The sequence below is a fragment of the Bubalus bubalis genome, chromosome 4, assembly GCF_019923935.1.
Source record: "Bubalus bubalis isolate 160015118507 breed Murrah chromosome 4, NDDB_SH_1, whole genome shotgun sequence".
In the NCBI taxonomy this organism is placed as follows: domain Eukaryota; kingdom Metazoa; phylum Chordata; class Mammalia; order Artiodactyla; family Bovidae; genus Bubalus; species Bubalus bubalis.
The window spans coordinates 30,303,285-30,877,898 of NC_059160.1; the positions used below are offsets into that span (position 1 = coordinate 30,303,285).

Consider the following 574,614-nt stretch of genomic DNA (forward strand, 5'->3'; position numbering starts at 1 on the left):
AGCCACTGGGGAAGCCCCAATTGATACCTACTTAGAATCAACAATTTTGGCACTGGGAGGGTCTTTACAAATCACTTATTTTATTTTTTTTTCTTCATTTTTTAAATTTTATTTTATTTTTAAACTTTACATAATTGTATTAGTTTTGCAAATCACTTATTTTAAAATCCTCATTTAATTGATGAGGAAACTAAGGTCTGCAGAGATAAAGTGACTTACTAAGTTCACACAGTATTGACTACTAAAGCCAAGGCTACAATTCAGAAATTTGATACATCAACTAGTATTCTTGTATGACATTTTTCTGTTTAATGTGTCTAATAAGGAGATTTCTCATTTACAATCCATGTTCAGCCCTGGGTAAAAATAAGCACTTAGCTTCATCAAAATTTCTCTAAGGGTAAGTAAATTAATCACAAAGTGATTCTAAGGATCTTTATACTCTGCTCAAGTACTACTATTCAAATCCAGAAAGAGGGAAATATACTTGAAATAATATGTTCTTTCATCATTGCCTACAGTCAGATAATTATATTGCTAAAATATAAAACTTTAATATGTTGCTGACTAAACTTAAAATATATCTTTTTCTAAACACAGCAGTGTGGGGAAATGAGTAAATTCTAAGACATTCATTATTATGACTTTAGTTTTATAAAATTCCATTTGGAAGCCAAATGCAGCATCTCTATCCAAAGACTTCCATTCATGATGTGATTTAAAACACTTTTAAAGGTCTTTAAGAAAGGTTCTCTAATAATATCACTATTTAGCATAATCCCTGCATCTGATAAACTGCTAGTCTCAATAAAAGTACGAGGGAGAAGGCAATGGCAACCCACTCTAGTACTCTTGCCTGGAAAATCCCATGGACGGAGGAGACTGTAGGCTGCAGTTCATGGGGTTGAAGAGTTGGACACAATGGAACGACTTCACTTTCACTTATCACTTTCATGCATTGGAGAAGGAAATGGCAACACACTCCAGTGTTCTTGCCTGGAGAATCCCAGGGACGGGAGAGTCTGGTGGGCTGCTGTCTATGGGGTCGCACAGAGTTGGACACTACTGAAGTGACTTAGCAGCAGCAACAGCAGCAGAGTAGGGAGAGAAAAATTGGCAGATTGGGATTAACATACACACTACTACATATAAAATATATATCTAATGAGAGCCTACTGTATAGCACGGGGAACTCTACTGAACACTCTATAATGACCTATATGGGAAAATAATTTATAAAAGACTGAATATATGTATACCTGGTTCACTTTGCTGTACAGAAAAAACTAACAGAACACTGTAAATATACTATACTTCAATAATTTTTTTAAAAGTAAGACTAAAGCTCAAAAGTCATGTCCCTTGTATCAGAATGGAACTTATATTTATGCTTCATGACTTCAAATACTCCAGGTATTTCTCCATCTTCTCAATGTTCCTACTCACTTCCACTATTTTTGCCCCCATTTCTCATCATATAATGTATTTGTGTCTAGAAAACCATTCAAAAATATGAATATTATTAATAATTCTGATGTTTCTACGCTGGCTGGCAGTTTTGCTTTCTCCATCACCTTTCTTCTCACAAAAGTAAAATGGAGAGTAATTTGGCTGTCTATATAGTTTGGTCTCAGTTATGCAAAATAGCATACATTTTAGAACTAACACCAAAAAAGATGTCCTTTTCATTATAGGGGACTGGAATGCAAAAGTAGGAAGTCAAGAAACACCTGGAGTAACAGGCAAATTTGGCCTTGGAATATGGAATGAAGCAGGGCAAAGACTAATAGAGTTTTGCCAAGAAAATGCACTGGTCATAACAAACACCCTTTTCCAACAACACAAAAGAAGACTCTACACATGGACATCACCAGATGGTCAACATAAAAATCAGATTGATTATATTCTTTGCAGCCAAAGATGGAGAAGCTCTATACAGTCAGCAAAAACAAGACCAGGAGCTGACTATGGCTCAGACCATGAACTCCTTATTGCCAAATTCAGACTTAAATTGAAGAAAGTAGGGAAAACCACTAGACCATTCAGGTATGACCTAAATCAAATCCCTTATGATTATACAGCGGAAGTGAGAAACAGATTTAAGGGCCTAGATCTGATAGATAGAGTGCCTGATGAGCTATGTAATGAGGTTCCTGACATTGTACAGGAGACAGGGATCAAGACCATCCCCATGGAAAAGAAATGCAAAAAAGCAAAATGGCTGTCTGGGGAGGCCTTACAAATAGCTGTGAAAAGAAGCGAAGTGAAAAGCAAAGGAGAAAAGGAAAGATATAAACATCTTAATGCAGAGTTCCAAAGAATAGCAAGAAGAGATAAGAAAGCCTTCTTCAGTGATCAATGCAAAGAAATAGAGGAAAACAACAGAATGGGAAAGACTAGGGATCTCTTCAAGAAAATCAGAGATACCAAAGGAACATTTCATGCAAAGATGGGTGCGATAAAGGACAGAAATGCTATGGACCTAACAGAAGCAGAAGATATTAAGAAGAGATGGCAAGAATACACAGAAGAACTGTACAAAAAAGATCTTCACGACCCAGATAATTACGATGGTGTGATCACTGACCTAGAGATATCCTGGAATGTGAAGTCAAATGGGCCTTAGAAAGCATCACTACAAACAAAGCTAGTGGAGGTGATGGAATTCCAGTTGAGTTATTCCAAATGCTGAAAGATGATGCTGTGAAAGTGCTGCACTCAATATGCCAGCACATTTGGAAAACTCAGCAGTGGCCACAGGACTGGAAAAGGTCAGTTTTCATTCCAATCCCAAAGAAAGGCAATGCCAAAGAATGCTCAAACTACTGCACAATTGCACTCATCTCACATGCTAGTCAAGTAATGCTCAAGATTCTCCAAGCCAGGCTTCAGCAATATGTGAACCGTGAACTTCCTGATGTTCAAGCTGGTTTTAGACAAGGAAGAGGAACCAGAGATCAAATTGCCAACATCTGCGGGATCATGGAAAAAGTAAGAAAGTTCCAGAAAAACATCTATTTCTGCTTTATTGACTATGCCAAAGCCTTTGACTGTGTGGATCACAATAAACTGTGGACAATTCTGAAAGAGATGGGAATACCAGACCACCTGATCTGCCTCTTGAGAAATTTGTATGCAGGTCAGGAAGCAACAGTTAGAACTGGACATGGAACAACAGACTGGTTCCAAATAGGAAAAGGAATTCGTCAAGGCTGTATATTGTCAGCAATATATTTATTTATTTAACTTATATGTTTTACTTTAACTTTAACCTGTTTATTTATCTTATATGCGGAGTACATCATGAGAAATGCTGGACTGGAAGAAACACAAGCTGGAATCAAGATTGCTGGGAGAAATATCAATCACCTCAGATATGCAGATGACACCACCCTTATGGCAGAAAGTGAAGAGAACTCAAAAGCGTCTTGATGAAAGTTAAAGTGGAGAGTAAAAAAGTTGGCTTAAAGCTCAACATTCAGAAAACAAAGATCATGGCATCTGGTCCCATCACTTCATGGGACATAGACGGGGAAACAGTGGAAACAGTGTCAGACTTTATTTTTCTGGGCTCCAAAATCACTGCAGATGGTGACTGCAGCCATGAAATTAAAAGATACCTGTGGCGGATTCATTTTGATTTTTGGCAAAACTAATACAATTATGTAAAGTTTAAAAATAAAATAAAATTAAAAAAATAAAAAAATAAAAGATGCTTACTCCTTAGCAGGAAAGTTATGACCAACCTAGATAACATATTCAAAAGCAGAGACATTACTTTGCCAACAAAGGTTCGTCTAGTCAAGGCTATGGTTTTTCCTGTGGTCACGTATGCATGTGAGAGTTGGACTGTGAAGAAGGCTGAGTGCTGAAGAATTGATGCTTTTGAACTGTGGTGTTGGAGAAGACTCTTGAGAGTCCCTTGGACTGCAAGGAGATCCAACCACTCCATTGTGAAGGAAATCAGCCCTGGGATTTCTTTGGAAGGAATGATGCTAAAGCTGAAACTCCAGTACTTTGGCCACGTCATGCGAAGAGTTGACTCATTGGAAAAGACTCTGATGCTGGGAGGGATTGGGGGCAAGAGGAGAAGGGGACAACAGAGGATGAGATGACTGGATGGCATCACCAACTCGATGGACGTGAGTTTGAGTGAACTCCGGGAGTTGGTGATGGACAGGGAGGCCTGGCATGCTGCAATACATGGGGTCGCAAAGAGTTGGGCACGACTGAGCGACTGATCTGGTCTGATCTGAGAGGTCAAATTGCCAACAACTGCTGGATCATCAAAAAAGCAACAGAGTTCCAGAAAAACATCTATTTCTGCTTTATTGACTGTGCCAAAGCCTTTGACTGTAAAGATCACAATACACTGTGGAAAATTCTGAAAGAGATGGTAATACCAGACCACCTGACCTGCCTCTTGAGAAATCTGTATCCAGGTAAGGAAGCAACAGTTAGAACTGGACATGGAACAACAGACTGGTTCCAAGTAGGAAAAGGAGTACATCAAGGCTGTATATTGTCACCCTGCTTATTTAACTTATATGGAGAGTACATCATGAGAAACACTGGGCTGGATGAAGCACAAGCTGGAATCAAGATTACCGGGAGAAATATCAATAACCTTAGATATGCTGATGACACCACCCTTATGGCAGAAAGCGAAGAAGAACTAAAAAGCCTCTTGATGAAAGTGAAAGAGGAGAGTGAAAATGTCAGCTTAAAGCTCAACATTCAGAAAACGAAGATCATGGCATCCGGTCCCATCACTTCATGGGAAATAGATGGGAAAACAGTGGCTGACTTTATTTTTTTAGGCTCCAAAATCACTGCAGATGGTGACTGCAGCCATGAAATTAAAAGACGCTTACTCCTTGGTAGGAAAGTTATGACCAACCTAGACAGCATATTCAAAAGCAGAGACATTACTTTGCCAACAAAGGTCCATCTAGTCAAAGCTGTGTTTTTTTCCAGTAGTCCTGTATGGATGTGAGAGTTGGACTATAAAGAAAGCTGAGTACTGAAGAATTGATGCTTTTGAGCTGTGGTATTGGAGAATTCGCTTGAGAGTCCCTTGGACTGCAAGGAGATCCAACAAGTCCATCCTAAGGGAGATCAGTCCTGAGTGTTCATTGGAAGGACTGATGTTGAAGCTGAAACTCCAATACTTTGGCCACCTGATGCGAAGAGCTGACTCATTTGAAAAGACCCTGGTGCTGGGAAAGATTGAAGGTGGGAGGAGAAAGGGATGACAGAGGATGAGATGGTTGGATGGCATCACCCACTCAGTGGACATGAGTTTGGGTAAACTCCAAGAGTTGGTGATGGACAGGGAGACCTGGCATGCTGCAGTCCATGGGGTCGCCAAGAGTCGGACATGACTGAGTGACTAAGCACACAGCACACATGCAATACCAGATCCCTATTATTGGGATGATTCACTTAAGCATTTAATTTGCTTGTAGCAAACCAAAACCCTAGAAATTACCTTATACATAACTAATTCAAAATTATTTCATAATATTATATCATCAGAAAAATGCACGTTTTCTAACATATCCAAAGTCAAAAGAATAGAGTTTAAACAGCATGGCCTTTATCAGAATCCCCAATTTCACAGTTACTATGAGGTACATGGCAACCCACTCCAGTACTCTTGCCTGGAAAATCCCAAGGATGGAGGAGCCTGGTGTCACTAAGAGTCAGACACGACTAAGCGACTTCACTCTCACCCTCACCCAGCCTTTAGCTAGGAGCTCTATGGACATCAGCTCTATTAACCCTCCTCAAATCATACCATTAACGTTGCATCCTCTCTCCTATGGGTAAGAAAGCTGAGATGTAGACAAATGGAGTTTGTCATTCAAGGCACAGCTGCTAATATAAGGAAGATCAGGGACACAAGTCCCAGTGTTTTGGCAACTAGAGCCTGGCACATACAGTTTTACATGAATGGAAGATAAGCCAGGATATATAAAAGAAAATCAATAGAGTATTTTTATTCTTTTAAATAACTTTTTAAAAATAAAAATTCTTTAAAAAATACAACAACAACAACAACAACAAAGGTTACATTTTTTTTGGCTGTGCTGCGTAACTTGTGGGATCTTATTTCTCCAACCAGGGATTGAACTTGGGCCCCTGGCAGTGAAAGTATGGAGCCCTAAACACTGGACCACCAGGGGATTCCCAAGAAAGGTTACTTTATGCCATATGCTCAAATAAGAGCAAATATTTAGTGGGTCCCCTTAGTTATGATGGAAGGGCTTTTCTCAAATGAGCAATACTGTCTGTTCATTAGAAAAATGACTGCAAGTAAGATTTGAAGCAGGAAGCACAAACTTAGTGGCCAGCTAGATTATACTAGTAAATGACTTGGAAAGGTTAAGAGTAGTGATGACTACCATGAGAATATGGCCTAATCCAGTGATTCTCAAAGTGTGGTCCCCTGACTTGCACCATCACTTGGGAACTTGTTAGAGATATAAATTTGGTCCTCCCACCCCAGTCCTAGAGAATCAGAAACTCTGAAGTTAAGGTCCAGCACATAAAATCTACCTAGAATTGGAATTCTGAGTGATCCTGGTGAATGCATAAGTTAAATATCACCACCCCAACCAAACCAATGGGTTTAATTTTATGGGTTCCAGTCACTTGTTGCCAGTGGGGAGCCTGTAGACAATGTTAACAAAGTTTTCTGAGTTTGTAAGATATGCCAGAAATATGCAATTTTATGTGATTGTTAAAATGTTAGTGACATTTCAGTTAAAAAAATAAGCAAAATCTATTATAAATAAATTAAACATTTTTACAGACCAAACCTTCCATGGGATGCACGATTTGATTTCTGGTTTAGAACATTTGTTGAAAGAAAAAATGCTGACAGCATAATTAGCTTTTAGCAATATTTCTTTTACTAGAAAGTACACAAGAACAATTGGTTCTTCTTTTTTTTAATTTTTAATTATTTATTTATTATTATTATTTTTACTTTACAATATTGTATTGGTTTTGCCATACATCAACATGAATCCGCCACGGGTGTACACGTGTTCCCCATCCTGAACCCCCCTTCCACCTCCCTCCCCATACCATCCCTCTAGGTCATCCTAGTGCACCAGCCCCAAGTATCCTGTATCCTGCATCAAACCTGGACTGGCGATTCGTTTCTTATATGATATTATACATGTTTCAATGCCATTCTCCCAAATCATCCCACTAGCCAATTGGTTCTTCTTGAGAAAATGAACTGCTGGTTAAACAGTCTGTTTTTTCTTGAGAATTATTATAAAAGTACTAGAAATTGGTAATTCAAATAGCTAAACTTTTTAAATTGCTAAATATATTTTAAAGTAGTGAATGCACATAATAACATTAGAGACAAATACTACTGAGGATAATACCCTCATGGTACCCTACTTGCAGAATTATTTTACCAGAATTTAGAATTATCTTTATTTTTCTGGTCTAATTTTATAACTTTTCATCCCTTTGAGAAATTTTTTAAATCTTTTTTTTTTTGAAATCAATTTTGATGTTTTTATTTGAAGTCTTCTTACCAGTAAAAGATAAGGAAATTCTTCTGTTTCCCTCATTTGACATGTCTTTCACCTGCTAATTCTTGTTAGCTTACTATTGTATGATAAAAATTTATATGCTTGCATTTAGTTTAGTAAGTATAAATTGCTTTCCTAGATTTTCTAGGAAAAGTTGATAAATCAATAAGTACCATTTATAGTATCATGATTACAAGCATACTTTGTTTTATTGCTCTTTGCTTTAATGAGCTTCGCAGATACTGTGTTTTCACAAACTGAAGATTTGTGGCAACCCTGCATCTATCAGCACCATTTTTTTCCCAACAGGATTTGGTGATTCTCACAATGTTTCAAAGTTTCTCATTATTATTATATTCATTTCGATGACATGTGATCAGTGATCTTTTTATATTACTTTTGCAAAAAGACTTCCCTGGTGGCTCAGATGGTAAAGCATCTGCCTACAGTGCGGGAGACCCAGGTTCGATCCCTGTTTTGGGAAGATCCTCTGGAGAAGGAAATAGCAGCCCACTCCAGTACTCTTGCCTGGAAAATCCCATGGACGGAGGAGTGTTGTAGGCTACAGTCCATGGGGTCGCAAAGAGTCAGACATGACTGAGCGACTTCACTTTCACTTTGCAAAAAGACTACAATTCTGAAGGCTCAGATCATGGATAGCCTTTATTTTTAGCAATAAAGTATTTTAAGATTATGTATTCTTGTTCAGTCACTAAGTTGTATCTGACTCTTTGCGACCCCATGAACTGCAGCATGTCAAGCTTTTCTGTCCTTCACCATCTCTGAGTTTGCTCAAACTCATGTCCATTAAGTTAGTGATGCCATCGAACTATCTCATCCTCTGTCATCCCCTTTTCCTCCTGCCCTTAATCTTTCCCAGCATCAGGTTCTTTTCCAGTGAGTCAGCTCTTCCCATCAGGTATCCAATGTATTGAGGCTTCAGCTTCAGCATCAGTCCTTTCAGTGAATATTCAGGGTTGATTTCCTTTAAGATTGACTGGTTTGATCTCCTTGGTGTCCAAGATTTTGTGTGTGTGTGTGTGTGTGTGTTAGACTTGCTGCTTTGCAGATGTTAAGACTACAGCACAGTGTGAACATAACTTTTTATGTGCATTGGTAAAGCAATAAATTCATGTGACTTGCTTTATTGTCATATTTGATTTGTTTCCATGATCCAGGGCCACAGTGTCTCTGAAGTATCCTTGTATGCAGATTCACAGCAAAATTTATTCCTTCAATTGGACTCAGAGTAAAGGAAATAGAACCCCATATATTTAAATATGGGCCCCTTGTTTATTATTTATTTATTATTATTAAAATGAATATTCATCAAAGCCAGGAGATCTCTTTTTTTCTCCTACCATCTTATCTTTTTCTGGACTTGTCACTTGTTAATCATTTTGTGACCCACATCATCTTCTGTCCTAAGGTTCCTTATTATTCTGCTTGAATAGATCTTGATTTTCTTTTTCCTATAGGGAAATAAGTGAAGAGTTTTTTCAGTCCTTGAATATAAACAAAAGGACTTTATTTTGCATTAATCATTAATTGACAGTTTGGTTGGAAATGTAAAAATAGACTCTCAATAATTTTTCCATCACAGTTTTGAAGACACCATTTCATTATATTCTAGCAGAAAGGATTGCTGATGAGAGGTCTGATGTTAATGTAATTCACTTTCCTTATTGACTTCCATTCTCTGAAATATTTTAGCATTTCTGTGTCCTTTAACCTCTGTGCATCATTCCTCAAAGTTATGGACAGGAGACTAACTGAGAGCTTTGTATAAAGAGATGATATGTATCAAAAATCAAGATACCATTAAGGAGGGCAGGGAGGAGGCCAGTTGGCTAGTTATCCCTACAATGTTCTTTATGAGGAGAGCTTTATGTGGGTGGTAGTGGGTTTAATGCCTGGGTTTCTTGGTGTATTTTTCTTCCCTTCTCCCTTTTATCTCTTGTGGCAGCTCTGATGTACCTTAAATTTCCCTTTGCATCTGTCTCAGATCCAAAATCTAGGAGTTGTAATCCCACTTTATTTTGAGAGACGTTCTTAAAGTTTTAGTCTCAGCCAAAAGCAATCAGTGTCAGCTATGCTGAATACACAGGCGGTCAAAGAGGGTAAGCGATGCAATTCCCTCCAGTGATCTGAGAGCAGCTGCTAAATTAATTTCTATGGTCTACTTCTCTTTCCATTTGTTGATTCTGAGATGGGAGCTCCTTCAGGGCTCCCAAGTGACTATTTGCTCTTGCTCCAAATGTTTGAACTGTTTGTTTTTTTTCTTTTCTGATATCTCTGTCCAGGAGGCCTCATCCTCTTTGACTCTTCATGTTTCTGTATCAATCAGCGGCCATTTGTGTTGTGCTTCCAGGAATTCATCATCATTTCTGGGCCACTGAGGGGCTCCTTTCTTGTATGTCATACTCGTAAAATCTGAAGCTGGGCTAATCCAGTTCTGCCTGCTATTGGACCAAGATGGACCAGCCCTATTTTATAAGAAACTCCTAAAATTCTTACAGTGGCCTCTAAGGCTCTCTCTAGTCTGGCTCCTGGACACCTCAATGACTGTCTGCTGTGGTTTTCCTGCTGTCTTGCTTCTGTCACACTGGTCTTCCTGCTTGTTTCTATTTTCAATATACTCCGTGCACTTATCAAGAAGTTCTTATACAGTAAGTCTTCTACATATGAATGAGTTCTGTTCTGAGAGTGTGTTTATAAGTCCAATTTGTTTGTTAGTCCAACAGATTTAGCGTAGGTACCTGACTAACACAATTGTCTATGTAGTACTGTACCATAATATGTTTATAATACTTTTCACATATATAATACATTAAAGAAAACATAAAAAATAAAGAAAATATTTTTAATCTTACAGTACAGTACCTTGAATAGTATAGCAGTACAGCTGGTATACAGTGGCTGGAATCAAGTGAACAGGCAAGAAGATTTACTTTCTGGAGGAAGGAGAAGAGGTGGGAGATGGTAGAACGGAATGATCATCAGCAATAGGAGACAGAGTGCAAGTCACAATTTCACTCATGCCTGACATTGATGGAACACATGTTCGCATCTTTGAAAGTTCACAACTTGAACATTTGCAAGGGGGCTTACTGTAGCTCAGTCCTTTAATCCATCCAGCTCTGTTGCATGTTACCTCACCAAAGGGTCCTGCTCAGACCATCCTGTCAAAAGTAGTTTCTCTATCCCCAAAATTCTGTTTTATCTTTCCTGATGATTCTTGCTTCCTGAGAGTCAGTGCCGTATTATTTGTCTAGCTTGTTCACCACTCTATATCTGGAACAGTCCTAGGTACACGGAACAGCCCTTGGCATTGGCAGGAAGGTGATAAATAAACATTGCATGAATGCATGAAGCAGGAATACCCATTACAAAAGCTGGCATGTGGATATTAAATGTTTATGTTAAGTCTACATTCATCATCTATCTCAAGATAAACAACAACAGGAAAAGTAAATATTACAATTACTACTGCAGGCAAAGTTGATTTCTTCATTCAAATAAATGGTACAAGAGTTCAGTTCCGTCGCTCAGTCGTGTCTGACTCTTTGCGACCCCATGAATCCCAGCACGCGAGGCCTCCTTATCCATCACCAACTCCCAGAGTCCACCCAAACCCATGTCCATCAAGTCAGTGATACCATCCAACCATCTCATCCTCTGTCGTCCCCTTCTCCTCTGCCCTCAATCTTTCCCAGTATCAGGGTCTTTTCGAATGAGTCAGCTCTTCGCATCAGGTGGCCAAAGTATCGGAGTTTCAGCTTCAACATCAGTCTTTCCAATGAACACCTAGGACTGATTTCCTTTAGGATGAACTTGTTGGATCTCCTTGCAGTCCAAGGGACTCTCAAGAGTCTTCTCCAACACCACAGTTCAAAAGCATCAATTCTTCGCCACTCAACTTTCTTTATAGTCCAAATCTCACATCCATACATGACTACTGGAAAAACCATAGCCTTGACTAGACAGACCTTTGTTAACAAAGTAATGTCTCTGCTTTTGAATATGCTGTCTAGGTTGGTCATAACTTTCCTTCCAAGGAGTAAGCGTCTTTTCATTTCATGGCTGCAATCACCATCTGCAGTGATTTTGGAGCCCAGAAAAATAGTCAGCCACTGTTTCCACTGTTTCCCCATCTATTTCCCATGAAGTGATGGGACCGGATGCCATGATCTTAGTTTTCTGAATGTTGAGCTTTAAGCCAACTTTTTCACTCTCCTCTTTCACTTTCATCAAGAGGCTCTTTAGTTCTTCTTCACTTTCTGCCATAAGGGCAGTGTCATCTGCATATCTGAGGTTATTGATATTTCTCCCGGCAATCTTGATTTCAGCTTGTGCTTCTTCCAGCCCAGCGTTTCTCATGATGTACTCTGCATATAAGTTACGTAAGCAGGGTGACAAATAAGCAGGGAACAGGAGTAGGTATTACAATAAGCTCAATAATCTTAAGATCTGAAAACATCTATTGACAAATGATAGTACAATGGCTTTTGTCATAGTTTCTATTTCCATGAAGATGCACAGCTTAGTCATCAAACACTAGGAGGTAAAGAGACCATTGCCTTCCTCCCTCCTGTCTGGTTTATTTTATGTCCCACTTATTATTTATATAGTGTTATCACCATAACAATCCATGTGATGGTGGAAAGGGAGGAGTTGAAAAAGTATGTCCTCTGAACTACTCAATGGAAAAGCATCCTGCTCAAGGGAAGTAACCTCAGATTGGCATAAGAACTAACATTTTAAGTGACCAAAGACTGTCACTTGACCTGTGTGAGCATCAGTTTCTCAGCTGTAAAATGACCAACTGGAAAATGAGTGACATTTAAGGTCTTCCTTCATGATAACTCTCTGCAATTCAGTGACTTTAACCATGGCTAGTTTTAAACACATTTCTACAATATTTTTCCTTATTCATTTTGTATTATATGATAGCAGTCACTGATAATGAAGAGACATTCTTTAATCAATGATTAACATAAATACAGCATGAATATAACATATATGTAAAGAAACAGTATCGTTCCCATACAATGCTCTCAGCCTTAGCTATCTAAGATGTAAGATTAAAAATGGAAAATTTTATAAAGTAATAGTTAACAGCATGTAAATTAAAGCCACACTAGCTAGGTTAAAATCTGATCAGCCACTCTTAATGAATGACTTTGGGCAAGTGATTTAATTTCTCTGTGTCTCCATTGCTTTATCTGTCAAATGCAGATGCTTTATAGGTTCTATGAGAATGAAATTATTTAATTGCAGTCCTGAGACTATTTCTTAGTGTCTGTTGTTGTTGTTCTGTCACTAAATAGTCATGTCCAACTCTTTGTGCCCTGATGGACGATAGCACGCCAGGCTCCTCCGTCTTCCACTATCTCCCAGAGTTTGCTCAAGTTCATATCCACTCAGACAGTGATGCTATCTAACCATCTCATCCTCTGCCACTCCCTTCTTCTCCTGCCTGCAATCTTTCCTAGCATCAGAGTCTTTTCCAGTGAGTCAGCTGCTCACATCAGGTGGCCAAAGTGTTGGAGCTTAACATCAGTCCTTCCAATGAATATTTAGGGTTGATTTTCTTTAGGATATACTGATTTGATCTCCTTGCAGTCCAAGGGACTCTCAAGAGTCTTCTCTAGCATCACAATTCAAAAGCATCAATAAAGCATCTAGGAAGCTTTAATTAAGTATATTGTACTGCAGCTATCTGTTTTAAAGGATTAATATGTGAATTAAATGAGAAAACATATTAATATAACATAATATCTAGCAGAAAGAAATACATTAATCCAACAAATATTTATTGTGGTCTTCCTCTGTGCTGGTCAAGACACTAGGGACACAGTATTGAATGAAAGTCTGCGTTCTTTTGGTGTTTGTACCCTACTGGAGACAGAAAATACACAAATAATTAAATATAATGTTTAAGGTAGTGAAATTTGCTACAATAAGAATAATTTTGGAGGAGAGACATTGAGAGTCCTATTTTATCTAAGACTACCAAGAAAGTGTTATCTGACTAGATTCATTTTTTCTCCCAAGGTAATTCATATGTTAAATAGAAGTTCAAAAGTAGAGTGTCAGTGCCATTATTATCCTATTTCATTACAATTTATTATGATAAGCAAAAATTTATATTTGATATGTCATTACTATTATGCTAATAAAAATTAAAGTAGTGACATATGTATTTTTGACAGTTCATTACTGCAGTTAGAAAACATGCTCTCACTTAAATTATTTCCACTAAAAAGTATTATTATCTAATGAAGCATAATTAAAAATATATAGTTTGATATATTGTTGCTTAATTGCTCAGTCATGTCTGACTCTTTGTGACCCCATGGACAGTAGCCTACTAGGCTCCTCTGCGCATGGGATTTTCCAGGCAAGAATCCTGGAGTGAGTGGCTGTTTTCTTCACTAGGGGATCTTCCCCACCCAGTGATTGAACCATGTCTCTTGCTTAGCAGGTAGATTCTTTACCACTGAGCCATCTGGGATATACATCATACTAATTTTCACTGTTCATAATAATAGTGATAACTTTATTTATTTATATAGTTATTTTTGACTGCACTCTAAAGCATGTGGGATCTTAGTTCCCTGACTGCAGATTAAACCTTTACCCCCTGTGTTGGAAGCATGGAGTATTAACCACTGAACTACCATGGAAGTTCCCATAATGATCACTTTAGAATGCATATTTAATGTGTGTAAAATGTATAAACGCCATAGAACATTGATTGGGAATTGAGGATTACAGAGATGTCCAAAGTCACACAACCAACACAGCAACACTCAAACCTGATCTTTGATTCTAAACTCAGAATTCTTTCCACTAAACTGCCCAAATAATGATGTATTTCATTGACTCTATACTGTGGTTTCTTAATTCTTAAATACATATTACTAGCCTTCCTTCTTGGTTCATTTTCATTCCTGAGGGCCCGACTACACAAGATAATTCTATTTGCTGCATTTGTGGACTTTGATTACCTTTGTCTTCAGATGAGAAAAATGTAGAACTCATTCTTTTTTTGTATTCGGTGTCTCATTTATAATTCAACAGTATTTTCTACTATAGAGCATCTTACTCCATGGTAAACAGTTTACCTAATATACCAGGTTAACTTCAATGAGTAGTTTATCAGGATAACATGAAATCCAGCAATTCTAGAACAATATTTCCCCGCCCACCAGGCTCACAGTCCATGGGATTCTCCAGGCAAGAATACTGAAGCGGGTTGTTATTCTTTTCTCCAGGGGATCTTCCCAACCCAGGGATTGAACCTGTACCTCCTGCTTTGCAGGCAGGTTCTTTACCACTGAGTCACCAGGGAAGCCTGCCTGGTTAACCTTACATATTCCCCCCAGTGATGGCAGCCGAAGACTCAAACTCTTTCAGCCTCAGCATCTTCTTTGTCACTTCTCTCTGGTCAAACACATCCTCTACTATTTGCTACCTCCACATCAAATCATGTGTGATTCTCAGAATACACTGTTCTCTCAAGCCTTCCCTCCCTTGCACAGCCAACTTCATCTGAAAAGAACACTTTTCCCTCTTTCTTACACTGGGAACCCCCTCCTTATCTTTCAAGATGTGGGCCAAGCATCAGTTCTCCGTGATGATTACCCTGTTGAGTGCCAATATGTAGTTGTTCCTTACAGCTTCTGGGCCCATCTTACCTGGCTTATTTCTCCCATGGCCTTTGTCTATTTACACCATGATTCATTTGTTAAGTATTTATTAAATGCTGGATTTCAAAGATAAAAGACACAAGCCATGCTCTTAGTTTGCCTACCATTCAATGTCGGGGGAAACTAAACAGCTACCTACTGTTATATCAGATGTGGGGATTCCATGCTGTTCTCTCATCCTGTCCAACTTCCCCACAATGCCTTTTTTACCCCAATGATGTATTTCAAAAATTTATTTTTCTCTTTTCCTTTTAGGCCAAAAAATGCTTCATGAAGTCATCCCCACTCTGAACAGGATAAGCCAAGCTCCATATAGGGAGTTAAATCAATGAATGCTTGCCTTCTCAACCTCGCCTGCTGTGTAGCTGGATTATGACTCTAAACTTTAGAGATAACTCTGACTACTTAAGTCTCATTTTTAGTTTTCACATATGCACCAATGTGTCACTATTTCTTATCTGAAATCAACTAGTGACTGAACCTTTTTTTTTTTCTTCCTTCTTTCCACTTTTATTTCTTCCTTTCCCTCCATCTGTCAATAAATATTGAGTACATATGCACCATATATGCTATTAGTTGCTCTGATGCAGAATAAGACAGACATTGTTCTGGTTTTTATGGAGCTTTAAGAATCTAGCAAGGGAAGAGATTGAATTTGTGTTTACTAGAGGCAGGGTGTGGGAGAAGGGGAATCAACAGGTATAAATTTGCAATTATAAGATGAGTAAGTACTAGTGATATATGGTAAACATAATTAACATTACCATATGTCATATATGAAACTTGTTAAGAGAACAAATTCTTAGAGTTCTCATCACAATGCAAAAATTATTTTCTATGTCTTTAATTTTGTATCTCTGTGAGCTGCTGGATGTTCAGTTAACTTATGATAGTCATTTCATGATGTAAGCCAAATCATTATGCCATATACCTTAAACATATACAGTGTTATTAACATATATATCAATTACATCTCAATAAAACTAGGAGAAAAATCCACCAATGAAAAAATATGAAATAAAAATATTTATTTATTTAAATTACTTAAATATAATTATGGAAAAATGAAAAAAGGAAGAAATGATTTTTGCTAATGAGGTTCTTAGGAATTTAAAACTTTTAAGCAGTTTTGGATGAGAAGTGGCTTATGGTCTTTTCTCTAAGAGGGCTGCTTCCCTCAGGTGCATCCTGATAAAGCGAAATCTTATCTTTACTACCTCCAAAGTGCTCTACTCAACTTGTAGTGTTGGGGAGAAAGGCAATTTGACTAAACTAACTGATATTCAGGTATGGATATCCTACCAACACAACCATGGATAAATGTAAAAGTGGCTTTGAGAGTCTTTGGTTTTCATAGATTAATGCTCTAAACTGAAGTGAGCTGGTTTAATAACATTAGCATCTGATACGCTGTCTCAGTTGCAAACAGACACCATCAGCCTTCTGAGGAGGTGACTCACCTTAACTCCAGTAACTAGTTTGAATGTGCCCACATCTTAGTTGGCATAGTTAATGCATTACGCAGGAGACCTGGGTTCGATCTCTAGGTTGGAAAGATCCCTTGAAGGAGGGAATAGCAACCCACTTCAGTATTCTTGCCTGAAAAAACCCATGGACAGAGGAGCTTAGTGGATTACAGTCCAAAGTGTCGCAAAGAGTCAGATAGGCCTGAGCAACTGAGCACAGACACAATGCCTTGTAGGCATACTTTTAATTTGCATATGAGAATCCTCTTTGGTAATTTCTAAAGAGAGCTGGAATAAAGTTGGGGTTAGGAGGAGAAACTCTGGAGTCATACTGGCCCTGACATACCAAGTCATCACTTGCTACCTTTAGAATCTTGAACAAAGAATTGACCACTGTGTCTTACAATCTCGTCATGTGTACAGTGAGCTAAAATTAATAGTACAGATTTGTTGTAAGGATTAAATATGTAGATACAAGGCACTTGGCCTAGTACCTGGTAGATAGAATGTTTTCAGTAACTGCTAGATGAACATTCTTGCAGACTAATTTAAATGTTTGTGCAGTGAGGAAGAGAAACAGAGTAACAAATTTGATCAGAGACAGCAATGGCACCCCACTACAATACTCTTGCCTGGAAAATCCCATGGACTGAGAAGCCCGGTGGGCTGCAGTCCATGGGGTCGCTAAGAGTCAGACACGACTGAGCGACTTCGTGTTTTCACTTTCATGCACTGGAGGAGGAAATGGCAACCCACTCCAGTGTTCTTGCCTGGAGAATCCCAGGGACGGGGGAGCCTGGTGGGCTGCCATCTACTGATATTAATACCCTAAAATGAGATTCTAACACTGAGTTGTAGACAAAATAATAACCCCCCTTGAAAAGATGCCCAGGTATTAATTCTCAGAACTGTTAACATTTAATATATTGCCTTACATGGCAAAAAGAATTTTGCAGATGTGATTAAGAACCTTGAAAAGGGAAGATTATTCTGGATTATACAGGGGGGCCCATTGTAATCACAAGGGTCATTATAAGAATGGTCAGTGATGAGAAAGAGATGTAGTGATGGAAGAAGTCAAGGTTGGAGAAAAGTGCTTGTTGGGAGGAGGCCATTATCCAAGGGAAGCAGGCTGCCTTTAGCAGCTGGAAAAGAGTAGAAAAAGATTCTCTCCTAGAGACTTCAGAGGGAACCAGTTTACTGACATCTTGACTTTAACCCCATGCAAATGGTTTTGGAGTTCTGACCTCCAGAACTGTAAGATGATATCTTTGTGTTGCTTTATGCCCCTGAATTGGTGGTAATGTGTTAGAGTAGCAATTGTTGTTGTTATTATTTAGTTGAAATCGTGTCTGACTCTTTGCAACCCCATGGACTGGAGCACACCAGACTTCCCTGTCCTTCACTATCTCCCAGAGTTTGCTCAAACTCTTGTCCATTGAATTGGCGATGCCATCCAACCATCTCATCCTTGTTTCCCCCTTCTCCTGCCCTCAATCTTTCCTAGCATCAGGGTCTTTTCCAATGAATTGGCTCTTCAGATCAGGTGGCCAAAATATCGGAGATACAACTTCAGCATCAGTCCTTCCAGTAAATATTCAGGATTGACTTCCTTTAGGATTTACTCATTTGATCTTCTTGCTGTCCAAGGGACTCTCAGGAATCTTCTCCAGCATCATAATTCAAAAGCATCAAGTCTTCGGTGCTAAGCCTTCTTCATGGTCCAACTCACATCCATACATGACTACTGGAAAAACCATAACTTTGACTATATAGACCTTTGTCGGCAAAGTGATGTCTCTACTTTTTAATATGTGGTCTAGGTTTGTCATAGCTTTTCTTCCAAGGAGCAAGTGTCTTTTAATTTCATGGCTTCAGTCACTGTCCACAGTGATTTTGGAGCCCAAGAAAATAAAATCTGTCATTTCTTCCACTCTTTCCCTATCTGTTTGCCGTGAAGTGATGGGACCAGATGTCATGATCTTAGCTTTTTGAATGTTGAGTTTAAAGCTAACTTTTTTCCTCTCCTCTTTCACCCATAACAAGAGACTCTTTAGTTCCTCTTCACTTTCTGCCACTAGAGTGGCATCATCTGCATATCTGAGGTAGCAATAGGTAACTAGTATACACATCTGGGCTGAATATTTTTTTCTTTTTAGGCAAAGCAAATTTATAAAATGGAAAAATCATAGTCCAGTATACAAATATGTATTGCATATGCTTTTCAAAAAAAAACATAGAGTTAATTTTGGTCTTCATCATAAGAGCAATGTAGAAAATTTTTTGCTTTACCTCTCTGGTTAGACCTAGATAAACACACTATACCCTCTTCCTTACTTACCTTTCAACTTAGCATAATTACAACTGGTGAGAACTTGAGTATTCTGCTAAGAATTCCAAATTTTAAGTTAGACATTGTTGAATGGAAGGATAGATCAGCTGTTGTTGTTCATTGCTGTTCAGTCACTCAGTCGTGTCTGACTCTTTGTGACCTCATGGTCACAGGCTTCCCTGTTCTTCACCATCTCCCAGAACTTGCTCAAACTCATGTCCATTGAGTAGGTGATGCCATCCAACCATCTCATCCTCTGTTGTCAGTTAAAAAAAAAAAAAAAATATATATATATATATATATATGAGAGCGAGAGAGAGAAACACACATATATATCTTTCCTTCAATCAGTTAAGAAAAAATATCTTTGAGAAAAGAGAAAAAATAATTACACTGCTAACATTTATTGAGTATATTTTTTTTCTAAACACTACTTTTTAAAAAAAATAGCTAAAACTTCTTTCTGCTTTCAAAGTCCTAGTTCTTATATTTGATTTTGCCTTTCTCTACTGATATAATACTTATGTCAGACACAGTACTTTCAAAAGGGATAATTTCTGGGCAAGATTATTTTTTGTTTTAAAATGAATCAATAAAAGGATTCTTAAAGTAGAAACCCCCAGAGTGTTTCTAAATAATTAATTTTAAAAATGTGTGATTTATATACATAGCTTCTCTTGAGCACAGTTGCTGTGCAAAGTGAGAAGCATCTGTGTGTATATAGTGTCTGTAACTGGGCATGTTTCCATACATCAACCATAGTGCACGCATGACATTTAAAAACACACCATTTAAAAAGTAGAGCAATTTCTAGATTAATTTTATTTCAAAAGCCTAAAACTGCTGTGTTGAAGCACCAACAAATTACTGATAATTATTTCCATCTCATGCACCTTGCTTTATATTCATGGAGGAAGTTGAATGTGATGTTTCCAGACCTTAATAAATAAGAAAAATAAAAGACCTGAGAGAAACTTTAGTCAGTTATTAAAATGAATTTTTCCTTTATTTAAAATTCTGTTTGAAAGAAAAATAAACACATAATACTCTTTCAAACATGCTGCAAGATGGCCTTGACATATTGCAATATGGTAACAGAGATTTGGTGGCGCTTGTGATAAAGAATCCACCTGTCAATACAGGAGACTTCAGATACGTGGGTTCAATCCCTGGATTGGGAAGATCCCTGGAGAAGGAAATGGCAACCCACTTCAGTATTCTTGCCTATAGAATTCCATCAACAGAGGAGACTGGCAGACTATAGTCCATGGGGTTGCAAAGAGTCCGGCACAACTGAGCTCTTTCTCTCTCAAACAAACACACACCACAGATCTAAAAATGAACTTAAATATCCACCTAATTTTTAAAAACATATATTATGTGACAGCTTCAGAAGTCAAATCAGAATGAGACACCTTGATTTCTAAGAAGGTGTATATGTGTTTTTGTAAATTTTTCATCTTTTCTTTATTCTTTCATGCACACAGCATGGTTATTTGGCCAATAGTTACAAACTGCACAACTTCTACAGGTTTCCAACAGCAGGGACTTGTCAGTGCTGGATAAAATTGTACAGTACATGCCAGCTCAAACATGGATATTTCCTCTTCTGTTTTCCTGCTCCCAAAGGCCAGCCAATCCAGGGTGAAAGCCCTGAAATCTGGCGCATATGATTCAGAATCTCAATACAAATGATTATGCTTTCGTTCCAGTGCCTCTGCAGGTGATAGAAAGTAAGCTGTCTTCTCCCCAGGAGAGGATGGCAGTCAATATGTTCACAAGTGCTTTTCTTCTAGAAAGAAAGTATTTATTAATGCAGTACAGTGTTTAGAAAAACAGCTACTCTCAAAGACAGTGCTTATTAAATTTTAAACCATGGCCAGAGAGAGTAAAGAGGAATGTGGAATCTGAGTATGGCTTGCTTTGTGGATTCCATAAACAGTTTTTGTTGTTTGTTGTTTAGTAGCTAAGTCGTGTCTGACTTTTTTGTGACCCCATGGAGTATAGCCTGCCAGGCTCCTTTGTCCATGAAATTTCCCAGGCAAGAATACTGGAGTGCGTTGCTGTTTCCTACTCCAGGGTATCTTCCTGACCCAGGGATCAAAAACCCCTGTCTCCTCCATTGGCAGGTGGATTCTTTACCACTGAGCCATCTGGGAAGCCCTCTGTATACAGTGAAAGTGAAGTGAAGTGAATTGAAGTCGCTCAGTCATGTCTGACTCTCTGTGACTCCATGGACTGTAGCCCACCAGGCTCCTCCGTCCATGGGATTCTCCAGGCAAGAATACTGGAGTGGGCTGTCCATATGATTAAATGAGAAAATTGTCCATTTTCAACTTATCTTTCAAGTATAACTTTATATCTCCAAATTTTTAAAGCTTTTGATAGAAAAATTTATTAATAATACCAACTTCAAGGGGAAAATTTGCAAGGCATGGATAGTTATTTTCTTTTTATAGACTTAAACAATACTTATTACTGCCATGGTAAGTATCTGTGTAACAGACAAAGACAATTCATGTATATTAGTTTTCTTTGGCTACATAATAAATTATCACAAACTTAACAGCTTAAGAGAGCATTTATTTATCATCTCAATTCTGTAGATCTGAAGTCCAGCACAATGTGACTAGGTTCTCAGCTTAGGGTATCAAAGGCTAAAATCATGTGTCAAGTAAGATAAGTATTCATCTGAAAGTTCTGGAGAAATATTTTATTCCTAGCTTATTTGGGTTATTGACAGAATATAGTTTCTTACAGTTTCATGGTTGAGTTTCCTATTTTATTTCTGACTATTGGCTGGAGATCACTTTCAGCAACTAGAGGTCACACTCAAATCACTTCCACGTGGCCACAACCATCTTCAGGTCAGCAACAGCATGTCAAATCCTTCTTATATGTCAAATCTCTGACTTCCCCTTTTGCTATCGGCTAGAGAAACACTCCTGTTAAAGGGTTCGTGTAATTAGTTAGGCCCATCTAGATAATCTTCCTATACTAAAGTCAACTTATTAGTATCTTTAATTATATCTGCAAAAACCCTATTGCCAGATAACAATCATAGGAAAAACTCAGAGGTGGCAATTATGAGGGCCATCTTAGAATTCTGCCTACAATAGTGGGTATCTATTTAGCTTGTGTTTCTTGGTTACCTCCATATTTTATTGTCTTTGAACTATTTCATAACTATTTAAATTTTATAATATTGCTAACAGGGCAAGTGATTCTTATCCATAGAAATGTAAGTGAAATGTGTCTGGTAGAATGCAACTGATTATTGCCCTATGGATAGGTTACTTTTGCACCTATTTGTAATTTCATTTTAGCATTCTCTTTTGCTTATATATAGGATGGTTCTTTAAGCTCTACTTTGACTTAGTTACTTCCTGATAGCTCAGTTGGTAAAGAATCCTCCTGCAATGCAGGAGACCCCAGTTTGATTCCTGGGTCGGGAAGATCTCTGGAGAAGGGATAGGCTACCCACTCCAGCATCCTTGGGCTTTCCTTGTGGCTCAGCTGGTAAAGAATCTGCCTGCAATGCGGGAGACCTGGGTTCAATCCCTCGGTTGGAACGATCCCCCGGAAAAGTGAAAGGTTACCCACTCCAGTATTCTGGCCTGGAGAATTACATGGACTGTATAGTCCATGGGTTTACAGAGTCATACACAACTGAGCGACTTTCACTTTGACTTAGTTGTAACATCTTACTGGTTCCCTCACTAAATATTAAATTAAATAATATATTTGACTTGTATTTATTTAATATTTCTATGAATTATACTTGCACATTTAAAAAATAGTCCTAAATTGGTCCTTTGTTGTAATAATACTCAAGTGGTTCCTTAGTATACAGACTCAATCTTAGATAAGGTCATAAGAAGCTTGGTTAAGAAAATTTAAGTGTCCTAAAAATGAAGGGTATAATAGTGGAAAAGGCATTACTATTTCAAGAGGAGTTTTTTGCTCATACCTTAAAGATGTTATATTTGAACAATTGTCTCAATTTCAAGAACTTCATATTTACTTTTTTCATAAGGGGAGAATACTGAATTCATACACTTAGTAACAGAAGTACAACAATGACTTCTTTGAGCTTTCTCTAAATGAAGGAAAGCCTCAAACAAACAAAAGCAATCGCAATAATTGGCTATACCACAATGCAAATAAAAAGTTTTTAAAAGTACAAAAACAAATAACTGAACTCACAAATACAGAGAACAGACTGGTGGTTATCATAGATCGGGTGTGGCAGGGTAGGCAGAATGGCTTAAAGCAGTCATTAGAACATATAAATTTCCAGTTATAAAGTAAATAAGTCTTGGGGATATAATGTAGAACATGGTGACTATAGTTGATAATACTTCATTATATATTTGAAAGTTGCTGAGAGTAAATCTAAAATTTTTTATCACAAGAAAAAGAGACTATGTGTGGTGATGGATATTAACTAGACTTATGGTGATCATTACACAGTATATACAAACCTCAAATCACTATGTTGTATACCTGAAGCTTATACAATGTTGTATATCAGTTACATCTCAATAAAATAAAAGAAATTTTACAAATTATGGGTCATAAATTAACTTGACTGGTTTAGCTTTATGTACCCCTAAGATATCTCTCTGGAGGAGGAAATGGCAACCCACTCCAGTGTTCTTGCCTGGAGAATGCTATGGACAGAAGAGCCTGGCGGGTTACAGTCCAAGGGATTGAAAAGAGTCGGAAATGCCTGAAGTGACTTAGCATGCAAGATATCTTTAAAAGGTCTATTGCACAATTGATTATACTTACCAAAAATAATAGGCCCAGCATTATAAACTTAATGTTTTACACAAATATTTTCTCCAACTGTTTTCTAATGTCATATTTTAATGACCTATGATGATAAAACACTGAAAAGTTTTTATGTTTGAATGCTAATCAGTACCCCAGAACACTATTTCAGTTTGCTAAAAATCATCTCTAACTGTGCAGATAATATTCTTAGACATTCTCTTTGTACATAAGAGTGATGCTATGGAAGGACAAAACCGAAAGTTAAATTTGCTTTACCTTGTTTCTAACTTTAGATTCCACTAGTAGATACAGGCTGTAATATACAAGATGTTTTCTGAAAAACATGTTTAAAAAAAAAACAAGTGTCTTAAATTAGAGTCAATGAAAAGGAACTTGTTCAGCAAGAAGATCTTAGTTAAAAGCCTTGTGAACTTTAGAAGGAAAGCATAAGGCTTTCCTTGGAATGCCTTCTTACTGAGAAAAAAAATAGTTCTCATAGGAAGCATCCTTTCCTGACTCATTTACATTTCTGCATCCGTGAGAAAGAAGCAGGAGGCTGATGCTGAAATCAGCACTAAATCAGTAAAATAAACTTACACTATAGACTTGTGGGAGATTCCCTTCAGTACTGTGAATTAGTCATTTCTAGAATCAATGAGTAGCAAGTTCACCTTTAACCCTTCTCGCCATGTTGTTTTTTCAAGACATTGGACCAAGTAAAATCCAGCTGTTGTGTTAAAATCTTAAAGTACTGCTTTTAGACTTTATAAGTAGAATACTTCTTTTAAAGTAAATTGTTTAAATCATGCCTGTTTCATTGCACTACTCTATAAAACACACCCTTGAGATAGTCTCACTTTTAAAAGCGACCTAGTATGATGCAGTAAATATTTATAAATAGGTTCAAGGAACAAATAAAGTGAATGAACACATTCTGAAAAATCAACGGCAAATGGCTTGGATGTTTTATTTCTAATATGATCTAAAGTAATCAAATGGACTTTGCATAGGAATATTACACCTTTCCAGGATCATTTTCCAATGCCTTTGAACAATGGAGTTTTCTCATGGACACATTGAGTTTAACTTTGAATTTCTTGCTTTGAAGCATTCCTGATTTTATTGGTGCTTAAAGGCAACATTTGGACTTTATTTATTTAAAATGCATTAGAGAATTATTAGCAGAATGTCTGGGTTTATAATAAAGGCATCTTACCAACAGATCGATAAACCCCGAAAACTGCATCTGTATGGATTCACTTAGAAAACTGATAAAATTGCTTAAATGCTGATTTTGAAACTTTTAAAGAGCTTTAGTGATTTTTTGCACAAGGACAATCAGGTTTAGAATCTGCTCTGTCAGATTTCAGCACACATGACCTTAGAAACTTTTAAAAGTATGCAGAAAGCTGACTCATTTGAAATGACCCTGATGCTGGGAAAGATTGAGGGCAGGAGGAGAAGGGGACGACAGAGAATGAGATGGTTGGATGGCATCACCAACACAATGGACATGGGTTTGGGTGGACTCCAGGAGTTGGTGCTGGACAGGGAGGCCTGGCGTACTGCGGTTCATTGGGTTGCAGAGTCAGACATGACTGAGCGACTGAAATGAACTGATTGCCAAATGAAAGCCCAAAATATATAGGTTGGATTTTTACAGGGCCAAAATAAGCCATTCCAAGGGGAAGAATTTGGTGTATACACACGTGGCCCACATCATGGCAAGCCATTGTGGAGCTAGGTGTTTTAACTAGATTGTTTGTACTTCTCAACTTTAGAGTCCAGCCTTTGGCCGGTCCAGGCTTCACATAACGATTTAAGCCCTCCTTGGTGCCCAAAGCTCAGTTCAAGTTTGGCTTTATCCATGAAGTCTTTCCAACTGATTAAAATTACCTTGATTTCTTCTCAGCAACTGGCAATCACCACCGTAACCTTTTATGCTGTGCTGTATGCATTTCAAGATGTGTGCGTGTACATGTGCACTCATACACATGTGTGTTTCTGTTTACATAACAAACCTTGCCTCCCAGGCTGGAGTTTGCACTTCTCCATACAGGGAGTAAGGCTGTCTGCCTTTGTTTTTCCCACAGTTCTGCCTAGTGCAGAACATGCTATTAAGCATGAAATGGTCCCACTGTGAAACTCCAGGCTGCTGTGGCCAAAGGGGTTTTTAATGGGGTACACAGGAAGTATCCTAGGGCCCGTGTTTTTGCCGAGTGGGGGATTCATTTTCAACTTGGACCTCAGCTGGAATTTATTCTCCCAGCCAAAAGCAGTAGCATATACACCCTGTCCTCGCAACGGCTGCAGCGCTGGCAGAACACAGAGGCAGCAGAGAGAGAGCACTCAGAGAAGACAGAAAGCTGCCGGGCTGCTCAAATGAAACAGAAGCCAGTCCCGGTATAATAAATACTTACAGTAGCCAGTTAGCTGACAGGGAGGAGCGAAACTGCTTTCACCATGAACTATATACGGTTTAAGAAGACTCTGTATTAAAATCTGAAAAGCAATCAAAGATAGGAACAAAGAGTTTTCTACTCTAAACAATAAGGAATTTTATACAAAGAAGTGATTATCTCAGTACAGCAGTTGTTATTTATAGTCACTGTCTTGTCCAGCTCTGCGACCCCCATAGACTGTAGCTTGCCAGGCTCTTCTGTCCATGGGATTTTCTGACAAGAATACTGGAGTGGGTTGCCATTTCCTTCTCCTGGAGATCTTCCCCGCCCAAGGATCAAACTTGTGTCTCCTGCATTGCAGGCAACTGGTGTTTTTGTTTGTTTGTTTGTTTTTTACCACTGAACCACCTGGGAAGCCCCTAGTATAACAGAGCTGGGTTGTAAAAAGGATGTGAATGACAAATTGACAACAGATGAAAATTCCTCTCTGCTGGACCTCAGTAGAGACACTTTACTAGTTTCAGTGAGCTAATAATACAGGATTAGAAAAGAATTTTCAGACTCTACTCAATGTTATTGCTATTTTGTTACATATACTTATCCTTAAATGTTAATAAAATCTAAATGTCACCCTTATATTTTTCCTCATAGAACCCTGAGATCAAGAAACCGTCTGGATATTGTTCATGATAGAATCTGAACCCAGTAGCTTGCAAGCATGATTCCGGCCCCAATGTTGGACATATCAGGGTAGCATCCTTTATTGGAGAATTCTATAAGAAAAATTATTCTTATCAGGATACAATGCACTAATACCAGACTGGGCAAATGTGGCTGTTCATTAAGTACCTGTGAGTTTAACCCCAAATATCATGAATATAAGGATTTCTTCTTTTGAGTTTATCTTTAAAATAAACCAGGATAAATCTCCCCAGTACTCTGTACACAGTGAAAAGACAAAAGCAAGATGAGATTGGATGCCTGATAACCTTGAATTAAAAGAGAAAAACAGTGGGCTGTTAGTAAGCCTCAGAGGTGACATTTACCTTGGTCAGTTTACCTAGGCTCAGAGTTTGACATCCCAGCCAAAATAATCTTGTCAGTCACCCAGAGTCTCTGAATGTCAAGGAGGCTGACTTGCATTTTCCAAACTCATAAGAGGTTGAAAAATGCCAACTTTGTTAATATAGTGTGTTATAACTTCGAACTCTGGAGCTTGAGTGACAAAAATCCCAATGTCAAGCTGAGCACGAAAGGAATTTATCAGTATAAATAACCACAAAAGTTTGGAGATTTGAGGTTTGGGTGACTTGATGTTGAGGCTCAAACAATCTCACAGTTAACCTGGTTCTCTGTCTTAGATTGATTTCCCTCCATGTGTTGGATTCATTTGCAGACATATCACTATTTTTTTTTTAATTAGAGGATAATTGCTTTACAATGTTGTATTGGTTTCTGCCATACAACAACAGGAATCAGCCATAACTGTGTGTATGTGTATGTATTAATGTATATGTATCTATATCCATGGGCTTCCCTTGTAGCTCAGATGGTAAGGAATCTGCCTGCAATGGTCTGTTCGACCTGGGTTCGATCCCTGGGTCAGGAAGATCCCCTGGAGAAAGGAATGGCAACCCACTCCAGTATTCTTGCCTGGAGAATTTCATGGACAGAGGAGCTTTGCAGGTTACAGTCCATGGGGTCGGAAAGAGTTAGACACGACTGATGACTAGCACATACACACACACACACACACACACACACACACACATATACATATATCCCCTCCCTCTTGAGCCTCCTTCCCAGCCCAGTCCACCCCATCTAACCCCTCTACGTTGTCACAGTGCACCAGGCTGGGCTTCCTGTGTTGCACAACAGCTTCCCACTACATATCTGTTTTACATATGATAGTGTATGTAAGTCAGTCCTATTTTCTCAATTTGTCCCTCCCTCTCCTTCTCCTACTGTGTCCACAAGTCCATTCTTTACATCTTCCAGACATGCTCACTATTCTTGATTAAAAACTGAGCAGTGTAGCTCCAGACTTCACATCCAGTGTGGAAGCGGGGAGAGTCTCTCTTACCCTGCTACCCTGGATCTTGTTATCATGGCCCCCACAGAGCCATGTACCCAGCCGTGAACCAATCACCAGGCCAGGGAATCATCAGCTAACATGTGCTGATTCATGTTAGCTGGTCCTGAGACTGAAGATGAAGTCAACCTCTCTTGATTGTGTAGCCAAAGGGGAAGGATTCATTATTTTTCAAAGGAAATGCTATGTATTATTATTATTAGAAAGTAAGAAAGATTCTAGGCATAAAAAGGAGATTCCATTATGCAATGAAAAACATAATTGAGCTAAATATTCACTTCAAGGGGTGGGATGGGGTGGGAGGTGGGAGGGAGGTTCAAGAGGAAGAGGACATAAGTGTACCTATGGCTGATTCATGTTGATGTATGGCAGAAACCAACATGACATTGTAAAGCAATGATCCTCCAATTAAAAAATAAATTTAAAAATTTTTTAAATACATAAATATTCACTTCAGCCTGACCAGCATACTTTTTCCCCCTGAGCAAGCTAAAAGTGGAGATAGATAGAAATATCAGACTTTTTTTTTTTTTTTTTTGGTGGACAAGGAATTAGATCGAAGAAAGTTTGCTATATAATTCAAATATTTTCTAGCACAACCTGTTGTATTCAGCTTCACATTGATCGTACATTTATGAAGTGGTCTGGGCATTGGTTGCTGGGGACCTCACTGGAGACCTGTGTGTTGTCACCCACACTTGTCATATAGTGAAAATTCTAGCTGGTTAAGCAAAGTATATTTTAAATTTGAGGCAGCCAGTTTCTAAGAGAAATTGATTTTAGAACTCTATGTTAGAATATAGAACTCTAATATCTGTCTGTTAGACTTCACTGGACTGTACAGATGAGCCCTTGGCTTCAAACATAGGCCTCATTTTTTGTTATTTCTATTCCATTTTCTTGAAAGTAATAGTAGTTTACTATTCCATTTACTTATGCATGTACCCTTAGGCAAATCATTTGACCTCTGTATATTTCAGGTTTATCGATTGTAAGTGAGACTGTGTAAATTCCATCCACCCTTTCCATATTTTCCATGACCATTTTCTCAATAAAGGGGTCATTAAAGTTTCCCTCTTGTTTTACATATTATATGTATTCATGTTGTACTTTTGCTAAGTTACATGTTCTGTCAAAATCCAAATCTCAGTCTTGGAAAAATAGAGGTTTATTTCTCACTTGTGATATATGTCAGCTGGGACTCTGCTCTACATCCTCTTCATTTAAGAACAGGCTGGATGAGCAGCAGATCTTCCCTGGGTTGGGAAGATCCCCTGGAGGAGGGCAAGGCAACCCACTCCAGTGTTCTTGCCTGGAGAATCCCATGGACAGAGGAGTGAGTTGGGCTACAGTCCATAGGGTCAGAGAGTCAGATACAGCTGAAGAAACTTAGTACACACACATGGAAGAGCAACCTCTTCTCAGTAAATGTCAGTTTAAGGATAGAGGGGAGAATACTGATAGAACCCATGGCCTTGTGTAGATCCCTTCAGCTTGCATTCTGCTGGCCAAAGCAAGTCACATGACCAAGGCAAGCCTCGGTCTGGTGGAAAGTGAGCTGGTCTCACTGAGAAGAGCAAGCACAAGGCAAAGGGCTGGAGTGTGTAATCCTCTCACAAGAAACGGTAGAGAGGACTTGGAAAAAGACAGTCCAACCTACCAGAGTACTCACTGCCCAAGTATATCAAGAATTTATTTTTTCATATATTATGTTGCCTTATTTCTTAGGTGAAATAATAAGACATTAAAAAAAATACATTCTAGCATTTCTTAGTCCTACATTTATAGTAAATCCCGTGGAATAGCCAAGAAAATGAGATCACTCTGAGAAAAAAGAATGTCAACTAGAACCAAATCTTATCAATGCAAGCTAGTGATTAGAGTAGTTTTGTCCAATTCAGTAGATTTTGGGGTGGTAATAAAGCCCATGAGGAGAGAAAACAGTAAGTATGAGTTTTGGGTCTGTGATTTACTCTTTATTCTGACTTCTCACAATTACCTTTTAAATTCTGAACTTGGGAGATACACATGATTACCCATGAACAAACTGAATATCAGCTATTCACTAAGTAAGGGACTGCTGCAAGACTGGAGTGGATTTAGCACAAGTAACATGACAGGAAATTGCAGTATTGATGGGATTAAGGTTCTTTTTCTTTTGAAGGGTTCCTGTGGTGTCCCAGTCAGTCTAATGCAAGATGTCTCAAAGTGTGCTCCAGGAGCTGGCAGAATCAGTAGGACTAGGGAATTTGCTAGGAATAGGAATTTGGGGACACATCTTTTGACCTAATGAATCAGAATCTAGGGCTAAGACCCACCCAGGTCTTCCAGTTGATCCTGAAATGCACTAAAGTTTGGAAACCACTGATTAGAGGCGTTGTTAAACCTTTAGGACTTCAAGCATGACCAGGTGGGAGCTGGGTTTCTGAGTGGCTCAGGGCACGTCAGCACCTTTTCCTTCCATCCAACAGAATCTAGTGCCATTTATAATCCCCACCTGAAAAAACGTATCTTATACAGCCTACCGTTTGAAACTGTCAGTGATCGTTGACATGGATTAGTGTGAGAACTATTTCTATATCACCACATATTTGCTTTAAAAATATGTTTTAACTGTTTGCCTCACTATGCCACTTTGACCAATGTTATGTGATCTCGGAATAAAAAGCCTTGTCTTATTTTAGGGTCTGCTTTGCCAAAAATATTTATGGCTTTCCTAGCTCTGCCAGGATAGGAGAGCTGCAGGGGTTTGGTTTATAGCAAGCTGACTTGTGTAGGTCAAGAAGGCCTGTGGAAAAATCTGAACTGTGCCTCTTTCCCAAACCAAATTCAGGCCACGGTCCAGGAAGAGAGAAATAAACATTCAGGTGAAGAATTGTTCATTTCTTCTGGAATATTTAAAAGATATTTCCTAAGAAGGCTTGATTTGGGATCAGAGAAATAGGATGCAAAAGAAAGCTTTAGTGGGAATTGGTGCTTTCACAACTGAGGATTGAATCATCATAGAATGTTCCCTTTCCAGCCTGTTTTCAATCTTCAGGTTATTTTGAGAGTAATCCCTCTTTAATAATCCACAGTTCTTTAGCACAGATATATAGGGTGGCTCAGATGGTAAAGAAATCACCTGCAATGTGGGACATCTGGGCTGGATCCCTGGGTTGGGAAGATCCCCTGGAGGAGGGTGTGGCAACACACTCCAGTATTCTTGCCTAGAGAATCCATGGACAGAGGAGCCTGGCGGGCTACTGGTCATGGGGTTGTAAAGAGTCAGACACGACTGAGCAACTGACTAAGCACAGCACACAACGTACTGACTGAATCTACCATTGTTTTTTTGATGAATGTCTCTTAATATAACTGAGGTATTTTGGTTGATTCTTATGGGAAATATTTATCTATTTTAAACCATGTCATTTTTCCAAGTAAAAGGATGACTCCTAGAACGTTTATTCTAAATTTTAAGCTTTCTTCTTTGAAGTGTTTACAGTGTATGTGTTTAGATGTTTGCCTGTGGTTTTTGTTGAGCTACGGTAACATTTTACACAATTTCTTTCTTTAGAAGAAGTTACTAAGGTAGGGGGCAGGATGTAATGACATGATACGTTGATAGTTAGCATGACATTTAAAAATGGGCAAAGGATACCTTCTTTTTTTTTTAATTTTATTTTATTTTTAAACTTTACATAATTGTATTAGTTTTGCCAAATATCAAAATGAATCCGCCACAGGTATACATGTGTTCCCCATCCTGAACCCTCCTCCCTCCTCCCTCCCCATTCCATCCCTCTGGGTCGTCCCAGTGCACCAGCCCCAAGCATCCAGTATCGTGCATCGAACCTGGACTGGCAACTCGTTTCATACATGATATTTTACATGCTTCAATGCCATTCTCCCAAATCTTCCCACCCTCTCCCTCTCCCACAGAGTCCTTAAGACTGTCCTATACATCAGTGTCTCTTTTGCTGTCTCGTACACAGGGTTATTGTTACCATCTTTCTAAATTCCATATATATGCGTTAGTATACTGTATTGGTGTTTTTCTTTCTGGCTTACTTCACTCTGTATAATAGGCTCCAGTTTCATCCACCTCATTAGAACTGATTCAAATGTATTCTTTTTAATGGCTGAGTAATACTCCATTGTGTATATGCACCACTGCTTTCTTATCCATTCGTCTGCTGATGGACATCTAGGTTGCTTCCATGTCCTGGCTATTATAAATAGTGCTGCGATGAACACTGGGGTACACGTGTCTCTTTCCCTTCTGGTTTCCTCAGTGTGTATGCCCAGCAGTGGGATTGCTGGGTCATAAGGCAGTTCTATTTCCAGTTTTTTAAGGAATCTCCACACTGTTCTCCATAGTGGCTGTACTAGTTTACATTCCCACCAACAGTGTAAGAGGGTTCCCTTTTCTCCACACCCTCTCCAGCATTTATTACTTGTAGACTTTTGGATCGCAGCCATTCTGACTGGTGTGAAATGGTACCTCATAGTGGTTTTGATTTGCATTTCTCTGATAATGAGTGATGTTGAGCATCTTTTCATGTGTTTGTGAGCCATCTGTATGTCTTCTTTGGAGAAATGTCTATTTAGTTCTTTGGCCCAAAAAATGGGCAAAGGATACCTTCTAAAATTTATATTTATAACCGATTTTTCCAGGACATATCAGTCTGGGGACATAGATAGGATGTTATAATTAAAGAATATGGGACAAAATAATGATGAAATTTTATTTTATAGGACCTATCATGTTAGAGTCACAACTCTTGGCATTTCTTTCCGTCTTCCTCCTTTATCCCCTGTGCTTGTCATGTGTCTCTTGGTTCACGTCTCTAACGATGAATTTCCCCTTGTGACATCACTCATGTTACAACGTTGCCTCGATTTTACTTCATTTCCATGGTATTTGTGGTAAAGTAAAGAGAAATACCTTCCCACGATAAGATTAAGCCCTACAGACTTGTTCCTTTTCTTCCCACAGTAGCACATTTTTTTCTTTTCTATTTGATTTATGGATTTAGTCTCTGACAGCCTCCTTTTCCCAAAGAAGCTGGTATATGTTTCCAAAGGACTTTTCCAGAAGACGCTTTGTAGAATGTGTTATTTTGCTGCTTTCTTTATTCTCTAATTCCCAATGTGTCCAAACCCAAGTTCAAAACCAAGTTCACTATCAAGTATGAACTTCTTTTAAATCTTTCATAGTGCCTGAGGGGTAAAGAGGTCACCATTTTTGCCTAAATGCTTAAAAATTTTGATAACGTGATGTATTCTGCCATGGCCATTCTCATGAGCATAATTATGAGTTTCAAAAGTATAATCCTAGCCAACTCTCTAAAATGTAGCTGCTGCTGCTGCTAAGTCGCTTCAGTCGTGTCCGACTCTGTGCGACCCCATAGACAGCAGCCCACCAGGCTTCCCCGTCCTTGGGATTCTCCAGGCAGGAACACTGGAGTGGGTTGCGATTTCCTTCTCCAATGCATGAAAGTGAAAAGTGAAAGTGAAGTTGCTCAGTCATGTCCAACTCTAGCAACCCCATGGACTGCAGCCTACCGGGCTCTAGAGATGACCAAATCTGTAGTAAATGGAAGCCCTTCCTGTGTGACTCTGAGAACATATAAAAATAAAATCTTTTATTTAGAAAATATATTTTCAATAGTTATCTGGATCAGTCTTTCTGGGATCGGAAAAGGTGAATTGGCTTTGCGAGTAAAAGAGTCCTCAGGCTGTACCATGGTGACATTTTAGTTGATTTTTGGTGTGTATTATGGACTAAATATTTGTGTTCCCCCCAAAATTCATAAAAGACACTTATACTGGGAAAGACTGAGGGCAAGGGGAGAATGTGCAACAGAGGAAGAGATGGTTGGATGGCATCACTGACTCAGTGGACACGATTTGAGCAAACTCAAGGAGATAGTGAAGGACAGGGAAGACTGGTGTGCTGTAGTCCGTGGGGTAACAAAGAGTCAGACATGACTTAGCAACTGAACAACAACAAAAATTCATAGATTCAAATCCTAACTCCAAAGTGATAGTATCAAGAGGTGAGACCTAATGATTTATGTCATGAGGGTCGAATGTTCATGAGTAGGACCACAGAGAGATTCCAGAGATCTTTCTCCAGTCCTTTGTGAGGACACAGCAAGGAGTTGGTCATCTGCAACCAGAGAGTGGCCTCTCACCAGATACTGAATCAACTGGTACCTTGATCTTGGTCTTCTAGCCTCTAGAACTCTAAGAAATAAATACTGTGTAAGTCATCCAATCTATGGTATTTTTGTTATAGCAGTTCAAAGTGACTAAGATGGCACCCAAAAATTCTGTGCCAGGGAGGAATAAAGCAACTAAAGTGCAGAAACTTAAATAAGAGGGTAAGTTAAAAAAATTTTTCTTTTTAATTTAAAAAGTTTTAAAAAATAAACAAAAAATTTTATAAAAGGGACTTCCATAGTGATCCAGTGGTTAAGATTCCATGCTTCCACTTGCAGGGTGCCCAGGTTGGATTGGGGAACTAAGATCCTGCATGTTACAGCCAAAAATAAAAGATAAAAAAAAATAATAAAGAAGGTCAAGATCTAAGATATTTTATTGAAGGGAGCACTGAAATGGGAAAGGAGACAAAACACATCATTCGGAGAATGGGCTCAGTAGACATTCAAGAGTCCAATGGGTCAGAGAGAGGTTCAGAAACACATGAAGGACCACATACTCATAGCCAGTCTGCAACACTGGTCTTCTTATGAACAAGATGAGAAGTGTACCTTTACAGTAAAAGATATACCAGATCTGCATAAGCAGTATTTTGCTTTCCTTTCCATTATTATGTGGAGATTGGGAAATGGCAACCCACTCCAGTGTTCTTTCCTGGAGAATCCCACGGATGGGGGAGCCTGGTGGGCTGCCATCTATGGGGTTCCACAGAGTCGGACACGACTGAAGCGACTTAGCAGCAGCAGCAGAGAGCATCCTTAGACATTATTTTAGATGTTAGGGCTCTATGTCCATTGAATTCAGCTTTGATCAACATGAATGGTCCCTACACTTTTTATTTTAACCTTCTTTCTTTCATCTACTGGATGCTTCTCTCTCAGTTGCATTTGACTACAAACTTCATCCCCAGTCTCCACCTTTCCTATGCTTGATGGTTGATTCTGGTAAATATTACTAAATGATTGTCTGTCCTTGGCTAAAACTCCCTTGGTGAAGAAACATCACCAACTCTCAAAGTTGTCGATCTTTTCATTTTCAAATGGCTTTCATTGTTAACAAATTCTTTATTCTCTGGCCAAGTCACAGAAGCATGTGCAAAATGATTGAGTAAGCAAGCTGCACCTCCTGTACTGGATCAGTAACTGCACTGATCTTCACACTCACCCATTCCACACACAGGACTGCTGGGAAGTGTGGATGTCAAAAACTTACCAATGGATGATATTTCTGTCTCTTTCAATTCAAGACAGAACATTTATTCTTTCCAAATTTCAAACTCTCTTTGATGGCTGGTCTCAATATGATGTTTTTGATGACTGCTTTCTTCAGGTAATTGGAGTGTGTGTGCTTAGTCACTCAACCATGTCCAACTCTTTATGACCCCATGCAAGGTACATTGTTTGCAAAATGAAGCTGTAGTATTTTCAAGGAACAGGAGTGCTGATGAGTAGGACACTAAAAATATCTGCTACAGTCCATCCCATGTACTACCCAGACCCACTTATGCCCTGCTTGAAATTAATCTGCTCTGTTATGGATTCTACAAAGGGCCAGACTCACTCTCTTTCTCTCTCTTTATTCACATACACACATAATACAAACAATTTCTAAAACAAATCTCCCTCTTCTACCACCCATTTAAGTCTCCTCACTCTCAGGCAGCACTTCCACCCGCCTAAGCTTCTTGCCTGATGTATCACAGACATACCTCCATGAGGATTCTCAGCCTTAAATTGACTTGATCTTGTCAGATTATACCCAGGGATGAAAAGTACCAAGAGGTTCCTCAATGAATCCCTTGAGTTCCAGTCGTATTTCTCTCTGTCCCCTATAGCATCAACCTCTCTTCTCCTGATAAGCAGTAGAGTAACTCCTTTCATTCCTTGCTGGTCTACTAGCATGAGACAAGCAATGTGTCTAGGCAGCAACCAAAGTTTTAGGTGTAATGAATCCTCAGTTGTGTCCCAGGGTGGAGGGCTGTGCCGCCGCCATCCTCCCCTCCCCATTTGTCTCCACCTTATGAGTTCATTTTACCATTCTATCAGGCTTGCATCTTCTGTGAGATAGTGCTGTCTACAACCAGAATAATTCCACAGTTAGAGATCAGAAGTAAGTCGCTGGTATGTACAACCATGGAGTATGTGATGGGAGCCGACAGTGTCTGCTGCATTGATACTAAAGGGGTCTGTGATATTGTGACTTGTAATAAGAAATATATATTTGGACTTCACCCCAGTTTCTGGCACAGGGCTCCTAAAACTTGGAATTTCTTATGTGATGAGAGCTATAAAGGTGTCTTTTGTTATGTTAGTGGGTTGACTCTTGAGCCCCACCTAAGAATGGGGGCAGGTTGCCAAGAGAATCAACCATGTGATTAGAAGACTGAAACTTTCCTTCCTGCTCTTGACCTTCAGGAAAGGGATTGGGGTTGGAGGTTGAATCATTTAATTGATCATGTGTATGTAACGATGCCTCCAGAAAAACCCAGAAGGAGAGGGTTTGGAAAGCTTCCAGATGGGTAGACACATGGAGATTTGGGGAAAGTGCTGATTCTGTGAGAGTCTGGGAGCTGGGACACTTTTCTCCACACCTTGCATTTTGCCTCTATCTAGCTGCTCCTTTCATAATGAGGTAGAAATCTAGTAAGTGGCTTGCCTAGTAGCTCAGTGGTAAAGAAATCACCTGCCAATGCAGGAGATACAGGAGACGTGGGTTTGATCCCTGGGTTAGAAAAATACTCTGGAGAAGGAAATGGCAACCCATTCCAGTTTTTGCTTTTTTTTTTGCTTGGGAAATCCCATGGACAGAGGGACCTGATGGGCTGCAGTACAGTCCATGGGGTTGCAAAAGAGTCAGACATGACTTACTGACTAAACAACAAAAAATCTAGTAAGCAAATTGTTTCTCTGAGTTCTAGAGCTACTCAAGCAAATAAACTGAACTTGAGGAGAAGGTCATTGGAACCTCTGATCTATAGCCAGTTGGTCATAAGCACAGTGATACTTTGCCTGGTTCTGAAGAGGTAGCACAATGGACTGTGGGGTGGGGGCTATGGGAGGGAGGGCAATCATATAGGACTGAGCCCTTAACTTTGGAATCTGATGTTGTCTCTGTATGGATAGTGTCACAATTGAGTTGAATAGTAGAACACCCAGTTGGGGTCCAAGAATAGCTCATTAGCTAGTGTTGGGGAAAACCTATCCACTTGAGGGACAATAGATATGATGCAAAGAACTGCAGTGCTAAACTATGAACTATCCATTACGTCACATGATTTTATCTTGATAGCCAGACTGTATTGATTTTATCACTCAAAGTATTCCGTCTTTTATTTTGTCCTTTATTTTATACTGTCATTTGGACACACAAAAAAATTGGGTAAGGTAAATCTGAGGACAGAGAAAAGGAAATAAAGCAAGTCAAATATAACCTGTGTCCTCCTAATTTTTCAGGATCTCTTCAATGAGGAAAGAGAAAGGCAAGTGTGAGCAGGACTTGAAGTCAGTTACTGAGCATAATGTGTGAGTTTTCCACAATCAAGTGGTAACAGAGAGTCATCTGTTCAGATCCCACTTGGTCCTACTGCTTGGGTGCAAGAGGAAACTTATTTTAGCCTTCAGCCCAGATATATTGGTTAAATTATTACCATTTTAATTTAGAGGCAGCTGAGAAAATATACTCCAATTACTCCTAGTGACCACTGAATTCAAGATGTCTTTTCATTCATTAATTATTGAGGATTGGGCTTGTGTGAGAGGAGGTAATGGTGACCTCTCTCTCTCTTTCTCATTTAACACCTCCTTCATAGAGGTGTTGTGAGGATTTCTGCCTGTGTGGTAATGAAGTTCAGTAGCCTGCTTTGAATGTCTCCATGGAAAAAAGTGTTATAAAATTTTAAAGCAAAAAGTATACTTCTACTAATAAGGATGTTGATCTTGAAATGCAATATGAAAACCAGGGAGTGGAAATTTAAAATTTGTAATGAAATGCTCTAAATCTAGGATCTCCTCTGACCTTGGGAGTTCAGCAGGGGTGGGCCCAGGGAAGACTTGGATGGGAGATGTTGCAGGATGCGGTGGCGGTGATTCAGTAGGTGGCCTTCGTCCATCCCAAGGTGGTCCAGAGCCAGCTCCGGGCCGTGAGTTATGGAGCCCTGCACTGCAGGAGAACCATCTATTGGATGCAATGTAAGACTGAGGTTCTGACCACTTCTGCTTATTAAAAATTCCAGGACATTTTTATAAGGTTAAGGATGGATCCTTGTGTCCTGCAATCTGGTTCCAGTTGGGTAGCTATGTTGGCTTCTTCTTAAATTCTAGAAATGAAATATGTGTGGAAATTTCAGAAGGATGATTAACATTTCTATGGGAGAATATTCAGATGGATTGATTTAGAATTGTATCCAGAACTCTTCTTTCAGGAAGTAGCAAAACAAAATACACCTAATTGAGTGACTTTCTTATTGGGGCATAAATGTATTTATAGATGAGAGATAATTCCCTTTTGTTAATAAGCTCATATTATAAGGGTAAATTTAAAGAACTTCTCCAGGATTTATATGTGGTGATGAAATGATTTGTATTTTGAGGATTTTTCCTTGGGTTTTTCTTCAGTCTCCAGAATAACTGATATTTAGAAGAAGAAATAGAATAAGTTGCATAGGGAATGATAATAGTTGTTTTAATTTAGAGTAATCTGAAAGTTTTTCCTGATCTCATTTAGCTATGTGTCACCCATAATTTTACATTGTAATTACAAAAATCACAGCAAGACCATACAATTTATTCCTAATAATAAGTAGAACAAGATCCTTTGAAAAGAAAAAAAGAAAATCAATAAAAAGATTTGGTCAGAGAGAGGAGAGTGATTATCACAGAAAAGTTACACATTCCTAGGTTTATCTAGAATCACCCTTTTCTGGGATGGAAGAAGAACCACATTACTTTCTTCTACAATCACTTACTATTCTTACTGAGCTCAAAATGCCCCATTTCTAGATTTTGGTTAAAGGAAATCATTGAGCCTAAGCTCTGTAGGTAATTTGCCATTTCTGTGGAAAGTTACCATAGCTCTGTGGTTCCAGCAGGATTGGGGGAAAAAAAGGCTCACAGTTTCAAGCAGAGAACAACTCAGATTAATTAACATGATACTTCCCTCTTGGTATGTGAATGTGAGATATTGATTACATTGAGAAGCCCAGATGGTGCCTTCTTTTCTGAACTCCATATTGGTGGGAGAAATAATAGAATTTAGCATTTTCCTCTTTGTATCTGAGTTTAAGTTTTAAGAATAAATAGTAATTTGTAGACTGATTACTCTTTTTCTACAGTTTCTACAGGTGATTATTGTTTAAATGCTGAATTTTGACTCTTTGGCTATACTCTTTATATCTATTACATATACTCTTTATACTCTATTATCCAGGCAAATAATATAAAGTATACTCTTTATACTCTATTATCCAGGCAAATAGACATGCCAGAGTCATAAATGAGATTGCCCTTTGCGGGGTGGGCCGGGGCAGGGCACAAGAATTTAACAGGCAGTATAACATATAGCCCTAGATTTTATAAGATTCAATACAGCTATGAGTTAGAAGAATACTGTAAATGTAAGTGAAAGTGAAAGTCTCTCAGTCATGTCCGACTCTTTGCAACCCCGTGGACTATACAGTCCATGGCATTCTCCAGGCCAGAATACTGGAGTGGGTAGTCTTTCCCTTCTCCAGGGGATCTTCCCAATCCAGAGATCGAACCCAGGTCTCCCACATTTCAGGTGAATTCTTTATCAGCTGTGCCACAAGGGAAGCCCAAGAATATTGGAGTAGGTAGCCTATCATTTCTCTAGCGAATTTTTCTGGCCCAGTAAGGAGTGTAGAATAACTAGTAAAGTTCCAGTATTATTCAACTACACTGACTTCAAGATGAAAAATACTAATTGCTGGATCATGGCATCACCAGACCTAGAATCCAGACTGAACTGTGGAGTATCTTAAGTGAGGCATCTGTGCTTATTTCTATGTTTATCCAATTAGGATGCCATTATCTGCTCCATCCATTTTGTATATTTCATGACAAACAATGCTAATTATCCTTGGAAGCAAAGAATAAAAATACTAAATACTTGTAAGCATTTCTTTTTAGAACATACTGCTTTATAATTATCAAAATAGTAAAGTATTATACGTTCTATTTTTTTAGTTTATAGTTTTATTTTACTTTATAATATATAACCAGGGCTTCCTGGATGGCTCAGTGGTAAAGAAACCCACCTGTAATGCTGCAGACACAGGAGACATGGCTTCTATTCCTGGGTTGGGAAGATCCCCTGGAGAGGGAAATGGCAACCCATTCCAGTTTTCTTGCCCAGAAAATCCCATAGACAGAGGGGGCTAGTGGGCTACAGTCCATAGGGTCGCAAAGAGTAGGACACAAATGAGAATGCACGCATTGGATATATTACAATTATTTCAAAATTTAACCAAATATCAAAAGAATTTTAATGTGTGAACAGTACAGAGAAAACCAGTAAGATTTTTTATTTCATGTAATTAATTTATTTTAATATAAATTTATTTATTTTAATTGGAGGCTAATTACTTTACAATATTGTATTGGTTTTGCCATACATCAACATGAATCCGCCAAGGGCATACACATGTTCCCCATCCTGAACCCCCCTCCCACTTTCCTCCCCATACCATCCCTCTGGGTCATCCCAGTGCACCAGCCCGGAGCATCCTGTATCATGCATCGAACCTGGACTGGTGATTCATTAAGCTCACAAAAAATAATAGTGATTCTCCTTTAACTAGTATCAGAGAAAATGCAACATATACATTTTTCTTTTATTCATATACAGTTGTGAGATATAGAGAGATTTACATACCCATTACTCAATTCCCCCAATGGTAATATCTTGAAAAAGTATAAGACAAATTCACAAGCAGGACATTGGCCTTGACTCAGTTAAGATATAAAGCAGATTCAGCACAGGAACCTCTCCAGTGCTCTTTTGTAGCCACATACACTTTTCCCACTCAGCCCACTCCCTGACTTCTGCCAACCACTCATCTGTTCTCCATTTTGATAGTTTTTTTTTTTTTTTCATTTCAAAAATGTTACATAAGAGAGATCATATCATGTAACTTTTGGGGATTGACTTCTTTCACTCAGCATAATTCCCTGGGGATTATCCACATTATTTTATCCAAGCTATTTTACCTAGGTGATCATTGTTTTCAACTAATATACACAATGAAAGAATCACTATACAGAATGGAAAGGCTGCCTTTTGTTGTCGTTTATTTACTTATTTTTAATACTGAAAGTTTAAAGGACTAGTATTCAGAATATTGAAGAACACTAATTTGGTATGTCCATTCAATGGAATATTATTCAGCCATAAAAATAAGTACTGCCACTTTCTACAGAATGGATTAACCTTGAAAACATGCTAAGTGAAAGAAGTCAGACAAAAAAGATGACATATTATATGATTTCATTTATATGAAACATTCAGAATAGATAGAAATCCATAGAGGTAGAAAGTAAATTAGTAGTTGCTGGGGCTCGGGAAGAGGGAATAAAGAGTGGCAATAAATGGGAATAGAGTTTCTTTGGGGGATTAGATAGCAGTGATGATTGTACAACTTTTTGAATCCACTAAAAACCGCTGAACTGTATATTTCAAATAGGTAAATTTTATGGTGTGTGAATTATATCCCAATTAAAAATCAAAAAGTAGTGTGATATTCCCTCTTTGGAAAATTTCAGATTGGCCAATTTTGATTAGGTAAGAGACAGAAAATGAAGAGGAACTAAAAAGCCTCTTGATGAAAGTGAAAGAGGAGAGTGAAAAAGTGGACTTAAAGCTCAACACTCAGAAAACTAAGATCATGGCATCCGGTCCCATCACTTCATGGCAAATAGATGGGGAAACAGTGGAAACAGTGTCAGACTTTATTTTTGGGGGCTGCAAAATCACTGCAGATGGTGATTGCAGCCATGAAATTAAAAGACACTTACTCCTTGAAAGGAAAGTTATGACCAACCTAGATAGCATATTCAAAAGCAGAGATATTACTTTGCAAACAAAGATCCATCTAGTCAAGGCTATGGTCTTTCCAGTGGTCATGTATGGATGTGAGAGTTGGACTGTGAAGAGAGCTGAGCACTGAAGAACTGATGATTTTGAACTGTGGTGTTGGAGAAGACTCTTGAGAGTCCCTTGGACTGCAGGGAGATCCAACCAGTCCATTCTGAAGGAGATCAGTCCTGGGTATTCTTTAGAAGGAATGATGCTAAAGCTGAAACTCCAGTACTTTGGCCACCTCATGCAAAGAGTTGACTCATTGGAAAAGACTCTGATGCTGGGAGGGATTGGGGGCAGGAGGAAAAGGGGACGACAGAGGATGAGATGGCTGGATGGCATCACTGACTCAATGGACGTGAGTCTGAATGAACTGTGGGAGTTGGTGATGGACAGGGAGGCCTGGCGTGCTGCAATTCATGGGGTCACAAAGAGTCGGACACGACTGAGTGACTGAACTGAACTGAACTGAAGAGACAGATGGTGACCTCTAAATTCTTAGATTACATTAGAGGATGAAAAAAGAGTGAAAGTGTTAAGTCTCTCAGTTGTATCTGACACTTTATGACCCCATGGACTGTAGCCTGCCAGGCTCCTCTGTCTGTGGAATTCTCTAGGCAAGAATACTGGTGGGGGAAGCCAATTCCCTCTTCAGGGGTTCTTCCCATCCCAGGGATCGAACCCAGATCTCTTGCATTGCACACAGATTCTTTACAATCTGAGCCACCAGGGAAGCCCTTATTAGTATTAATTCATAACAAGCCCTGAGATCAACAATCTGGAGATCTGGGTTCTTTGTCTTTGATGTTTTATTAACTGGAGCAAATCTTAGTTGTCTGGGTCTCAGTTCCCTCTTGTGTAAAATAGGGATGGAAATATAAGCTTTACTGACAACACATACATTGTGAAGATTAATTAAAATAATAAATATAAAATTACTTTAAAAACTGAAGAGCACAGTATAGATGTCATATTAGCATATTTCCAGAATTGCATAATTTAATCTTTTATGATGGAGTTTTAGATTTACTTTATAACTTTATTCTATTTTTAAATATGCTTTCTCCTTAAGTTGGTTGTAAAGGAAAAGAGAAGTGGCTTGATGGATTTTTCAGGTAAGATTTACAATTAGTTAATTATCTCTATTCTTTCTCTTTATCTCTCATTCCATCAATCACCTAATTCTAGACATTTGGCTGATTATAATTTCCCCTGATGGCTCAGTGGTAGAGAATCTGCCAGTGCAGGAGATGCCAGTTCAATCCCTGGGTCAGGAATAAACCCTGGAAAAGGAAATAGCAACCCACTCCAGTATTCCTGACTGGACAATGACATGGATAGAGGAGTCCATGGAGGTGCAAAGAGTCAGGCATGACTTAATGAAGGACTGAGCATGTCAATTTCCCCCCTAAGTGATAAGAAAGCTGAAACGCTTTATTAACCTTTAAAAACAATAAATTTAAATTAAAATATATATATATATATTTTTCTTAAAGAAAAACACTGGTTCAGTACAGTTCATTTCACTCAGTCATGTCCAACTCTTTGCAACCCCATGAATCACAGCACACCAGGCCTCCCTGTCCATCACCAACTCCCACAGTTCACTCAGACTCACGTCCATCGAGTCAGTGATGCCATCCAGCCATCTCATCCTCTGTCATCCCCTTCTTCTTCTGACCCCAATCCCTCCCAACATCAGGGTCTTTTCCAATGAGTCAACTCTTCACATGAGGTGGCCAAAGTATTGGAGTTTCAGCTTCAGCATCAGTCCTTCCAGTGAACACCCAGGACTGATCTCCTTTAGGATGGACTGGTTGGATCTCCTTACAGTCCAAGGGACTCTCAAGAGTCTTCTCCAACACCACAGTTCAAAAGCATCAATTCTTCGGCACTCACCTTTCTTCACAGTCCAAATATCACATCCAGACATGACCACTGGAAAAACCATAGCCTTGACTAGACGGACCTTGGTTGGCAAAGTAATGTCTCTGCTTTTGAATATGCTGTCTAGGTTGGTCATAACTTTCCTTCCAAGGAGTAAGCATCTTTTAATTTCATGGCTGCAATCACCATATGCAGTGATTTTGGAGCCCATAAAAATAAAGTCAGCCACTGTTTCCACTGTTTCCCCATGTATTTGCCATGAAGTTATGGGACCAGATGCCATGATCTTAGTTTTCTGAGTGTTGAGCTTTAAGTCCACTTTTTCACTCTCCTCTTTCACTTTCATCAAGAAGCTTTTTAGTTCTTCTTCACTTTTGCCATAAGAGTGCTGTCATCTGCATATGAGGTTATTGATATTTCTCCAGGCAATCTTGATTCCAGCTTGTGCTTCTTCCAGCTCAGCGTTTCTCATGATGTACTCTGCATAGAAGTTAAATAAGAGGTCAGGGGAGGCGGCAGAGAAGAGCAACCCCATGTCCAAGGAGTGGCAGCTGTGCAGGTGCAGGAGGGCCAAGAGGAGCTACTCTATATCCAAGGTCAGGAGAGGCGGCCGTGAGGAGATACCCCTTGTCCAAGGTAAGGAGCAGGGGCTGCACTTTGCTGGAGCAGCGGTGAAGAGATACCCCACGTCCAAGGTAAGAGAAACCCAAGTAAGACAGTAGGTGTTGCAAGAGGGCATCAGAAGGCAGACACACTGAAACCATAATCACAGAAAAATAGCCAATATGATCACACAGACCACAGCTGTGTCTAACTCAATGAAACTAAGCCATGCCATGTGGGGCCACCCAAGATGGGAGGGTCATGGTGGAGAGGTCTGACAGAATGTGGTCCACTGGAAAAGGGAATGGCAAACCACTTCAGTATTCTTGCCTTGAGAACCCCATAAACAGTATGAAAAGACAAAATGTAGGATACTAAAAGGGGAACTCCCTGGGTCTGTAGGTGCCCTGTATGCTACTGGAGATCAGTGGAGAAATAACTCCAGAAAGAATGAAGGGATGGAGCCAAAGCAAAAACAATACCCCGTTGTGGATGTGACTGGTGATAGAAGCAAGGTCCGATGCTGTAAAGAGCAATATTGCACAGGAATCTGGAATGTCAGGTCCATGAATCAGGGCAAATTGGAAGTGGTCAAACAGGAGATGGCAAGAGTGAACATTGACATTGTAGGAATCAGCGAAATAAAATGGACTGGAATAGGTGAATTTAACTCAGATGACCATTATATCTACTACTGTGGGCAGGTATCCCTTAGAAGAAATGGAGTAGCCATCATGGTCAACAAAGAGTCTGAAATGCAGTACTTGGATGCAATCTCAAAAACGACAGAATGATCTCTGTTCGTTTCCAAGGCAAACCATTCAATATCACAGTAATCCAAGCCTATACCCCAACCAGTAATGCTGAAGAAGCTGAAGTTGAATGGTTCTATGAAGACCTACAAGACCTTTTAGAACTAACACCCAAAAAGATGTCCTTTTCATTATAGGAGACTGGAATGCAAAAGTAGGAAGTCAAGAAACACCTGGAGTAACAGGCAAATTTGGGCTTGGAGTACAGAATGAAGCAGGCAAAGGCTAATAGAGTTTTCCCAAGAGAACGCACTGGTCATAACAAACACTCTCTTCAAATAACACAAGAGAAGTCTCTACACATGGACATCACCAGATCACTGAAATCAGATTGATTACATTCTTTGCAGCCAAAGATGGGGAAGCTCTATACAGTCAGCAAAAACAAGACCGGGAGCTGACTGTGGCTCAGATCATGAACTCCTTATTGCCAAATTCACACTTAAATTGAAGAAAGTGGGGAAAACCACCAGACCATTCACGTATGACCTAAATAAATCCCTTATGATTATACAGTGGAAGTGAGAAATAGATTTAAGGGACTAGATCTGATAGACAGAGTGCCTGATGAACTATGGACAGAGGTTCGTGACATTGTACAGGAGACAGGGATCAAGACCATCCCCATGGAAAAGAAATGCAAAAAAGCAAAATGGCTCTCTGTGGAAATAGCTGTGAAAGAAGAGACGTGAAAAGCAAAGGAGAAAAGAAAGATATAAGCATCTGAATGCAGAGTTCCAAAGAATAGCAAGGAGAGTAATGAATTAGCGATATGAGATATGCATTCCTTAGCGATCAATGCAAATGAATAGAGGAAAACAACAGAATGGGAAAGACTAGAGATCTCTTCAAGAAAATTAGAGATACCAAGGGAACATTTCATACAAAACACTGGTAGATTTCATATAAAAGAGGATTACGTTTATAGGCCACAGATGTTTCTGAGCTATATATAAATTTTGTCCTGGTATTTGACTATCACAGGAACAAAAATTTGGTGGTTAGTATGACTTTTGTTGTTGTCATTATTTAGTCACTAAGTCATCCTACTCTTTCGAGACTCCATGGACTGTATTATGCCAGGTTCCTCTGCCCGAGGGATTTCCAATGCAAGAATACTGGAGTGGGTTGCCATTTCCTTCTCCAGGTGATATAACTTCTGAGGGTAAATTAAAAACTAAATTTAAAATTCAGTGATATTGGAACATCAAAAGAAATAGCCTATACTTACATTGTCCTTTCTATCAAGCAACACTCAAATTTTTCTCTAAATATTCTCTACTGGAAAGCACAGATTATCCTTAAGTTCTCCATTTTAGAATGGTCTACATATCCAGTACCAGTTATAGAACTGAGATATTTGCTCATGAAGTCAGAGCTTAGTCTTGGACAATTTATTAGTCATTTACTTGGCAGGCACTGTATTTTCTTCCTTCTACCTCTCCCCACAAAGAAGTTTATTTTTATTTTTTTCATATTGTTACCCATTCCATTTACATTTTAAGCAAAATTGCTTATTCTTCATAAAATAGTATTATTCTTAGGCTTTTGCCAACATATTGCTTTATTTTGAAATGAGGGTTATTTTTAAATAATTATTACTGAACAGAAAGCAGTTCACATTCAGTCCTTTCCTTCCACCACCATTTACTTCCACAGATACAACTGAAAATTACTATTCATGATAATGGGCCTGAGACACCACAGGATTTTGAATCAGCACAGAAAGGGTCAATTAAATTTGTTTTGCCTATGATGCTAGAGCAAAGAAGTAAATTAATCTATTTTAATAAATCTCTTTAATAATATAAGCAGTATTAAAGCTCTAAAACTTATAATATCCATAATATTTGCTATCTGTAAAAAAACAGATATTCAATATATGTATTCACACTCTTTTGCTTGATTCAGGTACTCTGTTACCCTGTGAGTTCTTTCTTCCTTAATAATCTTATAATCTTCTAAGATTGAGACATGGAGGGTACAAAGAATTCTGTAAATGAAAGCTGTTTTCCCCTTTGAATAGAACATCACCTTTTGATATATATGTATTAAAAGATAAGACTCAATAAGTGAAAATATGCTGATATCACACACACACAATTTATCATTATTTCTAAAACTCTAACAGAATATATATTTCATTTTTATATACTAATTCACTTTCCAAAGTGTGACAGCACCTGCATGTCTAGAACAAAGAGTTACTGATGTGACTGATCAGTTACTGATGTGACTGATCAGTTACTGATGTGAGCAACCAGGATAACAAATGTGGACCTGGTGGATAATGGATACCCATCAATGAATGGGAGGAAAGATTTGGATTCTAGGCCTAATCATGATCACATCTATTTTATAAATCAAACATAGTGTGTCTCATTGCCATATTTTACAACTAGATCAAGATCATGGATTTGTGTTGCAGACCAACTGAGGGAATTTATGGGGAAGTGATATGAAAGATATCCTAAAACCTGTGACTCTCGTAGTTGACAAGCTACTGAGATCTTGGGATTCACCCCATGTTTATTTTAACAGCCTTCATAAAGAATACAACTGAATAACACATTTTATTAGTGTGTGAAATACTAGATGTCTCGTAAATTCCCAGCTAATGTGCCAAAGTTTAGAGGTATGCCTGAGATTTTAATCTCTCAGGATCCAGGCCTGAAGTCTTTGTCTGCGAAAAGCTTTGTTCCTTTAATCCAACGTGACAACAAAATGTTATCGTTTTCTGTATGTGCTATCATGTGAACAAGGTTGGGAATCCCTGTACTGAAAGCACTCTGATTTCCTTAATGATTTGTTTAGAAAAGGTTGAGCCAGCCTTTAGCACCCAAAATGCAATGTCAGAAAGGCCAGCTCTCCGACACTGGGGAGGCAGAGGACACAGAAGCTGAAGTGAACTGTCCTGGTGGTTTGTACTGTAGACAATCTGGCTCCCTGAGTAAGTGTTGTAGAGGAAACTTGTTCTTACATCTTGCTTTCACTTTTTAGGGTTTTTACACCAGTTCACTATTGTATATATCCAAAGATGTTACTTAAAATCTTTGGGAATGAAAAAGAGGGGCAACATTCCACAGATGGGGAGGAAAAATGTTGACTATTACTTATTTATCTTCTAAATAAGTAATTTATTAAGCAGTTTTTTAAAAAGTAACTTTCTGTGAAAAGCATTGCTTGCATGATTTTGTCTATGAGTCTCATTGGGACTTCTAATGGGGCTTACCTGATAGCTCAGTTGATAAAGAATCCACCTGCAATGCAGGAGACCCTGATTTGATTTCTGGGTAGGGAAGAGCTGCTGAAGAAGGGATAGGCTACCCGCTCCAGTATTCTTGGGTTTCCCTTAGTGGTGCAGCTGATAAAGAATCCACCTGCAATGCAGGAAACCTGGGTTTGATCCCTGGGTTGGGGAGATCCCCTGGAGAAGAGAAAGGCTACCCACTCCAGTATTCTGGCCTGGAGAATTCCATGGACTGTATAGAGTCAGACATGACTGAGCAAATTTAACTTTCTAATCGGGACAACAAAATCTTCAATGTAGATTTTGAAGCATCTGCCCACTTGAGCATTTCTATGTAATTGCATCCCCAAAATGCAATTTTCTACATTTTTCCCTAACTGGATGTGGAATAATGTGTTAATAAGGCCTATATTTCCAAATTGTTTTAATTTTTAAACTTAAATTCAGCCACTCAAGAAGTGTTAATTGGAGTAGCTAGGTTATGATATGAGCTATGACTCTTTAGGCAGTAATTTATATTCAGAAAACTCCTGGTTCTGGATTTCTCATCTGACTTGCAACCAAAAGCATGTATTTAAATGACTTCCCCATGCTTGTCAGAAACCTGCTGTAGATGATGGACATGTCATCTGAGAAGCAGTATAAAGTTTTCAGAATGTTGGCTATTACATGTTGCTCTTCTAAATGAGTAATTTATTGAGCAATTTTGAAAAACGCAACTTTCTGTTGAAAGTACTTGCTTGCATGATTTTGCCTATGGGTCCAATCTGGGCAACCAAATCTTCAATGCAGATCTTGCGGCATCTACCCCCTTGAGCATTTATATGTAAAAGTATATGGAGATTGTCTTTAACAATAACAATGAACAAGAAAAAAATGAATGAACAAGAACCTTTCGGGTAGCGATAAGTCCTACAAATAAAATGAGACAGGTCAATGTAAGAGAGACTGAAAATGCACATGTGCAAACGGAGTCCCAAGACTTTTTAAGATTGCTGGGGAAAAGCCTTTCTAAGCAGGCAATATTTGAAGTTAGAACTGATGGGGCAGAAGGAGCCAGTTCTGTGAACATCTGTAGATACCAAGGTCCCGATTTGACATGACAAAGAACAGCAAGATAGCTTGAGGAGCAAGAGATGTACTCTCCCTCAGAAGCCACTAGCCACATGAGGCTGTTAAAATTAAATACAAGAATTCAGTTCCTCAGTGGACAATTAAATACAAAAAGTCATAGCTCAGTCAAGAAAGAATCTGCCTGAAGTGCAGGAGACCTGGGTTCCATCCCTGGGTCAGGAAGATCCCCTGGAGAAGGAAATGGCCACCCACTCCAATATTCTTGCCTGGAAAATGGACAGAGGAGTCTGGTGGGGTACAGTCCATGGGGCTGTAAGAGTCAGACATGATTTAGTGACTAAATCACTACCACAGTGGCACTAACCATGTTTCAAGGGCTCAACAGCTACCCATGGTTAGTGGTTACCATATTTGAAGTACAGAGTATTTTTTATCATAGAAAAAATTACTAATGGGCAGTGTTGCACAGTGAAGTAAAGCTGGAATAGGACAAGAGGTCTCAGAGAGTGTCTTGGAAAGATCATAAAGGTCCTTGCAGGCTGTTGGGGAACTCTGGATTCTGCAAGGTCAATGGAAGCCTTTGGATGGTTTTTAAGGAGGGAGTGACATCATTGAGTTTAAAAGTGACATCATTGGATCACTCTGGCTATTGTGCAGAAAATGAGATAGAAGAGCATCACCAACTTATAGCAGTTGTCCAGACCAGGGATGATGGTGGGTCTTGAATTGGTTATCAAAGAGGGATGGTGAAAAGTTCATGGATTCAGGTTGTATTTTAGAAATAGAACCAAGTGCACTTGCTAAGAGACAAGAATGAGAGCAAGATAAACAGAGGAAAGAATAGAGGGTAATACCCTCTTAAGAGGTGTGAGAACTAGGTAGGTGGTAATGATTTTTTCTTGGGGTAGGGGAGGATTGAGGAGAAATAGGCTGGATGTCTGGGGATTGATGATAGAAGGATAGGGTAGCGAGGGGGCTGAAAGTTAAGAATTGTGTTTTGGATGGTGGTGGTTTAGCTGCTAAGTTGTGTCTGACTCTTGAGGCCCCATGGACAGTAGCCCGCCAGGCTCCTCTGGCCATAGGATTTCATATTTTGGTTACCAATTGGATATACGTACACAGAGGTCAGGTGTGTTGTGGAGAATGAGTGAACCCATACTGTGGGGTGTAAACTGTTAAATTTAAAATAATTTCTCCAGTGATAACTATATCTGGCAAAATGCAAGTGATATGCAATGGGGTTAATTTCTAAATCCTCTTCACAAAATCCTCATGGAAACATCCCTGACTTTGGCTAAGTGGAGAGCTTTAGTAAGTCTTTTGAATATTCTTTGCATTTTCCATATTCTCTTTCTGTGTGTACCACATTTTCATGATACTTTGGCTGTATTGTCACCTTCTTGAATGAGAACTCATCACTAAGGGAACATTTCATGCAAAGATGGGCACAATCAAGGACAGAAATAGTATGGACCTAACAGAAGCATAAAATATTAAGAAGAGGTGGCAAGAATACACAGAACTATACAAAAAAAGATCTTCACGACCTAGATAATCACAATGGTATGATCACTCACCTAAAGCCAGACATCCTGGAGTGCAAAGTCAAGTGGGCCTTAGGAAGCATCACTACGAACAAAGCTAGTGGAGGTGATGGAATTCCAGTTGAGCTATTTCAAATCCTGGAAGATGATGCTATGAAAGTGCTGCACTCAGTATGCCAGCAAATTTGGAAAACTCAGCAGTGGCCACAGGACTGGAAAAGGTCACTTTTTATTTCCAATCCCAAAGAAAGGAAATGCCAAAGAATGCTCAAACTACCACACAATTGTACTCATCTCACACGCTAGTAAAGTTATGCTCAGGCTTCAACAGTACATGAACCGTGAACTTCCAGATGTTCAAGCTGAATTTAGAAAAGGCAGAGGAACCAGAGATCAAATTGCCAATATCCGCTGGATCATCGAAAAATCAAGAGAGTTCCAGAAAAACATCTATTTCTGCTTTATTGACTATGCCAAAGCCTTTGACTGTGTTGCTAAGTCACTTAAGTTGTGTCCGACTCTGTGCGAACCCATAGACAGCAGCCCACCAGGCTTCCCCGTCCCTGGGATTCTCCAGGCAAGAACACTGGAGTGGGTTGCCATTGCCTTCTCCAATGCATGAAAGTGAAAAGTGAAAGTGAAGTCGCTCAGTCGTGTCCGACCCTCAGCGACCCCATGGACTGCAGCCTTCCAGGCTCCTCCATCCATGGGATTTTCCAGGCAAGAGTACTGGAGTGGGGTGCCATTGCCTTCTCCGTTTGACTGTGTGGATCACATTAAACTGTGGAAAATTATGAAAGAGATGGGAATACTAGACCACCTGACCTGCCTCCTGAGAAATCTGTATGTAGGTCAGGAAGCAACAGTTAAACTGGACAAGGAGCAACAGACTGGTTCCAAATAGGGAAGGGAGTACATCAAGGCTGTATATTGTCACCCTGCTTATTTAACTTCTATACAGAGTACATCAGGAGAAATGCTGGGCTGGAAGAAGCACAAGCTGAAATCAAGATTGCCAGGAGAAATATCAATAACCTCAGATATGCAGATGACTCCACCCTTAAGGCAGAAAGTGAAGAGGAACTAAAGAACCTCTTGATGAAAGTGAAAGAGGAGAGTGAAAACTTTGGCTTAAAACTCAGCATTCAAAAAACTAAGATCATGGCATCTGGTCCCATCGCTTCATGGAAAACAAATGGGGAAACAGTGGAAACAGTGGCTGCCTTCGTTTTTGGGGGCTCCAAAATCACTGCAGATGGTGACTGCAGCCATGAAATTAAAAGACGCTTGCTCCTTGGAAGAAAAGTTATGACCAACCTAGACAGCATATTAAAAAGCAGAGACATTACTTTGCCAACAAAGGTCCATCTAGTCAAAGCTATATTTTTTTCCAGTCGTCATGGGTGGATGTGAGAGTTGGACTATAAAAACAGCTGAGAGATGAAAAATTGGTGCTTTTGGACTGTGGTGTTGGAGAAGACTCTTGAGAGTCCCTTGGATTGCAAGGAGATCCAACCAGTCCATCCTAAAGGAAATCAGTCCTGAATATTCATTGGAAGGACTGATGCTGAAGCTGAAACTCCAATACTTTGGCTACCTGATGCAAAGAACTGACTCATTGGAAAAGACTCTGATGCTGGGAAAGATGGAAGGTGGGAGGAGAAGGGGACGATAGAGGATGAAATGGTTGGATTGCATCACCGACTCAATGGACATGAGTTTGAGTAAACTCTGAGAGTTGGCGATGGACAGGGAGGCCTGGCATGCTGCAGTCCATGGAGTCACAAAGAGTTGGACGTGACTGAGTAACTGAACTGAACTGTCTGGAGAAAATGGACAACTTTTATTTCTATATGGTTGCTCAGTGTCCACTTTATATGTCCACTAAACATATTTACATGTTTAATATGTTACATACACTGCTAGACACTTCTTTCAGGTAGTACAGCTCTGCAACTTTTGGCATCTACCTAAGAAGATTTTATTGTTTTCATTTCGCTGCCTCCAGATTCTGGATGGTAATGCCAGGAGAGGTGGAATCTACCTTCTTTTCTTTTGGTAGAAAAAATAACTTTCTGGTTGTGAGGCTTACTGAGATTTTGGAGAAACCAGGACACTGCCTCTATAATACAATGGAACCTTTCAAGAATGTAATTAACATACAGGCCTAGTGTTTCTGTTTTGCTGCCATTAACAGATGCCATTCTTATGTTCTCCTGGTCACAATGTTTCTTTAATATCTACATTCCATCTCTTACAAGTTCAGTTTTTATGGTGATTTATTGTTTTTTTCCTAAAGAACTGAGATGCTTGTGGCAGTAGGGTACAGGGAAAAATGGAAATACTCTAAAATTCTCACTATTCCTTTCTTGCTAATCTTGATATATGCCCAGATCTTAACAGTTTTTCATTTTAATATGCTCTTCTTGATGGCAGTGAATTTCATCACGATATTCCAATCAAGGCTTTTCACTCAAATGTTTCAGGTAGGCTCTGGCATATGAATCATATGTCTAAAAAAGAAAACTCAAAAAAGCGGCAGGCTAGGGGCTCATTTGTCTTTGGCAAAGAGATCGTTGCTCCTGTTTAATTATTAAACAGATGGTGCCCACTGCCATTGACTAGCTGCCCAACTTGTTTTCCATGTGGTAACACGGTTCTGGACATCTGATGGAGAGAAGCTGTATTATCACAGTTCCTCATATCCACTTACACCCTGATTTAAGTATTAACATCTGCCCCAAACTAAAGCAGGCTGTTTCCAACAAAGTTAAGCTTAGGTTTTAAGCTAACTTCTCCCCTGTCTCACAATTTTCTTTTTCAGGTATCTCCTTTATCTTTTCTTTAGATTGCTTCATCTCTACACATAAAATACAATAGCATATTGAGCCAATTGGGCTTCCCTGGTGGCTCAGAGGTTAAAGAATCTGCCCACAATGCAGGAGATGTAGGTTCCATTCCTGGAGAAGGGAATGGCTACCCACTCCAGTATTCTTGCCAGGAGAATTCCACAGACAGAGGAGCCTGGTGGGCTACAGACCATGGGGTCACAAAGAGTTGGACATGACTGAGAAACTAACACTTTCACTTTTTTTTCACTTTCATTGAGCCAATTACCCAAATACTCCAGCTTCCACACACACTTTACCCTGGAATGTTCAGATAATTAAAAACAAAATTGGATTATCTTTATTATTATTAGTGAGGGCAAATTACATTTAAGGTAGCCATATTAAAAATGAACAAGAGTGGACTGGTCTTGTGTTCAGTATTTAAAAAAACCAACTTTCCACACTGATGGACTTTTTAAAAAGATACTATTTTTTCATAATCTGCCAAGAGTTAGCTTAACATTTTTTACTTTTAGTTTCTCAAATTCAACATTACTACAGCGCTTGAAACGTGTAGCCTATAAACATGAATAACTAGGGTCCTGGTTTTTTTTTTCACAAGCTTTTTTCATGGTAGACAATTTCACCATAGGCAGCTTTTCAGATCTTTCCTAGTGTTAACCTACCTGTTCTTATCCCCCCACTTTGAGATTTTTTAAATATTTCTGATTGTTTGAGCTTCCTTACTTTGTACACTTCTCTGAGGCTAGGGCCACTTAATCTCAATGTAATTTACCATCCATCATCAACAACTGTTGACTAATACTCTCATACACTGTATTTTTTAAAGTAACAACAATAACAAGAGAGCTCTCCCCTTCCCCCTTCTCTTTAATAATGCTATTTGAGTCTAGGTAACTTGTTGAAATTTTCCATTGTTTGGACCAACAGGAAAGCCTAGGTTCTCTGTCGAAACAGACTTTCCAGCAGGAGCAGTCAAGGCCTTACAATGCCCCCTGACACTGATTTGCTGTTGGACCTGACTTGAGTCTATAAGCATCTTTGAATCACCCAGGCTGTAGATGTGGCTGTCATTTTTCAGGACAGTGGGAAGTCTGCGGACTCCCCTCTAGAGATAAGTATCCAAGCGCCATCCTTTTTTCACTCCAACATCCTGGGCAGCCCTGTGTGAGGGCCAGCCTGAGACCCTGGAGCCCCGGGAGGCTGCGAGCCCGGCGGTGGACGGGTCTGAGCCACTCCTTCCACAGGATGCTGGCAGAGCAGCCCGGCTCGGCTCCGGGGAAAGAAGCCCGAGCTAAGAAGAGCGCCTCCTCCGGGGAGGGGCGGGAGCAGGGCTGGGAACGCTTTCCTAGGGAGTTGCCTTAAAGCAAGCAAGCGGGATTGCAGATCACTCCAGCTGCCTGCTTTTTTATAGTTTTAATCAGTCGTCTCCACTCTCCTCCCTTCTGCAAAACTGCAAATCACCATCAACCCCGCACCAAAAAGAAGGAAAAAAAAAACCTGTAAATCTCCTTCTCCTTTCTCGCCCTCCGTTCCCTCCCACCCTCCCTTCCTCTCCAGCTCGCTCGCCCTCCCTCCCTTCCCTTGCGGCAGCCGCTCGTCTCTCCAACTGGGTGTCTCTCCGACGGGACTTAGCAACTTCTTGGTTATTTCTCAGCCCCTTTTCCGTTTTCACCACCTTTTGCCATGAACTGGACCGACAGACGCAGGAAAGGCTGTGCTTTCTGCCCCAGGGAATGGCGGTTCGCTTCCTGGGGCCGGGTCGGGGAGGATCGGCCGAGGAGAAAGAAAGAGTGATAGAGAAAGAGCTGCATTAAGGAGAGGAAGGGGGACCTCCGTCGGCTGCGGGCCCCTAGAGTGCAGCAGCACCCAGGATGGCTGCGAGCTCGCCCCGCGTCGCCGGCTCCAGCTGCGACCCCCGCACGCCGGACGCCTAGGGCGATCTTTAAAATCCTGAAGTCCGGAGAGACCCCGGAGGACCGAAGACGGGGGTGGGGGTGGAGCGGAGAATGCTGCACAGCTTTTCTGAGAGAGAAAAAGAGGAAGTCTGATCGCTTCTGCCTGTGCTAGCTTTTCACTGGAAGGCGTCTCTTTGGAGCATCTAGCCTTCTCCAGGAGTTATTCGAAAGCTGAAACTTTCAGTGCTCGCGGGCCTGGGAGCAGGAGGGATTCCGAGGGTGGGATTGCGAGAAGAGCGGGCGTGAGCGCGCGCCTGTGTGTGTGTGTGTGTGGTGGGGTGGGGGCGTCGGGGGGGCCCTCGGGGACTCCGCGAAGAGGGCGCACCATGGCCGTGCCGGGCGAGGCCGCCCGAGTCGGGACCACGCCGGGCCACTGGGAGGCCAGGCCGGCCCCAGCGGCGGGCCCCGCATCGCCCCCGGACGTGGGCTGCCGAGGCTGCTGGGGCGCCCGGGTGCTGCGGCCGCTCCGGCGCTCGCGGAAACTTTCCTCGGCGCTGTGCGCGGGCTCCCTGTCCTTTCTGCTGGCGCTGCTGGTGAGGCTAGTCCGCGGGGAGATCGGCTGTGACCTGGAGCGGAGTAAAGAGGAGGAGGAGGAAGCAGCCCCGGCAGCAGAAGGGGGCGTCTTCCCGGGGCCTCGGGGAGGTGCTCCCGGGGGCGGCGCGCCTCTCGGCCCCTGGCTGCAGCCCTCAGCGCTGCTCTTCAGTCTCCTGTGTGCCTTCTTCTGGATGGGCTTGTACCTCCTGCGCGCCGGGGTGCGCCTGCCTCTGGCCGTCGCGCTGCTGGCAGTCTGCTGCGGGGGGGAAGCGCTCGTCCAGATTGGGCTGGGCGTCGGGGAGGATCACTTACTCTCGCTCCCCGCCGCGGGGGTGGTGCTCAGCTGCTTGGCTGCCGCGACATGGCTGGTGCTGAGGCTGAGGCTGGGCGTCCTCATGATCGCCTTGACTAGCGCGGTCAGGACCGTGGCCCTCATTTCCTTAGAGAGGTTCAAGGTTGCCTGGAGACCTTACCTGGCGTACTTGGCCGGCGTTCTGGGGATCCTCCTCGCCAGGTACGTGGAGCAGATCTTGCCGCAGTACTCGGGGGCGGCTCCGAGGGAGCATTTCGGGTCCCAGCTGATCGCTGGGACCAAGGAAGAGATCCCGGTGTTTAAGAGGAGGAGGCGGTCCAGCTCCGTGGTGTCCGCCGAGATGTCCGGCTGCAGCAGCAAGTCCCATCGGAGGACTTCCCTGCCCTGCATCCCCAGGGAACAGGTAAGGACCTGCAGCCCCCCTCTCACGCGCCTCTCGGGAAAACTTGAAAGCTTTTGGGATCCGCCACAAAGTGGAGGGAATTGGAGCGCTGGGAATAGGAGACAGCCCAGCAAAGTGCCCTAACTTCAGACTTGGAAACCAGCGAGTTTTTCTCGCCCTCTCGCACAATATTTTATAACTTGAACAACAGGAACACGAATAAGTAATAAAACTAGATGGTCTTTGCAGGGTCTACCACAGCTGAGCCAACTTTTTAGATGTGCTACACCTGGCGGATGACTTGTCTATACTTTTAAGTGCTCTCATGTTTTCCTCCTTTAGCAGAAATATTAGAATTAAGTTTTTTTTTTTTTAAGGGTGATTTGAAAACGAGGATTTTGCTAGATTTCTGTTTATTTTTATAGAATTTCTTTCTGTTTCTTCTCATAAAATTTCTTTCTTCTGAGAAGACAGGTAAACATTTATGGAAGTCAATAAAAATATTCTAGAGTTAAAGCAAGGAATGCTTGAAGGTGAGGTGCTGATATACTCTGGTTTTGCAGTATGTTTTACTTGAAGAGGCTGCGTTTGGTGGTGTCCAGTTTACTTTTTAAAATGTAATTTGGGGACATACATTATTCCATGCTGATGTGTTTTGTATTAAAACCATAAACTTCAATTTGGGGAGCAATACGTTTAACTTCAGAATTTGTCAGAATCGTGGACTGCGCTGTTAGTGTCGACTTGAAAAAATTTCTCTTGAGTATCTACATACTTAGTGAATATTTAGCGATTCAAGTGGATTTATACAGGAAATAATAATTCAGGAAAATATTTCTAAATTGCTGGTAATATAAATCTTTCAGAGAGGAGGAGGAGGAATCTAGAATTATGAGTGAGGTTATCCCGGATAATGTTTAGTGAATTGGGGGGACTTATTTCCTTATTATCATTGTTTTGAGATCATGGAATACAGTTGCTATAAGGGGTGTAAAAGAACAAACTCCTATTTTAAAAGCAGATTGTATCTGAGGAAACTTCAGTGTTCACCTCTCTACTTCAAGCTGATTTGACACTTGGGGGTGGAGGTGGTAGAGAGCTGGTTAAGTATAGCAAGTGGAAATTTACACTTTTCTCATTTAAGTTTATGCCTACCTATGGTACTATGAGAACAACTTTAGGGAGTGAGAATACCCTAAGACAGTAAGCTTTTTCTCTTTAGGTTATTCTGTGGATAATCATTTGGGTATTTCTAAGCAATAGCAGTCACCATATGGTGTGATGACTAGTTTGTTTCTCAAATGGAGTTAATTACACAGAATGTGGTTGTTTGACATTATTTAGCAGAATGGATGACAACATTGTAGTCTCTGTGTTTATTTTAAAATAAATGTACTTATTTAGCTTTCCGTTTAGATAAAGCAAATATTTCTTGGGTTTAGCTTACTCTAAGGGTGAAGTTAAAAACAGGCCACTGACTGATACTTAGTTTTGGTAGAAATCTGGGCATCACCAGAATAAAGTAAGCTCCCTATAAGCCAATTGGAGGAAAACACATTTTAATTTCTTTTTAAAGTCACTGATAGAACATCTTTTAAATGAAAACACTGCTAGTTTAAATGTATTTCAAGTATACTTTTCTTTAACTTACAGGGAAATGTGACCTGATCATTGCAAAATTGAAACTTAATTTCTAAGGCAAATCTGTGAGTTAAGCATAAATAACTTGACTCCAAATTCATATCATTTAACCTCTGAAATTCGATTTCTGAAATTTCTTATTAACATTTGCGTAGGGGTGGATTTAAGATGAGAAGGTGTTTAGGGGAATTAACCAGCAGTGTTAATTAACCCATAGATTTTTACTGGTTTTCTCTGGTTTGAATTGACAAATGGATGATTTGAATAGCCTGCAGACTTCTAAGAAAATTACTGAGCATTGAATTTTCACATGTTTTGCAGATGCATACGATCGATCATGTATATTCATAATATATTTTGATCAGTTTCTTTGGTTGCCATTTTTTTTTTTTAAGGCTGTGTTTATGAAGACTCTTCTAAAATGAGAGACTATCTTTTATGGTTGATGGGAAAGCAAGGTGACATTTAGCAGAAATTTATTTACTTGAATTTTTAATGAGGGCATGGGTAAGTGTGTGCGTGTTACTTAAGGCTAGTTTTTATATATGACCCTTTAAAGTTGTTGCTGAGCATAATTGTGGGGGGTGGGTGGGAACTGACAACGCACTAGGATCTTATAAGACAGGGCAATATCTCATACGTTAGCCTAACTGTGTGAAAAGTTCAGGAGCTATATAGTAAATGGCTTATCTGTTTTATCACAAGGAAACAAACTTCTGATTAAGGGTGCAAAGTGTACCACTGTCATCCTCATGCTTTATGAAATCAAGAATCAAAATAATTATAAAACACATATATAACACTGCCCTGAATGCTACCTGATTAGGAGTTCTTTTCTGAAAGAATGTCTACTCTTTAAGACAATCCTCAGGCAACAAGTGGATTTTAAGTAGAGGTGTAAGAACATAAAATACAGAGAAGCTGGCAGAGTCCTCTGGAGAATTTCATTTGGACTTTGCTCATTGTGAGGTTTAAAGGTGAGAGAATTCCAACCTTTTCTTCTCCGTGTGAATGATAGCAGCCACTAGCTTAAGAGCTATCTCTGGGCAATGACTCAATTCTGAAAGGTCAAGGAGAATAGATGATAAAATTGTCATAAGGCAAACCAAATGACAAGAGTTCCCTCCCTCCCTGCCTTCCTTTTCCCCTTCCTCAACCATCATGAAGACAATAGATCAGCTATTACATACAGAACTGAGTTTTACAGCATTGATCATAAATACAGCTTCAGCCAAAGAAAAGAGATCGATCTAGTCTTCAGTCTCAGAATTAATGGGACACTGGGTGTATCTGTGAGATGCGAATGAAGGAGTAGGCTCTCAGGAAAGAACAGAGTTGGTAACATTTGCATGGCTTTTAACTCACTCCTACTGGCCCAGTAGGTTCAAGATTTTGTAGATCAGTGAGTCAGACTACTTTTTTGGTTAATAAAGCAGATGATTCCATTAAGGTGTATGTATCTTTCTTAAGTGGATGTTTATATCCCTTAGCAAGTATCACCCTGTCTTCCAAACACTAAGGTCCTTAGAATTTCTGGAATTATTAGAAATTATGCATGATTACTAAATGTTGTTTTTCAACATAAAATTTTAATTCAGCACTTTTAACACTTGAATATTGTATTTGAAAGGGTGTCTCTTTTCTTGATACTCAACACAATCGGCTGGCTCTTTCCCTCTAATTACTGGGACCACCTTACACATTGATTTTTGAAAGAATGCAAACCAATGCAATTTTATTTTAGTTACATGTTAAGAAGGATTTAATATCTTTGCCTACAGTTTCACATAAAATAAACACAAGCTGTATGCCTCTCACCTCACCATTAATACTTTTGTACCACTTCATGACAAAATTCTTTGTGGTGGGTACACTCTCAGTCAGAAATGTACAGCTGTATACTTCATTTTGTGAGATTAAAAATCAAAATATTTTTGCACACATAGGGCCTTAAGGCTGTTAATTAAACATATTTAGCAAAAAGATCTTGAGCAGGCTTTTTAGGAATGTAATGTTTTTTTGTACGAGTCTAGTGGTTGGTTATCAAAAGTAGAATCAAGTTTTTCATTACTGATATAAGAAAGATATTTTCAAGCAAAAAAAGCCAAAAACAGAAACAGCAAAGCAAAAAGAATAGGATACAGTAGTAGGTGTAGTTTTCAATGGTAGGCCTTCTTACATCTTTGGTAAAAAGTACAACTTTCTTGCATTTACTGTGTATTTTTAAAATACAAAAGTATTTCTTCTGAAAATATAGAATTAATTGTTCTTTAAACTCCTAAATACATTTCAGGATAACAGAACATATTTCTCAAATTTAATAAATTTCAGAAACAATCATGCCTTTTTAATCCAATTGTAGCTTCAATCACGTTTCAGGAGTATAACTTGGCATCTGGCAATACAAAGAACAATATTGATTATTTATGACCTGCTGACAGAATTAAAATTAATTAAGGCCAACTTCTAAAAACCCTAAAAAGGAAAAACAAGATATTCTCATCCCTTGGGAAAGGTGAGGGCAGAAAATTTTTTGGTATGTAGGGACAAAATTGTGATTTTACTTTGTGAATATAGATATTTAAAGCATACTGAAAAAAGTGTTTTAACTGACAGAAATAGTCAGTGAATCTATATAAATTTACAGAGGTTGGAAGGAGGCAAACAGTAATTTCACTCTTTCTGTATTGAGTCTAAAGTGTAAAAAAGTTAAAACTGTAGAACTGAAAGAAATGCTGTGTATGCTGGGCTGTCATGTTAATTAAATAAACAACCAGAACAGTGACTCTGTGTATGAAATACATTTTGAAAAGTCTAGGGGGGAGGGGGTTCAGGCAGGCAAGGGTGAGTGACACTGGCATGAAAAAACATTCATTATATCTGTAGTGACATTTGTGTGAATTTGCTGTACTCTGTTAGGAAATACAGCTCTGAGAAGAATCTCTTCAGGACTCTAGGTGAATAAAAGTCTTCACCAAATCTAATTTCACATTGTTTTTCAATAAGTTCTCATTTATTATGTTGCAGTAGGATGTTTGTGAACCTCAAAATTAGAAATTTGCATGTATATTATATTTTAAGATTTTTGATTAATGTGATTTGTGCCAGTAACAGCCCAGTAGTCTATGTACACTTCATTGAAAACTTGGGTTATTTAATCTTAGTAAAAGAGTGAGTTTATTTAGGGTATAGGGGGCGGAGTTGGATTTTTCAGAAAACCTTTTTTGCATAGGGCAAGTTTCTTGAGCTTTGTGAAATTAGACACAATCCTACACGTTTCTGGTGAATTGTTTTCATTGGCCACGTGTGTGCTGAGTCGCTTCAGTTGTGTCTGACTCTTTGCGACCCCATGGACTGTAGCCTGCCAGGCTCCTCTGTACAGGGGTTTCTCCAGGCAAGAATATTGAAGTGGGTTGCCATTACCTTCTCCAGGGAGTCTTCCCGTCCCAGGGATTGAACCTGTGTGTTTCTCAAGTCTCCTACGTTGGTAGGCGGGTTCTTTACCACTAGCACCACCTGGTAAGCCTTTCATTGGCCATGTGTCTTCTACTCCATGGAGTCTCTACCTCCCTTTCCTCTTCTGGGTGTGATATTAAAAGAAGCTTCAAGTGTATTAAATTGAAAACTCAATTTGTGTTTATTTTCTATTAATACATTCCTATTTTCAAGGAAGCTGTATCAAATAAGTCAGAATAAACCAGGAGATTCAGAGACACCTCCATATTCTTGCACTTAAAGCTGAGCTCTTAATAGTCAAATGAACATTAGTTCCTTTACATAGAAATTTAAATGCTTGTAGGAATTACCTCACAGTATATACTTTTACTGTTGGTAGTATTTTTTTAAAGAAGTTTTTTGTTTATGTTTTCTGTAAGGCTACCCTAGGGAATTATCTCAGTGTTGAACTTGAGAATGTACACTTACACGATTGTCACCATGAAATACACAGGTTTGATTTCTGGGGGAAAAAAGTCTTCAAAAGATGTGCAGAAGTCATAGTTCAGAGAAAAATTTGTCAGATACTGATTGCTGAAAATATTAGTTGGCCGTATGTGTTCTCCCAAAATGTCTGCTATTTTAGAAGAAGATGCTATCCTTAGCTGATGTTATTCCTTAAAGTGTTTGGTCAGTGAACCTATACAATGTCAAGTCAACATGCTTTGTCTGTGCATTAATAAGCCTTGTGCTAAAAAGCATACAAATTCTATACAGGTACAATGTAGCACCTTGGCTCTTCAGAGCTTAGAGTCTAGTCAGGATAATGAGATATCAACATAAGAAAGGGAGAAATCACAGGAAAGTATGGAAATGACCTCTTAGGTAATCACTGAAGCAGTGCATATAGTATCTTAGAGCAGATTTTAAATCTAGAGCCAGAACCCTTCATCTCATCTCTGATATTTCATGCAAAAGTTCATCCTTTCATTTTTCTGGGAAAAAACTTTATGTTTTCATAGATTTTCAGAAGGTCCTCAATGCATAATGGTTAAACATAATTGTTTTAGGTTTTGAGCAGGTTTAGGTTTTGAAGGCAAGGGAGAATTGTTTCTTTGAAGTGGAAAGTAATTTAGTATACATTAATAGGACTTCTGAAATAAGGATAATACAAGATTTGGGACACGTTACACACACCTCAAGCTAACACAGTGGTGGCTTTCCTATCCTGAGGTGTAGTCTATGGCTTAAGGAACTTGTTGCAGCGAGATCTTAAAATGCTTAATTCCATGCAGGCTGTAGTTAGGAGACTAGAATAAGTCTGATTTTAGAGAAAAGGAAACTGAGGGAGAATCAGCTAAAAGTATGTAGCAACCTGAGGTAAAATGTTGACTTTTATCCAGTTCTCTTTGGAGTTGAATCTGCTGCTGGGAAACAGTGGAAAAAGAGTTAGGCAGATCATTTTAAACCTACTAATCACTTGTGATTTTACACTGGAATCCAACTCTAAATTCTCATTCAGGATTAGAAGATTGAATAAAACCCATTGAATGTACAGATAACACAAAACTCTGGAGCCCTTACAAAGGTGAGTTTTCTGGTCATCTACCAGGCAGCCTTTAGACTCTATTATTCAAGACTTTGTCCCAGAAATGAATATCAATTGCATTGCAAAGTCCTACTTTGTGGAATCTTTATCTCATCAAAGAAGAGTGCATGATGGTGGTTTAAATATTGATTTTTGTTTTCATTTTAGTTTTCAGTGAATCGATTTAAAAATGTTCAGGATTTCAACTTCAAGGTGAAAAGGAATCTGCACATGGGTAAAGCATTTCTTTGTTAGCAAAACAGCTGGTGGTTTTTTGTTCATCTGAATTATTTTTCATGGTTTCTGTGGGAATCCATTAAAATATAAGTAAATAGGATGTAAGTTTTTTAGAGGCAGTCACGAGAAACATTACCATTTAGAAGATGGAAAGCTGTTTGGGAAAAGTCAAACTAAACAACTTCTGCTTATTTGATTTGATTAGAGCTGTCATTTAGTCTTGAGGAATGTGATGATGATTATAGATTTTAAGTATTTCAAGTCCTGCTAAGATGATACTAAAAGTACTTAGGTGTATTCATGTTTTTTCATCCTAAGAATATGGATAATTGTAAGGAGCACATGATGTCTGTTTTGTGTGTTTATGTGTGTGCATACATGTGTGCATGCCTGGGTATGTGCAAGACTTTTTCCTCTGCCAGGAAATTGTTTTACTTGCATCAATTTAATGGAGAAACAGTGTCACCCAGTGGCTTTGATGAAAACAGTCCTGTAAACATTATAGATAAGCGCTGTCCAATGGAAATACAACAGGAGCAAATTACTGAATTTCATGTTTTCTAGTAGCCTCATAAAAAAGTAAAAAAAAAAAAATTAAATAAAAACCAACTAGGTGAAATCCATGATAATACTGTTTAATTTAATTCATTGTATCATGCTAACATAAAATCAACGTATAAATCAAGATATTTTGCTTTCTGTTTTTTTGTGTGCTGAAGTCTGATTTTGTGGTGTGTGTTTTCCACTTACAGCCCATCTCAGTCTGGTGTAGCTACATTTCAAGTACTTGATAGACACATGTGGCTGATGGTTAATCTTTGGAACATTTTTAAAGAGCTGAAGTACTTGAATACTAATGTTACCTCTTCCATTATAATGGAAAATCCATGTAGATTTTATGATAGCACTTAATATACAACTGTTCACATTTGTATATAATCTTGCTGCTCTAATAGTTGGCAAGTCAGTCTGATTTTCCTCCTTTGACATTATTGCACGTATTTTAAAATACGTTGATTTTAATTGGAGGGAGAGTTTAACACAGTCCTTAATGAGGAACCGTTTTGTTAACTTGATGTATAACACAGAATCAGTGTTACCAGCTAATTATGAATTTGCCTTTCAAAGTGTGATTTGTTAACAGGTATGGCTTATGGATATAGTGTGAACACATGACCAGCCATGGTGATTAGTCTGTTATTGGGTTATCTAATGTCTCTTTAGAAATGAAAGTGCTTATGTTTATAATGCATGTTGTTATCTTGGTAACTTAGGAAACTTAAGTGACAAACCTGCTAGTAGCTTTAATGGATGAAAATTCTAGCAGTGTCTGTAAAAGGCTGATGACTCCTTGCTATTGCTTATTTAAACACCACTCTCATAGATATACAAAAGGAAAATGCTTCTATTTTGTGTCTAGAAAGGACTAGACTTTTGATAATGTGTAATTTCTAAACTAGAAATTGAGATTAGGTGGCTTTTGAAGCTCTGCGTGATTTCAAACTGCATGAACCTAGAAAAATGTACAGATGAAAAAGGCAAACTTTAAAAGTCCCACCATTCTGGGACTTCCCTGGCAGTCCAGTGGTTAAGACTCTGAGCCTTCACTGAAGGGGTTAGGTCGCTGGTCTAACTGCTGGTGATCTATGGCACCGCCATAAGATTGAAAAAAAAAAAATTAAATGAGGCCTTTTGCCCCCCTTACACTCCTTACCCTCTTTCCATCTCCTTTCCTCAAACTCTATGAATTCATTAACTCTAGGCATAGTTCCAATATATTACATTGAGAATTGATGAGAAGACAACTTTTGATATATGGCATGATCCTTTATATACATAGATGTATAGAATTATTTTTTAAATAGGCATTTATTTTGTGCATATTGGTTTATAATCTGTATGTGTTATTGTATGTTTTTCAATTTATGAATTTCTCCCTTTTAAAGTAAGACATTATTTATCTTTGCATTAGAGAATAAAAATGCAGAGGTAGGTAGGTTTTCATCTATAACTTAGGAGATAATCTAAAAAGAACAAAAGGTAATAGAATCATGATATACAAAGAAGCACATTTATCTAAAAAGAAATAATGTGGACTCAATCTCACTCCTGGTGAAGCTGGCTTAATTTAGCTTTCTTTGAAGTAACTAGCTAAATAATAAAAAGCTATAGTAATCGTAACTGTTACTTGAGTTTGTATTTAATATAACTAGTCATTCACCTGGCGAATTCTGAAATTACTTTAAATTAATGTAGAGGTTGGGCTTGTAAATTTTTTTTTTTGGCCAGTCTTCTTTTCTTATAATGTCCTCTGTATGTGTGTGTGTGTGTGTATGTATAAATATTTTTCCAAGCAATGCGTTTTATTTCATTTTTTTTTAAACAAAATAGGTTCTTCTCACTCAGAGTGTGTTTAAAAATTTAAGGAATGCTTTTCTATCCCCCACACCCCACTGTACCTTGTCAGAATATTAAAATAATTTTATGCAAGAATTTTATGTGGTTTAAATTTAATAGAATTTTAATAGAATTTTTCCACCTTCTGAAGTAAGTTGAAATAACTGAATATGCTGTGTCTGTGGCAAGTGTTTCCTCCTCTTCAGATATAATCCACTTAAGTAAGCCTAATGGAAGTTTGAAGTCATAGAAATTTGGCAGGGGGAATGGTTTATTTGGGGGCGACCCCTGTGGAATCAGCCTCCTTTGGACATTTTTAAGCTAGCTTGAGCACAGAGAAAGCAAATGGTTCTTATTTTTAAACTAAGTATTTCAGAGGATGAAGTTAACAGGTCTGCTTAGGAAATGCTCTTCAGGAGGCAGTGCTAGTCCTTGTCATACAAAACAACCCCCTGTTTGGGTGTTAGCAAACACCTAACTCCGCAACAATCTCCCAGAGAGTGGGAGAGACATCCTGAGCTGCCTGGGCTCCCCGAAAATCTGCTTTCTAGGCTCAAGAACTGAAGAAGTCACACTCATGTCACAGCATTTTCATTATAAAAGGAATCAACCCTTCTTCCCTTCCTTGTGTCAGCCATCAATATATTTTTTAGAAAATTCCAGTCCAGTGTCTCGCTCTGCACCAGCTAGTGAAATAAAGGGACGGAGAAGAAAGAAATGATTTTACTCTGAAATATTTACCCCCCAATCTCCTGAGACTGAACTAGTGATTAAACCTACTGAAGTAAACTTCTGTAGAAAAAAGTAGCCTATTCACTAGTCTGTGAATTTACATTTTTAAAATATTTATACTTTATTACTATAAAAAGTTTATCTGTATGTACAGTTCTCCATAGTGGCTATATCAATTTACATTCCCACCAACAGTGCAAGAGGGTTCCCTTTTCTCCACATCCTCTCCAGTATTTACTGTTTTCTATTATTGTTACTATTATTGTTTTTTTTTTTTGATGATGTCCATTCTGACTGGTGTGAGGTTTCCTCATTGTAGTTTTGATTTACATTTCTCTAATAATGAGTGATGTAGAGCATCTTTTCATGTGTTTATTGGCCATCTGTATTCCTCTTAGGAAAAATGTCTGTTTAGGTCTTCTGCCCATTTTTTGATTGGGATATTTGTTTTTCTGATATTGGACTGTATGAGCTGCTTATGTATTTTGGAGATCTAATTCTTTTTCAGTTGTTTTGTTTGCAATTATTTTCTCCCAATCGGAAGGTTGTCTACATGGATACACTGCCATGTGTAAAATAGATAACTGGTGAGAAGCTGTTATGTAACACAGGGAGCCCAGCCTGGTGCTCTGTGATGACCTGGAAGGGTGGGTTGGAGGAAGGGAGGGAGGCTCTAGAGGGAGTTGATATATGTATAGTTATGTCTGGTTTGCATTGTTGTGTGGGAGAAACCAATATAACATTGTAAAGACGTTTCATCCAATTAAAAATAAATAAAAATTCGAAACATGACTTACAAAGATTCTCTGGCATGTGTCAGATAAGGAGCTGAACTTGCCTGTGCCTTTCGTGGTAGGAAACCCCACTCAGCATGAGTCCTAGATATTTATTTTTAGCTCGCTCCCAACTGAAAATAACCAAACCACCCCCAAGACCAATGTGGTATGAACTTCAGAACAGTATCTGAAGTTAGAGTATGTTTTTCAGAAAAATAAAAGTTTAAGTCTTTTTCATGTACAACTAATGCTTTAATTGAGAAAGAATCGACTTTGACATTTGTTCCCGTGGCTTTCTACAAAGTGTTGGTAGGTGTTCAGCTACACCTTCTTACAGTTAGTCTATATTCTTGTTAGAGGTTCTTACTGAATTGCTGCGTTTCCTGAAAAGTCTCATGTAAAGTAACTACTATCTCCTTTTTATATTTTAATTGCACTCAGTTACAAAATATAATTTGAGCACATTGCTTCCAGGGATGACTTTGTGAAATTAGCTTTTTTCAAATGTCATCCAACTATAGTGCTAGTCCAATTGTGCTGAATAATCTAGAGGTTTGGTAGCATAATTTCAGAGTCCAGAGGAATTTAAAAATCAACACTTTACAAGGTTTCATCAGAATGACAGGTTTTAATTTATCCAATCAATTTGATGGTATATCTAGTTTTTAATAGAACTTGTTAAAATAGAAAGGAAGTTTTAAGTCAAATAAGAATATTTTGTTGCTGTATTTTAACTCTTAATAGAGAGATATTGTCATCTTCTCTCACTGAAAGCAGACATTTCTCTTCTGAGTATGTTAAGCAGATTATCGTGCCTTTAAAAGAACTAGAAGTACAGTTTAGAAAAAAAAAAAAAAGTTATTTCCCACTTTCTTTTCCAGAAACAAGTTTCTTTTAGTTTGTGGATGTCAAATGGTCTCATATATCTTTTAGAAAGGCTACCTGTACTGAAAACTTTGAGAGTTTCAGGTATCTTTGAATATATTTAAAATCTGAATGTTGTTTCTCTTTGAAAACATAAATTACAAACTGAGAATTTAGTTACAGAATAATTCATGTTTTGAAATAAACCAGATATATTCTTTGGTAAAGGAGCCATTTCTAAATTTATTTGACATTTTTGTCAAATGTAAAATAGAATAAGAAATTTAGGAGCAAAACCTTTTACTCTATTTTCATTTTGGTACAGGAAGCTAGCCATTTGAATGGTGTCTGTTTTTACTCTTAATGATTTGTTTGTGCTACAATTGAAATTGTTTTTGCTAGATAAGCAGGGCCTAAATTATAGCAGCTATTAAGGTCTCATTTTGTCCACTTCTCCTTCTTTTTACTTGAATAATAATGGGATGAGCTCTTCTTCACTCCTTCAAAGAATGACAAGAGCTTTTAAATATATTCAGTGGAATTTCTGTAAGCCACTAACTAGTCCTTATTGAAAAGTATGAGAATTTGATTGGGAATGTTGGATTAGGATATAACTGAACACTGATTAAGTAAATTATCTAAAAACCAAAGTAGCATTCAGAAGTGGAAACTTCCCATAATAAATGAGTGAAAGAAATGGAAGCTAGTATTTTGCTTGTGCAGAAAGAAGACTAGATTGAAATTGAAAGAATTCCTCTGTTTAAAAAATACACACACACACACACACACACACACATTGATTGAACGGTCTTCTGGGAATGTGCCCCTAAAATCTAGAACTCCTATGGTTTGGAAAGAGGAGACCCTGGGGGTGTCACTTCTGCCCAGCCATGCATTGTCAGGATCTGTTCTTAACTTTAGACCTAAAACTCTTTGATCATTTTTCAGAGGTCATAGTGCTATTCATAAATGTTCCAGACACTGACTACTTTCAAAGATGTAGATTCTTACTTTTTAGGTTTTTAGTGCATTTATCACTTTGACTTTTAAATGAAATGTTATGGCAATCTTGTGTGAACTTTTACCTCTTCTGTGACAAGATCGATGAAAAAGGTCAGCAGATAAATATATCTTATTTAAGATTGACTCTCTATTTCCTAGGTGGTGATAGTATAAAGAACCCGCCTGCCAATTCAGGATACTTAAGAGATGTGAGTTTGATCCCTGGATCAGGAAGATCCCCTGGAGGAGGGCATGGCAACCCACTCCAGTAGTCTTACCTAGAGAATCCCATGAACAGAGGTGCCTAGTGGGCTATGATCCATAAGGTCTCAAAGAATTGGACACAACTGAGTGACTTAGCACGTACGCATGCACTCTATTTCACACTGACTCTTTGTTATCTTCTAAGTATTTTAGTATACCTGAATTCTTACCATCTTTTTCCCCAGTGCTAATCTTATGTAATTATAATGCTATGTTAATCAGAGCTCCAATACTTTGGCCACCTGATACAAACAACTGACTCATTAGAAAAGACCCTGATGCTGGAAAAGATTGAAGGCAGGAGGAGAAGGGGATGAAAGAGGATGAGATGATTGGATGGCATCACCAACTTGATTGACATGAGTTTGAGCAAGCTCTGGGAGTTGGTGATAGACAGGGAAGCCTGGTGTACTGCAATCCATGGGGTAACACAGAGTCGGACATGACTGAGCAACTGAACTGAACTGATTAATGAAACTGTTGTTTATGAATTCTGATAGTAAAAAGCTCTAATTAATAGATAAATAGACTTCTTCCTTCAGATGCTTTCAAAAATCTTGTAAGATATAGCCTGACATCACTTACTTACCATTATACCTTATCTAGCACTTTCTAAGTCAAGCTGCTATATGTGTCTTCAAATGATATAGTTCTTGAATTTTAATATGAATAATTATTTGGGAAACTTATTAAAATGATAATTCCTAGGTCCTAAGGCCAGATACTCTGGTTTAATTATGTGTAGAATGGGGCCCAGAAATCTAGAGTTTTAGAGCATTTAGGTCACCTTAGTGAAGAAACACAGAGCTATAAACTTTTATTTAATAAAACTAGACAAATTTTGGACTTTTGCAATGTGATTAAGCAGTTAAAAAGTGCTTGGTTGAATATCATGAGGAAAACATTTAAATACATACATCTATATATATACACATTGACAGGTTATACACATAGACATAACTTCCAGATGTTCAAGTTAGTTTTAGAAAAGGCAGGGGAACCGGAGATCAAATTGCCAACATCTGCTGGATCATTGAAAAAGCAAGACAGTTTCAGAAAAACATCTATTTCTGCTTTATTGACTATGCCAAAGCCTTTGACTGTGTGGATCACAATAAACTGTGGAAAATTCTGAAAGAGATGGCAATACCAGACCACCTGACCTGCCTCTTGAGAAACCTGTATACAGGTCAGGAAGCAACAGTTAGAACTGGACATGGAACAACAGACTGGTTCCAAATAGGAAAAGGAGTACGTCAAGGCTATATATTGTCACCCTGCTTATTTAACTTATATGCAGAGTACATCACGAGAAACGCTGGGCTGGAGGAAGCACAAGCTGGAATCAAGATTGCCGGGAGAAATATCAATAACCTCAGATATGCAGATAACACCACCCTTATGGCAGAAAGTGAAGAACTAAAGAGCCTCTTGATGAAAGTGAAAGTGGAGAGTGAAAAAGTTGGCTTAAAGCTCAACATTCAGAAAACTAAGATCATGGCATCCGGTTCCATCACTTCATGGAAAATATTTGGGGAAACAGTGGCTGAATTTATTTTTCCGTCCTCCAAAATCACTGCGGATGGTGATTGCAGCCATGACGCTTGCTCCTTGGAAGGAAATTTATGACCAACCTACACAGCATATTAAAAAGCAGAGACATTACTTTGCCAACAAAGGTCCATCTAGTCAAGGCTATGGTTTTTCCAGTGGTCATGTATGGATGTGAGAATTGGACTATAAAGAAAGCTGAGAGCAGAAGAATTGATGTTTTTGAACTGCAGTGTTGGAGAAGACTCTTGAGAGTCCCTTGGACTGCAAGGAGATCCAAGCAGTCCATCCTAAAGGAGATCAGTCCTGGGTGTTCATTGGAAGGACTGATATTGAAGCTGAAACTTCGACACTTTGGCCACCTGATACAGAAAGCTGACTCATTTGAAAAGACCCTGATGCTGGGAAAGGTTGAGGTTAGGAGGAAAGGGGGGCAACAGAGGATGAGATGGTTGGATGCCATCACTGATACAATGGACATGGGTTTGGGTGGACTCCGGGAGTTGGTGAGGGACAGGGAGGCCTGGCATGCTGCAGTTCATGGGGTCGCAATGAATCGGACATGACTGAGCAACTGAACTGAACTGAGACAGATTATTACAGTTTATTAATTTATGCGTGTGTGCTCAGTTGTATCTGACTCTTTGCAGCTCCATGGATTGTAGTCTGCCAGGCTCGTCTGTCCATGGAATTTTCCAGGGAAGTATACTGGAGTGGGTTGCCACTTCCTTCTCCATGGGATCTTCCCCACCCAGGGATTTAACCCAGGTGTCTTGCATCTCCTCGCAGGTAGATTCTTTTACCACTGCACCACCTGGGAAGCCCCATTAACCTATGACATACATAAAATTTTCACTTTGATTTCCCCATTGAAGATATCTCAGAGATGTTATCTGATACTTTGCAGATCAGTTTCTTCTTCTGTGAGGACGAAGAAATAATTTCCTCACCTATCTCCTATATGTTGTTACAAAGCTTAAATAAAAATATATCACCCTACAAATGTTAAGTAGAAAGAGTATATGCTCTGGACAGAGACAGGCTGAAGCTTTGTAATATATACAAGGTCCTTCAACTTTCTGAACATGAATAATCCTATCTAACATAGGAAGACTACAGCCCACTTCTTAGTGTGAAGATTAAGTTAATAGAAATAAAAGACATTGGTTCTTGTCAAAATCCTCCCCCCCCCCCCCCCCCCCCGCCTTGCTGAACAAGAATGATGCGTGTGTGCTAGGTTAATAGAGTTACATCAGACACTTTATGACCGTGTGGACTGTAGCCCGCCAGGCATCTCTGTCCATGGGATTCTCCAGGCAAGAATACCTGAATGGGTTGTCAGTTCCTTCTCCAGGGGATCTTCCCAACCCAGGGATCGAACTGGCATCTCTTGCATCTCCTGCATTGGCGGATGGTTTCTTGACCACTAATACCAACTGGAAAGCCTGAACAGAATAGTATCTTCTTATATCTATTGGGGCCATGTCATTGAAGGTTTGCATCTGATTAAAAAAAAAATCAAAACCGAAACAAAAAAGCAATCTTGGAAGTCTAACACAAAAATCAGGTTTTCTGAAGTTAATCAGAATATTAGAGAGTTACTTAAATTACAGTCAAAGCTACTGGCCAATGAAGAGCCTGGAGAGTCAGACTAGTTAATACTGGAAGAGAAGAATTTGTCAAAGATGGTGACAGGTGCTTCAGAAGTAAACATGTGAGTGAAAAAGGATGAAGGGAGGATATTTAAAAAATTGATAGAGTCTTTGAACATGTTTGTAAAAATAACTGATGATTCTTTTGAGTTGGTTGTGCAATCATGTGTCATATAATGCCATCAGCAACTTGATTTGTGCTTTTGCCACAATTATAAGCCATATTTTGTTTTTGAAAACAAACTGGTTGTTTTTTCTTTTTGTTTTTAAGAGTTTTTAGTTTAATTTTTGTGGTATAATTCTAGTCATGCCCTTCCTTTTTCTTTTCATTTGCCTATGAGACCATTATTCTCAAATAAGAGGGACTTCCTGCTTGTAATCTATGAAAAACAGCTAGTTCAGTACTCGTTTAGTAATCACCCTCAGTCATTAAAGCCCTATTGCATTAATTCAGGGAGAATTGGGAATTATATCAGGAGATAGTGTTAGACGGTGGGCTTTCTGGTAGCTTAGCAGTAAAGAATTCACCTGCCAATGCAGGAGACACGAGTTCGATCCCTGGGTTGGGAAGATTCCCTGGAGGAGGAAACAGCAACCCACTCCAGTATTCTTGCCTGGGAAATCCCATGGACAGAGGAGCCTGGTGGGCAACAGTCCATGGGGTCTCAAAAGAGTTGGATACAACTTAGTGACTAAAAAGCAAATACTAAGGGAATGAATACACACACACACACACACACACACACACGCACACACACACGTATATAAATCATTTCTTGCTTTTAAAATACTCTGAGTAGACTTTTTTTCTCTTCAATTTTATCTTCTATCTTAGCCTTCCAGAGGACATTCAAATTCTAAGCCTTTTTAGAAAACCATCAGATCTCCTAATGTTGAAACTCTAGTGAAGTATCTTAAACACTTCATAAAGCATTATCAGATTGGCTAAAAACTTTGGGTTTTCCTGTTAACATCTTACACAAAACCCCAAATGGACTTTTTGGCCAACCCAGTAGTTTTTTGGGTTTTATAATATTTAGCTGGATAAAAGTTAGTTTTGAAATTTTATTCTTCCATAAACATTTTTAAAATTTTAAAATAAATGTGAATAAAATAAAATTTTAATACAGTTAAGTGTTGTCTCTTTTGAACAGGTATCTTTGTAACACATGCTTTTATATCCTGAGGTTTCATATAGCAAAAAAAAAAAAAGATGCAAGACTTTCTCATTTTATTAGTCTTTCAATAGTCTGACAAATCCCATTTTTATCTGAAGGCATCTTGCCAGTATTTTCTAGACCTTCCTATAGAGGAAATACTTCTATTTTGTTTTCATATTAACTCAGACCATTTGTCAACCTCCAGAGCACTTCAGTGATACGTGCTGTATAAATATTTAAATTACGATAGCTTGATTGCCTTGTAACTTTTCAGAGTTTGCTAACCCTACACTATGGTTAGTATCTGGTTATGAAATAGTTTCCATACTGCTTGGGAGACACAAAAGATAAGGAAATTTCAAGCCTGTAACGTGAAGAGCTTTTCATCACATTGGAAAACATTCTGATGAATGCAGAGGGAAATCGGGAGATAAAATGGAGGATGCAGCATGCTATCAACTCCAACTATCAAATGCATAGCTGAAAAGAAATTGGTTGAAACGTTTGTTCTTGTTTGGATGAGGGTATCGTGGATGATTTTGGTATATTTTTATCTTCAATATTGTCTCAGTTTTTAACCCTGGGTACTTATTTTATAGTCAGGAAAACAAAACTTTATATAAAGAAACATAGTCATTTGACCTTTTCCCCCAGATATGTTCACAGAGTGCTTCGAGGGTCACTTACCCAGTACTGGTCCGTGGACTTGCAGTCATGGAAATAGGAACTCCAGGTGCTTTTATGAATGGTACTGTGGTCTCCAGTACTGGGTAAAACATGTTCAGAAGTAAAATCCTCTGCACTCCCAGTTCTTCACCCAAGTGGCTGGAAAGGCATCAGCTTCTTATAAGATTGAAGGTTCAACTGGTATTTTATCTTGCATTATGGATCCCTGAAATTATAGAATGGCATACACACAATTTTTGTAACTTGACCTGATAGTATAGTTTTTTGAAAAAATATACATATAGGTGTGCTGAAATACATACACATGTACTGAAACATGCTTCAATTTTTATAACGTATTTGGGACTTATTTTCATTTTAAAGGCGACAGCAAAACTAATCATGAATGTGATATGTTGAGATCAGCATGGAAATGAGTTGGGAGGAAAAATTCTTTATAAAACATATATAAGGAGAGTATTGGGCCTACCTTGCTGATTATTAGACCAACAAATAAAAATCAACTTTATAATAATTGTTTTTTAAAGTAACAAACATAAAATTTTTTTAACTTGAAAGATTTCAGTTTACCAAAGGATTTATTAATACATAGTATGATTTTTGTAATAGTTTATGCATAGCCCATAAATATAAGCACTTTAATTTTAGAGTAGTTTAAAATTTTATCCATAACTCATATGCAGACATATAACAGGTTGTTTCTGTATTTTGCTTTCTCTGAATCTGAGTTACTCTGTGTATAATATTGATTAATATCAGTCTTACTTGTCAGGATTTGTTGATTATTCTTTGCATTTCCTATCTAAGGCTGAGGAACTTTGTGTATTTCCATTTGCTTTTGCTTGTTTAAATAAGTGAATAGGTAAAGAAAGCAGTGTGTAATATTTCACAAATTCCTTCCACTTCTAGGATTATTAACTTGTTTTCTCAGATGAAGAACTATACATTTCTGTGGAAATAAGTTGGAGACTAGCAAACTAGTTTCTGTAACGACCTAAAAAAATAGACTGTGGTGTCACTTGACCCCCTCCAAAAAATGTTTCCAGAAATAAATGTGACAGAATCAGGGAACCAGAGATAAATATGATAGAATTAGTTGAACAGAGCAAAATAACCTTTACTCAGGCATTGCACCTTCTTTTTATTGTTTTGTTAAAGCAGAATTAGCCCTAACTGCTTCTGTTTGAGATGGTTGAGCTAAGGTGACAGAGATGGGTAGGCATTTCTCTGCTGACTGTCTGGGTTGGTGGACTCTGGCAGGGCAGAGGCGGGTGGGGGTGTGGAAGAGTGTTGGCACTGAAGTTTGTGTTTGGCTGGAGTCCATATCTCAGCCTTGCAGGTCAGAGATGCACTTTTTCCATAGAACCCGAGGTTATCCATTGCCGAGACACACTAATAATAAAACTGTAACTCATCAATCTGAATGTCAGGTGATTAATTTACACTGGGGAATTTACCTGTAAAGAAGAACAGAGAGTCAGTAGTTACCGGTGAATGCTTCTTGTTCCTAGTGGGAAAGTCACCTTTAGCATGATTATTCCCTAGACTGGGACTGCAGATCTCTGGTTTAAGAGAATTCCCCTTGGAAAACTTATACTGTTCGTGCTTTTTATCCTAGAATGTTTGAAGAGTGCCTTAACACGCTGATGGGGGTGGGGGTGGGGGAGCGGGGGTTGGGGAAGGGTTCACTCTTGCATTCCCTCCTGAGCTTTTAATAAAGATACTACATTAACAAATGGTTCCAGTGGCAAGTGATAGATGCTTTAAAATACAGAAAGTCCTGGGAACTTTGCCCTCCAGAAAGGTCATAGCTAAATTTATTGCTCAAATGCCATCACCCTCTTCACATGGATTTCTGGTAATATTCTATCTTCCTTTCCTTTCTGACTTCTCCTTTTGACTTACGTTTAACCTTTTCTTCACATGTTTATGTTAATAGGAAGCTTACTCTAATGGTGTTTGGTACAATGTGAAATATATCTAAATAAGAAGAAAGTAAGAATGGATCTTTAAAAGAATGTTTTGCTATTTTTCTTCTGTGGGCGTGATGTCCAGAGGGAAGGAGGGAGGAATAGGATAAAGCTTGTTTCAGAGCTGAATGCCAGGTGTGGAGCAATGTTATGTTCTGGAAACAACACGTAGAACAGATAGCCCAGCCTTTGTGTGGGGAGTCGAGGTGAGTATGGTGGGACCTTTTTAAGAGACAAGACAGATAAGGTTGGGGGTGGGGAAGGAAAAACAATGTCTTCAGAATTAGGCTGGGAAAGATGAACATTATTTTGTCTGCAGTGAAAGTTACTGAAAGGGTTTTAGCTGGAGACTAATGTGAACAGATTAAACATAATGTTAAAAACAATGGATCAATTCAGTTCTTCAGTCGTGTCAGACTCTTTGCAGCTCCATGGACTGTAGTATGCCAGGCTTCCCTGTCCATCATCAACTCCCGCAGTTTGCTCAAACTTCTGTCCATTGAGTCGGTGATGCCATCCAACCGTCTCATCCTCTGTCGTCCCCTTCTCCTTCTGTCTTCAATCTTTCCCAGCGTCAGGGTCTTTTCTAATGGGTCAGTTCTTCGCACCAGGTGGCCAAAGTACTGGAGCTTCAGTAGTCGATCAATTGGGTGCAAACTGGACATAGGAGATATTTAAGAGGCTGTTGTAAAAGTGCTGATTACAGACATTGTTTTTTTATTATTTATATACTGATATATTTTAATTTTAATTTTTGGAAGATTTCTTAGGACAGTGGTGGTAGAAAGGAAAGGTGGTTGAAGAGAAAATGAAGAGCTGTAATTGGCAGGATTAGACAGTGACTGGTGGTGGCAGGTGTGAACAGTGAGCACGAAGAGTCTTTAACGTTATAAATCTGAGAAACTGGAAAGATTGTGCTGCTGTTCTTTTTTTAATTTTTATTGGAGTATTGTTGATTTATAATGTTGTATTTGTTTCAGATATATAGCAAAGTGAATCAGTTATACATACATATATGTACATATATATATCTCCATTCTTTTTCAGTTTCTTTTCTCATATAAGTTATTACAGATTACTGACTGGTGTTCCCTGTGCTATACAGTAGGTCCTTATTAGTTTTTTATTGTATATATATATAGTAGTGTGTGTATGTCAGTCCCAGCCTCCTAATTTATCACTTCCCCCCACGTTGCTGCTTTGGTAACCATAAATTTGATTTTGAGATCTCTGAGTCTATTTCTGTTTTGTAAATAAGTTCATTTGTATCATTTTTAAATTATATTCCACATATAAATGATATTATATGATATTTATTTTTCCCTGACTTAGTATGATAACCCCTAGGTCAATCGATGTTTCTGCAAATGGCTTATTTCATTTTTTTCAATGGCTGAGTAGTATTCCATTGTATATATGTTCTACAACTTCCTTATTCATTCTTCTGTCGATGGACGTTTGGATGTTTAAACTGCATCCAGGTCTTGACTATTGTAAGCAGTGCTGCAATAAACATTGGGGTGCATGTATTCTTTCAGATTATGGTTTTCTTGGGATATAAGCCCAGAAAGGAGATCATATGTTAGCTGTTTTTAAGTTTTTTAAGGAACCTCCATACTGTTCTCCATAGTGACTGTGCTGGTTTACATTCTCGCTGACAGTGTAGGAGGCTTCCCTTTTCTCCATACAATCCTCAGCATTTATTGTTTGTAGACTTTTTGATGTTGGCCATTCTGACTGGTATGAGGTGACACCTCATTATAGTTTTGGTTTGCATTTCTCTAATAATCAGTGATGCTGAGCATCTTTTCTTGTGCTTTTTGGCCATCTGTATGTCTTCTCTGAAGAAATGTCTATTTAGATATTCTGCCCATTTTATGATTGTTTGTTCATTTGTTTTTTGATATTGAGCTTCAGGAAATGTTTGTGTAGTTTGGAGCTTAATCCCTTGTCAGTTCTTTGAGACAAAAAGCATCAAAAGAGCAGTTTTTGTTTGTTTTAGGTTCTGAGTGAGGAAGGGATGATGAAGTGTGGCTATGATTTGGACACAGTTATGTGTGTTAATTTTGCATCATCATGTGGTTTTGTATGCTTGAAGACTCCCGGTTTCATTCATTCACAAAAATGTTGGTATCAGATTTGCTAGACATGTTCTCCTGCTCAGTATGTACGTGCTTCTTAGAAACAGAAGCCTCTTGTGTCCGGGCTACAACTGCAAACACAGAGAGGTTGTAACCTTAGTCATTTCAATCAGCACAAGGCTGTCACCCTATTTCCAATTAGACTATAAATAGGGTCTTCAGTCTCAGAGGGCAGACAACTTAGTACTCTTGGTACTGATCTTACCAAGGAAAGAGACAGACAAAAGTCAGTACAGACAGAAGCTTTCATAGTGTGTCATAACCCCGATCAAATTTTAATAAGACAAGATCCTTATCCTCAAAACAAGTGAATGCTGGATCATATAATTAATTAAATATTATTTTATCAATTGAGACAGTCTAGATGGTCTAGGGCAGTTCATCTTGTAAAATTATCTGGTGGGGTATCACTTTGATGTTTTTCTTGGGTTATTCTAGATGCCTATAATGGTTTGTCTTTATATCATACTTTGCTGTTGTTTAGTTGTTAAGTCATGCCTGACTCTTTGCGACCCCATGGACTGAAGCACGCCAGACTAATATTCCTCTACTACCCCATGGAATTTGTCAAATCCATGTCCATTGAGTTAGTGATGCTGTCTAACCATCTCATCCTCTGCCACCCCCTTCTCCATTTGCCTTCAGTCTTTCCCAGCATCAGGGTCTTTTCCATTGAGTCAGCTCTTTGCATCAGGTGGCCAAAGTATTGGAGCTTCAGCTTCAACATCGGTCCTTCCAATGAATATTCAGGGTTGATTTCCTTTAGAATTGACTGATTTGATCTCCTTGCTGTCCAAGGGACTCTCAAGAGCTTCTCCAGCACCACAATTCAAAATCATCAATTCTTTAGTGCTCAGCCTTCTTTGTGGCCCAACTTTCACATCCTTAGATAACTTCTGGAAAAGCCATATCTTTGACTATATGGGCCTTTGTTGGCAAAGTGATGCCTTTGCTTTTCAACACACTGTCTGGGTTTATCATAGGTTTCCTTCTAAGGACCAAGTGTCTTTAAATTTCATGGCTACAGTCACTGTCCACAGTGATTTATATATAGTATATATAAATCTATAAATTGTTTCTCTCTATAATATGTAGCATATATAATTTATATACATATATATATATATATATATAAAATTATGGGCTTTGCTAGTGGTTCAGTGGTAAAGAATCCGCTTGCAATGTAGTAGCCGCAGGAGTTGCATGTTTGATCCCTGGGTTAGAAAGATCACCTGGAGAAGGAAATGGCCACCCACTCCTGTATCTTTCCTGGAGAATCCCATGGACACTGGAGCCTGGCAGACTGCAATCCATAGGGTCGCAAAGAATCAGACACGGCTGAAGCAACTTAGCACCTATGCATATATAATTAATGTATATAATTTAATTATCTAAAATATATATATATAAGTATATATATAATATAATATAATATATACAATTACACATATATACATAAGGCTATACACTCTAGGTCAGGTTTCTATAGTGACAATGTGATCTATCTTTTTTTTTTTTTTTTTGATTGGAGAGTAATTGCTTTGCAATGTTGTATTTTGCAGTGTGATTTGTATTCTTTGCCCATTTGGTGGAAGTTTCTACCTGATAAAATCTGCATCACTCTCAGTATTCTTCTAAACTTGTCCTTATATATCATAGTGGATTTTTGTAGGAATTCTTTTGTTTATGTATGTGTTCTTTTTCTTAAAAAGCATTCCTGCTGTTACAAGTTTGGAGGGACATTGACAGTAGAGCCAAATTTATGGAATCCCTAACAAATGGTCCTCAATATGCTTTTGCTTAGTCACTACCCTGATGGGGAGCTAAGTTCCCTTTCATACCATTTCCCCATTCCTTCCCCCTCTGTTTTCCTCTCCTTTGGAGAAGTTCACAGCCTGGCACAGTAGTTTGGGGGTTGTGAAAGTGTTAGTGATTCACTTGTGTCCTACTCTTTGTAACCCCATGGGCTATAGCCTGCCAGACTCCTCTGTCCATAGAATCCACCAGGCAAGAATACTGGAGTGGGTAGCCATTCCCTTCTCCAGGGGATCTTCCCCACCCAGGGCTCAAACCTGGATCTCCTGCATTGCAGGCAGATTCTTTACCATTAGATGTGGTCTAACTGGAATAAAGCAGAGTGTGATTGTCACCTTTTTGGTACCAAAATGATTTATACACTTTTTTTTTTTTGCCACATATACTTGCTAAGCACCAATCCTAAACCTTTACCTTATGAAAATGTGGGTGCAAGAGGAGGCCATGTGATTCTTTAGCCCTACCCTATACACCACTCCTCTCAATAAGAAGACCCCTTAACAAATACTAAGACCACCCCTGCTCTTTTTGGTCAGTAAAGTAATCTGTATATTTAATTTTTGATCAGCTATAACTTTGATGGCCATCACATGAGTTAACACAAAACTCTATCTGTATAGTATCATTTTTTTCTTTAAGATTTCTTTCTTTCTTTTTTTTTTTTTTGATGTGGACCATTTTTAAAGTCTTTATTAAATTTGTTACAATACTGTTTATGTTTTGGTTTTTCGGCCATGAAGCATTTGGGATCTTAGGTCCCCAACCATGGATCAGACCTGTACCCCCTGCATTGGAAGGCAAAGTCTTAACCACTGGCCACCAAGGAACTCCCTGCATTGTATGCTTGATACTTTGGACCCTCTGTTCTTGCTGGATTCAGATGAAAACAAGAAAAAAGCCAAGATTTTTGCTGTATTAGAAATCATCTGTTGATTTATGCATGACTAGAACAGTGAAAAGTGGGAGAAACAAATGCTGTATATAAAACTTGGTCAGATTTTAGAGAATTAAATAGTTTCATTTATTTACTTGCTCTTTATTCAAAATAGATCTTTAATGCAATAGAAATCTACAGCAAATTTAATAATGTCTAAAGTTCTCCTTGGTACAAAACCATATCTAGAATCATTTGGCTGTAAACCTGAGGTTAACACAACATTGTAAATCAACTATATTCCAATATAAAATAAAAATAATTAAGTTAAATTTTCTAGCTAAAAAAACTACGAAAAGAACTAGTATGGCAATATGATGTTTTGTCCATGATTTTGTACATAATACAAATATGAAAACAATTTGACAAATTTATAACTATCCCCCTATGTAAGTCTAAAATGTAGCTGGAAAACGTTGGCTAAAGATAGGATGCATCAAATTATGGGTACCTTTGGAAATATTATCCACATAAGATGGTACTATCAACGGTGAAATGATTTTTCATCCTAGGCGAGCTCTTTGAGATGGCAGGAACAATGGCTCTTTGTCTTCACAAAGGTGTCACATGATAGGCTTTTTCAAACTCTAACCTGCCCTTGATTCTGATATGTTCTCTCTAGGGAGACCTCCCCACATCCTGAATCAATGCTGTAGTGAGCCACAGTTACTGATGTGTGTGTCACATCCATCAGGTATGTTGAAGTGAGAAAAAAAAAAAGTCTGCAAATCACAGCTCTATAAACTTAATCCAAGAAGGGCATGAACCTCATTTGTGGACCAAGTGGGCATTTACTTTCCTGTGCAAAGTTCCTGTTAGAAGAGATTTAAATAAATATAGCTTGGAGGAAGGGCCTCTTTCAGGAGTTTCATTTGACATCATGAAATATTCTTGCGGGAGGCAATATTTGCCTCGATTTTTACAGGTCATTTGGTTTTACTTTTGACTTTAATTACTGGTGTTCTAACCTTGAATGGCAGACTACTTCATAATTTTTTTCCCCATAGAGTTATGCTTCATTGTTTATTTTCTATAGTTTATGATTGCATGCTTATAACTTAGAGGAAAATTATAAAAAATTCAGCAGAGAGTAGCTAGAACACTGAATGTTCTAAAAGGATATCTCTGCCTTGGAGATGGTCTGAATTACTTTTTCATTAGTTGAGATAAATAATAAACCTCTTTTTGCCACTTTGGCACCTGAAATATTTTTAATCTAATTTAGTTAAATGTTGATTTGTGTAATATATGAGCTATCAGAAAAGCACTGCTATTAAGTAGAACCCTATAATGGTAATCTCCGAGAAAGAAAATATTTTAAAATGTGAATAACATATACCGGGACTTGAGTCATTTATTTTGCTTACTCTGGGTTTCCAAAGTTTTAAATAGAGTATTGCATTGGTTATCACTGGGGCTAATTTTGCCCCCCAGGGGACATATGGCCAAGTATGTCTGAAGGTATTTTTAGTTGTTGGGACTTTGCGGGTGGGGGTGGGGGGGTACATGTTGTAGGCAGAAGCCAGGAATATTAAACATCCTATAATACATAGGCCCAGACAAAGAATTATCTCACCTAAAATGTAAATAGTGCCCAGAATGAGGGAAAAAAAAAACTTTATAGAGTATTGAGCATTTATTTTTATTAATATTCCATATGAGCAAGTGGATGAAATAAATGGAAATTGAGTTATAATTTTTTTATTCTGTGTGAAAATAGCAAGATCTATTGATCTTGGAGGGATTCAAGTAGAGTACAGTGATTAAGATGCCATCTTTGTTATCATATTTGGATTCTAGTATTCACTTCAGCCAGTTGCTAGCTGTCTGACCTTAAATATGTATAATTAATCCTAAAATGATTAATCCCTCTGAGACTGAATATATTCATTAATAAAATATGGATGATGAAATCTACCTTACAGACTTGCTCTGGTAATTTTGTTTGTTACCTGGAAGACTTTACACATCAGTGAATAGTAGCCACTGCTACGTTTAGAATGTAACTTGGGATTGGTAGAATAGTGTTGGTATGGTTTTATGGGGAATGAGATAGAGAGAGTATCAATAGTGATGATTTTTTTGGAATGAATCATAAGGATTTCCCAATAATTTAATGAAGCAGTATAGTCTCTCAACATGTTAATCTCTGTCTATATATCTCTATGTGTGTCTGAAAAGCTAGGAAGGAATACTTGACCACCTGAAAGATCTATAATAGTACAGTCTTCAAGACAGGAAATGGACATATAAAAATGCCAAATTCTTAACACACGTCACCAGTGGGATTTGTTGAAAAGAAGAAAGGATCTTTTCTCTCTTTTTAAAAATTATATTCTTTTATGTTGATTATTTTTTTTCTAAAAGCATATGTTTTATAACTAAGAAAATAAGCATTGCAAACATACAACAAAATTCTCAGACTTTCCCAATATAAATGTTGAAAAATATGATAGTTGATAAAAAATGTTCCTCTTCTAGTTTGTCAAGTTTCCCTTTCTGCTGATTTATCTCCATTAGTTGGTTTTCCTCTGTAGTCACCTTTCTAAAAGTGGTGAAGCTGTAGGACCCATTAAAATTTTACTGGTGTGATAAAGCTGGTCATATTGATGCCTTTATCTTCTGTTTTGGCATGTGGTGCTGTCCGTGAAGCCAGTGAAATTTGGTCTGGGTGGTGAGTAAAAAAGAGGACAGGGGAATTTATAACTTGCATCTCCAAAGCCAGAATGTTTTCCTTGACTGGGTATTCTTTAGCAGTTTATTAAGGACTTGAGTAAAAATACAGAAAGCATATTTATTAAATTTCCAGTTGTCTGAAACTGGAAGGTATGGTTCAAAGTTTAGATGATTGGATATAATTTTCACACTGTGCTTGATTTAGACAGTGGGCAAAAAAATAAGAATATTAAATTTAACAGGAGAAAGTATAAGTGCCTATAAATTTGATTTTAGAAAAAATTTTAAAATTTTGTAATGAGGGAGTTTAGACCATTATCTAATTCATGTTTGAAGAAAGAAGAAATACTAAGGGTTGGGTGGGTCTCAGTTCAGAGAATTGTCTCCCTCTTTTGAATTCTCATGTAAGATATGGTTTTTTAAGAAAATATATTTATTTTTAATTGGAGGATAATTACAGTGTTGTGTTGGTCTCTGCCATACATCAACATGAATCAGCCATAGGTGTACATATGTCCCCTCCCTCTTGAACCTTCCTTCTATTCCAGAATTCTATTTCTGTATTTTTAGAATTTTGACCAATTCTGCTTGCTGTAGTTTAAGAGAAATATTAATGAGCTAGTGTTAAAGAACACACCTGCCAATGCAGGAGACATAAAAGATGTGGGTTTTGGGCTCGACCCTTGGGTCGAGAAGATCCCCTGGAGTAGGGCATGGCAACCCACTCCCATATTCTTTCCTGGAGAATCCCATGGACAGAGGAGCCCGGTGGGCTACAGTCCATGGTGTCTCAAAGAGTTGGACACTACTGAAATGACTTAGCGTACACACACATAAAATGTTCAGGAAGCCTAGAATTAGTCAGATCCCTGCTCTGCCATATATTAACTGTCTGGCTTTGGGTAAATTATAATGTTTAATCTCTAAAGTTTAGGTGTTGTTAGATAAAAATAAAAAAATAATAAAGCTACCTCATAAAGGTATTTTAGGAATTGGCTGAGACAATAATTGAATCTTCATTATTTATTTTAAAGATGGTCTATAAGGTATATTGATTAATTCAAAATTATTAAAATAGGCAAGTTCATCAAAAGGAAAACAGTTAATTATCTTACACACCAACAAAACTAATTTTAACAATTGTGAAAAGATGAGGTTTCAAATGAATGATAGTAAAGGAAGGTTGTTCACAAGAGTATTGATTAAATACAGGGAGGTTTAGAACAGGTAGAGGACTTGGTGAATACTTATTAAACTTAAATCGATTCTTTCATTCATTCTATTGAAGCTTGCTGATACCATTTGTCTGTGAGAAGGTCCATTTTTTCAAGAGTGCCAGCCATCTCTATCTAAGAACTTTTTTTTTTTTTATTAACCAGAGCAGAAACTCTGACCTTTATTTTTACACGAGTGATTACTAAGGCTAACTCAATTTAGGAGGAAGTAGGAAAATACCTGTAGCCTATGGTAAAGAAAGAGGAGGGGAGGCTGGGAGGAGAAACTTAGTATTATCCTGGAGGAGATACAAAAGAGGCCCACAGGTTCCTCTGTCCAGGGAACTTTCTAGGCAAGACTGCTGGAGTAGGTTGCCCTTTCCTACTCTAGGGGATCCTCCTGACCCAGGGATCGAACCACATCTCCTGCGTCTCTGCATTAGTAGACAAATTCTTTACCGCTGTGTCACCTAACCCTGCCAATGCTGTCTGAAAATCTGTACTGCACGTCAGAATTCTAAGAAGCCTCACGTTTTTTGTAAAAAGAGAAAGGGGGTCGCGTTGAAAGAACTGTATTTGCTCTAGGTTTCTCTGCATTCCTTAAAATGATGTAGATTCCTAATAAAAGCCTTCTCTTTTAGTAGTTTTCATTCCAGTCTATGTGAGAACAGTGCTCCTTGAATGCATAAATTAAGGGAATGAATGTGGACATGGGGACAAGTTGGTTCAGCATAAATGATTGGACATATTATTCTAGAGCCCAAACTTTTCCTTATTCATTCCTAGAACTTCACTATCTCTAAGAAGTTTCAGTACTAGAGGAAGATTTAAAAAAAAATTGTAGTGGCATAGACATAACACCAATGTAACAATTCAGCATTTATAATTGTGTAGTTCAGTGGCATTAAGTATATTCATGTTGTTGAGCAAGGATCTCCAGAGTTCTTCCATCTTCCCAAACTGAAACTCTGTACCAATTCAATAACTCGTCCCCGTTTCTATCTCACCATAGCCCCTGGCAACTACCATTCTTTCTGTGTCTATGAATTGTCTACTCAAGGTATGTCATATATAAGTGGAATCATAGAGTATAGATGAGGCAGGGGGGTTTGGATTGGCTTATCTCACTTATCATGCCATTCTCAGTATTCATCTAACATGGTAGCATGTGTCAGAATTTGGTTCTTTTTTAAGGCTGAATAATATTGTATGTGTAGATCACATTTTGTTTATCCATTTCTGGATAACTAGATTACTTCCACTTTGGAGCCGTTATGAATAATACTGCTATGAATATGGATGTACAGATATAAAGATTTTTATGTTACTTAAAAAATGGCAGTCACATAAACCTTTTATGTAAAACCATCAAGCTGACAAAGGATTCATAGCAAATGTGGGTGACTTAACTGCATTTGTTTAACTGGGACACTTTTCCTAAGCTGATCCTAACCCGTCACCGCCTCATGGAAAGGGAAAGATTATAGGAAGAGAATAAAATGCACACATGGGAATTCTAGCACATTAATTAGAAACTGTAAACTTGGGGTTAAAATTGAAACTCTGTTGCTTGGCTGGTTGTTACATATAGGATTCAGACATTTTAATAGTTGATTCAAAAATTTTAAAAATACTATGATTTTAGTTTTCTACTCGAGAAGCAAAGAAACCTATATGTTAACAAATAAAACTATGGGCAGAAATAACACATGCTTCAAGAGCATTCAGTGCTTCTATTTTCTCTGTTTTTTTTTTCCCCAACAAGGAGATAAAATTAAAATGTTTTATCTGTAAAACCAGTATGCTAGTATTCTGAGTTCATAAGTGTTGTAAAGATGGCTTCACCTTATTTGGCAGACCTTTTACAAATATTCTTTGAAGACTACTTTAAACACTCAGCAGTGTATCATCTTAATTTTCAGTCTTGCCATTTCAAATGAGGCAATTTTTTAAATGAAATAATTGAATTAGAGGAAATTGCATGTTCATTTTTCTAGTTTAAAAGCTTTGTCAGAATCCTCCACTTGCATTGTCTGCACAGTTCTCCCTGAGTCCCTTCATGTTCATGCCTATTTTGAGACATCCATTAGTAGATGCTTTAAAAAAAAATATTTGTTTTGTTTTTGGCTCTGCTGGGTTGGGTCTTCACTGCTGAACGCCTGCTTTATCTAGTGGCAGCAAGAGGGGGTTACTCTCTAGTTGTGGCGCATGGGCTTCTCACTTAGTGATGGCTGGTCTTGTTGCAGAGCACAGGCTCTAGAATGCATCTGCTTCAGTAGTTGCAGCACTGCTGAGCAGGCTCAGTAGTGGTGATTTAAGGGTTTAGTTGCTCCATGGCATCTGTGGCATGTGGGATCTTCCCAGACTAAGAATCGAACCGGTGGCCCTGCATTACATGGATTCTTAACAACTGGGCCACCAGCAAAGCCCTAGTAGATACTTCGAATTCTGATCCTTTCTCTGTCCCAAACACAAATGAAGTCAGGAGCAGGGCTGCAGGTATCATTTTACCTTCTGAAGGGCTGTTTCTGTGTTCTGGCATGTGTCTGCCTGAACTCTGTGATTAAAATAAGAAGTTGGTACCTGGAGCCAGGGCAATACTGGAGAATGTCTCCCACTATCTGGAGAGGGACAGCCAGATAGATACTGATGAACATGGAGGAGGGTAGCTGAGCTCTGGTGTAAAAGTTCATTGACTCTTTAACATTGTTAATATTTTAATCCACATGTTTGTTTCTTTTACTGGTTTGCTCTTTTCCCTATTGTTAATTCCCTTCCCAATATGCTAAACATTTTGCACATACCACAATTCATTCTCGTTACAGCATTAGAGATAGCGTATTGTTGTTGCTGTCTGAAGCTTGTGGAGGTTAAGTAACTTACCCCAGATTTTATTGTTTATCAGATGCAGAGCCTGGTCTTGCGTCCAGCTCTGTCTGGCTCAGAAGGCTTCCTGTTTCCATTGCACTAGCCAGCAAAGGCATCACCGGAATTTCCAGGATATAACTTTCTTCAAAGTGATAGTCATTATGTCCATCCCTTCCTTTCCTTTAATACTCTGGCTATCCTAGTTTATAGGCACATCATACTTGAATGGACTATTGTAAGAGCTTCTAAACTGATCTTCCCATCCCTTGCTTTCTGAATATTAATTCACCCCTTGCACTATTGTGCTGTCTTCCTGATGGTCAAGTCTAATAATGACAGGGGTTTTGTTGAATGCTACTATTAATATAAAATCATGTTAACCCTTTAATAACAAACAGTTTGTAATTCTTAGTTGCCTTTCAAATAAAATGAACACCTCTTATCTTAGGTTTTATGACCTCCTGTCATCTGCCCTTCCTACTTTTCAGCCTTTTCAAACTGCTTGCTTCCTTTGCCACATCAATTTTCTAACTAATTTGAATTGTTTATTTTGTTGTTCAGTTGCTAAGTCATGTCTGACTCCTTGTGACCCCATGGAGTGCAGCATGCCAGGCTTCCCTGTCTTCCTATCACTATCTCCTGGAGCGTGCTTAAAGTCATGTCCATTGAGTCGGTGATGCCATCCAACCGTCTCATTCTCTGTTACCTGCTTCTTCTTGTGTCCTCAGTGTCCTTTTGCAGCAAATTGGCTCTTTGCATCAGATGGACAAACTATTGGAGCTTCATCATCAGTCCTTCCAATGAATATTTAGGGTTGATTTCCTTTAAAATTGATTGGTTTGATTTCCTTGCTGTCCAATGGACTCTCAGGCATCTTTTCCAACACCACAAATTGCTTGTAGTGTGAGCTTATGTGATCTTACACTCCCCTCTCTCCCTTTCTCTCTCCCTCTCTCTCTTCCCGTAGGTAGGCAGGTCTCTATATTTTCTAAGCAAGCAATGGTTTCATGGATGGAGGATCTCACATTTTTATTTCCATTCCTGTTATCACAAAATGCCCATCTCTCTAACCTGATCTCCAATGAATATAAATAAAAAATTTTCCTATCTTATATCTGCTTCAGTGATGTATTTTCTCATCATCCTGTTTGGAAGTTTTTTTCTCCTTAAATCTCCATAGTACCATACCTGTTCCTTTCTGCTGCTACTGCTAAGTCACTTCAGTCGTGTCCGATTCTGTGCAACCCCAGAGACAGCAGCCCACCAAGCTCCCCCGTCCCTGGGACTCTCCAGGCAAGAACACTGGAGTGGGTTGCCATTTCCTTCTCCAATGCATGAAAGTGAAAAGTGAAAGTGAAGTCGCTCAGTTGTGTCCGACTCTGAGCGACCCCATGGACTGCAGCCTACCAGGCTCCTCCATCCATGGGATTTTCCAGGCAAGAGTACTGGAGTGGGATGACATTGCCTTCTCCATTCCTTTCTAATGGCACTTATATTTTCCACCTTGGATTGTAAATATTTTTATAAGTGAGATTGGGGTCCTTGGCATGGGGGGAGGGTCTGGGTATAATAGAGTCCACTTGTCCTGTGTGTCACATTGTTTATCGTAGATCCATGGAGCTGGTCAACAAATGAATCGGTATCATAACTTATGTGTATATAGTGCTTGGAAATCTATAGAAGTGTACATTTTTCTTATTTGACAACAATACGGTGGAATTTGGTGGTTATCTGCATGTTATGGATAACATTTGGAAGTTTATAGAGCTAGGCTCAGGAAATATCTATGGCACTTTGTGCCACTTCTAGTCTTGGTTGTAGGGCAAGATGGGATGCCAAGTTAAGCAGGTTGGAGCTAAAATGACCTCCAGGGCAACTGAATTCAGGGATTCTGGATATTGTTTGTGCCTTGAACTTACCTTTTTTCTGAATTTTCTGAATTTCCTGAATTTTCATCAGGAAATTTAAGATAAGTTATTTACTAAGCAAGCTCCACCCCCAAAGATTCTCATCTGATGGTCTGAGATGGTACCCAGACATTGGTATTTTTATTTTTTAGTGTGGTGATTTTGAAAAAAATTTATCATTCCAAATTTATGGAAGAAATTTATACTAGAGATTTATAAATTCTATTATAAACACATTAAAATCTTTGGACCCAGTCATTCAAAATTAGGCTTTTTTTTAAAACTGTAGTGGGCATTCCATTTTTTCTTTATTTCTGCAGTTATATAAAAATGAAGTAGTTTATTTTTTATTGAAATATAGTTGATTGACAATATTGTGTTTCAGCAATAAGTGTACAGCAAAAAGTGATTCAATTACATACATTTATATATAGTTAAGATTATATTCTATTATCAGTTATTACAAGATGTTGAATGCAATACCCGGTGCTATACAATAAATCTGTGCTGCGTATCTATTTTATGTACAGTGTGTGTATACAGTAGTTTGTATCTGTTAATTCCATACTCCTAATCTGTTCTATCTTTATCTCCCCTTTGGTAACCATAAATTTGCTTTCTATGTCTGCAAGTCTGATTCTGTTTTGTGTGTAGGCTCATTTGTACTGCTTTTAGATTTCACATATTAGTGATATCTTATGGTATTTGTCTTTCTCTGAGTTCACTAAGTGCAATGTTCTTTAGGTCCATCCATGTTGCTGCAAGTGGCAATTCAGTCTTTTTCATGACTGAGTACTATTCCTGTGTGTATGTATTTGTATATACCACACATTCTTATATCAGTGGTCTGTGATGGACTTTCGGGTTGTTTCCACGTCTTGTCTGTTGTAAATAGTGCTGATATGAACATTGAGGTGTATGAATCCTTTTGAATGAGAGATTTTGCTTTTTTTTTTTCCCGAAATAAAAGGTATTTTCAGATGCTACTTTGAAAAAAATAGATCTATTTCCTAGTCTTAAGAGTATAACTCAGAGGCACAGATTTATGTTGATATAATTCTAACTCTGAGATATGAGTTAAATACTTTATCCTGTGATACTCTGGGTTAGCACACATTTTAGAGAAATGCAAGCTTGGGTGCCCATATATATTATATTTTAAACTCCAAAACAAACAAAAATGTTTTATAAATAAGCATTATGTATTGGAAGAAGGTTATATAGAAATAGTAAAATAACATATAACTCCTACTCATTATACAGTAATGTCTTATTTTTCTCTCTTCTTAAAGAATTCCATCTCACAGATTTTTATTGTTGTTGTAAATTGGGAGCCAAATTTATTTATTTCATTTTTGTAGTGTGTGGGTGTGTACCTAGCGCACACTGAGTTTAATTAAATTTTTTCTTGCAAGCTCAAGGTCTTCATTATCCACTTGAATTATTTTAAAATGCAGCAGTACAATAACATCCTCAGAGACTATTAAAATGCTTATAAAGATATTTTCTCGATACTAAATGGCTTAACCTTCCATGATTCCATATTGTTATATGCGCCTCTTTAAACTTTTATTCCCTCCCTCTAAGGTATTTCTCCTAAGTGCTTAGCAGATATCTGATTCTGCTGCAAGGAAGATTGTAAGTTTGCAAACAGAGCTCTTAACCACTCTTGTTAACTTGATGGCCTTATTTATCCACTGTTGTATTCAGTGAGCTCTAGATGGTGGCCTGAGGGTGACCATATATTTTTCCCTTGTAGAACGGAGTTTAGTATTTGTGCCCACAATTGTATTTACCATTCAGGAGCCTTGTCTCCATTATAGCTGGATTTACAACTGTGTTTTGAGTGAAAGAGTTTGTTGGTGTTGCTTCCGGAAGGAAATGAAGACACTTAACATCAGAATGCTCGAAATGATAATTCTGTGATAAAGAAGGAAATTAGAAGTTTGACAATCTAAATTTTGTCTGTTTTTTTAAATAACATCAAAAAATAATATTACTTGTTTTTATCTCAAGGCTATTTCAAATCTGAGCTTTACATAACAAAAAACGGTAAGGATGATCAAATGTAATAAATTTTTATTTACATTTTTTGGAGAATCAGGAATTTAATTTCAATTATCTGTACATGTACATGTGGGCTGGTGGCTCAGATAGTAAAGAATCTGCCTGAAATGCAGGAGACCTAGGTTCAATCTCTGGGTTGGGAAGATGCCTGAGAGAAGGTATGGCAGTCCACTACAGTATTCTTGCCTGGAGAATTCCATGGACAGAAGAGCCCGGTGGGCTACAGTTCATGGGGTCACAAAGAGTCACATGTGACTGAGCAACAAACATATATGTAACTATTTACGGGTATCTATTATTAATATTTCAAGAGAGACACTGCATACGTGGTAGGCACTCTAATTTCTTAATTTTCTAACCCTAAAACTTAATAATTTAGTCAAAGTTCAATAGTTAGCTTTCTCCTTGAACTCCTTAATGAATCATTTCCTTTGAAAGACTTTTCCTGGAATTTCTCTTTTTGGCAGGTAGGTTTGCATATCTAACATGACATCATTTGACTGGATTCTTGAAAAAAATAATTTAAGAGACAAAAAAACTATAGGGTAGCTTTTGAGCATTTTAGTGGTAGAATTTGGGGAGAAAGTAAAATAGAGAAATCATATGTCCTGTTAGTAGGAATATGTGTTATTTTCTTAAACACCATTGATAATTGAGTAACATTTTTTGTTTATTTAATAAGTTCATTTGGTTTATTGCTTTGTTTCAGAAGGGAAAAATTTCCTGCTGTCTTTTGCTGCTGCTGCTGCTGCTAAGTCGCTTCAGTTGTGTCTGACTCTGTGCAACCCCATAGATGGCAGCCCACCATGCTCCACCATCCCTGGGATTCTCCAGGCAAGAGCACTGGAGTGGGTTGCCATTTCCTTCTGCAATGCATGAAAGTGAAAAGTGAAAATGAAGTCGCTCAGTCTTGTCCGACTCTTCATGAACCCATGGACTGCAGCCCACCAGGCTCTGCTGTCCATGGGATTTTCCAGGCAAGAGTACTGGAATGGGTTGCCGTTGCCTTCTCCGCCTGCTCTCTTTTACGGAGTTACATTTCGGCAAAAGTGACTTAATTATAATTCTGGAGCTTCATCCTGCTTAAAATTAGTTGAATTCTGGACTTAATAAAATCACATTTATGTAGGAAGCCATATAATTGTAGGTATAGAAAAGGAAGGAAACAACTTGGGTAACTTCCAAGTTAAAAATATAATACTGTAGGTTCCTTGAGGTCAGAACAAATCTCTTAATTTTCTTTTTCTTTATCCTGAATTGAACCTCGTAAGTTACTATACACAAGATAGACACTCATTACGTAATGTTATTGATTTATTGGTTATAAAATAAATGTATTGAAATGTACTCTTTTTCTTATAGAGAAATTTGTCTTTACTAGTATATCTTGGGTGGAAATCGTCAGGCACGAACCAGTAGACCAATGCATATTCTTTGACCTGTCAGCTTCAGATCACCATGCTTGTGTGTATCTAAAATATTTTCCTTAAGAGGCATGCTTCATGTTCCTTGAACTGGTGGCTACTTGCCAAACATCATTGCTCATCCACATCTGTGTAGGTTATACATTTTTGGGGCTTCGTGGTGGGTGTTACAAACTAGCACAAAATCCTTTCTGAAGAATATGTGGTTGTCTACTGATTAGTGCCTGACCACAAATTGCTAAGGTTTTCTGGTACTTTATCTCTTTCCCTAACTTTTGTTATTCTGACAAGCTTTTATTCAGAGAATGAATGTGCTATCAGGTTTTCTGTGTAAAGCTTTGAATTTGGGATGGAGAGAGAAGTGCTAGAGAACATGGAAGAGAAGAAATAGGAAGTGTGACCCAGGCTACTTAAACCATGGCTTCTTGTTACTCCTTCCCTGCTCATGTAGGAATTTTCTCTCCACCTTTGTTACAGTATTTTGGATGATTCCATTACATGAGGGTCTACTTCTGGGGACTATTTGTGTGTACTGTTATCAATGTCCACCTCATTTCCTGGGAGCCCACCAGCTTCCTTCCCACCTTTATCCTCTGCAGTCCTCTGGATGACCTAATTTCTCACCTGCACTTGCCGAAAGCCCATTCATCCTTCATGTCCTATTTCCAGACCCACCTCTTTCACAAAACCTTCTGAACCTATGCAGGTCCTTCTCATTAACTTAAACTCCTCTTCCTAGTCCCTTACAGTTGAACATTTCCTGACTCTGTTGTGTGGTCTTATTTCTCTGTCCTCGTCATAGACATCCTATCTTAAGCATTGTCTCTGCCTTACTGGCATTAGGAGTTATGATAGTATAACTTTGGGGTCAAAGCAGTTGTTGATTAGCTTTATGATTTAGGGGCAATTAATCAGCAACTTACAGCCTTTTCCTTCAGCATTTGGGGATAACTCATAACTCATATCTGATAAGGTTATTACTTAATTTTAAGATAATTTGCTTACAGTATCTACTAGAGTGCTAGGCATCTAGCAGGCACTTAATGGTTCCTTTTTTTTTTTTTTTAATCTGGTCCATGGTGGCACCAGTGGTAAAGAACCTGTTTGCCAGTCCTGGAGATGCTGGGTTGGGAGGATTCCCTGGGTTGAGAAGGTCCCTGGGTATGGCAACCCATTCCAGGAGAATCCCATGGACAGAGGAGCCTGGTGGGCTGTAGCCCATGGGGTTACAAAGAGTCAGGCATGACTGAAGTGACTTAGCATGCATGCATGGGTTTAGAATATTCAGGTATTCTCTGAACACTGTCTTTGGCAACTAAGTAATTATATTCCAATTAAGATAGTTGAATTTTTAGACAGGCAATGGAGGCAGGAGATAGTTTGTATTCTTAGTCTGTAAAGAAAGTAGGTATTCTCAGTCTATAAATGTAGTGTCTGTAAATCTAGCAAGATGAGGCCTATTATTATGTCATGTAGCTGGTTACCAAGATTACCAAATAAAGAAAGGGATTGGCAGTGTTATTGGGCCGAATTTATTAGATTGGATACACACAGGAAGATATTCCTGCACTTCCTAATTCCTTACAACTCAAAGATTCTGTTGTTTGGAATTAAATTTTTAATTGCTTTTAGAGTACTTAAGTTTTGAGTATTCATTTTTGTAAAATTACAGCTGTTTAAAGATTGCTTCAACTTAATTTCCATGTGTCTAGCATTGTGTCTGTCTTGTTAGTAACTACAAGAAAAACAATTAGTGAACACAAAAATATTTTCGTTTTCTGTGGAATTTCATTATGTTTCTGACTCCTCTGGTACTGAACTGTAGTCAGATGTATTTTCTTCTCAGTAAAATGTTATTGGAAAAAATAGCATATATAGAAGTATCTTCAGTTCAGTCACTCAGTTGTGTCCGACTCTTTGTGACCCCATGAATTGCAGCACGCCAGGCCTCCCTGTCCATCACCACCTCCCAGAGTTCACCCAAACCCATGTCCATTGAGTTGGTGATGCCATCCAGCCATCTCATCCTCTGTCATCCCCTTCTCCTCCTGCCCCCAATCCTTCCTAGCATCAGAATCTTTTCCAATGAGTCAGCTCTTCACATGAGGTGGCCAAAGTATTGGAGTTTTAGCTTTAGCATCAGTCCTTCCAAAGAACACCCAGGACTGATCTCCTCTAGGATGGACTGGTTGGATCTCCTTGCAGTCCAAGGGACTCTCAAGAGTCTTCTCCAACACCACAGTTCAAAAGCATCAATTCTTTGGTGCTCAGCTTTCTTAGTCCAACTCTCACATCCATACATGACCACTGGAAAAACCATAGCCTTGACTAGACGGACCTTTGTTGGCAAAGTAATGTCTCTGCTTTTGAATATCTTAGAAATCTATAAAAGTAGGGATTAAATTTAAAAAATGTGTATCTGTCTACCTTTATAAAATACTGATATAGCACTTATATATCTTAAGTGAAAACTGAAATTATAGTTAAAAATTTATATTCATAATGATGGTATATTACACTGTTGTTTACACTGTTGTTTGGCTCTATAGATGTGAGAAAATATTCATTATTAAAGGCATCAGTTTTTTCCTTTGTGGAAAGTTGGCTCAAGCTGATCTTAATTTCAGATAGATTTTATTAAAAAGTTTCTTTTCGTACAGGTCATTTTTCTTATTTCAAAGATTTAAATGGAATTACAAGTAAGTATTTTAATGTAACATCTGTTTCTATTTTCCCCTTATTTGGAGTTTTTCTTAATTAAATATATTTTTAGTCTATATAACTGAGATTTAAAGGAAAATATATAGTCCTGAATGATTATATAATTTATTGCCATTATTTCTCTTTTCACAGTATTCATTTCATTAAATAATTTCTAATTCTACATTTAGAGAAGTCTTTTCTAAATGCCACCAAAAAGTTAAAATCTATGATAATATGTGTACGTATGTTATTTCTACTGCATAGTTTCTCAAAGTGGAATGATGAATCCATTGAGAGTGAGAACTCTGGAAAGCTCTTAAAAAGTAACACTATTTTTATACCTTCCTCTTTTCTTCCTTCTCTTTTTCCCATTCCCTCTATCCCTTCTCTCTTGCCTCTTCTCCCTCCCCTCTACCCCTCCTTTTTTCCTCTTGGAAATGGAACATTTGTTTCTTATGAAATCCTGTGCAAATTCAATGAATGATAGATTAAAACAAACCAACCAGATCCAACCACTGAAGTATGTTGGGGCCAGATTTTTCTCATAATCTCTACCTGAATTCCTCCTCCTCTACCCTAGATTCTTGGACTGATGCATCTGAAAACTGAAGCTTTAAAGCACTAGTTACTGGATCATTTGAAGTCTAGAGGGTTGTTAAAAGTCAAAGACCCAGCTTGAAGCCACAGACAACATTCTGCCCTGAATAGTTTGTACCTTTGTTATTGAAGTTCAGTTGATTTACAATGTTGTGTTAATTTCTGTTGAACAGCAAAGTGATTCAGTGATATCTATCTATTTATATACACATTGAAAAATATTATTTTTCATTATGGTTTATCTCACGATATTGAGTATAGTTCTTAGACTATACAATAGGATGTTGCTGTTTATCTATTCTATATGTAATAGCTTGCATCTGGTAACCCCAAACTCCCCCATGTTCATTCCTCCCCCATGCCCTTCCTGTCGGCAACCATAAATCTATTCTGTGTGTCTGTGAGTCTGTTTGTATTTTGTAGATAGGTTCATTTGTGTCATATTTTAGATTACACATATAAGTGATATCATATAGTATTTGTCTTTCTCTTTCTGACTTCACTTAGTACAATAATCTCTAGGTCCATCCATGTTGCTGCAAATGGCATTATTTCATTCTACTTTATGGCTGTGTATATTCCCTTATATATGTATGTGTATGTGTATAAATATAAACATGTCATATCTTTATCCATTCATCTGTTGATGTACATTTAGGCTGTTTCCATGTCTTGGCTATTGTGAATTGTGCTCCTGTTCACATAGGAGTACATGTGTCTCTTTAATAGCTGTTTTGTCCAGATATATGCCCAGGAGTAGGAATGCTGGATCATACGGTAATTCTATTTTTAGTTTTTTGAGGACTCCCCATACTGTTTTCCATAGTGGCTGCACCAATTTACATTCTCACCAACAGTGTAGGAGGGTTCCTTCTTCTCCACACCCTCTCTAGCAATTGTTTTTGTAGACTTTTTAATGATGGCCATTCTGACTGGTGTGAGGTGGCACCTCATTGTGCCACTATTGCTTTGCATTTCTCTAATAATTACTGATGTTGAGCATCTATTCATATGTCTGCTGGTCATCTGTATGTCTTTTTTTTTTTTTTTTTAAGAAATGTCTGTTTGGATCTTCTGCATTTTTTTTTTTTTTTTTGATTAGGTGGTTGTCTTTTTGTTGTTGAGTTTAATGAGCTGTTTGTATATTTTGGAAATTAAGCTCTTGTCAGTTGCATTGTTTGCAAATATTTTCTGAAATTTTATAGGTTTTCTTTTTCTTTTGTTCTTGATTTCATTTGCCATGTAAAAGCTTGCAAGTTTGATGAGGTTCCATTTGTTTACTTTTGGTTTCATTTCTAGTGCTCTGGGAGACTGACCTAAGAAAACATTGGTACACTTTATGTCAACGAATGTTTTGCCTATAATCTCTTCTAGAAATTTTATGGTGTCATATCATATATATGTCTTTAAGTCATTTTGAGTTTATTTTTGTGTATGGTGTGGGGGTGTCTTCTAATTTCCTTTATTTACCTGTAGCTGTTCAACTTTCCCAGTACAGCTTGCAAAAGAGACTATCTTTTTCCCATTGTATTTTCTTGTCTTCTGTTTTATAGATTAATTGACCGTAGGCGTGTGGGCTTATTTCTGGGCTTTCTGTTCTGTTCCATTGATCCGTATGTCTGTTTTCATGCCAGTACCACACTGTTTTGATTATTATAGCTTTGTAGCATTGTCTGAAGTCTGGGAGGGTTTGAACTCCTGAAGGGTTTGAACTCCAGAAGGGTTTGAACTCCAGTCTCCAAAAAGAGAGTTGTTCTTTTTCCTCAGGGTTATTTTCACAATTCTGAGTCTTTTATGGTTCCATGTAAATTTTAACATTGTTCTAATTCTGTGAAAAATAGTTATACTTTAAAAAATTCTGTATTTCACCAACTGTGGTCACTTTTACAACTCTTCCTAGAAACATTGTTTGTCAGACTTATATATATATATTTACTATTACTAGTTTTCTTAATCAAAGATGAGCCAGATCTCTTTTCCTTAAAAAAAAATGCTTACCAGAAATTTTAATGTAATAGATAGAATATGTTTTCTTTTGAGAAATTATTGATGTTGCAAAATCTTTAGTAGGTAGAAAAAGTGTTCATATTTGCTTATAATGAATGCTTTCAAAATGAGGTCACTGAATCCAAAATAGTAAACTTATGAATTATTATAGTTGGAAATAATCAGAGAGGCCAGATAAGTTTCTCACCCAAAACAGTTATTATTCATGTAATATTTTATGACACATGTTTATTTAGCTACTGCTTGAATAACTTGAATGAAAGAAAGCACACCATGTTCAAATCAATACAAAGTGATGGGTATAATATAGAATAGGGGAAAAATGGTAGGTGGTAGATATTGAATTTGATAATGGAAATCATTTCAAAATGTACCCATATATCAAAATATGATGTATTTTGATATATGGGTACATTTTGATATATATATATATTTATATTTGATATATATATTTTGATATATGGGTACATTTATGGGTACATAAATATATACAATTTTTATTTCTCAGCATAATGCTTGTACAGCTGGAGAAGAAAAAGAGAGAAGGGCTTTGAATCCAGAGGAACATTGGTGCAAATTGTGGACAAGTTAGTGAAATTCTTAGCTTTGACTTTCCATCCATTAAGGGAAAAATTAAATGCCAGGTCTGCATGTTTGCTAAGTAATAACACAGACTGTGTCTTATGCAAAACATTTAATGAAACATTACTATAATATGGTTGGGCTTCCCGAGTAGCTCAGCAGTAGAGAATCCACCTACAATGCAGGAGACAATGGTACCCATGGTTCCATCCCTGGGTCGGGAAGATCTCCTGGAGGAAAAAATGGCAATCTACTCCAGTATTCTTGCTGGGAAAATCCCATGGACCGAAGAGCCTGGCAGCCTACAGTCCATTGGGTTTCAAAGAATTGGACACAACTGAGCACACGCACACATACACTGGATGGGTTATGTCGAGTCAAAAACTGCTCAGTTGTAACTTTGATCCCCCTCCCCCCTGTTTTTTTTTAGTATTTACTATTTTATGTGATACATAGTGAAAGACTATTGTCATTGGCCTCTTAGGACTCTGAAGTCTTCTCACCTGACTGAAAGTGTCCATATAATTTAGCTGTCCTGTTAACATCTCTCCTCTCTCCTGGGATGTAGTGGGACTTGATGCCTACTGGAGTATAAGGCTGCGCTAACAGTGGCCATCCTCTGGAAGCCATACTTGTTTGGCATGACCCTGTTATCTTGACTGTACTGATCGGGCTCAAGCCAGGCAATGAACCTCTGATTCAATAATTTGGTTTTGGGGCCACATGTGAGTTAAGTCAGTCTTTTTCCAAATGCAAAAACTCCTTTCCAAAACCCATAAGCACTAAGGAGCTCAGAAAAGTCCATTTCCAGAAAGGATGAAACAGATACAGAGAGGGGGCAGGTTGGGGGTGAAAAGAGAGGAATCTGAAGCTCCTTTGGGCTTCCCTGACTCGAGTTCTCCTTCTTCCCTGAGGCTGCATTGTGTTTTTACCCACCCCAGTCTGGGAATAACCCTGCCCTAAGCTATATTGAGTTCGTTTCTGTTATTGCAACTACTGTTTTTCATCAAAAGACAATGTTCATTGTAACACCATCCTAATTCAAAGATAGAAAAATGTTAAAAAGTAGAACATAACAGCACATTTTAGGAATAGCTCTGAAAATTTAGGGCTCAGAATTAAACCTGATGATTGACTCCAAGCCCCTCCCGAAGCCCTGGGCAGCATGGTGACACTAACCCTAAACCCAGCATGTTTCCTGTTCCATCCACAGAGGCTTATCTGTCGTCTCCAGCTGCCTGTGAAACATGCTCCCATCAAACATGTTTGACAATTGATTCCCTGTCCTTCTGTCAGGATAGATCCCCTTTTTTATTTCAGTTTTTTCTCCCTCTTCTAAGCTAGTGATCTAAGAGTCATTCAGAATTCTCTCCCTTCCCTTAATCTGACCCCAAATTTTGGAATTTCCTTTTCTTTTAATTATTTCTTTAAGTTGTATAATACACAAAACATAAAATTTTACTACCTTGACCATTTTTAGATGTATAGCTTAATGATATTAAATGTGTTCACATTGTTGGGCAACCATCACCAGTCCAATCTGCAGAACTTTTTTTCATTTGAAAAACTGAAACGGTACCCATTAAGCAATAAACCCTTGCCTTCTCCTCCCCTAGTCCCTGTAACCATGATCTGTAATACTTGCTGGGTCTATGAATTTGACTACCCTAGATATGTCATATAAGTAGAATCATACAGTCTTTGTATTTTTCGTTTTGTGACTGGCTTATTTCATTTAGCATGATGTCCTCGTAGTTGATCCATGTTGCAGCATGTGTCAGAAATTTGGCATTTCTTTTGCTGACATTATATTTTGATTTAATCTTTTTCTTTCTTCTTTCCTCTTTGACAGTCTTTGAAGACTAAGATAAAAAGTCTTTATCACTTTGCAGTTGAGTTCCTGACATGATGCCTTAACAAATCTCTGGTGATCCTCTGCTTGCTTACAGCCATCATCTGTGATGTTGGAGTCGTCTTTACAAACATGGCTTTCATCTGGTTTTGACCACAGGATTACCATGCGTGGAGTCACATGGATGGTTGCTACAGCCCAGAGGTCCTAAATAGCCCCTTCTTGCTAAAAGCCTTACACTTTTCCTCCTGATAACTCCTCATCCAGTCTAGCCCCTTCTCCTTAATTTTTGAGTCCTTCCTGATCTGGTCAGATTCTGTGCTTTTAATGATCTCATTACCCTATGCTTTAATTTATGTACCACCATTATTCGCCAAGGACCTTCATTTCCATCAGGGAGTCATTTAACTTTCTGTGCAGAATTCAGTGTTTATATTTGTCTCTTCTTTTTTGCCTTTAATTCCTGTCAGATGAAAATTTCAGTTTACTTTCATGACCTGTCCAAATATCGTATTTTCTGTATAGCTCCCCCTTCTTCATGAAAACTTCACAGCTGCTCTAGCCCTGTTTATAATTCATTTAGTTATAGGCTTATGCTTACACACCTTTACTATAGATTATGTTGTACAGGTTAGTAGTTTGCTAACTAGATTTCAGTTTTTTGAAGCTTGATGCTTGTTTCTTCTAGCTTCACATTAGCAACCAGAGTTCAAACATGCATTAAGTGGGCAATAAATATTTGTTGTGTTAGTGGCATTTTCATGTTAATAGTGCAGTAACAGAATACATTATAGGTGCTCTATAAAAGCTTTCATTTTCTATTTCACTGTTGTTTCTAAACCACCCACACTTAATTTACTTGCAAGTACTTTTAAGTGTGGAAACATCTAAGACAATAATTAGTGTTCTTTTTTCTCCCCTGAGAAACCCACAAGAGAATCATTTGATTTAATCTATGTTTAGCCCACATTGTTCCAAAATGCGAAGCGTTTGATATATCTGCGGGTGATTTATCATTAGATACATATCCAAGAAAGGGAAAAAACAAACAAAACCCCACCTGAACTCTGGTGTTGCCACTAGGATATCGACTGTAAATGCTATTAGAACTTAGACTTTCTTTGTAGATAAATGGGGTGTTGTGTAAAGAATCTTGTTTAGTTCTTGTTTGTTTGTTTGTTTTGGACTGCTCTGTCTTCCTGAACTCTTCCAGTCCTTTTCTGAAGCTTAAACTGAAGGACATTGTTCAGTAAGGAGAAGTGTTACCCATCTTTTTCCTCCAACTCAGGAGAGTGCGATTTATCACTTTGGCCTTCATTTCCCTTCTTTTTGTTAATATTAAACAACATCATACTAGCTGTAAAGATCAAATACTGTAATTAGAGTGAGGGAGTACATTTTTAAAGTCTGTAGGCATATAGCTCTTTCTGTGTATGTGGCATCAAGCAGATATGGCACAATTCAGTTCAGTAATAATGCATTAACTCACAGGTTACATCTTGTGCTAGGCATAAAAATGATCAAGTAACACCATGTTGCTCTTATGGATTTTATAGTCTGAAGTGAAGTGAAAGTTCCTCAGTTGTGTCTGACTCTTTGAGACCTCATGGTCTGTACCCCACCAGGCTCCTCTGTCCATGGGATTCTCCAGGCAAGAATATTGGAATGAGTCGCCATTCTCTTTCCCAGGGGATCTTCCCAACCCAGGGATCGAACACAGGTCTCCAGCCTTGCAGGAGGATTCTTTACCGTCTGAGCCACCAGGGAAGTAATTACAAGTATGTGAATGTGATTAAAGGTATGTAGAATACTGATTGCTGTGGGAGAGAACAGCAAGGGAATTGTATCTTGTGTATGGGGTTGGTGGAATCTTTGAGAAAGTGTCCTTTAGTATGTATACAGTAAGTTCCCTACGTAGGAACCTTCAAGTTCAAACGTGCCCAGCCGGTGTACTCTACTACTGTACTTTTCAAGGTACTGTACTGTGAGATTAAAAATGTTTTCTTTATTTTTTGTGTTTGTTTTTTATGTATTATTTGTGTGAAAAGTACTTTAAACCTATTACAGGACAGTACTATATAGCTGTGTTAGTTGGGTACCTTGGCTAACTTTGTTGGACTTACAAATTGTACTTATGAATGTACTCTTGGAATGGAGCTAATTCCAAGAGTTTCGTTGGGGATTACTTTATGTAGGGTATTCAGTTCAGTTCAGTCACTCAGTCGTGTCCGACTCTTTGCAACCCTATGCACCACAGCACGCCAGGCCTCCCTGTCCATCCACCAACTCCTGGAGTCCACCCAAACCCATGTCCATTGAGTCGGTGATGCCATCCAACCATCTTATCCTGTCGTCCCCTTCTCTACTGCCCTCAATCTTTCCCAGCATCAGGGTCTTTTCCAATGAGTCAGCTCTTCCTGCCTTTGATTCATTTATCAATTTCTTTGTTTTTTGAAGTCGGGATCACTGATATTTGACTGCATGGGGACAACAGCCCTATCCCCCGATGCTGAATGGCCAACTATATGCACATAAAACTATATTTCTGTGATACTGAGTAAGGGTTCAGAAAATAACTGGGATGTGTGCTGTAGATGAGACACTAAAGTTGGACCAGGGAACTGATTTTGGAATCATCTTTCTAAAGATGGCTAGTAAGGCCATGAAAGTGGACACAGTTTCTTGGAAGTCTGTAGAAAAGAAGTTCTCTGGAAAACACTGATATCTAGAAAGAGAGTAGAGGAGCATTTAGGACAGGTAAGTATAGATTTAAAGCCATATAACTGGAAATGACTTGGACATCTTCCGATACAGTCAAAATAAAGATGAGTCAAGAGGTCCTATTAACCTTAGTGATATAGTTTCTGTTAGTCATGGCCTAAAAGTCTCAAGTTTGCCTTTTAGTGTAGGTTTTTATAATCCACTTCAGCCTCATGTTGATGTTTTGTCTGCCCTGAATTATACATTGTAAGAGTATAACAATTTCTTCCATATGTTTATACTTAACACTCTTTGTGGCAGAAAAATTTAAGATCTTTCTCAAGTAATCAAATTTGTTTAAGTATATACAGTGTCCCTGCTTACAAAAAAAAAATAAAATAAAATAATTGAATAATCTGCTGGACTTTACTTCTAGATTATTCTCCCTGGTCGCTCAACCTGATTCTTCAAAGAGTTTAGAAGTATATCAGGTACTTGCTTTAATAAGCCTTATTGGTTTGGACTGTAGGTGGATCTTTTACTCACTGAATACAGAGAAATACAGTACCTGGCAAAAATTAGGTAATATTTCCTGACTGAATAAACCATGCAGATTTCAGACACTGTACATTTTTAAAGGATAGTGATTCACTTACTAATCTTTTTTCTTTGGGATCAGTTCAGTTCAGTGGCTCAGTCATGTCTGACTCTTTACAACCCCATGGACTGCAGCACACCAGGCCTCCCTGTCCATCACCAATTCCCGAAGTTTGCTCAAGCTCATGTCCATCGAGTTGGTGTCATCTAACCATCTCATCCCCTGTCATCTCTTTCTCCTCCCACCTTCAATCTTTCCCAGCATGAGGGTCTTTTCAAATGAGTCAGTTCTTCACATCAGGTGGCCAAAGTATGGGAGTTTCAGCTTCAGAATCAGTCCTTCCAATGAATATTCAGGACTAATTTCCTTTAGGATGGACTGGCTGGATCTCCTTGCAGTCCAAGGGACTCTCAAGAGTCTTATCAAACACCATAGTCCAAAAACATCAATTCTTCGGCACTTGGCTTTCTTTATCGTCCAACTCTCATATCCATACATGGCTACTGGAAAAACCATAGCTTTGACTAGACAGACCTTTGTTGGCAAAGTAATGTCTCTGCTTTTTAATATGCTATCTAGGTTGGTCATAACTTTTCTTCCAAGGAGCAAGCATCTTTTAATTTCATGGCTGCAGTCACCATCTGCAGTGATTTTGGAGCCCCCCAAAATGAAGTCTGCCACTGTTTCCACTTATGTGCCATGATGTAATGGGACCAGATGCCATGATCTTAGTTTTTTGAATGTTGAGTTTAAGCCAACTTTTCACTCTCCTCTTTCACTTTCATCAAGAGGCTCTTTAGTTCTTTGCTTTCTACCGTAGGGTGGTGTCATCTGCATATCTGAGGTTACTGGTATTTCTCCCAGCAATCTTGATTCCAGCTTGTGCTTCACCCAGCCCAGTATTTCTCATGATGTACTCTGCATATAAGTTAAATAAGCCGGGTGACAATATACAGCCTTGACGTACTCCTTTTGCTATTTGGAACCAGTCTGTTGTTCCATGTCCAGTTCTAACTTTTGCCCTGACCTGCATATAGGTTTCTCAAGAGGCAGGTCAGGTGCTCTGGTATTTCCATCTCTTTCAGAATTTTCCACAGTTTATTGTGATCCACACAGTCAAAGGCTTTGGCATAGTCAATAAAGCAGAAATAGATGTTTTTCTGGAAATCTCTTGCTTTTTCAATGATCCAGCAGATGTTGGCAATTTGATCTCTCTTTCTTCTGCCTTTTCTAAATCCAGCTTGAACATCTGGAAGTTCACGGTTCATGTACTGTTGAAGCTCGGCTTGGAGAATTTTGAGCACTACTTTACTAACGTGTGAGATGAGTGCAATTGTGCAGTAGTTTGAGCATTCTTTGACATTGCCTTTCTTTGGGACTGGAATGAAAACTGACCTTTTCCAGTCCTGTGGCCACTGCTGAGTTTTCCAAATTTGCTGGCATATTGAGTGCAGCACTTTCACAGCATCATCTTTTAGGATTTGAAATAGCTCAACTACAATTCCAACAACTCCACTAGCTTTGTTCATAGTGATGCTTCCTAAGGCCCACTTGACTTCGCATTCCAGGATGTTGGGCTCTGGGTGACTGATCACAGCATCGTGATTATCTGGGCCGTGAAGATCATTTTTGTACAATTCTTCTGTGTATTCTTGCCATCTCTTCTTAATACCTTCTGCTTCTGTTAGGTCCATACCATTTCTGTCCTTTATTGTGCCCATATATTTGCATGAAATGTTCCCTTGGTATTTCTAATTTTCTTGAAGAGATCTCTAGTCTTTCCCATTCTGTTGTTTTCCTCTATTTCTTTGCATTAATCACTGAGGAAGGCTCTCTTATCTCTCCTTGCTATTCTTTGAAACTCTGCAGTCAAATGGGTATATCTTTCCTTTTCTCCTTTGCCTTTTGCTTCTCTTCTTTTCACAGCTATTTGTAAGGCCTCCTCAGACAACCATTTGGCCTTTTGCATTTCTTTTTCCTGGGGATGGTCTTAATCCCAAGTATAGATAATTGTAGGTTGTAGAAACCAATTAAGCTACTATTCTTTGTTTCTAGTAGGTCTCTTTTCTCATGGTTTTAACTTAGGGCAGCAATTGTTCTTTTTAAGATCAAAAGGCTGACTTAAAAAAGAATGTGTCTCATAAGCAGATATAAACCATATATAAAAGTATGTCAAACGTAATGAAATTCTGACTGTAAAAAAACCCATTACTTTTGAATCCTGAACATCAAACCTTACAGGATTACTGATAAGGGTAATAGCATATTTTTTTAATCCTCCAAAATATCTTTTTTTTAAAAGAAGTTCTTTTTAAACCACAGAATGTAAAGATAGTTATGTTCTATTTATTTCTAATTTCTCTCTTGCTATTTTCCCTTTTTTTGTATCATGCCCACAGCAGTTGTTTCCCTAACCCTTACCCCAACCCACAGACTTTCTCATGCTCCTTTTTTGGCTCTTGTTTGGCTTTGATCCTTATTTTGACATTTGAAACACGTGTTTGAATTGTAGTTCTCGCGAAGTTACAATCCATCAGGTTTCCCATAGGGGTGATTATGCTTATTTTACCCCTAAACAAGGTGATCTTTTTATGATGAAATATTGAGTTCACTCCAAATAAGCCTTCATCCTCCTCACCGAATTCCTCATTTCTTGGAAATATGTTGACAAATGGATGACTCTGAGGTTCTATAAAATGATTGTGAGTGAAGCTCATGAGATGAGAAGAGAGGAGGGGACACAAAGAGGTAGCAAGTGTTTTGGTGTTAGACAGAGTAGGGTTTAGTCCAGACCCAGATACATACTAGCTTGTGGATGTAATATTTACTATCTGTGGGTTTTAACCTCCGCTTGTATAAATGGCAGCGGTAATTATCTGCCTTGGAAACACTGATCCAAAGGCAGATTTGGAAGCAATAGACAATGGGCCCCATCACTATTTCATTTAGAATATAGATGAATTCATTTGTATCCTTTCTTAGGATTCTGCATATAAATGATATCATATGATATTTGTCTTTCTGACTTACTTATTCTGATAATCTCTATTTCTATCCATGTTGCTACAAATGGCACTTTTATTTTTTTATGGCTGAGTAATATTCTATAGTATATATGTAACACATTTCTTTTATCCATTCCTCTGTTATGGACATTTAGGTAGCCTCCATGTCCTGGCTATTTAAATAGTGCTGCAATCTACAAAGCAGAAATAGAGCTACAGATATAGAAAACAGATTTATGGTGACCAGGGGTTAAGTGTGGCAAGGGATAAATTAGGTGATTGGGATTGAAATATATATTCTACTCTATGTAAAATAGATCAATAAGAAAAAGATGACTAATATAACCTAGAAACTACTGTATAGCACAGGGAACCTGCTCAGTGCTCTGTAATGGACTTTATGAGAAAAGAATCTCAAATGGGTGCACGTATGTATCTTTACGATTGATTTACTTTGCTATAAACCTGAAACTAAAACAACATTGTGAATCAATTATACTCCAATAAAAGAAAAAGAAATATAAAACCACAGTTGCTGATCTAAGATGTGCATCCATGGCTCAGTGATATCCAAAGTACAGTCTGAGTTTTAGTTGCATAAACATTTCCCAAGTTGACCTTTGAATGTATGTGAAATTATGGGTGGACTGAGAAAAAAATGAGGAACTTAAAACAGATTGATGGTCTATTGTGAACATCAGCTCCTTTGAATTATCAGGATATGATAATAAGTGATCTAAATTATTTATACACACACACACACACACACACACACACACACACACACTATTCCTGCCTGGCAAATCCCAAGGACAGAGGAGCCTGGTAGGCTGCAGTCCATGGGGTCGCAAAGAGTCGGACACGACTGAGTGACTTCACTTTCACTTTTCACTTTCCTGCATTGGAGAAGGAAATGGCAACCCACTCCAGTGTTCTTGCCTGAAGAATCCCAGGGTTGGGGGAGCCTGATGGGCTGCCGTCTCTGGGGTTGCACAGAGTCGGACATGACTGAAGCGACTTAGCAGCAGCAGTATATATATATTATGTATTTATAATATATATTATGTATTTACAAACCCTGTCATTAGGTTCATTTTCCTGTGGAGAATATGGATAACTAAATTGAGTTCCTTTCTTAGAAGTTGTATCTATTCTCCTTATTTCCAGTAGTTACTTAATACATTTTTAAGTATTCAGAGAAGAATCAATAATGGTTCAATCAATGCATAAAATAACGAATGAATTTAAGATAAATTCAGAAACGTAATAATCAATGCATGCAAGCCACATTTGTATTGACTATATGTATGTGTGTGTGTGTGTGTGTGTGTGTGTGTGTGTGTGTGTGTGTATGGATGGCTGAATGGTCATGAAGCCCAAGATTAAACATTTGAAAAGCAAAGCAGTCACTATGTACCAGAAATAGCAGAATAAATGCCATTTTCTAAAGTTCCAGGTTTTCCTCCAAATTCAGGGGGACACATGCACATGCTGTTTAAAACAAATTAATTCTCTGTTGGTGTGTGTTTCAGTTGCATCTGAAACTGAAGATTCATTCTAACATGTTCATTCCTTTTTGGTCCTAAAGATCAGGTCTAACAAGTGTTGCTGATAAAGTTAATAGCATATTTTTTTAACCCTTCAAAATATCTCCTGCACAATGGGGGTGATAATGATGTCAACCTTAGAGGGGCTGGGAGAGTTAAATGTTCTAAGAACATTTAGCCTCATTTAACAGTTTATATTGTGTTTGTAAATTGCTGAGCACAAAGCTTGGCACATAATAGGCACCCACTAAAGGTTAACTGTTCTTACAGTTGCTTTGAGGACTGTGCATTGAGTGACTGATTACATCTGCTGTTAGTGCTCAGCTATGGTTTTGCTGAGCTCTGTGCACTTTTTTTTTAAACTTTTTATTTTATATTGGAGAATAGCTGATTCCTGGTGGCTCAGTTCGTGAAGAATCCACCTATAATGCCGGCGACCTGGGTTTGATCCCTGGGTCAGAAAGATTCCCTGGTGAAGGAAAGGGCGATCCACTCCAGTATTCTTGCCTAGAAAATTCCATGAACAGAGGAGCCTGGCAGCCTCCGTCTATGGGATCACAAAGAGTCAGACATGACTTAGTGACTAAACCACCATAGCTGATTTACAGTGTTGTGATGGTTTCAGGTGGACAGCAGATGGACTCAGCCATGCACATGCTGCTGCTGCTAAGTTGCTTCAGTCATGTCCGATTCTGTGCGACCCCATGGACAGCAGCCCACCAGGCTCCTCTGTCATGGAATTCTCTAGGCAAGAATACTGGAGTGGGTTGCCATTTCCTTCTCCTCAGCCATACATACTTGTATCCTAAACTCTCCTCCCATCCAGGCTGCCACACTGAGCAGAATTCCACGTGCTGGACAGTATATCCTTGTTAGTTATCCATTTTAAGTATAGCTGTGTGCACATGTCGGTCTCAAACTCCCTATCTCCTTCCCCCATTCTTCCCCATATACAAAGGATGCCATATGATATTTCTCCTTGTCTCTCTGAGGTACTTCACTGAGCATGATAATTTCTAGGTCCATCTATGTTGTTGCAAATGGCATTATTTCATTCTGTTTAATGTCCTGTGAACCAGTCTTGATGGTACTCTTGTGAGCCAAACTCACCACCAGCAGCATCTTGGCATTCCTCTTCATCTTTTCTAGTGGTCCATTTTCCTGATTCATTTTGTTTATGTTTTATTAATATTTAACACAGTTACATTTTAAGAAGATTCATTAGCTTAAATCCTTTCTGAAATAGAGAACAAAAGAGAAAATATTACCATTAATATTTTATCAATTCCTCCAATTACTTTTTTCAGTGTTTTCATAGCTACATAATTAGAATTACACTGTTTTTATTGATTGGTTTATTGATTGGTTTTCTATATTTTTAAATTAATGGTATTTTGTTTTCTACAACATTAAAAGTATGACTATATCACTTTTGTAATTGTATCACTTTGCATCATTCTTATCACTTGTATACATTTTAATAGTAAATGTATGAGTGTGTCATATTTTATTTAAGCATTTCTATCTTGTTGGTCTGGTCGATTATCTCTAGATAGCATCCGTGTAAGTAATACTGAAGTAAATATTTGTGTAAATCCTAGTTAGCTTTTCTGATTATTTCTTCCAGATACAGTTGTATGTATGGGATTCTGAATTAAAGGAACTAAGTAATCTGCATTTTAAAGTAAGGGTTTATAGTATAACAGTTAAAATCGGAAGAATTTTTCTTTTAAAAATCCTGAGGCAGTGGTTTTTAAAATACTCTGTGACATCTCCTTTGGGCTTACTATTGAGAGGGAAGAGTTATCCACTGAAGGTGACTTTTTTCACTGTTTTTCTATTAATAGCAAGTGAAACTTTTTTATTTGGTAACAAGGATGCAATTTCAAAATGTCAGATTTAACAAAAGTTTAAGTCATATGTTCCATTTCATTTTTATGATGAAATATGAAAAGTTTTTTTATTTTGAATACTTATGATTATATCCTGAATACCATACTTAATTAGTAATTTCTTTGAAATTAAATTTCAACCTTCTGGTTAATTTTAATATTAATGAAGAAAGATAGTGGCATGAAAGCAGTTTTAGGAACTTAATTAAAAATCAGGTGAAGAATATTGTGCCAACTTTACAACTGCCACCAACATTTCTCCTTGAAAAAAAGTATGAAAAAATATTTAGATATTGTTGCACCTATGGAGAAAATAGTACTCTTTCCTCATTCTACCATTCCCAAGGGCTTGGGTGTCAGATGGAGCCAAGGCTTCAAAGAAGTGAAGAAATACTTGGTGATAGAGACAGAATATTTTAGAATCTTGGCAACATACCAAAGAGTAAGAGAAGAAGAAAGTAGAGGAACCAGGAGTTGGCAGTAAACCTCAATGCATAAATCCCCCATGTCTCCATCCTACAAACTCAATCAAGTCTCATAAATTCATGCATGATGGCTTGCAAGTTTTACATTATTTTTAACATGTGAGCATGATCTGAGCTTCATGCTGAAGTTGACATGATGTGGGGTAGAAGCAACTCTGGAATAAATTAACATCTAAGAAGATGGAAAACAACTGATAATTACAAGGAGCTGGAATTTTGGCCAAGAGTTAAGGTTAAGTCAGGAACCCTCACTGACTGGGATTTGGGAGCATCCAAGATAATTTTTCTTATATCCCAGTGGCCAGCAAGATCCCAGATGAAGGCTCCCTTACAGGAGATTTCACAAGCAATGCCAGGTTCATAGCATAAGTTCCACTTTTCAATGTTGTAAGGAGCAGAGTCCCTGAGAATTGGCTGCCCTGGTGATAAATCAAGCCTCCATGCTGCATGCACTTCAGGTTTATCTTTAGAAATATAAACTTCTGGATATTTCTGAGTTAAGGTTTAGTCATTCCACATTGCTATCAGATTCCAGATAAGTTATCAGGCAATAAAAGCATGAATGTCTCATCCTTCATTCATATGTCCTGAGTCTAACAAGGATTTGGACTCTAATAGGAATAGGGGAAGGGCATATATATGAGTGTATTATCCCAAGTAGTAGAATCTAGGGACAAAAATAAACACTCTTCTGATCAAGGAAGATGTTTAACCTGAGTGGAAATTGGATTTGGTTGGGATGAAATAGAGGAGTTTGCAATGAAAAAACCATAATAGTAATGGTATGTTCAATAGAAAAGTTATATTAGATAAACTTATGGGTCTACTGGTTGAGATTAAATTACCCATCTTAGAATATTATAGCATTGATTTTAGGTATATATATTTGTATACTTTTCTGTTCTTTCCCCCCCCAAATTGACCTTTCTGCCATTTATTTTTGCCTTTGTGTAAATATAATTTTCATATTTGGCTGCTCAGGAAACATTTTCTACTAGTATTAGCTCTAATGTTGATGATCAAATTAATGTTTTTATACATGTCCCTATCAGATATAAATCTGTGTTCACACCAGGTTAACAGCTCAAGACTGTGAGAATATTCTACTGGCTATGAGATTTGTTGCTTTAATTGCAACCAAGTTAATCTATAGAATTTAACAGTTATACTACCATCTGTCTTAAGGGTTTATAACTCAGGTAGAGAATAAGCAAATAGTGTAAAACACTTGTACCTGTGTGTGCTGCTCAGAGTTTTATTGGTAATTAAAAAAAAAAAAAGACATGCTGACTTTTGTGCTTGGGAACAGAATCTGTTTCTAACCTTTGCTATTAACAGGAAGTGGGAGAGGTGAAATGAGGCTTGGTTTTGTGGCTAGGCAGGAAGGAACACTCTGTGTTCCTAAGTGTGGCATCCAAGTTTCATGTCTGTCTAGCTTCTTGCTCCTTGGAATAGCTGGCCTTTGAAGTCCTAAAAACACAGGTTGGTAATGAGCAACATAAAATCAAGAGTGGGCAAATATTTGGGAAATCCAAGCTCTGAGAATAGCCAGTCTAGGATAATTTGGCTCAGACTGTCAAACCTATGTTTTCCTTTCCCAGCTAAATTATAAAGTTTTACTAATAAAATAGCATTGTGTGCATGCTCAGTCATGTCCAACTTTTTGTGACCCCATGAACTATAGCCTGCCAGGCTCCTCTGTCCATGGGATTTTCCCAGCAAATATACTGGAGTGGGTTGCCATTCCCTTCCCCAGCGCATCTTCCTGACCCAGGGATTGAACCTGTGTCTCCTGCTTGGCAGGCAGACTCTTTACCACTTAACCACCTGGAAAGCCCTATTATAATACCATGCATTTCCCAAATAACAATCATTGAAATGTACCTACTTCACTTGTGTTGTTAGAGCTATTGCCGCATTTACTCTTGAATTTTAGGGCAGCAGTAATTTGCTGGCCAGTATATTAGACAACTCAGCCCTTGAGTGCCTGTTTTTTGATAACTAGACATAGTATTAGAAGAGAGAATTCTAGTGTAAGTTTTAGGTTATATATTTAATTAATACTTTTGAGGAAAAATGAATATTTTCTCCTACTGTATATTCATTGAAAAAGCACCTAATGCTGGGAAAGATTGAAGGTGGGAGGAGAAGAGGCTGACAGAGGATGAGATGGTTGAATGGCATTACTGACTCAGTTGACGTGAGTTTGAATGAACTCTGGGAGATGGTAAAGAACAGGGAAGCCTGGCATGCTGCAGTCAATGGGGTTGCAAAGAGTCAAACACACTTAGCGACTGAACAACACAATAATATTAATATAGCTTCCATTATAATATATAAAATGTCTTGTTTTAGAAAATATTTTTGTCAGGAAAAGACCCACTTAATAAAGACTTATTTTCACCAAGGTCATCTTCTAAAATTATATTATATGTAAAGAAGGACATGACAGTAGCTCCGGCTAGACTTATTTGAATATTTAGGAAATATCCCATTTACCAATACTATTATCACCTCCTCCCTCTAAGAAAATTAAAACAGGCCAGTTTTGTTAAGTTGTCCCAAAGGGAAGACTTTTATGAATATTTTTATATATTTAGAAATATATGAATTTTAAAAGGCAGCATGTTTAACTCCTGTCTTGGAGATAATTCTTAAAACTGTAAAGGTGATTCATTTTAAATTACTATAGACTTTTGAAATCTGATTTAATAGTCTAGTGTTTACCTTCTAAAAATTTCCTGTCTTTTACGACTGTCAGAATATAACACATGTTTTCTAAAGACCATAATTTTGCAGTCCTGATAGCTTTTTCTAATTTGTTATAATAATTATATAACAATAATAGTTTAAAGAACTTGATGGTGGGAAAGACTGAAGGCAACGAGAGAAGGGGGCAGCAGAGGATGAGATGGTTAGATAGCATCAGTGGCTCAATGTACATGAATTTGAGCAAACTCTGGGAGAAGTGAAGGACGGGGAAGCCTGGCATGCTGCAGTCCATGGGGTTGCAAAGAGTAGGACATGACTGAACAACTGAACAGCAAGAAAAACAATTGTTCAAAATTTCCATTGCATGATAGTTAGACTTGGAATTCTAGAAATCATGGGTATATGTAGCCAATAAAAGGAGGGTTGACTTTCGTTATGCACTGTTTCATATGATACCAAATTAAAATGTCACTGTCTATATTCAGGTTTATAAGAAAACGTGGCTTTTCATTTATCAAAATGTATTTATACATATTTATCAGATTTTTAATGAAGAATACATATGTATGAAATATATTTATATTTAAAATGGAGCCCTGGGACTTTCCTGGTGGTCCAGTAACTAGGGCTCCATGCTTCCACTGCAAGGGGCACATGTTCCATCCCTGGTTAGGGAACTAAGAGCCCACATGCCACTCGGTGTGGCAAAAGAAAAAATAGAGCCCTATAAAGTTTTGTATTACCATAGATGTGCAAGTTACAAAAATGAGAGGTGATCAAATATTACATCTCTATCAGGAATTCCACCCCTCCCCCATCAATATCCCTCCTTTCCTCTCCCCATAGACACAATGTACACACTCATAGACTCATATCCTCCTCGATTGACTTCTTTCTTGAGATGTTAATCCTGAAATGTTTCCTAGCACACAGACCGCTGAGATGAAAGTGTTCCTTTTAAGTGCACACTTTTCATAATGCCTTGAACTTGTTTTTCCGTGGCAGAGGGAAACAACCTCATGCACCTGGACAAACAAAGGTGTTCCTTCCAAAACAGGCTTTCAGAATCATTAATTCTGGTTTAGAAATAATTATAAAGGTTAAGTGGACTCTCATGCGTAAGGTTTTAATGCAGGTGAGTGGCTGATCTGTGTTTTGCTTCTCCCTTGCTTTCATCTTCCCTATGACACCTCCATGACTGTGTCTCCTCTTAAGTCTGAGGCCATTTGTAGCAAGTGGGCCAAAGACAGCTCTCCAGATTCTCATAGCCTCCTGGACATAGGCTGGGTCCACAGACTGAGATGATAAGCACTTCTGCCCGAATGCGTGCCAAGGTAAGACTAGTACTGGTAAACGGGGAGGTAGCAGGTGGGTGTTTTTATTCCTTTGGGTGTTAAAGATGTAGAAAGAGCAGATAGAACGTATAATAACCTAGTAAGAAATAACTAGGGTGTGAGTAGAGGCATTGTGTTCATTGCAAGGATGAAGAAGTGGCACTTTCTTTCACTGAAGGGGAACCTGATGAAAGAGGAAACAAACTAGAAGATGTTGGATTTTTTTATATTTTAGCCTGATGGTAAATAGAATTCAGAGACCATAGGTATGACCAAAGTAATGCTTTAACAGAATGAATCATTTTTTTGCTTGAAATTTTAAATAGTGTTAGAGTAATCATGTTATTTATTGCTGTATTATAGAATGACTATAAAAATAAGTGGTCCATCCTTAATTGTCAGGAAGGGCAAGGGTGGAGACCAAAAAGGAATGGGTAGAATCAATGGCAACATGAGTGAAACAAAGCATTTTGTTACTTTTGTATTTGAGGGGGGATTAACTTTTATAACTTATGCTTTTTCTCTTTTTTTTTCTCCCTTCCTTCCCCTTTTAATTTATTTTTCTGATCACAAGGTTCTATGCCCTCAGGAAAATAGTTTGATAGGTACAAATAGATGTGGAGAAATGTATATAAACTGCTGACTTTCTAAACTAAGAATTTGAACATATACTTAGCAGGTTTATTTTTTTAAGAAATCCACTTGTTGCAAATTATTAACATAAACTCAGGGATGAATTAACAGTGATGTTCTCCTACCTGTGGCAAAATAAGAATTGTTAGAGGAGTGATGTAGAATAATGTTTACAGCTGCCTCATGGATGATTTACATTGAAACTGCTGTGTGTAGACTATTAATCAGAAAATCATAGAAAAAATAAGCAAGTTTTCATCATTCACACTGTAGAGTCAACCAAACAGCCAGCAACAAACTTTGGTAAATTTTAATGATGATTATAATTTAAAGAAACCAGAACATCAACAATAGAACAACCATATCAAGACAATCAATCACGAGGTGGTTACAGTAGAATTCCATCCTGGATTCTGTCCTTGGCCGCATTCAAGTTCTGTTCTGTCACCTTAAACAGCACAGCAACCCCACTCCAAAGCCAAATGAGGACTCATTTGCTTAGGAAATTCTAGTGAAGAGATACTTCAAGTTTTCCTGGTATATAACCCTTGCTGCTGCTACTGCTGCTAAGTCGCTTCAGTCGTGTCCGACTCTGTGCAACCCCATATAACCCTTGCTAAGTCACATCAGTTGTGTCTGACTCTGTGTGACCCCATAGACAGGAGCCCACCAAGCTCCCCCGTCCCTGGGATTCTCCAGGCAAGAACACTGGAGTGGGTTGCCATTTCCTTCTCCAATGCATGAAAGTGAAAAGTGAAAGTGAAGTCGCTCAGTCATGTCCGACCCTCAGCGACCCCATGGACTGCAGCCTTCCAGGCTCCTCCATCCATGGGATTTTCCAGGCAAGAACACTGGAGTGGGGTGCCATTGCTTAGTCTTAAGCAAAAACGAGAGTCTGTATAAGGAATCCTGGGTTATTCATTTGAAAGTACTATCAAAAGAACGTGTTTTAGATTACGGTGCAATAGCAGGAATATATATGAATTCCCCCAAAATACCAATTTAGAATAGAGAGGCAAGCTCCTAGATTGGTTTAGGTGACCCGTGTTTGGTGGTAATGCATGTTTTTAGGGTAGTTTTGTCTTTAAACCCCAAGCAAGTTGGTGACACTCATGATGATGGTAGAATTATTTCCAGCAGAAGATGGGTACTAAACCTGAGTGATTTTTATCTCCATCATGAGGTGTTTCTGATAGTCCTTGCTAAAAATTGTGTGCTTCAGTTTTTACCTTACTTCTCTTCCATTTTTAGGAGAATATTTCATTTTTTTAAATCAGAGGATAAGTGCTTTACATGTTGTGTTGGTTTCTGCCTTAAGTAAGTAAGTGAAGTCGCTCAGTCGTGTCCCACTCTTTGCGGCCCCATGGACTGTAGCCTACCAGGCTCCTCTGTCCATGGGATTTTCCAGGCAAGAGTCCTGGAGTGGGTTGCCATTTCCTTCTCCATTACAACGATGCAAACCAGTCATAATTATACTATTCTGTGTTGCTTATTGTAGTTCTATCTATGTGTCTATGTATGTATCTATCATCCTTTTAATGGAGCTAAGACAAACATATAGAAATATCATGATATATTATTTTGTTTGTTTCCCAAGTATATGACACAATACCTTTTGTCCTAAACATTTATTTAGGGTCAAGAGAGCCAGCATAATATAATGATTATGAGCCCCAATCTGTTTCTAGACTACCTGGTTTTGAATCTTGCCTCTGCTTCTTTCTTACTGGCTATGTAATTTGTGGCAAATTACTTAAATTGTCTGCCCTTCAGTTTCTTCATTTGTTAAATGTGTATAATAATAGTACTAACTATTATTATCCAGAGTTTTTATCCAGATAAGATGAGTTTGTATTTTTAAAGCTCTGAGAACAGTGACTGTTGTTCAGTTGCTCGGTGGTGTCTGACTCCTTTTGACCTCCATGGACTGCAGCACCCCAGGTTTCCCTGTCCTGCCCTATCTCCTGGAGTTTGCTCAAACTGCTTTCCATTGAGTTGATGATACCATCCAACCATCTCATCTCCTTCTTCTTCTGCCCTCAATCTTTCCCAGCATCAGGGTCTTTTCCAATGAGTCAGATCTTGGTATCAGGTGACCAAAGTATTAGAACTTCAGCATCAGTCCTTCTAATGAATATTCAGGATTGATTTCCTTTAGGATTGACCAGTTTGATCTCCTCGCAGTGCAAGGAACTCTCAAGAGTCTTCTCCAACACCACAGTTCAAAAGCATCAATTCTTCGGCACTCAGCCTAATTTATGGTTCAACTCTCGCATCCATACATGACTACTGGAAAAACCATAGCCTTGACTAGATGGGCTTTGTTGGCAAAGTAATGTCTCCACTTTTTAATATGCTGTCTAGGTTTGTCATAGCTTTTCTTCCAAGGAGCAAACATCTTTTAATTTAATGGCTGACATTGCTGTCTGCAGTGATTTTGGAGCCTAAGAAAATAAGAACAGTGACTTAATATTAGCACATATTAAGTACAACATAAGTAATAAAATACATAAATATGTACTTGAATACTCAAGAATTTCCCCCAAATGGAAAATACTTAATTTAGTTGATAAAACTTAAGCAATGAGAATGGCCACTGAAAGAAGCTTTATAACAAAACATAATGGATTATCCAGATATTTATCCTTCTCTTAGGCAGCTACACATATGAATTCTCTGCCTGTTATTGGAGTAAGTGGTTGCTGGCCCAAAGTGAGAATTGAATATGAAGACTTTCAGTTTGTGAAAAATATCTAGAGATTTTCAGATCAGATCAGTTGCTCAGTCGTGTCCAGCTCTTTGCGACCCCATGAATCGCAGCACACCAGGCCTCCCTGTCCATTACCAACTCCCAGAGTTCACTCAGACTCACGTCCATTGAGTCGGTGATGCCATCCAGCCATCTCATCCTCTGTTGTCCCCTTCTCCTCCTGCCCCCAATCCCTCCCAGCATCAGAGTCTTTTCCAATGAGTCAACTCTTCACATGAGGTGGCCAAAGTACTGGAGTTTCAGTTTTAGCATCATTCCTTCCAATTACTTGACTAAAAATTTAATATGAGCTAACTGTATGATACAGCTGCATAAAAGGGGAAAAAAATATAAAGAAAGTACCCCTTAAAACTTTCTTAGTATAAATAGAAGTGTCCATATGATGAGCAGTCATATCTTTGATGTACTTAACACTGACTGGATCACAGTTAGAAGACTGTTTTCTGTCCAAGACACCATAATTTTAGGAAAGACATTGACAAGCTGAAGAGCCAGAAGTCTGGAAATCATGTTTAAAACAGAGGAAGTGGGACTGTGTAGCCTAGAGAAGACTAAAGGAAAGGAAAACACCTGTCTCCAATTATTTACAAGGTTGCCATTAAAAAAAAAAGACACATTTGTATATTGCTCTAGAAAGCAAAAGTAGAATCAATATAATCAAAGTCACATGCATGTTTTAACTCTACCTTAAAGGGGAAAACTTTTTTAACAGCTGGAGAGTCCAATGATGGGAGTACACTTGACCCTTGAACAGCACAGTTTTAAACGGCGTGTGTCCAATTATATGCAACTTGTTTTTCATAGTAAATATTACAGTATCACTTGATCTGAAGGTGGTTGAATCTACGGAGGGCTGGCTCTAAGTTACACACAGACTTTCAGCTGTGTGGAGGGTTGGTGCCCCTAACCCATGTGTTCAAGGGTCTAGGATAGGTTGCTCCCCTTAATAATGGGTACTGATGCTGGGTCTTGCAGGAGTGCTGAATGAAAAATTACCATATGTTGTCACAGATTAGATTTCATTACCAGTAATAACTAAAATCAAATTGATGCATTCATATCCTCACAGGGCTTGGGTAGTGACGATCCCTGGAAAATTCATTTAAGATTTTTAAGGCTGTAAGATGATTGCATGAATGGAGTAAAAAAAAAAAAACTATGTAATTGGTTAATTTTTCTTCAGGCTGGTTTTGAAATCTTATTTAACACTAATCAAGGAACACTGGTGATATGGTGTTTTCCCAAATTTCATAAATTCTTTTAACTTAAGCTTACTAAGTTATTCAGAATTGTTTATATGGATGCCAACAAAAGTAATTGATAAAGACTGGTTGAGTATTATATGGTTTGAGGATGTGATCAGAGGAAAATAGTTCTTTTTGATCAAAGAAAACCTATAGGGAAAATCTATAGAGTTCCCTGATCTCTAGGTAGGTGCAAATATTAAGAAGAGTGGAAATATTGGATACCTTTGAATTTCATGTATGAACACTACTTGAGGTTCATACCAGTACAGTAAGGGTTCTCTTTAAAGATTGAGTGAAATGAATATATTATTGGAAAATATAAGATAGTTATGATGTATCCTTAGGAACTGACTTTATATTTTATAGGTGTGTTTCTCTTATGATATTTCATTCTTGTGTCTTCAAATATATGCTTTTCTTCTGGTTAGGTATGTCCTAGACATTAGCCTTTCTTTAAACTCATTTTGCCAAAATGTTTGCCTTTGTTGTATTTTTACTACCAAGTTTCAGACATTACATAGTTCAGTTTCAGTGATTTTTATTATACTTTCTTTGGAAAAACTAATAAAATAGACTTAATAATTTTGCATTTTTCTCATAGAGGTCAGGTATTTTAAAATTTAGTCAAACTTAACCATGTAATGTGTATATTTCCTCAGAGGGTAGAATAAATAAAAAGTAAAGATGGATTATCTATTTTTTTTGTTTTTTCAAAAAAAATTCTCTAAATAGAAAAGCAAAAGGGCATGTTCATATATTTTTATTTTGCAGAGTTAGATAACATCAATTTTTTTTAATAATCTAGAATATTCTGTGATCCTAACAAACTATTCAGAGAAAGAATTTCTTCTTCTTCTTTGAAACAGAAATGGATATATCTGAGGAGTTACTTCCACATCCTATCTGTGGTCTCTGTCTCATCTAATATTGATACTTTCATCCTAAATTCTGAATTATTATACTAAGGACCCAGTGATGGACTATGTCCTCCTGTAGAATTTTGGATTCTTGTTGTAATCTATTAAATTGTGAAGAAACATCACCAATCAAACTATCTTCTTTGAATGTTTCAATTTTGATACATATTTTTTTTTTTAATGTGGACGAGAATAGAATTGATACGTAGATTAATTGCAATCCATACATTCTGGAGGCTATTTTTTTTTTTTTATGTTCCAAAGCTGATGCTGGGAAAGACAGAAGAGAAAGGAGGAGAGGGCAGCAGAGGATGAGATGGTTAGACAGCGTCACTGACTCAATGGACATGAATTTGAGCAACTCCAGTAGATAGTGCACCATTAGTGAGGTTACTGTGCATTTAAGAGTTCAGATTGCACGTTGAAACCTCTATTCCTGTGCTTCAAAATGTGTTAAATGAGTGCCATCAGAGGGGTTTAATTACTGAAATGTTTTCTTTAAAAGATGTGATCTCATCTATAAGATTGTAACTGGGATTTGTAGAATTTCTTGACACTAAATAACATTGATTCTAGAAACCTTTTCTTTCTTTTCCTCTGCTTATAATTCTGCCATTTCAAAATCTCCATTAGGACCTTTGAGGAAAATGACTTTAGTTGATAGTAATGAATAAGCATTTCATTAAGTAATGGTTTTAAGTATAATTAAGTTGTATTTCTTAATACTGCCTTTGGTGAATATAGGTCAGAAAAATAGTATATAGGGATCTGACTTCTGATTTATTTATTTTTCCTTTAAATGGTTACTTATGGGGCTATTTTATCTTATTTTCAATCATTGTTTCAAATTATTCTTTGGTAGAGTGCTGCAAGTTAGCCCTTAAAAAATGATTAAAATTTGAGAGAATAGCAGTCTGGGCCTTCTGGGATGAAGAGTATTCTGAATGTAAGATAATTGTACTGGTCACATCTGTGTTTGAGAAGCTATCTTCTAAGCTAGAGCCATTTTTAGCCAAATAACCCTGTGGAGAGGGGACTATCCTGAGTATTGTAATAGGCTCACCTAAAATGAGTAAACCCTTTACTGAGTACCTACTACATGCAAGACATGTTGGAAGAGAAGGTTTATAAATGAGGAAGTTGATATGTTTGGCCAGTAGAGTGTGAGAAGCATCTGTGTAAGTTCTTCTTTGTCTGTTGGTAGGTTTCTGCAGTGAAGCCATCCAGTCCTGGACATTTGTTTGCAGGGGAGTTTTTTAAATTTACAGATTCTATTTCACTTGTAGTGATCAGTCTATTCAAAGGATTGTTTCTCCTTGATTCAGTTTTGGCAGGTTATATGTTTCTAAAAACGTGTCCATTTCTTCTTTGTTGTTTTTCGGTCACTAAGTTGTATCCGACTCTTTGCAACCCTATGAACTGCAGCATACCAGGTTCCCTTATCATTTACTATCTCCTCAAATTCACGTCCATTGAGTCAGTGATGCTATCTAACCATCTCATCGTCTGCTGCCCTCTTCTCCTTTTTCTTCAGTCTTTCCCAGCATCAGGGTCTTTTCCAGTGAGTGACATCAGGTGACATCAGGCTCTTCACATCAGGTGTCCAAAGTACTGGGGCTTCAGCATCAGTCCTTCCAATGAATATTTAGGGTTGATTTCTTTAGAATTGACTGCTGTCCCATTTTGTTGGTATATATCTGTTCATAATATTTTCTTATGATACTCTGTATTTCTGTAGCACAGGCTATTTCTCTTATGTTACTTGTTTTGTGTGCTATTGCTTATGTTTCTGTTTTTGATTTTTGTCTCTATCACTTCAATTTCTCATTTTGTTTCAAATACTGAAGCGTTAAATCTGTGTTTCATATATCCTAGACATGGATTCTCTTATGTTAGTCCCTCATCTGTTCAGCAGCCAAATGCCAGCACTGTTTCATCTTGGCTTATGGTTATAGGCTTGAACTCCAAAATGTCCCCAAATGTTTAAAAAATTTATTTGTGTACATTTTAAAAATAACCTTCCTTTGAGGTCTCAGTTTTATGTGAACTGTAGTTCAACTTTTTTTTTTTTCCATGACTTGTAGCATATGGTATTTAAGTGTTTGCTAGGGTCGCTTTGCTTAGGTAAACATATTTGTACAAAAGCAGTTCAAAAGAGCATTACACGTGAAAGAGAAACTCCTCTAAGGTGACTTGACTACTTAAACATGGGTTTGAATATTTACGGCTTAGCACACTGTTTCATTATCTTTCAAAGTTCATTATATTCCTGACCTTTGGGAAGGAATTTTTGCAATTTTTGCAGCCAAAAATCACCTTTATGACATTTCATCCTGAAGTATTTGCCCCTAACAGAAGAGAATCAAATCAGTTGACATTACGGCCAACCAGTTTTCACCCTGCCGCTGAGAAAAAAATCTATTGCGTGTGCTTTGAAAACAGAATCAAACATAAATCTGGGATTGGAATTTTCTGACCTAATAGACTGTGAATTGCTTTCCATAAATTGTGCCCCTGGTGTAATTTTCCTTTTTTTTTTTTTCCCAGTAACCTATTGAATTCTAACATCATTTACCTCTCCATATTATCATAAAGAAATGGCCTCTAGCATTTTTCAATTCCGTTAGCCTTGCAACAACAAATCATAGTAATATTGAAATGCATATTTGCTATTCTAATTATGGCTTCTGGGAGGACCTTTGTGTGAAGTGTTAGGCTTGCTATCTGAATCATAAACACAGCTGCAAACATCTCTAGGATGATTATGGATGTCATTTGTACATCAGAGACACAGAATAATTTTGAGACTTGCTGCAAAACTTACAGATAATCAATGGGCAGGTCATGATGGTGGCCCAGATTTTCTAATACAGCAATCTATTGCTTTTCCCAGGAAATAAGGTGATTGTATTTCAGATGATAAAGTATCCACCTGCAATGCAGGAGACCCGGGTTCAGTCCCTGGGTTGGGAAGATCCTCTGGAGAAGGAAATAGCAACCCCCTCCAGTATTCTTGCCTGGAGAAACCCATGGACAGAGGAGCTTGGTGGGCTACAGTCCATGGGGTCACAAAGAGTTGGACACAACTGAGTGACTGACATACAGTATAAGGTGACTGTACCCAGGTGAAGTAATCAAACAGGTGGGCAAACTCTGATCTTGTCAGCCATAAGCAAAAAATCTATACAGCAAAATTTTAAATCTTGGAGAATGACATATCATTGTTAGTAGTATCTGTGACTCCAGTATAGTGACTAAAATGATCAAGAGAGATATGCATTTATACTTATGTCATGAATAGCAAAATAGTAGTTGGGCTAGAGTGAATTTTCATGTGGCCTTGGATTGAGATGGACTGAATGTTGGCTCTGCAAGCTGCTAAAATTGTGTCCTTGCCTCAAATCATTTAAACTTCCAAAGCCCTGATTTCTTCGTCTATAAAATGCAAAATGGTTATAATGTCTGTATATCTATGTTTTGGAAAGAATTAGAGATGCTGTATGTAAAGTGTCTAGCGCTGGGCTTGATGCAGGGTCATTTTTTTTTTTTTTTAAGTGGAGCTTCCCTGGTGGTCCAGTGGTTAAGAATCCACCTAGCAATGCAGGGGTCACCAGGTGGATGCCTGGTCTGGGAAGATCCCACATGCCTTGGGGAAACTAAGCCCATGTGCCACAACTACTAACGCGTGCACTCTAGAGCCCGTGCTCTGCAACAAGAAAAACCAGCACAATGAGAAGCTGCACACAGCAACTAGAGAATAGCCCCAATGGCCACAACTCGAGAAAGCCTGTTACAGCCAAAAGTAAATACATACCCTTAAAAAAAAGGTGATGTCAACAATAACTTCTCCCAAAAGGGGAAAGGAAGTAATGATTATGTCATCTAAATATGTTATGTCATTTGTCAAAATTTTGCTAAAATCATGAAATAATTTTAGCATATGCATATATGACAGTGAGAAATCTATAGATAACTTCATTAGCCCTCCAGCCATTTATCTTTAAGTGGGACCACTTTCACCCTCAAGAAAATCAAATAGAAAACTAAAGAATACTAAAGCATTTGGAGAGGTGGTAGTGTGAATCATTTTGAAAATTCTTACAATTCCTTAGCTCTTATCAAGAATTGATTTTTTTTCCCTAAAGAAAAAGTTCGTGGAATGTCTAGGATGATGTCATTTTGCTTCGACTATAAGTTAGCTCTGTTCAATAAAAAGCGGAAGCTGATTGCTTTGAAAGAATGTGTGAGCATTTCTTTAATCTTTAAGGTCTGATTTCAAGGCTTGGAAAGCAGAACGTGATTAAATAGTTTCCCTATGGGAAACTTAAGAAAAACGCTACTAGTTTAAGACATTTGTTTTCTCGATGTTTAAGCATTTCACACAGAACGAACTGCTTACTAATATAGGAGGACATCATAATTCTTGTGTATGAAGATTTCGATTATTGATGCTACCCTTTTCCACATCACTCTGAATTTCTTCTCTGTACACTTGGTGGCATCATCTTTACTGGGCAAAGCTGTCAGGAAACTGTCAGTGAACATCCGGTTGTTCTAAATCCTGGTAAACGATTTATAGCACTGCTTTCAGAAGAACTGATTCCCCAGTAGTCACCCTATGTCTAAGCTCTCCCACAGATGAACACAGATGGTCTTGGCATGCAGGGGTATGGTGATCTTACATGTGTTTTGGAGCCAAGAATCTAGAGGTTTGAGGTATTCAATACCCTGCAGTACTACTCTTGAGTTGCTTGCTTGCATTTTCTGTCAGCGGCTCACCTGAGAACTTAAGTCCTGTAACTAAGATTCCTTGTAGCTCCCTCTAATGGAGCTGGCTGATGTTACAGCCCTGGAAATTTCCATGTCTGACTCTCGGAGATAAACCGTAACAGGGCCTGTTAATTGAGAGTGTGGGTAACTGCCAAGCTACTCTTCATATTTGCTGTTATTCCTTCTTTATGAAAAGAGCATATCATCTGAAAAGGAATAGAAAACACATATGTATTTTCATTTAAGGGATTATAAAAATACAGTGTGGTATTTTGGGCCCCTTATTGTCCTGATGCTGGAGAAAAATCGTCTGAAGTTAAACCTTACACTGATTTAATTTAGTTACTCCATTACCTTTGGAAAAGTTTGTGAAAAACTTCTTTAAAAGATATAAGTAGAAGAAGGTGATCTTGTTGAAAATTTAGGAGATGGTATTCATACCAATGATGAGTGAATAAAGAGAATACAATTGAGAATTTTTATTATCAATATTAACATTTAAATGTTATACTGAAATGATCCATTTAGGGTTTGTGTTTTTGCCACCTCTCCCATTGCAACTGAGTTCATGCCCACATATACTGAGACTCCTACAAAGATGCCTCTATTCAAGAACTCCTTGACTGTATCGAATGAATGTTTATCTTGTTTTCATCTGTGTCATGGAGGTAGCTTTTCTGGGAGGAAGTGCTCATGGTTCTTGGTGTAGCAAATTCACAAACTAGATTTTTTAGGCAGATATTTTTTGAGTCAAGTCAGTTTTTGTTAAAATCACTTGATATAATCTCCTAGTTCTTTTTTTTTTTTTTTTTTTTTTTAATGTTTTGGCCACACGGCACGGCATGTAGAATCCTAGTTCCCCGCCCAGGGATTGAACCTGCACCCCCTGCACTGGAAGCACGGAGTCATAACCACTGGACTGCCATGGAGGTCCCCATCCCCTGGTTCTTGGACACACCATGCATTGGATGAACTTCTGCCTTTTACAAGATTTTCTTTTGTTTGAAAGAAAATTGTCCATTTTGTTTTGGAGACAAATTACCTCAATTTTTCATCCTTTGTTTTGGGGTCCAGATGTGTTACTTTACTGTTGTTGTCTAATTGCCAAGTTGTGTCTGATTCTTTGTGACCCCATGGACTGTAGCCTGCCAGGCTCCTCAGTCCATGAGATTCTTCAGGCAAGAATACTGAAGTGGGTTGCCATGCTTTCCTCCAGTGGATCTTCCCGACCCAGGGATCGAACCTGTGTCTCTTGCATCTCCTACTTTAGGAGGCAGATTTATTACCTCTAAGCCCCCAGGGAAGCCATGTTATTTTACTACATGAGAACAGAAGCAAAGCACTACACTGCCAAACCATTGAGGTTAACAAAGTTGTAATGGGCTACTCATAGAAACTTCACATTGTATCCTAAAATAATGATATTTTGAAAAATAGGTTCCTGGTGTGTATATATGCATTGGTGGCAACTGAGTGCCTGGGTGCCTACGTTTCTTCTTTATACACACACACACACACACGTGTATATATGTGTGTGTGTGTGTGTGAGTGGCTCAGTTGTATCTGACTCTTTGTGACCCCATGGACCATAGCCACCAGGTTCCTCTGTGTGTGTGTGTGTGTGTGTGTGTGTATAAAAGCACAGTTATTGAAAGAATTGTGTTGTAGGAAAAGTCATCTTTATGGCCTTTTATTATTCCTCTGCCAGCAGGGATCATTTTAGTGGGAAAACTACCTTTTAAACATGTTCTTGTCCAGGACTGAAACAGATTTACTCCTTGACAGCAAGCAAGTCATGCTTTATGTGCTATTCTTGTTGCCACAATGCTTAGATATTCTGGATTCGTTGGAAGGATTTTTTTTTTTTCATGTCTCTATTCTATCCTTTAAGTTCTCAGTAATACTGTCTCCCCCAGATTGTCTCATTTGTAGAAGGAAACTTCTATTCATCTACAACAGCTTTACAACCAACTTGACAACTCTACTGTGAAGTCTGTTTATTCATTTGCTTACCATTCTATAATTCTGTCTAAAACAGCTAATTTGATTTTATGTTTTGAAGATCGAAGATACAGAATGAAATGAGCCCACAGGAAGATTCACTCTATAGCTAGCTAGCCTGGCTCTTCACACAGGATATAAGGCACGAGGTTCAGAAGCAAAATCAATGACCACCCCCCCACCCCCCCACCACAGTCTTATTTAATTTCTGAAAACAGTTTTTCCATAAAAGTTTATAAGATGATATTTTTGTGGTTGTTGACTGAAATCTTGTTCTAGCATCTTGGTTCCTATGGGGTTAAAAAAAGTCCTTGGCATTGGAGAGAATGAGGATGCTGTATGTAATGGTGGAGATGAAAGATTTATCTAGCTTAATGACCATAATTTATTTAGTCTTTCTGAGATTTCTTTTTTGTTTAAGATGGGAACATGGGTTATTGTGAGGATTAATTTAGATCAGATAAGCTCAGTGTTAGGACATTGGGCCTGTCAGATAGTAACTGGTCAAGGAAAAACAAAGCAAAACAGTACCACTGTTTGGATATACAAGTAGTTATGATAGATCTAAATTTTCCATATTAGATTATGTTTCAGGTCTTTGAAATTCACTGGAAGAACATAAAGTAAACTAAGAGAGATCAAAGATAATCTGTGTGCCTTATCTTTTCAGTTGTATATACACTTTTTGAAATAAAATGTTTCCATTTTATGCTTTAGTTTAATAACATATTATGAAACTGCTATACAGTTCGTAAGTTGCTACTTGCTGAGAATTAAACCAAAATTTTAAGACAAAAAGTATGTGACCTGGTGATCTGACTTTAAGTATTCATCTATAAGCACCTTTAAAATACAGCCACTTACGAGCACAGTGTCTTTTTTCTTGGCAGATTTTTTGCAAGAAGCAGTGACAGTATGCCAGTATTGGTGAAACATTTGAACCTAGAAAAGATGTTTTTTCTTTACAGATGAACAAGCTAAGGCCTAAGGTAGTTAAATGATTTGTCCAAAGTCACACAGAGGTGAATCTAGCCGATTTACCAAGTCGCCAAATATAGGTACTCTTTTCTGTGCCATAATTTGAAGAATTTTCTCTCCGATCAACTGTTGAATCTCATTATGTTTTGAGGATTATGTAACTTGCTAGGGAATTTCTTAAAGAAAAAAAAGGGAATAGCTTCAGTTATTTTTCTCGTCTTTCCCTTTTCCATATTATAAAAATTCAGATGGCAAATTCCTTGGTTTATTTAACCTACTTTCTAAACCACATTTAAAAAAAATCCACATTATATTCCAAAAGCAATATTCAGCTTGGTGCAATGTCATTTGCTAGTTAAAATTGTTTTTGAAATTTAGGCAAATGGTTGTTAAATAATTAAAATGTATCATCTAGAATGAGGCTTCCCTGGTGGCTCACACAATAAAGAATCCACCTGTAATGCAGGAGACCTGGTTTTGATCCCTGGGTTAGGAAGATCCCTTGGAGAAGGGAATGAAAACCCACTCCAGTGTTACCTCCTGGAGAATTCCATGGACAGAGGAGCCTGGTGGGGTACAATCTGTGGAATCGCAGAGTCGGACACAACTAGCACTTTCTCTTAGTATGCTTTTTGTATGTGTATGTGAGAGTTGGACTATAAAAAAAGCTGAGCACGGAAGAATTGATGCTTTTGAACTGTGGTGTTGGAGAAGACTCTTGAGAGTCCCTTGGACTGCAAGGAGATCCAACCAGTCCATCCTAAAGGAGATCAGTCCTGGGTGTTCATTGGAAGGACTGATGCTGAAGCTGAAACTCCAGTACTTTGGCCACCTGATGCAAAGAGCTGACTCATTGGAAAAGACCCTGATGTTGGGAAAGATTGAAGGTGGGAGGAGAAGGGGATGACAGAGGATGAGATGGTTGGATGGCATCACCGACTCAATGGACATGAGTTTGAGTAAACTCCGGGAGTTGGTGATGGACAGGGAGGCCTGGCGTGCTACAGTTCATGGGGTCACAAAGAGTCGGATATGACTGAGCGATCGGACTTAAGTGAATATCTTTTACTATGTGTTTGTGTACAGGAAGTAGAAAACCCCCAAACGATAGATGTGATAGTAACAAAAGTGTATTGTCTCACAAATGGAAGTCTAGAAGATGTCAGGATTGACTTTACCAATGAGTTCTGGTTCCATTTTCCATGGGATTTTTTTACTTTACCTTCCTCAAGCGGGTAAAACGGAGGTACGTATTCCTGGGTCTTATTTAAGCACACTGAGGTTGAGATATGGATGAGGCAGAATCTTCCTAGCAGCCCCCAGAAGTCATCCTCTTATCTTATCTTTTTTGAACCATTCCCTCAATGAGATGACTCCCTAACCAACCTGACTTTGGTGTGGGACACAGGAGACCTGGAATACTTGAGTTATGTGAGAAAGTTGTAGATGCCTCAACAAATCTTGAATCTATTAAGGAGGAGGAAGGAGGTGGTGGTCATGATCAACAGACACGAAACTTTGCCCTTAGAAAAGCTGGAGATTTTGTGTTCCTAGTATTAAAAGAGACACACGTGCAACTTGGAGGATCCATTATGAAGTAGATTTAAAGAAATAGATTGAAATAGGATATGTAAGTGGTGTATAACTTTAGAAATTGTATTGGTTGTGGTGATATATGTTGTTACCTTCTGAGTTTGCTTGGGGAGTCTCTATATGCAGGATAACTTTAAAAAAAGATAATATGAAACTTTGGACAAACAACACTACTTTCTAAGGACAGCTGTTTTTTAAAATAATTAATTTTTTTGCTGCGCTGGGTCTTCATTGCTGCCTGCAGACTTTCTCTAGTTGCAGTGAGCAGGGTCTACTCGTCAGTTGTGGTGTGAGTGCTTCTCGTAGCAGTGGCTTCTCTCTTTGCAGAGCATGGGCTCTAGGGGCCAGGGCTTCAGTAGTTGTGGTTCACAGGTTCTACGGCACAGGCTCAGTAGTTGGGGAGCCCTGGCTTAGTTGCTCCATGGCATGTGTAATCTTCCCAAAGCAGATTCGAACCCGTGTCCCCTGCATTGACAGGTGGATTCTTAACCACTGGACCACTAGAGAAGTCCATGGATAGTTGTTTGTTTATTTCCAATGTATTTAGCCTGGAACTTGGTTTTTTAATATATCTAAAAGCCAATTAAGTAAAATTTTAATAAATATTGTACCATATAGTTCAGAGTCAGAATTCTAAGAACAGAGTAAAAATGTTTAAAAATTACACAAAATATAATTTTAGTAAGGTTGCATAAAGTATCAGCTTCTGGAAAGATAGATTCAGATGAGTGGCTACTGAAAAGAAAGGTTTCTGTATCTACCTAGATAACATATATGTTTTCTCTGTCACAAATTTGCCTTCAAATTCTTTGTTCATAGACTGTTTCCTATTTAATGACTTAATAGATAATGGGAATTTTTCCTAAACAGGTTGTATGCATAGATGAAATTCCTCCACAGTCACAATGCTAGGATTGTCTTCCTCCTCTCTGACCAATAGTGAATAAGAATTACTTATAGAAAAGCTGAGTGATTAGCTATTTTTTTCCAGTCTGAGCTCCATTGTCTGTTAACTTGAATTTGATTTGTTCTTCCTTAAACTCAGTATGTCTGATGCAGGAGGTTAGCAGTTCCTCCATTGTTAAAAGAATGTAGACCATTGATATTCTTGTATCAATAAAGTACCTAATCTTGGCTGATATGTTAACTCATCAAACATTGAATATTGAGTGACCTTTTCCTTTTTCTGCATTTTATGTCTCTTATTCTAGTCTTTACTATCTTTCACCCATTTTTGTTCATGACTAGGGAATGGGCCCCAAATCATCCATGGACCAGAAGGGGAGACATGCATTTGTCATGTAGGTTTATACTGTGTTTCAGTCAAAATTCCCTAGAGGTTTGAATTTGTGTGGTCCTATCGAAATTCTTGAAGAAACTTCTATTCTCCTCTTTATATGAAGGAAGGGCCAGAGAGGCTGTTTAGAATTGTTTTTAGGGGATATCTGCTAGTTTTTAGTAATTCCTAGACCTGGTGAGGATCACGAACAGACAGGGGCAATGGATAAAGTTGTGAGCAAAACGAGATACAATTGCTGTCCTCAGAATATGAAAACAGTGAAAGTGTTAGTCGCTCAATTGTGTCTGACTCTTTGCAACCCTATAGACTGTAGCCCGCCACCAGGCTCGTCTGTCCATGGAATACTCCAGGCAAGAATTCTGCAGTGGGTTGCCGTTTCCTTCTCCATGGGATCTTCCTAACCCAGAGATAGAACCCAGGTCTTTTGCATTGCAGGCAAATTCTATATTGTGTGAGCCACCAGATAGAGTATAGCCCAGTGGCAAACATAGTGAAGTCGCTCAGTCATGTCCGACTCTTTGCAACCCCGTGGACTGTAGCCTACCAGGCTTCTCCGTCATGGGATTCTCCAGGCAAAAATACTGGACTGGGTTACCATTTCCTTCTCCAGGGTATCTTCCCGACCCAGGGATGGAACCCAGGTCTCCCGCATTGGAGGCAGACGCTTTAACCTCTGAGCCACCTAAAGCGAATACATATAAAATGTGATGTTTAAGAAAGAGACAGGGAAGCCTGGTATGGTGCAGTTCATGGGGTCACAAAAAGTCAGACGTAACTGAGCAACTGAACAACAGCAAGAAAGGGAGACTCATCATGCTCTGAAGAGCCTGTGATAGGATTCTTTCATAAAATACTGATTAATCCAAGATGTAAGGGAAATTCAGAAATTAAATTCCCATGATAACATGAAGAGTAGGCTTGAAATAAATCTAAGTCATTTGCCTTCTCTTACGTGGTTAAGATACAGTATTTTGTGGTGTGGGATATATTGCATTGAGATTATATCTTTAAGATATTAAAGAGTACTTTTCATAAGTTGGTGAAGAGCTGAGTGTTCCTAGTTGTCCAAAGGGTTAAAATATTTAAAACCAACTTTTGGTTCACATTAATATGAAAGAAATGAGTAGTACTTTGAAACCAGTTTTAACATTTAACACATTGTGTATAAATACAGTAAGATTTCAGTTCTTCATTTGATTTAAAGAATGTTTGTACAGCATCTTCTGTGTATCAGGCCCTGTTCTGGGTGCTGGGATTCAGCAGCCAACAAAGCAGAAACAACCCAGGCTCTTGCAAGACAGCAATAGAGACGTAAGACACAGAGAACAGACTTATGGACAAGAGTGTGGAGGGGAAGGAAGGAGACGGTGAGATGAATGGAGAGAGTAGCATGGAAGCATATACACTAGCATATGTAAAATAGATTGCCAATGGAAATTTACTGCATGACTCAGGAAACTCAAACCGGGGCTCTGTAACCTGAGAAAGGTGGGAGGTGGAAGGGAGGTTCAAGAGGGAGGGGACATATGTACACCTATAGCTGATTCATGTTGATGCAAGGTAGAAATCAAACCAATATTGTAAAGCAATTATCTTTCAATTAAAAATAAATTTTTTAAAACACTAAAAAAAAAAGATTAACCCAGGTTCTTGAACTTACACTCCAGAGAGAATATCCTTCTGAGAGTCACCTTACCAGGCAGGCGGTACTGCTCCTTTCTCGCTGTCAAAGCAAATCCTAGTTGCATTCCATATTACTGGGGAATCACTGTGGGATTCTTAACTGTGGAACATTTTCACTCATTACTAACACTGATGATCTGTGATTGGCATTTGTATTCAGCTTGATCAAAGATAGCACTCTGCTGTTGAATCAATGCAGGAGACCCTGGTTCAATTCCTGGGTCAGGAAGATCCCCTGGAGAAGGGATAGGCTACCCACTCCAGTATTCTTGGGCTTCCCTTGTGGCTCAGCTGGTAAAGAATCTGCCTGCAATGCAGGAGACCTGGGTTTGATCCCTGGGTTGGGAAGATACCCTGGAGAAGGAAAAGGCTACCCACTCCAGTATTCTGGCCTGGAGAATTCCATGGACTGTATAATGGGGTCACAAAGAGTCAGAGATCTTGAGAATACTAATTATTCTATCCAGCTCTATCATCTAACAGAATCCAGGCAGCTTTTCCAGATTAAAAAAAAAAAAGTCACTGAGACTGCAGCTTGTTCCGAAATAGAGAGTCTCCAAATTGTCCCATAGAACATGGGTTGAACTTTGTTAGTTCTACAACTAGGGGAACAATAGTGTAATAAACATCAAAGAAAACTTGGCTGGGACATAGCAGGGATGGGCGATGTGAAAGGCACTGTTAGGTTGGAAAAGTTCTAGACTTGGGGGTTGTAAGTCGTGTCTGACTCTTTGTGACCCCATGGACTGCAACACACCAGGCTTCCCTGTCCTTCACCATCTCCGGAAGTTTGCTCAAACTCATGTCCATTGAATTGGTGATGCCGTCCAACCATCTCATCCTCTGTTGCCCCTTCTCTTCCTGCCCTCAATCTTTCCAGCATCAGAGTCTTTTCCAATGAGTCCTTGAATCAGGTGGCCAAAGTACTGGAGTTTCAGCTTCAGCATCAGTTCTTCCAATGAATATTCAGGGTTGATTTCCTTTAGGGTTGATTGGTTTGCCTAGGGGAGAGACACAAAATCTGAGTACGATCACTGGATCTGACTCCTGCTGGTTATGAGATGTCATGAGTAAATTGCTTAACTTGACCAGTCTATTTTTTCCCTTTCAGCATAGTAATTACAGGTATCTTCTCTGCTCAGCTCATAACCATTGTAAGGATTCAGCAAGGACTTTACAGATGCTCTTCTAGTGAAGTGTAGGTGCAAAGCTCGAAAGGGTCAGATATCAGGACACAAGTGTAGTGTGACCACACTTGCTACAATACAATGTTAGATCTGAACCAGTAAGTTCAATAATGGAAACTGAAATTTGTTTTCTCTCAGTGTATGTGCTTGCATACATTTGTGTGTGTACATAAGAGTGTGTGTTTCTGGTATTGGGCAATATTGAGATTTTTAGTGCGGGGGAAATTATTGTGATGTCAATCAGATCATCAAATTCAATAGCATAGGTCAAGGTGGGTTAGATCGTGGCTCCTCAAAGGTGGATTCATGGGTCTAACAGCATCACCATTAGCTGGGGACTGCTAGAAATGCAGACTCCTAGGCCCCACCTTCCATGGTCATTGAATCAAAGTCTGCATGTTAAACAAATCCCCTGGTGATTATATGCAAATTTTCTCAAGCGCCTGGGTGGACAGATTTCTTTCTAAGTTGATCCTGATCATTCAAATGACTCTTCAGGATGTTGCAGGGACACTAACAGTCAACAGCTGCTGGATGCTTTAGCACCACCTGGGAAAGCGGGGGGCACAGGAGGGTTATTACAGAAAAAAAATATGTTGCTTTCTGTTCCCAAGGAACCATCTTTGGGGTGAAAGGTTCATATTCCATTGTCAGTCCCCTGAGCCTACCAGTGTTCAAAAATGTTTTTTTCCCAAGACTTTTATAGTGCTTAAGTTAGACTTTTCATATTGGAATAACAGACCCAAAATGACTGGCAGTTATAGTGTCCGGGATTAAGGAGGGAAATATTTAGTCAGAGGAACTGGGAATTTATCAGGAGAGCAATGATTTCATCTCTAGGATTTGGTTTCTAGTCACCTTTGCTCTTGGAGGATGATGAGTAAGTGGTGATTTACTCTGCCTGGTCTAAGTTCCACAAGGCACAGATTCTCAGAGACTCAGGGCATTTTGAAAAAAAAAAATTACTCTATTATAAAAGAAAGAATGAAGTTGATTGAGACCAAGAGTAGTTTAAATTCTTGATAAAGATCACATGCATATTTGAAAATAGGAACTAGTTCTTCAGAGTCTGTTTGTAATACCCAGACTTTTTCTATATAATTGCAAATTAATCTTCGCTTCCAATGTTAGCAAGGGTTAAGATTAAATAAAACTGAATAAGCTCTTCCCTTAGAACAGCACACTTCTTTGCAGGTTAGATGAAATAATTTTTTTTAATCTTTCCTCTTCTGTGATTTCAGTGTTAACAACTTGGCTCTTTTCTTTCCGTTTTTCTTTCTTTTCTGCCTGGGGTCTTGGGTGAAATTTATGACCCTTTTTTTTTTTTTTTTTTTTGAGCTATATGCTGTGCAGTTCCTTTGTGTATTGACTCTAGGTCTGGACTTGGCAAACAAAAATTGAGAGTGTTAGTTGAGGCAAGGCAAATCAGCTTTAATCCTGGAGATGGATAGATGGCTGATGACACAATTTCAGTCCTTATTTATCCAATTTTGCTACTGATGAGTGAAAGTTTGTCATGGCCAGCATTTGGGAAACAGTGCTGTACCTCACTCAGCCTTCACTCATTTATTCAGCAAATGCTGATTGTGTCCTTACTGTATGCTAGTAATATTACAGGCAGCAGCCTTAGTGTAGAAACGGGAGATTTATACTCAGTCACACAGCTTACATTTTACCATGATAGATACCCTTTTGAAAGAGCCCATAACTCAAAAGTTTGAAATGAACTAAATTGAGGGTTAGCACTATGTTGCTTATATTAAGCTTCTTTTTTTTCCAATTTTATCTAATCCTCCTTTATATAAAGAAAAAGGATTATTTTCCCAATAAGACTACCCATCAAACAGGTAATTATTTTATTGTAGTTGTCTTCCAAAGCAAACCCATGCAAAAGTATTGTTCCCATTAAAGACTTTTCTTAAGTTTTCTTATAACTGATTCCATGCAGTAAAGAAGGATTTCTGTTACGGGATATAGAGAAAATTATTAGAAAGAATTAATTTCATTTTCTCCAGAATTCACCAAGTTACTCCTATTTCTCTTTAAAGGAAACTCCTAACTCTCCCCACGTGTTCAGCCTCCTAAAATTTCAATTTATCTTTATCACATCCTGCTTTTGAGTGCTTAGTATAAGATTTAACCATATAGTAATTCTTCCTTAAAGAAGTCTGCTGTGTATAATGCTAAGGTGGAGTTGTCATGGCTCTTATGCTGTGTCTGAGGCCAAATTCATTTGTCAGCATTCCAAGCTTATGTGAAGACACAGAAATAATTATTTTCAGATGTTGACATTGCACTTAGTGTATTAGTAGTATATGAAAATGTGTTTCCAAAGTCATTCATCTCAAACGCAATGCAAAAATTCAGGACAGATAAATGTGTGCGTTCAGACAGGTACTATGATACAGAAATGGTAGAGTGATTTAGCTTTCTGTCATATCTTCATAACATAGGATATGAGCTGTGCTGTGTTCTGAGTTAGCATGTCTCCTGTCAATGTGGCTACAGTCCAGACGTGATGTGCTTTGCTTCCAGGTGGGTTACTGCTTTTAATCCCTGAGTCAGACTCCTGATTCTTGGCTTCTCTTGTCACTTAAATGTTTTGCCTCTAAGTCAACTTCAAAAGTTAAAAAGTAGAATCTTCCCTGAGTTTCAAAATGTAATTTTTCTGTAATTATTTCCATAAAATGATGATTGAACATTAAAAGCCTATCCATCTCAGGTAGTTTAGGAAGGAAAGGGTGAAAAGCCATAACATTTAATTGTTGGAGAGACCAGGGCCAAATTGGAAAGATACTCTTAAGTTTTTGCCATAACATTCATATATGACATCCAATATGAATTTTACGTACTTGTCAACTTCTAGTCAATAGAAAGAGGAGAAACATGAATGAAGTTTTATTATACCCATAGTAATGGCAACCCACTCCAGTGTTCTTGCCTGGAGAATCCCAGGGACAGGGGGAGCCTGGTCGGCTGCCGTCTATGGGGTCGCACAGAGTCGGACACGACTGAAGTGACTTAGCAGCAGCAGTACTAAGACCTTACCTACATTAATAAAAAAGCAACTTATTTTCATCATCTCTTGCTGCTGCTAAGTCACTTCAGTCGTGTCCGACTCTGTGCGACTCCATAGACGGCAGCTGACCAGGCTCCCCCATCCCTGGGATTCTCCAGGCAATAACACTGGAGTGGGTTGCCATTTCCTTCTCCAATGCGTGAAAGTGAAAAGTGAAGGTGAAGTCGCTCAGTTGTGTCCGACCCTCAGTGACCCCATGGACTGCAGCCTTCCAGGCTCCTCCATCCATGGGATTTTCCAGGCAAGAGTACTGGAGTGGGGTGCCATTGCCTTCTCCGCATCATCTCTAAATAATCATTAAATTTTTACAGTAACATTTGAAGAAAACCAAAGAAAAACTCCATTTGATGTATAAAGTGTTTCAAATAAAAATAGATCACTGAGTATTTTGGGTTACTTATCTTGCAAATCAAAATATTTTGATATTACAGTATTATAAATGCTCTGCACAAAAGGAAGGTCTGCTGAGTTTTTACTTTCGCATGTCAATTACTGTTTTTACTTTCGCATGTCAATTACTGCTTTTACCTTGTATTTAAAAATTTTTTTAATTTTACATTGGAGTGTTAGTTGATTAACAATGTTGTGTCCGTCTCAAGTATACAGCAAAATGATTCAAAGTTATAGATATATTGTTTTTCAAATTCTTTTCCCAGTTAGGTTATTACAGAGTATTGAACAGAGTTCCCTGTGCTATATGTAGTAAGACCTTGTTGGTTATCTATTTTAAATACAGTAGTGTGTATTGCAGTACATAATTCAAAGTGTTTGCAAAGTACAAGAAGTTTATTTTATCATTTATCTGTTTCAAATTATAACTTTAAAAAGAAAATGGGACTTCTTTCCTGCCCCCACCCCTCGACCCTAGAGACCGATTTTCCATGCAGGATGGTTTTAAGCATCAGGATGTTGCATAAGTCAGCCTGGAAAAAATCAGGACAAACAGCTAGCACTATCTAATAGAACTTTGCTTTGTGACAACTTTTTTTTTTTTTTCCCCTAAATGAATTATACGAAAGGTCTAACTTTCCTAGTTGTTTAGGTATACTTTCAAAATCAACTTTTTGCTTGATTATTGGGCACTCTAAAAACAAAATAAAAATAAAAATAAAAATCATAGTATAGTGTAGGATCAAAAGAAATCTAATTAAGCTTCGATTCAAGCGTATAGAGTCACCTACACAAGGGACAGTTGAAACAGTTAACATGTGAGGTGAAATTTGGAAAGTTAAACTGATGTATTGTGTCTATGATACTGCCCAGTTTTTATGTTTTCCAAGGAGTGTTTAGGATTTCATTTTTAAGCTTTGCTTTCCAAAATACTTAAATTCCAAATTCATTTGTAATGGAAAAGTAATTGGTGAGATGGCTCTATAATCCCACAGGTTACTTGGCAGGCTCTAAAAAAGTTCATGGGATGGAGATTAAAGGTCAAAGTCTATTTTAGAAAATGTGCAACAGGGTGGTAAGCAGGAATGTTCCCTAAGTCCCTTTGGATTTTATTTGATCACTTAACCAAAGAGATCTGGACCAGGCTGTGTATTTTTCAGGATGCAGTGATCAAATTATTGGACTGGTTGCTTTTCAAGTACAAATCTATTTCCCAATAAGTCCCATCACTTACACAACACCTCTTGAATGCTTGCTTATTACACCAGACACAAAAGGTATCAAGGAATACTGGGCTTATTTGTTAGTTCAGTCTGGGAGAAAAACAAACTGTTTTTCAGTGGCTAGTTGTTTACAAGATTCCCTATCTGTCTGATGACATCTTGAGGGCTGTGAGAGTGAAGAATTCTATTTGTCCAGTTGTGAAAGATTAGATTTCTTCTTTTTCTGTTCCTGGAATATAGGAACCAGGGGTTTTCCATCAGAGATTGTGATTTTTCCTTTAGGATTTATCAACAACATACCATGGGATTTTAAAATAATCAGCCTATCTAGCCTTTGATTTATAGATAAAAGAAAGGAGAAAATTACCAGTTTTGTGAAATAGTTGTTTCTGAACTTCGTGAATGAAAATATTTTATATCATACTAAAAAACTTAATCAGGTTATGCTAGAATTGGGTATGATTCCTTAAATTATTCCACAGTGAAGATCCATACATTCAAGACATCAAAACTAAGTATCTTTGGAAATATACAGAGAGATATATATATATACAGGGATAGAGAAGAAGTAATACTGGCTAAAGAAAAATCTAATATAGCTGAGAAAAATAAGCTTTATGTTATGAATCTTTTATCCAGCAGATAGGTTATAATTAAGTGCCATGAAGAAGTTAGAAATCATGTTATAGTTCAGAATTGGCAATGACTATTTCTTAGTAGGTGGGGAGCATTCATTCAGGAAATCCTTTGTTGAGTAGATGGTATTTGAGTTGGATCCTAAAGGGTGAGTGGAATTTGAGCAAGTAGAGACTGGGGAAAGACACATTCAAAGGCAACATCATTAGTAGAGGAAGAATGAAAAAAAATACGGTATTAGGCAGTAGTGGCTTATGTATATTATGGTCATAAAATACACTAGATTACTAGTACTAGTTAACCCTTACTAAGAACCAAGTACTTGACTAAAAAAGCATTTACATGTATTACTATTTTATTGAAATCTTCCTGATAAGTCCAAGAGGTAGAGTTTTATGGGTAAAGAAACCAGGACATCATACAACTGGTATTTGGCAGAAGTTGAACTTGAAGCTAAAGACTGAGGCCTTGACCAGTAGCTCTGTCCCCTGATATTGGAGGACATCTGGTACTACAGGGAATGATTCTGTAAGCTACGGTCACTATGGGATATTTTTAAGCATGTTGAGTAATGTTTTCTTCCCAATTATTCTTTTTGCCTCATCTGACCTTCCTGTCTCCACCCATTCCTCTCTTCAAACCCTGCCTTCAAACTATGGGGAGAAACCTTTGAAAATTATAGACCTGATCATCTGGTGCTGTTTCTTGCAAGGCTACAGGGTTTCCAGACCTACAGCATTTGTTTCCTGATCCTTCCCATGGTGTACAAGCCCCTGCCGTCTCTATAGCTTCATTTGGAACTATTTTGCATTCTCCAAAATCTCCTTGTCTTCTAATTCCTTTACTTTTCCTAGGATAGTGTCTCCATCTGGATGCCTTTCTCACCTCTGGATTCCCCTATCCCCTTCCTCTGTTCGCATTGATTGTTAAATATTGAACCACTTGTTAGCTCTCTTGTTCATATTGTTGTTGCTCCAGTCACTAAGTCATTCATATAACATTTGAGAATTTCCCGACATGCAATTCTACATCAAAATGGAATTTAACTGTTGCACTCCGTATCTATATTCAAATGGCTTTTACAATGATTTAATGTAGGTTGTTTTTAATTTTTTTTTTTAACTTCCAGTGTACACCATATCATCACAACCAGATATGTGTAGCAGTCAGAATAGGCTAAGTTATGTGGCAGTAACAACAATCACCAAAATGGTAATGGCTTACAACAAAAGAGAGTTTCTTCTTATTCTCAAGCGGCTTGGCAGGAAGACTGTGCTTTTCACCGTTACTTCTGAAGAAAACTTCTCCTGACATGTGCTTCCCCAATCACAGGGCAAGAGAACAGGGTTGGTAAATCACCTACCAGCTGTTAGACTTCAGCCTGGGAGTGATTCATGCCCAGGCTGAATACATTTCCCTGACCTCGCATGGCTTTACTGAACGTCAAGGAGACAGGGAAGCATAATCCTCTCGTATGGTGGAAAAGTTGGAGGGCAAATGGTGATATTTAGTGAACAGCACTGCAATGTGTTAACAATTAGAAATTGTAGGCCAGTTCTTTTGAAGTTTATGTCCATTAGCAGTTTGAAAACATGTAGTCAAACCAAGCACTTTGGAAATTAAAACTAAAAAATCTTAAGACGTGATTATGTGTCTTTTGAAACCATTATTTCAGTTGGAAACATTGAATTTGATGTATATGCCTCCACTTAACTCAATAAATGTAAGTTCTTACCAGCTGTGGTACAAAAATATATGCTAAAACCATCTTGTCCACAGATAACATAAAAGAAACAGGCAGTGTCATAACAAATAGATTGAATTATCTTGAGATATGTTGTGCTTGAAGGATCCTCTTTTCTGGGAGGCCATGATCATCATTCAGAATTCATCAGTCAAAGGCAGCAGAATTTGAGTCAAAATTCCATATTGAAGTACTCCTGTAAAGATTTGTTGAATTTACAAAAGCATAACATTTTTATGTTTATTCTCCTTTGGTTTATTTTCAATTGTCAGCACTGATGGACAGCCAGTAATTGTCAACATTAATTGCTATTTATTTCCTTTTGCAAGAAGAAGTTATATAGAAATTGAAGTGAAGGACATTTAATGAGAGAAATCTTACTCTATCCTATATATGGATATTCTTAAAGTATATTGTTGAAGTCTTCATCCCTGCCTTGAATGTCTTTATAGGTATGTGAAAGGATATGGGTGAAAAGAAAAATTAAGTATATGTTTATACCAGAATTACTTGTGAATATTAGCTTCTTAGGAAATACCTCATTATTTTCTGGAATGACTACTGACTGTCAGTGTGATCAAGGATACAAATATAGAATGAGGAAATCCAAAAGCAGTATCTGTGCGATCCACAGAATTTGGCCAGTAATTGCTTTTTCCTGTGTTTTGTTTCTTTAGCACAACAAGAATATCTCCTTCCATTTCTTGTGTGTGAGTTAAATATGTCTGAGTAGAACCCTTAGCTTTTTTCTTCTCACAGTAATTTTGCTGTGATCGAGAGATACAGCAGCATAAATTAAGGACTAATGTGGAAATCATAAAATACACTGTTACATGAAAACAAAATTTCTTTTTTTAAAAGAGAAATAGGCATGAATTTGGGGTCTGCTTTTTTCACTTAGATAATTTTCTTATGGAACATCCTTCTTTTGCCTCATAGAAAATTTGCCAAATTGTTCAGAACCACCTCTAAGGTTTGTACTTCCATACCCTCCCAAAAATCCAACTGATTTTGGAGGTACCATGCTTCTCTCCATTTAAAGGCAGGATCTTTGTGGCAGTATGAGGGAAGAAAGATACGGAGGGGGAACCGTGCCATATTAGTGTATGTGGTAGAAAGTTAAAGGACAAGAAACGTTTAAAATTACTGAGTGCATGAAAACGAAGTTCTTGTTCTTGGTGGTGGGGTGCATATCGGGGAGATTTCAAAAATGATACATCCCATAATTCATTTCCTCTCTATTGTATAATTGACCAGTGTGTATTTGTCAAGTACCTATTTATTTAAAGTACCTATGGCTGAGCTTTCATTTCTGCCTGGCTTTCCCTTCTCCCCTAGCAGCTCCCATTCTCTTCATCAGGAATATCAGTTTCTTTTCTTTTTTATGAAAGATTTTTTTGATGTGCATTGTTTTTGAAAAGTCTTTATTGAATTTGTTACAACATTGTTTCTGTTTGGTTTTTTGGCTGTGAGGCATGTGGGCTATTAGGTCCCTGACCAGGAATTGAACCTGTACCCTGTGCATTAGAAGGCAAAGTCCTAACCACTGGACTGCCAGGGAAGTCCCTTAGTTTCCTGTGTGCATTGGAATTGTCTTCTAATAGACCTCCCACCTCTCCCTTTACCTTTCTGACACAAATACATGTGAACAATAAGTTGCAATACCTCTTAAACTTGCAAGCTCATGCAAACAACAAAACAAACACAAAAAAAGAAAGCAAGTTGGTTGCATTGTTTTTATCAGCCAATTTACATTCTGAGGAGTCGAGTCAATCAGGGAAGTTTATTATCCTATCTAAATTCATTGACTATCCATCAGTTACTATGTTTCCAATACGTAGCAGTGGTGTAAGGATACTGACTGGACAACAGATGATTGACATTTATCAGTTCCAAAATTGCCTCGTGCATACTGAAATGATGAAATATGAAAAATTATGAAATACGAAAGCATTAATTCTCTTTGATCTGAATAATTACAGCCTGACTCCCTTTGTAGGTCAGGCTATGAAAGAAGTGATTGCAATGAAATGACAGAGTGTGTCTCGTGGATTAAAACCACACGTGATTTCAGCAAATGAAAGGGAAGGGTGAAGCTGGCCTTAAATTGTCTGCCTCAGAGATGGTGAGAAGACTTGGATCATTACAGAAACAGAAAGTGTTTTATTATGAACTGTTTTATTATGAACCTTAGGTGTATTCGTGGAGAAGGAAATGGCAACCCACTCCAGTATTCTTGCCTGGAGAATCCCATGGACAGAGGAGCCTGGCAGGCTGCAGTCCATGGGGTCGCAAGAGTCGGACACAACTTAGCGACTAAACCACCACCACCACCAGGTGTATTCAGAGTAAATCAGTTCATGTTCTATGAAGGAATCCAGGTTCCATGTTTGAGTCCACGCTGAACAATAAATTTCACACTCAGAAGTACCTAATCTCCAGCCTTAGCAAACAGCGCATACCCTTGCCAGTTGTCAGCAAACCCATCACCACAGCTGGTAAAATAACACCGAAAGCAAATTCAGCTGGTAGCAATTCCAAGAATAAATGGGTGACAAAAGAGCAAAATGAGTAAATTTTACAACATCGGGTCCCATTGGGTCCCACACTGTACTACTTCCTCTGGAAACAACCTCTAGAGGTAAAGCCTGGCATTAAATTATCCAGTCATGCAGGAGTAAGTGCTAACAGCTGTGCCTGGGTGCTTTCCCCCTACTTTGTCCTGTAAATACTTAACCATTTCAGAGGAGCTGATGACATACCTTGAGGGAAAAAAAAAAAAAAATCTCGACCAGATTGTGCAAATCCGTGTAAATCTTCTCATTTTCCCACTGCTTTCCGAGTTAGGTCACACAAGTATCTGTAAGACTTTTCCAAACACTTTGTTAAGCCTGAAAAATATTCCCTACAAACTGACAGCGCTTCCAAATGGCTGCCCATGATGGCCAAATGTGAGCATGTATGCACCTATGGAGTGAAGCCAGTTTTTCAAATGTGGGTGGCAGTGTCTTTCCCTAAGATTCAGGAGGCTTTCCACAGTAGTGGGAAACAGCAAGGAGCAACTTGACATTCTCTGGAAGCAAACAGGATTTTGGAAAATACAAGGAAGATGCGCATATGGCCTCACCTTTCCTTTCTCACTGACAGCGTCAGTGCCCTCCTTGCTGTGTTGTTTATTGTCTCTTCCAGATGATCTTTGCCTACTCCGTCCATGGAGTAGAGTCATTGGCCTGTACTCATTTTTTCCTTCCTGTTGGTATAAATAGACTGATGACGCCCAATGCTCTCGGCAGTCCGTGCATCATTCATACCGTCCATCTCCTTTCTAGGTCACAAAGCTTTTTTTAAAAAAAGCAGCAGCAGTAGCAGCATGTGAGAAGATGAGCATATGACCTCTTCCTCTCACTCAAAGCAGTGCCGTTGATAGCATCCAGACAGCCGTGTGTGGAGACATGCCATTCGAGTGGCTCCAGAATATCAGAGGGAGAAACAGCCATTCTTACCAAATTGCTTAAAAATAGCATGTCCCACTCCACCCTGTCTCCCCAACCTGCCTGAAGTGGAGCCCTTCCCATCCAAAGTGTATAAAGGAATTTGTACTTGGTGAAAATTGGAAAAACCTGCTCCTCCCCCCAGGACAATACAGTAATGCTTTCTCCCTTTGTCCAGTCACACAAGTGCATATCATGAGAAAATGTCATATCCCTTAATCCTTCTCCTCTCCAGTAACATAAAAATGGTCATCCTTCCGGAAAGCCTTTGTTATGGTGTGCCTTGCAAGTGGGGAACAGCATATTGACTCTTTTGAGATGGGGCGTGTGAGGAATATTATTGTGTTCTCCTTCAGCTTCTTTGCTTGACTTACAGACTGTTACCTTGAATCTGATCCTTCCCTAGAGGGATAATTGCTAGAAATCACCTCTCTTTGGGGTAAGCCTGGGAAAGACGTTGGCAAGGAGCTGGGGCAGTACCCCGAAGTTTGTGTCCCAAACCCCAACTATTATCCCTTAATTGTCCATCTGTCAAAACTTTTTAGTGACCATTAATTATTTCTTTATTGTTGTTGTTCAGTCACTAAGTCATGTCTGACTCTTTGCGACCCCATGGACTGCAGCACACCAGGCTTCCCTGTCCTTCATCATCTCCCAGAGTTCGCTCAAACTCTTGTCCATTGAGTCAGTGATGCCATCCAACCATCTCATCCTCTGTCGCCCCCTTCTCCTCCTGCCTTCAGTCTTTCCCAGCATCAGGGTCTTTTCCAGTGAGTCAGCTCTTCACATAAGGTGGCTAAAGTATTGGAGCTTCAGCTTCAGCATCGGTCCCTCCCGTGGATATTTGTGTTGATTTCCTTTAAGATTGACTGGTTTGATTTCCTTGCTGTCCAAGAGACTCTCAAGTATCTTCTCCAGTACCACAGTTTGAAAGCATCAATTCTTCACACTCAGCCTTCTTTATGGAGTGCCTACTATGTGCCAGCCTATTGTAAGCATTTCAGATATCAATTAGCAAGTATATAAATCTTCTGTTCACTTTCAGTTTCATTCTAGTAGATCACATCTCAGTTGGAATCAGTCCTATGAGGTAAGTGTCACAGGCGACGGTGCAACCTCAGAGCAAAGCCAAGAGTAGTGTGGCAAGTGGTTGTAGACAAAGCAGTGGGTCATCATGGAGGCCCTTTGAGGTCATGTTGAGAACTTTATTCTGGTCCAGAGGCAACATCTTAGAGGAGGGCCATGATCTGGCCTGCTCTTCAGAAGAGTAACATGAGACATAGACTGTAGCTGGACAAGGGCAAACATGTGCTTGTAGTTTGAATACATCAAATGTATTTCTGTTTCACAGGGGTGAGAGGGAGGCTCATGGGGGAGGGGATACACACACACACACACACACACACACACACCCCCTTATTGCTGATTCAGGTTGCATAGCAGAAACTAACAGAACATTGTAAAGCAGTTATCCTCCAAATAAATAAATATGTACATATGAAAATGTGTTTCTATTTCAAAGGGAATTTCATGTCAAAAGTTTGAGCCAATCAGGTCTTGCTAGAGTGTAAGAAATACAACAGAACAGCAGGGAGGTGCCGAAGAAAGGTTGTTTACTTGGGTACATGAGTGTCTGCCTTGGACTTTGAGAATATGTTTAAGGCAGGATAGAGTTTTTAGCTCAGGCTGAGTCAGAGTGTGAAGGTGGGGAGTCCAGTAACCTGCAGAGTTGTGTGTGTCATTTACAAAACTTGCTGTTTCAATCTAGAATGTAAATGTAACCTTTTTATCCCTTCAAGTATGTCACCAAAAATTCTCGTATTTGGAAGTATGCCTTGATCTCTTGAAAAAGGCCATGGAGGGTAGAAATAATTGTAAAATACCAGGTATTTCAGGGGATGGTTCAATCTCCCAGTTCAGGAAACGCAGACTGCGGTATATTCACAGCTTTCCTAGGTACTCTTGGGGTCTCTAATTCACCAATGGCTTTTAATTTTTTTTTTCCTAGAAGAAAAGACCTTTCTGAATGTCAGTAGATCCCAAAGCAAAAGGGAATTAATTTCTCTCTCTTCACTTTCACCACATTACATGGATCTGATGTCTAGAAGATTTTTCTCACATACAAAACTACAGTGTAGTGGAAATATATGTGTGTGTGTATATATACATCACTGAATCACTTTGGTGTACACCTGAAACTAATACAACATTGTAAATCAGCTATACTTCAATAAAAAAAGAACAAAATAACTCCGAGAATGTTGGAGTTCATTTGGGAATATTCATATTTTATATTTACTTAAAATATCTATGCCTATCGTGGAGAAGGAAATGGCAATCCCCTCCAGTATTCTTGCCTGGGAAATCCCATGGACAGAGAAGCCTGGCAGGCTACATGTCATAGGGTCTCAAAGAGTTGGACCTGACCAAACAACTAAACAACAACAATGTGTGCCTATAATACATAGCAGGTGAATATAACACAGAGACTACTATTTCATTACTTCTTCTTGTGTGCTACACACAAACACTTGTTCAATTTCTTGTTGTTACCTTGTTCCAACCTGACCCACAGGGTGTTTTAACTTCTTTTTGAATCTGCCTTGTCCCTCCCTGTGTGTGAGCAGTATTCTCTCTTGTCACCTGTTAGCAATGCTCCTTCAAGGCTCAGCTGAGATAATTACTTCCTCTTGGAGTGTTTCCACATTCCCAAACTCAAGTTGAATGTTATTGCTCTGGAATCATGGGCATCCTCTGTGCTTATCAGATGAGTTCTCATACGGAACTGGAATGGCTCCCATGGACTAAGTTGTGCAAAGGCAAGAATGGTCCCTGACTTGTCCATGATTCTTGCTCCTGATGCCTGGTTTCATGTATGGAACACGGCAATCCATAAATATCTGTGTGTAATTGAATCAAAATACTTAAAAAAAAATTTGGAGTCAGTTGTTTTAATATAGAAGTTCCCGCCCCCCCCACCCCCCGCCTTATCTGGTCATCAAGTTAGTGGTATTAGTATTGAAGTCAACTTTGACATTTGCCTGTCATCCATTCATTAAATTATTCACCAAGTTTTGACAGTTTTCTTATGCAGTGTCTCTCTGAATCCTCTTCTCATGTCCTAATTAAGGTCCTTGTTTTCTTTGTGGGTAAAATAAGTTGGGAAAATGCTGGTTAAGGAGTTAGTAGTTTGGTTATCATGGAACTTGACAAAACCTTTAATGAAGGAGCATTGTAAATTTCTACGGGAAGAATATGGAGTAGAGCATTTCCTACGTTTATTTGATCAGAGAATCATCTTTAGTCTCAGAGCATCTGATGTGGTTAATGATCGGCAGAACTTACCTGGGGAAATGCTGGAAGAGACTGAAAAGGAGCAAGCTACCCATCAAGGGCTCGGAGTCTTTTGGCTTTAACTTAACGGCTATCATTCGCCATAGACAGCAAACACGTGGAAAGGAAGTATGCCTGACTCCTGCCACTGATGACCTGGCTGACTCCTGCCACTGATGACCTCTGACCTCACATTCCCTCAGCAGCTTGTACCAGTTTACCTTGTTTAGGTAATAGGCTCTGAATATGGAATCATGCGCCTTATTCACCAGTGAAGAAAGTAGCATGTGTACTTAATCGTGTCCGACTCTGTGACCCCATGGACTGTAGTCCGCCAAGCTCCTCTGTCCATGGGATTTCTCTGGCAAGAATACTGGAGTGGGTTGTGATTTTCTCCTCCAAGGGATCTTCCCTGACCCAGAGATCAAACCTGTACCTCCTCATCTCTTGCATCAGCAGGTGGATTATTTACCACTTGAGCCATCTGGGAAGCCGATTCTCCAGCTAAAGACCCTGCTTTTTCTTCTCATGGCACTTGTGGACTGCCTGCTTTCCTTGGTGCTGTCTTGGTAAGATTTTAGAGTTTCCAGCCTCTGTCTTCAGGAACTTTTAGAAAAAATACTGTGGTCCTCTTAATCGTCACCTGTCCACATCATTGGTTTGAATCAGCAGATACAAGGGATTAAAAACCAGCCTGAAGAAAGTTGGGTGAAAGGCTTATGGGCTTTTGTTTTCCAAATTTGTAACTATAGGCAGCAAAAACTATGGAAAGAGAGAATCAATATTGGTCAGAGTATCTGAGAACTAAGTAAATTAGAAAATTCAACATTTTGATTATAGAAGCCAGAGAGGAATGGCTATAAAATGTTAGATACTTTTTGCTCTTGCTTAGAATTTAAATATGGAGAAGGAAATGGCAACCCACTCCAGTATTCTTGCCTGGAAAATCCCAGGGACAGAGAAGCCTGGTGGGCTGCCGTCTATGGGATCGCACAGAGTTGGACACAACTGAAGTGACTTAGCATGCATGCATTGGAGAAGGAAATGGCAACCCACTCCAGTATTCTTGCCTGGAAAATCCCAGGGACAGAGAAGCCTGGTGGGCTGCCGTCTATGGGATCGCACAGAGTTGGACACAACTGAAGCGACTTAGCATGCATGCATTGGAGAAGGAAATGGCAACCCACTCCAGTATTCTTGCCTGGAGAATCCCAGGGACAGAGAAGCCTGGTGGGCTGCCGTCTATGGGATCGCACAGAGTTGGACACAACTGACGAGACTTAACAGCAGCAGCAGCAGAATTTAAATAGGGGTCATATTCAGGAAACCCTGTTGGGATACACTGATTATCCAGCTGTACTCGTCCAGTGGCTCAGGGTACCTATTTTGGCTTCATCCTTCTTAGCTCTTTTACTCTAATATCCCACATCTGATCTATCTGCAAATCCTATTCCACCCAACTTCAAAGTTAGCTAGACTCTCACCACTTCTTACCTACACAGTCACCATCCTGGTCTCAATCACCATCATCTGTTACCTGTGTTAGTGCGATAGACTTCTACAAGATTTCTGCTTCCGCCCTCACTTCCTTATAGTTTATTCATCACAGGGCACTAGAACTAATCCTTTGAAAGGTGAGTCAGATATGTCATTTCTCGGCAATCTTGTGATTGCGTCACCTCTCATTCAAATAAAATTTCAGGTTCTTCATGCGGCCAATGAGCTCAGCTGTGACTTGCCTGTCTGCTGTGTCCTTGACCTTCTCTCCTAACACTTTACTCATGTCTCCTCTTGTCATATCAGCCCTTTGCTCTTGTTGGATCTTGCTGAGCCTGTTCTTGAGGGTTTTTGCACTTACTATTTTCTCCACCTGGGCTGTACTTCCTTTCAATATCCCTGAGGTTTATTCTTTTTTTTTAATTTTATTTTTAAACTTTACAATATTGTATTGGTTTTGCCAAATATCGAAATGAATCTGCCGCAGGTATACCTGTGTTCCCCATCCTGAACCCTCTTCCCTCCTCCCTCCCCATACCCTCCCTCTGGGTCGTCCCAGTGCACCAGCCCCAAGCATCCAGTATCGTGCATCGAACCTGGACTGGCGACTCGTTTCATACATGATATTATACATGTTTCAATGCCATTCTCCCAAATCTCCCCACCCTCTCCCTTACATCAATATTTTCTTAAGGTCTCCTCTCTGGTTTTCCTCATCAGTGGAGTCTGCCTCAGATGACCTTATTTTAAGCAGTTGTTACATGCTGACTCTCATTATTCTGTCTTTATCTGTCTGTGTTTTCTGAATTGTCCATATTACAACTTGTCATGTTATTTCCTTATTGCCCACCTGCTCCAGCATCAATAAGAGGAAGACTTGGTTTATCTTAGTCATGCCTAAGAACAGTGCTTAACAGGGTTCCCAGCACATAGTAGGCTGGTGGCAGACTCTTGCCAAATAAATGAAGATGAAAGGCTGCATGGGTAAGATTTCTTGAGTTCTGGCACTCAACATTTCCTAAGAAATGGTAAGCTGCTTCTAAAATATACTCTAGTCATCTCTGTATGTTTATGCTAAAATCAGTAAGCTTACTAATTATGAATATATAGGTAAATATCTTACAATTTGTTGCTCTCTTGTTTCTCTGTCCTGTGGCGTAAGGTGAAAGCAAAGTTTTGAAATGCTGAAAATGTTGGAAGAAAAAAATTAAAAGTAGAATAATTTTTTTAGATATTACCTCTTAAATCTGCCTGACCACATTTTAGAAACTATTACTGTGGGATATATCTAAAGCTTTCCTCAGTCAGAATATCATAGATCCCTGTAAAGATTTCAATCAGTGTGACATTTTCAGTGATAAAGAAATTGACACTTGACCACAACAGATGATTTTTTTTTTCCTGTGATGAAACTACTTGGAGGAAAATATGAAAAAATATGAGTTAGGTAAAAATTTAACTGCCCATTTAAATAGTATGTCCAGGACACCTTGGCAAACCTTGTAGGTGTGTCTTCTCCAAAAGGCGGAGAGAAAATCCGCATTTCTGTACAGAGAAAAATGAAGACATATACTATGTTCTGCTCCGTATAAATTTGCTAAGTGACAAGTAAGTCATGTGACTAAAATATGGAAACAGGTAGAATTTTAAATACTGAATTTGGTAGTGTTTGTTCTAAATTTAGTACTCTATTCTCTGGTAGTTTGTTTGCTTATGTAACATATGACAGCATCCAAGAAGAGATATGATACAAACAAATTTGGGGAGTTCAACAAATGATGAATAGTTACATTACAGCAAATATGAATAGTTCACATTTGAACGATGATGTCCATACTTTGAAGTTAATTTCTTAGGAAATTATATTTCCAAATTTTTTGAAAAGATGCATTTTTCTGCAGTGTAGAGTGAAACAAACCCCACATAACCTCAGTTGAAAGCTATAAATCTAAAAAGCCAATGTATAAGTCACAGGCCAGAGATGGAACGATTAAAAATCTGACAAGTTTAGGACCATATTGTTGATATATTAGTAACAAAGACTCCTTACAAAAAATTTAACTGGAGATTCTATTAGACATATGCGTATCCCCGGGTAGAGTTGGTAAGCATTGCATGATAGTTGAACAATTAGTGTGGTTATTTCAGTTTATTAATATACAATTTTAATGATCTTTATAGTTTCTTCTTTACAGAGTCACACTTAGTCACAGGCATGGATTTGCGCACTAGAATCAAGCAGAGAATTTATGCTTTTGGCTGAGTTCTCCAACTGAGGACCATTCTGGAAATGTTCTTACTCCCTAACTGAGCATGGAAATGCTTTTGTCAATTAACCTTAGTTTTAGCTTTGTCCTCCCTTGGCCTGAGTTATGTTGTATGCTAAAACCACCTTCCCAGGCCATTCTTTTAATACTTTTTATGAAGGCTAATCAATCACTTCATCCGCAGAGATGCATCTACTTTCAACAAAAAACAAATCAACAATAACAACAAATAAGCAAGAAATTCACATAGAGAGAAAAGCCTCCAGTAAATTCTGATAAAGTGCTTGAGTGGAAAAGGAGTCCCCCTCCTAATATGGAGAGTACTAAAAGGAATAAATTCTATTTTCTGTTCTGAGGATGGAGAATTTTATCTTTTTTCTTTTGTTTTTAATCATAATAATTCTATATTTAGACCTTAGATATATATAGGTATCTTAACTTTCTTTAGGACTTCCAATAGTATTATACTTAGAAGGGTATGTATGTATATACATGAGTTTGTGCATGCATGTAAGTTCATACATACAGCACACCTGTTGAATATATTTGCACACCTTAATTTTCATATATGTTTTATTTTATTTAGGAGATTTATCATTATTATTTTTTATACATATGCTTTATTATTATACATATAAATTATAATAATGTTTTCTGATAATGTCTAAGTGGTAGGTCCAGAATGGAATACTGAACTGAATGGTAAAAAAGGGTGTCATGTCTCTATTCTACAGTATTCTAAGGGTTAATCTACTTTTGGCAGATTAAATGTTAGGACATTTTATCATCTGAGCTCTTAATATCTGTTAAAAAATAACTTACAGTGTCATTAAATTTGTCATAGTTGGTTTATGGCAATACTGTAAAACTAAAAAAAATAGAACTTCTAAACTGTGCCCTGACTAAATGAGTAAGCATGTCAGATAAATTAGCATTTAGAAGAGTGAGTCTCATTTCCCCAGAACTGCTGCATCCTGACCCCATCTTCTCCACAAGTTTTCACAGTGTTCTTCGTTTATACAGTTGGGTATTATGATTATCTGGTGATTCCGTTAGAGATTAACTTTACTAACTCACAGATGTGATCTTTGACATCTTTGTCTTCAAAAATATTTCCAAATACTTTTTCCTTCTGGATTTCAGGAACTTGGATATTTTAATCTGTTAGTGAATTTTTGTCTTCCTGCATTTGCTCATCTTCACATGGATGGATTTCGTACTTATAGACCGGTTAGCTGGGCTATTGCAGAAGTCCAAAGTGCAGCGCCTGCTGATACTGCAGCTTTGTTTCAAGGTTGTTGATAAAACGTCACCTTCTATGGGTGGCCTTTTGTGTAGAGATTTCACCTGGTATTTCCATTTCTTTCCAATGTTGCATTGAATTTGTTGCTACTGTTTTAATTTTTTTTTTCAAAAGTAGTCCTTTGACTTATGCTGAATTTCATCAATTGGTATAAACATTGACTTCCAAAAGCATATCTGGGGATAAATTATGTGATGCTGGAAACATCTTTTTGCGTAGTCTTGAGTGAACTGGGTTATAGTTTAGAAATGGCATCTGGTCCATATCTTATTCCCACTTTTCTACTAATGTGCCCTGAGAAACAAAGAGAAAGATGTATGCAGAAAACTGTAATTAACAGCCTATTATCTGATCTGAGAGGAGTTCTTACCAGGTATAAGGAAGATAGAACTGTACTGAAATGCAAGGTACTTCCCCCCAGTTTTGCTATAATTGTCTGAAAGTAAATAAGAAACAGTCTGTCTTTACTATGATTGAGAAACACGGAGCTCTTCTTTTCTTTTTAAAATTTATGTATTTATTTAATTTTCATTTTGTATTGTGTAGTTAATTTATAATATTGTATTAGTTTCAGGTGTCCAACAAAGTGATTCAATTATATATATATATATATTTTTTTTTTCAGATTCTTTTCCTATGTAGGTTATCACAGGGTATTGAGCAGAATTTCTTGTGCCATATAGTATGTCCCTATTGGACATACTATATATATATAAAATATATATATTTTTATATATAGTAGTATATATCAATATATGTTAATCCCAGCCTCCTAATTTATCCTTCTTCCAATCTTGCTAATTTGGTAACCATAAGTTTGTTTTCTAAGTCTGTGAGTTTGTTTATGTTTTATAAGTAAGTTATTTGTATCATTTCTTTTTAGATTCTGCATACAAGGAATGTCATATGATATTTCTCTTTCTCTGACTTCACTTAGTATGATAATCTCTAGGTCCAATCATGTTGCTGTAAATGGCATTATTGTTTGTTCTTTCTTATGACAAGTAGTATTCCACTGTATGCATGTGCCTCATCTTTATCCTTTCATCTGTTGCTGGACATGTAGGTTGTTTCCATGTCTAGGCTACTGTGAACAATGCTGCTATGAACATTGGAGTGCATGTATCTTTTCAAATTAGAGTTTTTCTGGATATATATCTAGGAGTGGGATTGCATGATATATGGTCATTATTCAGAAACATAGACCACTTGTAGTAAAAAAACAAAAACACAAGTGAGGATGGTGTTCATCTTTTATGGGGTTTCTGCTTTTTGAAACCATCAAGATGTCTCCCACTGTGTTATATAGTCAGTTATATATATACAGTGTTGTATAGTCAGTGCACGTGTTATATAGTCAGTTATATATATATAGTGTTATATAGTCAGTGCACATTATATAGTCAGTTATATAGTCAGTTATATATATAGTGTTATATAGTCAGTGCACATGTTATATAGTCAGTTATATATATATATAGTGTTATATAGTCAGTGCACGTGTTATATAGTCAGTTATATATATAGTGTTATATAGTCAGTTATATATATATAGTGTTATATAGTCAGTGCACGTGTTATATAGTCAGTTATATATATATAGTGTTATATAGTCAGTTATATATATATAGTGTTATATAGTCAGTGCATGTGTTATATAGTCAGTTATATATATATAGTGTTATATAGTCAGTGCACGTGTTATATAGTCAGTTATATATATATAGTGTTATATAGTCAGTGCACATGTTATATAGTCAGTTATATATATATAGTGTTATACAGTCAGTGTGCGTGTTAAATAGTCAGTTATATATATATAGTGTTATGTAGTCAGTGCACGTGTTATATGGTCAGTTATATATATATATAGTGTTATATAGTCAGTTATATATAAATAGTGTTATACAGTCAGTGTGCGTGTTATATAGTCAGTTATATATATATAAATAGTGTTATACAGTCAGTGCGCATGTTATATAGTCAGTTATATATATATAGTGTTATATAGTCAGTTATATATATATAGTGTTATATAGTCAGTGCGTGTGTTATATAGTCAGTTATATATAAATAGTGTTATATAGTCAGTTATATATATATATAGTTTATACAGTCAGTGCATGTGTTATATAGTCAGTTATGTATATATAGTGTTATATGGTCAGTTATGTGTACCTAGTGCTATACGGTCAGTTATGTGTACCTAGTGCTATACGGTCAGTTATGTGTACCTAGTGCTATACGGTCAGTTATGTGTACATAGTGTTATAGGGTCAGTGCGCATGGTGCTGACTCGGTTCACAGAGTGTCTGAAAGTGCTTATCCTAAAACCCTAAGAAGGAAAAAAAGGTGGATTTTAAAAAATGAGCAACATATGTAAATAAAAGTACATAGTAATAAGGGGAAGGAAATATATCAAATGTTAGCAGTGCTTCCTTGTCAGAAGGAGGAATTAAGAATGACTTTCCCCCTTATTTAACGTTTCTTGTTACTTATTAAAAAAAATTGTATAGTAAGTATTTTTATTTGTAATTTTATGACTCTGAGTATACATTGAGTTGCTATTTAAACAAAAGCAATAGATGGAAAAAGGATGAGGGCACCCTATTTTTTGCATATGTAATTTCATGTAAAATTCTGAACACTCTTGTGAGGTGGACTCTTAACAACATTATGCAGTAAGAAGTGGTCAGACGAGGACAGTAGTGTAGTCTGACCCCAAATACCATGCCCCTCCCATTACACCTTGTTACAAACAAAATCATCCTAATAGAAAGCATCAAAGGCAGACAATATACTAACAGATACTTAGAGAAAAAATGTTGAAGACATTTTTAAAGACATTTTTAAATTATGTTAGCATAATTTCCTTTAAATTTTGGATGTTCTGTAATGTTTTCTTTTTTACTGAAGTATAGTTGATTTACAGTGTTGTGGCTAACACTTTGACTTCACTTTCAATGTTCAGTTGTACGTATACCACATTTTCTTTATTCATCTGTCAACATATATTGTTTCTGTATCTTGGATATTATGAATAGTGCTGGTATCAACATAGCGGTGCATGCATCTTTCTGAATTATAGTTTTGCATTGACTGTATGCCCAGGAGTTGGATTGCTAGATCATGTGGTACCTCTATTTTTAGTTTTTTGAGGAACCTCCATCCTGTTTTCCATAGTGGCTGTACCAGTCTATATTCCCACCAACAGTGTGTGGAGAACTCACTTTAAGCAGCGAGAGATGGAAAGGAATCGGTTACATTGATAACAAAAACACTAGAGGTGCCAAAGGAAGCAAAGGCTGCTTCCTCCCAAACTGAAAACTGTTACCTCTCAGGGCTGTGTGTGTGTGTGTGTGTGTGTGTGCGCACACGCACACACACATTCACATGTGCTCAGTCACTTGTGACCTCACAGACTGTATGTAGCTCCCCAGGCCTCTCTCTCCATGAGATTCTCTAGACAAGAATACTGGAGTAGGTTGCCATGCCCTCCTCCAGGAGATCTTCCCAACCCAGGGCTGGAACCTGAGTCTCCTGCACCTTTGATATTGCAGGTGGATTCTTTATTGCTGAGCCACTGGGGCTAGAGGCCAGGAAAGTGCATTTGACATTGAGTTGCTGGAGGGAGGGCTGCTGCTTTTGCTGCCATTATTGGAGCAGTGCTGATGCCACTGAGTTGACCGCTAACATTTCTGCCACTAGAAGGCTGGACGCCACAGCCTTGGAGTGGCTCTCAGGAGTGCTCTGCCACTGTTTCCTTGCTTAAAAATACAGAGAGAAAAAAAAAGAGAGAACTTTTCCTTCCTTCCACCTTCAAATACCTAATCAGCGCCTTCATTTGGCAGAATCATTTTTTAAGGCAGAATGTTGCTAGGAAATGAATGGTTGGAGAAATAGGATGCTAGCAAGAAAGAGAAATGTACTTCTCTGAAACAAGGAATGCATAGTTTATAAGCAGAATGCAATACAGGAGATTTTAATTCCTGGTAAATGAAAGAGATCTTTCAGCTTTTGGAGGAACATGAAAAAAGTTGTTCCTATTAGAGTAGAATTCACATCATTAATCTATTAGAACAAAGACAATGCTATTTTCATAGTTTGATATGAAAATTATAGTAGTCTTTTCGTATTATTAGCAACACCTCTTAAGAACATTGGCAACTTGAAAGGATGACTTCAGCCCAAGAAGTTGTATTGTTCATCTTCATCAGTTTAAGTAGGGTCATGGGGTTGATCTCAGAGGTCTTCTGTTCCCACTCTTTTTTTTGGCTTACTGATCCCATTCATGTCCAGCATTACCCTTTCTGAAACACTCAGGTCACAGACAAATGCCAGCGTATTATTAGTGTAACCATCATTACTGATAAGCTAAAACTTTTTATCTCATTTGTTCGTGTCTAGTGTAATATACTATGGTATTTCTTGAAATGTAAAGTCCATATCAGTGGTTGTATGAAAGTTTGTTTTAGATGTAACTAGAAATGCTTATAGATACTATGTGCTCAATAAGTTATATGTTTTTAATTCTCTTCAACATTTTGATTAATGAAGAGGGGAAGAATAGTTAAATGTGTATGTGTGGCTAAGTCCAATCACTGTTCGCCTGAACTATCAAAACATTGTTAATTGTCTATATATCAATATAAAATAAAAAGTTTCTTTTTTTTTTTCAAAGAAGGGGAGCAGATCTGTTTGGTGCTAGTAGGCCTTCAATATCCCCTCAGTACTTACTCATCTCCAATTGTAACAGAAAACATACCTGAGAGTTTCTCAGGGAATAGCATCTTGCTGGAATGTAACTGCCTGGCATTATTGAATTTAATTTAATAGTAACTTTCTACTTACATAAAATGTTATTGATTTGTTATTGAGTTTACATTTAAGTGGGGCTTTTCTAGTGGTTCAGATGGTAAAGAATCTTCCTGCAATGCAGGAGACCCAGATTTGATCCCTGGATCAGGAAGATCCTACGGAGAAGGGAAAGGCAACCCACTCCAGTATTCTGGCCTGGGGAATGACAGAGAAGCCTGGAGGGCCACAGGCCATGGCATCGCACAGTCGGACACAACTGAGTGACTAGCACACACACTTACACACTCCATTTAAGAGGCAATGTCAAGTTTTAAAAAATAAATTCAACTGAAGGAATTTGAATTTACGTGTACTAAATTATGGATGGGTTGGTCCATAATGTAGTTGAATCACGAAGGTGATTGCTATGTGAATTTTGAAATTGGTGACACATAGTATGTTTGCTTCCATCTTTTCTTTCTTTCTAGTTACCTTTGTATAAAGATATAAAGCATAAAAGGATAGACTTATCTTGAAAAGTTAGATTAAAATAATCATTTTTATCTACTTTCCTCCCTAACTAATCTATGTTAAACTTTGAGTTTAACCCAGTAATTAAAAGGGATAATAATGATGATTGTTGATTGCTGGTTTTTTTTTAAACCAAAATTCATATTCAAGTAACCTTGTAGCAAATTTAAATGAATTTTGACCAGTTGATTCACCAAGTGAACAAAATGCAGATGTGTGTCAAAATGTCAATTTACAAGTTAGTAATACCCTGTCTTACTGCAAAAATTATTTTTATGTATCTATAGTATAAAATACCAAAATATAGATAGTATCAGAAAACTTTTATTTTTATTATTTTTCATTTTATTTTTAAACATTTTTTTGATGTGGACCATTTTTAAAGTCTTTATTGAATTTGTTATAACATTGCTTTTGTTTTACATTTTGATTTTTGGACACAGGAATATAGGATCTCTGCTCCCCAACCAGGGATCAAATACGCACACCCTGCATTGATTGGCAAGGTCTTAACCACCGTATCACCAGGGAAGTCATGGAAGATTTTTAAAATAGCAATTAGAGTAGGAATAAAAGGAATATGAAAAGCAGGGAAAGAGATGAAGTACTTCCCTTGCCTCCTCACTGCTGTGTTTCTCTACTTTGGGTGCTATGTATATCATATAGGATATAGTCTGTGTTACCACTAAAAAAAGAGTTATTACCAGCCCTGGATCTCACCTGTAACTTGTTGACTTGTAATTTTAGGTAGGAAATATATTAAAAGTATTATTTGACAAGTACTTAACCCCAAAATTTCCAAGTCAATTTTGAACACTGGAAAGATTGAAAACTAAAACTACTTTTTGGTAATTCATGAAGATTAAAATTGAGTTAGGATTAGTTCTCTCACCAGAAGTGTGTCCTTCTCAAAGTTGCCCTATACAACATTCTGATTTGTTTGACTCAATATTAATTTTGGTTTGGGTAAAGCAATTTTAAATATATTTTAAAATAATTTGAAAAAGTATTTTCAATATTCACCATTTCCTTTGATTCTCAACTTACAGTATTTAAAAATTTATGTCAAGCTTTCTTACAATTCAGTATTCATTTAGTTAAAAAACTCTGGTAAAATATCAACATATTGTAGGAGAGTAAAACCTATATTCATGTTATACCCAGGATAAATTGTCTCAGCTATAGTGTGTTACCTATGTCCATCTAAGAATAGGAATGAGAACAGTTGCTGTTGCTATCAATCAGAACTTTTGAGAATAAATATGAAAGTAGTTTGCATGTAATGTAAACTCCAGGTATCAAAATTGTTACATTATACAGAATAATAAACTAGGAATCAGATTTTTAGCTTATTAATGGCAGAGCTGGAGATGAATGATATGGTGTCTCTCAATCTCCATTTTTGCATCTGCAAAATGGAAGAAGAAATTTCCTTTTCAACCTTTGTGTTATTTGCAGTGTTAAGACTTCTGGCAAGTAATATATATGTGTTTTATTTTATTTTATTTTTTTATTATTTTTTAATATAAATTTATTTATTTTGACTGGAGGCTAATTACTTTACAATATTGTATTGGTTTTGCAATACACTGACACGAATCCACCACAGGTGTACACGTATTCCCCATCCTGAACGCCCGCCCCCCAACCTCCCTCCCCATACCATCCCTCTGGGTCATCCCAGTGTACCAGCCCCGAGCATCCTGTATCATGCATCGAACCTGGACTGGCCATTCGTTTCGTATAAGTTAATATTACATGTTTCAATGCCATTTTCCCAAATCATCCCACCCTCACCCTCTCCCACAGAGTCCAGAAGACTGTTTGATACATCTGTGTCTCTTTTGCTGTCTCACATACAGGGTTATCATTACCATCTTTCTATATTCTGTATATGTGGGTTGGTATACTGTATTGGTGTTTTTCTTTCTGGCTTACTTCACTCTCTATAATAGGCTCCAGTTTCATCCACCTCATTAGAACTGATTCAAATGTATTCTTTTTAATGGCTGAGTAATACTCCATTGTGTATATGTACCACAGCTTTCTTATCCATTCGTCTGCTGATGGACATCTAGGTTGCTTTCATGTCCTGGCTATTATAAACAGTGCTGCAATGAACATTAGGGTACACGTGTCTCTTTCAATTGTGTTTTATTTTAAAATATTCATTTATTTGGCTGCACTGGGTCTTCGTTGCTGCATGTAGGATATAGTTCCCTGATGAAGGGTTGAGCCCAGATACCCTGCATTGGGAGCATGGAGTTTTAGCCACTAGACCACCAGGGAAGTCCCTTATATGTGTTTTTAAAACTCCACATAAATGCGTTAAACTTTTATCTGTTGCTCAATCAAATCTTGGCACAAAGCTCTATGCCTTATATCTAAGCATATTGTAACTTATTCCCGGGTGAGGAATCAACTATACCTATGGTAAATGTATCAGATGGTAGTAGTTCATGTATATCAATGAGCTATAAATATGTAGAATTAAGAAATGAGAAACATCAAATATTCTCAAAGATTATTGGCTTTACTCTTATTTTTAATTTATACCTTTGTTTCAGTGTTTGCTCAGAGTATTTGGAAATACAATTTCTAATTACAAAAGCAGTGCTTATTCATTGAGGAAAATGCAGAAAGGCCTCAGGAAGGGGACAAAACATCACAGTTAGTTCCACTACCCTGGACCTAGACACTGTTAATATTCTAGCACAATTCCTTCTATTGTGTGAGCATGTGTGTGTAGTTGTTGGTTTAGTCTCTTTTACAGGTAAGAACTTTACTAAATAAGGAGTATATACACTTTTAGCTGGGCTTTTCACTTAATTTTCTTTTCTGAAAAGCAGAATCATTTTTTAAATTTGTTTCTGCCTAGTTAATGATATTTACTCGTGCTTTTATGTTCATTGGTAATTGGATGTAATACTCTTGGTTCTGCACTTGCCACTAGATGGCTCTGTTCTTGGAGTGACTGTTTCCTAAAAGTGTATGTGTGTGTTTGTGTGTGTGTTCAGTCTCTCAGTGGCATCTGATGCTCGCAGCTCCATGGACTGTAGCCCACCAGGATCCTCTGTCCATGGAATTTTCCAGGCAAGAATACTGGAATGGGTTGCCCTTTCCTGCTTTAAGGGATCTTCCCTAAAATGTGCCCTGTTGTAATTATGTTAAAATGATGAGAAATTTGACTGATCTTATCAGCATTATATTAAACATCAGTTCAGTTCAGTCGCTGAGTTGTGTCCGACTCTGCAACCCCATGGACTACAGCATGCCAGGCCTCCCTGTCCATAACCAACTCCTGGAGTTTATGTACTTAGGAAGCAATATAGTCACTTAACAAGGTCCACTGACAATTGGTAAACTGATATCTGAAATATTTTTTCAGGGCTCGCTTTTTCAGTCTGTAAGTATAATATTGAGTATATCGTCATTTTGTCCATCAGGCAGCTAATTTGCATCATAATTTTCTTGATTTTAGTGACAGTGTAATTCTCTAGGCCCATGAGATATACTCTGTATCTGTAAGATTTTATTCTGTATGTTGATAATCTTAAGATGTTTAATGGGTTAAATTGTAATTACTTTCAAAACAGGTTTTGGTTTTTTTTCGTATACACCCTAAGCGCATACCAGGATAGTATGTGATGTAAGTTTTCTTTCTTCCTCAAGACTGTACTGTAGGACTATAAATAGCTGATCTGCTATTAAGTGAAATGAGACAGAAGGGCGCAGGCATGAGTATTTCATGTGTGAGTAAAAGGTATATCCAAAACTCTCCAGATGTACCTGGCTCATTAACATCACACCTTGTCTCATAGGAAGTAAGTCAAATATTTTCAGAGAAGTTCTCTCGCCACCTTAGGAACCTATTAAATTTCACACTCCATTTATACCATCAAGCAAATCTCAATATTATTAAGAAAAAGTTAATAACATATGAGAATATAAAAGAACCTTAAAAGAAATTAGAAACTTAGCCATGACATTATAGGTTCTTTGTGCATTACTATTTACTTCTTTCTTTTTTTTTTTAATTTTTTAATTGAAGGATAGTTGATTTACATAATTTTGTGGTTTTCTGTCATACATCAGTAAGAATCAGCCATAGATACACCCATGTTCCCTCCCTCCCAGACCTCCCTCCTATCTCCCTTTGTTTTTAGGTTCATGATGCCCTGTTTAAATTTTTTTAGAAATTTGAAATGGCGTATAGCTTATAAAAATTCTGGGTGTTTTTCTTAGTTCATCAAACTTTGTATAGAGATAGAAGTCAATAAAATTGGAGACTGCTCTCCACAGTTTATTCTCTTCATTAATATTTCATTTTTTTCCTTTCTATAGTGTATTTCAAGCACAGAGTAATCTTTACACTAGTTATATATTAAATTGTAACATTACACATGCCTAAAACTGATATGATTTCCTTTCCACTAACCGCCCCCCAGTTAAGTCCTTACATGTTCTAGAATGCTAAATATCTTTAATCTTTTATATATTTGAAAAACGGCAGTATGTCCTGAATAAAATAGTCAATTATGTTGGAAGTCCTAGAGGTGGATAAAATAGGAGAGCAAATGGGACAAGTGGCTCCTACTTCTTAGAACTTGAGAGACTATATTGAAAGGGATATTCCAGAAGAAAACATGATAAATAGTGCAAATATGTGCCAAAAAATTACTCATCAAAGCGATTTTGTGATTTTTAGATCATTTAAAAAAAAAAAAAAAAACATGTTTCAACAGAATTTGTTTGGAGGTCATTGCTGTGTGTAAAGAGCCAATGAAGTAAGTCAGCAGGTTAAAACCTGACCCTCTGGCCCATTTATTTTTCTCTCTCCTGACTCTTGAAAAGCATGTTCCCTAGAGATCCATCCAAACAGTCACTGGGAGTCCTGAGGCCCCACCCTCTGTTCAGCACACTTAACTGTGTTTTGCAACAGGGAAATTTGCTCCCAGTTCAGTTTTGGACAGCCAAACTCTTGGAAGTCAAGCAAAGCAACGGATGCTTCTGTGGAGTCCAAACACTCTGCACTGACAGTTATAATCTGTGAATGAAACTCTTTTGGTTAAATGAACAAATAAATGGGGTTTAAATTCTCTTTTAATTTTATAAAGGATTTCAACCAAAATAAAAGCTCTAGAATTAAGAATTTTTGTTGAGTGGGAAGCAGTAATTCTCAGGTGTTCCAATAAGATGAGGAGGTACCATTTGGTGAACCACCTAATAAACAGTGTTGAGTTGTGTTCAGGTGACTTCTAATGTGATATAATGAGTGGCCATGATGTACGTGTCACTTTAAGGAAATTATATTAGAACTAGATTATGACTAGAACATTTTTTTTAAATACAACTAGCTTTCCTATTTTCTTTTTTAGTTTTATTTTTTGGCCCCACCCTGTAGCATGTGGGATCTTAGTTCCCTGACCAGGGATCAAACCCATGCCCCCTGCATTGGAAGCAGGGAGTCTTAAACACTAGACCACCAGGGAAGTCACTAGAACATTATTTTAAAATATCTTTTAGTAAGAGGCCATTTTGCTTATCTTTGTGTTTCTCATTTTTTTGTGTGTGTAATTGATACTCTGCTGCTGCTGCTGCTGCTGCGTCACTTCAGTCTTGTCCGACTCTGACAGCAGCCTACTAGGCTCCCCCATCCCTGGGATTCTCCAGGCAAGAACACTGGAGTGGTTGCCATTTCCTTCTCCAATGCATGAAAGTGAAAAGTGAAAGTGAAGTCGCTCCATTGTATCTGACTCTTAGCAACCCCATGGACTGCAGCCTACCAGGCTTCTCCATCCATGGGATTTTCCTGGCAAGAGTACTGGAGTGGGGTGCCATTGACTTCTCTGATACTCTAGACAAATGCAATTTGAATACAGAAATCAGTCTATTAACAATTAGCTAAGTGTGGCTCTGTATGACAGTGATGAAGTTTGAACTTGAGGATAAAATGTATCTTCTTTCTCCTTCTTAATAGTTACCACCTGGTCTAGTTACTAAAAGGACCTGTCTTTCTCCATCTCTTTTTTAGTTTGATTGTGGAAGAGAACTTCAGTGTGTGTGCTTCTCATCCTGTGGTTATAAGGGTAAAAAACAAATGGTCATTTGAACTCCAGAGTTGAGTTCAAAATTTGCCGAAATGAGTACACATTTCATTTGCTTTTTTGGAGACTTGTTTTTCTCATTGTTGAGTGGGCTGCTTTTGTTAACTGTGCCTTCCAAAGTTTTTTCTTGGTTGTTGAACTACTTGACCTGAGTGTTATTTTAATAAGTACACTCAATTTTTATGTAATTGGGAGTAAAAGACAACAGCTGGTAAACATAAATTCTAAGTTGTTGGTTGTTTTTGTCTTTCTGAAAATTCTGGTTTGAGAAATAGATAGATTTGGTTAAAATAATAGATTATGTGAAATCTCTGGAAGAGATGCTTTAAGGAAGCAAAAAAAGAGGTCAGTGGTCATTCTCTTCTTCTTTTGTTTGGATATCTAGGAATCTTGAATTCTGAAATGAATTTTAAAGACAGTTTAGCCTGACCCCTTTTTATTTTTTGAAGTATAGTTGATGTACAATATTAGATAGTCCACCCACGTTTTACCCCAAAGCTTTGTGTAATAATTTCCTATGTTTTCCCTTACTCTATAGTCATATATATTTCCATGTTCAATATTTTTTAAAAATGAGTTATTAATTTGCCTATACAAAATAGAATGTTTAAAAATCTCTTTTTTCTATTCACTTTTTCTGTGTGTGATTTTCTCTTAAGAGCATTGAAGATGTATATCTTCTGACATCTTTGACCAGATTTTAGACTTTCCTTATGTGTAGTTAGGACATCCACTTTAATCTGAATATTTGGGCTAATTAAACAGTGGAATGTTTATCAATAGGTAAGCACATTTCTTGAAACACTCATTTAACGTCATAGCAGATCTGCCTTTTGTAGCCAGCCAGCTTTGTGATTTTTGTCTTTTGAACTCAAGCAAAGTACTTTGCGTTACTTAGGTTTCAAAATAGCAACTTTGCTCTGGTAAACTCTATTCATAAATTCATTATGGTATTTATTTTTTCATTTGCAGTTGGTTTCTGAGTACTCCCTTTTATACTCTGAGCTGTCTCAGAATATTGCTGTCTTGCACTTTAATTACATTTTACATATTATATATATATATATTGTGTTTGTTGCTTCTTTTCATTAGCCTTTTGTCTGGAAATTAAAAAGGCAGGTGATCAAGTTCAGTACTAGCCTTCATTTCTCTGGATCCTATTTTATCATCTGTAAAACTGCCTTATCAATTGTGTGGATCTATAAGATTAATTGTAAAGATTAATTGAAATGATAAAGATAAATTACCTGGCATTGGCATTAGAATCCTAGCAAGTTCCCACTAATCGTAGTTAGGTAAAGATGCAAGATGTAAATCAACTGACATTGACATTGGGCAAAGGTCTACCTAACATTACAGATTATACTGATAATCTCGCCCTCTACTTCCTCTATCACCATTACACAGCTTCTAGTATGCAAGGTTTAAGAAAATTATTTCACCGTTGCTGTTATGACTTTTGGGCTTCGCTTGTGGCTGAAATGGTAAAGCGTCTGCCTGCAAAGCGGGAGACCCAGGTTTGACCCCTGGGTGGGGAAGTTCCCCTGGCGAAGGAAATGGCAACCCATTCCAGTATTCTTGACTGGAAAATCTCATGGACAGAGAAGCCCAGTAGGCTACAGTTCATGGGGTCGCTATACTAATAATAGCGACCTATTATTAGTATATATTTCTAATTATAGAAATATAGTATAAATATTAATATAGATAAATTAATTAAATTTAAATATAATATAAATAAATTAAATTAGTATTAATTTCTAAAATATTAATATAATTTAATATCAACACCTAAAATTCCCTTCCAATAAACACTTTTTATACATTTTTAAAAAGACATTATATACTGAATAATGTCTTGAGAAGCATAATAATTTTAGGCACAGCATATATTTCTGATATCGGAAAGAAAATATTAAGTGGGAGAAACTAAGGAAATTGAGAGAAATTAGAAAAATCAATGCTTAAAAAGTGTTTGTTCACTGCATGTTAGTGGTGGATTGCCAAGCAGTGTAATTGAATTTTGTAGGATTTCTGTACACAAAGGATGGAAGGATCACGAATACCCTCTTAAAGTTTCAGACATCTTTTCTGGCAGGAGTTATTTTGTTAAATGACCCTAGAGAAGAGATTACCAAATAGCTTCTTTTGTGCGCTGTGAGGCTGCCAGCTTTGTCACCAAGTGTATCATTAACATGGTCTAGTGATCTTGAGTTCTCACTTCCACATGAACTAGGAAGTGAGTCCAGATTCTTGGTACTCAGGGGGTATAAGTCTCAGAACCCAATAATGGGGTGCATGAAAGCCAATAATCATAAAGTCTGAGAAAACAGAGATCACACCACACCATTCTCATGATTATTTTTCATTTGTATTTGTTTGGCAGATTTTGAGACATATGTTCATGTTTAACCCTGAAAGACTTTGAAGTCGTTTTTTAAGCCTGGGAGTGATTGAAGTGTTCAGATTTTCCTAGTAGCTAGGAAATCTGTAACCTAATAGTATCCTTCTTGTTACCTTGGTGTGATTTCCCAAATCCATTTTTGCCTACCCTCTGAACTTCATTCCTTACTTTTAATATGTTGTAACATCTTGTCAGTTTTGTGTCTGTCAACTCCTTTCTATTCTTGCAGCTTTAGCTCATCTTAGTCTTCTCCCACCTAGCTGTTAGTCATGGACTTGTTTCTAGCCTCTTGACTCCCCGCCTTTGTTCAGTTTTTGACATTGTCTCCATGATCACTTTCCTAAAATACATATCTGCAGGTTACTTATTCAGCATAGAAACTGATTGACTCTTTCTGAACTTGATAAACTAATTCAAACACTATGTTGTTGATAATAAGTATTTAGGCATTTAGGAACTGTTGGAGTTAAAAAACACCTAATATCCCCTTCCAATAAACACTTTTTATACATTTTTAAAAAGACATTATATACTGAATAATGTCTTGAGAAGCATAATAATTTTAGGCACAGCATATATTTCTGATGACATCTGAAAGAAAATATTAAGTGGGAGAAACTAAGGAAATAGTAAGTTATTTAAGAAGTCAAAACAGAGGAAATTATTTAAAACCACTCAGCAGTATTGTGATTGTAAATAATACCCCGAATTTGAAGTTAAAGGTCATTTTGAAGAATGAAGGCAGACAGAATAGATATTCCCATGGCAGAAGTGTTCTTTTATGGGCTTTAAGGGAGCTCTAAATGACATTCTCTGCCAAAAATGACTTTGGAAAGTTGTGTCTTCTTCTTTTCTAAATTTGCTTCAATCTCCACCTCTTCTTGGAAATCATATCTTAAATTTCATCTCATTCTCTTGGCAATGATTTTTTGGATATGGCTTAAAAGCACAAGGCAACAAGAGCAAAAATTTTAAAATGGGACTACATTAAACTACACAGATTCTGAACAGCAAAGTAAGTCATCAGGAAAACAAAAGGGCATCCTATGAAATGGGAGAAAATATTTGCAAATTTGCAAATAATGTATCTGATAAGGGGTTATATCCAAAATATATAAAGAACCCTTTCAACTCAATAGCAAAGCAAATAGCACAGTTAAAAATGTGCAGGGGGAATGAACATTTTTTTTTTTCCCAAGAAGACTTTCAAAAGATGCTCCACATCACTCATCATGAGGGAAATGCAAATTAAAACTGTGATGAGCTGTTAACTCACACAGATCAGAATTGTTGTCATCAAAAAGGAAAAGAGATACCAAATGTTAGCAAGGATGTAGAGAAAGGGGAACCCTCATGTGCTGTTGATGGGAATGTAAATTGTTATGACCGCTATGGAAAATAATATGCAGGTTTTTCAAGAAATTAAACATAGAACTACCATGTCATCTGGCAGTCTCATTTCTGGGTATATATCCAGAGGAGATAAGGTCAAGATCTTGAAGAGATATCTGCATCGCCATGTTTTTTGCAGTGTTATTCACAATATTCAAGATATGGAAACAACCTAAGTATCTATGAATGTATAAAGAAGATGTGGTATATATACAATTTTCAGTCATGAGAAAGACAGAAATTCTCCCATTACCAACAAGATGGATGGACCTTGATGGCATTATGCTAAGTTAAACAAGTCAGAGAAAGAAAAATAGTCTATGATCTCACTTACATGTGGAATCTAAAAACGTCAAACTCATTGAAAGTAGAATGATGGCCATGCCAAGTAGTAGTGGCGAAAGTGGGAGATGCTGGTCAAAGGGTACAAAGTTGTAAGATAGGTTCCACTTAGATGAACCTATTCAACTCAAAGATGAATAGGTTCTGGAGAGCTAATGTATCACATGATGATTCTAGTTAATTACACTGTGTTATATACTTGATATTTGCCAAGACTGTAGATCTTAAATGTTTTCACTGCAAAAAAAGAAACAGTAATTTGCTGAGGTGATGGAGGTGTTAACAAATGCTGCAATGGTAGACATTTCACAATCAGTGTATCAAATTAACAAACACCTTAAGTTAATTGTCTCCAATAAAGCTGGAAAAAATCTCTTTCCTGATTTGTTCTATCCTGGTTTCTTTGCAACATTTTTCTGACTTGCATAACAGCAATCATTTAGTATCATCCATTATTTTAGGTTGGGCTTCCCTAGTAGCTCAGATGGTAAAGCATCTGACTGCAATGGAGGATACACGGGTTCGAGCCCTGGGTCAGGAAGATCCCCTAGAGAAGGAAATGGCAACCCACTCCAGTATCCTTGCCTGGAAAATCCCATGGACAGAAGAGCCTGGCGGGCTGTACAGTCCATAGGGTCACAAAGAGTCAGACAAAATTGAGCAACTGACACATGACTGATATGTTATTTTAGGTAGTATTTAAATAGGTTGTGTGTGTATACACATACCAAAGGCTTGTCTAATGGGAGAAATAAATTTGTTGATGGAGTTCATGGCATAAAATAGATAGTATATTTAATATATATTATATAAAATATGTTATTTATATAATATATATTAAGTATATATATAAATATATATATTAAGTAGGTAGTGTGTAATGAAAGAAGTAATGCTTACCTAATGAAAGAAATAAATTTGTTGATGAACTTCATGGCATAAAATAGGAGTTTTTAAAGTAGGCATGAAGAATAGGTTTCATCTTGAGCATTTTTTCTATTTGAGTTGAAATGCTGTGTTAGGAAGGGCTCTGAGGCTCAGTGGGAAAGAGGGAGAAACTAAAATGATGTCTGAGTTGGCTGGCATTTAGGAAGAGAATGGTGTCCCAGGGCCTTTTCTGCTTTTAAGTATGATTGCGGTTATTAGGAGATGAATCTAGAACCATCTGATTACAAAGCTCAAATTATTAGCTAGGTAATCTGTATTGCCTGTCTTAACAATGTATAAAAGGGCAGGAAACCATGTTGCAGGTTCAGTTCAGTTCAGTTCAGTCACTCAGCCGTGTCCGACTCTTTGTGACACCATGGACTGCAGCACACCAGGCCTCCCTGTCCATCACCAACTCCCAGAGTTTACTTAAACTCATGCCTATTGAGTTGGTGATGCCATCCAACCATCTCATCCTCTATCATCCCCTTCTCCTCCTGCCTTCAATATTTCCCAGCATCAGGGTCTTTTCCAGTGAGTCAGCTCTTCGCATCAGGTGGCCAAAGTATTGGAGTTTCAGCTTCAACATCAGTCCTTCCAATGAATACTCAGGACTGATTTCCTTTAGGATGGACTGGTTGGATCTCCTTGCAGTCCAAGGGACTCTCAGAAGTCTTCTCCAACACCACAGTTCAAAAGCATCAATTCTTTGGTGCTCAGCTTTCTTTATAGTCCAACTCTCACATCCATACATGACTACTGGAAAAACCACAGCCTGAACTAGATGGACCTTTGTTGGCAAAGTAATGTCTCTGCTTTTGAATATGCTATCTAGGTTGGTCATAACTTTTCTTCCAAGGAGTAAGCGCCTTTTAATTTCATGGCTGCAGTCACCATCTGAAGTGATTTTGGAGCCCCCAAAATAAAATCTGCCACTGTTCCCACTGTTTCTTCCTTTATTTGCCATGAAGTGATGGGACTGGATGCCATGATCTTTGTTTTCTGAATGTTGAGCTTTAAGCCAACTTTTAGACTCTCTTCTTTCACTTTCCTCAAGTTCTTCTTCACTTTCTGCCATAAGGATGGTGGCAAATCTGAGGTTATTGATATTTCTCCCGGCAATCTTGATTCCAGCTTGTGCTTCATCCAGCCCAGCATTTCTCGTGATGTTTGCAGTTTACAAGATTTTTTTTTTTTTCACTTAAAAGCATTTTAGACAGGAGTGGGGGACAATTTTGGTATGTGAGTGTGGAAATGCTAGAAAGTTTCTTTCTCCTTAAATCACATGACAGTCTCTGATATTTCAATCTTCAATTTCAGCCTAGACTGGGTATCACAGTAATTCTGAAAATGTAGAATGCAGTGCTATAGACTGAATTGTGTTCCCCCTGCTCCTCAATTTGTATGTTGAAGCATCACCCCCAATTTGATGGTATTTGGAGATGTGGGCCTTGACGGGTAACTAGAGTTACATGAGGGTAGAGTCCTCGAATTGGGATTGGTGTCCTCATAAGAAGAGACACCAGAGATCTGTCCCCCCACCAGCCATGTGTGGTCACGGTGAGAAGGTGGTCATCTACAACCCAACAAAAGAGCTCTCATCAGAGACTGACCATGCTGGCACCTCAATATTGGATTTCTATCTCCAGAACTGTGAGGCAATGAATTTCTGTTGTTTAAGCCACCAGTGGATGGTAATTATGGCAACCCTGAGTTGACTCATACATACAGATTCCCAGCTTCATCCTAGAGATTGGTTCAACAGGTCTACAGAGCAGTGTAGCATTTGAACTCTTCAGAATCTCCATAGAATTTTGCAGCATGCATTTTGGGGAGAGAAAAATCTAATTTTTAATTTGCCTACAAGTGGTTTTCAACCATTCAGCCTGAAGATAAAATCTCCTTTGGAGCTCTTAAAATATGACCAATGGAAGCTTCCCTCCTGAATCAGTTAGCTCCAAAATAGGACCAGGCATTGGGGCTTTCATTTATTTTTTTTAAATTTATTTATTTATTTAATTGGAGGCTAATTACTTTACAATATTGTAGTGGTTTTTGACATGAATCAGCCATGGGTGTACATGTTTTCCCCATCCTGAACCCCTCTCCCACCTCCCTCCACATGACATTCCTCAGGGTCATCCCAGTGTACCCACCCTGAGCGCCCTGTCTCATGCATCAAACCTGGACTGGCTCTCTATTCCACATATGGTAATATACATGTTTCAATGCTTTTTTCTCAAATCATCCCATGCACATTGGGGCTTTTAAAAAGCTTCCCAGATGAGTCAAACATGCAGCGAGACAAAGTCACTGGGCTAAATTAACCCTTTTCTTTCTGTTTCAGCTCTACAAATCCCAGTTTCTATAGGTCACATCCAATCATACTCGGTCCTCTCTTTGTTGTTCTTAAGTCTCTAAGTCATGTCTAACTCTTTGTGACCCCATAGACTGCAGCATGCCAGGTTTCCCTGTCCTTCACTATCTCCTACAGTTTGCTTAGACTCATGTCCATTGAGTCAGCAATGCTAACAATCTCATCCTCTGCTGCCCTCTTCTCCTTTTGTCTTCAGTCTTTTCAGCATCAGGGTCTTTCCCAATGAGTCGGCTCTTTGCATCAGGTGGCCAAAATGTTGGAGCTTCAGCATCAGTCCTTCCAGTGAATATTTGGGGTTGATTTCCTTTAGGATTGACTTCTTTGATCTCTTTGCAGTCCAAGGAATTTTCAAGAGTCTTCTCCAGCACAATTCGAATGCATGAATTCTTTGGCGTTCAGCCTTTTTTATGACCCAACTCTCACATCTGTACATGACTACTGGAATGACTTACTTAAAGCTGCACAGTTCAAAGAAGTAGTACAGTTTCGATTTTATACTGAAATAATATTTAACATGAGATATGTCTTTCTCTTATGGCTGTTTTTCTGAGCTTCTCATTCAAAAAGTAGTTAATTGGTATCTTTTATGTGTCTTCCAGCTACTCTATTTGGCACCCAGGAAGTAAGGGAAAAGATAATGTTTATAATATATGTTATATATATATATATATATATATATATTTTTTTTTTTTTTTTTTTTTTTACTAGTTTGACACTGACATGGTGAGTCAGAAAGGACATAGACCACTAGCAGCCTTATGTTCTTGCTGGTGAACATTAGCCCCACATTTAACACCAAAAGAGACAGATATATCTCTATCTACCCCACTTTTTCTCCAGAAAAGTGTTAAAATTTATTAATATCTTAAAAGAAAAACGTCAGTTAATAACTACTAGATAGAATAGTTCCATATTTATGAGTTTTACTGCATGTGGCAAATTTTAATCAACATTTCAAATAATCAAAGTAGTATAATTTCTTGTAAGAATTACCAGTATTTCACTTTCCAGGTAGACTATTGAAAACATTAGGTGACTGCCTTAATTAGAAACAGAAACACCTTGAAAACAGAACCCCATAAAAGGAGTGACTGTTATTTAAACATGAACTTTCGCAAAATTATTGTGTTTGAGAAAAATTTACTTAAAAGGACTGGCATAAATAAGTAAAGAAATAAAGTATCACATGACTATGTCTTCATTTTAATTACATAGTCTCAAGCTAGTTAAAAAAAGACCCTTGTGGAGTCTTACCTTTTAATGTATGTCAGCATAATTTAGGCAGTTCTTGGGTAAAACTCCAGAGATTCTGAGATTCTGACTGAGGAGCTCAGAATTGGGGTTTAAGGGTTTGTTTTTTTTTTTGTTTGTTTGTTTGTTTTAAAAAACAAACATATTTCCTGGAAGAGTGGATGAGAAAAGACAACTTGAAAGGAATTCCTTTGCAGTTGCATAAAGCTATTCAAAGTGTCTTTAAGAAAATCTCTAGTCAATGCCATGTATTTCTAATCTGTTTCTTTCAGGGTCTTTAGTGTAAAATCTTTGCCTGATAGTTGGCATCTTTGATGTCAGTTTTATGGAAGGTTATCTTCTGTACATTCCAGCAACCCCTCCCATTCACTGGGACTGCAAACTCTAATCAGTAGGAAATCTGGATACCACTTCTTTTTTCTTTTTCCTAAAGGTACAGCTATTTAGTTGCATATGAAATCCTCCTCTCTTCAGTTAAATCTCTTTGAATCTAGTCATCCCTCAGGGGTTTTATTCATCGAAATGACCGCGTTATCACAGCTGCAACTCATCTTAAGAAATATGTCTCAGGAAAACAGTAAGTAGCTAGTGACTCTCTGTACCCTGAACAAAAATAAAACAATGGTTTAAAGCCTAAATCTTATCAGAGCTTCCTCTGCAATTTTTAAGATGTTGGAATGTTAGCTTTTAATCTTTTGGAGGGAACTTTTAAAAATTGGCTTGGATTGAAGGGCAAAATATTTGGGCACATAAGCCATTTACTATCCAAAGATACTATCAGTTCAGTTCAGTTGCTCAGTCGTATAGAGAGTATATACTATAGAGGGTATATTTTCAGATTTACATTTTAAATGAATTAAATGATTCTTTGCTAACATGGTAAATCTTTTAAACGTGTTAGCATATTATAAGTGATACTCAGTACAGGGTTGTATGTGATCTTACATATAGTTCAGTTGTAAGACCTATAGATTTTCAATAGTCAATAATGAGCAATTCAAATAGGGAGATAGATCTTAGAAATAATATCTAATGGCTTTTATAACAGTGCTGGTGTGTTGTATCCTTGACTTTTCATAGATAAAAACATAATTGTGAATACTGTGCACCTGAAGCAGTATATGTGTTCAATTTGAAGACTGGTGGCAACCCACTCCAGTACTCTTGCCTGGAAAATCCCATGGTTGGAGGAGCCTGGTAGGCTGCAGCCCATGGGGTTGCAAAGAGTCGGACACAACTGAGCGGCTTCACTACACTACACTACTCATTCCATTGTTTGGCTTAAGAAATACATTACCAGTGGTTTAATAGCTCCCTGGGGTTTCTACCTTGATCATTTCCTCCTCTCCCCTTTGCACAGTTAATCCATATCCTAAGCTTTGTAAAAACAGTTATCTTATTTTTCTTTGTAGTATGAATTCCTTAAAAATATTTAGTTCTGCTTTTGAATATTATAATATGGAATCATACTGTGTATATGTTTCTATGACTTTCTTTTTCCCCTCCATGTTGTTGCTGAGATTCAACTATATTGATACCGCTATAATTCATGCATTTTCATGCTACATGTTAATTTACTGTGTGAAGGTATTGAGCACAGCATAATTATCCCTTGTGGTACTGGTGAACATTTAGACTGCTCCCAGTGTGCTTAGAGTATTACTCTCTAATAGTGTGAGTAAAATTGTATGTGGCTTCTGGTGTGCACGAACAAGTATTTCTTTTGGGTGTACACACTGGAGTGAATTGCTGGATCGTGTTATATGTGCTTGTTCAGCTTTCCATGATAGAACCAAACCACCCTCCAAAGTGGATGTAAGAGTGTACATTGTACATTCTCCCTGGCAGATTGTATGGATTCTTGTTCTGCAAACCAACAAACTTGATGGATGTCAAATGAAGTTTACTGTGGTATTGTCCTGTTCATGATTTTCACTGAGTTTGAACCTCTTTTCATTTATTTAGAGGCCTCTTTGTTTTTTTCCACTTTATATTTAGTGATTTGTCTTATTTTATGAGTTTTTTTTAATATATTTCAGATGCATAGCATCTGTAGATAATGCATATTGAGAGTACTTTTTTCTTAGTGTTTTCTTGAATTTTCATTCTCTTTAAGTTAAAAGTGTTAGTTGCTCCGTCATGTCTGACTCTTTGTGACCCCATGGAGTGTAGCCTGCCAGGCTCCTCTGCCCGTGGAATTCTCCAGGCAAGAACCCCGAGTGGGTTGCCATTCCCTTTTCCAGGCTATCTTCCCAGTCCAGAAATCAAACCCGAGTTTCCCACATTGCAGGTTTCTCCCCCACTGCAAGCAGATTCTTTACTGTCTGAGGGGGGTGCCCAAAGTTGATTTGGGTGACAAATATTATTTTTGTGTTTTAATGTAGTTGTGCTAGTTTCCTATGACTTCTAAAACAAATGATCACAAACCCAGTGGCTTAAAACAACGGACACATTTATTCTCTTACAACTTAAAACTCTGGAGGTCAGAAGCATGAAATCAGTTTCACTGGTGCAAAATCAAGGTTTCAGCAGGCCTCGCTCCCTCCAGAGACTTTAGGGGAAAGTTGCTTTCTTTTCCTTTTCCTGCTTCTAGAGTCGTGTTTCTTGGCTCTTGGCCTTTTCCTCCACGTGCAAAGCCAACAGCTTAGCATCTTGTTTCTGTCCTCACAGAGCCTTCTGCTTCTGTTTTTAGATTTCCCTCCACTTCCCTCTTACAGGGAAACTTGTGATGACATTTAGGGCCACCCAGATAATCCAAGATAATCTTACCATCTCAAGATCCTTAATTTAATCACATCTGCCAAGTCCCTTTTTTCATATAACAGTTCACAGTTTCTAGGGATTACAGTATACTGTCTTTGGGGCCCTTTTTTAGCTGACTATAGTAGATAAATTTATGTTTTGCTTTTTTTTAACTTTGGACTAGATGGGAGTGTGCTATGTTGTTGAATCTTCACAGATTAGATTAACTGAATGATTTGTTAATTAATCTCTTTAGATCACTGTTGATCAGAAATGAGTGACAAAACAGTTCTGCCCTTTAATGATCAGGGAAAGTTCTTTATCATCTAGTTTTTATGCTAAATGTAGGGAAATACATACATACATATATATGTGTAAAAATATATATATATATGTAAAAAATGTATATATATATGTAAAAATGTGTGTGTATATATATAAAAATGTATCTTTTCCAATTCCTGGACTCCTGCATAGAAATTAGTGAAGTGTCCAAATCCTGGGGCAGAGTGTCCCCAGTGAGTTCACACTTACTTTTCCATGTAAGTTCTGTTCTGTGACAAAATCTAAGTAAGAAATGAGGAAAGTGATGCAAAGACGTTTTGCAGTCTCTTTGCCTGAAGAATTCATTAACTTTAAGTTCATAGTAACAAATAAAAGCTTTTGCTTTTGTGTGTCTGAAAATAAGTTAGGATGTCAATGAGCTAACGCACAGGCTACACAGGCTCTACTGCCAATAAAGGAAGAAACTGAAAAGCAGATGCTCTTTGAACCATTGGAGGGGAATGCAGGAGACTCATGCTTGATAAGCATGGAAGTAGTAACAGGAGTGGAGTGAGTCGGAGTCAAGAAACAATAAGCGCAAGATTGCTTAAGTATTTCAGTTTGCATTTTAGTTCATGGCAGAATTTATTGAGTTTTAAAAATCAGGTGGTTTTCTTTTTAAAAAATTAACTTATTTATTTTTGGCTGCACTGTGTCTTCATTGCTGCATGGGCTTTCTCTAGTTGTGGCGCATGGCTTATCATTGCATTAGCTTCTCATGTTGTGGAGCGTGGTCTCTAGTTGCTCTGCAGAATGTGTGATCTTCCTGGACCAGGGATCAAACTCGTGTACCCCGTGTTGGCAGGCAGATTCTTAACCACTGGACCACCAAAGAAGTCCCATCTGGTGGTTTTCTTAATTTAAATCTCTTTGCTTTAATCATTTGCATTTTGACTTACTCTTTCTTTTGAGACATAAAAGTAAGATTTTGTTCTTCTGGCTTCTGTTCTGACTTTGAAGATTATGGGAAGAGTTAGAAAAGTACCAGCACAGCACCGCTATAATTGACAAACAAAATACTGATGTCACATCCTTCTAATTGATCTCCAGTGTTCTTATATTGGGCTTCCCTGGTGGCTCAGAGGTTAAAGCGTCTGCTTGCAATTCAGGAGACCTGGGTTCGATCCCTGGGTCAGGAAGATCCCCTGGAGAAGGAAATGGCAACCCACTGGGGAGACAAGTACGTTATGTAGTTTGTGCTACATAATATTTGATTTTTATATTTGAGTTTTGTGGGATGAATTTTATGGATATCGTGATCATAATAAGTGAAGATTGTTAACTTCTGTGATTAGAATATAAAAATAACTCAAGGATGCAAGGATTGTTCAAGCACAAATAAGTGGGGCTACATCAAACTAAAAAAGTCTGCACAGCAAAAGAAACTATCAACAAAATGAAAAGACAATCTATTGAATGGAAGAAAATATTGGCAAGGTATAAAGGGTTAATATCAAAATTATATAAAGAACTCAAGCAACTAAATATAAAAAAAAAAGTCTGATTAAAAGGTAGGCAGAAAGTCTGACTAGACATTTTTACAAAGAAAACATACTGATGGCTACCAGGTGCATGAAGAGATTGTAAACATCATTAGTCATCAGGGAATGAAAATCAAAACCAGAGTGAGCTATCACCTCACTGCTGTTAGAATGGCTACTGTCAAAAAAGATAAGAAATGATAAGTGCTGGTAAGGATGTAGAGAAAAGGAAAGACCTCTGTGCACTATTAATGGGATTATAGGAGCAGACACAGTGAAAAACAGTAGGTAACTGTGTCAAAAAATTAAAAATACAACTACCTTGTCATTCAACAGTTCCACTTATGGGTATATATCAAAAGGAAATGAAATCCCTTTCTTGGAAAGTTATCAGCATCCCTGTAAATGCTGTAAATCATTTCAACATTATTTATAACAGTCAAGAAATGGAAATAACCTAAGTGTCCATTGACAGATGAATGAATAAAGACGTGTACACACACATACACATATGCACACAGTAGAATATTACTCAGGAATAAAAGAAGAAGTCTAGGTGGCTTAGTGGTAAAGAATCTGCCTGCAATGCAGGAGACACAAGTTTAGTCCCTGGATCAGGAAGATCCCCTGAAGAAGGAAATGGCAACCCACTCCATTATTCTTGCCTGGGAAATCCCACAGACACAGGAGCCTAGTGGGCTACAGTCCATGGGGTTGCAAAAGACTCGGATATGACTTAGCAACTAAATGTAAAAGAAGAATGTCTTACCCTTAATGATAGCCTGGGGCGGAGCTTGAGGGTATTATGCCAAGTGAAAGAAGTCAGACAGAGAAGACAAATACAGTATGATGCTTAGTTCACTGTTGGAAAACTCTTAGGAAGATCTTTAAAAACTAACATGAATATGTAAAGGAATGAATCCAGGATTTATATAGATATATTGGGTTGGCTGAAAAGTTCATCATGGAAAAACCCAGATTTTGTAGATTCAATACTACAGTATTGAAGAAGAATGAACATGGCTGAATCTTAGCAGTTTTTGGCTAGGGAGGATGCATGCTAATAAAATTGAAAATTAAAATAAAATGGAAAATCCAACCATAGGTGGCTAAGGATATAGAAGTTAGGGAAAACACAAAAGTACTCTCTGAAAATCAACTGACTATATGAAATCTACAATTATATATATATATATAATTACTTATAAAATATATGCTATACATTCTTATATCATTGTGACACTACATATACATATACACATATACCCCTTCTGCCTGGAGAGTCCACTGTTAAAACATTTATAACCATATCACTGCTTATATGTATATAAAATATAACAAAGCAATATATAAGCTAAAAGTATGTGCTTGATAAAACAGGCATACAAATGTCATCAGAAAATTTGTGAGAAGAACAAGAATTTGACAAAAATTATCAAAGCCTACCTAGTTTCTGTGAATAGCCTAAATTTGCTCTAAACTTCCTAGTAGTGAATGTGAAAAGCAAGACCCCAATGGATTACTAATTCATAATTGTTTATTAGATGAAAGCATGTCAGTTACTTAGTAGAAATTATTTTTGATCCTTCCTGTGTTTGTAGGGAACTTGGATAAAAATTTTTTTACAATTTTAAGCATTCAGAATAACTTGAGTATAAGTATAATGAGTAATTCAAATTATTCCTGCCCTAAAGATGGGACCTTAAAGACATGTTTCATATCACTAGTCTGTTTCGATCTTTGCCTATCCTGTTTCATCTTGTGGCATCATACATCTTATGAACCTGATGCAGGAGAATAAAGTTGATGTGGAGGAGGAATTCATTTCTGATGATTATCTGAATTATCCAGAAAGGATGGATGATGAGTCTCTTGAACATATGCTTGATCCGCTGGGATTTAAAGCAGCGTGTTGGGGTTTGGATGAAACATTCTTCTCCAAAAAGCAAAAAGATATATCAACAAGATTATACCCTTGGCAAATCCCATCAAATTGCTTTGACTTTGTGGGCTGAAAATGTCAATATTTATTAAATTATACATTGAAATTTATTAAGAATATAATGGCTGAATGTCCTGTAATCCTTTCTACCAATAGCAATGAAGTGGCAGTTGAGCATTCCCTTCTTTGGTGTAACAGAGTCACTGTTGGTTATGAATTAAAACAAAAAACCAAAACCACCAGAATGCGGAGAAACTGTCTTGTCTCCTAGTAATACTGTCCAGGAACTTTAGTGTAGGTAAATTCCATCCATATGCTCACCTCTGACTTACAGAGACATGTTACTGAATTTTCAAGAATTTCAAAGTCCGTTGGATATTTTTTTTTGGAGCAAAAAAAAGGCCTATACATTTGATTAGGGATTGCCTGTGAAATTTGGAGCTGCCACAAGAAAAGCATGAGTTAAATATTTCACCACAAATATCTCTTTTCCATATGTTTAAAAATACCACAGCAAGAAACAAATACTATGTGCCAGCAGATTTGTACTCCTAATTATCATGATAATTATCATGCAGTTTGCAAGTAAGGGATTCCAGCCTTCCAATTTTTGATCAGAAATAACACACCCATTGTCGAACAAATGCTTTATTTTTACCAAGTCATAAAGGACAGCACTTCTGATAGACAAACCATTAAGGCCACAAGTCAAATGGAATAATTCAATATCTAGCTAGATATACAGGAGGTGAAAAAAAAGGAACCTCAAGTTTCTGCTAGAAACTTCTCTTTTAAACAAAGAACAAGTGATGGTATCCACCAGCTCATCTGAGCTTGGTGGGAGGGAGTTAGGTCAGAGGACAGTGGAGGCACGATTTTGAGAGTAAGGGACACATGGCCTGGCTCCTAAAAGTTAATATAAACAAAGCAAAGACTCACTTTTCTAGAACACATGCTCTCCAGTACCATCCAGTATTTGCATGTTCTTTAACAATGTCAGCTTAAGAAAGAGGAGACCTCCTGACCAGCTGACCTGATGTTTTACATCATAAAAAAATAATTGATTTCATGCATATGATTCATACTTTAACCAGAAAGGTTTCCTGTTTTGTGTAAAATTCTAAATAGATTAGTAACAACCTCCAAGCATTACTTTTTTGATATATATTTTTTTAATTGGAGGGAAATTACTTTACAGTATTGTGATAGTTTTTGCCATACATCAGCATAAATTTGCCATAGGTATACATGTGTCCCCTCCCTCTTGATTCCCCAGCCACCTCCCTCCCTAGCCCATCCCTCTAGGATGTCACAGAGCACCAGTTCTGGGTTCTCTGCATCATACATCAAGAATCCAAGTATTATTTTTGACTTGAAAGAAGAAGGCAGTAAATTGCTCCCCACCATTCCTTTATGTGGAATGAAACCTTAGAACTCCTCAAGATTCAAAGGTTTCAGTGAGGTGTGGTGGGTAATTAATTTTTCCCCCCAACTTTGTATATGGAGAATGTCAAACATACTAAAAAGCTGAAAGAACTTTATGTTGAACATCATGTACATATCAGCTATATTCCACCATTAACCTTTTATTGTTTAGTCACTAGGTTGTATCTGACTCTTGTGACCCCATGGACTGCAGCTCACCAGGCTCCTCTGTCCATGGGATTTCCCAGAAAAGAATACTGGAGTGGGTTGGCATTTCCTTCTCCAGGGGATCTTCCTGACCCAGGGTTTGAACCCATGTATCTGGCATTGGCAGGCAGATTCTTTACCTCTGAGCCATCAGGGAATAACATTTTATAATGCTTGCTTATGCACATACCATTTTTATCTCCAGGCCTTTATCTGTGCACTAATGTCTATACATTTTTTGATGCATTTCAATGTAAGTTGCAGATATGGACATACTTCCCTGAAGTAATAATGCATATTACTAAATAGAATTCAGTACTATGTGTTTCCAACTAGTTATGTTTTAAGATTGCTAGTTGAGAGATGATTGGCTGAATAAAGTAGTTGTAGGGAGAAAAAGGTGCCAAAAATACAAGTGGTTGAGATTTGACTAAAAAAGAACAGTTTTATTAAATTAATAATTGCTTTCAGTTATTCTTACCATGCTAAGTACTGCATATTTACTATTTGATTTGACCCTTACAACAGCCTCATAAATTTGTTTTATTACCTTCACATTCTTTGTGAGAAAATGGAGGTTTATAGAGGTTAATCACTTATCCATGGTATACAGCAAGGCTGGGGTATACATACATGTGTTGGACTTTGACTTGCATTTCTTTTTTCTAAACCAGAATCTTGATAATAGAAAACAAATTGAGGTATTCCCCTGTTTATTTAAAAATATACCTAAAATATATATCATGCTTTCAAAATTACCTGAGAAGAACATCTTTTTTTCCAGTTGTGGATATGACACTTAGACAAGGTTTTCTACACACTCCTCCTTCGTCTTGCAGTGTGTGTGTGTGCTAAGTTGCTTTAGTCGTGTCCTTCTCTGTGAGACCCTGTGGACTGTAGCCCACCAGACTCCTCTGTCCATGGGGATTCTCCATGCAAGAATACTAGAGTGGGTTGCCATTTCCTCCCCCAGGGATCTTTCTCACCCAGGGATAGAACCCGCATCTATTGCATCTCCTGCATTGGTAGGTGGGTTCTTTACCACTAGCGCCGCCTGGGAAGCATTGGTAAAAATAATACCACTCTAAATTTGTGCAACCTGGTTTTTTCTGTTCTTTATAGACTAATACCCAAGTATTTGATATTAAATAAAAGCTAATTTCTTGTTTTATTGGAGTATAGTTTATTTCTGGTATAGAGCAGAGAGATTTGAATATATATATATACATACACGCATACACATACATATTCCTTTCCTATTCTTCTCCACTATGGTTTATTACAGGATATTGAATATAGTTCATGTGCTGTACCTGATTGCTGTACCTTGCTGGACCTTGTTGTTTAGAAACCTAGTTCCTACTATTAGCATTGAAATCTGACCATTGTCTCTTAAAGGGATTATTTCTAGTATAAAATCTATTGTTCAGAATATCTTAATTTTTCTCTCAATTTGTAATATCTTAATTTTTCTCTCAATTATGTGTGCGTGCACACACACAGTAGTTATATCTGCTTTTAAAAGCTGTTTAAACCTGAGGTTAGAATTGATGAGTTAAATTATTATTATAAACATTACCATCTCTTTTTAGCTATAAATGTTCCTAAGAGAAACACTGCTTATATTAACCTGGGAAAAGTACTTTTTCTTTAGATCGTTAAATTTTGTTACCAACATTTCCTTTAGTTGATTCTGAGATTCAAGAGGAGGAGAAACAATGTAATTTCCACTGAGGGAATTCATTTCAGATGTAAGCTTTCTTTCATTGAATTCTAGCAAAGAGATTTCTACCACAGCTTGAAGTCTTTTTTTTTTTTTTTTTAGCCTGGGCAGGAGACTAATCCTTAACATATGAATATATAATTATGATTATTGAGCTAATGTCCTTGAATATGTTATGATTTAAGTTGCCACACAGAGTTATGTCAGTTAAATCTTACCTGAAGAAATGCCATATACAGTTGAATAATCCAAGAACAGCATTTTAAAAATATTTTGCGAAGAATAAATGAGCATGTGTTTTTTGTTGTGTGTTTAGAGAATGTACATTCCTTCATCCTCAGGTTTGTGCTATGTTATAACTTATGCCCATGATTTACATTCCCTTGAAGAATTATGTATAATTCTGTAAGTAACTCAGTAGGCTATGGAGTCCTAAAGGAAAGAGTTGCATGTTTTGAATTAAGATATTCTTGATTTAAAGAAGCGCTCAAGTGTAAGGGGAAGAAACCCAGAAAGATTCCCTTTTCTCTGTTGTTGATTATGTTAGCCTTGAGAAGAAGACCCTTAAACAACAACAGAATCAGTTTTGAAAAACTTCTTAGTCCTCCCCACCTACCCCCGCCCTTCCTTTATAACAACCGAAAATGGAACTTGAAAAGGCTTTTCATGATTCATGTCTCCAACAGCTTGCCTTTCTCCTTTGTCACCAGTCACCAAAGTAAGCAGTTCTTTTCAGATCTAATCTTCTGCCAGAAGCCACAAAGTTGGCTTCTTGAAATCTCGGAAGTGCTCAATTCTCAAATAATTAATTGAAAACAAATAAATAAAATGTGTAAGGCTTTAAGGTTCTGTCGATGAGTCATGTTCTTCCAAAATAGTCTGTCAACAGTTGCAGTGTTCCTAATGATAATTGTGAGAGAGGAATAATTTACGTCAGGAATTATGCTTCATGTAAATTTTTATTTTAAAGTGCTCTTAGGAATAGGGATGGTTTATTACTTTCGACAGCTTGGTCCGTATGAATAAACAAGGGAGCCATGTTTAGAGACAGCCTGCTAAATTGGAAGGAGCAATGATTCCGAAGAGGATACTGAGAAAATAAATATAGTGATAGTTATAAGGAGACCTAAATACCCTAGGTAGCTATTTTCATTTTATACACCTCCATCAGATCAAGCTTCTGGAAACACTTAGATTGTGTCACAAATATTGGATTCAGAGCCCGTAATTCTACCCACTACAATTACTGCCTCCAGTGAGCCTCTGATTACTTATTTTTTCTTTCTTCCCTTTCTTTTTCTCTCCCCCCTTTCTCCCTGCTGTCCTTCCTTCTTTTCTTTCTCTCTGTATATTTCTTTCTCTCTCCCCCGCTTCCTTTCCTTCTTTTGTGCTTTTTTTATATTTTTAGTACACATCATAGTTCTTGACACTCAATAGTTCAGTTCAACTCAGTCATGTCTGACTCTTTGTGACCCCATAGACAGCAGCACGCCAGGCCTCCCTGTCTATCACCAACTTCCGGAGTTTACTCAAAATCATGCCCATTGAATCGGTGATGCCATCCAACCATCTCATCCTCTGCTGTCCCCTTTTCTCCTCCCACCTTCAATCTTTCCCAGCATCCGGGTCTTTTCAAATGAGTCAGCTCTCCACATCAGGTGGCCAAAGTATTGGACTTTCAGCTTCAACATCAGTCCTTCCAGTCAACACCCAGGACTGATCTCCTTTAGGATGGGTCGGTTGGATCTCCTTGCAGTCCAAGGGACTCTCAAGAGTCTTCTCCAGCACCACAGTTCAAAAGCATCAATTCTTTGGTGCTCAGCTTTCTTTATAGTCCAACTTTCACATCCATACATGACCACTGTAAAACCATAGCCTTGGCTAGACAGACCTTTGTTGGCAAAGTAATGTCTCTGCTTTTTAATATGCTGTCTAGTGTCTTATTGAAACAATAAGAGCTCAATAAATATTGGATGTAGTTCTCAATATTAAAAATTGCCTGCAAATGTACTATGTAAATGTTGATTATAACTGTAAAACTTTCCAGGAAAGAACACTTTACATCTAAACAGACTACTTATTTTGAAGTATAATTTAAGTGACACTTCTCCTTGGTTATCAGAGCAAATTTTAATGGAATAATTATATATTATGAAATCCTTATAAACACCAGGAAAATATCAATATTTGGAGGGGCTGTGTTTTAGTATTATTAATACGAATATAAAAAGTTCCTCTCTTTATGACTCTCAAATCATTTCCAGGTCCAAATTTTGGCATATGAATTTTTGCCTAGGCTTTTGGTTAGTTGAAAAGTCAGCCTTTTGAGTTTTCTCATATATTTTCCTCACTATGTTCATAAAAGAGCTCGAACTAATTACACTCCTTTGAAAATGCTTGCTTGTGAATTTTCAACATTTACTAAAACTCCTAGTTTCTCATGGCCAGGTTTTTTTTTTTTTTTCTTCCAGTTTTTTTTTTTAAATTTTATTTTATTTTTAAACTTTACATAATTGTATTAGTTTTGCCAAATATCAAAATGAATCCGCCACAGGTCTATACTCGTTTGGAAAAATGACAGCTGAGTTTGACCTCTGATTTTTCAGGTGATATGGCAGTACTTCTTTGGAAAAATAGTTGAATCCTTGTTTCTGTTCAAGTATTCTTCGTTCTTAAAAAGTTTTAAGTCTTCTCTTAAGGTAGCTGACACAGTTAACAGAAGTTGTGAAACATTGGAAATGGCACATTTGCTTTATTAGAAGTATATCAAATACTGTGTGCTGTAAAAAGGTTCATTGTAGTGATTCCTAATGGATGCCTCTGTTTTTATGGGCACAACGTGATTGTATTGCCACCCTCCTCCTCCTTGATCCATGCCAAAGTTCATATATATATTTCTACTTAAATTCCTTTCCATTTGTTCTCCTTTGATATACCATGACACACCTCATGTCTCTGTAGTTGAGGGTCAACATTTAAAAATCACCCCGGGTTAGGAGTCAAAAGGAAGGAAAAGGAATCTCATCACATAAAAATATTTTGGTTGCTCCTGATATCATCCAAATCGTGGTCTTTTGAACTTATGACCAAACATGAGCACATATAGGAAATGCTTTCCTGGGGCCAGCATGGCGAAAACTGTGGGTGGAAAGTGATTCAAATTACACTGAGGACACTTGGAACAGAGACTTCTGCAGCTGGGATTGCTTAGAAGATTCTCGCCATTACTTGAAATCTTTTTTCTCTGTTAATAGTTGGACTTTGTATAATAAAACCTTCAAATGATTTTTAGTTTACTCATGTTAGTGCAGCGAAGAGGCTGGGAATTATACAAGAGTGCAAAATCAGGAAGGCGGGCTCTAAACCTGAAGTCCCTGGATGATTAAAGGGCTTGGTTTGTCAAGATTTCATCATCATGTTCTGACTCCTTTTCATCAATGTTGACAAGAGTAAATATCTGAGGAAATTTTTTCTTTTGGCAACAGGGCTGGCAATAAAGAGTTCATTTGTCCATGAAGTTCTTTCTCTTGCTTTCTGGCCTCATTTTAATAGCTGTTAGGCTAAATACCCCACTATCTTTGAAGAGAACATGCATTTTGGGTCTTCTTGGAGATGTGTTGGTTGCCAAGCAATAAGATGAATTTGGCAATTATTGTTGCTGCTGTAAAATGACACAGTTAATTGTAGAAAACTACAGGAGAGAAAGCCAAGTCAAAGCAATTGAACATCTCCTTGCTTGAATGGTATTTGTTAACTATGTAACAGAAGCCCTATGACTTCAAGTCTTTTAAAGTTATTTTCTCAACTTCTTTATCAGTCACATAATGGAGCATCCAGGATTGAAAAGTATTCCACTTATGGATGAACTGCTGTTTATATTAGGTCTGGTGTAATTTGATGTGACCAATTATGTCTTCTGAAAGTCATTTCTCAAAGAACTAAGAGTATTTGCAAAGTTAACAGAATTTATTATTAAAGAAATGACTTGATTAACTGCAAGTCTATTAGGAATTAATTTCTGTAACTTGGTCTATTGACCATTTTTGTCTCATGGAAAATTTTCCTCTAAATATTTGTTTTAGATTGCATAACTTCTCTCTCTCTCTCTTTTTTTTTTTAAGCATTGATTTGACCAGAAGCTATTCCAGTCAGCTTTAAAACCATAGGAGGACAGTGAAGAGAGGACTATTTGTGAATAACATTTCCCACCATATTCTTACAAAGATAAGTTCTAGTGGGAGAAACTAACCAAAGGAAACTATTGAAAGAAAACTAGCACTGACAGTGAATACAGAACACCATTCAAGCTATGAAATGAAACCATAGGGGGAATTTTCTTCACTGACCTCTCCCTAAACAGCTTACATAACTAGTCTGTGCTCTCCAGTCTCTGTTGAAAATAAAAACTGATGCTCATCAGCTGTTCCCAAACCTACACTTGCTGCTCCAGCAAGTGTGTGTGTTCCCACCTATACTTACTACTGTAATCACATAATTTAATTAAAAGTATATTAAGCATTGAAATATAAACAAAAAATTGTAGCTATTTTTATTAAAAACGTTAAATACTTTTTTTGAAAAACTTGATGAAGGCCAAGTGGATATAGCTTGTATGTTGAATTAGATGTTCTCATCATCCTTGTGGTGCTCAGTCATGTCTGATTCTTTGTGATGCCACGGACTGTAGCCCACCAGGCTCCTCTGTCCATGGGATTCTCCAGGCAAGAATGCTGGAATGGGTTGCCACTTTCCACTCCAGGGGAACTTCCCAACTCAGGGATCGAATGCACCATCTCTTGTGTCTCCTGCATTGACAGGTGGATTCTTTACCACTGAGCCACCAGGGAATTCCAAATTAGGTGTAGGTGATATAATTGTGAAATACTTGGAGACCTGTAAAGATCAAATAACCTTGTTGCATTACAGATGTTTAGGTTATCTTCTTTTTAAAGATGACTTGGGATACCAAATAGGAGACCTATACCTTGTAGTCTTGTCCTTTATAAAAGATTGGTGAATAAGTGTATGAATAAAGAATATTTCAAGTTAAAACCAAATATATATTATATGTACATTGAATTTGGTTAAATGATTTCCTGCTCTACATAACTCAACTGCATTAACTGATTTTGTTGTTGTTGTTAACCAACTACCAGTCCTGGTCACTTGCATGACAAGACATTTGCTGTATTAAATCTATGGGATCCCCATGTATAGCCCACCAGGCTCCTCTGTCCATGGGATTCTCCAAGCAAGAATACTGGAGGGGGTTGCCATGCCCTCTTCCAGTGGATCTTACCAACTCAGGGATTGAACCTGAGTCTGATGCTTTGCATGAGGATTGTTTACCATCTGAGCCACCAGGGAAACCTGTAATAAATCTAAGCCTAACAAAATCTAACTATGAGATGAGTCTTTTCCAGTTATATATCAAGTGGCACAATGAAGCAGCTTGCAAAAAAATAAATACATATAGTGTATCTTTATTTGTATCTTTTAAAAACATTAAGATGAATCCCTTTTATTGCTCATAGCATCTCTTCTCAAATTCCCCAAACTCTACTTACATTCTTGGCTTAATCAATTGACTCAGAAACTGGTAAATATATATTTTTAACAAGCTCCCCAAATGACTTTTTTTTTTCTGGAAAGTATGGAAACCACTACATTATTTCTCATTGTTGCTCTGAGTGTTATGACTACATAATCAATCATTTAGTTGGAAAACAAAAAATATTTTGTTAAACTCCAATACTTTGGCCACCTGATGCTAAGAGCTGACTCATTGGAAAAGACCCTGATGCTGGGAAAGATTGAGGGCAGGAGGAGAAGGGGACAACAGAGGATGAGATGGTTGGATGGCATTACCGACCCAATGGACATGAGTTTGGGTGGACTCCGGGAGTTGGTGATGGACAGGGAGGCATGGCATGCTGTGGTTCATGGGGTCTCAAAGAGTGGGACAGGACTGAGTGACTGAACTGAATGACCAAATTTATACATTGCACATGTGTTCTTTTTTCCTGTGTGTTAATTGCTTAGTCATGTCTGATTCCTTGTGATCCCATGGACTGTAGCCCACCAGGCTCCTCTGTCCATTCAGTTCTCCAGGCAAGAATGCCAGAGTGGGTAGCCATTCCCTTCTCTAGGGGCTCTTCCTGAGTGAGGGATCAAACCCAGGTCTCTGACATTGCAGGCAGTTCTTTACTGTCTGAGCCACCAGGGAAGCTCTAAAAAATCCTGATATAGAAGAGTATTTCTAACCCATAGAGAAGCACAAATATTTTTGTTTCAAGATGACAGGACAACCATGCCATAGAGAAATTCCCTCTTCTTATAGGTCTATATTTTCTGAAATGAGCAGATCATGCTTTACTTTATAGAATGTGGGAAAGAAAAAAGCAAGTACAAGTTAAGGATGAGAAAACTGAGTTTTAGATTTTAGTTTTAGAAGCAGATTCTGACACTCAGAGTTGAAAAACGCAAAATATTAGAGCCCAATTACACATAATCAAGCTGGCCTGGATATTTTGCACATTAAAATAAAATAATTGTTTCTCAGAGGACAAAATGGAGCTGAGTGAGTATTTCAGAGATAAGCACTTCTCAACTTTCTGTGTAAAATAAGCTGGTGTTTACATCGAAGAATCTATGTAAAAGCCATATGGAGCTGTATCTAATAAATATCCATTTAATCAAATGTCACTTTTTTTTTAATGTTTTGTCATTTGATGCAGAGAACATACTTTTATTTCTTCAACAGCTGCTCTTTTTAAATGGGTGCAGCTGTACTACAGTTTAATTGGCAACAATTGCTTAATTTTTAGTGGGTTGCTTCCAGTCTTTCAAAAGCGATGTTTCTGTAGAAGGGAAAGGCTTGATTTCTTTTTCCTAGAAAGTGCAAAGTATGATATGAAGTAGAAATTAGGCAAACAAAAGTTTTTGCTTGATTTTTTTTTAAAGCATGAGTGATATGTCCTATCTTTCTGGCCTAACCATCCTTTTCATATCACATTGATGAAAAGATCTGATGCCCAGACATTAGTCTGTTATCTCAAATCTCCCAAAACACTGTACGCTAGAGCAGATTCTGACAGATGACCTGAAAATGAGAAAAAATGATACCCATTAATTTTTAAATAGTATTTGCTTTGAATGTTAACCAGCATCATATATTTATGGTTTAAATTAAAACTTGGGCTTTTCAATACATAGGAATACTTTTATCTTAATGTGTTCAATTAAATTAAAATGTAAAAATATGTATTGTCTTCTTCTATCTCCCTGAATTTTATTCTGTTTCTCCTATATCATTTAAAAATCTACTTTCTGGCTTAGTTGCTATGGATAATTCATCCTTTTCCATGCTTATAAGTTCAATCTCCTTTAAACTAAAAAAAAAAAAAAAAAAAGAAAAACTGGAGGAATGATAAACATCTAAGATTTATCTCAGTTTTGGGGGACTTTCCTGGCGCAGTGGTTAAGAGTTCTTCCAATGCAGGGGGTGCAAGTTCAATCTCTGTTTGGGGAGCTAAGATCCTACATACCTCCTGACACCAAAATACAAAAATATAAGACAGAAGCAATAATGTAATAAATTCAGTAAAGACTTAAAAAAAAAAAAAAAAGAACTTAAAATTTTTTCTTGGTTTCAACATCTTTTATTTCTCATAGTTTTTCATCCTGTGAATAGAACTGTGAATGCATAGGTGTAGAGGTAATCTTAATTTCTTAGACCTTGATCTAAAAAGTACATGACACTCTTAATCTTTCATGTAAGTCTTGTCTAGAGAGCTCTGAATGTTTAGGTTTGCTAAATAAAACCTCCTAGATTGTGTCTTTACTGTTCACATACCCATTTGACTCATTGTTTAGCTAAGAGGTGTTCTTTATTAAAGTTATGCTTTCTATATGATGTATTTTCAAAGATCTTTTTTTGTGTGTGTGTGTTGCTGCTGCTGCTGCTAAGTCAACTTCAGTTGTGTCCAACTCTGTGCAACCCCATGGACAGCAGCCCAACAGGCTCCTCTGTCTACGGGATTCTCCAGGCAAGAATACTGGAATGGGTTGCCATTTTCTTCTCCAGTGTGTGTGTGATAGAGTCTTGTTAAATGTTACCTTGGTATTTCTTAATTTCTTTGTATAGTTGATAATGCAGACAGAATTTTATAACAGATGTGAATTTATATTTCCCCACTCCCTTTTAGTTACTGAGTTACTACCCAGATTTAAAGCTAGCAAGGAGCTAGTTACTGTGATTCCCTTGAAATTTCTCATTTCTCAAAGGTATTTTATGTTTAATAGTTATGCTGTGCTATAGTGATACAATATCTAACTCAGTAGCAAAGTCTCTTCTTATTTTTATTAATATATAATATATTCTTTAACATTTTAATTTTTGTTTATTAAACACTAAGTTAGTTATAGCAAACTGAAGTAGATACAGATATGTGTGTGTGTGTGTGTGTGTTCAGTCACAACTTTGCAACCCCGTGGACTATAGCCCATGAGGCTCCTCTATCCATGGGATTTCCCAGGCAAGAGTACTGGAGCGGGTTGCCATTTCCTTCTTCAGGGAATCTTTCTGACCTAGGAATTGAATCCATGTCTCTGTGTCTCCTGCATTGGCAGGGGCATTCTTTATCACTGCACCACTTGGGAAGCCCAGCTATGGCTCTATATGTTTTCCCCAAATCAATGACACTTTTATTTATAGTTTCCAGTCTTCGGGGGTAAGGGGAAATGTGACTTTTTGTTTACCTCTGATCTTTGCAAGAAAGGGGTTTCTCAATGGAAATCAGCATGCTTGTTCTTTCTCATTTTAATATGGATATCTGTTAATGGATAATGAGCACCATTAAATTTAATAAACATTTCAGAAAACTTTTGATTTACTTTTAACTCTCTGCCTTGTCTTTAACCATTCTTTATTTCATTGTCCCAATTAGGTTTTCTTATGATACCTAAGCTAAAACATAAATTTTGAAATGTTCTTAATATTTAAAAGTGTGGCAGTAAATGTGAAACAATTAGCATTAATGAACATCATTAATAATAATAATTGATGGTACCAACTTACAACCAGTCAGTTGTAAGTTGTGTTTAAAAAAGTACTGTTTATTCAAAGATACTTGCTCTCTTTTCCTAGTGTGTGTGTGTGTGTGTGTTGGTAGAGGTGGATTTGGGAAGAAAGGACTGAATCTTCAGAAAATCTCTTGCTCAGTCATTATTAGTGTGCTAAAGCAACAGCAAGTGAAAGTGTTAGTCACTCAGTAGTGTCTGACTCTTTGTGACCCCATGGACTGTAGCCCATCAAGCTCCTCTGTCCATGGAATTCTCCAGACAGGAGTACTGGAATGGGTTGCCATTCCCTTCTCCAGGGGATCTTCTCTACCCAGGGACCAAACCCAGGACTCCTGTTGTAGACAGATTCCTTACCGTCTGAACTATTAGGAAAGCCCTTCAAGCAATAGCAAAAAATCATCATATTCTGTTGAGATCATACTTCATCCTTGGTGACTCAGATGGTAAAGAATCAGCCCACAATGCAGGAGACACAGGTTTAATTCCTGGGTCGGAAAGATGGCCTGGAGAAGGGAATGTCGACCCACTCCACTATTCTTGCCAGGGAAATTCCATGGACAGAGGAGTCTGGTGGGCTATGGACAGGCTGACAGGGAGGCCTGGCATGCTGCAGTCCATGGGGTCACCAAGAGTTGGACACCACTTGGTGACTGAACAAACAAATTGAGATCATAAGAAGCATGTGAAATTAGACAAATGTCAATTCTTGTATTTGTTTCCTGGGACTCTGTAAAAAAGTACCACAAATTGAATGGCTTAAACAGCAGAAAGCTATCGTCTCTCAGTTCTGCAGGATAGAATATTTCTTAATTTATTTATTTTTAATTGAAAGATGATTGCTTTAAAATATTGTGTTAGTCTCTGCCATACATTAGGGGCTTCCCTGGTGGCTCAGACGGTAAAGCGTCTGCCTGCAATGCAGGAGACCGGGGTTCAATCCCTGGGTTGGGAAGATCCTCTAGAGAAGGAAATGGCAACCCACTCCAGTATTCTTGCCTGGAAAATCCCATGGTTGGGGCCTGGTAGGCTATAGTCCATGGGGTTGCAAAGAGTCGGACACGACTGAGCGACTTCACTTCCCTTCTGCCATACATTAACATGAGTCAGCCATAGGTATATATATGTCCCCTCCCTCTTGAACCTCCCACTCTTCTAGGTTGTCACAGAGCACCTGATTTGAGCTCCCTGCATCATGCAACAAATTTCCGCTGGCTGTCTATTTTACATATGGTAATGTATATGTTTCCATGCTGCTCTCTCAATGCATCCCACCCTCTCCTTCTACCACTAGTGTCTGTAGAATTGGTCCCTTGGAAGAATTTTGAAGGCAGAGACTGTTCTATGTCTGCCTCCTGGGTTTTTGTGGTCTCAGACATTCCTTGACTTGTAGGTAGTGGTCTGCTTATGTTTTTACATCACGTTCACTCAGTGTGTCTGTTCCTGAGTCCAGATTTTTTCTATGTATAAGGATGCAGTCACATTGGATCATGCATGCATGTGTGTTCAGTTGCTTAGTTGTGTCCGACTCTTTGTGACCCCATGGATTGCAGCCTGCCAGGCTCCTCTGTCCATGGAATTTTCCAGGCAAGAGCACTGAAGTGGGTAGCCATTTCTTCCTCCAGGGGATCTTCCCAACCCAAGGATCGAACCCATGAATCCTGGCTTTCCTTCTTTGGCAGGCATGTTCTTTACCACTGAGTCACCTAGGGCCCACCCTAATGATCTCATCTTGACTTTATCATCTGCAAAGACCCTATTTCCAAATAAGATCGTATTCACAGTGCTGGGATTAGGACTTCAGTATGTTTTCAGGGGACAGGATGGGCCCAATTTAACCCATAATAGTTCTTGAATCATTACTTTGCTCCTTTGTGATGAATTTTTAATTTTCTGAATGCATTCTATTTCTGTTATGAGTGCTCAGAGTGAGACAAAAAGTCCACTTGAATGTATTGACTTATTTAGTGAGAAAACGGGTTGAAGTTTCATGATGATTAAAAAATGAAGTTTCCTATTTTTTCATGCATATGCTGATATTGATATTTTATGAAAACTACTGAACTATAAGGATTTGCTTTCCTGCCTTTGTTATGAAATCTGTGTCTTCAGAATTTATGATATTTATTATCCTTTCTATGCTTTTTTTAAAAAAAAATTTATTTACCATTAAGAGTTACTGCTCATTACTATCCTCATTTCGGGGCTTCCCGGGTGGCTTAGTGGTAAAGAATCTGCCTGCAATGCAGGAGATCCAGGTTCGCTCCCTGGGTGGGGAAGATCCCCTGGAGGAGGAAATGGCAACCCGCTCAAGTATTCTTGCCTGGAAAATCCCACAAACAGAGGAGCTGGGCAGGCCACAGTCCCTAGTGTCACAAAGGGTCAGACATGACTGAAGCGACTTACCATGCATGCATCCTAATTTCAGTACATTTGTCTCTTTTGTAATATGGCAGGCTATGGAGTGCAAAGATTTATTTTTTTTTCTGGGTTAGCAAGAAATAAATAATCTAATAAATTTTGATGAGCACTCTGAAACAACTGGGGCAGTTGTGGCCTGAACAACTAGATGAAGGACTTCACCCCACTAATACCTAGATACTCCTGGTTGTGGTTCTTATTGGTATTTCATCATTTCTCTAAATAAAATCCAAGATATAGTTGTTGTTTTTTTAAATATCACAACTCTAAATTCTAATTTTACCCAGTTTCTGTCAGGCCTTTAAAGTACATTTTCCCTGATATTTATATTGATATAGTGATATATATTTACTGGGATTAGCAATTCTAGGTTCCTGGTACATATGTATCTCCTGTTTTTAAAAGTGAAAATATGATCATATAGTATTTTAGGAACTGGCTGCTTTTGAGGGGTCACCTAATCACAGATATTAAAAACATATGTTTGTTTGAGATCAAGCTCTAGGTGTAGAAACTCTCAGAGGATTATTTTAGGTTTTAGGATGTTTAAGTTTTTTATAATATCTTTTCTGATTGTTGAAGTAATCCATGCTTATTAAACAAATTTTGGAAAATGCAGAAAAGTATATTGGGGAAACTACTTGCAATTCAACCATAATGTAGTTGCTCTTAAATATTATTGGTGATGTACATGTCTGTGAATGTGAGCGCACATGCCTATGTATAGATCTAAAGGATTTTTTTAATAAAAAATGTAAGTCATGACTCACACAAATATAAAATGAATACCTGCCAAATATTTCCCTTATCTGATTAAGGAGGGAACAGATAAGATATGGCACCTGATTCGCAGGAGAAGTCAAAGTGTCCCACATTCATTGTCAGATAAAGTATGATGGAAATCAATTTTTTCAAAATGGGAAACTGATCACTGTCTATAGGGCAAGAATCAGCTGCATTCTTGCGATCATGCCCATTCTTGCAAATGGGCAGAGCATGCATTTCTCTTAGGATCAGTGTTCGGACAGTAACTTGCACGGTTATCAGTTTTCTGTTACTTAGGATTTATAAAATGGCTTCAACACAATGAAAGCCAGAAGTATCCAGATGTGTGAGCTGAGCTGGTCATGAACCCACTCATTTATTTTGTTTTGCTTGGTTTTTCCCCCCACTTCATAGTGTTTCACAATTTTTCCATGCAGCTTGTGTTAGTATTTCTTTTCATCAATTGGAATTACTGTTTTTGCATTTTTCCATTTTTTCAGCTAATGTAATTGACAATCAACCATGTGTATTTTTCTTCCTATTGACATCACAATTGTCCACATAGTTACCAATGAGCATTATGAAATGCATAAACAAACACAAAAACAAGGAAACAAAAGTAAATCAAAACCAGTCTTCCCCTTCCGTCCCTGTCTTTACTCTGGGCGAGGACACATCCCTTCTTCACTGTCTTGTGTCCAGGCACCCTTACTTTCTGTTATGCACTTTTCCTCCACTCCCAAACACACAGCCACCCTGATTAGTCCAATCCTGACTCTGAAGTTTGCAGTTTTTCTTGCTTCGATTGATGAGACTAGCCACACCACCTGAGCAATGCATGCAACAGTGTTCATTGTCTGTGAAAAAGAATTCTTAGCATTTATCTTTATAGCTTCTATTTCACTGCAGTTATAGAGCTTTGCCAAAGTAGCCTAATCTTCAAAAAAGTTTCAAAATTCATCTCTGTTTTTATTCCCATGAGCCAATTCTCTCTTTTTAGAGGAACTGGCTATTTAATGCCAGAAGTAACATTCTCAGTATTTAATCATATTATTTTGTCTGAAGTATCCAAGGTCAAACTGATATTTTATATTTTAGTAGCCACTTTTAGCTAATAATTCTTCAGGAGCTAATCAATTCTTTGGGAATTTCTGATGAATACAGTATTCCAAATTCATTTACACATTCTGAATTTAAACATAGCTATCTAAAAGTGAACTCATTTTTAGGAGAGAGAGTTCATTTAGGAGAGGGAGAGGGATGGATTTGTAGTTTGGGGTTAGTAGATGCAATCTGGGGCTTCCAAGGTGATGCTAATGTTGAAGACTGTCTGCCAATGCAGGAGACACAGAAAACAAGGGATCAATCCTGAATCGGGAAGAGTCCCTGGAGGAGGAAATGGCAACCCACTCCAGTATTCTTGCCTGGAGAATTCCATGGACTGAGGAGCCTGGTGGGCTACAATCCATAGGGTTTCAAAGAGTCAGATACAACTGAGCATACCCTACAAATGCAAGTGATTACATTTAGAATAGATAAACAGCTAGGTCCTACTGAATATAGCACTGTGAACTATATCCAATCTCCTGGGATAAATGGAAAACAATATATAAAATGAGTGTATATATATGTATAACTGAGTTACTTTGTTACATGCAGAAATTAGCACAACATTGTAAATCAACTATGCTTTAATAAAAAATGAACTTACTGCCTGTTTCCTTTTAAGTGTATGTTTTTATTAACAAGTATTTTCTTGGTCATTTTTTCCTTCATTAATGCCTTTTGTATTTTATTTTCATTTTTAGTGCATAGGCAACAGAAGAGAAAAACAGATTCCTTTTTGTCTTTTCTAGCAGTTAATACTAAATTATTAATGGGAATCCCGTACTTAGCTTTTCGTTTGGCTGTGAACTATAGTCAGAGTAACATAGCTACTGGGCTTAGCAGTCAGCCCCTGAAAATATGAGCAGACATTGAGGTGGACATGAAAAAGATGGTTGTCCCTGTGCCAGGATCTTATTACCATTTTTTTTTCCTGACAGCAGGTTTTATCTTTATTAGCTATTTTGGGGTACATATATAGAAATACATGAAAATTAAAGGAGCAAGGTGGACAAAGAATGTTGCCTGCCATCAGCCACTGTAGCATCCAGGACAGTGTACCCTAAGGGGAATTCAGGATGGAAAAAAATAGGATACTGACCCTAGACAGTTAAGATATATATCAAAGGAGTAATTTCAGTAAACCCAGACTCTTAAATTTTCCTACACATTGAAAAGCACTAAAATAATCAACTTGAGATGTCTGTTGTGATAAGCAGTAACTTTTTGATTTTTTTTTTTTTTTACAGCAAAAACTCCTATAAATGCTGGCTGCTCCCTTACATCTTTTGAATAGTTCCTCAGAGCAATCTGAGATGCTGTCTCTCGCTTATTGCCATTTTTGATTGAAAAAAAAAATGTATTGAGTATAAGTAAATGTCTATAGCCATGAAAATAAGACAAATGAACCATTTGCTTTAACTAACATGTATTGCATATAACTGTAAGAATGTAAAGTTAATGTGTAGCTCTCCACCAGTCTCTACAGAGGAGGGGAAATAATTCATGCCTAGGTATATTAATGTTTAACTGAATTGTTTTATATACAATTGTATGTGATCTTGAGATACAGCATTTACGTAAGATTTATAGTTTAATTCCAAGTTATGCCTCACCTATAGCTAACACAGCTTTTATTCTAGTGAGAAAAAGTCTGAGAGTAATGTTCACTGATTTAGATTTTGATGACAGATGGGTCTTAGGGCAGAATAACGTCCACAGCTTGGAGACATTGATTGTTAACATTTACGCTCTAATAATGAATGACCTGGATTTTTTCCACGTTTGAGGTCTTGACGTCATGGAGGCTAAAGGATTAGGGGCTGTGGCATATTTCCCGCTGGCAGTCATTCATTACTAAATCCCTGGTAGGAGAGTTGGATTTGAATGACATCTGGAGGTTTCGTGTACCTAGATGTGGGGGGCTTCTGGATTTACATTTTTCTGTTAAGCTAAATTTGCCTTTTAGGAAGTATCACAAGTGCAACTGATGGATTTCACATTTCACGTTAAGAAGGGCTGAAAGATGGGAAGAATTGAAGCAGAAATATTGGTCTTTTATGATGTCTTTAATTGAATAGAATTAGTTAATTTGATGTTAGTTACTCATATCAAGCATTGCTTGAGCTCCATAGATTTCAGGAAGACATATTTGTTATTATGATTTAAACGTGAAGATTGAATATTTTAATGTATCAGAAAATTACAGCAGTTATCTTTGAAGGTTCAGAAAGGAAGTATTCTGAAGTATCTAGCAATGGGGCAAAACTGTTAGTAATTGAATCCCAATTTCTTTCTAAAGCCCTTTGTTCTGCAGGAAACTCGCCATGAGTGTTGAAGAAGTGATGTGGCAATGTTGCATTTGTAGCATGTAAGAGGGATATAGAAGACTTCTCTGCATTGTGACTAAGCAGAGAGGTGCATGTGTACATTGAGCTTGAAATGTGACTTTAGACTCCAGTTCCCTATAAAATATTGTTTATATAGTCTGATCATACAGGTGTGATGAAATCTGAAGGATGTTTACTCTATTATACATTAATAATGCCCCAAAGGAAGCTATAAGATTCCATCATTATTAAATTCTGGAGTATTAAAAGTGTAATATTGTTTCTCTTTTTTTGGTTCTCATCTCATCAGAAAAGCCAGTTCTGAGCATCTCTTTGGCACATTACCAAATATGAGAAATAATAATGTTCTATTTTCCTATTCAAGGATTTTTTTTTGCAACCCAAGAGTAACAGTGCATAGCATATTGTCTAGACCTCTGCGCTAGAGAACGATTTTCCATAATATTATAAAAAAGCCTGTAGTCAAAATTAAAATTTTAACTTTAAAGTGGGTATCCATCCTTGGAGGGTTACTCTACAGGTATACTAGATTTCTTTAAGTAATAGTCAGTAGTAATAAGTGGTATCAAATCCTTTTGTCATCTCATTAATAGTTATTATATAACACTCTATTGCATATTTATTAGAAAAATATAAAGTAAAATTTAAATATTGTAGAACTATAAAATAGAGAAGTTTATGCTCCCCTGTAATCCTACTTCCCAGATAAAACTCTTATCAATATTTTAGTGCACAGTCTTTTAATACTACAAAAGACACACATACTACCTTACTGAGGAGGCAGGATTGCGTGGTGGATAGAGGTGGAGCACAGATTCTGGAATAAAACTGCCTGAATTTGAATCCTGTCTGACCCCCTGGAAAAGAAAATGGTAACCCAGTCTGATATTCTTGCCTGGGAAATCCTGTGGATAGAGGAGTCTGGCAGGCTACAGTCCGTGGGGTTGCAAAGAATCAGATACAACTGAGTGACTAACACTCAACTTCTCCTACTCTGTGAGCCAGGGTTCTGGCAGGAAAGACCCAATCAAAGTGACTGAAGACTTTGAGGAAGCGACTAGTTATAGAGATGTGAAGGGAAACAAGGAATGGTGAGGCAACCTGGGTTAGTGAGAGGGGAATCCCCTACCGCACCTCCTACCCTACCCCCACTCCCCTGGGCCAGAAAGCACAGGCAGAGAGGAAGCTGTTATTGTAATTCAGTGACAGTGTAGCTGTGGGAAAGGGGTTACAGAGCAGAGACTGTGGTCCCAAGGAGAGGAGAGCAGCCCTGTTGGGTCACTGCATGGCAGTGAGCAGAAGGGAAGGCACTGGAGGTGAATGTGAAGCTCCCACTTCTACCACCTTTCTCCACCTCACCTTTGAGGGTCACTCGCATCAGCTAAATCCATAGACTCAGGAGGACAAGCAGAGCCATGGGTAGAAATCAGCTTCTTTTTTTCTTCTTTTAAATCTTTGTTGAATTTGTTAAAATATTGCTTCTGTTTTATGTGTTTTGATTTTTTGCCTGCAAGGCATGTGGGGTCTCAGCTCCCTGGCCAGGGATCCAGCCTACACCCCCTTCACTTGAAGGTGAAGTCTTAACCACTGGACTGCCAGGCAAGTCCCTGAAATCAGAGGAGGAAGATGAGATGGGAACGAGGGGCAGATGGAGTATTACAGACAAAAGTACTTACTAACTGTATGACTTGAGAAGAAGTATTGGCAGGTTACTCTGCTTCAGTTTCCTTATCAGTTCAATGGGGAAAATAATAGAGCCAATAATTCAGGGTTACTGTAAGAGATAAATTAGTTATTATGAATGAAATGTATAGATGAGTACTCCCTAGGTAGACATGGGTTAAGCAAGTATTATTAATTGCACCATCATTTCTTTATGAATTCATTTTACATGGACTATTCAGAAAAATTGAATTTTTGCTTTAGCAGTATATCTTGATCATCTCTCTCTGTATGTGTATATAAATATATATACATGAAGACAATACATATACATTATACGTACATATACATAAATGACCATACATAAAATACAGCCACTTCTCTCTCTTTTCACATATGCACTCACTTTCACTCACACACTCCTGAACTCCACTTACTATTGGCTTCAGAGAATTCCATGGTATGACTATACCATTTGTTGTTGTTGTTATTTAGTTGCACAGCCCTGTCTGATTCTTTGCAACCCCATGGACTGCAGCACACTAGGCTTCCCTGTCCTTCATCATCTCCCGAAATTGGCTCAAATTCATGTCCATTGAATCGGTGCCATCCAACCATCTCATCCTCTGTCGCCCTCTTCTTCTGACTATACCATGATATGTATAAATTTTGCTGTTTTGATGGAGATTTGGACAATTTTGTTATTTCACTATTATGCATATAATACTGTAGGAGCATTTCGCCTTTTAACTGCTAATTTTAGATTCAAAAGAAGCAAGTGTGTTTTGTGCAATTGAACCATCTACACAAAATCATCTTCAGGCCACTCTGATGAGAAGGAATGTGAATGAGTGACATGAGTACAGCTGTTCCGGAAGTGGCTGAAGCCTTTCATTTTCCTAGGTCCTCACCCCATTCAACTCTATAGAGAAGGAAAAGCCTTATAGCTTTTCATGAACTGTAACTTTTCTGAAGAATGACTTTTTAAATATTATTTTCTTGATAGTATAATACACTATAGTACACTCAGGCCTCATATATTTTATCAAAATGTTGCTAATTGTGTACACAAATTCAAAGGCATATTTTTAATTTTGTTGATTTCACTGGATTTAGGTCAGAGAAACACAATTGTGGGTGGCAGCCTGAAATCTAATGCTGTGTATGTACATTTTCAATGCAATAATATGTCTTATGACCATGATAAACACACATACACTCTCTCTATATATGTATATATACATGCACACACACACACACGTAGTGTGTGTGTGCATGTGTGTGTGTGTGTGTATATATATATTTAGAGAGAGAAAGAGAGTTTTGACCTAGAACTTTTTTATCCTTACATGACAAATAAACGTTCCCTTTACAATAGAGTACATTTTCTAAAATTTAGTTAACCAAGTATGAAGAAAAAGTGACATTTATTTACTTTTCTGCTTCTAAGTGGATAGCAATACATATCATTCTGCATTTCAGTCCTTAAGAATATTTTGCCCTGTAGTGGAAAATTTAGAATGAGAAAAAAAGTTTTCCACTCAGTGTTTATTAAGGACGAACTGAAGATAATTAGAACAAATGAGATTATAAACAGCTCTGCATAAAATGTGTGTTTTAGTGGCTCTGGTGGCAAGCTGTCCTCAGTACAGTCCCACTCAGTTTCATCACGTAAGTGATTTAGGATGCATGAGATTGTTGTGAATAAATAAATTGTACAGTATGTATTTATTCAGATACATCTTTTGTCTAAAATATTCAATTTGAGAAAAATGGAAAAAGGAAAAGAGAATGCTTTATGAATTTCCATGCTGTATCTTTTGCCCTAACTCTGCCTGATAGAAAATGTTTACATGCTCAGTTGTTCAGTCATGTCTGATTCTTTGTGACCCCGTGGACTGTAGCCTGACAGGCTCCTCTGTTCATGGGATTCTCCAGGCAAGAATATTGGAGTGGGTTGCCATGCCCTCCTCCATGGGATCTTCATGACCCAGGGATTAAACCGGCATCTCTGGCCATCTCCGTTATTAGCAGGCGGATTTTTTACCAACTGTGCCACCTACTCCATGCTTACACGAGATTCTGCTCTCCTGTCCCTGCCTTCCTGCCCATTTTGTGGCTCTTCTGTGGTCTTTAACACATACTCTGATAATCTATGTCTCTGGATTCAGATTTGAACCTTTACTTTCCTTTTTAAAATTGTTTTTTTAATTTTCATAAAAGTCACATAATATAAAACATACTATTCTAACCGTTTTTAACTCCATACTTCAGTGGCACTAAGTACATTCACACTGCGCAACTCTCACCATCATCCATCTCCTTGAAAGGAGATGGTACGATCTGTTTGTAGGACATATATTAAGTTAACCTTAAAAATGCATTCCAATATACAAGGCTTTGATTTCACTTATATGAGGTAGTTAGAATAGTCAAATTCATACAGTCAGAAAGTACATTGGTAGATGCTTAGACCAGGAGATGCAATGGTAGGGAGTGTGGATAAAGAGTCAGACTTGAACCTTTATCCCTAGAATCTAGCATAATACCCAGCAAAACTTGAAATGCTTTAGGATTTTAGATTACTTCCCTTTGTAACCACAAGCTCAGTAATTAGGAAGTTAGGATAATACAAAGAAGTAAAAGAAAAAATCATTACAATCTTATGACTCTGAGATAAACAATTAATGTTTTATGTACCTTCAATCATTTGTTGTATTTTACATAGAGGTGCAACAGTACAGAATGTTTAATTTTGAATATTCCTTTTAAGTCTATTTCACAAGCTCTTTTTTCAGGTATTAAGTGTTCAAAAACATCTTTGATGGTCGTGTGCCAGTTTACTCTATGGCTATGATATAACTTACTCTTTTAGACATTTTGTGTTGTTACCTAATTTTCCCTATTACAAATAATAGTGAGATTTTTTTTTAATCTTAAGTTGTAGATCTTTTTATAAAAACATTCCTAGAAGTGGAATTATTAAGCCAAATGGTATGAACATTTTAAAACTTTCCATACATATTGCCAGATTGCTTTTCAAGAAGTTTGTACCAATTTACACTCCCACGAGAAGTGTAGGAGAGTGCCTGCTAAGTTTTTAATTGGATTTCTTTGCTAAGAAACCAAATGGACAACATTTATCTGATCATTAAAACAAAAATGAGAGCATAACTCTTTAGGCATTTCACTGTCAAGATGAAAATTTTGGTCTGTTGGGTTTCTGTTATGCATTGAAGGAATTCTGCATGTTAAATTATATTGCTTTTATCCTCATTAGATCATCAGACTACAAGAATAGCTTGAATTTGATTAATATTTTGCTGCTGTTTGTCACTCTTAATATCTATAAAAATCAACAGTGGTTAAAAAATACTGTGCCAGGGTTCTGACCCCCTTCCTTTGGATTGGAGTCGGTGGTGAGAAGTGGGAACTGATTAAGAGTTACAAAAAACAGCTGTGCTGGACTGGCTCACGGTGCCTGCCTTGTCTGTGGGGAAGGAAGCAGGAACTATCTGACACTGGGTACTTCATATTTTAACTGGTGGATGGATGCATAATGGAAGAATAAATGAAGTGATGAAGGGATAAACACACAAACCTGCTGATGTTCAAAGTCATCCATTCACAGTTGTAGTATAGAGGGGCAACCCTCTTTACCATGGATGAAGGCATGTTTGGCTTATCAGAATGATACTTGTTAAAATGTCTTGGCCTTCCAGGTCACTATAATAGAACCAATCCCTTCCCCTTGTGTGAGCATGTGGGCATGTGTGTGCATGTGTGCGTGCACACACATGCACACACAAAGCTAATCCTCAGAAATCTGACATGGCCGCTGTGATTCCTATTGTCCTTAGGTCACATGGTGCCCTTCAGATTACCTCTGTCATCTCATGGGCCAAGTCCTTTTAGAGCCATACAGATACTTTACTTTGATTCTTTCTTTTCAGTCAGGTGTCTGTATTCAGTTGTTGGAATTCATCCAAAATTGTGTACCTGACTTTAGGAATTAAGTATACTTTCTTTCAAAAAACACAATGTTTTATTTGCTTTGCTGTATTGGACAAAAGAAATATTGCTTCTGAACTTAAATTTCTGTCTCTCATTGAATTGGGCTATATACTCAAGTAAAGCATTCTTCAACCACAGCTGCCAGACTTTGTATATAGGAGATGTGTATGTGTGTGTGTGTGTGTGTGTGTGTGTGTATGTATATGTATGAATGTGACATATATATATATATGAATGTGACATATATATATATGTGAATGTGACATAGGAAGTCGGAAGGTTTCCAGAAGATAATCATTTATCTTACTGTCTATATCCTTAATACCATCCTTGCCACATATAAGGGGATCGGCCCAGGAAATGTAAGAGAAGTTCCATCAAGAAGAATTATCCTTGGATTTTGTTCTCCATGTTATCTGAAAGCTTCAAGCTTATCATAGTTGCTTATTTTATGTGTTGAGACAGCATCTGTTATATAATGGAAACTATAGTGTTAGATCGTTCTTCTCAGAAGACCAACCAGGCTGCTGTAGTGAAAGCTGCCCGTGATAGTTCCCTAAAGAAAATACTTATTTAGAAAACATCTTAATAAGATTAAAAACATACCTTAATGTGATTTTAGTATAATTGATAAAGTACTTTATACCTGCTAATCCTAGAAGCATAGCTTGTCTTGATTTAAATCTATATATCTATATGTGTGTCTATATATATATATGATTATTTGAAATGTAATGAATTCTTTATAGTCTCTTAAATGGATGTATTTTAAGAGGCTTCTATACTTTAGGGTTCCTCGTTAACAAGTTAAAATCTTGGGCAGGTATTTCTGCTATCATGTTACATATGAAACCTAGGTTTTGCAAACTGTGCCCTAAAAACTAAACAGATAACAAAACAAAAACCAAAAAACCCAACAATAAACAAAAAAAAATATGACCATGAGAAAAAGAGGTGGAACACCACTTAGAACTTGGGCAACTTTGTAACCAGAAAGCTAACAGAAAAATAGTAAATCTAAACAAACCCCTAGTGGCATTAGAACCACAAGTTAGTACAAAGAAAGAAAGAAATAGTATATTAAGCATAAAACTTTACCTTAATTAAAAAAGGTAAGCGTAGATTGTTGGACAGAAATGAAAAGTTGTGCCTTCTTAGAAGTGGAGGCAAGGGCAAAATACATCAAGATCAGGGAAACACACATTGCTAAATTCCAAGAGAGACCCATGAATCAAAGTGAACAAAGAATGGAGTGGCAGTAAATGGGTGAGAATGTGTCTTGTGCTGCTCATTGTGCTGATAAACTTTGTGTTCTGCCCCTGTAAATTGGTGGCTAAACTTTAACCAGCTGGGGAAGAAAACTTCACATAAGTCATACATCTTCTGCTACCCCATTATTTACCAATTCATTGAATATGAGCCAATGAACTATACAGAATCATGTGATGTAGCAGAAAAGACTTACTAGGGTTGTATGCTAAACTAAAAGAAACTGAACACAAGAAATATAACTTATGCCCTATAGTTTTCCCATTAATCCGTAGTAAGCATTTTCCACAATCTCCATTACATAGATGATAACTTTACCTGTTCTATTAAAGCAAAGTTTACCCTAACATCAAATAATAAAAAATCCCAAGTCTCCTAGGTTGGTGGGCACCATGGAGGTTGTGAATTAAGATATGAGGTATTCCTGATGGAAGGATATACTCTGGGATATCTAAATTTATTTCAAAATCAAGTTATAAGGCTTTTACTTGATTTCATCAAGTTTTATTTTTCTTTATCTGTTGGACTTTGAACCAATAGGACAGAACTTTGTTTATTTGTATATCTGATATAGAATATCACGATGGAAAACAATGTCTCTTTTCCTTTCTCCCTCTCTTCCTTTTAAATACAGATATGTAAAAGCAACAGCAGTAAAAAGCAAGAATTTGAAGTAAATGGTTGCCCCCTTGCATTGACACACACAAAAGATGGATCAAAACTCACACTTCTGTTAGATGTCTGGGTAGAAAACTGGCACACAGTTGTGTTTTGCACTTCTGGCCCTTTGGAAAGTAGTGATTAAAATCCAGCTGGTGGAGTTGGACATGCATTCCAATCTATGCTCTGATACCAGGAAACCTTGGACATTGTCCTTAGTCTAACTGTCCCACAGACCATATTTGTTGAGAAGTTGCAGAATCTACTTCTGTAGAATTTCTGGTAAGATTATAATAAGAAAATGTATATCAAATACTTGTCACTATGCTTGATGTGCAGTAGCTTCTCACTGGCTACCATGCACTTGTTTGAGATTATTCTTAGTCATCTTTGTTACTGTAGTGTTCAATGAACCCTTGCAAAATTGTTGCAGGTAAGCAATGAAAGTAAAGGCTTTCTTAGGCAATTACAGATTGACTATGTAATATTCCTGAAATTGTTCCTATGTCTATTTCAGAATTTGTAATTTTGAAAAATGAGATTAACTGATTTTTTAATATATAAGACAGATATGAGTCAATGGTAGTATTTGTATAGCTAGACTAATGCAAAAACGTACAGTTTCATGCAAATGACTTTTGTTAAACTTGTTCAGTTTAGTAGAATCAAGTGGTCTATATCTTTTCTCTCTCCCTGTTTTCCTACCTTTAAGTGTGTTCTTTTTCTTTAGTTATTTTATTGAGATATGATCTATATGCAGTAAAGTACACAGATCCTAAGTGTACTTTTCAATGAGTGTGACAAATGCATGCAACCTGCATATATTCTTTCTGTTCATATCATTGTTTCCTTTACCATCATTATTAACACATAACATTTACTGAGTAATAACCAGTGTCAAGTATCTATGGAACATTTTACCCACGTATTCATCAGTCCTCCCAACAATCCTACCTGTTTCAAACTACTGTTTGTCCCATTTTACAGATGAGAACTGAGTTTAACATGAAGTCTCTAAGGTCACTTGCTTTGCCTAAGTCACAGAGAGCTGCCTTAGAACCTAAGCTTTGCCCCTGACTAGCATCTCTCTGTCACTTCTGTAGAAGCCAGGCAACAATTTCTTTTTACTCTAATGAAATTGCATGCACGGGCTTCTCATTGTGGTGACTTCTCTTGTTGCAGAGCATGGGCTCAAGGGTGGGTGGGCTCAGTAGTTACGGCTGCCAGGTTCTAAAGCGCAGGCTCAGTAGTTGTGGTGCACAGTGTTAGTTGCTCTGTGTCATGTGGGATCTTCCCAGACCAGAGATCGAACTGCTGTCCCTTACATTGCAAGGCAGATTCTTTACCACTGAGCCCCCTGGGAAGCCCTGGCACAAATTCTTTTAGTCAAACAATTCTCAGTCATTCTGTTTTGTGAGTATATTTTAATCAAAATGAAATCCAGTATATAGAGAGACATTGAAGTGTTTTCCTGTAAGTGAAAGGACCTGTTGAAAACAGAAACTATGTGTTTGTATATATGTTATATAGTGGAATGCAGTATGAACAAAATAATCTAATTAAAGTTTAGTCCAATTTACTTCACTTGGAATATGTATCATCTGTTATTTTTAATTGAAGGCAAATTGCCATTGCCTAGTGACAATGTATTTTGATACTCAAATAATAAGGAGCAATCTTTAATATATTGTTTAAAAGAAGAAAAGGATTAATTTATTGTATTTTGAAATTTAAAATGTTTGCCCATATTGTTTAAAAAAAAAAAAGGCCCACAATCTAAAATTGATCTAAAATTGGTCCCCTCACCAGTTTTCACTCAGACTTTGAATATTTTTCTATTTTATATGATCTAAAATTCTTTTTACCTTTATTCTTTCAGAATTATTTTCTATATTTGTTATTTGGACTGTTCAGCCAGTTTGCTAAGCAGAAGAATATAACAAATATTCGTTCAAATGGATTTCCTCAAAGTCTTTAAAAATACACATATTATATCTACTTGGAGGGCTTCTCTAACTTTTAAAAGTAAGATAGAATAATTAAGTGAGAAATGAGAAAATATTCATTGAGTCAAACATAATATTTTCTTTATCCATTGAATGCCTGTAGTACTATAACCTATGTAAACTCAGTGCCAAGCCAGTGGTTTATTGTTTGGAAAGTGCTGAGTAAATTTCTGTGAAACTACCTTAATGAAGGAATATGTGATTCAGTATTTTAACCAGCTATGAACAATATCACTCCTCTAATTATGTATAAAATTATCTCCTCAACATTTTTTTATCAACTTTGGGGTTTTTAAATGGAATAAAATTTTCTATTTATTTCAGTCCATGGAAGTGGTTGAAAATTATTCATAGAATTAAGAAATTAAATTTTACTATTCTTACTTTCCTAGAAAATTATACCGAAGGAGCATTTACAAAAATGAAACTATTTTGCAGTGATCTTAAATATTCTAAATGATTATTTCAGACTGTTTTTCAATATCTATGTTAGTTCGATGCAATGGTAATAAAATTGGAAAGGTTGTTAGATTTTTGAGAACTTAATGGTAATGGACATGATGGCATTATTTCTTTTGACGTAACAGATTTAGCACATTAAGCTGACATTATTCCAGTCTTATACTAAGTAATTTGCTGAACTTTAAGCAGCTCATCTTCTTATAGTATTAGAGCCTCCATTATGACTTCAGTAACCTCTGTATTTGTTAAACTTTGCAATTTGGGATGAACTTTAAAAAATTAGGGAATACAAATCATTGTTCATCTGTTTTTAAATGAAACTTTACAAAATAATATTAATCTAAGATTACCCTCACTTATATATTATGAGTGTGTATGTGTATGTGTATGTGTGTGTATATATATATATATATATGTATGTGTGTATACATACATGGACTTCCCAGTGGTTCAGATGGTAAAGAATCTGCCTGCAGTGCAGGAGATCTGGGTTCCATCCCTGGGTCGGAAAGATCCCCTGGAGGAGGGCATGACAACCCACTCCAGTATTCTTGCCTGGATATTCCATGAACAGAGGAGCTTGGTGAGCTACAGTCCATAGGGTCCTAAAGACTTGGACACCACTGAAGCAACTTAGCATGCACGCACGTTTGTGTGTATATACACATATATGTATGTGCATATACATATAGCTTGTGTGAGTATACACATATATGTGTGTATACATATAGTATGTGTATATGCATGTGTGTATATGTGTATATATATGCATGCCTGCTCGGTTCCTTCAATCATGTCTGACTCTTTGGGACTCTATGGACTGTACCCCACTAGGCTCCTCTGTCCATGGAATTCTTCAGGCAAGAATACTGGAGTGGATTGCCATGACCTCCAGGGGATCTTCCCAACCCAGGGATTAAACCCACATCTCCTGTACCTCCTACAGTGCAGGTGGATTGTTTGCCGTTGAGCTCCCAGATTAGTCCATCTATATATATACATACATATATAGATATATACATCTATACTATCTATCTCATGTATTTTTGTAGGAATTATTATTAGGGGTTTGGCACTTGGTATTGACTAACATGACTTGCTCCATCCCTCATGTGTTTTCAGTCTAAAAATGGAAGTGTCTAGGAAACAGTAAGGATCAGCTAAATTCTAATAATCACTTTTATGTTTTTTTTAACAATCATTTTAAAGTTTTTAGTTAAGATTGAGAGTCCATAAATCATACAGAACATATATCTAGTTGAAAGGATGACCTAGCTAGTTAAGTTTTGAAGGGGCCATTAGCATGGATCCTCCTGCCTAGAAAGCCATTGCCATGGATGGGGCTGTGGTTTAATTTCTCATTTTATTCTGGTATCAATTCAAAGATCCCTTATGAACAGCACCTTCTCTGAAGCAGCATGCCCAAAAGTGTTTGTCTATTTTCTGTCTTCCTTATCTGAGTCAAATCAGTCAGGGCCTTTTTCTGCTGTGTTCACTGTAATGTTTTCCATACCTAGAGGAGGTCTGACCAAAAGAAGGCCATTAGAATGTGTCTATGGAATGAATGAATGAATGAATTACAGAACTATAAAAGAACTTTTGACATCATCTTCTCTAATCTTTCTAACTTCTATAAAGAAACTAAGCCTGAGATTGGTTAGTTGATTTCCTCTGTATTCTTTTATTTTATTTTTTTTAACTTTATTGTATTGGTTTTGCCATATATCAACATCCGCCACAGGTATACACTTAGACCTATGGATAGATCAACTAAACAGAAAATTAACAAGGAAACACAAACTTTAAACAATACAATAGACCAGTTAGACCTTTTTCCTCTGTATTCTTTATTCTTCCTCAGGGATTGAGGAAATACCAGAATCCCAACTGATTACTTCATTCTGTGAAATTCCCTTCTGCCTATAAGAGTCAGGGTAGGAAAGGGTAAAAAAACTGATGTTTAAGAGAAGGCATGGGTAATGTTCTAGAAATAGATAAGTTATATAGATACATTTGGATCATTGTGTATCTTAAGGTGTCATCTAGTTTGAATTTGTATTTTTGAACCTTGAGTCATCTGGAATAATTGATATTATTAAGAAACTAAGTTTTTAAGATGCATGTTTTTGAAGTGTCATAATTTTTATATCAATACATTTCCATGTGTGGTAGCTTATTTTGGATTCTAATTTTACAATAGGCATAATTTTTTACCGTTCTTTAGAATTTATAGACCATTGTGAGGTTCATTATCTTTAAATTGCAGTTTTTCAAATGTAATGGAGTCTGTAATAATTTATAGTTACCATTAGAAAAGATAAAATGGTTCCTTAGCTTGAAAATTTTGGGTTAAGAAGAAAATGCTAAGACAGCTGATTGTCTTCAGAAGGCTCTTTGATTGATTCACAGTTGAAATTTAGGGATTGTTCATATCAGAATCTTAAGAGAAAGTCTTTAACTTCCACATTATTAGCTAAGCAAAAGACGTGCTAGTTGCATCTGAGAAAGTATTAATAGATGCCAAACTTTATAGCCCAACTGAACTATGGTTTCCTCGTTGGCTTATATAATTGGCTTAAGGTGATTTCTAAAATCTCTTTTCCTTAGTAACTCTGTTGCCATACACATGCATATAAACGTTTGTGTACCTACAGTAACATGTGCATATACAAGCCAATTCATATACATGCAAAAACTATTCACTTCCATCTGTATAGAGTACATCTCAGTCTTTTAACCCCAGGTTCCTCAGCCTGGCACATCTTAGATTTTCAGTAAATGCTTCGAGAATGAATTTTAAAATATCTCTTCACTTATAAAGAAAACATATCCTTTAAGCTAATTGTATACATTTTCTGTTGCTGCATATTACTACAAACTTGATAGCAATTAATACCCATTTATTATTTTACAGTTCAGTAGGTCAAAATCTGCTGCTGATCACACTGGGCTAAAATCCTGGTGTTGCCCAGAACTGCATACCTTTCTCTGGGTTCTGGGTAGAATCCATGCCCTTTCTTTTCTAGTTGCTAGAATCTGCCCAGTTTCCTTAGCTTATGACCCACTTTCTCCACTTTTAAAGCTAACAAAGATAAATCGAGTCCTTACATCACATCGCTCTGACCTCTTCTACCTTCCATCTCCTACTAGTAACTGATCCTTCTGCCTCCCTTTTTTAAGGACCCTGGTGATGACATTGGTTCTTTCATATAATCTTTCTTTCCCAAGTTCCTTCATCACATCTTCAAAGTTGCTTTTCTAAAAGGTAACACCTTCACTGTGTAGTATATATTTTATATACTTAAAAATACAAGGGAAGTAATGTACTAAACTTTTACAGCCAAGTGATTTGAAAGATAGAATTTTACAATTAAAAATATGATATCAAATGAATAAGCCATTCTTTTTATAGTCTGTTTTGAAAAAATAGATTACTTAATGTTTCATACATATGTACACAATTTGGGCTCATGGTGGCATATTAAAATAGAGTAACTTGTGAGAAACTGATGACTTTTCAAGATGACAATTTACTTATTTAAGAAACAAAACTGTAAAATGTTTTAAACATTTTGATTCAAATCCTGAAATACTTTGTGTATTTTTATTCTTTCTTTACAAAGGATTATTAAACTTAATTTTAAACTGAATTCACATTATTAAGGGCGTTTATTATGATACTGGTGGTGGTTTACTTGCTAAGTCATATCTGACTCTTTGCAACCCCATGGACTTTTTAGCCTGCCAGGCTCCTCTGTCCATGGGATTTTCCAAACAATACTGGAGTGTGTTGCCAAAGATCCGCTGGAGAAGGGATTGGATACCCACTCCAGTGTTCTTGGGCTTCCCTTGTTGGCTCAGCTAGTAAAGATCTGCCTGTAATGTGGGAGACCTGGATTCAATCCCTGGGTTGGGAAGGTCCCCTGAGAAGGGAAAGGCTGCCCACTCCAGTATTCTGGCCTGAAGAATTCCATGGACTGTATAGTCCATGAGGTCACAAAGAGTTGGACACGACTGAATGACTTTTGGGACTTCCCTAGTAGCTCAGTTGGTAAAGAATCTGTCTGCACTGCAGGAGATACAGGTTCAGTTCCTAGTAGGGAAGACCCCCCTGGAGAAGGAAATGGCAACCCACTCTAGTATTCTTGTCTGGAAAATCCCATGGACAGAGGAGCTTGGCAGGCTACAGTCCATGGTGTTGCAGAGTCGGACATGAATTAGCAACTAAACCACCACATTATGATACTAGAGTGTATTTGTTCACAGCATCTCCTTTTTGTATTCCTTTTTTCCTTTATTACAGCTAGAATGTAAGATACATCTCTGTCCATATTGGGCCTTTAAGAGGTTATATAGCTAACGGAAATGCATATATATGAATTCAAGTTCTGCTTCTTCCAAAATTAATTGCCGTAAGGAAAGTTGGTTAGTCTCGTAGAGTTTACTTTGACTTTTTCAATTTAATTTACTAGCCTGTAAAATGGTCTAGTCTGAAGACCAGGGGAGTTATAAGAATTCAATGACATAAGGAATGTGAAAGTTTATGGTATAGGGCCTGGTCTATGTTAAGTGACCAATAAGTGCTTTGCTTTTCTTGTTCTGTTAACTAGAAATTAAGTTTCAGACTTACATCTTCTAAATTTATATTTCCAGCTTGGATGCCTCTGTTGAATTCCAGACTTATACATCCAACAGCAATAAATGACCTCTTGACTTAGATATCTAAACAAATCTCAAATTCCATGTGTCCCAAATAAAACTCCTAATAGTCTCCTTTAAATCTGCCCCATCTTCAGCCTTCCTAATCCCAGCCTTCCAGGGCTTCCAAGGTGCCACTCATGGTAAAGAACTCGCCTGCCAATGCAGGAGACATAAAGAGACCTGGGTTCAATCCCTGGGCCAGGAAGATCCCCTGGAGGAGGGCATGGCAACCCACTCCCATATTCTTGCCTAGAAAATTTCATGGACAGAGGAGCCTGGAGGGCTATAGTCTATTGGGTCACAAAGAGTCAGGCATGACTGAAGCTATTTGCATGCACACACACACGCCAGTCTTCCAGGTGCTCTGTCAAAGATCCTGGGGACATGGGGAGGGGCTCTTTGACTCATCTTATTCTCTTTCACATCAGTCCCAATCTACTACCAAGTCCAGTTGCTAAAGAATCCAGAATCTGACTACGTCTCACCACCTTTTCTGCTGCAACGATTGTATAGCCAGTATCATTCCTACTACTACAGAAGCCGCTCAGCACCGCTGTCTGCTTCTTTACTTATTGTGGATTCACGGTAGAGTATCAATCAGTCAATGTTGCTCCCCTATGTGAAGTCCTTCGACAATAATTCCTCATGTCAGAGTAAAAGTTTTAGATCTTACAACCACACTCAAGGTCCTAGGCAGTTGGTCTTCTTTATCCTTGTGATTACATCATCTCTTATTACCATAGTTTCCCTGGTGGCTCAGACGGTAAAGCATCCCCCTACAATGCAGGAGACTCAGGTTCGATCCCTGGGTTGGGAAGATCCCCTGGAGAAGGAAATGGCAACCCACTCCAGTACTCTTGCCTGGAAAATTCCATGGATGGAAGAGCCTGGTAGGCTACAGTCCATGTGGTCACAAAGAGTCAGATACGACTGAGTGACTTCACTTTCACTTTCTTTTCTTATTACCTTTCTCCCCACTTACTCTTCTTGAGCTACACTTGTTCTTACTATTCTTTATGCATCTCCACTGAGGGTATTTGCATGAACTCTTTCTCAGCCTGCAACACTTGCTTTTTATTTTATATTGCAGTATAGCCAATTAACAATGTTGTGATAGTTTCACGTGGACAGCAAAGAGACTCAAGGGATACATATACATGTATCCACTCTTTCCCAAAGTCCCCTCTCACCCAATGTCACATTACAATGAGCAGAGTTCCCTGTGCTGTACAGTGGGACCTTGCTTTTTGAGATATCCTCAAAGCTCAGTTCCTCCATGCCTGTGTCTTCAAGTCATGAATCCAGTGTTGCCTTTCCAACATACAGTTTAGCCCGAACAGTCCCTCCTTTCAAATTGAAGCCTCCGCCAGTTGTACTGCCAATCCTCTTCATCCTATTCTCTTTTTCTCCAAGAGCACTTCTCATCTTCACTTACATGGTAGAATTTATTTATTGCATTCATTCTTTACTCTCTGACCCTTTGACTGGAAAGCATGATTGTGGAGCTGCTTTTTTTATAATTTTGTTTACTGATATTTCTCAAGTTTCTAGAATGGCGTCTGACACATAATAGATGCTCAATAAATACAGGTGGAATGAATTGGGTAAACAATAATTAGATCAGAAAAATGCACTCAGAGTTGTTTACATTATATTCCATACTATTTATTTAAAAAGAACCCATTTAGACTGAAGAGCAGTGAGAGTATTCTATTTGCATTTTGGAAAACACTTGGAAAGCCGCATAGATTAAGTAGTTAAGATAATGGTGGTGCTTTTGAAATTGCACTGCCTTGTATGGATTGCTGTTACTGCCACATAAAAAGCTCATTGGGATCCTCAGCTTTCTGATTCTTCTATCTCAGTTCAGTTCAGTTGCTCAGTCATGTCCGACTCTTTGTGACCCCATGGACTGAAGGATGCCAGGCCTCCCTGTCCATCACCAAATCCCAGAGTTTACTCAAACTCATGTCCATTGAGCCAGTGATGCCATCCAACCATCTCATCCTCCATTGTCCCCTTCTCCTCCTGCCTTCAATCTTTCCCAGGATCAGAGTCTTTTCAAATGAGTCAGTTCTCTGCATCAGGTGGCCAAAGTATTGGAGTTTCAGCTTCAGCATCAGTCCTTCCAATGAACACCCAGGACTGATTTCCTTTAGGATGGACTGGTTGGATCTCCTTGCAGTCCAAGGGACTCTCAAGAGTCTTCTCCAGCACCACAGTTCAAAAGCATCAATTCTTCGACGCTCAGCTTTCTTTATAGTCCAACTCTCATATCTATACATGACTACTGGAAAAATCATAACTTTGACTATATGGATCTTTGTTGGCAAAGTAATGTCTCTGCTTTTTAATATGCTGTCTAGGTTGGTCATAACTTTTCTTCCAAGGAGCAAGCATCTTTTAATTTCATGGCTGAAGTCACCATCTGCAGTGATTTTGGAGCCCCCAAAATAAAGTCTCTCACTGTTTCCATTGTTTCCCCCATCTATTTGCCATGAAGTGATGGGACAAGTTGCCATGATCTTAGTTTTCTGAATGTTGAATTTTTAGCCAACTTTTTCACTCTAATCTTTCACTTTTCATCAAGAGGCTCTTTAGTTCTTCTTCGCTTTCAACTATTAGGGTGGTGTCATCTGCATATCTGAGGTTATTGATATTTCCCCTGCAATCTTGATTCCAGCTTGTGCTTCCTCCAGCCCAGCGTTTCTCATGATGTACTCTGCATATAAGTTAAATAAGCAGGGTGACAATATACAGCCTTGATGTACTCCTTTCCCTATTTGGAACCAGTCTGTTGTTCCATGTCCAGTTCTAACTGTTGCTTCCTGATCTGCATACAGATTTCTCAAGAGGCAGATCAGGTGGTCTGGTATTCCCATCTCTTAAAGAATTTTCCAGAATTTGTTGTGGTCCACACAGTCAAAGACTTGAGCATAGTCAATAAGGCAGATGTAGATATTTTTCTGGAACTCTCTTGCTGTTTTGATGATCCAACTGATGTTGACAATTTGACCTCTGAAATCTCTATCAACCTGAATAACTTCAAATACTTAGCTAGGTAGTTGATACCTGCCCCCCTCCCAAAAAAAATCTTGATTTTAAAAATATTTTTGCCTGGTACTTATTACTTCTAAGCATCCCCAATTCATAAGTGTAGACATTCAGTTGAAGCCATCTTTTCAAGATAAGGAAAATAGCTCTAACTGAAAGCATAAAGTTCCATCATATTTATCTCCATATGTCTTTCTCCTGTATACCTAGCATTTTTTATTCATTTCATGTTAGGACATATGTATTCTGTCACCAGATCTTGAATTGCCCTTCTTATGTTGGATTTGTGACATCGTGCGTCATCAAGAGCTGTTCTCAAAAACACAGATTCAATTACGTCTAACAAACAGGCCAAATATCTAATCTGCCACCATTAAAGCTATATTAACCTGCTTTTATCCAGTGGGGGATGAATAACAGAGTAAAGCCACATCTGTGTCCACAGCTGCTTCCTTTTAGGCAAGAACCATAGCATGGTATTTGGGACAAGGGCCTTTGAAAGAGTCTGTACGTAAAGCATAATTTTAGGTATCAGGCAAAGCCTGTGTTTACTGTTCTGGGCCTCGAGTTAACCATCTGTTTCCCCACTCACAGAGAGTCCACTTTGTCTTTTTTGGAATTCTGCTGCATTCCCTTCTGTTTCAGTCATTAAAAACCTATTTTCCAGACGTTTTCATTTATGTCTTAGTGTGAAGTATTAATCCCGGAAGTAATTGCTTTTATAGCTTAATTTTCAACTAAATGAATATATTTTCCTTTAAAAAGTTGGATATGAGTAAGTTGGTAGGAGAACTATTATAAGAGGGAATTGTGATAATTACAGGAGGTATTTCAGCCTAATCCAGTGTTTTATAGTGTCTGATCCTGAACTTATAATTTTATATCTTCTGGTTATTTTGTTACTAGATGGCACTTAATGTTTTCCTTGGTTGTAAAATGTCTTGACTTTTTTTAGTGCAGCTTCAAAAATCTAGAAATGAATGAAATGATGAAATTTATATATAACAATGGCTTATCTAGCAGCCACTAGTATAACGCTGCTCTTAAGTCAGAGTTACTAGAGTTGGAAGCTGTGTTTGAATTACTTACAAATTTGATAGGTAAAGAAAGAATAGTTCATTTATTTAATTCATATTTATTTTTTGACTTTTGCAGCGGAACATTTTATGTTTAACAGCCATTTGTTGTTTCTTTCTTGTGAAATATGTTCTCATTAACATTTTAAATATTAATAATATTTACTTATTCTATGTGATTATAGAGTAGTGCTTGCCTTATACATTTATTTAATATATTTTTGAAATATAAATGTTTTACCATTTTATATTTAGACATTATCCTTCTATTTTAAAAATTCTTAAAGAGCCTCTCTTCATTCAGACAACAATGAATTAATTATCATTTTCTTCTAAATTTTTGGGTTTGATGTGAAATAGGGTTTTAGAACATTTTTAAAATTCAGTTATGTGAATGGTAATTTCCATTTAAATAAGCTAATTGTGGGTTTTTTCTAAGTTGTGATACAGAATTTTCAGCAAATTTAGTTGAATAATGTATATGCCTTTTCTGTTGGTTTATTATGATATTAGATCAATTAAATGATGTTCAGTTAATATAAAGAACACATTGGAATTAGAAGACTAGGTAGAAATTATACTATATGAGTGCTAGAAGCCAGGTAATAGTGGAGAGAGAAGTAGATTGGAGGTGAGGACATGGAGAAATATAATTTAGATTGCTTTTTTCCAAGGTGCTGGATAATGAGAAATACAAAAAGAAAAATAGCTAAGGAAGCTGATTTGGAGAGAAAAATCTAAATTTATGAATAGAAGAGAGAGACTTGAGCATATTTGCCAAAGGGAAAGCTGAGATGGAAAGATTTATAGCATAGGATGGTTCAGTCAAAGCACTGGTAGAATTAGACCTGAAGAAGCAGGAAGAGGGAATCTAACCTCTAGATAGATCTGTTCACAGTGGCTGAAGACAGGCACTGTTTCCATTGAGTTAGGAAATAGACAATAGAGATGGATATGGTGCATGTGTATTGGTAGGAAGGAGGGTCTAACATTGAGGCAGTTTCTATAATATGACCTTTAACATTCCATAAAATAAGAAGGAAAGCATGCTCAGAGTATGAAAAGGAGGGTGATAGATGTTATTTATGTCTGGATTTTTTCATGCATTTATTTGGTAAATACTTATTCAATGTTGCCACATGTAAAGCCCTGGGCTAGGACCAAGAAATCCTTTAATAAGTTTAATTATGGAATACAGTATCTGGGAGATTAGAGCATATTTTAAGCTAAGCGAAATGACTGTCCAGAAATTTCTGAGTCAATTAGGCCCACATCTACCATTATCAGTGCTTAGTAAATGAGGGTGCTGCTGCTGCTGCTAAGTTGCTTCAGTCGTGTCCGACTCTGTGCAATCCCATAGATGGAAGCCCACCAGGCTCCCCCATCCCTGGGATTCTCCAGGCAAGAACACCGGACTGGGTTGCCATTTTCTTCTCCAATATATGAAAGTGAAAAGTGAAAATAAAGTTGCTCAGTTGTGTCCGACTCTCAGCGACCCCATGGACTGCAGCCCACCAAGCTCCTCTGTCCATGGGATTTTCCAGGCAAGAGCACTGGAGTGGGATGCCATTGCCTTCTCCGAGTAAATGAAGATATTGCTTTGTAAATTTCAATTCCATCACCTGAGGTAGTGATCTGCTGTCCTAAGAGTGAGTAATGGAAAATTCAGAAGTGCCAGATTCCAAATAAATTGTTTAGGAGAGAAAAAATATTATTTATCATTATTTAGGAAACATCTATCATGATATAAAAATATCCATTCAATAATATAGCATTATTCATAGTAAGGGTCACCAGATTCTTATTCATTTTTAGTTTTTAAAGTTTTTTGGAATAAATATGGTGTGTTTTTTTTTCCAGAATTAATTATATAGGGTCATTTCCATCTTACCAAAGGATATTTTTTAAGGTCTGTTCATCGCCTACTTATTAATTTCTCTTTTAACATGTATGCTTTGAGCAGTGATTTTTTAATCTTCCATGTTTTACATTTTACAATGTAATATATTGAAAAATCTGGGCCTCACTATCATAAAATCAAACCATTTTTATAGTCCTCTGGTGAAAACATATTTATATTTAGAATATAAATCTATGCAATTTTAGGAATAAAGTATGTTAACATACTATGTTAGAAATATTTGAGGGAGCTAAGACCAGATAAAATAGGGGATTTAGTGAAATGTTTAGTGTCTACCAACCAACATGAATAAAACTCATAGTTTAATATGTGATGGAAAGGACAGGCAAAAGAAAGTATAAGACATGTAAAGGATTGAGAAAAAATAACCTGAGTAATATTTATGACAATCTCTTTTATGTCACTTTCACTACCTCTGTGTCACTCTGATGGTGATAATGTTTTGGGGTAAGATTTTAGGATAACATCTCTTGTTCCATTTATCAACTTACTAGTTGTTTGGGGGGTGATACTTGATAATGACAACAGAAGAGCCTTTACACTAAGAATATTGGCATTGTTAAGTGATAAATACTTATATAATTTTTCTTTCTGATTTTTGTTATAAAATGTCAAGGCAGGAATCTAAAAGAGATGCAAGCTTATATAGTGTTTGCATTGTGAAATGTATTTTCTGTGCTTAAATATTTAGTTGAGGTGAACTCAAATATGTGTAACAGATTTTAAAAATTTGTAGTAGGTTTTGAATTTTGTCTTCAAGGAGTTCATAGTTCCATAAGTCACTGGAAACCCATTCAGGCTAATTACAATGGATTTTTTTTAGTGTGATAATAAAAGTAAGTTTGAATAGTTGCATGAATAGTTGTTTGAATAGTTGCATCCTTGAAATAGGCAAGGGCCTAGAAAACTGTTTAAGGAAGTATAAGTAATAATGCTTTGAACTGTATTTTTAAGAAGATAGCCAGAAAGGTGGAAGTTAGGGATTGAGGAAAGGCAGCAAAAAATATTCAAGGCAGAAAGAACCAAGAATATTTGGCCCTACCCTGTTGTTTGTTGCTGGAGCATCCGTTTTGAAGGCTCATGTGACCGGAAGTGAGGCTGCAGAGGAAACAAGGCCAGATGGTGGAGGGTCATTATTTCATGTTCAGGATCCTTTATCCTGCCAGGGAGAGCCAACCCACATAGCAGGAGTCAAAGCTATATTTCTGATCTAAGAAACCTTTCCTTCTTAATGATCCATGCAGACCACAAAATTGAGATAGACTGGCTGTGGAGAAATCTTTTGGAACATAATTGACATAAACCGTGAAACTGGTGATGAGTCCTTGATTACTGGAGTGGGAATGGGAGTAGGGTTCTAACTCTTGATAAAGTGACTGACAGTGGAGCTGCAGAAAGGATTTAGCTTGTTATTTAGAGACTGGATGGCTAGAAGGGAAGTACAAGAAATAATGTAGAGAAGAGACAAGTTTGACAGGAGTGACTAGAGGGTTTGATGAGATGAATTCATTTGAATTTTAGCTTGCAGTTATGAGGGACATTTGGGTAGAAAATCCCAGCAGAAAGTATGAAGTTCAGAGTAAAGGCTTTTTAGCTTTATAAAATAAGTATAAATATGGAGGACAACATCAACCTTATCAATAGCATTGTGGATTCTATTTTAACCCATCATTGTGTGATTTGTTCTAATAAATTACCAAGTACTGATATTAAGTTAACAAGTGAAGATCTAACAGGGTTCTTACTGTTTGCTAAAAACAAACAAACAAAACAATAACAAAAAAACTGAATCACAAAAAGTGGTTGAAGAGTTAGTGTTTGTAGTTTAATTTTTATCAACTTGAAATTCAAAAGGAAAATCTGAAATAATGCTTGACTTTTTTTTCTAGTAATCTCATACCAAAAAGAAATAATCAAATATTCATGATAGAATGAATTTTATTTTTTATTCCCATTGAAACATAACTGTGGACTCTAGAGACCATTTTTCCTATGTTAAAGTATAATTTTCACAGCAATAAAATCCTGAAACATAAAAAGAACATAAGTCAAAGATTATATTTAACTCATTAACTAATGAGGCCATCAGGAAGGTATTAAACCCAGTTCAAATGAGGATTTAACATTCAGGAATTTATGTTTTCAACCAGACAAAATTAATCTGCATTGTTATGAACAGGATCCTTTACGTTGCTATGGACAGAAAGCTTCCTCGTTGCTATCAGTTTCCTCTCACTTGGACTTCCTGGTGACTCAGAAGTTAAAGAATCCTCCTGCAATGCAGGAAACCTGGGTTCCATCCCTGGGTTGGGAAGATCCCCTGGAGAAGGGAAAGGCTACCAAATCCAGTATTCTGACCTGGAGAATCCCATGGACAAAGGAGCCTGGCAGGCCACAGTCCATGGGGTCACAAAGAGTCTGAAATGACTGAGTGACCGACACTTCCTCTAACTTCAGATCTATCCCTAGAGTTGTCAGATAGTCTGGTCTGAAGCAGTCAGAGATGCATATGCAGATATTTATACTTATAAAGTTAGTAATATCCCCTAGTCTTGCTCAATGTGAGGTCCCTTAGTGAGCTATTGGTGACATTAATTTGTTTCCTGTTTAGTAGAGTAGCACTTAAAATAAGTGGAAGTGTAAAAGTAAACTGGGATTCACCTAACTGCAGAGTGCTAGTGAAGTAATCAGGTAATGTACATGGCCAGTTCTGCTTCCAGTATAGTGATAAAGAATCCACCTGCCAATGCAGAAGACACAGGAAGACACAAGTTCAATCCCTGGTTGGGAAGATCCCCTGGAGGAGGAAATGATGACCCACTCCAGTATTCTTGCCTGGAGAATCCCATGGACAAAAGAGCCTGGTGGGCTATAGTCTATGGAGTCGCAAGGAGCCAGACACAACTGAACAACTGAGCATGAGTACTAAAAATCAATATAGTTATTACCCAGAGAGAATACAGAATTTGCTTGGTGCCTCAGAGGCAGTTAGTCAGTGGCAAGGTTGTGAGTTTGTCCACATCAACAATATGGGTTCTTTCTTCTGTTTCATACATCACAATGCAGGACTAGGAATAGCAAGTAGTTTTGAAAATTGTTTGAGCTCTTTCAGAGCATTGGGTGCCATTTATTATCCCTGTTTATCATTGAGACATTCATCCATCCATTCAACAAGTTCACTCTAATAATTAAAGTGATCCAGGAATAAAACAGAACTAACAAAATAAGATTTAGCCCTGGTTCCTGGCCAGTAGATACGAAGGTGGGATTGGAGGCTGGAGGTTACAGTAGCTCTTTTAACAGTGGGGAAAGGAGCGTAAACTTGCCCTTGGGATGTGTCTGGATTGCTTGGTTATACAAAGGTGTGACTATAAGAACTCACATGTGTGGTGCTTTTCTTAATTGTATAATAGGTACCATGGTGACATAAATAAACTTCTTTACTGATTTTCTGTTCTTTTTCTTATTAGCTCCTCACTGCAGAAAACTATTGATTATGCCCTAATTCAACTGGCTATCCTAGGGGGAAAAAAAAAAAAATATATATATATAGCGCTTGTTTCCATATATGGTCATTGGGATGTGATCCCACAGGTCTGCTGTTGCAAACCTTTGCAACTACCTTAAGTATCAGATTCTTCATTCTTCAAGCTCAGTAAGTTGGGGACATATAGTACAGAGTCCTTTTCTATGGCAATGGTTGTCATGCTGGAATGTGTATACAAGTCTCCTGCCAACTTGTCAAATGCAGAGTCCTAGGCCCCGACCTTTGTGTTATGACTTAATAAACCTGGGATCCTAGGTAGTGGTGCACAGGTGTCTGTATTTAGTTACACCCTCCTGATCAGAGGACCCCTAACATGATTGGTCCAAGACCACACTTTAAGAAACACCAGCTCTGGTTTTCTGAAGATAGATGAGAGCTCTCTATCCTTGGCATGGGCGATTCCTGTACATGATTTGAATAGCTAAACGCTGAGTTGGCCGAAAGAGTTATCGGAGTAAATGGAAAACCCGAATGAACTTTTTGGCCAACCCAATGTTTACATCTCCCTAAGACTTGAGAGATACAGTAAATTTGCTCCACAAGGGTAAATTTTAGGCAAGATCTTCCAGTGTTTCGCTCTCAGAAAAGACTGATTGTTTATTCATCAGAAAACTGCTTACAAAGAGACATCTATCTTGAGAATATTCAGATGTATTACAGGCACAGAAATTTTTAATGGGCAAAGATTAAGTTGATCTTTACAGGACACTTTTTGAAAGTTCTTTAATCCTTGCAATGATAATGACTGAACTTTTAGAGTTCAAACTTAAAACTTCCATGGATATTTAACACTGACAAAAATGCGGATCTATTTGGAAGAAGATTTTGAAATATTCAATATAACCACCTTCAGCCTTTTCCTTAATCCTATAAAAATATTCCCTGGTGGCTCAGACAGTGAAGAATCTGTCTGTAATGAAGGAGATCCAGGTTCAGTCCCTGGGTTGGGGAACCCAGGTTCAGTCCCTGGGTTCAGATCCCCTGGAGAAAGTAATGGCAACCCACTCCAGTATTCTTGTCTGGAGAATCCCTTGGACAGAGGAGCTTGACGGGCTACAGTCCATGGGGTTGCAAAGAGTCAGATACAACTGAGCGATTAACATGAAAATATTAGCTTTTAAAAAAAAAGGAAAAGTAACAGAGATCATGTGAAGAGGACTCTTTTTAAAATTCAACAAACTGCTACCATAAAAAAAAAATCTAATAGTGTATTGGAGTGTTTCTATGTTTGTAAATAAAGATTACCAGATGTTTCAGACCTGAAATTTTTTCATTTTTTTTCATTTTCCATGTAAAAGATAATAGTTATCAGTTGTTTTAAAACCAATTAATAATGGATTAAGAAAACAAAGGGTGTATACCTGTGGCGGATTAATTTTGATATTTGGCAAAACTAATACAATTTTGTAAAGTTAAAAAAAAAAAAAACCTTTAAAAAAAAAAAAGAACAAAGGGGCATAATCAGATTTTTAAGAAACAGATTTCCATTTTAATTCTCTAGGTACGACACAGTTCTGTTGAACTTTTCTCTGATAATAAAAGTGTTTTATAACTATGTTCAGTCCGAAAAACACTAATTTTATGTGGTTATTGAAGACATGAAATGTAGCTAATGCAACTGAGAAGTTAAATTTGAAACTTTATTTTATTTATTTTAATATAAATTACCACATTTGGCAAATAGCTATTGTATTGGACTGTATTGCTCTAGAAGAAAATGCAATATGCACTTTTCATACTGTAGGTGTGCTCACTGACTTCTTCATGAGCACAGAAAGCTTTATAAATATTTAGCATTGGAATTTATAGAAGTAGCTTCTTAGGGAGCAGTTCTTTGACTTTCTCATACTTGATTTGTCTGTTATTTAGTCACTAAGTCAATGTCTGACTATTTTGCGACCCCATGGACTGTAGCCCACCAGACTTCTCTGTCCTTGGGATTTTCCAGGCAAGAGTACTGGAGTGGGTTGCCAAGCCCTACTCCGGGGGTTATTCCTGGCCCAGGGATCGAGCTTGCATCTCCTGCATTGACAGGTGGATTATTTATCATCTGAGGCATCAGGGAAGCCTGAGAGATAGTTATTATTTCTCTCTGTTTTTATTTTGAAAGTCCCTTTCTTAAAGCAAGTAGATATCAGAGAGTGAATCAGGAGGTTTGTGTTACACAACACTTGGAGTAACCGAATTCTGAGTGCTGCCCCTGGAATTTTGAGCACAGTATTCCTAGCCATCCTGTAAGCTATGTCACTGTCTGAAGAAATGTCTTATTGTCTCTGATATCTACAGTGCCTAGCATGCATTTGGTTCCTGATAAATCGTTACACAAGTAAATCAGGAACATATATTTCAATTTTAAGTATGTCCAGCAATGATAAGACAGTGATATACTATATAAAACTCATCTTTTACTATGCACTAATAGAACCCATTGTATGAATTTGCCCTTTGATCTCTACAGCTATTGATTTGTTCTGCATGTACCGAGAACCTACTTTGTAGCTATAGTCCATGGGGTCACAAAGAATTGGACACGACTGAGCAACTTCACTTTCACTTTTCACTTTCCTGCATTGGAGAAGGAAATGGCAACCCACTCCAGTGTTCTTGCCTGGAGAATCCCAGGGATGGCGGGGCCTGGTGGGCTGCCATCTATGGGGTCGCACAGAGTCGGACACAACTGAAGCCACTTAGCAGCAGCAGCAGCAGCAGCAGAGCGACTAACACTACTTTGTAGCAAGTATTAATTTTAAGTATTTGGAACAAAAATATTATGTGGACATATGTGTCTTTTTAAATCTACTATTAATGAATAAAGATGAGAATAAAATAAATATGCTGTATTGTCAAAAAGAAATAGTGCAGTAATTGAGGTGTATGTACAGTGTGGCTTTGAAGAGCAGAGGAAGAAGTGACTTTTTTCTGGCTGAGGGCAAGATGAAGAGGACACAAGCGGAGAAGGCCGCACTAGGGAAATGACAGCCGAGGCAGACTTTGAAAGATGAGCAGAAGCAGGCCTGGTGGTGAGTCAGGAAGATAAGTCCTGATGTGCTCCAGACTTTGTTAAGAACTGCAGAGACATCATCCTCACTTCAGTTCTCCCAGTGTGCCATGAGGTAGGTGTCCTTCAACTCTGAGTGACAGCATAGCTAAGACTCAAAATTTAAGAATCCTGCTCAAGATAATTTCATTATTCAGTGAGGGAGCCAAGCTTTGAACCTAAGTTTGTTTAGCACCAGATCCCATGCATTGCCCCGTAAGTCATTAGTATCAGCAATGAACAGCACAGAGCAGATGTTTAAGTAGTGAGAAATCACTGAAGCACAGAATATAAGAAGTGACTAAAGAGGTAGAGCCAGGAAATCTGAAAATCCCTCAGTGTCCTGAAAAATACATTGGAATTTTTTTTTTCCTGTAAGTTATGTAGAGGCTTTTGAAAGCATTAGTTTTGACTAGGCAATGACATCATTTTGTTATTGTTTAGTCCTTAAGTCATGTCCAACTCTTGAGAGCCCATCAGCATCCTCTGTCCTTGGGATTTCCCAGGCACGAATACTGAAGTGGGTTCCCATTTCCTGTGGTTCTTGTTGTTGTTCAGTCGCTCAGTCATGTCTGACTCTTTGCGACCCCATGGAATGCAGCACTCCAGGCTTCCCTGTCCTTCACCATCACCCAGAGTTTGCTCAAACTCACGTTTATTGAGTCGGTGATGCCATCCTACCATCTCATCCTCTGTCGTCCCCTTCTCCTCCTGCCTTCAGTCTTTCCTAGCATCAGGGCCTTTTCCAATGAGTTGGCTCTTCTCATCAGGTGGCCAAAGTATTGCACCTTCAGCTTTTGCATCAGTCCTTCCAATCAATTTTTCAGGGTTGATTTCCTTTAGGACTGACTGATTTGATCTTCTTGCAGTCCAAGGGACTCTCAAGAGTTCTCCAGCACCACAGTTCAAAGGCTTCAATTTTTTGGTACTCAGCATTTTTTATTGTCCAGCTCTCACATCTGTACATGTCATTTCCTACTCCAGGGGAACTTCCCAACCCTGCACTGGCGAAAAGGTTCTTTACCACTAGTGCTACCAGAGAAGCCCAATGACATCCTGTGTGTGTGGCATGTCCAACTCTTTGCAACACTATGTACCATAGACCACCAACCTCCTCTGTCCACAGAATTCTCCAGTCAAGAATACTGGAATGGGTTACCATGCCCTCCTCCAGGGAGTCTTCCTGACCCAGGGATTGAACTCACATCCCTTACATCTCCTACATTGGCAGGCAGGTTCTTCACCATTAGTGCTACCTGGCAAGCCCCAAAGACATCATAGTTTGTCCCAAAATTCAGAAGCTATAGTCAACATTAGATCTCTAGAACCAATTAGTTTGATTGGTTTTTATTATTTCCTGAATGGACAGTTGCTAGGAAGTAGTTGAATTCTGCTCTGGTGTGTGCTGGCTATCAGCCTACATAGAAGTCAAAGTTCACCATAAACAGTCAGCCAAGAGACACACCTGCATGTCTAAGAAATAATTTTGATTGCTTTTCGTGTGTATGCCAATAGGATGGAAAGATTTTTCTATGTTGTGTTTTTGATTGTTGGTTTGTTTTAATGTATGTTTGTGAAAACCTAAGGTAACAGGACAACAGTTGTTGAGTCATTATTTTTTCAAGGTTTGATGATCTCTCTGCTGCTTCCTGGGCTTCCCTGGTGTCTTAATGGTAAAAAATTTGCTTGCCATTGCAGGAGATGTGGGTTTGATCCCTGGGTCAGGAAGATTCCCTGGAGAAGGAAATGGCAACCCACTCTAGTATTCTTGCCTAGGAAATACCATGTGCAGAGGATTTGGTGGGCTGCAGCCCATGGGGTTGCAAAAGAGTCAGATGCAACTCAGTGACTGCACAACAGTAACTGCTGCTCCCTGGCTTCACGTGCTCAGGAGCACCTACTTCCACCTCACAGCCCTGTGGCAAAATGAACAATGTCATCGGAATCAGCCAAGCAGAAGCCAGAGCCAAGTGTTGTTCTGATAAGTCTTATCATGTGTTTTGCGGGGTGAGGGTGAGGAGTTCTATGCTTTGTTCTTGGCAACCATGAAACTCATGCCACATTGAGACTGAGGGAGAGGAGCCAGGAAGGGGATCTTGACTCATGACACATCCCTTTCCCCATCTCTCTGATGGAACAAACATTCTTCATGTCCTCCCACGGCTGGGACTCAAGCAAGGCCCCTGCTTCTTGTGCACAGGAGAACATACTTTGTCCCAAGCATAGAGGTATGTTTTTCCTTCCTTTTTTGTTTGGTATATTTGGTATATTTCTTCTCCTTCTGCTTCAAATCCATTCCTCGACCGACTCCTGGCTGTCACTCTAGGACCCTTCATTATTGAATGTGTATCACTGTCTTTATTATCAGTATGTTTCATAATGTTTGATAATACCTAGATTTCCAATTTGATGAACAGATTATTTTGAAAAGATATACATGTGTATTTATACTACATTTTGTTTTGATATAAATTATTTAGGATCGGTTGTCCATGGAAGTGTCTGTTACCTTGAAACAGGTTTATTCTAGAATTAGTCATTCATTGGTTCAAAAAGTGCTATTGAGCATCACCCATACGTATATACATACTAGGTCAGATGCTCTCCCACGTGCTGGGAATAAGTGTTGATCCTGTCTATAAAATGTCATGGCACCATTCAGAATTTTGGTTTGTGCTTCCAATTGATAAATGCAACTTTCACAATTGTTACAGAAGGTTGGAAGGACCCAGACCTTAAAAGTATAATGTCTTATTTTCACTGTTTTTTGTTTTGCTTTGCCTTATCTTAATAAGCTATATAAAGTTTGTAAATTAAATAGAATAAATTTCTTAAAACAAACAACAACAACAAAACACTAAAACATAATGGCCCTGCTTTCAAGGAGCTCACATTCTGCAAGGCAATGTTTTTCAAAATGTGATCCATGGACCAGTAGTATCCGCATTACCTGGGAATGGTTAGAAATGGAGATTCTCAGGCCCCTCCTAGAACTACTGAATCTGAAACTCTTTGCAGGAGGGTGGGGCCCAGTTATCTGCCTTTTCATAAACCTTCCTGGTGATTGTGAGAGTTTGAGAAATGCAGCAAAATACAGATAAGAAACATGATTAAGTACATAAGAAAGTGTTGAGTTCTTTGAAGGGAAGAAAACTGGGAAAGAGGACAGAGTATAAATGGGTACAGTTTGACCTGCCGTAGTCAGGGGAAGTTTCTTTGAGGGGTTGCATAAGCACTGGAAGGATGGCAGAAAGCGAACTGTGAGACTATCTGAGCACGGGCTTTGCAGTAATCCAGGTAGAGGATTTGGTGAGTTGTATGGTTGAAATTGTGATGTGTTGAATGTAAAGATTCCAGAATTTACTGTTGAATTCATTGGAGATGAGTGTGAGTTTGCAGGATGACATGAAGGTGGTTGGCCTAAGCAACTGATGATTCACTGGCAGTGCCTCATGGTAAAATGGGAGACAAGGCAATGGGGAGGGGCAGGGGAAAGCAGATTTTGGGGAGGAATAACACATTTGATTTCAGAAATGTTGAGTTTCAATGGCACATTGGTGATCCTTGAAGCTGTAGATGAGCCTATTCCAGGAGCTGGAAATACTAATTGGAAAAATTAACATCATAGGAATGGTATTTAAATAAATCAGCTACTGTGAGATCTACAAGAGAATGAATGTACATGGAGAAGGGAAGTGGTCTGAAGACCGAGTCCTGGGGTACAGCTAACACTGGGGAAAAGCATTAATAAAGGAGAGTGAAGATTTAATGAATGAAAAGCAAACATTTGTCAGAACTTGTTATTTATCCATTCCCTCTATGAAAGCTTACATCTGGTAACCCCAACCTCCCATCCCTGCCCCAAGCTCATGTCCCTGATTCTGTTTCTGTTCATAGATAGTTTATTTGTGTCATATTTTAGATTCCACATATAAGTGTTATTGTATGGCCTTTTGTCTTTCTCTTTTGACTTACTTCACTTAGTATGGTAATCTCTAGTTACATCCATGTTGTTGCCAGTGGAATTATTTTGCTCTTTTTTATGGCTGAATAGTATTCTTTGTATGTATGTTTTTATCTGTGTGCCACATCTTCTTTATCCATTCAGCTGTCGATGGACATTCAGGTTGTTTCCATGTCTTGGCTATTGTGAATAGCGCTGCTATGAACATAGGGGTATATGTATCTTTTTGAATTAGAATTTTGTCCAGATATATGCCCAGAAGTGGGATTGCTGGGTCAAATTTAATTTTATGTTTCAGTGTTGCCAACCAGATGGAGTCTGAAGCACTACAAATTGGTTTTTAGAGTAATAATTTTATTATTCCTTTTTCAACTCATTCAGAGTGGAAATATCCTGATTTCTCTGGGGTCTTTTTGATATTATCTGTTTCACTTTGTCACTGAGAACTTTCAAAAAACCTTCCTAAGATTTTTCTATAGAAGCACCATGGAACTTTAAAAAAAAAAAAAAAAGATTTTTCAGTGTCAGGGTCACTATTTCAAAACATAACACCATCACTGGCCTATAAGATTTAGTCTTAACAGGATGTTCCTCTTCAATTAAGTAATATAAGTATTTACTGGTTACATGTGAATACAGTGAAGGGTGATATTAAAACTTGACAGACTTTGCAAAATGTAACTTTGGTCCTTTTTGTAGGGGTTGGAGCCTCTGCTAAGTTCACTAAAGGGTACTTCTCAGACTTCAGAGAGAATAAGTGATTGGAAGAGAGACAAGAGGAGACTTGGCAACTGTAAAAGAAGAAAATGAGTTACTAAAAATTGCTATCTTATCAGTATCAGGAGCCTAAGAACAATTTCCCACTTGGAGATTTTTGCTTTTGCTCTGAGTATTTATAAATAATAAAAAGAAAATTTCCAAGTAAAAGAAAACAACCCTCTAACAGTTGATTTCAAAATTCACAAGGCTGTGAATGCTAATGTAAAATTCACTGGTATGATGTTAGTAACTCTTGATGCCACTTTTCCTTGTCCTCAGATTTCATGCAGAAATTGTTGTCCGAGGTCTTTGTTGTGAAATGAACATCACACTTGATACTTGATTCACACCTTCACTGCCATGACACATTGCTTAGGCACCTCGTGGAAATTTCTTACCTTCTATTTAGTTGATGCTATTTTTCCCCAATAAGATTACTTTTCTCTCTAAGATACTTATTATTCTCAAGTTGACTTTTAGTCAGCAATACTGTAGGCACCTGTCTGTTGGCTTTCAGATTCTCTATTTTAATGAGCCAGTAGTATTTCCTTTTTATTAAGACTGCATTGTGTTTGATTTCAAAGAATTCATTTCTTTTTGATTAAATTTTAAAACTGTATCCAGTATCTAAAAGTTCACTCAAAATGTGCTTTCCTATCAAACTTGCTAAGGAAAAAGTATTACCTTTAAATCAAGTCAACATAAGAAAGTAATATGAGCATGTGTCATGTCTTTCTAAACCTCAGAGCATCTGGCAAAGAGATCTCTGTTTTATGAATGATCCCACACATCTACTTAATGAGTTCACAGCAAGGCACTTGGTACTTGAGGCAGTGAACTCTCGGAAAAAGCTATCATCCATTTACTTTCTGAAAACATTAAGTGCCAGTCTCAAACTGATTTTTTTTTTCACTTGTTGCATCTCATTTCATGTCAACATGAGTTTATTAGATAATGTAGCATTTTTAATTAATGATGTATCCAGGTCCCCCAGTGAAGTAAATTATGAACCTAATAAGATCTTCATGTTTTAAAGCCATTAAGAAACATCTTTTTCTTTGTATTTTTTAACATGATGAATGCAACAGCAGGAGCATAATTAAATAGCCTCCCAACATCTGAAACAGCTAATGTATCCCGCCTTTCTAAATTAGATAGTCAGGAGGGAGATCGTTAAACATTTCTAATCTTATATTTGATGATAATGTTTATCCAACCTAATAGTTGCCCCCTTTTTCTCTCTTTTTTCTTCCTTAATAATGAAAACATTGCTTCTGGCATTAAATGAGGGCAAGATAAATAGAAAGGCTGTGAGCTTGATGCGCTATTTCCTTTCTATTTTCTGGGTCCTCCCTCCTCCCAACCTACATTTCTTGGAACCTTTCCCCTCTCTGTTTGTTAGAGAGCTCCGACTCTGACGTAAAGAACTCACAGCGAGTGACCCCCGTGGCAAACCTGTAAAACATTATACAACATGAATAAGAACTTTCTTATTAGATCTGCAGCTGGCTGGGTGCAGACATATGGCAGCGAGGATGTTTTGGAAGAAAGGCATTGCTTGACAAAGAAGCCAGTCTTTTGAATAAAGGTTTACACTGGCACTCCTTGATGTTTATAATACCTGATGCCAGGGGCGAGACTGCCCCCCTTCATTACATTGTTATTTTACTGTTTCAACCCCATCGTTTCATATGTTTAGGTGGCTAAAATGTCAAAGCAGATATTTTATGTGTGTCTGTGTAACTTTAAAAGCAAAAAAAGAAAAAGGACCAACCTTGGAAAACTTTCTCAGGCTCTGTCTGCGCAGCTGGAAGCACTCTATTCTCCAAGGCCCAGGCTCTGATGAAAAGTAGGGGAATTTGTGAGAAAGGACCAAGTCCTTCTGAGCAGGGTGAAACCCAACCATCAAAGGGTCTGTAGGCTTTGGAATGCCCTGACAACTGCAATAGTTTCCTTTGGTTACTGTTGTTATTCTTTTCACTGGGACTAGTAACTCTCAGTTGTTGAAAATTGAGGTTGGGAATGGTTGGCAACCCAGGAGGTTGTTACACTGATTTTCATTGGATTTGCTTTGTCTCTGTCTTTTCATTAGCTGCCCTGCTTTCATTTCATTCCCTGTCTCAACCACCAGCTACTAGCATGAAGAACATGCTCATGTTTTGTGATCTGCACGTGCACACACACACACACACACACACACACACACACAGACACACACTGGTGTTGAATAATATATTGTGAGATTTTCTCATAGTGGCAGTTGTACAGTTGCCCCAGAAGGCATGATGACAGTTTGAATTACATGCACTGGAACAGATAAGTTCTAGCTAGTGGCTTACCAAGGTAAATGAATGAAGCGGGAGAAGGAAATGGCAGCCCACTCCGGTGTTCTTGCCTGGAGAATCCCAGGGACCGGGGAGCCTGGTGGGCTGCCGTCTATGGGGTCACACAGAGTTGGACATGACTGAAGTGACTTAGCAGCATCTGCTGCTTCTTCCAGGGTGGACTATCTCCTTTGCAACCTTGAGGCTATTGAACATGTTCAAAATCTTTGCTGTGTTTATTATCTTCCTAGTCCTTTTTGTATCTGTAATAACTTAGTAATAGGTTATTGCTAAGTAAGGTATGCTCACTATACATGCATGCCCAGTTGCTTTAGTCCTGTCTGAGTCTTTGCAACCCTATGGATTGTAGCCTGCCAGGCTCTTCTGTCCATGGGATGCTCTAGGCAAGAATATCGTTGTTGTTGCCATGCCCTTCTCCACGGGATCTTCCCCACCCAGGGATGGAACCTGAGTCTCCTCCATTGCAGGTGGATTCTTTACCGCTAAGCCACTGGGGAAGCCCATGCTCACTTTACATACCTGATAGTATTTGTGTTAACATCCCCATTTAACACCTGGGAAAACTGAGGGAGAGGTCCCTGATCTTCCTAGAGCACACATCATAGCAGAGGTAGGCTGAGCTGGGATATTACACCTGGTGAATAGGTGTTGCTGACACTTCTGATTTACCAAATTATGTATATTCTGAGAAGGGTATATTAATAGGAGAACCATAGTATATGCAGACAATGAACTCAACTTTTGAAAAGATGAAGGACATGAGGAAAGATGTTCGTAATAGTAATATGAAAAGTGTTCTAAATTATGAGAATGATTTTTTCCTGACTTTTCTGTTTTCATTTTAAAATTTCTTGGGCAAGACAGAGACACTTATCTTATTTTGATCATTTCATCTGTGTTATAAAAATGCAAGTCTAAAACTGTTCTAGAATTGTAAAAGTCAGTTAAATGGAGATCATCTAATTCAGGCATCCTCAATCTCTAAATTAAGTCTACTGGGGGAATTATATGGTCAATCACTGAACATAACTGATTCTCCTCAGGTTTTCCTAGAAGCTGCAGAAGGAAGCACAGCTCTTATCAGGATGTTTCGGTCAGCAAATGCTGTCAATACCACTCATCAAGTATCTCTTTTATTTTGAAGAAATAAAAATTTGCTTCATCCATAAGTGGTTGAGAACTCCATTTTAGTAATCTATCATTCCCACACTTTATATTTGAGAAAACTACGGTTCATATGTTATGAGTTGAATTGTGTCTCCCAACAGAGTATGGTGACATCCTAACCGCCAGCACCTCTGAATGTGGCCTCATTTGGAAGTTGGGTCTTTACAGGAGTCATCATCATCAAATTAGCATAAGATCATTAGGGGAGACCTAAACCAATATGGAGAAGGGACTGGCTACCCACTCTAGTATTCTTGCCTGGAGAATCCCGTGGACAGAGGAGGCTGGTGGCTACAGTTTATGGGGTCACAAAGAGTCAGACATGACCGAGTGACTCACACTTTCACTTCAAACCAATATGGTTTCCTTGGTAGCTCAGTGGTAAATAATCACCTGCCAAGAAGGAGACCTGGGTTCGATCCTTGGGTTGGGAAGATCACCTGGAGAAGGAAATGGCAACCCACTCCAGTATTCTTGCCTGGAGAATCCCGTGGACAGAGGAGCCTGGCAGGTTACAGTCCAGGGGTCACAAAAGATTTGGACACACTTAGTGACTAAACTACAACAAAGAATCCAGTATGACAGGTGTCCTTATAAAAAAATAGGAATTTGGACACAGAGACAGACACACAAAGAGGGAAGACAGCCACGTGAAAACAGAGGACTGAAATGATGCACCTACAAGCCAAGGAATGTAAGAGATTGCTGGTAAACTGCCAGGACTAGGAAGAGGCAAGGAAGGATATTCATTTTGATATTTGGCAAAACTAATACAATTATGTAAAGTTTAAAAATAAAATAAAATTTTAAAAAAAATATAGATTTCAGAGAGTGTTGCCCCTCTGACACCTGATTTCATACTTTCAGCCTTCAGAACTCTGAGATAATAAGTTTCTGTTATCCTAAGCTGCCCAAGTTGTGACATCTTGTTTACAGTGACCCTAGGAAAGCAACATATCCTATGTATTCCTGGGTATGGTCTTACAGGGTATCAGTCAGTAAGGTAGTCCCATCAGGAACCCATTCTCTCTGTATCCCAGGTTGAGTGTCTAGTGCCTGCCTTTAGAAATAATCCATTTCATTTATTTTCCTGTAAAATTAAATGCATCATATTTAACAAACTGTTGGGAGGGACTATCATTTCATTATTGCCCATTTTTAGTTACTTTTGTGCATGACTGATTTTATTTATAACAGGTTCCTGAGATCTAATAATTTTGGTCTCAGCCTACATCTATGAAAACTTAAAAATTAAATTGAGGTACAAGGTTTTCAGCCATTCCCTTCACTTCTCACAATGATCAATGAAATCTAGAGAATGCTCTTATTATCACATATTTTCCTTAGTGTGAACACTGAAGCCATAGTTTCTAAAATATATCGAAGTCCATAGTAGTTAAGAAATTAGAGAGTCCGAGAAACTTGACTTACTATATCTCATGGGCATACCCTTCTCCAGAAAGTGAATGTAAGACTCAGAGTACACATTTTGTGAGATTATGAATCTAATATGAGTGCCAAGTAGTAGATTCAAATATAATTTTTCAAAGATTGGATGAATCTACCAATCAATATGAATGACTCTAAAAATACATTCTATTAAGAATCAGTATTATGGAAAAATCCCATTTAACCACCCCCCCTTCTTTTCAAGTTAAAATTAATTAGTAAATTGAAAAGAGAAATGTCCATGCCTCACTGAGCTTAACAAATTAAAAAACAGAACGTGAATCAATCAAGTTCTCCCCCAGGCCTTTTCATCTTGTGTATGTTAATTAGAATAAGGCTCTGTTCATTTTGTAGAAAGTAGCCATGTTTTTAAACACCTCCATTCAGTCTAGGTTCTGATTGGGTTTAATTAAGACCTTATAGTATCAGAATTGAGATCTGGAGAAAGAAGAGATTTATTGTAGTCTCATTCAGATTTCAGCCAAGAAAAGCACTCTCTCTTATGATAATCCAGAGGTCTGATCCTTGGAAATGTCACTCATACTAGGCCACTTGAAGTTCCCAAAGGCTAACAGAGGTTTTCCTTATCGGGACATATTTCTGATGCCCATACACAATTCTCCTCTTAGCTTCATCCTATTGACCTGTTTCTGTTTATTCTAACATTCCAAAACAGAAGTGCTCCAATATTCATTCTACTAATCTCAGCAAAAGGGCTTCCCTGATGGCTCAGTGGTAAAGATTCTGCCTGCAATGCAGGAAATGTGTGTTCAATCCCTGGGTCAGAAAGATACCCTGGAAGAGGAAATGGTAACCCACTCCAGTATTCTTACATGAGAAATTCCATAGACAGAGGAGCCTGCAGGCTACAGTCCATGGGGTCGCAGAGAGTCAGATGCCACTGAGTGACTAAGCAACAACAAAGAAAAAAATTTCAGCAAAATCACTGTCCCTCATGTTCAAAAACATCATCTATGTGAACATATTTCTCATTTATTTGTTCCTGGAGGATAATTTATGACATGTTATGAACAATTATCTCTGTATTCCATTATTATAGGGCAAAATAATGTTTATTTGAGGTGAAGAGGAGTAATTTTATATTTCTGATGCTTGACCACATATTAAATTTACAAAACACATAATCAATTGTTTTAGGAATTGCTTCACAATTTTAAGGAGATTTTTTTTTCTTTGACTCACAGCCATTACATTGGATAAGAAAGCACTTTTGTGTTTATTCTCTCATTTACTCTGTCACAGAATCCCTTTGAGATGAATAAGCAGTGCCCCCCATTTACTTAGGAATTGAAGCTAAGAGAAATTGAATGGATTTCGGAAGGTCACTCATATCATAAAGTTTAGTTGTTGTCATTTAGTCACTCGGTCACATCAAACTCTTTGCAACCCCATGGACTGTAGCCCACCAGGCTCCCCTGTCCATGGAATTTTCCAGGGAAGAATACTGGAATGGGTTGCTATTTCCTCTTCCACAGAATCTTCCCGACCCAGGTACTGGACCGTCTCCCTCAAGTCTCCTGCATTGTATTCAGATTCTTTACCTCTAAGCCACCAGGGAAGCCCCGTGGTAAATCTTAAAGGATAATGTGAAGTTTGTCCTGTTGGAAAAAATCCACTGTAACAATTTATTTGAACCTTAAATTGTATAGCTTTATTAGGGAATTATTGACAGTTATGATATTAGGCCATTATTAAATGATGCCACAATTTTGACAGGAATAGGAATTTCTAAAGCACCTAAGAAGTTAACTGAATACTCAGAGAGACTATTATTAGAGGATTTCTTTTATATCAAAATTTTGAATAATCATTAAATTGTTTATTCTCTGTCTTAGACTTCTATTTTTATTCAGTTTTTGAAACTATAGAATAAGAGCTTGTTTAAAAAATTTATGTCCCATGCCTGATAGATTTGTATTCTGTGATTGCTTAAATGGATAAATTTATACCTTAAAGTTCTAGGCTCTGCTCTCAGAGTTACAAGTAGCAAACAACAAAATATGAAGGAAATCCACTGAACACCTTAACTAACTTTGTTTTTAACTAGTTTTTGTTTATTTGCTAATATACTCTCTGAATAACAACATAGTTATATACCTAGAGTCAGGCAAAGCTTTGTGAAGTACTATAAATTAAAGTAATAATAGATGCTTTGGACAAGAAGGCAAATTCTGGCAAAATCTGTGATAAGGACTATGTAGATTAGGATGCCAGGCCTTAGTCACATTATAATTAACACTGAGTAGTTAGTAGGTGTGCTGTATAGATATTTGAAAATTTTTGACTTTTATTTTGGAAAGTATTTTAAATAGCCATATTGACCAACATTCAATAAGAGCTAGCTGTGCTGTTTTGTGTATAAAATGAGTTAGACAAAGTCTCTGATCTCTTGAGTTTACAAATTTAAATTGACAGCACTGATGTGGTTAGAAATGACAGGCAAATAACTAATGTTCCATGTAAATGTGAGCAGTACTGACATGTGAGACAAACAGCGGGGTTGAACAGGCACATTGAGGTCAGATTTCTGTGTATCAGTTTCTTCTTTATAGAAACTTCCTGAAATCAACCTGTAAAACTGAATTAGGTGTCCCATGCTGTATTGAGAAAACTTCCAAACACAATACAATTACGGTATTCACTTGATATTAGAACTCAGACTGTACCACTGTATTATTATTACTCTTTTTTCTATGTTTTATTGCTAATTGATATTTCAGCATTTAAGTAATGATACAATTTATTAGTTCTGGAACATATCCTAGGTGCCAAGCACAGTGTTAGACTCAGCAGATAGCATATAGACTTGCCATCAAGGAGTTTGAATTTTTTAAGATAGATGTTTTGAACACAGTATAGAAAGTACATAGAATACGAGTAATAAATTCCCTTTTCTATCACTGTCTTTATTTGCATTTTTTAAAATTAGGTTATAGTTGCTTTCCAGTGTTGTGTGGTTTCTGTTGCACAACAAAGTGAATCAGCTATATGTTGATTGAACCCTCCATTCTACCCATCAAGGTTGCCACAGAGCACCAAGCTGAGCTAGCTAGCTATGCTATTTTACACATGGTAGTGTATACAAAACGGAGAAGGCAATGGCACCCCACTCCAGTACTCTTGCCTGGAAAATCCCATGGATGGAGGAGCCTGGTAGGCTGCAGTCCATGGGGTCGCTAAGAGTAGGATGCGACTGAGCGACTTCACTTGCCCTTTTCACTTTCATGCATTGGAGAAGGAAATGGCAACCCACTCCAGTGTTCTTGCCTGGAGAATCCCAGGGACGGGGGAGCCAGGTGGGCTGCCGTCTATGGGGTCACACAGAGTCGGACACGACTGAAGTGACTTAGCAGCAGCAGCAGCAGTATATACGGGGGAAAAAGTGTGTTAGTTGCTCAGTTGCGTTTAACTCTTAGTGAGCTCATGGATTGTAGCCCACCAGGCTCCTCCACCCATGGAATTCTCCAGGCAAGAATACTAGATTGGGTAGCCATTCCCTTCAGGGGATCTTCCTAACCCAGGGATTGAGTCCGTGTCTCCTGCATTGCAGGCTGATTATTTCCCATCTGAGCCACCAGGGAAGTGTATAAATGTTAACCAAATTCCACCTCAGAAATCTCTCTCCCTCTACCCCATCTCCTCCATTTCTGTGGCTCAGTTCCTCCTTATCTCTTTGCCTAGATTATAGACTTATTTCTTAACTGGTCTTCATGTAGGTTCCCACCTTCACCTGACCCCAAATCTGTATACATTTTCTTAGATGAGCTCTGTTTCAAGAACAAATCTGAACAAAGCAGTGACAGTCTTAAACCCATGGTATAAATATTCCAAGTTCTTAGCCTGCCATATTAGGCCCTTCAAAATTTGGTGCCCACCTGACTACATGCACCTCTTTTTTGTGTGTGCTTAGTCATTTCAGTTGTCTTTGCGACCCCATGGACTATATATAGCCTGCCAGGTTACTCTGTCCATGGGGATTCTCCAGGCAAGAATACTGGAGAGGGTTGCCATGCCCTCCTCCAGGGGATCTTCCCAACCCAAGGATTGAGCCCAGGTCTCCTGCACTGCAGGCGGATTCTTTACCACAAGAGCCACCAGGGAAACCCCAGATCTTTTGTAGTGCATCCTAAATGCAGGCCATCAGTGGACTAGTCCCCTTTTCCTGAACATATAATCCATGCAGTTTCACATTCTGTTCACTTGGGATGATCCTTCAAACACCTTGATCACCCACCATTTCTTTCTTTTTATCAAAATCCTCTTAAACCTTCAAAACACATATGAAATGGTTTAATATAGTATTTCTGTGAGGAACAGATAGTTTAAGGGTTCTAATATTACATTTAACTCTTTATTTACATGTTTCTTTCCCTCCAGTGAATGAGAGTTCCTTTGAGGTAGACAATCATCTAGTTTTTTGTTTCTCTTATATAACCCAGCATCTGGTAGTAAGTGCTTAATAATTGTGGAATTAGTAAATAGTACATTGGTAATATAGGTCTCTTCATTGAAGCATGTGTATCCTTGACTTTAAAAAGTCTTGATCCTTTGTTTGAGCTACTCAGTTGATAAGGAGAGTATAATCTACCTCTAATTGGTAATGCATATCATGAGATTAAATTTTTTATTGTCTCATCCATATTCACATTCATAATTAAAGTGCAGTGTTTTGAGTGGAAAGAGCCCTTACACTAACTTGTGTAATAAAAAACATGGAATTCTGAGTGCTTGTCAACCATACTAGATCCTGGGTATAATTTATGGCTCAAGGATCCTTTATAAGTGTTCAAGCTGCAATTGAGATTTCTATTTAAAGGGATAAAAGAGCAAGATTGTCCTTTCTTTGTTCTCTATTTCCTTTCTTTGTGTTTCTAATTTATTACGCTTTGCTTTTCTTTGGTTAATTTTAGCTGTTGAAACAGCTGCAACTTCAGGTGAAAATAAATGATATGACATTTTATGGTCTTCTTCAGTGAATGTGAAAGAGTCAGATGCTTGTATCCCATTTCAAATGCATGTTGAATTGAGTAGAATTCCTGTGGGGGATAAGAATGAAATGGGAATGGACTTAAAGTTGAAAATATTATTTTAATTCTTTATTTAGTAGGGGTCTTCTAAGTCAAGAGTCCCTAAGACTTCCCTGGTGGCTCAGACAGTAAAGAGTCTGTCTACAATGCGGGAGACCCGGGTTCGACCCCTGGGTTTGGAAGATCCGCTGGAGAAGGAAATGGCAATCCACTCTGGTACTATTGCCTGGAAAATCCCATGGACAGAGGAGCCTGGTGGGCTACAGTCTGTGGGGTCGCAAAGAGTCAGAGCAACTACACTTTCACACTTTTCTAAGTCAAGAGTCCCCAACCCCCAGGCCATGGATTGGTACTGCTCTGTGGCCATTAGGAACCAGGCCGCACAGCAGGAGGTGAGCAGCATGCAAGAGAGCAAAGCTTCATCTGTATTTATAGCCACTCCCCATTGCTCAAGTTACTGCCCAAGCTCCTCCTCCTATAAGGTCAGTGGAGCATTAGAGTCTCCTAAGAGCACAAACCCTCCTGTGAACTGAGATGTGAGGGATCTACTTTCAGGGCTCCTTATGAGAATCATCCTAAAACCATCCCCCTACCCTGGTCCATGGAAAACTTGTCTTCATGAAACCGATACCTGGTGCCAAAACAATTGCGGACCCCTCTCCTAAGTGATCTTGCCATTTATCTCCTTCCCACAATTTACTCCATCACATGAATAATTTGCAACTATGCGAATAATTTGCAACTATGTTTATAGACTTGTCTTTTCCTAAAGCACAGGAATGATCATAAAATTGCTACTTTAATGTGTTCCATGCCTTCTTTTGCCTTTAAAATGTACTCTGAACCCTTTAACTTCATGTACAAGCATCTGTATGTCTTAACCCTAACCTGTCTAGAATCCTTGGTAATTGCCTGTTTGTATCAAAAACCCATCACAGACATTGCATCCTGTCTTTAGCTCTCATCTTAGCATCTTAGCTCAGCTCTCACTACTGCTTTTGCCTCTCAAGGAAGAATTTATTGCTTCCAAATTTGTGATTATATTAGCAACTTATTCCTTTGTGATATGTGGGGAGTATAACATAGAGGATTAGAGCTAGTGCTTGACTGGTAGCTGTATGCATTCTTGCTGTGGGGCCTTTGCAGATTCCTCATAGTAAGGCACTTTCTCTGTATGTCACAATTTCATCATTTAAACAAGAGGGGAAATTATATGACTCCAGGGGGATTATTTCAAGGACTTTACAAAATAATGCATCAGTTCAGTTCAGTCACACAGTCATGTCTGACTCTTTGTGACCCATGGACTGCAGCACGCCAGGCTTCCCTGTCCATCACCAACTCCTGGAGCTTACTCAAACTCATGTCCCTCAAGTCGGTGATGCCATCCAACCATCTCACCCTCTGTCAACCCCTTCTCCTCCTGCCTTCAATCTTTCCCACCATCAAGGACTTTTCCAATGAGTAGGTTCTTCACATCAGGTGGCCAAAATATTGGAGTTTCAGCTTCAGCATCAGTCCCTCGAATGAACATTCAGGACTGATTTCCCATAGGATGGACTGGTTGAATCTCCTTGTGGTCCAAGGGACTCTCGAGAGTCTTCTCCAACACCGCATTTCAAAAGCACTAATTCTTCAACGCTCAACTTTCTTTATAGTCCAAATCTCACATCCATACATGACTACTGGAAAAACCATAGCCTTGACTAGATGGACCTTTGTTGGTAAAGTAAAGCCTCTGCTTTTTAATATGCTGTCTAGGTTGTTCATAGCTTTTCTTTCAAGGAGCAAATGTCTTTTATTTCATGGCTACAGTCACCATTTGCAGTAATTTTGGTGCCCCAAAAAATAACCTCTGTCACTGTTTCCAAGGTTTCCCAATCTATTTGCCATGAAATGATGGGACCAGATGCCATGATCTTAGTTTGTTGAATGTTGAGCTTTAAGCCAACTTTTTCACTCTCCTCTTTCACTTTCATCAAGAGGCTCTTTAGTTCTTCTTCACTTTCTGCCATAAGGGTGGCGTCATCTGCATATTTCTCCCTGCAATCTTGGTTCCAGCTTGTGCTTCATCCATCCCAGTGTTTCTCATGATGTACTCTTCATATATGTTAAATAAGCAGGGTGACAATATACAGCCTTGACGTACTTCTTTCCCGATTTGGAACTAGTCTGTTGTTCCATGGCCAGTTCTGACTGTTGCTTCCTGACCTGCATACTGATTTCTCAAGAGGTAGGTCAGGTGGTCTGGTATTCCCATCTCTTGAACAATTTTCCACAGTTTGTTGTTATCCATGCAATCAAGGCTTTGCCTTAATAAAGCAGAAATAGATGCTTTTCTGGAACTCTAGCTTTTTTGATGATCCAACAGATGTTGGCAATTTGCTCCCTGGTTCCTCTGCCTTTTCTTAATCCAGCTTGAACATCTGGAAGTTCACAGTTCATGTACTGTTGAAGCCTGGCTTGGAGAATTTTCAGCATTACTTGATTAGCATGTGAGATGAGTGCAGTTGTGTGGTAGATTGAGCATTTTTTGGCATTGCCTTTCTTTGGGATTAGAATGAAAACTGACCTTTTCCAGTCCTGTGGCCACTGCTGAGTTTTCCAGATTTGCTGGCATATTGATTGTATCACTTTAACAGCATCATCTTTTAGGATTTGAAATAGCTCAAGTGGAATTCCATTACCTCCACTAGCTTTGTTCATAGTGATGTTTTCTAAGGCCCGCTTGACTTCGCATTCCAGGATGTCTGGCTCTAGGTGAGTGATCACACCATCATGATTATCTGGATCATTAATATCTTTTTTATATAGTTCTTCTGTGTATTCTTGCCACCTCTTCTTAATATCTTCTGCTTCTGTTAGGTCCATATCTTTTCTGTCCTTTATTGTGCTCAGATTTGCATGAAATGTCCCCTTGGTATCTCTAATTTTCTTGAAGCGATCTCTAGTCTTTCCCATTCTATTGTTTTCCTCTATTTCTTTGCATTGATTGCTGAGGAAGGCTTTCTTATCTCTCCTTGCTTTTTTTGGAATTCTGCATTTAAATGGGTATATCTTTCCTTTTCTCCTTTGCCTTTAGCTTCTCTTCTTTTCTCAGCTAGTTTTAAGGCCTCCTCAGATAACCATTTTGCCTTTTTAAATTTCTTTTCCTTGGGGATGGTCTTGATCACTGCTTCCTGTACAATGTCACGAACCTCCGTCCATAGTTCTCAGGCACTCTGTCTATCAGATCTCATCCCTTGAATCTATTTGTCACTTCCACTATATAATCGTAAGGGATTTGATTTAGGTCATACCTGAATGGTATAGTGGTTTTCCCTACTTTCTTCAATTTAAGTCTGAATTTGGTGATAAGGAGTTCATGAGCTGAACCACAGTCAGCTCCCAGTCTTCTTTTTGCTGACTGTATAGAGTTTCTCCGTCTTTGATTGCAAAGAATATAATCAGTCTGATTTTAGTATTGACCATCTGGTGATGTCCATGTGTAGAGTCTTCTCTTGTGTTGTCGGAAGAGAGTGTTTGCTATGACCAGTGCATTCTCTTGGCAAAACTCTATTAGCCTTTCACCTGCTTAGAAAATACTTACTGCGTACCTGGCAACACAGTAAAGAGTCAGCCTGTAGCAGGAGAAACAAATATGTGCTTCTGTTTTATCTTACTTTGCTTATGTATCTTTCTCCTCTGTTAAAGTGAGATTATCATAATTCCATCTCTGTCTTCATTGTACACAAAGCATCTAACAGCTCTTGACATGTATATTGGCTTATATGTTTATTGATGTTAATATGTGTAGAATATCATGTGTTGGGCCAAACATTAAATATCTGAAGAATTATTATTACAAGAAGATTTTTTAAATAAGTTTTAAATACCCTTGCTAATGGTATCCTGCATGTGAAGTGGCTTCAGTTGTGTCCTACTCTTTTCAACCCCATGGGTTGTAGTCCACCAGGCTCCTCTGTCCACACTAGAATACTGGTGTGGGATGCCATGCCCTACTCTAGGGGATCTTCCCAACCCAGGGATTGAGCCAATGTCTCTTATGTCTCCTGCATTGGTAGGTGGTGTCTTTATCACTAGCACCACCTGGGAAGCTCCGTTAATGCTGTCATTGATACTCAAATATTTTGAGAGGCATTTTGCTCACAGAAAAGGAAAATGAAAGTAATTGCATAAATCACAGTTTAAAAAAGCAAATCCCCAAATGTCAGATATTGTATCCCTTTAGTGGATAATTAATTACTCCTGGAGCCAATTTAGAGACAAAAACAATGTTGGCACCTACAAAATCTTCCCTTGGTTCAGATTCTGTAGGTAGAACCAGTCTAAGTGGAAGATTTCCTAAGTAATTCCAGAGTGACTAGTAGTAGGAACAGCAGTCACCAGGCATATGCTTATCACTTGCTGCTAGAAACAAGTCATGCTTAAACTTATTGTTTAATACAGTTAAAATATCTTACAAATGAAGAAGTAATTTTAATTGTCTGTTCTGCAGTATTTTCAATAATACACCTCAAATTTAAATAGAGATGAATCCAATACATAGAATTTTTCCTTAAGTAGTTCCTTAATGTGGAATGTGTGTGTACATAGAGGTGTGTTTGCTTATTTTTTAAAAAGAGAGAAAGAGTTTTATAGAGATATCATTCAGATACCATAAATTTATCCAGTTGAAGTATAAAATTCATTGGTTTTTCATAGTTCACAGATTTGTGCAATCCTTACCACTATCTAATTCCAGAACATTTTCAGCATCTCCGAAAGAAACCCTTTCCACATCCACAATCACCTCCCTCTCCTGTCTGCTTCCCTACGACATCCAACCTAAGTCAATTACTAATCTATTTTGTCTATCAATTTTTCTATCCTGGACTTTTCTTACAGGACTATTTGTGGCCCTTTGTGATTAATCTCTTTCACTTAGAATAATGCTGTGGGTGGGGAACACATGTATACCTGTGGCGGATTCATTTTGATATTTGGCAAAACTAATACAATTATGTAAAGTTTAAAAATAAAAAAAAGAATAATGCTGTGAAGATGCTGTGATATAAGTGTTGCTGCTAAGTCACTTCAGTCGTGTCCGACTCTGTGTGACCCCACAGACAGCAGCCCACCAGGCTCCCCCGTCCCTGGGATTCTCCAGGCAAGAACACTGGAGTGGGTTGCCATTTCCTTCTCCAATGCATGAAAGTGAAAAATGAAAGTGAGGTCGCTCAGTCGTGTCCGACCCTCAGCGACCCCATGGACTGCAGCCTTCCAAGCTCCTCCATCCATGGGATTTTCCAGGCAAGAGTACTGGAGTGGGGTGCCATTGCCTTCTCCGATAAGTGTTGCAGCTTTTATCAACACTTCATTCCTTTTTATTGCCAAATTGAATTGCATGGTATACGTAGATCATATTTTTGGTTCTCCATTTATTAATGAGTGGGCATTTGAGTTGTTTGCATTTTTCAGCTATTATGAATAATGTTTGTATGGACACTCACATTCAAATTTTGTTGACATAGTTTTTCATTTCTCTCAGATGTATACCTTGGAGTGAAAAGACAGGAGATTGGCTGTACCACTTTACTGTAAAGGCTCCCTTATTTCTCCACATCCTCACCAGTAGTTGTTTTCTGTGTGTATGTGTGTTTTAAACCTATCCTAGGACGTGTAAAGTGGTATTTAATTGTGGTTTTGATTTGCTTTTCCCCAGTAGCTCACACTGTTGACTATCTTTTCATGTATACCTGTTGGGCATTCATTTATCTTCTTTGAAGAAATGTCTGTTCAGACTTTTGCCCAGTGGGTTAAATTCATTTTGTTATATCAGGATTCTGTATCCTTTGCAAAATTATTCTGCATACAAGCCCTCTATCAGATTTGTGATTTGTAAATATTTTCTGCCACCCTCTGGATTATCGTTTTACTTTCTTGATGTAATTGTTGTGTGTTTATTTTAAAAACAAAAATCAGACAAATTACTGTAAATGCTAGATTTTGTGGTTAATCTTCATTGTCATGACTTATCTACAAGTGTATGTGTGTGTGTATATATATATATATATATATATATTCATATTTTTTATTGTTCTCTGAAATTCCAAGTTTTTGAATTGAAGCATTTTGAAAAAATATTCTTCATTTCATTATTTCCCAAACTCTGGTCTGTGGTACATAGGTGCTCCATGAGAAATGAGTTCAGTTTCTGAGATAAAGTATATTTGAGAAATTGAGACTGTTGAGAAATTCATTTGCTTTATTGCTGACACTGAGGTCAAATTATTAAAGATGTGAAATTCTGTCTTAAAAATAGCAATATTTCTAAAGTCCTTTAAGGTGATTTTCCCCCAAGCAACTATTAACAACTATAGATTGTTTTCCATAAAACAACTCAACTACGTTCAGCAACATTGGTGTTGGCGGTTTTTTGTTTTTGTTTTTGTTTTTTTCAGAATCACTGTTTTAATCTGTCTTCCAGACTGGTTATACCTGATTCTCATCATTCTGGGCATTTGTCCTTAAAGAAAAAATAGTGATTGTCATTTTTTATTCAAGAACTAGATATATGGCAACAAAGGGAACTGATATATCAATAAATTATTTCTGCCATCTTTGTTGAATTCAAAGTCACAAGGTTGAATTTGATATAAGTATTATATACATAATGAGAATCAAACAAATGATTCCTCTGTATACCAATCATGTAGTTAGAATGTTATAATTTTGCTTTGTAATGAATCCAGGTTCAGTTAATGTGTAGATCTGTTTCTCTTACAAGGTCTTTCCTATTCTTTGTCTGGCATTATTGCTCCTACCCCATAAGTGTGTGTGCTCACGTGTCTCTCTGTATGTGTGTGTTTGCATTTGTATATGTCTCCTCAAATTGATTTCAGTGATGACATTTTCATGGCTTCAAGATGTTGGGTCATAAGCAATTATATTTTCTTCCTGGTCACTTTGGGTCAGATGATTATTGCTTCATCTCCAGAATCCTAAAATGCTTCCAGGCAGGAAGAGTAGAAAGGGAGAAGGCAAAAAAGATATACTAGCCAAATCTTTCCCCTTTTAAAGTATTTTCTTGGACATTTCTCATGATGACTTCTGTTTATATCTGATTGGCCAACACTGTGTCCCAAGGCTTCCTGATCTTGGGGAGGGGAGGTCAGGGAATGTTTTTAAGCAAGGCACATTGTCATCTCTGCAGAAATTGTGCAGAGAAAAATATTTTCCCATACATACACTTCGTTCTTTTCTGTGAAAAAGAAAAATTTATATGTATGGGAAACTAGCAGTCTTTGACCACATGAGGCAAGGGATGAAAGAAAAATCTTAAGTTAGAAAGGGAAGGGACAAATCGTCTTCATACTGTGTTCTCTTGTTTGCATCCTGAGTGCACGGCAACTCAGAATGTCTCCATTTCCATCAAGAGGTACCCCAGAATCTTAAAACTAAAATAGAGGGCATTTTATTCATTATAATTTAACAAACATATTTCACAAGATTTTTTTTAATAGCAAGAAGACTCTAGAGAGAATGAAATTGAAGAGAGAGATATTTTCCCAGCTATAGAATTTTTTTAATCAACTCATCATTTAAATTCCTAACTAGTTAACTTCCCTTATGCATTTACTTCTGGGTAAACCAGTCAGTCATTCTTTAAACAAATATTTATTGAGTCCCTTAACTGATGCCAGGCACAGTGCATTTAGTAAATAAGACCAAAAGATTTTTGCTGTCCTCGAACTCTCTTGCTAGAATTGGAGACAGACAGTAAGCAAACAGTGAAATAAAGACAAGATAATTTCAGACTGCCATAAGTATAGGAATCAGAGGGTCATGCTGAAGAGTAATGGGTAAGATGAAGGTAAGGCTGGCCTCTTATTTATTCCCTAACTCCAGTACCTAGTATCGAACCTGGCTGAGAGTAGCTGCTCAGTATATACTTGTTGATATTGGAAGGATGGAGGCATGGATGGAAAGGTGGCTTATTGGTTAGTCTTGGAAAATATCTCTGAAGCAGTGCTGTTTGAAATTATACCTGAAGGAAGAGAATGAGCTAACAGTGCTAAGAAATGAAAAAATTAATTCCAGGAACAATAAACAGTATTCAAGCCTTGTAGATTATAGCAGTGAGTTCAAATGTAATTCTAAGCAAAATGAGAAGCCATTGAATTGTTTTACATTGAGGATCTCATCTTCATAAAATTATGAATTGGTAATTTATTACTGTCTCCATTTTACTATGTGAGAACTGGACCTAGAAAAGATAAAATAACTTACCCAGATTCATGGAGCTAGTAAGAGTGAAATTGGGATTTGATTTCAAGAAATTTGACTCCAGAGTCTACCCTTAACCACAATGTACTGTTATAAAGACTCAATAAATACACTGTAATATGTACAGTAACTTGAATAACAGGACCTGTATTGTTAAATCAGCAAAAAGGAGAGAGACTGAAAATAAAATCTCTGCCAACTTAATGGATTCCATTTTTAAGTGTTTTAAAAACATTTCTTAGACTGACTTACAAACTGAAGACATAGCCTAATCTCTCGGAGCCTCCTCTAATTGACTTTGTTTTTCAGTCAGAACTGTGTTCTTGTAATATTTCAGAATATTATTCTAAGGGGTCTATTTTATAGTTCTAATGAGCTCTTTTGAGTATATAGAACTTGCAAAAATAAAATTTTCTCGAAGTTTAGAATAACAGCTTGAAAGAGGAAAAACATTACTAGCTCAGGCTAAAAGGTTCACTTTGGCTACACATCTAAAGCTGTGACTGTACCTTGTGTAATTTATCGATTCTGAAAAATTGAATTTGCCATCTTCTAAGAATACTATCTTGGGCATTTTGTACCTGCCCTGGAGCCAGAAACCATATTGCAGCAGTCAGTCCTTCATGACCACTTCCAAAACAAAAGAAATGTAGCCTAACAGGAAAATCGCCAAGTTACTTCCATCCGTGACAATGCTTTTCAATTTTCACATGTGCTTCCTCATCATTTTTAAATCCCACAATTCTAAGTTTTAAATTCCTCAACAAAAGATGAGAAATTAAAGTGTTTACTATGGTAATGTCATTAAAACTTTGGCTGTGACCCAGCAATTATGTACAAATATTTTGTTTGTCAAAATTCATACTTTTCTCTATTTCCAGCTCATAATTTATATTGAAACACAAACCTTGGTGAAATATTTAATAGTTCCCCTTCATGGCTGGAAGCAAATACAATGTTTACTAGAAAATATTTTATTTTAAACTTCCTTTAAGATGCCTCTTTCCCACAAAAGGAAAAACAAAACAAAACACAGGGGAGTTTTCATTCAGATAAATTAAAAAAAAAATACAAGAATCCCATACACTATATGTTATTCATTCAAATTGACAAAGTCAGTGATAAATTCATACATTAATCAAGCTTCCTCTTCTAGAGCCCAGAATGTTGTTTTTGTTGGGTTTTTTTTTTTTTTTTTTTTGGCCACATGGTATGGCTCACAGGATCTGAGTTCTCCAACCAGATTTCAAACCCAGGCTCCTGGCAATGAGAGCCCCGAGTCCTAACCACTAGACTGCCAGGGAATTCCCCAGAATCGTATTTTTCAAAAATAGCTTTTGTTAGGTGGCTGTTTATCTATTTCCTCATGTTTTGTTTGTTTGTTTGTATTTTTCTCTCCAGATTCACTTTTAAGTTCCTATTTTCTGTGTTTTGCCTTTAATGCAGGCTCTAAGGCAATGGCACCCCACTCCAGTACTCTTGCCTGGAGAATCCCATGGACGGAGGAGCCTGGTAGGCTGCAGTCCATGGGGTTGCTGGGAGTCAGACACAACTGAGCGACTTCACTTTCCCTTTTCACTTTCATGCATTGGAGAAGGAAATGGCAACCCACTCCAGTGTTCTTGCCTGGAGAATCCCAGGGAGGGGGGAGCCTGGTGGGCTGCCATCTATGGGGTAGCACAGAGTCGGACACGACTGAAGTGACTTAGCAGCAGCAGTACATAGTAGTTACTTTAAAAAGGAAAACAGTAGAAACAAAGAATGAATGAGTCCATTCTAGTACTTGAGGTGAGAAGAAAATAGAGAAGAAAATAGTAATCCCTTTTGACCTTGTAATTCTACCCACACTGGTTCATTAAGTAAGATTTTATATCATACTCTCATCTTTTTTCTCCCTCTTCCCTTTTTCTTGCCACACCATCTTATATTCCAGTTTCCTTCCCTTCATCCCTAGGGACACATGTTATGTGTCCTAAAAGAGAATATATTTCCAAGGAAACTTCTGTCTGCAAAAGAACATTGATTGTGGTATAAACAAACCTATGAAATTAATTTCAACATATCTGATGAGTCTTGGAGTCATGAAGAATTGAGAGGCTTTATCACATTCGGGGATGTGGATATACTCTTCCTTAAAACTGAGTTGAGAGACTGTCTTCAGGCTTTATTGTAAATTATTTCTAGCAGCATTTAAAGAACTAAGGACAAGATGCACATGTTTTATTAAAACTTACATATTAAAGATGTGGAACTAAAGTCATTTTGGCAATATTAAGTTAAGAGGAAAAGGAAGAAACCCAAGGGACATATAATGGGGTTGGCATATATTGCCCATGTAATCTCTCCTTTTCGCCACAATTGCTCTAAGTGAGGCTGTTTGAGAAAGACAAGTAGCATGGAAAATGTTTGGAATTTTGTCATTTTGCTGAAGTTTTCTTGGCACTGAAAAACATAGCTAAAGCATTGACTAAAATAAGTCTTAAAGTTTTTAACAAAAAAAAAAAAATCACTTTTGGAAAAAAGTAATTTTCACATTGAGGAAATTGTATGAAAATGAAGTCAGCACTTTATGTCATTTATCAGACTTAAAATGAGTTTCATTTTTTAAGTCGTGAATTTTTGAGATTTTTTAAAAGTCAGACTATTGATTTTTAAGACCATTTTTAAGGAAGACGGTTAAGTGGAAATTTTGCCCTAATTTAATTAATTTAATTTTATTTTGCCCTAATTTAATTTTACAGCTTTATGTAACACCTTAAAAACTAAGTAGTGTCCTATCTATATTATTATATGTCCACAAAATAAGTGATTTGGGGATCAAAGTAATTTTCCCATTTTTCAGCATGTTATTAATTTTAATGTTACAATTTATGAAATTACATGTTGTTTATATACCACAAGCAATATGAGAATGCTTGATTAATAAAAAAGAAAAAAAACACCTTAAAGCCATCCAAATGTGAGACCTTTTGAGTTAATGTTTTTGCCACAACTAAGGTATCAAACTACCGCACAATTGCACTCATCTCACATAAGTAATGCTCAAAATTCTCCAAGCCAGGTTCAGCAATACGTGAACCGTGAACTTCCAGATGTTCAAGCTGGTTTTAGAAAAGGCAGAGGAACCAGAGATCAAATTGCCAACATCCGCTGGATCATTGAAAAAGCAAGAGAGTTCCAGAAAAGCATCTATTTCTGCTTTATTGACTATGCCAAAGCCTTTGACTATGTGGATCACAATAAACTGTGGAAAATTCTGAAAGAGATGGGAATACCAGACCACCTGACCTGCCTCTTAAGAAACCTATATGCAGGTCAGGAAGCAACAGTTAGAACTGGACATGGAACAACAGACTGGTTCCAAATAGGAAAAGGAGTATGTCAAGGCTGTATATTGTCACTATGCTTATTTAACTTCTATGCAGAGTACATCATGAGAAACGCTGGGCTGGAAGAAGCACAAGCTGGAATCAAGATTGCCGGGAGAAATATCAATAACCTCAGATATGCAGATGACACCACCCTTATGGCAGAAAGTGAAGAGGAACTAAAAAGCCTCTTGATGAAAGTGAAAGAGAAGAGTGAAAAAGTTGGCTTAAAGCTCAACATTCAAGAAAACGAAGATCGTGGCATCTGGTCCCATCACTTCATGGCAAATAGATGGGGAAACAGTGGAAACAGTGTCAGACTTTATTTTTTGAGGCTCCAGAATCACTGCAGATGGTGACTGCAGCCATGAAATTAAAAGACACTTACTCCTTGGAAGGAAAGTTATGACCAACCTAGATAGCATATTCAAAAGCAGAGACATTACTTTGCCAACAAAGGTCCGTCTAGTCAAGGCTATGCTTTTTCCTGTGGTCATGCATGGATGTGAGAGTTGGACTGTGAAGAAGACTGAGCACCGAAGAATTGATGCTTTTGACCTGTGGTGTTGGAGAAGACTCTTGAGAGTCCCCTGGACTGCAAGGAGATCCAACCAGTCCATTCTGAAGGAGATCAGCCCTGGGATTTCTTTGGAAGGAATGATGCTAAAGCTGAAACTCCAGTACTCATGCAAAGAGTTGACTCATTGGAAAAACTCTGATGCTGGGAGGGATTGGGGCAGGAGGAGAAGGGGACGACAGAGGATGAGATGGCTGGATGGCATCACTGACTTGATGAACGTGAGTCTGAGTGAACTCCAGGAGATGGTGATGGACAGGGAGGCCTGGCGTGCTGCGATTCATGGGGTCGCAAAGAGTCGGACACGACTGAGCGACTGAACTGAAGGTATAATATCTAAGTTTCATTATTTTCCCTAGGATTTCCAATTTTTTCCTCTAAGGAAAGATCAAGTTTGTATTAATAGATTAATCTTATTAAGTTGCCCTCATGTCATGAGGTTTGACTGAGTTTTAATAATTTTCTGGGGAAAATAGCCTTGAATGAGGCATTATATAAATGAAATCTGAATATATAGGATAACAGAAATACTAGCAAGATCCATTCTAAAGACTACAGGTGAAGAGCTAGAAATAATGAGTGAAATTGTTTTGGGTATGATTTCTGATCAATTACCCAAATTGGCAGAGGTAGTACAAGTGGTAGTTGAACAAACTCTAAAATGCAGATTTATAGTTACATTCAATGCTGCTCAGAGATTTGGGTTTCACCTCAAGTTGATAGAATTAATAAATTAAAGCCTTAATGCCTTGTTTAATATTTCATAAGAAAACTACATTTTGTTTTGCTGCTCAGTACTTAAAAGCACTTTATTGTGGTTATTTTAGAGCTATTTACATGGATTTTACATATTTGTTTAATTTGTTTGTTTGTTTATTTGCTTATTGTTTTTAGGCCTATCACTTGCACTGGAAATTTGTTTTCCAATTAATAAATGACCCACTTGAAGGTACTATGCTGTGCTTAGTCGCTCAGTCGTGTCCGACTCTTGTGACCCCATGGACTGTAGCCCACCAGGCTCTTCTGTCCATGGGATTCTCAAAGTAACCATATGTATGGCTTTCCAGGTGGCTCAGTGGTAAAGAATCCGCTTGCCAAACAGGAGATGAGATTTCAATCTCTAGGTCAGGAGGAAGATACCCTGGAGAAATAAATGGCAACCTACTCCAGTATTCTTGCTTGGGAAATCCCATGGAGAGAGGAGCCTAGCGGGCTATACTGCATGGGGTTGCAAAAGAGTAGGAAGTGACTTGCCGACTAAACAACCACCAGCACCACATGTATATTATTTGAGCTATAGTTTTCTTAAATAATTAGAATATAATAACATCTCAATAAAATTATGTAATTAATAAAAATTATAAATTAATATGTAACATTAAACATTATGTACTTACTACATACTAGATACTATACTAAGCCTTGTTTTTTAGCAGTCATTTTTTCACGCTTTCTTTAAATTTTTAATTAGAGAATAATTACTTTATAACGTTATGTAGGTTTCTGCTGTACAACAGTGCAAATCAGCTATAACTAAACATACATCTCCTCTCTCTTGAGCCTCCCTCCTGCTCACCCCATCTCACCCCTCTATGTCATCACAGAGCGCCAAGCTGAGCTCCCTATGCTATACAGCTATTTCCCACTAGCTGTCTGTTTTACACATGGCAGTGTATATATGGCAATTTATGTAATAACAGAGCTAGATGCCATAGATGGCACTAGTGGTAAAGAACCTGCCTGCCAATGCAAAAGACAGAAGAGATTCAGGTTCGATCCCTGGGTTGGGAAGATCCCCTGGAGAAGGGCATGTCAACCCACTCCATTTGGTTGAAGAATTTCTTGCCTGAAGAATCCCATGCACAGAGGAGCCTAGCAGGCTACAGTCCATAGGGTCACAGAGTCAGACATGACTGAAGCGACTTCGCATGCACACACTCCATATCTAAATATTAGAGATATGGAAACTGAGGGACAGAAACATTAAATAAACTAAGATCATGTATCCAGTAAAATTGACTATAGTATCAGATATGGAATTTGAACCAGTAAATCAAGCCTCTAGAACCCACATGCCTGACCACTATACTAGAGTTCATTAATGATTCTAAAGGCACGTCAAGATCCTGTGGTGCCATGGGGTGTGCAGTAGCCACATTTATTATGTGTACGTAGAACACAGGGCTAGATATTGTGGGTACCCAATAAATACTTGTTGAAAGGATGTGTGAATGAAAGAGTGAATAGGTGAATTCAGGAATGAATAATATGTACTAATAAGATTTACTAATAGAGAATATGGCATAACAAACTGTGGCATATAATTTAGTATACATTTTAAGGTAATTCTGTAGCCAAAGTTGAAATATATGATTGATTTTTAACATTTACATAGCCTTTTCCAAGAAATTAAATTTTTCTTTTATTCCACAGTTTTCAAAGATGTTAAAACTCAGTTCAGTCTCTCAGTCATGTCCGACTCTTTGCAACTTCATGGATTGAAGCACACCAGGCTTCTCTGTCCATCACCAGCTCTCGGACCTTGTTCAAACTCATGTCCGTCTCATTGGTGATGCCATTCAACCATCTCATCCTCTGTCTTCCCCTTCTCCTTCTTCAATCTTTCCAAGCATCAAGGTCTTTTCCAGTGAGTCAGTTATTTGCATCAGGTGGCCAAAGTATTGGAGTTTTAGCTTCAGCATCAGTCCTTCCAGTGAATATATATTTAGGACTGATTTCCTTTAGGATTGACTGGTTTGATCTCCTTGCAGTCCAAAGGACCCTCAAGAGTCTTCTCCAACATCACAATTGAAAAGCATCAGTTCTTCAGCACTCAGCTTTCTTTATAGTCCAACTCTCACATCCGTACACGACTACTGGAAAATCCATAGCTTTGACTAGATGGACCTTTGTTGGCAAAGTAATGTCTCTGTTTTTTAGTATGCTGTCTAGGTTGGTCATAGCTTTTCTTCCAAGGAGCAAACATCTTTTAATTTCATGGCTGCAGTCACCACCTGCAGTGTTTGGAGCCCCCCAAAATAAACTCTGTCACTGTTTCCATTGTTTCCCCATCTATTTGCCATGAAGTGATGGGACCAGATGCCATGATCTTAGTTTTTTGAATGTTGAGCTTTAACCCAACTTTTTCACTCTCCTCTTTCACTTTCATCAAGAGGCTCTTTAGTTCTTCTTTGCTTTCTGCCATAAGGGTGGTGTCAACTGCGTGCCTGAGGTTATTGATATATCTCCCGACAATCTTGAAAAATGGATTTGGAGAAATAAATCTACTTCATCAACTACCACCATGAGTCCCATGAAGACAAATCAAATCCTATGAGATTTTTTTTTTTTTCCTTACCAGTGTACTAGTTGTGGCCCCCAGGTGTCTCAGTGGTGAAGAATCTTCCTTCCGTCCAGGAGACACAGGTTTGATCCCTGAATTGGGAAGATCTCCTGGAGTAGGAAATGGCAACCCATTCCAGTATTCTTGCCTGGAAAGTTCTATGGACAGAGGATCCTGGTGAGCTGCAGTCCATGGGTCACAAGGAATCAGTCATGACTGAGCATGCATGAACACACACATACTTAGTTGACCAAATTGACCAAGATCTGACACTTGGTTTGAACACAATAATTATTCATTGTTAAACATTTTACAAAGGAAAAGTGTGTGATTCATAGTCAGCAGACCTAAATTTTGATCCATATTTAGCCACCAGCCTTGTGGTTGTGTTTTAATTTTACCTCTATTGACTCATAGCTATAAAGGAGGAGCCATACACATCCATTCTTTTATAATGAAATAAAATAATGTATTAGAAAAACATTTAGAAAACTGTAAGCAATTTTTAAAAGTTTCTCAGAATGTGTTCCATGGAAAGTTGTTAATTTATTTTGAAACAAGGGTTCTGTGATCAAGTATATTTAAAACATTAGTTGAATTGAGTTCCTTTGTTTAATACTTCACCAAACTTTAATAATGTTAATATGTATTTGGATTATCCAAGTACTTATTATATTATGCACAATTTCACAAGTTTATTTTACAGTGTTGCCATTTCTTTATAAAATATCTCATAAGGAAACACTGTGTATGTGTTAGTCACTCAGTCATGTCCGACTCTTTGCTACCCCATGGACTGTAGCGCAACAGGCTCTTCTGTCCCATGGGGATTCTCCAGAGAAGAATACTAGAATGGTCGCCATGCCCTGTTCCAGGGTATCTTTCCAACCCAGGTCTCCCACATTGCAGGCAGATTCTTTACTGTCTGAGCCACCAGGGAAGCCCATGAATACTGAGAGGGTAGCCTATCCCTTCTCCAGGGGATCTTCCTGACTCAGAATGGAACCAGGGTCTTCTGCATTGCAGGTGGGTTCTTTACCAGCTGAGCTACCAGAGAAGCCCTACTGGTTAAGTCCAAAACTGATGAGATTGCATTATTAGTAGTTTAGTACCCCAAATGCAAATTAGTAAAAAAATTCCATGTGATCAAGATATTCTGGATATATTGAATAAAAATAAAGGAAGCTTTGTAGCATTAATAGCTACATATAGGTTTAGAGTAGTGATTGTAATTTTGATAACAGGGACAGAAATAGAATTATGGAAACATTACCAAAGTGTGGGAACATCGTTATCATCCTTATCAGAAAGAGATACAAGACTTACAGTCAGTAGAGAGGCTGGGATTGCAAACTCTAGAATATGTCTTTCTATTTGAAGTTTTCTCATTCCCCTATGTTTATGAAATTTATACTGGCTGCTGAGTTGGAAAGCTGAGTTGTTAGGTTCAGGGATTTATTCTCTGCCAAGTGAATAGAATTTAGGTAGTTATCACCAACTGGGAAAGGAAAACATATCCCTTGATTTCAGTCATGTGCAGCGCTTTACTGTTTTCAGCCTCTCAGATCTTTCTAAGGTAGGTAAATGCTAAAGAATCCCCTTTTCTGCTAAATTGTCTGAAGAGTCAAGATGGGGAGAATAGGAGAAAGCTAAATTATTTGGGGAATAATAAAAGAGGAGATTTAGATCTTGGGAAAGATCCCTGAAGAATGAAGGTTAAGACCTTTAAGCCTGAAAAAAAAATAAGATTCATTTCTGCTCCCCACCCCCAACCCAATGAGTAAAAGGCAAGACATAGTAACAGCCACCAAAAAAAAAAAAAAAAAGCTTTGTGACAGCCGCTGAGATACCCGATGGATATTTTAGTGATGTAACCAGGTCCTGTCCCCACCTTAGACCTTCAGCAGTATCCCCGTCACTTGATGATTCCTTGTAGACTGGACTGGATTGGCTGTGGATGGATGTGATAAAGTGGTAGTGGGTGAAGCTAGCCGTGGTTGAGAACAGAGGCTGATGGTATCTTGTTTACCCAGTGGAGACTGGTGGAGTCTCCCAGGAGGCCCACGGAAGTCTGGATTTGACTTGGGCCTTAGGCCAAAGTTGTTAAGAAAGTCCCTGAGGCTCCCACACATTGTCACCCAGCCCTCCAGGGCCCTTCGCTGGGGTTTAGGGCCTCAAAAAACCTCATACAAATGATATTGAAAAAGATTTACCCTCCTTTATAATTAAATTTACATATTTCCAGTTCCCTTACAGTAGAGCACAGCATAGCCTTGACCTCCTTACTCCACTAATAACAAGAGGCCAAGTAAAGAAACGTCAAGGACTAGATAGGAATTGCTCTGCTCCACAGTATCCGTCACCCATCCTCCCATGCCTGGGATTGCCATCAAGTGGGCCCTGCACTCTGGGGAGTGAGTAGTCCAGGCCCATCTTCCCACATGGAATCCTAGAGAGTAAAAACATAATGACTAAGGAGATTATAAAACAAATATGTCAAGGGAAGTATTCAAAGGGGACATGCCAAGGGTAAAGAAGAGCTTTAATTTGCTTAAGAAATTGAAAGTCCTGGGCTTCTCATAGTAACTGCAGTTAAAAAGCAACCCCCACTCTTATGCATTTTATGACTCTTGAAAAACAAAACCCATGTGTTAAGGGACAGCACAATTATACTATGTACTATGACTAATACAAGGGTGCATTTGTGGCCTATGGAATATACTTCATAAATCCTGTTGTAGTGAATAAAATTGAACTAGAGATTGGGGAAGAAAGAATCTCTGGTCCTTGAGTATTTCTCTAGACAGTGTATTTTGTTATTTTTAACTAGTGGAGCTAATGATTAACATTTTGGGACAATTTCATACCAGAGGAAGGCAGTAAATTCCAAATAGAAACCTATGATTTCAAAGATGCTCGGTGGTGACCAAAATGGGAAGGAAATCCCAAAAAAGGGGATATATGTATAAATAGGGCTGATTCACTTTGCTGTACTATAGAAACTAACACAACATGGTAAAGCAACTAGACTTCTACAAATTTTTTTTTTTTAATTCAATGAAATTTTAGCTGCAGGATGCTCTGCTGCTCCTCAGCTCTCCCACTTCTCCCATCTCACAGTCTTGCACCTTCTGTGTCTTCCGTCTTGCTTGCCCCACCCCTGGATGTCTGTATTTCAGCTCTCCCACTTTATGCAGATCTCTGATAAATGTCACTTTTTCAGAAAGGACTTCCCTGATCTTTGTTGTTGTTGTTCAGTTGCTCAGTCGTGTCCGACTCCTTGCGAACCCATGGACTGCAGCACACCAGGCTTCCCTGTCCATCACCATTTCCCGGAGCTTGCTCAAACTCATGTCCATTGAGCCAGTGATGCCATCCAACCATCTCATTCTCTGTCATCCCCTTCTCCTCCTGTCTTCAATCTTTCCCAGCATCAGCGTTTCTTCTGTTTTGTTTTTTTGTTGTTTTTTTTTTTGCGAGGGGGGTGGAGGGTGGGGGGCGGTTGGTGGGTCTCTTCTAATGAGTCAGCTCTTCACATTAGGTGGCCAAAATATTGGAGCTTCAGCATCAGTTCTTCCGATGAATATTCAGGACTGATTTTCTTTAGGATTGAGTAGTTTGATCTCTTTGCAGTCCAAAGGACTCTAAAGAGTCATCTTCAACACCACAGTTCAAAAACATCAATTCTTCGGTGCTCAGCCTTCTTTATGGTCCAACTCTCACATTCCTACTACCAGAAAAACCATAGTAATGTCTCTGCTTTTTAGTATGCTGTCTAGGTTGGTCATAGCTTTTCTTCCAAGGAGCAAGCATCTTTTAATTTCATGGCAAGCATCTTAAATAATTTGTCACTTTTTCAGAAAGGACTTCCCTGATGTACTTACATAAAATTAGCTCTGTTGTCAGCCCCAACCCACAGTTTTCCACCCATTCTTTATCCATTATGTTACTGTAGTCATCTTTATAGCTTTATCATCTCCTGGTTTATGTTTATTTATGTTCTATCTCTTTTCATTAAAATTGTAAGAGCCAAGAGAATACAGATGCATCTTGGTCTGTTCACTGATGATAGATTATGCCTAGAATAATTTCTTGCATATAATAGGAATGTAAGAAATACTTGTTTAGTGAATAGTGTTAAATAAAAAGAGAGTTTTATGTTATATTTCCCTGTATGTACTATACAGACTATATATATATATATAATAATAAATATATATTATATGATATAAATAATCATATAAATCATAGCACATATATATTATTTTTATGTTTTCAAAAATTGTAATTTTTTAAAAAGTTCATTTGCTTTTTACTGAAGTATAGTTGATTTAAAATGTATTAGTTTCAGGTATACAGCAAAGTGATTCTGATATATATATATATAAATAGTGCTGCAGTGAATATTGTGATGCATGTATCTTTTTGAATTATGGTTTTCTCTGGATATATGCCCAGGAGTGGGATTGTTGGATCATATGGTATGTACTCAGTCGTGTCCAACTCTTTGCGACCCCATGGACTTCAGCCCACCAGGGTCCCTTGCCCATAGGGTTTTACAAGCAGGAACACTGGAGTAGGAGATATGGTAGCTCTATTTTAGTTTTTTAAGGACCCTCCATACTGTTCTCCATTGTGGCTGTACCAATTTACATTCCCACCCACAGTGAAGAGAAAGGTTCCATTTTCTCCACACCCTCTTCGGCATTTGTTATTTGTAGACTTTTTGATGAGGGCCATTCTGACCTGTGTAACGTGAGAACACCTTTTAGTTTTAATTTGCATTTTGCTAATACTTACTGATGTTTAGCATCTTTTTTTGTGCCTTTTGTCCATCTGTATGTCTTCTTTGCAGAAATGTATGTTTAGGTCTTCTGCCCATTTTTTGAGCTGTAGGAGATCTTTGTATATTTTAGATATTAACCATTGTTGGTTGCATCATTTGCAAATATTTTCTCCCATTCTGTGGGTTTTCAACAAATGAAGTAGAAGAATGGTTTACTTGAGAGTAATGTGAGGATAACCATGTGACTGTTACCCTCCATCATTATATTTTTTCATATTTGAAACCTCTTGCTCTTTAGGACATGCAAAGAATATATGTTTTAAATTTTGCATTCAGTTGTGGTTTCCTACAGCTTTCATCCCTTTAGTAATAGCTCTGGTGATGCTTTTTCACCCAAGAAGTCCTTAAAAGGACATTCATGATTATAGTAACACACAAAAAACAATAGGAGAACATAGCACAGGGAAAAATATAAATGAGAAAGGAAAATATTTTGCCTACAGAAACACACATTCAGCTATCTGCATTTCTCATATGATTAAAAATATCTTTGCTTGGTTGAAACCATTGTGTTTCCATGCTAACTTCTCATTTGCTTCCCTGTGAACTTTTTAAATTCCAAGTTTGGCAGCAGTTTTGTTTTCCTTGGAACTAAGTACTGTGTAACATTCTGTTAGCTAAAGGCAGTGATGTAGAAATTGATTATTAAAAATAAAAGAGGAATTTATTTCATAAGGATGAAAATTACTTAGTGTCAAGGAAGTTAGGATTTTCAAGATGCTTTACATAACAAATTATGTTTCTTTGCAAGGAAGTACATTTTGTTTCCTGGGAATAAATTTAAGCATCTTCTTTTTACCCATCCTGATTAATGAGAACTGAGAATGAAGGAAAGGTATACAGTTTTAAAGAGAATTCCTTCTGTTTGCCATGTGTAGTCATAAACTTGGTGACCTGTATGTCCTCAAACTTCCTGGTTAGATGTTTATTAAAATATTATTACCCAGAGGAGTAATCACTGTTAAATAGCCAAGAGGGTAATTTTTATAGAAGGTGAGAGACATTTTTTTCTTCCTAAATTATGAAGCCCTGTACTCTTTATAAAACAGAATATATTTGAATTTCCCATTTATTTTTCATGTTTTAGTCTTACTTTTTCTCTCTCTGTCTCTTCTGTATTTCTAGATCCTTTGTATAACAGATTATAAAATCAGAAAAATTCCTCCTTCAAAAATAGTATCATATCATATTAATAAACTTTCTGTCTCTTTTCCCAGAGTGGCCTAGGTATCATACTGCTGTTCACTTATCTTGAACATTTAGTCCATATAAATTCAATTGCAAAAAGAAAAAAAAAGATTCCACAAATTCTACTTCTGTTCCTCATTGTCCATGCATGACCCATTTCTGTCTTTCATCTAATCCCATGATAATATCAAATGACTACGTTGGACGTCTGCAACTTAACACTGATTCTACCTATTGATTCAAAGGATGTTTTGACTTTCTCACTGGTGTGACGTCAACATCAATTTGCATGGAATTCTGTAATTCATTGACGTATGGTGCAAGTTCTCTTCTTCAGTATTTATTATAACTGACTATTTTTTTTTTTCATTTGTCCTGATCATTAGTAAAGAGAGTGGGGCTAGGGAAGTATTGCTGTACTTTCTAAAACTTTTAGTCTATGGTTCTGGTTTAATGGGAATACTGATGAGCGGTCAAATGCTTCATTTTAATTTAAATAATCTGTAGTATTAAATAAGTCAGGCAGTTTTTCATACTATGAATAGCTGTTTTAAAAATAATACTGAAAGAATGGTGTTCATTTTAGTCTTGGATCCATGATCTGAGGACAGTACTGTAAAATAAATAATGTAAATGGTGTAAACATTTCAGATGCTATCATCTACTAATATGAAGCTGATCCTCACTCACCCCTCACCTGTGCCAGGTATGCAATGATCTTGGGAAGGAATAGAGCCCTGACACCCTAACCAGTACCTACTCCTCCACCCCCCACCCCCTGCCAACCTCTTTCTCAGCATTTAATAAACAAATGTGAGAAAATACTATAGTAAACCTCATACACTCAACACTGAGATAATGTTAAATTTTGGCTCAAATTACTTTAATGAAAAATAGGTTTTTAATGATAAAGCCCTTGTATGATTTCCTCAAGTCCAAAGGGACAAAAATCTTTGTTACTTTCCTTTTCCTCTCTTATTGCATGTCTTACTGAATAGAGGACATTCCAGCATCTCATTCACTATTTCAGAGTTTTCTATTTTTTTAATATTTTGCATAGCATATAGATTACTGTAACTTTTAATTACCTTTAAAAAAGTAGTAGCAGTATCATTTTGAAATACTACCACATGCTTGGTCAACTCAGATTTTTTAAAAATATTATAATAATTGTATTAACTGAAATTCCCTGGTGGCTCAGATGGTAAAGAATCTGCCTGTTATACAGGAGACCCAGGTTTAATCCCTGGGTTGGGAAGGTCTCCTGGAGAAGGGAATGACAGCCCACTCCAGTATTCTTGCCTGGAGAATTCAATGGACAAAGAGCCTGGTGGGCTACAGTCCATGGGGTCACAGAGTCAGACATGACTGAGCAACTAAGAAACACAAACACACACACACACAATGATATTAATACATAATATAAGTATATAATGATACAATGAAATAGAATTCCTTTGGCCTAAATCTTTCTCATTAGTCTATTGTATACTACAAGGAAATAACTCTGTCTGATACATAACACATTTAGTATAATTACTATTTTAGAGTTTATTTTAAAAAGTTAGAGAGTGAAACTATTGGAAGTTTATAAGTTTTAGTTTATAAATTATCAAATTCTCTTCTGTTGTAAGTGAAGACCCAAATGAATCACATTTGGAATGTTTTTATTGTTTGACTAAAATTTGTCTTTAAGAGAGTTAATGGCAGAGGGCAGTGAATCCCAAGTTTTTCTTATTTTAGTTCTAATCTTGGAGAAATGTTATATTCTTGCACCTGTCATCATTAAATATTCTCCCTTAAATTAGTATAAGTGGATTACAAATTGTGTTTGTTATTTATTTACTTCTTTTTATTTTTATACTCATGCATACGCACTCCACTCCAGTACTCTTGCCTGGAAAATCCCATGGATGGAGGAGCCTGGTGGGCTACAGTCCATGGGGTCGCTAAGAGTCAGACATGACTGAGCAACTTCACTTTCACTTTCATGCATTGAAGAAGGAAATGGCAACCCACTCCAGTGTTCTTGCCTGGAGGATCCCAGGGACAGGGGAGCCTGGTGGACTGCTGTCTATGGGGTCACACAGAGTCAGACACGACTGAAGTGACTTAGCAGCAGCAGCAGCAGCATACTGAGTTTCTTTCACTTCTAATAAAATTAGTTGTTTCCCATAAACCTCTTGACTTGATATTTATTGTGTAAATTGTCCTTATCCTTTCTTCCAGTTATCTACTAGGGTTGTATTTCTTTTTTTTTTTTTAATTTTATTTTATTTTTAAACTTTACATAACTGTATTAGTTTTGCCAAATATCAAAATGAATCCACCACAGGTATACACGTGTATTTCTTTAAAATGTGTAGAGTTCTTAGTGGACTGAAGATGTTATTCTTTACCTGCCATTTACTGTCGATATTTTACCAGTGTGACATTTGTGAAGGCACTTGAAGGTTTCAGGTATCCTGATCAGTTGATCTGACTTTTTTCTAAATTTGGAAATTCTTTTTTTAATTCCAAGATAGTTTAAGTATTTGTTTTCATTTTGTTCTAATACTTACAGTTTAATCTTTTTAAAATAACTCTATTTATCTACTGTTTTTAATATGGGTTCAGCTCTATATTTTTTTCTTTTTTCCATTGATTGAATAATTCATCAAAAACTCATTAATTTTTGTATTTTCTTTTTCACTTTTTTTTTTACTACATGTACTTAATTTATTTCAGAACTGTCCACTACATTTCATTCATTTATATTTTGAGTCATGAAGCATTATCCTATAATTTGAATTAAATTTTATTATTTTAATATACTTTAATAACCACTAGGGCAAATTTATCCCTTCTGGTATTTTGATTCTTAGTTTATTCTCTCAGATAAAATTTGGGTTCTTTTTTTTTTTCAATATCTTTAAAAAATGCAAACAACTTTTGATTGAAATTGAGTTAAACCTATACATTTATTTGGGTAGAAATGAACATAATTTTATTGAATAACTTCTCAAACAGGAGCATTTTATGTTCTTCAGTGAAGCTTTACCATTTTCTGTGTATGATTATCAAGCATTTCTTGATAATGTTCAAAAACATATTACTTTTTGTTGCTATTATGAACAGCTTCTTTGTCTTTTGTTGTCAAAATCAATGCAATTGAATAGGAAAACTAATATATATATAAACATGCTTTACAATATGTCTTGTTAGCATGACAGCTTCTTATTGGTAAGGAGTTCTTCCAGTGCTACACATGACTAGTGAGTGACTAGACAGAGAAATGGAATTTTATTCCTCTTGGTTGATATCTTGCATTTTCTTAATATTCTTCATGGTAAATGTTATTTTTGACAAATAAATATCATGATCTGAAGGGAAGTAGCTCAATGCTGTTACAACTCTGGAAGTAACTTGATAATGTCTTATAGTCTGTGTTTTTATAAAAATCTATATTTGTAACGTTGGGGCATACTTCAGATTAAATAATTTTTGCTCCTTAGAACTCTCATATTTTTGTGATTTATCAAAACAGAATTTAAAATTATTGATATTTTGGGCTTCTGGTTCTTATCATTTCTGACAGTAGGCTAGGCTACACTAGCAGATTTCTGCAGGATGTTTTGTTAAAAAACTACAAGCTTAATGCCACATAAATAAAGCTTAACATGGTTTAACATCTCTCTAGAATGTTCCTGACACAGACTAGGAAAGCTGTACATTAGCAGACTTGTTTAGTCATGCAGTGATATTAAAATATCTTCTAAACAACGAGTAATTGAAATATTAGCTGTTAAGCCAGAAGTTGATTTTTTTTTTTCCAATCTTTTTGCAGGACAAAAGTTAACCTTAAAAATGCATTCTAATATACAATAGGTACAGACAAATAATTTTTGATTCCACTATACAAGGTACTTAGAATAGTTAAATTCATACAGTCAGAAAGTACATTGTTAGATGCAGGGGGTAGTGGTTAGGTTGGGGAGGACTTAGTGTTTAATGGGGACAGTTTCAGTTGAGGAAAGTGAAAGATTAGGGAGATGGCTGATGGTGAGAGTTGCACAACAATGTGAATGTATTTAGTGTCATAGAAATATACAGTTAAATATGGTTAAAATAGTATGTTATGTGACTTTTACAATAATAAAAAAGAATTTTTAAAAATAGGTGTATTACTTTAGATATGTTAATTTATATCTGTGAGGGCTATTTAATACCTTACTGTTAAAACATAGGTTTCAAAAAGCTGCTGCTAAGTTGGACACTTCAGTTGTGTCCGACTCTGTGCGACCCCGTAGACGGAAGCCCACCAGGCTCCCCTGTCCCTGGGATTCTCCAGGCAACGACACTGGATGGGTTGCCATTTCCTTCTCCAAGACATGAAAGTGAAAAGTGAAAGTGAAGTCGCTCAGTCATGTCTGAATCTTAGCGACCCCATGGACTGCAGCCTACCAGGTTCCTACAGTCCATGAAAGAGTAGAAACTGTTGCCATGTAAATAGGTATAATTTAATTTACTGTCAAGAATTTACTGGCAAGATTTTAATTTACTGGCAAGAATACGCAGAAGAACTATACAAAAAAGATCTTCATGACACAAATAATCATGATGGTGTGATCACTCACCTAGAGCCAGACATCCTGGAAAGCGAAGTCAAGTGGGTCTTAGGAAGCATCACTATGAACAAAGCTAGTGGAGGTGATAGAATTCCAGCTGAGCTATTTCAAATCCTGAAAGAGTATGCTGTGAAAGTGCTGCACTCAATATGTCAGCAAATTTGGAGAACTCAGCAGTGGCCACAGAACTGGAGAAGGTCAGTTTTCATTCCAGTCCCAAAGAAAGGCAATGCCAAAGAATGCTCAAACTACAGCACAATTGCACTCATCTCACACGCTAGCAAAGTAGTGCTCAAAATTCTCCAAGCCAGGCTTCAACAGTACATGAACCCTGAACTTCCATATGTTCAGGCTGGATTTAGAAAAGGCACAGGAACAGAGATCAAATTGCCAACATCCATTGGATCATTGAAAAAGCAAGAGGGTTCCAGAAAAACAGCTACTTCTGCTTTATTAACTACGCCAAAGCCTTTGACTGTGTAATCACAACAAACTGTGGAAAACTGTCCAAGAGATGGGAATACCAGACCACCTGGCCTGACTCTTGAGAAATCTGTATGCAGGTCAGGAAGCAACAGTTAGAACTGGCCTTGGAACAACAGACTTGTTCCAAATCGGAAAGGAGTACATCAAGGCAGTATATTGTCATCCTGCTAATTTAACATATATGAAGAGGACATCATGAGAAATGCTGGGCTGGAGGAAGCACAAGCTAGAATCAAGATTGCTGGCAGAAATATCAATAACCTCAGATATGCAGATGACACCACCCTCATGACAGAAGCAAAGAACTAAAGAGCTTCTTGATGAAAGTGAAAGAGGAGAGTGAAGAAGTTGGCTTAAAACTCAACATTCAGAAAACTAAGATCATGACATCCGGTCCCATCACTTCATTTCAAATAGATGGGGAAACAGTGGAAACAGTGACAGACTTTATTTTGGGTGGCTCTAAAATCACTGCAGATGGTGACTGCAGCCATGAAATTAAAAGACGCTTGCTCTTGGAAGAAAAATTATAAACAACCTAGACAGCATATTAAAAAGCAGAGACATTACTTTGCCAACAAGGGTCCATCTAGTCAAAGTTATGGTTTTTCTAGTAGTCATGTGTGGATGTGAGGGTTGGACTATAAAGAAAGCTGAGTTTCAAAGAATTGATGCTTTTGAACTGTGATGTTGAAGAAGACTCTTGAGAGTCCCTTGGAGTGCAAGGAGAGCAAGCCAGTCCATCTTAAAGGAAATCAATCCTGAATATTCATTGGAAGAACTGATGCTGAAGCTGAAACTCCAATAGTTTGGTCACCTGATGCGAAGAACTGACTCATTTGAAAAGACTCTGATGCTGGTAAAGATTGAATGCAGAAGGAGAAAGGGATGACAGAAGATAAGACGGTTGAATGGCATCACTGACTCAATGGACGTGAGTTTCAGGAAGCTCCGGGAGTTGGTGATGAATACGGAAACCTGGTCTGCTGCAATCCATGGGGTCAAAAGAGTCAGACACGACTGTGTGACTGAACTGAACTGAATTGAATTTACTGTCATTACTATATTGTCTTGACCTCTGGGGGTTTCCAGGGGGCACTAGTGGTAAAGAGCCCTCCTATCAGTGTAGGAGTCATAAGACAAGCAGGTTTGATCTCTGGGTTGGGAAGATTCCCTGGAGGAGGGCATGGCAACTCACTCTAGTACTCTTGTCTGGAGAATCCTGTGGACAGAGCAGTCTGGCAGGCTAAAGCTATTTAATACCTTACTATGAAAACATAGGTTTCAAAAGTCTATTATTCTATAAAAGAAAGACTATAAATTGTTGACATATAAAATAGGTATCATTTAATTTACTGCCATTATTGCATTGTCTTGCAGCTCATGGGGCATTCAGAATGGGACCACAAACGAGGGCCACGAGGATCACAGGTAAGATTCTTTTCCTTTTTTGCATTTTGTTGTTTAACACTTGGAGCCATGACTTTTCTAAAACTCAAGAAATGAGGACAGAGAAGAAGAGGCACAGCAGTCATGCCATTTGTTTTGATTTTACTTAGCTGTAATTAAAGTCTGGTTTCAGATCCCAAGGGCAGATATCAGTATATTCCTCTGAAGAGCTTTCTAGTATCCCAGATTGGTTGTGTTCCTGTTCCTCTCAATAGAGATTTTATATTCATCTCGTCGGTACAGAATTTATTTTGATCAGCAACCTACTCTGTTGATTTTATTCATTTCCTTTGATAATTTTTCTATGTATTTCTTCTTGTCTCTATCTTCCTGGTTTTGGTTAAATATTTTGAAATATAATCACAGTAAACCCTGAACTAATTACAGATTTTGTCTCTAAATGAACTGTCTTCATCTTAAGGAAATAGAAAGATGAAAGGACCTATTATTTAGGAAAAGAAACAAATTATAAACCTTTCTATATTGCCAGACTGTTCTCATTGTCTTACTTTATGTCTTAGGCAAGGAGAAATCTTCCATGACGCATTTATGCTTTTTAATGACCTAATTAGACAATGTGGATTTGTTTTGCTTTCATAATTACTTTGCCTGACAGAATAAAGGCTGAATTTTACACTGAGAAAATTATCTGTCCTCCTAGGGTACTTTGTGAAGAAATAGAAAAATCACTTTTCTCTTCGTTGCCTGCACTTACCTGACTGTAAACATGCCAAATAAAAAATGACACTAAAAATATGGTTAAGAGAAGCAGAATTGGATGTGCAGTACTGCATATGAAAAATCATTTTGAAATATGAAATTCTCCCCAGGGTTTTACCAAGTTGACATGACCTGTGCTGTCATTAAGTTTTCATGGATAACAGCTTAATTTAGGTCACTGAGAAAGTACAACCAAATCAGTCAGTTGTTTTTAGTGGCAAGTTTAACAGCTGTGTTTTCATTTTTGTCTGATATCAATTTGATGAGTAGATAATAGAAATCAGTCCAATTAAATCAGCATTATCCAAAAGAATGTATGCCTCACTTTCCCTTACTCTTACTTCTCTCTTTCTGTTTTTCTCCAACAACTCGCCCTTTGTACACATTTAATATTTTAAATCAGAATTTGCTGCCAGATTGGTAATGAATACATGGTAAATTGTTTGTAATTCTAGATCTATCACAGGTAAAGATGAGCACCAGCAAGAAACCCCCAGGTAGCTTCCCAGGGGGCTTCCCAGGTAGCATAGTGGTGGAGAATCCATCTGCCAATGCAGGAGACACAAGAGACATGGGTTTGATCCCCTGGCTCAGGAAAATCCCCTGGAGGAGAAAATGGCAACCCATTCCAGTATTCTTGCCTGAAATAGTCCATGGAGAGAGGAGCCTGGTGGGCTACAGTCCATGGGGTCACAAAGAGTCGGACATGACTTAGCAACTAAACAACAACAGTAGAGTATACCTTTATCTCACCTTGATTCTCAACTCAGATAAAAATTGTCAATGTCAGAAGCAAAAACAGTACGTATACATATAACTGATTCAGATTGTTGTACAGCAAAAACCTACACAGCATTGTAAAGCAATTATACTCCAATTAAAAAACAAAGAAGTGTTTTAAAAAGCAAGAACACACACCCCAAAATTAAAAAGATACCAATTACAACAGAATAGTTTATTGGGAAATTCTAGATAAATTAAGCACAGAGTAAAACCTCTAATTCTAATTCCCCACCAGAGAGGGGGAAAAAGACACTGTATTTATGTTTTAGATCATTGATCTCTTCTTATCTTGCTATTACTTCCTTGAACAATATGTCTAAAGCCTTTCAGCCATTTGAAAGGAATTGCTGACTGCATTTGAATACAGACCTCTAAGTATTTTACTAACACCACAAGGCCTCACTCAAATACCATCTCTTTAGGAAAAGAAAAGATTTAGTTTAATTGAAGACAGGTTTTTGACCACTTACTATGTGGACGGCACTGTGGTAGGTCTCAGTCTGAGGGAAAACCGAGAGACAAGTTTATTGTGTACAGAGAGCTTACAAGGTATAGTTGGAAATAGAGCAATACTTGAGTAGATAATGTGCCTATAAGGCAGAGTGGTAGATGTAAAATTAATTATATAAACAAAGTATGATAAGAGTTTAGGTGGGACGGATTGTTGATTTATGCCTAGTGGAAATGGGAAATTTTGGTGGTGTCTGAGGTGAGCCTTCAAGGTGGTGTTACAAGATTTTAGAAGTGTAAAGAGGGAAAGGAAAAAGCCTGAGGAAAAAGTCTGAACTGGCAAAGTGTGGGGTTGTTTGGATATGTGTGAACTTTCTTTATAACTGCTTTATAAAACCTGACTGGCTAGGGACCGTTGCAGGAACTCCTGTGAAGGAATGATCCAGAGAATGTCATTTTTTATTGATTAGATGAGGAAGAAGTAAGGAGGGTCAGGAGTGTGAAATCCTGTACTTCACGGATGAGTACCAGTAACCCAGGCCTGTTCACAGGGAAAATAATGAGGTTAGTGTTTACATTGTTGAGTGAGAAGTGAAGATGACAATCCCAAAAGGGAATTTCAGACGGACATTTGAGATGCTGCTCTGGGCTCTGTAGTCAGATGAAAGGGCTTCTCTGGTGGTTCAGCAGTAAAACATCTGCCTGCAATGCAGAAGTCCATCTACAATGCAGGAGACACGGGTTCAATCCCTGGGTCAGGAAGATCCCTGGGAGAAGGAAATGGCAACCCACTCCAGTATTCTTGCCTGGGAAATCCCATGGACAGAGGAGCTTGGAGAGCTCCAGTCCATGGGGTCACAAGAGTCGGATATGACTTAGTGACTGAACCACCACCACAGCCAGATGAGAGCAGAAGATGTAAACTAAAGAGTACCAGACATACATATGATAATAGGGTTACATCAGGCAATAGATCCCAGAAGAAGAACATGAAAAGAGAAAAACAGAAGAAAGGCTGATTCTTGAGGGAGGCTCAGCATACAGGCTGAGAGGAGCCTGGGGAGGGAGTTAAAACATACACACAGGCTCAGTGGAGACCAGAGGAAGGAGAACTAATGCAGAATTGAAAGTAGTGAGCATGCTGACAAGCTACACTCAAAAGAGGGCTGAGACCACAAACACAGGTTCAAGAAAACAAAAAAAAAATGGGAAAAGTAGTGAGCATGCTGACAAGCTACACTCAAAAGAGGGCTGAGACCACAAACACAGGTTCAAGAAAACAAAAAAAAAAAAAAAAATATGGGAAATGCTATTGAATGTAGTGATGAGCAGGCCATTAGTGGGCTCTCAGAATGCACTTTCAGTCAAGCAGTAGTGGAAAGCAGAATATAGAAATTAAGAAGAGAGTTAGTGTGAGGTGGGGCTTCCCTGATGGCTCAGTTGGTAAAGAATCTGCCTGCAATGCAAAAGATCTAGCTTGGATCACTGGGTCAGGAAGAGCCCTTGGAGAAGGGAATGGCTATCCACTCCAGTATTCTTTCCTGGAAAATTCTATGGACAGAGGACCCTAGCAGACTACAGTCCATGGGGTGGCAGAGTTGGGCACGACTGAATGACTAACACATTCACTTGACTTTCACTTTTTGGTGTGAGATAGTGGAAACGTCTCATGGAGGAGTTTTGTTTTAAAAGAAAAGTAGAATTAAAAAAGAGGTGAAAAATGACAAGGTCCCAGTGTATGGCAGTGAACTATATTCAATATCCTTTGATTAACCATAATGATAAAGAATATAAAAAAGAATGGTGATGGTTTAGTTGCTAAGTCATGTCAGACTCTTGAGACCCCATGGACCATTCAATATCCTGTGATTAACCATAATGGTAAAGAATATAAAAAAGAATGTATGTGTGTATAACTGAATCACTTTGCTGTAGGGCAGAGATTAATACAACATTGTAAATCAGCTATACATCAGTAAAAAAAAAAAAAGAAATAGCAATAGAAGTGAGGAAAAATTTTTTTATGCCAAGATGAGATATATGTCTTAATAACTGTTAATAGCAAAGAGAATCAGTGTAGAGGAGAAACACTGGAAGTTCTCAATAATGACCTATTTAAGGACTGAGAAAATAGTGTAGTTCAGGGCAGGGAATGCACTTTCTCTCAAAGTGGTCCTTTGACACCCATTTATGTGTTTTTCTTACACTCCACCAGTCCCTACCCTGAACTCTTCCATTTACTCTAGTTCAGAAAAACTGACCATGTTCTTAAACGAATTATTACATCCACCAATAAGCACTAATGAAGAAGCTTTGGAAAGAAAGTAGAGAAATTTATACCAGAACAGAAGACAATAAATGGGGACAGGTAGTACAAAAATGAAATGTTATTTAGTCGCTAAGTCATGTCTAACTCTTACAACCTCATGGACTGTAGCCCACCAGGTTCCTCTGTGCATGGAGTTTCCCAGGCAAGAAGACTGGAGCGGGTCGCCAGTTCCTTCTCTAGGGAACCTTCTGACCCAGGGATCAAACTCACGTCTCCTGCATTGCACGCAGATTCTTTTACTCCTGGTGGCTCAGCTAATAAGGAAACTGCCTGCAGTGTGGGAGACCTGGGTTCAACCCCTGGTTTGGGAAGATTCTCTGGATAAGGGAATGGCTACCCACTCCAGTACTCTTGCCTGGAGAACTCCATGGACAGAGAAGCCTAGTAAGCTACAGTCCATGGGGTCACAAAGATTCAGATGTGACTGAGCGATTTTCACTTTCTTTTACCACTGAGCCACCAGGGAAATACTGTGAGCCTGATAACTTCAGTTTTCTTGGTAGAGAAAGAGTATATAAACTTGGGGATATTACAGTGGAAAACCTTGAATGGCAGAAAATATATGAAGTACATTTATTTTAGATTTCCAAAAATGGGGACTGACTTGATGTGTGAGCATCAATAAATACCTGGTAGATAGCACTGGGCTGTCATACATGTGAGGGGCAGCCTGCAAGACATATATTGGTGTTTTTCATGTAAAAAACACCAATATATGTCTTGCACTGTTTTTAGCCTTCAAGGAGTCAAAAACAAACTAAACAATTTTGGCCTTCAAGAAGGAAGTATATAGTTTTATCTAAAGTTGGTATTAGCTAGGAGGAAAAAAAAATGATCAGCTTGTATTGAGAACATTCATCATGACCAGGATAAAGTTAAACTTCTGACTTTCCTCCTATGTGCTTTCTAGACAGAAGTTTTTTCTCAAATTTGATGTTGTCTTTCAAAATTATATATGTATTATCACAAATAATAAAGTGTACCTTTCATATAAAATGCTTATAGAACAGTGACTATCTTACTTCAAGTTAAATTCAGCTCTTAATTGTATATGACTCTTCAAACTCAGAAGAATTTAATTAACATTTATTTATTTACTCTATTCTCAATAATTCTGTGACATAATTTGTCAGCTTACTCACACATTCAGGCTGATGGTTTATTCTTCCTTTTTTTTTTTTTCCTTTTAGTATAAGCTCTCAGATACTAGATCATCCAAATTAGGGCAGATGCTAAATGATATATAAACTTCAGCAGCAGGCAGAACTCTTTTTCTGGCAGCATTCCCAGTAATACCAAATGAAGTCAGAGGATAAAATTCTCAGAAGGCAATTAAGTGTTTTTCTTGTTTTGTTTTCCCTTTGCTATAAATTCTTGAAGAAAAGCTTTTCAGTGGAAAGTTAAGAGAGATAATAGAAAATTGTTCTCCTTTGAAAAGCTTACGAGAGGTAACAGGGCATTGAAGGAACCAATAGTTTCCTTGTTACTTAGCTAAGAGTCTTTGTGGGAAAAGATCACTTTGATTTGTGAATTGTACTAGAAATTTTAATGTACTGGGGAATGTACTAGGAACATTTTAACGTACTAGGAACCAGTGGGCCTGTATTAATCAATAGTTGGAAACTAGCAGGTTCTTTCGTCATTTAGTGCATTTTTGATACCTTAAACTATCAGTGGAGACAAACAGATTCTGTGGTCATTTAGTGTGTGTGTATGTCTATGTGTAGTATATATATACTAATAATATATATACTAGCAACCAAGCTTTATCAATTACACTTAAGACCACTTTTTGAAGACACAACTTATGTGTGATACATTTAGTCTTCAGATAATTGAGGTGTATTTTTAGACATGAAATTCTGGTTTGTCTTTCTAAGTGATTGAATTATAATATGTACAACACAAGAAAATAGCTGAATATTCTGGTGGGGAAAAAGGTAATAGGTAGCAATAGACTTTTAGTATGCTTAAAAATGAAATGGAACTATAATACACTACAATTTATGGGATTATATTAGGTTGGCCAAAAAGTTTATTCAGGTTTTCTGTAACATCGTACAGTAAAACCCAAATGAATTTTTTGGCCAACCCAATAGCAAAAGCAGTTCTAAGAAAGCAGTTCCTGGAAATAAATGCTTACCTCTATGAATAATTATATGCCAACAAACTGAGCAACTTAGAAGTAATGGATGAATTCCTAGGAGCATACAATGTACGAAGACTGAACCATGAAGAAACAGAAAATCTGAACAGACCAATAATTTAAAACCTTCCAACAAAGAAAAACCAAGGCCAGAAGGTTTCACTGGTGAATTCTACTAAACATTAACACGAACTTCTGCCAATCCTTTTCAAAGTCTTCCAAAGAATGGAAGAGGTGAGAATACTTCTGAACTCATTTTATGATGCCAGCATTATGTTGATACCAAAACCAGAAAGGGATATGAGAAGAGAAGTGTAAGTCATTACCCCTGTGAACATAGGTGCAACAGTCCTCAACAAAATATTAGTAAACTGAATTCAACAGTACATTAAAATGGTCATACACCATGATCAAGTAGAATTTATTCCAGGGAAGCAAGGATAGTTCAACATCTGCAGATCAGTCAGAGTGACATACCACATTAACAGAAGAGAGAATAAGATTCTTATGATCATCTCAATAAATGCAGAAAAGCAACTGACAAAATTCAACATCCGTTTATGATGTGTGTATATATATACACAAACCTCTCAACAGTGTGGTTATAGGGGTAACATGCCTCAAAATCCTAAAGGCCATATGTGACAAACTCAGAGCTGACATCTCACTGCATCAGCTTTTCCTCTAACAGGAACATGACAAGGATCCCTACTCTCTCCTCTTTTATTCAACATAGGATGGAAAGTCCTAGCCAGAGCAATTAAGCAAGAAAATAAATAAAAGGCATCCAAATTGGAAAGGAAGAAGTAAAATTGTTACTATATACAAATTACATGATATCAGATCTAGAAAACCCTAAAAGTGAAGTGAAGTGGAATCGTTCAGTCATGTCCAACTCTTTGCCACCCCACGGACTGTAGCCCACCAGGCTCCTCCATCCATGGAATTTTCTAGGCAAGAGTACTGGAGTGGGTTACCATTTCCTTCTCCAGAGGATCTTCCCGACCCAGGGATCAAACCCGGGTCTCCCGCATTGTGGGCAGACGCTTTACCGTCTGAGCCACCAGGGAATCAAACAGAAAACCCTAAAGACCTCGTCAAAAAGCTGTTAGAACTAACAAATTCATTGAAGTTTCACAATATAAAATGAATACCAAAAATTCTGTTGTTTCTTTACAATAATAACAAAGTATCAGAAATAAAAATAAAGAAAGCAGTTCCACTGACAATGCATCAAAAATAACAAAATACCTAAAATAAATTTAACCAAGGAGGTGAAAGAACTGTGTATAGATAATTACAAGATATTAATGAAAGCAATTGAAGAAGACACAAAGAAATAGAAAAATATTCTGTGCTCATAAATTAGAAGAATCAGTATTGTTAAAATGTCCATAATATCCAAATCAATCTATATATTCAATGCAATCCCTATCAAAATTCCAGTGGTATTTTTCAGAGAATATAATAGACATTCCTAAAATTTGTATGTAACTAAAATATTTAAAATAGCCAAGCAATCTTGAGGAAGAAGAATAAAGCTTAGCATATCACACTCCCTTATTTCAAACTATATTACAAAGATGTAGTAATCAAAGGGCTTCTCTGGTGGTTCAGAGGTAAGGAATCTGCCTGCAATGCAGGAGCCATATGAGACACAGATTCAATCATGTGTTGGGATGATTCCCTGGAGGAGGGCATGGCAACCCTCTCCAGTATTCCTGCCTGGAGAATCCTATGGACAGAGGAGCCTAGCAGACTACAGTTCATGGGGTCGCAAAGAGTCAGACACAACTGAAGTGACTTAGCAGGCATAGTAATCAAAACACTGTATTACATTAAAACAGACACACAAATCAATGGAACAAAGTAGAGAGCCCAGAAATAAACCCTCACATATATTTATGACAAAGTAGCCAAGAATATACAAAGATGATAGGACAGTCTCCTTAATAAATGGTGTTGAGAAAATTGAAGAACCACACACAAACAAACAAAACTGGACCACTCTCTTACACAACATAGAAACGTTAATTCAAAATGGATTAAAGACTTGAAGGTAAGACCAAAAGCCGTAAAACTCTAGAAGATAAGTGGCAACCTCCTTGATTTAGATTGTGGTAATGATTTTTTTTAACACCCAAAGCAAAACCAATAAAAGCAGAAATAAACAAGCAGTACTATATCAAGCTAAAAATCTTCCTCACAGCAAAAGAAATCATAAACAAAATGAAAAGACAGCCTACTGAATAGGAGGAAATATTTACAAATCATGTATCTAACAAATGGCTAATACCCAAAATATATAAAGAGCTTATACAACACAATAGCAAGACAAAAGCAATTTGATTTTAAAATGAGTATAATATTTGGATCGTCATTTTTTCCAAAGAAGGTATACAGATGCCCAATAGGTACATGAAAAGGTGCTCAACATCACTAGTCATCAGGGAAATGTAAATCAAAACCACACTGAATTTTCACCTGTTAGAATTACGTATCCAAAAAAGACAACAAGCAAATGCTGGCAAGACGTAGAGTAAAGAAAACCTTTGTGCACTGTTGATGGAAGTGTAAATGAGTGCAACCACTATGGAAGACAATGGGTTTTCCACAAATTAAAAATATAACCACCAAGTTCTACTTCTAGGTGTTTGTTCAAAGAAAATGAAAACATTTATTGAAAAAGATATATGCACCCCCGTGTTCACTGCAGCATTATTTTCTATAGCCAGGAAGTGTCTTTTAGTGGATGAATGGATAAAGATGTAGTATATATACACAATGGAACATTCAGTTCAGTTCAGTCGCTCAATCATGTCCGACTCTTTGCGACCCCATGAATCACAGGACGCCAGGCCTCTGTCCATCACCAACTCCATTACTCAGTCATAAAAAAGAATGAAATCTTGTCATTTGTGACAACATGAATGAACCTTGAAGGCACTAAACTAAGTGAAATAAGTCAAACATAACAAATACCATAGGAGCTCTCTTATATGAGGAATTAAAAAAAAAACAAACTCATAGATACAAGGGACAGACTGATGACTGCAAGGAATGGGAAGTGTGAGAAGTGAGTGAACTCTTTTTTCTAAATTTTTTTAGTTTCAATAAATTGATATCAATTTTTTAAAAATTAAAAATTATCTGTATCCTCTTTGACAGAATGACTTTAATTATCTATCACATACTAGAAGCTCCAAACTATAAAGCTTCTAAAATAAGAAACTTCTAGGAGTATTTTCGGAGAAGGCACTGGCTACCCACTCCAGTACTCTTGCCTGGAAAATCCCATGGGCGGAGGAGCCTGGTGGGCTGCAGTCCATGGGGTTGTGAAGAGTTGGACACGACTGAGCAACTTCTCTTTCACTTTTCACTTTCATGCATCGGAGAAGGAAATGGCAACCCACTCCAGTGTTCTTGCCTGGAGAATCCCAGGGACGGGAGCCTGGTGGGCTGCCATCCGTGGGGTCGCACAGAGTCGGACATGACTGACGTGACTTAGCAGCAGCAGCAGCAGGAGTATTTTAAATCTCAAGGATGAATTTTGATTGGAAGTTATTATTATTCAGTATCTTGTCTACCTGGGTATTCAGGAGAATGGATCTGTTAATAATAGCTACTAAAGATGATGAACATAAGTATTTTTATCTTAGTAAATCTAATTTGGTAATAGACCATTTCTTTCTCAGTTAAATCATTTTTTTAATAGGAGAGTATAAAGAGTAATATAAATGCCTTCTAGGCATACCTGGAATAATGTTATATAAATTTATTACTATTAATTCCATATAACACATTTTAGAAAGACTGCCTTCCAGATTTCCCTATAATTTATTCTAGGAGATTAGTATGAGCAGACTGGGAGTTCATTATTACATCACCCAAATGCCTGATGTGTTACCAAGGATAATTCATGCCCTCAATGAAGCTGGCTGCCCGTGTTAGTTTTTTGTTTTGTTTTGTTTTTCCAAACATAGTGTTTTTTTTAATTTGCATTTCCTTCTCCTTTTTTTTCACTTTTCCATTTATTAATCTAATAACTGTTGCCACTGGTTTAGAAATTGTTCCAATAATAATTTTATTTTTTGGCTACCCTCCAATAAAAGTTTTTGCTTTTATTGTTGTGTTGTGAAATTCATTTGAATTTTGTTTATATAGCCAGAGTCACACGCCAAATATTTGTCTGGGCCCTATGCATGTTAGGACTGGCCTTGTCATTATGCCCATGAGTGGCAGGGGAGGACCTGCTTGTTTAGTATTTGTTGAACGACCCTTGTATCTTGAAGACTGCACATCATGTGCATGTCACATGCATTGCCTTATGCTTGTTTTTGCTAAATCAAAACTTTCTGGTATATTATATGTGATAAAGATGAGTTTTTCACACTTATCCATTAAATCCTCCTCTAGATATTTTAAGTTTTACACCAATAGATTATATTAATGCATATATACGGGATTTAGAAAGATGGTAATGATGACCATATATGCAAGACAGCGAAAGAGACCCAGATTTGAGAGAATAGCACTGAAGCATGTATATTACCATGTAAAACAGATGACCAGTCCAAGTTTGATGAACGAAGCAGGGCACTCAAAGCTGGTGCTCTGGAACAACCCAGATGGATGGGGTGGGGAGGGAGGTGGAAGGGGGTTCAGGATGGGGAGACACGTGCACCTGTGGCCAAATTCATGTCAATGTATGGCAAAAAACCCCACAATATTTTAAAGTAATTAGCTAAGAGTCAGACACGACTGAGCGACTTCACTTTCACTTTTCGCTTTCATGCATTTGAGAAGGAAATGGGAACCCACTCCAGTGTTCTTGCCTGGAGAATCCCGGGGACGGGGGAGCCTGGTGGGCTGCCATCTATGGGGTTGCACAGAGTCGGACACGACTGAAGTGACTTAGCAGCAGCAGCAGCAGCCTCCAATTAAACTAAATTAATTAAAAAAATTTTACCCAAGAATAAGATTTCCACTGTTGGATAGTGTAAACTGTTGGATAGTTTTACCTCAACCCTCATTCTGTGAAATCACTTTTATCTAGTTATTTAGTGTTATGTCTTTAAGTCGCATTGAGAAACTTTACAAGACAGTCTTAGAAAATCTGTCCTGCTTAGGGTATTTTTGGAAATGTCCACAATATCCTCGGTGTCAAAAGGATGTGGAGCCATTTTTGTTTCGAGAAGGGAAAGTGGTGTTTCTCTTTAACAACCAAACCCAGCAGTGGCAAACCCCCTGCCCTCCAACTGATACAAGGAAAAATGCTTCCAGACATTATCAGGTGTTCTTGGGAGGCAAAATTACTTCTGATTAAAAACTTTTGAGATTATGGTATAATCTCTTTGCCATGTATATGGAAGAGAATATTAGTAAATAGATATTTACTGATTAGTTTCAACATGTCTTATAGAAAAATGAGAAGATGCTTCTTAATTATATATGCTTTCAAGCTTTCCAGCTTCTTTTTCTTTAATTGTAGTTGATTTACAGTGTTGTGTTTATTACTGCTATATGGCAAAGTGATTCAGTTATACATACATATATACACACACACACACACACATTCTTTGTTATGTTCTCTTCCATTATGATTTATCATAGGATATTAAATATATTTCTCTGTGCTACAGCAACATTTTGTTGTTTATCCATTCTGTATATAAAAGCTTACATCTACTAACCCTAAACTTCCCAGGTTCCATATTTAAGTCTACTAAACATTCATTTTAAAGATCATAGTCATTTCATAGTGAGGTATTACTCATAGTAGAATCATGTCCTAGAAAATTAGGAGTACAAATGCCTTCTTTCCACTGAAGCATTCAAGCGTCAGTGTAGCAGCCTGGGAGGGCATGACTCTGTCTAGGCAGTGGGTTGTGCAGGGCATGTGTTTCTGCTCAACAGATGGATGACCTTGAATAGGTCACTCTTTATTAAAGCCCTGGTCTCTCTCAATGGACCTCAATGAACAGGAATCAAACAAGTCAAAAGAAATAAAAGGGAAAATTGCCACTGGCATTTATGCTTTTTTCTCCCATGTTTGTAGATCAGTGGACATGTTGTTTAATACTTATCGAATGACCCTCTTATCTTGAGGACTGTGAACATCATTCACACGTCACTTGCATTGCCTTATGCTTGTTTTTGCCAAATCAGAAACTTCTGGTACATTATATGAAACAAAACAAATGAAGTAAGCAACTGTAGATGAGAGCTATTTATCTGCTGGAGCTGTGAACAGCTTAATCAACAAACAAATTTACTGAATTATGAAAGCAAACTTTGAAAGAGATTAAATAGCACCTAACACTGTAAGCCACAGTGTTTTCAGTTGTTGTTATATAGTGAATTTTTTAGATATCTTGGTGTAAACATTTAGAAAATTCATTAATTAATGCATGCATTTTTGCATGTGAGCTCATCCAAACTAAATATAGACATTTTAGAAATTAATCTTGGATCTCTCAAGTTTTGCCTTCCATTTGCTATACTACTGGAAGAAAGATATGGAGATTTGAAAACTGTCCATTTTATCTTTGTACCTCACAAAGGGAAATCATTTTATTTCATGATGGGGAATTTTATGCGATCTCTGACATAGACTAAGATCTTGTTCTTTATTGATTATGAAAACATACTCTAAAAGGAAAGTTTAAGGGTAAGATTTTTTAATTTTTATTCTACTTTTTACATAAAACCAATGAAAAAGGACTGAATATCATTAGATTTTTCATAGGAGACAGAAAGCTAAGACTAGTATATATTGCCTAGAGCATACCAGGTAGAACAGGAGGTAAAGTTGAGTGAGGTGAGGAAGGTCAAATGACAGTTGGAAGGTCAGTTAACTAGAAAGGTTGAATTAAGGCAACAGAAATAGGAAATAGTTGTGGGAAATTGTTGATCTTTTAAGGTGAATATGCACATCTAGTATTTTAGTATACAAATAAAAAGGAAAAAGTGCAGATTTTACAGTATCTTCTTGGTGCAATTTATAGAAACTTGAAAATGAATGTCTTCACTTAATTTCTTAGTAGTAGCACATATCCAGGTTATTTGTAAAAATGTGTATTTCTATACATAACGGTCTTAGTCGTGGCATAGGAATTCTTCCTTGCTTTCATTCTAAGAACAAACTAAACGGTTATTCAATAACATTCCTCATCTGAATTTATAATGTCTATAATGTCATCAAAAATACTTGAGTTTTTTTTTTTTTCTTTACAGAATTTTATACTGGAGAATGCAGGTTACATGACTTTCTTCATTAGACTTAAATGATTTTTGCACTTTGTATAGAATGCACCCATTAGACAAAATAAAGTAAATCCAAGGAACTAGTGTTAATAGTTACAAAGCAAAGTCTTGGAATAACATGAGAGATGTTCATGAACTGCAATTATCTCAAAAGTCACAAACATGAAGCTTTTTGTCATGTTTGATTTTCCAGATCATTGTGGGTATTTTTGTTTGCTTTTGTTTTGTTTTGTTTTGTTTTTGATTTTGTGGTACTGCTTTGTGCAATGACCAATTCCTGGAAAACTCTGAATGCTACAAGTTCAAGTTTATTCTTATTGGAAATCTGCAGGTTATCAGATTTGAATCAAAATAGTTTGTTTGCTGAATTCTGTGGCCTGATGGTTAAATACTTCTGGTGACAATTCACACTTGGATTTCTACAACTGTTTCCATTTTAGAGTTTTATAATGATGTTCTTTTCTTTTCAAGTCGTTTTAACTGTAGGACTACAGAAAGTTGTTTATACTGTGTCTGTGATACATACTTTAAAAAGCAGTTAGAAAAAAAGTAGGGGAGGGAAAAAATAAAGAGAAGGCAATTGTGGCTGAGACCAACAGATGGAGTAGAAATTTCTAAAGTAAACCAATGTGATCAGTCAGAAAGATAAAGAAGTGCAAACAGATGTAAAAGCTCTCGTTCCCAAAGGACTTTACGCACAGAGAAATGGAAAGAAGTTGTATATCAAATATGATATAAAGAGACCCAAGGGAAACAGGATTAGTAAATAGAGAAAAGACCATTTCATAAAGCAAGATAAGAACGTGACTTTGCAACCATGTTGAGAAGGTTAGAAACATACATAAAAGTCCTTTGATTTTGATCATGATTTGGGAGTTTGACGGTTCTCTGGTTCTTAAAAAATGTGACAGTATGATGCACGTTTATTGCATTTTTAGGCCTTTATATGACTTTTTATAAAAATATTCCAATGTACCAAGTATGCTTATGAAATCTAATCCTAGGACAATTTTGTTTTCTTCTTGATAAGTGCTTTATGGATATTATTAGCTACTTTAAAACAATAACTATTTTTATCTAAAGTGAATTTCTGCCAAATACTAAGAAGGAAAAATAGGAATATAAGTGATACCTCTGACTTCCCAGTGTTTAACGGAAATTCTTTTTACCATTTTATGTTGATGATCATGAAAATTTTGATTGGTACATGCAATATAGGAAGTGAACAATTTTCCCAGAATGAACAGTGTATTATTTAATTATGTGCATAACTAAAACATGTGAGATGCTGTGTTGCATTAAATATCAAAGTGGGTTGCCATTTCCTTCTGCAAAATATCAAATAGTTGAAACCTTTCTTTTTGTACTATAAAATATTTCAAGCTTGCAGCAAAGTACAGTGCACAATGTACAAAAACCATATTCCCATGCATTTAAATCTATAATGTTATCTAAAGAAGATATTATTATTTCTTTTTTCAAGCCTGCTTTGGATTAGTAACAGTCTGTATTGTAATAATAAGAAATGAAAAAAAAGCACAAATACTTTTTAAGGAAATTTCAATTTGGTATGATTATTTATCATGTGAAGTTAAAATAATGCATTTTCCTCCCCTGTCTTTTTCCATAAACAAAAGCCACAGTGCCAAAACCAAAACATAAGAAATAGTAAAATTATATATTTTTCTTCTTTTCGAACAGAAATAGCAATGCCAAGTTCAGTTTGTTCCACTGGATTTAAGCCAAAAAAATGGCAAAAAATAGTGAAAAGCCTGGTCAGATCATGTGTCATAAGTTTCTATTAAAGGCCTTATATAAATTTCAGATCTCTGTGCTCCCTGAGACATGATCACTGTTGCATTTAAAAAGTCCATGTTATGAGAAAAAAGGGAGAAGGGGGAGAGGAGGGAGGAGACACCCTGACTTTGAACACTATATATGTATACACACACACAGACACGATTCTAAACTTTTAACTGATAGATGATTTCTTAGAAATATTCTTATTATACCTTTTCATAATTTATACACTTTTTCTCATTACTAGATTTATATTTAGATAAATTTATTTCATAGTATTTGTGTAGGAATTTGCAGAATATGGAAAGAATTAGGGTATGAGAAAGAGTTAAAGACTGGGAAGAAATATGGAAAGATTAGTTTTTCAGGAAGACAAGTAAGATGCATTTTAGTTTTCAGAGTATATTGGTTAAAATGTAATCAAGTATTATCTATTTTAATATCATTTGCTGGTATATGACCACTGTATTGGACTTCCTGGTGGCTCAGACAGTAAAGAAATCTGCCTGCAATGTGGGAGACCTAGATTTGATCCCTGGGTTGGGAAAATCCCCTGGAGAAGGGAATGGCTACCCACTCCAGTTTTCTTGCCTAGAGAATTCCATGGGGCCGGGAAGAGTCGGACATGACTGAGCAACTAACACTACTTTTTTTTTTTTTTTACTACTCTATTTAAATAAATATGTATCTAAAAATATGTTAACATATTAATAAATACCTAAGTATAGTCATAAACATTCCCTGTATTAAAAATAAAATAATTATATATTTGGAGATATTAAGAAAAAATACAAGAAATTTTATTAATATTAAATATTCTATTCCAGATAGATTTGCTTTCTTGACCAGACTTAAGTTTCTTAAAATTATCACTGTATTGGGTCACCAGTTTAACTTCTTAAAATTAACCTCCCGTACAAAAACTATAAAATTGGAAACTGATGTTATTATCTGTTGACATAATGTATTCTAAAAGTGTTACTTTCAATACATTTCTATTAATATTTAATGGTTATTTTAGCAGCTTAAAAGGTGAAGATATCCTATACAATTTTATTTTTAAAGTTTATTTAATCATTTATATGGAGTTAGGGTAACAGACTGTACTGAGTTTTTCTGTCTTAAACCCAAATGAACTTTTTGGTCAATTTAGTGTATTCATCTTTTCTACATTTGATCACAGTAGAATCAAAAATTAAAATAAGTATTGTAAAACATCCTAAAGCAACATTCGATTTTCAGATTTCTTTTCAATGATTAATATAGACAAAGAGTACATTTATATTTTGGCATTAAAAAATGGGATTTGTAGCTAATGTATGAATAACTTGATGAGGGTATAGAATGTATTCTCATTAAGCTCCAAAACATTTTACCCATAAATTTTAATAAAATTCCAGTATGGAAAGTGCCTGCATATTTGCTTATAAACAAATGCAGCAAAAGGCTTAAAGATTTGGGTTGACTTCAAGCCCAATATCATAAGGCTTTTCTAACAGCACGTGTAACCTTGGGCTTCATTACTGATGGTAGTTTTGGCAGACAGAGCAGAAGGATTAGTTGAAAAAAATCTGTACTGGCCACAGATGACTCCTGCAGTGTTGCATTCAGTTCTGAATGTCAAATTTCAATAGGGGTGTGGAAAACTGAGGCACTCACATGGAAGGAAGTTCAGAATATCTAGAAACAATGTGGGAGAAAAGATGTGTTTTCTCAAATGAGCAAAAGTGTTGGATCTAGAAGGAATTGTGAGTTTTCTTTTTCTTTTTAACCCTGGAATATTAATGGATACAAGTATATGTATGACTGAGTTCCTTCACTGTTTACTTAACCTGAAACTATCACAACATTATTAATAGGCTACACCCCAATACAAAATTAAAAGTTAAAAATAGAATAAAAAATAAAAATTTGAAAGATGCTATTTGGATAAATAGAGCACAAGTGAGTTAAGGTTTTTATTGAATACAAAAAAGATTTTTCAGGCAATTCAAATTGATTTAGAAATAAGGTAATGATTTTCCTGAGTATAAGTTTGGTTCAGAGATTGTTACACAGAGAATAGTTTCTATTACAGTAGATGGACTAACTTCATATGGTGTTTTTGTTTGTTTCAGTAGTGATGAATAGTCCAAGATACTAAAATCTCAGTCTTCCAAATTAGTGTGCCTCAGAAAATAATCCTATAATTATGCTCTTCATTTGATGGAAATTTCCAAATCTAGGCATGCTCTAAGTTTTAAGCTCAGATCTGGACTGTATAGAACAGAGTAGAATGGTCACTTCCACTTGGGGGAGCAATTTTAAAGCATTTTGTCCCATGGATTAGCAATATGCATTCAGTATAACGTAAGGAGTTTATGAGAGATTCTGTTAGACAAATTTCAGATGCACCTAGCAAGTCTTCCTTTTAGGAAATTTCCCATGTGATATGAAGAGTGCCCATATTTTTATACTGTTGACTTAAAGAAGTTAAAATGAATGGTGAGAGGATTTCAGTGCCTAAAATAACCTTTTTTGTTTCATGCCTGCCTGAAATTTGAGAATTAGAGCAAATTTTTTTTTGCTGTTCCTTGCCTGTTCATCTATAGATTATGGAAGCTTACTCTTTTTTTAATTGATATTGGTCATTTGTATGAATGAAGCATAGTGAGAGGAATATTTGATGAGATTATGTAAGGGCAAAGAAATGATGATATTTGAGTTGAAAGACAGGGAAATGACACGGAGGCTTGATACTGGTTTCTCTTCTGGCCTGAGGACAGTAATTTACAGAACTTCGAGGAGAGCCATTCATAGTGCAGTCTACGTGAGCAGCACCCCCTGCGGGTGTGCAGTGTACATGCACAGCTGCACGCTTGACTCTGGTTAGCCCTTTAAGTCTACTTCTGCACTCATCACAGAATGATAATACTAAAACCTGAACTGGATTGTGTCACTTGATTAACTCTAAGAAAGAGGCTACAAGACCTGTTATTTTCTGACTTTTAGCTCTCTCCTAACATCTTCCTTCTCTTTCCAAAACAGATCACATTTCTGTACCTTGGATGGCATCATGTTATTCCACTCTTCTGTGCTTTTACAAGCGTGTTTTCTCTGCCTGTAATTTAAATACCTTTTTTCTTTTTTATATTGTTAAATCCTTCTTCAACACAGTTGAGATATTGAGCACCAACTCTTATTTAAGCATTATCTGTGCTCCCATAATACATTTTCATCCATCATGCATTTATCATAGAAAGCTATGCAGAATTTCATGCCAGACTAAAACTTCTCATTGGAGAAAGCAATGGCACCCCACTCCAGTACTCTTGCCTGGAAAATCCCATGGATGGAGGAGCCTGGTAGGCTGCAGTCCATGGGGTCGCTAAGAGTCGGACACAACTGAGCAATTTCACTTTCAGTTTCATGCGTTGGAGAAGGAAATGGCAACCCACTCCAGTGTTCTTGCCTGGAGAATCCCAGGGACCGGGGAGCCTGGTGGGCTGCCGTCTATGGGGTTGCACAGAGTCAGACACGACTGAAGTGACTTAGCAGTAGCAAAACTTCTCATATTCAGGAACTATGTCTTGTTTGAATCCTCTGCAGTGATTTGCCACTCAGAAGTTGTTCAAGAAGTGTTGAGTCAGTGAATGAATGCATGAGGTGTGCAGTGTAAAATCGAAGCACACAGAACTTTCATTTAACCTAGTTCACAGTTTGGTTGTTATGTGGCCTTGCTCTAATTTGCAGATTACTGGAGTCCCAGAGAGTATTCAGGAAGGCATATTTTGAAGAAATGCTAATTGTTGTAACAGAGGCTGCACTTAAAGAAAAATATCTTATTACTGATTATACATGGTGACAATATTTACCAAATTGTAGAGCTGCTACTGTTAACAAGGTCTGAATAACTTTTTGTTCTATAAGGATTTTCAACAGAAGTTATATTAAAGAAGAAGAACAGAAATGCTTTTAAAAACAAGAAATCCAGAAAGTAATAAAATCAAGTCTATGATAAACTTCTTTAACTTCTTAAGTATTTTCTTAGGTTAATATTAATTTTCATTTTGAACAAAAATATGATCTAGGAGGAAAAAACTTTACAGCCAAAGTTCTAGAATGATTTCTGAGGCATTTTAAAACTATCACAGAATGTTAAACAGAATATTTTATTAGCTTAAAACATTTCACTAAACTCCCAAATAAAAACCCAATCTTTCACCCAAACATAAATGATTCAAGTGTTGTGAAACTTTATAATCTTTTTATCTGGTACTAAATCTACATTTATGTAAGATTAATAATGTCCTTCCTTCTGCATTTTCCCCTATTTTCCTTCTTCATTGATTACTTGGAGTTCTTAAGGTTCTTTGTTAAAATTTATGGAAGAATATAAAAATGTATAATACCCTATTACCCTAGCACAGAGTAATAAATATCTTTTGAAAGAATAATTACATGAGCAGACAAGTCTCTTAAATATAAGATACGCAAGTTATTTTAGTGTTTCAGACAAAACTATTTACCACCATGACTGCTAAACTCTAATTCTGTAGTTCAAGTGTGTATTTTGTTTTTTACTTAGAAGTTATCCTGCTAAGATGCATGAAATACAGAATCCAGAAATGTCAGTATTTTAATATTTCCCCTTCACGTCTCCCATGTTATAATGATTGTTATTAATAATTTGTTGCCAGTTGAAATGGTGATCCTGCCTCTCTTTCTGTACTTGGGTTTCAGTTCATCTTAGGCTCATGTGCTGAGCTGTAAATTCCTTGTTCCTTTTTTTCATTAATTTTGTTGGTGATTTTTTTTCCCTATGTGATAAGTAATTTCTCATTGCTTCCTGTTACAAAAGAGAAAAGATTTGAAATAAAATATTTAAAACATATCTTGAGTTAACCACAGGCAAAAAAAGCCTTAATAATCATTGAATGTATTTTTTGGCCACATCTTGTGCTAGATACTTTATTCACAAAATTTATTTTAATCTACAAAACAGTTCTGAAAGGTCAATCATTATTAAGCTCAGGTTTGGAGCTTCCCCTCTGTGTGGCTACAGTGTTGCTGTTGAAGCTGTTCCATAGAAAGAGCACAAATGATTTTGCCCCTCAGGAAGTCTGTAAGAGTTCTGGGTAGCATTATACATTTATTGGGTTGACCAAAAGGTTTGTTAGGGTTTTTCCCTACCAACCTGAACAAACTTTTTGGCCAAACCAATGTAAATCAAGAGATAGACAAAACAGTTTATATGACTTGCCAAAAGTCAGAGCTAGAAAGAAGTTAGGGTATATTTCATCTCATGTCTGTCTGACTCTAGAGGGCTGCTTTTGACCCTGCTGTGCTATATTGACTCTCACCAAGAAATATTTAAGATCTGATTTGTCATGAGTCCATCAGAACACTACCAGATATGGTAAAAAATGAGTTCTTTTCATACAAATACAAGTTACCATCATTTAAAATAGGTTAGTTCATTTTTATTTAAGGAATTAAGAAGCCTTAATTTTCATTCAAACCATAAGCCCAGTATTGTCATGGAGGTTATAAATTTAGAGCTTCAGAAATATTTAAATAACAGCAAGGTCAACCTTTGAGTGGTGGGTTTTCCAAACAGTCTTATAAATGTGCAGGAAAATAAACATCTCAGAATTGCTTTTCTGACAAAAAAAATGGTGGTTCAGCCAACAGAAATATACCACTGCATTTTCTGCTGCCAAGCCTGCCTTCCATAAATTAGATTTATTATGTACAGTGCACGAAGAAGTAATACTCCAAACCTGAACAACTCTCTAACCTTTCCACTTCACCACGTAACCAGCAGGATTGTTAAGGAAGTTAGTTTATTTATGATGGGGTAGAAATTACCTCTGAATATGAACTCTGGAAGACCTCTAAAAGGGCCATAACCTCTCATTTAACCAGCAGCAGCTCACAGAGGTAAAATTTTACTATACCTCATCTTCTTAAAGCTGCACATCTGTCAAAGCCAAAGGTTGTAATAAAATTTGCTTGGAATTTCATGAATTTCACTCTAAATTCAACCTTTAGAGTGTAGTCCTGCAGAATTCCACCCTAACTGGAATGATGGACAAGTTGGTGTGGTGGTTAAGAGAGTGACCTTTGACATCATAAAGATCCCAAGGCCACCATTAAACACATGTCACCATAATGTGATAGTTAACCACTAGCAGTCATAATTTTCTAATCTGGAAAATGAGATAATATGTACTTTGTAGGGTTGTTCTGTGGATATAATGCATAGTAAAGGCATTGAATCAAAAATATTGTGTGGAATAAATAAGTTTAATTAAATGGTAGTTTGAAATGTCATATCATCATTTGCCATCATCACCACCCACTGGAGAAGGGAATGACAAACCACTTCAATATTCTTGCATTGAGAACCCCATGAACAGTATGAAAAGGCAAAATGATAGGATACTGAAAGATGAGCTCCCCAGGTCAGTAGGTGCCCAATATACTACTGGAGATCAATAGAGAAATAACTCCAGAAAGAATGAAGGGATGGAGCCAAAGCAAAAACAATACCCAGCTGTGGATGTGACTGGTGATAGAAGCAAGGTTCGATGCTGTAAAGAGCAATATTGCATAGGAACCTGGAATGTCAGGTCCATGAATCAAGGCAAATTGGAAGTGGTCAAACAGCAGACGGCAAGAGTGAACATCGACATTCTAGGAATCAGCGAAGATGGACTGGAATGAGTGAATTTAACTCAGGTGACCACTATATCTACTACTGTGGGCAAGAATCCCTTAGAAGAAATGGAGTAGCCATCATAGTCAACAAGAGAGTCCAAAATGCAGTACTTGGATGCAATCTCAAAAACGACAGAATGATCTCTGTTCGTTTCCAAGGCAAACCATTCAATATCACAGTAATCCAAGTCTATGCCCCAACCACTAATGCTGAAGAAGCTGAAGTTGAACGGTTCTATGAAGACCTTCTAGAACTAACACCCCAAATAGATGTCCTTTTCATTATAGGGGACTGGAATGAAAAAAAAAAAAGAAAGAAAGAAAAAGTAGGAAGTCAAGAAACATCTGGATTATCAGGCAAACTTGGCCTTGAAGTACAGAATGAAGCAGGGCAAAGGATAATAGAGTTCTGCCAAGAGAATGCACTGGTCATAGCAAACACCCTCTTCCAACAACACAAGAGAAGACTCTACACATGGACATCAAAAGATGGTCAACACCAAAATCAGATTGATTATATTTTTGCAGCCAAAGATGGAGAAGCTCTATACAGTCAGCAAAAACAAGACCGGGAGCTGACTGTGGCTCAGATCATGAACTGCTTATTGCCAAATTCAGACTTAAATTGAAGAAAGTGGGGAAAACCACTAGATCATTCAGGTATGACCTAGATCAAATCCCTTATGATTATACAGTGGAAGTGAAAAATACATTTAAGGGACTAGATCTGATAGACAGAGTGCCTGATGAACTATGGATGGAGGTTCATGACATTGTACAGGAGACAGGGATCAAGACCATCCCCATGGAAAAGAAATGCAAAAAGCAAAATGGCTGTCTGAGGAGGCCTTACAAATAGCTGTGAAAGAAGAGAGGCAAAAAGCAAAGGACGAAAGGAAAGATATACCCATTTGAATGCAGAGGTCCAAAGAATAGCAAGGAAAGATAAGAAAGCCTTCCTTAGTGATTCAATGCAAAGAAATAGAGGAAAACAACAGAATGGGAAGAGTAGAGATCGCTTCAAGAAAATTAGAGATAAAAGGGAACATTCCGTGCAAAGATGGGCTCAATAAAGGACAGAAATGATATGGACCTAACAGAAGCAGAAGATATCAAGAAGAGGTGGCAAGAACACACAGAAGAACTGTACAAAAAAGATCTTCATGGCCCAGATAATCACGATGGTGTGATCACTCACACTCACCTAGAGCAAGACATACTGGAATGTGAAGTCAAGTGGGCCTTAGGAAGCATCACTACGAACAAAGCTAGTGGAGGTGATGGAATTCCACTTGAGCTATTTCAAATCCTGAAAGATGATGCTGTGAAAATGCTTCACTCAATATGTCAGCAGATTTGGAAAACTCAGCAGTGGCCACAGAACTGGAAAAGGTCAGTTTTCATTCCAATCCCAAAGAAAGGCAATGCCAAAGAATGCTCAAACTACCACACAATTTCACTCATGTCACATGCTAGTACAGTAATGCTCAAAATTCTCCAAGCCAGGCTTCATCAATATGTGAACCGTGTACTTGCAGATGTTCAAGCTAGTTTTAGAAAACGCAGAGGAACCAGAGATCAAATTGCCAACACCCGCTGGATCATGGAAAAAACAAGAGAGTTCTAGAAAAATATCTATTTCTGCTTCATTGATTATACCAAAGCCTTTCACTGTGTGGATCACAATAAACTGAGGAAAATTGAAAGAGATGGGAATACCAGACCACCTGACCTGCCTCTTGAGAAACTAGTATGCGGTCAGGAAGCAACAGTTAGAACTGGACATGGAACAACAGACTAGTTCCAAGTAGGAAAAGGAGTACGTCAAGGCTGTATATCGTCACCCTGCTTATTTAATTTATATGCAGAGTACATCATGAGAAACACTGGGCTGGAAGAAGCACAAGCTGGACTCAAGATTCCAGGAGAAATATCAATAACCTCAGATATGCAGATGACACCACCCTTACGGCATAAAGTGAAGAGGAACTAAAGAACCTGTTGATGAAAGTGAAAGTGGAGAGTGAAAGAGTTGGCTTAAAGCTCAACATTCAGGAAACTAAGATCATGACATCCAGTCCCATCACTTCATGGCAAATAGATGGGGTAGCAGTGGAAACAGTGGCTGACTTTATTTTGGGGGGCTCCAAAATCACTGCAGATGATGATTGCAGCCATGAAATTAAAAGACACTTGCTCGTTGGAAGGAAAGTTATGACCAACCCAGACAGCATATTAAAAAGCAGAGACATTACTTTGCCAACAAAGGTCTTTCTAGTCAAGGCTATGGTGTTTCCAGTAGTCATGTGTGGATGTGAGAGTTGGACTGGGAAGAAAGCTGAGTGCCGAAGAATTGACGCTTTTGAACTCTGGTGTTGGAGAAGATTTTTCAGAGTCCCTTGGACTGCAAGGAGATCCAACCAGTCCATCCTAAAGGAGATCAGTCCTGAGTGTTCATTGGAAGGACTGATGTTGAAGCTGAAACTCCAATACTTTGGCCACCTGATGCAAAAAGCTGACTCATTTGAAAAGACCCTGATGCTGGGAAAGATTGAGGGCAGGAGAAGGGAATGACAGAGAATGAGATGGTTGGCTGGCATCATGACTCAGTGGACATGGGTTTGGGTGGACTCCAGGAGTTGGTGATGGTCAGAGAGGCCTGGTGTGCTGCGTTTCACGGAGTCGCAAAGAGTCGGACACGAGTGAGTGACTGAACTGAACTGAACTGAACCGAACCACCTCCACCTCCACCACCATCACCTCCACCACTTCTATCTTCAGCTCTTTAATCACTCAACACAACATGAATGACCCAGTCCTAGATTCTAGGCTCTAGAACATGTACTATCATTTTCCCTCAGGAAACAGCTTACACAATCACCTATGTCAAAATATTCTCAATACATTGATTGGTAGCGTGTTCTTTGTCCTTCTTTTCCAAAGAGAGAACATCTCTCAATCATCTTTTTTTTTCTTTTTTTTTAATGTAAATTTATTTATTTTAATTGGAGGTTACTTACTTTACAATATTGTATTGGTTTTGCCTTTTGATACAGAGATGATGCTACCTTATGAACTATTCCACTGAAAAGACCATTAGCTTCAGTTTACCATTTCACAGATTTCTTTGATATACAACAAATGGCATCCTAACCCAGCTCCAAAATGGAAATTATGCATGCATGCTTAGTCACTCAGTCGTGTCTGTCTTGTGACCCCATAGACTATAGCCTGCCAGACTGCTCTGTGCATAGAATTTCTCAGACAAGAATACTAGACTGGATAGCCATTCCCTTCTCCAGGGGATCTTCCTGACCCACAGATCAAACCTGGGTCTCCTGCATTGGCAGGCAGGTTCTTTACCACTGAGCCAGCAGAGAAGCTATCTACCTTTTAAGCTTCTATAAATGTCATTTAACATATTATTTATAGAGTCACCTCTGATTGCATAGGTAAGATTATTATTTGTCTCATTTGGAATGCCTACTTCTCAAATAATTTATGATGAATATGATATCACCTATAAAATAGTTCTCAGATATTTTCAATGAGAATACTAAATTTGTATGTACTATATTTTGCAAAAGAAGTCAAAATTAAGTTGTCTTTGCTGAAATTGAATTTTAACTTTATAAATTGACATCCTTTTTACTTAGCATCCAAAAAAAGTAAACTTACATTAAATAAATTTCAGCCCCCTTAATAGTTATCTAACCATTTCATTAGGGCTCAAATATTAAAAATTAAGCTATAAAGTTAATTAAGATTAAACTGTAAAGAAAACCTCCTGGTTAAAATCAAGAGAGGAAAATAAAACTCTGATTAAGTGGACAATTACAAAAAAAAGAAAAACTTTAACCAAAAAAAGGCAGTTTGAAAAGTTACCCAATATTGTTTACTGGTAATCATGTTCCTTCACAGATGTGTTTGAGAATTCTTTGTATATATTATATATATATATAATTTCTTACATAATTTAGCCTATAAAACATATTAACCTCTGAGATTGTTTGGAGTGATTATGGACTTCCATCCTTGTGAAAGGAGTTCTTTTTCTACTTTATTCTGTGTAACATCATGTTACAAGATTCTGTAAAAATTAGTAGTCTATACAGTTTTCGAGGAGAAGCTATTCCTTTCTTTCACCCTCCTATCTTTTTCAAGCCCAAAGTACTGGATTTGACCTGACAAATGAGCTCTAATTACAAATTTTATCATACAATTTCATTAAGTTTCTGTATAAGATTGATTGGATAGAAGGTTATTTTAATGTACAGCTCAATTCAAATGTACAAAAATGGTAGAAATTAAGTCAACACTTGCATTTATTCACAAATCTAAGAATTCACACCTAGAAACTACTGCCACATCTTAATTTGAGAATTTTACTATACTAATATATTCAACAAATGTTACAGAGAGAATTGCTTAAACTTCAGCATTGCCGGTCTTTAAGTTTTTAAAATCTAAAGTTTGGAGTAAAATAGTGTCTGTCACTCTGAAGCAAGGAATTTGAGAATAAAATGAGTCTATATAGTAATTGAATTGTGAGCACTATTTCATGTATTATAAATTTTACATTGTCTACCAAATGTTAGATTAACAGGAAATAGCAAAATGGACTAAAATTAAAATGTGGACATCCTGAAATAAAGACATATACAAACTAATTAAAACCAGAGGGATGAGATGCTTGGCAGAAACCTTAAGATATCTGGAAAACAGGAAATAAGGATTGCCGTGGTCTTACATAATGTGAAAGGACTAAATCCTCTAGTAGCAATAAACAGAAAAGAGGAACTGACTCTTTGAGCATTAAGTCATTTACCAGTGGAAATGAGATTAGACAGACAGTCTTCATTTTGAGTAGGCTCAATTTATGGAAATTCACAAAAATACAATTTGTCTAGCAAAAAGCAGTTTTCTTGTCAGTTACATAAGGTCAACAATAATGAAAATAGTATATATTCTTTCTAAGCCATGTGTTATTGTAAGAAGAGATGGACTTTCTCATATTTCAAATGGAGTTCGTCCAGTTGTTAGAATACAAGATTCAGGAACCCAGAAGGAGTAACACAGAGTTATACAAAGAAATAAAGAAAGGATAAGTTGGTAAATACAAAGTGAATGGATGCTTTCTAGTTTCTACTTTTTGATCTTTGAATTTCAGAGCCACACGTCAGTTCACAATCAGTTATTTTTTATTTTTGTTAAGCTTGTCTTTACATTACCATTATAGCACACATCCATACAGTATTCCTGTGAATTTTCACTCAGAATGTAGTCTTCGAGTATCTATTTTAAGTGCCATAAATGTAAGAGTAAGCATGATGCTTTGCATAGCTGAAAATAAAAGCAGATACTTATCATCATTCATCATTTCATGAAGTCATTCATTCATCATTGTGTCTCTTCTGCATGGCAGACACTATGCAAGGCATTAGAAATAGGGACACAAAAATGAAACTGTTCTGTTCTTAGTCTGATGGATGAAACATATACAATGAATTGTTGATTGGGACTTTGCTGGCGGCATGCTCTGAGAATGGCAGAAGCTCATAAGAAAGATGGAACTATACCAGGCATCCCTGGTAGAAAGGAAGTTACATTTGAGTTGACTTGAAAGTTGATTAGGGGTCAAACTAGGGAAGGGGTGTGGAGGACTTTGCAGGCAAAGGTAAAGTTTAGCAATATCATTATTCAGTGGAACAGAGCAAAGACTTCCAGGCAGGAAGTAGCTTGAGACTAAGGGAGTTCACATCTTACAGGCCCTTGTATTTTTAGCTGCTACTTCTCTAAAGTTTTTGAAGGACCTTGGATTGGGGACTAATATAATTAGATCCAGATTTCAGAGAATTATTCTAATACCAACATAGGTAAAAGGTTAAATGATCAGCACTTTTAAAAATCACCCTTTTTCATCCATGTTACTACAGATGTCATTATTTCATTCTTTTTATGACCTAATAGTATTCCATTGTGTATATGCACTGCCTCTTCTTTTTATTTATTCCTCTGCCAGTAGATGTTTAAGCTGCTTCCATGTCTTGGCTATCGTAAAGTGTGCTGCACTGAACATTGGGGTGCATGCATTTTTCGGATTATGGCTTTTTCTGGACATATGCCCAGGAGTGGGACTGCTGGATCATATGGTAGTTCTACATTTAGTTTTGTCATATTGAGTGAAATAAGTGAGACAGAAAGTGACAGATATCATATGATATCACTGATAAGGAATCTGAGAAAATGACGCAATTGAACTTATTTACAAAACAGTAATAGACTCACAGGGCTTCCCTCATAGCTCAGTCGGTAAAGAATCTGCCTTCGATACAGGAGACCTGGGTTTGATCCCTGGGTTGGGAAGATCCCCTGGAGAAGGAAATGGCAACCCACTCCAGTATTCTTTGGACAGAGGAGCCTGGCAGGCTACAGTTCATGGGGTCGCAAAAGTCAGATTTAGTGACTTGACGACTTAGTGACTTGACGACTTAGTGACTAAACCACCAATATAGTCTCACAAACCTAGAAAACAAGCTTATGATTAACAACAGGTAAATAGATAAATTAGGATTTGGGAGATTCAAATATATATAATACTATATATAAAATGAATAACTAAACTACTATATACCACAGCAATGGCACCCCACTCCAGTACTCTTGCCTGGAAAATCCCATGGATGGAGGAGCCTGGTAGGCTGCAGTCCATTGGGTCACTAAGAGTTGGGCACGACTGAGCTACTTCACTTTCACTTTTCACTTTCATGAATTGGAGAAGGAGATGGCAGCCCACTCCAGTGTTCTTGCCTGGAGAATCCCAGGGACCGGGGAGCCTCGTGGGCTGCCGTCTACGGGATCGCACGGAGTCGGACACGACTAAACGACTTAGCAGCAGCAGCAGCATATACCACAGGGGACTCTACTGAATATTCTGTAATGACTTTTATGGGAAAATAACCTAAAAAAAAGTTGATGTAAATATATGTATGCTGCTGCTGCTGCTGCTAAGTCGCTTCAGTCGTGTCCGACTCTGTGCGACTCCATAGACGGCAGTCCACCAGGCTCCCCCGTCCCTGGGATTCTCCAGGCAATAACACTGTAGTGGGTTGCCATTTCCTTCTCCAATGCATGAAAGTGAAAAGTGAAAGTGATGTCGCTCAGTCGTGTCCGACTCTTAGCGACCCCATGGACTGCAGCCTACCAGGCTCCTCCATCCATGGGATTCTCCAAGCAAGGGTACTGGAGTGGGATGCCATTGCCTTCCCTGATTCAAATTGCGGTACACCTGAAGCTAATACAACATTATAAATCAGTTATACTCTGGTAATACATTCTTAGAAATGAAAAGTAAAAAAAAAAATTTTTTTAAGTATTTAAGAAGTCACTCTCATAGCACTCAGGTAGTGGATGAGTTGAAACTAGGAGACTTCAGGCAGGAGACAATTTTGGACACTTTGACAGTAATACAAATAAAATATAGGCTAGACCAAGTGTAGAAATTCAGAGGAAGGTATGTTATGTCCTCACCGAGGCCTTTCACAGTCTGTAAATTAGAAACATTTATGCCCCTTTCCATACCTCACCATTATGTACTACCACAACCTTCTTTTTTATTTATAATATTTACCATAATTTGTAATAATTTTTGATTTACCCATTTATCTTAATTCTACCATCTGAGCCACCAAGGAAGCCCAAGAATACTGGAGTGGGTAGCCTATCCCTTCTCCAGGGAATCTTCCTGACCCAGGAATCGAACCAGGGTCTGTGCATTGCATGCAGATTCTTTACCAGCTGAGCTACAGGAAGACCCATTTATCTCACTACTAGACTATAATCTAGTATAAATCAGATACTAGTATAATCTATAACCCAGATAATCACAATGGTGTGATTACTCACCTAGAACCAGACATCCTGGAATGTGAAGTCAAGTGGGCCTTAGAAAGCATCACTACAAACAAAGCTAGTGGAGGTGATGGAATTCCATTTGAGCTAATTCAAATCCTAAAAGATGATGCTGTGAAAGTGCTGCACTCAATATGCCAGCAAATTTGGAAAACTCAGCAGTGGCCACAGGACTAAAAAAGGTCAGTTTTCATTCCAATCCCAAAGAAAGGCAATGCCAAAGAATGCTCAAACTACCACACAATTGCACTCATCTCACACGCTAGTAAAGTAATGCTCAAAATTCTCTAAATCAGGCTTCAACAGCATGTGAACAGTGAACTTCCAGATGTTCAAACTGGATTTTGAAAAGGCAGAGGAACCAGAGAACAAATTGGAAACATCCATTGGATCATCAAAATAGCAAGAGAGTTCCAGAAAAACATCTACTTCTGTTTTATTGACTATGCCAAAGCCTTTGACTGTGTGGATCACAATAAACTGTGGAAAATTCTTCAAGAGATGGGAATACCAGGTCACCTGACCTGCCTCTTGAGAATTTTGTATGCAGGTCAGGAAGCAATAGTTAGAACTCGACATGGAACAACAGACTGGTTCCAAATAGGAAAAGGAGTACGTCAAGGCTGTATATTGTCACCCTGATTATTTAACTTATATGCAGAGTACATCATGAGAAACACTGGGCTAAAAGAAGCACAAGCTGGAATCAAGATTACTGGGAGAAATATCAATAACCTCAGATATGCAGATGATACCACCCTTATGGCAGAAAGTGAAGAGGAACTAAAGGGCCTCTTGATGAAAGTGAAAGAGGAGAGTGAAAAAGTTGGCTTAAAGCTCAACATTCAGAAAACTAAGATCATGGCATCTGGTCCCATCACTTCATGGGAAATAGATGGGGAAACAGTGGAAACAGTGTCAGACTTTATTTTTGGGGGGCTCCAAAATCACTGCAGATGGTGATTGCAGCCATGAAATTAAAAGACGCTTACTCCTTGGAAGAAAAGTTATGACCAACCTAGATAGCATATTGAAAAGCAGAGACATTACTTTGCCAACAAAGGTCCTTGTAGTCAAGCCTATGGTTTTTCCAGTGGTCATGTATGGATGTGAGAGTTGGACTGTGAAGAAAGCTGAGCGCTGAAGAATTGATGCTTTTGACCTGTGGTGTTGGAAAAGACTCTTGAGAGTCCCTTGGACTGCAAGGAGATCCAACCAGTCCACTCTGAAGGAGATCAGTCCTGGGTGTTCATTGGAAGGAATGATGCTAAAGCTGAAACTCCAATACTTTGGCCACCTGATGTGAAGAGTTGATTCATTAGAAAAGACTCTGATGCTGGGAGGGATTGGGGGCAGAAGGAGAAGGGGACGACAGAGGATGAGATGGCTGGATGGCATCACCGACTCAATGGACATGAGTCTGAGTGAACTCCAGGAGTGGGTGATGGACAGGGAGGCCTGGCGTGCTGCAATTCATGGGGTCACAAAGAGTCGGACACGACTGAGCAACCAAACTGAGCAAAATATGTGACACCTAGTAATTTAGTAGCTGCTTGATAAATATTGATACATTTAAAGAACAGGCAAAGGATATCCTGCTTTTTTCAATGAGGCAATTGGGTGTATGACATCATTCAATCAATCATTGAGATATGAAGTCTAGGAAGAAGAACAAATTTCAGTGAGGATTGGAGATATGAATTCAATTTATCACTATCTGAGAGACAATTGCACATATGATTGTGAAATTCTTAAGAAAGGGCCAGATTAGAGATACAGATTGGAAATTTATAAACTCAAGCAGATGAGTTTGCCCAAACAAAGTGAGAGATGGCACCCTACAATAAGGCATAGCTGCAGTAAATACATTAACATTACATCAGAAGTGTTTTAGAGGAGGGAGGTATTAAATCTTCCCATCATATCTAGTAGAAACTGGAACAGGGACTCCCTAGATTACCCAAGCAGGGAATCACAATAAAGAGCTTGTTAGAGTGAAACTATATGAGTAGGCATGAACCACAGTGCTTTGGGAGCCCAGGGAAAGGTCAAAGCAGAGGACAGAGTGGCCCTTTAGAGCAAGTAATCCTTGGGCAAGAGTGTTGGAAAGCAATGAACCAGTGTGTTAGGTAGAGACCTCTGTGACACACCTTGTTTGTCCTGCTCAAGAGTTTGGAATTCAATGAGCAGGTAATAGAAACTGTTGGAGAATGCTATGAAAGGAAGGTTTCCTACACAAAGACCTGCCTCCCACCAGGTCTTTAAACTCTATTTTTGGATCAGTGCATATCCACGTTCAAGTGTGTTTTTGTATACCTTCCGTAAGACTGTGAATCAGGACCTGCACTTGGATACTAATTGTCTTAGCTCTTAACAGCATGATTTTGAGCCAGTTAAATAACTTATTTTCCCCTCTTTATCATTTTATTGAAGTATAGTTAATTTACAGTGGTGTGTTTCAGGTGTACAACAAAGTGATTCAGATATTTTTATATATAGATATATAGTCTTTTTCAGATTCTTTTCCATTCAGTTCAGTTCAGTTCACTTGCTCAGTCGTGTCCGACTCTTTGCGACCCCATGAACCGCAGCACGCCAGGCCTCCCTGTCCATCACCAACTCCTGGGGTCCACCCAAACCCATGTCCCTAGTGTCGGTGATACATCCAACCATCTCATCTTCTGTCATCCCCTTCTCCTCCTGCCCTAAATCTTTCCCAGCAACAGGGTCTTTTCAAATGAGTCAGCACTCCACATCAGGTGGCCAAAGTATTGGAGTTTCAGCTTCAACATCAGTCCTTCCAATGAACACCCAGGACTGATCTCCTTTAGGATGGGCTGATTGGATCTCCTTGCAGTCCAAGGGACTCGCAAGAGTCTTCTCCAACACCACAGTTCAAAAGCATTAATTCTTCGGCACTCAGCCTTCTTCACAGTCCAATTCTCACATCCATACATGACTACTGGAAACACCATAGCCTTGACTAGACAGACCTTTGTTGGCAAAGTAATGTCTCTGCTTTTTAATATGCTGTCTAGTTTGGTTATAACTTTCCTTCCAAGGAGGAAGCATCTTTTAATTTCATGGCTGCAATCACCATCTACAATGATTTTGGAGCCCAGAAAAATAAAGTCAGCCACTGTTTCCACTGCTTCCCCATCTATTTCCCATGAAGTGATGGGACTGGATGTCATGATCTTAGTTTTCTGAATGTTGAGCTTTAAGCCAACTTTTTCACTCTCCTCTTTCACTTTCATCAACAGGCTCTTTAGTTTTTCTTCACTTTATGCCATAATGGTGGTGTCATCTGTATATCTGAGGTTATTGATATTTCTCCTGGCAATCTTGGTTCCAGCTTGTGCTTCCTCCAGCTCAGTGTTTCTCATGATGTATTCTTCATATAAGTTAAATAAGCAGGGTGACAATATACAGCCTTGATGTACTCCTTTCCCTACTTAGAACCAGTTTGTTTTTCCCTGTCCAGTTCTAACTGTTGCTTCCTGACCTGCATACAGGTTTCTCAAGAGGCAGGTCAGGCGGTCTGGTATTTCCATCTCTTTCAGAATTTTCCAGTTTATTGTGATCCACACAGTCAAAGGCTTTGGCATAGTCAATAAAGCAGAAATAGATGTTTTTCTGGAACTCTCTTGCTTTTTTGATGATCCAGCGGATGTTGGCAATTTGATCTCTGGTTCCTCTGCCTTTTCTAAAACCAGCTTGAACATCTGGAAGTTCACGGTTCATGTATTACTGAAGTCTGGCTTGGAGAATTTTGAGCATTACTTTACTAGCATGTGAGATGAGTGCAATTGTGCGGTACTTTGAGCATTCTTTGGCATTGCCTTTCTTTGGGATTGGAATGAAAACTGACCTTTTCTAGTCCCTGGCCACTGCTGAGTTTTCCAAATCTGCTGACATATTGAGTGCAGCACTTTCATAGCATCATCTTTTAGGATTTGAAATAGCTCAACTGGAATTCCATCACCTCCACTAGCTTTGTTCATAGTGATACTTCCTAAGGCCCACCTGACTTCGCAATCCAGGATGTCTGTCTCTAGGTGAGTGTGAGTGATCACACCATCATGATTATCTGGGTCGTGAAGATCTTTTCTGTACAGTTCTTCTGTGTATTCTTGCCACCTCTCCTTAATATCTTCTGCTTCTGTTAGGGCCATACCATTTCTTTCCTTTATAAGACACTGAATATAGTTCCCTGTGCTCTACAGTAGAATCTTGTTGTTTATCTGTTTTTTGTATGGTAATGTGTATCTGTTAATCCCAAAGTCCTCATTTATCCCTCTCCTCTTTCCCTTTCAGGAATCATAAATTACTGTCTATGCCTATGAGTCTTATTTCTTTCTTATAAATAAGTTCATTTGTATCATATCTTTATAAATGATATCATATGGCATTTGTCTTTCTGTGATTACTTCATTTAAATTATCATCTCCAATGGATGAATTAAATAATTTCTTTATGTTCCAGCTTCATTACTTTAAAAAAAATAATGAATTTTGCTGGACTATCTCTAATGTCCCTTCTTACTTTGAAGTTTTGTGGCTATATTATATGCTATGAAAGTGGAATTTGCCTTTCTATTTCCATGATTAAAGAAAAGAAAGTGGAAATAGGCAATCTTTTTATTTATGAGAAACAGGTGGGCGGTCTTTGGTTCCTTTTATAACTAAGACAGCTAGTGAAAAATATAAAGATAACCAAAGCAGTTAATTTCAAAAGATGGGACAAAAGTATCGATTTGATATCAGAAACAAGCTAGTAACAAATGTAGATTTAGAATATTTCTCAGAACAAGAGAAGAGAAATTCTATGAGAATTTTACCCATTCCATTGCTTGTTTCAGGGAGAAACTGGAGAGCTGACAGTTCTCAGAATAAGAGGAATCCTTACAGATTACTTGTGCACTAGATTTCACTTCCTCTGGGATTTTCACACTCCTCCAGAGGAGCATGAGGCAGGTTATTCATCTAATTATATTCCCCAAGGAAGGCTCTGTAAATAAGCCATTTTCCTTACAATTTTTATTTTGAAGTCGCAGAGAGGATCAGTCATGACAGATAAGCTGGTACTGAAATAATAAGCAGACCTCAGCTCTCAAAATCATGAGGCTTATTTCTTGCTCTGTCATGTAGCACCCACCATGCTTTGACTTGGGTCTCTGTTTAGATTTATCCTCACTTTAGAATAGAGATGATGGAACAGCTATGGTATAAGGCATTGTCCATCATAGAAGCAGACAGAAAGAGGGTCTCACTTTGGCACTTAAGAGCCATACCCTGAGAGTAGCACACATCAGTTCTTAAGCCTCATAACTTATTGAGGCTTCCCAGATGGCACAGTGGTAAAAATCCACTTGCCCGTGCAGGAGACATGTGTTCGATCCCTGGTTTGGGAAGATCCCTTGGGGGAGGAAATGGCAACCCACTCCAGGATTCTTGCCTGGAAAATTGCATGGACAGAGGAGCCTGGTGGGCTACAGTCTGTGGAGGGGTAGCACAGAGTCAGACACAACTGAGCATGCATGCATGCATCATTTATTGGCCATAAGTAGTGGCCTGGCCCCACATAATCACAGAGGAACCAGGAAACCATAATCCTTCCATGTATCCAGAAATGAAAGAAGGGTTAGGAACAGTTAACATACACCATCTTAGCTTACCTTCTAGTCCTCACTGAGTAAGGAAAATTATTCTCTCCAGGTCAAGAAAAACACACTGTGTCCTTCTCATGGAAGACAGCGAGAAAGTTCTGACTAGGCAGTGTTCATGTGGAGCATAATAGTTTCCTCAGTAGGGGATGTATTAATTTTCTAGCTGCCACAACAAAGTATGACAAACTGTGCGGCTTAAACAACAAAAACTCCTTGTCTCACAGTTCTGGAAGCTATAACTCCAAGATCAAGGTATCCCCAAGGTTGGCTCCTCCCGAGGACTATGAGACAGGATTGATTCCATGCTTCTCACCTGGCTTCTGGCGGTTTCTTGGTGGCAATCTTTGGCGTTGTTATGATATGTGTCACTCATCTCTGCCTTTATCTCCCCTTGGCATTCTCTCTGTGTGCTTGTGGCTGTCCCCATACTCCCCTGCTTGTAAGAACAGCAGTCATTTGGGATTGGGACCACCCAAAAGACCTTATCTCCAAATAATGTCACATTCTGGGGTATTGGGGTGACCACTTCAACACATGAGTTTTGTTGTTCAGTTGCTCAGTCATGTGCAACTCTTTGCCACCCCATGGACTTCAGCACACCAGGCTTCTCTGTCCATCACTATCTCCTGGAGTTTACCCAAACTCATGTCCATCGAGTCTGTGATGCTATCCAACTATCTCATCCTCTGTCGACCCCTTCTCCTCCTGCCTTCAATCTTTCCCAGCATCAGAGTCTTTTCCAATGAGTTCTTCACATCAGGTAGCCAAAGTATTGGAGTTTCACCTTCAGTGTCAGTCCTTCCAATGAATATTCAGGGTTGATTTCCTTTTGGATTGACTGGTTTGATCTACTTGCTGTGCAAGGGACTCTCAAAAGTCTTTTCCAACATCACAGTTTGAAAGCATCAATTCTTCAACACTCAGTCTTTTCCTGATCCAACTCTTAGAGCTGTACATGACTACTGGAAAAACCATAGCTTTGACTACGTGGACCTTTGTAGGCAAAGTGATGTCTCTGCTTTTTAACACACTGTCTAGGTTTGACACTGTATGTTTTTTGTGTGTGTGTGTGCGGGGTGGGGGGGCACAATTGAATCATGACAGTGTTTTGTAGTCATTTTTGTATCAGATTTGCATGTAGTTCCTATGAATTCAGAGGTCTATGAATGTAAAAGACAGGGTATCAGCCTTCCCATGCTCCCCCAACTAGTACACAGTCCCACACTCACATGTGGAAAGTGGACATGATTGGCACAATAAATAAGAACATTTGGAAAGGGAACAAAGGAAGTCACACCGCATTCTTCATCTGAAACTATTCCCAATCTCAGTGGGAAGCCATTTTGAGGTTCCATATTCTGGGATGAGTTGTATCTTTTATGAGACCTTGGTTCAGCTTCCTGGGAGAAGACCCCTGTCTACTGCTCTCTGGGCCCACCAGCTCCAACCTCAGAAGTTCTCCTAATCTGATTTTCCTCTGGGACCCCCTATAAAGTGGATATCAGGAAGCATGCCCCCTTTTCTGTTGTTGTTTTTGGTTTTTTTTTGTTTTGTTTTGTTTTACTTGAGTTTAGTTGCTTTACAGTGTTGTTGTTGCTGTTCTTGTCTAGTCACTAAGTCATGTCCAACTCTTTGCGACACCATGGACTGCCGCACACCAGGCTTCCCTGTCCTTCACCATCTCCCAGAGTTTGCTCAAGTTCATGTCCATTGAGTCAGTGATGCCATCCAATCATCTCATCCTCTGTCATCCCCTTTCTCTTCCTGCCCTCAATATTTCCCAGTATCAGGGTCTTTTCCAATGAGTTGGCTCTTTGTGTCAAGTGGCCAAAGTTTTGGAGGTTTAGCTTCAGCATTAGTCCTTCCAATGAATATTCAGGGTTCATTTACTTTAGGAAATCATTGTTTTACAATGTTGTTAGTTTCTGCTGTGCAGCAAAGTAAATCAGATTTATGTATACATATATCCTCTCTCTCTTGGATTTCCTTCCCATTTAGGTCACCACAGAGCACTAAGTAGAAGTCCCTGTGCTATACAGTAAGTTCTCATTATCTATCTATTTTATACATAGTAGTATACACTATATACTATAGCACAGAGAACCTACTCAGTGCTCTGTGGTGACCTAAATGGGAAGGAAATCCAAAAACGAGAGGTTAATGTATGCATATCAAGCCTGCCCTCTATGGGGGCTCAGTACCTTATTTTATTACTTGCTACCTGTCAAGCATTATAATTGAAAGGATGTATTAAGAATTGAAAGGTGGTTCTTCTGACAGGAGGACCCTCTCAAAAGCATTGCTCTTTTAAAAATAGATTCTATTTGGCTTCATATACCCATCACTACATGTACAAGTTTGTGTTGTTGTTGTTTTTTTTTTCCTGAATATATGACTTAGATTTGCTCTCTCTCTTTCTCTCTTCTCTGTCCTTCTCACTCCCAACTTAGATGCTGACAATGTGAGCCTCTCAGATTTTGTTAGGAGACCCTAGCAGATTTTTCATGAGAAAAGCATCTTTCTTCTCTTTTCTCTGAGTTATTTAATTCCACTGAAAGGATGGATTGAGTACTTCCACCTTAGTTTTATTTTGCTCTGACAGCTTCATTCATTCAGAAGTTTGAACAATGGTGGGATGACTTTATGCCTGTTTGTGTATGCATGCATATGTAATCAGTTGTATCCAACTTTTTGCGACTCCATGGACTGTAGCTCACCAGGCTCCTCTGTCCATAGGATTTTCTAGGCAAGAATACTGGAGACGGTTACCATTTCCTTCTCCAGGGGATCTTCCTGACCCAGAGATCAAAGCTGTGTCTCTTGTTTTTCTTGCTTTGGCAAGTGGGTTCTTTACTACTGGGCCACTTGGGAAGCCCCATATTCTTGGTTAATTCTTACCAAAGCTGAATCATAACAGGTAATTTTAGTTCAGTGTCCTCAGTTTGTCCTTCTGCCATCTCAGAATAGGAATCAGTTGCCTCTTCTCTGTTCTTGCTCTTTCGATTCCTTTTTCTTCTCCCTTGCAAATGATACCAGATTTTTCTGAGGTCACCTGTACCTCTCCTTTGTCAAATACAGCTCATGCTATTTGCATCCCATTTTCCTCTCTCTCTCTCTCTCTCTCTCTCTCTCTCTCTCTCTCTCTGTCTCTCTCTCTTTCTCTCTCTCTGCTAGACCATTGCTCCAGCCTCTAACAGCAAGCTCCTCCACATATGCCATCAGGTCACTAACCCATTGCTTCATATCCTAGTGATTTTTTACAGCAGCATCCCACTTTTATGTCCTCCTTTCTGAATGGCTTTTATTATGTAGTCAGCAGTGTATATGCAGTGATTCTGCATTGCACCTTAGGTAATGCTTTATTAAAAACCAAAATCAGGGTTTTAGACTCAATCTATAGTGCAGAGAAAGTAACTGAAGAGTTAAGTATTGGGTTGGCCAAAAAATTTAATCAGGTTTTTGCATACGATGTTATGGAAGAACAAGAATGAACTTTTGGGGATGACCCAATAGAAAATGGAGTGGGCAAAGTCATCTTTGACAGGAAAAAGAAAACCTACTTAAAGGTTGCCTTAGAGTTGATTCATTTATGAAAGAAATTGTAAGAAGTTTAAGAAACATCTCACTATTTAGGATGAAGAAACTGTGTATATTAGATCAAAACTTAATAATATAAAAATATGACCAATTAAAGTTGCACAGTTAGCACTGGAAAAGTATCTGTTCAATCAAATGAAAATCACTGCACCCATCATAATTATTGTTTAATAAGCCAAGTCTTGGTTTTTGTGACAATTGTAATGAGCCCATCACTTGGAGATGAGAAGTGTTGGGGAAGTAGCAAAGATATGAGGAACTCCTTTTTTCAAAACTTAAAATTTGGATTAGAAAAAAATAAGAAACAAATAAAAATTAAGAAAACAGATAGTTTTGATGGTTGACTATAGGAGTGGAAGTCAGAGAAGAAAAATGTCAGTCTAGGCTGGTCTTCAGGGCTAATTTCATAGAAGCTGGTGGCTTTGAAGGATGAATAAATGATGGGGGTGGAAGAGAAGAAAGGGTGATTTCAAAATTCAACTCCATCACCACCCTGACAATATTCAAAATATACTAAGGTCCAAAAGTACTTAGTCATTTTAACTCTATGATTATAGCAATCAAGGGACTACTGTGCATTTTGACAGGCAAGGGCTTTCTGATTCTTTTCTGTTTCTATTTCTATCGATCAAATAACTGCATATTCTGTTTTGCTATTTATTTTTTGTGACACCAAGAGCACCAGTGTATGCAAAGTCAGAGGAGTTAATGCACAGCCTGGTATTAAAGTAATGTTCTTCCACCCCTCTCCACACACTCACACATGGCTTCCCTGACACACATGCAAATTTGAAAGCATTTCTTAAAAGTGACAGCTAATGGTATAAATTAACCTCCTGAATCTGCTTCGGTCATTTTCAAAACTGTGGTAGCACATAAAAGATGGTGGTGAATTATGAATAATAAATAGAAGGAAGAATGACATGCCCTTCTGCAGCTTTCAGAAGTAAATGGAGGGTTCCACTATCAAGAAAATTATAGCCTCTAGGTTTGTTTATTACAGAGATTGTCAAACAACCTTCCTTACAGTGAACTCATTTGAGCTTGGCAAAAAATAGCAGAAGACAGTTCTTTCTAAATTTCCTTTTAAAATTATGAAAGGCACTCAGAAAATTGAACTTCATCACCAGCAAGATAAAGGCAAATTAGAATAGTTTATCACCATGACAAACATATTAAATTGAACTCCAAATTGCGGGTAAAAGTTTCCTTCTGAATGGAATGCTTATGACCCAGTATTTTCAGACTCTTACTGTTTTGAGTTAATATTCTAGTTTGTGTTTTGTTGTGCTGAAGGATCATCAAGCAACAAATGACTCTTTAATATGATGGAATTATAAGGAACTAAGGGCAACATACTTCATAGCCTGGAGCCAGGTATATCTCCTAGTACCTCACCTATTGCATTTTCCCTCATATTAGAATTTGTTGCTAAACCAGTTAAATACACAATCTATAGACATTGCAAATAGAGCAACATTGTAGAGTCTGTAGTATTTTTTCTTCCTTTGGAATTAGGCATGTATATACATTTGTCCATGCATGTTTTTAAAATGAAGTCTGTAAAGAAATTGGAGAAGACCAGAATTTTAAAATTGAGCTCAGTGTCATTGACTAATAGGATAAAGAAGAGAATCTCCTTTCAAAGATTTAACTCTACATTCTGCAAATATGTATTTGGGTTATTTAGTTTAGGGAATTAAAAAAATTTTTTATCCTCTTAGCAAATCTTTATTCTCTGAGTCAGAGATCTGAAGACACATTTTTACATAAAGGCTTTCCCCTCCAAATTAAGATGTAATTGAAATAGTCTTCTGTAATCTTTTATTTTAAAAATGGATATAAAAGAAAATTATTATTATAGAAAGAATTATAGTAATTTTGTAAAGAATACATTCTGGGATATTATTATCAATCATTAACTTATGTTTTTAAATATTCTAGAATAATGTAATAATATTATAGTAATACAAATATGTACACTTACATAGTAAACTATTTAACTGAGAATTATTTGTCACCAGTGTTCCATAGTACAGACTAGAATTTGAAACAAGTCATTGCAAATGTGCATATTGACATTTATGGCAATATTTGGGGGGACTACAAATTTTTTCATTTTTGTGCTTGCTCCTCTCTGTCTGTAAGTGGAAATATGTGTTCTATAATCCTTTACTGAAGTTGAAAACAAGTGCACTGAGTGAAATTCGTGGTGGAACATGGAGGTGAAAGAATAAAAGGAAGTACATTTAGAAATAATATTTTCCCACAATATTAATTCAATGATAGGAACAAAAATAATTTTAGTAATCACTAAAACTAAACCATTCTTGAGAAACTACCCCCTAAGGAACTCTTGAGCTCTCCAGAACAATTTCAAAATTTCAGACTTATTCCTTGGTCCTTCCCTTTTTCCCTCTCCCCTCACTGCCCCAAAACTGGCTTTTGCTTGTAATATATCCAGATTTTAAGCCCTGCCAGGGCTTAAAAAAAAGGCTGGAATTACCCTCTCACCTTACCCCCCAAAAAAACTCAGGCTCTGAAATAATCCCCTTACTCCTGCCTTGCTTCATTCAGGGTGTAAATTCTTGAATATAGAAACTATATATATACATACACATATATATAATTAATATCCCACATTGTCTATGATTTCATTAAATAGTTGTGAATTAGAAGGTCATAAAGTCTAAGTGTATAATTTTTCCAGTGATTTATAGATTATCCTCTAGAATAAAGGAGTTGCTTTATTTGTCCTTTAATTTCTGTGGGTGATTTCATTATGAATGAGAGTATTGATAAACTTTTTAAGTTGGATTTCAGTAAGGAGACAGGACAAAGGTTAAAATGGTTCACAGAGTGTGGAAGGTGAAGTCAGAGATCCCTGGTGTCATGTCCCTGTGATAAGTAGTAAGCCCCATCAGTTGCTACTTGTATGACCTTGGGCAAAGTTATTTAAATTATGAGCTCAACTGTAAAATAAGTAGAATCTTAGTACCTTTCTTTGCCAGACTGATATGAGGACTAAAATGAATAATGTATAGAAAGTACTTAGACTAGCCCCTGACCTAAGATAGCTCCTCAATAAGTGCTCATTTTTATTCAGTTTCCTGCCATTATTTCTGTTTGCCATTTTAAGTTGAGAATGGAAATCATTTCAAGAAACTTCGAATGTTCCTATAGAAAACAGATTTCATTTTTATGATCTACAAAGAGTAGAAAAAGCAAAAATGGTGTAAGATATGTATTCTAGTATAATATAGAAATGGTGTGAGTTATGCATTAATTAATTCTAGTATAATATAGAAGTGGAGAGTAGCTTCGTATCTGTGAACAGCTGTGAAGTACAAGAGAGATTTGACTGATAAGGGCAGAAGAAGAACTTACTGGGGAAGGTTGATCTCAGCTCAGAAAAGGTCTCAGCCTCATTTATATGAACAACTGTGAAGTATAAGAGAGATTTGACTTATAAGGACAGAAGAAGAACTTACTGGTGAAGGTCAGTCTCGGGTTCAGAAAAGTCCTCTGAGGACCACAGGCTTCCAGTACAAAGGACTACTTTGAAGTCCTTGATGCTCTCAGCAGAAGAGAATCCAAAGAAAGACTGGTTACTCTTATCTAGTAGGCCCACACAGCTGGACAGTCTTATCAAAAGCATCACCCTCCATTTTGCAGTTCCAGAAATCCATTTCTGGGAGGTAGCTTAGAACTCAAACTCTGAAACACTCATGAGAGGCCATGAGTGGGATAAAATGTTATCAACTCAAAATTGCATGATAGTTTTGTCAAGAAATTGTAGGTTTTTGGTCAGTTGCCCAGGAAATTTCACCAAGTAATACGTGACATGACACAGAATTCCAGTTGTTCCTCGGAGGGAGTGGAGCATAAGGGTATTATAATGTGAATGTGATGGTCTTCAGTCTCTGGAGTATTTCCATCTATGTAAGGTTTAGCAGCATTATTCCTCCAAATCAGAACCCACTTCTGAACCTTAAAAAACTTTATATGTATTGATTCTTCCTTATTAGCAACTGGTCTTCCTATCTTGATGTATTGTTAGAGTGCCAGACTAGCTATCAGACCACTGTATAAATTCTGTTGTCCTTTCTTACATTATAGTCCTAGGAATAATCCCCCAAAGCTTCAGTATGAATATGAGATGTTTTACATTGACTCAAACAGGCAAGACCTGTTCTGGCATTCAAATTCTGAGTATCTTCTTTTTCTGGTGATCTTCATCTTTTGTATCCTTGCCTTCCTTCCTCTAAAAACATGTTAACTGCATTCTGGACAGTTTTAGAGTCTATTCTATTTTTCTGTTACCTTATGAGAAAAAATAGTGCTCACCAAAAAGAAGCTATGATTAGGTAAGGCACTAACAGTGAGTCTTTGCTTCTATGTTTTATTTAATACTTTCTAGAAAGTATGTCAGACCTTTCTGCCCATTATTAAAAGCTTGAAAGTACAAGTTTCCCAATGGTTCCTTGATCTCATTCTATTCCATTTGCTAAAATGACATTTTCCGTTGCCTGATTCTTCCAGGGCCTTCTGGATTTCTTATTTTCCACCCTTAAACCGATACACACAGCTCATAAAAAACAGGAGTTACCAAGTGACAGGTGTTTTTGAAAAACTTGCTTAGTTTATATGTTCAGTGAAGACGTTGCCTCTAAATCAGCAGTTACTAATGACCTTTTGTTCCAGGAGCTGTTAGAAGTCCAGATGAAGTCTTGGAACTGAAATGTAGTTTAGGCTTAGCCTCAAGTTGGTACTTTCCAAATGTACCTTGTTGAGTTTTTATCTCACACCCTGATGGATTTCTTCTTAGACTGTTGAAGATTCACCTCAGCTTCAACAATAGGTTATTCATTTCCTTTACTTCTTTTCCCATTTTCCCTCCTGTTTTAAGTAAAACAACCTAGGATATTAAATATCTTATAAAGCTACAATGTCCCACATACCTCTGTTCCATTTTCCCACCACCATTTACCAACTGAGGGGCCTTTCAAAGTTCACGAGTTTCTCTGAATCTGATTCCTCATACGTAGATGGTAATAACAATTCTCCATGTCTCAGGTTTTTGTTGACTGTTAAATGGAATTATGTGTGAAAATGATTAGCATGCTGTTAGGCACATAATCAATATTCAGTAAATCCTAGCTTTCCCTTCTGCTGTAATAAGTTATCCTTTTTTTTCTTTCTGCTTTCTTTAGTAATGGCATTTCACTTTTGATTTGGGATATCTTTCCTTTATATTTCTGGGCTTATTGACCTTTTCTTCTTTCTATTATTCCTTCTATTACGTGTTTGTTGAACACGTAATACCAGGCTAGGTGCTGAAGACACAAGAATTCTCTCCATCCCTTGATGGAGTTCACAGTTTTATGGGAAATGGGCATGCACCATTGCATGGAGAAATTAAAATGAGGATTTGTGCACCAGGCATTTGCAAAGCAGAGCAGACATATGTCAGCAAAGGCCTCCTGGAGGAGAGGAATTGAAAAATCTTCAAGGATGAGTAGGAGGCAAGCCACAGTCTGTTGAGAGGGAAGAACCACAAAGATTTCATAAAATAAGAAGAATTGTGGGAGTTGAGGTGAAATGGTAGGGAGAGGAGAATTCAGTTATATAAGACCTTGGTTTGGGGGCTACATTCCTCTTTAGAGTTAGTGAGAGCAAATTTTCAAACTATACTACCCTCCCATTTCTTTTTCCCTCCTAACCCCAAAGCCCATGTGTCCATTACTAACTTTGTGCTTTCTGCTAATGGGACTGTATCATATCCCTCAAGTCAGCTGGAGCAAGATAGAGTTTAATGGATAAGTGGGAGCTATTGAAAAAAAAAATGTAGCCTAGAAGCAATATAGTCACATCTGTACTTTATAATCACTCACTTTGTGATGTATATATTTTCATGATAAATTATAACTTTTCAATATTAGAATGCTTAAGTTTTTTTAAGTGAAAAAGCAAAACTTTTAGGAAAGACAAAGAATTTGGTCTATAGCAATGGATCTAAGCAATATCAAGATTGGTTCATCTTCATAGACTTATCCTTAATTTACTATGTAAAATTTTTTTTTTTCAAAAATCTTTTTCATCTGATAACAGTCTAACTAGGTAATAGGTACCAGTGATATGGATAAAATTATAGGATCTCATTCAAAAAATATTTGTTTACTTTGAAAAATAAATCATTTGGAGCCTGAAAGGGGCTGATTAATTGACTTAGCTAATGAAGCCATTTCCTCTTTACTTTTAATAGTGACTACTCATTTCTGTGGACAGACTAGGTATTGTGAGTATTGAACTTCTCCCTGTTTAAAAAAAAAAAAGTCATAGTAGGCAATAATAACTTAAAATTTCTGTGTCCTTCTACTCTGTGTGCAAATACTAGGGTGGGATTCCCTTTTTAATTAGGAGTTCTGGATAGGATTCATGTTTAATGGTGCTCCTTCTATAATTCTTTGTTTCTTTTACAGAGGGAACAAACATTCCATTGACCTATTTTCTTTATGTTCAACAAGTTAGGAAATTCTGTTTTCCATGGAGCACATCTAAGGAAAAATAGTTTGATCATATAATTTGAACACTGAAAAAAAATCTGTCCACATAAGCTTCTAGTGAACTGTTGAAAGATGTATGTATGACGTGTGAGTTCTCAAGCCAGTGTCTGCACTTTACGGCTGCAGACTTGTTCTCGGTATAACACTGGCTGTTTATTTATAATGATCAAAGAGGATCTGTGTTGAATCAGAAGTCAAATTAATAGTTTTCTCTAACACCTCTAGTCTTGGAAGAAAGGTCCTTCAAGTTCAAAAACATGAACAGAAAAGGCTCTATAATTTCTTTTTAATGTAATGATCTATACATGCTCTAACTCACATTTGGAAAGCAGGGGGCCAGATTGCAGTTCTGCTGTGATGCCGAAGCCGTTTCTGAAAAACAGTCGACCAAAACTAGAGTAAATCTGTTTAAAAGGCTACTCTGCTCCTGTCCATCTCCATAACTCAAAGTTTGAGCTTTTTGCCAGGGAGGAGGGGAGCGCAAAGATGGGGGTGGAAGGCAGTAATGAAGAAGGCAGTGGGGGCAGTTGTTTTTCTGTGCCTGCTGACGTCAACGAAATTGCCAGATGGCATTTGAATGTTTTGCAAAAAGACAGGAGCCTTTTATTACAGCTGTCACATGGGGTTTCATTCATTTGCATTCCCAGAAGTGGGCTACAGCTTTTCCTAACTGTAGGAGTAGTGAGGGCTCTGTCCCTTCAGAGAACCAGAGGGCCTTTTGTAGGATGTTGTTACCTTAAGTGGCTCTGATAAGGGACACATGCTCTGAGAATGGCATGTTTCACTGTCAGCTTCAGAGGGCTGTGAGCTACTCAGCTTCAATTAGGACTATAATGTTATCATTCAAAAAAATCTTCTCTGCGGAAGGTCTTTCATGGATCCTGACAGCCTGGGAGAGAGACTCAGTAGCACCTGAAGGGTCTAAAAGGGCAGCAACCAGCCCTAGAACAAAAGCATAGCTTCTGTGAAATATACCTAACATAGGCTGAAAAATACCTAACATATTGCGTGGGCCAAATAATTCATTCGGATTTTTCCATAGCATATTACAGGAACACTCAAACGATTTTTTTGGCCAACTCAGTACAACAGCCCTGAATGCATATACACAGCTCTGTCCTCACCATCTTGCTCCATGATGTCATCCCCACACCATTGGGAAGGACAGAGGGAAAAAATGAACTTGTAGAAAATCTGTGGGTTCATATGTAGAAGAAAGAAACAAAGGTGGTTTTAAATGCTGGGTTCTTCTCTCAGAAACTGACCCAGGGCCACTCCCTAGGGCCAATCTGACCTATCCTCTTCACCATCAGCCCTTTCCACTGCCAAAAGTTTTCATGTTTTACTTTTAAAACCTGGCATCTCTCAAACTTTTCAGTCTCTGGGTTAGCAAGTGTATGTTTTTATAATGAACCTCTTTCTGTAACAGTTAATTGGATGGATTGATCTCTATAGTTGACGAGAATGAATAAGAGGATGAAGTACTTAGACCAGAGGAAGTTTTTGTAACTATTTTTAACTATGAGTGTCACTCATATTAATCGTGGTCTATGATGTGATGTTTAAAATTGTTCTGAGATGGATTACACAAGTCACTTTCTTCCTGTTTCCTGAAGTCAAAATATGATATTTCAAAAGTAGAAGTTTTGATGGTGGTAGGTCTGTGTTGGACTGAAATGAAAAGCATCTAGTATACCAAGGAAATTGGGAACTGGGGGCTAGAAAGGCTTAAAAGTTAGCTATATGCACTACCTAGTCTCAGTCTTATATCCACACTGGCAGTGATAACAGAGTACTTACAATGACATTGCTAATCTGAGTTTAGTGAAATATCTTTTGCTGTCTCGTTAGTGGCAACAGGAAACATGGATGCCAGGACCATTGACTTAAGTGATGGAAGAACCTAGAGCAGTGTTCCATATGCCCTCTTATGCTGCAAACGAAACAAATACAGCCACTCTTACCCTGCTCCAGACTCATGTCCATAGAGTATTTTCCAAATATAAACAATACAAATGGAGTTACTGGGGAGTGTGTTCATCTCATGTTAATTTCATGCTTCAGGTTCTGCTTCAGGGTTTAGGGAGATTTGGGAGGTGATGGTGAAGATTAAGCAGCCTCTTTCAGCTTCCTCTGATCCCCCTTCCCTTCCAACTTCAGGGGATGGGAACATGTGGAGGAGCGTTGTCAATATCTTGTATGTATCTGTGAGCACATCTGGGTCTGAGAGATGACATTAGGTCAGAAGCAAGGAAGGTTGTTGGAAATTAAAAAGGGAAGAGATATAAATATAAGTCACCAGCTTCGATTCTAGGCAGCACCAAGGTGTTTTTCAGATAGACCTGAAATTAGAAATATATTCATAAAACACACATTTCATATGGAGTGTATTTGGGTCTGAATCGCAAGGTTATGCAAATCATGTTAGAACTGTTACGCATCATGTTCATGTTTCCCCAGGAATCAACCTTAGGAAAGCTATAGTGTTGATAGCAGTGTCCTACTTTGCATGCCCTAGCTCCCTGTCCACTCTGAAAGTACAGAACACTTGTCCCAGGCATAAGTGCTGCCATTGTTGATAATACAGCGGTTGTTATTCATCATCCCTTATCTAACATGTTAAGGTTTGCCCAAACATTGCCAGAATTAAAACAATATGTTCCTGAGTGTAGCTCTAGGTGATAGTCATTTTTCCATATTATACTCGTTCCCCCAGTGAAAGTTGCTCAGTTGTGTCTGACTCTTCGCCACCCCATGAACTTGTCCATGGAATTCTCCAGGCCAGAATACTGGAGTGGATAGCCTTTCCCTTCTCCAGGAGACCTTCCCAACCCAGGGATCGACCCAGGTCTCCCACATTGCAGGTGGATTCTTTACCAGCTGAGCCACAAGGAAAGCGTAAGAATACTGGAGTGGGTAGCCTATCCCTTCTCCAGCGGATCTTCCCAACCCAGGAATAGAACTGGGGTCTCCTGCATTGCAGGCAGATTCTTTACCAACTGAACTATCAAGGAAGCCCTTGTGCCCCCAAGGGCTTCCTAAAACAGCAATCCCATGATTCATTTATGTCTCAGCTATCAACAAATAATACTATATTCATGTATATCTCTTAACCATGAAATTAAGTTTTGATATATCATACAGTTATATATATATATATCATACTTTGGGCAACACTACAGCTCAAAGACAGTAAAAGAATCATATATTGATTTCACTCAACTTGTAGTGTCAGGACAAAGAATTGAATAATCCATTGTCAAGCTAACTTAGAATCAAACCACCATCCAATTTTACTTTGATGACACCAACTCCATTTTTCAATGAGAAGTAGCGTATAACTTTTTAGCACCTGATATCTCAGTACCTTTGCTGAGATCCTAAACACAATTACATTTTACAAGGGAGAAACTATAGGAGCATCTTCATCCTAACACACAGACATAACCTTCCCACACTTCCAGCAGATGGCCAAGATGTGTGCCTTGTTTAAGATCAGAGCGAGCCAGGAAGTCAAGTTGTTCTGGGCTGATTCCCATGAGTCTAGCTGAGGGTCTGGTAAGGGTGTTATTTTTTCCCTCTGATTCAAAAACTCTATACTAACATCACCCAGAGAGTCAGTTTTCAAAGAACTCAAGCATTTTAACATAAAAGAGAGGCTGATGAATAAAGCACGATGTGAGTGTACTCATTTTTCTTGAGAAAAATCACTGCCAAACAGATGATAACACTCATGTTGGTTGTCCAGTATTTTGTTTTCGGAGTCAGAGAGTCTTCCTGAGCAGACATATCAGTGAATAAAGAAATGTGTTTATTCAGTAAACATTTTTTGCACCTAGTAGGTACCATATGTGATAAGCATTAGAGATAGAGTTAAGTAAAATACACAGTTTAGTAGTGAAGAAAGATATGGAAACAAATCATTTCAACTTTAATGCAGTGATTAATGTATGGAGTTGGCCAGTAAGTTCATTTGGATTCTTCCATAAGATGTAACAGAAAAATCCAAATGAACTTTTTGGGCAACTCAATATAATTAGGGTATTATAGGAGTACAAATGATGAGTACCTACCCCAGCTAGGGGCGGGGCGGGGGGGGGGGGAGCGAATCAGAAAAAGGTTTTTGGAAGAATTAAATAATAATGGGGTTGTTAGTTGAGTTCAGTCACTTAGTCATGTCCGACTCTTTGCGACCTCATGAACCGCAGCAAGCCAGGCATCCCTGTCCATCATCAACTCCCAGAGTTCACTCAAACTCATGTCCATCGAGTCGGTGATGCCATCCAACCATCTCATCCTCTGTCGTCCCCTTCTCCTCCTGCCCTCAATCTTTCCCAGCATCAGGGTCTTTTCAAATGAGTCAGCTTTTCGCATCAGGTAGCCAAGTATTGGAGTTTCAGCTTCAACATCAGTCCTTCCAATGAACACCCAGGACTGATCTTTAGGATGGACGGGTTGGATCACTTTGCAGTCCAAGGGACTCTCAAGAGTCTTCTCCAACACTGCAGTTCAAAAACATCAATTCTTTGGTGCTCAGCTTTCTTTATAGTCCAGCTCTCACATCCATACATGTGGTTGTAGGAATAAACTAAATCAAGGTAGTGGTGAGGGATGAAAAGCAGGGAAAATAGCAGAAGCAACTACATTTGCCAAGATGTGTACAATTTAAAAATAACATGTGAAAAACATAAGAACTGAGTATTCTTGGAGTAGTCATTGTGAAAAAAAAAAAAAAAGTGGGAAGCTATAAAGAAGGTAAACATTGCAGGACTCTGATTAATGAAATTAAAGAAGTGAGGAAGGAGATAAGGATTTCTAGTGGGAATGATTTGGTAAATGTTGGAGGCACTGACTGAGATTCTAGAGAGATTCCAATAAGCAGGTTGGGAGAGTCAAATAAGGTGATATTTGGATGCTAGCCCCTGTGGACCCACAGTGCATGTCTTCTAGGAGTCCATTAGAAAAGGAGACGCTGGACAGAGGTTTGGGGCAGGAAATTGTGTCAACACATTTAGAGAGAGTCTAGAGAATTAGAAGAGAGATGGACTAAGAGGTGAAACCTGGCATAAAAATGTAGAGAGGGATGGGAAGTGAGGGGGGAAATTCCAGAAGAGGCAGAAGAAGAATGTTGAAAGAGATAGGAAAAGAGCTAGAAGGGCATGGTAGCACAGGAGCTGAAGGAAGAGAGATTTTCAAAAAATGAGAATCACTGGTTTTGTAAACTTCTATGAAGAAGTCCAGCAGTGGAGAGACTGAAAAGTATCTTTGGAATTTGGCAGTTCAAACCTGCTGTAAATAGTGAGAGTAACGGCTGTGTGTCATAGAACCTGCTCAGTTGATTGACATAAGAACAAAAGGTGAGAAAATAAAAATACTGAATACTAATTGTTCTTTCAAAATATTTGGTAGAAAGATGGGGTGGGAGTTGAGTAGGATGTGGATATTGGGGAAAGAATATGGGATTAAGGAATAGAGGATGTCTTTACAAAGGAGAGACTGGAGTTTGTCTAAGTGATGGGACCTGGCTACATTTATAGGCTGATAGAAGACACTGGTGTCAGAAGATTGCTGGGTAGTGTCATTGCAGGGTAAAGAGACATGAATGATCTTAATAATTATGGTCATCTTGCCCTTAGCTTAATGTGTCCTTCTTAGTGTCAAGGCTTTATCTGCCATCTTCTTTTGAAAACTCACTCTGGGCCTGTTATGAGCAGTTGAGTTGCAATTGCATTGAACCAAGCTCATCTTTTCCAGCTGCTCTTTTCTAATATTCCTTATCATTACTAATATTTATAAGGTATTTCATCTAATAAATGCTTTACAACAAATATAATTCTCAGTATAACATCTTCAATTCATGCATAACATCTCAGCACAAATATCTTTTTGTGTCCCCCCCCAAAAAAACACAAAATTATTAGTCTTATCTGGGTTATATGAGGAAAGGGGATGAATCTTATCTACTTAAAGATTCTATTTAAAAGGCTTTTAAAAAAAAACTTATCAAAACCAAAGGAAGAAAGAATATTGTCTTCAAAGAACATCTGGGATTCTTATGTCCTAAATATAGTGGAAAGCTGAAAAGATAATATTTGTTTTAAGGAAGCAGAGGGATTGACTATATACCTGCAGAATTACCCTTCCTTAAAGGTATAAATGATCAGAGTGGACTAAATAAAAGGAACTTAATCATGGTATGAAATCATAAACTGTCTATAGTATCAAATGACTATTTTAGCAGTGAGTCAGGATCTTTTCACTCTTTTTTTTTTTTTCCATTTCCTAGTATTTCCCCATGATGTAAATGTGCTCTTACTACAAAGCAAGCTGTTTTCTGTCAAGCATGAACCTATGCTTCAGTACTAATCATGAAAAGGAGCCCTGAAAATAAGCACTGGGCCATGTAGTCAAGGACTAATGGAAATCAGAGAGAACGTCAGAAGGAAATTAGTCCAGGGTGCCTCTCCTTTCTTCAACACTCCCTTTTTTTAATTGCTCATGGGAATCTATGTTGCCTGTCAGTCGGGTGTGTTTATTGCAGGCAGGCAGTTGCCTCAAGCAACAGGACACTCGGTAGGAGGTGGTGAGGACTTGAAGGGGGGCTTGTCTGACTCCAAGGGCCAGGTGTCTGCATAATCTTCAAAATGATTTGAATGATCCAGATTCGCCAAACTTTTGAGAACCATTTGCAAGGACAGCATACTGTGTTAGAAGGCAGAATTCACTCATTCAAGAATTCTGTTTTGTTTTTTTTTCTCAGCTCTTACAGTCTGTTGATTACTAAGATTCTGTTTTTTTCAAATGAACTTAAAAAATCATTATTGCCCTCAAATTCAGAGTCTGACAAGAAATTTGGTCACAAACAGCAATAGCAGATGATGATAATAGATGTTGGAACAAAGTACACAGAGGCTTTGAAGCACACATGATTAACATGGTATCAGTTTGAGAATGAAGGTAATATGTTTGCATGTTTTGATCTTGATCACTAATATCAATATAACAGAGAAATGAAGTGCTGGACAGAAAAAATGCTATGAACACAGGCATGGGTTTTTGAGCATATTTGAGAAAATTCAGAATTATTTGGGAGGAAAGATATAAGTTGCCCAGCAGTGCAGTGGTAAAAGAACTTGCCAGCCAATACAGGAGATGAGAGTTCTATCCCTGAGTTGGGAAGATCCGCTGGAGGAAGAAATGGCAACCCACTCCAGTATTTTTGCCTGGAAAATTATTGTATTGGGAAAAATAAGTCAATGGTAGGGAAAAAACGGAGCAAAAAAACTGCAGCCACCAGTGTATGGAATAAGAAGAAACAGATTAGGGTAAAGATGAAGGGGTTTTATAGAAAGAAGTAGTTAAGAGAGACTCTTTAGTAGAATTTACCAGGTGTAGTGATAAGTTTGATGCTGGAAGTGAGAAAGAAAAAAGTTAGTTAAAAAGAAAGTCAAGGCAGTCAGTTCTGGTGAGTGTTTTTGTTGATAATCAAGACAGGAAATAAAGAAGGGAAGGAAGAGTTTTGGAAGAAGGAGAGGACATCTTCTTTTTGGAAAAACTGAGTCTGAAATAATCAACAGATAGAAACACAGGCCCGAGGTTCAGAGAAATGGTTGGCGTTGGAGCTCCAGATTGATGGATATTCACTGTAACACAAGGGAGAGCTGGAAGGAAAGGGCTTAGATTAAGATAAGGAAAAACAATAAAAAGAAACAAATGTTAAGGAGGGGAGAAAGAAAGTGAAAGTATTAGTCACTCAGTCATGTCCAGTTCTTTGGGATCCCATGTAGCCCGCCAGGCTCCTCTATCCATGGAATTCTCCAGGCAGGAATACTAGAAAGATTTGCCATTTCCTTCTCCAAGGGATCTTCCCGACCCAGGGATCAGACCCAGGTCTCCTGCATTGCAGGCAGATTCTTTACTGTCTGAGCCACAAGGGTAGCTCCAAGAATGGAAAAAGAGCCAGCAAAGCAGAGAGTCCCTTCTCAGAGGGCCTGTAGAAAGCCAAGCCAGGGCACAGCCAAGGTGGAAGGAAGAGACTGCAGCCCCAGAAGAAGGAGGACAAAGCCAGGAATGTTGTCATGGGACATTGTAATTAACATATTCTTTTCATTGGATCCACACAGTCAAAGAATGGAAATACCAGACCACCTGACCTGCCTCTTGAGAAACCTATATACAGGTCAGGAAGCAAAAGTTAGAACTGGACATGGAACAACAGACTGGTTCCAAATAGGAAAAGAAGTACGTCAAGGCTGTATATTGTCACCCTGCTTATTTAACTTAGATGTAGAGTACATTATGAGAAATGCTGGGCTGGAAGAAGCACAAGCTGGAATCAAGATTGCTGGGAGAAATATCAATAACCTCAGATATGCAGATGATACCACCTTTATGGCAGAAAGTAAAGAGGAACTTAAAAGCCTCTTGATGAAAGTGAAAGAGGAGAGTGAAAAAGCTGGCTTAAAGCTCAACATTCAGAAGACGAAGATCATGGCATCTGGTCCCATCACTTCATGGGAAATAGATGGGGAAACAGTGTCAGACTTGATTTTTGGGGGCTCCAAAACCACTGCAGATGGTGATTGCAGCCATGAAATTAAAAGACACTTATTCCTTGGAAGAAAAGTTATGACCAACCTAGATAGCATATCCCAATACAATATTGTACAGTAATTAGCCTCCGATTAAAATAAATAAATTTAAATTTAAAAAAAATAATAAAAAGCAGAGACATTACTTTGCCAACAAAGGTCCGTCTAGTCAAGGCTATGGTTTTTCCAGTGGTCATGTATGGATGTGAGAATTGGACTGTGAAGAAAGCTAAGCACTGAAGAGTTGATGCTTTTGAATTGTGGTGTTAGAGAAGACTCTTGAGAGTCCTTCGGACTGCAAGGAGATCCAACCAGTCCTTTCTTTTTAATATAAATTTATTTATTTTAATTGGAGGCTAATTACTTTGCTGGGTGTTCTTTGGAAGAAATGATGCTAAAGCTGAAACTCCAGAACTTTGGCCACCTCATGCAAAGAGTTGACTCATTGGAAAAGACTCTGATGCTGGGAGGGATTGGGGGCAAGAGGAGAAGGGAACGACAGAGGATGAGATGGCTGGATGGCATCACTGACTCGATGTACATGAGTTTGAGTGAACTCTGGGAGTTGGTGATGGACAGGAAGGCCTGGTGTGCTGTGATTCATGGGGTTGCAAAGAGTCGGACACAACTGAGCAACTGAACTGAACTGAACTTGCATTGGATAGATAATTTTATTTTTCCAGGAAGAGACAGAAATCAGACTGCCATGAGTGGAAGACTCAATACCTTTAAAAAGGGTATTAAGAGAGAAGAGAGCTCTCTTTCCAATAGTTTAATAGATTTGAATTTTAAAAAAATGAATCACACCTTAGATGGGGTCAAAGAACAATTTCATTAACAAGGAAAATGCTAACCATTTCTTACGTTGAAAAGAGGGAAAGAAGTAAGAAACAGAGATCAAATGAGAAAAATCACAAATTAAAAGAAGAAATAGGCTATCCACAGTAGCAGGATGAAATTAGAAGTCCACATAGGTAGGAAAATGATATTTTTAAAAAAGATTGTTTCACTGAAACAATAGGCAGAAAATTAAGAATTGTGAAATCCTACTCCTATTTAGAAATTTATATAAAGGTAAATTATAATTCCCAGTAAACAACTTGATAAATGTTATGTTTTCTGCAGGAAAGAACTAGAGCGAAACAGTTCATTTAATTTAATGAGGCACCTTTTGGCTGAGTCTGGTTAAAGTTGCTGTGGGAATCGAAAATAAATATAAAAGGGTTCTTATCTTCAAGAACCTCAGAGAGCCACACATGTGTGACAGAGTATGTTTGCACAGGCGGATTTTATGAATGGTGTTTTGATGAGTCACGTAAGGTCCATGGCATATGGCAGTTTGCAGTTAAGGCACAAACGTGGATAGAGTACTACATTCTGGTGTTAGATGTGGGGCCCTGGGCTAGAGTGAAACTGTCCATTGCTTCACGGTTCTCCATCCTTACCAGGCTCTGTTGAATCCAGGATAAACAGATTTTTTTATTATCTCATAACATTCTGAACATAGTAACATTCTAAGTAAAACCAGTTTTTAAACCAAAATGATTACCTCTGACTTGTAAGACAGGTACATTGTAAGATTTTATTTAAATTACCACCTACTTATCTGCTTGTCAATACACATGTGATAAAATTTTATGCTGTGTTAATTATTTTCAACCATAAGCAAAAGGATGCTTTATTCAGAGTAGCTGTAGTAATTTAAAAAAATTGCTATTGTCTGTTGTGGATTCCTAAGTGACTGACTGGTAAAGAATCTGCCTGCCAATGCAGAAGCCACAAGTTCAATCCCTGGGTTAGGAAGATCTCCTGGAGTAGGAAATGGCAGCCCATTCCAGTATTCTTGCCTGGAGAATCCCATGGACAGAGGAGCCTGGTGGGCTACAGACCATTAGGTTATGGAGAGTCAGGCACGACTGAGCACACTCATACATACATTGTCTGTTGTGATAGGAAGGCCAAAGGAAGAAAGTCTTCAGGATTAGTGAGTTCAAGGCTCAGTAATGTTGTACGATGGACCTAGATTTTTTAATTCTCTCCACTTTGCTACTGTTACACTATTTTCTCCATCCTAAAGCTGGTTCCACTTACAATCCAAAGATGGCTGCTGGTAGCAACATCACCAGAGAAGGAAATGGCAACCCACTCAAGTATTCTTGCCTGGAGAATCCCATGGACAGAGGAGCCTGGTGGGCTACTGTCTATGGGGTCGCACAGAGTCGGACACAACTGAAGGGACTTAGCATGCATGTGTGCATTGGAAGAAGGAAATGGCAACCCACTCCAGTATTCTTGCCTGGAGAATCCCAGGGACAGGGAAGCCTGGTGGGGTGCCATCTGTGGGGTTGCACAGAATCAAACACAACTGAAGCAACTTAATAGCAGCAGCAGCAGCAACAACATGGCTTCCTTCTTGGTAGAGGATTTCCTTTCCCAGAAGCAGCAAACAAAGTTTCTCTCCTATCTCATCTCAGACTCACATTGACTAATGGCTGCCCATCCTGGACCAAATTCTTGCCCTTATGGCTGAAATCACCATGATTGGTATAGAGAGTTGTCACGACATCCACTGTATGTGGTTTGAAGAGAGCTCAGAATTGAGGCATTTCTCCATGGCTTGGACATATCCTCCTTAATGTTAAAATGCTATCACAGTCCCTAAGGTGAGTCACAGTCGTCTGTCAGTTGATCCAGCAGCCCCAGGACCTGTTTGCTGGTCATCTCAGATCCTCTTATAATCTTCTCTAGAGTGTGGATGATGATACACTGTATAATAAGTTGAAGTTGTCTGTAGGTGAAAAGTCTTTGCTAGAAATATTAAAACCAGAAGAAAGACAGTTCAAAGCTATTTTAGTTAGACTTCAGTCTGTATTAATTTCTGTTTTTAATTTGTCATCTGAATCAGTGTGTGAAAACATTCATTGCTTCTGTGTTGTGTTTGCTTTAATAATACTTTGCATATACTTTTTATGGGATATTCTAATTGGGAAGCTCTTGTACCATACTTCTAATCTCCTTGTTTTAAGATGAAATAAAATTAAAATGAACTGAAATTTTTGCTAAAGAGGAAGAATTTCACTAGCAGTCTCTTCCTGGGTCCTTCTTCTTGATCCCCAGAAAAAAACAGCTAGGCCACATTTTTAACCAGCCGTTTTATTAGTCTTACAAGATTATGATCTTAAAGATCATTCTCAAAGTTATTCTATCTTCTTTGCATAGATCTTTGTCTTAAAGGATCTATGCTGAATTGCAACAAATTGTTCATCATTTGTACATCTTAAGTATGCTATTATTGCTATACTCGGGGCATATGGGAGCATTGACTGAACTAGCAATTATGTCCACAAGGAAGAAAACAAATCTATGACATAAGTGCTGAGTGACTCATCTTATGACCAAATGACTTATTTTATTGCCTGATTTCCTCCTTTCCTCAGCAGCACATTGTTGCTAAACAGGAGGAGGAACAGGTATCATTTTGAGATGTTTCTCATAGAAAATTTTATAATTCTGTCCGCCTGCCTATTAAATATCTTGGTGAACTACTGAGGTCTGCTGATCCAAAGATAATCATGTTTATTTTCTGAATTCTGGTAACATTCTGAATATAATCAGATTGTAACTGAAACCAGTTTCTTAAACTGAAATAATTAACCCAGACTTTCAGACAGATGCATTATAAAATTTTCATTACCACCTAAAAGGAAAATGAAGACAGATTTTTGTAGTAGCCACAGAAGTCTCCACCAAAGCCCACTAGTTTCTCCTTCCAGAAGCAAATATTACAAGAGATCCGGCTTGAGCAGGAGAAATAGGGAGAAGGAACAAATGGCATTTTTCCTGATGGATAAATATTAATAGTGCTGGTCTTCCCTAAAACTTAGTTCTGGAAACAGTTTAATTTGATTTTCAGGAAAGATGTGAAGGAAGGGAGTATACCAGGAATTCTATTTTTTTTTTAATTTTATTTTATTTTTAAACTTTACATAATTGTATTAGTTTTGACAAATATCAAAATGAATCCGCCACAGATATACATGTGTTCCCCATCCTGAATCCTCCTCCCTCCTCCCTCCCCATTCCATCCCTCTGGGTCATCCCAGTGCACCAGCCCCAAGCATCCAGTATCGTGCATTGAACCTGGACTGGCAACTCGTTTCATACATGATATTTTACATGTTTCAATGCCATTCTCCCAAATCTTCCCACCCTCTCCCTCTCTCACAGAGTCCATAAGACTGTTCTATACATCAGTGTCTCTTTTGCTGTCTCGTACCCAGGGTTATTGTTACCATCTTTCTAAATTCCATATATATGCATTAGTATACTGTATTGGTGTTTTTCTTTCTGGCTTACTTCACTCTGTATAATAGGCTCCAGTTTCATCCACCTCATTAGAACTGATTCAAATGTATTCTTTTTAATGGCTGAGTAATACTCCATTGTATATATGTACCACAGCTTTCTTATCCATTCATCTGCTGATGGACATCTAGGTTGCTTCCATGTCCTGGCTATTATAAACAGTGCTGCGATGAACATTGGGGTACACGTGTCTCTTTCCCTTCTGGTTTCCTCAGTGTGTATGCCCAGCAGTGGGATTGCTGGATCATAAGGCAGTTCTATTTCCAGTTTTTTAAGGAATCTCCACACTGTTCTCCAGAGTGGCTGTACTAGTTTGCATTCCCACCAACAGTGTAAGAGGGTTCCCTTTTCTCCACACCCTCTCCAGCATTTATTACTTGTAGACTTTTGGATCGCAGCCATTCTGACTGGTGTGAAATGGTACCTCATAGTGGTTTTGATTTGCATTTCTCTGATAATGAGTGATGTTGAGCATCTTTTCATGTGTTTGTGAGCCATCTGTATGTCTTCTTTGGAGAAATGTCTATTTAGTTCTTTGGCCCATTTTTTGATTGGGTCATTTATTTTTCTGGAGTTGAGCTGTAGGAGTTGCTTGTATATTCTCGAGATTAGTTGTTTGTCAGTTGCTTCATTTGCTATTATCTTCTCCCATTCTGAAGGCTGTCTTTTCACCTTGCTAATAGTTTCCTTTGATGTGCAGAAGCTTTTAAGGTTAATTAGGTCCCATTTGTTTATTTTTGCTTTTATTTCCAATATTCTGGGAGGTGGGTCATAGAGGATCCTGCTGTGATGTATGTCAGAGAGTGTTTTGCCTATGTTCTCCTCTAGGAGTTTTATAGTTTCTGGTCTTACGTTTAGATCTTTAATCCATTTTGAGTTTATTTTTGTGTATGGTGTTAGAAAGTGTTCTAGTTTCATTCTTTTACAAGTGGTTGACCAGTTTTCCCAGCACCACTTGTTAAAGAGATTGTCTTTAATCCACTGTATATTCTTGCCTCCTTTGTCAAAGATAAGGTGTCCATATGTGCGTGGATTTATCTCTGGGCTTTCTATTTTGTTCCATTGATCTATATTTCTGTCTTTGTGCCAGTACATTACTGTCTTGATAACTGTGGCTTTGTAGTAGAGCCTGAAGTCAGGTAGGTTGATTCCTCCAGTTCCATTCTTCTTTCTCAAGATCGCTTTGGCTTCTTAAAAGTTTACTGATGATGTTAATAAGTTCCCCTTGATAACAGGGATGTAAGTTGATAATTAATTGAAGGAAGAATTTGCAAAACTAACAGTGGGTCAAAAATTGGTAAAGATACTTCCATATCATAAAAGTAGGTGGCTGCAGTCCATGGGGTCACTGAGGGTCGGACACGACTGAGCGACTTCCCTTTCACTTTTCACTTTAATGCATTGGAGAAGGAAATGGCAACCCACTCCAGTGTTCTTGCCTGGAGAATCCCAGGGACGGGGGAGCCTGGTGGGCTGCCGTCTATGGGGTCGCACAGAGTCGGACACGACTGAAGCGACTTAGCAGCAGCAGTAGCAGTAGCAGGTGACCATATGTAGGAAGAGTTACCCAAGATACTTAGCATTGTAATCAGTCATATAGACCTAGACTTCCTACATTGGAATTCCACTTCTGCCACTTACTATCTGTGTAACTTTGAGCAAGTTTACTTAACCTTAGTTTCAAAATTTGAAAGTCATTCCCTTTCTAATGTAATTTCTAGTGTTGGGAGTTGCCTTCAAGAAAATCAAGAAGTGATATTACTAGGTTTTAGTAGTTTACACAAGTGTTTTCTGTATGCAAAGTCATTCACAGATAAGCTCACCCCATCCCTTAAAACTAGGTGTCAGGAAGCAGACCCTCAAGTCCTCTAAGAGACAAGGGGGCTTCAAGTTCTCTACATGTTACTGGGGTATGGGAAGCTGGGGAGGCCTGAAATCCATGTTTCCAAGATGAGACTTGGCTATTGGAGCTATGAGAGTTCCAAGGGCTGAAGATTTTGAGGGAAATGCCTGGAAAAAAAGAGATTTTCATATCTGAGTGATGACTGGCTTCCCAGGTGGCACTAGTGGTAAAGCACCCCCCTGCCAATGCAGGCGACATAAGAGACTCAGGTTCGATCCCTGGGTCAGGAAGACCACCCCTGGAAAAGGAAATGGCAACTGACTCCAGTATTCTTGCCCAGAGAATCCCATGGACAGAAGAGCCTGCCAGCCTACAGTCTATAGGGTCGCAAAGAGTCAGACACAACTGAGGCAGCTTAGCATGCAGGCACAATCATCTTCTAAGTGCTTTATCCATCCATGTTATCTTTATATCCTTCTTCCCTCTCACACTTGTCTTCTCTGGAGAATTGCTTTTTATTATTATTTTTTAAAATCCTGCTTGGGGGAGAGATACAGGTGAGAACGGTGATACTGTTCAGAGCAGCCATTTTTAATGTGTTTGGAAGAGAACCACATGACCAGAAGTTTTGAGACCATTTTAATTTTGAGAAACAATTTCTTTCATTCTCCTAATAACCAGAGGCAGTGGTAATATATCCACAGGGTTCCTCCAGTTTCCTGTTTTATCCTCTGATCCCTTTCATTGCTTTGAACATCTTCCACTAGACTGCAAGTTGCTCGAGAGCAGCAGTCCAAACCCATTCATCTCTGGAGCCTGAGGGTGTGGACAGTCCCAGGTACCCAGTAGATGTTCAAGTTAAAATATGTTGAATAAGTGAGGCAGAAATGACTGTATCTCAGTGCCTCCATATTCCTCTTTTTGAATCACACCATTGAAAAAATATTTTGTCTCTAAAAATATTGCTGTGTGATTGAAAAAGGGTGCATTCACAATGAAAAATTTTAAAATGCTATCACATTTATTATTAAGTGCTTTTATAAACTTTTGTGGGCTAACCTAGGATTAAGCGATACCATGTATAGTAGTATTTCTCTAGAAAAATGCATTCTAAGTTCTCAAAAAATTTGATTTAAAAGTGTTTTGACATTTGATCTATTTATAAGTCTGGAAGCTTTATTACCTAATTGATGGTTTCTTTTATTAATTATAGAAACTGAAATGTATTGAGTTTTAAAATACATTTATAAAGGATTTTATATTGTATTAAAATAATTTGAGGCTCTTATGAGTATCCACTCATCATCTTGGAAGTTTAACATTGTGGAGGGCTACTACCATGGTATATCCAAAGAAAACATGTTTTTTTTTTTTAGACAATTGGTCAGACCCAGTATGGACTTACGGGCTTCTCAGGTGGCTCAGTGGCAAAGAATCTGCCTGCAGGAGACACGGGGTTTGACCCCTGGGTCAGAAAGATCCTCTAGAGAAGGAAATGGCAACCCACTCTATGATTCTTGCCTAGGAAATCCCATGGACAGAGGAGCCTGTCAAGATATAGTCCATGGAGTCGCAGAGTCAGACACAGCTTAGTGACTAAACAACAACAAGAAGTATGGACTTATACATTCACAAGTGAACTATCCACATTTTATTTTGTGAAGGCAGAAACTCTTAAAGAAATACCTGAAAGAAGGAACAGAGAGAATATTGCGGACAGAGTAAAGAAGACTACTTCAGGGACAAATACATTGCACTTTTTCATGTCCCAATATCCAGTCAGTTTACAAGTACAATTGATTCTTCTTAATTTTACTCTCAATCTTCCCTTCCTAGTCATTCATGATGCAGATATCCTGGTTTCAAATATTGATTATTGTGGCAACCTTGGTCTAACCTATCTCCATCTGTGCTGTACCTTCACCTTCCTCAAGCCCTGTGTCCTCTTAGATTACATCATTTTCCTTCTCAGACATCACTCAATTGCCAACTGATAGAATTAGGAAACTTGTCTTTCATTCATGGGCATCTAAAATCTGGCCTCATATTTCCTTTCCAGCCTTATTTTCTGCTAATAAAAAGCAGAAAGCCTGCCTGAGAGATTAGTCTACTCATGGAATCCTGCATCCATTTTTATCATGCAAACACTTACCCCCATTCTGAATCATGCTTTTCTGCTCTAGCCTACTCTGCACCTGTTCCTCCACCTCACCGGGATCTCCAGTCCAATTGTCCAGTCTTTTTTCTTTCCCATCTGCGAGACCCTTTCTGTTTTTAGTTCATTGCCTTTTCATGTAAATCATGCTGTGCAACACCAGAAAGTATGTAGAAAACATGCTGGAATTCATGTCTCCAAACTGAGCTAGACCTTCAGGATCGCTAGATAATCTAGCCAGCTCTTTTCATTCCTCTTTCAAACATTCTTCATTCTCTTTTGCATCTCTAACCTCAACATTGTGTGATTCACTTTCTCAACCAGGGACTCAGGACTAATTTACAGAGTAAATAAAAGCCAAAGAGTAAGGACTCTAAAGTCTCACCTGCTAATCGACTAGCATCCTTTTTTGTCACCATGAGAAAGATGCCTGGTTGTAAAAGGTTAATCCCCTCAACCTTTGCTTTCTTCTTTTATCCCTTGATCTATTTATCACTTGCATTATCTTTACTGTGTTTAAAACCCCTCACACTAGTGGGGACCCCCCTTCAACATTTTTGTCTGCTCACTTGCTCACCAGCTCTTTGGAGCCCATTTTCCCTATAGATGTGGACAGATCTCTACCTTCCATTGTTCAACTAGTTTTCACAAAAGAGTTGTCTATGTTGTTCCCATTTTCGTATCTTCCTTTCCTTGCTCAGTTGATTGCAGTGTGACTCACAACATCAGCACTTCACTGAGACTGTTCTCTTTAATGTCAGGCGTGACATTCCAGATGCTAAAATAATGGATAGTTTTCCAGAATGTATTAATCTCTCAAATTCACTGCTCTCTGCTGACCGTTCCACTCTATTGACAAAAGCATTCTCTTGGCCCATTTGATCTTACACTCAGTTTTCTGTTGTCCGTTCTCATTTTTCTTTGTGAGTTTCTCTTCCCCTTTAAAAGTTGCTATTGATTATGGCTCTGCCCTCTGTCTACTTCTCTTTTCTCCTCATATATTCCCATGGCAGCATTAGGGCCATGTCCATGTCGTCAATACCCAAATGCATGTTTTCAGTTCAGGAGTCCCTCCTGATATGCAACTGTAATCATCCTGTAAATATCACATATTTCCTAACAATTGAGTATCTGACCACCCACACCAAAGCTTCTGCCTTCTCTAATAACTTAAGGAAAGATTCTCAGCTGCCCATCTCATGATCATGCTCAGTCGCTCAGTCGTATCTGACTCTTTGAGACTCCATTCACTGTAGCCCGACAAGCTTCTCTATCCATGAGATTTTTTTCCAGGCAAGAATACTGGAGTAGGTTGTCATTTCCTCCTCCAGGAGGACTTCTCAACCCAGGGATCAAATCTGAGTCTCCTGTGTCTCCTGCATTGCTGGCGGGTTCTTTATCCCTGAGCCATCAGGGAAGATCCACCCATCTGCCCAAGCCTAAAGCCCGAAAGTCAGCCTGACTCCTTCCTTCACACACACCAATAAATCATGGCCCTGCAGGGGTTTCCAATGGCCTTTAGTAGCTCATGAAAGCTCTTGAATTTGGCTCATCTTCCTGACTTGATATGTTCCCTCAAACTTCTCCAGACATACCCTTCCTTCTTTAAAACAAAACAAAACAAAACAAAAATTAGGTATAGTCAACACAAGACATTATACTAGTTTCAATGTATAGCATAATTATTCAATATTTGTGCGTGTTACTAAAGAAGTACTACAGTCAATCAGTTAACATCTGTCACCATGTGTAGTAACACATTCTTTTTCCTTGTAATGGAGGAAAAAAATCTACTGTCTTGTGTACTAAGTCGCTTCAGTTGTGTCTGACTGTTTATGACACTTTGGACTGTAGCCAGCCAGGCTCCTCTGTCAATGGGATTCTCCAGGCAAGAATACAGGAGTGGGTTGCCATTTCCTCCTCCAGGGGATCTTCCCCACCCAGGGATTGAACCTGCTTCTCTTACATCTCCAGCATTGGCAGGCAGGTTCTTTACCACTAGGGCCACCCAAATATACAATTCAGTATTATTATCTATAGTCAGCAAGCTATTCACAGATCCACCCTTTTCAACCTGAACTGAACTGTGTCCCCCTAAAGGCCATTCTTTCTCTACCTCCATTTATTTTAAGATTTTTCTCTTTTCCAGAAAATATTCATTCTTATATCTCAATCCTATTACTTAATTACTCCTTTCATATATATAACAGATTATAGAAAGATGTAAAGTTGCTTTCTTTTATCAGTACTTACTTCTCTTTGGCAGTTTTACTATTTTCTGTATAGTAGTTGTTCCAGAATCAGTTTGTTGAATATAATTTTTATTCATGATTTCAGTATTAGTCTAATAATTCTCAGTTTTTATCTGATATTGTGCTAAAAAGTTACACGTTTTAGGATGGCTTCTAGAAATTTCAGTTACTTGTTTTAAGAAAATACCTTGGACAATGTAATTTGTTTTTTTAACATTTCTTTAAAATAGAACACCAGAGAGAGGAAATTTACTTATTTTTAGATGTTTAGAGAATGCTGCTCATGACTGCACTCATTTCTAGTAAGGCTGAATGCCTGAAAAGTACCAGATACTAAGGGAGACTCTGGGGTTAAATTGGTGAGCAAAAATTAGCATTTCCATTGTCCTCCTCAAACTTGCAGCCTAAAATTCAAAAAAGAGGGGATATATGTATACATATAGCTGATTCACTTTTCTGCACAGCAGAAACTAGCACAACAGTATAAAGCAATTATACTCCAGTTTTTAAAAAAAGAGGAAGACAAGCCTTCATCAAGTGATCGCAACCAAAAGCTGAATGGAAAACTGTCACAAATGCAGTAAGAGAAGTTCTCTGAATATATGTGAGAACTGGTCAGAAATGGAAGGTTTTTCAAAAATTACGGCTCCAAGGGTTTTCAGCTGTTTGTTTTGGTTTTGGTGCTTCCAGTGGATGAAGTACAGGATGCCCCCAAAGGCATTCACATTGCAACCAGTGTGGATGCTACTGCAGCGTGCTTTGAAAATCTCCTGAATCAGCCGCGTTTGTGTGTGCGTATGTGTGTGTGTGTTGCTCAGTTGTGTCTGACTCTTTGTGATCCCATGGACTGGAGCCTGCCAGGCTCCTCTGTCCATGGGATTTCCCAAGCAAGATTACTGGAGTGGGTAGCCATTGCCTTCTCCAGAGGATCTTCCCAACCCAGGGACTGAATCCAAGACTCCTGCATTGCAGGCAGATTCTTTACCATCTGAGCCACAGTGGTGGAAGCAATTCAGTAGCGTCGAGTAAGTGCCCATTGCACCAAGGTGGGCAAGAATCTGAAGACAATACAATGGGAATAAAGCAGCTGCTAATACATGCCTGTGACTCTTTGCAACCCATGCAGGCACACAAAACCCTGTGCAATAATATGTGTCTTGATGATTGTGTTGTATGACTATTTGAACACAGTAGAAAACTACACATGAAAAAAATTTTTACATCAAATTGTGTATGAAAATGGCTTATGTTTACCATGGGTTGATTATAAAAATGGAGAAAGATGACAGAGATGAAATGTTTGTAATTGAGACAAATTCTTAAGGATATAAATCTAGTTCCACATTAACAATGATCCTAAGAGGTATAACACAATTTAGGATATTTTATTTACTTTCTACTAATAGTGTTATGTAAGGATTTTGTGTTTTGTTTTGGTTTTTTTCTTTTTTTCTGTGAAAAAAGAAACAAAACTCTTCCTGTTACTTAGGGAGCAGCACCCATTCAAAAAGATGTTCAGACAACCGGAGTTCTTTTTAAAAGGCAGAAGACTGCCATCTATTGTTCACTGAAATTGCTTCTAGGCTAAGCAAACAGAAACCTTTACGTTTAAGTTTAATAGCAATTCTTAAAATTCAACAAACAAAAGACCATCAACATTTATGCTTATGTTGGGGTTCATACTTACGTCAGAGACTGATTTTTTTCTATAACATTTACAAGTTCATAGTCAATTGGAGAATCCAGAAATAATCAATCGGAGAATCTAACAGAAATAATCATGGTTTTTATTTACATAGCAACTTATACTTAACCAAGCCTTCCCAGTTCATCTGCATGAGCAGTCACGGGAATGGTCCATTACCTGAATTCCTCCTAGCTTTGACAGCCACTTCATCTTTCACAATGAGAAGAAAAAGAGAGAACCAGCCTGCAAATCAATGGCAGCTAAGATTATCTTCTTCGAGATAACAGGTTCTTACTTGAGTAAGCGATGTCGTAACTATGTTTTATTTCCTAAATAATAAAACAGTATTCTTTGATCATTGTTATTTTTGAGGATATTGGGTGAATTTGCTAGTGTGTTGAAGATCTTAGAAAACATAAACTGAAGAACTGTTTTAACAGCTTTAGGCTTATTTGCAGACAGATTGCAGGGAAATATGTAAGAACATAAGGCCATGTACATGTACATCCTATTTGGTAACACGGAATGTTCTCTGAACATCAAAGGAGAAGGAAGTTAAGAATTCTGGCAACCGCTAGAGTTTTCTGCGACTCACATCTCAAATGAGCCTAACCAAGCAAGATGTTTTTAGAAAGCAGTTTAATGAAGGGCCCTATATGTTTTCCTCCTACTGTACATATATATTATCTTAAGGAGAAAATCCAAAGGTCAACTCGTATTCCCTGCCAGAAAATTAAAATAAGCAAACATCTGCTTCCTTAGGATGACATTTAGCCAAGGTTCAGCCTACAATGAGTTACTGCAAACTGTTCACATGATTTCATTTTTAAAAAATTTCCCAACCAACTTCAAGTCTAAAATTATAAATGGGTCCTATGAAAGTATAAACACATATGCAATTTTGCTAGCTCTGAGGTCAGAACCAGTAATACACCAAAGATCATTTATTGAACCCAGCTCATCTCCTAAGTGAATTTAGGACACTAAAGAATAAAAGACTGCTTACTGGTATCAGAGAGAAAGATTTGAAGGGTGAGGGGTGGCAAACTGCTTTAGAGAAATAGAATGAGACAGCTCCCCAAAGCCCAACAGGCATCTTTTTCCCAGCATTAGGACCAAGGCTGGGTAAGAAAAGTCCCAGTGACTCCTTTATTTGTCATGCCTTATACTGTTTATTCCTCCCTTATCCCAACTCCCTTTTCACCCTGAGAATGTTCTTCCCATGCTGTGTTTGCCTCCCAGGGTGCCTCCCAAGATGACTAAATAGAAAGGAGAAAAAAAAAAAAAAAAAACCTTCCAACAATGGAGCTGAGATGCCTGCTTTCAGAATTCCTTTCTCCTAGTGCACTATAAATCATACCAGGGCAGTCAACCATACTAAATGAAACCAGGACTTCTGTACAATCACTTTCTAATAGCCTAAAATTCAGCTCCAAAATACTCGGAGTCTATGGGAGTAGGGAGTACAATCTTTATGACTACATTTACCTAGAATAAAAAGGGAAACTATTTACGATTTTGCTTTTGTTGTTTGCATTTCTTTACATTGGTAGAGAAATGATATCTGTATGTTGCCTCCATTTATAAAGAAACTATAGACCCAGTATATGTAGAAGACAAACACACACATACAATATGTACCCTTTTGCACACAGTCTTTTTCAAGGCAAAATAATTATGATACAGGGCTATATAATATTTTTCAAACATGTCCTGGGGGCCAGGCAATCTCAGTTCAGTTCAGTCACTCAGTCGTGTCTGACTCTGCAACCCTAGGGACTGCAGCAGGCCAGGCCTCCCTGTCCATGACCAACTCCCAGAGTTTACTCAAACTCATGTTCATTGAATCGGTGATGCCATCCAACCATCTCTTCCTCTATGGTCCCCTTCTCCTCCCACCTTCAATCTTTCCCAGCATTAAGGTCTTTTCCAGTGAGTCAGTTCTTCGTATCAGGTGGCCAAAGTATTGGAGTTTCAGCTTCAGCATCAGTTTTTTCAGTAAATATTCAGGACTGATTTCCCATAGGATGGACTGGTTAGATCTCCTTGTGGTCCAAGGGACTCCCAAGAGTCTTCTCCAACACCACAGTTCAAAAGCATCAATTCTTCGGCGCTCAGCTTTCTATATGGTCCAACTCTCACATCCATACATGACTACTGGAAAAACCATAGCTTTGACTAGATGGGCCTTTGTAGGCAGAGTAATGTCTCTGCTTTTTAATATGCTATCTAGGTTGGTCATAGCTTTTTTTCAAGGAACAAGTGTCTTTTAATTTCATGGCTGCAGTTGCCATCTGCATTGATGTTGGAGCCCAAGAAAATAAAATCTGTCACTGTTTCTATTGTTTCCCAATCTATTTGCTATGAAGTGATGGAACTGGATGCCATGATCTTCATTTTGTGAATGTTGAGTTTTAAGCCAGCTTTTCACTCTCCTCTTTCACTTTCATCAAGAGGCTTTTAAGTTCCTCTTTGCTTTCTGCCATAAGGGTGGTGTCATCTGCATATCTGAGGTAATTGATATTTCTCCCGGCAATCTTGATTCCAGCTTGTGCTTCATCCAGCCCAGCATTTCACATGATGTACTCTGCATACAAGTTAAATAAACAAGGTGACAATATACAGACTTGATATACTCCTTTCCCAATTTGGAACCAGTCTGTTGTTCCAGGTCTGGTTCTAACTGTTGCTTCTTGACCTGCGTACAGATTTCTCAGGAGGCAGATAAGGTGGTCTGGTACTCCCATTTCCTGAAATTTTCCAGTCTGTTGTGATCCATACAGTCAAAAGTTTTGGCGTAGTCATTAAAGCAAAAGTACATGTTTTTCTGGAACTGTCTTGCTTTTTCAATGATCTAATGGATGTTGGCAATTTTATCTCTGGTTCCTCTGCCTTTTTTAAATCCAGCTTGAACATCTGTAAGTTCTTGGTTCACATACAGTTAAAGCCTGGCTTGAAGAATTTTGAGCATTACTTTGCTAGAGTGTGAGATGAGTGCCATTGTGAGGTGGTTTGAGCATTCTTTGGCATTGCCTTTCTTTGGAATCAGAGTGAAAATTGACCTTTTCCAGTTCTGTGGCCATTGCTGAGATTTTCAACTTTGCTGGCATATTGAGTGCAGCAATTTCACAGCATCATCTTTTAGGAACTGAAATAGATCAGCTGGAATTCCATCACCTCCACTAGCTTTGTTCTTAGTGATGCTTCCTAAGGCCCACTTGACTTCAAATTCCAGGATGTCTAGCTCTAGGTGAGTGATCACACCATCATGGTTATCTGGGTCATGAAGATCTTTTTTGTATAGTTCTTCTGTGTATTCTTGCCACCTCTTCTTAATGTCTTCTGCTTCTGTTAGGGCCCTGCCATTTCTATCCTTTATTGTGCCTATGTTTGCATGAAATGTTCCCTTGGTATCTCTAATTTTCTTGAAGAGATCTCTAGTCTTTCCCATTCAATTGTTTCCTTTATTTCCTTGTATTGATCACTGAGGAAGGCTTTCTTATCTCTCCTTGCTATTCTTTGGAACTCTGCATGCACATGGGTATATCTTTGCTTTTCTCCTTTGTCTTTAGCTTCTCTTCTTTTCTCAGCTATTTGTCAGGCCTCCTCACACAACCGTTTTCCCTTTTTGCACTTCTTGGGGATGGTCTTGATCACTGCCTCCTGCACAATATCATGAACCTCCGTCCATAGTTCTTCAGGCACTCTGTCTATCCGATTTAATACCTTGAATCTATTTTTCCCTCTACTGAGGTCTTTATGTGCCTGATCACATTGAATCATCAATAATACTATACAGTGGATATTATTTTTACCCTATTTCTAGAAATGAGAATACAAGAGCTAAGGAGATGAGTGACTTGCCCCAAATCGGACCAGATCTGAAATTTAAACACAAGCTATCTGATTCTGATTCTAGATCCTACGTTCTTAAAGGCACTGTGTGTGTCTGTGTGTGTGTGTGTGCACTCAGTTGTGTCCAGCTCTTTGCAGCCCTACAAACTGACTGTAGCTGCTGGGCTACTCTGTCCATGGGATTTTCCAGACAAGAATACTGAAGTGGGTTTCCATTTCCTCTCCACAAAGGCCCCATATACTAACCAGATAAAATAAAAATTTGATATTGATAAACAAAGAAAACATCCTTTTATATACCACTGTTTTATCTTTGTTCCAACTTCTTACATATAACACCTTCCGAATTATATACATGATGAAAATATACATTTGTAACTTTTTGTATATCATGTGCTAATTCATAAACCAAACTTCACTTTCTTTCCCTTGTTCCAGGAATAGTGATGAATAACTTTGGCCTGACCATTATATTGTGTCTCATTTCAAGCGAAAGAAGCTGTTGGGTTCGAAATAGTATAGCACCCTCTTAATTAGTAATTGGTCTGTTAATTTTAAAAGTTTTTAAAGCAGAGAATCATAAACATATTTTCTGTACCTCTAGTAATATATATTTAACTCTACATGTGATGATGGGGATTTCACACATTTTTGATGAAAAGCCAAGAGAGTTTCTCTTTGTGCATATTTTTACTATATTAATTAGAGTCCCAATTTATCTTACATGCAGCATACCCATATGACTACCAGGTTCATGTTTTTTGGTTTTGTTTGGTTTTTTTCTTTTTTTTTTAATTTTATTTTATTTTTAAACTTTACATAATTGTATTAGTTTTGCCAAATATCAAAATGAATCCGCCACAGGTATACATGTGTTCCCCATCCTGAACCCGGAGGACTGACTTAGGCACTTAGACACATTCTGAGTTGAGAATTTTTCAGGCACGTTATCATTTTCTTCTTGAATCTTTGCAGTTGTTTCACCCCTACTTAACAGAAATTGATGTCAGGGCTTTGTCTTTTGAATCTTTTATGCAGTCTTTAAAATTATTGTTTAATTTTTAAAGAAACTGTTCCATTATTTGTTCAAATATCAGTGGTTTATAGATACTTTATTAGCATATGTAAGTTGCAGTGACAGTTACAACTGGTCTGAACAGATTTAGGACCTAAAGAAAACTGACCCTTGGCAAAGTGCAACTCAACCGTTGGGAGTGGAAGTTCCAGAGTATAGTCTGTTCCCCATGATGTGTTCCTATTTAGTCAGTAAGTCTATCTGACACTTTTGCAACCCCATGGACTGTAGCCTAGCAGGCTCCTCTGTTTGTGGGATTTCCCAAGCAAGAATGGTGGAGGGAGTTGCCATTTCCTTCTCCAGGGGATCTTCCCAACCTAGGGATCGAACCCGAGTCTCCTACATTGGCAGGTGAATTCTTCACCACTGAGCCACCTGGGAAGCCCATTCCCCATAAGTATTCACTGTACTTTAGACGTTTCACTATAAGAAGGAAACAGCATCAGTGACTCAATTATAAGTTAGAAGTAAAGCTTGAATAGGATTAGCAATCAGTGACATAAATTTTCGAAGTCTACATAATACTTAAAAAATTCATGTCTGTATAGCACAGTCACTATCCTGTGATAAACCATCATGGAAAAAAATATGAAAAAGAATATACACACACACACACACACACACACACACACACACACATATATATATATATCAGAATCACTTTGCTATACAGCAGAAATTAACACAATGTTATAAATCAACCATACTTCAATAAAATATATTTTAAAAATAAATTAAAATAAGTTTGAAAATTATTTCCTTCTTTCTTCTCTGATATATGTGTATATGTATGTTATATAAAGAAATGCTTTCAACTTATACAATTGGAGGGCTTCCCTGGTGGCTCAGACAGTAAAGAATCTGGAAGGGATCTTAGAAAGATCCAGGCTAGTTCTCTGATTTTTCAAGGGGAGATCCTGATTGCTCCAATGGATACAATATCTCCTACAAGAAAAGCCATGGTTGGTTTTGGAAACCATCACAAAACATAAAATATTGAATAAAAGAAAAAATGGTGTAATTTGAGGAATACAGCAACTTGACTTGGTTGTCTAGATAATTGCCTCTATTGCTTTTACATTTGTAAGCTATCTTTGAGTTTCATGTAGAATTATGAAGAGTGGCTTTTGTGCTGCTTCCAGTTATTTTCCTCCAGTTAGAATAAATTAATGCCCAAGGCAAGTGACATATCAAATGATTCACTCAGTCAGAAGACTGGAGAATTACTACATCTTCTGCCTTTGAGCAGGGATGTATTTAGCCTATTGCATTGTTATCAATTTAAATTTGCTTCAAAATATATAGGGAGAAGAGCTATAGCTTGACTATGCTGATGCCATCCCAAAAAAAATTTGTCAAGAATTGGATGCATTGTCTTCATCCTCTACATCAAATAATCATGTTGAATCACTAATTGATGTTGACATCAATTTTCTCAAACCCTTTCCGATTTTACCATTGGGCACCTTCACTTTTTTGAAGTGAACTAATGCTTGTTTACTTTGTTTTTATTTACCTTGTTCCTATAGTTATCTTTTAAGACTTCTGAGTGATTTTTTTTCCTTGAAGAATTCTCCATTTCTATGACTTTTCACAGGTGCCTTTTGTAATTTTGCTTTATACTGTGTTTATTACTTAGTCATGGATAAGCATTTACTACTGGTTAAAATTAAACTAATTTTTGAATGATGTAATTATAATAAAATTTAACATCCTTTAAATATCATGTTGGTAGAAACCCAAACACAGGACCTCAGTAAATAATCTGTCATGTTAATTAAATATACATAATTTTGTTTTACATTCTGTTAGTCATTTGATCAAATAGATTTATTTGTCAAATTTTTTTATAATTTGCAGCTTACGGTAGTTTAGACATTTAGATGCTCAACCTAGAGTATAAGTTTTTTTCTGACCCCTACACATGTTCAAATCTTTCCCCTTTATCATACCAGTAGTGTAATTTCAAAGTTTTACCACAGAAGTAGTGGCCATAAAATCAAATTTTCTATAGTTGAATTGGTTGATACATGCCTAGCCTAGGAGTTACATTTAATGTTATTTCTAAGTGTATTTGTTGTTGTTTCCTTAACTTATCTCTAACTCCAGCTTTTCTGGGCCTTTGGTTTATGATGAGTAAAGTAACTTGGAAGCAAACTAGATTGTTACCATAGCAACCAACATTGAGTAGACTTTCTGGAGATGGTGAAATAGACTGGAAGGAGATGAAGGGGTAAAAGAAGATGTTGAAAGAACCGGGTGCTTTGAAAAGTGGTGGATTTACCAAAAGAACTGGTTATTTTTGGTTTGATTTATAAAACTGCACTTTACTCCACTGTTTATCAGACTGAAAATCCAGATTTTCTATTTAAAGGTGGCAATCCAAATTTGGTTGTCATTTAAATAGGGCCCAGAAAATTATACTTGCATTTTCTTAAATGTTAAATATAAATGTTTCCATTATAAGGATAGCATGCAAAGTAAAATGTTTTTTTTATTGCTTGGTCACTCTTTTTAAGAAAAGATTCGTTTGATCATGAGCACCATAAAAAGACTCAACTGTGGTTTTATGCTCAGTAGGGTTATTTACTGCACTCAAAGATGATTTCAATAGTTAGCTTAAGACTTCCCTTTAAAATAGCTTTAATATAAACTTAACCTTTAGTGTTTATTATCACTATCTAAGATTTCACCAGTTAAATGAAAATTTTACTGAGCATTATTTGGTATACTTAGAAATTGAATTATTTTATTTTGAAAATTGAATAGGTGGGGAAATAGCCTCTGTGTGAGTCACTGCGTGATGTTTCATATTTTGTGTTTTTGTTTGAAAAAAACGCTACCAATCAGCCAAAGCCCCGCTCCCCTGAAATTTCTTTAAAATGACTCCCTGAATGTGTCTGGGTCTGTATAGTTTGCCTTCTGTTTATTGAAATAGCAGCCCATGTATCTTTTCTGTGTTTCAGCAATTCATGTGTGGTTAGTCTTGGCGAGTTTGTGACAAACGAATGTGATGGTTGGGTTTAGATTTCATGCCTCATTGAAGCCTCTTGTTATTTGAGCCAAAAACTGATAACTTCTTATGTGTGATAAACTTTTAACTGTTATATAATTTTAAAATCATAAAACTAAAAGGAAAGTCCTGAGTTTATAACAGTAGGGGGACTTTTTCAATAGTAAAAGTGTCTGGTTTCTTAGCCAATTTCCATTCTGGATAATTTGCTTTTTATTAGCCTGAATATTGCTTTTGTTTTCACTTGAAGATGTTTGCTTTCACGAAAGCCACAGTATTGTAGCATTGAATTACATAATGTACTTGTTTTCTAAATTCTTATGTAATACTGACATTTGCTTGTAAGGATGAGTTTTCAGTTCTGTTTTTATTTTAAAATTACTTTTCAATTTCTTAGTCATTTTTTTTTCTGAGTATATATAAGAAATTCATCCATTACTTTTTAAAAAGTGTTTTAAAAAGACATAAAATTAGAGAATTATAAGATAGACTTGTTTTCTCACCAATAATTTATTTTAAAGTGTATTCATAATTTTCAGTGAATATAATCTGATTTTTCTTCAGATTTGTAAGTTTTATGCATTGAGACCATTTTGAGGACATGTGTTAAATTATTAGCCATTAGAATATAAACTGCTAATTTTATTGTCAAAACATCTTGAAATTTTATGTCCTGATTACAAAGTTTGATTTAAACTTTCAATTTTCTAAGGTAACAGTACAGTGATTAAGTAGTAGATTAAGTTTATTAGAACAACATGGGAAGAAATGTATGTTACTGTTTAAGAAGATCATACCGGATGAGTTTTTCAGAATAATAATAAATAGAGATGTATTTGAGAATACATTTCTAAAAGGGAATGTTAAACTAATTCTGTGGCATTTCTCACCAACATTTTTGAAGTGAACCATGTAAGTAAATATGTGAAATAAACATAATCATATATCCTGAAACTATTAATGTTACACTAAAATTTGCATGTCAGTTCATGGAATATATTTAAACCTACAGATAGAGAAAAACATGGCAAAATGATTAAATAAAGCATTAAATAATTACAGACATATTTAGTAACGTACAATGAAAACGTTCGGTATTTATTTCGTCCTGCTAGCTCAGCTCTGGGGCTGTGGAAATAGAGTATGTGTTTGCAGCCTGACGTTTTCATGCTCCAGCTATCTGATGCAGAGTTATTTTTGACTCAGTTATTTGGCAAGTGATTTTTGACTAATAAAAATAAGAAAATAATAGTACTTACCTTGTAGACTTGTGCTGAATAAATATCAGCTGTCACCAGTATTATCCACCAGTATTACTATTGCTACTCTTATTATTCTAGTATGAAAGGGCATAGTTTCTATATGATAGCTTTACAGAATAATTTATCCTTGCTATTGCTATAAGACTGGATACCTTCATAGATGCTGGGTATTTTCATAATTATCATATTTTTCTGATTACCAAAAAAAATGCATGTTCACTTTTTTTGTGACATACATTTTTCCCCACAGAACAATATTTTATAAATATTTTTCCAAATAAACATTTACAGATCTACCCAAATATTTTAAAACAAGTACATGATATTTTATGTTTATATTATAAAATTTTATAACAATATCCCTGTTGATATGCATTTATGGCCACACTCTTTGATTGTTATCAGAACATTGCAGTGCCCTTTGTGATCTTGTCTTTGTATTTTTGTGTAAATGTAGTTTTTCTTTATATGTCTACATAGTCTTGCTAGATTATAGAATATGTACATTTAAACTAGAAATTAATAGGTTCAGCAAAGACTTCTTGCCAAAAATATTGTATTGCTTTTACTTACTGCTCATTTCCTCAACCCATTACTGATACTTGGTGCTAGTAATCTTGTATTATTTTTTATTTAATAAGTAAACATTGCTTTTATTGCATTAATTTGTATCTTAAACATTCATGAGGCAAGTAGCTTTTTTTGTATTTGATGGTTAAATTATATTTGAATTGTATATTCATTCTCTTTCTCCCAGTTTATCATTTATTGATTTATATATATATATGTGTGTGTATATGTATATATATGTATATATATAGTCCCATTGTACACCTTGTGGGATCTTAGTTCCCCTACCAGGGATTGAACCTAGGTCTTCAGCAGTGAAACCAACAGGGAATTCTCTAATGGCTTTTATTTTTTTTAGAGGCCTTTTATTCACATATGTTTTATCTTCTCTGGGTAGCAGGTATTCTTTCATGGACTGTTTGTTTTTTACCTTTGCTTATAGCGTATTTTCTTATGAGAAGTTTCTGTGTTTCATCAGATCTATTAGGTGTTTTCTTGACAGTTTATGCCATTTATATTACTTTTAGCAGTCTTCCTAATCCCAAAATTATAAAGTAGTCCCCCATATTTCCTTTTAATAATCTGATAATTTTATACATTTAAATTTTTCATATCTCTGGAGTTCATTTTTAAGTCTGTTGTCAGAATGATTAAAGTTTATTTTCTCCCAACTATATAGCCTAACTTCTAATACCCTCTTGCTGAAAATCTCCAGAATTATCACTTCTATTATTTATATCATTATCATTATTGGACACTTATAACCAGCGCAATTTTAAGTGCCTTGTATATAATCTACTTTTTAAGTCCTCTTTTAATTTAATTTTTTTATTTCTGGCTGCATTGAGCATCAGTTGAGCACCTGGAATCTTCATTGCAGCAAGTAGAATCTTTCTTTGTAGTTTGCGGGCTTCTCTCTAGTTTAACACTCAGTCTCAGTGATTGCGATACCTAGGTTCAGTTGCTCGGCGGCATGTGGGATCCTAGTTACCCAATCAGGGATCAAACCCACACCCTCTGCATTAGAAGGCGGACTCTCGGGCACTGAACCACCAGGGAAGTCCCTGCCCTTTAATTCTTATTAAAATAACCTTCTGAGGCTGGTACTATACTATATCCATTTTACAGATGGAGAAGTCACAGTACAGAGAGCTCACTAATGTGCCAGAGATCATGTGATAGAAAGTGGTAGCGTCAGGAGTCAGAATTTGGAGCAAATAGCCTAGTTCCAAAATCTGCACATCCGTCACTGTTACTCAATTTAAAGTTATGTGGCTTCCTCGTGGGCTTCGCTGGTGGCCCAGCTGGTAAAGAATCTGCCCACAATGCAGGATGCCTGGGTTCAATCCCTGGGGTGGGAAGATCCCCTGGAGAATGGAGCAGTGACCCACGCCAGTATTCTGGCCTCCCTGTGTCTCATACTGCGGCACCATTCCAGTATTAACAGTCGTCTGCATACCATCCTTCAGCTTCGTCTACTTTATTAACCTTGACCCTGCCTGTGCTCTCCCTTGCTCCCACATCTTCCTGCCTACATTAGCCTGACCAGCAGGTTGTAAGAAATCCCTGTCCTCTGTGTTTTATGTTCTTCATTCCTTTAGCAAGTATAGAGTAATAACTCTGAATCTGAGAAGCAGTTTGGCAGAATATGACAGATGTGCCACAGAATTCCAGAACAGAAATTTCTATTATTCCTGACAACAAGAGGGACAGTTTGTGAATCTGAACAGCACAATGAGGTGCTTCTTATGTTTCTAATATTAATTGAATAACTACCACACACCAGGCTCAAATATCATATGAGAATATTATTAAAATTAAAATTTTATAGTGTATTGATGTTACTTTTCAGAATGAAACTTTTTATGACTGAGTAGTATACCATTATATATATATATATATATATATATATATATATATATATAATGGGTTATATATTATATATATATATATAATGCACATAAGTATATTATACATAATATGTACATAAATATATGTGTGTGTGCGTGTGAGCTTTCCTAGTAGCTAGACAGTAAAGAATCTTCCTGCAATGTGGGGTACCAGGTTTCAACCTCTGGGTCATGGGGAAGATCCCCTGGAGAAGGGAATGGCTACCCACCAAGGTATTCTTGCCTAGAGAATTCCATGGACAGAGAAGCCTGGCATATATTTATATATGCACGTGTGTGTGTGTGTGTCTATATAAAATTCATAAGATTATATGAAAAACCCAAACTGTTTGGCCAACCATATATATATTATATATATGTGTGTGTGTGTGTGTATATGTATATATATGTCATATCACATTTTTTTCAATTCGTCTATTGATGGAGACTTAACTATATAAAGTAAGTGAACTTCCCTGGTGGCTCAGATGGTAAAGCATCTGCCTACAATGTGGGATACCTGGGTTCACTCCCTGGGTTAGGAAGATCTCCTGGAGAAGGAAATGGCAACCTGCTCCAGTATTCTTGCCTGGAAAATCCCATGGACGGAGGAGACAGGTAGCTTACAGTCCACGGGGTCGCAAAGAGTCGGACACGACTGAGCAACTTCAGTTCCTTTCACTACTATATGAAGTACATTAAAATGTTGAGATCTTCATAAGGAGTGATTGATATGAACATTTTTTTTTGTTCCCTGAAGCTTTTTATTTAAAAAAAATAATGTTTATCTTTTTGTCTCTTCAAAGTCTACAGGGTCTAGCAGTAAAAAATGTGCTATGAACACAAAAATAGCAAAAAGATATGGCAAATTTGGGCAAAATTTGAAACAGAAATGTGATTTGAATATTACTTTACTATCACCCTAGTGTCACTTTGGTCCACTTTTTCTAAAAAGCCCAGTTTCCCTTCCTGTGCCTCCAGCCTCAAGCCTTTCTCACCCAACCTCCTGTGTTTGGTGTCTTAGTCTTCAGGAACCAGCATCACTGTGGATATTGCCGTGATGGGCGAGGCTCACGGCCTCATCACTGACCTCCTGGCAGACCCTTCTCTGCCCCCCAACGTGTGCACGTCACTGAGGGCAGTGAGCAACCTCCTCAGCACTCAACTCACCATCCAGGCCATTCACAAGCCCAGGGTGAACCCCATCGTGTCCTTCAGTGAAAACTACACCTGCTCTGATTCTGAAGAAAGCTCTGAAAAGGACAAGCTGGCTATACCCAAGGTAGGTGTTAATGACATGCTCCTGAAAGGGTGAAACTGTTTCTCCTAGACCTTTTTCTTATCACTCCAGACCCACCCAGAGATTCATATCAGTGAGCCCCACCATGCCCCCCCAAGAAGTCTTACCTGATGGTAAAGAATCTGCCTGCAGTGTGGGAGACCTGGGTTCAATCCCTGGGTCAAAAAGTTCCCCTGGAGAAGGGAATGGCACCCCACTCCAGTATTCTTGCCTGGTAAATTTCCTGGACAAAGGAGCCTAGTGGGCTAAGTACATGGGGTCGCGAAGACCTAGGCATAACTTAGTGACTAATGCTTTCACTTTCTTTCCCCTAAGAAGTGTTTATCAATCATGGTGACCAAAGTAATAGAAAAGTAAACATGAAGACTTCCATCCTTATACCTGATAGCTTTCTGTAAACAAAAAAATTTACCTTTTTACATTAACTTTTTTTATTCACGTGTTCAGGTTTTTTCTTCTCTATATATAAGGCCTTAGTCTGTGGGATGAAAATAATAACAATGGGAAATAAAAGCAGGCAAAACCCCCTGCTCCCACTTTTGTAGATTCTGTTAAAAATTCACTGCCTTCTAAAATGCGAGATTGCTTTCCGCTTTGATTTTTTAGTATGGTAGGCTTCACAGTACCCTCATGTCTTTCCCAAACCCAACAAATTTTTAACTTAGAAGAATTTATTTGATTTTCGGTTATTTATTTTATTTTATTTTATTTTTTAACTTTACAGTATTGTATTGGTTTTGCCATATATCAAAATGAATCCGCCACAGATATACATGTGTTCCCCATCCTGGACCCTCCTCCCTCCTCCCTCCCCATACCATCCCTCTGGGTCATCCCAGTGCACCAGCCCCAAGCATCCAGTTATCATGCATCGAACCTGGACTGGCGACTCATTTCATGTATGATATTATACATGTTTCAATGCCGTTCTCCCAAATAATCCCACCCTCTCCCTCTCCCACAGAGTCCAAAAGACTGCTCTATACATCAGTGTCTCTTTTGCTATCTCGTATACAGGGTTATTGTTACCATCTTTCTAAATTCCATATATATGCGTTAGTATACTGTATTGGTGTTTTTCTTTCTGGCTTACTTCACTCTGTATAATAGGCTCCAGTTTCATCCACCTCATTAGAACTGATTCAAATGTATTCTTTTTAATGGCTGAGTAATACTCCATTGTATATATGTACCACAGCTTTCTTATCCATTCATCTGCTGAGGGACATCTAGGTTGCTTCCATGTCCTGGCTCTTATAAACAGTGCTGTGATGAACATTGGGGTACACGTGTCTCCTTCCCTTCTGGTTTCCTCAGTGTGTATGCCCAGCAGTGGGATTGCTGGGTCATAAGGCAGTTCTATTTCCAGTTTTTTAAGGAATCTCCACACTGTTCTCCATAGTGGCCGTACTAGTCTGCATTCCCACCAACAGTGTAAGAGGGTTCCCTTTTCTCCACACCCTCTCCAGCATTTATTGCTTGTAGACTTTTGGATCGCAGCCATTTTGACTGGCGTGAAATGGTACCTCATAGTGGTTTTGATTTGCGTTTCTCTGATAATGAGTGATGTTGAGCATCTTTTCATGTGTTTGTTACCCATCTGTATGTCTTCTTTGCAGAAATGTCTAGTTCTTTGGCCCATTTTTTGATTGGGTCATTTATTTTTCTGGAATTGAGCTGTAGGAGTTGCTTGTATATTTTTGAGATTAGTTGTTTGTCAGTTGCTTCATTTGCTATTATTTTCTCCCATTCTGAAGGCTGTCTTTTCACCTTGCTTATAGTTTCCTTTGTTGTGCAGAAGCTTTTAAGTTTAATTAGGTCCCATTTGTTTATTTTTGCTTTTATTTCCAATATTCTGGGAGGTGGGTCATAGAAGATCCTGCTGTGATGTATGTCAGAGAGTGTTTTGCCTATGTTCTCCTCTAGGAGTTTTATAGTTTCTGGTCTTACGTTTAGATCTTTAATCCATTTTGAGTTTATTTTTGTGTATGGTGTTAGAAAGTGTTCTAGTTTCATTCTTTTACAAGTGGTTGACCAGTTTTCCCAGCACCACTTGTTAAAGAGATTGTCTTTAATCCATTGTATATTCTTGCCTCCTTTGTCAAAGATAAGGCGTCCATATGTGCATATGTGATTTATCTCCGGGCTTTCTATTTTGTTCCATTGATCTATATTTCTGTCTTTGTGCCAGTACCATACTGTCTTGATGACCTTGGCTTTATAGTAGAGCCTGAAGTCAGGCAGGTTGATTCCTCCAGTTCCATCTTTCTTTCTCAAGATTGCTTTGGCTATTCGAGGTTTTTTGTATTTCCATATAAATTGTGAAATTATTTGTTCTAGCTCTGTGAAGAATACCGTTGGCAGCTTGATAGGGATTGCATTGAATCTATAGATTGCTTTGGGTAGTATACTCATTTTCACTATATTGATTCTTCCAATCCATGAACATGGTATATTTCTCCATCTATTGGTGTCCTCTTTGATTTCTTTCACCAGTGTTTTATAGTTTTCTATATATTTTCAGTTATTTAAAGCAGAAGTTGGCCTTAGTGATTCATGTATTTTCTTCTTTTTACATATAAGATATGAGAATTTTACAAAAGTGAGCTGTAGGGAGTAGAGTTCTGCCTCCAATTTAGACCTCAGTGTTAGTTGGTTAGTTGAAAACAAGTCATGTTAAGGACCAAAAAAAAAAAAGGAAAAGAACCAGAATTTCAGTGGTCTCAGGTATATCCAGCACAGTTCTTTATTTGGTAAATAAGCAGCTGTGCCCTGGAGCTGATGGTCAGTCAGTAACATCTGTGTTCTTGCCATTGTGGGTCTCTGGACTCAGGACTGTGTCCTTCAGATAACTTTGTCAATTAGGTGTTTTTAAGTTTCCTTTGAACATCTCCTTCTCTGAGAAAGATAGGGCTAACATGATATGAAAATAAATGGATGGAGAAAGTGAAACTGATTCCTTTGGGTCTCAAAATAGACACAGAGTCAGTGACAGACTTACAGACAAGAATCCTGATATTTACATTGCTTGACATTTTCTCTTCCTGTTGAATTCCCTCCTAGGGTATATATCTTTAAGAGATTTTGATTCATTTTGATATTTGGCAAAACTAATACAGTTATGTAAAGTTTAAAAATAAAATAAAATTTAAAAAAAAAAGAGATTTTGGAAACTATTTAATATCAGAGTTCTTCTTGAATCCCAAGGTGTCATATACTTAATTCTCAAAGCTTTTACTGTCTTCAGGAAGAGCAGACTCTTTGTTAAACTCTGCTTGCGCAATTGTTCTTCTAGGAGTCACCGGCCACAAATAAAATAATGAGCTCCTACCTCATCACTATTGCTGTAGTTGTATTAGATTACCTTCCCTTTCATTTTTAAGGTTAAAACTCTCTTTGGAGGGTCATTGTTCATCCTGGTGAACTCAGAATCATGTCTGAGTGCTGAGGGTGTCACAAATCCCACGTAGGTTATGGTAGAAGAAGAAACGACAAAGAGGGGAATCGCAAGTCGACTAGCAGAGTCTTCTGTTAAGAGGTGTTCATCACCACAGTGCACCAGACATGCAGGGGAGCCCCCAGTTCTGGGAACTCAGGTTCTTGGAGGACTTCTACCCTCCCTCCCAAAGACCTGGTTATGGACTAAACTTGAGTTGGTCAAGGAGGGGGCCTAGTCAGCAGACTACTTTGCCTTTGAGACCAGAGAAAAAGAGTGGAGGGCAGGCTGGGCGACTGGGGCACATTCTCCTCCCTGGGAGGGGCTGGGGTGAATGGTGGTTTGCATGATGAACCATGCCCACTTCCTCTTTGCTCTCCTTCACTTTCTTGCTGCACCTTTCTCAGTCTCTTCACACCCACTCCTGGTCTGTCCCAGTCACCTCTTCTGTATCAGGTTTAGTGGTTTGTAGAAATTATACTTTCCTTTCAAAAAAAAAAAAGATGTTCATCCTAATGACATTACCCAAATGCCTGTCTTAAGTCATATTAACCACAAGAGAGGTGGTACATCTTGTGGGTTACACTCTTACCTTTAGGTCCCATCATTTCTAAATCAAGGATTAAATCAATTAAATCAATAAACGCTTTGGTATAACAACAGTTGTGCTAGTTAATAGAAATGCAACTCATAATAAGTTATATATTTATATTTGTAGGTATGTAAGCCCTGTTGGACAAATATGACAATAAAATTAGCCCAAAATGGCTCTCATTTCCTATAATCCATTTTTATATAATCATTGAAATGAAGGTCCCAAAATGTTATTTTTATAACATTAATTGATTTTGGCCAGAGTTCCTTATTGAATTTCTGAGTGCCCAAATTTTAGAGATATGATATTCAACCAATATAGTTTAATATATTCATTGCTAATTAAAAACTCATTTTCTTTCATTATATTACATAGAAGTAAGTGATAGGAAATATGCTTGGTAATAAAATCAATGTTCCTTCTTCCCAGCGCCTGAGGAGGAGTTTGCCCCCCGGTTTGCTGAGACGAGTTTCATCAACTTGGACCACCACCACATCTGCCACAGGTCTGCCCACTTTGGAGCCTGCCCCTGTCCGGAGGGACCGTAGTGCCAGCATCAAGCTGCATGAAGCACCTTCATCCAGGTTAGGTGATGTTCCTCTTGGGTTCATGTTTCTAGGAGAAGTTCCTTATCAAAAATTAATTATAAATTACAGGGGATTACAAAACAGAAATAGACTCATAGAGTTAGAAAATGAACTTATGGGTTTCCAGGGGGGAGGGAAGGATGGAAGGAAGGGACAGATAGGGAGTTTCAGATGGACAGGTACACACTGCTGTATTTAAGATGGATAACTCACAAGGTCCTACTACATGCACAGGAAACTCTGCTCAGTGTTATGTGGCAGCCTGGATGGGAAGGGAGCATGGGGAAGAATGAGTTCCTTTGCTGTGCACCTAAACTATCACAACATTGTTAACTGGCTATACTGCAGTACAAAATGAAAAGTTAAATATATATATATATATATATATATATATATATAAAGTAAAATATAGTAGCATCCAAAGTGATTGTTTACTTATTTATGAAAAATGATCATTAATAAAGATTTATAATATATGCCAAAAATTTACAGGGGAAGGGAGGCCCAAAAGATTATAGTTGGTTTGAGGCCAGCTTTGAAAATGGAAAAGGTATTTGGTTTAAATCCAGAGCAGTATGGGACTGATATCAGATAATTATGCTTAAATGGTGTTGTATGGCCTTAAGTATAAATGGGGACAGTGACTTGAAGTGATGTCTGCTACTGTAAATTTGGATGGGTAGAGTTGAACCCAGAATAAAGACAGACTAGATTTTACCTGGACTGAGATCTGTGTTGGATTTTTACATCAAAGGTATCCAACCTAACATTTGCAAATGATTGTTAGATTTCCCCCAGTTCACCAGACCAGCTCTGTTGGCATTATTTGAAGGGCAGAAAATCAGATCAAAGGTAGATCATTCTAAGAGCAACTAAATGTGTTCAAACAGTTTTTAACTTAAACTTTATTTATACAGTGAACAGATTGGTGGCTGTCAGAGGCAGAGGTTCAGGGTAGCCAAAATGAGTGAAGGGGATCAAAACTTGCAGTTATAAAATAATTAAGTTGTGGGAATGTACAGCATGGTGACTATAGTTAATAATACTATATTGTATATTTGAATGTTGCTAAGAGAATAGACATTAAAAGTCTTCATCAGAAGAAAAAAAAGTGTACAAAGATGTTTGTTGAGACTCATGGACTGTCCATGGCATTCTGCAAGCCAGAATACTTGAGCGGGTAGCCATTCCCTTCTCCAGGGGTTCTTCCCAACCTAGTACTCCTGCATTGCAGGTGGATTCTTTACCATCTAAGCCACCAGATGGATATTAACTAGACTTATTGGGCTTCCCAGATAGCTCAGCTGGTAAAGAATTCACCTGCAATGCAGAGATCCCAGTTCAATTCCCGAGTTGGGAAGTTCCCCTGGAGAAGGGATAGGCTAATCCACTTCAGTATTCTTGGGCTTCCCTGGTGGCTCAGATGGTGAAGAATCCATCTGCAATGCAGGAAACCGGGGTTTGATCCCTGGGTTGGGTAGATCCCCGGAGGAGGAAATGGCAAGCGACTCCAGCATTCTTGCCTGGAGAATCCCCATGAACAGAGGAGCCTGGTGAGCTACAGTCCATGGGGTCACAAAGAGTCAGATACAACGAAGCACACAGCACATTGTGGTGATCATTTCACAGTATATACAAATATCAAATCATCATGTTATGTGCCTAAAACAAATATAATGGAATATTTTGATTGTACCTCAATAAAAATAAATAGAATACAATTTACTTAGAATATTAATTCTAATTTTACAAAGTGGTTAAAAAATCAGAATTGCTAAAGAAAAGATAATACTAAGATCTAGAAAGAGTTTTGAAGAAAACATCATCATGAGAGAAATTCTTTCAGAGAAAGCTACTGCGTTTGTCCTTTTCTATTTGGCATAGAAATAGCATACTTTATGTGAATAATAATTATGAGAACATTTACCATATACGATTTCAGGTTTTTGAAACAATTATATCAGTTTTATTAATGATCTAATGACTGAAAAATTACCATATCTTTATTGAAATACATGATGACAATATTAGATGTGATTTTCTTTTGACCCTGGCTTTGAATATAAAGCCCCATTCTGATATTGGCAAAGAAATGGAATATTTAACGACTGCTAACTTTTCCTGCTTTCTTACTTAAAAACATAATTGGTTTCTTTCATTTTAAATATTATTGATGATCTAATAAACCTATAGAATCAGAAGCAAGCATGAATGATTCTTTCTTTAACATGAGTTCACATAATGTTTGTGAAACTTCGAAACATCACCATAGGAGGATGTTAATCTGTTTCATGAACATTTCCTGAAGTTCAAAATTATAGGTCACTAATAATATTTTCCCATGAAAATATTGACTGTTGACTTTTATAGCAGCAAATACTGATAAATGGTAGGAAATTATAGTTATGTATTTGTTGCCTAAAAACATGAATTTTATGTTCTTGGTATATATCTTTAGAGAGGTTGTCTATTTTATCAGCGCACCTTGCCAAGATTCCTGTCATAGTATAGTTAATGCTCCTTTATTTACTATCCATAGAATGATTCTACCAAAAATCTATTCAAGCTTTCTTAAATGTCTCCTTTCTTTCTGTTATTATTTGTTACTTCTCATCAAATTTCATTTCTCCTACTCCTCTCTTCTCTTAGTTAAATGAGATTAGAGACTGAAACTGAAATCAACATGAGGAAGAGGCTTTCAAAAACTTTTATGAGCTTAACTCCTAAGAATTTTGTCATTCTGTTTTATGAAATAAATGCTCCTTATCAACTATTTGCAAAATAGAAAAGGAATGGCATACAATCCCACTCATTCCCTTTTTCCTAAAAGTGCTCATTGATGTCCTGTCTAGGTATGACTTTTCCCACTAACTTACTCTTCCTTAATTTCACTATCCTATTAAAAGTCCTGATATAACATCTGAGAGTGATACAACTTTTTCACCATTATAAAAAAATAATAAATTTAATAAATAATAATAATAAAATATTTTAAATATATTAAATAAATATAATAAATATGATAAAAATATAATAATAAATAATATTTTAATAAAAATAATAATAAATTTAATAAAAATTAATAAAATTCATTCCAAAGAGAATTTAGTCCTTTAAAGGAAAACCATATGTCAATAAGTAGCAATGGTACCACCACTAAACACAGCTAGTTTGGGTTGACTCATCCTTGGTTGTAGGTGAAAATAATGAAAAGATGGCCTCAGAATATCTCTAGCCCTACTAATAAACCAAAGTTAAAACCTTCTTCAGTTAGATCTGTTATTAAAACTGACTGATTTCAAAACTGACTTGAGTTTTAATCTTTGAAACTTCTTCCCTGTCAGTCCTTTTATTTCTTCTTTTCCATGTCTGTCTTTTTATTGAGGGTCTTTGAGGACTGCAGTGATCAAAAGTACAAGAGTAGGAAGTGAAAAGTAGAAAACAGTCCTCAACTTATGTTCCTATAGGTGCATAGCTGGATGAGTTACTCCTGGGTGGTTTTAAATCCAGCTGAGTCAAAAGACACTGGACTGAGAGTCAGACGGATCTTGACCCCACCTCTCAGAGATGTGTAGCCAGAGCCTTGGTACCCACCAGAAGAAATTCTTCAGGAAAGGGGGAATGATGACACAAGTGGAGTAAAATTAAGTGGAAGGATACCAATAGGTGCTTTATTTAAAAAAAAAAAAAGTAAGCTTGAGAGAAATTTTAAGTTTGAAATGAATCATACCCTAAGCCTTCCACATTGGCCATGGAAATGACAGCAGGCTGTAAACTCTGTAAAAGAAACTGTTAGGACCTGGTAAGACTTTTAGGACGTAGGATGAAGTTTTTATGAGTAGAACTAAGGTGATAAAATCCACTTTTGTAGAGGAGGGTTGAGGTCTTCCACAGCAAACACACAGATAGTGTTTGCATGCTGTGTTAGTGTGGGAAGATCAAGTAGAGGTTCCCCTAAGCTATTTTTCTCACTGGAATTCAAATCATTACATATGAATAAGATCCTAATCACAAAGGCAAAGATCAATAGACAGCTGAAAACTCACACAAAGGAATGCATTTGAAAGTATCTGTAAATTATAAAGTGTGTATGTATGTGTATATATGGACATACATACACATGTACACACATATATATTGATTTGTCATTTTTATTGACAATATCTCTTAAGGAATTAATATTTAGCATATTAAGAAAGGATATATGGCTAGGATTTTATTTATCTTAAAGTTCATTAACTTCCCACACATTAAAGATGCTCCATTATTGCACTTTATGAAATTTCTCAAAGTGAGCCTATCTTAAATGTTTTTATTAAAGAAATATAAAATAGAAGTAGACAGTTTTGAGCTAGCTTTAATAATATAGAGGGCTTCCCTGGTGGCTCAGATGGTAAAGAATCTGCCCACAATGCAGGAGAACCGGGTTCAGTCCCTGGATCAGGAAGATCTCCTGGAAAAGGGAATGGCTACCCACTCCGGTATTCTTGCCTAGAGAATTCCATGGACAAAGGAGCCTGGCAGGCTATAATCTATGGGGTCACAGAGACTCAGACGCAACTGAGTGACTAATGCACTTTTAATAATATAACTTTTTAAAGTATTAAAAAATAAATTCAGTTAATATTAAGGTCTTTTTAAAAGCCTACATAGAAAAGTCACTATCTGTTTATTATACAGTGTGCTGAGAAGACATGTAGGCCACATAAACATTACATACAGTGTCTTCACAGTAAGTCTCATACATCAATCAATCCAGCAAAAGTAGTTGACAGGGAATAGTGATATCAGGAAATAGTTGATATAGTTATCTATCTCAGATTCAAAGTTTTCTTTGATATTATTGTTTCAAAATTCCAGACATTTGTGAGTTGCCTAGAATGAGATTTCCAAGAAGGATATGAAACAAATATTATCTTGTAGGCTATCCTTAATTGTATTTGATAATTGCTGGAATTCATTCCACTTTTCAAATGCTATTTAAAGTAAAGAGAAAAGATAAAATTTTTAAATATCTGGGTCAACAGTTGAAGAAAAATCTCTCTGAAAAGGATAAAGGAGATGAAATCAGGTAATAAGTAGCAGAATGTCACATAAGACTGAACACAGGTAACAGATCTTTCCCATCAGTAAATTTGCTAATAATCAAAGAACAGAGGCAGTAGCCAAGCAAATGCTCAGTATCTTCCTCTTTGAGAGGTTTCAAACTGGTAGTGCAGCATACCCTTAAAGTCCTGTTATTTCACCTTAGCGCATGTTCTAGTTTGGACTTAATATGCAGAATTATAAGCAATACACACATCATGATGCTTGCACAAAGAATGCCATTTTGGTTATAGCTCAGTTCAGTAGCTTAGTTGTGTCCAACTCTTTGTGACCCCAGGGACTGCAACACACCAGGCTTCCCTGCCCATGACCAACTCCCAGAGCATGCTCAAACTCATGTCCATTGAGTCGGTGATGCCATCCAACCATCTCATACTCTGTCATCCCCTTCTCCTTCTGCCCTCAATCTTTCCCAGCATCAGGGTCTTTTCCAGTGAGTCAGTTCTTTGCATCAGGTGGCCAAAGTATTGGAGCTTCAGCTTCAGCATCAGTCCTTCCAATTAATATTCAGGACTGATTTCCTTTAGGATGGACTGGTTGGGTCTCCTTGCAGTCCAAGGGACTTTGAAGAGTCTTCTCCAGCACCACAGTTCAAAAGCATCAATTCTTCGGTGCTCAGCTTTCTTTATGGTCCAACTCTCACATCCATACATGACTACTGAAAAAACCATAACTTTATTTTGACTATTTTGATTATAGAACACCTCCAAATTATACCTCATTAACTATATAACTTACATGGCAATCTCTACTCATTAATGACCCCATAATTCCATCCATTTCAGCTTTATTTACAATAAGCCAAGAGATCAGGTACATCCTGCTTACACTGACAATCTAAGATTGGCCAAGGATCAAATTGTCCAGTTACTATCACGCAAGTTATAGATTTTATGCATTACCAAATTTACTAATGCTCAAAAACACACCGATGTTAGCAAAATACAAACCAAAACATAAAGCAGACACTTTTCCTCCCATCCAAGTACTAACCAGGCCCTACCCTGCTTAGCTTCTGAGATCAGACAAGATCCGGCATGTTCAGGGTGGTATGGCTGTAGACTACACACTTTTCCTTTGGAGCAAACCAAGACAGTCTATATGGCTTCCTGAAATATTTTTTTCTCTGAAATTACAATAGATTCTGTTTCAGATTCAGAATGTAAGGTTTTGAGCAGTGCCTACAGATAAATTTCGGTCTGAAACAGCTCTAAAATGTATATCCATTAGTTACATGGATTTTTTGTAGTGTTCTTCATCCCAACCTTCCAGATTGATTTATGATTTATTTATATTGGTTACAGGTTTATTTACAATAATACCTAGACAGAGCAAGGATATCCTGCTAAAAACATTCCCTCGAGTGAAGACTCATTACCTTTCTCCTAGTAAATAGCATCAGTGCTACCTTTAGTAGCAGGCCCATTAGTATCTACAAGGGAATTTGTCTCATCATTCCATTCTTTACAGGATATCACCAGAAAAAGAAATGGTTGGTTAAAGACCTGTCATTAACCTTTTCCTTCAAGATACTGCAAGAATATTGTCTTTGAATGATAAGTACTTGAATTTCTTAATTTAGTTACACCAAGAATAATAAATTAAAAAGAGTACATAAGAAAGCATCATGTCATTCATACCTAGTGTAAGTTCACCTGCATATTAAAGTTAGTTTGCCATGTTTTTAGAAAATCTTTGAGGAACATGATTATGGAAATAGAATGAGAAGGTGTTGGATACCGAGTAACTGAATGAACAGTAAAGGTCTCTTCTTGTCTTGGTTAACCCAGTATCCTTGAAGAGTGTGTCCTGTGACCCTGTAGCACAGACTGAATTCAGATAACCTAGTTTGTCACTGTGGTTTGTCACCTAGAAGTCAAGTGGTTCTGTCACTGAACCTGGACCATGACTCAGATTGAAACGCCTATTATGAAAACGATGGTGGGGTTCTGGTAAGGTCTGCCCCAGTAATCAAAGGATAGTTTCTTCATTTTTCTTTATACCTTGTCTTTACAGTGCTATTAATCCAGATTCTTGGAAAAACCCAGTGATGATGACTCTCACCAAAAGCAGATCCTTCACTTCATCCTACGCTGTTTCTGCCTCTAACCATGTAAAGGCTAAAAAGCAAAATCGACCAGGTAAAGAACTTACTGAGGAAAGAGCTAGCTAACACTCACTGAGTGTGCCATCATGGAATGAACTAAGCTTTAAGTGTTGCAACACTCAGATGTGTTTGGTTGGACTCTTCTAAAAACAAAAAAGCCTCACTAACCAATTAGTTACTGAAATTTCCAGTGTATAGAATGATGCAGATTCTTTTAAGATAGCTGCACCAAATATCCCATCTTGAACTTACTGGATGAATATTAAATCAGTGTAACCATAAGTAGGCAAGCTTTATCTTATTAATATAAAAGATAATGAAGTACTTATGAAATTTCAATTTTATTTTTAGTTTGTTAAAAAATATTTTCCAGAAGTATGATATTTATAAGTTCTAGGAAATGCTTCATTTACTATACGTACTATAATTTTTCAAAGAAATTCTTGCTCCATGTCACTTACCTGGACACACCCCCAATATAAAAATACAAAAGGAAGAGGTATGTAAATTCAGAAAAAATACAATCCAGGACCTTTGACAGCCCTTTGAAAAACCTCAAAAATCAGCAACCAAAAAACCCAGGAGTAACATGGGTGGTAGGTTTTCCTTCTCTTTTAAACCAGGTACAGAACGAAACTTAATGTGATTTCTCCTGTCTAGGATCTGCATGGGGCTTTTCAGGTTGGTGTCAATGTACCCTCTGTGCTTCGAAGTATCAGTTTTTTTTTCCCTCAAGCGTCACTTAATAAATATGTATGGAGTGTTCACTATCCAGAGATACTATCTGACACTGAAATAGTTTGAAGAATGCGGCAGTGATGAAACCAGACCCTATTTATCCTTTCACAGAATTCTCACTTACATTCAAGTGGAGCGTATAAACAGATATAGAGTATAAGCTATTAGTATATATATAGTGTTCTAAAGGCTATGATAAGAAAGTGAGGGAAAACTTTCAAAGAATTAAAGAGATATAAAACCCAATGTGTGGATGGAAAGCTTCAACAACTTAAGATTCTAAATGATGACTGGCAAAGCTAACAAGCAGAAAGGGAGAGCAGTGAATGCAGAGAGGGAGATGTAAGCAGGTCCGTGGACAGAGGCCAGATGGAACCCAGGAGCTTTGGCAAGGAGTTTAGGTATCAATGAAGTTTCAGGTAGGAATGTATCTATAGAATAATTTGGGGGAAGATGACCTTATTTAATCAGAATCTGTGATAATTCAAAACTGAAATAGTTTGTCAGATTCTATCTCCAAATTGGCCTCATCCTTAAATCCCAGTTGAGAGTCTGGGTCAGTATTTCCTCTGACCTTTCCTTCCTGGAGGGTTCCTTGTTGGTTCAGTGGTAGAGAATATGCCTGCCAATGCAGGAGACACAGGTTCTATCCCTGGGTTGGGAAGATCCTCTGGAGAACGAAGTGGCAGCCCACTCTAGTATTCTTCCTTGAAAAATCCCATGGGTAAAGGAGCCTAGTGGGCTATAGTCCATGGGGTCGCAGAAGAGTCAGACATGACTTAGTGACTAAACAACAACAGCAACTCCTTCTCGGAATGTTCTCATTCCAAGTTTTCATCTCTCAGCATTGTAGAAAGCTTGCTGAGATTTTTCAGTAGCTCCCTGCTTAGCTTCTTAATCTCCTGCCTTTATCGCAGCTCAGGAATTCACCAAATGGCTCAAGGGGAAAGCTGCCCTCTTCCCACTGGCCTGTTAGACATTCAAGTCCTGGCTGCCGTGGCAGCCCCAAACTCCACTATTTGTGTCATCAGCCTTATGACGTTACTAAAAGCTCTGTTGGCTTGCCTTCCTAATAGCTGCATCCATCTGCCTGGATTCTTAGCCTTTTGTTCCATGCCAGTGGTCAATAAATAATGCTCTGGATGGAAGAACATTTTGCAGGATTTTGGCTCACCCTTCTGAGGGTCTCTTCTATTTGGAAACCTATCTCTCCAAGTTGGTTGCCTTGCCGTGATAGCTTTTTTATTTTAACTCAGCTTTTCTATTCGTTCTCAAAGAACAAATAGATGGATTTACTGCAAATTATTGCATTATAACCAGAAGCAGAAGTCCTGAAATAGTAGTGTTTCTATGAGGCTTAGAGAACCAGTACTCACATTCCACTAATATTTCAAGAGGCTACCTTGGAATATAAGCTTAATTTTAAACAGCACAACTTAAGGAAGGACTTCTGTTGTTTCTTCCCTCTAGAAGAGAAAATTTAGTACTTTCTTTCCCCTTTGATCACCTAGTTTATACTAGTAACTGTTGAAACTATTCTTCCTGGGTAGTTCAGCTGTGAAACAATCTGCCTGCAATGCAGGAGACCTGGGTTCAATCCCTGGGTTGGGAAGATCCCCTGGAGAAGGGCATGGCAACCCACTCCAGTATTCTTGCCTGGAGGAGTCCATAGACAGAGGAGCCTGGAAGGCTACAGTCCATGGGATTGCTAAGTGTTGGACATGACTGAGTGACAAAAACTTTGGCTTAAATCTCTACTGGTGAGCATACGAAGACACTTCCTCCAGAAAATACCATTTTAGTGGCATGAAATTACTGAAAGAAATCACTAAAGGCAATCTGGTTTTCCAGAAATTAATCTGGTCCTCTCTGCTCTTTAGAAAAATTTATTATTCTTTTGAATCTTACAAGTCATTCATTACCTGAGGATTAGAATTTATTGTTCATGAGGGTCAGAAACAGGACAGTGTGGGAAAATATTTAAATAGAGATTGCACTGAGGGCAAATTCAGATGAGCTCAGAAATGCAGAGGCTCATTTGGGACCCCAGCAAGGTGGAAGAACTGAATCTGAGCGTTCCATATTAAACCTGAGACTTTTAAAGGGGCACTTAAGTGTATTATAAAGCAGACATTATTTTGCTGACAAAGGTTCATATAGTCAAAGCTATGGTTTTTCCAGTAGTCATGTATGAATGTGAAAGTTGGACCATAAAGAAGGCTGAGCACCAAAGAATTCTTGCTTTCAATCTGTGGTGTTGGATAAGACTGTTGAGAGTCCCTTGGACATCAAGGAGATCAATCCAGTCAATCCTAAAGGAAATAAACTCTGAATGTTCATTGGAAGGACTGATGTTGAAGCTGAAACTCCAATACTTTGGCCACCTGATACAAAGAGCTGACTCATTGGAAAAGACGCTGATGCTGCAAAAAATTGATGGCAGGAGGCGAAGGGGACGACAGAGGATGAGATGGTTGGATGGCATCACTGACTCAGTGAACATGAGTTTAAGCAAGGAAAGCCTGGCATGCTGCAGTCTATGGGGTCACAAAGAGTCAGACAGGATTGAGTGAGTGAACAACAAGTAGCCCCAGTTCAGAGGATGCCTTCAGTTCAGTTCAGTCGCTCAGTCATGTCTGACTCTTTGCAACCCCATGGACTGCAGCACTCAAGGCCTCCCTGTTCATCTCCAACTTCCAGAGTTTACTCAAACTCATGTCCATTGAGTTGGTGATGCCATCCACCCATCTCATCCTCTGTCGTCCTCTCCTCCTCCCATCTTCAATCTTTCCCAGCATCAGGGTCTTTTCAAATGAGTCAGTTCTTCACATCAGGTGGCAAAGTATTGGAGTTTCAGCTTCAGCATCAGTCCTTCCAATGAATATTCAGAACTGGTTTCCTTTAGGATGGACTGGTTGGATCTCCATGTGGTCCAGGGGACTCTTGAGAGTCTTCTCCAACAGCACAGTTTAAAAGCATCAATTCTTCAGCACTCACTTTTCTTTATAGTCCAGCTCTCACATCCATATATGACTACTGGAAAAACCATAGCCTTGACTAGATGGACCTTTGTTGGCAAAGTAATGTCTCTGCTTTTGAATATGCTGTCTAGGTTGGTCATAACTTTTCTTCCAAGGAGCAAGAGTCTTTTAATTTCATGGCTGCAGTCACCATCTGCAGTGATTTTGGAGCCTAAGAAAATAAAGTCTGTCACTATTTCTACTGTTTCCCCATATTTGCAATGAAGTGATGGGACCAGATGCCATGATCTTCGTTTTCTGAATGTTGAATTTTAAGCTAACTTTCTCACTCTCCTCTTTCACTTTCATCAAGAAGCTCTTTAGTTCTTCGCTTTCTGCCATAAGGGTGATGTCATCTGCATATCTGAGGTTATTGATATTTCTCCTGGCAATCTTGATTCCAGCTTGTGCTTCATCCATCCCAGTATTTCTCATGATGTACTCTGCATATAAGTTAAACAAGCAGGGTGAAATATACAGCCTTGACATACTCCTTTCCTATTTGGAACCAGTCTGTTGTCCCATGTCCAGTTCTAACTGTTGCTTCCTGACCTGCATATAGATTTCTTAAGAGGCAGGTCAGGAAGGACCCCTTGGCTCCCTACAAAATATGTTTAGGTAATTTTTGGAGGAAAGCATCACCAGTTAACAGCCATGCAGCTTCAACCTATAAAGTTCAAACCAGCTTGAACTTACAAACCAGATCACTGTAAACATGCAAGGAAATAACACAGGTTAGAAAAACCAGGAAAACAACTGTACAGATCTCTAAAGGTGTTGAGTGGGATGTACCTAGTGGTCCAGTGGCTAAGATTCCATGCTCCCAATGCAGGGGGGCCAAGTTTGATCCCTGGTCAGGGAACCAGATCCCACATGCTGCAACTGAGACTCTGTGCAGCCAAATAATTTAAAATACATATTAAGTTATTTAAACTACAAAAAAAAATACTCAGATGTTTGAAGAAAAACATGAGGGCATAAAAGATAGAAATGAGAGAAGACATAATTGCAGGGCAGCTAAATGACTTTTGGAAATATAATCAGGGAAATATGACAAGTTAAATGTCATAAAAGACTACTAAAATTTTGGAGAATTAGTAAACTGGAAGGCAGAGAATGTGAAGAAAGTATCAGGAATGAAGCTCAGATGAGAAGTTGGAAAATGTGATAGGTTCTGAGAGCCTTAGGAGGAGTCATCAGGAAGTCTAATATACATAATCATAGTTTTAGTAGAGGATAGGAAACATAAACTATTTGAGGAGGAAAGGACAAAGAAAAAACAATTTAAACACAGACACAGAATAGCGAAACCACAGAACGCCAGAGATGAAAAAAATCTTGAAGTTAGCCAGAGATATGTCCCTTCAGTCAGTCTGAGAGCAAAATTGTTGTAAATAAATGGAGTCAGAAGACAGAAAAATATTTTCTTCAAAGTTTTGAGAGAATATGATAGTCAACCTAAAATTGTGCACCAGGCAAATCTGTTTCAAAAGAGTAGAAATAAATTAAAGACATATTCAGGCAAGTCACAACTTTACCACCTACCAGATCTTAACTAAAGAAGTTTATATTTTAGAAAGAAAAAGAGCAGAGGAAAATTTGTAAGGTAGAATAGAAATGATGAACAGATAAATTAGAAAACCATGATTACATTCAAACAAACATGATATGCATAAATAATAGTATTGAGTTGGCCAAAATGTTCATTTGGATTTTTCCGTAAGATGTTACAGAAACACCCAAACTTTTTGGCCAACCCAATATTTTCAGATTGTAGGTATTTTTTAAAAGATTTTTAAGGAATATAATTAAAATATGAGACAATAATGACAAGTAACTCAAGGGATGAAGGATGAATTGAAGTGTTTTGCACTCTTGTATTGCTCAGAAAACAGACTCAGATGAGGAAACTGAGGCAGAAATGTTGAGTAACTTGCCCAAGGCCACACAACTAATCCAGAATTCTTTCTTTTGTCCTAAAAACTTATTAGAAAAAAAATGGGGATGACAAATTGAGGTAACTTAAAATTAGGATTTTTTTTTGGTCTTGCCCCTATCTGAGGACAAGATGATGAAAGGATTTGGTTTTCTGTCTCTCAATTTCTTCACTGGGTCATGAAATTAAAATTCTTAAGATAACATTCTTTATCAACATGATAAAGTCAAGAAGATAGAAATTAATGGTTAGTATATTCCCTGGAAATAATAGAGCAAATGATGAGACAGACTTGAGGAACAACCTCAGATTCTGTGCCCTGCTCCTGACTTCATATGCCTGTGCTTAAGAAGGGCAACATGTGAAAGGAAAAGAGGCTCCACAGAGGATACCACAAAGGCAGATGGTAGAGATGAGAGCTGGGCTTCTCAGGTGGCCCAGTGTTAAACAATCCACCTGCCAATGCAGGAGATGCAAGAGAGTGGGTTCAATCCCTTGGTTGGGAAGATCCCCTGGAGAAGGGAATGGGAACCCACTCCAGTATTCTTGCCTGGAAGATAACATGGAGAGAGGAGCCTGGTGGGCTACAGTACATGGGGTCACAAAGAGTCGGACACTACTGAATCACACACACACACACACACACAAGGGTCACAGTAATGGCAAGAGCCTCCCACATTCTTGCCCTAAAGTACTTAAAACATCTCTGTCATTGATTGGTTTGGGAAGGATTTTGCATTGTGCCATCTTTAGACTGCTCTCACAGCAGAGCTAAATGTTTATAAAGTAACCTATATCCTATGTATGCTGAATTGTTTAAATCCCTGAAAGTCTGCCAAAAGGAAGAAAAATTTTCCAAGAGTCAAGAGAAACTCAAGTACAGTTCTACCTGATCAGATGGGCCCTTCTGTTTGGGAACTCATCTCCCTGCATGGATGGCTGGTTGGGGTTGATTTGCCAAATAGATGTGATTTAAGTGAGTGTGATGCCCTGCTACACCCACCTCCCCAACCCCCACCCCTGCCCCGGGTTTCAAGAAAATGTGGAAAGAGGCAGAGAAAAGCCCCTTTATGTGGCCAAGAGAGTAAGGAAATGGAATTAAATAAAGTGTGAGGAGGAAAATAAGAAGCAGTAGGCAAAAGAGATAGGGGGATGCGAGCGTAAACTTAGAGTACAGAAACACTGGAAGATAAACGATCTGTTTTGAGATGGGACTAATGAAATCTGTTCTTTGTGCAAATCAAGTAAACAGTGAGTCCTCTGGCTCCATCCATCAGTATTCATTTAAACAGTTGAAGCACAACCAATTATTATGCAGTTACTAATATAAAATAAATGGATGAAATCACATATGAGTCCTTTGATTATAGCCTGAAAACAGGAGATATAAATATAATTTATATTTCTGTGTTGCTTTTCTGAGTCACTGAATATGTAAAAATGCCTTTCTGTCATTCTACTTTTGCAATCTCTCTAATTCATGCTTATCAGAGCTGCAGTGAGTTGTTCCCTTTCCAGATTCTTATAAATTTTATGATTCTGATAATCCTATTGCAATGATTACATATATCTCTACACCTGAAAGTTAGACTGAGTTTTGCCTATAGAAAATTTGAAATGAGAGACAACTTGAATTATGGCATTGTGATTTTTTTTTCCTTTTTGCATCTGTGTAATTTTACTTTTTGTTTTGGAAAAATATTGGGGCTGTTTTCCTGTGGGTGTGGAGAAGAGGCATGTATTTATCAGACAGGCTGGTCCCTTTTTTGTTCAATGAAAATTAAACAGAATTTTAAAGCACAAACAGATGGATTCACTTAAATCATTTCCCTCCAGTATTGTTTATCATCTCCTTTTGATTGCCCAAAGTTCCTTGTGTCTTGACCCACATTTTCTCATGTTCTCAGGAGCAAGGAATTAAAGACTCAATTACTCAAAGGAGTTGGTACTTTAGAACTTTTTAAAGTTATGTTTTTAATTTTTAAATTTTTAATTTGAAGTATTTCAGAGTAGAATGGTCTGAATCATCCAAAGAATTGTATTTCATGAGCTGGGTCTTTTTCCTGGAGTCTCTTAAAATTATTCAAGAAAAATGAAGATAAATATGTTTGAGAGCATGCACATTTATCTCAGTCCCTTCATGTGTGTGTGTGTGTGTGTATTTGTGTAACATAAGATTGGGTGAGACTTCAGGGGTTATCAGTTCTATCCCTCTAACTTTAGACATGATTACACTTTAAATAATCTTATAATTTGTTTTTGATGACATATAATAATATCCTTTTTCTGTGAAATAATTTTATTTGCAGTCTCTCCTTCTAAGAAAGCGTAGTCTTCCCTCATAGCTCAGTTGGTAAAGAATCCACCTGCAATGCAGGAGATCCTGGTTCGATTCCTGGGTCGGGAAGATCCACTGGAGAAGGGACAGGCTACCCACGCCAGTATTCTTGGGCTTCCCGTGTGGCTCAGCTGGTAAAGAACCTGCCTGCAATGCAGGAGACCTGGGTTCAATCCCTGGGTTGGGAAGATCTCCTGGAGAAGAGAAAGGCTACCCACTCCAGTATCCTGGCCTGGAGAATTCCATGGACTGTATAGTTCATGGGATCACAAAGAGTCAGACATGACTGAGCGACTTTCACTTCTTACATTTGATTATTATCTACATTTGTCATCTCTCCTATTTGAAGACTAATATATGTAAATATATGGCCATTTCCTACAGCATTCCTAACCATTTCTGCTTTTAAAATTTTAAGTAGACTATGATAACACACACTGTGAGAAATAGTTTGGCTTGAGGAAAAATAAATTTATATGTTCATGCCTTTATCTTCTCACCTGTAGAATAAAAATGTTCTTGCTTTTCATGGGGTTGCCAAGACCCCTGCTTGTTCACATCATTCAAAATATGTAACCTCACACCCCTGCAGAAGCAAAGTGTTTTTCTTCTGTTACAAGGTTCATTTTAAATTTCATTCCAGGCAGTAAGTCTGGAGTCTTTAGTTCTGCTTATTTGTTTTAAATTTTGTTAATCCCTGAGTTCCAAGAACTCTAATCATTGAGTGGATTTTAAAATTTTTAAGAGCGAATTGCATGTCTCTAAGAGAATCAGCTGGCAGCTATTAAAAATCAACAATGAAGAAAATCACTCCTCTCATAAATTGCCTTCAGAAAATATATTGTGTGCAGACATAAATGGATCATGTTCCCACAGGCTTTCAACTACTTTTAAAAAGTGCTAGGAAACTATCCCCAAACTCACAATTAGTTATCAGAATAATTAAGAAATTGCCTAAAGCGGTGCCTGTCAGGAGCCTCTTTGGTGTGCCTGTGTGCTCAGTCGTTCATTCATGTCCTGCTCTATGGACCGTATGGATCATTTGTGACCTCATGGATTGTAGGCACCAGGCTCCTCTGTCCATAGGACTGTTCAGGCAAGAATGCTGTAGTGGGTTGCCATGCCCTCGTCCAGGGAATCTTTCTGACCCAGGGATCGAATTCGCATCTCTTATGTCTGTGGCATTGACAAGCAGGTTCTTTACCACTAGCGCCACCCAACTGGGACTTTCCTGGTGATCCGGTAGTTAAGACACTGTGCTTCCACTGCAGGGGGCACGGTTTCAATCCCTGGTCGGGAAACTAAGATCTTTCATGCCTTGCAATGCAGCTAAACAAAACAAACAAAAAACGACCACCACAAAAAAGATAATTCCTTAAAAAAAAAAATAATGCCGGAATTAAAACTTTGCCATGACCTGACCTGACCAGCCCCATGCAACCTTGCCCCACAATCTCTCTGACCATGTTCCCTTCCCCTCCTTCCTCTTTGCTAACCTGCAGTCACACTGACCTCCTAACTGATCCTCTGACAACCCCCGGGTAGGTCCCTCTTTCTGGAACATGTTTTCCCCAATACTTGTCTAAATGTCTTCCTTATTTTATCAAGCCTCCGTTCAAATGTTACCCTTAGTGCATTCTGTCCTTCTCAATCCTCTATCCTCTGCATTATTTGTTTTCTGGGTATGAAATATATTTATTTTCATGTGTATATATATATATTTTTTTTTAATTAGAGCATAATTACTTTACAATATTGTGATGGTTTTTGCCATACATCAACATGAACCAGCCATAGGTATACATATGTCCCCTCCCTCCTGACTGCACCTCCTACCTCCATCCCCATGCCACCCCTCTAGGTTATCACAGAGCACTGACTTTGGGTTCCTTGCATCATACATCGAACTCCCACTGGCTATTTGTTTTACATATTAGCAATGTTTATGTTTCACTGCTATTCTCTCATCATCCCACCTCCTCCTTCCCCCACTGTGTCCAACATGTCTGTGTCTTCTTTGCTGCTATGCAAGTAAGGTGATCAGTACTATCTTTTTAGATTCCATATATATGCATTAATATGCAATATTTGTCTTTCTTTCTGACTTACCTCACTCTGTATAATAGTTTCTTTGTATCAGTTAAAATTCCCTGACTTTCTTTTCTTCCCCACCCCACTTTCTTCTTCCTCCTTCTCTTCTTTCTCTAGTTTCTGTCTCCCCTGAAAGCTCCAAGAGCAGGGAATTTTCTTTCATTCACTACCGCATCCTTTTCTCCCTGGAATGGGGCGCACAATCAGTATTTGTTAAATGAACAAATCACTGGGATACTTACTCTGTGCAAATACCTTGATAACCTTTAAACCACATCGAACTAGTGTCCAACTCCTTAATGGTTAAGCTGCTTTTCTAAGATTATCTGGAGACTCAGTCGGCCTTAATTTAATAAATAGTCTAAATTAAACTAACACTTTCTAACTTTTCTTATATGAGAGCTTATATATTTGTATAATGATATGTGCAAATATGATGTTATATAGCTGTGGTGAAATGAAAAGAATTAAGAGGTTTGTGAAAATTGTTTTTATTTTATAAATGATAAGAAAATCAAATTATATTAGTGATCATAGTAAAATTTAATGTATTCTGGAGCACTCAAATTGATAAAAAATGTACAACCATTAGTACTTCCCAGAACACTTGTAACTTACTTGCTGCACACAATGATAGGTTGGTTGGGAAACAGTGAGTTAAAAATCCAGTGCACTTAGGTGTCTTTCTGCTCAGGAAATTACATAAGGAGATAGTTTGTCAGTGGTGGCTCAGACAGTGAAAAATTTGCCTGCAGTGCAAGAGACCTAGGTTTGATCCCTGGATTGGGAAGACCCCTTGGAAAAGGGAATGGCTACCTACTCCAATATTCTTGAATAGAGAATCCAATGGATAGAGGAGCCTGGTGGGCTACAGTCTATGGGGTTGCACAGAGTCAAACACAACTAACACTTTGATTTTTCTTTGGTAAAATAGCTAAATCTTTTCAGTAATAATAGAAATCAAAATGCAAACCATAAGGTTTGTGATTGTAAAGAGCAAAACAGATGCAACCTAGTAGATAATGAATTTTCCTTCCTCGTTGGGTCATTTCTGATAGAATAGTGTGCTAATAAAGCACAATCTACCAAGAATGCTAGGCTCACTCCATATTCTCCTATTTCCTCTCGCTGTGACCCTGGGGAGGTTATTTAATCTTCCTGGGTCAAAGTGGTTTCATTTGTTCAACATAGGCAGAGGTTGAGCTGTTGATCAGGAATCCATAGAAATATTGAGAAAAGACCTTGGAGGGGTAGCTGGCCTCCACATTTAATCAAAGAAAGAGTATAATGTCTTATATTTTAAAGTAGACAAAATAAGAAATAGCAGTGCTAACAAGAAACTTAAACATTATAAAAGCCCATCAACAAGCCTAATATTCCTTTCAGTGCACCAGAAAACCTCTGGCTGTGACAAATAAAACTTTTGAGAGAACTGGACATTGGAAGCAAACTAGGCCAGCTGCCAGGTCACCACACATCTTATTCAATGATGTGAGTATCACTGGCTGTATGTCTCCCCAGAGTGATGAGCAATAGAAAAATGACTTTTAAGGATTTCATTTTATTTGCTTTACAGTAGACTGTTTAGCCATGTAGTCATGAGAAATAGTAAGCAGGAGGCTGTTTAGAACTTTTCTCTCTCTCTCCAGTTTTAGTGCAGGCTGTTTTCTCTGTATTTGGAGAGAGTAACTTCAAAAGACATCATCCCGGTCCTCAGACGTCAGTGCTTGGAAATGGATGCCAGTGCTCTTTAAAATTTTCACAACCAAGAGTAAACACAGTTTGGCACAAATGTCCACACTTATCATTTGAGCTTGAGGCCATTGTTTCATCGGAAATGGATCATGTTACATTTTTCAATGTATCCAAACAGTTTCTGACACACAAAAGTTAGTTTCACTGAAAATGTGGATGGTTACTAAACTCCCTCAAAAATGGATCTTCTTCATTTACATATTTTAAGCAACCAGTGGTGGCTCAGAGATAAAGAATCTGCTTGTGACACAGGAGGCACAAGTTTGATCCCTGGGTCAGGAAGATTGCCTGGAGGTGGTAACCCACTCCAGTATTCTTGCCTGGAAAATCCCATGGACAGAGGAGCCTGGCAGGCTACAGTCCATGGGGTCACAAGCATCAGACATGACTTAGCAACGAAACCATCACCACCACTAAGCAGCCAATGCCTGCCAAAAAACTCTGCTCCACATACATTAATGTTGAAAACTATGGCAGATCCTGTTGCTACTAAAAACCTCATAACGAAAGAGAAGGCAAACACGTGAGAAGTTTTTAACTATTATCATCAGATCAGAATGCCAAGAGAAAACAAAAATGGGAGGAGAAAATAATACCCTTCTGCAGAAAGACAAATATCATATGATATAGCTTATAGGTGGAATCTACAAAAAAAACGGGGAGAGGTTACAAATGGACATGTTTACAAAACAAGTAGAGTTACAGATGTAGAAAACCTTATGGTCACCAGAATATAAGTGATGGGGGCAGGGATAAATTGGGAGATTGGAATCGATATATACACACTGCTGCTGCTGCTGCTAAGTCACTTCAGTCGTGTCCAACGCTGTGCGACCCCATAGACGTCAGCCCACCAGGCTCCCCTGTCCCTGGGATTCTCCAGGCAAGAATACTGGAGTGGGATGCCATTTCCTTCTCCAATGCATGAAAGTGAAAATTGAAAGTGGAGTCACTATATAAAATAGGTAACTAATAGTAACCTGCTGTATAGCACGGGGAACTCTCTCAATACTCTGCAATGGCCTATATGGGAAAAGAATCTAAAAAACGTGGAGATATATATATATATACATATATATATATGTGTGTGTATATATATATATATATATATATATAAAATATTCACTTTGATGTGCTAACACAGCATTGTAAATCATCTATCAGATCAGATCAGATCAGTCGCTCAGTCGTGTCTGACTCTTTGCAACCCCATGAATCGCAGCATGCCAGGCCTCCCTGTCCATCACCAACTCCCAGAGTTCACTCAGACTCATGTCCATCGAGTCAGTGATGCCATCCAGCCATCTCATCCTCTGTCGTCCCCTTCTCCTCTTGCCCCCAATCCCTCCCAGCATCAGAGTCTTTTCCAATGAGTCAACTCTTCGCATGAGGTGGCCAAAGTACTGGAGTTTCAGCTTTAGCATCATTCCTTCCAAAGAAATCCCAGGGCTGATCTCCTTCAGAATGGACTGGTTGGATCTCCTTGCAGTCCAAGAGACTCTCAAGAGTCTTCTCCAACACCACAGTTCAAAAGCATCAATTCTTCGGCGCTCAGCCTTCTTCACAGTCCAACTCTCACATCCATACATGACCAGTGGAAAAACCATAGCCTTGACTAGACGAACCTTTGTTGGCAAAGTAATGTCTCTGCTTTTGAATATGCTATCTAGGTTGGTCATAACTTTCCTTCCAAGGAGTAAGCGTCTTTTAATTTCATGGCTGCAGTCACCATCTGCAGTGATTTTGGAGCCCAGAAGAATAAAGTCTGACACTGTTTCCACTGTTTCCTCATCTATTTCCCATGAAGTGATGGGACCAGATGCCATGATCTTCGTTTTCTGAATGTTGAGCTTGAAGCCAACATTTTCACTCTCCACTTTCAGTTTCATCAAGAGGCTTTTTAGTTCCCCTTCACTTTCTGCCATAAGGGTGGTGTCATCTGCATATCTGAGGTTATTGATATTTCTCCCGGCAATCTTGATTCCAACTTGTGATTCTTCCAGTCCAGCGTTTCTCATGATGTACTCTGCATAGAAGTTAAATAAACAGGGTGACAATATACAGCCTTGACAGTACTCCTTTTCCTATTTGGAACCAGTCTGTTGTTCCATGTCCAGTTCTAACTGTTGCTTCCTGACCTGCATACAAATTTCTCAAGAGGCAGATCAGGTGGTCTGGTATTCCCATCTCTTTCAGAATTTTCCACAGTTTAATGTGACCCACACAGTCAAAGGCTTTGGCATAGTCAATAAAGCAGAAATAGATGTTTTTCTGGAACTCTCTTGCTTTTTCCATGATCCAGTGGATGTTGGCAATTTGATCTCTGATTCCTCTGCCTTTTCTAAATCCATCTTGAACATCTGGAAGTTCACGGTTCACATATTGCTGAAGCCTGGCTTGGAGAATTTTGAGCATTACTTTACCAGTGTGTGAGATGAGTGCAATTGTGCAGTAGTTTGAGCATTCTTTGGCATTGCCTTTCTTTGGGACTAGAATGAAAACTGACCTTTTCCAGTCCTATGGCCACTGCTGAGTTTTCCAAATTTGCTGGCATATTGAGTGCAGCACTTTCACAGCATCATCTTTCAGGATTTGGAATAGCTCAACTGGAATTCTATCACGTCCACTAGCTTTGTTCGTAGTGATCCTTTCTAAGGCCCACTTGACTTCACATTCCAGGATGTCTGGCTCTAGGTCAGTGATCACACCATCGTGATTATCTGGGTCGTGAAGATCTTTTTTGTACAGTTCTTCTGTGTATTCTTGCCACCTCTTCTTGATATCTTCTGCTTCTGTTAGGTCCATACCATTTCTGTCCTTTATCGAGCCCATCTTTGCATGAAATATTCCTTTGGTATCTCTGATTTTCTTGAAGAGATCTCTAGTCTTTCCCATTTTGTTGTTTTCCTCTATTTCTTTGCATTGATCGCTGAAGAAGGCTTTCCTATTTCTTCTTGCTATTCTTTTGAACTCCGCATTCAGATGTTTATATCTTTCTTTTTCTCCTTTGCTTTTCACTTCTCTTCTTTTCACAGCTATTTGTAAGGCCTCCCCAGACAGCCATTTTGCTTTTTTTGCATTTCTTTTCCATGGGGATGGTCTTGATCCCTGTCTCCTGTACAATGTCACGAACCTCATTCCATAGTTCTTCAGGCACTCTATCTATCAGATCTAGGCCCTTAAATCTATTTCTCATTTCCACTGTATAATCATAAGGGATTTGATTTAGGTCATACCTGAATGGTCTAGTGGTTTTCCCTAGTTTCTTCAATTTAAGTCTGAATTTGGCAATAAGGATTTCATCTATACTCCAATAAAAATTAGAAAATAATATCTTTCTGTCCTGAAGTTACTCCAGGACACCAGGGCTTTAACTGAACTTGCTAGCGTTGCCACTGAATTTTCATGTTGATTCATTTCTCATATTTCATGCTGCAGTGAGGCCCCCACTGTGCAGCCTGTCTGCAGAGGAGGCCGGCCCTGTGGTCTGAGGACTCACATGGTCCTTCCTGAGTTAGAAGGAGTCCAAAGGGAAGGCTAAGAGCTGCAATTTTGACTTTCAAAGACATTTACTTAGGACTTACAAATTCTCTCTTTATTAGGTTCCCTTGTGAAAATTTCACCTCTTTCCTCACCCTGTTCCTCACCTCTCCACGGGACCCCTGCCAGCAGCCCGGTCAGCAAAGTTTCTGCAGTGCAGTTCCCAGAGTCTTCCGACGCAACTGCCAAATCAGGCCTAAGTTCTCACCGGGCCTTAAGTTACACACAGAGCGCCCCTGATCTTTCTCCTCAGATCCTGAATCCACCTGTTATATGCAGCAGGTAAGGAATTTTATGTTGTTCACTGGAGTCTAAGTAATAATAAAACTAACACTGGTTTTCCCCTTAGGAACTCGCACCACCAGCCCACATAGCTTTGTGTAGGTTGCCTAAGTAGTTGACAAGAAAGTCCAAGACAGTGTGGTCTGTGCTGAATAGGCTGGAATAGAAACTTAATTTTTCAGTGTCTCCATTCATAGGAATTTTAGAGACCTTATGTTCCATACATGTCTTTGGTGCTGATATAAAATAATTAGTTGTATATTTTACCTGCTTACTGATAGAGAGTGCATAAAACATCTAATTAAAAACTCCTATCGAGTCATTCAGTGTAATTTGGTATTTTGTTGGGATATTTTTTGCTTGTTCTCCAGGGAGAATTTTATACCGATTTTAAAGGTACTGTTTTTTTAAGTTTGCATTTCCCATTGTGACATTTTAAAAATGTGCAGATATCATGTGGCACATTGTGACTGTTCCCAAATGGATCTCTGAATACAATGAAGCAATTGCCTGTGCTGCTCTGTCATGTTTAAACAGGGAGACAAAGTGTTGTCTCTTACAGGGGATAAGAAAAAAAGACCTAACATGTAAGATTAATTATTTTGTCTATATTTCACTAAAAAAGGAATACCTCCTCTACCAGTTAACATATTATTGTTCTTCAGTAATAGCTTCATCTTGAATACCTGCTTTAAAGCATTGCAATTTTTTTAAGTAGAAAAGACTTGAGTGTTTTAAAATTAAGTATAATTATGAGAGTGCCTTGAATAAAATGTTATTTCCCCCCCTAAGCTGAATGACCATAACTGAATAAATTAGTTACATGTTGGTCTTCTTATATCAAATACTGGGTCACAGACCCAGATTTGACCAGTGAATTCAAATTTAAGCCTCACAATTTTCTGAGCCTTTGTTCATAAATTCTGTGTTAAATAATCATTTTTATAATCTTTATTTTTGCTTCTTTTCTCTTTATAAATACTTTCAAAGGGATGATAATTTGTGTTTGGTTAGGACCGGAGTGAAAAGTTATTCCACCATCCAAAACTTACTCTGTTGCTCTGTGCATAACACCATTTTCAATAGAATCATTCCCTTAGGATGTTAATCCCATCTTTTTCTGTGGTAAAACAGGCCTTTCATATTTTCCTTTTAGCAATTTACAACACCCATCACTTTTTTGGAAGCTCTGAGAAGTCCTGCAAAAAGAAAACGCCTTGAGTTTTGTTTCCTCTGGCGTCTCCTGACTTTATTTAACCACAGAACCCATTTCTTTAGGTTAACACCCAATAATTGCCCGTGGAGCTAGTGTCTGGGGAAACACCCTGAAGAAACACTCTTTTGTGGTGTGCGTCCTGGGCCCAGATGAAACCCAAGGGAGTCACCAGACTCAATGCCATCTGCTTGCAGCGTTTCTAGGGAGACACTCCCACTGTGAGCTGCAGACTTGTGAGAAATCAGTTGCCTATAGGAAGAACCAAGGGGTTCAGAAAAGATGTATTATACCACTTCCGTAGCTTTGCTCACCGCAGTCTTTTTTTTTTTTTTTTTTTTGGTATTCTTAGCAGAAAGAATGTAATGGGATTTTTATAAAAGAGGTTTTGGAGAAAAACAAGGGAATTTCACTACCTACTTGTTCAGTAATGTTTATAAATCCAGTAGTGTGTGTTTTATTTGCTGGGGCTTTATAAATCTATAATTCAAACCATGTTTTATTATTGCCTTCAAGGCAGCCACCCATGTAGGCACAGAGAGCTCCAGAAACACACGACTAATTATTGTGGTTTTCCCTGCTGAACTTGAAGGGCTTGGCGTTGAATCCGAGTCTCTTGGCTGCTGTAACGTCTATGCAACAAGCTGTTTTTCTGGCAGGAGAGGTAGTCTATTTGAACTCCTAATTTAAATGTTCCTTTCAAGTATTATCTTGCAGAGAAAAATCTTCAAACTAGTAAACTACTTTTACCAAGTTTCATCCCAGAACAGAAACCCATCATTTACATCTATGGACTTTTTCCTTCGGTTCTGTCATTTTCTTTTGAGCCCCTAAGTCAGACTGATAGGATTTCATAATTAGAAATATTTCATATGTGATGCTTTCCACTGACATTCAAGGCTTGAAAAATAAATTTGCTTTGGATGAAAACACTCTAACTGGGAAATGCTTATCTCTACTACACATATAAACACAATTCAAGGGGAAAAAGTGATGAGATATTTAATATATTAAATTATAAACTATGATTCTTCTCTTTTCTATTTAGAGTGAGTAATTTGTGGCTAAATAGCAAATAAACAAAAGTTCTCTGAGACCCTTTGTATGAATAATATTAGGCAGAATGAAAGAACCCAGAAACAAAATACAGAATTAAAACCTAATCAAGTCTCTAAACAAGATAAGTGAGAGAAGAAACTTGCCAGACCATTTGCGGGATTACTTTGTAATTTATTAAACAGTCAAACTGTTGAGAAAGCAAAAGTAGCCTGCCTCCTCCAACTTCTTCTGTTAAAGAACCCTGCCCATCTCTCAAGGACCTTCATTTTTCTCCATGTTGATATTCAACTCTTTGCAACCCCATGGATGGTAGCCCTCCAGGCTCCTCTGTCCATGAGATTCTCCAGGCAAGAATACTGATGTGGGTAGCCATTTCCTTCTCCAGGGCATCCTCTCAACCCAGAGACTGAACCCACATCTCCTGCAATGGCAAACGGATTCTTTACCACTGAGCCCCTAGGGAAGCCCTTTTTCTCCTTTACCCGCAGTATACTCCCTTGATCTGTTTTTCTCAGCTTGCATCCTGTATGGTCAAGTTTACAGCCACTGTTTGTCAAAATATACCTTAACAGGTGAACTGATCCATCTGAAGACAAATAATTAAATTTTATGGCAAAAAATAAAAATAATCTACCAGTTTTTTATTTTCATGTTTGCAATCATTTTTTAAAGGGCTTTTTGGATATAACCCACAGAAATAAATCTAATCATGAAGCTTTTTAGCAGACACAAAATGATTCCGCTGGGAAAGATATTTTTGACCAAATACACATGGGCACTTCCAAAATCACTGCTGTAAGTATGTAGCTGACTATTCCAGGATTCTCTAAATAATGTCAGAGAAAGTTACCAACAGTTTCATTTCACCTCAAATATGATCTTGATTGTGGAAGAGCATGAGAGTTGAACAGTGTCTGATCCTTTGTATTGAGTATGCTTTCCTTCAGTTCAGTTCAGTCGCTCTGTCGTGTCCGACTCTTTGTGACCCCATGAACCGCAGCACGCCAGGCCTCCCTGTCCATCACCAACTCCCGGAGTCCACCTAAACCCATGTCCATTGTGTCGGTGATACCATCTAGCCATCTCATCCTCTGTTGTCCTCTTCTGCTCCTGCCCTCAATCTTTCCCAGCATCAGAGTCTTTTCAAATGAGTCAGCTCTTTGCATCAGGTGGACAAACTATTGGAATTTCAGCTTAAACATCAGTCCCTCCAGTGAACACCCAGGATTGATCTTCTTTAGGATGGACTGGTTGGATTTCCTTGTAGTCCAAGGGACTCTCAGGAGTCGTCTCCAACGCCACAGTTCAAAAGCATCAATTCTTCAGTGCTCAGCTTTCTTTATAGTCCAGCTCTCACATCCATACATGACTACTGGAAAAACCATAGCCTTGATTAGATGGACCTTTGTTGGCAAAGTAATGTCTCTGCTTTGTAATATGCTTTCCTTATCACTGGCCAAAACAGTATCCCACGTATCAATGTCCATGTAAAAGACAAAATGACTTTTTTTTCCATCAAAGGAATAAGTAGAGTGCCAGAATAAGTGATTGTTATTTTTCTTAATGTATACATACTTGGTGTGTGCCTACAATTTTCTGAAAATAAAGGACCTACTTACAGCTGTTCCATTATTTCTCAGCTGTGGCAGACCATATTCCCAGGGGACTTCTGCCGATGGGCCCCTGGAAAGAAGCGGGGCAGCCATTCGGACACCAACCAGAACAGGTAATTCTTCTTTGGATTCTGTTCCTCAAAATGGAAACTGCTCTACTAGATTTTTTTTTCCCTAATCAGAAAAAGATAACATATGTTTCTGATTTTTTAGATTGCAAGTTTAAAAAGACAATGAAGGAGATAAAAATCGTCCACAGTCCTACTACCTAGAGTTAATCATGGGTTATGTTTTGATACAAAGCTATCCAAAATGTGTATTGTGTCTGTACACAAATGAATATATTTTTAAATGAGACACCATTTTCTATAATGTATAGAACACTATAGAAATGCTATTTTATCTTGGACATTGTAGGGTCATCTATTTTAGGGTACGCTCTGGGGATCTCCATTGCAGAGGCTGAGAATTGACCCTGCTTAGATTACTGTGAGCTTGGGAGGTAAAAACCATAGTTTTTCTTGAGGCAGTATTACAGAGGCTCAGAAAAATAGGCATTGCAGCTTGATTTATATCCTGATTCTGCTTCCAACTCATCTGTAATCTCTGTGTCTTAGTTCCTTCATCAGTAATAGAGATAATAAGGGTCCTACTGGAAGAGGATTATAGATAGTTAAATTACTAAAGTACAGAAAGCATTTATTACAGTATCTGGGTCACTGTAAGGAGTGTTTGCTGCCATAGTTATCATAATAATTATTATTTTATTTTTATTGGTGTAACCCTAGGGACTTGCTTTTGTTATTGCTGCAAGTTCACAAGGCAGGAAACCAGGGGGCACTACTGGTAAAGAATCCGCCTGCCAATGCAGGAGACCCCAGAGACCAAGGCGCGATCCCTGGGTCAGGAAGATACCCTGGGAGTAGCAAATGGCAAGCCGCTCCAGTATCCTTGCCTGGAAAATTCTGTGGACAGAGGAGCCTGGCAGGTTATAGAGCAGGCGATTGCAAAGAGTCAGACACAACTGGGTGCACATGTTGTGCACACACACACACATATGAACTTTAGACTTTATGATGATAGAGTGATCTAAGAATGGTTCTTAATTATCTGTTCCAGCATTTTTTAATACTCAATAAATATTGATTATTTGCCTATGAGAATGATGTGCCATGGCAGTGGACAAAGGTCCAGGGACATAGGCAAGGGGAAATTAAAAGGAGGGTTCTCTGTGTGGCCACTATATGATACGGTACACTGAAGACTCAGAATATTCTCTTCTCTATGTCCCTAATCTTCCCTGACTCTACTGAGGCTGATAGAATAAAGAGTGTTTCCTTATCACCCTTGGTCTCCTTTGGAGCTATATGGCCTTTGAGTGTGCTTCTTCATTTTTCTGAAAATTCTGGGATTGAAACTTATCAGTTACATTTTTTTATAATTACTGTGTCTGATTCTAATATAGAAGCAGTTGCATGAGAAAGATAAAAGAAAGATGGGTCCTTGAAAATGTGCAACAGAATACTCCTCATTGGAATAGGCTACATAATAAAAGCCATTATTCACCAGCAATATGAGGACATTTGACAAACCTAGACTATTCAAGCAGCTTTGGAAAAAAAGAGCAAATTTTCCTTCAATACTTAAACCACCCTAAGGAAGAAAGTATGGTGCTGGCATAAAGATTATCAAATAGAATCATATGGAATTGAGTAGAAAGTCCCACATTAGACCCACACCTATTCTGTTGTTGAACTTTCAACAAAGATCCATTTTTCCAAGCGAATGGAGCTAGGAAAAAATGAATCTCACCCCTTACTTCACACCTTATGAAATTTTATCCTGAGATGGCACAAGACCCGATGGTAAAACCTGAAACAGTAAATCTTCTGAAAGAGAACGCGGGAAGATATCTTTGTGACTTACGGAAAGGTGAAGATTTTATAGGCCATGGAAAGCAATAACCATTTTAAGAAAAACTAGATTTCATCAGAGGTAGAATATAGGAACTCAGATTTCATGAGTTCACTTCTGGTGGTAGGACTTATCAGCTGTGGGCTCTTGGGCAACTTAAGCCTTTCTGTGCCTCAGTTTCCTGTCTGCAAAGTGAGCATAATAATAATGCAGTAGTGCAATAATACCTACCTCACAGGATTGTTGAGAGGATTCAGCATATTTGTACAAATAAAGTGCTTTCTGTGGTATCTCCCACGTAGCAAGCACCCCATAAATTTCAGTCCGGTGTTTCAGTCAGAAGAAGCTTCTTGAGGTCTTTACCCCAGAAGCATGTTCTTCAGACTCTTGACATTACCTGATGTATTTTCTGATTAGCACAGTTTAGTGTTCTTGCCTGGAGAATCCCGGGGACGGGGGAGCCTGGTGGGCTGCCGTCTATGGGGTCGCACAGAGTCGGACATGACTGAAGCAACTTAGCAGCAGCAGCAGTACTAACTGTAATGAAAGATAGTGGAGATGGGTAAGGAAGGAAGGAAGCACAGATGTCTGGGGACCAAGATTGGATACAAGGACTTGCCATGCTCTTTAGCACATGCTGTGGCTTCTATATTCTACAGATTGCTTTGTTCTTGGGTATCACCTCAATTTCTCTTGCCCATGTGACATTTCTAGAGTTAGGGTTCTAATCAGCTACTTGGTAGTTTACTGTGTTGGAGCATGCATAAAAGGAAAAGAATTATAAAGTCACAGGAGTTTATATGAAACCTGTGAACTTATCTACAAAACAGAAGTAGACTCACAGACATAGAAGATAAACTTATGGTTACCAAAGAGGAAAGCATGTGAGGGAGAGATAAAGTAGGATTTGGGGATTAGCATCCCTGGTGATTCAGATGGTAAAGAATCTGCCTGCAATGCAAGAGACCTGGGTTAGATTCCAGGATCAGGAAGATCCCCTGGAGAAAGAAACAGCAACTCACTCCAGTATTCTTGCCTGGAGAATTCCATGGACAAAGGAACCTGGTAAGCTACAATCCATAGGATCACAAAGAGGTATCAACTACTGACCTGAGCATTATTATTGAGGGATTGTTGGATGTCATATAAATCACAGATCATAATTCCATCTGTTTTATTGGGTTAAAAAGGATGTGTTTGCTCAGACTCTGGGAAATAGTAAGGACAGGGAAGCCTGGGGTGCTGCAGTCCATGGGGTCACAAATAGTTGGACATGACTTAGCAACTGACCAATAACAAAAATGTGTGCTTTGGCCCACCTTATGATCCTATGTTCTTGGTGTGTAAGCTCAGGAAAGTGGAATTTACCTAACTATGATATCTGTAGTATGTGTTTTAGGACTATTTGCTTAAATAGGACCCCTTTTTTCGTTGCAAGTTTCATAATAAGCTATTGCCTTTTAATTGCAGATGACATCACTCAAGTTACCTCTGATTATGAAACCAATAACAACAGTGATAGCAGTGATATTGTACAGAATGAAGATGAGACTGAGGGCCCCAGAGAGGCTCTGAGAAAGACGTCATCTTGCAGCACCTATGCTCCGGAGACCATGATGTTCCTGGTAGACGCCCATCACTTATCTCATTCATTGACTTGAAAAATTGGTTTCTGTGACAGGAATTGACTTAGAAATAGACCCCTGAATCATATCTTACTTGGGTTACATGTATCTTGTAGCCCTTCCTATATATAGCTGTATTATTTTTCTCTAAGTCTTATTGGTCTCAAGATTCTATTGTGGCTTCCCAGGTTTGCTAATAGTAAAGAACCTACTTCCCAATGCAGGAGACATTAAGAGATGTGGGTTTGACCCTTGGGTAGGAAAGATGTCGTGGAGGAGGAAATGCCAATCCACTCCAGTATTCTTGCCTAGAGAATCCTATGGACAGAGGAGCCTGGCAGGCTACAGCCCATAGGGTCAGTTCTATTATTTAATGATTAAAAACTTAAGTATTCATCTCCACAACTGATTACAGTATTTCTTAACCCAATCTAAAAATGTAAATATGCCTAGGAAAATTAATTGTTTCAATCAGGAAGATAATATTTTATAAATATCAATCAATCAAAATGAAATCTATTCATTATCTTAGGACTTCCGTTGGCTTTTTCTAGCACCTCCTTGATTTAGAAAGTGAGCCAATGTTTATTTTCCTTGTTATATTAAACCAGGTTGACATTGACACTTGTTCCCCATTAAAATATTTTTTAGTGATGACTTATTCCGTGTATTTAAAGAGCTCCACTTAAAGAGGATGGAAGCGTACATTTGAGTCTGGTTCATTTGGGGGAGGCAATAAATAGCAGAAAACAGTTGACTGTAATGTGATTTTCCATTGCTGCTTTTATCATTTCTCTTTTACCTAATTTACCATTTATACTTGTAGTTTTTATTTAGTTTTTAATTGGAGGATAATTGCTTTACAATGTTGTATTGGTTTTTACCATGCAACAATACAAAGCATAGCTATACATATGCGTGCTAAGTTGCTTCAGTCGTGTTCAAAAATTTGTGACCCTATGAACAGTAGCTTGCCAGGCTCTATCTGTCCATGGGATTCTCCAGGTAAAGATACTGGAGTGGGTTGCCATTTCCTTCTCCAGGGGATCTTCCCAACCCAGGGATCAAAGATGTAAGATGCATCTCTTACATCTCCTGCATTGGCAGGCATGTTCTTTACCAGTAGCGCTACCTGGCTCTTCCCTAACTATATACATATATAACTATACACACACACACACACACACACACACATATTCCCCTCCTACTATTTATAGTTTAAAACTGTCAGATAAAATAACTTAGGTGTTTCTTTATCCTCATTTTTTTTTCCTGGTAAATAAACTCTTAAGAATGTCTTCATTTGGTACCTATTATACATGTTTGTCTTTACATATATTTGGTGCATGTTTTTTGGAAACCATGCATCACATGAATTAAATTAAAATACCTGAAAATTGTAGTAATTGTAACTCTATAGGATTAATGCTGATTTTGAAGCAATAATATAAATTATACCAATTAGAGTAGGGGTTAGGGTTAGGGTTAGAGTAGGGTCTCCCTACTCAGGGTTTTTTTTTTTTTTTTTTTTAAGAGTTCAGTATAAGCTAGGAATCCTCATCTCAGAAGAATTTACATAAATATATATACAGAAATTTGCATACAATTTCAGAGTGTTCTGAAGTCCTTGAATCTTTATTTAAGAATTCCACAGAAGACTAAAAAGCAGTTATGTTAATTTATGAAAGAAGCATCCAATTTTTCTGTAGCATAGATGAACCAGCAATAGGCAGGCACATATTGCAAAACTCATGGTCTGAATCATTAAGACCTTTTCTCATATCTCACTTTTGACTTTTTTTTTTTTTTAAGATCAATCAATCACCCCAAAGTCATTTATTTCAGGTAAATTCCACTTGGTTTAGAAAAGAAGGAACTTACCAAAGAAGGAACAAATTGCTGTTTAGAAAAACTTCACATTGTTAAAATATTGTATCTTCATTATAGGAAAAACCAATTCTTGCTCCTGAACCTCTTGTCATGGACAACTTGGACTCAATTATGGAACAACTGAATACTTGGAATTTTCCAATTTTTGATTTGGTGGAAAAAATAGGAAGAAAATGTGGCCGTATTCTTAGTCAGGTAAGAAATGCATTCATGCATATGACTTTAAATGTAGGGAAAATATTCCTTAGTTGTTTAAAGCTCTGCACATAGTTAACACCACTGGTGAGCATTAGGTAGAGAATACCCAGCATTCTGTAGAATCCTTGGTGGTGGGGTAACAAAAGAAATCAGAACTTCAAATGAATAGAATATTGTATTCTTCAATTAAAATATTATATATATTCTAAGACAAAATGGAGGGAGCAGGGATACAAAAGGGAAGTGAAAAAATGATCTAAATTCATAGAATTCAACAAAAGGAAGCTGAACCAAGACCTCAAAAGAAGAAAGCTGCCAATTAATAAACACTAATTTATTGTCTAATAATTTCCAATGACTTTTTTTTTTTTAACTTTTGAGTAGTACAGTGCGTAGGCCTTATCTGGTGGCTCAGATGGTAAAGAATCCACCTGCAGTGTAGGTGACCCGGGTTCGATCCCTGGGTTAAGAAATCCCCTTAAGAAGGGAACAGCTACCCACTCTAGAATTCTTGCCTGGAGAATTCCATGAACAGAGAAGCCTGGTGGGCTACAGTCCATGAGGTCCCCAAGAGTCAGACACAACTGAGTGACTAACACTTTTACTTTCTTTCCCTTTAGTCCTTATCAAAAATAAAATATTAAAAGTATGTTTCCCCCAATCTGTGAGAAGCATATTAAATACAGCTCTTTATTTAAATATGAAAAATGTCTTTCAGTATCACAAGAAATATAGAATAAAACTATTGCTACATAAAATGTCTTTTTTTTTCCCCTTAAGTACTTTTTCCCTAAGTTTGACCAGTTTCAAGATTTTCCAAATAATGTTTCATTTCCCTGAGGGAGAGAGAAAACATACAGAAATTAAGAATTTGAACATGTTTGTTCTCAATAAATAAAACAATAGGGATTTGCTTCATTATCTAGCCCCTACTAAAATGCACACTCTTAATCAGTGGGGATCATGGGCAGGAGGAGGAGGGGGGCAACCGAGGATGAGGTGGTCAGATAGCATCACTGACTCAATGGACATGAGTTTGAGCAAACTCTGGGAGATAGTGAAGAACAGGGAAGCCTGGTGTGCTGTGGTCCATGGGGTCTCAAAGAGTTGGACGTGACTGAGTGACTAACAACAAAAACATGAAAGGGGCTCAGTCGTGTCCAAATCTTTGTGACCCCATATGGACTATACAGTCCATGGAATTCTCCAGGCCAGAATACTGGAGTGGGCAGCCTTTCCCGTGTCCGGGGAATCTTCCCAACCCAGGAATCAAACCAGGGTCTCCCACATTGCAGGCAGATGCTATAAGTTGAACCACAAGGGAAGCCCAAGAATACTGGAGTGGGTAGCCTTTCCCTTCTCCAGCAGATCTTCCCGACCCAGGAATCAAACCAGGGTATCCTGCATTGCAGGCAGATTCTTTACCAACTGAGCTATCTTGAAATGATAGTTATCAGCTTATTTTAAAATGTTTTAGGTTAGTTCTTAGAGATTGGAGAAATATCACAGCAGAGACACTAAACACTAAAAGATTTGCTAATATCAGACCTAGGTGAGAATTCAGAACCCATTAACCCTTGCCTGCAAAACACTAGAAGAGAAATCATTTGCTGGACTGATTTCTTCTCTGGGCAGTAGACACAGGTTTTCTTCAGAACTCTGAGCAAGTTCTCTGATTGTGGAATTTCAAAGTGAGGGTTCCTGATCCATGAAGGTTTAAAGGAAGGAATAGAGAGAACTTTTCTTCTACCGTTCCTCAAACACTAATGCTAGGCTAGTCATCAAGACAAAAAATGTGTCCCTGCCTTCAAGGAACTTCTGCTCCAATAGGGAAATTAGATATGTATCCAAATAATGACACTTCAACTTGCTACACACAGAAGTATGTTCAAATAATGGATGGCTTGTGAAGCTCAAAATAAGTAGAGAGTCTCCATAACACATGGTCATAGCCTCTATTGGACTCTGTTCTGACCATGAACACATTGAGAACCAGAGTGGCAGCCCTTGGACTTTGATTTAGAGATACTATCCTTCTTTTTTTTCTTAAAAAATTTTTATTGAGGTAACATTGGTTTAGGATATTATACAAGTTTCATGTGCATGCTCTATTTGTTCTTCTGTAGACCCTGCTATGTGCCACCACTGAAAATGTAGTTCCTGTCTGTCACCATACAGTTGATCCCTTCACCTATTTGCCCTCTCTCATCGCTGCTCTGTTCTCTATGTCTACATATGTTTCTTTTTGTGTGGTTTGTTCACTAATCTTGCTTGTTATATTCCACATATAAGTGAAATTGTATGGTGTTTGTCTTTGTCTGACTTATTTCATTTGGCAGAATATCCTCAAGATACATGCATGTTTTTGCAAATTAATAGTGCCATTCTCTTTCTCTTCCTTTCTCCTTGATGCTGAGCAGCATCTTCAGCATCTTTTTATGCTGGCTGAGCTTGAAGGCAGGTTTAAAAGGGCCCCTGTTTTCTTCAGTCCACCTCTGCCTCATGCCTCAAGACTTCTCCAGGGAGGTTTTGTGTCCCATCCCTGAAACTCATCGCGTACAGAACTCTAAGGGTATGATTTTACCTGGAAAAATGCCTGAAATGGTGCCACGAGAGGAGGTGGCAGTGTGCCAGAAAGTCTTTTTTCTCTTCTATTGAAGAGTGTATTCCCTGGTATGGGAAGAAAAGTCTCAAATTGTTTTGTATTTGGCATATATGTTACAGATGTTCCAAAACTTTACAATTTGGTCTTCAGAGTAACTTGGATGCAGGTATTTTTTTAAAATCTCTAGTTGACAGGAGAAGAAACTGAGACTTAAAAGAGAAACGATACGGCTCATCTAAAGTCATATGGTAAACATTGGACCCAGGATTTGATGTATCTATATATAGGAAGTCCAGGGTTTTACCTTTATTTCAAATTCTTTTCAGCCCCTGCCAAATGCATTTATTGATTGTATTTTCAAACTCAGAATGTAGAGTCTGAGCAACAGAAAGTTGTCATTATAGCAATTGGTTTTACAGCACAAGTGACTGTTCTAAATAGTGTTGCAGAAACCTAGCTCCCCTTGAAATTCTGTGAGGCGTGGGGGTTGGGGGAGTGACGGAAGGGAGCAACTTGACAGGTTTTGCCACAAAATATTTTCTAACTTGTGAATATAAATAGACAATAGAAGATTAGATATAAATAGCAATTAGATTTTTGTATCTTTTTTCCACTTATCTTTCAAAATAAATAACTACATGGTTTACAATGTCTCAATTTTTCTATAAAACCAAATATTGAACTTTGAGAAAAGGCAACTTTATTTACCTTGCTAAGTAGAACTTTATGATATTTTTTCTCTGATTTGAGTTTATAAGCACAAAAACCATGAAATTTTCAGTGTGTAAAAGGCATTTTTTTTTTTTTTTGCACTTTATAAGGCCTTAGAACAGCTGAAATGAATTAACTTTAACATTCCAAGAAATCACCTTCTGGCTGAGACTACACAGAAAAAGTCTCACTTCAAAAGACTTTTAAAGAGACATATGTGCAATGGAAATGACTTCTCAGCCTTAATGTACTGCCTGCCTTTTTGATGATTATCATGTTTATTTTAACAAATTTAAAAGGACATCATTCAGATTTGGGAAGAGTATTTACTTTTTTTGGTTACCAATATTTACCCAGTTAACAGTGACTTTTCTTTATTTATGAGTTTGGATCATCGCCTGTTGATTTCTAACAGCTTCAGTGAAAACTTTCCTATTTGAAAATCATAACCTAAAAATGTCTTGTCTGAATTTTTCAATTCATCTTTCAAATATTTTAAGAGAATAATAGGAAACTTTAGTCATTTACAGTCCTAACAATATTGCTTTTCAAATAATGGTGATAGGATATGAAACAGTTAAGAGCACACAGTCTGAAGCCATAATGTTGGACTTGAATTCTGGTCTGATAATGTGTCAACTGTGTGATCTTTTACAAGTCATTCAACTTTTCTGTGCCTTAGAGTCCTCTGCTTTCAAGTGTAATAAGTAACAGTGTCTATCTCATAAGATGCTACATGGATTAATTAATGTAAGTAATTAATATATGTAAATATATGTACTTGGAGGAGGCATCAAGCTTATTAAATGCCATATATATCTATACAGAATAGTGAGTATATGTGTGTGTCCATAGCTGCTGCTATTATAAATAATTTTTATTGCAGTAACATGTATAGTTAAATCCACTGGGTATTTATAAACAAGGACTCGAATATAGCTTAAAGCAATAATAAGGAGAAAATAACTAGAAGAACTATGAAATATGACAGAAACCACAAACTTAACTTTCTATTGTATTTTTAAAGAGATGAGGTGGAGATGTTATGTAACACAGAAAAAGGGGCAAAATTAAGTATACTTACCTGTATAGTTTTTTCAAAGTGAAAAAAGTGCGTGTAAATAATATACATACTCTATTCCCAATGGGCAGCCACAGTGCTCCTTTGAAAACATAAGTCAAATAAAGACACTTTCCCTGCTTCAACTCTTCAAAGGTTCCCTGCCTCACTCAGTATAAAAGTCCTCATACTGGTCAATCTGGCTGTGAAACAGGATTGCAACCCAGTCAACACCACTCTATAGTCACTAACTTAAATTTTACTCCGGTCCTCATTCATTCTGTTTTGACCATGCTGGTCTTCTTGCTGTTTTGTGAGTACAGCAGACATACCTCAGGGCCTTTGCACCATCTTTCTCTTCTGCTTAGGAAACTTTCCTCAGATATTCCTATATGACACTCTGCATCTCCTTCGATTATTTGCTCAAACTCACCTGAATATGCCTCTTCTAACCACCATATTTAAAACAGCAATCGCCATGTCGTCCTGGACTCAAAGCTCTATTCCTGCTTCCCTTTTTCTTTGTTCATATAACATCCCTTTCAGTCATAGTGTGGTGGTGGTTTAGTTGCTAAGTTCTGTTCAGCTCTTGTGACCCCATGGACTGTAGCCCACCAGGCTCCGCTGTCCATGGGATTTTGCAGGCCAGAATACTGGAATGAGGTGCCATTTCCTTCACCAGGGATCTTCCGGACCCGGGGATCTAACCCATGTCTCCTGTGCTGCAGGTGGTCTCCTGCATTTAGGTTGAGCCACTAGGGGAAGCTCAGTCATAGTGTGTACGTTACACACTAATTATGTCTATAATTTACTGCCCTCACCTGCTGGACCATAAATTCCTTTAAGGAAAGCTTCCTTGTTTTTTCATATATATATGCATATATATGCATTATATATGGAAATTGTCTTAAACAGGAGACAGTAGACATATGCTGAATGAATAAATCCCCTTTTTTAGTTAGATATAAATGTGTATGTGTGTGTTAGTCACTCAGTCATGACCCCATGCACTGTAGCCTGCCAGGTTCCTCTGTCACTGGGATTTTCCAGGCAAGAATACTGGACTGTGTTGCTATTCCCTTCTTCAGGGGATCTTCCCTGACCCAGGATTCGAACTGGGGTCCCCTGCACTACAGACAGATTCTTTACTGTCTGAATCACCAGGGAAGTCCCATAAATGTGTATTATGTATGTACACAAATATAAACATAATATATGTCATTGATGAAAATTAAATCTCCAAATAAAAGAATATTAGTGAATTTGAGTAGATGTAAAGTTCATAATGAAAATAGAAATTTAACTATGAAGTGATCAAACATTTAGAAGAAGTAGTTTGAGAATTTTAAGCAAGAATACAAATAACTTAAAGGATAAATAGTTCTTTCTCAGTCTCCTGAATTATAACCAGTACTGTGTCTTTGTGACATAAAGTGAGACCACTTTTTTAAAAATTTGTATTGAATTATCATTGATTTACACATTGTATTTTAAAAATAAAAGTGTGGTCACTGTAAATGATGCTGCTCTCCATCCTGCCATGTGAATAACCATTTCTCTCCCAATTACTCTCTTCTGTGCCTTTATCATTTTTTTCATTCTCCACAATTTGCATATCAAAGATACCAGTCACATCCAAACATATTTAGCTGATTTGAGTCTCTAGAGCTATGAAAGTAATTAGAAGGAGAATAGATATTCAAAGGAGAGAGATGGCAAATGAGGAAAAATCATTCAAAAATTTTTATTTATACTGGATTAGAACAAATCTTTTTTTCTCTATATATTTCAGTCAAGACACTCTTTTCTTTCTTGTAATTCTATTCCCTTATTCTTCATTAAGGCACAATTCTTTATCCTCTAGAAAGCTTTTTTTTTAATTTATAAAATAAGTCCAGATAAAAGCTTTTTCTCATTCTTTATTTAACATATATATTATACAATTAGCAATTTACTCAGTATCATTCTCTTATTATTGATATCACACACAATTAGTACCTTGTTATATTTCTTTAGTGTATACTGGATTTTTTTCATTGGCTGTTTCTTAGGTTTATGTCTCTGCCTTTAAAAATATATTATATAGAGGGCTAGGCCATAGAAGTCTTCAATATCTATTTGATCTGTTGTTTCCAGTAAGGGTTTCAATAGGCAACACATTAATATGGTTGATAGAATGTATACTTTTCCCCCATTTTTCTCTTTATGTATAATACACATCAAGGGATGTTTTGTAAGACCTTGATTTTTCTTTTACAGGTATCATACAGACTTTTTGAAGACATGGGCCTCTTTGAAGCTTTTAAAATTCCAGTTAGGGAATTCATGAATTATTTTCATGCTTTGGAGACTGGCTACAGGGAAATTCCTTGTAAGTAGAAGAATTAATACTTTTAAAATCCATTAAATTTGCTATGGGTAATGGGATATTGAATTAAGAGCTAGCACAGAATTACACACTGTAAGCATCCTATATGGTCACCTGGTATAGTGACTAGGAAATAATAGTTTATGTTAGAATCCTGGTCCCTTTACAAATCAGCTGTAGGACACCCTGGTCTTAATTAACCTTTAAATGCCTCATTTCTTAATCTGTAAAATGGATATAATAATAACTACTTCATAGGATTGTTGCAAGGATAAAATGATGTAATAATTGTTAAAAGGTTATAATAGTGCCTTGCACATAAGTAGCTCCAATTTAAGTGTATACTAAATAAATACATGTTAATTTGTTGCTCATTTTATAACATACTCCTTTTACTGGGTAGAATTCTCAACCTTTGCTCTAGCATCTGCCGAGTTAACTCACAATTAAAGTTTTTCAGTATAAGATAAGCCTGGCTGGGAATAGAGGGACAGGAAGATGATGGTCTAATGAATAAAACAGAAAAAGAAAAGACAACTGGAAGTGGTTGTGCAGAAATTATTAGGAACTTTTTTTAAAAATTAAGATAAAATGTGAAGACCAAAGGAGAGGGCACAGCCAAGGGTCCAAGCTTATGAACTCTGAATATTGCAAGAATAAGTCTGTCCTTTGTAATCATGAGGAACTGGAACACAGAAGAGATAGTAAATTTTCAATATGTAGCATTTCTGTATCATCAGAACGTGTAAGTAGCGTTGTTGTACATGCTACAGAATATATGAAACTGGAGAAATGGCTGTAAATCTAATCAGAAGGGTACAGAAATCACATGGAACTTTAGAAAGAAAAAATAGAAAGAAAAAAATAGCTAAATACAGTATGTTGACTAGAGCTTGTGTTACTTAAATCATGTTTTAACTTTCAAGTTTCTAAATTTGCTTGTATGTACTTTGAACTTTAGAACCCCAGAACTCATGTCTATTTCTAGTAGCAGAGAGCTTAAGTATGGAGACTAGAACAACTGTGTTCAGAAGGAGTAGGGTAGTGCATTAACCAAGTGATTCATTATCAAGACACTGGTTTTGAAAATGCCATCACATGCTACATTAGGATAAAAATGCACAGTTGATGTGTGATAGGAAAGAGGAATGAGTTATTGAATTTGCAAGTTGTGTGGTAGAAAGGAGAATCAAGAATTAAATCTACAAATGAGATTTGTGGGAGAATATGGGACTAAATGCAGAGAAAATAGGACGGTGGAGTAGAGAGGGGAATTTAAGAGCTCTGGGCACCGTGGGAAATTCTGGCGGATGGAGCCATGGACGTGGAGAGAGAGTTATGAAAAAGGGGTAGTTTGAAAGGATCCTAAGATAAGCCTTGCTTTTTTAATACCGCTTTCCCAGAGCTACCCTGGTTGAATGCCAGGGATTGACCTAAGTGTTAGTGATTTCTCAAAGCTTAAGGAATTACATAAATAAGCTTTTACAAAAAGGAAGCCACTGCAAACATTAAAGAACAGCTAGTCATCAGACTAAATTTACAAATAATATTAATTGATGAATTAAATTTAAATTAAATTTATAAATAATACTGATATTAAATTTCCATATAATATAATCAGCTATTGCCAAGTTCCACTGAGTTCAAATCTCTTTCAACTTTTCTCTAGATAGTATTCCATTAACTTATAAAGTTGACCAGTATTTATTTAACTGTAAAAAGCTTGCAGATTCTAAATTTTATTATTACCTATTTATATATTGCAAGTAAACAGATGTTTTTCCTGAAATACCAGGTTTTTCATGTGGAAAAGAATTTGTTATATCTTTGCTTTTTCTGTTAGATGTGAAAGGGAATTCATTTACATCTTCTCACAAAAAAGTTTTAACTTAATTCATGATCACTTTTAAATCATAATACCGTGCATGTTATAGGGTTATAAATTTAGACCAAGATAGATATTTATTAAAAGCTGTATTTATCATTATTTAAAATTAACATATGCAAAAATTTAGCATTTATTCCTAGAGAACTATGTTTCTAATATTTCTGTATAAACCCGTAACTAAATGAAAAAAGCCTAAAGGTAACCAAAATAGGGCTGCTGCTGCTAAGTCGCTTCAGTCATGTCTGAACCTGTGCAACCCCATAGACGGCAGCCCATCAGGCTCTCCCGTCCCTGGGATTCTCCACGCAAGAACACTGGAGTGGGTTGCCATTTCCTTCTCCAATGCATGAAAGTGAAAAGTGCAAGTGAAGTCGCTCAGTCATGTCCGACTCTTAGCAACCCCATGGACTGCAGCCCACCAGGCTCCTCCGTCCATGGGGTTTTCCAGGCAAGATTAGCCTTAATATGACAATGAGCTAAAATGTTAGAAACTAAAATTTTATTACAGTTTTAATTACACTTTTTAACAATTTCTAAGAGAAGAGGGAAAGTATAAAAGCTTGTACATTTGTGCCCAGAACCTTTACTAAAGGACCCGCCTGCCAGAACAGGAGACGTTAAGTGACTGCGAGTTAGATCCCTGGGTCGGGAAGGTCCCCTGGCGGGCTACAGCCCATGGGGTGGCATAGAGTCAGACGCGACTGAGCGCAGTCAGCGCAGCCTCCGTCTAGTTCAGTTTGATCAGGCGTATGTGATGCGCCCACCGAGTTTAAAGGTAGCCACCGAGGTGACATGCCACAAGCTAGGAGGGCAGAACTGCTACACTATTAGCTACTTTCCAAAGGTGGGGGAAAAAGTATTTCAAGTCTCATTTCTATTCTCTAGTACTTTGCTTCACTCATTGATGAATAGGAGCATAGAGAACTTTAAATAGAAAATCTGTAAATTGAGTTCTAAAAACCTATAAATTTTATAGGCAACCCCAGCCTTCCATAGCAGCTCATTGCAACCCTGTGCTTGAGGAAAAGGAGAAAAAGAGAAAACAGGTCTATTAAGGCAGAAGAGGGGGTAGGCAGGTTCTGGGAAAGGGGAAGGCGGGTGATGTTATTAGTATGTGCACATGTGTTTATGTGTTGTCTAAGAGGCAGGGGCGGGGGGGTGTTTGCCAGGTGGGTGAGAGAATTATTAAGAGGTTTGTCCAAAATGCAGCAATGAAGGAAGAAGATGAGAATAATAATCATAAAATAAGGATAGCTCTGATTTCATTCCTTAGCTCTGTCAGTTGCCTTTCAAGGCCAGAAAAAGAAGAGCAGTCTTTGAGCATATTTGTCTGTTTTATAGAAACTTCTCAATCCCCTATGTTGACTCAGGTGCCTTTGTGCCTGAGGTGGTCCCCAGAGAATTAATGGCAAGAGCAACGGTGCCATCAGCACTTGGCACAGTATTTTCTCATAGTAGGTGTGAGTATGTGTTTAATAAATATCTTAACGACTTCTTAAAGGCAGATAACTTTTCCATCCTGCTTAAGTGATAGTGACAATATAATCCTTTTAGAATTACACCTGCATAACTATTTCTATATAAATATATGTAATATGTATTAAAGGAGTTAGGTTTGGTTAGCTATTCTTTAGCACTTGTGAACCTATACTCAAAAGCAAAAGGAAGGTTTTTTCCCCCCTATACTCTCATATCTAGTTTTTAAATCAAGATTATGTTAACCTCTAGAAAGCAGAACATATATAGAAAAAACTTTTTAACTTTTATTTTATGTTGGAGTAGAATCAATTAACAATGTTGTGTTCATTTCAGGGGTATAGCAAAGTGATTCAGTTATACATATATGTGTATCTACTTAAAATGATTATAAGTTAATTTAGGTTTTAGTTGCTTAGTCATGTCTGACTCTTGAGACCCCATAGACTGGAGCCCACCAGGCTCTTCTGTCCATTGAATTCTCTAGGCCAGAATACTGGAGTGAGTTGTCATTTTCTTTTGCAGGGGATCTTCTTGACCCAGGGATCAAACCTGGGTCCCCTGCATTGCAGGCAGATTCTGTACCATCTGATCAACCAGGGAAGCCCCAAAATGGTTATACTTACCTCAAAAAATGTGTTTGACAAGCTTTCTCTTTTTTTTACATTTTCAGCACTAAATTATTTAGATAGTTTGTTCAGTGAAATTTTGGGCTTCCCAGATGGCACTAGTGGTAAAGAACCTGCCTGCCAATGCAGGAGACCTACGAGACATGTGTTCAATCCCTGGTCAGGAAGATCCCCTGAAGGAGGGCATGGCAACCCACTCCAGTATTCTTGCCTGGAGAATTCCATAGAAAAAGGAGCCTGGTGAGCTACAGTCCATAGGGTCACAAAGAATTGGACACAACTGAATGACTAAGCGTAAGCACACACACACACACACAAGCTATAAACCCTTCTGGACTTGGACCTTGGGATTGGGAACAGGCCAGTAAGCAGTATAACTCAAGAGCTACAAGTTCACCTGACTTAGTGTTGTCTATTTTTCATCCCAAAGAGACACAGTCCATACCCTGATACTGCCTCCACCCACCTTGTAATGCTGGGCACATGCACAGGTTTCTCTGACTTGTAGTAGTAATGGTACTTACATCACACAGTAATTTTCCCAGCTTGTCGCAAGGGAAGAGTAAAGAACTTAACCCAGAAACTCGCTTCCATCATAGCCCCAGAAACCCTCTGACCAGGTTGCATGTTCTTCTGGTGGGTCACCACTGCCTTCTCCCTCCTCCATGGCTTAGCTTGGCGTTTATTTTTAGCTCTTCAATTCTATTCTTACAAATCCAGCATTGTGCCGTAAGGGCAATCACGTATTTTCAGTTCAGTTCCGTATAGTCACTCAGTCGTATATGACTCTCTGCGACCCCATGGACTACAGCACGCCAGGACTCCCTGTGTATCACCAACTTCTGGAGCGTGCTCAAACTCATGTCCATGAAGTCGGTGATGCCATCCAACCATCTCATCATGTATTTTAGGTGAATGATATTTACGTCAATCACAAGCTTACTATACAGCAGCCACTTTAAAATAGGTCCCCTTCTGTAATTCTCAAAATTGTACTATGAAATAGGCACTATTATTGTCTCCATGTTTTTAAGATAAGGAAATGAGACAATGTTTTAAATGACTCAGTAATACAGGTAATAAATGTCAGAGCAGAGATAAAATCAGGTATGTCCTAGACCCTGAGACTTCTAGCATGATCAACTTTGTACACTGGCACAGATATAGATTTAAAATGTAATTGTCTTAAATCATTTGGGATAGTGCATACATGGAGACAGAGACCCCAGTTTGAATAAAAGTGTTCTTTGGAGACTAGGTAATATCAGTGTTCACCTTTGGCAATGATACAGTGAATAAGGTTTGCTGTTTACCACTCCAGAACTTAGAAGGTCTGCTTCTCAAAGCTCTTCTGAAAACATCCTCTCAAGACCTCCTTCAACCCTTCAGTGAGTTTCTGGAGTGTTTACCCAAGATTTACCCATGTGTCTTCACTTAAAGTTGCCAGAAATGTAGGAAAACGCACACCGTCTTCCTACATGCTCCTGTGTGCCGCCAACAACACAGATGTCCTAATTTCTGTTTTCTTCCCTGATCAGACAACAGGTGTTGCTCTCAAATTTTCATTATTATTCTGCTTGTTCTCTTCTGTTTTTGCTTCTCCTCATCTGTTGAGTGCTATTCAGAGGTGTCATCTATTACCTTATAGAAGGAAATCATATCATGGTTGGTCATTAGGAATAAAATGTATGAAGTTAGCATACTTAGAATAAAGCATACCAAATCAGTGAAGTATTCTGAAGGGTCAGATAAGAGAAAAACACAGAAAAAATGAACTAACAAAGAAGGTGAGCCAGGAACACAGTGGGCCTTTGGTCATGGTTCCATAGAGGCTAGACCACACGTGTAGAAATAGAACCCTATTGCTATGATAAGGACATTTTAACTGGGGGACTTGGTTGCCCTGTAGATTTATACACTTCAGGATGGCTCAACCCCTTATGTTATTGTACAAAGAGGTTTCAATTTTTTCTCTTTCTGTATTTCCTAGAACTTTATTCCCAAACCAGAATTTCTAGATCAGAGAACATAATTGATTTTGGTTTTGATGTGCTTTGTGGATTTTATCTATTAATACATATAGAAAACATTACTCGTTTTCTTACAGTGTTTTAAGTTTGATACAGAAGAATAACACTGTTTTCAATTCAGAGGTTATATTTGAGTGCTATTTATCAGAAATGAGACACTGGCTGGTATGGACCAAATCTGACCTAGGTTAAGTGTATCATGGCCTTTTGTTCTAGTCCTCTGCATAGTTTTACACAGGAACATGGGCATAAGCACAAGAGTAAACATTGCCGTGGATTCGCACAGTGTGTTTGTATATGTTGGGTTATTTAGTGAAATTTATTTATGTTAGGTGGATGCTGGACACAGATTTTGTTCATTTAAGACATCTGCATGTGTGATGAATGTTGTAAGTTTTTTTTTTTTTTCTTGTTACTATGAATATTATAGAGAAACGGAAGAGCAATCACAGAGTATTTGTCCTAGAATGTTGGGCTGACTTTCACCCAGGTTATTTAAATGTGAGGACTAAACCGTTTGTCCAGTAGGTGGCACTCTTAGTCCTCGGACCCCAGAGTTCACAGATGCATGCCTGTTCCTTTGCATTGGTTACAGACCACAACAGAATCCATGCCACGGATGTCTTACATGCTGTTTGGTATCTCACGACACAACCTATTCCAGGCCTCTCAACTGTGATTAATGATCACGGATCAGCAAGCGATTCAGGTACATATTAAGTTCTCTATGCTCCCTTGTAAACTAGGGGAACGGAAGAGTGGCTTTTTAAATAAAGAAGTGAACATAACTGATATCAGTTTACTACTTTCTTCAAAGCTATATTATTTTCATTGTCTCTTCGCAGATTCTGACAGTGGATTTACACATGGCCATATGGGATATGTATTCTCAAAAATGTATAATGTGCCTGATGATAAATACGGATGTTTGTCTGGAAATATCCCTGCCTTGGAGTTGATGGCCTTGTATGTGGCTGCAGCCATGCATGACTATGATCACCCGGGAAGGACTAATGCTTTCCTGGTTGCAACGAGCGCCCCTCAGGTAAACCTTGCGATTTTGACCAGGGGAAGTAATTCAATTTTGAGATTTCTCTGAAGAACATTAATTTTATAAATTTGACTTATAGCAGGCACCAAGCAAATATGAACGAAACTATATTTAGACCTGAGATAAAATTCTTAGAGACCATGCTCATTTTGAAAAGATATGATGGTTTGTTCTAAGTTATTAATGATGCATCTACATTTATCACCTATGGAGATCCCTTCTCAGTTTTCTTATGAGGAAGAAAAACTGCTTGAATTCATGTTAATGAATTTCCTCAACAAAGAATATCTAACCTATACAAAAGTTTTCTTCCTGAAAAGATTGGAGAACCAAATCTTTCTCAGTTCTTTAAGAATTAGAGGCTTCTTTGGATGTAAATCCAGTTCCTTTGAGATAGATTATAACAAATATCATTTTTATGGCATTTTTATTGATTAGGAAGAATTAAAGATTGATTTATTTTATTTGAGGTAAATTTTTTACCTGAACAAAGTTTTCTCAAAACAGTAACTTTAAAGACGTTCCTCTGGGCATGTGCTTAAATTTCAGTCAAATATCAATCACTAAGTATTTAGGAATCTCCATCTATATAATTAAACTTTGATTTAATCAGATGGACGGACCCATTTTACTAAAGATCCCATGATCTTATTTTTCTTTCTAGATGCTCTGGAGACTAATCTGACCCATTACTCTTTTTTGTCACGTTTGTTTTTGTCTTTTATTCTCATCTATTTTTATCTGTTTCCATGCTCTCTCTTATAGACTAGCCTAGAGCTTTCCTTAATTAAAATTAATTTCCTTTAAGTAATTTTCCTTTCATCTGTATACAGTACAAATATCCTGATTTTTTTTCTGACTACTTACATTTCTTTCACTGTTTCCTCCGTACACTATATATTTTCCCTAAACATAAGCAAATCCTTTGGCCAGCACATTTTACCGCTCAGTTTTCCTACATGTCCATGTATTTTCATTTACCTCAATATTAATTTTCATGTGCTTGGTCTTTCCTTTTTGTCCTTATACCTTTTTTTCCCTTCCATCTTCAATCTGCCACACTAGACTTTAGGCATTTTTTTAGGCAACTTTCTTTTGCTTCACAGCTTCCCTCAGCATTATTCAAACAAGTAGATATTTACTATATACTTTCAATTACTAGACAGAGGGTGATATTTCCTATGACTGTGAGGTAAGAATAGTTTGAATTATGGGCTTCTCAGGGATATCATAGGTCTCCCACATTGTAAGCAGAGGCTTTACCGTCTGAGCCACCAAGGAAGTTCTTTATTAGTTACATGTGTTTAATTAAAAGGAAGTCATTCTTATTTTAGATGTGGGAGATAACTGAGTTACCTCTTAGGGATATTAATATATTTGCATATTTTTATGGTTAAATTCCTGTGTCTTGCAAAAAGAAGAGTAATTCGAAATAAGCTAAGTCTACACCCTTCACTTACAAGAATTTGAAATAAAATTTCAAGGAAATGAACTTTATCTTACCAAAAAAAGAAAAAATAACCAAGAAAAGTAAACAGTCAATGTACAGTAATAAGTAATTCTTAATAACTAGCTGTTACAAGGTTGCATTTCTATGTTCTATGATTAAAGATGATTCCAAATGTTTTGCATATTCTCATTTATTTTTGTTTCTAATTTAAAAAGCTGAACTCGACTCTCGTCTTTGCCTAGGCGGTGCTCTACAATGATCGCTCAGTCTTGGAGAATCATCATGCGGCTGCTGCATGGAACCTTTTCATGTCCCGGCCAGAATATAACTTCTTAGTTAACCTTGACCATGTGGAATTTAAGCATTTCCGTTTCCTTGTCATTGAAGCAATTCTGGCCACTGACCTGAAGAAACACTTCGACTTTGTTGCCAAATTTAATGCCAAGGTAACTAGATTTGTATCAGTCCTCGTTTTCTGGCCACATTGAAAGATGTCATGGATGAGAGTGTTAAAAGTCATTGCTGCCACCTCACAGATGTCGAATGTGAAAACGAAATGCAATGCAGTGTTAAACCAGAAGCAGTTATTTAAGCATTGGTCCCAATGTGGAAACCTAATATATTGAGGTCCTGTAGGTATCTATTACGGAGAAGGCAATGGCACCCCACTCCAGTACTCTTGCCTGGAAAATCCCATGGGTGGAGGAGCCTGGTGAGCTGCAATCCACGGGGTTGCTAAGAGTCGGACACGACTGAGCGACTTCACTTTCACTTTTCACTTTCATGCATTGGAGAAGGAAATGGCAACCCTCTCCAGTGTTCTTGCCTGGAGAATCCCAGGGAGGGGGGAGCCTGGTGGGCTGCCGTCTATGGGGTCGCACAGAGTCGGACACGACTGAGCGACTTCACTTTCACTTTTCACTTTCATGCATTGGAGAAGGAAATGGCAACCCTCTCCAGTGTTCTTGCCTGGAGAATCCCAGGGAGGGGGGAGCCTGGTGGGCTGCCGTCTATGGGGTCGCACAGAGTCGGACACGACTGAAGCGACTTAGCAGCAGTAGCAGCAGCAGGTATATATTATACCTTGTACTGCAGAAGAATAATAGAATTCTAACTATCATTGTGATTTTGTTTTAGTTTTTTTTTTTGCTCTCATCTCTGTGGAATACTAATACCTGGTAGTAGTAAAGGTCAAAAACCTGAAGCAGAATTTAATACATCAAACATATAATAAATGCCCAAATAGTAACTCAAGAAAATTTCTTATTATTTTTAGCTACAGTATTTTAATAGTAATTTATAACACATGCTAGTATTAAATAGCATTTGTTTTCAGTTCCATAATTATCTATCATTTGTTATTATTTTTTTAGGTGAGCTATTTCACTGCTAATTTATGCAAGCCAAATAACATTATTTGAAACAGCTGAGATGTTTCTCATTACTTGGTATTCCTATCTGCACATGGTGGACAGATCAGAATACATAGTAACAAGATGATCAGTTTTCTGTAATTTATTTTCCTGTTCAACTTGTGCATTCACTTAAACTTTGTCCTTCAAACAGGTGAATGATGAAGTTGGAATAGATTGGACCAATGAAAATGATCGTCTACTGGTTTGTCAAATGTGTATAAAGTTGGCTGATATCAATGGGCCAGCTAAGAGTAAAGAGCTCCATCTTCAGTGGACGGAGGGTATTGTCAATGAATTTTATGAACAGGTAACTAATTTAACTATTTTCCTTAATCCATATTGAGGCTGCTTATAGATTCCTTAAAGCAGCAGTCCCCAACCTATTGGGCACCAGGGACTGGTTTCATGGAAGACCATTTTTCCATAGACGGGGTAGGAGATTGATTTCAGGATGACTCAAGAACATTACATTTATCATGCACTTTATTTCTATTATTATTTCATCCGCTCCACCTCAGATTATCAAGCATTTGATCCTGGAGGTTGGGGACCCCTGCTCTAAAGCTTCCAAAGGCTGTAAAAGTGTGATTAGTCCTTTTATATTCATGATACCATGAGAAAAGGCACTGGCCAATTTTAATCAGAGGTTTAAAAAATGACAAAAATTGAACTATAGACATAAAACTCTTAAGGTAAAGTTATTAAGTATTTTGATGGAAAAGGGTGTTAAGATAATAGAATGACCTCAGAAAATATTAGGAATCCCATTAAAATACTCATCAATTTTATCATAATAGAAGCTAGGTTTAAACTTATGTGGATGAATGTATATCAAGTTAAGTTCATTTACTTTTCTAATAGTTTATAACAGCAGTACATGAAAAAGCTAATAAAAATAGCATTTTATTTGACACATTACCAACAGAACATGAAGGGATCTTCCCCACATGACCTTACCCCAGCCGTACTTAAAACCTTGTGTTTGGTGCTATAAACGTCTCTCATAAGAGGAATCTCGAGGTAGTGGAGATGGGTAAATGACAGGCATCAGTAGTGACCTAAAAGGCCAGGAAAGAAGTACAAATATGTACCCTAAGGAAAAACAGAAGTAATAACTCTCTTTAGATACTTAAAAGACTGACATGCAAAATTAGGATTAGGTTTATAACGATGTTGTACAGCTTAAAGAAGATAAATTATATAAGATACCACAGGATTTGCTTTATTAAAAAGAAGACAAAAAACTTCCCTAAAAATAGACATGACTATAGCCAGTCTATAGAAGTTATAAGGAGACAGATTTTAGGTCAGTATTAAAAAGAAATTTGTATTCCCAAAGTCATCCAGAAATAAGATGAGGCCCCTTAGTAAGTAATAAATCACCATTCACCAAACATATTTAAAGAAAGAATTTTTTGAGTATTATAGATAAGACTCATAAAAAAAGGTTTGTACTTTCTAGAAAAGATTGTGTTTTCTTGGAACTAATTGATACTCAGTCCTGAAATATTGACTATAGATAAAATGTAAAGAAAAGCAACTTGTGATAATTCCATTACATATATAGGCATAACCATTGTTGATATTTTGGTATAATTCTTTCATTAATGTTGCTAGGTAATTTCAGGCTTTCAATCTAATTTTTTCTTTAGAAAGATAAATTAGTTCAAAATAAAAACACTTATACAGTAGTACTTATACAGTAGTAATATTAAACATAGAAAAATAAGAATATCAGAAGCTATATAATCACAGAAGACATAATTCAACCCAAAGCTGGGATAAGGTACTAACTTTAATTGAGGAATAAGTTATTTTAAGCTTTCTAGGAGACAAGACAAAAAAAGGCAAACATGATAGATTATCCGGTGGATATTTATGTCCAGCATTGCCTTTTAAGATGCATTTATATTCTAACTTACACTCTGTTATAAGGAACAGTGACTAGTGTGATGATAGAGATCATCTACTGAGACATAAACCATTTCCAGTAGTTCCCCTGATCGAAAACCAAACCCTCAGGATTACCAAAGGGTAAGTAGCAACAAAGCAGTCCTATAGGAATCTTAGTAATTTGGGTAAAATCTTTTAGCAGTCAAGTACAGAGAGAGTTCACACGTCAATGCCCAGATTCCATCAATGCCCAGATTCTTGCATATTTGCACATTTTAGATTCCAAGTGAATGGTGACTTAATTTGTATTCCACCCTTTCCTTGTCATGTGCCTTTCTAGTTAACCGTGTTGCTACATTCCTGTTTCTAGGGTGATGAAGAGGCCAGCCTTGGGTTACCAATAAGCCCCTTCATGGACCGTTCCGCTCCTCAGTTGGCCAACCTTCAGGAATCCTTCATCTCACACATCGTGGGTCCTCTGTGCAACTCCTACGATTCAGCAGGACTGATGCCAGGGAAATGGGTGGAAGACGGCAATGAGTCAGGAGACACGGATGACCCAGAAGAGGAGGAGGAGGAAGCACCAAATGAAGAGGAAACCTGTGAAAATAATGAATCTCCAAGTGAGTCATAAAATCTTTCTCGAATGTGTTTCTCTCAGGATTGTTTTCTTACATAGGTTCTGATAAAGTTGATGCTTCTCATGAGTTACCTAGTTACGTCCACACATCGTCTACTGAATTGATTATGGATACTCCCCTCTTCCCAAATATCATCATCATCGTAGAAATTACAGATTATGGAATCTATTATAATATCATATTCATACAAAGGTATGTTCTCTGTCATGAATTAAAAAAAAAAAGTAGTCAAAGTCTGTTTTTCAGAGTATCTTAATGATTTAGCAGTGAAAGGAATCTCAGGTACCTACTAGACCAACAGAGGCTTTTACTGGCTTGGTTGGGGAAAGATGCTGAAGTGGTAAGAGGTAGTAATCACCCACTCATCAAATGTTTATTAAGCGTCTACTCTGTGCCAGGCATTTTTCCAAGTACTAAACATAGAACCATGAACAAATCAGACCAAAAAAAAAAAAAAAATCAGTCCTTACCTTTTTTGACTTGTATTTCCAATGGGGTCAGCAGACACTAGGGAAGACTAATCAGTAAATCTATATGTTAGATGCTGATAAATGCTAGAGTTAAAGAGGATATGAAATATTGCACAGAAAGATTAAAATCATAGACAAGATTGCCATGGAATATCTAAATAAGAAAGGTATTTAAAAAAAAAAAAAAACTTTGAAAGAAGCAAGGGAGTGACCTATGGAAATAGTTGTAGACAAAGCATTTCAAGGAGAGAGGAAAGCCAGCCATGTAAGGTTCTGCTGTGGACATTGGCTGGGTGTTCAGGAAGCACCAAGAGAGCTGGGAGGCTGGAGCAGAGAAAGTGGGTGGGGAGTAGCAGAGGGGGACAGTGGGGACCCAGGTGATACAGGGTTAGAAGGTAGGGTTCTGCAGAATGGAGTTTGGCTTTTTCTCTGAGTAAGATGGGAAGCCATCAGAGGTTTTGAACAGAAAACTTAGTTGATTCAACTTAATGTTTTAACTGGATTGCTTCAACTATTGCATGGAAAATCTTATGGAGTTTGGGGTGAGCAAGGGTGTAAGCAGGGCAGTGTGTTAAGAGGCTCTTGGAATCATCCAAGTGAGAGATGACTGAGGCGTTGGGCCAGGGCAGTGAGAGTAGTGACAGTGAGAAGTGGTCACATCTGGTCATTGATTTTGCAGTGTATCGTACAGCCATTCCAATCTCTTCATCTCTTGAAATATTCTCTGCTGTTACTCCTGTCATAGGGGCAAGGGTAATTAGGAAAACCAATAACCTTTATAGTGACATTGCACAAATACTGTTCCTGTTTTCATGGAAATACAGTATGCAGTTTCTACCTACCTTCATCAAACACGATCTTACTGTTGGTAGTTTTCAAAGCCCTTCCCAAAAATATTACCAGTGAAAGACACCTTGATCATTTGTTCCTGTTTTTTAGCAGTCAGGAAAATGCATGACATAGTTCGTTTTGGCCATCTAGAAGAGAGATAGTCTAATGTGAATATTAACCTATTTCACCCTCATGTAAGTGCCCTGTTGTAAGCTCACATAAGTAGAGAAAAAGAACTCATTATTAACCATAGGCTGGGTAGAGAGGGGCAAATTTGGTTTTAGGTCAGATTTTTGCTTAAGTTCTTACCCATATATTAATATTGATACAGAATGAGAGGAAAACCAGATGTTTTTCTTCAGTATTCTATTCTCAAGTTAATTTTATTTTATTCCTCTGATGCTTATAAAAAGATTTCTATTAAAAATTCTGTGCTGACCTTGGCATTCAGAGTTAGGAGCCAAGATAGGATTCATGGATTATTTATTCATTTTCTCATTTAATAAACATGCATGATTTTTTTTTTTCATTCAGAGAGCCAGGTAATTCGCTGTCTGACTAAGGACTGGGCAGTTTTTCCACTGAATGTTATTGGAAAGTGTGGTCAGCTTAGCTACTGGAAAAGCTTTGTTCCCATGGGCCCTACCTGATTGCTATTTGAACTCAAATACATCGAAACAACACACACATAATCTATGCATCAAGAATTAAAGAACCTAGGTTAGGAAATTCAACAGGCTCAATCCGTCAACATTGACTTTAGCAGCAAATGCTAAATATCCATTTTGTCTCTGTTCTGTAGAGTTGGGTGGCCATACTGACTCCCAGATTCTAATGTGTTACTCTCCTGATATTCCCTTTTTTAATCATGCTCACTAAAGTGGGAATGAAAATTCTGTGGATTCTGTTTACTAATGGCTTCTAAACATCAACTGGTCACCTTACATTAAAATTTAAGACATCATCAACAATGAGTTGATAACCATAGCTTTTGAAAAATTACCTTTGAAGTTTCCCATTATAGCCAAGAAAATGATAAATATGATATGGAGCAGCATTAGTGTTTAATAAAATTTGGCCACATGGAATTCTAGAAATGGAGTTGGTGACCACCCAGTTCAGCTGCCTCATTTTACAAAATCTACACTGAGTCTCAGGAGTTTAACAGACATCCCAAGGTGTAGATGGTTTCTGCAGAACCAGAATGGAAACTCAGGTTTCCTCAGTTTTAACTCTATTATTACTGACTCTTAGTAATTTTAATTTCAGAATTCATAATGACTGAGATGGTTAACTTGATTTATCCTAAAATTTAGATTTCAGAAAAAAATGTAAATTAAATATGCACTGATAATTTCAGCAATCTTCCTAACTTGTGATCTCTCAGGAAATACAGAATAAAATGTTTCAATATGGTATCCTAGGGAAAGAAGGCTTTTTCCCTACATCATAATTAAATCTGAAAGATTCCTACAGTGAACTAAGAGGTTTCTAATGAAGTACTAAGCTGCATTTAGAATTTGAGCAATGAAAGGACCTTTGTTCTCATTTCAAAAGGTTCCAGTGCTGAACAATTTGGCTCCCAATACAGGCATGTTTTAGACCACCTGCGGACTCTAATCTAAGCAAATTTATTTGGTACAAACTCCCTTCTACGTCACCTTATTCAGTTTAATTCCAGAGAGGTTTATTGCTAAGGTTGAGCAGCCTTAATAAGAGAACAGCTGCTCTCATGGGGGCTGCCCTGAAAGGAAAAAGAGAAAAAAATGAGCTTTTGTTAGCTTCTTCCCTGTGAATTCACTGCCATGAATGTGTATAACTTTCAGACGGAATAATCACCTTGAGCAGTAGAGTATGTCCTATGTCTGATTCAAGTCCATCCTTTGGCCAGTGATTCACCTATAAATGTCTTGACTCAAAAGATTAGGTTAAAAAGTATGTTAACATGTAAAGATTCTCAACAGTAACTGATCTGAACTTAACTGCAATAAAAACAATGTAGAAATAGACAAGAGGTTAACTCTGGTAGAAGAGTAATTTTCAAGGTTTGCTCTTAAATATTAAATAGATGCATATGTTTTATTGGCTTCTATAGAAAGAATTCAGATTGTTTTAAATTTTAGTTTATTTCCCTTGTTGAGAATCTTATAATTGAAGAAAGTGATATTATACTCCATGCGATCTGCCTGTACACATGCCTGTCACTTACCTGGAATGCTTACTCACCCAGTATATTTCGTTCTCATAATTTACACATCCTTTGGGAAAAGTCTTATCTGTTCCCTCACAGGTTGAGTACCTGATGTGGCCATACTTTGATGTGTCAGGGAGAAATTGTGCTGCATATTCTTAAAAATGACAAGGAAGACTTTCTTCAAGACTCTTGTAATAGGAAAGAGACATTAGACTCAACTGATTGAAACAAAGGCAGGAGGGTTTTTACACACTGGGATGAGCTGGTGATAAAAATGAGATGCCAGTCCAGGTTCGATGCACGATACTGGATGCTTGGGGCTGGTGCACTGGGACGACCCAGAGGGATGGAATGGGGAGGGAGGAGGGAGGAGGGTTCAGGATGGGAAACACATGTATACCTGTGGCGGATTCATTTTGATATTTGGCAAATCTAATACAGTTATGTAAAGTTTAAAAATAAAATAAAATTAAAAAAAAAATGCCAGGACTTAAATATAACAATAAAAAAAAAATAAAAAAAAATTAAAAAAAAAGTACTAAAGGACCTTAGAGGGGAGTTGGTCAATGTGATTAGGCCACTTGTGTTTGTTAATTGATTCTTATTGAAGTTAGGCTCCTTCCCTCCCATGGAGATGTGGGGGAAGGGACCCTGTCTTCCTGAATAATTGCATTTCAAAGGATTGGCTCTCAGGTCCTTGAGAAAATGTTTCTGGGTTGTCAAACTACTGAGGCTGGGAGATTTATCTACACTACATAGGAGCAGAGCAAGAAATTGCAATTACAAGTTTTATAAAGTAGATGCTTTAAGGAAAAAGAGATCAGGGTCCTAGAATCTGGTATAAACCTGTCTAAAGTTTAATGAACATGAGGGAAACATTAAGGCTGTCTTGATCACTATGCTGCTGCTGCTGCTGCTAAGTCCCGTCAGTCGTGTCCAACTCTGTGCAACCCCATAGACAGCAGCCCACCAAGCTCTCCCGTCCCTGGGATTCTCCAGGCAAGAACACTGGAGTAGGTTGTCATTTCCTTCTCCAATGCATGAAAGTGAAAAGTGAAAGTGAAGTCGCTCAGTTGTGTCCGACTCTTAGCGACCGCATGGACTGCAGCCTACCAGGCTCCTCCGTCCATGGGATTTCCAGGCAAGAGTACTGGAGTGGGGTGCCATTGCCTTCTCCCTTGATCACTATAGGTCTATCATAAAACATAGCATGTGTATTTCAGTTTTGGTCTTCTGGGCCCTCCCTCCTATAGATGGTAAGGTCCTTTAAGGCAAACACTGAGACTCATTGGTTTTTGTTTCTATAGCATCCAGAAAACTGCCATATCAGTTCCTGTGTGTCGTGCTCAGTTGCTAAGTCGTGTTCCACTCTTTGTGACCCCCGTGGACTGTAGCCCACCAGGCTCCTCTGTCCATGGGGTTTCCCAGGCAAGAATACTGGAGTGGGTTGCCATTTCCTTCTCCAGGGGATCTTCCTGACTCAGAGATCAAACTCACATCTCCTGCATCTCCTGCATTGCAAGTGGATTCTTTACCGCTGAGCCACTAGGGAAGCCCTGCTTGTCAGTTAGTAGGTGGTAAATATAAGCTTATTTGTATCATGAATAATATAATTAATATAGAAAATATTTTTTAATTCTTGCTTATGACTATGTGTATCCATTCCCCCTGTCATTCATTCACCTAATTTCCTTATGTGTCTCTATGGTTCAAAAACAACTTAATTTAATATCCTTTTTCTGAACTGTTTTTAAAATTGATCTTAACATTTTATAAAGTACAAGAAAAAATTTTTATAATAAAATTGTTGAAGGAATCATCAGCATTTCCACAAAAATTTTGGTTGATGGCATATCTCATAGCCATCTGCTTTGTTTGTTGTTACTATTTGTTTCTTTTTCCTTCCAGATTATACATGGCAAATCATTACTGTTGCATTAAGTACCCTCAAATTGCCTTGCAGATCATCCTGGTAACTTGTAGTGTTAACTCTTTAATATAGTCTCCAATCAGAATTTCCTGTGAACCGCTTTTTCTTACCTTTATTATGTTTATCACTTTATTATGGCAGCACTTTACCATTTACTTGGTACTGTGGAAGAGAAACTAGAAAGAACATAATTCACTTAGTAAAACGTCTGTCCATGGAGAATTTTACAGTCCAACATGAGAATCTTTGCCTAACTTGCAAATTCTCAGCCCGTGTCTAAAATGATCACTCCAAAGAAGGCACATTGGAATCTGGTTGCTTAGACAAGAACAGCTGCCTGCTTACCCTCTCTGCTTGGAGATTTGCCAGTCCCTGCATGTTCAACATATTCCCCAAATCTGCTTCTCACCCATTGTCCCCTTTCTCAGTTCATCTTGTCACTCACCTGTTCACATCAGAAAGCTCAGGGTTGTCTATGAGTCCTCCCTTTTTTCCTCACAGTTGCCAAGTCCTGTTAATTATACCTCACAAATGTATCTCACATTTACCTATGCAACTTTATTTCCATTATCCCCATCCTAGTCCGAGCCACCATCATCATGAAGCATCCTCCCAGCTAGGTCATTTCCCTCTCTTCCTGCCACACTTTAAAGACTTTTTACAACTCAGTATAATTGTCCCTATTTGCTTACTCTCTATCTTACCATTGGAATCAAAGCTCACTGCTTAAGAGTTCGAAATTAATTTTTTTTTAGTCTACAGGAAGCATAACAGTACTATCAAAAGTATCTTTTAAAAAAACTTTTATGAGTTGAATTAGTTGACAAAGCAAAGAACAATGTAACAAAAAATTACCCCAATATTCTAGGTGGAAATCTTGAGAGCCTGAATGGAGTGGGAGTAATAATTCCAAGATACAAACAGAACCTTGTATTGGATATTACCAGATGTCAAATACTGTTCACAGTACATCTCAAGGATACAGTAATGCTTCTTGCCATCTTCCTCTTACTTCCCCACTCTCAAAAATGATTATTATATACACATCAAGTGTATACATATCATTTGGTACTTAACTCCTATGAATAAGATGGAAAAACTGCCATGTACTTAACACACAAATAAGTAGTCTAATTTGGTGCTTTCTCAGGAAAGAAAATTTTCAAAAGGAGGAAAGTCTACTGTCAAATTACTCAGCACCTCCTGCAGAACCACAAGATGTGGAAGAAAGTCATTGAGGAGGAACAGCGGTTGGCGGGCATAGAGGACCAGTCCCCCCAGCAGCATCCCTCAGAACAGATCCAGGCCATCAGGGAAGAAGACGAAGAAAAGGGGAAGCAGAAAGGAGAGGAGACCCCAGCCCCAAAGCCAAACCAGTGACAATGGATAGAATGAGCTATGTTTCCAAACAGAGTTACTTGTCACACAGACTCTTTTCAAGCCAGCACAATACTTAGACACAACACTGTAGAAATACAAGAAGATGGGCAAATGGCTACGGCATTTTGGGATTCTTCGCATTTTATGTGTTTATTTTTACAGTGAGGTACATGACTTAAAAAACTCTCGCTCAGAGAAGCTTTCACATTGTAACACCAGCTTCCAAGGATTTTTTTTTTTTTAAAGAAAGAAGTATATATGTGTGTGTGTATATAAGCTCTCACGTAGATCCATGTAAAACATATTCACAGACACACATGCAAACAGACACACTGAAAGCTGGGATTCCCGGCCCCACAATTTAGTAACATTCATATTAAGATATATAGTGGTCACTGTGATATAATAAATCATAAAGGAAAACAAATGAAGGAAAACAAATCACAAAGGAGATGGTGCGGCTTAGCCCAGAAGCAGTTCAGCAAATGAAGTTATGACTAAGGAGCGTTTGCTCTTAGTCCTGAGGGATGAAAGCTCCAGAGCATTGTTTGAATTCTGATACATCCTGCCAACATTGTATGCGTGTGTGTGTGAGAGAGAGACAGAAGTGATGCTCAGGTGTATGTGCGTTTGTGTGCACTAAAGAGAGAATTGGCTTTGGTGGTTCACAGCATGGCTGCAGCAGAGGACTCAGCACTGGTGAACAAACAGGATGAAGTGCACTCTGGAGTGTCTCCGCCTCTATCTGGTTTCAGTAGAAGCCCCTCTGCAGACGGAGGGAATTAGCAGAATGAGGGAGGGACAGGGCCACAGGTCTGGTTCTCCTGCCGTCACCAGCCTTAAGCCCGGAAGACTGAGGCATTTTCCAGTCTAGTCGCCGAATGAATGTATACGAGCTGTTTGTGAGTATGTCTGCCATTCACCTAAGATCAATTTGCCATGGAAGGGGATGGCATTCTTTACACAGAAACACCTCAGAAGGAGCTGGAGTCAGGTCTTTTCATCAGGTGAGAATTCTAAAAGGTAGCCAGAGAAGACCTGGGAAACGACTCTTCACTGGGCTCTCCCATGTCTTAATTTGCTGCAAAATGTGTGGTAGGAAAAGAAAGGAAGGAAGGCAAACAGAAACCCACTCTGGGATAGACGGTGAGAGATGAAGGGGAAATTTTTCAACCTAGGGTTTGGTATTTATTGACATAGTGAAAGCCTGATTCTTGGCGGCTGTTGAAGGTTGACTTTTAGTTGGCTAAAGTTGCACGGACAACCCTGTTGTATTCCATGAGGGGTGTGATGGGGTGGCTTGTATCTGCAGCCTGGCCCATTGTCATGTTTCTTTTGGCAGGGAGGACTTGAGAGGGATTTGGGGGATTGGGCCTATCATTGAAAGTCTTTTTTTTGTTTGTTTTTGGTTTGTTTATCTACACTTGTTTATGTTGTGAGCCAAACCTCTATTTAAAAAAGTTGATACTCACTTTCAATATTTTATTTCATATTATTATATATTTGTCATTAATAGTTATCTTGATGTAAATATAAAGATTTGTGTTTCTGTAGATAGTTAACTTTTTTTTTAAGGGAAAAGGGAAACATTTTTATAAAGTTCTATTTTAATCACCATTTTTATACATTGTAGCTATCTCCAAACCCAGTAAGAGTGATGGTTCATTTGCATGAGGTCTATGAACACCCACTCATCTACCTGTTCTAATTTAAATAATCATCTGATACAGTTATTTTATGCCAATTAAATGAGGATGCTGCAAACAACGTTTTTTCACTAGTAAGTAACTTCCGGTAACTCTTGGATCCGTGTCTCCCAAGCAAAAGACCATCTTAATCCCGAATGTTTATAATCAGTGTCCCTTTCTTCCCAAGACTTTTTGCTCCTAACTTTTCCTTCAGTACAGCACTATATTCAAGCCTGTTCATCATCTAAACAACCTTAGCTTCAAGTAAATCTAACTTGTAATTTCTACTTTTTATTTCCTCTGAAATCATAGAAAAGAGTGTTTACATTGAAATGCCTTTGTTTCTCACTAATGGATACTCTTCCCTTCTAAAGCAATGATTATACAATAATCCATGGCATTCTTAAAGTAAGGCAAAGATAGTACATTCAAACATAAAGTTTCAAGGCAACTTTCCCAATAAGTAGTAAAATATGAAAATGATCAAATGGATGTAGGTTCTACCTAAATGAGATTTTTTTTTTTTTAGTCAATACCAGGTCTTCATTATTTAGGACTTACTGAGTATTTTCCCCCTTGTATTGCCTGTGTGTCCTTATGTTTGCAAAACTTACTGTGAGTCAAATACATTTCCCAAGCAAATTTAACTATTTTCCTTTCGTTGCAAATAACAGAAGGATTTAGAAAAGCACTTATATTCACATACCTCTTGTATCTAATTACTTAACAAAGTTAATCTTTTCCCCTGCTCCAAATACCATAAATATAAAAGTCAAGGGGAAAAAAAGGTGTTGAGCAAGTTGAATGGCAGCAAAATACTTCTAAATTCATAACCGTGTATTGGTGGTTTCATCAAAGCTCAGTAACCCCAGCTAGGAGCCAACCTGGCTGCCAGAGTAGACGTCTAAGCACGTGGCCTGATTTTCATTTTGTTTAAAGTACGTGAAATAATGATAGCTGAAGCAGTTAGAACCTCTTCATTCCAGAACTGTGCTCATCAGTCCAGGCAGATTAACCATTTGTTCTTCCAAGATAAATTGCCCATGTGTTAAAGCTAAAAGTCAGTTCAAAAAACGGAATGGCGATTCATCAAGTGTGTAACTTTCATACTACCCCTACCTACATCCCAAAGGATGCCGAGGGACATGAAAAGATACTTTCTGCTAGTGATGGTCTCCCTGTCCTTGGCGACAGCAATATTACAGTGTTCCCTTCCAGCTCCAAAGCTTACTTCCTGTGGTGCCAGTGTATTTGTTGCAATTTACTACATTTTTATATGAGCCTAATTATAGGTGCCATTAGATAAACTCAGGTCTTACAAATGAAGGAATGTCTAGCCCTCTTACGGAAAAGGAGAATTGTATGGACAGCCATGAAGTTAATGGTAGGAAAAGTAGGAATTGGTGACCTTGATGCTTGTGGTCGCTCTCTGTTCAGTAAAAGACCAGGTATACTAAATGTGTCACCAATATCATTTCCTGCAAGCTGATAGAATGTCTTTCTGGTTATCAATCTAAGCCAACCCTGAGGATATATTGTTTCATTGGTGAAAACACCACTTTAGCATGTTTTTAAACTATAATTTGTTTTTGTAATTTACGTAAGACCTGGTTTTGCTCTTAGTCGAAAATGAAGACAGTAGCTCTGTACAGGGATTTATCTATGTTGGTCTTCATCTGAGAAGTGAAGGAATTTCCTCATGTTATGTTTAAGAAAATATCTACTTTCTAAACACAAAAATCCCCATTATGTCTGTTCTGTTTTGATGGAATTCCTGAACAAATCCTAACCATTGCAGTCCCAGTAAAACTAAAGATAAGGCATTGTATTGTATGTCAAGTAGGCTTCATTGCACGTATGTATTGTCATTTCCTCACGCCCTTGCCTCTCTACGATTTGCAGTGTCCCGTGTCACCTTCCCAGAGAACTTTCATTGAAGGTAAAAGCTGTGCAAAAGGCATGAGACTCAGGCCTATTCTTTTGTCTAAATGATGAAAAAAATATAAATTATTTTCTAAGTAATAAATATATGAAAATTATCATTGTAAATAAAGTCTAAAGTTTGAAACAACTGCTTTTCAAATGTGAACTATTTGTGTTATGAACAACTGGCAAATGATGAGTCAAAAAAACATTTCTGCTTTAGGAGGTATTTTGGGTGCTTTCATATTAGTATAGGGATCTCTACTGTCCTTGTCATTTATAAAATGTCTAAAATAATAGTGAAAGCCACAATAAGGGTCTTATAATCCTACTCTTCCATTCTAAGTCTGATTCCTGCTTAATACTTTTCCTTTTTTCAAACTGGCAGAAAACTCCAGTAAAACAGAGTCTGTACACTTTCATAGTCTAGAGTGAATAAAATTCTCCACATAATAATCAGCTAGTGAGTGTGGGGGAAAAAATCAATAAAATTTCAAATGCTAATAGCTCACTTCCCGATATCTGAGCACTACAATGTCTGTATACTCTCAGACCAAACTGAATTCCTTTCATCTGCCTTCTCTCCTAACATGCAGCAGAATACTGCATAACCATTGTTCTAGGTCATTCATTTCTCTCATGAGTTCTCTATGAAATAAAACTATGACCTTGCTGATACTGTCTGTCCACCCAAATGGAACTCTAGGAGACCAAGGTCTTTCCTGGTGGTCCAGTGGTTAAGATTCCACACTTCCAATGCAGGGGGTTGTGGTGTGGGTTCATTCCCTGGTCGGCAAATAAAGATCCCACATGCTGCACTGCATGACCACACTCCCCCCACCCCCTGCCAAAATAGAACAATTGGCCATTTTAGGTGACAAACATTCTGGAATTAAACTATGCTTAGCATTTCTAATCAGAGGGAAATATACCAGTTTTAGGTCTTATATTCATTTGTTCCTCCAGAAAATACTCAAATTCTTATTGTGAATTTGGGGATAAAGTAATTAACTATAAGCACTGAGTCAAAGAACAAGCAGTGCATTAGATAATGAATTTAAATTGAGGTTTGCATAAGTATTTGTGGTTTGTCACTAGTGAGCCATGGCTTGGGAAGAACAAGGACATGTTTTTCAATCTATATTGTGCACCAGAGATGTTAGCTAATTTGTGCTGCCATGTAACACAGTTCATTTGTTAAAATGTTGCTGCTTTTACCTCATCTGAACTGATCTTTATGTTCACACTATCAAATCATTCTAACAGCAGGTTAACAATGTTGACAAAAAATAATTGAACATTTTGTTGCTAAATATGTTTGAAAATAGAAAACTGAAGATTAAGGCATTATTTACTTGGTGGAACTCAATATCATGATCCAAAAAATACTAATCTGGTATAAATTGTTTTTATATTCCATATAGTAAGACCATATGAGGCTCTTATGAATCCAAATTCCCCATCTAAAGGCAGCTAGTTATTTTCCCCGTCATACTTATAAGGTTGATTATATTGATAGGCATTGGTATCATGGATTTCTACTTCCCTGAGAAGTTGTGGAGCAAAGAAGAAAAGGCAAGCCTTATTATTGATAAGAAATACTGAATATGTCCACATTCAGACAAATTTTCTCAATTGTTTCACATTAAGAAGTGATTCTTTAATCATGCACATAATTCAAACAAAAAATGCTTCAAAGAGAATAATATTAAATCATCATACATACCTACTATAAAGAATGTTAAAGTTCAGTATTTGAAACAAAGCTTTTAACACTTTTAATCAATTGATATGAAACCCACAAAATGATATTTCATAGTGTAGAGATGCTAAATGTTTTGCTATAATCAGAACTACTATTATGTAACAGAAAACTAGAAAAAATATTTAATTCTTTGTCCAGTACTCTGTGTGCCTCAGGGAGGAAAATATTTTATGAAGAGTCCAATAAATACATGAAATAGATAAAAATAAATTTAGTTCCCATAATTTAATTAGATTTAAGGTATAGAGCCTGAATTACCCCAAGAAAGAGAAATGCATTATCTAGCAATTTGTCATGGTTAGCGACTTCACTTTCCCTTTTCACTTTCATGCATTGGAGAAGGAAATGGCAACCCACACCAGTGTTCTTGCCTGGAGAATCCCAGGGACGGGGGAGCCTGGTGGGCTGCCGTCTATGGGGTCGCACAGAGTCGGATATGACTGAAGTGACTTAGCAGCAGCAACAGGTTGTTTTAAGATAAATGTTAGTCACTCAGGCATGCCCAACTCTGCGACCCCATGGACAGCAGCCCACCAGGCTCCTCTGTACATGGGATTTTCCAGGCAAGGATACTGGAATTGGTTGCCATTTCCTTCTCCAGGGGATCTTCCTGACCCAGGGATCAAACCAGGGTCTTCTGAACTGCAGGCAGATTTTTTACCAAGTGAGCTAGGAGGGAAGCCCTTGTTTTAAGATAAATGATTTACTAATGTTGATTGTATTTCACTAAATTCTAACACAGTTAAGAACCCAAATACTTATCTTCATTACTGAGAAAAATTAAATCTTACTAATCTTTCACAGAGCAAGCACTGACCAGTTAATAAACCACACACACTACATTCATCTGCCAAGACTGATCAAATGGTAGGTTAAAATTTGAAATTCACAAGTATAAAAGTAATTTAAAAAATATTTTGAAGCACAAATGCTTTAAATTTTTGGTGTCAGTAGAAATACCTATTTCAAATGAAACACACAAATTTTTTTGACCAAAAAAAGTCAAATTATAGGGAAAAAGTATAACTTATCTCCAGTTTTACTTGTCTAACTCAAAATTAGTACAGGAGAAATCCATCAGAAATTCTCTTCTCCTATGATAAGGAGAAAGAGGACTTTCACCTTGTTTTAATGCACCACCCTAGTTTCATCATGCAGCCCAATGGTACTAGGTACTAAAAACCAAAAAAGAAAAAAAAAAGGCAGTGGATTGGGAGTAAACACTGCACAAAACTTGAAGGCTCATCCCAGGACCCCTCTCCATCTTTTTTCTGGCAAACCAATTTAGTTCTTAGTTACTCTAGAGCGAAGGGACTTAATGGATCCATATTTCAACCCTGACTTCCTTTTACAATCAGCACTTACACACACATTTTGCAATGTGAACTAGCCCTTAGCTGCTTGAATACTTTTGAAGGGAGGGATTTTTTTTTAATCTAGTAATTTTTCTTGCTATATAATAACAAAATATTCATATAGTTTAATGTGAAATTAAAAGTAATTATCTAAAGATGTTTTCTTTGTGTATATCGGTTGTTAGTTGATATAATTTTCCATCACTTTTCTTTGGAAAATTGATTATATTTATGACTCAAAAATGCATATTATACCAGATATTTCATTTTAGCTATGTATAAGCATAATCCAGTACTACAGTATTTCTATCTTTAAATAACAACCCTGACATATCTATTTATCACCTGTCAGTGGAGTTTCAATGGCTTGACATTAAGTATATATTTGTTAATTAGTTTTAAAAAAATCACTATTTTAATACTCTGTAAAATATATGCATGGGATATTTTGCTATATTTGCTTAACTGGTAAATGGCAGTTTTTGCCACTTAAGAATGTCAGTTCATTTCCTAATACATTCTCACAGAAGAATGCATACTGTTTCTATTTCAACAAGAATAGTGTGTTAGTTGACAAGCACTGGAAATAAATTATCTCTAATTCCAATTACCCCCTAATATTTCTTGCTACAGATTTTTTTTGTCATACAAATCACAAAATGAAATTGGTGCTCCTTCAGATATTCTGAAATTTGCAATGCAAAATAATGAAAACAAGACTCTCCCTGGCTTTTTATAATAATAATAAGATATGCAACTGAAAGAACTTTAATTCAGAGTATTTTGGGTTTGGACTGGTTTGGTTAAATTTATTTGGGTTTTGGTGTTAAAATATGTTGTGATTCTTGGTGGGGCAGTTGCTCTGATCAGTCATTACCTCTTCCTGACAAAAACTTTCATTGAAACGTTCAAATTAGCATGTCCCAAATATTTGTCTCTGTATCATTTTTAAACCAGAGAGTATTGAATTAATTTAAATTAGTATTCCTAAAAAGCAATATTTTCAAATAACTACCAAAGTAACACAGTAAGGGATGTCATTTGTACATGATGATGATTTTTAATAATGTAATGCTCATCAATCTTGACAAACCTGAATATGTTTGTTAATAACTTTCCAAATTTATCAACTTTTCAAAACAAGAGAATGAGGCATTGAACTTAAGTGATCATTTTGCAGTTGAAATAAATATCGTCTTCTCACCTGTATCTTGCACTTAATATATGTAGCAATACTTTGTATTGTCCTATAACGAGTATTTGTTAAGTGACTTAGTTAATGACTGATAAATGTTTTGTAAAAAGTAGAATCTGTACAGAAAAAAAAATTAGATAAATTGTATTTATTTTTATTATTTTTTAGCTTAGACACTATAATGATGCTCCTTTTTGGCCAGAATTACTGGAAGTGCCTCTTGGTTTTATATATATATATATATATATATATATATATATATATATATATTAATGTTATAGTAAATATAACTCAAAATTATTAGAATTGTGTCACACATGATTGATGTGGATGTTACAATGTGAAGACAATGTATAATATAAATATTCTGTGGTATCATGTATGATGTAGTCATTTCTATAACCAAAGCTCTCCATTCAGTTTCAAAAGCATCCTTTCTTCTCATATTCAAATGCAGTAGCCTGTACCCAGCCTACACTGTAATGCTGCATTTAGCCTTCCTACAACTTCCAAGGACTGCTGGAGACTTCTATTCCCATGGTCACATACCTCTTCCTAACACTGATGAATTCTTAGCTGCATTAATCTTCATCTAACTTTCTTCAGCTAAATTTATAGCCACCCAAGATATCTACCCTCTAATCCCTGAGAAACTGTAAACATGTAAAATTACTGTATCTTTTCTCTAACTGAATAGTTAGCACCAAAACCAAGATAACCAGATTTCTGATAGTTAGCTTCCAAGTCCTATAAAATACACAGTGCTGCCATTTATACCATGAATGCAACAATCTATCCTAGATTGTCTATGAATATCCAGTGTATCTGAGTATTTGTTGTACAGACTCAGAATTGGTTTTGTTCTGTGAAGATAAAAAGTTTACAAAACTTTGAATGATTTGAAAACACTCAAATAGAGTTCTCTGAAACAAACAAAAGCAAAATGCAATTTCTATTCAAAGTTCCCAAGGAATCAATTCTTCAATCTACACAGATCAATTTCCCCATTACCTATGAAACAAAATTCCAATGTCTAAGCCTGTTATATTCAAAGCTCCCTTCACTCTGGCCTCAAACCATTCCCCCATCTAAAGGAACAAGCTATTTATTATTTATATTCCTCTATCTTAGGCAAATCAATTTAGCAGGGTATTTTCACACTCTGTATAGATACATTATCTTTCTCCCTTTATGCATACACTCACATACACAACACACACCCACACACACACAAATTCTTCCAACTAGACACAACACAACAGGACTAAATTGACTATGTTTTTTGAGTTCTGCACTCTATCCATCTCCCAATTCTCTTATAGTGATACTCTGGTCCTCATAGAAAGGAGATAATAAGTAGGTAGTCCAATCTTAACTTTCATCTCCTTCTTGCATTAGATGCTACCAAACTGGCCTTAGATAGGGAAGTTAATTTATGTGACGGGGTAAGGATGATAGGCAAATTATAATGAAGCCTGAGATCCAGGCCAGAGGAGAGGGCTGGCCAAGGTCACGGCCTAAAATAGCCTCAGAGAGCAGCTCAGTATGTCCTTGGGCATACTAATCCACACCTGGTCCAACTCTACAGATCACTCCTGTTCCCACTGAGCCACATGAGGTGGAGCTTGTGAAATGGGTACCACACCCTGACCAATGAAAAGAAAAAACAGAATTAGTTCTTACATAATTAGAAAAACTTCTGCCCATTTGACTGGTTATAAGCAACAGTCTTGCTTCTTTTAAATTCTGGAACCACTCCATGTCCAGGTCATTCTTTCTTATACCATTACTGGCTTAAGAAAGGAGACCCAGGGTCTTCCTGGTGGCTCAATGGTAAAGAATTCGCCTGCCAATTCTCTCCCTGTCTCTCACAGGAGACACAGGTTCAATCCCTGATCCAGGAAAATCTCACATGCAGCAGAGCCTGTGCACCACAACTATTGAGCCTGTGCTCTAGAGCCTGGGAGCCACAACTACTGAGCCTGTATGCCCTGGAGCCCATGCCCCACAAGCAGAGAAGCCACCACAATGAGAAGCCTGCACATCACAACTACAGAGTAGCCCCCACTCATGGCAACTAGAGAAAAACCTTTGCAGCAACAAAAACCCAGCGCAGCCAAAAATTAAAAAAAATAAACAGCTCTTTAAAAAAATAAAGACCCAAGTCCACCTCTGCTGTAATCTGACAGACGTGAAGAGTTGTTGAGTGGCCCGTGCTGTTTTCTGGGATCATCTGGGCTACTAGGACCAGACAGAGCGGGATGGGAGAGGGAAGTGTCGCGTCACACTTTGTAGTTAAAGTCAGGGGATGGAATAGCTCCTCCTCCATTGTCAAAGTGACTGGCTTTTCTCCACCAGATGCCAAAGGTGAATTCATAGAAGGCTTGGACTCTATCCTTCAAGGATTTCAAAGTAGATAAAGATGATATATTAGTTTTCTGTTTCTGCCATATGAAATTACCACAAAATTCGTAACTTAAAACCAGGCAAACTTATTAACTTGCAGCTCTGTCAGAAGTCTGGACGGGCTTGGCTGGGCTGTACTTTAGGTCTCTCATAAGACTGAAATCAAGTGTTTGCCAGCCTGGCCTCTTTTCTGAAGTGTCTAGAATCATTCAGCTTGTTGGCAGAATACAGTTCCTTCCAATTACAGGGCCGAGGTTCCGTTTCTTTGCTGACATTCCTCTGGGAACCTCTCTTAGCTTCTAAGTTCCTCTGAGCATTGCCCCTCTCATGCAGCTCCCATTCTACCTTCAGACTAGCAGTGACATATGATTCCTTCTTATATTCTGCAACTTTCTAATTTCTGCTGCTGTTGTTGCATTCTTTCTTACTCCAGCTCCTGAAAATTTTCTGCTTTTAAGGACCCATGATCCAAATGATCCAAGCTCATCTCCCTATATTAAGATCTTTAACATGAATTACACCTGGAAACTCTTTTGCCATGTGAAAATGAGTGTTAGTGGCTCAGTCAGGTCTGACTCTTTGTGACCCCATGAACTATAGCCCACCAGGCTCCTCTGCCCATAGAATTCTCCATATAAGGATACTGGAGTGGGGTATGCAACCATACCCTTCTCCAGGGGATCCTCCCAACCTAGGGATTGAATCCAGGTCTCCCGCATTGCAGGCGGTAGTCTGCATTGCAGGCAGATTCTTTACCTTTGAACATATTTACAGTTTCTTGGGGACTGCTACTGCTGCTGCTGCTGCTAAGTCGCTTCAGTCGTGTCTGACTCTGTGCGACCCCATAGACGGCAGCCCAACAGGCTCCCTCATCCCTGGGATTCTCCAGGCAAGAACACTGGAGTGGGTTGCCATTTCCTTCTCCAACACATGAAAGTGAAAAAATAAAGTGAAGTCACTCAGTCGTGTCCGACTCCTAGCGACCCCATGGTTTGCAGCCCACCAGGCCCCTCCATCCATGGGATTTTCCAGGCAAGAGTACTGGAGTGGGGTGCCATCGCCTGCTCCATCTTGGGGACTAGAGGCTAGATGTTTTTGGTGGCTATAATTTTATCTTCCAGAAATCATGAAAAGAATGAGGAACACAGTTAAGATAATGAAGGCATATGGACCACACAGCTGTTCCACGTCATGGAAGCTCATGTCTGTAATGAAACTGGTAGCTCACTTTTAAAAAGCCAGCAGTGACAATGTGAAAGCGGGAAAGGCCCAGTCTAGAGAACACTGGAACAGCCTATTGAAAATAAGCTGTTGGGGGGACTCCAATCAAGATGGTGGGATACAAGGACACAGAGTTCACCTCCTTTCACAAATACATCAAAACATGCATCTACACATGGGACAGTTCTCACAGAACACCTACTGAACACTGGCAGAAGGTCTCAGAAACCTAGAAGTGCAAGAATGATCTCCACATAACTGGTCAGGAGGAAATTAAAAAAAAAATCTGGGAAGGGACCTGCCCCACTGGGAGAGAGCTACAAAAGAGGAAATATTCTTGCATCCTGGGAAGACCCCTTCACCGTGTAGAGATAGACTTGGGGGAAAAGGGAGCTTCAGAAGCTTAGGGGAGAGCACAGCAATGGGCTTGCAGCAGACAGAGCAGAGGAAGACCTGCACAGATGGTCCCACCCTGCACCCCCAAACCTGGGATGTGCATCTACTGGTACAGGCAGGGGCCAGGTGCTGAAACTCAAGCCGTAGAGGACAGATCCGGGACAGGACTGGGGTTAGCTGTGCAGAGACAGCCTAAAGGGGTTAGAGTGTGGTACTGCTGCAACCCAGAGTGTACACAGAAGAAGCCGGGGCCTGCCATAGTGCCATTGTTGAGGTGCGCGCAAAGGAAGGAGTAGAGCCCACCATAGCAGCCTCATTCTAGGTATGCTCATAATGGGCGTGGTGCCACCATTGAAACCCTATTGTTAATGCACATACAAGCAAAGAAAAAGATGGGCCTACCGTAGCAACCTTTTTCTCCAAGCACTCTCATCTGGCTTAGCGCTACCTCTATGAGCTCTGGGAATATGCAAGTGCCCAGTGGGTTACCCATTCACAGGCAGGGCTGAAATCAGAGCTGATCCCCAGGAGCCATGCAAATTATGAAGCAGGGCTGAAATCTGAGGCTTCTCCCTATGCCAGTGTGATCCACAGATTTACCACTGCTGGCTTTGGAAACAGCATCTTCAGGACATCCTTGTGAACAGTGGGTGCTCCCATGACTGAGATGGCTCAGACCTTAGAAGCTATAGGTTTCACGGGTGCATGCACATGGAGGCAGGGCTGGGCCAGGGTCTGGGCTGTCTCCATAACTCCCAAGGAGGGTCCAGATGTACGACTACTGAAAACAGTCCTAGTAATCTGACTTCAGTGGATCTGAGCCTACAGATGTACATTATGGCTTTGTAAAATGCCTTAGGGACACCAGGGCCAATTGCCAGCATTCCCATGGTTGAGGTGGGGCTGTCAGTGTCCAAAACAATATACTTTGTGAGTCCATACAATGGGTGATGGGTAAGACCATAAAGCTCACATCCTGGTAGACAGCTTCAGTAGAGGGATATTCAGTAGCTCCATTCCCAGTGGGAGCACTCCAATAGTCCACCCATCTCACACTGCAGCTCAAAAACAGATCTGGGGACTTCTACTCCAATAACTAGGGAGGAGACTCTTCCCTTGAAAGGGGTGTTACAATCACATAGCAAAGAAGAGGCTTCACTCAACATCCAGTGAAGGCTTTTGGTCACCACAACACAAGTCACACCACTTACGAAGGGGATAATAGCCAGCACAAACTGAGGAAAGAGGTGGAAGGCATCCACACTAAAAACAGACCTCAAACCAAAAATATTAACCCCACATAAGCTACACTGGGATGCTCCCATATAAAAACAGTTCTCTAAGAACAGGATTTTTTTTTCTTCTAGACACATATAGTAAAAGAAATATAAGCAAAAATGAAGCACAAGAACCACTCCATATTACAAAATCAAGCAATGCCTGAAAGAAGGAATAAAGCAGACCACTTAAGTCTAATCGCCTGCAAATGCAGGAGACCTGGATTCAATCCCTGGGTTGGGAAGATCCCCTGGAGAAGGGAAATGCTACTCACTCCAGGATTCTTGCTGGAGAATCCCCCTTGACAGAAGGCTACTCTGATAGCTTAGTTGGTAGCAAATCCACCTGCAATGCAGGAGACCCAGGTTTGATTACTGGATTGGGAAGATCTACTGGAGAAGGGATAGGCTACCCACTCCAGTATTCTTGGGCTTCCCTTTTGGCTCAGCAGTAAAGAATCTGCCTGCAATGTGAGAGACCTGGGTTCAATCCTTGGGTTGGAAAGATCCCCTGAAGAAGGGACCAGCTACCCACTCCAGTATTCTGGCCTAGAGAATTCCATGGACTGTATAGTCCATGGGGTTGCAAAGAGTCAGACATGACTAAGAGACTTTCACTTAAGTCTAATAGGCACTTTTTAAAAAGGAGATAATGAAAATACTGAAGGACTTAAGAAAGAATATTAATAAAATACAGATTACTCTAAAAAGAAACTAGAAAACATAGAGTGGCCAAGAAAAATTAGAAAATCTATTTGCTGAAACAAAAACTGAGCTACAGGTAATGAATGAATAACAGATTGAATAATACAGAAGAACAAATAAGTGATCTAGAAGATAGAATAATGGAAATCACCCAATGAGAAGAGCAGACAGGTACTTCCCTGGTGGTCCAGTGGCTAAGACTCTGAACCCCCAATGCAGGGGACCCAGGTTTGATCCCTGGTTAGGGAAATAGATCTTGCATGTCACAACTAAAGATCCCATGTGCTGCATGCAACTAAGAACAGCAGACAGAAAGCCAAATGCAAACAATGAAAGCAATATAAGAAACCTATGGAATAATATAAAGCATGCCAATCTAAGCATAACAGGGATTCCAGAAGGAAAGAAAGAGAAAGGGGATCAAAAGTGTATTTGAAGAAGTTATTGCTGAAAACTTCCCAAACCTAAAGAAGGAAACATATCCAGGCATCAGAAAAAAGAGGGTCTCAAACAAAGTGAACTCAAACAGACCTTCACCAAGATTTTTTTTTTCAATTTTTTTAAAAAAATTATTTATTTATTTTTTGGCTGTACCATGCAGCAAACGGGATCTTATTTCTCTGACAAGGGATTGAACTCCCAACCCCTTCACTGGAAGCACAGTCTCAACTACTTCACTGCCAGAGAAGTCCCCCAAGACATACTATAACTAAAATGGCCAAAGTTAAAGACAAAGGCAGCATTCAAAGGCAGAAATAATAAAAAAGAGTTAATTTAAAGTGAACCCCCATAAGGCTATCAGCTGACTCCTATGTAGAAATGTTGCAGGTCAGAAGAGAGTAGCAAGATATATTCAAAGTCTTGAAAGGGAAAATTTTTCAGCCAAGACTACTGTAACCAGCAAAACTATTATTTAGTATAGAAGAAGAGAGAAAGTATTTCTAAGACAAGCAAAAACTAAAGGAATACAGGAATACTAAACTTATCCTAAAAGAAATATTTAAAGGACGTCTCTAAATAGAAAAGAACCAAGAATCTATAGAAAAGAGTAAGTCACAATTAGAAAGTATTTCATTTAAACAAACCAGCATAGATTTTTTAAAAACAAAAAAAAACAATTTTGAAAGTGATGATAACCATAATGAAGAGTAAAATCATAAACATGAAGATGTAAAAGAGGGCATAAAATTATATCATATATGTGGGGAAGGAGAGTAAAAAAATGTAGATTTTGTTTATAGAATGTGTTTTAATTTTTATGACTATCAGTCTAAACAAAGTAGACATAGAAAGGAGTCATACTTGTAAAAAGGAGTAACTGCAGAAAACATATAATAGATTCACAAAAACCAAAAGTAAGAGAACACAAGCATGATACAAAGGAAAAAGACAAAAAGAAACAGGAACAAAGAAAAACATAAAATCAACTGGAAAACAAGGTTTAAAAATGACAATAAATACATATCTATTAATGGCCCCCTTCATGGATCACAGCCTTGTGGCAATGGGGCTTGTGTAATTCAATGAAGCTATGAGCCATGCCATGCAGGGCCACCAGGACAGACGGGTCATAGTCGAGAGTTCTGATAAAATGTGGTTCACTGGAAGAGGGAATGGCAAGTCACTCCAGTATTCTTGTATAGTCATTTCTCCAAAGAAGACATACAGATGGCTAACAAACACATGAAAAGATGCTCAACATCACTCATTATCAGAGAAATGCAAATCAAAACCACTATGGGGTACCATTTCACACCAGTCAGAATGGCTGCGATCCAAAAGTCTACAAGTAATAAATGCTGGAGAGGGTGTGGAGAAAAGGGAACCCTCTTACACTGTTGGTGGGAATGCAAACTAGTACAGCCACTATGGAGAACAGTGTGGAGATTCCTTAAAAAACTGGAAATAGGACTGCCTTATGATCCAGCAATCCCACTGCTGGGCATACACACTGAGGAAACCAGAAGGGAAAGAGACATGTGTACCCCAATGTTCATCGCAGCACTGTTTATAATAGCCAGGACATGGAAGCAACCTAGATGTCCATCAGCAGATGAATGGATAAGAAAGCTGTGGTACATATACACAATGGATATTACTCAGCCATTAAAAAGAATACATTTGAATCAGTTCTAATGAGGTGGATGAAACTGGAGCCTATTATACAGAGTGAAGTAAGCCAGAAAGAAAAACACCAATACAGTATACTAACGCATATATATGGAATTTAGAAAGATGGCAACAATAACCCTGCATACGAGACAGCAAAAGAGACACTGATGTATAGAACAGTCTTAAGGACTCTGTGGGAGAGGGAGAGGGTGGGAAGATTTGGGAGAATGGCATTGAAACATGTATAATATCATGTATGAAATGAGTTGCTAGTCCAGGTTCGATGCACGATACTGGATGCTTGGGGCTGGTGCACTGGGACGACCCAGAGGGATGGTATGGGGAGGGAGGAGGGAGGAGGGTTCAGGATGGGGAACACATGTATACCTGTGGTGGATTCATTTTGATATTTGGCAAAACTAATATAATTTTGTAAAGTTTAAAAATAAAATAAAATTTAAAAAAAAGATTTGGGAAAAAAGTAGGAAAAAAAATCAATAAAATCAAGAGCTGGTTTTTTGAAAAGAGTAAACAAAATTGACAAACTACTGAGAATACCCAAATAAACAAAATAAGAAATGAAAAAGGAGAAATAATAACTGATATCACAGAGATATAAAAAACTGGAAGAGAACACCATGAATAATTATATGCTAGAAAATTCAAGAACTTAGAAAAAATGGAGAAGTTTCTAGAAACATGTGCTGTGCTATGCTTAGTCACTCAGTTGTGTCCAACTCTTTGTAACCGCATGGACTATAGTCCACCAAGCTCCTCTGCCCTTGGGGATTCCAAAGGTAGGAATACTGCAGTGGGTTGCCATGCCCTCCTCTAGGGGATCTTCCTAACCCAGGGATCAAACCAGGTCTCCCACATTGCAGGCAGATTCTTTACCATCTGAGCCACCAGGGAAGTCCAAGAATACTGGAGCCTATCCCTTCTCCAGGAGAACTTCCTGACCCAGGAATCAACCTGGGGTCTCCTGCATTGCTGGTGGATTCTTTATCAGCTGAGCTACCGGGGAAGCCCCTTCCAAAAAACATACAGCCCACCAAAACTGAATCAAGAAGAAAAAGACAATTTGAACAGACTGATTACCAGAAGTAAATTGGAATCCGGACTTTAAAAACTCCCCACAAACTAAAGTCCAGGACTTTTGGCTTCACAGGTGAATTCCACCAAACATACAGAGAAGAAAGTATACTAATCCTTCTCAAGCTCTTCCAAAAGATTGAAGAGGAATGAGCACTCCAGAGACATTCTACGAAGCCAAGATCACTCTGATACCAAAACTAGACAAACATACCACAAAAAAAAAAAATAGAAAATTATAGATCAATCAACATCTTTGATGAATATAGGTGTAAATATTCTCAACAAATATTAGCAAACCAAATCCAACAACACATGAAAAACAGCATATATGATGACAAAGTTGGATTCATCCCAGTCACAAAAATAATTCAACATATGGAAATAAATCAATGTGATACACCATATCAAATAAAAACAAAAAACACAGGACCATCTCAGTAGATGCAGAAAATCATTTGATAAAATTTAACCTCCCATCATGATAAAAACTCCTTCCAAAATGGATATAAAGGAAACATATCTCAATAAAAGCTCTTTATGACAAACCCACAACCAATATAACACTCAACAATGAAAGGCTGAAAGTCTTCCTGCTAAAATCAGGAACAAGACAAGGATGTCTACTCTCACCACTTCTATTTAACTTAATATTGGTATTCCTAGTCATAGCAATCATATGAGGAAAAGAAATAAAAATATCTAAATTGGAAGGGAAGAGGTAAAATTGTCATTATATGCAGATGACATGATACCATATATAGAAAACCCTAAAGACGCTACACAAAATCTACTAGAACTGATAAATGAATTTAGCAAGGTAGCAGGATTCAAGATTAGCAGAGAAATTGGTTGCATTTATTTACACTAAAAAAGAAATACCAGAAAGGGAGTATAAAAAAAATTTCTCTTAAGGTCACATAAAACAAAAGAACTTAGGAATAAACTTGACCAAGGAGATGAAAGACTTACGGATTGAGAACTAGGAAATACTAATAAAGGAAACTGATGATGATTCAAAGAACTAGAAAGATATACTATGCTTTTGGGTTGAAGAATTTTTGTTGTTGTTGTTTTACTATTATTACCCAAAGAAATCTACAGATTTAATGTAATCCACATCAAAGCTTTCACAGTACTAGTACAAATAATCCTGAAATTTATATGGACCCATAAAAGACCCAGAATTGCCAACGCAATTTTAAGAAAAGAGAATAAGGCAGGAAGCACAACCCTACCAAACTTCAGACAACACTACAAAGTTAAAGTAATTAAAACAGTGAGGTAATGACACAAAAACAGACGTATGGATCAATGGAATAGAATAGACAGTCCAGAATTAAACTTACACACCTACGGTCAACTAGTTTTCAACCAAGGAGGCAAGAATATAAAATGGAGAAAAGATAGGCTCTCCAGGAAGTGGTGCTGGAAACGTTTGACAGCTGCTTGTACATCAATGAAGTTAGAACACATCCTCACACCATACATGCAAAAAATTTCAAAATGGTTAAATATAAGGCATAAAACTTCCAAAAAACTCATGGAAGATAAGAATATAGGCAAAACACTTTTTGACACAAATCATACCAATTTTTTCTTATGTCAGTTTCACAAGGCAACAGAAGCAAAATAAAAAAAAAATGGTACTGAATTAAACACAAAAGTTTTTGCACAGCAAAAGAAATCATAAACAAAATGAAAAAACAACCCACAGAATGGGTGAAAACATTTACAAAAAAATGCTACTGACAAGGGATTGGTTTCCAAAATTTACAAACAGCTCATGCAGCTCATGTGAGAGTTGGACCATAAAAAAAGCTGAGCACAGAAGAACTGATGCTTTTGAACTGTGGTGTTGGGGAAAATTCTTGAGAGTCCCTTGGACTGCAAGGAGATGAAACCAGTCAATCCTAAAGGAAATCAGTCCTGAATATTCATTGGAAGGACTGATACTGAAGCTGAAACTCCAACACTTTGGCCACCTGATGTGAAGAACTGACTCTTTGGAAAAGACCCTGATGTTGGCAAAGATTGAAGGCAGGAGGAGAAAGGGGTAACAGTGGATGAGATGGTTGGATGGCATCGCTGACTAAATGGACATGAGTTTGAGCAAGCTCTGGGAGATGATGAGGAAGAGGGAAGCCTGGTGTGCTGCAGTCTATGGGGTCACAAATAGTCAGACATGAGTGAGTGACTAAACTGAACTGAACATGTGGCTCAATTAATAAAAACAATCAAAATATGAACAAAATACCTAAATAGACATTTCTTTAAAGAAGATGTACAGATAGTTTACAGGCCCATGAAAAAAATGCTCAACATCAATAATTATTAGAACAATGCAAATCAAAACTATGATGAGATACCTTCTCACATCTGTCAAAATGGCCATCATTAAAAAGTCTGCAAATAAATGCTGGAGAGGATATGGAAAAAAGGGAACCCTCCCACACTGTTGGTGGGAATAAAAGTTGATTCAGCCACTATGAAAAACAATATGGATGTTCTTCAGAAAACTAAAAGTAGAACTATCATATGATCCAGCAATCCTTCTCCTGGATATATACTCAGACAAAACTCTAATTGAAAAAGATACCTGCATCCCTATGTTCATCGCAACACTAATTACAATAGTCAAGACATAGAAAAAACTTCAATGTCCATTGACAGGTGAATGAAAAAAAGAAGATATGGTACACATATACAGTGGAATACTACTCAGTCACAAAAGAACAATGAAATAATGCCATTTGCAGCAAAATGGTTGGACCTAGAGAATATGATGCTAAGTGAAGAAAGCTAGAGAAAGACAAATATATGATATTGCTTATATGTGGAATATTTTTTAAATGACACAAATGAACTTATTTATAAAACAGAAACAGACTCACAGACATAGAGAAGAAACTCATAGTTGCAAAAGGGAATGGGGACTGGGGGAAGAATGGGTTAAGAGTCTGGAATTTGACATTGACATTGAAGTTGCTCAGTCATGTCCGACTCTGCGACCCCATGGACTGTAGCCTACCAGGCTGCTCCAACCATGGAATTTTCCAGTCAAGAGTACTGGAGTGGGTTGCCACTGCCTTCTCCAGGAGATCTTCCCGACCCAGGGATCAAACCCAGGTCTTCCGCGTTGTAGGCACACACTTTACCGTCTGAGCCACCAGGGAAGTCAGCAGATGCAATCTATTATATATAGAACAGAAAATAAGAAGGTCCTACTATATAGCACAAGGAATTATATTCAATATTTTGTGATAAACCATAATGGAAAAGAATATATAAACATAAAAATGAATCACTTTGCTGTACAGAAGAAACTAACACAACAGTGTAAATCTACTGTACTTAAAAAAAAATAAATTGAAAAAATAATAAAGAAAATAAGCTGTTGAGATGTGGTATGATATAATGCAGCTTATGCTCTTGACCAGCTACCATTTTATGTTGTTGGCTATCCAATAGCCAGAATATATACATATTGGAATTAAAGAAAAAGGAAATAGGAATTGTTTATCTCATTATTATACCTAATAATTAAATTATTTTTTTCTACCTATGCTTTAAAATTTTGGTTTTACTTTTTGAAATAAAATGGTTTCTGAGTGAGGGATACTCTGACCAGAGGACAAGATGTTTCCATTATCTAGAATTAATGCTATCATCTACTCATTTTATTCTCTCCCTCTCTCAATGAGAGAGGAAGTGATTGATCCCAATTTATCAAGTTGAAATAAGATTTCTGCTACAGTGCAGTAGCAAGATTGTACTTCAAGCACAGAGGATTCTCTATTGAACATTTTAGTTCTTTCATGTCAAACAGCAAATGCAGTATAAAACTAGAGAATCCCAATAAAGTCAGGACCATGAAGAGCTTTGGTCCTCAAAACAGAAATTTTGAGTCACATCATCAGTAAAACAAAAACAATACCTCAACTAGCTGGTTGATTATATAATATACAACATGTATTCCTCATTATTGTACCAGAGGGAGTAATTTCACTACCCCCTAAAATACTCTGTGCTCTGTCTATTCATCTTCCCCCCAACTCTAACCATTATCAACTCTAACTGATCATTTAACTGTTGTCATATTTTTTACTTTTCCAGAATGTCATATAGTGGGAATCATATAGCCTTTTTGACTTGGTTTCTTTCCCTTAGAAATAGCATTTAAAATTCCTCCATGTTTTTCCCCCCCCAAGTGGGCTTCCCAGGTGGCACTAGTGGTAAAGAACCCATCTGCCAATGCAGGAGACTTAACAGACATGGATTTAATCCCTGAATCAGGAAGATCCCTGGGAGAATGGCATGGCAAAGCTCTCTGGTATTCTTGCCTGGAGAATCTGATGGACAGAGGAGCCTCCAGGCTGTGGGCTATAGGGTTGTGAAGAGTCGGACACTACTAAAGTGACTTAGCATGCATGCATGTCATTTTAACACTGAAGGATATTCCACTGTCTGGATGGACCACATTTTATCCATTTTCCTGCTGAAGAATATCATGATTGCTTCCAACTTTTGGCAATAATGAACAATGTGAAAGTGAAGTTACTCAGTAATATAAAACTCTTTGTGACCTCATGGACTGTAACCTTCCAGGCTCCTCTGTCCATGGAATTCTCCAAGCCAGAATACTGGAGTGGGTAGCTGTTCCCTTCTCCAAGGGATCTTCTAAACCCAAGGATCAAACCCAGGTCTCCCACACTGCAGACCACCAAGGAAGCCCAAGACTATTGGAGTGGGTAGCCTATCCCTTCTCCAGCAGATCTTCCCATCCCAGGAATCAAACCAGGGTCTCCTGCATTGCAGGTGGATTCTTTACCAGCTAAAGCTACTATAAATATGTGTGTGGGCTTCCCTGGTGGCTCAGTGGAAGAGAAACTGCATGCTAATGCAGGAGATGCAGGTTCAGTCCCTGAGTGGGGAAGATCTCCTGGAAAAGGAAGTGGCAACCCACTCTAGTATTCTTGCATGGGAAATCCCATCGACAGAGGAGCCTTGCAGGCTACAGTCCATGGGGTTGCAAAAGTGCCAGACACAACTTAGCAACTAAATAACAACAAATAACTATGTTCAGGTTTTGAGTGGACAAAATTTTTGTCAATTCTTTTGGGTAAATACCAAGAGGTATGATTGCTGGTTCACATGGGACAGCTAAATTTAGTTTTATAAGACATCACCAAACTCTCTTCCAAAGTGGCTGTACCATTTTGCATTCCTACTAGCAATGAATGTAAGTACCTGTTCCTCCACATCCTTTTCAGCATTTGGTGTTTTCAGCGTTCTGGATTTGAGTCATTCTAATAAATGCATAATGCTAAGAGAAATATAATCAAAATGATGAAGCAGAGGAATTACTCCCAGTGTAAAGACCAAGAGAATTCTCCTGAAGGCACAAACAATGAAACAGACCCTTTCAGTGTAATAGATTTCTAAAAGGACACAATGAAAATATCGAAGGAATTAATAAAGGCTGTCAACAGAGATGCAGATTACTATGAAAAGGAAGAGGCAAAAAAAAACCTTAAAAATTCATTTGCTGATACAAAAGATGAACTAATGGCAATGAACATCAGAATAAATAATGGAGAAGAAAAAAGAAGTGATCTGGAAGATAGAATAATGGAAATTACCCAACCATAACAGCAGACATAAAACCAAATGAGAAGATGAAAGCCATTAAAGAGATGTATGGAACAATACTCTTCCCTGGTGGCTCAGTTGGTAAAGCATCTGCCTGCAATGTGGGAGACCTGGGTTCGATCTCTGAGTCAGGAAGATCCTCTGGAGAAGGAAATGACAACCCACTCCAGTCCTCTTGCCTGAAAATTCCATGGATGGAGGAACCTGGTAGGCTACAGTCCATGGGGTCACAAACAGTCGGACATGACTGAGCCACTTCACTTTCACTATGGAACAATATAAAGTGTGCCAATCAAAGCATAATAGGGATTCCAGAAGGACAAGAAAGAGAAAAGGGGATAAAAAATGTATTTGAAGAAACTTTTGCTGCGAACTTTTCAAACCCAAAGAAGGAAATAGATACCCAGGTACAGGAAGCACAAAGAATCACAAGATGAACTCAACCAGATCTACACCAAGACAGATAATAATAAAAATGGCAAAAGTTAAATAGAGAATTCTAAAGGCAATAAGATAAAAACAAATAATTAATTACAAAGGAATACTCATAAAACAGTCAAGAAAAAGAAGATCCACCAGTCCAGAGGTTCCAGGAGGTCGACATGACTTGACCTTCCCAGGGACCCAATTCTCGGGAGGCCGATATGCCTCGACCAGTCTGGGGATTTGATCTCCAGGAGGCTGTCACCCCCTCAGCCTGCCTGGGGATCTGCACCCTGACCCGGGGATGCCCCGCTCTCAGGTTGTAACAATACTGGGTAGGATAAGCTTCAGAAAGACTCACCCCTAAGGAAGTCCACCATGGAAATAGAAGGAAGCCTATTGGTTGTGGGATTGTGCACAGTCTCAGCAATAACTCAATGAGACCCCATTGCCTTTCTGGAACCTCTAAAAGAGGCCCTTCAAAAGTTTACCAATCTGGATTTAGACTCTTATGAGGGACAGGTGATTTTAAAGGACAAATTCCTGTCCCAGTGGGCATCAGACATCAGGATAAAGTTACAACAGCTACAGCAGCAGGACCCTGCTGCCTCTTTAGATGAGATGGTCCAGAGAGCCACTAATACATTTTTATAATAGAGAACAGGAGAGGGAGGCCAAGGCCCAGGAAAGGGAGAAAAGGAAAGAGACAAGGCATGCCCAGATGCTGGCCACCCTCCAGGGAAGACCTATGGCAAATCCCAAGTACTTGAAGGACAAGGCACAAGGAAAATGCCTAATCTGTAGACAGGTGGGACATTGGGTCAAAGAGTGTCCAAACCATGGCAAATCTCCTAAAACAGCTTGCTACAAGTGCCATCAATTTGGACATTGGGTGGCACTCTGCCCTTGGGACCCAAGAGGCTCAAGGTCAAGCACCAAGCCTTCCCTCACAATGGTTCAGCAGGACTGAAGCAGCCAGCCCACATGTCACAGAAAACCATCATGGGGCTGGAGCCAAGGGTGCAACTGGATGTGGCAGGTAGGTCCAAGAAGTTCTTGGTTGACACAGGGACTACCTACTCTGTCCTGACCTTCTATTCTGGAGCCTTCTCCTCCCAAATCTGTACGACTTGGGGTGCTACAGGTAAAACAATTATAAAAAGATTAGCCTAAGGACTTCTTTGTTGCTGGAATGGACAAATATCTTCCCAGAAGTTTCTGGTGGTCCCTGAGTGTCCTACTCCCTTATTGGGAAGAGATCTTGCCCTGCCTTTGAAATCTCGCATCTATTGCAGTCCTGATAGAAGATGCTTTAAAACTCTCTCTTGGGGACAAACTAACTATTTTCAGCAGCCACCAAGTGAAACAACTCCTGAATGGGAGAAGCCATTTATGGATGTTGGATCAATGGAAACAGTGAGAGACTGTTTTCTTGGGCTCCAAAGTCACTGCAGATGGTGACTGCAGCCATGAGGTTAAAAGACACTTACTCCTTGGAAGAAAAGCTATGACCAACCTAGACAGCATACTAAAAAGCAGAGACATTATTTTGCTGATAAAGGTCTGCTTAGTCAAAGCTATAGTTTTTCCAGTAGTCATGTATGGATATGAGAGTTGGACCATAAAGAAAGCTAAGTACCGAAGAATTGATGCTTTTGAGCTGTGGTGTTGGAGAAGACTCTTGAGAGTCCCTTGGACTGCAAGGAGATCAAGCCAGTCAATCCTAAAGGAAATCACTCCTAAATAGTCATTGGAAGGACTGATGCTGAAGCTGAAACTCCAATACTTTGGCCACCTGATGTGAAGAACTGACTCATTGGAAAAGACCCTGATAATGGGAAAGGCAGGAGGAGAAGGGGACAACAGAGGATGAGATGGTTGGATGGCATCACTGACTCAATGGACATGAGTCTGAGCAAGCTTCGAGAGTTGGCGATGGACAGGGAAGTGGGGTCACAAAGAGTCGGACATGACTGAGTGACTGAATTGACTCATAAGACACTCAGTTGATTTCTCTACAGAAATGCTGCAGGCCGGAAGAGAGTGGCAAAATATAGTCAAAGTCCTGAAAGGGAGAAGTGTTAAACCTAGAATATTCTATCCAGCACAATTATCATTTATAATAGGAGGAAAAATAAAGGATTTCTAAGATAAGCAAAAACTAAAAGAGCACAGAAATACTAAACCTACCCTAAAAGAAATACTGAAAGGTCTTCTCCAAATAGAAAATGAGCAAGAAGTTATAGGAAAGAGGAAATCATAATTGGAAAGTAAAAGACTTAAATTAGCCAGTTTACAAATCAAAAAGAAAATTATAAAACCTATTTGTGAAAGCAGATGATAAACACAAGGAACATCAAAAGGATAAACAAGAAGATGTAAAAAATGAGAGAAAAACCATAAAATATGGGGAAAAACAGTAGACAATGTAATTTATTTGTTTGTTTGTTTTAGAATGTATTAAAGCAGTCTAAACCAAGTATATATAGGAAGGGGTTAACACATTGAGAAACAGTACAATCACAAATCAAAAAAGGACAATAGATTAATAAAAGCCAGAAAGAGAACATAAGCATAAAAAGAAATCAGCAAACTGAAAAAAAAAAAGAGAGAGAGAAAGGAACAAAGAAAAAATGCACAATCAACTAAAACCAAGCTTTAAAATGGCAATAAATACATATCTATCAATGATTACCTTAAATATCAATGGGTGAAATGCTCCAATCAAAAGTTGCAAAGTGCCAGACTGGATTAAAAAAAAAGCAAGAGCTCACAATATGCTGTCTACAAGAGACATACCTTAGGGTAAAGGACACACATAGATTGAAAGTGAGAGGATGGAAAAAGATATTTAATATTTCATGAAAATGGAACTGACAAGACAGTGTGAGTTGCAATACTCATATCAGACAAAAAAGACTTTAAAACAAAGGCCATAAAGAAAGATAAAGAAGGATACTATATACTGGTAAAAGATAAATATGAGAAGAGTATTTTATAATCCTCAATATATACACACCTAATATAGGAACACACAAATACATAAAACAAATGCTAACAGATATAAAAGTAGAAATTGATGGGAATACAATAAGAGTAGGAGAATTTAACATGCCACCTCCATCAATGGACATATCTTCTAGACAGAAATCAATAAGACAATAGAGATCCTAAATGATCCAATAGAGCAGTTAAACTTAATGGATATTTTGGGGACATTATATGCAAAAACAAAAACAGAAACAACAACAGCAAAAAACAAACAAAACCAAAAAACATTCTTTTCAAGTGCACATGGAACATTCTCTAGGATTGACCACATACTAGAACACAAAACTAAACTCGACAAATTTAAGAATATAAAAATTATTTCAAGCATCTCTCTGACCACAATGGCATAAAACTAGAAAACAACCACAAGGAAAGAAATGAGAAAAACACAATTACATGATGACCAAACAACATGCTACTATAAATAACCAATGGATCAACAAAGAAATCAAAGAGGAAATTAAAACATACCTTGAGAGGAAAACACACACAAAAACACAACCATACAAAATCTATGGGATGCAGCAAAAGCAGTGCCTTGAGGGAAGTTCATAGCAATACAGGTCTTCCTTAATTAGCAAGAAAAATCTCAAATAAGCAACCTAACCGACTACCTAAAATTGAAAAAAGAGGAATAAACAATATCTTAGGTCAGCAGAAGGAAGGAAATAATACATAAAGGTCAGGAAGGAAATAAAATTGATATTAAAAGACATTAGAAAAAAATCAATAAAACTAAGAGCTGGTACTTTGAAAGGGAAAACAAAATGATAAACCTCTGATCAGGCTCACAAAGAAAAGAGGACCCAAATAAACAAAATAAGAAAACACAAATGATACTGCAGAAATAGAAAAAAAGAGAGAGAGAGAATATTATGAACAATTATATGACAACAAATTAGACAACCTAGAAGAAATGGACAAGTTTCCAAAAACATACAGTTCACCAAAATTGAATCAAGAAGAAACAAATAATTTGAACAAATTGATCATTATAAGTGAAATAAAACCTGTACTAAAAATAAAAATCTCCCTACAAATAAAAGTCCAAGACCAGATGGCTTCACAGGCAAATTCTACAAAACATATAAAAAATAACCTACACTGACCCTTCTCAAATTCTTCCAAAAGACCCGTGAGGAGGAAACACTCCAAAAGACATTCCATGGAGCCACCATCGCCCTAATATCAAAACCAAAGACACCACCAAAAAAGAAAATTACAAGCCAATACCTTTGATGAACATAGATGCAAAAATTCAACAAAATATTAGCAAGCTGAACCTGCAACACATAAAAAATATTTTAAATCACAACCAAGCTGGATTCATGCCAATGTCACAAAAATGGTTCAACATATTCAAATCAAGATAATATACCACATTAAAAAAGAAATGTCAAAATCCACATGATCATCTCAACAGATGCAGAAAAGCATTTGACAAAATTCTACATCCATTCACGATAAAAACTCTTATGAAAGTGAGTATAAAGGAAACATATCTCAACATAAAGCCATTAATGACAAACCTACAGCCATTATCTTCAGTGACGAAGAGCTGAAAGCCTTCCTGCTAAAATCTGGAACAAGACAAAAACCCCTCTCTTGCCACTTCTATTCAACATAGACGTTTTCTAGCCACAGCTAAGTCCTAGCCATCAGACAAAGAAAGGAAATGAAAGGTATCCAAATTGGAAGGGCAGAGGGAAAATCGTCATTATATGTAGGTGACATAATACTATATAGAGAGAAACCTAAGGAATCCACACAAAAATTACTAGATCTAATAAATGAATTCAGCATAGTAGCAGGATGCAATATTAACACATACAGAAATCACTTGCATTTTTTAACACTCATAATGATATCAGAAAAAGAATGTAAAAAAAGGGCTTTTAAAACCACACCCCCCAAATAGGAAAACAACCTAGGAATATATTTGACCAAGGAGGTGAAAGGATTGTGTACTGAGAGCAATAAAACATTAAAAAAGGAAATTAAAGAGAATTCAAAGAAATGGAAAGATATCCCATGTTCTTCGATTGAAAGAATTAATATTGTTAAAATGGCAATACTACCCAAAGAAATCTACAGACATAATGCAACCTCTATTAAATTATCCATAACATTTTCACAGAACTAATAACACAAATAATCCAAATATTTATATGAAACATAAAAGATTCAGAATTGCCAAACCATTCAAAAAACTAAGATCATGAGATCCAGTCCCATCACTTCATGGCAAATAGATGGGGAAACAGTGTAAACAGTGACAGGCTTTATTTTCTGGGGCTCCAAAATCACTGCAGATGGCAACTAAAGCCATGGGATTAAAAGACACTTGCTCTTGGAACAAAAGCTATGACAAACCTATACAGTGTATTAAAAAGCAGAGACATCACTTTGCTGACAAGGTCCATCTAGTCAAAGCTATGGTTTTTCCAGTAGTCATGTATGGATGTGGACCATAAAGAAAGCTGAGCACCTAAGAATTTATACTTTTGAACTGTGGTGATGGAGAAAAGACTCTTGAGAGTCCCTTGGACTGCAAGGAGATCAAACAGTCGATCCTAAAGGAAGTCAGTCCTGAATATTCTTTGGAAGGACTGATGCTGAAGCTGAAACTTCAATATTTTGACCACCTGATGCGAAGAACTGACTCATTGGAAAAGACCCTGATGCTGGGAAAGATTGAAGGCAGGAGGAGAAGGGGACGACAGAGGATGAGATGGTTGGATGGCATCACCAACTTGATAAACGTGAGTTTGAGCAAGCTCTCGGAGTTGGTGATGGACAAGGAAGCCTGGCATGCTGCAGTCCAGGGGGTCGCAAAGAGTCAGACACAATTGAGCGACTAAACAACAACAAAAGCCACAGCAATGAAGAAGGAAAAGATATAAAAGAATTGAAATTGGAGAAGAACAAGTAAAACAGTCACTGTTTGCAGATGACAAGGTACTCTACATAGAAAATCCAGAAGATTCTAGAAATCTTCAGAACTGCTGCTGCTGCTGCTGCTAAGTCGCTTCAGTCATGTCCGACTCTGTGTGACCCCATAGACGGCAACCCACCAGGCTCCCCTGTCCCTGGGATTCTCCAGGCAAGAACACTGGAGTGGGTTGCCATTTCCTTCTCCAATGCATGAAAGTGAAAAGTGAAAGGGAAGTCACTCAGTCATGTCTGACTCTTCGTGACCCCATGGACTGCAGCCTACCAGGCTCCTCCATCCATGGGATTTTCCAGGCAAGAGTACTGGAGTGGGGTGCCATTGCCTTCTCCATCAGAACTGCTAGAGCTCATCAATGAATTTTGTAAGTTTGCAGGATACAAAATGAATACTCAGAAATCTTTTGTATTTCTATGTGTGTGTGTGTCAGTCACTCAGTCGTGGCTGACTCTTTTGAGATCCCATGGACTGTAGCCCACCAGGCTCCTCTGTCCATGGGATTCTCCAGGCAAGAATATTGGAGTGGGTTGCCATTCCCTTCTGCAGGGGATTTTCATGACCCTGGGATCAAACCTGGGTCTCCTGCATTGTAGGCAGATTCTTTACCACTGATCTAACAATAAAAGATCAGAAAGAGAAATTAAAGAAACAATCCCATTTACCATCAAATTGAAAAGAAGAAATATACCTAGGCATAATCCTACCTTAGGAGGCAAAAGATCTGTATTCTAAAAACTATAAGACACTAATGAGAAAAATGGAAGATAAAGAACAAACTCTGGAGAGGGTATGGAGAAAAGGGAACCTTCCTACCTTGTTGATGGGAAAGTAAATTTGTGCTGTTATTTTGGAATACAATATTATGTTTCCTAAAAAATACTAAAAATAAAGTTGCCCACATAATCTAGCAATCCCACTCCTGGGCATATATCCAGAAAAATCTCTAATTCAAAGAGATATGTGCAGCCCTAAGTTCATAGCAGATCTGGTCACAATAGCCAAAACATGGAAACAACCTAAATGTTCATTAACAGATGACTGGATAAAGAAGATGCGGACATATACACGGAAATACCACTCAGCCATAAAACAGAACAAAATAATGTCATTTGCAGCAACATGGATGGGCCTAGAGATTATCATACTATGTGAAATAAGACAAAGTCAAATATTATATGATATTAATATCACTGTATAATCTAAAACAATAGTACAAGTGAACTTAATGACAAAACAGGAAGTCTCACAGACATAAAAAGCCAACTTATGGCTACCTAAGGAGAAAGGTTGGAGGGAAGAGGAGGCATTAAATGGCAGTATGGGATTAACAGATATATACTACCATATATAAAACAGAAAAACAGCAAGGATTTACTGTATAGCACAGGGAAGTATATTCAATATCTGACAATAAACTCTAATTGAAAAGAACCCAGAAAAAAGAATATAGGTACATATATATGTATATCTACTTATATTAGGCTTCCCAGGTGGTGCTAGTGGTAAAGAACCCCCCTGCCAATGCAGGAGACATAAGAGACATAGGTTCACTCCCTAAGTTGGGAAGATCCCTTGGAGGAGGGCATGGCAACACACTCCAGTATTCTTGCCTGGAGAATCCCATGGACAGGGGGTGCTGGCAGGCTACAGTTCATGGGGTTGCACAGAGTCAGACAGGACTGAAGTGACTTAGTACATATATGTATGCTGCTAAGTCACTTCAGTCGTGTCCGACTCTGTGCAACCCCAGAGACGGCAGCCCACCAGGCTCCCCCGTCCCTGGGATTCTCCAGGCAAGAACACTGGAGTGGGTTGCCATTTCCTTCTCCAATGCATAAAAGTGAAAAGTGAAAGTGAAGTCGCTCAGTCGTGTCCGACCCTCAGCGACCCCTTGGACTGCAGCCTTCCAGGCTCCTCCGCCCATGGGATTTTCCAGGCAAGAGTACTGGAGTGGGGTGCCACTGCCTTCTCGTATATATGTAACCAAATTACTTTGCTGTATACCTGAAACACACTACTATAAATCAACTGTACTTTAATATAAATAAGCAAATAAATGAAATGATTGTGTGAAACTCAGGTAAGGAAGGAAATGAGACTATAAGTAACATGGATTGAATTGTGTTTCCATCAAGAGATATACTGAAATCCTAGTCCCCTGTATCAATGGATGTGCCCTTATTTGGAAATGAAGTCTTTGCGGATATAATCAAGTTAAGATGAGGTCCTGAGAGTAGACCCTAATCCAATGTGACTTGTGTCCTTTAAAGAACAGGAGAAGATAGACAAGGCACACAGGGAGAAGATGACTGTGTGACAATGGAGGCAGAGATTAAAGTGATGCGCTTGTAAGCCAAAGAATGCCAATGACTGGCAGTAAGTGCTAGAAGGTAGAAGAGAGAAGGAAATATTCTCTGCAGATTTCAGAGGGAGCATGGCTCTGCCCATACCTTTGTTTTGGACTTGCCTCTAGAACTGAGATAATGAAGTCTTGTTCTTTTAAGTACCCAGTTTGTGGTTCTTTGTTGCACAATCCCAGGAAACTCATTCATTCATGGTTAACTCATTTATGGTTGATCTCACAGCACAGGGACTGAGTTGAGTGTCTGTGACCAAGACTGGCCTTGCAAAACCTAAAATATTTATTAGTTGACATTCTACAGGAAATTTGCAGAACCCTGTCTACAGTATGGAAGTAGAATATATTCCCATGCAAGGCTTGTGTGTGAAAAACTCTGAATATCATGTAAAATAAGTATGACGTACATTCAAAATAGGAACATTTTGTGTGAAGTGTGAGCTGAAGAGTTCAGAAATCATATTAAAGAGTGAAATTGAGCAAGTTGAGAATAGACCAAGTTACATTCTTGAGGGAGAATTGTGAAAATGTAGCCCTTTGTGGCTGGTAAACAGTGTCTTACCATCAATGCCCCAGTGGCCACCTGTCAGACACATTGAAAAGTCTACGACTTGCTAGATGTTTGCTCACTATTTCTGATGGCAAGTGCTGACTGATTGCTAAAACAAATTGTTGGGTCTTACAGAGTCCGGATACACCATTTCTTCATTAAAATATTTATCTTCCTTGTATCTTTCTTTTTTCTTTTATAGTAAAATGCCTTATAATAACATCTGACTATTAATTAATGATCTTGACCATTATGTGAACTGAAATTACATAACAATGAAAACTTTGTCATTCAGTACTCTGTTATTTGAAATGTATATTTGAATACACAGTAGTTTAATCCTTAAAAACGTCCTCTGAATCTTTTTTTTTAATTCTGCTCACCTAGGAAAAAATTGAGACTCAGTAAAGTGACCAGGGTCTTCCTAAGCAGTGCAGTGGTAAAGAATCTGCCTGCAATGTAGGAGATGCAAGAGACACAGGTCCAGTCCCTGGGTTTGGGAAGATCCCCTGGAGAAGGAAATAGTAAACCCACTTCAGTATTCTTGCCTGGAAAATTCCATGGACAGAGGAGCCTGGTGGGTGACCAGACCAGGGTCACTGCCATTTAAGAAAGTGGCAGATCTTGGTTAATTCTGGCAACAAATTCATTTATTATTTAAAGCACATGCAAGCTAATACTGCTCAAAATCCTCTAAAATGGTTCTCTTGAAAAAAGAATTTATTAGAATTGTAAAATTTCTCAGTACAAAGAGTTCTTTGGAATTTACATAGAATGAACTCCTGAATGCCAAAAATCCAATGTTTTTCTTTTTCTCCCCTAGTTTTAAGATTTATAAAAATTGTGGGTGTTAAGCAATTGATAATGTCTCTGAGAATTAACTCTTTCTGGAAACAACTCTGCAGAGCCTTAATCCTGACTTGATACATGGTCCCTGAAGATTCTAGAAAGAATCCCAATGGGGAAAGAGACCATAGAGAGCCATACAGAGGTTGAGACCATGGACCTTTTAAAAAAAAAAAAAAAATTCCAGTGATGTCCTCAAGGAGCGGCTAGCTTAAAAACTTCTTGGAAGGAGAAGGAGAGATCTTTGTTACAAACTTCCGTCCCTCCTCCTGCTTCTGTTCCCTTACCCTCTGCCCCCTGCAGAGTTCTGTTTTCTGGGAATCAGCAAGTAAGATCACAAGTAGTCTTTTCTTTTTTCACTCTCTCCCATAAAGAAAGCTTTATCACGTGCGGCCTTAAACTTGCAGCAAATTGCAAAGAAATGGCTCAAAGGCTTCAGCTCTTTCTGTGCCCTGGGAGCTGAGATGCACGTCAGTGGCTTTGCCAGCGTGGCCTGTTCCCTGCAGACTGCCAGAGAAAAGAGGCCAAGAGGAAAGAGAAAAGAGAAGAAACTGGCCAGGGGTGAGACCATGCCCTGTATCTTCACTTTGCCCTGATCTGTTCTGTGTCCAAGGAGGCTCTCCCCACCTGACAAAATTGTTCAAAGCTGCTGTAGGATCCACCTGCTTCTTCTTTAAGGTTCTTGAGTGTGGTCCAGCCTCTTGCTGGGCACACGGAGGGGAAATGGCCATCTGATCTCCACCTACAGGTAAGATCTGGTTCTCTGCTTTCGTATTTCATGATGATCATATCAGAGTCTCACAGTAGAGAGGTCAATAAACCTTGTGTTCTGCACTGCACATGTCTTACTCATAACACTTCTCATGAAACTTGCGGGGGCCCTTGTAAGGCTGGTGGAAATGGGAAAGGAAACTGGTTAAAGAAGATAAACCCAGAAACTCAGATCTGGGTTCCAATTGTGACTCTGATGCATGTTTTATGGGTTATTTTGGACAAGTCCCTTAATTGCTCTGAGTCATATGATTTTTGTATAAAGCGAGAATTAAAGTGTTAACCTTGTTTTAAGGATTAGCACAAAGTATATAAATCACCTGGAACATAAACAGTATTTGTTAAATCTGCATCTGACACAAACAGTTACTTGTAGGAGGGGATCAGCTTTCTAAACAATGCATATTCCTTAGAAAGTACCTAGAGGTTATTTTCCCTCCTGAAGGAAGGGATCCTGGTGTCCACCAGACAAGCTAGTGCAAGGCTTTTCCTCATGGGAGATGACTAAAACAAGACAGTGATGGGAGTGGCTGCCTCTCTGACTCTCTCTGTGGGGTGGGTGGAGGCTGACTACTGGACGGAATCTGTTAACAGGATCAGGGCACGGCGGTCAGGCTATTTGCAGGATCCAGCTACAACCTTCCTAGCACACCTGCACTTTTTCAAGATGGGAGTACTGATTATCTTCCAAACCTCTGTGAACAGAGAATTCCATTTTTGGAACTGAAATGAAGAAAAACTGTTTACCTTTTTTTTGGCCTCCAGAGTAAATTATACTCCAACCCAGAGTGTTGAAGGGAAACGTTGCGGAAATCTGTTCAAGTTGTGCGAGAAAAAGTAAGGATTTGCCAAATGCAAGTCCTGCTAAATAACTGCCCTCAGTCTATTTCTGCAATTGCTAATGGAGAGAGAAACAGGGCAAGGGCAAGTGTACTGGTAAGCCCAGAGAATTTCTCCATTCATGTCCCTGAGCATCGCCTTTCCTCTTCTTTTCACAGACAGATGAAAAGCTCAGTCCTCAATAATGTAGCCTCTTTGAAACATACTATACTTGAGAGGATATGCAAATTAACCATCAAGATTACAGTGTCTTTTCAGTAAAACTATGCAGTGTCAATATTTTGATCTAGATGTTATTTTGCCTTAATACAACATCAGTTAGGAATTCTCTTGTTCTGTTATCCCTTTGGATTCTAGTGAGAGTGATTTTTGTGTCAACATCTCTAAAGAGAAGACAATGTGTTTGGTGTCCCAAGTTTTTAATATTATTTTCAACATTTTTCCCTCTTTAGCATTCTAGATATGATCCTTTGAGTCTTTTCAATGTATGTCTACCATAACTAATAGTGTATTTTATTATTAAATAATTTATTATTTCTGGCCACTGACTTTACTATTATGACTGATCAGAAATATACCTGAACTCCTAAAACAGTAGTCCAGTGTGTATTACAGAGTTTAGTTTGTGGAAGAGAATTGCATTTTACATGGTAAATTTGATATTATTTATTTTGTATTTTAAAATCTTTCTGGTATATATTTCTTGCTGGGTGATATTTCTATATCTTTAATATTTAAAATATTTTTTCACATAGGAAATGTATATTCATTATAGAAAAATTAGAAAATATAGACATACAAAACATTTTAAGTTATCTGCAATGTCACCAGCCAAAAATAAAGTGTTAACCTATTTTTTTAATTTATTTATTTTTAATTGGAGGATCATTGCTTTACAATGTTGTTTGGTTTCTGCCATACATCACCATGAATCAGCCATAGGTATACATATGTCCCCTTCCTCTCGAACCTCCCTCCCACCTCCCACTCCATCCCACCCTTCTAGGTTGTCACAGAGCCAGGCTGAGCTTCCTGTATTATACAGAGACTTTCCATTAGCTATCTACTTTACATATGGTAATGTATTTTTATATATTTCAATAATACTCTCTCAATTTGTCCCACCCTCTCCTTTCCCTGCTGTGTCCGTAAGTCTGTTCTCTATGTCTGAATCTCTATTCCTGCCCTGCAAATATGTTTAGCAGTATCATTTTTCTAAAATCCGTATATCTGTGTTAACATGATATTTGGGTTTTTTTTTCTGACTTATTTCACTCTATATAATAAGCTCTAGGTTCATCCACCTCACTAGAACTGACAAAAATTCATTGCTTTTTATGGTTGAGTAATTTTCCACTGCATATATGTACAACAGCTTCTTTATCTGTTCATCCATTGATGGACATCTAGGTTGCTTCCATGCCCTGGCTGTTGTAAATAGTGCTGCAGTGAATGCTGGGGCACATGTGTCTTTTTCAATTATGATTTTCTCAGGGTGTATGCCAAGTAGTGGGATTTCTAGGTCATATGCTAATTTTATTCCTAGATTTTTTAAGGACTCTCCATACTGTTCTCCATAGTGGCTATATCCAATTACAAAATTCCCACCAACAGTGCAAGGGGGTTCCCTCTTCTCCACATCCTCTCCAGCATTTGTTTGCAGATTTTTAATGATAACCATTTTGACCAGTGTGATGTGATACCTCATTGTAGTTTTGATTTGAATTTCCCTAATAATAAGCAATGTTGAGCATTTTTCATGTGTTTATTAGCCTTCTGTATGTCTTCTTTGGAGAAACGTCTGTTTAGGTCTTCTGCCCATTTTTTTATTGTTTTTTTTTTTTATATTGAGCTGCATGAGCTGCTTGTATATTGTGAACATTAATCCTTTTTCAGTTTCTTTATTTGCAATTATTTTCTCCCACTCTGAGGGCTGTCTTCATTTTGTTTATGGTTTCCTTTGCTGTACAAAGCTTTTAAGTTTAATTCAGTCCCATGTATTTATCTATATTTCCATTTTTCTAGGAGATGAGTTGTAGAGAATCTTGCTGTGATTTATGTCAAAGTGTGTTCTGCTTAGTTTATCTTTATGTAAGGTGTTATGAGTGTTCTAATTTCACTCTTTTATATATAGCTGACCATTTTCTTAGGGCCATTTATTGAAGAGACTGTCTTTTCTCCATTATATATCCGTGCCTCCTTTAACAAAGATAAGGTACCCGTGGATTTAACTCTGGGCTTTCTATCTTGTTCCATTGGTCTGTACCCTTGCTAAGTCACTTCAGTCATATCTGACTCTTTGCAACCCTGTGGACCTAACCTGCCAGTCCCTCTGTCAATGGAATTCTCTAGGCAAGAATACTGGAGTGGGTTGCCATGCCTTCCTCCAGGGGATCTTTCCAGCCTAGGGATCAAAACTGCATCTGTTATATCTGCCTGCATTGGCAGTGGGTTCTTTACCACTAGCACCACCTGGAAAGCTCTCCATTGGTCTATATTTCTGTTTTTATGCCAGTGCCATACTGTCTTGGTTGCTGTAGTTTTGTAGTATAGTCTGAAATCAGGAAGCCTGATTCCTCCATCTCCATTTTTATTTCTCAAGATTTCTTTGGCTGTTTGGGGTCTTAAGTGTTTCCGTACAAATTGTGAAAGGGTAGTATAATCATTTTCACAATATTCATTCTTCTGATCCAAGAACATGATATACTTTCCATTTGTTTATGTCTTCTTTGATTTCTTTCATCAGTGTGTATAGTTTTCTGTATACAGCTCTTTTGTCTCCTTGGGTGAGTATTCCTAGATATTTTTATTATGGTGAATAGGATTGATATCTTGATTTCTCTGGGTTTTCATTTATAGGGTATAGGAATGCAAGTGATTTATGTGTATTGATTTTGTATTCTGCAACTTTACTAAACTCACTGATTAGCTCTAGTAATTTCCCGATAGTATCTTTAGGGTTTTCTATGTATATTATTGGGCTTCCCAGGTGGCACTAGTATAGTATCATGTCATCTGCAAACAGTGAGAGTTTTACTTCTTTTCCAATCTGTATTCCTTTTATTTCATTTTCATCTCTGATTGCAATGGATAGGACTTCCAACTATATTGAATAGTAGTGGTGAGAGTGGGCACCCTTGTCTAGTTCCTGATCTTAGAAGAAATGGTTTCAGTACCATTGAGAATAATATTTGCTGTGGGTTTATCATATACGGCCTTTATTATGTTGAGGTAGGTTCCTTTCATGCCAATTTTCTCAAGAGTTTTCTTATAAATAGGTGTTGAATTTTATCAAAAGCTTTTTATGCATGTACTCAGATTATCATATGATGTTTATCTTTCAATTTGTTAATATGGTGTATCACACTGATTGATTTGAGTATATTGAAAATTCTTGCATCCCTTGGATAAACCCAACTTGATCATGGTGTGTGATCTTTTTAATGTGTTGTTGGATTCTGTTGGCTAGAATTTTGTTGAAAAATTTTGCATCATGTTCATCAGTGATATTGGCCTATAATTTTCCTTTTGGGGCATGTCTTTGTCTGGCTTTGGTATCAGGGTGTTGGTGGCCGCATAGAATGAGTTTAGAAGTATTCCTTCCTCCACAATGTTTTGTAAGACTTTGGAAGAGAATGATAGGTGTTAGCTCTTCTCTAAACATTTGATAGAATTCACCTGAAAAACCATCTGGCCCTGGGCTTTTGTTTTTGGGGGGAGATTTTGGATCAAAGCTTTGATTTCAGTGCTTGTGATTGGCTTGTTCAAAATTTCTTTTTTCCTAGTTCAGTCTTGGCAAGTTGAACTTCTCTAAGAATCTGTCCATTTCTTCCAGGTTATCCACTGCATTGGCATATAGTTGCTTGTGATAGTCTCCTTTGATCCTTTGTATTTCTGCTTTGTCTGTTGTAATCTCTCCCTTTTATATCTGTGTTTGCCCTATATAATAAGCTGCTCCTATGTTTGGTGCATAAACATTTACATTTGTTACATCTTCTCTGATTGATCTCTTGATCTTTATATAGTGTCCTTCCTTATCTCTTATATCATGCTTTATTTTAAGGTCTATTTTGCCTGATACAAGAATTGCTACTCCAGCTTTCTTTTGATTTCTACTTGTGTGGACTGTTTTTTTCCACCCTCTTGCTTTCAGTCTGTATGTGTCTCTATGTCTGAAAAGTCTTTTGTAAATAGTATAGGTCTTGTTTTTGTATCCATTCAGCCAGTCCGTGCTTTTGGCTTTCTACTTTAATTTATTTACATTTAAAGTAGTTATTGATATATATGTACCTATTGACATTTTATTAATTTCTTTTAGTTTGTTTCTATAGAACTTTTCCTTCTTTTGTGTATCCTTCCTCTAGAAGTCCCTTTAGCATTTGTTGTAAAGCTAGTTTGATGATACTAAATTCTCTTAGCTTTTGTTTGTTTGTAAAGATTTTTATTTCTCCATCAATTTTTAATGAGATCCTTGCTGGGAAGAGTAATCTTGGTTGTAGATTTTTCCCTTTCATTACTTTAAATATATCCTGCCATTCCCTTCTGGCCTGCAGAGTTTCTGTTGAAAGATCAGCTGTTGACTGTATGGGGTTTCCCTTTTATATTACTTTTTGCTTTTCCCTTGCTGGTTTTAATATTTTTCCTTGTATTTAATTTTTGTTAGTTTGATTAATATGTGTCTCAGCATGTTTCTCCTTGGGTTTATCCTGTATGGGACTCACTGTGCTTCTTAGACTTCATTTTTGACTATAATCTTTTCACAAGTTTTCTCAGACCCTTTCATTTTCTCTTCTTCTGCTGCAGCTGCTGCTAAGTCGCTTCAGTCGTGTCCGATTCTGTGCGACCCCATAGATGGCATCCCACCAGGCTCCTCTGTCCCTGGAATTCTCCAGGCAAGAATACTGGAGTGGGTTACCATTTTCTTCTCCATCTCTTCTTCTGGGACCCTAGAATTCAAATGTTGGTCTGTTTAATATTGCTCCAGAGACTCTTGAGACTATCCTCAATTCTTTTCATTCTTTTTTTTTCCTATATTCTACTCTTCAGCAGTTATCTCCAATATTCTATCTTCCAGCTCCAATACTTTGAATACTCCAGCTCCAATACTTTGATGCTTCAATATGTTGCCTACCTATAGCAAAGACCTGACTCATTGGAAAAGACCCTGATGCAGGGAAAAATTGAGGGCAAGAGAAGAAGTAGGTGACAGAGGATGAGATGGTTGGATGACATGACTGACTCAATGGACATGAGTTTGCGCATACTCAGGAAGACAGTGAAGGACAGGGATGCCTGGCATTCTGTAGTTCATGGGGTTGTAAAAAGTCAGATATGACTTAGCAACTGAACAACAGCAAATTTTCCAGCTCACTTATCCATTCTTCTGCCTTAATTATTCTGCTATTGATTCCTTTTAGAGTATTTTTAATTTCAGTAATTGGGTTGTTTGTCACTGTCCACTCTTTTATTTCTTCTAGGTCCTTGTTAAATGTGTTAAATAATTTTCTCCATTCTACTTTTGAGAGTTTGCATCATCTTTACTATCATTACTCTGAATTCTTTCTCAGGTAGTTTGCCTCTTTCCCCTTCATTTATTTGGTTTTGTGGGCTTTTACCTTGTTCCTTCATTTGTGCAGTGTTTCTTTTTCATTTTATCTATCTTACTCTGTTTTAGGTCTCCTTTCCCTAAGCTATAGGGTCTTAGTTCCTCTTGGTTTTGGTCTCTGCCCTCAGTGGGTGAGGCTGTTCTAATGGCTTGAGTAGGCTTCATTTTGGGCTTCATGGACACTTGTGCCTGTGTTCTGGTGGAAGAGGGTTTTCTTGCCCTCTGATGGGCAGCACTATGTGAGGTGGTGTGTTTTGGGGTGTCTTGGGAAGCCTATCTGCTGACAATCGGGTTTGTGTTCTTGTCTTCCTTGTTGTTTGGGTGAGGCATCCTACATGGAGTGCTGCCAGGTCTTGGATACAGGTGGAGGTCTTCGAGAGAGTTCTCACTAATTAATACTCCCTGGGGTCAGGAGTTCTCTGGCAGTGCAGTGTTCCAGACTCAGAGCTCCCATGCCACAGGCTCAGGCCTCATCTCTGGTCAGGAAACCAACCAGAGGCTACAGGGATGGCTCCCCCCTGCGTGTGACTCAGCAGCAGCACCCTGCACCCATTGGCTGCCCCGCTTTCCTCCAAAGGCATTCCCTGCCACTATCTCCTCCCATTCCCTGGGGCCATCTCCCCACAGTCAACAGCAGTCCTCACCCTGGGATTGCTCTCCAGTCCCTGTGCTCCAGCGCCCGACTGCTGCACGTTCCAGTGGACTTGCATACGTAACCAGGGTATGTAGGGCTGCAGCACAGATCATCTATGTGACTCTCACTCCATTCAGACTGTCACAGATCAGCTCCTCTACTCTCCAACAGCCTTCCCCTTGGTTCCAATCTATTGCCTCAAAGTGGTGGTCTTGCCCCTGTTTTCAGCTCCCCCACACCCTGGGTGCAGGTCCAGTTTGCTCACTCTTCTCTTCTTTTTCCCTTCCTTCCTGCATATTACTGAGATTTGCGTGGATCTATATACTCCTTTCTGGTGGTCAGGGACTCCTGCCTGTTCTCAGCTGGTGCTGTGCAAGATCTGCATCTGAAGGTGTATTCCTGATGCAGTAATGAAAAGAGATGTACTGTCTGTCTACCTACTCCTCTGCCATCTTTTCTTTCCCTAATCTGTTCTTTATAAACTTTCTGTAGCTTTGTTTCTATGTATACACACCAGTGAATGTATGTGTTTCTATTATAAAGTAGTGTTTTATACATATATATATTGTTTTTAAACACTGTATTTTTAAAATCAACTCTGTAATAAAAATAGTTTTATATTTCTATATTCACTTCTTTACACTAATTTCTAATGATTTCAAAGATTTCCTATGTGAGTACACCATAATTTGTGGACATTTAGGTAATCTTTTAAAAGTAATATGTCTCTACAGGGGTTTAATTAAAGGTATTTTTGTAGTAAAGAAACCTATTTAACTCAATGCTTCACAAATGTTCTTTCGCTGTTCTGGCAAAATGTCATTCTGAAAAGCTAGTTTTAATGATTAAGTGGTTATAAGAAACTGGCTGGGTCATCCCAGTGCACCAGCCCCAAGCATCCTGTATCCTGCATCGAACCTGGACTGGCGATTCGTTTCACATATGATATTATACATGTTTCAACCAATACAATATTGAAAGTAATTAGCCTCCAATTAAAATAAAAAATTTTATATTAAAAAAATAAAAAGGACTATTTGACAAAAAAAAAAAAAAGCTGGCTGTTGGTATCAAATGGTAAAAAAGAATATCTATATATTCAATTTCTTAAAAATTTTAAAATCATGAATGCCTATTGAACTTTATCACCTGATATGCTGCATCTTCTGAAGCATATTATTATTATTTTTTATTTTGAATTTTTCAGCTTTATTGAAATATGATTGACAATAAAGATTGTATATATGTAAGGTATACAATGTGATGTCTTGATATATTATACATGTACCCTTTAAAATTTTTAATATGATGATATAGGTGAAAAGTTCCTAATATTAATCAATTGTTATATTTTTTAATGTTAATTATAGAATTTTAATTAATTGTATTTTCTAGTATTTTATTTAGGGTTTTGGCATCTCAAAGTTGGTTCTTTTCATTTGTGGTGCTATCTTAATGAGATTTTGTTATCAAGATGATTCTGGCTTGGTCAAATGAATAGAGACTATTAGCATCTGTTTCCATTACCTACTATTTTTCCTTAAAGGATATTCCTTGATAAAGCACCCCTGTTACATCATCTAATCTTACTTTTTTTATTTAGGGGCTAGGTTTAGAGTATTTTTTTTTTTTTTAATTTTATTTTATTTTTAAACTTAACATAACTGTATTAGATTTGCTACTGTCTTCCTTAGCTGTGTTTTTCTCCTGGTTTGTATCAATATAGCAACTTATATTTGCTAGAAAGTTATCCATTTTGGAAAGACCTTAAAGTTATTTCTATATAATTTCCATAATTTTTATTTTGTATTCTCCTAAACATCTGTGTTTAGATCTTACAAATATTGTGTTCTTGTGTCTTTGTCTTTTGCTCTTGTTTAGAATTCTCTGCTCTTTGTTTATTTTTTGGCTTTAAAATTTTTTGTTTTCCTCACTTTCCTTTATCCATTTTTAAAAAGTTAAATTTATGCATGTTTATGAAATTGAATAATCTAAAAGTATAATAGCAAGTTTAAAACAAAAACAAGTCCTTGACCTACCCTTCTCAACCCATTTCTCATTCCCTGGAGAAAACCCGTCCACTTTTAAATCTTTTAGGTCTTTCTTCTGTTATTTAACTCCATATCTCAAAATACAACCCGTTCACTGCTATTTCTTGATTTTTCAATTTAAGATACTATCTAGGAAATCAAACTATGAAAGATGATACTGAGTATCATAGAACAAGCATTACATAAAGTCAAGGTAATATACACATGCATATGCGTGATCAGTAGCTCGGTTGTGTCCCCACGGACTGTAGTGTGCCATGGACCATAGCCCACCTGGCTCAGAGACCCCATGGACTGTAGCCCATCAGGCTTCTTTGTCCATGGGATTCTCCATGGAGTATTCTTTGTACTCTTCTCCATGGACAAGAATACTAGAGTGGGTTGCCATGCGTTCTTCCAGGAGCTCTTCCCAAGCCAGAGATTGAACCCACATCTCCTACACTGGCAGGCAGATTCTTTACCACTAAGTCAGCTGGAGATACTATCTATGAATTCAAACTATGAAAGATGAGGTTGGATAGACATAGAACAATCATTACATAAAGGCAAAGTAATACACATATAGAATCATTTTAAATTTCTACCACAGAATATTAAGTTTTATCCCTAATGTCATTCTTTTAATGTGATGAGAATATAGAAAATCTCTATTTATGTATAAATACGTCATCTAATAAACATTAGGGTGATCCAGAAGTTATTTTATTTCTAAATCCCTTCACTAAGATCACTTTAGCAGGCAGGCAGTGAGCTATATGGAATCCTAAAGAAGTGGGGGCATAGGATATGTAAATAGTGATGAGAATCAAAAGAAAAGTTTAGAGTATATGAACCTGTGAAAAGTTTGATAAGGACAAAGGAGGGTGGGAAATTAGACTCAGGAAAGGAGGTGTCTTACTTACTTTAAAGCACACCAAAGACTACTTGGGCCTGAATGAAAACTAAGCCTGAGGCATAAATCATGCAGCTTCCCTATTTGTCAAACTACAGTGTTACACAGAGTGGTCCCCTTCTCCCCCCACCCATGTTTTAAGACTTCCTTTGGATGCTACAGCCTTACAGGAGTCACAGTGTATTGTAGGCATCTACCAGGGGCATCAGTCTTTTCTATTCATTCCACAAAGATAATAGATTTAAAGGTTTTAAAGACTTAATTCCAATGAATCAATATTCAAATGGCTGAATTCCTCTTCCTCACTTCCTGCTTGCCTCTAGTTTTAGTTGGCAAGACCACAAAGTCAGCAAAATTCTCCCTTTTTATTTATTCCAAAGGCAACATTTAAATTTATTCTTTGCTATAATGAGGCTTACTGGAGGGATTGAGAAAGAATGCTGGCTACAGACTCCCAATAGCAGGATTACTTAATCAGTTATCCTGGTCGATTTTAATTGAAAAACTTTGCCAACTTACTGTGGTAAAATAAGGGAGCTTCACATAGTGTTTTGTCTACAGAATTGTGATCTACTGTGAAATAAAATCATTGTTTAACAAACTGCATGGAAATTAAAACCGGATGTGTACTAATTTTTTTTTTTACTTTAAAAATCAACTTTGACAGATCAGAATCAAGGAACTTTTTCAAAATGGACACTTCATCCAAAGAAAATATCCAGTTATTCAGCAAAAATTCCATGCAACCTGTTGGGAGGCTTTCTTTTAAAACAGAATATCCCTCCCCAAAGGAGAAACCACCCTGCTGTGGTCAACTAAAGGTAACAAGCAATTAAGTGATTAACAACCATAAGTGGTTAAATGAAGAGTGTCAGAGAATTTGATGGAGTCCATGCTCTTGGCTCCCGATCCAGATATTTTCTACACATTGTAACTACAAGTGAGACATTTTTTTCCATTTTAAAAAATAATCTTAACTTACGGTTGCCAGGGGGAAGGATGGCGGGAGGGATAGTCAGGGAGTTTGAGATGAACATGTACGCATTGCTATACTTAAAATGGATAATCAACAAGGACCTACTCTATAGCACATGGAATTCTGCTCAATATTATATGGCAGCCTGGTTGGGAAGGAAGTTTGGGAGAGAATACATACATGGCTGAGTCCCTTTGCTCTCTACCTGAAACTATCACAAACATTGTTAATTAGCTATACCCCTGTACAAAATACAAAGTTTAAAATGAAAAATAAAAAGTGATCTTAGATGACATTTATGAAAATCACATTTTGCCAGACAGCGAAAGCAATCTTTGCTTGACCATGCAGGTTAAATTTCTAATTACTTTTCTGGCTTACTTGAATGTCCCTCCTAAACAGAAAGAAGAGAGGTAAAAGAAACTATTATTTATTAAGTATCTACCATGGATCAGTTACTATGCTATGCACAGTTGCAACATTTAATCTACAAAACATCCATTTTATTCTTGTTCTATAAACAAAAATTTTGACTTTCCTACTTACATGGTAAGGGACAGAATTCCCTTTTAAATGGAACTCAATGTGACTCCAAGTTTCTGTACCTTCTTCACATCAAACATATTCAATGCTTTTTCCATATAATCTACCTATGGATACTCCATCACAGACCCAGGAATAACAAAACACACAAGCCGGATATCAAACAAATATTTTGTTCATTGAATAAGAATCTGAGTGTTGATTTAACTTTAATACGAACTTAATCACTAGGAATAGTAGTTCTACTTCTCAGTCTATTGTGTTCCTGCTGGAACATGTACCATCCCTGTGAAATACAGTCATGATAAGATGTTAAGTGTCTAGTTTATGGTTTTTATTTTCTTACCTTTCAATGGCTCCTTCCTCCTTCTGCTTCCCCAAGCAATGGATCTTCTTTTCAAAGCCAAGACACCTTTAAATATCCTTTGGGGAGGGGAGGTGAAAGGGAAAAAAGAAATTCGATATACATTATACATGAAAATCTATTACTTCTAAGAAAATTTGAATTTTTAGAACTTCACATGAGCTTGAGGTGGAAAGAAGACTGTTACTGTGCTTGAATGAAATCGTCGATGGTAACAAGCTTGTTCCATGGTTCTTGGTTTGTGTTTGTCTCTTTGTTTATCAAATTTACAGTTTTAAGTCAGGCTGGATTTAGACTAAGTGTGACCTGTCATATTTTCCAGGTGTTCTTGGGTGCCTTGTCTTTCGTATACTTTGCCAAAGCACTGGCAGAAGGCTATCTGAAAAGCACCATCACTCAGATAGAGAGAAGGTTTGATATCCCTTCTTCACTGGTGGGCATTATTGATGGTAGTTTTGAAATTGGTATGTATTACAGATACCTGACTTTACTTTTAAGTACAAAGTTTCTAGGCATGACTGAAGGACATCCTCACTGCACGTTGTTATCTGCTCTATGTGTAAAATCAGACTTTATGTGTAAGATCTTATTTGGACATAATTTGCCACGGCCTTGGGCTGCAATGTGTACATATGTGCTCAGCCATGTCTGGCGCTTTTGTGACTCCAGCGACCGTAGCCCACCAGGCTCCTCTGTCCACTGAATTTCCCAGGCAAGAATACTGGAGTGGGTTGCTATCTCATTCCTCAGGGAATCTTCCCGATCCAGGGATCGAACCCAGGTCTCCTGCATTGCAGGTGGATTCTTAACCACGGAGCCACCTGGGAAGCCCTGTGCTACCAGGCAATTTGTTCTCTCCAAGTAAACAATTAATGTCCTGTCTCAGATTTTCTCTATCATATGACTCACACAAGTTTTCAATCAGAGTGAGATTTTTTCAAAGAGAGAGGGTGAGATGCTGCTGGTATTTTGAGTTAGAAGTGTATAGGAAACATCTTTACAAAAGTTATATTCTGGAAGCCCTGTGATTCAAAATTTGGAAGAATTCAAAGGAGGTCTTTGAATTATTACAATAAAAATTTTACAATAAAAATGTATTGTGATAATTTAAGAAAAAGTTAAGCCATAAAAGGAGTGTTTCTGCCCAGTGGCCTAGAAACAAGATAAAGGAATTCTATTAATAACAACACTAAAGCAAAGCAGGAAACAAAAATTCTACTCTCTGGGGTCTTTGGTTAGCCACCAACTCTATACTTCCTCTTAGGACTTGAAAAGACCAAGAGATTTTAGTCACTGTTTTGGAAGTATTTTAAAGAGTGTAATCCCACTTACTCATCTTCCTAAACTGATAAACTAAGAGTCTTTGATCTTTGGTTGAAATAAACAAATCAGTAGCCTCTGTGGTCCTTACTGCCTATTGAAATTCAAGTAATGTGCTATAATAATGGCTCCAGGCTCGGCTTCACTTGAACCTTTAGAAGAGTGAAGAAATATTTTTCAACTCTTCAACAATTACTTGTTTCATTCTGTTGGGTCATAGGCTAGCAAGCCCTGTACTTGGCCTAGCTTTTTTATAAGATTTTTTTTTAATTGAAGAATAATTGCTTTACAGTCTTGTGTTGGTTTCTGCTATACATCAATGTGAACCAGTCACAGATATATATACTTCCTCTCCCTCTTGAACCTCCCTCCCACCTCTCTCCCCATCTGACCCCTCTAAGTTGTTACAGAGTCCCGGTTTGAGTTCCCTGAGTCATAAAGCAAATTCCTATTGGCTATCTATTTTACATATGGTAATATATGTTTTCATGTTACTTTCTCCATACATCCCACCCTCTCCTTCCTCCCCCCCACCCCACCACCCCCACCATATTCCTAAGTCTCTAACTGAAGACATAGAGCCTGGAGTCAGTGACAGAGACATCAATGGTTTAACTGAGAAGCCTTACCTGTCTGAAGCAATGCCCTGGAGCAACGCCCCACCGTGTATGAGGAAGAGGACAGGCAGGAAGACGTGGTGGTAGTCTTTGCTCCAGGGGAGGAGCGGGGAGCTTACCGTTCATAGGGGGAATTCATTTCAGGTTGGCTCATTTGTTTCCCAGGACCAGTAGGAGACACGCCCCCTCATTGTCTCTTTTATAAGCTATTCTGTGGAGATGTTCTGATCTGAAGTTAGAACAATCAGTAGCTGGAGGGGCAAGTATATAGGAAGGTCAGTCATGTGAGTAGGGTGTAACTGAAGCATGCCATGGTTGGACAGGGGATGTGCAGAGAGCAAGAGAACAGTTGTCCTGGGTGGCCTGATCATACAAGTTCATACTATGTATTTCAGTTCTTACCCTAAATAACTTGAGAAGGAAATGGCCACCCATTCCAATGTTCTTGTCTGGAAAATCCCATGGACAGAGAAGACTGGTGAGTTACAGTCCCTGGGGTTGCAAAGAGCTGGACATGACTTACTGACTGAGCATGCACCCTAAATAACACAATAAGAATGAAGAGAGTATATAGGTAATCTTTTACCTTCAGACTTTTGCTTCCCAAATCCATCTTTAATCACCTTATCAGAAAAAAATGTCTTGGATCAGTGCTAGTCAAACATTAACATTCACACGAATGACTGGACAATTTTGTTAAAATGCATAGACTGATTCTGTAGGAAGGGAAGTAAGGTCCTGCATATCTAACAAGTTTCAATACAATGTTAATGCTATTCATCAATGGGCTGTAATCTGTGTAACAAGTTTATAAAACATCTGATTGTATCACTCCCTTGTGTAAACTCCTTAGATCAGTGGTTCCCAACCTTTTTGGCAACAGGGACCAGTTTCATGGAAGACAATTTTTCCATGAATGGCATGGGGTGGGGGGAATGGTTTTGGATGATTACCTTGCAATAAGTATATTACATTTATTGTTCATTTTATACCTATTATTATAATATTGTGATATATAATGAAATTACTGTATACCTCACCATAATGCAGAATCAGTGGGAGCCCTGAGCTTATTTTCCTGAGCTCAGGCAGTAATGTGAGCGATGGGGAGCTTCCTGTAAATATAGATGAAGCTTCACTCACTTGTCCAGTGCTCACCTCCTGCTATGTCCCCCGTTCCTAATAGGCCACAGACTAGTACTAGTCCATGGCCCTGGGATTTATGGGACCCCTGCCTTAGACAGGTCTGGTTAGTAGATGTATTCTTTGATGCCTGCCCTACCTACAACCCCAAATAGAATGAAAAACCATGGATGAACTTCCCTGGTGATCCAGTGGTTAAGAATCTACCTCAAATGCAGGGGACGTGGTTCCAATCCTTGCTCAAGGAAGATTTCACATGCCTTGGGGCAACTGAGCCTGCAAGCCACAACTACTAAAGCTTGCATGCCCTAGAGTTCATGCCCCACAATAAGAGAAGCTACCACACAATGAGAAGCCTGTGCCCTATAACTAGAGACTAGCTCCTGCTTGCTGCAACTAGAGAAAGCCGGCACACAGTAATGAAGACCCAGCACAGCCAAAAATAACAAAAAAGGCCATGGAGAGTCAAGGTAAAGGTAACACTGCATCAAGAGAAGAAACAAGTACAAAGAGGAAACTGATGCAGATCAAAAGAATAAATTAGATTTACAGAAAGAAGAAGAAATACACAGATATAAAATTATACATGAAATATTTCTTTGATTATTGCTTACTCTAGGTTATAGTATAAAAACATTTTAGAGCTGAAGAAACTTAGAATCTGGTCCAAACTTACTCTTAGATTCCCAGACCCCAGTGCAAAACTTGAGAGGATGTACATTTAATAGAGGGTACGAATGTTACACAGGAAGTGAAAAAGGACGCTGAGTCTAAATTCATATTAACCCTTCCAGAGCATTCTAAGGATAGAAATTATTTACTGGATTAGATGCAATAAAAGTCCTCTTACTTCCATTGCAAAACTTTATCCCAAACACCAAGGGATTGCTCTAGTTAATTGCAAGCCCTAATTTTCCAGAAAAGTGGGTTTCCTGACTGTAATTTTAATTCATTCCTTTGTCTCTCTCCACATTCCTTTCTTCCAGTGTTCTGGACCCATTCCCACCCTCTGTCTCTAGCTTTAAATTATTCAATTAGTTTTTGGAGAACAATTTCATTTATCCTCTAATATCAATTGTCCTTATCATCTAATATCCACATACTGGACATTCCGTTTCTTCCCAAGTATACTGGAGGAAAGTAAAATTTTTTCTATATCAAGACCTACTAATATTTCTAGATATTAATTCTTTGTTACAAATATTTTCCCAGGTGTTTTCTTCTAAATATGTAAAAGCTTTTGCTTTTTAAGGCGGTTTTGGGTTCACAACAAGAGTGAGCAGATAGAGATTTCTCATATACCCTCTACCTGCACACATTCATAGCCTCCCCCATTATCCACATCCCCCACCAGAGTGGGACATTCATTATAGTTGATGACATACAATGACACCTCATTATCATTCAGAGTCCAGAGTTTACACTAAGGTTCACTGTTGGTGTTATGTAGTCTATGGGATTGAAAAAATGTATAATGACAGGTATCCACTATTATAGTATCATACAGAGCACTATGAATGCCCTAAAAATCCTCTGTGCTCTGCCTATCCATCCATCCTTACCCACTATCCCTTGGTAACTACTGACCTTTTAACTGTCTCCATAGTTTTGCCTATGTCAGAATATTATATATTTGGAAGCATACAGTATGTAGCTTTTTCAGATTGGCTTTTTTCACATGGCAATAAGCATTTAAAGTTCTTACAGGTCTTTTCATACTGGGTAAATAATTTTTTTAGCGCTGAATAATAATGCATTTTCCGGATGGACTTTAGTTTATCTATTCATCTACTAAAGGACTTCTTGATTGCTTCCAAGTTTTGGCAATTATGAATAGAGCTATTATAAACATGTGCAGATTTTTGTATGGGCATAAGTTTTCAGCTCTATGGGTGAAATACATTGGAGCATACTTGCTGGGTCTTATGGGAAGAATATGTTTTGTTTTGTAAGACACTGCCAAATTATCTTCCAAAGTGGCTATACCATTTGGAATGAGAGCTCAACAACAAATGAGAGTTCTTGTTACTCCACACCCTCTGCACCATTTAATGTTCTAGATTTTGGCCATTCTAATAGCTATGTAGTGGTGTTTCATTTTTTTTTTAATTTGTAGTTTCCTGATGACATGCAAACTTGAATATCTCTTTTCTGTGTTTATTTGCCATCGGTGTATCTTTGGTGATCTGTCAAGGTATTTAGCCCACTTTTTTTTTTTTTAATTTTATTTTTAAACTTTACATAACTGTATTAGTTTTGCCAAATATGCCCACGTTTTAAACAAGTTGTTTGTGTTCTTATTGTTAGATTTTAAGCATTCTTCATGTATTTTGGATAACAGTCCTTTATCTGATATGGCTTTTTCAAATATTTTCTCTTGGTATGTGGCTTGTCTTTTAAGTTTCTTAACATTGTCTTTCATAGAGCAGAAAATTTTAATTTTAATAAAGTCTAGCTTATAATTTTTTTCTTTCATGGATTGTGCTTTTGGTGTTATTTCTAAAAAGTCATCACCAAACCTAGGGTCTTCCCTGATGGCTCAGATGATAAAGAATCTGCCTACCAATGCAGGAGACCCAGATTCAATCCCTGGGTCAGGAACATCCCCTAGAGGAGGGAATGGCAACCCATTCCGATATTCTTGTATGGGAAATCCCATGGACACAGGAGCCTTATGAGCTACAGTCCATGGGGTCGCAAAGAGTGGGACACAACTGAATGGCTAACACTTAAACCCAGGGTCATCTAGGTTTTCTACGTTATATTCTAGAAGTATTAGAGTTTTACATTTTACATTTAGATCTGTAATCCGTTTTGAGTTTATTTTTGTGAAAACTAAAGTTTGTGTCTAGATTCAGGATTTTTTGTTGGGTTTTTTTTGCATGTGGGTCAAGTTCTTCCAGAACCACTTATTGAGAAGACTATCTTTGCTTTATTGTGTTGCCTTTGCTCCCTTCTCAAAGACTAGTTAACTATAATTCATGTAGGTCTTTTCTGGGCTGTCTGTTATGTTCTATGTATCTGTTTGTCTTTTCTTTCACCAATGTCACACTGTCTTCATTACTATGGCTTTATTGCATGTCTTGAAATCGGGTGGTGTCTGTCCAACATTTTTTTCTCCAACATTTTGTTGACTGTTCTAGGTATTTTACTTCTCCATGTAAACTTTAGAATCAGTTTGTCACTATCCACAAATAACTTGCTGTGGTTTTGACTGAGATTGCATTGAATACATAGATCAAATAGGAAAGAACTGATGTCTTGACAATACTGAGTCTTCCTATCTGTGGATGTGGGATATAATCTCTCTCCATGTATTGAGTTAGTTGATTTCTTTAGTCAGAGTTTTATAGTTCTCTGCATGTAGATCTTGTACGTATTTTGTTAAATTTATACTTATTTTAGGAGGTGCTAATGTAAATGATATGTTTTTAAACTCCAGTTGTTCACTGCTGGCATACTAGAAAATAATTGACTTTTGTGTATTAACTTTGTATCCTACAACCCTTCTATAGTCACATATTAGTTACAGGAGTTCTTTTGTTAATTTTTTCAGACTTTCTACAGAGATGATCATGTCCTATGGGAAGAAGGACAGTTTTATTTCTTCCTTTCAAATCTGTATACCTTTACTTCCTTTTCTTGTTCTGCTGCATTTAGTTGGACTCCCCGTACAATATTGAAAAGCAATTTTAAGAGGACACATGCTTGCCTCGTGCCTGATCTTAGTGGAAAAGCTTTGAATTTCTTACCATTAATTATGATATTAGCTATGCTTTTTGGTGGTTTTTTAAAAAATCAACTTGAGGACATTCCTCTATCTTTCAAGTTCATGTAGGTTTTTTTTTTTTTTTAATCATGATTGGTTGTAGAATTTTGCCAAATGTTTTTTCTGCACATATTGATATGAGCATGTGATTTTTCTTCTTTAACCTGTTGATGTGATGGATTACATTAATTGATTTTCTATTGCTGAAACAGCCCTGAATACCTGGGATAAGTCCTGCTTGGTATTAATGTATGATTATTTCTATATATTGTTGGATTTGATTTGCTATTATGTTGTTGACAATTTTTGCTCCTATGTTCAGGAGACATTTTAGTTTGTTTTCTTTTCTTGTAATGCCTTTTCTGGTGTTGGTATTAGGGCAGTGTTACCCTCAAAGAATTAGGAGGTATTGCCTCTCTATCTTCCGAAAGAGGTTGTATAGAATTAGTATAATTTCTTCATTAATTGTTTGGAAAAGTTCACAGTGAATCTATCTGGATATTGTACTTTCTGTATTGGTAGAATATTAACTATTGGTTCAGTTTTTTTAAGATATAGGTGTATTCAGATTATCTGTTTCTTTCTATGTGAGTTTTGGTAGATTGTATCTTTCAATTTGAATTCTTCCTTCCCATCCTTTGTATCACTGTAATTAATCATTTTATTTCACTTATATATAAGAAAACATGCATACATAAGAATACATCACTGAAAACATTTTGATATTATTTTGAACTGTTATCTGCTGGACTTATTACAAATAAGAAAAATAAAAGTTTTAAATTTATCTTCACTTATCTCTTTTTCTCTTTAGTTACTAAGTCATGTCTGACTCTTGCAACCCCATGGACTGTAGCCTGCCAGGCTCCTCTGTCCATGGGATTCTCCAGGCAAGAATACTGGAGTGGGTTGCCATTTTCTTCTCCAGGGGATCTTCCTGACCCAGGAATCAAACCCAGGACCCCTGCATTGCAGGCAGATTGTTTACCAACTGAGCTAAGAGGGAAGCCCATCTTTACTTATGTCTTCTCTGAAGCTCATCCTTTCTTTATCTGAGATCTGAGTTTCTGAACTTTATTATTCTTTTTTCTCTAAAGAACTTCTTTTAACATTTCATTCAAGGCAGGTCTACTAGAACCATTTCCTCAATATTTGTGTGATATAGTATTTTCTCTTTGCTTCTGAAGGATAACTGCAGGGTACAGAACTTTAGGTTGGTGGATTTTTTTCTCTCAACACTTTGAAATTCTTTGTATTCTCCTTTCCTGTTTGCATGGTTTTGGAGGAGAAGTAAGATATAATTATTTTCCTCCCCTATAGGTAAGGTTGGCTTTTTCTAAGAAATTATGTCATATTTGATTTTCTATAGTTTGAAAATGACATATCTGGTTTATATTTTTTGGCATTTATCCTGCTCATTGTTCTCATAGCTTTCTAGATCTGTGGTTTGGTGTCTGACATTAATTTGATAGAAATTCTTAGTTGTTATTTTTAAAAATATTTCTTCTATTCCTTTGTCTCTTTCTTCTCTTTCTAGAATTCCCATAACCTGTATGTTACATCTTCTATAGCTCCACATCCTTGGATATTCTGGAATTTTTTTTCAGTTTTTTGCCCTTCACTTTTCTGTTTTGGTGTTTTCTACTGAAATATCTTCAAGTCAGAGATTATTTCCTCAACTGTCTCCAAGATAATCAAAGATATTCTTTACTTCCATTACTGTGTTTCTGTTCTCTAAAATTTTTCTTTATGGATCTTTCTCAGAATTTACATCTCTCTGATTTACATTGCCCATTTGTTCTTGCAAGCTATTTACTTTTTCCATTGAAGATCTTGGCATCTTAATTATAGTTGTCTTACATTTCTAGTCTACCAACTCTGCAATCTCTGCTATGTCTGGTTCTGATGCTTGCTCTGTCTCTTTCAAAAGTTTTTCTTTTTAATTTCAGTATGTCCTTTTTTTTTTTCCTTCATAGCCAGAAAAGATGTACTGGATGAAAGGAACTGCTATAAATAGGCCTTTAGTAATGTGATGGTAATATGTGAGGGAGAGAAAGCATTCTATGGTCCTATGGGTCTTAGGCTCTTTGTGAGTCTGTGCCTCTGGACCGTGAACTTCAGGTGTGCTTTTCAGTCCCCCAACCCCTCATTGGTGGGACAGGATAGCTAGAATGTCTGGAGTTGAGTATCTCCCTTACCCCAGGTCAGCTGGGCTCTAATAATGCCCCAGAAGGTTAGACTCTGGTTACTCAGATAAGATCAGTCACTCTGTCGTGTCCGACTCTTTGCAACCCCATGAATCGCAGCATGCCAGACCTCCCTGTCCATCACCAACTCCCGGAGTTCACTGAGACTCACATCCATCGAGTCAGTGATGCCATCCAGCCATCTCATCCTCTGTCGTCCCCTTCTCCTCTTGCCCCCAATCCCTCCCAGCATCAGAGTCTTTTTCAATAAGTCAACTCTTCACATGAGGTGGCCAAAGTACTGGAGTTTCAGCTTTAGCATCCTTCCTTCCAAAGAAATCCCAGGGCTGATCTCCTTCAGAATGGGCTGGTTGGATCTCCTTGCAGTTCAAGGGACTCTCAAGAGTCTTCTCCAACACCACAGTTCAAAGGCATCAATTCTTCGGCGCTCAGCCTTCTTCACAGTCCAACTCTCACATCCATACATGACCACAGGAAAAACCATAGCCTTGACTAGACGGACCTTTGTTGGCAAAGTAATGTCTCCACTTTTGAATATGCTATCTAGGTTGGTCATAACTTTCCTTCCAAGGAGTAAGCGTCTTTTAATTTCATGGCTGCAGTCACCATCTGCAGTGATTTTGGAGCCCAGAAAAATAAAGTCTGACACTGTTTCTACTGTTTCCCCATCTATTTCTCATGAAGAGGTGGGACCGGATGCCATGATCTTCGTTTTCTGAATATTGAGCTTTAAGCCAACTTTTTCACTCTCCACTTTCACTTTCATCAAGAGGCTTTTGAGTTCCTCTTCACTTTCTGCCCTAAGGGTGGTGTCATCTGCATATCTGAGGTTATTGATATTTCTCCCGGCAATCTTGATTCCAGTTTGTGTTTCTTCCAGTCCAGCGTTTCTCATGATGTACTCTGCATAGAAGTTAAATAGGCAGGGTGACAATATACAGCCTTGACAAACTCCTTTTCCTATTTAGAACCAGTCTGTTGTTCCATGTCCAGTTCTAACTGTTGCTTCCTGAACTGCATACAAATTTCTCAAGAGGCAGATCAGGTGGTCTGGTTTTCCCATCTCTTTCAGAATTTTCCACAGTTTATTGTGATCCACACAGTCAAAGGCTTTGGCATAGTCAATAAAGCAGAAATAGATGTTTTTCTGGAACTCTCTTGCTTTTTCTATGATCCAGAGGATGTTGGCAATTTGATCTCTGGTTCCTCTGCCTTTGCTAAAACCAGCTTGAACATCAGGAAGTTCACGGTTCACATATTGCTGAAGCCTGGCTTGGAGAATTTTGAGCATTACTTTACTAGCGTGTGAGATGAGTGCAATTGTGCAGTAGTTTGAGCATTCTTTGGCATTGCCTTTCTTTGGGATTGCAATGAAAACTGACCTTTTCCAGTCCTGTGGCCACTGCTGAGTTTTCCAAATTTGCTGGCATATTGAGTGCAGCAGTTGCACAGCATCATCTTTCAGGATTTGGAATAGCTCAACTGGAATTCCATCACCTCCACTAGCTTTGTTCGTAGTGATGCTTTCTAAGGCCCACTTGACTTCACATTCCAGGATGTCTGGCTCTAGGTCAGTGATCACACCATCATGATTATCTGGGTCGTGAAGATCTTTTTTGTACAGTTCTTCTGTGTATTCTTGCCACCTCTTCTTAATATCTTCTGCTTCTGTTAGGTCCATACTATTTCTGTCCTTTATCAAGCTCATCTTTGCATGAAATGTTCCTTTGGTATCTCTGATTTTCTTGAAGAGATCCTTAATCTTTCCCATTCTGTTGTTTTCCTCTATTTCTTTGCATTGATCGCTGAAGAAGGCTTTCTTATCTCTTCTTGCTATTCTTTGGAACTCTGCATTCAGATGTTTATATCTTTCCTTTTCTCCTTTGCTTTTCGCTTCTCTTCTTTTCACAGCTATTTGTAACGCCTCCCCAGACAGCCATTTTGCTTTTTTGCATTTTTTTTTTCTATGGGAATGGTCTTGATCCCTGTCTCCTCTGGTTACTAGTTCCCTCTAAAAGCAGGCTTTCTTAAAAAAAATAAATAAATAAACAGAGTGCCCTGGCATATTTCAAATGGTTCCCTTTCCCCTCCCCATGCTGGAAGCACAAAAAATTTATTCTTCAATATCACTGTGAAACCTAATTGAGCTCTTGAAGTAAAGCGCACAAAAGTGTGGGGGCCCTCAATCACTGGATCCCTCTGGAATTTTCATCCCTCAGAATTGTCAATGCTGAGCCTCTTGTCAGGTAGAGTTCAGGTTTTTCTTACCATAGAACTTGTTCCCAGGGAGATTTATTGTTGTGGATTTCTTTTCCAGCTGGCCACAATTCTTTGCATTTGCCTGTTGGTCTCTCCAATTATGAGGGCAGCAGTTTACCCTATGATCCCACCTCTCTGACAGATCTAAGAAAATCTGTTGATTTTTCAGGTTTTTACTTAGTGTTAGGATGAAGAGGATTCTTCTAGCTTCTTATATGCTGGATCAAAGGAGGCATTCTTAAAATAGAATTTTTAAAAATTCAAAGCTAGGTAGCAACCTCTTTATATTATCGTGACAAATTGTCCAGTCATCACTAATTCAATATATACTTATCCCAGGTATTTGAAATACCCTCTTTATCACATAAAAACTTATCTCTGTTGATCCCTAACTCTATAAAAAACTGTCCTCTTGACTATAGTTTTATAACTAGCTCTGCAATTAGGTAGGAAAATTTCCAACTTTTCTCAATTTTTTTTCTTGGTTGTAGTTGGAATAGTATTCTGAAGTATCTCATTTTGGTTTGGTTGAAATCGCATAGAATTTATATATCAAATCAGATAACTGACATTTTATGTTAGTGAGTCTTTCCATCCAAGAACATGGTATATAGCTCCACTTAGTTAAGTCTTTTTATAGCTTTCAATATTATATTTACGAACTATAAATATACTACTTATTTTCTGCTATATTTGCTGCTACATTTTTAAAATTTATGTTGCCCTTGTGAAAAGAATTTTTGTTGCATTTCTTATTTAGTAATTCTTAGGGTACTGGAAGAGTATTAACGTCTAGTGTTATAAGTATACAGCAATCTTGTTGAATTTGTTAATTTTAATTGATTGTCTATAGATGCTGTAGAGTTTCCTGAACAATTGTATTGTCTAAAACAGAAGGTAATTTTATCTCATTCTTTCCCATTATTAGATATATTATTTCTTGTCTTGTGTTATTGCACTGGCCTCAGTACTATGTTGAATAGAAGCAGTGACAATGGGCATCCTTGTCTTACATCTTACCTTAATGAAAATACTTTTAAAATTTCACCATTAAACAATCTATGAGTTGTGCAGTTTTGATACACTTTAAAAACTAATTTTCCCAGATTTTTCTCATCACAAATGGTTAATTATATTAAGTGCTTTTATATGTCTGATCCCCTGGAATAGGAAATGGCAACCCACTCCAGTATTTTTGCCTGGAGAATCCCATGGATGCAGGGGCCTGGTGGGCTACAGTTCAGGGGGTCACAAAGAATTGGACATGACTGAAGTGACTGAGCACAATACAACCATGGAATTTTTCTCCTTCCATTATTTCATATACAGCTTTAATTAATAGATTTGTTTCTTATTTGGTGGTACCCTTCCACTCCTGGGCTTCCCTTGTGACTCAGATAGTAAAGCATCTGCCAGCAATGCAGGATACCTGGGTTAGATTCCTGGGTCTGGAAGATCCCCTGGAGAAGGAAATGGCAACCCACTACAGTACTCTTGCCTGGAAAATTCCATAGATGAAGGAGCCTGGTAGGTGACAGTCCATGGGATCGCAAAGAGTCAGACATGACTGAGCAACTTCACTCACTTCCACTCCTAGAATAAACTGCATTTGGTCTCTTTCACTGTCTTCATCTAGTTTGAATTCAATTCAGTTCAGCTCAGTCATGTCCAACTCTTTGCAACCCCATGAATCTCAGTACACCAGGCCTCCCTGTCCATCACCAACTCCCGGAGTTCACTCAGACTCATGTCCATCATGTCGGTGATGCCATCCAGTCATTTCATCCTCTGTCGTCCCCTTCTCCTCCTGCCCCAATCCCTTCCAGCATCAGAGTCTTTTCCAATGAGTCAACTCTTCATGTGAGGTGGCCAAAGTATTGGAGTTTCAGCTTTAGCATCAGTCCTTCCAATGAACACCCAGGACTGATCTCCTTTAGGATGGACTGGTTGGACCTCCTTGCAGTGGGTCCCTCCTTACAAGGGACTCTCAAGAGTCTTCTCCAACACAACAATTCAAAAGCATCAATTTTTCAGTGCTCAGCTTTCTTCACAGTCCAACTCTTACATCCATAATGACCACTGGAAAAACCATAGCCTTGACTAGACAAACCTTTGTTGGCAAAGTAATGTCTCTGCTTTTGAATATGTTATCTAGGTTGGTCATAACTTTCCTTCCAAGGAGTTTGAGTCGTTTAATTTCATGGCTGCAATCACCATCTGCAGTGATTTTGGAACCCCCAAAAATAAAGTCTGACACTGTTTCCCCTGTTTCTCCATCTATTTCCCATGAAGAGATGGGACCAGATGCCATGATCTTAGTTTTCTGAATGTTGAACTTTAAGCCAACTTTTTCACTCTCCTGTTTCACTTTCATCAAGAGGCTCTTTAGTTCTTCTTCACATTCTGCCATAAGGGTGGTGTCATCTGCATATCTGAGGTTATTGATATTTCTCCCAGCAATCTTGATTCCAGACTATGCTTCCTCCAGCCCAGTGTTTCTCATGATGTACTCTGCATATAAGTTAAATAAGCGGGGTGACAATATACAGCCTTGATGTACTCCTTTTCCTATTTGGAACCAGTCTGTTGTTCCATGTTCAGTTCTAACTGTTGCTTCCTAGTTTGGATTACAAGGTTGTATTAGTCTTAGAGGCATGAGTTGGGTAGCTTTCTTTTCTATTATTTGAAGTACTCTGTTTGGGGAAAGAGAGGAAGAGAGAAAGTGGGAAAATCTAGCACTCGAAAATTTGATAAAAACATATTTGTAAACCTCTCTGGACCTGTTGTTTTTTCAGAAGTCAGTAATGGTAGATATGAAAGAATTTTGATATCCCATTTGATTTTTTAAAGATTATACATTACCATTTATTTTCTAAGTCTATCTTGTGAGAACTCAGAAAGGTTACTAAATAAAGGAAGCAAAACCTGCAGATATTACAGAAGTTCAAATGGTATTTTGTAGTGTCTGGGACACCCACTTATGTAACAGAGAAACAGCCTGTAAACATGAGTCCTTTATTGTGACATATTGGTGATATGGGAATTTGGGAAGGAGGTAATGGCGGTGATGGGGGGCACATTACCTATAAACTAAAAGGTTTTGATTTAGTTTTGTTTATTTACTGTGACACATTAGCAAAATTACAGACATAATTATCTATCTATATATATATATATTACAACATTTCTTCTACTGAATACTTAAATATTAAATAAGAGATTTCATACAGAATTAAGCTTTTTTTATATGAAACCTAGAAAGAGCTCAATTCTTCCTGGTGAAGAAGCCTGAAGCCACTGTAGCCAGGAGCAAGCTACTTTTTTCTCTATCGTTATTATTCTCAAAACGATAAAAATTGCTGCTGTTTTTGCACTTAACTAAAGCTGGCAATGTGAATAGACAGTAGTAAATTAGATGATTGCTTACAGATGTGAGGAAACTCACTCATTCTGGAAAATTGAAAACATCGACAACTTCAAACCTAGGCCACCCAACAGACTCCACAATCAATTGCTGGAGAAATGCTAAGTTTTACTTTGTCTAGCACCGCAATCTTTAAAAAAATAAATACTCCAAATATAAATAGCTAAAACATTAAGGTCCCTTGAAATCTAAGACCCTAAGCAATATTTATCAAAGCATGTTCCAGGAATTATCCCCATCAACACATTTGAATGAATATTAAAAATGCAGATTTCTTGGCCTGCATCCCCTCCCCCTCCATGAAATCAGAAACTGTTGAGAGCAGCCAAGATTCTGCATTTTAATGTTTCTGTGAATATTTACCTTGCCACTCCTTTCCAGTAATTTTTGTACACAGCAAGGCATGAGAAAATCTTGCCTAAAGCATGTTTAATCAGTTAATCACCATCATCGACTACTTCACTGGAGATATTTTAGAAAGGCTTAAGTCCTACCTTCAAAAAACTTTATTCTTTATTTTTTAAAAGAAATGGTTATATCTTACAGAGACTTTCTATTTCATAAAATTTGTATTCTGAGCATACATTGAGATAATTATATAACTGATGTATTTATGAAGCTATGTGGAATAATTTTTTATTTCTATTTTGAACCTTTTATTTTTGTAAAAAGCATGTAAGCAAGAAGGCTTCCCATGTTGTGTAGTGGCAAAGAATCTGTCTGCCAAAGTTGGAGATGCAAGAGATGCCGGCTTAATCCCTGGGTCAGGAAGATCTCCTGGAACAGGAAATGGCAGCCCACTTCAGGATTCTTGCCTGAAAAATTCGATGAACAGAGGGGCCTGGTGGGCTACAGTCCATGGAGTCTGAAAGAGTTGGACACAACTGAGCATTTCATAATTTGATTTCATTTAAAGTGAAACAATTGTGTTTATTTTTTCTTTGGGGAATATCAGCTAAAGCAAGACTATATGATGTATGTTTCAAGAGCAATGGGAAACCAAGAGAGGTTTTAATAGAAAATATTAACAAATGAAGAAAGAGTCATAAAGTTTACTTCAAAATCACCAAGGAAAATTTAAGAGTGCAGCTATAGGAAGCCTTCTACAATTTGATTTATTGACAAAACACTTTAAAAGGACAAATAATTAAGTGGATGAAAACAAGGTAGAATGGTTAGTTATTAAAGTATTCTATGGTTAGTTATTTGGAGATGGCAATGGCAACCCACTCCAGTGTTCTTGCCTGGAGAATCCCAGGGACGGGGGAGCCAGGTGGGCTGCCATCTATGGGGTCGCACAGAGTCGGACACGACTGAAGCGACTTAGCAGCAGCAGCAGCAGCATGGTTAGTTATTAAAGTATTCTTCAATCATGTCAAGTAATGAATCTCAGGATTGTTTCAACAGTCATCTCAGATTAAAGGAAAGACAGACAAATGATGGGGAAGATGGTGGGAGATGGTTTAGTCAAAACAAACATTGCTCAACTTGCCATAGACATTCATTCATTCAGTTATAGTCCTTTGGTTACGCTGATGACTTTCTAAGTTCTCTAATTTATGAACATTTTATTCTTTTCCCCAAAGGGAATCTCTTAGTTATAGCATTTGTTAGCTACTTTGGAGCCAAGCTTCACAGGCCAAAAATAATTGGAGCTGGGTGCCTGATCATGGGAGTTGGAACATTGCTCATTGCAATGCCTCAGTTCTTCATGGAGCAGTAAGTCTAATGCAAACATCTTTTTCTTGTGTTAACCAACAACTGTATTGTCTCTCTTTCAATGAATACAATTAATTATTTAAATCTGAGAAAATAATTCCTGGCCATTACAATAACCATGATAGTTTGTATCATGATAACCATGATAATTTACATCTTATTTTATTACATGAACTTGGGCAAAATTTCAAAATGTTTACAATTTTACTTATGATTTAATAAACTGTAAAAAAATGTCTTTCAATATACCACTGTGTATGGATGTCAACATTATTTAAGGGAAATTTTCACAAACATGCCTTCATTCAAATGATTTAATACAGCTGTGGAGGCAAAGTTCTAAGTAAAAAAAAGTAATAAGCGTCAAATGAGTGTTGAATGGGTAATAAATGAATGCTACAGACAATATGCTGGGTCATGGTAAAATTGACTGGTAGATCATTGACTGAGGGATACAGTACCAACAGAAATAATTATTCAATATTCAAATATTATCTCTCAGAACTTTCTCAACAGAAGTGGAGTGTTTGTATTCTGTAAACTTGAAGTGTCCTGTTGATACTTTTGTCAGTAATTTTATTAGTACTTGCATACAACTTGAGTAGTTCCAAAGATTTCATCATATCATTTCATCTTCATGACAATCCATGAATCAAGAGAGCACAGTTTATCCTTTTTTCCTTAGTTTAAAGCTAAGGACCATACCTAGAGAGTCTGGTGACCGTCTCAAGTTTAGGTGTCTTATAATTTACAGAACTAGATCCTTAAAACAGGCATTCTGATATCTTCTTCATACATATACATATTGCCTCTCTTCTCTGTGGTTGCCCATTGCCTACTGAGCCAAGAGACAAGCAAGAGATTTTAAAGCAAGAGAATATTTTAGGAAATTATGTATCAGATAAATTTGTGATGACTGCCCACTCTAGACCACCATACCATGACATTTCAAAGCTGGAGAGATTTACAAATGATCTGCATGTGTGCTAAGTTGCTTCAGTCGTGTCTGAATCTTTGTCACTCTGCAGACTAGCTTTCCAGGGTTCTCTGCCCATGAGATTCTCTAGGCAAGAATACTGGAGTGGGTTGTCATGACCTCCTCCAGGAGATCTTCCTGATCCAGGGACTGAACCCTTGTGTCTCACATCTCCTGCCTTGGCAGGCAGGTTCTTTACCACTAGTGTCAGCTGAGAAGCCCACAAATGATCTGACCCAAACTTTTTCTTGGATTCCCAGGTCACTTATATAAATGTAGTCTGATTTTGACATCTATATCCGATCTCTAAAGACAGCTCACAGAATCCTTTGTGTAGAATCTTTCCTACCTATTTGGATGCTTTCTGTGATCCCTTTGTCTTTGCATGGCTTCAAGATTTCTGCCTACTCTTTAGACACATATCTGACCTCCTTTCCCCAGGGCAGAAATGTCCTTAGGTCACTGAGATTCTACAAAGGTATTATATGCAGCCAGTAGGTAAGGAGGAGGCAAAGAAGAGGGCTGAGGAAATAGTCTGTAATCCCCCTAACCCCTGCTTGATCCATTTCTGTGTTATCTATTCTAGTCATTGAGCCTCCATGCAGCAATTTGCTCAGAGGAGGGGAAAAAAAGAGTCCCACTAAAATATTAAAACATTTGAAAGCAGTTACAGAAACTAGACAAATCCTTGACCCTTGACCTAACTCATTCTGAAGGGCATCAGTAGCTCAGAAGAAATGTGACCTTGGGCATATTACCTAGCGTTCCTAGATCTCAGTTTATGCACCTTAAAATACATATTATAGGTAATAAAACAATAGTTAGCTTGTAATATTGTTGAAGATATTCAGTGAGATGACACAGTTAAATGCTTACCAAGTTTCCTAACATAGCTAACAGCTGTGTCATTCTTGTTGTGTATCGTTATCAATCCTCCTTAGATAATTAAGCCACCTGGTTTTAATCAGAGATGGAAATGATTTATCTTAAAGGTGTTGCATTCAGATTAAGAATAGTGTCGCTTCAGTTCAGTTCAGTTCAGTCACTCAGTTGTGTCCAGCTCTTTGCGACCCCATGAAATGCAGCATGCCAGGCCTCCCTGTCCATCACCAACTCCCAGAGTCTACCCAAACCCATGTCCATTGTGTCGGTGATGCCATCCAACCATCTCATCCTCTGTTGTACCCTTCTCCTCCCGCCCTCAATCTTTCCCAGCATCAGGGTCTTTACAAATGAGTCAGCTCTTCACATCAAGTGGCCAAAGTATTGAAGTTTCAGCTTCAACATCAGTCCCTCCAATGAACACCCAGGACTGATCTCCTTTAAGATGAACTGGTTGGATGTCCTTGCTGTCCAAGGGACTCTCAAGAGTCTTCTCCAACACCACAGTTCAAGCATGAATTCTTCGTCACTCAGCTTTCTTTATGCTCCAACTCTCACATCCATACATGACTACTGGAAAAACCATAGCCTTGACTAGATGGACCTTTGTTGACAAAGTAATGTCTCTGCTTTTTAATATGCTGTTTAGTTTGGTCATAACTTCCCTTCCAAGGAGTAAGAGTCCTTTAATTTCATGGCTGCAGTCACCATCTGCAGTGATTTTGGAGCCCAAAAATATAAAGTCAGCCACTGTTTCCACTGTTTCCCCATCTATTTGCCATGAAGTGATGGGACCAGATGCCATGATCTTAGTTTTATGAATGTTGAACTTTAAGCCAACTTTTTCACTCTCCTCTTTCACTTTCATTAAGAGACTCTTTAGTTCTTCTTCACATTCTGCCATAAGGGTGGTGTCATCTGCATATCTGAGGTTATTGATATTTCTCCCGGAAATCTTGATTGCAGCTTGTGCTTCCTCCAGCCCAGCGTTTCTCATGATGTATTCTGCATAGAAGTTAAATAAGCAGGGTGACAATATACAGCCTGGACGTACTCCTTTTCCTATTTGGAATCAGTCCATTGTTCCATGTCTGGCCCTAATTGTTGCTTCCTTACCTGCATACAGATTTCACAGGAGGCAGGTCAGGTGGTCTGGTATTCCCATATCTTTCAGAATTTTCCACAGTTTATTGTGATCTACACAGTCAAAGGCTTTGGCATAGTCAATAAAGCAGAAATAGATGTTTTTCTGGAACTCTCTTGTTTTTTCGATGATCCAGTGGATGTTGGCAATTTGGTCACTGGTTCCTCTGCCTTTTCTAAAACCAGCTTCAACAATCTAGAAGTTCATGGTTCACATACTGCTGAAGCCTGGCTTGGAGAATTTTGAGCATTACTTTACTAGCATGTGAGATGAGTGCAATTGTGTGGTAGTTTGAACATTCTTTGGCATTGCCTATCTTTGGGATTTAAATGAAAACTGACCTTTTCCAGTCCTGTGGCCATTGCTGAGTGTCGCTTCAAGTTAATGACAAATATACTAATACAAGAAAACCAGAAGAAGTATATCTAAGAAGCCAATCAGGCTTTTGCTTAAAAAATAAAGACGAATTCTTATCAACCACCTTTATATGTTGAAAGATACATTTGTTCATTTATTATTTAGTGTCTGCCAATTGCCTGGTGGGTTTTTCTGGTGGCTCAGATGGTACCATGACAGACAATGGAGAAAAATCAAAAAGATAGAAAACAAAAACAACCCCTCCCAAACACACACACAATTCTTTCCCTCATGAACATTACTTTTTACAGAGGATTATTATAATAATTTCTTTTCAATTTTTCACAGCATTAGTCAAATTGGACACTTGCTCAAAATATTAATTTTTGTTCCTTCAATGATGACTATACTCTGCTTGGCAGAAATTCCTTTGATAGCAATAAAACATAATATTAATTACAGATATCAATTATTAAGGGCCTACTCCCAGCAGACTATGTTCAGTTTTATGTGTGTTAGCTTATCTGACTCATGAATTTGATAAATAGATATTGATCACTGTTCTAGGTAACAGGAATAGAGCAGCAACAAAAACCTCTGCTGTCATGGATCTATTTAGAAAGAGATGGAGAGTAAACAGACAGATAAATAATGACATATGCTGGAAATGTTAAGTACCATAGAGAAAAACAACCCAGGGAAGACACGTAAGAGTATGTGAGGTGTTGCAGTTTAAAGCAGCGTTGTCAGGGGATGATTTACCAAGATGATGACTTTTCAGAAAGCCTGAAAGAGATGAGCGCCACACAGACATCTGGGGAAGAAGATTCCAGGCTAGATGAACAGTGAATGTTTCTATAGCAGGAGAATGGGGTCAGGCATGATGTGTGCTGCAGGGACGAGTGGGGGGTGGTGGTGGTATAGAAGGAGACTTCAAGTTGATTTTCAAACCATGATGGACATTTAAATTGCCTGAAGCTCTTGGTAAAATGTAGATTCTGAGTCAGTAGCTCTGGGTGAGTGGTTGAAATTCAGCTGGTGCTACACCTTTACAGACCCCATGACACAGGTAGTAAGTCACCAATTATTGCAAGGACCATACCTTCTCAGAATGGGATGAGAAGCCAGGCAAGAGATTTGAGCAGAATGACACAATCTGACATATTTTTAAAAGATCTAGTACCTACTGCTCAGGAAAATAACTCTGGTGGAGCCAATGTGAGAGCAAAGGGACTATTTAGGAGCCACTCTGCAACTTCATGAATTGGAATCAAGAGCGTGTCAGTGGGGGTCGAAGCTAGGACAGAACTAAAATCCCAGATTTAAAAGATTTTAAACCTGTATGCAGGTAGGAAACAACAGTTAGAACTGGACATGGAACAACAGACTGGTTCCAAATAGGAAAAGGAGTATATCAAAGCTGTATATTGTCACCCTGCTTATTTAACTTATATGCAGAGTACATCATGAGAAATGCTGGGCTGGAGGAAGCACAAGCTGAAATTAAGATTGCTGGGAGAAATATCAATAACCAAAGATATGCAGATGACACCACCCTTATGGCAGAAAGTGAAGAACTAAAGAGCCTCTTAATGAAAGTGAAAGAGGAGAGTCAAAAACTGACTTAAAGTTCAACATTCAGAAAACTAAGATCATGGCATCTTAGTTTTCTGAATGTTAGATCCGGTCCCATCACTTCATGGCAAATAGATGGGGAAACAGTGGAAACAGTGGCTGACTTTATTTTTCTGGGCTCCAAAATCACTGCAGAAGGTGACTGTAGCCATGAAATTAAAAGACACTTACTCCTTGGAAGGAAAGTTATAACCAACCTAGACAGCGTATTAAAAAGCAGAGACATCATTTTGCAAGCAAAGACCCATACAGTCAAAGCTATGGTTTTTCAGTAGTCATGTATGGATGTGAGAGTTGGACTATAAAGAGGGCTGAACACAGAAGAATTGATGCTTTTGAACTGTGGTATTGGAGAAGACTCTTGAGAGTCCCTTGGACTGCAAGGAGATCCAAATAGTCTATCCTAGGGGAAATCGGTCCTGGGTGTTCATTGGAAGGACTGATGTTAAAGCTGAAACTCCAGTATTTTGGCCACCTGATGCGAAGAGCTGACTCATTTGAAAGACCCTGATGCTGGGAAAGATTGAAGACAGGAGGAGAAGGGGACGACAGAGGATGAGATGGTTAGGTGGCATCACCAACTCAATGGACATGAGTTTGGGTAAACTCCGGGAGTTAGTGATGGACAGGGAGGCCTGGCATGCTGTGTTTCATGGGGTTGCAATGAGTCAGACACAACTGAGTGACTGAACTGTACTGAACTGAATACCACTGGCCCCCTCTTCAAACACTTCTTTGTTTCCTTATGCAATAGAGCCTAAATAAGCACACACCACATCTATAGCCCCAATCTTATAACTAAGAAAACAAATTTGAAAAGGTTGTCATTATAGTATTTAGTGACAAGAGTGGCACTTGCATAAAATTCTATTTATTCATGATCTAAATAATTTTATATGCAGCACTTGCCTTCTGATAGATTAAACAGAAAGCTCAAATAACTAAAAACTTTCAAATTACTACCTAATTGCTATTGATAGTCATTTTAAGAGCATTTAGGTTTTATATTGGGTTAGTCAAAAAGTCCATTAGGGTTTTTCCATAACCATCTCATGGAAAATCTCAAATGAACTTTTGGTCAACCCAATAATAATCCCTGGTATCTCTGGAATTTTATTAAAGAAAGAAAATTATATTTACCAATTTTCATGCTAAATCTTCTCCTCTGTAGCTAATAATCTTTAAAATTTATTCTCATTAAGTAGTTTTTTTTTTAATTTTTCTGAGGTTTATTATAAAAATATTCAGACATATAAAAAAGAACTTAAAAGAATTGCACAGGAACATCCATACACCCAACACCTCAGATGTTACTTATCCTTGTAACTTAGGAAACCTGTTTTGGTCAAGGATTCATTTGATAAAAGTGCCAAAACTATGAACCTCTTCCGTTAAATACATATATACAAAAATATTTTTATTTTTCCAATGGGGTTCATAGACTAATTGACGTGTAGGTTATGCACCACTGATATGTGCTGTATGCTTAGTACACAAAAAGTCATAAAAAGTCATATCCAACTTTTTGTGACCCCATGGACTGTAGCCCACCAGGCTTCTCTGTCCACGGGATTCTCCAGGCAAGAATATTGGAGTGGATTGCCATGCCCACCTCTAGCAGATTTTCCAAACCCAGGGATTGAACCAAGGTCTCCCACATTGCAGGTGGATTCTTTACCATCTGAACCACCAGGGAAGCCCTGATATAAGATAAGCCATTTCCCAATCTGAATATGTTAACAAGTCAATACATCTTGACCTTATTGTGTTAAATAGCTTTAAACTATTACTATTTTAAACATTACTATGATGATTAGTCTTTAGTCACATAATGCCTGAACAAAATGAGAATCAAGGTGATGTGATTCCTTTCATAAGTTACCTTTGCCCTTAACAGTGCTTGTGGAGCAGAAAAATCGACTTCTGAAGGGTAATGTGAGAAGGAGTATGGTGCTATGACAAACCTAGATAGCATATGAAAAAGCAGAGACATCACTTTGCCAACAAAGGCCCATATAGTCAAAGCTATGGGCCTTTTCAGTAGTCATGTATGGATGTGAGAGTTGGACCACAAGGAAGGCTGAACGCCGAGGAATTGATGCTTTTGAATTGTGGTGCTGGAGAAGACTCTTGAGAGTCCCTTGGACTGTAAGAAGATCAAACCAGTCAATCCTAAAGGAAATCAACCCTGGATATTCACTGGAAGGACTGATGCTGAAGTTGAAGCTCCAGTACTTTGTCCATCAAATGAGAAGAGCTGACTCACTGGAAAAGACTCTGATGCTGGGAAAGTTTGAAGGCAAAGGAGGAGAGGGTGGTAGGGGATGAGATGGTTAGATAGCATCACTGAGTCAATGGACATGAAGTTGAGCAAAACTCCAGGAGACAGTGAAGGATAGGAAAGCATAGCATGCTACAGTCCATGGGATTGCAAAGAGTTGGACACAACTTAGCAACTGAACAAAAGCAACAATGGTGCTGGGGAGCTGTAGATGGAATGATCACAGTCCTACCATCTGGCATGGGCTCCTCAATCCAGCTGCCACAGTAACCTCATAAACAGAGAACATTAGAAATAACTTAGAGCCAGATTAATAAAATGGAGAATAGGATACTGTCTGGATAAGGGGTTCAAAAAGCCCAAGTATCATTCTCAGTTCTCTAGAATCAACATTCAGGTGTTCTACTAAATTTACAACTCCAAGTACAGTGTATCAATAGACATAATTGTTAAATTATTGTTTTCAGAGATAAGCATGATGTTATGGAATGTTCGATATTTTTTCACCAACAGAGTAGGTGATTTATAGTTATTATTTTATATTAAAATGAGCCTCTCTAAATTATTATTTTATTGTCTTTCATGACACTGGGCAGTTGATATAGTGTAATATATGTGAAGCAGATATTCTAGCAGTCTCTTCAGAAAACTGTACTGTTAAATGCTGGTTTGATTTAGTGATATAGATTCAGAGACAGCTGTAGATTCATACAGGTGTCCTAGTGAGTCCAGTAGTATACTTATAATATTTTTCGTATGATGCTAAGAAAATGTTCTTTTTTATGCAGCTACAAATATGAAAGGTATTCTCCTGTCTCCAATTCCACTCTCAGCATCTCTCCATGTCTCCTGGATTCAAACAATTCATTACCAATTCCAGTTGTGGAAAAATCACAATCCAAAATAAATAATGGTAAGATGATTATTTTTTACTTGAATAAAAAAGTTCTTTTTAAAGTCTTTATAGGTGATTTAGCATATGGTATATGATTTTTGCTGTCAAAAGCTTTACTACTTAAATTGAGATATTATAGTGCCATTAAAAAAATCATAGAATATAAAGCTGAAGCTCCAATACTTTGGCCCCCTGATGTGAAGAGTCAACTCATTGGAAAAGACCCTGATGCTAAGGAAAAATTGAGGGCAGGAGAAAGGGGGGCAACAGAGGATGAGGTGGTTGGATGGCACCATCAACTCAATGGACATGAGTTTGAGCAAACCCTGGGAGATAGTGAAGGCCAGGGAAGACTGGTATGCTGCAATTCATAGCATCGCAAAAAATTAGACACAACTTAGTGACTGAACAACAAAAACAAAAGCAGTATATGATGAAATCTTAAGAAAATACTCAGAAAATCAAATATTATGGAAAGATGGTGCATTAATTGCTGGTGACTGGGAAAGTTTACAGCAGTTCTAAATAATGTGTACTGTGAAACAAGGTAAAACAAGTTTAACATGTACAAATCTCATATTAAGTAAATTTATTTTTTCCCCAAATACAGTTTAATTTTTGTGTTCAGCCCCTTTTCATCAAAATGTCAAATACGTGATGTCAATTTGTCCCTAATCTCTACCCACATTCCCAGGGGTAGCTTACATTCTAAGGAGCTTACATAATGGTAAAGGGGGAAATTGTGAGAGGGGAGGTCTTGATGTTATCAGTCCTCTGTCAGCCTAAATATTTAAAATCCTTCTGGCCACAGTGTTTGTTCATACACGTCATCTTGGGGTCATCTTATGTCCACATCCATGTCCTTTATAGCATAGCAGCTCCCTTTGATGCAAAAGTGACCATCATGGAAACATGAAAATAATTCTACTTTCCACACAAGATAGGATTCGAGGAATTTTGTTAGCATATCCAGAGTTCCACGTGGCTGACCCACATTGCACAGCAAGGCTATGTGTGGGCCATGCTTGGGAGCATGGGAACCATCTCTTCTGTGTTATTCTAGGCACTGGAAGCCCTATGAAGAGACAGGGGCAAGGATGCTTAACAATACTGCATTTTGTCCTTGGGATCTTGCTACCTCCCTGGCTCTACCTGGCCATGGTGGCACAGTTTTCCTCACTCATCGAGTCCATGAATCTACCCACAGGTCGTTGCCATGTCTCTGGAATGCTGCACTGGTGGACGCTCAAATCCTCTCTCCCCACAGACTTTCAGTATCAATCGGCTCAAGCCTTCCTCTCCACTACCCTCATCTCTCTCCTACTCCTAGGCTGTGGTCCACTTCTATAGAAGCAGTGTGGAAGCCCTTCTTTTATATACTTGCTATCCATCTAAATCTTTTATCTACACCATAAAACCTTTTCACTCCCCTGACATCCTCATTGATGCTTTCCTTTGAGATGTTCTTTTCCTGGCCAATGACTCTGACTCTGAATGAGTCAGACTCAGAGAGGCCTGACTCTGAATGAAAGCAAGGATAGGAGAATTAAAAGAAATACTAAAATATGAGGAGAAAAATGGGGGTGGTCATATACATGTAAAAAGTTTATCCTATCCTGCTGTATGAAAAGAAGGCATTCTAGAAGAAAAGGAAAGCATGAAAGAAGGCAATAGATACATTCAGGAGAACATATATAAATCAATGAATGAGAACAGAGGGATTGTTTATTTAAGAATATAATGGACATTTGGACCATAAAAAAGGCTGAATGCCAAATAATTGATGCTTTTGAACTCTCGTGCTGGAGAAGACTCTAGAGTCCATTGGACAGCAAGGTGATCAAACCAGTCAATTCTAAAAGATATCAACCCTGAATGTTCACTGGAAGAACTGATGCTGAAGCTGAAGCTCCAATACTTTGCCCACCTGATTAGAAGAGACGACTCATTGGAAAAGACTTAATGCTGGGAAAGATTGAGGGCAAGAGAAGAAGGGGGCAAAAGAGGATAAGATGGCATCACCGACTCAGTGGACATGAGTTTGAGCAAACTCTGGGAGATAATGTAGGAAAGGGAAGCCTGGCATGCTGCAGTCCACAGGATTGCAGAGTCAGACATGACTTAGCCACTGAACAACAAATGTTTAATTCAGTTTAATTCAGATCCACACAAAGAAGCAAGGAGACAGACTAAAGGATTTAGACTTTGGTCTGTAAAATAATGTAGTCATTGAAGATATTTTGGGTTTGGTTTTGACAATCAAGGGAGAGACATGTTATAAATGACAATGCGTGTGTGTCTGTGTGCTATTGTTTTTGACTCTTTGTGACTTCATGGACTGTAGTCGGCCAGGATCCTCTGTCCTTAGAATTTTCCAGGCAAGAATACTGGAGTGGGCTGCCATTTGCTTCTCCAGGGGATCTTCCTGAAAAGCAATCAAACCCGCATCTCTTGTGTCACCTGCATTGGCAAGCAGTTTCTCTATCATTGTGCCACCCTGGAAGCCCATAAATGACAATACAACTAATTTTAAACCTTTCATATTATAAAGTTCATATTATAGAAATGTAGGGTTTAGGGATTGGGGATGAAGTTTTTTAATGTAAAGATACAAATTATTAGGAAGGTACAGAATATAAGACTCATAAATCAATGATTTTCTTTCCTTTAAATGAAATCCTGTTCACTTAAAGTCATAGATATAACCCTAAAGGGGTTAGTGGGGTAAACAGAGGACTCATCTCAAAAATGCTTTGCATGCAAACCCCATTTCCTCCAAATATTTTAGAGCAGAACTGTCTACCAGAACTTCAGTGATGATGGGAATATTCTATATCTATAGTGTCCACTGGTGGCTCAGACGGTAAAGAATCTGCCTGTAATGCAGGTGACTCAGGTTCGATCCCTGGGTCAGCAAGATCCCCCGGAGGAGGGCATGGGTACTCACTCCAGTATTGTTACCTGGAGAATCCCATGGACAGAGGAGCCTGACAGGCTACAGCTCATCGGGTTGCAAACAGTTGGACACAACTGAGTGACTAACACATACATACACACATAGTAGCTATTAGCCCCATGTGACTATTGAGTACTTATAGCCAGTGAGACTGAGGAATTGAATTTTTAATTTCATGTAATTTTAATTAATAAATTCCAGGGGCCACATGTGACTTGTGGCCACTGTATTGGAAAGCCCAGAGCTAAAGTGTCTACACTTATCTACAGGACTCCTCTATCAACAATAACAGAATACCCCAAAGTCAGGGCTGAAATTGACACTGGAATCAATGTTGAAAAAGGAGTCTCATTGTATCTTGGGGAATGAAATAAAAACCCAGAGAAGTTAAGTGAAATATCCCTGGTCACTTGGCTACATTTCTAGGAGAGGCAAAACCAGAACTAAACGTCACATGATTGCACAGTAATATTTTCTGTCACAAAGTCTGATTCATCCAGACAGAAGCATTCACACAAGTTCTTAATAACCCCCACTTCACTTTCAAAAATTACTAGAAGAGAAAATATCTCCTATCTCATACATTTCTTAGGATAATTCGATTTGAAAATGTCTGCAAACCACTTAGCTCAGTGCTTGCCAGAAAGGGAGCTTCCAGAAGTGGTGATTGTTGGAGGTAGTTAATATTGTCACTTTTGTTAAAGTCACCTGCTGCCAAGTCGCTTCAGTCCTGTCCGACTCTGTGCAACCCCATAGACAGCAGCCCACCGGGCTCCCCCGTCCCTGGGATTCTCCAGGCAAGAACACTGGAGTGGGTTGCCATTTCCTTCTCCAGTGCATGAAAGTGAAAAGTCAAAGTGAAGTTGCTCAGTCGTGTCCGACTCTTAGCGACCCCACGGACTGCAGCCTACCAGGCTCCTCCGTCCATGGGATTTTCCAGGCAAGAGCACTGGAGTGGGGTGCCATTGCCTTAGCTGTATTTAATTATAATATGGGGAGTAATTATTCCACTTCACGTGATCATATTAAGACATGACTTTTATGAAAACATTTAAACATTTTTAGCTTTGAATTTCCATTAGAAGCTTCTCTTTTTTGGGAATTGTTATACCACTAAAGCATGGAAGTGTCAGTCCCTCAGTCATATCTGACTCTTTGCAACCCCGTGGACTGTAACCTTCCAGACTCCACTGTGCATGAAATTCTCCAAGCAAGGATACTGGAGTGGAGAGCCATTCCCTACACCAGGGCATCTTTCAGACTCAGGGATTGAACCTGGGTCTCCTGCATTGCATTGCAGGCAGATCCTTTACTATCTGAACCACCAAGTATGGTTTTTAAGTTTTATATGAATTTGTTTCTGAAATGTGAGCCTTTAACATGTCTGTGCACTATCAAAACAATTTTAGTTGTAGGCAATGATGCTAAAATTTGAAGTATAACCCATATAAAATTTGAAATTCAGATAAACCTTGGTCACCAATAAAATTGCAAGTGATTTCTGTTGCAAAATAGAAAGCTTAAAGATAAGGCAAGAAAAGCCTTTGTTCAAATTTTTCTATTTTTGTCCCAGATTGGATATTGTATGTTACTGAAGTGTAGGAATTCAAATAATTCAGTAGAAATATGAAATAAAAAGAAAGATAATAAGAAATAAGGAGAACAATATATTTCCTTGGTCAGTTTCTAGGGATTTACACTACCTAAAATATCTTGCTCAAACTCCTATCAATCGATTTATTGCTGATTTCACTTCTGCATTCTCATGCATCTTTAGGACAACTTGTAGAGATGCAGAATAAATGTTTAACTTCAATAGTGATTGAATTTCAATCCTCTTGTTTGCTTTCCTTTTAAGAATGTCAAATTGATGCCAGCTCCTCCATGTGGGTTTACGTCTTCCTGGGAAACCTTCTTCGTGGATTTGGAGAAACTCCCATTCAGCCTCTAGGCATTGCCTACCTTGATGATTTTGCTAGCCAGGACAACGCAGCTTTCTATATTGGTAATTCCCACCTCATTCATCTTCCTGGGGTGCAGGATACCTGGTTTTCTCAACTCTATTCTCAACTAAATAGGATGTGGAAGGTTTTATATTTCATATCTAACTCCTCTATTCAGTTCACACTGAGGATTTGGATAGTGAAGAAACTTCAGTGAAAAGGACCTATTGCATTAGGGAAAGAATATCAGATTAAAAGAAATTATCTGTGAGCTCAACTGCTGTGCTGTATGACCTGTATCTTTATGGAAACAGAAGAAGGACAAGAGCCAGGCCTGAGCCACTCTTTTCTAGAACAGGTCCCAGTGCAAAGAATAGTGGCTAAAATCACAAAAACAAAAATAGGTGTGTTCGGTCATTCAGTCATGCCCAACTTTTTTCCACCCCATGGACTATACCCAGCCAGACTCCTCTGTCTTGGGCTTTTTCAGACAAGAATACTGGAGTGGGTTGCCATTTCTTCCTCCAGGGGATCTTCCTGACCCAAAACAAAAATATAGCAATTCCAAAGCCAGGTGAATCAAAGCAGCTTTTGAGTGCCTCTTATGTTCTAGAAGCTAAAATTTGTTCTCTGTTTCATACATTAGTCTTGGTTTCTGGGGGTACTGATCTTCTGAGGGTTTCACCTTCAGAGACAGAAGGACGAGATTTAAATTCATTAAGGCAGTGGTGGGGCAGGGGGTGGTGGGGGGGCGGGGGCAGGTGGCACTGTGCCTGAATGGAGAAGCTTGGTGGGCCCCAGTCCATGGGATCGCAAAGAGTCGGACATGAGCGATTTCACTCACTTAACTATAGCTAGGTATAGTTCTGTCCTGGCTAGTCACATGGAATTCCAAAAGGTTCTGATGACAGCCAAGCATGCTGTATGTAGTTAAAAACAGGGCACCTGTTCTAATGGGATGCTGCAGCACAGATCAGGATGTAGAAGTAGAACAGAAGCTGTATCACATGTGCTAGGCCATTACTCTGGGGACCAGAAGAAAGATAGTAGCCAGGAGATGCATATAGGTGTCATCATGTCACTGTCCTGTCCAGGAGCTCAGAGGCTGCTCTTCTCCTTTGTCCTCTTTTCTATTCTGTAAAAGATCTGGTATGAATTTCCCAGGTGGTTCAGTGTTAAGGAATTTGCTTGCCAAAGCAGGAGCCACAGGAGATGTGGGTTCGATCCCAGGTTCAGGAAGATTCTCTAGAGGAGGAAATGGCAACCCACTCCAGTATTTTTGCATGGGAAATCCTATGAACAGAGAAGCCTGGTGGGCTACAGTCCACGGGGTCATAAAAGAGTTGGATATGACTTAGTGACTGAACAACAATAACAACAAAACTGAGGTCTAGAAAGTTTAAGAAAAGTGCCAAAGACCACAAGACTGAGGACTCAGCCTTTAGCCCAGATGTGGTTCTTCTTCCACTGCGCAGTGTGACACTTTGGGGACCCGTTGCTCAGCTGGACTGTTTGATATGTCCTTCCTCCACCTACAGCCCATGGGGTCACAGAGTGTTAGATTTAGTTGCTCAGTCGTGCCCGACTCTTTGCGACCCCATGGATTGAAGCCCACCAGACTCCTCTGTCCATGAGATTTTCCAGGCAAGGATACTGGAGTGGGTTGCCATTTCCTTCTCCAGGGGATCTTCCCAACTCAGGGATCGAACCCGGGTCTCCTACACTGCAGGCAGATTCTTTACCGACTGAGCTACACTCAGAGAGTCAAACACTATTGAGCATACATGCAACTGCTATTTACTCCTCCAGTTAATCTCCCAAAATCTTGCGCAAAAAGGATATGCGCAATATGGTCTGTGATGAAATAAAAGGCAGATGGGTGATATTTTGCAAGGAAGAGCAGACTTTCTGGTTACTAGAAATGATGTCATTGAGGAGATCTGCTCTAGCTACCTGGAGCTGCCCAGGTGGCTCAGGAGCATTGCAGAGTGCACCTCTCCCCTCTCTCAAGTCAAGCTCCTTTGCTTGAGCTGCATAGTTACTGTGTTCACAGGTGGTCCCCTGGAAGCTCTAAACACTAGCTCTTTCCCATTAAGATGGAAGAAATCAATTTTAATGTCGAAACAAGTCTTATGGTCAATTAAACAACTGACCATAAAAGGTTTTCAAAAGACTGTCAGAACAGTATAATTCTGATTTTTATCACTAGGGGGAATCCAGTCCTAGGGAGTAAAATTTCTTCCATTTGCCAAAATTAGCTGAGTCTTGGTGTTATTTTCTTACTAAAAGGTATTAATGCGTTAAAGATGCTTATTCTTCTTCCAACACTGAGAAGAAGTTATTTCCGGATTCAGTGCGGTTGAAAAGTTGACAAATTAAGCACACTTAAGGGAAGAGTTAATGAAATATTTTCAGTGACTAACTGGATCTCATGCATGTTTTCTGTTTAAAAATGTATTAATTTGCAAGAGCAAAGAAATGGTACTTTTGTATTTTGCAGGATGTGTGCAGACGGTTGCAATTATAGGACCAATCTTTGGCTTCCTGTTAGGCTCGTTATGTGCCAAACTGTATGTTGACATTGGCTTTGTAAATCTAGGTAAGGACGTTTATTTCTATTTATTCATTTATTTTAGTTACTGTAATTTTTAATGGGAATAGTGTCCAAAATATCAAATTGTCTTTTTACAAAATGATAGGATGGTAGTCTTTCATAAAATGAAAATAATCCTTGAAAACTTATTACTTATACAATTTTCACACACATTAATAAATGGAACATGAAAAACAGGTGGTGATTATAACCAGATGACCCCGTTTGTTAATCCGTTGTATCATTTTCCACTTCTGGTTTCCCAGTTTAAAGGATTCAAGCTTAGTTAAGACTAACAACTATGGCTGCTTGTTGGTTTCAGGTGAACCAACATTTGCTACAGTCACATCAGTTAATAACGTATTTCTGGACTTTCCAAAAAGGCCAAGGATTGAAAGTCTCTGGCAACTAAAATTCCTTTTTTTAATGTACAAATCTTTTTCAGTTGAAGGAACTTTATAGTGAGACTAACTTTCCTTCTGGAGGAATGCTTGTGGAGGGAATAAATGAGGACTTCATCTCGCCATAGCTGTTCATTTGTTTCTTTCAAGATGTAGGCCCTAGACATAGATGGAAATTATCTGTTTTTCTGAAGAATTCTTAGAAAGCAGTTAAAAACAAGAAAACAAATTTTATTTTTTAAAATTTTGGAATTGCCTTGTCACTAGTGTGTGTTACAAATGATTATTATGTGTCACAATAGAATGCAAAACACTTGCGCTAACTGTTCTTTTTTAATCAAATAACCGGAATAGGCCTTCCAGAAATTTTGTTTATTCATTTATTACTCCTCAAATTTATTTCATGTCTACTCTAACTCAAATGATGTTCTACCAAAGTGAGCAAAATACTTGATTCCTTGACTTCATGACGTTTAAAATCTGGTCATGGTACTGATATAGATAAGAGAGGGTTGCCATGATGAGAGGTACAGAGGAAAATTGTGAAAAGGAAGCAATGAACATGCAGTGATAAACTAAATCAAACATTTTACTGAGTATAATGTAGTGCCGATCAAGCTTAATTGTCAAAGGATTCTCATAGAGGGTAGTAGAGTATAACAGTATGTTTCGTATGTTCTTATATATATATTTAAAAAAAGTTTATTTGCTTAAAATAGACTTGTCAATGCTTACACTTCAGTCAAATAAGAAACAGTATCAAAAATTTTATAATGAATAAATATTGATATTTTAATTATTAAAACATATACAAATCTTGTATCAGACCTAGAATATCTCTGAAATATTACTAATCATCATTTAATAAATAACATTCTGAGTGGCTCAGATTAGATTTGGACGAGAGCATATAGGGTCTTTTTCTTTCAGTAACATCCTAGACATTCAATGTGTAAATCAGATGAAAATGCACCTCATGTGGAAAGGTAGCAGAAGGTTTTAAACCCTCCTAATCTTTCTCACATTTTGCTTTCCTCCTGTCATAGGTCCAGGGATCCCTCTGCAGAAGCCCAGAGCAGAGTGAGAACCCCTTCCAGACTCTGGATTCTATACTTTAATCTGAGGAATGAAAGAAATATTTGTGCTCTGAAGACATCTTCTTTCCTTTAATAAGCAAGATCATAATAATGTTCAGTTCAGTTCAGTCGCTCAGTCGTGTCTGACTCTTTGCAACCCCATGAACTGCAGCATACCAGGCCTCCCTGTCCATCACCAATTCCTGGAGTTCACCCAAACCCACGTCCATTGAGTCAGTGATGCCATCCAACCATATTATCCTCTGTCATCCTCTTCTCCTTCTGCCCCCAATCCCTTCCAGCATCAGGGTCTTTTCCAATGAGTCAACTCTTCGCATGAGGTGGCCAAAGTACTGGAGCTTCAGCTTTAGCATCATTCCTTCCAATGAACACCCAGGACTGATCTCCTTTAGGATGGACTGGTTGGACCTCCTTGCAGTCCAAGGGACTCTCAAGAGTCTTCTCCAACACCGCAGTTCAAAAGTATCAATTCTTTGGTGCTCAGCTTTCTTTATAGTCCAACTCTCACATCCATACATGACCACTGGAAAAACCATAGCCTGGACTAGACGGACCTTTGTTGACAAAGTAATGATTCTGCTTTTCAATGTGCTGTCTAGGTTGGTCATAACTTTCCTTCCAAGGAGTAAGCGTCTTTTAATTTCATGGCTGCAGGCACCATCTGCAGTGATTTTGGAGCCCAGAAAAATAAAGTCAGCCACTGTTTCCACTGTTTCCCCATCTATTTGCCATGAAGTGATGGGACTGGATGCCATGATCTTAGTTTTCTGAATGTTGAGCTTTAAGCCAACTTTTTCACTCTCCTGTTTCACCTTCTTTAAGAGGCTCTTTAGTTCTTCTTCACGTTCTGCCAGAAGGGTAGTGTCATCTACATATCTGAGGTTGTTGATATTTCTCCCGGAAATCTTGATTCCAGCTTGTGTTTCTTCCAGTCCAGCGTTTCTCATGATGTACTCTGCATAGAAGTTAAATAAGCAGGGTGACAATATACAGCATTGACGTACTCCTTTTCCTATTTGGAACCAGTCTGTTGTTCCATGTCCAGTTCTAACTGATGCTTCCTGACTTGCATATAGGTTTCTCAAGAGGCAGGTCAGGTGGTCTGGTATTCCCCTCTCTTTCAGAATTTTGCAGTTTATTGTGATCCACTCAGTCAAAGGCTTTGGCATAGTCAATAAAGCAGAAATAGATGTTTTTCTGGAACTCCCTTGCTTTTTCCATGATCCAACCGATGTTGGCAATTTGATCTCTGGTTCCTCTGCGTTTTCTAAAACCAGCTTGAACATCTGGAAGTTCACGGTTCACGTACTGTTGAAGCCTGGCTTGGAGAATTTTAAGCATTACTTCACTGGTATGTGAGATGAGTGCAATTGTGAGGTAGTTTGAGTATTCTTTGGTACTGCCTTTCTTTGGGATTGGAATGAAAACTGACCTTTTCCAGTCCTGTGGCCACTGCTGAGTTTTCCAAATGTGCTGGCATATTGAGTGAAGAACTTTCACAGCAATATCTTTCAGGATTTGAAATAGCTCAACTGGAATTTCATCACCTCCACTAGCTTTATTTGTAGTGATGCTTCCTAAGGCCCATTTGACTTCACATTCTGGCTCTAGGTGAGTGATCACACCATCGTGATTATCTTGGTCATGAAGATCTTTTTTGTACAGTTCTTCTTTGTATTCTTGCCACCTCTTCTTAATATCTTCTAATTCTGTTAGGTCCCTACCATTTCTGTCCTTTATTGAGCCCATCTTTGCATGAAATGTTCCCTTGGTATCTCTAATTTTCTTGAAGAGATCTCTAGTCTTTCCCATTCTGTTGTTTTCCTCTATTTCTTTGCATTGGTCTTGAGGAAGGCTTTCTTATCTCTCCTTGCCAATCTTTGGAACTCTGCATTCAAATGGGTATATCTTTCCTTTTCTCCTTTGCTTTTCGCTTCTCTTCTTTTCACAGCTATTTGTAAGGCCTCCTCAGACAGCCATTTTGCTTTTTGCATTTCTTTTTCTTGGGGATGGTCTTGATTCCTGTTTCCTGTACGATGTCACGAACCCCTGTCCATAGTTCATCAGGCACATGTTCAGATTATAAAAAAAGTTGTCATGTATGAATTATTATGTATTTTTATGATGTGATAGAGCTAATGCTAGGATTTTTTTAAGAGGCTTATTTAATATACTAGCTTTGCTGTATATGTTCTCTAGCCACTCTGTCTCTTTTTCAGATCATATAACCATCACCCCAAAGGACCCACAGTGGGTAGGTGCCTGGTGGCTTGGCTATCTCATAGCAGGAAGCATCACTCTTCTGGCAGCTGTGCCTTTCTGGTGTTTACCAAGGACTCTACCAAGACCCAGGAGCAGAGAGGACTCCAGTTCTTCCTCTGAGAAATCTAAGTTTATTATGGATGATCACACAGACTACCAAACACCTCCTGGAGAAAAAGCAAAAATCATGGAAATGGCAAGAGGTAAGCCCAATTCTCTTTGGTTGTGAAGCACTTTCCATATTTCTGTTGAAATTTTAGACATGATCTATAAACAATATTTCTCTACTTCATGTGTTCAGAAAAAAAAATTGAGAAACTGTACAGGAAGCAGGGCTTCTCATGTGGCACAGTGGTAAAGAATTTGTCTGCCAATGAAGGGGACGCAGGACATGTCAGAGTTCGATCCCTGGATCAGTAAGCTCCCCTAGAGGCAGAAATGGCAACTCACTCCAGTATTCTTGCCTGGGAAATTCCATGGACAGAGGAGCCTGTTGGGCTATAGTCCATAAGGTTGCAAAGAGTTGGATGCAACTGAGCACAGGAAGCAGAAATGAAAATTATTAAAAGTCTTTGCTGCCATCCTCACCCTTACACCTCCTCGGTGTAGACCTTGCAAACAGCTCTCCTGGGAGGGTTGCTTTACATTAGTCTATGTGGTCAGAAAAGTGAACCTTCAGGGCTTGTGGCCATTTGACAGATAATATCCACCCACTTGAGAATGCACACCACTGCATGTGTCCCACCAGTGATCAAGGAGTGAGTGTAGGGCCAAAGGTCAAACGTGTTCTAGTGAATTCCTTTCCTGTGGAAATGGGTGACCATGAGAAAGATTGGTCCCCTTCAACTGGCCCAACAATATTGACATTTACAGAAAAGCTTCAAATTTCTATTTGGCTTGCATAAAAGTAAGAAGAGAGAATGCCAAAGCTCATTCTGTCAATAATTAAATGGAGAAAAGCTTCATATTCTCTTCTCTGTTTCCATGACCCAAGTTCAAAGGAGAGAGACCAGAAAACTCAAGTTTCTGATGTCCAGCCTATGACTTTCAGCTTGATGGGGAGGGAGTTTTCTTATACCTCATGTCTCATACCACATCAAAGGAATCTGTTCTCATCTGACTGATTCTAATTTATAATCTAGATTTTATGCCTGTGGAAGTGAGCACCTGGGTCTGGATCTGAACCTGGCCAGATCTCAACTCTGTCTTTTGTCACTGGCTTAACATTCAGTGTGTGGGTATACCACTCTATAAATGCTCCTGGGAACCATGACAACAGGACTCAACCGTTCAGCTCTGAGGCTATGGCTGCATCTTCTGCCAAGTGTGACACTGTCTTTAATTACTCCATGCTATTTTTGTCTTATAGATTTTCTGCCATCACTGAAGGGTCTTTTTGGAAATCCAGTGTACTTCTTATATTTGTGTGCAAGCACCGTTCAGTTCAATTCTTTATTTGGCATGGTAACTTACAAACCGAAGTACATTGAGCAACAGTATGGGCAGTCAGCCTCTAAGGCCAACTTTGTTATCGGTATGCTTCTCTGTACTTCCTGCTTTCCAATAGGCATTATCAACTCTGTGTCTTGTTGATCCTTAGTAGTTTTAAAAAGTTGTTCCAATATTTAGACTGAAAGCAATTTATGACATTTTAGAAAGTGAAAAAACCTAGCAGACTAAGATATTTAGATAGTCTGTGGTACAACTTTGTAGCAAAAATTATTTAGAACAGTGTGTGAATGACCATGAGCATACCATGTAGACTAAACATGCATTTTGTTAGGAGATTGTTAATACTGGCTATCTGTCTTTCAAGTGTAGCTGAAACCTCATAACGGTGCCTCTTCTACCTGAAGAGTTTCTAGGATTACAAAAGGTGAGTATTCAAACAGGTTAGAAGGTATGCATTGCAAAACAAAGTTTGTATTTGCTTAGGATTGAAAGACTTCTCTAACTCCTGACATTTGGGATTGTTTAAAAGTCCTGTGTTTCTAGCATAGCAGAACAACCATGTAAGAGGAAGATATTCAAAGGCAAAGAAAAATATGAAAAGATGAATGAAGAAGAACCAGAATCTCCAAATACATAACCACGGTCCTGCAAGCAACTGTATACTTTAAAACCTGGACTGTGTGCTTATTTGTTCAGTTGTGTCTGACTCTTTGAGATCCTATGGACTGTAGCCCACCAGGCACCTCTGTCCACAGGGATTCTCCAGGCAAGAATACTGGAATGGGTTGCCATGCCCTCCTCCAGGGGATCTTCCCAACCCAGGGATCGAACCCAGCTCGCCCACATTTCAGGTGGATTCTTTACCAGCTGAGCCAACAGGGATGCCCAAGAATACTGGAATGGGTAGCCTATCCCCTCTCCAGGAGATCTTCCTGACCCAGGAATCAAACTGGGGTCTTCTGCATTGCAGCTGGATTCTTTACCAGCTGAGCTACCAGGGAGTCCCCAAAGTCCATGAAGATGTCATTTAATGCTGCTGCTGCTAAGTCACTTCAGTTGTGTCCAACTCGGTGAGACCCCATAGGTGGCAGCCTACCAGGCTCCGCCGTCCCTGGGATTCTCTAGGCAAGAACACTGGAGTGAGTTGCCATTTCCTTCTCCAATGCATGAAAGTGAAAAGTGGAAGTGAAGTTGCTCAGTCGTGTCCAACTCTTCGCAACCCCATGGACTGCAGCCTACCAGGCTCCTCTGTCCATGCAATTTTCCAGACAAGAGTACTGGAGTGGGTGCCATCACCTTCTCTACATTTAATGCTACTGTTTCATATTCTATCCCTCTGGACATGTTCGTTTATGATAGGAGATTCCAGTGGTTTCGAATCATTCCTTCATAAACATTTTAAATATTGCTCTATTCATCTATCTCTGAAACAAACCTGGGGAATAGGGAGTGAGGAAACAGCTAAGCATATAATATTTTAAGACATATAATTTTCCTGTAAAATCCTAAACAATGGACACTTAGCAGATGCAATTTTAATTGACTCTTTGGTCTGTTCTTCCCCTAAATTTTAACTGCTAAGGCTATATCATTGAGAGGCTTCCCAGATGGCACTAGTTGTAAAGAATCCATCTGCTGTTGCAGGAGACATAAGAGATGCAGGTTCGATCCCTGGGTTGGGAAGATCCCCTCTAGAAGGAAAAGGCCATCCACTCCAGTATTCTTGCCTGGAGGATCCCATGGACAGCCTGGCAGGGTATAATCTACAGGGTTGCAAAGAGTCAAACATGACTGAGGAACTTAGCACATACCACTGAAGTTTTACGTTCAACATTAATTGGTTCAAACTAATTTTATTATTTAATGGTTGACCTGAAGAAATGTTTTTCACATTTTTCAAATCCATATTCTACCCATGCCAATAAATGTATGGAATGAAAGTTTGAAACATTTAAAACTTTTATTTTAATATTTCTTTTGTTTATTGAGACATACTTGCAAGCAGCAATTAAGTCTACAGATCTTAAATGTAAGCTCAGCTAGACAAATATTTACACAAAAATATGTGTGTAGTGATCATTATCCAGAACATGTAGCTCACTTTAGTATCCCAGTTGGTTCCATCAAGCCTTCTTCTACCCAACATTCTTCTCCAAACTAATAACTATTCTGATGTCCACCATCATAGGTGAGTCTTGCCTGTTTCTGAACTTTATATAAATAGTATAATGAGCTATGTACTCCTTTTGTCTAAGTTTTTTCCAATGGAAGTGAAATCTACAAGATTCATTCATGTCATTGCATGCAGTGGTGGTCTGTTCTCACTGCTGTGCAATATCCCATTATATGAATATACCACAGTTTATTCATTTTCATGTTGGTGGATATTTGGGGTGTTTACTGCTTTGGCATTGCATACTTGCTCAGTCATGTCCAACTCTTTGTGACCCCATGAACTGTAGCCCACCAGGTTCCTCTGTCCATGGGATTTTCCAAACAAGAATACTGGAGTGAGTTGCCATGCCCTCCTCCAGGGGATCTTCTTGACCCAGGTACAAACCTGCATCTCCTGCATTGGCAGAAGGATTCTTTACCACTAAGCCACCTGGGAAGCCTGTTTATTGCTTTGGGCTATTCTAAATAACACTGCACAAACATTCCACATGTATTTTTGTAGGCAGATTCAGTCCTTTGTCTTGGCTATATGTTAGAGTAGAATTGCAGGATCCTGCGGCGTGTGTGTTTTGATCTGGTAGCTATTGCCAAAATATTTCATTAAAATGCTGTGCAAATGTTTACTCTCATTAGAAGTGTAAGAACACTCCAGTTGTTCCATATCCTTTTGTTTGGTATTGTCAGTCTTTTTCATTGTAACCATTCTTATGGGGTCTGATGGGTATCTTACTGGGGCTTAACCTGCTGACTATCAATACTGAGCATGTTTTCCCAAGCTTATTGGTCATTTCAGCATTATCTTTTGTTAACTCTGTTTGAGTGGCTTGCCCATTTTTATTGGATTGTTAGTCTTTTTCTTATTGATTTGTAGGAGTACTGTAGATTTTTCTTGATACAAATTCTTTGTATTTTGCAAATACTTTCTCACAGACTTCAACCTTCCTTTTCACTCTTCTTAATTTTAATTAAGTCCAGTTTTAATCTTTTGCTTCTTCATTAGTGCTAGTTTGAGCCTGTTTTAGAAATATTTATCAAACCCCAGGGTTATGAAAAATAAAATTGCTCCTAGTAGATTGTTTTAACTTTCATGTTTATGTTATAATCCACTTCAAGTTATTTTTTGTATTATGTGAAGGAAGTCAAGTTTCACTTATCAAAATGAAGAGATTACCATTTCCCCATGAATTGTAGTGAAGGAACACACCTTTAATACATGTTTATTTCTTATTATTCAATATGTGCATAATACATGACACATTTGATTTTGCTCTCACTACAGTGAGGAATAAGTTTTTTTTTTACCATTTTCAATTAAAAAGTTTATGTCATAAAGGAAAATTAAGGGCATTTGGGGGAAGGTACTTAGAATAGAAATGAAACTATATGTTATCTCATTCCTTTATTAAGTAGGTAATAAATGAAATATGCTTTGCCTATTAAATTATTTTAAGGGTAATTAGCACAGATGAAGAATGTAAGATTCCGAGATATTTAATGGCCTGCCCAATTTCATGCTTATATAGCATACATACATAATGATATAGCCAGGAATGAAACTATTTTATGCGGGTTTCTGAGTTGTATTTCCTCACTGGGCATAATTATTTTTGGAAAACTTACAGGAAGAATCTGATTAATAATTATCTTTTGATCTATGGCTAGTTGATTTCTTTTAATCTATGACCCTATGCTGTATACTGAAATGGACTCAGATCCAAACAAACTCATCATCAGATTTTTTTGAGCCATCTAGCAAAGGTTGCCTAGAACTCAAATTCCTCATGTTTCTGACATATCTATAGATAATTCAGGTACTTTTGTGAAAGATAAATAAAAATGTTTAGTAATTCCACATCCTTATAACTAGGATGGGCTTTCCTGGTAGCTCAGACTGTACAGAATTTGCCTGCAATGGAAAAGACCTGGGTTCAATTCCTGGGTTGGGAAGATCCCCTAGAGAAGGGAATCATTACCCACTCCAGTATTATAGCTTGGAGAATTCCATGGAGAGAGGGGCCTGGTGGGCTACAGCCCATGGGGTCACAAAGAGTTGGACACAATTGAGCAGCCTTCACAGGGCATACCGGGTAGCTCAGCTGGTAAAGAATCCACCTGCAATGCAATTCCTGGGTTGAGAAGATCCATTGGAGAAGGGATAGGCTACCCACTCCAGTATTGTTAGGCTTCCCTGGTGGCTCAGAATGGAAAGAATCTGCCTGCAAGGGGTTGGGAAGATCCCCTGGAGAAAGGAATGGCTACTGACTCCAGTATTCTTGCCTGGAGAATCCCATAGACAGAGGAACTTGGTGAGCTACAGTCTATGGGATCGCAAAGAGTCGGACACAACTGAGCAACTAACATAAGCATGAGATAACTAGGATAATTTCCTGAGTGGTGTGATTTTACATTAGTAAGTATCAGATCAGATTAATCACTCAGTCATGTCCGACTCTTTGTGACCCCATGAATCGCAGCACGCCAGGACTCCCTGTCCATCACCAACTCCCGGAGCTCACTGAGACTCACGTCCATTGAGTCAGTGATGCCATCCAGCCATCTCATCCTCTGTCGTCCCCTTCTCCTCTTGCCCCCAATCCCTCCCAGCATCAGAGTCTTTTCCAATGAGTCAACTCTTCACATGAGGTGGCCAAAGTACTGGAGTTTCAGCTTTAACATCATTCCTTCCAAAGAAATCCCAGGGCTGATCTCCTTCAGAATGGACTGGTTGGATCTCCTTGCAGTTCAAGGGACTCTCAAGAGTCTTCTCCAACACCACAGTTCAAAAGCATCAATTCTTCGGCGCTCAGCCTTTTTCACAGTCCAACTCTCACATCCATACATGACCACAGGAAAAACCATAGACTTGACTAGACTAACCTTTGTTGGCAAAGTAATGTCTCTGCTTTTGAATATGCTATCTAGGTTGGTCATAACTTTCCTTCCAAGGAGTAAGCGTCTTTTCATTTCATGGCTGCAGTCACCATCTGCAGTGATTTTGGAGCCCAGAAAAATAAAGTCTGACACTGTTTCCACTGTTTCCCCATCTATTTCCCATGAAGAGATGGGACCGGATGCCATGATCTTCGTTTTCTGAATGTTGAGCTTTGAGCCAACTTTTTCACTCTCCACTTTTACTTTCATCAAGAGGCTTTTGAGTTCCTCTTCACTTTCTGCCATAAGGGTGGTGTCATCTGCATATCTGAGGTTATTGATATTTCTCCCGGCAATCTTGATTCCAGCTTGTTTCTTCCAGTCTAGCGTTTCTCATGATGTACTTTGCATATAAGTTAAATAAACAAGGTGACAATATACAGCGTTGACGTACTCCTTTTCCTATTTGGAACCAGTCTGTTGTTCCATGTCCAGTTCTAACTGTTGCTTCCTGACCTGCATACAGCAGAGTGATGGAAGTGGGTAAATTATTTTATATCCCTAACACTTATTTTAATTAGAATGGTGAAAAGAAATGCATCACTGGGTTAAAATAAAGATAAGAAAAGACATGTGAAATGGATTGGAAATGCACATAACTCTCATTCAACATATGCTTTCTCCCTTTCTTCATTTCTTTCCCACCCCTGGCTCTTTTCTCCTTCAGCTTTTTCCTTTGGGTTATGGGAGAATGACCCTTTCTGTGATAAAATATGAGAAAGGCCCAAAGAATACACATTTCCATTCTACTCTCAGAGAAAACATTTGATATGACATGGATGAAAGAATAAACAGGAATTTCTCTAAAGTGTTCAAGGGCTGACTGATCCAGTGACAATTTATTTTACTGTATGTGTTTTTATATGTTGGTCACATTCTTTCTAAAGTCTAGAAATAGTATTTACTCATATTAATGACTTTTATTTTACAAATAAATGAAAGAAAGATAAAGATGTTTCAAATTCAGAGACTAGATAGTATATTGCACAATGATTCTGCTTTTTTTTTTTTAATGGTATGAGCTTTCAAAAACTTTCCATTGCAAATTCTACTGAAAGAAATTTGACTAGCAGGTGACTCTTTTATTTAAGCCTTTTTTTTTAATCACTGTGAAGTTACATGGACATGATCTCTTCTTCCTCTTCTTATAACTCAGACTGCAATTATTTATTTTGCTTAATTTCTTGAAATTTTTTGATTAAATAAAATAGTAACTAGTAGACAAGATATAACAATACTGACTGTAATTGACAAAAATGATTATCATTCTCAATTTTTGGAGATGTTAAACAAATAAGGAAAAATTAAAATAATCATTTGAGAAAAAATAATTATAATAGAAAGCTTTATTTTGTGGCTCAGCTAGAATAGCAAATTTGGAACAGTAATATTATGATGTGTTCTAGAAATAAGTAAAGTTACACTAAAAACTTGTGAGGTGATGGAAAACTATCTTAATTTGTGAGGAAGAAAAACTGTTGTTATGCCCAAGAAGGATGGCTAAGTTTACTTGTCTGCACCCAACAAGCATATGAAAGTGTACATTTTTACTTACATTTTTCTCTCTTTATAAAATTCAAATCTTAATATTTTGTCTTCTAATATTAGAGTAATATTGTGAAGGTCCATGATGTAACCAGAACTTTTACTTCACTGGGGAAAATCTCTAAAAATATCCTAAAGTACAAAAGAGCCTCATGATGAGGGTGAAGGAGGAGAGTAAAAAACATAGCTTAAAACTAAATATTAAAAAAAAACTAAGAACATGGCATCCAGTCCCATCACTTCACAGCAAATAGAAGGGGAAAACATGGAAGCAGTGACAGATTTCCTCTTATTGGGCTCTAAAATCACTGCAGATGGTGACTTCAGCCATGAAATTAGATGATCACTTCTTGGCAGGAAAGCTATGACAAACCTATACAGTGTGTTAAAATGCAAAGACATCATTTTGCCAACAAAGGTTGGCATTTGCCAACAAAGGCTATGGTCTTTCCAGTAGTCACATACGAATGTGAGAGCTGGACAATAAAGAAGGAAGACTGCCAAAGAATTAATGCTTTTGAACTGTGGTGCTGGAGAAGACTCTTGAGAGTCTCTTGGAGAGCAAGGAGATCAAACCAGCCGATCTTAAAGGAAATCAACCCTGAATACTCTTTAGAAGGACTGATGCTGAACCTCCAATGCTTTAGCCACCTGCTGCGAACAACTGACTCATTAGGAAAGACCCTGATGCTGAGAAAGATTGAAGACAGAAGGAAAGAGGGTGGCAGAGAACACAATGGTTGAATGGCATCACCAATTCATTGGACATGAACTTGGGCAAACTCTGGGAGATGGTGAGGGACAGAGAAGCCTGGCATGCTGCAGTCCATGGGTCACAAAGAGTTGGACACGACTTGGTGACTGAACAACAACAAGCTCAGCCTGCCTGATATTTGGATAAATATAAATATTGAATTCAAGAGAAAATATATAAAATAAATTGAAACAAATTACAGATGCCAGCAATAAATTGTGGCTAATATTTCCATCTGAAATATTCATGGTAAACGTTTTAAGAGCAGCACAGTTTATGATGTGAGTGGAAAAAGTGTGCAATGAAGAAATCAGATTGAAATTTCTACCTCATTAAATGGCTAAAAAATACCTAAGATGAAAGAAAAGAAGCTTTGGGGGGTGAGAAGCACATCTCATCTGCTTTTCAGGAACTTTGCCACCAAACTGGCCCTGAATGGATGACGTACAGATCCTAGGGAACTTGAAAGGGAGAACCAAATTGACAATATATTTGAAAAGTCCTACTAATCTTTTTTTGAATCATGTTATAATTTAGTCATCCTGAAATTGAGAAAGATATTCTGGAGAAACGGCTTTTATGCACATTTTAATACAAATCCACCTATGTAAGAAACAAAGGATTCTATCAGGAGCATAGTTCTTCCCTTGAAGGTTTGACTGAAGGGTGAGAGGTATGAACAAACAAGCTAACAGGCAATTGTGATAAGTACCAAGGTTGCCTCTAGGACCCCACAGAAGAGCCTCAGACTGAGGGAGAAAGGGAGTTCTGATAACCAAGTCATGCACCCTGGTATCAGATGCATCCTCTGGAGGCATGATATGGCTGGTAGAGGATGTGATAGGTGCTCTAATTAGGGGAAGGGCAGAGTACTTTGGTAGAGGAGGAAATGGCAACCTACTCCAGTATTCTTACCTGGGAAATCTCAGGAACAGAGGAGCCTGGTGAATTGCAGTCAATGGTGTCGCAAAGAGTCAGACACAACTGATCATGCATGCATGCAGAGTACTCTGGATGAACAAGCATAACCTTGGAGTCAGAAAGAATTATCTGGGAGATGATGCTATCTGAATTAAGAGCAAAAGGATAGGGAGGTGTTTAAAGAAGAACGCGTGAGAACAGGGATGGAGATTGGGGAGGACGCTGAGTCAGAGATAGCAAATATTCTTAAGCAGAGAAACCTACAAGCAAGAGAACACATTAAATCCTCTGCAAGTTTCAAGAGAACACAAGCCTCTAAAAAAGAGGTCAGTCTAGAGAGGATATTCCTGATTATTAACAGTCTGTTCTGAGGGAGAAATATGCCTAGAATTCCTTTATTCTCAGGCTATTCTAAGCCAGATGGAGTGCTGGGAAGTCAGTGGAATTTATTTAGCACAACATGTTGCTCAGGCCAAAGAGTGTATTTTGTGCCATTGCTTCTGATGTCCCAGGCAGGATGGGCACTTTACAAAATAAATTTCTTTTTTATTAAAGTATAGTTGATTTTTAATATTGTGTTTCAGAGATTCTACAGCACAGAGATTCAGTTATACATTTTATATATATATATATATATATATACTTCAGATTCTCTTTCCGTATAGGTTATTATAAAATATTGAATATAGTTCCCTATGCTATACACTAGGTCCTTGATTATCTATTTTATATATAGGAGTACGTATATGTTAATCCCAACTCCTAATTTACATCCCCCCCCACCTTCCTTTTCCCTTTGGTAACCATAAATTTGTTTCTATGTCTGTGAGCTTGTTTTGGAAATAAGTTCATTTGTATATTTTTTTTACAATTCCACATACAAGTGATATTGAATGATATTTATCTTTCTTTGTCTGGCTTACTTCATTTAGTGTGATAATCTCTAGGTCCATCCATGTTGCTGCAAATGGCGTTATTTTGTTCTTTTTTATGGTTGAGTAATAGTATTTCATTTCATTCATGAGTAATTTCATTTCATTCATGAGTAATAGTATTTCATGCTGGGAGAAATATCAATAACCTCAGATATGCAGATGACACCACCCTTATGGCAGAAAGTGAAGAAGAACTAAAGAGCCTCTTGATGAAAGTAAAAGAGGAGAGTGAAAATGTTGGCTTAAAGCTCAACATTCAGAAAACTAAGATCATGGCATCCAGTCCCATCACTCCATGGCAAATAGATGGGGAAACAGTGGCTGACTTTATTTTTCTGGGTTCCAAAATCACTGCAGATGGTGACTGCAGCCATGAAATTAAAAGACGCTTACTCCTTGGAAGCAAAGTTATGACCAACCTAGACAGCATATTCAAAAGCAGAGACATTACTTTGCTAACAAAGGTCCATCTAGTCAAGGCTATGGTTTTTCAAGTAGTCATGTATGGATGTGCTGCTGCTGCTGCTGCTAAGTCGCTTCAGTCGTGTCCGACTCTGTGCGACCCCATACACGGCAGCCCACCAGGCTCCCCTGTTCCTGGGATTGTCCAGGCAAGAACACTGGAGTGGGTTGCCATTTCCTTCTCCAATGCATGAAAGTGAAAAGTGAAAGTGAAGTCACTCAGTCAGATCCGACTCTTAGCGACCCCATGGACTGTGGCCTACCAGGCTCCTCCGTCCATGGGATTTTCCAGGCAAGAGTACTGGAGTGGGGTGCCATTGCCTTCTCCTGTATGGATGTGAGAGTTGGAATATAAGGAAAGCTGAGCACCGAAGAATTGATGCTTTTGCACTGTGGTGTTGGAGAAGATTCTTGAGAGTCCCTTGGACTGCACGGAGATCCAACCAGTCCATCCTAAAGGAGATCAGCCCTGAGTGTTCATTGGAAGGACTGATGTTGAAGCTGAAACTCCAATACTTTGGCCACCTGATGCAAAGAGCTGACTCATTTGAAAAGACCCTGATGCTGGGAAAGATTGAGGGCAGGAGGAGAAGGGAACAACAGAGGATGAAATGGTTGGATGGCATCACCAACACAATGGACATGGGTTTGGGTGGACTCCGGGAGTTGGTGATGGACAGGGAGGCCTGACAGGGAGGACAGGGAGGCTGTGGTTCATGAGGTCGCAAAGAGTCCGACATGACTGAGCAACTGAACTGAACTGAACTGAATAGTATTTCATGGTTTTTTTCTGTGTGTGTGTACATATGTATGTGTATATATATATATTTTTTTTTATATCACATCTTTATATATTTATCCACTGATAGACAATTAGTTTGCTTCCATTTCTTGGCCATTGTAAATGGTGCTGCAATGTATACTGGGGAGCAAGGTATCTTTTAAAATTACGGTTTTCTCTGAATATATGCCCAGGAGTAGGGTTTCAGGATCATATTGTAGATCTATTTTTAGATTTTACTGCTACTGCTGCTAAGTCACTTCAGTCGTGTCTGACTCTGTGAGACCCCAGAGACGGCAGCCCACCAGGCTCTGCCGTCCCTGGGATTCTCCAGGCAAGAACACTAGAGTGGGTTGCCATTTCCTTCTCCAATGCATGAAAGTGAAAAGTGAAAGGGAAGTCGCTCAGTTGTGTCCGACTCTTAGCAACCCCATGGACTGCAGCCCACCAGGCTCCTCCATCCATGGGATTTTCCAGGCAAGAGTACTGGAGTGGGGTACCATTGCCTAAAGGAACCTACATATTGTTCTCCATATGCCAGTTTACATTCTCACCAACAGGGTAGGAGAGGTCCCTTTTCTCTACACCTCCCCCCACCCCCAGCCTTTGTTATTTGATGATGGTCATTCTGACCAGTGTGAGGTGATACCTAATAAGAATTTTGATTTTCATTTCTCTAGTAGTTAGTGATGTGGAGCATATTTTCATGTGTTTTTTGGTCATCTGTATGCCTTCTTTAGAGAAATGTCTATTTAGACCTTCTGCCCATTTTTTGCTTGGGTTGTTTAGAGTTTCGTTTGTTTTTTGTTTTTTGTTTTTTTTTAATTTTTTTTAATTTAATTTTATTTTTAAACTTTACATAACTGTATTAGTTTTGCCAAATATCAAAATGAATCTAATATTGAGCTGTATGAGCTGTTTGTCATAAAAAGTTAAGTGAATGTAATTCAGTCATGTCCGACTCTTTGCGATCCATGGAATTCTCCAGGCCAGAATACTGGAGTGGGTAGCCTTTCCCTTCTCCAGGTGATCTTCCCAACCCAGGGATCAAACCTAGGTCTCCTACTTTGCAGGCAGGGTCTTTACCAGCTGAGCTACAAGTGAAGCCCATTTGTCATAAGAAAGAACAAAATTTTGCCATTTGCAGCAACATAGATGGACTTGGAGGACATCATGCTAAAAAAATGAAGCCAGACAGAAAGACAAATATTGTATGATATAACTTATCTGTGGAATCTAAAAAATATAACAAACTAGTGAATAAAATAAAAAAGAAGCAGACTCACAGATACAGAGAACCAACCAGTGGTTACCAATGGGGAGAGGGAAGGGGATAGGAGCAATATAGAGATAAGGGATTTTTAAAAAGGGGGAGTTATTATGGGATTATCTAAAATCACATTGTGTGAACCCTTCAAAAACTGTAAAGCACTATGGAATTTAAATACTCTTTAATTCAAATAAATAAACTTTCAAGTTAAAATCATCAACATCATCATCAGCCGGTGCCTCTTAGCTGATGTTCAGCTCTTCAGGAGCCCAATGCACAATCTCTGCCATTTGCACACCCACAAACCTCAGTTCAGCTGAAGAAGCAAAAATGAACATCTCTTCTTTTTTCAGTTTCACTAATTTCATGATCATGCCCCCTTCAAGGTGGGTTAATTTCTAATGTGATCAGTTTAATGCTAACTTAAGGCATAGTCATTAAGATGAAACAAAATATCCTTTTTAAAATCATCTATCAATACATGACAAAAACACTTCTTAAAATAATATAATAGCTAACCAAGTATCACTATATATTTGATGTTTTAGACTCTATGAAACTTAGTTAAGTGACTAGATATATAAGTCAGGAAATAAAGAAAGAAAGGAAAGGAAGAAAGGAAGTTATTTTGCATCTATTATCACTGTATGTCAGTATTTTTAATTTTTTAACACAAATTTCAATGTGAGTCAGAAAAGGATACTTGTAATTATTGTTTACGTCAGCAGATGCTGGCCAAGGTTTATACAAACTTCAGCCCTTTTATTACATGAAAGAAATGTGTTATCTCAAAATCTCAAGATACATCAGTAATTGATGAGTAGATAATATGAGAAATAGATCCTAATTCACAGAGAAGTTTAGCATTGGGTACCTGATTACCTTTCCCTACAGTTATTTACCAATTCACAGTCCAACCAAAGAGCCTCTTTCTACATCTTTCCTAACACAGAGGTGTTCCACTTCCCCCAACCCCAGCATTTTCATCTTTGTCTCATAGATGGAAATGTTCATAATAACCTAATTGAATGATGTTTTGTGCAAGATATTAAGCTAATAACTTTTCATGCCATTTAATCACTTTAAGGGCACTATTATTAGTTCCATATTATATGTGAGGAGTCAGTTTTAGAGAAGCTCAGAGAATTACTTGCAGCTGCACAGCTATTTAAGTTGTGGAACTGAGATTCAAAGCCACAGAGCCGGGTCTTTGGGATCCAAACTCTTAATCACTTTGTTGAACTTCTTCCTAGTATTGCTTCTTAAGTCACACTTCTTTGACAACTAGTGAGCCTGAACATCTATTTATGAAGAATTCTATCTCCCAAATCCCCTTGAAGGAGAGTCAGCTTAACATAGTTACTGAAAGCATTTAACTTGATAACAGCCTTCCTGGATTCATATCTGGCTTTTCCACTTACTAACCACAACCATGAACAAACTGCTCTCTGCAATAAAGATAGCATATGCCTATCTTCTAAGGTTGTGGTGAAGAGTAGATGTGATAGATAATATATCAAATGCTTAACTAAGTGACTGGTACAACGTAAGCAAATAAAAAAAATATGAAAGGTACCTAATAATATGTTATTGTCCATGCTGTAAGAAAGCATATCAAACTAAAAGGCTTGGCAATAAGAGCAAATATTTTTGGGGTCAGAAAATAGAACCAGGACTGTTTTTGTGCTTGTTTGTTTATTCCTTACGGTCTATGTGTCTATTATTCTTTCATTCACAACCTTAAAAAGCATTATAATCATCTAATTGCCACCTGATTGCACCTGTTATTCCTGGGATTAAACCAAAAAGACCAGATTCATTGATTGATTTGGTGTTTATTGATTTCAAACCCTATACTAGGCATTGTGATAGGCAGAACCCTGTGTCTGTCAGCTGTGTTATCTTAATATAAAACCTACATGTTAGTGGCTGAATAGTTCTGTAAACTTAAATTGACCAAGTAGTCTAATAATAAGTTAAAAACTATTATTACACAGTTTCATACAATCCCTTAGAAAGTTTGGGTGAATATACTCAGATTTCCTTTAGAGGTTCACAAACGTGACACATTTTTCTTTTTCCTCAGGGCTCATCAACATACCTGCAGTGGCCCTTGGAATATTCTCCGGGGGAATAGTTATGAAAAAATTCAGAATCAGTATTCGTGGTGCTGCAAAACTTTACTTGGGATCATCGGTCCTTGGGTACCTCCTATTCCTTTCCCTGTTTGCACTGGGCTGTGAAAACTCTGATGTGGCAGGATTAACTATCTCCTACCAAGGGTATGTTTACTCATTAAGTAATCAGAGGAGATCAGTTTGTTTAATCAAATTAATTATTATGTTTCAAAATAAGATAATTAAATCATTAAGAATCATACCTATGAAAAGGAATTATTGTTTAATTGTGGAAGAATGGACAATGCTTATAACGTGGAAGCTGTTATTGTCACCAAAATCTGTCATTTCCTTTGAATCTGAAAGTGGAGGCAAATATTAAAAAATACCAAATCCACATCTTTCTTTAGGGAAGCAATCTGATAGTCGAAAATACAGACCTTGAATTTTGCTTCTCTATTCTTAGTGAAGTGATACTGTATGAGTTATTTAATCTAGCCTCAATGTTGGTATTTTAAAAACAGAAATAACAACTGCCTTTTAAGGTTTTGTAAGGCAGGATAATACACATGAAAGCGATTAGCACTTACCCAGCAGAAAATTGAAGTGCCATTCTTGGAAACAATTGTAGTTTTTTTTTCTTTGAACACCCAGATACCTGGAAAACTGGAATGGTTTCTATGCTACAGTTTATAGTCTTTGTCATTCAAGTCAAGGGAAATTGAAGGAGAAAATGGCTATCCCTCAACCCGGTGATGAACATGCAGCTCTTTGCAGTTGATCACAGGAGTATTTACTGATGCTTTTAGATTTATGGCATTCTGTGTGGGGGTAGCGATTAGATTTCTTAGTTTCCAGAGTCTAAAGGCTGGGTCTTGAAGAAACTACTTCATCCTTCCCCTTCAAGAGTCCTCACTATCACTCTGTCTCTGCACCCGAGTTCCCAGAGACAGTACTCTTCATCCTCCTAACTATCTATACATCATTTGTTTAAAAAAAAAAAGTATTGAGCTGCTACAGGTTGCCAAGCCAACTTCCCTGATTTTATCTGCCTGGCTGCCTAAAACTCTACCTGTTGGCTCAAAGGTCAACCATCCTGATAATATATTCTGTTTCCTGATGATTCAGTTGCTTCTTGCTCACTGCTTGCTCTCCAGCCTCTTTCCACATTTATCTGTCTGGTGTTCATGTTCCAACACCTTCATTAACCTAGCTTCTCCTGTTGTTACATACATACTCAGTCATGTCTTACTCTGCAACCTCATGGACTACAGCCCACCTGGCTCCTCAGTCCTTGGGACTTTCCTGCAAGAATACTGAAATGAGTTGCCATTTCCTCCTCCAGGGGACCTTCCCAACTCAGGGATTGAACCCACATGTCTTGCATTGCAAGCAGATTCTATACCACTGGGCCACAAGGGAAGCCCACATCAATTATACTGTTTGTCCTCTAAAGTGTTCAGGAAGATTAGTGAATGCAAAGTTCATACAGCTTTGCTTCTGGGACTTGTCACAGCAACAGTTAGACTTAACAGAGTGTATTGTTGCCTTGGTAACATTGAGCAATATAGATCAAGAATGTTAGGTATAAACAGGAATTGCAAGAAGATTCTGGAGAGAGTAAAAGTCCTGTGCCATGTTTTCCTATCCCTAAGATCCTCATGGTGGATGGACAGTGGTCAAGTACTTTATATTTTGCAATTTAGAAAACACTTTACCTTTTTATCATCTCACTTCTATCTTAAGGTGCCTTTATGAAGTTTTGTTACCCTCATTTAAAGAACTGAGATTAGAAAGGTCAGTTAACTTCCTTCCAGTACAATGTTTTTTTTCTATTGCATTGTGCTATCTCTAAGCCAAAAGCAAATACAGAAGTAGACAACAGACAAATTTTGAGATTTACATTAAAAGTATACTCAGATGATAATAAGATTCAATATTCTTAAACAAACGAAAAACTTCATTGAGTACTAGGTCCCTGAAAGCAGTTCACATTGAAAGACTATAAGTACCATGTAATAATGCTATCGTTGTTTAAAACTCCTCTTTTGAAATTGCTTTTTAAGAATATTTTCAAAAATGGCAAAGATTTAACTTCCAAGAGTAGCTTTGTTATTGGAAGCAGCCAAAGAAAAGGCAACATCACTGGAGAAATCTCTCCCCTCCCACCACAACTATTCTGAAAGAAAAATCTCATAAATATAAACTTTCTGGCATATAGGAAACATATATGCAATTAATTTCTGCTTCAAGATTTTCCTAAATGATAAAGTTAATGTTACCTTCAGCAATATAAAAGAATTGACTATATAAAATAAACATGCTCCAGGGTTTATCCAGAGTTTCTTTGTTCCACAATGTTGGTTTGATTCCAGACATTCATTCAGGATCAATACAGAGAAGCTTTAGATATGATAGTGCAAGAAGTTTCTCTTCTGCAATGATGAGAATTAAGTCTGATGCCCAAGACAAGAACTTAGAATCCAGAGGCCTGGAAGGGTTTGTCACTGACAAACATTGTGAATTTGAGCAAGTTATCTGCCTACTTTGACCCTGAATTTCCTGATTTTCCCAATAAGAAGTTAACCTACATCATCCCCACTGTTCTTTCGGCTCTAATCTTCTATTATCTTGGCTCTACAGTATCCATAGTGGCCTGATTCTAAGCTTTCAAAGACATACATTTGTACTTTCAGATACAGCGAAACAGTCTCAGTTAAAACTTCGTGTCTTAGAGAAGAGAATAAGATAAAATATCCCTGGGTGACTTCTTAGGAGGCCTAGTTAAATAGCCTCTCATTCTGCTAGAAGAAATCTCAAAAGTCTTTTGTCTTTACATTTGGGGTGACCGAATCCATAGTAGTTCTACAAGATGGAATATTGAATGAGAGTTTGTTATTATATTGATACATAGTAAGAGTAATGTCATAAATTGCTCTTGAAGTTTATTCTGTTTTTCTATTTTGATAATTTTTTCCAAATGCATCACAATATAGAAAAATATTGTAACATTCTAGAGTCAGTAGATGTTAGTAAAACCCATCAGCCAAGATAAGGATATCATGTAAAGTGGCAAACCTCTAAAGGTAATTATCAAAAGAAAGCTGTCTAAGAGTGAATTCACATTTAATGATGAGAAGCTGGTATTTCTGATGACAGTTGTGTTCCCCCCAGGCAAAATTTGTTGGCATTGCCATTTACATACCCAAGAACATTGATTTTTTAAAATATTAGGGTACTGACTACTAAGAGGTAACATTTTATATCATTACATTTTTTTTTCCAGAACCAAACCCGTCTCTTATCATGAACGAGCTCTCTTTTCAGACTGCAACTCAAGATGCAAATGTTCAGAGACAAAATGGGAACCCATATGTGGTGAGAATGGAATCACCTATGCATCGGCTTGTCTTGCTGGTTGTCAAACCACCACCGGGAGTGGAAAGACTACTGTAAGAAACCTTCTCTAAAGTGTGTGCCCCTGGGCATGCAACAGTGCTTAACTATACAATCCTATGGGGGCTCAGGGACCAACCCAGGAGCAGACTGCATTGATAGAATCCATGCTGTTTACTCTGCCTTTGTTCTTTTGTGTGGCGACAGGAAATAAAAGCATCACTAGTAGAATTACAGTTGTTGGAAGAATTGGGGTCAGAATGAGAATAATGAAACAGGCTGGACGAACTTTGTAATTATGTAATCTAGTTCTCTTATTTTACTAGTAAGGAATATTAGCCTCAAATGAGAAAGTCTCAGTTATAAGATCATTTAATAACATCTGCCTTAGGCTCCATCTCTCCTGATCCCATGACCAGTGGTCCTTGCAGGTTTTGGAGGACAGGACAAATAGAGGCCAGTATAAGGAAGGTTAGCCCAAAAAGTCTAGACCCAGGGGTCAGAGATCCAGAGGAGGCTGATGGTTCTGAGACAGCTCTGCCTGAGATATCAAGCCAATTTGTATAATGATGAAAAGAGTAGATGGCTGGAATCAAGGATTCCTATAGAATGTAAGAGGAAGACAGGGTTGGAAATATAGGTAGAAAACCAGTTGTGAAGAGTATCATGTACTTCAATTAAGTGTACTATGTACTTCATTAACAGATTCATTCTTCTAATCACACCTTTACAGCCCTGTCCCTAACAGACTCTTCCTTATACTCATTGTGTATAAGTCACAGTGGTCAGATGGCTTTCTGCTTGTGACTGATGAAATCTACCCGTATTTGACAGCCCCAGAGAGCTGAAAATTAAGCCACACATATATTTATGTATTCTTATCCACTAGATTAAGAATGCTTGGGCAACCACTTCTATAGACAGTCTCATGCTTGTTGATTTTCCATTTACTGTTATTTTGACATTTTATTCAGAGAAAAATGGATTGGTCTCTAGCAATACTGATATTAAGACCACCCACCCATCTGAAATCTGAGCTTTAACATTCTCTTCCTTTTCTTCCTTCTTGTCTTTCCTCCACCCAACCCCCAACTTTGGCCACTATACTCTTTGGCCTAAACCACTTGAAGGATTTTCTTTTCTTTTACTTTGGATTTGCTTTTTTTTTAATTGAAGTATAATTGATTTACAATGTTGTGTTAATTACTGCTGTACAGCAAAGTGATTCAGTTATATATACATTCTTAAAATAGTTTTCCATATGATTTATCATAGGATATGAATATAGTTCTCTGTGCTATACAGTACGACCTTGTTGTTTATCCACTCTATATATAAAAACTTACATCTGCTAACCCCAGCCCCTACTTTATCCCTTCCCCAACACCCTCCTCCCTTGGCAACCGCCAATCTGTTCTCAATGTCCATGTTTCTGCTTCATAGATCGTTGAATTTTTGTCATATTTTAGAGTCCACATGTATGTGGTAACATATAGTACTTTTCTTTCTGTTTCTGACTTAACTTCATTTAGTGTGATAATATCTAGTTGCACTGAAAGGTCTTTCTTAATCGGAGCTTCCATTTATTGAAAATGTTGTATGCCAGGGACTAAGGGAAGTGCTTTAAAAAAATATTTAGACATCATAATACTCAAGTGATTGGGTATTATTTTACTTATTTTGCTCATGTGAGAATTAAAGCATTAAGATACAAGGAATCTGCCTAAACTTATGTATCTGGTAAGAGGCAAAGTCAAGATTCAAAAGCTTTTTACCTGACACTCAAAACAAAATCAAAAATCCTATATTGCTATTCCTCTTCAAAAAGGAAATGCCACTATTATTTCATTTTTTACCTAAAAATTCACAAAGTCTTTTATAATTAAAAAAAAATGACAACTCATTACATGTACACATTCACACATGAAACTTATAGAAATAAACAATGAGAGATTATGAAAGTTGCCTCTTTATCCAAGATTTAGTTGGGTTTTACTTATCAAGGTTGTTCTTTCCTTCTCATAATCACTATATATGCTTTCATATCTTCAAACTGTGCCCATTTATTTAACAAATTTTTACTAAGCACTTAAATTGAGGACCTATTTTTAAGCCTACATGTACAATGATAGGAGTAGGCAATGGCAACCCACTCCAGTACTCTTGCCTGGAAAATCCCACGGAAGGAGGAGCCTGGTAGGCTGCAGTCCATGAGGTCGCTAAGAGTCGGACACGGCTGAGTGACTTCACTTTCACTTTTCACTTTCATGCATTGGAGAAGGAAATGGCAACCCACTCCAGTGTTCTTGCCTGGAGAATCCCAGGGACGGGGGAGCCTGGTGGGCTGCCATCTATGGGGTCACACAGAGTCGGACACGACTGAAGTAACTTAGCAGCAGCAGCAGCAGCAGTACAGTGATAACAAAGCAAAGAGTTTCTGCCAGAAGTTACATTCTAGTGGGGATATGTAGTTTAGAATTAAATGGTTATATAATATCCTGATAAAAAGTAATAAATGCTGTGAGGAAAACAAGTTAGAATACCAGTGTGGAGAGATGGAGTACTGTTTTGAATGGGTGGTTTTGAAAGCTCTAATGAACTATCTAAGCAGAGACCTGAAGTGTATGTGCCAACCATGTAACCCCCTAGAAAAATTACCCAACAGAGAAAGCAGGAAGACCATGAGGCCTGACTGGACTCACCACGTTTGAGGGCTGGCAAGGGTCCCCTGAGAACTCATGAAGTAGAGGGAGAAGGGGAAGATCACGGAGCAATGAGATCAGAGTGGGATTGAGGAGGTGCATCGTGGATAGTGTGGAAGCCGCTCTAAGGACTTGGGATTTTATCCAAGTACAATGAGAAGCCATTAGAAAGTTGAGAATAGTGATGCAATCTGACTGCCATTTTTAAAGTCTCAATTGGGTTATTGCAGAAAAGAGACCAGAGCCAGGTAAGAGTAGAAACAGGTCAAGCACAAAGAGACCATGGTGGCTTAGATTTAGATATGGTAGGGAAGAAGGTAAGGTAGCGTTGGATTTGGTGAGATTTGCTTAGAGATGGTTCAGTAGGATCAATAGTTTGTAGACCATCTGCTCTTTGGGTACTGAAATGTTTTCTCTCTCGATTTCACTTTGCTTGATACAGTCTAACACAGAAAAATAAAATTTTCCCCACTGTTTGTGTTATAAATGTATACTATAAAATCATTTAAAATAAATATTTGTCTTTAATGTTATATACTATTTACCTCAATAATTGGATTTTTCCCTACTGTGTTACAGATATTTAATAACTGTACCTGTGTGGGGCTTGCAGCCTCAAAATCAGGAAATTCCACAGGCATGGTGGGCAGATGTCAAAAAGATAATGGATGTGCCAAAATGTTTCTGTATTTCCTCGTAATTGCAGTCATCACATCCTATACTTTGTCTGTAGGCGGGATACCTGGATACATATTGCTTCTGAGGTGAACCTTGAATCTCCCTGCCCCAATTTTAATATAAGACACACCATGACCATCTACTGCAGTGACTTCCAACTCTGCTCTGTGGAGTCATTGTGATTCCTTACAGCACTCTCAGGAAACTTGTTCCACTTTTATGCTTTTCTCCCTTTAGGTTTTTATTCGAAAATGTGGTTGGATAGTGATTTTTTCTATTGTAATATAATTTATGCTTGAACATTTTTTTATTGGCTCTCCTCTCACAAATCGATGCAATATACACATAAATTCAGATGTTAAAATACTAGTTTTGTAACGAGTATTCTCAGTGGTAAAAGTTTCCCCCTCATTGAATTAGTATTGGAATTTTTACTGTTATACAACTGATCAAAATCACCTAAGATACTACAAATTTCGATGAAATTGTTAAACATGAAAAGTCACCGTTTATTGTAAGTCAATCTTTTATGAGATGGATTAGGTGACTGAAATTAATTCACACATCAAAGGATTATTTTTCTAAATGAAGCTAATCAAAATAGCATATATATTTTTAATTTCCCACAGCTTATATTATAGAAATTGATTAGGAATATTTATATAAAATAGGACCAAACATCCACAAATCTGTTTTCATAAAAGGGTTTTTTTTTAATTATTTATTAGTTATTAAATTTTGGGCAGTGGCACAAGGCATGCAAGATCTTAGTTCCCCAAACATGCATCCCCTTCCCTAGATCACCAGGGAAGTCCCTCATAAAAGGATTTAATGGGAACATAAGATCTTGGTGTTTTCAAATGGAAGCATAGGTTTAGTGGGAAAGCATTACACCAGAAGTCTCAGACCAGGATCATTCTCCGCAGGTACCTATTTCTTCAACATTTTCTTACATAGTGCCAAGTAGTCACCTGGGCCTCATGAATAAACAGGCGAACAGAGGAAGAGTTTTCCTCACCACCAGCCCATAAATGAACCACACTTTATTTTGATGCTAGAAAGAAACATGTTTGCTTAAAGGAGAAAAGTTGTAATTTTTGATTATTTTAAAGCAGAGATTAAATATTATGCATATGAAGAATTTACTACCATGGTTAACGCTCAGTAGTTATTATATATCCTCATGATTATTGCTATTAAAATCCATCAGTTCAAGCTATGTGTGCATACAATGTTGCTATGTTGGGTCCAACTTGGACACCTCATGGACTATAGCCTACAAGGCTTCTCTGCCCATGGGAGTTCCAAGGCAAGAATATTAGAATGGGTTGCCACTTCCTTCTCCAGCAGAACTTCCCAAGCCAGGGATCAAACCAGGATCTCCTGCATTGACAGGCAGATTCTTAACCACGACCAGGAAAGTCCCAGTTCAAGTTATACAGTCATTTTATTAAAGATGCTCTTGTTATTTTAGATAATCTTGTACTTGGCTGGTAAATTCAGATCCACACTACTTACCAAAAGCACTCAGCGTGTCACAGTGATTTTAATTCAACTTAAGTCAGTAGGATCCCATGGTTTTAGACCAAAACCCACAAAAACTAGCTATAGGTCATTAATCCTTTATTGTGCCTCATAATCTTACAAATTGTTAGAATTATTCCCTGTCTTTGCTACTGTACTGATAAAATTTGATTTTACTTTACCTAACACCATTTGAATATGTCATGTAAGAGTGATTTATTTTTTATTTTATTTTATTTTTTTTTATTTTATTTTATTTTTAGACTTTACATAACTGTATTAGTTTTGCCAAATATCAAAATGAATCTGCCACAGGTATACATGTGTTCCCCATCCTGAACCCTCCACCCTCCTCCCTCCCCATTCCATCCCTCTGGGTTGTCCCAGTGCACCAGCCCCAAGCATCCAGTATCGTGCATCGAACCTGGACTGGCAACTCATTTCATACATGATATTTTACATGTTTCAATGCCATTCTCCCAAATCTTTCCACCCTCTCCCTCTCCCACAGAATATGTCATGTAAGAGTGATTTATTTTTTAGAAATATTAACTAAAAACCCAATACATTGCATATAATGGAACATGGCTTCTACATAATTTGCTTTCCCTATGCTAGAATATGTGGATTCTCCATAAATGCTACTTGAATTCTGAGATTCTACATCCAGTAGCCAAAAAAATAATAATAATAACTAAATTAAAAAAATATATTATACAAAAAAGATTTGTTGATGTTTGGTCCTATTTTCTTTCCTAACCAATTTCTATTATATAAGCTGTGGGAAATTAAAAATACATACAATACTTTGATTAGTTTAATTTTAGAGAAACCTAGTAGTCATCCTTTGACATGTGAATTAATTTCAAAGTAACCTAATCCACCTCATTAAAGACTGATTTATAATAAACTGACTTTACTATATGTTTTAATGTACTATTTTTTTGTAATAGTGCTTTTATTGTTTATAGGTGCATTAAACCACAACTTAAGTCTTTTGCCCTGGGTATCTACACCTTAGCAGTAAGAGTTCTTGGTAAGTATAATCTATGCTTAAATTGTTGTAGCCATTATAAGTATATTTTAATAGTCTTCTAAATATTTTTACAGAATTATGACACATAACTAAATTCTGTAGGTAGTAGATTCATGTTCTTTTAATTTTCTTCCCCCCTTTATGTCTTTCTTCTCTCCCTCTTTTCCTTGAATACTCTCTTCCTTTTTTCCAGAAATATTTATTGAGAATCAATGATGTACCCATAATAAAGTGATCTTATGAGAGTAATGACATTTTTTATAACAATCTTGCCTCTTCTAGTACTAATCTAGTCTCCAAAAACCCATTGCTATTATAAAAGAGCCCTCTGAGAGGAAAGCAAAAAATGAATCCGTAAGAAAATCTGAATTCTAAATGTAATTTCTTAAATTATTAAATGAAAGGAATTCTTTTGAGCTACTTTCAATGCTAGGATATATCACTGGTAGAAAGATCATTCAAACAGTCAAAGCAGTATGGCTTGGAGTTCAATTTCTTAAATGTAATTGGAATGATTTTTTATGACTATTAGAATTTTCAATATTCATTAGTTAAAACCTACAAAAAACAGAGTGAATAAGTCAAATTAGGTTTTGTCCTTCAAGAGTTTATATTCTAAAGAAGAAAGGGAAACCATTGAAAACATTCCTCTGGGCTTCTGTGGTGGCTCAAACAGTAAAAAATTCACCTGCAATGAGGGAGACTTGGGTTTGATCCCTGGGTTGGGAAGATTCCTGGAGGAGGGCATGGCAACCCACTCCAGTATTCTTGCCTGGAGTATCCCTATGGACAGAAGAGCCTGGTGGGCTACATTCCATGGAGTTGCAAAGAGTTGGAGACGACTGAGCGACTGAGCACAGCACAGCAATTTGACAGAGAGGAGCTACTTGGGAGAAAAATAAAAATTCAGAGTTTTAAATAAATGGGTTTATGTAACTTGGCATATGAAAAGGATATAAAAGGATATCCGATATGAAAAGGGATATATGCAAAGATACCATATAATCCTTGGAAAACAATAAAAATGGAGGTCTATGCCATCATAGTTGGCTCAAATTCTACAATATTAAAACAGAGATTATCTAGAAAAAAGGTTATTGAGTTTGAAGTACATCCCAGGCTGTAATTAGTCTATTTATCTCCTTTTGGGAACATAGAGGTAACCACAGTGTGAAACATATCTTAAATAAAATAAATAATTCATAAAGTTGACCCCATAAAAATGAAAATACGTTTAACCTTATATGATATCATTTATTGCTGTTATTTAGTTATTATATCATATCCGACTCCTTAGTGACCGACCCCATGGACTGTAGCCCTCCAGACTCCTCTGCCCATGGGTTTCTCCAGCAAGAATACTGGAGTGAGTTGCCCTGCCCTCCTCCAGGGAATCTTCCCAACTCAGGGATCGAACCCATGTCTCCTGCATTCGTGCACTGGCAGGCAGATTCTGTACCACCAAGCCACCTGGGAAGCCCCATGTATCATTTATATATAGAACCTAAAAAATACAGCAAACTAGTTAATATAACTCCCCAAAAGGCAGGCTCACAGATATAGAGAACTAATGGTTACCAGTGGTTGGGGGCAATATTGGGGTGAGGGAGTGAGATATAAACTACTGGGTGCAGGATAGGCTCAAGGGTCTATTGCATAACATGGGAAATATAGCCAATACTTTGTAAATACTGTAAATGAAAAGGAACTTTCAAAAAATAAAAATGTAATTAAAAATGAAAAAATAGCATAAAGCAAATGAAAAACTACATATAGTATTTTTTTTCAATCTATATAACAGATGAGTGGCTAACATCCTATTATATGGAGAATGCCTAGGTACTGAAAAAAAAAAGATCAAAGCTCTAAGAGAAAAGTGGCAGCGGCAGTTTAGTCGCTAAGTCGTGTCCGAACTCTTGCGACCCCATGGACTGAAGCCTGCAGGCTCCTCTGCCTGTGGGATTCTCCAGGCAAGAACACTGGACTGGGTTGCCATTTCCTTCTCTAGGGGATCTTCCCAATCCAGGAATTGAACCCAGGTCTCGTGTATTGCAGGCAGATTCTTTACTGACTAAACTATGAGGGAAGCCCAAAAGTGGGTAAAGGATATAAACAACCATTTCACGGAAAAATAAATGGATACATCTTAATATATAAAAAGATGGTCAAGGCCCCTCATAAGAAGAAGAGTACAAACTAAAGCTATGCTAAGATACTGATTCTTACTTAACAGACGGGAAAATCACCAAATGTTGTTTGTTATGTATTATAATACAAATAGAAAATCAATACACTCATACATTGCTATTGTGAAAATTATACTATTGCTGGAGAAGGACATTTGGCAATAACTTAAAAAATTACATCTAGATTTATCTTTTGACCTAGCAATCCTACTTCTAGCAATTGATGCCAAAAAATGACCTCATGAAAGTTTGAATTGTAATCTTACAGAGGGTCCAATCATTGTGGCATTATTTATAATGGTAAAAGGCTACAAGCAGTCTAAGTGTACGTCAATATTAGACTGGTTAAATAAACTGTAGTAAACCCACATAAGGGAATACTTTACAGCTGTATGGACAAACGGGGGAAAAATCTCTAATGTTACCAAGTTTATTAGTCAGTACAGGCTATCATAACAATACACATGGACTGAGGGGCCTAAACAATAGGAAGTTACTGCCTCATAGTTCTGAAGGATGCCAAGTCCAGGATCAATGTGCCAACAGACTGGTGTCTGGTGAGACCTCTCTTCCTGATATGTAGATGGCTACCTTCTCACTGTGCATTCACACAACCTTTTCTCTGTGCACAGACAGCAGTCTTTGGTGCCTCTTCCTCTTCTTATAAGGACAGTATATACACTACGATGCATAAAATGGGCTTCCCAGCTGGTGCTAGTGGTAAAGAACCTGTCTGCCAATGCAGGAGACATAAGAGATGCAGGTTCAATTCCTGGGTTGGAAAGATCCCCTGGAAGAGGGCATGGCAACCCACTCTGGTGTTCTTGCCTGGAGAATCCCATGGACAAGGGAGCCTGGCAGGCTACAGGCCATAGGGTCGCAAAAAGTCAGACATGACTGAAGGACTTAGCATGCACGAATGTAGAAAATAGATAACTAATGAGAACCTGAGGGCTTCCCTGATAGTTCAGTTGGTAAAGAGTCTGCCTGCAATGCAGGAGACCCCAGTTCAGTTCCTGGGTTGGGAAGATCCGCTGCAGAAGGGATAAGCTACCTACTCCAGTATTCTTGGGCTTCCCTTGTGGCTCAGCTGGTAAAGAATCTTCCTGCAATGTGGAAGACCTGAGTTTGATCCCCAGGTTGGGAAGAACCCCTGGAGAAGGGAACAGCTGCCCACTTCAGTATTCTGGCCTGGAGAATCCCATGAACTACAGTCCATGGGGTCATAAAGAGTAGGACACAATTAAATGACTTTCATTTTCAATGAGAACTTACTGTATAGCACAGATATACTGTATAGCAAATATACATACAGATATACTGTTTATTCCGTATAGCACAGAACTTACTGTATAACACTCTACTCAGCAGTCTGTGGTGACCTAAATGGGAAGAAAATCCAAAAAAGAGGGGATGTATGTATACATATAGCTGATTCATTTTGCTATCCAGCAGAAACTAACACAACTTTGTAAAGAAACTATATAATAATTTTTTTGTTTAATGGCAGCCTCCCTATCAGATTAGGGCTTCACTCTTATGACCTCATTTAACCTTGATTATCTCCTTAATTATTTTGCTTCCACATGCAATCATATGGGGAGTTAGGGCTTCAACTTATAAATTGTGGAGAGACACAATTCTTATCAAATGATCTCCAGGATATGCAACTAAGTTTAAGAAAGCAAAATGTAGAAAATTGTATACAGTATGATATATTTGGTGTAAGTATAGAAAGGTGAAAATATTATACACACGGACAGGTATTGATATTTGCTCTTGTTAACAAGAAACAATGGAAGCATAAACTAAAAAGTAATAATAATTTTTTTTAAAGTTGCCTGTTAGGGAAGAAAGAAAAAAACAGGGGGAGAGAACAGGATGGAAATGAGACTTTGTAAATATAGCTGTTGTATAATTTTTAGTTTGAAAGAATACAAAAATTTTATATTGTTTTAAATAATTAAAAGAGCCAAAAAAATTCTTAAATCAAAACTAACTGTATATTATAGGGTGACAAACCATATAGAAAAAACATTAAACTACATGAAAAACAGAATTACTATGAATTCCCCATTGCTTCAGTACATTTTATAGTATTGTTTTTAATAGTAACTTTAGCATTGTTATGTTAAAACTATTATATATTTTAAGATAAAGCAGATGTTATGTTAATATCATTAGGAATCAATATTTTCAGCATAATAGAAAAGTGATAAAAGCATAAAATATTGTAAGTAAAATTCATTAATTTAAACTTAAAATGTCAATATGAACTCATATAGTTTTATTTTAAAATAATGTGTATTTTACAACTCTGTCTCCTGAAAAATCTAGAATCTATTTAACCCAGGAGAAATGAGCACCCATAGCAATGAATCCGTGGTATCTAAATATCATTCCTCAATAAAGAAACCATAGGACCCTGGAAAACTGACTGAGGTCTAGGTTAGAAAATACATACTGTGATTGTGGGACAACTTTTGGTGCAAGAAAGTGAGAAAGCTATCAGAGGGATATATCAAAAGGACACAGGAACAATCTGAGGACCTTGGTCCAATATGGAATTTAGAAAGATGGTAACAATAACCCTGCATAAGAGACAGCAAAAGAGACACTGATGTATAGAACAGTCTTATGGACTCTGTGGGAGAGGGAGAGGGTGGGAAGATTTGGGAGAATGACATTGAAACATGTATAATATCATGTATGAAACGAGTTGCCAGTCCAGGTTCGATGCACAATACTGGATGCTTGGGGCTAGTGCACTGGGACGACCCAGAGGGATGGAATGGGGAGGGAGGAGGGAGGAGGGTTCAGGATGGGGAACACATGTATACCTGTGGCAGATTCATTTCAATATTTGCCAAAACCAATACAATATTGTAAAGTTTAAAAATAAAATAAAATTAAAAAAATACTATTATATTAATATATAACAATCATTATAATAGCTGCAATGTCTCAAAATACATTGAATAAAAAAAGATATAAATTTGTAATGATACCTAAGTAATTTTGAAGAATACTAGGACACTAATTCATTATTCTTAAAACAGGAAAGAATTGAACATTTACCCTGCCTTCCTTCCACTAATTGTATTTCAAAGTAACCAAGTAAATAGTGATGAAGATAAGTTCTTTTATAGAGAAATCTTAAATTATTTACACGAGAAATAATATAATTTTGAGAAATCTGTTTTGCAAACTTATCAATATTTGCTAAAAGCTATAAGTGAAAATGAATGAAAATTTTAATAATGGAGGGCATAGCATGAACCTCAGTTTCATTTTAACGTTACTGAGGGTGGCAAGTAGGCAGAAAGTGTCTCCTGTCTGAACTCAAACCACCTATGTCTTGTTCCTGCCGGAGTCAATGCAGGCCCTTCCAAATTATTAGGAAAATGAAGGATAGGAGAACAAAGCAAATGATGTTATGAAACAATCATTCAAATCCAGAATGTGGCACATTCTACAGGACAAATGTCTGTTTTCAAAAATCATTACTATAAAAAAAAAAAATGTTGGGAAAGAAGCTGATATAAAGAGCCATTCAGTTCAGTTCAGTTGCTCAGTTGTGTCCGACTCTTTGTGACCCTGTGAATCGCAGCACGCCAAGCCTCCCTGTCCATCACCAACTCCTGGAGTTCACCCAAACTCATGTGCATCAAGTTGGTGATGCCACCCAGCTGTCTCATCCTCTGTCATCCCCTTCTCCTGCCCCCAATCCGCATCAGGTGGCCAAAGTATTGGAGTTGTAAATTTAAAGTGTCTACTTGGTTTGAATTCTGGTTAGAAAGAACCAGTTCTAAAGCAATGCCTTGAAGACATTTAGAAAAGTTGGAATATGAGTTCAATAGGATTAAAAAATTATTTTAATATGTGTTATGTGTTAAATGGCATAGTGATATTTAATTATGGGGTTTTATTTTATGTTTATTGTATATATATATATATATATATTATTTTTGGCCAAGCTACACAGCATGTGGGCTCTTAGTTCCCTGACCAGAGATCAAACCCACATGCCCTGCATTGGAAGAGCAGAGTCTTAACCACAGGACCACCAAGGAAGTTCCCATAATGATATGTTTAAAAAATCCTGTCAGAGATGTGTTCTGAAATACATTTAAGGAGAATTACTTAATATCTGAGATATCTCTTAAAATGTTACTTTAAAAAAGTTTCTGGACAGACAATGGATTTGAGGGACTGAAGAAATATGACACAGAAATAACAAAATTTTAATAATTGTTAAAGTTAGTGATGGTACATAAAGTTGCACTATATCATCCTCTCTAATTTTGTGAAGGTTTGAAATTTTGCCATTATGAAAATTTTAAAACATACAGAAGATGGCAAGTATCTGAGTACTGAGGAATGTCTTCACATTATTAGGAGTAATGTAAAATTATTAATAGTTATCACCTAAATGTTTTTAGGTGACAATCTGTTCAGTTGGAGAATGTATATAAAAAGAATTTTTATTTATGATGTCAAGTAATCAAAATTAACTGTTCAACTTTATCAATATAAACTTTACCATATAGCTTTTAGTGATCTTGTTTATGGGACTCTGCTGCTGCTGCTGCTGCTGCTAAGTCGCTTCAGTTGTGTCCGACTCTGTGCGACCCCAGAGATGGCAGCCCTCCAGGCTCCCCCGTCCCTGGGATTCTCCAGGCAAGAACACTGGAGTGGGTTGCCATTTCCTTCTCCAATGCATGAAAGTGAAAAGTGAAAGTGAAGTAGCTCAGTCGTTTCTTACTCTTAGCGACCCCATGGACTGCAGCCTACCAGGCTCCTCCGTCCATGGGATTTTCCAGGCAAGAGTACTGGAGTGGGGTGCCATTGAATTCTCCTTTATGGGACTCTATGCAAAATAAAAGTTTATGCAGTTAGTTCTTTTTGAATCTGGAATTCTTCTCATCTTGGTACAAAGAGGGAGTTGTTACTTAGTTGCTGAGTCAGGTCTGACTCTTTTGAGACCCCTATCAGGCTCCTCTATCCACGGGATTTCTCAGACAAGAATACTAGAGTTGGTTGCTATTCATTTCTCCAGGGGATCTTCTCAACCCAGGGATCAAACCTGCATCTCCTGCCTTGGCAGACAGATTCTTTATCACTGAGCCTCCAGGGAAGCCTTTATAAAGAGTTGAGAAACTCTTGCAAATCATTCCTTGTAAATGTACATTTTCCTTACAAAAGGGAAACTTATGCTCTGACTTCAGAGCTTCTTCTATGACTTCTACTTCTCAAAATTATCAGCTCAAAATAATCTTTATACCAGTGGCATATTCTGGTCTCCTGGAGAGGCCCTGCTATTTCCAAAGAAGTGAATTTGGGACAGAATGTGGTTTCTGAGAGTCATTCTTTGTTCAGTTTAGTTCAGTTGCACAGTCGTGTCCGACTTTCTGCGACCCCATGAATCACAGCACGCCAGGGCTCCCTGTCCATCACCAACTCCCGGAGTTCACTCAAACTTATGTCCATCGAGTCGGTGATGCCATCTAGCCATCTCATCCTCTGTCGTCCCCTTCTCCTCCTGCCCCCAATTCCTCCCAGTATCAGAGTCTTTTCCAATGAGTCAACTCTTCGCATGAGGTGGCCAAAGTATTGGAGTTTCAGCTTCAGCATCAGTCCTTCCAATGAACACCCAGGACTGATCTCCTTTAGGATGGACTATTTCCAAAGAAGTGAATTTGGGACAGAATGTGGTTTCTGAGAGTCATTCTTTGTAGGCTAACCAAAAAGATATGCATATATTTTTAATGGCAATTATTTGTTTTTCTCACAGCAGGAATCCCATCTCCCATATATTTTGGAGTTCTGATTGATACTTCATGCCTCAAGTGGGGATTTAAAAGATGTGGAAGTAAAGGATCCTGTAGATTGTATGATTCAAATGCTTTCAGGTATCATATCAAACAATTTCCTAAATCTCATTGCTACCACATGCCAGGTTTGCAAGAGACAACCGGGATGAATAATCCTCACATAGTTTCATCATTTGTAAAGAAAAGGAGAATCTAATCCAGAAGTTTGTTCTGTGTTATAGAATAATTCTATTATTATCTGACCATTTGGCTAGATCTTTTGTTTTCTTTCATTCTTAATCTTGACTCCCATCATTTAAAAAAGATAAGACAGAAGATTTCAGAATAGAGTAGGATTTTCAAAGTTTATGCACACAACTCAGTTAAGTCCCTGAAACTCAGAAGCATTTAGATTTAGGTCACATTTGGGGTTTAATTCTTTCCCCCCTGCCCCGGCCAAACTGAGCCAAACTGTCCCATTTACGTCAGATATAATCCCCCTGGGCAAGATTTGGATTTGGCTCTAAATCTGTCCGGCTTCTATTGCCAAACTGATGTTCAATTATTCCAGTACTTGAAATGCATAAAAGTAAGAGGTTTTCTCTATGTGTGTACAGGGTTGAGGGCATGGATTTTTCACTATGGTATCATTCAGTGCAATTCAGCAAACATTTAGTCCCCTTATTGCTTCAATGGCTTAAAAGCAAGGAGGACTTTTTTTTTTTTTTCAATTTACATGCTGAGTATTCTCTAGAAAAATAAACAGTGCTAAACCCTGTAAGTTGGAAGTTGGATGTGAATTGAGCTGACCATCTCAAATAAATTTGCTTGACTTAATAGGCTTTGATGATATGTGAGAAATTTATGTTGGTCTTTGAAAGACACCTGATCTATGAGGAAAATTGGCACTTTATTCACATTTACTCAGGCTATATTTTACTGTAAAGACAATGTAACTCAGAGACTATGAGTGTACGTACAAGGTGACCAGCATGAATAATTCAACCTGAGCTTTCAGACTTTCATGGCTTATGATCTAATAGAACTAAAGGCTTCTCATGGAAGATACTGATGTAAACCTCTGGTTTGCTTAGGTCACTCTAGTGTACTGAGATCTCTAATTCCCCCTTAATGTCACTTCTTGCAGTTTTTCTGTAGGACTGAATTTGGGCAGGTTTCAAGGGGAGGATAACCATATAATTTATCATTCAAATCTGGATATTTTTGACAAGGAAAGGGGGCAGATTGCCCTGGGACAACACTAGCTTATGCTGGGACTGTTCTAAGGAAACAGGTATATAGTCACCTGATCTAAGGAAATAAGTTACAGAGAGGATGGAAAGGATTATATAATTAGCAGTAACTGAAAATGATGGTACTACTGAAAATTTGCTTTATATTAGCTTACTGCCTTCAATAGTCTGTCAAATGTTCATAGAAAGGCCTTTTATAGCCACTGAATCGGCATTCTTAAAGAAAACCATCCTCATGATAGTTTTATTGATATTGATTGATTTCATTGATACTGATATTTTTGGATATTATTATATTTTATTTAAAATTGGATAGCTACAATAATTAAGACTGAGATTCTGTCTTCTTCTAGACATATATATCTGGGACTAACCATGATGCTTGGCATAATGTCCATTTTCCTAACTACTGCAGTGCTTTTCACTTTAAAAAAAAATTATGTTTCAAAACACCGAAGCTTCAGAACCAAGAGAGAAAGAACAATGGTGTCAACAAGAATCAGGAAGGAGCATTGTACTACAAGTGATCATTTGCTACAACCCAACTATTGGCCAGGCAAGGAAACACAACTTTAGAAAAATGGTGGTGACTTGAAGCCATGTTTTCTGATTTCTGGAAATTCTGCAAACCAATTTTAATCAGAAGGGTTTTAAATGTGTGAATTCTTTCTCCTTTCAAAAGGCTGTCTACTTTGTTTTTGATACTGTACCTGATAACAAATATAATTAATCATGTTATAGAAGATGTAGATGGTAAAGTTAATCTTAAATATTTTAATTTATAAACAAATTCTTACATTATTTACTCATTCTGCTGAATTTTTCCTGTGCCCATTGACATATTAGCTGTACTTCTAGTAGAACAATTGTCAATTTAATTTAATGGCTGTATGTAATTTCCAAACTGACATACTTGCCTAGGATAAGAGAATACTTAAGGAAAAACATTAAACATTTTGCGTGTGTGTTCAGTCACTCAGTTGTATCTGACTCTCTGCAACCCCACAGACTGTAGCCTGCCAGGCTCCTCTGGTCCATGGAATTTTCCAGGCAAGGCCTCTAGAGTAGGTTGCCATCATTTCCTACTCCAGGGGATCTTCCTGACCCAGGGACTGAACCTGTGTCTCTATTGTCTCCTGCACTGGCAGAGTAGATTCTTTGCTACTAGCATTACCTACCTAAGAAACATCATCCTTCAAATATCAACTCAATGATGATGTTTGGATAGAGTAAGAACATGTAGAGGAAGATTTCATTTTAAGCTCCTTTCTTTTGAAATACAGTAACTGATATAGATTACTATATCAATCTATATAGTATCTATTTGCTCTATCATTGCAAATGATCTTGGAGGATTTGAATTTTGAATTGCTAACTCTTCTGCTGTTCATTATTTCTACTTTTTGTATGAGATTTTTTTTTAAGTGACCGTAGTTGTGAAGGAATAAAATTTATATGCTTTCCTGTCCTTCTATGAATTTAATGGAGTAAAAAATATTGTTAATACTGCCCACATTTTAAAGTATATAAGTAGCTCCAGACTTATGACTGTGACATGGTTCTGATATGTATTTGAAAGTGAATTTCTGAAAATCTACAATGAACTTTTATATTATGATAGGAACACAGAGTGATGGGAGAGTGGTGGTGGCTATGGTCCCTTTTGGTGCCCTTCCTGGCATCTGTCTCAAGGTTTCCGGATGGGGTGGTACCACTGGTATACCCTGCCATATAGTAATCGGTCTGCAACTGAAAAAGTCAAGCCAGGCATTTCCTCTTGACTGACGCCCTGGTCTTGCTCTCACTAAAACTAGCAGATTCAGCAGTCTGCCATCTCTAATCTTCAGCTCTACTATGTGTTACGTCTTCCTCTATCACAGCTGCACCTTGGGAGGGACCTGACCTTCCCAAGAAAAACAGACTTAGGTAGATCCACCCCTCCCCACAAGTAAAGTCTTGTTCTTAGCAGCCTTCAGAAAACACAAACAGGGAACTCCCAACAACATGCCTTTTTGAGGTATTTCTTAGGAGACCAAGTTAAACAAAAAACGTCCAGCTGAGAAATGCAGTCACCTTACTCATATAGTTCAAGGATCATATAGTACAGACAAAAAGGTTTATAGTCTCTAAATTTCCCCCCTTATGTACCAGTCCTAAGAATATGATGAATGGAAAAAACCAGAGATGAAAAGTGTGGGGGTGGAGAACAGAAAAAACTTCTTTAAATATATATTAATTTTTCCCTTTTATTTGAATTGGTGGTACAAGAGTATTTCCTATTTTGCTATTTTTTTTTAATGAACATAGACTGGTTTTGTTTCTAGAAGGCCTACTTTAAACCTGCTGCTGCTGCACTAATTTGTGAGCAAAAATCCCTTTTGTTGTCTCAGTATCAGTCTTACCCATAACAAATATTTACTGAATGGGTGAGTAGGTACACTTGTCAAGAGTTTTCTTTGTAGAGATGTAATTAAAATTCAAGTTCCTCATCCTGTCTCCCACATCCTCTTTATTTTTCAAAGCCTTTGTAGCAATATCCTGAAAAATAACTTCTTTGCAAGTAAATTTCTAAACAGGATCCTATCCAATGTACTCCTGAATGACTTGAAAAATAAAAATTAGCATAAAGGATATTTATAATGACTTTTTCATAAAAACACCAACTGTCAACAAAAAGCATATTTTTAGGCATACCCATTACTTGAACAGTGGAATTATGGATACTAAATTCAGCTGTATGGTATAGGAGGGTATCATTTAGGGTCAAAGTGAATTTAGTAAAAGGAACCTTGATGTTTTAGATGAGTAAATTCATCTGACAGAAGTAAAGAGATTTTTTTTATGGCTCAGAAAATAAATGATTATTATTATTATTTTTTTTTTTTTGGACAAACCAAACCCCATTTCAGAGATTCTCTCAGCCCCAGGGCCAAATATTAGAGGTAAGGCCTTGAGAGATGTGTGGGATCCCACAATTGCACCACTCTATTCATTTACTGTACATTCGTGATCCCTGGAGGTCACCAGCACCTCAAAAGAACATCTGATTCACTCTAACCTTCAGACAGCTAATGCTCTAGCAGTATAATTTTATAAATGGACTTAAATTGGATTAAATAACTTGCTCAAGGTGGAGGCAGTCACACCAATGCTGGCTTCTCCCATTATATTATGATACCTCTAAAGCAAGTAATAAGAGCAAACAATATAAAACACCTAAAAATAGCTGGAAAAATGTTGTGACGATGCGAATTTAAGAAATCTTCACTTACTATAAATCTGTAGAGTCAGACATAAAAGGAGACTGAAAGAGCAAATTGACTGTAACATGTCTGGCTATAATTGTTATAACAATTTTAAGTATAACAATTAATATTAATTAATTAAGCACTCTCTTTACCTGTGCTAAATGCTTTAGACACATTATCTCAATTTCAAAGGTCAAAATAACTTACATGTTAGGTGTGAGTACTGATATGAAGTTTCAGAGGAAGCTTAGAGAGTTTTAGTGACTCTTCCAAGGGCAAGGTGTTCTCATAGATGGTAAAGCCAAGATTAAATCTGAGGTTGATCAAATTCAAACAGCTATGTTATGCCCATATTAACCTAGATCTGAAAGGTTGTTGCTGAACCATGAATAGATGCTGGGATTCTTGGCCTCCAGAGGAGAAGAATTCAATCCAGGGTCAGAGACGAGGCTTGATCGCTCAGAGCTTTTGTGCAATAGAGTTTTATTAAAGTATAAAAGGGATAGAGAAAGCTTCTGACATAGACATCAGAAGGAGGTAGAAAGAGTACCCCCCTTGCTAGTGTTAGCAATGGAGTTATATACCTTTTAATTAGTTATTACAATGAATCAAAAGAATGTCTGGAGGTTGTAAAGATCTAACTACACCCATTCCCATAATTTACATTTTAAGATAGCAGAATTAGCAAGAAGGTTTTCAGGAAGAAGAAACTGTCCTCAAGCAGGATACATTGTTGTCGTATAATCCCTAGTACAGAATTTATACTGAATTTTTAATTGGCTAAGTCTTTGACTGTGTGGATCACAATAAACTGTGGAAAATTCTTCAAGAGATGGGAATACCACACCACCTGACCTGCCTCTTGAGAAACCTGTATGCAGGTCAGGAAGCAACAGTTAAGAACTGGACATGGAACAACAGACTGGTTCCAAATTGGAAAAGGAGTACGTCAAGGCTGTATATTGTCACCCTGCTTATTTAACTTATATGCAGAGTACATCATGAGAAATGCTGAACTGGAAGAAGCACAAGCTGGAATCAAGATTGCTGGGAGAAATATCAGTAACCTCAGATATGCAGATGACACCACCCTTATGGCAGAAAGTGAAGAGGAACTAAAAAGCCTCTTAAAGAAGGTGAAAGAGGAGAGTGAAAAAGTTGGCTTAAAACTCAACATTCAGAAAACTAAGATCATGGCATCTGGTCCCATCACTTCATGGGAAATAGATGGGGAAACAGTGAAAATAGTGTCAGACTTTATTTTGGGGGAGTCCAAAATCACTGCTGATGGTGACTGCAGCCATGAAATTAAAAGACACTTACTCCTTGGAAGAAAAGTTATGACCAACCTAGATAGCATATTCAAAAGCAAAGACTTTACTTTGCCAAGAAAGCTCCATCTAGTCAAGGCTATGGTTTTTCCAGTGGTCATGTATGGATGTGAGAGTTGGACTGTAAAGAAAGCTGAGCACCGAAGAACTGATGCTTTTGAATTGTGGTGTTGGAGAAGACTCTAGAGAGTCCCTTGGACTGCAAGGAGATCCAACCAGTCCATTCTGAAGGAGATCAGCCCCGGGATTTCTTTGGAAGAAATGATGCTAAAGCTGAAACTCCAGTACTTTGGCCACCTCATGTGAAGAGTTGACTTCTTGGAAAAAACTCTGATCCTGGGAAGGATTGGGGGCAGGAGGAAAAGGGGACGACAAAGGATGAGGTGGCTGGATGGCATCACTGACTCAATGGACGTGAGTCTGAGTGAACTCCAGGAGTTGGTGATGGACAGGGAGGCCTGGCGTGCTGCGATTCATGGAGTCGCAAAGAGTTGGACACGACTGAGCAACTGAACTAAACTGAACTGAAGACTAGAAGGAACTGGCAACCCACTCCAGTATTCTTGCCTAGAGAATCCCATGGACGGAGGAGCCTGGTGGGCTACAGTCCATTGGGCCGCAGAGTCCAACACAACTGAGTGACTTCACTTTCAAGGAATGTAGACAAAAAGGTTTGTCCTCTCCTCTTTGAGAATTCCAGACCCCTATCTCCATTGCGACAGCTCCAGACCCCTTTCTCCTCCTTCTTCTTATCAATCTGTCTAGGAATTAACTCTCTCAGATCCTAAATTGTTGTCTTCCACTAACTTTGCTGAAAGCCAATTTTGCACATGGACGTTAGAGAAGTTTTAGCATACTAAATTATGCACATGGTTAAAAAAAATCAAATGATTTAAAATGAGAAGTAAACAGTCCTCCACACCACCTTCACTTCTGTTCCTCAAGGGAATTACTTCTAACCAGTTTGGTTTGTTGGTTTTTCTGATGGTCACTTCCATTATCTTTAAATAGTATGCACACACCCCTTTCTTGATTTATTATCACGGGTAATGTTTATTGACTGATTATGTCAGTGTTCTATTAGATTAGAACTAATTTCACTTACTCATCCCTCAGTAATCTCTACATAGTGAGGTCACTATTCTAGTTTCCTCAAATATCACATTGATACCTTCATTTCTTATTCAATAAACATTGAGTATTATAATTTTCCCCACTCTACAAAATGAAGACCTTAGAGATCCCCTCCCTTCCCTTTATATCTGCAAACTCTGGTATATCTTCCTGTTAGCTGTACCTTTATTTTCACATTGTTAAAATGTCAACTCTGCAACTGTTACACATAGGAAAGGCTTGACGTTTACGATCATGATCAATGTCAACACCATCTACTGTTGAAGTTATGGAATCTACCATTAGGAAAAAAATTAAAAAGAAGGAAAAACATATTTAATGAGGACCTACTATGAACCAGCCTAATGGTAGCATATTTTAATATTAATAAGTGTGATGTTTAAAACTGTTTTATGTTTGTATAATTTTGGAATATTTAATGTTAGCTCTCACATGGTTGCAGAATCTCGGATTCTTTGATGTGATTCTGTAGATTACCAATCTCCTAAAAAGAGAGTGTGCATTTAAAATTTATTTGGCATTAAATCCACAGCTTTATTAACAAGTCTTGGACCTGACTAATCTTCCATACAATATATTTGGAAAACACAAGTTTATCCTCCTCTTTACTAAAAATATTGCTATCTTTGTCAGCTTCTGGTATCAGGATTATGCAGTTTTATAAAATTAACTAGAAAACTATCTTGTTTTTAAATGTCTGGAAAAGATTTTGTAGCACAGGAACTATCTGCTGCTCTTACATTTTAGGCTTTTTTGAGAAATAATACCTTGAAAAGTTGTGTATTGGTTATTGTAGCTTTTCCAAAAAAATTTGTTTACTGATTTCAACTTTCAACATTTGTAAATTTTTCTAGAAAAGTCTTCCAGGTTTTTAAAAGGCATTTTTAATATTGTAAGCTTAGAGAAATTAAGATAATTATTATGCTTTTCCCATTCTTAATTTCATGTATTTGGATTTGTCTTTTTTGCATATTGTGCTTGCCAGGAACTTGTTTCACTGGACTTTTCAGAGAAAGAGCATTTGGATTCTGTTTCCCTGCTACTTATTTTTTTTTCCTTCTACTTTGTTTATGCATGCTTAAAAAAAACACACACACAATTATTTACCTAAAAAAAAATTACTTACCTAAATACTTGATGAGTAGGCATATAACTGTATGATCTAGCTTAGAAAATTTAACATGCCTTTATCTTCAGTTTTGTTCATAATACAAAGTTTTGCCATACTGCAGTACCCAGAATATTTTCCTAACTGTTTACAAATGCATTCTTGATTTTCTATTTGATTCAGAATTCCTATTTTCTCTAAAAGTAGAATGATTCAAAATTTCCCTGTGTTTGAATATTTCAGTTTAAACTTTAAGTTTTTAGACTAACTAACTACATTTATAATTAGGGAATGTAGCCTACTCACTTTATCATTTTGGAAATTTGAGGATTTAAGGCAGTCATCAATATTTGAAAATGTTCAGATTTTGAAAATAAAGTATGTTTATTGATTATAGAGGATAATACTACATATATATTTACCAAACCAAACATTTATACTACTCATATCTTTTGATACTTATTTTCTTTCCTGTTTTCTCTTCAAGGCTTTAGAGTTACAATATGTCAAAATCTCCCAATTATAATTGAATGAATTTTTGTGAATTACTTCTACTTTTAAAAAGGTTTCATTTGTAGAATTGAACATTGTATTTCACAACTCTTATAATGTATATATTTGATTATTAAAACTTTGTCATAGTTAATACTTTGACTTTTATTTTTAAATAATTATCTTCATTAATTAATATTGCCATTTCTGCTTTATTATGTTTACTTGATATATCTTTGGTCCTTCCTTTATTTTTAAAAGTTTCCTGTACTTTGTTTAACATTAGACATTTGTTAACAGTTCCAAATTGAATTTTATTTCCACTTTTAAATTTTGCATATCAATAAGTCATTTAATTATCACATATTTTGGTTTTAGTTTTGTTATATTATTCATTAAATTTTCCCTTGTGCTTTCCTTACATTCTTTCATATGCTATATGTATTGTATTTTTGCTTTTATTTCTCAGCAATATAGAAGTTACAGCCACTTTTTTAGCAATCTGGAAAATATTCTGCAATTGGTTAACCCAAAATGTATAAAAATATACATTGATATCATTCTCCTCTTTTAAAAATACCAAGAATCAGACAATAAATGTTGTCTATTGACTTTCTTCGTATAAGATTAAATATTCAAAATGTTAAGTTTTAAAGACTTAAATGTAAGACCTGAAACCATAAAGCTCCTAGAAGAAAAATAGGGATCAGCTCCTTGACATTAGTCATGGCATGGTTTTCTAGATTTGCACCAAAAGCAAGCACAGCAATAGCAAAAATAAATATGTGGGACTACATAAAACTAAAAAGCTAAGCACAGCAAAGGAGACCCTCAACAAAATGAAAATGCAACCTATGGAGTGGAAGAAAATACTTACAAATCATGTAAGTGGTAAATATCCAAAATAAACAACTCATAGAGCTCAATGGCAAAAGAAACACACTGATTTAAAAATGGGCACAGCATCTGAATAAGCATTTTCCAAAGAAAATATACAAATGGCTAACAGATATGTGAAAAGGTGCTCAATATCACTAATCATCAGGGAAATGTAAGTCAAAACCACAAGATACCACTTCACACCTGTTAGAATGACTACCATCAAAAAGACCAGACATGAGTGTTGGGAAAGATGTGGAAAAAGAGAACACTTGTATACTATTGGTAGGAATTATTAATACATTTGTGCAGCCACTATTGAAAACAGTATGGAGATTCCTCAAAAAATTAAAAATATAATTACCATATAATCCAACAATTTCACTTCTAGGAATATATCTAAAGGAAATAAAAACAGAATCTCAAAGATATATCCACCCTTCTATGTTCATTGCATCATTATTTACAATAGACAAGATCTTGTATGAAAACTACATGTTTGTCAACAGATGAATGGATATATGTCAATTATTGCTCAATAAAGCTAAAACTTTAAAAATTTTAACTAAAAAGTTTTTACTTCCAACATCCACTCCTACCCACAAGTCCAAGATTTTTTTTTTACTAATATAATCAAGGATTTACAACTTTAAAGTTATTAATAATTTTTATTTTCTAAATCTTTTTGCTATATAAACAACTCTACAAGGAAACTTTTGTGCATGCATCCTCTCCTTATCTTTATTTAAAATAGATTCCTAGGGATAGAATATTTCAGACATACGAATCAACAGCATTCCAAAAGACAAAAATAGTAGAGCCTGACACAAACAACATTTAAAAGATTAACTCTCCTCAAGCTTCACTAATTAATCAACTGTATATGTTGAAATGGCATCTCAATATTTTTATTTTAATGTCTTTACTAGTGACTTAAAACTTTTATATGTGTATTGATCATATTTCTTATTTCTTCTATAGATTGTGTTCACAGCCTTGCTTATATGTTTATGGTTGTAGATTTAATGATACTAATCATTATTGTGTCCCATGTATAATAACCTTTTTTTTTTTTTAAATATGGGGGCTGTATTAGTTTCCTAAAGCTGCCACAACAAAATACCATCCTGGATAAAGCTCAAACAACAGAAAATGTGTTTTCTCACAGTCTAGAGGCTAGAAGTCCAAGGTCAATTCTTGGCAAGTTTTGTTGTTTTTTTGTGTGGGTTCTAGTCTTGGCTTGCAGATGGCTGCTTTCTTACTGTGCTCACACAGTCTTTTCTCTGTGCATATGAGTCCTCAGTGTCTCTTTTTCTGTTCTAATTTCTTTTTATAGGAACCAGAATGACTGGACTCAGGCAGGCCCATTCTAATGGCCTCATTTTAACTTAGGCTTGCATTCTCAGTCTTGTCTGACTCTTTGTGATCCCTTAGACTATAGCCCTCCAGGCTCCTCTGTCCATGAGATTTCCCAGGCAAGAATACTGGAATGGGTATTCCTACTCCAGGGATCTTCCCAACCCAGGGATTGAACCTGCGTCTCTTGCATCTCCTGAATTGGCAGGTGGATTCTTTATCACTAGCTTAATCACATCTTTAAAGACTCTATCACCAAATACACTCATATTCTGAGGTACTACATACTAGGTCTTTAACATACAAATTTGGGGAGAAAGACATTCAACACATAACAGGGGCTGAATTTTAATTTTTTAATGTGATTTTTTAAATTTATACATTTAAAATTTTTATATAGTCAAATATCTCCTTTCTCTATAGATTCTATATTTGCATATGTGTGCTTAAAAGAATTTTCTTACGTTAAGATGATGATTACTTACATCTACCTGTTTTATAATTTAATTTCTAAAGCTAAGATATTTAAAATATCTCAGTTTATTTTGATGTAGTATTTTGAGATAAGGAATCCCATTATTTTGACAAATGGTTAGACACAACCCAATACTGTTAATTTAATAATCCTTATTCTCCACCTTTAAAACTTCTTAAATTATGGGTGTTTGGGGACTTTCTAGTTTCATTAATATACCTATTTCTGTCTAGGGTCACTCTATATAAAAATTATAACTGTAAAATGTAAAAGCACATTTCAGTTTCTAACAATTGATGTCTTCCTTCATATGATTCATTTTCAAAAGTTCTTGGACTTCCCTTGTGGTCCAGTGGTTAAGAATCCATCTTCCAATGCAGGACATGGGTTACATCCCTGGTCCTGAAAGATTCCATGAGTCATGGAGCAACTAAGCTCCTGGTCGCAACTCCTGAGCCACGTGCCACAAGTACTGAAGCCAGTGTGCCCTAAAGCCCAGGCTCTACAACAAGAGAAGCCACCTCAACGAGAGGCTAAGTGCCGCAACTAGAGAGCAGCTCCTACTCAGCACAAGAGAAAGCCAAGCAACAACGAAGACCCAGCACAGCCAAAAATAAATACTGAAAACATTCTTAAATATGCTCACTCTTTCTTTTTTCCCCTGAATAAATTCAGGATTATTATGTCAAGTTCCAAAAACACCCAATTGAAACTATTAATCTAAAAGAGGGAAAAAAAAAAAACCTACCTGCTTCCTCTCTGTACTATATATGACATTTAAAGTAAAAGAAAATCCCCACTTTCTCAAGCAGGGTGTCTCCCCACACCCACCACCAACCATTTCACCAACCCCAGCTGGGTGTCCTAAAGTGAAAATAAAAGTCGCTCAGTTATGTCCAATGCTTTATAACCCCATGGACTATACAGTCCATGGAATTCTCCAGAACAGAATACTGGAATGGGTAGCCATTCCCTTCTCCAGGGGATTCCCAACCCAGGGATCGAACCCAGGTCTTCCACATTGCAGGTGGATTCTTTACCAGCTGATCTACCAGGGAAGCACTTAAGTGTCCTAAACTTGAACTCAATTCTATCCATTTAGAGTAATTGTCAGATGCCACAGATTAAGTGCTCATCCCACAGGATTGGGCATCCCCTTCAGAGGCCAATCACAAGTACAGGTTATCACCTGGGCTTCTGACCATCTGGCTATAAATAAAAGATGACCACAAGCTCAGGTTCATAACAGGCAAACCTCAGAAATACTGCTGGTTCACTTTCAGGCCACCTCAATAAAGTGAATAGCATTATATCTTTTTTTTTTTTTGCTTTCACCAGACAACCGACATGCCACTTGTGGGATCTTAGTTCCCTGGGCCCTCAGAAGGGATTGAACCCAGACCCTCAGCAATGAGAGCTCAGAGTCCTTACCACTGGATCAACAGGGAATTCCCAGCATTATATCTAATAAAACAATGTACATACCTTAAATAATACTTTATATTGCTAAAAAATGCTAACCATCATCTCAGCCTTTACCAATTCATACACAGTAGTAACCTTATAGACCATTGATTACAGTTCACTATAATAATGAAAACGTTTGAAATATTCTGAAAATTACTAAAATGTGACACAGACCAAGGGTGAGCAGATACTATTGGAAAAACAGAGCCAACAGACTTGCATGACACAGGGTGGTCACAAACCATCAATCAGAAAAAAAAAAAAAACGCAATTATCTGTGAAGCACAAGTTGGGCTGCATCCCGCAGTCTTAGGAGACATGTACTTGTCCAAATTTAAGACAAGAAGAAAGGACAGGAGTCAGCGACAGAGACAATGGTTTAAGGCAGGGGTCTTCAAACCTGTGTGCCCATCCATGACCTCTTAGAAACCAGGTCACACAGCAGGAGAGGAGATGGGGAAGAGACTGAAACCACCATTACCACCCCACCACCCCCAGCCTTGTCCACAGAAAAACTGTCTTCCACCAAACCAGTCCCTGCTGCCTAAGAGGTTAGGGACTGCTGGTCTAATGGATGAGGGCAGCTTACCACTCTGAAGCAGGGTCCTGGAGCAACACTCCACCTTGTGAGGCAGATGGTGAGCAGGATATGGCCGCAGTCTGGCCTCCAGGGGGAGGGGTATATTGCAAGTTATAGGAGGAATTGAGCTCAGGTTGATTTATCTGTTCCCAGGGAAATGCTCCCTCACTGCCCTTTAATAAGAGCAATCAGTGGCTGGGGTCTGGGGCAAGTATGTAAGAAGGCCAGGTAAGTGAGTAGGGTGTAGGTGAAGCAGGCTCTCACTGGTTGGGCAGGGGGTGTACAGAGAACAGAACAGCCACCAGGTGTGGCCTGACCACAAACACAATAAAAGAAGGTAATCCCCAGACAGCTCATAGAACTCAGGAAGACTTACTAGATTACTGATTTACTATGACAAGGTACAACTCAGGAATAGGCAGATGGAAGAAATGCATGGGGCAAGGTGTGTAGGAGAGTAGGAAGTGTTCACATCCTCTCCAGGTGCATCACCCTCCTAACTCTTGCACTTGTTTACCAACCTGGAAGTTGTCTGAAACCACACATCCCATTATGTTTGTGTTTTTTTAATGGAGGTTTTAATGGATAAGCAATATTAAGTAATTGACCATTAGTGATTAAATCAACCTCCAGCCTCTCTCCCATCCCTGGAGGTGGTATGGAAGGGGGCTGAAAGAAAGGGGGCAGTGGTTCAAACAGTTGGTTTCCCTGGCAACCAGCCCCACCTCCTTTGGGACTTTCCTAAAATTACTGCTTATACATAAACTCAGGTGGTTGAAAGGGGCTTGTTAGAAAGAACAAAGATGCTCTTTTCAACTTTATCACTTAGAGAATTCCAGTGGTTTTAGGAGCTCTGTTCTTATTATAAATCATAGTTTCACAATATCATGTAATCTACTAAAATCAACCTTGCATGCTAAGTTGCTTCAGTTGTGTCTGATTATTTGCAACCCCATGGACTGTAGCCTGCCAGACTCCTCTGTCCATGGGATTCTCCAGGCAAGAATACTGGAGTGGGTTGCCATTTCCTCCTCCAGGGGATTTTCCTGACCCAGGGATCAAACCTATGTCTTTTCTGTCTCCTGCATTGACAGGAAGGCAATGGCAACCCACTCCGGTACTCTTGCCTTGAAAATCCCATGGACGGAGGAGCCTGGTAGGCTGCCGTCCAGGGGGTCACAAAGAGTCGCAGACGACAGCGACTTCACTTTCATTTTTCAGTTTCATGCATTGGAGAAGGAAATGGCAACCCACTCCAGTGTTCTTGCCTGGAGAATCCCAGGGACGGGGGAGCCTGGTGGGCTGCTGTCTATGGGGTCACACAGGGTCGGACACGACTGAAGCGACTTAGCAGCAGCAGCAGCAGTGCCATCTGGGAAGCCCAGTACCAACCTGAGTAACTGATAATTTCATAATCTTGAGTCTTCCCATCATTATGTTTCATAATATATATATATTTTTTACTTTAAACAAATATGTGTGTGTACTCACACTCAGTTGTGTTTGACTTTTGGGGACCCCAAGGACTATAGCCCACCAGGCTCCTCTGTCCCAGCAATTTTCCAGGTAAGATTACTGAAGTGTGTTGCCATTTCCTCCTCTAGGGGATCTTCCTTACTCAGGGATCAAATCTGAGTCTCCTATGTCTCCTACATTGGCAGGCAGATTCTTTTACCACTGAGCTACTTGGGAATTAGCTCTCCTCAAACTTCACTAATTTATCAATTTTATAAATTAAAAATGGCATCTTAAAATTTTGAATTTCAAGTCTTTGCTAGTGTGTTAAAATTTTATATGTGTATTGGTCATATCTTTCATTTTATAGATTGTGTTCACAGCCTTGCTTATATGTTTATTGTGGTAGTTGTCTTATTGATAATGTTAACCATTATTTTGTCCCAATATAATAATTATTTTTCTAATTTGGGAGCTGTATTAGTTTGCTAGAGATGTCACAACACAATACCACCCTGGGTAAAGTTCAAACAACAGAAATGTATTTTCTCACAGTCTAGAGGCTAGAAGTCCAAGGTTAACGTTTGGCAAGTTTTTTTTTTTTCCTTTTGAGGACTCTCATCTCAGCTTGCAGATGGCTGCCTTCTCACTGTGCTTACATGGTCTTTTGTCTCTATGTATGTATCCTTGGGGTCTCTTTTTCTGTCCTGATCTCTTGTTTTAAGAACCAATCTTAAAACTCTATTGGGTTAGGGCCATTTTAATGGTCATCTTAGCTTAATCACATATTTAAAGCCCTATCACCAAATGCACTCATATTCTGAGGTTCTGGCTGTTAGGGCTTTAAAATATGAATTTGGGGGGAACATAATTCAACTGTAACAGGGACTAAATTTTAAATTTTTGTACCTGATTTTTAAAGTTGAAGATTTTTTGAAAATTTATACAAATATCTCCTTTCTCTATAGATTTTATATTTTCATATGTGCTTAAAATAATTTACCTTAAGATGATACAATTACCTATATTTATCTGTATTTATAATTTAATTTCTAAAGATATTTAAAATATCTCTTTTGATGTAAAATTTTGAGACAAACAGCCTCATTGGTTTGACAAATTGTAGACACTTGTTCCAATGCTATTAATTTAATAATACTTATTTCAGACAGGTACACATTGCTGTTTAAAATGGATAACCAACAAGGACTTACAGTATAGCACATGGAACTCTGCTCAGTGTTATGTGGCAGCCTGGACGGGAGTGGAGTTTGGGGGAGAATGGATACATGTATATGTATGGTTGAGTCCCTTCGCTGTTCACCTGAAACTATCACAACATTGTTAAATGAATATACCCCAATACAAAAAGTTTTTTTTTTTTTAAGTCCTGATTCTGTACCTTTAAAACTTATTAAATTATGGGTGTCTGGGGACTTTCTAATCTCATTAATATGCCTATTTCTGCCTAGAGTCACTCTATATAAGAATTATATCTATAAAATGTAAAAATACATTTTAATTTCTAAAAATTCACGTCTTCCTTCATAAGATTCATTTTCAAAATTTCTTGGACTTCCCTGGTGATCTAGCGGTTAATAATCCACCTGCCAAGGCAGGGAACATGGGTTCAATCGCTGGTCCAGGAAGATTTCACATGAATGTTGGGAACTAAGCCCCTGTATCACAACTACTGAGCCAGTACCCTAGGACCTTTGAGCCGCAACAAGGGAACTTACCACAATGACAAGCCTGTACACTGCAACTGGAGAGTAGCCCCCACTTCCCACAACTAAAGGAAGCCTAGGCACAACAGCAAAGACCAGAGCAGCCAAAAAATAAATGAATATTGAAAAAAATTTTTCTTAAATATGCTCACTTTATTTTTCCTGAATAACTTTAGGATTATCACATCAAGTTCCAAAAGTATCCAACTGAGACTATTAATTTAAAAGACAAAAACAAAAAACAAAAAAACCCCTATCTGCTTGCTATCTGTATCATATGTAACATTTAAAGAAAAAGAAAATCATCATTTTTCTCAAGCAGAGTTTATTCTTCCCCCACACCAAACGTTTTGCCAACCCCAGCTGGGTGTCCTACAATTAAACTCAATTCTATTTAGATTCATTGTCAGATGCCACAGATTAAGTGCTTATCCCACAGGACTGGCCGTCCCCTTCAGAGCCAATCACAAGTGCAGATTATCACCTGGGCTTCTGACCATCTGGCTATAAGTTAAAGGTGACCACAACGACCTCTTCAGGTTCAATACAGGCAAAGCTCAGAAATTCTGCAGGTTCTGTTCCAGACCACTGCAATGAAGTGAATACAATCAATTAAGTGTGCAATAGCATTATATACATATTTTTTTTTCACCCATGCCACATGGCTGCCATGCCACGTGTGCGATCTTAACTCCCCAGCATTTGGCAAGGATTGAACCTAGGCCCTCCGCAATGAGACCTCAGAGTCCTAAGCCACCAGACACAAGGAATTCCCAACATTATGTTTCATAAAACCGTGTACTTACCTTAATTCAATAATACTTTATATTGCTAAAAAAAAAAGTGCTAACCATCATTTCAGCCTTTAGCAAATCATACATGGTAGTAACATTATAGATCACTGGTCACAGTTCACCATAACAAACAATGAAAACATTTGAAACATTCTGAGAATTATCAAAATGTAACAAAAATACATAAAATGAGAAAATACTAATGGAAAAACCGAGCCAACAGACTTGCTTGATACAGGGTGGCCACAAACCATCAATTAAAAATACAAACTATTGAAACATGTATAATATCATATGAAACAAATTACCAGTCCAGGTTCCATGCAGGATACAGGATGCTTGGGGCTGGTGCACTGGGATGACCCAGAGGGATGATACGGGGAGAGAGGTGGGAGGGGGGTTCAGGATGAGGAACACGTGTACACCCATGGTGGATTCATGTTGATGTATGGCAAAACCAATATAATATTGTAAAGTAATTAACCTCCAATTAAAATAAATAAATTTATATTAAAATAAATAAATAAATAAAAACTAGATTATCTGTGAAGCACAAGTTCAACTGCAACCCACAGTCCTAGGAGACCTGTACTTGACCAACTTTAAGACCAAAGAAAGGCTGGGAATCAGCAACAGAGACAATAATGGTTTAAATGCAGAGGTCCTCAAACCCCAGTGCCTGTCCATGGCCTCTTAGAAACCAGGCCACACAGCAGGAGAGGAGCTTCAGGATAAATTGAAACCACCACCACCACCCCACTGCCCCCAGCCTTGTCTGTGGAATAATTATCTTTCAAAAAACAGGTCCCTGGTGCCTAAGAGGTTAGGGACTGCTGGTCTGACAGATAAGAGGATGTTATCTCTGTGAAGCAAGGTCCTGGAGTGATACCACACTGTGTAAGGCAGATGATGAGCAGGACATGGTGGCAGTCTTGCTTCCGGGGTGGAGGGGGGAGGAGAAGACTCCCGTTTTTAGGGGGAATTGACCTCAGATTGGTTTATCAGTTCCCAGGGAAACTGCTGCTGCTGCTGTTGCTGCTAAGTCATTTCAGTCGTGTCTAACTCTGTGCAACCCCATAGGTGGCAGCCCACCAAGCTCTCCCGTCCCTGGGATTCTCCAGGCAAGAACACTGGAGTGGGTTGCCATTTCCTTCTCCAATGCATGAAAGTGAAAAGTGAAAGTGAAGTTGCTCAGTCGTGTCTGACTCTTAGCGTCCCCATGGACTGCAGCCCACCAGGCTCCTCCACCCATGGGATTTTCCAGGCAAGAGTACTGGAGTGGGGTGCCATTGCCTCCTCCGCCCAGGGAAACTAGTAGAGGGACAACACCCCTCACCAGCCTTCAATACGAGTAATCAGTGGCTGGGGTCTGGGGCAAGTATGTAAGAAGGTCAGGTAAATGAGTGGTGTAGGTGAAGCAAGTGTCACTGGTCGGGCAGGGGATGTACAGAGAGCAAGAAAACAGCCACAGTGGGTGGCCTGACCACACACAATAAAACAAGGTGTGCCCTAGGCAGCTCTCAGAACTCAGGAAGACTTACTATATTACTGATTTGTTATGATAAGGTACAACAGGAATAGGCAGATGGAAGAAATGCATGGGGCAAGGTATGTGGAAGAGTAGGAAGCTTTCACATCCTCTCCAGGTACATCACCCCGCCAATTCTTGCAAGTGTTTACCAAACTTGAAGTTTGCTGAAACCACACATCCTTCTATGGTTTTGTTTGTTTGTTTTTTAATGAAATGGAGGTTTCATTAAGTAGGCAATGTTAAGTCATTGACCCTTAGTGATTACCTCAACCTCCAGCCTTTCTCTGATCCCTGGAGGTGGTGGGAAAGGGGGCTAAAAGTTGCAATGGTTCAGGTCATTGGTTTCCCTGGTGATCAGCTCCCACTTCCTTAGAGACTTTCCTAAAATTACTGCATAAACATAAACTCAGGTGGTTGAAAGAGGCTTGTTAGAAAGAACAAAGATGCTCTTTTCAACCTTATCACTTAGAAAATTCCAGTGGTCTTAGGAGGTCTATTCTCATTATAAATCAGTTTCACAATATCATGTAATCTCCTAGTACCAATCTTAGTAACTGATTTTTATAATCTTGAGTCTTCCCATCAGGAACATGGTTTATGTTTCACAATAATATTTTATGCTTCAAACAAATATGTGTGTGTGTTTAGTCACTCAGTCATATCCAACTCTTTTTGACTTCATGGACTGTAGCCTGCCAGGTTCCTCTGTCCATAGAATTTCCCATGCAAGAATACTGGAGTGGGTTGCCATTTCCTCCTTCAGGGGATCTTCCCAACCCAGAGATAATGAACCTGAGTCTCCTGGGTCTCCTGGATTGGCAGGGGGATTCTTTACCACTGAGGCACCTGGGAATTAGCTTTCCTTAAACTTTTCTAATTTATCAATTTCATAAATAAAAATAGCATCCCATTGTTTTTATTTTCATGTCTTTGCTAGTGAATTAAAAATTTTATGTGTATTGGTCATATCTCTTAGCTTATAGATTGTGTTCATAGCTTTGCTTATATGTTTACTGTGGTAGTTATCTTATTAATATATTAACCATCACTGTGTCCCACTTATAATAATTATTTTCTAATTTGGGAGCTGTATTAGTCTGCTAGAGTTACCACAACAAAACACCACCCTGGATAAAGCTCAAACAACACAAATACATTTTCTCACAGTCTAGAGGCTACAAGTCGAAAGTCAAGGTATGGCAGGTTTTGTTTCTTTTGAGGACTTCCATCTTGTCTTGCAGATGGCTGCCTTCTCAACATGCTCACATGGTATTTTCTCTGAACAGATGTATCCTTGACGTCTCTTTTTATGTCATAATCTCCTCTGGTTATAAGAACCAGAGAGATTGGGTTCAGGGCCATTGAGTGGCCTCATTTTAACTTAATTACATATTTAAAATAAAATACACTCATATTCTGAGGTACTGGGTGTTAGTAGGTCTTTAAAATATGAATTTGGAAGGAACACAATTCAACTTGTTCAGTGCAGTTCAGTCGCTCAGTCCTGTCCAACTCTTTGTGACACCGTGAACCACAGCACGCCAGGCCTCCCTGTCCATCACCAACTCCCAGAGTCCACCCAAACCCATGTCCATTGAGTCAGTGATGCCATCCAACCATCTCATCCTCTATCATCCCCTTCTCCTCCTGCCCTCAATCTTTTCCAGCATCAGGGTCTTTTCAAATGAGTCAGCTCTTCACATCAGGTAGCCAAAGTATTGGAGTTTCAGCTTCAGCATCAGTCCTTCCAATGAATATTCAGGACAGGTTTCCTTTAGGATGGACTGGTTGGATCTCCTTACAGTCCAAGGGACTCTCGAGGGTCTTCTCCAACACCACACATTTCAAAAGCATCAATTCTTTGGCACTCAGCTTTCTTTATAGTCCAACTCTCACATTCACACATGACCACTGGAAAAACCATAGTGTTGACTAGACAGACCTTTGTGTCTCTGCTTTTTTCTATGCTGTCTCTGTTGGTCATAGCTTTTCTTCCAAGGAGTAAGTGTCTTTTAATTTCATGGCTTCAGTCACCATCTGCAGTGATTTTGGAGCCCAGAAAAATAAAGTCTGTCACTATTTCCACTGTTTCCCCATTTATTTACCATGAAGCGATGGGACCAGATGTCATGATCTTAGTTTTCTGAATGTTGAGTTTTAAGCCAACTTTTTCACTCTCCTCTTTCACTTTCATCAAGAGGCTCTTTAGTTCCTCTTCACTTTCTGCCATAAGGGTGGTGTCATCTGCATATCTGAGGTTATTGATATTTCTCCTGGCAATCTTGATTCCAGCTTGTGCTTCATCCAGCCCAGCGTTTCTCATGATGTACTCTGCATATAAGTTAAATAGGCAGGGTGACAATATACAGCCTTGAAGTACTTCTTTTCCAATTTGGAACTAGTCTGTTGTTCCATGTCCAGTTCTAACTGTTGCTTCTTGACATGCATACAGATTTCTCAAGAGGCAGGTCAGGTGGTCTGGTATTCCCATCTCTTTCAGAATTTTCCACAGTTTGCTGTGATCTACACAGTCAAAGGCTTTGGGGTAGTCAATAAAGCAGAAATAGATGTTTTTCTGGAACTGTCTTGCTTTTTCGATGATCCAGCGGATGTTGGCAATTTGATCTCTGGTTCCTTTGCCTTTTCTAAAACCAGCTTGAACATCTGGAAGTTCACGGTTCACATATTTTTGAAGCCTGGCTTGGAGAATTTGGAACATTTCTTTGATAACGTGTGAGATGAATGCAATTGTGTGGTAGTTTGAGCATTCTTTGGCATTGTCTTTCTTTGGGATTGGAATGAAAACTGTCCTATGGCCACTGCTGAGTTTTCCAGTCCTATGGCCACTGCTGAGTTTTCCAAATTTTCTGGCATATTGAGTGCAGCACTTTCACAGCATCATCTTTTAGGATTCAAAATAGCTCAACTGGAATTCCATCACCTTCACTAGGTTTGTTCAAAGTGATGCTTCCTATGGCCCACTTGATTTCTCACTCCAGAATGTTTTGCTCTTGGTGAGTGATCACATCACTGTGGTTTTCTATGTTGTGAATATCTTTTTTGTATAGTTCTTCTGTGTATTCTTGCCACCTCTTCTTAATATCTTCTGCGTCTGCTAGGTCCCTATCATTTCTGTCCCTTATTTTGCCCAGCTTTGCATGAAATGTTCCCTTGGTATCTCTAATTTTCCTTGAAGAGACCTCTAGTCTTTCCCCTTCTCTTGTTTTCCACTATTTCTTTGCACTGATCACTGAGGAAGGCTTTCTTTTCTCTCCTTGCTGTTCTTTGGAACTCTGCATTCAAATGGGTGTATCTTTCCTTTTCTCCTTTGCCTTTTGCTTCTCTTCTTTTCACAACTATCTGTAAGGCCTCCTCAGACAACCATTTGACCTTTTTGTATTTCTTTTTCCTGGGGATGATCTTGACCCCTGCCTCCTGTACATTGTCATGAAACTCCATCCATAGTTCTTCAGGCACTCTGTCTATCAGTTCTAATCCCTTGAATCTATTTCTCACTTCCACTGTATAGTCAGGGATTTGATTTAGGTCATACCTGAATCAAATTAGGTCTCATGGTTTTCCCTACTTTCTTCAATTTAAGTCTGAATATGGCAATAAGGAGTTCATGATCTGAGCTACAGTCCATTCCCAGTCTTGTTTTTGCTGACTGTATAGAGCTTCTCCATCTTTGGCTGCAAAGAATATAATCAATCTGATTTCGGTATTGACCATCTGGTGATATCCATATGTAGAGTATTCTCTTGTGTTTTTGGAAGAGGGTGTTTGCTATGACCAGTGTGTTCTCTTGGTAAAACTCTATTAGCCTTTTCCCTGCTTCATTCTGTACTCTAAGGCCAAATTTGCCTGTTACTCCAGGTGTTTCTTGACTTTCTAGTTTTGCACTCAAGTCCCCAAAATGAAAAGGACATCTTGTTTGGGTGTTAGTTCTAGAAGGTTTTGTAGGTCTTCATAGAACCATTCCACTTCAGCTTCTTCAGCATTACTGGTCAGGGCATAGACTTGGATAACTGTGATAATGAATGGTTTGTCTTGGAAACGAACAGAGATCATTCTGTCATTTTTGAGATTGCATTCAAGTATTGCATTTCGGACTCTTTTGTTGACTATGATGGCTACTCCATTTCTTCTAAGGTATTCTTGCCCACAGTAGTAGATATAATGGTCATCTGAGTTACATACACCCATTCCAGTCCGTTTTAGTTCACTGATTCCTAAAATATCGACGTTCACTCTTGCCATCTCCTGTTTGACCACTTCCAACTTGCCTTGATTCATGGACCTAACATTCCAAGTTCCTATGCAATATTGCTCTTTACAGCATCGGACTTTGCTTCCAACACCATTCACATCCACAACTGAGTTGTTTTTGCATGGCTCTGTCTCTTCATTCTTTCTGGAGTTATTTCTCCACTGATCTCCAGTAGCATATTGGGCACCAACTGACCTGGGGAGTTCTTCTTTCAGTATCCTATCTTTTTGCCTTTTCGTACTGTTCATGGGGTTCTCAAGGCAAGACTACTGAACTGGTTTGTCATTCCCTTCTCCGGTGGGCCATGTTTTGTCAGAACTCTCCACCATGACCTGTCCATCTTGGGTGGCCCTACACGGCATGGCTCATGGTTTCATTGAGGTAGACGAGGCTGTGGTCCATGTGACCAGATTGTTAGCTTTCTGTGATTGTGGTTTTCAGTCTGTCTGCCCTCTGATGGAGAAGGATAAGAGATTTATGGAAGCCTTCTGATGGGAGAGACTGACTGAGGTGGAAATTGGGTCTTGTTCTGATGGGCGGCACCATGCTCAGTAAATATTTAATCTAATTTTCTGTTGATGCCTGGGGCTGTGTTCCCTCCCTGTTATTTACCTGGGGCCAAACTATGGTGGAGGTAATGAAGCTAATGGCGACCTCCTTCAAAAGATCCCATGCACGCACTGCTACACTCAGTGCCCCCAGCCCTGCAGCAGGCAACTGCCAACCTATGCCTCTGCCAGAGACTCCCGGACACTCACAGGCAAGTCTGGGTCAGTCTTTTGTGGGGTCACTACTCCTTTCTCCTGGGTCCTGGCACACACAATTTCTGTTTGTGCCCTCCAAGTGTTGGTTTCTCAGTCCAGTGTAAGTTCTGGTGGCTCTATGGAGGTTAATGGTGACCTCCTCCTAGAGGACTTATGCCATACCCAAGTCTGCTGCACCCAGAGCCCCTGCCCCTGCAGCAGTCCACTGCTGACCCATACCTCCACAGGAGACACTCAAACACGGTTCTGTCTCAGTCTCTGTGGGGCTTTGGGTCCTGGGTGTGCACAAGGTTTGTTTGAGCCCTCTGAGCATCTCTGGTGTGTATGGGGTTTAATTCTAAACCTGATTTTATCCCTCCTACCATCTTGCTGGGGCTTCTGCTGTGCCCTTGGACATGGGCTATCTCTTCACAGTCGCTCCAGCACCAAGCAGCTGCCACTCCAGATTACTTAAGATCTTTTATTATATTTTATATGTACCAGATTTAGCAAAGCTATTAGGAGCGTCATGTTAATTTTGTAACTGGTATTCTTTACCAAAGTCCATTACTAATTTAGTTTGCTCAATTGATTCTCTTGGTATATCTTGGGAGGTGATCAAAGAATCTAGGAAAGAGTGTTATTTTGACTCCTTTTCAAAGCTGATACTTCTTATCATTTTTTTCTTGTCTGATGGGAAGCCCAGTGATATTTATATATGTCATACATCTAAAATTTAAATTTGTTTATGATTTAAATCTGCTATTCAAAATCAACCAGTAGCTTTCCAGCATTTTTGGGAAACATCAATCTTCCCGGTAAAACATGACCTTTCAGGTTCTGATCCCTGATGACCTCCTCACTCCATATCCCACAAAACCCCTGAATCAAATTCTTCACTAGATCCCCTGGCCCACTGTACCAAATAAAGTTTCCTAAATGTGCTGTTCAGACCTACTACTTTCTTTGCCTAAAAAACACTTTCTCTTTTTTCACCTTTTCACCCACCTTAGGGCTCCTCAAACTTTATTATGTGTCTGTGAATCACCTGGAGATCTTGTTTGAATTGCAGATGATTCGATGGTTCTGGGGTGAGGCCTGAGCTTCTACAATTCTAACCAGCCCCACAGACCAGCAGCATCATGTCCTTAGCAAGGACCTGGCTAATTCCTCCTCCGTGAGGTTTAGTTCAGTCCCCTCTAGTCAGCTTTCCCTGGACCTCAGCCTCACAGCACCGCCGTAGTACCCGATAGTGGCCCAGTACGGACTAGTGGTAGAATCTTGTACATTACCAGATACATGCTACAAACTAAATGTTGAATAAATGAATGAACTGGTGATATAGGAAAAATAAACTTTCTTCAGGAACTGAGAAAAGGCTTAATAAAATCATACCTTACCTAATTCTTCATAAAATTTCCATATTTTTATTGAATTCACTGCAGGAAGAATTTGGCAAGAATGAATTAAGACTAGTCTAGAATAGGGCTTCCCCAGTGGCTCAGGAGTCAAGAATCTGCCTGCAGTGCAGTAGATGCAGGAGATGTAGTTTTGATCCTTGTGTCAAGAAGATCCCCTCAAGGAGGAAATGGCAATCCATTCCAGCATTCTTGCGTGAAAATCCCATGGACAGAAAAGCCTGGTGGGCTACAGTCATAACAGCAGTTCAGTTCAGTTCAGTCACTCAGTCGTGTCCAACTCTTTGCAACCCCATGAATCACAGCACGCCAGGCCTCCCTGTCCACCATCAACTCCCAGAGTTCACCCAGACTCACGTTCATCAAGTCAGTGATGCCATCCAGCCATCTCATCTTCATTCGTCCCCTTCTCCTCCTGCCCCCAATCCCTCCCAGCATCAGAGTCTTTTCCAATGAGTCAACTCTTCGCATGAGGTGGCCAAAGTACTGGAGTTTCAGCTTTAGCATCATTTCTCCCAAAGAAATCCCAGGGCTGATCTCCTTCAGAATGGATTGGTTGGATCTCCTTGCAGTCCAAGGGACTCTCAAGAGTCTTCAACACCACAGTTCAAAAGCATCAATTCTTCAGCACTCAGCCTTCTTCACAGTCCAACTTTCACATCCATACATGACCACAGGAAAAACCATGGCCTTGACTAGACGAAACTTTGTTGGCAAAGTAATGTCTCTGCTTTTGAATATGCTATTTAGGTTGGTCATAACTTTCTTTCCAAGGAGTAAGCGTCTTTTAATTTCATGGCTGCAGTCACCATCTGCAGTGATTTTGGAGCCCAGAAAAATAAAGTCTGACACTGTTTCCACTGTTTCTCCATCTATTTCCCATGAACTGATGGGACCAGATGCCATGATCTTCTTTTTCTGAATGTTGAGCTTTAAGCCAACTTTTTCACTCTCCACTTTCACTTTCATCAAGAGGCTTTTTAGTTCCTCTTCACTTTCTGCCATAAGGGTGGTGTCATCTGCATGTCTGAGGTTATTGATATTTCTCCCGGCAATCTTGATTCCAGCTTGTGTTTCTTCCAGTCCAGCGTTTCTCATGATGTACTCTGCATATAGGTTAAATAAGCAGGGTGACAATACACAGCCTTGACGTACTCCTTTTCCTATTTGGAACCAGTAGGTAACATAACAGCAGTAGGGCCTGCTAATAAACACAGAGCACCTACAACCATGGCAAACCGAATATCACCATGCAGCATTGGAGGTCATCTTGGAAATTGTTCAGTGAACAGACAGGAAAGTCAGAGTCCCCAGGTGAAAGATCTCATAGTCCAAACACATCCAGTTACTTAGTGGCTGTGCTGAGCTTGCTGACTGGATGCCTGACATCCTGTGATCTCTCACCCAGACCTGCTATTAATCAATCTGAGTTGAAAATCAAAGACTTTGAAATTTGAGGTAGACAAGCCTGGAATTAAAAACTGAGAAACTCGGATAACTTTGTATATAAAGCACTCACACTAATATATCATGTGTGTGTGTGTTAATCACTCAGCCGTGTCCAACTCTTTGTGACTCCATGGGCTGTAACCCTCCAGGCTCCTCTGTCTATGTGATTCTCCAGACAAGAATACTAGAGTGGGTTGCCATGTCCTTCTCCAAGGGAACTTCCCAATTCAGAGATCGAACCCGGGTCTCTGGCAAATTCTTAATTGTCTGAGCCACCTGGGAAACCCAATATAGCATATAATTGTTGATTAGATATATTTAATGTTTTCATGGCTTTCCATCAGCTAACATCATTTCCTCTCATTCTATCCACACTCACTGTTTTCCATTCAGTCGCCCTCTCTGTTGCACCAAAAATCAAGCAGCTGCTAAGTCATGGGTCTTTGTACTTCCTGCAACAGTTCTGAGTTCTCTGCCTGCAACATTTTGCCCTGTAAGACTTCAAAATATAAATAAATAAATATTGGCTGCACTGTGTCTTTGTGGCTTGCCCACAGGGTTTCTCTAGTTACAATGAGCAAGGGCTAGTCTCTAGTTGCAGTACATGGATTTCTCATTGCAGTGGCTTCTCTTGCTGCAGAACATGGGCTCAGTAGTTGTGGTGCATGGGCTTTGTTGTCCTGAAGCCTGTGAAATCTTCTTGGACCAGGGATTTACCCCATGTCCCCTGCATTGGCAGGCAGATTCTTAACCACTGGACTCCAGGGAAGTGGCCCCTAGGACTTGATCTCTCCCTCCTTTCTTCCAGTATATTAGCTTTTTGAAGGTCTTTCCTGACCACCTTCTCAAAAATAGCATGTGCTGGCCCTCTCTGGACTTCCCTGATAGCTCAGATGGTAAAGAATCTGCCTACAATGCAGAAGACCCTGGTTCAATTCCTGGATCCAGAAGATCATCTGGAGAAGGGATAAGCTAAATACTCCAGTATTCTCGGGGCCCTCTGTATACTCTTAACCTTACTTATTTCTCCTTACAGTAGTTATCATTCCTTAATATAGCTCCTCTTGCTCATTTATTTATTGTCTTCAAGATCCATAAAGTGTCAAAGAATAGTTGTTATTCTCCACTATAAAGAACATAGAACAGAGCACCCAGTGACTGAATGAATAAAACATCCCAGATTTGAAATAAATAGGAAGGACAACAGAGAAAAATCTAGAGATGTAGAAGACATCTTCTCCATTAAAAAATAATGAATTTGCCCATGAAAAGTTTGTAAATAGATGTCACATACTGGAAGCTAACAAACTTTTTACCCAAAGTTTTCCAGGAGTTACCCTTTACAGAAAGCCTTTATTAAGGTATCATTTACAATTAGCTAGACTTTACAACTGAGGTTATTTAGGTGCATCTACACTGACCCTTTAATAGATGCATTTTCTAACATTCAGTCTCCAACATCAGTACAACAAAATCTTAGGTTATACAGTGCTTTAGGCCAGGTCTGGCTTGGATTAAACCCATATTTTAAAAATCCAGGCATTGATTTATTTCATGCCTAAGGCCAATGTGATTGGAACATACTCCATGCTTCATAAGTAAAATCCAAAGTAGTGAAAGATTCCAATTCCAAGACAGAAAAGTATTCAGGAGGTGAACAAATGCATCTGTTTTTGCCTTATTAAGAAACACATATTTTAAAAAAGCCAGCCAGAACCCTGGCCGTTTTGAAAGGATATAGTTAACTGTCATTCTGAAATAGCATTTTTGCCATTCTAAATCTGGGTCGAGATCACCTCGGAGTTGACCAAGTGCCAAATCTGTACTTTGCTATTGTTTAGTCACTCAGTTGTGTCCAACTCTTCGAGACCCCATGGACTGTAGCCCACCAGGCTCCTCTGTCCATGGAATTTTCCAGGCACGAATACTGGAATGGGTTGCAATTTCCTCTTCCAGGGGATCTTCCTGATGCAGGGATTGAAACCACCTCTCTTGCATCTCCTGCATTGGCATGCAGATTCTTTACCACTGTGCCACTTGGGAAGCCTCTTAGTTCCCTGAACAGCAAACCCATATTTCCTGCACTGAAGGTGAAATCTTAACCACTGGACCACCAGGGAAGCCCCCTCCTTCATTTCTATTTCTTCTGCATTTATGTTTTTTAGATTCATGCTTGCACCCTCCCCTAAGTGACTTCTTTTGTATTCAAAATTTTTTTTCTACCGTGTCTCCTAAAAGTGACATTTCTAATCTAGAGCTGTCTGTTGGACACATTTCTAATTAATCACAGATATCTCAAACTTAATTTGCCCGTGAGGAAATTACCCTGATGTTACCAGTGTATGTGTGGTTTTTGCAAGTTTGGGAAGACCTATTGGCATCCCACTCCAGTACTCTTGCCTGGAAAATCCCATGGATGGAGGAGCCTGATGGGTTACAGTCCATGGGGTCACTAAGAGTCAGACACGACTGAGTGACTTCACTTTCACTTTTCATTTTCATGCATTGGAGAAGGAAATGGCAACCCACTCCAGTGTTCTTGCCTTGAGAATCCCAGGGACGGGGGAGCCTGGTGGGCTACCGTCTATGGGGTTGCACAGAGTCGGACATGACTGAAGCGACTTAGCAGCAGCAGCAGCATATGGAAAAGACTTATGTGCTTGTTATTATATGGGGTCATGGAAGAATAAGATAGATGTTAGTGTTATTAACCTGGGAAAGAGGGAGTCTGTAGAAAAATTAACTAAGAAAGTGGAATATAGGCCAGTGAGAGAGAAGATTCAGGCTCCACTCTGATTCTAGTCATCAAATAATTGATATTATAGGTCTTTGTTCATCATAGGTTTTGATATGAAACCCAACATAGAGAGTAAGACTAATAGCTAGAAAGGGATAAAATTTACAAAGGCAGAGATTAGCAAACTTTTCCCAAAAGGAGAGACTATACATTCATGGTAAGCCATATGATCTCTGTTACAACCACTTAACTCTGCCCTTAACTCTGCCATTGTAGCATGAATTGAAGCCAAAACTCCAATACTTTGGCCGCCTGATGCAAAGAGCTGACTCATTTGAAAAGACCCTGATGCTGGGAAAGACTGAGGGCAGGAGGAGAAGGGGACAACAGAGAATGAGATGGCTGGATGGCATCACCGACTCAATGGGCATGAGTTTGAGTAAACTCCAGGAGTTGGTGATGGACAGGGAGGCCTGGCGTGCTGCATGCAGTCCATGAGGACTGAGTGACTGAACTGAACTGAACTGTTCATGAATGCAGCTGAAGACAATACATAAGTGAATGAGCACGGCTATGCTTCAATGAAGCATTTTTTTCTGAGAAAACCATCAAGAGGTTATTTTTGGTCCTCAGTGTGTAATTTCCCCACCATTAATTTAGAGGAACAGAAACTAATGATCATATTTAGAATGGATAACCAACAGGGACCTACTGTATAACACAGGGAACTCTACTCCGTGTTATGTGGCACCTGGATGGGAGTTTAGGGGAGAATGGACGCAGGTATATGAATGGCTGAGCCCCTTTGCTGTCCACCTGAAACTATCTCAATATTGTTAATTGACTATACTCCAATATAAAATAAAAAAATTTTGAAAAGAAAATAATTATCAATAAGCTATTACCATAAAACCAACCCCAGCCCCTACTTTTATTAATCTCCTAATATTTAGTTTGAACATTTTACTGATTCTTGAACTTATTCAAAGAAATTTAAGGATTTGATAGTTTGACCATAGGTGAAGTAGCATGTTACTTAGGGAGCAGCACACCCTAAGGTCATTCATTTTATTTACAATCAGTCTGGAGCTTCTTGAGGACATGAACATATTTGTTTATGTAGATGCCCACCTTGCAGCATGTTAATATCACTCAATACACTTGTGTCAATTGAATGAGTTGAGTCTTCAGCACTAATGTGTTGTATTCAGTCTCCAGTGTTCAGCAAATTTCCATAATCCTAAGACTGATGAAAAGTTCCTAAGATATATAGATGACACAAATAGAGATCAGCTCAAGTCTACATTTCTCATAATATGGAAATGAAATTGACTTTCCCCAGACTTTGAATCACTAATATATTTGTAATGATGTTCTAAAATTTAGTTCTGTGTTGAAGGACTCTATTCCTTTACTCCGAGACTCGCCTGGCTGGGACTCCAATGTCAGAGTCCCATTGCCTATCCCAGTGCCTAACTCTTTCCTCCTAGGATAGATATTGTCAACTAGATGGCTTTAACTTCATATTCTATTGGTTATATGCAACTTGGAGGCCCACAGAGAAGGAGAAATGAGGGGTGAATAAGGCAGTTACCACCTGTATTATTTCCCATTATTACAATACAAAGTATCACAAACTTAGTGCGTTAACACACTCAAAACATTTTCCCCTACAGCTCTGGAGTCACAAGTCTGAAACCAGTTTCACTGTGCTGATGTCAAAGTGTCAGTTGGGCTGGTTTCTTCTGGAATCTCTGAGAGGATAGAACCTGTTTCCTGCCTTTTCAAGTTGTAGTGGCCTCTTGGATTCCTTGACACACGGCCTCTTCCTCCATGCTCAAATTTCCTCTACCTGCCTCTTATTTTTTCTTTACTTCTTTAATTGATTGATTGATTTTTGCCTGATGGGGTCTTCATTGCTGTGAAAGGGCTTTCTCTACTTGTGGCAAGCAGGGGCACCTCTCTAGTTGTGATGCATGGGCTTTCTCATTGTGGTGGCTTCTCTTATTACAGATCATGGGCATAGGGCCTGTGGGCTTCAGTAGTTGTGATGCACAGGCTTAGTTACCCCATGGCATGTGGAATCTTCCTGGGCTAGGGCTCAAACCCCTGTGCCCTGCATTGGCAGGTGGATTCTTAACCTCCTGAGCACCAGGGAAGCCCTATCTGCCTCTTGACTATATTTAGGACCCATCTGGAGAAGGAAATGGCACCCCACTCCAGTACTCTTGCCTGGAAAATCCCATGGATGGAGGAGCCTGGTAGGCTACAGTCCATGGGGTCCCAAAGAGTCAGACACAACTGAGCACTTCACTTGCACAGGACCCATCTGGATTATCCAGGATGCTTTCCTCATGTTAAGATCCTTAGTTAAACTAATAAAACATCTTTTGTCATGTAAGTTAATACTCCCAGGGGTGAGGGATTAGGGTGTAGACATCTTTCAGGACTATTCTTCAGCCTCACCCATCATCATTCTCCAATGGCCTTCAATGTTCTTTCATGCATTACATACATTTAACAAGGGATTCTGCTGGGATAACAAATCCTAAGAAGAGACACCATACAAACTTCTCTATAGTCATTCACCATTTTACTAACAAATATCTCATGTGTATCCACTAGGTATTTGGAACTTGTTAGCCTTTGAAGCCAACATTGTAGATATATCCTTGCCCTCATGGAGCTTGGGTCACATTATCCCCATTACTAAATCATGTTTGCCCTCCCACTTACTTCCTTCTCTGTGGATTTGCCCTTTTGAGTCTAATCCTCCCTTCCTGAGCCTAAGCCAAGTAGCACTGTCTTCTTAGGAGAATGAGGTAAGAACAGAATTTATTTAGGATGTCCCATGATCAATTTATTAGCATTAAAAACCTACTCAGATGATGTGTGGGGCTTCCCAGGTGGCTCAGTGATAAAGAACTCGCCTGCCAGTGCAGGACCCCTGGGTCAGGAAGATCCCCTGGAGATGGAAATGGCAACCCACTCCAGTGTTATTGTCTGGGAAATCCCATGAACAGAGATCCATGGGGTTGCTAAACAGTCAGTCAGACACGACTGAGCAGCTAAACACCAACAACAGATGAGATTTTACTCTTTTGTTATGTTTGCTTTGCCTAACCTGAACTTGCATGGAAAAATATTTTAATATACTAGGCATGGGTTAAATTCATGAAGGCTTCTAATCTTCTTTTAATAAGGATTACTGACTGCATAAATATTACCCAAGAAAGGGCAGATTCTTGGAGAAGAAAAGCTGCTTTTACTGCAAAGTGGTAAACAATGGCTCAGATATGAGAGTTGTTCATAGGATCACTTTTTACAGACAGGAGTCTGCTTCCACCTACTGGCGGGAGAATTTCACAAACATCAGTACTGCACAGGTAATTTCCAATTGGATCTTTGTATTTGCTTCTGACTTGTAGCCATGTCAGCTCCTATCTACCTAGTGCTTCTTACTCCAAAACCTACCAGCTGTCTCTAGTATTAGCTTCTAGAGTGATTGATTAAATAATTCAGTGTGTTGTGTTATGAATATTGTTAGATGGCTACAGATATCTAAGAGGACGTTGGAAGCCACAAGGAAGTCCATGGAACACGACATACGTAGAGAGGCCTGAGGGAAATGGACAAGATGATTCAAGGAAGTCAAGTCATAACTGGAATTTCAGGATTAGCAGGAGTTGAGAATAGGAGAATCCTGTTGTTGCAGAGACACTGTTGGGAATTGTGACTGGTATTTTTTATAATATATCGCAGGAGAGCAAACAAACTGAGAATTATCTAGAAAAGTTAGAATTTCCAGATTAAAAAAAAATGCTTATTTTATGACTAGTATTCCTATTACAGTGAAAGAAATGCTATACCAGTAGAGTTCAAGAGAACACTTTTTTGCCATTTGAGAATGAAAAAATATTTTTCTGAGTTTAAGCCAAAGTAAACTAAAAACAGACAAAGGAAGTAATATCTGTGTCATATAAAATGTTAGAGGACTTGATCATAAGATCCTATGGAATTAGCATAAATATGGTTCATGATCAAAAAATGCAAAATGAAAAAACAGTGAGTTTCCATTTTGCATCTATATTCTAAGACATAAACCATATATGACTGATGGATATGAAATGAGAGGTGCAATATATATGGAGGGTCCACTATTGATAGAATCTATCTGGAAAGCAATTTGAAAAGTGAGTTTTTAAAAGCTTACACTCTCTGAATCAGTAATTTTGGTACTAAGATTGTACCCTGTAGAAATAATCATAGACATATTCAAATATTTACATTAAAGATGTTCATTATAGTATTGTTTATAAATAGAAAAAGACTATCATAATAGCTGTCATGTATTGAAGGATTACAATATCTGATATTGTGCTTGATCCTTAATCTTGAGATAGCAGGATATGAAAAGGAGAGAAGAGAGGAGAAAGAGGTAAACCATACATGAAAATAGACGTAGTAGAGTATTGCCTATCTTCTCTGTTTATTGATAGCCTTATGATTTGGCAGTTCAATCCTTGGAAAGAATTAAGTTAAGGTAATGTTTTAAGTGAGATTTTGTGATATTCTCAGTAAAAGGTCATTCTTCCTCTGCTCCAAAAAGGTACAGATTGATACCCTGAAATTATGCTATCCAATAAAGTAGCTACTAGATATATGTGGCAATTTAAATCTGAATTAAATAAAATTAAAAACTCAGTTTCTTGTTCTCACAAGTCATCTTTGAAGTGCTAAATAGCCATGTGTAGCTAATGTTGCTGCTTTTGAGAATCCACTTATGAACATTTTCATCATCACAGAAGGAAATTTGTTCAGTGCTACCTTGAAGGCACAACACAGCCTTGAGTAGAATTTTTTTTTTTTTAATTTTTAAAATTAAAATTTTTTTTTAATTTTAAAAACATTTAAAATTTTAATAAATACTGACAGTTCACTTTCCAAAAGGGCTGTATATGATTTGCACTTCAGCTGGAATGAAAAAATGCCTGTTTTCCCACATCTTCATCAATATGGGTTGCATTCAATCTTTCAGATATTTACCAATATAATAGGTAAAAATGATATCTATGTTGTTTTGAGTAGAATTTCTATGCCTTTTTGATCAGTGAGAAAATACACACCTCTATTCCACTTCAGTAAACCCATCCTGTAGCCATTTTCTGGTATTTGTCATCATCTGGAAATGCTCTAAAATAATATATTTAGATTTCCACATTTTACCTTCATCTCATTCCCTCAAATTCTCTCAGGTATCTTTTCTCCTAACTCATTGGACTTCCAATTTGTTGGATCCCCTATTTTCTCCCTATCCATCAGTACCAATAAAAAAATAACGAAGTAGATAGGTACTCTGGTAGATGCTCTATGTTATCTTAAGAAAATTCTAGTCATAGTTTGCTAAGATTTTTTTATCATAAAGGAATGAAGAATTTCATCAAATGCTTTTTCTGCATCTTTTGAAATAATATATGTTTAAGAGATTTTTTTTTTCTCTTTAGCCTACTGATGCAGTGAGTTACCTTGAATGACTTTGAATGTTAAGCCATTTTTAATGATTTAATTCAGAAAAAAATAGAAATAACAAAACTTTTCTTAACCAACATCTGGATTTCTTTGGAAGGAATGATGCTAAAGCTGAAACTCCAGTACTTTGGCCACCTCATGCGAAGAGTTGACTCATTGGAAAAGACTCTGATGCTGGGAGGGATTGGGGGCAGGAGAAGAAGGGGACGACAGAGGATGAGATGGCTGGATGGCATCACAGACTCGATGGACATGAGTTTGGGTGAACTCCGGGAGTTGATGTTGGACAGGGAGGCCTGGCGTGCTGCAATTCATGGGGTTGCAGAGTCGGACACGACTGAGTGACTGAACTGAACTGAAAAAGACCTACAGCTAGAATCATACTTAATTGTGAAAAACACTATCCCATAATGTCGGGAACAAAGCAAGGATGCTTGCTCTCACCACTTTTATTTTGTGATAGATTAGCCTAGAGAGGGGACTGGAAGTCCTAGTCAGTACACTAAGGAAGAGGAGGAAAAGGATCCAAATTGGAAAGGAGAAAAGAAGTACAAGTGTCTTTATTTGCACAGACCATGATAACCTATATTTAAAATCCTAAGAAACATATATTTTTTAAAAATCCACTAGAACTAAAAAATGAGTTGGGTAGGGTTTCAGGATACAATTCCAATAAACAGAAATCAATTTTATTTCTATATAATGGTACTGAAGAGTCAGAAATTGAAATTAAAATAAAACAATAATAGTATAAATTATGAAATGCTTAAAAATTTTGACAAAATGTGACAGACCAATACACTGAAAACTACCATCTGAGCTGAAATTAAACAAGATTTAAACAAAGGAGCGTGTACCATGTTCATGAATTGTATGACTCAATATTGCTAAGATACCATTTATACCAAAACTTATCTGTAGCATGACTGCAATCCCAAAATTCCAGCAGAGATTTTTTTTTCAGAAATTGACAAGCAGATTAAAAATTTTATATGGAAATGCCAAGGACCTAGAATAGCCACAACATTGTTGAAGAAGAACAAAGTGGGAAGACTTAAATTATTTCATTTCAGGACTTCTTGTGAAGCTATAGTAAATAAGATACTATGTTATTGCTGTGTAAATAGACATATTAATTAGTGGAATAGAATAAAGAGTCTGGATCTAGACCAACACATTTATAATTCAACTGATATTTTACATTCTAAGTCAATAGGAGAAAAATAACCTTTTTAACAAACAATGCTAAATAAATTAGATAATAATAGACAAATTAATTAATCTTGACCCTTGCCTCACAACTTATACTAAAATTAATGCAAAATGGAATGCAGACATAAATATAATACTAAAAATATAAAATCTCTAGAACAGAATGAGACAATTTCATTGGCCTTGATTTTGGTCAAGATTTCTCATGTAGAACACAAAAGCACAAACTGAAAAGAAAAAATAAATTGGACTCTATCAAATTTTAAATGTTTGCTCTTGAAAGTCTTTGCAAACAATTATCCAAGAAAGGCCTTCTTTGAAAACATGTAAAGAACGCTTACAATTCAATAATAAGAGGACAAAGACTCCAGTCAAAACAGGGTGAGAGATTTGAGCAGACATTTCACAAGACAAAAGTAAAAGAAAAAGCGAAAATATATTTAGGGAGATGGACAGGAAGTAAATACATAAGATGTTCAGCATCATTTAATATTAAGGAAATGTAAATTAAAACCACTATTAGATATCACTACACATCTACTAAAAGGACTAAAATTAAAAAGACTGTTCATACCAACATTAGTGAGGATATGGAGGAACTGAAACTCTTATACACTGCTGATGGGAATGCAAAATGATACAACTGTGTTAGAAAGCAGTTTAACAATTTCTTAAAAACTTAAGCACAAATCTCCCATATGAGCCAGACATTCCACAGCTAGGTATTTTTTAGGAGAAATGAAAGCATATGTACACAAAAATACATGTAAATGAATATTCATAGGACTTTTATTTGTACTAGCCAAAAACTGAAAACAACTCAAATTTTTATTAACCAGGTGAGTAGATAAATTGTGACATACCCATATATTAGACTACTAATTAGCACTGAAAGGAATGAGTCTATTGATATACATAACATGGTTGAATTTCACAATAATTATGATGAATGAAAGAAGTCAGTCAAAAAGTACTACATACAATTTGACAACATTAGTATAAAATTCTATAAAATATAAATTAATCTGTAGAGCTGGAAGTGCATCAGTGGCTTGGTCTAGGTTGGGGAATACTAGAGGAGGTAGAAGAAAATTTCTGGGAGTGACTTTATGTTCATTATTTTGGTCTCATCATTGAAAACATATGTCAAAATATTAAATTATATTTGCAAATGTATAGTGTACTATGTGGGCTTCCTGGGTGGCGCAATCATAAAGAAGCCACCTGCCAATGCAGGAGACAAAACAGACTCAGGTTCGATCCTGGGGTTGGAAGATCCCCTGGGGAAAGAAACAGCAACAGATTCCAGTATTTTTGCCTGGAAAATTTCATGGACAGAGGAGTCTATGGGGGGCTACAGTCCAAGGGATCGCAAAGAGTCAGACACGACTGAGTGACTGAGGAAACAGTGTACTCTGTATCCAATATCCTTTGATAAAGCCATTAATTTTTCTCTAAAACATTATCTATGCTTGCATAACCTTTGGAAAGCCTTCTCATTTCTCCAAGAGAATACGTATCCTAGATTTAACCTCTAAAAACTAAAATTCATAATACGATGAATTATAAGAGAAAATAAATTAGTGAGGAGCTATATTGAGGTCAGAGGAGATAATATTTAAAATAATTTTCAGAGAACACTTCACTGAGAAAGTATCATTCAGATGGGTATTGAAACATGATGATGATGAGGCAGATATCTGGAGAAGAACATTCTAGACAAAAACAACAGAAAGTACAAAGATCCTGGCTATAGGATCTCTATCTTATACAGCCTTGAGGCTAGTCTTCGGATTTTTATGCTGAGTAAGGTAGGAAGCCACTGGAGGATTTCGGTAGAGCAGTGTCATAAGATGACCTGTTTTGGCATGAGGGTTCAGGCTGCTGTATTAAAGTTTACACTGGGAAGTGAGGTTGGGAAAGAGGGGGGAGGAGGGTGAGTGTAAAGAAGGTAACTTTTAATAAAAGGTAAAGGGTGTTGCAGTAATTCAGGACCAAAGTGATAACTGCTGATGGTAAAAAAGAAAACAGTCAGATTCAGGATATATTTTTAAATTAGAGCCTGATATGGTATCAGAGAGGAGTCAAGAATGATTCCAGTATGTGTGTGTGTGCAACTAGAAAGATGAATGCATGCTCACTCACTCACTGATGCTATGGACTATAGCCCACCAGCCTCCTTTGTCCATGGGATTCTCCAGATAAGAATACTGGAGTGAGTTTCCATTTCTTTCTACAGGGGAATCTTCCTGACCCAGGGATTGAACTTGTGTCCCCTGCATCTCCTGTATTGGCGGGTGGGTTCTTTACCACTGAGCCACCTGGAATTGGGAATAATACAGGAGATGAGGTTTGGGAATGGAAAATGATGAGAACAACTTGGAAAATGCTAAGTGTAAGATGTCTATGACAGCTATAAAGGGAGGGTGAGCAGGCAATGGGAATATCTACAGCTCAGAAGTGAAGTCTTGATCAGAGATAAAAAGTTGGTAATTAGCAACATACCAGACATCCTGGAATGTGAAGTCGAGTGGGCTTTAGAAAGCATCACTAGGAACAAAGCTAGTGGAGGTGATGGAATTCCAGTTTAGTTATTTCAAATCCTGAAAGATGATGGTGTGAAAGTGCCGCACTCAATATGCCAGCAAATTTGGAAAACTCAGCAGTGGCCACAGGACTGGAAAAGGTCAGTTTTCATTCCAATCCCAAAGAAAGGCAATGCCAAAGAATGCTCAAACTACCACACAATTGCACTCATCTCACACGCTAGTAAAGTAATGCTCAAAATTATCCAAGCCAGGATTCAGCAATACGTAAACTGTGAACTTCCTGATGTTCAAGCTGGTTTTAGAAAAGGCAGAGGAACCAGAGATCAAATTGCCAACATCCACTGGATCATCGAAAAAGCAAGACAGTTCCAGAAAAACATCTATTTCTGCTTTATTGACTATGCCAAAGCCTTTGACTGTGTGGATCACTATAAACTGTGGAAAATTCTGAAAGAGATGGGAATATCAGACCACTTGACATGCCTCCTGCGAAATCTGTATGCAGGTCAAGAAGCAGCAGTTAGAACTGGACATGGAACAACAGACTGGTTCCAAATAGGGAAAGGAGTACATCAAGGCTATATATTTTCACCTTACTTATTTAACTTATATGCAGAGTACACCATGAGAAACACTGGGCTGGAAGAAGCACAAGCTGGAATCAAGATTGCTGGGAGAAATATCAATAACCTCAGATATGCAGATGACACCACCCTTATGGCAGAAAGTGAAGAGGAACTCAAAAGCCTCTTGATGAAAGTGAAAGAAGGGAGTGAAAAAGTTGGCTTAAAACTCAACATTCAGAAAACGAAGATCATGGCATCCAGTCCCATCACTTCATGGCAAATAGATGGGGAAACAGTGTCAGACTTTATTTTTTTGAGCTCCAAAATCACTGCAGATGGTGACTGCAGCCATGAAATTAAAAGATGCTTACTCCTTGGAAGGAAAGTTATGACCAACCTAGATAGCATATTGAAAAGCAGAGATATTACTTTGCCAACAAAGGTCCGTCTAGTCAAGGCTATGGTTTTTCCAGTGGTCATGTTTGGATGTGAGAGTTGGACTGTGAAGAAAGCTGAGCACCAAAGAATTGATGCTCTTGAACTGTGGTGTTGGAGAAGACTCTTGAGAGTCTCTTGGACTGCAAGGAGATCCAACCAATCCGTGTTAAAGCAGATCAGTCCTGGGTGTTCATTGGAAGGACTGATGTTGAAGCTGAAACTCCAATACTTTGGCCACATCTTACGAAGAGCTGACTCATTGGAAAAGACCCTAATGCTGGCAGGGATTGGGGGCAGGAGGAGAAGGGGACAACAGAGGATGAGATGGCTGCATGTCATCACGGACTCGATGGACATGAGTTTGGATAAAATCCGCGAGTTGGTGATGGACACAGAGGCCTGCCATGCTGCAGTTCATGGGGTCGCAAAGAGTCGGACACAACCAAGCGACTGAACTGAACTGAGATAGCATTAAAGACATGAGAAAAATGAGAGCACTGAAATAGAGCAGTTAAATCCTGAGGCACTTCAATTGTTTTTTTAAAGATTTTTTGATGTGGACAATTAAGGTCTTTTTTGAATTTAGTACAATACTGCTGTTTTTATGTTTTGGTTTTTTGCCCCCAAAGCATGTGGAATCTTCGATCTCTGACCAGTAATTGAACTTGCTCCCCACCACATTGGAAGGCAAAGTCTTAACCACTTGATTACCAGGGAGGTCCCCTGAAATACTTTAAGAAGCCAAAGTATATAAAGGAGTCAGTAAATAATGTGGAATTGGAGTAGCTAGTACGTTGAGAGGGAAATCACAAAAGATAGTATCCTGAAAAGTATTTTCAGGAGAAGGAAATAATCAACTCTGGAAAAAATGCTGCTAATAGGTCTAGTCAGCCGAAGACCATTACATGTAGCATTTAGGTAATTTATAACTTAGGCAAGAATAATTGAGTGAAGAGTTGGGGATAAAAACTTGACGGAAGTGTACTCAAGGGAGAATGTGAGGGAAGGAATAGAAGACAGTGATTATAGATAAGCTTTTGAGAAGTTTTTTTAAATGTAAAAATAAAGTGATACCTGGAAGGGGAATGGGATCGAAAGAGGGATTTTTGAAGATGGAAAAGTGATGGCATGTATATATGCTGAAGGGAAAAATTCTTTAGGAAGGAAAAATTGGTTCTTGAAAACACCAGAGGAAGCACAAGTGGACAAGTGGAGCTTGGTCTTAGCTAAAGCATAGACAGTTCATCAAGACAGAATATGTGGTACTGATGCTACAGGTTAATATATGCATTGAAAGGAGATTTGGGAAATTTTGTTCTTCATTCAATCAGTTCAGTCACTCAGTTGTGTCCGACTCTTTGCAACCCCCTGGACTGCAGCACGCCAGGCTTCCCTGTCCATCACCAACTCCCAAGTTGTTCTTCATTTTTGTTAGTGAAATCATCATCATTTGAAGGTGGAGATAGGAAAGGATGTCTTAGAGTTTTGAAAAGAGATGAAAGCACAAAATAGTTACTGAGAAGGCAAAATGTGGATTGGGAAAAAATGCAGCATGATACCTAAGCCCAAGAAAGACGCCCCTTGAATTTCATGATCATAAATTTAAAGCCAACATGGTTGAGAATTTTCATTTAGTCATGTTCAGCAACATGGATGAATGGACAGAGTTGTCTGAGAGTTGTATTTAATCCAGGTTGTAGTTTCGTCAAGCAATTAAAATGATACCAAGGTCATAAATAACTTGAAGATATATGGATGAAAGTGATTACCGTGACCATTAAATTTAACCCAGATACAGAGGGAAATGGCGACATGAAATACTGCACACTGAAATCTCTGGTAGAATCCATCAGTAGTCAGATAGGTCCTGGTCATTAGAAAGTACTGTTGCATCCAGAGTACTACAATTTGTGAGCTGGCAACATAGATAGTAGAGATCCAATCCTTGTAGCTGGCAGTAGGGAGAAGTTGCAGTTTTGATATGACAGAGCCTAGGATATGTCCATTGGAGTGGACAGAAGAAAGACCATTAGAGAAGAGAAAGTTGAAAAATTATGAAGTGGAAGGATTAGAAGGATTCTCTTTATGACCACTTGTTGGGATCCTTTAATGGACCGGAACCTGGTGGTCTGGAGTCGACGATAAGAAAGTGAAAGAAAGAAAGAAAAATAGAGAGAGAGAGAGAGAGAGAGAAGGAAGGACACCAGGACCCAAGTCTCTGGTGGAACAAGGGTGCTTTATTGAATTCTGTGTGAGTAATATATACCATATTACAAGGTAGCTTCTTCAGATAAAGATCAAAAGACCAGACTTTACAAGTTACCAAGGAAACAAGGAGCAATAGAGGCCATAAGGCCAAAAGGCAATCCATATCAAGAGGGTCATAAATAATCCCTTTCACCATATGGAAAAGCTAACGAAGGAAATCCTATGCAAGAATCCCCTTTTTTTGATCTCAGTCCTGGAAGTGGCTTGCCACTCTGCTTGCTTCTATCAGGAACTGATAAGGAACAGAGGGCTCAAGAGAGATAGGAAACAGCACACAGGAATCCAATTGTTAAACATTCCCTGACAACCATTGACATTACCAATAATTATGACAGCAGGGAGACTTTGAGAGATTGGCTTTGAACCAAGAGCTGAAACTCATGGAAGAGGTAGGACCGACTCAAGGAGCGGTGGATGATTCCACCATGAAGAAGTGATGGTCTTTAAATAGGAGATTCATAACGATGGGTTCAGAAAGGAGAAGGTTTAATAACAGAAAGGAGAGCCTTCCCTTGAAGTCCAGTGGTTAAGATTTCACCTTCCAAGACAGCGGGTGTAGGTTCAATCCCTCATTGGGGAGCTAAGATTCCACATGCCTCGCAGCCCCACCAAAAAATGAAAACATAAAACAAAGGCAATATTGTAACAAATCCAATAAAGAATTTTAAAATAGTCCACATCCCAAAAATCCTTAAAAAAAAAAAAAAAAAAAAGAAGAAGAAGCAGCAGCAGCAAAGTAAGGCAGATCGGAAACCAGTGCTTCTGATGTGGTATAAAATAGAGAACAATGCATCTAGCATTGATCGCAGCAGCCAGAGAGGCAGTGTCTTCAGGGAAACGCCAAGTTTAAGTGAGAGCAAGAATGTGAGGCAAAATGTGTCAGGAAAGAGGCTGAAAGTAAAGGGAATTATACTTGCGATTACTTATGAGTTCCAAAAAAAATCTCAAGAGAACGATCTCATTTCAGGACTGAGAGAGAGATAGGAGATGAGGGACAAATACCAGAGTGTGCAGAGCCATATGGGAATTAGAATGGCCCTGACAAGCATGATCAGGGAATCCCTTGCTTCTCATGGTGGTGATCAACATAAGAGAGATGATGGCCACAGTAAGATCAATCATGATGATGCCAGGGCTTTCGGGGGTAGAAAGATGGGAGTTCTTTCCAGGAGTCTGCAGCCTCCTAGTGCTTCCCACTTTTTACTAAAATGTTTTTTCCACTCTTTTCCTTTCTTTTTTTGGTCATGCTGAAAAGCTTTCAGAATTTGGGGCAGCATGCACAATCTTAGTTCCCTGACAAGGGATCAAACCTATGCCCCCTGCACTGGGAGAACAGAGCCTTAGCCACTGGACTGCCAAGGAAGTCCCGACTTCTTTTTTTAAATTAACTTTTATTGGAGTATAATTGATTTATAATATTGTGTTACAGAACAACCTCTTGACCATTGCCAAGAGAAATTTGGAGTAGGCTACTGCAGGTTGGCTTTGAGCCTGAAGTCTCCCCACTCAATAATGCCTGTGGACACATCTGAGCACTTTGGAAATAAAAAGCTTCTGGGAAAAAAAAAAAACTGCTGGGGGTCTGTCTTAGAGATTTAATTTTTATTCATTTCATATGAAGCAATTGCTTTAAATATTTATAATACATTAATGTAGTACAATGAATCTTAAGTATTGAATCAATAATTTGTCAAGTACTGTGCAAAGCACTTTATGTATATTATTTAACCCTTAATCCAAGTATTGTCTTCCTACTTTATAGATGCAGATATTATTGCTCAGAAAAGTTTAGATAACCTACTTGAGTTCATACTGCTAACAGGTGGCAGAGACACATTGGCATCAAAATCTATCAGATTTCAAAGACCATAATATATCATCAGAACTGGGGTGATTAAGTCTGCAGTAAATATCAATAAGGTTATTTTTAGGAAATTTTGCAATTCTATTGACCTATGGAGGTTAGCATAGTATTGATCTTAAAAGAACTGTTGCAATGTCTTTCCTCTGACCACTTTTGTTCTTCCACAAGTCACGCAAAGAAAATGGTCTAAGTGCTTAAACAGTCACACAAGAAAAAGAGCAAATGTTCTTTGATCTCTGGAAACACTCCAGAATTTCACCAGAGATTGGATTAGATTAGAAAGGGTCTAGTTAACCTGTACTGTTTTACCTTCATTCTTTGTACAATTGTCTCAAAACAAGATGGTGCGACTAGAGTAGAACAGAAATTTAGAGAGAAAATCATTAGCATAGGGAACACCTGAACTGTACCCCAACTCTGAATGAAAGGGAAGCACACAAAATCAATTCCTCCAGCTCTGCTACAGTGGTTCTCAAAATCGGTGTCACACCAAAGGTCACTTGAGTGCTTATTAAGAAATAGTAATCTTTGGTCAACTGAATCAGAATCTCCTGGGTGTGGGGACCCGACTGCTATAGATGCTGACTCTGCTGAGGAATATTTGGGAGGCTGAACCCTAATCTTCTCAGCCCCAAATCTTCTTTTCTCAGATCAGTTCAGTTCAGTTATCTTTAATTGAGAAAATAGAGATTTCCTAAACCTTTCCTGTCTGTACTTTCTTGTTCTTCCCATGGTTCCAACAGTTCCAAGAATAAGCTTGGATAGAACTAATCGATCAAATAACTGAGATACAGGGTTTAAATAAATATTGTTGCAGCAGTATCAAAGATTATCCTGCAGAAGTGATAAGGGATAACATTATTTTTACATATGCATCTTCATATTACAACATAATTATGTGCATATATATATTCACATGTGTATGTGCATATCTATGTACATACATATACATTCACGTTGCTATCTCTATATAATAGCTAAATATATATATATACATGCACATATCTCTCTATATATATGATATTAAGTATGCTGCATAATAAATAAATAACATACATGCATAAAACATATATAATATACATTATTTATTCATGTGATAGAAGAAAGGTACGAATCTTACTTATAAGAAATAGAGTATTTCTGTCATATCAACAAATAAGGATTTCACAGCCATCCATGAATCTGGCACTCCAATGTGAATTTCTGAGCCCCAAGGGTGCCCAGGAAGAACAATACCTGCTATCAAGCAGCTCTTAGTCACTCCCTAAGGTGAGCACTGAGGAGCTGGGGGGAGGGGTGGAAAACACCAGATACTGGCCCCAGATAGCTGAGATGCATATAAGAGGAACGATTTCAGTGAGCCCAAACTCTTGTATCTTCCCACACACAAAAAAGCACTAAATTCCTTGAGATATCTGCCTTTCCTTTATTAACAGTAATCTTTGGATGTTCATACTACCTGTCCTTTCTTGCAAACCTCTCTATAACCTGACTCCTCCCCCTGCCTCCTCAGAGCAATTCTCTCAAGGTTACATGAGATGCTGTCTCCTGGGCTTGTTGTTGTTGTTCAGAAGTTAAGTCATGCCTGATTCTGTGTGACACCATGAACTGTAGCACTCCAGGCTTCTCTGACCTTCACTGTCTCCCAGAGTTTGCTCAAACTCATGTCTATTGAGTCAGTGAAGCCATCCAACCATCTCATCCTCTGTCTCCCCTTCTCCTCTTGCCCTCAGTCTTTCCCAGCATCAGGGTCTTTTCCAATGAATCTGTTAACTGTATCAGGTGGCCAAAGTACTGGACCTTCAGCTTCAGCATCGGTCCTTCCCATGAATATTCAGGGTTGACAAGTTTGATCTTCTTGCTATCCAAGGAACTCTCAAGAGTCTTCTCCAGCACCACAGTTTGGAAGCATCAGTTCTTCGGCACTCAACCTTCTTTATGGTACAGCTCTCACATTCGTACATGACTACTGGAAAAATAATAGCTTTGACTAAATGGAACCTTTGTCGGCAAAGTGATTTTCTGCTTTTTAATATGCTATCTAGGTTTGTCACCGCTTTTCTTCCAAGGAGCAAGTGTCTTTTAATTTCATGGCTACAGTCACCATCTCATGTTTGAAGTCCTAAAAATTCCCACCAAATAAAGCATAGCACTCAACTTTTAGACTGTGACAATTTTTTAAGTTGACACTTACATCATTACGTGTGAAAGAGACCTGGGTCTGATCCCTGGATTAGGAAGATCCCCTGGAGAAGGGAATGGCTACCCACTTCAATATTCTTGCCTGGGAAATCCCATAGACAGAGGAGCCCGGCGGGCTACAGTCCATGAGGTCTCAAAGAGTTGGACACAACTGAGTGACTAACACTTTCACTTTTACTTAACTTCTGTACACCTCCAGAACAGAGTCCAATGACTGGGGTAAAGAGGTATAATAGGGATTCAAAAGTGTTCGAGTGAGTGAATGAAATAATGAGAGCATGAAACTTCATACTTTTGCAAGAAAACTTGCAACTGGATCAAGCTCTCCCCTTCTCTAAAAATCAGGTTAATAGAAATCATGATCTATCTTTCTGCAGACATTGATATAAGAAATCTATCATGCAAAGTAGTCTTGACTTCCATCATCTTTAAAAAATTTTGTCATTTAGAAAATCTGTCTTGTAATAAATTGGCACTTTTACTATTCCATATGGGACATCTGGTATCCGGACTCATCATGTTAGAATTGCACCCAAGTACCAAACAAAAGGGAGCTTCCTGGAGGCTCAGTTGGTAAAGAATCTACCTGCAATGCA

General features: G+C 38.0%; 2 protein-coding genes across 8 annotated transcripts; both read left to right on the forward strand.

The window, feature by feature from the left end:
* The first annotated feature begins 56,037 nt into the window (after positions 1-56,037).
* PDE3A (phosphodiesterase 3A) lies at positions 56,038-417,502 on the forward strand. 4 transcript variants are annotated; one of them, XM_006067621.4, is made up of 16 exons: positions 56,038-57,879; positions 270,815-270,865; positions 350,403-350,660; positions 355,139-355,293; positions 362,419-362,543; positions 377,990-378,209; positions 382,122-382,207; positions 385,479-385,633; positions 387,581-387,718; positions 394,357-394,468; positions 401,084-401,197; positions 401,334-401,533; positions 403,232-403,435; positions 404,556-404,711; positions 406,668-406,920; positions 413,514-417,502. In XM_006067621.4, the coding sequence occupies exons 1-16, from the start codon at positions 56,956-56,958 to the stop codon at positions 413,741-413,743; spliced, it is 3,381 nt and encodes a 1,126-aa protein (XP_006067683.4). In that variant the 5' UTR covers positions 56,038-56,955; the 3' UTR covers positions 413,744-417,502. The 4 variants fall into 4 exon arrangements, with proteins under 4 accessions (XP_006067683.4, XP_044797161.1, XP_044797160.1 ...); XM_044941226.2 differs by lacking the exon at positions 56,038-57,879 and adding an exon at positions 58,015-58,391; XM_044941225.2 differs by lacking the exon at positions 56,038-57,879 and adding an exon at positions 83,377-83,398.
* Positions 417,503-446,936: 29,434 nt separating this feature from the next.
* On the forward strand, positions 446,937-530,171 carry SLCO1C1 (solute carrier organic anion transporter family member 1C1). 4 transcript variants are annotated; one of them, XM_025283351.3, is made up of 16 exons: positions 446,939-447,457; positions 448,246-448,416; positions 458,170-458,323; positions 459,708-459,849; positions 475,711-475,843; positions 483,907-484,031; positions 488,828-488,974; positions 491,413-491,511; positions 495,223-495,468; positions 496,635-496,799; positions 510,578-510,773; positions 513,895-514,060; positions 517,286-517,470; positions 519,880-519,944; positions 527,925-528,042; positions 529,550-530,171. In XM_025283351.3, exons 3-16 carry the CDS (start codon positions 458,195-458,197, stop codon positions 529,770-529,772), a joined length of 2,139 nt encoding a protein of 712 aa, XP_025139136.2. In that variant the 5' UTR covers positions 446,939-447,457; positions 448,246-448,416; positions 458,170-458,194; the 3' UTR covers positions 529,773-530,171. The 4 variants fall into 4 exon arrangements, with proteins under 4 accessions (XP_025139139.2, XP_025139136.2, XP_006067684.3 ...); XM_006067622.4 differs by lacking the exon at positions 448,246-448,416 and having other exon boundaries at positions 446,940-447,457; XM_025283354.3 differs by lacking the exons at positions 448,246-448,416; positions 496,635-496,799 and having other exon boundaries at positions 446,937-447,457.
* Positions 530,172-574,614: the final 44,443 nt, after the last annotated feature.

Bases quoted from the DNA above. Each gene is read 5' to 3' on its own strand.
- PDE3A (XM_006067621.4), top strand. From the start codon at position 56,956: ATGGCCGTGCCGGGCGAGGCCGCCCGAGTCGGGACCACGCCGGGCCAC. The intron at 57,880-270,814 runs GTAAGGACCTGC...ATTGTCTTGCAG, and splicing joins CCTGCATCCCCAGGGAACAG to CTCATGGGGCATTCAGAATG. The intron at 350,661-355,138 runs GTAGGTGTTAAT...CCTTCTTCCCAG, and splicing joins ACAAGCTGGCTATACCCAAG to CGCCTGAGGAGGAGTTTGCC.
- SLCO1C1 (XM_025283351.3), top strand. From the start codon at position 458,195: ATGGACACTTCATCCAAAGAAAATATCCAGTTATTCAGCAAAAATTCC. The intron at 459,850-475,710 runs GTATGTATTACA...TTTTCCCCAAAG, and splicing joins TGATGGTAGTTTTGAAATTG to GGAATCTCTTAGTTATAGCA. The intron at 484,032-488,827 runs GTAAGATGATTA...TTTCCTTTTAAG, and splicing joins ACAATCCAAAATAAATAATG to AATGTCAAATTGATGCCAGC.